The sequence below is a fragment of the Equus asinus genome, chromosome 21, assembly GCF_041296235.1.
Source record: "Equus asinus isolate D_3611 breed Donkey chromosome 21, EquAss-T2T_v2, whole genome shotgun sequence".
Taxonomy (NCBI): domain Eukaryota; kingdom Metazoa; phylum Chordata; class Mammalia; order Perissodactyla; family Equidae; genus Equus; species Equus asinus.
In genome coordinates, this window is record NC_091810.1 from 87,616,316 (window position 1) to 88,176,514 (window position 560,199).

Genomic DNA, 560,199 nt, shown 5'->3' on the forward strand with positions numbered 1-560,199 from the left:
CCTGGATTGACCCAATATAGTCGTTGGACTTTTAAAAATATTTCTTTCTTTCTTTCTTTTTTTGCTGAGGGAGATTCGTCCTGAGCCAACATCTGCTGCCAATCTTCCTCTTTTTGTATGTGAGCCACCACCATAGCATGGCCACTGACAGACAAGTGGTGCAGGTCCGAACGTGGGAACCAAACCCAGGCTGCCAAAGTGGAGCATGCCAATGTAACCACTAGGCCACTAGAGCAGCCCCTAAAAATATTTTTTTCCTTTGTTTTTTTGCTTTACACTTTGGGAGATTCCACTGGCCTTTTCTTTCAGCCCTTATGTTGATTTTTTTATTTTTGGAATTATATTTTTAATTTCCCATAATTCGTTTTTGTCTCTGATTACATATATACATATATATGATTTTATGTATACATAAAATCATATATATGTACTATTTATATATATACAAAATCATATATATGTGTGTGTATATGTATATATACATATATAAAATCTCAACTTGTTCTTGTTTTATGGCTAAAATAGCTTCTCAAATTTTCCTGATCGCTAAATAGAATTAAAAAAATTCTCTTAGGTTCCTAGGATTATTCATTTCCTATGAGGTCAGCTTTTTTCTTTTTTAATAGTTTTTTTGAAAATCCTAAGTCTATATCTTCTTCTTTTTCTTTTTTAAACTTTTTCTTTTTTTTTTTTTTTTGCAGGGAAAGATTCACCCTGAGCTAACATCTGTTACCAATCTTCCCCTTTTTTTCCTCCCCAAAGCCCCAGTGCATGGTTGTATATCCAAGTTGTAAGTCCTTCTAGTTCTTCTGTGTGAGCCACCGCCACAGCATGGCTACTGACAGATGGGTGGTGTGATTCTGTGACTAGGAAGTGAACCCAGGCCGCCAAAGCAGGGAGAGCGCCAAACTTTAACCACTAGGCCATCACAGCTGGCTCTATATCTTCTTTCGGTTATTTTTCAACTAAGTGAACTTGAAAAATGTGCGTCAGGAAAATTGCCTATCCTTTGCCCCCAATTTTTAAAAATGTTCTACTATAAAAAATTTCAAAGATATACAAAGTAAACAAAGTATAATGGACCCCATGCACCCATCGCCAAGCTTCAATGAATATCAACATTCTGCCATTCTTGTTTCACCTATGCCTCCACCCGCTCCTGTAAATTTTTATAACTGAATTATTAATTCAATAATCTTTCACACTGGGTTCATTTGAATTTATTTTTCATTTAGTAAGTTATCCTGTTAGATCCTATTCATATACTTTTTCATAAGGCACCTAACACAGTGGATGATGGTATTAAAAATTTTAACAACAGAAAAAACACTGGTTCATTTAATTTAAGATGGTCACTAATATAAGCATCTGCTCTTTAACCTGCAAAGAATGTAGAGATGCTGTTTGTTAAAGGATTAGGAAAAGCATTCAGTATTAAAACCAGTGTGTGGAAAAGGACATTTTCAGTGAAGACGAGTATGCATTCATGACTGTGTTTCTCAGATACAATAAAATCCTGACACAATTGCAGCTGCTGCCTGCGGGGAAGGACTATTTCCAAGGAATCTTAATATCTATTCTCTGAGGGACAAATAATGGCCTTTCCATGACCCAGTACCATAGTCACATCAGTTATCACACCAAGTTATAAATGAGATGCTGCTATAGGAACTGAAATACTTTTTCTGTACACATGACTTGAAAATTCAGGAATAAACTAAGAGTTTCAGCAAATTAAGAGCTAAAATATCTTGTTTATGCCCATAGAAAGTAGAAAATGGATTCTACTGATTGGAGAGTATGCTCAACCAGTGGTCCACCACTGTTTCTCTCATTCTGCCTCTTTCAGCTTTGGGAAATCTCCCCAGAGTGCTGCCATCCTTCGCTGCACAGGCAGTACTGGGTGGCGCAGGAGACCGGCATTTGAATCCGTGTGCTGTTGGATAGTTTTTTGACCATGGGTGAGTTACTTAATTTCTCTAAACCTCAGTTTCCTCATTTACAAAATTAGGGAAACAATACCTCCTTCTTAGGGTGTTTGTGAAGATGAAGAAAGAAATTACACTAAACTAGCAGTAGAGGGCCTAGGACTTAAGAATGCATAAATGATCGTTGTCATTACTACTACGGAATTCATGGGTATTCTCTACAGGCAGTGGAGCTAGATTTAGCAAACAAAAATACAGGATATCCAGTTAAGTTTGAATTTCAGATAGGCAAGAATAATTTCTTTAGTCTAAGTATGTCCCAAATATTACTGGAATATACTTATACTAAAAAATTATCCATCGCCTATCTGAAATTCAAATTGAAGTGGGCATCCTGTATTTTATCTGGCAAAATAACTTCTCTTTTAAAAGGGAGCCTTACGTATAGTGAAATAAACCTGCAGAGAATAAAGCTGTGATTAGATTTGATATTTCATCTACTCATACTTGATAGGCCAACATTCCCCAATACACTCAGTGTTTTCTCTTCCAGGTACTGTTCAAGTGTCACCTATCAGAGAAACAAATAGGTTCCATGTTTTGGAGTAGAATGTAAAACTTTATCCAAACTGAAATCTGTTGGATCTAGTCACTATTCTGAACTAGGCATGGGTTTATGAAACTACTTACTGAATTATATTTGTATTTAAATCCTTATTTGGAAAACCACAAAGCACTATCTATGAAATTCACATTAATGACCACTAAAAATCTCTGACAGCATTCAATATCTTTGGAACATTATTTCATAATGTTCTTGTTAACCATATTTTCTTTGTGTCCCAAGTAATTATTTCTCAAAGTGTGCTTGTTACTAGCACACACACACACACAATAAAGCAGATGGGTTTATATTTTATTTCAAAGAGACTCTCTATCTTTCCTCTTATCTAAACTAAAAAGCCCATTATTGACTCCACCAATATTTTAGCTCTCCTCTGATTTGTAGTCAGATTCTTAATGAGATAAAGATAGTTAACTCCTTCCATTCCTAAGTTCTGTTTCAACCTTGCTTATGAACAAGAAGTGTATTCTAGTCTGCATGCACAATGTTTTGCTATTTCTAATACTAATTTCATGCCAAATTTTACAAAATGCTTCTACAAATCTTTTGATGTCATTGGCTCAAAAAAGTTAACTGGATTTTGGTTATCATTCCCAAAGTCATAATTATAAATTTAGCTTTCCTAAGCACAGGGGGAAAAATCACTTTGTAATAACATATTCTCCTCTTTTCCACTTGCGGGAGACGTAATTCACAATTCCTTGTTTTGATAAGCAGAGAGGAAACAAGAGACATGCCAGAATTTCGTTATCCATTTAACTCCTTTAAAGCATTTGCAGGCTGTATTTAAACTTCCTGATGGATTAAAAGTCATCATTCCAAACAATAAGATGTATGCTACATTTCTTTATTCATATTTTTTATTGGCTAATAAAACAGAGGCAGTGCTCCATTTCTTTTTTCTAAAAAAATGCACCTTCTGCCCAAACTCCTATTGACGTCTTTTCCTGCTGTCGCACAGCCGCAGGGCACTTCAGCTCCATCTCGTGTAGGAAAACGTTGACTGCGCCCTCAGCTCGATCAAGGGCAGCATCCACTGCAGCGGAATAGAGAGAAAGCCGGGGACATTATTTAGGCAGCAACACTAAACGAAGAAGCGATTTCCTGTAGATCAGAGTTTGAACAAGAAAAAGAAGAGGATCTTTTCATTGACAGGAACCTCAGGAAAGCATGTATATTGATTTCATTGACAGTTTCTACTAAACCTGGAGGAAAACTACACTCCATTTAATTACTGGCATATTTAAAATGAAATGCCCATTGACCCCAAACTCCTGGTTGAATCCGTCAAGAGGCAAGCGAGGACAGCCTCTGAGCAGCAGTACGTAAGACGCTGGTATATACAGCAGACGATCTTCTCGTTACGTCATAGAGCCCAAAGGACCACGCCTGGAGATGGTCTGGGAGGGAGGATGGGGACAGGGAGGTTAGGGCTCCTACCGGGCGCAGACGCCTTGGGCAGAGCCGAGTCGTTTCCGTGCTCTCCTCGTCCCGCGCCGCCTCCCGCAAGGAGCCGAAGTGGGGTGCCGGCCCGGCCGCCCGCAGCATCTCCCCAGAGTCCTCCTCCCGGGAACCTGCCGGGCGGGGCCGCCCACCTTTCGCTTCTTATCATAAACGTGCTCCTCCGTGAGCCCTCGAGAATTTTTAAGCTGCTAGGTGTGGTTTTTGCTTCGCGCGGCCGGGGCCGAGGGAGCGCCGAGCGGGGCGGGGCGGGGCCGGGGGCGGGGCGTCCTCGCTGACCGGGCTGCGCCGGGCCGCGAGGGGGAGGCGGTCGCGGCGGCTGCGGCGGCGGCGGCGCGGGCCGAGCGGCGCGGGGATTGGCTGCGGTGGGCGGAGACGTCAGGCTCCCGCGGCCCGAGCGGTCGCCCGGCGCGGCGCGGCGCAGTCGGCTCCAGCGCGCACGGCAGCGCGGAGGTGTCCTCGGCCGTGCCGCCTTCCGCCGCCGGGCTGCGCCGCCAGAGCCGGGACGCGCCTCCGCGCCCCTCGCCGCCTCCACCCCGCGGCCGCCGCTCCGCTCGCTATCGGCGCGGACACCATGGCGAAGAAAGAGAAGAAGTCCTTCAGCCAGTGCATGGCCGAGTGGAAGCTCTTCCTCTACAACCCGACCACCCGGGAGTTCCTGGGGCGCACCACGAAGAGCTGGGGTGAGCGGGCGGCGGGCCGGGGAGGGGACGCGGCCGCGGGGTGCGCCCCCGGCCTCCGCACTCCCCGGGCGGCGGCGGCGGCGGCGGCGGAGCCGCGCGGCCCCATTCATTTTTCGCGGGGCGGGCGGGTTCCTTCCTCCGGGCCCGGAGCGGGCTCACGTGCTGCCCGGGCCTCCCGCCCCGAGCGGCGCCGGAAGCCGGGGACCCCTGCCCGGAGCCGAGCCCGAGCGAGCGTGCGGGGCCGCGCGCCCGGCCTCCTTTGTCGGAGCGCGAGAGGCCCTGGCGGCGGCGCCGGCGGCCCCGAGAGCCGGCTGCTGCTCGGCGCGCGGAGAGGAAATTTCCACTCCCGCCGCTATCTTGTGACCCGACCACGCTGCGGCCGCGGCCGGTCGGAAGGGCGAGGGAGGGTTCCGCGTGGGGGCCGCCCGATGTGCGGTGGGAGGGGCTCGCGGGCCGGGCCACTGCCGGGCGCTGGAATTGGGACCCTGGCAAGACCGCTGAAAAGGTTCGTTCCTCCCTAATTCCTTTTTAATTACAGACGTTTTCTTCCTTGCAAATATGCCGCTTTTCGGGAAAGTAAATCCCCTCTGAATGACACAGTTTTTTTTCCTGTGCTTTCAAAACGTGTGATGGTTGTGGATGTTAGCAGTTTTTCTCTGCGTGAGTTCTTTGTTTTAAAAGAAATATTCAAACCATCCACCCGTGTAGAGCTGCTGCTTTAGAATGCCTCCTTTTTCCGAAAAATTATTTTAATCTCTGAATAGGGACTACTGCTGTTTTGGGGTTTTTTTTGCCTTTATACTTGAGTAAACTAATTTTGTTTTCCCTTGGCCTTTTGAAACATATTTTGTTAGTGGGTCTTGATACATCTTTTCTTCTGAGTGAGAATAAACGTCTAGAGTCGGGAGCTATTTGGGCACATTTTTGAGAGAAGCATGGAGAGAGTAAATTGGCTGTGACTCAGAAAATAAACTGTTGCTGCTGACTGAGATCGGCTCCTCCGGCAGGGCAAGGCGGCTTGAGTCCCGTCACGAGCTGGAAGGGGCCTTGGGGGTTTTGTGAGTCCAACCCCCTCTTCAAAGATGAGAAAAATGAGACTCAGAGAGGTGGTGATTTTTGCTTTGTGTAAAATTACATATTCCACAGAGCCAGGAAAAGAACCCAGTTGTCCTTTAATCCTAGTCCAGCGGCTGTATTATTTTACAGATGCTTTGCCTAACTGCATAGTAATCACTCACGATTTTTATTGAAATGGCTGTCTTATGGGAACCACTAGTGTGGTGAGGAAATAAATCTTGCATCCGGAGTTAACTGGGGGAAAATGGTGAACAATTGTTATTGTTTCTGGAGTGTACTAACTTTTTGCTGGAGGATTTTTTGAGTGCTGGAGAGGAACTAACTTCTGTAGGTTACTTTCCTCAGTGCCTTCTCATTTCCCGATAAGTATCTTCACTTTGTGTAGGAAGGACTTTTCTTACTGCAGGCAGTGCTTTCTATCTAACGTTGTGTAATATGATGTTGGGGTAGAGATTTTGTTTGGTATATGCGTTTAAATAGAGAACACGTGCACAAATTATCAAAGTTTAAGGCATTGTATAAGGGCAGTAGTAGCACAAGTAAAGTTGGGAGTAGTCTTAGAAGGATTAAGGCAAGACCTTTTTTCAAAATGGAAAATAAGTGTTAGTCTTATCAACGGATAGTAAATTTCTATGCCTCTTGTAACAGTGGTAAGCCAGTGCAGAATGGCATAAATAGGTGAAAATTACGCATAATCCTCTTCCAACGTAAGAGCATCCTTCCAAGGATATGTGGGGGAGTGATGGGTGGAGGCGGAAATCCTACTCAGCCCACCAGGCTGTGTACCCTGGAGCATGGGGGCCTGCCTGGAGGAGGCTTGTCTGGTTCTGATTCTCAGAGGCACTATGTGGGCTAGCTGCCAGATTGCATCACCTCGGAGATACCCACTGTTAATATTTCTGTATGTCTCTGGGCAGACTTAAGAAATGTATATAACATTAATTTTTTTTTTTTAACAAAAAGAGACCATACAGTTAGTGTTGTTTTATAATATTTTGAGGATGTTGTGGGCATCTTCCCGTGTTAATAAATAAACATCTGTATCGCCACTTTTAACAGCTAACTAGTGTTCCATTGCCTAGTTAGGTGTACTGTGAGTTTTTTTGGACAAATTTATTAACATGTGTACGCATGTATGCGTGGGAGATAGGGAAATATGAGTAACTCCTCATTTTTTTAACCAGTGTATTATTATATGTACTGGTCCGTCCTCTTCCCATTCCATTCCCCCTTACATGTACATTTTTGCAAATTTATTTCCTTGAGATAGGTTTCTACAGGTGGAATTTCTAGGTCATGTATGGTATATGTACCTTTTATGTTTTGAAAATGTTACACTTTTTTTTTTTTTTTTTAAAGAAAACTCATTTGTGGGAAGTTTTTTTCTGGTTGCTTTTGAATTTAATGGAGGAGGTGGTGGTGGTGAGGGGATTACATCTTTTTTTGGCCTTGGAAAAGTTGCTATGTCTGCTGCTGTGGAGAGAAGGTCCTTCCCTAGCTCGGGGGTTTTAGAAGACATTCATTTAAGATGTTTCCTGATTTTACTTTTTACCTTCAGGTCTTTAGTACATTTGTCCCATTTAATCTGAGGTTTCTCTCCAAGTGCCTTAGATACATTAAAAGCACACATTTAAAAAGCAATTTTGCCATTCATATTTGGGGTAAAGTGGAAATACTGCATGTTACATCACTTTGCCTTGTTTGAAACAACTATATAAAGGTTTGGAGGAGCTTCTTGTATATTTGGCTGATATCTTACACTTGGTTACAGCAGTTGCAGAATGCTTACACGCGTATAATCACCTCATTGGATTTTCACAACAGCCTTCTAAAGCATACCATGCAGGTGATCACAGTGTTCCTAGAGCTGGTTTCTCAAGCAGAACAGTACGACACATTAGGAATAAGTGGAAACACAGGACAAAGAAACTGTAGCACCTTGCGGCTGATGTTGCAAATATTAAACCTAAATGCATTCAATACAATGAGAGTGAAAGAGGGAAGCTTAGAGATCATCTAACGTTATCTAAACTGTAAGTAGTAGACTGTGTGTTTCAATTAACATTTTTTAAATAATGAAATAGAATAGCAGAAATATCAGAGTTTATTCTTCCTAATAAATTTATTCTAAGGAAAAACGTTGTTTCTTGAAACTTTTCTGTGTTTTGTATATACAGATACCCTGAGGTAAAATGTATTTCTTACTGTGGTTCACAGTCAGAAAAAGCTTGAAAGCTGCTAAATCTAGCCCTATGCCATTTCGTAGTTGAGAAAATTGAACCCACAAATCTGATTTGTCAGAATTCAGTCACTCGGTTAGCGATAGACTCCTTGGCCTTCAGACTCTCCAAGGCAGAGCCTTTTTTTTTTTTTTAAACTATGCCATGACGTGATGTCATTTAATGGCATCTGCTTATGGGCTTCTTTGGAGTTCATTGTCTTAAGGTTATCTGTCAGTAGGTGCTTTATATTAGTATTATCTTAAAACTCGAGTTAGAGATTTCCAAACATAGTCAGGATTCTGGACCAAAACGATTGATACCTATATTTTGTTCATGTGCCTTTTGTTTTATTATAGGTCCTTGAAGTGCCATTTTCTCAGTCACCTGCTCCCGTTCTGGGTCATGCCTCAGTAAAGGCTCTGCTTTGGAGATCAGACTCCATCCCATCTTGGGTGTCTGACTGTAGGGGAGAAGGCAAGTGTGCTTATTTTCCCGGTATCACATAGTTTTGTAAGGTGTTGTTCTTTGTCCTGTGGAGTGTGACATGTTAAAGAAACTTTGCAGAAATATGCATCGTTGGCAAAGTAACAGGACTTGCCTTACCCTGTGTGCAGGCTGCAAAGGAAGGTCAGTGGTGGGTGTGGCGGCGGCAGCAGCAGAGGCCTACTGAGCCATCACCCAGCGGGAGACAGCACTTCTGGACTGGTAGTGGAAGGGAGGGAAAGGGGTAAGTGTATGTCTTGTGTTCCAGAGGCCATTGTAATTACCGGAGTGTGTGCTTGACTGTTGTTAAAGCGCAGCCTCCCCCCACCCCCGAAATAATTTGATTTCTTTGAAATTGACTTTTGAATTTATATCTGTAGAGTTAAATTAGTTGTATTAAGAGAAGTTAAAAAGCCCTCCTATCTTTAGTAACTACTTTTCCATGATTTGTCATGTTTGATTAAGACCCACTCATTTAACACTGATTATGTGATGGGAGGAAGAAACCATTTAATTTTGAAAGGTAAATTACTTCTAATTATGCATTCATTACATTGATTTTGAAGTAAAATCACCTGTAGTCTTTAACTACTTAGAATAACTACTGTTAACATTTTCATAGTATTTCTCCTATATGTAAATAAATTTTTAGGAAATGTATAAGTAAATTTAAAAATACACTGATACCTAGTTTTAGCATTTAATGTTTAAAGGGAATGGTTTTTATTCCTCTGCCTCCTACTTAGAGGTTGATGTGTTGGGGTATCTCTGGCCCTTTCTGTCCCCTCTGTGGGGATTGTCCACACTTTCCGCTAGAATTTCTGTGTTCTGGTGGTGTTAGTTACTCTCTCTGTTGGGACTCTCGAATCTGCATCTCTAGTCCGTATGGCTTTTTTATGTTCTTACCATCAACTACCTGTCAGAAATCTTCAGTTGGATGTTTCATAGGCACCTGTTCTTCGAAACCTCCGTTGTCCTCAGGGGCTCCTTAGCATGACATACAAACTGTCATCTCGCTGGTTTCTCTCTCTCCCCTCTCATCTCTCTACTGTTCCACATGGTTCTCTCCTGCCCCTTCTGGGCCTTCTTCCTTCACCTTTGCCTGGCTACTCAGGTGTCTGCTTTGATACTGATCTCTGGCAAACATCTTTGAATCCCTCTTTGCCTTAAGACCAGGTCAAGTGCTGCTATGTGACTCACAATACCTTTTTTATGGTAACATTTATGACCTTATGTAGTGTGCTTGTTGGCTGTTTACCAGACTGTAAACTTCTGATTAACGTCTCACTCATCTTTGATTCCCTAACACCTAGCCTGATGCCTCGCACTTAGTAGGAACGTAATAAAAATTGGTTGAATGAACGAGCGGTATTACGAAATGTTCCCATTTAATTAGTCTTCTGCAACATTGTTTTTAATGTCTTTGATGGTATTGGTGTATCATAGTGTAACGATTCCTCCAGTATTTGGGTATTTTCCTTTTTCTGTTTTTTTTTCCTCTTTTTCCTGCAGTACTTTGCATTTTCATAGAAGTTGAGTGTTGGGAAGAAGCTTCCGCTTAGCTTTCTCATTGGAGACTCAGCTGAGTTTGTGACACGCCTGGGTTGTGCATCTGATGAGGATAACAGAACAGGGTTGTTATCCAAGTCTCTTGCTTCCTGCTCTGTTCAGCTTCTTAGACTGCTCTTAGGAGACCCTCAGAAAGGCCGTTTTTTTTTTTAACCTACCTGCTTTCACATTTAGTGAGAGTATGTTTAACCGTGTTGTCCTCTCCCCAACAGGGTGCTGTTACTAATAATATTTCTTTTTTCTGTTTTTTGAGAAAGATTAGCCCTGAGCTGACATCTGCTGCCAGTCCTCCTCTTTTTTGCTGAGGAAAACTGGCCCTGAGCTAACATCCGTGCCCATCTTCCTCTACTTTATATGTGGGACACCTGCCACAGCGTGGCTTGACAAGGTCTGTACCCGGGATCCGAACCAGCAAACCCGAGCCACCAAAGTGGAATGTGCAAACATAACCACTGTGCCGGGCTGGCCCACTAATAATATTTCTGAAAAGAATTCTCTAACTTAACAGCCTCCCACGTCTCCTGTCTAGACGGTGTTGCTGAGCCCTTTGTGGAGCTGGCACTTACTTGTCACCTCCACCTGGTGCTTTGCTAATGCCCTGTTAGGGTCTGGCTTCAGAACTGACCCTCATCCAAGGCGTAAGGTACTTTTCTCTTGGCAGTTTCTGGCCCATAAAAGGTGGCCCTTCAGGGGCCGGCCCCGTGGCCAAGTGGTTAAGTTTGCACACTCCACTTTGGCGGCCCAGGGTTTCGCTGGTTCGGATCCTGGGTGCGGGCATGACACTGCTCATCAAGCCATGCTGAAGCAGCATCCCACATGCCACAACTAGAAGGACCCATAACTAAAAATATACAGCTATGTACTGAGGGGCTCTAGGGAGAAAAAGGAAAAATAAAATCTTAAAAAAAAAAAAAAGTGGCCCTTTATACCCGGACACCGGCTCCATACAGCTCCAGTCATTTCCTGGTCCCTTCCTGTCTGCCCTTGTCTTGTTTCCTGAATGTGTGTTTCCCAGGTGCTGGGTGGCCTTGTTTTGTCTTCATCTTCATTCTGGCAATCTCATAAAACAACTGCAGAGATCACTCACGAATTTTGCTTCTCGGTTAACATCTCTCTCAGATTCCACTTGCTTGCTGCATATCCCATAAATCTGGGAGAGTGAGGCTTAGCTCTCTTAATGAGCTCTCTAACTCTAGTATCTTAGGTGTCACCTGGTAAACAGCACACTCACCCCCTCCGCCACTGAAGTTCTCAGTTGCTCCTATATTTGCAGTTTTTGAAAACAGTGTCACCATCATTTTGTCATCTGGGCTCTAAACCTGGCCACCTGTTGCCAATTCTATTTCCAAACATCTCTTGAATCTGACCCACACCCTGATTATCACTACTGCTGTTAATTTGGGAGTGAACTTTTTCTGACCTACTCACCACTCCCGTACCCGCCCCCCATATCGTGTGAAAGCACACATTCAGAGGCAGCCCAGGGTGCTCATTTTTCCCAGCTTCATAATGCTAACCACTCATTTCAAATTTCTTAGCCCTTAACATTCCGACCAACCCTGTCCCCACTGTATGAGGATCTGGTAGTGCCTTTTCTTTCCTTTTTTTGCTGAAGAAGATGTGCTGTGAGCTAACATCTGTTGCCAATCTTCTTTTTGCTTGAGGAAGATTAGCCCTGAGCTAACATCCGTGCCAGTCTTCCACTATTCTGTATGTGGGTTGCCACCACAGCTTGACTGACGAGTCGTGTAGCTCTGCACCTGGAATCTGAAGATGCAAACCCAGCCCGCTGAAGTGGAAGGCACCAAATTTAACCACTAGGCCAGGGGGCCGGCTCCTGGTAATGTCTTTTCTTATAAATTCTCTGATTACAAAACTTAAAGCATCAGATGAAGAGGTTTTTTTTTTTCAAAGTTGCTCCAATTTCAAATAGACCACTGGCTTTCCAACTTTTATCTACTCCTTTAAAAAAAGTATAGTGTCAGGCCGGCCTTGGTGGCCTACTGGTTAAGTTTGGCACGCTCCACTTTGGTGGCCCGGGTTCGGTTCCTGGGTGCTGACCTACACTGCTGGTCGGTGGCCATGCTGTGGCAGAAAGATCCAAGGAATCAGTTGGAATCCTTGTGACCCAAACCAGTGTGACCTCACTCCTATCAGATTATTTCTAAGGCTGCAGCTTTGATCATGCTACTCACCATACCCTAAAACTGTATTTGGATCCCCATCGCTTTCAGAAGGTTTAAATAAATTCCAGACAGCCTGGCATTCCAGGATTATTACATATCAGCTTAGAACTAAGTTTCCAACCTTAAAACCTGTCATTTCCCACTTTACTCCCCATACACCACATGTTGTAGCCAAATCGGTGTATCTGAGGCTCCCTGGTTTGGAATGCCCTGCTCATTCCCTCCCTCTGCCCTTCATTCTCTGCATTATAAATTCTTCCCTCCTCCACAGACCTAGCTTGAGTGCCCAGCTCTGCTGTAAGCCTTCTCTGATATGCCTAGGGGAAAGTAATGCCACATTTATCTCCTGTGACACCTGCACCTTTGCGTCCTGGATTATAGTCTGTGTGTGTTGCTCCTACTCACTGGCTGTTCTCACAGAGCAGGATTTACCTCTGCACTTTACAGCCCCATGGCATCTCGCATGTAGTAAGCATGTGCTATTTTTCTGATGAACAGATTGTCATTTAATCAGTTTCAGCTTGTGATTCACCTGTTCCTTGGGCTAAAGTTGAGGGTATTGTGGGTTAATTGGTATAGCTCCGTGCTGTGAAAGTCTTATTTGTGGAGATACTTGTACATAAAGCCATGACTCCCCTTAGCTCATCATGATTCTGTTCCACTCAACTTCTCATTCATTTGAAAGTTTCCAGATAGGACATCACAGTCAAAGTGAGCCTGTGGGTACATAATATTTTTAATCTGAGAAGCATACCAAAATTCTGAGAAGATGACCAGAGTAGGACTCAAAACCTAGCCCTAAAGTCTAGTTTGCCGTCTCCATCTAGGCTAGTTACTCATTTTCAATCTCTTGGTCTTAATTTGCTCTAGAAGAGAAAAGTTGCATGAGATGTTTCAAATGTCACTTGGGAATGAAAAACAAGGCCTGTACAAATGCTTTAGAACTGGAGGTGGCAAACTTTTTCTTTGAAGGACCAGATAATGTTTTAGACTCTGCCAGCCGTATAGTGTGTGTTGCAGCTACTCAACTCTGCTCTTGTAGCTTCGGACAATATGTAAACTGCTGGGCCCAGCTCTGTTTCAATCTTTTATTTACAAAAACAGGCAGCTGCTGTGGTTTGCTGACCTCCACTTGAGAAGTTACGGTTAGTGGTCAGTGTAGGCTGACCCCAGAAACCTGAGCTGGTCTTAAATGGGATGTGGACTCTCGGCTTCGTTCTTTTCATATAACAAAAGTAACAGCATTGTTTGAATTTTTACAGTACAGATGTGGATACAGTCATGTGTTGCTTAACAACAGGCTGCCTTCCGAGAAATGCATCGTTAGAGGATTTTGTCATTGTGCGAACATCAGAGTGTACTGAAGGGGAACAAAATTTGCCACCCCAAAGTGTACCTCTTTAACATGAGGATTATTTTAGGCTGATTATTTTTAAGAAACAAAGACTCAGAGTTTTCCTTACTCCCTCCCCCTTAACTCCCTGGAAGGATTCAGATAAACCTGTCTCGGAGGGGGGAAGCGAGCTGTCACCTTAGCATAACATGAACTAGGTGGTAGACAGGGAGGAACCTAGAAAAGCCTGTTTGTTGGGCTCCGCTCTGTTCTTCTGTTTCTGTGGCCAAACACACACTTGTTTTCCAAACATTCGCTCCTTTTCACCTGCCTGTGAACTGCCTTCCTTCCCTTTGAAGTCCCTGACTCTCCTCCCACCCCCAGCATCTTCTTTTATCTTTAGCTGAGGATGGTGTTTAAGGGGAGAGCTTCCACCATTTTGGCAAGTTAGTCAGTTTTCCTGGATTTCTCTCATGTATCCATGTTATTAAACTTTTGTTTTTCTCCTGTCATTCTGTCTCATGTCAATTTAATTCTTAGACCAGCCAGAAGGACGTAGACGCATACAGGAAAATTTCTTCCTCCCCTGCAGTACTGAGACAGACCTACATGGTACAGCCTATTCACACCTAGGCTATATGGGACCACCAACCTATATGGGGTCTGTCGTTGACCAAATGGTCATTATGCACTACGGGACTGTAATCAGTAAGTCCACCGTCATCCTCAGCTTCTTCTCTGGGTAACCTCTCTTAACTATAATGCTTTTTACAACGTAACACGTGGTATATCCACTTTGGATAAAGGGCTGGCAGTTTCTTACAGAAGTAAACATACACCTACCCCGTGATTCAGCAGTTCCACTCCTAGGTGTTTACCTAAGAGAAATGAAAACATATGTCCATAAAAAATACTTGTACAAGAATATTCGTAGTAGCTCAACTGGAAACAGCCCAGGTGTCTATCAGCGGGAGAATGGATAAACTGGTGTGTCCACACAGTAGAGTACTTCTCAGCAGTAGAAGAACGAAGTACAGATACACAAGACACGGATGAATCTCACAGTGAGGCTGAGCAGAAGACTACACACTATGTGATTTCATTTATATGAAGTTCTAAAAGAAGCAACAAAAACCCAGAATGGTGTTTGCCTCTGGGACAGTGGGCGTGGAGATTGCCTGGGAAGGGGCATGAGAGAACTTTACAGGGCAGTGACAGTGTTCTCTATCTTGAAATAGAGGTTTTGAATCATATAGGCGAATGCATTTGTCAAAACCCGTCTAAGGTACATTGGAGATTTGTGTATTTCACTGAATGTAACTTTTTCGCCTCAATTTTAGTTAGTATGCCTGCTGAAGTGTTCAGAGGTGAGGTGTGCTGACATCTGCAACCTGAAACGCAATAGTAGAATTTTAGCTAGAATCTAGGTGGGTTTATGGATGTCCACTTGCATTTCTTTCAACCTTTCTGTATATGTAAATATTCCTAATTGAATGTTGGAGAAAAAGAACACACGAATACACTCATGTTTCTCTTGACCGCCTTCCACCAATCACAGAGTCTTTCCTACAAATAATGATTATCTGTTTTCCTACCAGTCCTTTTTCAGTGCATTTATATATGTGTATATATACGTGTGTATGTGTATGTGAGTATGTATGGACTATGTAGGAATAAGTGATCTACTTTTACATAAGTCACAGGAAAAAATGTGTGTTCTAGAACTTGTCCTTTTTTTGCACTCACTGTCTTTGCTGTGTTGCCATGTCGGTATATATAGATTTATCTCGTTCCTTTGAATCATTGCATAATATTTCATAATGTAGAGATATATATCCAGGATGTGTATATTTCTTTCTAAGGGCTATTTAGATTGTTTCCAGTTTTTCTCTTAAAAATTGCTGCAGTGTATGTGTGCAACTATTTATCTAGGGTAGATACTGAGAAAAGGAGTCGCCAGTTTATAGTATATGCTTATTTTTATATTAATAGATTGTTCTTCCAAAAAGCTGCACCAATTTATACTCCCACTGGCGGTAGATGAAAGTACCTGTTTCCCTTGGACTTCCTGAGCGTTGGAGATTATCACTCCTGACCCACTTCTGTCCATTTGGTGGGCGCTGGTCTGCGCTGGGTGTGATGGGCAGGCAATGCGTCTGGTGACTGCCCTGAGAGATCTTTGTGTTCCCTGAGTCTCCATTTCTTCACAGTCGCTTGCTCATCTTTTTGCTCTCTTTGGTCTCTTAACTCTCTTATCTTAAAAATTGTACTTGTTTTAAAGTAACATGATCGCAAATTTAACAATCATTTATGGCCTGTTTAATCACTTATCCCAAAATTTGAATAATCCATCATTTCTTCACTGATGTGAATTGCCAGCTTTGTTACATGCACAGCTCCGTTTTACATGGACCCTTTCTTGGCCACTGTGTTGATCTGGATCTAGTCATGTGTCAGGGTCACACTATAGTGTATGACAGCTCCAGGGAAGGGTTGTAAAGTGAAATAAATGTCTGAAATTTATGTGAGGGCTCTGTCCAGTTTTGGTATCTGGATAGTGCTAGCATTGTAAAAACCATTTAGGTAACTTAGACGGAGCATATGAAAAGGATAGTTTATGTATAGAAAAGGAGTCTATGCCTCGAAAATTGGGAGAACCAACTAAAGCCATTGGGACATGGTGTCTCTTTTAGGGGTAGAGCTCTGTTTATTTTCTGTAAAAACCTGTGATTGGGAAATGTTTATTTTCTTAGAAATATCATATATTACATCTGTTTTCAAATTTACTAATTATAAACTGGTTTTATTGATCAAATTAAATGATTTTTTTTGCATTTTTCATTAATTTGTACTTTTATCTTAAATCTCTCCTACTTTCCTTGAATTTATTTTAGTCTTGAATTAAAAACCCAGCTTTGTTAGTCTTAGTTGTTTTTTTAGTGACTACATGTAAAGCTGTGGATTTTACTTTGTTCTGCTCTGACTACATTATTGTTTTGAATTTTGAATATTTCAGGTTTTGTTGTCTTTTGAATCCAAGGATTACTTTGAAGTCCATTTGCTAAATTTTTGTTTTAGTTTCTAACATATTTACTTTGATTTCAGAGGATGTGGCCTTGATTTTTTTTTTCTTTTTGCTGAGGAAGATTTGCCCTGAGCTAACATCTGTTGCCCATCTCCCTCTATTTTGTATGTGAGCCACAGTCACAGCATGGCAACTGATAGAAGAGTGGTTCTATCAACCAAACCAAATGCCAGTGCCAAAGTGGAGCCCTCTGAACTTAACCACTAGGCCACCAGGATTGGCCTCCTTTTTTTAGGTGTGGGGTTTTTTTTTAGATTTTTATTTTTGTTTTTTGTAATTTAAGTCATGGTCAGTTTGGGGGCAATGTTCCAAGTTTGTAAAGAGTATATTTTCTGGTGACTACAAAGTTCTACAGATATTAGGTAACTTTAGTTATGTTTTAAAAATACTTAGTGACCTTTTTGTTATTGTTTACCTCGTCTGTGGATTTCTGGAAGAGGTATGTTAAAATCTCTAGGCTGAATTGTGATAAATTTTGTAATTCTCCTTTTGTTTTACATATTTTAAGGCACTTAGCATCACGAAGGTTCGTGGCTTTTATGCTGTATCTTGATGTATTTTTATTTACTTTTATTAAGACAAATAGCTTCGCCCTGTTAATGCTTTTTGACTTGAATTTTAGTTTGCTTACAATAATAAGGCCACATCTACATTTCTTTTTATTAGCCAAGATCTACTTTATTTTCAACCATCATGTGTTATAATTTTAGGTTTCCTTCTTTAAATAGCATTTAGTGGATTTTAACCCACTTTGAGAATGTCTTTTATTATTTGACTACTATAAAATTATTCCTGCCATATTAATTTTGGAATTTTAATTTGATATTAAATTTAACCATTAAAAATTTTAACTTTATGTAAAATACAAACTAATACAGTAACTTAAAGAGATCATTGACTGTCTGGTGAAGGGTGTGTGTGGATTGCCATGGGGCACAAGGAAGTTTTTGGAGGTGATAGAAATATTCTGTATCTTTAGTGGTGATTTCACAGGTTGTGCAACTGTCGAAACTCCCTGGGATTGTACACTTGAAATCAATGAAAGTTATTGTATGTAAATTATTCCTCAGACCTGGTAAGGAAGAGAAATTAAAATCAACACTTACCTAGGTGTTACCTAGTAAGTTTTACTGGTTTCTTTGCTCACCATTACGTTATATATTTTTCCTCTTTGTCTTAGATGTTTTTGGAATTTAGTGAATGAGCTTTGTCCTTTTTTCCAAGATAGACAGATATTATATAAATAAATTTTTCTAAAAAAAAAAAAAACAGGAAATTAAGACTATAGCTAAAACTCAGATCATCCTTGACCCCAATCCCCATCCCCACCTCCCGTATTCAGAGGTACTCACTGTTGATGAGTTTTATTTGTAAGTTTCTGGTCCATTAACAAACACTCTATATACGTGTATTTATAGAATTCTATAACTCTTTTGAGTGTTTTAATTTTAAGCGTGTGGTATGTGTCGTTCTGAGGTTACTTTTTCCCACTTGGGGTTTTTGAGCTAGCTTTCATTCCTTTTTTAACTACTGTTTATAGTTTTCCATTGTGCGTTATGTTTCGTTGATTCTTTGCTTTGTGGACACTCGGGTTGTTAGCAGTTGTTTGCTGTTGCTCTTCAGGTCTTTTGTGTTGATGACCAGTTTTTTCAGGTAGGATTTGAGGGCAGTAAATTCTCTGAGTGCTTGTGTGTCTGGAAGTGTCTTTTGTTTCCTTGGTTGATTGATCATTTGGTTTACAGTCATTTTTTCTCAGTTTGAATATATTGTTTCACTTTTGACTGATGAGACATGTCAGTCATGTTTCTCTGCCTTAGGTAAAATCTGTTGTATCTTTTTCGAAGCTTTAAGAAACTTTCTCTTGATTTTTAGTGTTCTGCAGTTTTACCTGTTTGTGTGCAGGTATGGGATATTTTCCAATATTTTTCAATCTAGACACAAAATTTGTTACTTCTTTGAGCATTCTTCCCGCTCCTCTCTCTTCTGGTGGAATTCCTGTTGGATTTGTTGATTTTCTGGTTCTGTCCCCCATGTCTCAACAATTTTCAAACCTGCCCTCTTGCCCAGTATTGCAGAATACCTTGGCTTGATTTTTTAGCTCACTGAATTTTTCTTCAATTTGGCCAGTTCTCTAAGTTAGCGCTTGTCCTAAGTTTTTATTTTTTGAACAGCTTTATTGAGGTATAATTAACATACAATAAACTGCACTTTAAAAAATTCTTTTTGGTGAGGAAGATTGGCCCTGAGCTAACATCTGTTGTCAGTATTCTTTTTGCTTGAGGAAGATTTGCCCTGAGCTAACATCCATTGTCTGTCATCCTCTTTTTGCTTGAGGAAGATTGTTGCTCAATCTTGTATGTGGGATGCCGCCACAGCATGGCTTGATGAGCAGTGTGTAGGTCCACACCCGGGATCTGAACCCTGAACTCCGGGCTGCCAAAGTAGAGTGTGCAAACTTAACCACTACGCCACCAGGCTGGCCCCAACAAATGGTTTTTTAAACAAATAGTACTGGGACAACTGGATATCCACATGCAAAACAGTGAAGTTGAACCCCTTTCTCATACCACATACAAAAATCAACTCAAAATGCATCAAAGACAGACAACTTAAAAGCTAAAACTATAAAATTCTTAGAGGAAAACATAGATGGAAGACTTCCTGACTGTGGATTAGGCAATGGTATCTAGATACGATACCAAAAGCACAAGCAACCAAAGAAGAAATAGATGTATTGGACTTCGTCAAGGTTAAGAACGTTTCTGCTTTAAAGGACATTATCATTAAAGTGAAAAGATAATCCACAGAATGGGAGAAAATAATTGTACATCATATGTCTGGTAAGAGGCTTGTATCTATAATGTATAAAGAACTCTTAGAACTCCAATAAAAAGACTACCCAATTTAAAAATGGACCAAAGATCTGAATAGACAGTTCTCCAAAGAAGCCACAATGGCCAGTAAGCTCATGCAAAGATGCTCGTCCTCATTAACCATGAGGGAAACGCAACTTAAACCCACAGTGGGATACCACTTCACACCCACTGGGATGGCTGTATAAAAAGACAATAAGAAGTGTTGATGAGCATGTGGAGAAATTGGAACCCTGCCTCTGGGAATGTAGAATGGTACAGCTGCTTTGGTAAAACGATCTGGCACTCACCCAAAAGGCTAAACATGGTGTTACCCATATGACCTAGCAATTCCGTTCATAGATGAATGTAGTGTAAATTATACCTCAATAAAAAGTTACTTTTAGGGCCAGCCCAGTGGCACAGTGGTTAAGTCTGCACATTCCACTTCAGTGGCCCGGGGTTTGCCGGTTCAGATCCTGGGTGCGGACATGGCACTGCTCAGCAAGCCATGCTGTAGTAGGCGTCCCACATATAAAGTGGAGGAAGATGGGCATGGATGTAGGCTCAGGGCCAGTCTTCCTCAGCAAAAAGAAGAGGATTGGCAGCAGATGTTAGCTCAGGGCTCATCCTTCTCCTCAAAAAAAAAAACAGTTTTAAAAATTCAGATATACAAAGGATTTTAAACTTGTACTTGTCTACATAAAATTGAGTTTTTAAAAAATTTATGCCTGCCTCTGCCTTGAATTTTTTAAACTGTAAGAATGCTAATTTATTTACCAAGGGAAAGTAGTTTCTAGTCAGAGTTCTCTGAGGAGAGGCACAGTCTTTCTAGTATCTTGGTACCCTCAGGTAATTAGGAAGTTTGTGAGAGTAGGGAGTCAGATCACAGGATCTTGGAGTGTGCTGAGTGGATGTGTATGTCCAGGCCTCGAAGCCTAATGACTGCCCTGTGCCTGTATTGTGTGCTGGTGTTATAAAGAATTTGGGTGGTTTTTGTCCCAGGTTCCTGGCACAGAGCTTCTAAAAACCCTTGGAGTTTCCTGAGTGATAGGAGTGTCTTTATTATGCTAATAGTGACTCCTGGTGGGCCCCTAGATGGCTTCCATGGGGGCTGGTCCCCAGAAAGACCACTCATGTGATTAGAGGGCTCAAGATTGAGCTCAATCATGTGGCCAATGATTTCACCATTCCTATGTAATGAAACCCCAATAAAAACTCTAGACACTGAAGCTTAGTGGAGCTTCCAGGGTGGGGACCACATTGATGTGCTGGAGGGTGATGTGCCTTCATTCCACCAGAGAGGGCGTAGAAACTGCATTCCCTCCCAGACCCCACCCTGTGTGTGTCCTCTTGACCTTAAACAAATAGACAGCCAGTTATTTCTCCAGCAAAATGAGTTTACTTGGGATCAACAAAGAATTGCCTTACAGGATCTGCAGCCATAGCAAGCCACGTGCAAGTTCCGAGGAACAAGGGTAGGAGAAGCTTCCAAAGAAGGGAAGAGGAAGTGGGGAGGGCCATTGTGAACAGTCCATTGGAGGAATTGAGAGTTCCAAGTAGAGTGCTTTTCATTGGCTGAGTTGTGACTGTCTCTCGTTGGCTGAACTCCTGTTTAAGAAGACAAAGTTTTTCTTCTTCCTGTTGGGTTCTGCCATCGTCATGGGGCGTGAGAGCTCCCCCTTCTGGCCTGCCAACTTCATTTTAAGGGAGGTTTCTGTTTATCAGATTTCACAATCCTTTATAACAAAACTGTAATCCTAAGTATAGCTCTTTGCTGAGTCCTGAGTCATTCTAGTGGATTATCAAACCAGAGGGGGCAATGGGAACCTCCCAGATTGGTATCCCGTTGGTCAGAAGTTTGGGTGGCATCTGAAGTAAGGGCATTCTTGTGGAGGACGGAGCCCTAACACTAATAGTGGAGTCGGCTGCTCCAGGTGGTTGGTGCCAGAACTGAATTGTCAGACAGCTAGTTGAGGTTGAAACATAGTGGCTGGACAGGACCCATTTCTCCTTTGGGTGAAACCATGGTCAGCTTTCTTGCTGCTTAATTTCTTTTATAGAGTCCGCATGAATCAAACCTCATTTGTGAAAACATTTTTTGAGAGTAAAATGCAATTGATTAAGCTTTAAACCTTAAGTTTAGCCTTAAAGCTTAGTTGCAGTGTCATTTCAGAAATGTTTCTGGTTTGTTTTTGGCATTTTTTTCCCCCCTGAAGAGTTTTGTCATCAAATCTCTTGACTTTTATTTTCGTTTCTATAATGTGGATAATTAGGTGGGTACGACTATTACCCCTTTCTTCAGGCGGGAGTAGATTGGGATCCCTGCCCAGGTCACAGCGGGAGAGCAGTCAGGCTGGCACTGGAGCGGAGCCCGTGCGGAAAACCAGCCTGCTGCACGGCCTTCACCACGTCTGTCCCGCCACGTGTCCCCTCACCAGGAAGACACAAGAGGGAGGGAAAGAGTCTACATGCTGGGGCTTCTCAAGGAACAGAACTGGAGAGAGAGGAGGAGAGTCAGTTTCTGTGTTAAGGAGGGCAGAAGGTTGGAGGTGTCTGGCCGTTGTCTGTGTGTGCCCTGGGATCTGAGAGGGAAAGTGTGGCCGTAGCGACGGTTGTGCTTCTGGATGGTTAGGATGGCGACATGGTGATGCAGGAATGTCAGTGACAGCAGTGAACTTTCGGGTATTTGTTTTGAGTAAACATCCGTTTTTATCTTCTGATATTGCTACCCTTGTGAGTGGTCTTTCATATATGATATTTATAAGTGAGGTTAACTTTAATTTTTACATTTGGGTTTTGGCAAAAGTGTCTCATACAAGTAGGAAAAACTCATTTCAGTGCTGGAAATCACTTATTTACTTGTTTTTATACTCCCTACATTAAAAATTGACTTAATGGCCACTAGTATGTGGCATCACATTTGGGACACGGCTATTAATTTGTGTGTCTGTTTTATGAGTGTAGCTCTCTAGAGGGAGTTTTGACACTTTTTTCATTGTGTAATGGTTCTTTGGAAAGTGTATTTGGATACACCTTGTTCATGTCTGTTATATGTTTATTTGCTTTGTAACTTTTTATAAGTTCTATTTACATTATTTTTCCTGGAAATTTAAAGTCAAATTTTGAAAATGGTATAAGAATTTTAAAAAATGTTTTTGGCTTGAGGAAGATGAGCTCTAGGCTCACACTGTGCCAGTCTTCCTCTCTTTGGTATAGAGGTTGCTGCCACAGTGTGGCTGACAGTGGTGTAGGTCTGCACCTGGGATCCCAACCTGGGAGCCCTGGCCGCCGAAGCAGAACATGCCGAACTCAACCACTACGCCACGGGGCCGGCCCAATAATATTTTGAGATGACTTACAAACACAGCTAAATAATTAAACTCTCAGCACTTTTGTTTCAAATTTCTTCAGTTTAACATTTACTGCATCGGTTGATAAACTGCTATGGCCCCAGTCCACCTGTTTTTGTAAGTGGAGTTTGACTGGAGCACAGCCCACACCCTTACGTTCATGTATTTGTCGACCCTGGTCTGCTGTGTGCAGCATTTTATCCATTAGTTCCTACAAAAGTCTGGATCTGAAAGAATCAGTTCTCTCCTATATCTCGTTAAATGAGCCTTTGGTCTTTGCATGTTTCTTTCCCTCTGTAGTAAACTGATCACTTCTTTGAGATTGGTCTTTCTTTTCTTTTTCTGCAACAGAATTGCCGTATGTGGTAGGGAAGTGATGCTGTCTGAAGGTGACATGCTGTCCTCCTGTCTTCATTCTGTCCTTCCTCCCTATTTTGGCCTCCTGGTAATTGGGGTGGGGGGAGGATGGGGGTATGCTGAACTAAATTAAAATGAAATTGCTTTATCTATTTCCCCTTTACTTGAAAAGGGGGGAAATAGTTTCCTGGCTCGTAATTAAGAAATAAAAGTTATCTAGCTTTCGGCGCAATCTGTTTTGAGGTCGTAGGATCTTTTGAGAATCAGAAGAACATTGTAGAGCCCGCTCCCCAGTAAAAAAAAAAAAAAAGGGATATATTCAGAAATATGTTATTGCAGAAGTCTTGAAAGCTCTGCAGTTAATCCTTACTGCAGCAGGGGTCCATAGATTCCAGGTTAGGAACCCCTGCTCCAGCCACTCTGCTAGGAATAGAGTCAGGCAAACAGAAAAGTAGGTTTTTTAAGACTGGGAAATAAAGCTGATGTTGATTCAACTCTGGGAAATTAAATGTTCTTCACTATTGCTGTGTCTGGAGATTTGTTTAATATTCTTTGATCAATTTTTAAACATTTAAATACAAGTATGACTTTAACAGTATATTTCTAATATGTAATCTTCCACTTCTAATGTTAGAACTTTGAATATAGACATTTGAAAAAAATAATTGATTTTTGATGTTCCCAAAATAAATCCTAGCTTGGGATGGATCTTAGTGTTTCCAGATTGTGAAGGAGAAAAGGTTAAGTTAGGCTCTGGATGTTGACACGTGGTCGGCCAGCTCCTGCTTTGTGCTTAGCAGTAGGCTTCAGCAGTCCCCTTGAGTGGGTGCTTGTTTCTGGTCCTGTCCTCACTTTTGCATGAGCCTTCTACTAGAGGAGTTTTCTAAACTTTATTCATTGAATCCCATCTTCATGGTTTGCCTTCTCTGCACATTTCCTGGCTATTCTTTAAATCAACTCACTTTATAAAACTTAAAATTATCCAAATAATTACTGTCTGTGAAATATGAGGTTGATATACTATTCTTTCCTATTTGCCACTTTTAAAGGAACACGTGCATATGGGAGTTTTGTCCCTCCTGAAATCGTCTTTTATCTTTCTAGAGGGCATCAAGTCCATTTTGGGAAACACTCCCCTATGTGCTGGAATTTTAAAGCTCTGACCTTTAACTAGAGTATGATCTATGGAACCTACTTGTACTTGAAAGTATGAGAGGATTCGGGGATCACGGATGGGTGGGTGCTACCTGCTGAAATATCCCTTGCTTGGGCAAATTCATGTCATTCTGAATATGGATATATTTGGCTGTGTGCATGGCATAGCTTGGAATCCTAGCCTTGCAATAGTTGGTTTGTTTTTTTAACCTGGCCGCACACGTGTGTGCATACGTATGTGCAGTGTATGTGTGTTTCTCCAAATTTCATAAGTTTTCTTTTCTTTCACAGGTTTGATCTTGCTCTTCTACCTAGTCTTTTATGGCTTCCTGGCTGCACTCTTCTCGTTCACAATGTGGGCTATGCTTCAGACTCTGAACGATGAAGTTCCAAAATACCGTGACCAGATTCCTAGTCCAGGTAATTACGTCACAGTTATCATGACCTTTAACAAAATTGGGTTATACTTTATCTTCCATAAATCTGTTTTATACAGCAGACAGAAGATCGTTAAACCTTGAGGTTAGGTAATGTGAAAGTTTTGATTTCTGTTTCTTCAATATTTACATACTGATATAATTATAAGACCTGGACTGATAAATCTTGAGTCCTTTGCCAGGAGTCAGCAGAAATGAATATTGAGAATTATAGTGAAGACAAATTTGACCAATATAGTTACAGTTAATGAATTTATGAATGTTGTCTAGCAGTTTCACTTTGCCCTGAGTAATTTACTGATACAGTGTATATTTCAGCCAGCTCTAGCTGGAGTTAGAGCATTGGTCTTGTAAAATACATGCTTTGTGGTTTTAATTGCTTAGTATGGAAGTGGTAAGGTATTAAATAATGATCTGTCAATAGAGAATAAAGTGAGTATATTCTTAGTATGTTTAATTCTTCTCTATTGATTGTCTTAAGGAAAAAAAATATCTTCAGGACACTGGAGAATATACTTTAGTACAGAAAAATCTTAACTGAAACACTTGTTTAAATCATTTTCTACCTCCTGATTATATTCTTTTTAAACAGTCAGTCTTTGAATGCCAGCTCTGCCTTCATTATTGGACAAGGCCCTTGTCCTCACGGTGCTGGCAGTTTTTGTACAAGTCAGATAACAGTAATGTGCAGAACCCCAGTGTATATAATTCCCGAAATGGGAACGGCTTGTCGAGATGCTAGAGAGGGGAGGGCTCTCCCTGGAGGAGTGGGACTGGCTAGCAGGCAGAGTGGGAGGCAGGCCAGGGAAGGTGGGGGTGGAGCAGGGGTTTCTCTCTGGAGCAGTGGTTCTCACCCAGCGGTGACATGTCCCCCAGGGGCTATTCAGCAGTGTCTGGAGCCGTTTTTGGTTACAACTGGAGAGGAGCTACTGTGAGGAGAGGTCAGGGATGTTGCTGAGCATCCTGCAGTGCTCAGGACAAGTCCCTGCAACAAAGAGTCATCCAGTCCCAGGTATCAGGCGTGCCAAGCCTGAGGACTTGGGAGCCGCATCAGCAGCCAAACTGCACCAATTTCCCCGACCGTTTTTCTTAGAACAGTTTGTTCTAATGGCTTTTCCTTTGTTTGCAGTTAATATTTGTCTAAGCTTCAGGAGTAACTTTTAGTGTTTGACCAAGTATCAGAGACTGGCTACATGCTGATTTTTCCCTCGTCTTTCGTTTCATTGTGGCTCTGTATTGTTTCTACCCAGACTAATTCTGATAATTGTTTTTCTTTCTTTTTTTTTTTAAAGATTTTATTTTTCCTTTTTCTCCCCAAAGCTCCCCGGTACATAGTTGTGTATTTTTAGTTGTGGGTCCTTCCAGTTGTGGCATGTGGGATGCCACCTCAGCATGGCCTGATGAGCGGTCCCATGTCCGGGCCCAGGATCTGAACCGGCGAAACCCTGGGCCGCCAAAGCAGAGGGCACGAACTTAACCTCTCGGCCACGGGGCCTGCCTTGATAATTGTTTTCCTTGCTGCCTAAGTTATGTGATGTTATTACCATTAGACATGATCTGATCTATTTCAGAAATAATCAACTCTGTTTATAATTGCATGAATAACGTAAGAATTAAAATGTGTTCCATGTATTTAAGTACACAATTTTAAACTGAGTTCCTTAAAATTATTTACCAAGTGTATTGTAGTACTTAAAAATCCTATCATTAGTTTAAATAAATATATATAGACATATATGCACACACATGTATATAATACTAGATGAATATACATTAGTTTGTTAAATGTGAATTTCTCTTCCTAAAGGGATTATGGGTAATCTTTTCTTTCTACTTGTGTTTTCTCAGGTTTTTCTTTTAAAATGACCATATTAGTTTTAATTTTAAATGACATCATTTCCACAATATATTTGTACCCTTAAGATAAATGCTAGTCTGAAATTGATATGTATATTAACATGTACATCCATATAACATAAGCACATACTGCCCATCCACACCCCTACAAGCATGCACGCACACACACGCGTGTGCACACGCTCTTGTGCCTCAGTGGTATAAACTGGAAGGAGATGAGAGTTAATTGTAGCATTCACATTCTATTGCTGTTCTCGGTTTTGGGGAAAGCCCAGACTTAATTCGGAGGAATTGAGTGTATTGTGTCAGCAGTGCAGCCGTGATGCTCATTCCTGCCATAGTTTTCTTACGTGAGAGTTTCAGACAGGCTATGAAATAGCAGGTACTAGGGCTCCAAGAGCACTGCTAGGCGAGATCTAGGAAGCGACCGGATCAGAAATTCAGTTTTATACGTTCAGGTTTTAATACAAAGCTTTTGCAAATTGAATCGTTTAGAAATTAGTCATGTAAAGGAATGGAATCTTTTTATAAAGCACAGATATATTCATGTTTTTCTCTAAAATTGCTTCAGTTTAGAAATTTGGATGTTTTATGTTGGGTTTTCTTTAAAGTTGGGTGTTTTCGTACAGTAATATCCATGCTGCCTTGATTCTGTTACTTTTTTTACTTGCAGAATATTATGTCTTATTTCCGCTATAAAACTTTAAAAACAGGTGTGGGCCCCGTTGCCAAGTCGTTACGTTTGCACGCTCCCTTTGTCAGCCAGGGTTTCACCAATTCAGATCCTGAGCAGGGACCTAGCACCGCTCATGAAGCCATGCTGAGGCGGCATCCCACATAGCAGAGCCAGAAGGACCTATAACTAAAAATACACAACTATGTACCAGGGAGCTGGTACCAGGGGGGCTTTGGGGAGAAGAAGAAACAGAAATTTAAAAGAAAAGAAGATTGGCAACAGATGTTAGCTCAGATGCCAGTCTTTAAAAAAAAAAAAAAAACCTTAAACAATTTCAGACATAGACAGATGGTTGGAGGCTTTATTCCTACGTTAAATATTTTTATTAAAAATCATAAGGTTACTATTGTTGTTTTCTCTCTCTCTCTCTCTCTCTCTCTCTCTTTCTTTGCATGAGGAAGATTGGCCCTGAGTTATCATCTGTTGCCAGTCTTCCTCTGTTTTATACGTGGGACACTGCCACAGCATGGCTTGATGAGCAGTGTGTAGGTCTGTGCCTGGGATCCAAACCCGTGAACCCCGGGCCACTGGAGTAGAGCACATGCTTAATTCCTATGCCACTGGGCCGGCCCCTGCTATTGCTTGATTTTGCAGTGGGTAGAGTGGTAAGGAAGAATGGGCTCCTCATATGGGCTAATCCCAGTGAGCTGTTGTGTTGATATGCCTGAATGGGGAGTATAATCGGGGGCTGTCTTGTGCTGCATGTAGAATAAGATGTGCCCTGCCATTTAGGAACATTTTTTCATCATATTGGGGTAGCATGGGATTTAGTTTAACTCAGGAGCCATGCAGATCAACATGGGCAGGTCTTGGGTTTGAAAGAAACTGGATCTGATTGAAAAAGAATTAGATGTCTGTGAGCAGCGATTTTAATGAAAACTAAAACACTTGTATTTGTCTATTTTCAAGTTCAATGCAAGGCATATCATCTCTGATAACTTTGATATGGAAAAGGTTTAGAGACTATTGAGAATTTTAGGATTGTTTTTAAGCCTCTATGCAAGGCTGAATTAATAATCTAGATCCAATGCTTTTTAAACAAGGAAAGCATATATTAAAGTTGGAAGCCAGATTATGTTTCATACAGATAAATATGCTAGAGGTTTCTGTTAACTAACTCACACAACATGTTCTGTATACATGAGTGTTGACTCCTGGTGTGAAATTGTTGGTGGTCATACTCCAAATGCAGTATGTGAAAAATCACATTTTATTATAGAGCAGTGTTTATTATTGAAGGAAGAATATTTAACCATAGAGTCGAAATTGTCTAGGCCTCTTTCATTGAATAAGGTAGGCTTACTTTGTGAATGTTTCCATACAGTTAGAATTTGAATGATAACGTGCTTTTAGACTTTGATTTGCTATAATTTTTCTCCCTCTGTTAATAGCAGATTGGCAAAATCTAACCATATTTGCTAGAAAAATGATTCTGCAAAGTACGAAGTAAAACTTGCATCTTTTTAAGTCGGGAACCGAGCACTTCTAATTAACTGTCGATACTCAGGGGAGGTTTCTGACTGGTCATGCATGCGGTGATTTTGAAGATTGGAGATTCTCTTTCGTTTTGGATGTGCCTTCACAATCAGAAGTGGGAAGTTCTGATCATTTCGGCATCCCTGTGAATACAACTTTCCATGTAATTTACTGAGATCTGCCTTTCAGAGATGAGGAAGGAGAAGGAAGGAGAGAAGGGAATTTGCTACAGTTAATTTCCCCTTTTTCTTTTATCTCTTTATAGGGCTTATGGTTTTTCCGAAACCAGTGACTGCGTTGGACTATTCATTCCGTGTATCTGATCCAGAGTCCTATAGAGGATACGTAGACGATCTCACCAAATTTCTAAAGTGTAAGTGTGTTTTCTCAGAGTAAGGTAAAAGATTTTAGTTATTAGAAAAACCAGGACCAAATTACGATGACTTTTAGAAACACCATTCTATGAGTATGTTTTACCTTTCTTTTGTTCCGTTAAACACAGCTGAGAGGACTTGTAAGTAGATTTTATGGTTGATCGTGAGAATGTTCTAACTTCTGGGCAGACAGAGGCTAGTGGGCGTGATTTGACTTTTCTTTCTGTCCTGTAATAAGTACATGAGTAAGTTCGTTGAGACGTAACATTTGTATCTGCATGAAAATGAAACATATTTGGCTAATAGAGCAAAACTATACTATATGAAATGATGCCTCTAGGTGTTTGGATCTTTTGGATCCAGTGTAGTGCTTGGCAGGGGCGGGGTGGGGGGGGGGAGGAATGGTATTTATTGCTTAAAAAAATGTATGTATCAGTTGTGAGTTTTTCAGAGTTACCAATTTGTAATGCTTTCTAAGAGCCATCCTAGCCCAGCCTTTTCTCCTCTTTTGCTTGGCCTAACTCTGGGGTATTACCATTCCCAGGAATGATCATCCAGTGTGCTGACCTCTGGTTTTTGATCACTTCCTCACTGCTTCCTCAGCCACACGTACCTGTAGCTGCACTTGCTCCTGAGAACGCGTAGGCCTCCATTGCCAAACTCACTGTTCGAGCCTTTCCTTGCACAACCTTCTGTCCCTCTAATTTGCTTGTTTGACTTTCCCTCACTATTCTTCCACCTCATCGGGACTTCCGGTTCCCTGACCCTTTCATCTTATCCAAGCCCTCGCCCCTGACTTCCCTTCTTAGCAAGCATATTACTTCCACGGTTCCCATTTCATTTTCGCTCTTGCCAGCACTCTAAAATCCCTTGCCTCTCAGTCTCTGTCGTAAACTTGCAAATGGATGAAGCTCCTGCTGGGAACCTCCCCCCCGCCCCCCCCATCAGCTGGGTGCTGCTGAAGGAAGACTTGCAGCAGGACTGACTCGCTCCATGAGTGCCTATCACCTCCCTCGAAGGGACCTGCTCTACTGCCCAGCAGTCCTGCTGAATTTCTCTGGATAGTTCTTGGAAGGGAGTATTTCCACCCTCAAACTTCTAAACCCTGACCTTTTCCCCTGTAACTCACTTACTTCATATAACCTGGTGTCCTGCTTCAAAAGATATAAATAAAAGCATTCGTGTGGGAACTTCCCTGGTTTCCCTGTTACCAGTAAACAAACCTATGGTTACAGCCATTTTGTTTGTGATGGGGGGCTGCCCTTCTTTCATCTCAGGCCACCTGTGCCTCTGTGCTTTGGTGCTCATCCCCTCTCACTGTCTCGGAAACACCACGCTATTGACTATCCCTTCTCATGTATATTTAGGCTCTCCCTCTCTTTTTATTTTTTTTTATTTTGAGGAATTAGCACTTAATTTTATTGGGTTCAGACCAGGAGTCCGTGGATCTTGACCTCTGTATTTGTCAGTTTTCCTCTCCATGTTCTCTTCAGCCTGTTTCCATGGTCTGATGAGCTGTTATTTCTTCTGGTAATGGATCTTGGCCTCCTCCTTCCTCTTCTCCTCTGAGTGGCTGTAACTGCCTGGTGCTTCCAGCCCACCTCAAGAGCCAGGTGCCCCAGGGAGGCAGGCTTTCGTGCAGGCTTCAGACACACAACCTTGAGGGCAGTGGGAGCCACCATTCGCTCTTTCTTGTTGTAGGGTGGTGGGATGCCATCAGGTACCTTGGGGAGGTCCTGGGCCGTGTGACCTCACTTGTGCCTGTGGGGCAGTGTGCCTCACATGGTTCGCCAAGAGATACAGCTGGGGCCTCGGAAGTGGTAGGAGCCACGGGATGGGTTGTGTCCATCTGCTTTTGGAGGAAAGCCAGGTGCTTCAACTTGTTTCTGTAGAAATTGCCAGAAATGTTGGTGCCCTCACATTGCACAACCACCACCTCTGGTCCAGCAGCCCTTGCTTGGGTACAGTGACTGCCATGTGGCCCCAGAGAAGGCCTCAGCCATCTAGAACCAGGACCTGCCCCTCCACCATCTTTGACAGCCACCTAGGAAAGAAGTAGTCTCTCTCTTTACTGGATCCTTCCTGTCAGCAGGTGGAAATCCTCAGTTCCCTCCTGTCTTCAATCAGAAACCTGTTTGGGGGCTGGCCTGGTGGTGTAGTAGTTAAGTTTGTGCGCTCCACTTCGGTGGACCCAGGTTCACAGGTTCCAATCCCGGGCACAGACCTAGCACTCACATCAAGCCACACTGTGGCAGCATCCCACATGAAATAGAGGACGATTGGCACAGATGTTAGTTCAGGGCCAATCAGGGCCAAAACAAAACCAAGAAACCTCTTTTGATCCTACATTATCTACTAGCTATCTTCCTAAGGCTCTTTCCCTTAATAGTTAAATATATACTTATTATTTAAATAATTTAAAGATGATTTGTGAACGTATAATCCTTGGTTTAACAATCAAATAGTAAAGGGGCCAGTCCGTGGCCAAGTAGTTGAGTGCATGTGTTCCGCTTTGGCAGCCTAGGACATGGCACCGCTCATCAGGCCATGATGAGGCAGCATCCCATGTCACAGCCAGAAGGACCTACAACTAGAATACACAACTGGATACTGGGGGGCTATGGGGAGAAGAAGAAGAAGAAAAAAGATTTAAAAGATTGGCAACAGATGTTAGCTCAGGTGCCAATCTTTTAAAAAAAAAATAGTAAAGAAAAGTCTATAAGGAAAACAGTAGTTTTCTGCCCTCCTCCTTTCTATCTGCAGTCCTGTTAATTTATTCAACATGTTTTTTGAGGGCCACCTTCTTTAGACTATGGGGTGTAGGAGGAGCTAGTGGGGAGGCTGTTACAGTCATCCAGATGAGTAGAATGGCAGCTTGGCAAGGGAGGCTGTGAGAAATAGTCTGATTCTGGATACATTTTCAATAGGAAATCACATTGTGCTTTTGAAGTTTTTCTTATGGTGTTTTTCTTCTGTATCTCTAGATATTATACTTTTCTGCTGGTTCTTGACTTAGCACTTTTATACATTGGCTTTACTTCCTGCCCCAATAGATGAGGATTTAGCTCTCATGCCTCAGACTTTACCCCCTTCTCAGTTCAATAGTAATTGAATTAACTATTTTTTGTTTCATTATTGGTGGCCTTTTTATCCCTAGTCTCATTTATAGATACACTCTTCTGACTCCCTTATTTGTATACTATCGTTTGAAGTATTCTCTTGTCCCTTTTTTGTGGGAAACTCCTTCCTAGAGCTCTTCCCTCCAGCTGTAGTCTGTACTGGTCACTTCTTAGGCCTTTACCACCCAGCTCCCATTTTGAGACTTTTTTCGCCTCCTTCCCAAAGCCCCAGTACCTGGCTGGATATCCTACTTGTAAATCTTTCTAGTTCTTCTGTGTGAGCTGCCACCACAGCATGGCTACTGACAGACGGGTGGTGTGGTTTTGTGACCAGGAAACTAACCTGGGCCACTGATGTGGTGAGAGCGCTTGACTTTAACCACTAGGCCATCAGGGCTGGCTTGAAGCTTCTCTTCATCACTTTCTTTAGTTGGATTCACTGTTTCTTGGTTCCTGACTTTTTTCTTTTATTTATTTGTTTGTTTAATTTTATTTTGAGGAAGATTGGCTCTGAGCTAACATCTCTCGCCAATCTTCCTCTTTTTGCTTGAGGAAGATTGTCACTGAGCTGACATCTGTGGCAATCTTCCTCTCTTTTATGTGGGACACCGCCACAGTGTGGCTTGACAAGCAGTGCCAGGTCCATGCCTGGGATCTGAACCTGTGAACCCTCGGGCACCAAAGTTGAGCGTGTGAACTTAACCACTACACCACCAGGCCAGCCCCTAGGCTTCTGACTTTTTTCTTAATTAACTCCCTAGTTTTGATGGAGTATATTCTCAAGTAACTTTATAAGAAAAGATACATGAAATGTAAATTTTGAGTCCTTTCATTTCTGAAAATGACCTAATTCTGTTTTTGTAGTTGATAGTTTAGCTGTATATAGAATTTTCGTTCCTTTGTATTTGCCTTTTTCTCCTCTGCAAGGTTGGTTTTTGGTTTTTAAATGTGTTTCCTTTGGATTCTAAAATTTCTGTTTCTTAGTTTCAGTTTCTAAAGTGTCACTTGACTGGGAACTAGCTGGGGTTTCTGAGGATGAAGACGTAGGTTCTCCAGTTCAGGGAAATCATCTTGTCACTATGTTGAGAATTTTGTCAACTCCGTTTTCCTTTTCTCTTTCTAGAGCTTAGATCTCTTATTTTTTTCTCATTTTCTCTTTTTACTTTATTGTACTTTCTGGGGAGGTTTACTTTAATTCTTTAATGTTCATCTGTTTTTCTTTTGACTTTCAGTTGTCATTGTTGATTTTTAGGAATACCTTTCTCGTGTGTAAAATAGTCTCTGGTTAAAAGATACATCATCTTCTCTGTTTTTTTCCCATGGTGGATACTAATTAGAATTTAAAGTTTGTTTTGTTCACGATGTGTCTTTCCTTTCGGGTCTTTTTTCTGTTAATCTTGCCCTGTCTTTTTCCTTTTCTTTCTTTCCTCAGGTGTGTGGGGTTCTTTGGTCACCCTGTCTGAGATGGGTGACCTTTCTGTATTCCCATGATGCTCTGGACAGGGGGTCTTCATCATCTGACCATTCGTGTTCTGATTCTTGGTACTTACCATGATTTTGCGTAGAAGTGGAAGTTGACGTAATACAGAAATGGTCACTGATGAACTGGCCTAGACCAACAGAGTATATGCAGTAGAACCCCTTGGGAAAATTGGCGAAGGCCTTGAATATTTCTTGCAAAATGATTTTTGTGATTGTGCCACCAAAGTCAAAAAGGAAGTGAAAAATGTTGTATGGTACTGTTTTGTTGAAAAAGTTTACCCCTAAAAATGCCTGAACCATTCTTTTAAATGAGTACATAGTTCCCATGATATCCTAATTTTTGCTGAATATAAAATGAAACCAAAGATTTTGACTGAATATTTTTCTCAAGGTGAAGATCCACGCTTCCTTTTAAATGCATTTACTTTGAAATCTGGTTCCTGTTTTGGTTGAATTCACTTTAGGCAGCCCTTTTCCGGTACCAGTTCCACCCACACACCAGTGCTCTTACCAAGGCACTGTCCCACCGTGTCTTAGCCGTTGGCTAGTGTCTTTCTCGTGAGTGAGCCCGTTGAGGGTGTGCTCACTATTGTCCCGATTTAACCTGACCCTGGGCCAATGCAGAGCAAACACTCGGAAACCGTAGTGTGTTTCTCCCTCTCCTTTCTTCCCCTTCGCCAAGTTGTAACCATTTCACTCTTTATCACTTTGGCAACTGTCTGGTTACACCTCCATCTCTGCCAGCAGTAACTCCCATGTCCCCCTGATCACTCAGCTCTGCTGCAGTCCCCTCGGCCCGGGCTGCTGGAGCGCCGAGTATCGCCAGGCCCTGCAGTGAGGATCGTAGACTCGACCGCTGATGTTCCTGCTCCGCTGTCAGCCCTGCACGGCAGCAGCAGCAGCGCCTCTTCGGGTCCTCACTGTTGGAGCTACGGGGCGAGAGCATGGAGGGCATGCAGATAATGCCATAGCCGTGGCTGACGCCACCTGATGGTGACAGAAGAGAATGATCTGTAATCTAGTTTATATCACTGTTGAAATGCAGTAAACTCAAGAGCACTAGATAGGTGTTAAAAGTTAAAGGAACAAACTTAATATTCTTTCTGAAAAAATTGGTAATTAGCATTGCTGTTTTTGTCTTTGGAGAATGTTGATGAAAGGATGATCTATTCCTGATTGTCTTAAAGATCTTTTTTGGCTGATCTCTACACACATACACATTTCCTTTTTAGCATACGATTTAGAAGAACAGAAGAATCTCACAGCCTGTCCCGATGGAGCCCTTCGTGAACAGAAGGGGCCGACTTATACTGCGTGCCAGTTTCCTGTCGTTTCCCTTAAAGGATGCAGTGGTGTGGAGGACCCCGAGTTTGGCTACTCCACAGGAAACCCTTGTATTCTTGTGAAAATGAACAGGGTATGTACATATTTTACTTCTGCCACTGCTTTTTTCTAATATCATCTATTAAGAAGTAGGCAACTATTTATTAGATGTTATCTCATTTGCAGGTAGCTCACATAGAAGGCTAGCAGTGATATTAATTGACCTTAGGAAAATTAATACAGAGTAAAACAAGATTGGTTCATAAATTTATCATAGATAAATGATTGGAGTAAAACAACTTCAGCTTTTCCCTTTTGGATGTAGCTGCGTGCGTTTACGAAAGATTCCTGCTTCAAGGAGCAGGTGTTCTGGTTGTCGTGCCCAAAGCGTGGCCTTATTAGTGCACAGTGCTCATCTTTGAGTCCTACGTCATAAAATAATTTAAAATTCCATGGCAGCTTTATAAAGTTTTGGCTTATTTAACTTCTTCTGAATATTTAGTAGCAAAACCTAGTTTAATAATATAAATAATTAAATAGTAGAAATGCAAATAAAATGGCATTGGAATGCACTCAGTGGGATGTTGCAGTTGTAGCCAAAGTAGCAGCATTTTACTCTGTTTTACAGAAGAGGTGCCTGAATTGTATGGCCGTTAGCAAATTAAGGAGCTAATGTTCTCCCTGCATTAGTAATAATGGCATGGGGTCCTTGTGCAAAGGAAGATGCTAGGGACAGTGATCCTTGGCCCCTGTGCCTTGCTGCTGTCTAAGTGTCGTAGTGCAGAGCTCTGTCCTGATGCGCTTATCCTGTTGAGGCCTGCGAGGTCTCCTTTGAGAGTGAGGTTATTACTGGTGATTTACTTAGAAAAAAGGCAGTTTCTTAAACAGGTGTAGACTGCTCAAGATGACGAGTCCACGTATCACTGAAATCACCATTGATAAGCACATTGCTACTGCCATCCCCAATAAAAGTAAAAGTTGAGTCTTCCGATGTTGGCACTGCAAGATAAGGCGTTTCCCTGTAGGGAGAGAGCCAGCTGGACCCTGAGGCGCCCGGACTGGCTCCCCTCCAGCCTCTCCTTCCTTCCCCTCCCCCTCCAAGGCCAGTGATTTTTTTCCTGATGATCCCATCGCAATCTAGAAATCATTCTCCAACATTGCCTGACACGTAGTAGGCGCTCAGTAAATGGTTAGTCAGGTGTTTCAGCAAGACTTTAGTAAGAATTAAGGCCATAAGTAATGTTAAACGAGCTAATTTATCTTGTCAGATGAATTACATGTCTTCACTTTACAGGGCTGCCTTGTGTAACCCCAGCCTCCTAGAAGTAGCTTCACAGCATCTGCATGCTGGAAAATCCAATCCCGAAACAAAGCCAAGAGGAGTTGTTCTAGTTCTCTCTCCCACAGGACTAGCCTCTGAGTTTACTTCTTTTGTAATATGTCCTGTGTGAACGGTGAGGGTCTGAGATTCCACTTGCCGATAGGGGTGTGGCCCTGCAGGGTGCAACAGAAAGGAAGGGTCAGGTGCACACAGGGCTCAGTAACGAGGTGTGCAGACCGGGCGTGGCAGGGATTCGCCCCCAGTGTAATTTGTTCCAGTCATTACATGGGCAAGGGCAGTTAATTGCTGTGGATACTATTATTTAGGTTGCAACAATGCTTGTCTTTTGGGAGAAATAGTTACAGTTTACAGACATTCACATGTAAAATGCATATAAATTCAAAACACCAGAAAATCCTCTCAGAAATAGGTGGAGAAATATGTTACCGTTCACACAGAGTTAGTTTAATTAATCACATCCATGGAAGTAGCCTCGTGACATAGAGCTGAATGTTGCTGTGAGCGTCTTAAAATGGAATTCTTCCCAGTGTCTGCGTTTTGTGGAACAGATAGATGTGAAATATGGTACGGCTCTGTGGAAACCCTATGGAAACACATGTTAGGGATTGTGACCTAATATATTTTCATGAAGAACAGTTTATTATTATTATTATGCCTCTGCGGTTCTTCTTATTTCCATTAATGATTTGTTCATATAAATAATGAAATTTAAAGGTTTCTGTTCGCCTCTTGTTTTAAGGGTAGCAGAGTGTGATACTGGGTTTTGGTCACTTCTTTGGTAACTGATTTATCTTCTAAATTGTCCCAGTACAGTAATAAAATAGCTAATTGGTAAGATTATTATATTGAAAAGTCTGTTCTAATCCTCTAAAATAAAATTAAAGTAAAAGACAGATGTATTGGGATTTTAATACGGAGTCAGTGTTCATCCCAGCCCTCCCACCTGGTCCCCAGCAACAGAGAAGAGGGTTATGTTGTATACATTTGTGATGTTTCGAGTAATCTGTATTTCTTCACCTTAGATAATTGGATTAAAACCTCAAGGAAAACCGAGGATAAATTGTATTTCGAAGGTGAGTATTCAAAAACGGACCCAACTTTGTGAAAGCTTTAGCGTATCTTAAAATTACTGTAAAAGTCTAGTGAGTTTTAGTCATCTTTTTTTCTTCCCTGTCACATTTTTAAAGTCCTCTGTAGTGTCATTCTTAGAAGAATAAAATTACACCAAACTCTGGGGTTCGCCCTTCTCTGTTGCTCATGATAATTCAAAAATACTTGTTTTCCACGTGCATTTGGTTTCACACACATTGCCTTTACCTTTACGTATACCATATTTCATTGATTCTAAGAGTCACTTTTTTTTTCTAGCTTAACACTGCAGTTGGGATTGGCCTTATAAATAGTGTGTCTTGATAGTGTATCATGAGTTTTTCTTTTCTTAATAGTACATAAATTGGTGTACATTAATGGCATATGAGATTTAGTGAAACATGGTGCATTTTCCTGAAGACATTCTTTTTCTCTCCCATCTTTATTTTTTTCCAAAGTGCTGTACAGTTTTCATCTCATAACTTCTTTTGTTTTCTCTCCATGCTGCATGTGCAACTAAGACAAATATATAAATGATGGGTAAGAGTTCTGAGGAGAAACTGTGAAGTTCTAAATTTTAAAGAATTTAATGTGCAGAATATTAATGTTCTAACTCCAAGTATATGTCAGAGGTATTTCACTTGAAATGTTACATTAAAATCACTTCTAAAGTTTGTGAAAAAAATTGTAATTCCTTTAACCATGAATAGATTTCTTACTTGGGCAGAAACTTCATGCTCGGTGGTTCTCAAAATCTATCTTGCGTCAGAATCACTTGGAGAACTTGTCGGGTCCCCTTCCCACCGTTTCTGGCTCAGTAGGTCTGCAGGGAAGCCCAAAATTTGCATTTCTAACTAAAGTTTCCAGGTGATGGTGAGGCTGCTGGTCTGGGGCCCACACCTGGAGAACTTCTGCTTTAGAGTATCCTTATTAATTTCTTTTGAGTACTTATTCACTATTTGCAGTAGAATAATAAGCCAGAAAGTTTGTGGTTTCTCCTCAATGTGTGGTTGAAATACACACGTGTGACCATAGTTCATTTTATCTCCTTAAGTCCTGGGCAGCTTAGTAGGAAACTTGGATAAAAAGCCAGAATCTCACTTTAAACCAGATGCTACATCTAAGCCGAGCTTTTCTTGATAAACAGATTCTTCTAAAAATCTGACTGTGAGTGTATAGTGTCTTCTCCTAAGACAAAAGAAACATGATGGCTACAAGATACATTTAGAAGAACTGTTGAGTGGACTCTTTGTGATCCTCCTTGGTTGCAAGTCTTTCCAATAGAAAGTTCCTGAGGCCTGGGTGCTGGCCTTCAGCCGGGTAGACGTGCTGATTCCATAGCAGTGGACCTGCATGCAGGAGCTTCCGCCTTTGTCTGTGAGCGCACTGCCTAGATGAGCTCGGAATGCTGGGGCTGTGGAGCCAACACCACCGGGAAAGGAAAACACACACACTTAGGCCAGAAGGGCAACAGCTTGACCCTTTCCTAAGGTTTCAAGTTTGGACACCTTTGGCCAGTACAAATAACTTCATGTAGTTCTTCCTTATGGTTTTAAACGGAGTTTCTCATTGTTTATCCATTATGTATCCTTTCCTTCTAGAATAGTTGGGGGAAGTGTTAATGAAAAATCCTTGTCTGATGACTCACATTTCAGTTTGCTGTCCCTTTTGCTTTGAAGAGTTACATGTAAAGCACATAAAATAATCAAAGTAGATGGGGTTTTTGTTTTGTTTATTTAGTTGTGGAATATTTTTTGTTATTAGAAAAACACAAAATTGTGTGTCAGAAAAACTGTTGGTAAAGCTTTGCATTTTACTCCGAGGCTAGTCACAAAGGAGTGATCAGATGGAGGCCGTAGCTGTAAAGGTGTGGCTCTGGAGAACAGATGAGAACATTTACTACGTCATCATAATTGCTGTTTTCCATTAGATTTGTCTCTATCGAGCGTTCTTTAAATTCTTTAGTTGACTTATTTTTTTATGTAATACATTTATCTTTTACTCTTAAGTTTGGTCTGCTTTAATGGCTTTTATGCAAGTTAAGAGTCCTGAAAATGCTGAAGCATTGGTGACACAACATGCTCTTAGTGGTAGCCTTTAATTTATATTAATTTAAAGGATGGTTCCTGCAAAAGATGTAATATTCATATGTGTCACTAGTTTTTTTGGTATTTTATTTTCTTAAAAAATGAATCATATTCATTTATGAAAATGTGGAAAAATGCAGAAGAGAAAAATTGGTAAATGCTACCCAGAGAAAACCACTGCTTAGAACATCACCTTTATGGGTGATGATTGTATAAAAGAAACAAAATCCACGTGTGCTTCACTCTGAAGTGTCTCATCTTTATCCAGATACGCATTTCTTGATATTTCACAGTTTGTAAATGTTTATTTCATGGAAGGTATAAAATACAAGTTTAAATAAAAGACTGCCAACATTATGGCTTAGGTACAAACCAAGAGAACAGTGAAGTGTCTGTTACATCTGGGTGACCTTGAGCTTGTGACATTAACTCAGCTTCAGTTCCCCTCTTTGTAATTGATCCCACCCACTTAAGGGTTGTTAGACATAAATGAGGCAAATATAAGTTAAATATGGTATCTGGGTGGAAATATACACTGAACGTTCTCAATAAACTGTAACCCAAAGAAATCTTTCTTTTACCCTTTGGGGAACATCTCTGTGTTTCTGTGAATTAAGCTCATATAGTAAGGAAAAATAGGTGAAACAAAAGCAATTTGATGCAGAAAAGCACTTAGATCCAAGTGATTGGTTTTTTCTCCAATATAAAATACTGTTTTAGAGTTAATACTCCTTTTTTTCTTAGTTAAGCAGTACAAATGTGGAGTGGTGTTTGATTAGTGGTTGAAAAATAGCTTCTGCAGTTTCTCTTAGCCTTGCTGTCTCCTGCTCTTTCCACATATCTGATCTGCGTCATTAGAACTTGTCCTCCTTGTGGGGCGTCGTCACTCTGGTTGTGCTGTCTTCTCCGTGCATTCTCCGTCTCATCCCACGCACACGTGCTGCTCACGGAAGTCACGTGGAATACACAGAGTAGGACTTCTTAGAGGAGATTTTTAGTTTTGCTATAGTTGTTTCGTGTGTGCTTTCAAAAATAGAAATTACTTTATTCAAATCTAGAATTCAAGCATTTAGTCATATTTTACTTTAATTAGTGCTTAGTAAACTTGCCACTGGTTATAATGGTTGTCTATTTGTTATCTAGTATGCGTTAAAGTTATAGTTATTAAAATCAGGCCTATTTGGAATGTGTTACGTAAGAATTTTCATAAATCGCTAATTTATCAAGAATACTACAAATAACTAATAGCATGAATGAATTGGATTATAGATGATGATTAGATTTGTATGTTTATCAGGGTTTTTTTGTTTTTTGTGGGTTTTTTTAAGATTTTATTTTTCCTTTTTCTCCCAAAGCCCCCCAGTACATAGTTGTCTATTTTTAGTTGTGGGTCCTTCTAGTTGTGGCGTGTGGGACGCCACCTCAACATGGCCTGATGAGTGGTGCCATGTCCACGCCCAGGATTCCAACCGGTGAAATGCTGGGCCACTGAAGCATAGCGCGCGAACTCAACCACTCCATCACAGGCCCGCCCCATCAGTTTTTTAAATACATGGAATGTAATTCCAGTAGACTCATAATACTTTTAATTGCTTTACATGTGCTCATAAATTTATTCAAGGGAAATGTGGTATTTAAATTGGTTAAGAAAGGTTTTGCTTGGAGTACCTTAAATTTTTCCCTAGTAGTTTTTGTCACTTGCATCATCGTTTCCCCCTCTGCTTGCAGTTATCATGGTTATGATCACATGAGGCTTTTGGACCTGCTGCCTCCCAGGCCCGAGTGCTCCACTCCAGGTTATGGCAGCCAATCCTTCCAGTCTGGAAGCAAAGTATTTTATTCATTTAGGGATCCATTGGTCCCATACCCACGGGTGCATGCCTGTCAGTGGCCGGAGAACTGGCATTTAGTGGTTGGAAGGCAGAGATGATTTTACAGACAGTGCATGAGTAGATCTGGTTATAAGCTAGAAGGGACTCTTGGAAAAGGATACAGAGTACACCAGGAAGTGTAAGAAGAATCAGGATAGTTCATGTCAGAGGGTTTAAATCAAGATGAGCAAGTTCTCTTCTCAAAAAGAAGCTTGTGATTAATGCAACTGGAGCAGCACGGTAGTTTCCCCATACTGTTCATAATTGATACTGTTTAATATAAATACTTTTTTAAAATTGCTTTTTGTGATCTAAAAAGGGTTTCTTCTGCTTTCAACTTCAGGGTGAAAAGACAGCCACTCTATCAACTTATCCATCTAATGGAACTATAGACTTAAAATATTTTCCATATTATGGGAAAAAACTGCATGTAAGTATTTAGAAGTTCTTAAGTGGTTGTGACTCTTGGGAAATTGGCACATCTGTATTAAAATGTCACTTGTCTCGGGTGGTAGACACATACCTTGTGTAACTTGTGCATCATCTGTTCTGGTTTTTAAATACAAATGGTGATGGCAAAAGGAGATCTCACATCTACAATTCAGAACACAAAATTCAGGCAGATAAGTTAAAGGATGATTAGTTCCAAAATACCATTTTTGTTTTTTTCATTATTTAGAATGTGCTTGTTTAGAGAATGTAGAGAAGTAGTAAATAAATCAAAAAGCTTGTTATCCAGAGATAACTGTGTCGTAGGGTAATTTCTTCCATAACTTTTAAGTATATGTATGTAAATAAATCATTTTATAAAATTAGCATCATACTGTATATATACTTTTAAAACTTTTTATTTTGAAATTATTTCAAACTTAAAGTGGCTAGAATAGTACAAAGAATTCCTGTAGACCTTTTACCAGGATTTCCCAAATGTTAATATTTTATCTCATTTGTCTTTTTTTTTTTGTGAGGAAGATTGGCCCTAAACTAACATCTATTGCCAGTCTTTTTTTTTGCTTACGGAAAATTGTCACTGAGCCAACATCTGTGCCAATATTCCTCTATATTATTTGGGATGCCCCCACAGCATGGCTTGATAAGCCATGCTAGGTCCACAGCCGGGATCCAAACCTGCAAACCCTGGGCCACCAAAGTGGAGCATGTGAACCCAACCACTATGCCACCTGGCTGGCCCCTACTTCATTTATGTTATCAGTCTCGATTGATAATTTTTTCCTGATCCATTTGGGACTGAGTTATGAACATGGTGCTTCTTTACACTAAATGCTTGAATGTTATTTCCTAAAAATAAGGAGGACATCATATAATCATAATATAGTTGTCAAAGGAAATTAGCATTGATACAGTACTATTATCCAATCTGCAGACTTTGTTGAAATTTCGCCAGTTATTCCAGTTATGTCCTTTATCAGAAAGAAGAAGTGTTTTCCTGGTTCAGGATATCACATTGTTACCTCTTCAGTCACCTGGCACTGGAACAGTTCCTCACCCTGTCTGTTTCATGCCCTTGTACTCTTCTTGTTTATGTTCCTCAATTTGAGTTTGTCTCCTGTTTTTCATGGTTAAATGTAGGTTGTCCATTTTTGGCAGGAATGCCTCAGAAGAAATGTTAGGGCCTTTTCAGAATAGCTCATCAGGAGGGACGTGGTGTTGACCGGTCCCGTGATGGTAACCGTAAACACTTGGTCAGACAGGTTTCTCCACTGTAAAGTTACTCTTTTTCCTTTGTAATCAGTATATCTCATGTAGGGAGACTACTTTGAGATTATAAAATTCTGTTTTTCCCCTAGCTTTAGCATTTATTGATTCTTGCCTGAGTCAGTTAGTAATAGGGTGGTTCCCAAATATTTTTCTAATTCCATCTCTCCTATCCCATTTACTAATTGGCATTCTACTCTAAGGAAGAGCTTTTCCTTCTCTACCATTTATTTATTTATATCAGTATATTCTCATGGATTGTTATTCGTGGATTCTGTATTCATAGATTCAGGGGTTGTAATCTGTTATAATCATTATTTATTTTGGTGCTAAAATTGTCCGAGATTTGGCTGGTGGGAGACCTTCAGGCTGGCTCCTGTGTCCTTTTGACATGCTCCCATGATTCTTTGAGCACTTTCTTTCTTTCTGGCACCACAAGATATTCCAGGTTCATCTTATACTTTCCCTGCCCCATCCTTGGAATCAGCCCCTAGTTTCTTTGAGTGAAGAATTGTATTTAGAAACCACAATGATAGTAAAACAATCATATTTGCACCAAGTTACACAGCAACATATGTAAGGCTATAGGACACCTAAGTAACATAATCAGTAAGAGGTAGATCTTATATGTATTTATCAAACAATAATTATATAGATAATAGATAATACAATACATATCCTTCTCAAGCACACCTGAACAGTCACAAAAATTTATCATAAAAAATACATCCCTAAGTTTCAAAAAGTAGAAATATATTACAAACAGTACTTTCTGATCATAATGTAATAAAATTAGAAATTATTAAAATAAAAGGGCCCTTCCAAAAGAGGGAGGGAGTGGAAACCTATCAAACAACTTGGGTGAAAGGGGAAATTCAAATCAAGAATATAGAATATCTAAAAATAATGATAATGCAACACAACATAATCACAACCTGTGACATGCATTTAAAGCAGTGCTCAGAGGAAAATTCAAGCCATAAACACTTTTATCAATAAAAATTAAAGTGAAAATAAATGAATATCTAGCTTCAAAAAAGAAAGAGTTAAAAATAATAGATCTAATTAATAGATTAAAGTCTGGTTGGTTTTTTTTTAAATTTTAGAGAATAAACCAAATTCTGAAAAAGTGTAGATGAAGTTACTATAGAATTTGAATTAATGTATTTTCCTTTATTTGCCAGGTGAGGTATCTCCAGCCATTAGTTGCTGTCCAGGTGGCCTTTAATACTACCAGTACTGGAAAAGAAGTAACAGTCGAGTGCAAGATTGATGGATCACCCAATCTAAGAAACCAGGATGATCGTGACAAGTTTTTAGGACGAGTTGTTTTCAAAATCACAATGCATGCATAGTAGGCATTAGGATATCTCCACAGAGTAAATGTTGTGTTGTCTGTCTTCATTTTGTATCAGCTGGACCTGCCATTCTAGAATTATGAGACCACCTTGGAGAAAGGTGGGGTGGTACATGACACTGGGGTAACATCATAACGTGCTTCCAGATCATAGTGTTCATTGTGCCCTGAAGTAACTGCCTGTTGCCTCTGCTGCCTTTTGAACCAGTGTACACTCACCAGATAGGGACCGTGAACACCTGATTCTGATCATGTAGAATGGGGAAGGGGCTTGTTGTATTTTTATGTGGTTTATTTACCAAGTGTCTAAAGCTTAATGTGCTGTGCTATGTAAATATTTTATAGATTTAACACTGGTTAACTGTCATATTTTGATGCCAGCAAAGTTTTAGGGATAATAAATGGTACCTGACCAAGATCAAGTGACTTTATAGCTGCAAGAAATGTGGTGTGTGGAGAAGTTCTGTATGTGAGGAGGAAAGAAGAAAATAAAAGTGGATTTAAAATGTCTTGGATTTTTTTGTAAAATTATTTTTTACATGACGGATTAGTCTGTGGATCTCTTTGAGTAAGAGCATAAACTTTTTGTTGTAAAACATGTAAAAAAAAATAGCAATGGGATTATTTTTAATGCTGGAACTGTATCTCTTATAGATTAAAGTAGTTTAGACCGTAGATGAAGCATAGCATTTTTAGGTTAGCCGATATGAATATCTACTTAATTTTTTATGAAATTAAATTCATAAGATTTAAATTGTACAATAGTTTGTGAAATATCTTGTTACTGCTTTTATTTAGCAGACTGTGGACTCTAATAAAATATATAAATGGTGAAATATAAAAACTTGGAACTTATTCAAGGCTTCGGACCAAAACACTAGAGTTTTCCTGCGCATTCTCTGATTAGTCATGAAGAGCTTCCTTCAGCCTCAGGTGTTGGCTATGATTCTTTTTCCTAATGTGAGCTTCTTTCTCCTCTATTCATAAAGGTGTGCTTCCTTTATGATCTGCGGTTTTTTTGAAGCCTCTTTTTTGTTGTTGCTCGTATTCTTGAGGTTTTCTTTGTGTTGGTGCAAGCCAGGACGAGGGGGACCCAACCCAGCTGGCTCAGGGGTGACCGTCGGGAGAACAGGATGGGCCTCGGGGGCCCAGGTGCAGCCTTTGTGCTTTGGTAGTGAGCACTCAGCCCTGTTGGGACCTCTGCTTGTTGCACTGTCACTAAGATCTTAGTGATAACAGGCATTCATTTTAGAAGTCGTGTTTGCAACTGAAGAAAATCATTCTTGAAGTTGTTCCTAAAGCAAACCTTTTCTGGGCTTTGGTTTTCCTGTCTACCCTCTTTTGAGTGTAAAACAAGAAAACGCTGTGATGCCAGAGGAGAGTCATGGGCTGCAGCCAGGATGTCACGTTAGTTGGCCCAGTGTGAACAGATCCTCAGCAGCTGTCAACTTTGGCTCGTGTGAAATCCATATTATTATTTGATTAAATTTGTGTCGCTGTGTCTTTTGAACTATAATATGGATAGAATTTGTGTTTTAATGAGCTTAGATAAAAGCTAGTTCTCATACATAAGAATTGAGATATCCAAACTGGAGGACTGGGTTTTGGAGAGAAATAAAAATGAGACATACACACGAGTCACTAAATTGTGTTTGTGCCTCCTTGGTTCAGAACTTTGGGCATAACTGAGCTCAGTACTGCCGTGTGACCTTAGTTGACCTACCCAAAACTTCCTTGCTCTGTTTTCTATTGAAATTAGGGGAGTTAAACAACTCTTTACCACAGGCATGCTATGTGCCAGGTGATGATTTGCCAGACTCAGGATATAGAGATGAAAAGACGTGGTCTCTTGAGCATCTTAAACTAGGAGGGAATAGGCTCCAGACAGGATATGGTTTGGTAATTACAGTAACGGCAGTTAAGTGCAAGGAGCTGTGGGGGTGGGGGAGGACTGGATTATTCCAAAGGTCCCTCTCCTCCCTGAAACTTATTTTGTGAAAAGGTCCCAAGAGACAGGCAGTGTTTGTGGAGAGAAGGGTGAGAAGGCGCTGGCTCTGTATGGGACAGATGCAGAGTGACCAGGAATGAAGGAAGCGTTGTTAACGTGCAGATTTCGAGTCCGCAGCAGAGGTTCTGTATATCCAACAACCTCCTAAGTAAGGCCTCTGGTGCTCATTCATAGACCACAGTGAGTAACAAGGGGCCAGAGGACTGAAGACGACCAGCTTTGCATCCTCGGCCATGGATCTGGCACTAGTTTGATCAGTGGATGGAGGAGATTCAACTGTCAGTTGACTTTAGCTGATATTTAAAATTCAGCAGGTAGGTTATATTCCTCAAAGAAAGTTGTGGGTTACTTCCTTAGCTCTCCAAGCTATTTTGTACTTGGAACTTTGTTATACAGGAACTCTATTTCATTTTGATCACCTAAGTGGGTGGTAAGTGACAAATTGACCTGTAGCTCCATCTGTCCCACTTGGGGCACACAGGCTTTCAGCCTCACACTGTGTCATAGTGTGGCTCTCAGTAGGGTTTGCTGTAGACGATAATCTCTCTACCTAGAACTTGTATGGTTCATCCTGTAACCAGCTCGGCTGTCCTTTCTCGGTGATAATTTTCCCTGTGCATGCGGTAGTGAGATAAGAAAGGCTAGTTTGCCCTCTTCACAAAATCCAAATGTAATAGGGCTGTCCATCACTGAAGGTGCAGCCTGTGAGGAGGACTTCCCAGGTTCTATACAGAGTCTGCTGGAGGAGATCAAATTCACAGGGAATCCATGATCGTTCACTTTGGAGAGGGAGGGAGAATTGGCTTTAGATGCTGGTTTATATTTGATTGCTTAGGAATCGTAGGCAGTTTACTTAACTTTGGAGCTGCAGTTTTCTTACTGTAGGATGAGGGTCATGCCAGCTTTCAGGGCTGCAAGGATTGGATGAGAAAATGGACATGCAGTGCCAGCATGTGGTGGGTGTTTATAAAGGCGAGTTTCCAGGGGCTCACCCTCCTCTTGAGGTGATGGGGTTTTCAGGAGTGTTTCCCTCCAGGAGTCTTTCTGGAAGCCTTGTGTGTGGCTGCAGTTTTGCTGCGGTGTTGGGGCTGTGACTCTTCCTCACTCAGGGGAGTGGTGAAAGAAGGGGCTGACGGTCTTTCCTGTTCACCTGCAGCTTTGTGTGGAAGGAGGGGGTTGCAAATACGTGAATTTGGAAGTCGGTCCATGTGGAGTTTGTTTTTCATTTCTCTTGGCTTTTCTTGCTTTAGTAAAGTTGTCAAGTTAGAGTTTCAAGAACATTGAAGAGTTTGCTCAGTGGATTTCAGTTTTCCAGATGCACTGGTTTCCACGTCGAAAGAGGTCTTTGAGCCGTGTGTCTGCATGGGCTCCTCACTAGGATGAGCCTCCAGTGGGGGCCGCTGCTCAGGAAGGGAGGCTTCGGTCATGCTCTGGGATGCAGGGACACATCAGGCGTGACGAGAAAACGGTGTGTGTGGTTTTGGAACAAACAACCCAATGTCCTCACATCCCAGCGACTGTTATCCTTCAACAACAGGCTCCATGTTTCAGCCTTCAGGACTTTTAAGGGATGATTTTGGGTTTGCTTTCAGGAGCCTGGAGCACACACACAGTCTTTGACCATTGTCACAACTGGCAGGATTTGTCCATTGAGGATGGACTTGCTTTTGAGAAATCATTAAAATTCACTTGGGAGCCAAGACTGGTAGGGACTGGTATTTAAGCGTGAAGAACAGAAATAAAACATGAATTGATGAGAGGATATCTGCTAAATCAGTCTTCTCAGATTGTTTGCATGGCCTTGGGATAACTTCTGAAGGGCCTTCATGGGAACAAATGAGATTTGACTAGTGACCCACCAGCTAGTTGACGGGCTATCATTTCTGGATTTGTTTGAAGACATGACCACTCTGTCCACTCAAAGATGAGTCTGGAATTGGAAGAGTATACAGTCCCTCTGGTAGCCATCTGCCTGGGTAAGAGACCCTGAGAAAACCAGGAGGCTGGGCTACAGGCCTCAGATGAACCTGGGGTGGTGTTGAGCTCCAGGGCCTCCTGCCGACCCTTACACTTCCAGTTCTCCTGTCCTGTGGGTCAGAGTCCCGGGACTCTGATGGAGGAGACAAGGGAGAGTGAGGGGTGACGTGAAATGGCAGGCATGGGTTGCCTATTTTTGGCATTAGCCTTGTTCCTTGTGATCCCTCCCTCTGGGTGGCTGAGAACAGTGGGGGATAAGTGTGGAATGGGATGGACTTTTTGCAGAATTAACGTGCACCCTCTGATAAGAGGTCTCCTGGGCTGGGAGAGAATTGAGATGTGTTGAGAGACACTCTATGGCAGAGTGGAGGGTGGGCAGTGCTAACTGATAAGAGACAACCAAAACTCAGGACGCTTCTAATCTAATGGTTCATCCCCATTTGGACATATTGCTGATGAAATCCTTGTGGTAGGCAGAATTTTGGCCCCCATGATCTTTGCCTTCTGGTGTCACACCTGTGGTTATGTTACATCATGTGGCAACAGGGACTTTGCAGATGAAATTAAGATTACTGATCAGTTGACCTCAAAATAGGGAGGTTATCCTGGATATCCAGGGGGCCGATGTAATCACGGGAGTAGCAGGAGTAGAAGCCAGATCCGAAGCATGAGAAGGACTGGACACTTGCTGTATTGAAGATGAGGGGGGCCATGTGGAAAACAGGAGGAGGAGATGGATTCTGCCAACAGCCAGCGAGTCTGGAAGCTGCATCTTCCCCAGGCCTCCGGAGGAGAGCCCTCCCAGCCAACACGGGGCCTGCAGTCTCCTGAGCCCAGAGTTGGAGGACCCGGTGGAGCCACCCTGGGCCCAGACTGCAGACCACAGAAATGGGAGAGAATCAATGACTATTGCCTGAAGCCACTAAATTTGTGATAATTGTTAGGGCAACAGGCAGAAAACTAACATGATCGTTTTCTGAGTGAAGATTATCTACTCCAACCTAGTACTTTTCAAACCTAGCGTGCAGATAATTCACCAACGGATCCTGTTTCACATGCATATTCTGGTTTAGCGGTGCCGGGCTGGGGCCTGGGACTCTGCATTCCTCACCAGCTCCCAGGGGCTGCTGCTGCTCCGAGGACCGCCTGGGAGCAAGGCTCTTCTACCACCATGGTCAGTGCAGTGGCTGGAGTTCAGAGCCTGGACAGAGCAGGGCGGAAATGGCAGTCGAGAGAAGACAGGCCGGGGACGGCTACTGTTCTGCAGTGAAGGGACATGCACAGCTGAGCAGGAGCCTCTGGGCCCTGTGCTGGTGGCTCCCTCAGCTGGGCTCTGCGCCACCGGCAGGTCTGGGTGTGGAGGGGCGTTTCGTGTCCTTGGAGCTTTCCTGTAGCCCTGTGGGAGGACAGGGCCTGCAGCTGGTCCAGCGTCCTGCTGGTGGCATGCTGTGAGCCTGACAGGGCCCTGCTGGCATCCCCGTTCTCCCAACTGAATGCAAGGCAAACTTCTGGAGGCCACCAGCTTGGAGATGAAGGGGACTTACCTCCTCAAGGAAGAAAACTGCAAGGTTGCTGTCAGTCCTTAGAAGGAATGGACGTATTCATTTAAAAAAATGTTGACTGGGGGCCGGCTGGAGGCATAGTGGTTAAGTTTCCCCACTCTGCTGGGGTGGACCGGTTCCTGGGTTCAGATCCCGGGTGCAGACCTACACACCGCTGGTCAAGCCACGCTGTGGGGGCGACCCACATACAAAATAGAGGAAGATGGGCACAGATGTTAGCTCAGGGACAACTGTCCTCACCAAAAAAAAAAAAAAAAAAATGTTGACTGAACACCCGGTGTGTGCCAGGTGCTGTTCTAGAAGCTTGGGATACCCTGAGGATCAGAACGAGATCCCTGCCCTCAAGGAGCTTGCAGCCTAGCAACTGCAGCCAGGCTACAGCTCCTTGCAGTCGCTCTGAGTGCTGGCTGTCCTCTGCCCTTACAGGAGGGCGGTGGCCCCTGGAAGCTCAGTGCTGAGGCCAGAGTGGGTTTGGCGCGCTCGCCCCCGCGCCCGGGGTCTGCCCTGGCCGGCAGCCGGCGCCCTGCAGGTCTGAGCACACGCGGGAACTGATTTTACAGGCCGGGGCTCCGCAGCCCCCGTGCTGGCGGGACGCACACAGGGTCTCAGGACTCTAAGACAGTAGAGGACTGGAAGATTCTGTCCATCCCTAACAAAGGACTCCGACGGGAGTGGAGTGGAGCGAGCAGAATTTGACACCCACGTTAGCAAGGAAAGAACCGTGGGACGTTGACAGGAGCGTTGCGAGTCTAAGAAACAAACACCCCACGCCGCGCCTGCGCACATCCCGCCCCACGCCGCGCCTGCGCACATCCCGCCGCGGGCCGCGCGCCCGGGGTCTGCGGCGCTGACTGGCAGCGTCGGCCGGCTGCTGCGGGATCCCCTCAGTGTTCGCCGGCTAAGTCCTGCGCCGCCGCACCGGGACGCGGCGCCCTTGCGACCGCGCCAGCCGCGCCGGCCTCCCGGCTCCGGCCCTGCTCCCCTCGGCCGCGGCGCTCCCTGCCGGCGAAGGGGCAGGTTCCCCCGAGCCCCCGCCCCGATGCTGCCGCCGGCCGCTGAGAGCCCCGACTCCGTGGGCACGGCCCCGGCAGGCGGGGAGGGACGGGGCCTGTGCCGCGCCCGCGCGTCCCTGTGCTGTGCAGCCGTCACTCTGCACGGACCCCCGTACTGGCCGCGTCCCCCCAAACCCCGCGCGCCGGCAGCCTCCCGCCCGCGCTGCGCCGAGGGCGGACACCCCGTGCCACCGGGACTTGTCTGTGCAACGGAAGCTCCGCGCGGCCGGGTCTGCAGACGCCTTGGAGGGCCCGGGTCGGCTCTGTCCTTCGGAGCACGATCATCTGGAGTAGACCGCTTGGTTTAAATCCTTCCTCCGCCCCTTGCCCCAGCTGTGTGACGTTGGACCATAGCAACCTCTCTGTTCCTCAGAGCTTTTGTTTGCAAAATAGGGCTAAGTGATCAGAATAGTGCCAGGCACTTAGTGCTACATGTAGTAGCTACTTAGACTGTTTAAGGATAGTTACTCGGGAACAAACTCTTCCTCTCGTCCCCCTGTGCTGCATGTTCTGGCCGCAGGAGTCCTCCTTCGTCCGGCCACACCCGCTGCATTCTCACCACCACGGGCATCTGGAGCCAGTGCCAGCTTTGCACTTGGGAGACTTGCTCAGGGTTTCCGGCAGTTCCCGGGGCTAGTGGGGAAGCATCTTGCCCAGTCACGACCAGTCGCTAAGTCAGCTTGCAAACGAATGGCTCGGAGTTTCACCCCGAGAGAGGCGCCTCCCTGACCTGTGACTACTCCCGCGGGTGAGAGGACGGGAGGAGGACAGGCTCTGTGCGTGGCCCAGGGGGCCTTTTAAATGGGCTTCTGAGCGCATGTCCCTGAGCTGGGATCACCCTTCTTCCTTTGGTGAGGAAGATTGGCCCTGAGTCTTCCTGGTCCGGCGTGTGGGACGCCTGCACAGCGTGGCCTGATGAGTGGTGCGTAGGTCCTTGCCCGGATCCGAACCGCAAACCCAACCACTAGACCCCCGGGCCGGCCCCTCGGTTCACCTTTCAAACCAGGGGTCTCGAACCTGCCTGTCTTTGAACTCGAGGATGGGGTGCCCCCGCCCCCCATTTGGCAGGGCCCTCAGAACCCGGCCCGGGCCTGCATGGTGCCGGCGGGCCCCCTGGATTAGGGGCGCTTCCCTGCCGGGACACGAAGACCGGGCGGGGTGCGCTCTGGCTGGACTCGAGTGGGTTCGGTCCCTGAGCGCGGGCGGCACGCGCTGCCCTCCGCTCCGGCCTCCGCGGGGACGTCCCGGCCTCCAGACGGTCCTCAGCCGCGTGCCTGTGACCCCGTGCGAAGCGCCGGCCGCCAGGCCCGCTCCGCCCCGCCCTGCCCCCCACCACCGCCGGCACCCAGCGCTCGCGGCCGTCCAGAGCGCGGGCAGCGGCGGTGGACAGACGGACAGACGGCCGGCGCTTGCGCAGCCGCTGTTGGCGTGTTTGAGACACGGGCCGTAGCGGCTGGGGCCTCCCAGGGATACTGGCCTGTGTGTCCATACTTCGCGGCTCACAGAAGATGCGCCGCCGCCCTTCCCGGGGGAGAGGACGTCCAGCACAGGCCCCGGAATGGCTGCAAGAGCGCGGGACCGGCGGACGGCCGGGAAGGGGCGGAGGCGGTCAGGGCCCGGGGCCGGTGGCCAGCAAGGGCCCGCGCCCCCGTCGCCCTGAGAGTCTCGGTTTTTCTGCCCGGATCAGCTTATTTTCCGCCGCCACCCAGTTACTTCCGAAGCCGGGCAAACGCCTCGCCTTTGCAACTTTTCACTCTCCTCCCTCCTGTCTCCTCTTGACTCAGGACAGCAGGACCGAGAACACAGGGTGATCGGAGGCCGCGGCTTCCAACTGAACGAGGCTTCGGCCAGATCACCGTGAGCAAGTGAGAGCACTGCTCAGTTATTCAAAACGAACCGAAAGGTCACATACTCGGACAGTGTGTGTTCACTTATTCATGCATTCATTTATTCGTTCAAGAAAGACTGAGAAGCTGTCATTATACATCAGCTACTGGTCCAGGCCCTGAATTTACAAAGATGAAAGAAAGTCCGTGTATGACAAACAAGTTCCTGATTGTAGGTTATTTTCAGAGAATTTCTACTGTCCATGAAACAAAGATTTTCACTGGTTTCCTCCACACTGACGTGAAGCTTGAGAATGCCCTAGTGGGGCGGGCACCAGCCTGTGATGCCTGGGCCTAGGGCAGCAGTGGCCTTTCCTTCCTCCTCTTCCAGGGACACGTTCCAGGTGCCAAGGCTCTCCCACCCTCCCCACCACCCACGATGTCAGCTGTATCAGGTGCACGTCAGGAGGCCACAATGTCCCACAGGAGGGAGGGAGACAGGAAGGTGTGCAAGCTCCACCACCTACTCACTCCCACCAAGCCCATCCCTGCTGGGAAAATGTGCCGGGAAGGTTGACAGGCTGTCCACTGTAGCTGTGCTCTAGTCCTGCTACTGAACATGCCAAAATCCTACAGAGAAGTTAGAATTTTATTACAGGATTCTGCACAGGGATTATTTTAAGGGATTTGGACTGTGTGTGTATATACACACACACGTAAAGAAATGTCAACTAAGATTTCTCACATGGCAGCTCATCCAAGGTCAGCAAATGAGTAGATCATGTTAATGGCTTGTCAATCCATGAATTTATACCCAGCAGGACTCTAATCAACCAGGGACTCAGTGCAGAAATTGGTATCTGAGTCTGACAACCAAAAACCTAACCAAAACACAATACAAAGGAGACGGCGCTCCTGTTTGCCAGCTGGGCGGCTGACGCTGGAGCTGTCGCCCCTCCCTCGGCACCCGCAGGAAAAAACAGTGCTGCCTGCCCTCCGGTCCTCCACCCGCCCGCTGATGCTGTGTGGGCGTTGCAATCTTTCCTCTCTCTGCTTATTCTGCCCATGGGATATCTCCCCAGACTTTCTCTCCCAGCTGCGTCTGCGTCCGTCCTTTGTCCTGATGACTGGGAGTGGTCACAGCCTGCCCCAGCAGGCACCCACCACCCTGGCCAAACCCCAGCCCTTTCAGAAGGGGTTCAGGGTTGGGCGTGGGGGTACCTCTGTCACCTCAGCAAGCTTCTTTCTTTGGCTGGACTTGTCTTTAACCTGCACGATGTGTAGACGTTTCCTGGCGCAGGCCCAGCAGGGAGGGAGCAGCCGCCCCTGCCATAGTGTCCTCACCCAAGTAGTTTTAGACACGATGTTTGAGACTCTGTCTCAGGAAGCTCTGGAGCCGGTGTCGTCCATTAACAAGCGCTGTCTCCTCTGAAGGTCTCCATCCAGGGATCCGGGTGAGGGAGCCAGAGCCCTGAGACTTCCTAAGCTGCCTGCCTGCTCTGCCCTGCTGCCAGCGTCTTAGTCAGTGGCAGCCCCTCCCTCGCCGCCTGGACCGCCCGTCAGAAGGTGGGAGAATGGGAGAAAGGCTGACCGCCTGTGTGAAATGAGGTTTGATGATCTGTGTCTTTTTCTGTGCCTTTAATCAGACTTTGGAGAGTCCACTGGGCTCATGTTTGGTGTTTGTTCTTAAAAATAATTTCTTGGGCCGCCCGGCGGCCGGGTGGTTAAGTGCACGTGCTTTGCTTTGGTGGCTCAGGGCTTTACCAGTTCCAATCCTGGCCGTGGACATGGCTCCACTCATCAGGCCATGCTGAGGCGGCATCCCACATGCCCCAACTAGAAGGACCCACAACTAAAAACACACAACTATGTACCGGGGGGCTTTGGGGAGAAAAAGGAAAAATAAAATCTTAAAAGAAAATAATTTCCAAAAGTACTTATTGAAATAAAAATGTGTCATTCTGGTTCCCATCTTCAACTGCTAATAGTGACTTATAGACTGAGTTTTGATAAACCTGAGGAAACTATTCATCTTTCAGATGATCATAAGATGGGCTGGAGCCCCGCGAGCAGAAGCGCCCCCCAGGGCTCCACTGCGTGAGGCCTGGTCTCTGCTCCTGTGACCCCTCACAACAGCAGGCAACCCCTAGATGTGTTGACAAATCCTGTAAAAGCACTTTTTGTTGTACTCAGATTGAAGATCCAATACAAATCTTTGTTCACGGGTGGTTTAAAAATGGGTCTATTTATTTATTAGCAGAACCTGAAAACAATTCCTGTGGAGATGGCACTGACTGGTCAGGAACATCATTTTGGGGTTTTAGCGCACATTCTTCTCATGATTTCTAATTGAGTTTTGGCTTTTGGGGGCCATGGCCAAGTGTGAGGGTGTGACAGAAGAAAACACACCTCCTGACCTTAGTACGGTAGGTGTCAAAGGACTTGAGGCCCCTTGAGCAAGGTAGGAGGTAAGCAAGCAAGAAGGAAGTGGCTGGGTGGCAGTCACTGTGCCCCCGTGGCAAAAATGTCAGAAAGTGATTTGCACGAAAGTGAGAAAGTGGTTCTGACCAATTCTACTTTGCATTAAACCGGATCGGTTTCACCCACCCTAACACAGGCCTGCATTTCCCACAGTGATCTTACGGGAGATTTCCTGAAAGCAAGTTTCAGCAAGAAGCTGGAAAGCCTTCTCAGGAAGAAGGTCGGGCTGGCAGTAATCAGGGTGCACCCAGGCACTCGGCAATCGTCCCCAGTGAGAACAGACGGAGCCCTCCCCACAGGTGAGAACTCTGGGAAGGGTGGCTGTGTCTGGGTGCAGGCAGCAGTAAGAGGAGACAGTGCTCCAATGCAGACACACATGGAAGAAGTGTGGAGCTACAGAAGCAGCTCCACAGAAGAAATGGGGAGGGGGGAGCTTCTGGGAGTAGGAACCGAAAAACGGCGAGTTGATTCTTGGATGGGTTCCATCCCCCGGGGAAGACTCTCTCGGTATGGCTGTCTTCCCTCTGATGCGTAGTCACCTCAGCCAGGCCCAGCTCATCAAGAAGCTGAGTACTCAAGAAAACGACTCCTTGGGCTCTGCACACATCTTCCCTGGTCAACAATGTGTCCCAGTGGCTGCCTTGACGGCTCCTAACGACACTCCCAACAGTCCTTCACAACACTCCCCGGGTGGCCACAATAGCAAAAGGACTTTCTTATGGCCAAAAGATTCAGTGGTTACTCCCAAATGGTTAACCAAATGGTTCTAAGAAGTGGCTACTATGGAATAGAAGGAGCAAAGAGGACATACCAGCTCGAGCTCACCATTCAGAAATCCCTGGGAACAAGAGTGGGCAGTGGCTCCCCACTCCAACACTGGACACTCCACCACCATCACTTACTTGGTCTATTGTGCTCAAGTGAGTCTTTATGGGAAGACACCTTCCTCCTTGGACATTAACATTCAAGTGAGTGCTTCCTTACCCATTTCCCAATACCTGTTCCTATTCTATAAGCCTCAAATTGCTCCAAACCCTTCTGTACCTTTGACTGCCCACGTGCCCACCATGCACGGGGTTCTGCTTGTTGAAACACAGGAGATAGCGTCGAGGGGTCCCCCCCCCGTCCCTGAGGCAGGCAGAGACTGCTGAGCAGAAGGTGCTGAGGGGCCACGGTGGTTCCTGAGGCCAGGGGAAATTCCGCTCGAGGCCTGGGAGCATGGCATCCTGTGCTCATTACTGTAGTTGTCCTCTCTGATGCTGGTCTGATGTAAAGGGGAGGTAAGAAAGCATCCTCCCTAAAAACTGTATTCAGGTCAATCATTTCTGGGACTGTGAAGACATTATTCTCTGTGCTATGATCTTTTAAAGTAGCCTTAAGAAGACGTAAAAGCACAGGTCTCGAACACAGAGAGCCTTTTAAATAGCTGACATATTTCCATCACAGGTGGGACGGTGGTGTACACGTGTGGACAGCACTCTCGGGAACACCATCTGTAAAGCAGTGCGGGAAGCAGGACCACGATGCAGCTGCCAGAGGCACTGGCCAGTTCCACGGGGCACTCTGAAGTTGGGGTGGCCCCTCAGATACCCCAGACTGGGTCAGGGAGCTTGGGCTTTTGTGCCTCTCATTGGCACGTGTGGGTGTAAGCTTGGGTGATGCTGCTCCCTTCCGAGGGCAATTCCTGGGGGAGGGACCAGGCTGAGGGGAGTGTCTGGGTCCTAAAGGAAGGGGTCTGGGCAGTGCACCAGTGTCCACTATCTCCCACCAGCTCACTAACAATGAGACCAACATTATTTTAAATTATTTATTTTTTTCTATAGTACATCTCATTCAAATCTTAGAACAGTCTGATACATTTTTCTCCAAGCACAACTTATACTCATTTCAGATGCTTTTTTCCTTTCCTTCTTTTAATCTTACAGGATGGACAAAGATACTCACACTTCAACAGACAAAAGACACCCCTTAGAGTTTATTAAAAATGCAGCTTCCCAGGCCCCCCTCCCAGAGCTTCTGAGTGTCTGGGGCAGGTCCTAGGGATGCAAAACTTTAAAACTCTCCTCATCAACTCTGCTGCAGGTGGTCTTTGAACCATCCTTAGAGGAACACTGCTTAGGACTTGTCCATTATCTACTGGAAGCAATTTCAGAAAATCCAGGAATAATTAAGTATACAGAAATAGCTCTTCTATAAAATTTCCGTATAAAAATAATGGTATTTATTTACAAAGTTTGAGTTGCTACAAAATAATACATCATATTAGGTTAGGGACTTCAATCTAATCGAGGCTACGTTAGGCAAGTCGGATGTGGTGTTTGCATTTTCCCCTTCTTTCTCTTGTTTAAACTGGTTAAAGCATGTGGCACCAGGATGGTTCCTTCATGCAGAAAGAAGCAAAACTATATTTTCTGGAAATAACACCTAACAGCACATGATCAGAGTAAAGCATCTCTAAACGAAAAGGTGAACAAACTGGTGATTTGGGCTCACAGCCTTTCTCTTTTCATCCACAAGTCAAGTGTGGTGGGACACAAAGGACCTCGGGGACCCTCAGCGTTACACTGCAGTCCGAAGAGCTCGGGCCTCCTGAGCAGCCAGTGCAGTTGGCTACTTGGCAGTTCCAGTTATCAGGACTCTGAAGGACTGAACCTATCATGTTACTACTGGGAAAGACAGAACTGCAGCGTGCTCAGAGAAGCCTTTTAGCGCAAAGTATCTGGGTCCTCAGTGACCTTTTGGTATGAAAACATCTTTGACCCCAGTTGTGATCAAGCAAAATCATGAGATCATTTGTTATTAAACTGTGCCTGGCATGTTGAAGATGAGGCAGGGTAAGTCACAAAATGGTGAGACTGAAGTGACAAACTGATGGGTTTTAAAACCCAAACATGATCTGGGGAAGTTTCTGTGTCGAGACAGACATGGCCAGAAACGAGCTAACGTGTACAGATGGGTCAGCTGGTAACTGAACCTCTCAAGCTCCGCGCCACCCACCCAGTGACCAGTGTGCACAACAGTCCTCGACCGTGGAGGACAGAGTTTCTTCCCAGGTGTGACTGTCCACACGTGGGGGCTTCTGAGTTGAGAGCGGCCCGAAGCTGACCCCACAGCCTCAGGCTGGGACTCATGAGTGGAGTCCCATCTCTGCTCCTTGGCTGATGCTAATCCAAACGCATCTGGAGGGACTGTGCTGAGGGCGTGGTTTTCAGGAGGCAGAGTCGTTTTAAATGAGTGGAGTGGAAGAGATGTTCTCTCCCATCCTGAGGCCTGTGGCGGAGAAGGGGTGAGAGCCGCCCCTACATTTCAGCCACATTCTGCTTCCAATGCAGCTAGAGGCAGGCAGGACCAGAGTCCCATCTGCTGGAACAGCAAGGGGTCAAGATGGCACTGCACCCTCCAGGCCTTTTTGTAAAGCCAAGACTATCTAAGAACCATGCACGATTTTACCTTGCCTGAGAGGAGCTGCACAGAATACACATCCTACACGAATACATTTCCTCCTGTGTCCACACCAGCCGAACGGACATCTGCCACCGTTTAAGCTCCTGTACTCGTCAGGGACTCCTGGGGCGGAACTGCATGCTCTAAGTTTTGTGTCCTTCACTTTTTCTTCCTTAGCAGAGCGTGACTGTGGGAAAATTCGATCTCAAAGCTTATCCAAACATAACTTTTCAGAGAGATCTTGGTTATGTAAAGGGGTTAATTCCTGAGAAATGTTATAATTTAGGTGGACGTTAGGCTTGAACTTTTTTAAAGGTAAAATCTTAAGCAAATGTCAGTCTTCTTCCTTTTGAGTAACAGTGTTCGGCTTGAGTGGAAGTTAAGGAACTTAACACTGGACTGACAGTGAACTGGAGGCAGAGAGGCACATCTCGGGGTGACTCACACAGCAGGGTGCAGGCCCCTGGCACACAGAGGGTCTTCAATAAACAGATATCACGATCATCAGCGCTTGGGGACATTGCTTTGGGTGCATGAAAATGGGGAAGCTATTTGGGAAAATGAGCCATAAGTAGTCTTTCATCCCACTAACGCCAGACCACATGCAGAATAAAAGATTATCTTTTATGTATCTATATAAAAAGTAGATATCTATGTATCCAACAACTTGTAAAACTAGAAGAAAACACCTAGAAAAGCGATTACTTTTTTATGGAAGGCAACGAAGCCAATAATGAGAACTTCATGGGTAGTCAGAATCTTCTCTTGGTTTACGGACACTACCTGCAGCTAAGCTTGGTTTTCTTTTAAATCTTAAAAATTCTTTAGCTGACTCCAAAATGTATGCTTAAAACTGGAACAGGGCAGCCTTGGAACTGACACTCCAAGTGCGTGGCATGGGACAGCCATCTATCTGTCAATTATCTGACTTAGGACAAATGTCACTTTCTCAGGGGCCTTCCCTGGCCACCTCCAGACAAAGCAGCCTTTCCTCCATTGTCCCATCACCCTGTCGTTTTCTCCGTAGCACTAGTCAATCTGAGTGTTTTCTGTCCTGTATTCACTCAAACACTGACGGACTAACTCCACGCTCACTGTCCAACCCCGCCTGCAGTCAGTCCTGGGGTCTAGCTCCCAGCTGTGGGAAGGGTGCTCCTTTCATCAGCCCGAGGGGAGGGAGCGAGAGGGATGCAAAGGGCCCTTGAGGTGAGCCACTGAAGAAGCTCACAGGCCTCTCTGGTAGTGGTTCTGGAAGAAGCTGAGGCCTTCCCCGCCTTTGCTAACCCTGCCCCCACCAACACCCACCCCACTATGTTCTGACGTCACAGGGCCTGAGTCTCATCTGCACCTGGGGCAACTCCACTGTCTCTACAACCCAAGTCGCCTAGAGTCGCGAGGTAGCAAACAGCCGACTTAAGATGACTGCACGACTCACAGGCGACTGTGCGGCAGACAGACGGAGCCCCTCCCTTGTGAACTAGCTCCCTTGGAATGATCTGATGGGGCTAATTTGTGTTTGAAGACTGACTCACGTTATTTTTCAAGTCTGGCAGAGTATGGTTACAACTGCAAACTCTGCTAACGAGGGGAGTCATCCTCTTTTATCCTGGTAAAATAGCAGAAACGACAGAGTCCTCCCCACCGCTTGTATACAGAATCCAACTGAAGGAAAGAGGACATGTGGCGGTCGTCTGTAGTCTTCCAAGGGCAGCGGGCAGCGCTGAGGGGAGGGCTCCCTGGTGGCACCTCCTTCTTGCCCCTCCCGAAGTCCTCCATTGTGTGAGGCACCCTTTAGCCCTGTGCTCACTGAGGCTGCTCCCACGCCCTGCCGTCACAGGAAGAGAGGAAGTGGAAGAGACAGAGCCTCAGCCGGGAAGGGTGAGGGGAGCCTGGGTGCCCTGCGCACGGCCATGGACCCTGCAGGGTTCCCCTCGCTGCTTAGGAGTCAGGTAACGCAGGCCTGGTGCCACCTGCGCAAGTGCCAAATGGAGCCAGAATTCACTGACTGAGAGTGCTACGCACCTGAGAGGGCAACAGCCAAACGGGCCTGGGGGGGCGGGGGGGGAAAGGTCTCCTGAACTCCCCAAAGCAGAGTGTGTGACCAGCACCCTCTGGGAGGGGTGTCTGTGTGTGTCCGTGAGTGTGTGCGTGCGTGTCACCCCATGTGCGTGCACATGCAAGTAACCCCAAGTGCTACTCCTAGAAAGAAGCCTGGATGTCGTAACCACAATTTCCTAACATTTTTTCACGTTGATTTCTATATGAAATTTTGAGTGCTGAAGTTTAGACACAGATAAATCTGTTTAGGGGAGATGCAGAAGAATAACAGGATTTATCTTTCGAGACATCTCAACCTAGTTGTCTGCTCGGGTAAGGCTTTACACCAGCGATGTGCCTGGTGACCACAGTGCGACTCTTCTAGAAGTCCTCAGCAGCAACCCAAACACGCTACTGAGGAACGGAGGCCATTTCCCTCCAAAGGCCACACACCCGTGGCTGGGACGGCCAACAATGGGGCCCCAGGAATGATGAGTCTTTGGTTGCTTTTGTCCATTTGAAGCACTATCCCGGGGTCAGGGGGGCAGCCGCCCCAGATGGCCAGCGAGGACCTGCCCTTCTGCAGAGGAAGGTCAGGGTGGACGTGCCCGTCACGAGTGACGGACCTGCAGCACAGCACTCTGAACACTAAGGGGCTGTCCGTTGGCCTCTCCAGCTCCCTGCCAGGCCCCCTCAGGTAGAGGCATGAGGAAAGGCGGCGGTCAGTAAAGAAAGGGGAAGCCTCGGGAGGACAGTTGGGAAGGGAATCCGGTTTTACCTGACTGCAGCTGTCACTCTCCCATCAGAAATGTCCCCTGAGGCCCCTGGGGACCCGCTGCAGCCTCTGCAGTGTTTCGGACCCCTCCCATCTGCCCACCTGAGAGGTGTGCCCCAGAACTCGGGCTGAGACAGAATTCTCCAAAAACTGCCCTCCCTCTGCCCTTTGAGCACTCTGGGTCTGCACCATGGCTTATTTCTGACCGAATGAGTTTTGTCTCAAAGGAACTTAAGTAAAAGTTGTATGTTCTTGTGTATTAGTTTTATGACCCTAAGAAAAATTTTAGGTCAGCCAAACCTTTCACCTCCAGCTCACTGTCAGCAGAGCGGCAGAGCTTTGAAAAGGCATCATAAGGCACCCACGCTTTCCCCATGGGACTTAGAAAAGAACCAAGTGGGGAGCTCAGGGCTGGGCCCACAGATGCTGGCTGCATAATCTAGGGGCAAAGCCAAATGATTCAAGTCAAAGATCCAGATTAGCTTTCCATTACTATTTGCTCCTTTCAAGGCCTTCCTGTGAAATTAAGTTGCGGTTGGCCACGGCAGGTGTCTCCACCCTCCTCCGTTCACAGGAGCAGTAACTGTGGACACACCACCGCAGTGTTCCTAGCGGCATCTTTGGCTATGAAATAACATACTATATCCTGCACTACTACAAATCCAATCATTTGGAGTGTTCAACATTTTTTGGTGTTTTTGTGAAACACTGACTATCAAGTTAGTTTGAAATGCAATTTATCCAGGAATAAACCCAATAAGGTCATTTTGATTAACGAAAATGTACAAAAGGTGACATGTACAGGAAAACATTGCTGTTCAGGTTCTTGAAATAGACTTTTCTTTTAAGACAAAAGTAATGACATTTGGTTCATTTTCACAAATTGCACACTGGGTGAAATACAATTACTGCAGGGAACCGTAAGCAAGCAATTCGGTCATAGGAATTTGTTTCTTTGTTTTGTTTTAAATGATAAAGCTGTATGAAATGCATAGCTTTGATTAAAACTATAGATACAAGTTCCCTCTCTGTAAAACTCCAGATTTAGAATGCTGGCGAAAGGCAGTGCTGGCAAAGTATTTAATGCACGTGGAAATGCTATTCTATTTTGGCTTCCATACGTAGCCCTAGAAAATTCTATGCACCACTGCATTGGCTAATAATGATCATTTCAGTTTTACTATAAATTATTCTAAATGTCACTTAAGTACTTAAGAAGTAGCGCTCGCTCCTTTCTAGAAGCCGTCTAAGGCAGCTGATGCGTAAAGCACCTCAACTAGACTTTCAACTAGTTCAGCAGTTTAATCTGCGCTCCTTAGGCCAGAAGGACTGCCATCTACACCCCTCACTGTACAACTCTCCCCACTAGGAACTTCCCAGGTTCCCCTCTGCCTCGTAAAAGGCAGCCAGGCAAGGGAGAGAAACGCGAGGGAGCAGCCCATCAGGAAGTGTCCGCTGTAGCAATCGGAATCCTACAGAGGGTGACACGTGGGGCAACACACAGATCCCGCCTCAGGGAGAGAACTGAGCTTCATTCACGCTGCCAGTTCTTCAGGGACTATTCCCTCCATCCCCTCAGAAAACACACCTCGTCCGTGGTGTGATCGCACGCTCTGTTGTTCAGAGTTCCCATTCACACTACGTTAACTTCCACCTCTATCATCTCAGCCTTCGTGTGATTTGCTTATTGTGTTTCCCTAGTTTTCACTGAACACACAGCGCAAACAGAGGCAAGGACTGAAGCAGTCATTTCAAAAACAAGAGCTCACACTACAAACACACATGAGCATCAAATACTAAAACGTGGGTTTTCTCCTGTCTTTATTCTGGGGAGGAGGAATCCTCCTCGTCATCTTCCTCGTCTTCGTCGTTGAACGAACAGGGGGTCTCACCTCGCGACTCAGAGCAGTGAGAGGCCGCACTGCTGGACTGGTGACTGTTTGGGGCAAGGAACTGCCCCGTTGCTAAGGCCACTTCAGCATCCAAGCACAACCCTTGGTTTACACTAGCAAACAATTAGAAACACACAGCCTCATTAATGTGGCATGTTTTAAGCTTTGTCAAACACAGGAATAAAAATATGGGAAAGGAGGTGCCACTAGCGAGCTCAGGCCTGTGCCAGCAGTGACTCGCAGGCCCTCCCTCCAGGAGGGTCAGTGCTTCGTAGCCTGCCTTTCCAGACCTGGAGATATACGTACCTTGATTGGGACAAGGTGGCACCAGTGGTCAGGTCTAAATTTGAAACTGACTGGGTAGAGTTCAAGAGTAGTCCCTGATTTAACCAGGCGGGTCCTGTGGAGATATCTACAGAAAAAACAAAAACAGAAGATGTAGGCGCTGCAGCTTCTGTTACAGCCCGAAGCAAGCACAGACTCAGAGGGGGATGAGCCTGTTCTAAATCACAGCCAGACAAGTCCTGGGAAGAACCCAGGTTTCTTCAGCTTAGAAAAAAGAAATTTCTAGAACATTAAGATCAGGAAGAAAATACAGGAAGGCAGACTACAGCAAGGAAGAATTCAAATTAAACCAACATGGACCTTCTCATTCTTTTTTTCTTAAATAAGACCTCCAGAGGGTAGTTCACTGAGTGCAGTGATGGCTGGCCTATCCCTGGACACCTGCTGTCCTCGCCACAGAAGAGTGTTTGTGGTGCTAACACCCAAAGCCAGGCGTGGGTAAGGAGAAAGGTGAATCAAAAATGTCTTAGGTAAGAAGGACACGTTTTTGCCAAAACCTCCACTGCACCATCTTTTGAAGGGCCCCCTGGTGAACTCAGTGGTATTACTCATCAAAGATTGATTCTTTTCCTGATATCCTTTGCTTCATAACTCAAACCAGCCCTTATTCTGAAAGGTCATATACAGTCACGTTTTTAATGACACTGAGACAGCTATTACTGTTTTAGTAATTCTTTGGGTATATCCTTGCAATCTTATTTTCTATACCACCATATTTTTCCTATCACAACGTTGGTCAATTCTTATTGTAATTTTACTTGTTTAATATTTGCCTCCTTATCTAGAAGGTTAGCTCAACGAAGGCAGTGACTGGAACATTTAAGATTTAAACGTTACTGAATGAAAGAGTATACTCTCTTCCAACAGTGAGTCTGCAAAACAGGTGGTAGATACGTTACAGATACATTCCTAAAAATAAACCATTTGACTTCCATTATAAGATAAGAACAAATATATGCTCAGAAAATACAATTTGCCAAAATGAGCTTTTATGACATTTAATCAAAATAGTTTTGTAGTTACTGTGCAAAAAAAAATGAAACTACGTCTTGTAGTTTCATTCATTCAAAAATGAAATGGCGTCTCGGGATGGGAAACGCGCCTATCCTGGCAGTCTGACCAAGCGAGAGGCTTCCCACATAGGAGACCAGTACACTGAACGAACTACATTAACTTTACAATAGCCTCATGAACCCTTTTATTTACAGGCTAACTAAGGCAGCTGTGAAAAAAAAAGAACTCCAATTCTAAGAAGAATGGCAGACTTTAAATACACTAAATAAGCACAAGTCTGTACAAGATAAAATTCAGCCAGAATCCTGTGCTGAATAGTAATTAGTATATATGGAAACTTTCTGTCAGAACACAGCTATTTACTTGTTTGAGAGCATAACACATTAAATTTTCTTTTCACAATGGCTTTGAATAGCCTACGTTTCTTTCACATTATCACAGGACCCACACAATGGTGCCCACAATCTCACTCAAGAGCCACTCTGTCCCTCTGCACACTAAAGGCACACGTTTCTTCTTTTGAACGAACCAGAAAGTCTGTGTCTCAGTCTGCAAATGAGGTCATGAGGAGATCAAACCATAGAGCCTGCCTCACCGCCCTGAGCCTTTCCACTGAGAATAAGCTAAAATGAAGTTCTGGTGATTTCCTGAGGAAGCCCTTTATTCAGACCCTGTTGGACTGCCACTATGACTGGGCTGCTAACAAAACAGCAGGTCCTGCTCTGGGAGAGCGCGGGGAGACGGGCAGGTGGGGGGTGAAGATATGGGACTGGCTGGGGGCAAGAGGAAGGGGGCCCGCAGGAGGGGGATGGCGCCAACTGGAGAACCAAATCAAACAGAAACCAAACCTCAATCAACAGACTTACGTTGTGACCAAAAGGCCAAAACCATAAAACAGAACAAAATAAAAACGACTTCTTTGCTTATATTTAATATACCTTGGAATTAACATTATAATGCCTTTAAAAAGTGATGTAAAATCCTAGGTGTAATATTTATAAATGAAGGAAACTGGCAGGAGCCAAAGGAAAAGCATTGCTTATACATCCAAATTTACATATGCAGAATATACCATAGTCTTAGGAATTAAAGATTTATGAATTATGGGGAAAGAAATCTGAATTACAGAACATGGAAAACGTGTTTTTGTTTTCAAGTATACTCAGTATATTTTTATAACTTACAATAAAAAGACAAATAACCAAAATGGCAAAATGGGCAAAGGATCTGAATAGACTTTTCTCCAGGAAGATACACAAATGGCCAATGAGCACACAAAAAGATGCTCAACATCATCAGTCATTAGGGAAATGCACATCAAAACCACAGTGAAACACCACCTCACATCCGCTGGGATGGCTAGAATAAAAAAGACGGGCAATAACAAGTGCTGAGAAGGATGCGGAGAAACTGGACCCTCAAACATTGCTGGTAGGACTAGAAAATGGTTCAACTGCTTCAGAAAATAGTTTGGCAGCTCCTCAAAATGTTAAATATAGAGTTACCATAGGACCCAGCAATTGCACTCCTAGGTAAACACCCAACAGAACTGAAAATTTATGTTCACGCAAAAACACGTACAAGAATCTTGACAGGAGCACCACTCATAATAGCCAAAAAGTGCAAACAATCCAAATGTCTTCAAACTAATGAATGGACAGACAAAATACTGTAACAATAAAAAGGGATACAGTACTGATACAAGCCACACATGGGTGAACCTTGAAAACATGATGCTGAGTGAAAGAAGCCAGTCATAAAGGATGCATTTGTATGATTCCATTTATAGGAAATGTCCAGAATGGACAAATCCACTCTTTTTTTTTTTGAGGAACATTCACCCTGAGCTAACTACTGCAAATCTTCCTCTTTTTGCTGAGGAAGATCGGCCCTGAGCTAACATCCATGCCCATCTTCCTCCACTTTATATGTGGGACGCCTACCACAGCATGGCGTGCCAAGCAGTGCCAGGTCCGCACCTGGGATCCGAACTGGCAAACCCCGGGCCGCCCAGAAGTGGAACGTGCTCACCTAACTGCTGCGCCACCAGGCCGGCCCCGACAAATCCATTCTGAAATAGTGGTTGCCAGGAGCTGGGAGGAATGGGGGAATAGGGCACCACTGCTAATGCATATGGGGTTTCTCTTTGGGGTGATAAAGATGTTTTAGAATTAGATAGTGGTGATGACTGCACAACCTTGTGAATATACCAAAAACCACTAAATCATATAGTTTAAAATGGTTTATTTTATGGTATGTGAATTAAATCTCAATTTCAAAAATCTACAGGGGGCTGGCCCGGTGGCAGAATGGTTAAATTCATGGACTCCATTTTGGCCCAGGGTTCACGGGTTCAGATCCCCTGGCACGGACCTACACACCGCTCATCAAGCCACGCTATGGTGGTGTTCCACATACAAAATAGAGGAAGACTGCCACAGATGTTAGCTCAGCAACCATATTCCTCAAGTAAAAAGAGGAAGACTGGCAACAGATGTTAGCTCAGGGCAAGTCTTCCTCACAATTAAAAACAGAAGACAATAGCAACAACAAAAAAATTACAATGATACCATTTCACATCCACCTGACGGGAAAAACAGAACACTTCCACTCCGCAGGGGAGACTGTAACCTGGTCAAATCCAGCTGAAAACCTTTGCACCATTTGGCAAAGCTGAAGATGCACCTGCCTCTGACCCAGCACCTCGCTACACACACGTGCACAGGGTCACTAGGGTACAGGTAAAGGAAGGTTCAGGATAGCGCTGTCTTTTAATACCAAGAAACTGGAAACAAAGCTAACGGTTTATCATCAGTAAAATGAACAAATAAACTGTGACATATTCATATAATGGAATTCTATACAGTAGTAAAAATGTATGAATTATAGCTACATTAAATCATGAGAACAAATCTAAAGAACATGACGTTGAGTGGAAAAAAAAAAAATCAAATCAGGGGCTGACCCGATAGTGCAGCGGTTAAGTTTGCACGTTCCGCTTCAGTGGCCCGGGGTTCACCGGTTCGGATCCCAGGTGCGGACATGGCACCGCTTGGCACGCCATGCTATGGCAGGCGTCCCATATATAAAGTAGAGGAAGATGAGCACGGATATTAGCTCAGGGCCGGTCTTTCTCAGCAAAAAGAGGAGGATTGGCAGATGTTAGCTCAGGGCTAATGTTCCTCAAAAAAAAAAAACCAAACACCAAAGAATATATCACTATGATTCCATTTATATAAAGGTCAGAAGTAGGCAAAACTAAGCAATAAATTGTTGCCAGTTTACTTTATTTGTTTGTATCTCTAAAGAGCAACTGAGGATGAACAAGAAATTTAAGAGAGTGGTTACATTTAGGGGGCGGGGAAGGGCACAGAATCCAGAGCAGGTGTACCGCAGACAAATTTTCTGAGAAAGGTTTTAACAAGTTAGGATTTGACATTTATCAGGGACGACGTGTGAGAGCATTAGTTAACATACCTGTGATGTAACCTTCTAAAGCCTTTGGCACCAGTGACTTAGCCAGTTTCAGATCCTCCAGAGAGCATTTGCCTGACTCCAGGCCGAAGGACATACCCATCCGCTTCAGGACCTCTATGTCATCATGGATCTCAAAGGTGTTGTCAAAATTGAAAAGATATTCAAACCTGCATCAGGAAACAAAGTTAGGATGGGGTTTTCTTTGGCACTGGGGAGGTCTGAGTAGTTTTGTACTCTTGACGTTACATAAAAGAATGAGGGCCTAAGTTCAGCTATCGTAGAAACTGTTACCGTTTAGAGCAATAAGAGTCATTCTGCTGTGTTCAGGGGAATGACATCTCAAACAAACCACTTTCCCAATCAAAACAATTTTCCAGGGGCCAGCCCAGCGGCACAGTGGTTAAGTCCAAGTGCTCGGCTTTGGTGGCCTGGGGTTCACAGGTTTGGATCCTGGGTGTGGACCTAGCACTGCTCGTTAACCCTAACCCTAACCCTGTGGCGGCGTCACACATACAAAATAGAGGAAGACTAGCACAGACGTTAGCTCAGAGACAATCTTCCTCATGCAAAAAGGGGAAGATTGGCAACAGACATCAGCTTAGGGCCAATCTTCCTCACCAAAAAAACACCCAAAAAACAATTTTCCTGTGACAGACAATAGGAGTCCATAAACTTTAGTCCTCATTAAGCTGTTACAAACTGGAGACAGAAATTTTGGTCTAAATCCAATACTTTCAAAAGTTGTCTACAGGTTTGTCACAAAAGATAAAATAGTAAGACAGCCTTTCCAGTTTAATGTGTGACATCTTTACTGTGAGCTGGCCTACTAGGTTTGAAGAAAAAACATTTTGGAAGCTTACTTCATTTTCATGAGCCAAGTGTTAACTGCAGCATACTTCAGATAAGCAGTAAACGGAAGACTTTTCACAAACTAACCAAGCCCCAAATCCTGTCTTGAGAGCATAAGGAGTGAAATGTCTTAAGAAAAAAGTGTCACAAGTAACACGTAGCACATTTCCAAATGTTCCTGAGAAGTACCAGTCAGGATGCCCAGCACAACGTTTCAATAAAGAGGCCACTGCAGCAAGAGACAGTCCTTGTGGCTCCCAGGCGGGGCCCTGGGGCACCTGCACCTCAGGCCTCAGTCCTACAGGGACCGAGCACAGGTGAATGTTCTGGGATGATGGTGGTTTACCTTGTCATGAAATTCCCTCCATTAAAATTATGAGAGGGTAAAATTTTTATGCTAAATCTTAGATCAGGGCAAATGTTACAATTTAAAGCAAAATGCCATTTTTATTTGAAGTATATGAACTTGAATAAAGTACGTTAACAAATTTTCAGAAAAAAACACAAAAAATCTGAAGTGTGGGCCTGCCACAGGGATGATTCCAGGCATAGTTAAAAGAAGACAGTTTTGTAAATTTAATCCTCGTTGAGGGAAAGCCTCCTGGCTAACGAAGGTGAAAACACTGCACCACCAAAGCAACTGCAAGTCAGGGTTAGGACCTGCCTTGACTAACGAGCCCCTGCGAGCTCATCCAAGTGCTCCGAGCCGCCTCCTCTCCACCCAGCGGAGGGCCGGGAAAGGGCCTGAGTCAGTAATCCCCAAGGATGGAACCTTCCAGACCCCAGTCCGGGGTGAAGAGAATCCCTAATTCCCTTAGGCCAATGGTTCTAATTTTCCTCCTACTCTTTTTAGATTTAGAAGACTAACCAAAGAGAACTTAACAGTTCCCCACAAGAGACTAACTAGAGTAACTAGAATTATAAGTGTTTTTTCCCCTGAAAATATGTTATCCATTCTCTATAATTCTCGGTTTTATGAGAATATGTTAACAGCCCTTTTAGATAATAGGTTTTTGTAAAGAATCTGCAAATGTGTGAATAATAATACAGACACCTACCATTTACTGACCACTGGGCTAGGTCTGTTATGAATTTATCTATAACTTTTGAAAACCAGCAAGTTAAATACTATAGTTCTTACTTTCACGGAGGAAGGAACGAGATCTCAGAGAGGTTAAGAAACTGTATACCTGGAAGAAAGACTGAAACGTGGATCCTCTGACTTCATAGCCTGCATGGTGCCTATTTCTCATTGTGTCCATAGTCTAAATTACCAAATACTTTCAAAATCCCTCCTGCTTTCCTCCTCCTCCTTTTTTTGGTGTCTTCTTATTTAAGTGACCCAGAATCTCTGTATGCAATCAAGACAGACGGGGGCAGCACCACTGCCAGAGAAAAGAGCAGGGAAAATGAGAGATGGTACAGCCCAAGGGCAATGCTGTAGCTCTAAGGGGACCAGAAGCTCCCATCTCCCTGGGACAGTCCTGGGCTATGCCTGTGGTACTGATGTAATTATTGAGCCCTTTTTTGCTTTCAAATGTCTACCAATTTGGATGATAAATGATATGCTGACTCCTCGTGTTTATGAAGCACTTGCCCTGAGTTAGAGCCTTTAAGGCATTCTCTCTTTTAATCCTCACAACAAGGCTAGGAAGTGACAGATGCCCTGGTATCATCCCCATTTGTTCTTCAGAAAACAGAGTTTTGGAGCAGGCAAATGGGGGAACCACAATCCACACTTGGGTCTGTCTCACCCTGCGTGATATACCCTTAACTATCTCATGATGCTGGTCACAGCCTGAAGACCACTGCTGTTTTCATGAAGAGTAAAATAAACCAACAAATCAATTGTCTATTTTATAAGCTGCTACTTCTCACTTGCTATGATGAACATTACCATCAACCTTGGTTAAAACATAAAAAAATGTTGGTGGGAATGTAAATTGGTGCAGCCACTACAGAAAACAGTATGGAGGTTCCTCAAAAAATTAAAAATAGAACTACCATATGATCCAGCAATTCCACTTCTGGGTATACATCCAAAGGAAAGAAAATCACTATCTCAAAAAGACATCTGCTCCCCACGTACACTGCAGCATTACCTACAATCGCCAAGGCAAAGAAACAGCCTACATGTCCATCAATGGATGAATGGATAAAGAAATGTGTATACACACACAAACACATACACAATGGAATAGTCAGCCACACAAAAGAAGGAAAACCTGCCATTTGGGACAACATGGATGGACCTCAAGGGCATCATACTAAGTGAAATAAGTCGGAGAAAGACAAATACTGTCTGATCTCACTTATATAAGCAATCTAAAAAAACTGAACTCACAGATTCAGGGAACAGACTGGCGGTTGCCAGAGGGAGGGGGTGAGGGGTTGGTGAAAAAGGTGAAGGTGGTCAAAAGGTACAGACTTGCAGTTAAAAGATAAACAAGAAAAAAAGAAAGCAGAGAACACATCTAGCATTTTCATGTCCATTCATTCATTTACAAACAGAAGCACACTCAACTATGATACAGAAAAACAAAGAAATAATTGCTTTAATGCCACATGTTGCTCTAAAATATATCCACAATAAACTATGATAGTGACTCACCAGTGACCCTGCCTTGTCCCGGTTCCTCATGGACGGCCTGCTGCAGCTACCTGGCCTGAGCTACCACATCCAGGCACACCCTGGACTGGGTCCAGGCACCACTGTGCATATACACAGGCAGCAGAGTGCCAGGCACAGGACAGCGGCTGCAGAGGGGGAGTGATGAGGCGCACCAGCAGACGGCAGCACTCCAGGCTTGCAAAGGTGTCTCACGTGCCCCCGGAGGTCAGCCTTGGGGGGCTCTGATCAGATCACATCAGATCACAGAGCACACCCTTCTTTATTTTGCAAATAATAGGAATCTGTTACAGGAGGTCAGCCCTGTCCGCCCCCCTGCTCTCACTCACTTGTCACTGGAGATGCTGCAATCTATGACTGTTTTCCTGCTTGTGTTGATGATTATAAATGGCAGCTGAATGGTGGAGTTCAGAGCTGGAGGGCCCTGGTTCTGCTGTTCATTTTGCCGATTTCTCTGCACCAGGTTTTTGAAAGCGATTTGCTGTAATGATCAATATAAAGAATATGGTCATTTAATGTGGATAAGTGAGTTGGAATTAAACGAATTAAGATAAATACATTTAAAATATAGTTTAAAATTAGACAAAGAGGCTTTCCACCTATGAGTTAATTATTTTTTTAATTAATTAATTAATTTTTTGGGGAAGATTAGCCCTGAGCTAACATCTGCCACCAATCCTCCTCTTTTTGCTGAGGAAGACTGGCCCTGAGCTAACATCTGTGCCCATCTTCCTCTACTTTATATGTGGGATGCCTGCCACAGCATGACTTGTCAAGAGGTGCCATGTCTGCACACAGGATCTGAACCAGTGAACCTAGGGCTGTTGAAGTGGACCGTGTGAACTTAACTGCTCTGCCACCGGGCTGGCCCTGTTATGAATTAACTAAAATTAAACATTTAAGATTAGAATGACCCAACTCAATAAACATACTTCAAGTGAAAAAATATACATTTAAATGGTGTCTAACATCATCCTAATGTAAATAGTGGGGACCATGGTCTCCATTATTCATACAAACAGGATCTGACAAATCTGAGAGAGAGCCCAGTGGCACCTGCAACTCTTCTTAGAGTGACACAGCGAAAGTGACACCAAGCGAACTTATGTTTTCCATTTATCTAACACAGACTTCTGAGACTTTAGGGTTAAATAACCCTTTTAGATTGTCTAGCCCAGGGATATACAAACTTTATAAAGCCACAGAATACTTTCTTCAAATGAAATCTGATGGGACAACCACTATATAAACCAGATGCAGGCAGCACTGCTCTGGCTGGCTGCCAGGGGGCAGGAGGCCTGAACCTGCCAGCTCCGCCCTCATTCACCCCTCAGGTTCCCAGAGCACCTCCGCACAACTTCTCAGCATCCTTAGGGCACAGCTGGAATCTGGCCCAACCCTCCCGGTACCTGACATCTTCCAGATGAGGAAACTGAGGCTTACACTGATTATAACACATATCAAGGCCTGAATCTTTACACTGAATCTTGCTGTCACTTTTAGTTATAACCATTACTCAAAAGTCAAAGACAATGACCGCCCCTCCTTTTACTAAGGCAAAAGTATCCTAGAATTCCATAGCCATAAAGACCGTACGCAGTTCAAGTTTTTCATCTGCTCATGAAACAGATACTGGTTTTTAAAGCTCCTAAAGTCAGACCCCTCATTCTCTTTCATCAGCTTGTTCCACCCTCTCACCCAGTGGTGATGGAGCTATTTTCTGTATTTTAGCAATCTTCCCCCATGATTGTTTATTTTAGGTTCTGGGCCTTAACTAGAGTTTGATAAACATTATTATCATCTTAAAATGGCTGGGTGCTACCTCCCTAGAAAGTGAACGTTTACGCTTAGAATGCACAAAGGAAACCAATTTATTCTAGCCCTAACAGTATGTCCGAAAGTCATTACCCCATATCAATCACTGTCAAAAAACGATCACTATCAATACTTAAATACTACTATCAAACTTTAAGTTAAATTTCTTCATTATTTTCTGCTGCTAAAGAACTAAGGCTGTCTTTCATTGCTTAGTTCACTTCACAGAGGGGAAAAATATGCTGAAACTGTATAACTGAGAAAAAGAATGAATATTTGAATTCTTCTGCCTACGTTCTCTACCCTCCCACTGGAAAAAGCATCTGGGGAGAAGCTCCCTACTTTGCCCAGCTTTGTGGCCCTAGCACCACGGGAGGGCCTCAGTGTGGGGGGATATAAACAATGATGAGTTCTTTATATACTTATGATTCACTGTTTAATATCGTGTACGTTTAACAGCATCAAAGATTTTTCAGGTGAAGAGAGCAGTAATAACATACTAACATTTTGATAGCAAAAAAAAAATCACCTCCCATTTGTTTTGGATTAATTTCCTTATTTGCTGCCCTTTGAATGATTTCCTTCAGGTTTTGTTCTTTTTCAGGCTCACTAACATCTATTTCAGAGGCTAAACAGCTCCGGGTGAGTTCAGACATCCATTTGGCTGTGCATCAGCAGCTCTGGGAAAGCCTCAAGGGCTGGAAGGGACAAGCGGACAGGCAAAAGCAGGGTATCTGCATTATCTATGGGTGTAATCTACTCACATCATTCCTCCCCTAGCTACCAAGAGGGGCGGCAGCACCTAAGTAAAACTTACCTGCGTCCTGTGATGTCAGTGAGTCGTGACATTAACTTGTTAAATTAAGCTAGCTTAACCATGGCAAATTATCAGTGTTCAGGAACAACTTGTTTGACTTTCTGTGACAACTTCATAAATGTTATTTGATGAAAGAAAGAAAAACGAAACACTGGGAGGATAAGCTGTGCGTCACCAGAAGACCATTAAGTCGCCGTTTTCAGTTAGACTTGGAGTTTCTTTTTAATGTTTGGAGAGACCTGCTCTTACGCATGTTGACAGCTAGGCTGCCCCTCAGTTGCAATCTTCTATAAATATTTGGCTTGAGAGACAGTAGAGGAAAAGAAATTTAGGACTTAAAAAAATATAACGTTCCTCGTATAAAGATACGCAGGAAAAAAATATTTAGCTTCATTCTTTGTTTTGGCCATCTAGAGAGGGAAAGTCCCGCACGTATGAGGGCCACCTTGCCCAGCACCGTTCTTTCTGATGAACAAGCAGATAATGACAGGCTTACTGATAAACCGGTTCTTTAAAATAACAAGTGCCAAAAATCAAGCTCCAAAATGCTCGGTGAAGGTTTTGAGGAAATCTAGGGAAGGCCAGCACACAGCTGAGGGACGGTGAGCTGGAGGGAAATACTGCAGACCCCTGTGCAGGGACAGAGCCAGGAGAAGAGGCGGCTGGCAGAAGGAGGTGACAGCGTAGGAGGGAGAGGCAAGGGCCTGGCAGGCCAGGTCTATAAGGCAGGACTCCACAGGAAGGAGCACAGGACTGCTGTCAGCTTCCAGGTTTTTTTAAGCTGCAGAACACTTCATATCAAATCTGATTTAGGAGTCCAATATGAAAAATACATAAAATGCCTGCTCCAGCGGTAACTCCTCAGGCAGGTCCCACAGGGTTCAGCGTGAAAAGCACACAGGGCACAGTAAGAAAGAAGGACACGGCCTCATCAGGAGGGAACCTCACCCTGGGGCTTCCCATGCGCGGTAAGCCTCTGCTCCACCTGCCGCACGCCCCTGCCCGGGCTCTGCTTCCTCCCTGCTTCCTTCTCAGACCGACCCACATCTCTGAAGGGCAGGCCCTCTTCCTCAGCCTCCCTGATCCATACATGAATGTGAAAGAAAAACAGAAGCAACCAGAAAGTGAAAAATAAAAACCTGGAATATTTAACATATTCTGTTCACTAAATAAAGTGAGTTATTTTAGAAAAAGACCTGTCTATCATATTCGGTAACTTATTGCTACCTTTACTTCTAAAAAGTGCATTACACCCAAAATTAAACGGGACCCACAGTTGTGCAAATGAGAGTGGATTTTATGATGGACTGAAAGAGTTTCATATAAAGGACAATTTGCTGATGAAAGCAAAAGCAAAAAGATGCTCTGGCTCATTTTACAGAGTTTCTCTGGATTAAAAATGGCCCCATGTACTGCTCAAAGCGAACTTTTACACCAAGTGCAATTACCAAGAATAGGAAAAAGGTCTGTCTACCCTATGATTTTACACCACATGATTTCATACAAGGGCTCTGTTATATTTTTAAAAATCATCCAAATTCTAGGCAATTATCCAAAAAAGTATAAATATAGGGATCCTTATTACACCATAAAATTTAATTTTCCTAAATAGAAATGCATTTTAAGTTGTGGTATTTCTACAAATCTTAGTGAATCACTTCATATTATTCTGTCATTTACAGACAATAACTGTTAAAGGTGTTACAGACAATACGTATTACAGGCGGGTGGGTTTGTTTTACTCAAAGCGCCTAAAATTCAACTAGCCTTACTTTTTTTTTTTTTAAAGATTTTACTTTTCCTTTTTCTCCCCAAAGCCCCCCGGTACATAGTTGTGTATTTTTAGTTGTGGGTCCTTCTAGTTACGGCATGTGGGATGCCCCCTCAGTGTGGCCTGATGAGCAGCGCCATGACCACACCCAGGATTTAGAACGGGCGAAACCCTGGGCCGCCGAAACGGAGCGCGAGAACTTAACCAGTCGGCCACGGGGTCGGCCCCTAGCCTTACTTCTTGATATTCCAAATTAGGGATAAAATAAACATACACAAAAAGACTCCTGGCAGTTTCTGTTCAGAATAAGAAGTGTCCACAGTAAACTGTTGCATAATATAAGTCACACACATGGCGGGTGAACTGCCGGGGGGCCCAGATGATGGCGAAATATGGAACCATCTTAAAGGCAGACCACATGGATGGCAATGAGTCTGGATGTCAGGGAGCCTACCCTAGCATGGTCCCACCAGACACTACTCAAAGGCACCCAAAGTAGAGACACTGATCCTTTTAAAAGCAAGTGGGCAGAGAAGCAGAATACAGGTGGGGAAGGTAATGAAGCCATCCCAGCATCTTTACCTGCAGGAGAAGTTCTTGCAGCTGGGCCCGTTTCTGCTTTATCCGTTCTATCCGCCTCTGCTTCTCTATCTTTAAAACACAGGTTACAAAATAACATGAACATATGTAGAGCATAAAGTACTGCTTACTTTTCAGGTCCAAATTCTGAGATATCAGGAATTTTCCTTAGAAAAACTCAATCCATTTTAACTACCAACATCAGTAAAGCCAAATCACACCTTTGTGGGGCTGGGGGTTGGGGTAAGCAAGCAGGCAAGACAGCAGAATCATGGCAACTGTTACCAGTAATGAAATTCACCCACTTAATAACTACTTGGTATGCAGCACCTGTCGCTACTTATTACTCAATTCTAATCAGAGTAAGAGCTAACACTCAGTGAATACTCACTCCACGTGCCAGCACTCAGCACTTTACACAGTGTCTTAACTTATCTGCACAAAACCTTACGAGGTCAGTACTGTTACCCATTTTGCACGTAAGGAAATGGAGACGTAAAGGGTTAAATAAACCACTGTCCAAAGTCACACAGCTAGTGAGTGGCAAGAGCCAGGACATGAACCGAAGCCATATGGTTCCAGAGACCCTATTATTTATTTATTTTTTTAAGGAAGATTAGCCCTGAGCTAACTGCTGCCAATCCTCCTCTTTTTGCTGAGGAAGACTGGCCCTGAGGTAACATCATTCCTCTACTTTTTATTTTAAAGATTTTATTTTTTCTTTTTCTCCCGAAAGCCCCCCTGGTACATAGTTGTGTTTTTTGTTGTTGTTGTGGGTCCTTCCAATTGTGGCATGTGGGACGCCGCCCTAGCGTGGCCCAATGAGCAGTGCCATGTCTGCGCCCAGGATTCGAACCGGCAAAACCCTGGGCTGCTGAAGCAGAACGCGCAAACCTAGCCACTCGGCCATGGGGCCGGCCCCCATCGTCCTCTACTTTTATACATGGAACACCTACCATTGCATGGCTTTTGCCAAGCAGTGCCATGTCCCCACCCGGGATCCCAACCAGCGACCCCAGGCCCCCGAGAAGCGGAACGTGAGAACTTAACCTCTGCACCACCGGGCCGGCCCCCGAGAGACCCTATTATTAATTACTCTGTTGTATTACACCCCCTCCCACCCCTGCAAGAAAGAGGTAAGATCTCATTTAAGATCTCAATTTAACTGACTTTTACAAGGGCACAGCTGCTAATACAGACAGCCTACGTAGTCAGTACACAATTCACTTGCAGTAAGAAACATGCTTCTAGGACAAATTTCTCAGCTTCAAACAATTATTATTTTCCTCTTACAACTACCTAGGAAACAGATATTAGGATACGAATTTCCTTGTAGATGAGTTCCTTACTGTTTCTTTGGGCAAAAGTCAATGACATCAAATAAGACATTTTTCTTGTCTATTCCAACAGTATTTCTTTCTTTTTTTAGGAAGATCAGTCCTGAGCTAACTGCTGCCAATCCTCCTCTTTTTGCTGAGGAAGACTGGCCCTGAGCTAACATCTGTGCCCATCTTCCTCTGCTTTATATGTGGGACGCCTGCCACAGCATGGCTTGATGAGCAGCACCATGTCCACACCCAGGATCCAAACCAGTGAACCCCAGGCCACCGAAGTGAAATGTGCAAACTTAACCGCTGTGCCACTGGGCTGGCTCCACCAACAGTATTTCTTACTTGCTCCCCAGCCACTCTAATCTGCACCAGGAGTTTCCTCTCATTGTTCCTTTAATCACTACCACACTTTAATCCTAAACTACTCAGGATTCACTGTAGAACCTGTGTGGCCTTCTACATTTGAAAAGACGTTGTAGGAGTTTCCCCTGCATCTGAAGCTGTGATGGCCAAGCCCTTCCTGCCCCTCATGCCCCACATCCAACCAAGTTGTACTGATCCCACCTCAGAACACTTCTCCAACTTCACTGCCAACTGCGTTAGCTCAGACCACCTTCAATCCACCTGCTCAACTTCCCTCCTCACCTTCCTGTCAGTTCAACTTCCCCCTCACTGGCAGAGTGATCCTTTAGAACACATCCTATCAGCTGTCTTCTTCCTAACTCTTCAACAGCTTCTCACTGTTTATAGGATCAGGTCCCAACTGCTGAGCACTTAGAAAACCACCTGGTGAACTCGTCCTCCTCCCTCACAGCTGAGCACAGGGATTTTTTTCTTGGTAAAGCCCTCCCTTCTCTCCCTTTCCAGAGAATCTGTACACGCTTCTTTCACAGGAACAATCACATTTTTGGTTACATCTTTTACATTTCTCCTCTCCTCAATTAAAATGAAAGCTCTTCAGGGTCAGACATTTTTGTCTGGTATAATCATTGGTTAAACACATGGTAGATGCTAATAGATTTTTGCTTATTGAGTCTGTTACCAGCTTAATATTTCTGGCAACTAAATGATCCTCAGATTCCACTGTATCAGAAGGACAGGAGGACACTTCCACTGTAGTACATGAGCAATGTTATTCCGTAACTTCTGATGAATGTCTGGTTTCTCCCTCCATCCACAAGTATAATAATACCAAATTAACTTTTGATTTGCTGGGGTGGGGGGAGAACTGAGAAAAACATGAACTCAACCATATTTATCTCTATAAGCTATATTTAACCTCAGTTTATTACATTTATGGCCATGACAGTAAAATTACATCAAACCAATTAAGAAACAATGTCAGGGCACATGCTCATTTAGGAAAGGTTTTCTATAATGATTAAAGTAACAGAATAAAAAATGCACACATCATCCTAAAATTCACGTAAGCTGAACATTCTATCGATTTTGACAAAGACACAAATGAAATACCATTCTGTTGCCACTGATTCTAGAGTCAAAGGGAAAAGTTTAAATACAAAAAATAATCAGCCAGCTTTATCCATTTTCTGTGGGAAGGGATGCATCAGCAACCATTTCATCAAATAAGATATCATTTCTATTACATGAGTCACCAAAAATTTACTAGCAGAGTGCTCAGAATTAAATTAGAATAAAACAAAGATCTTCTCTAAGAGACAGTAAAAATCAAGTCATTTAATTTCTATGTCCCTTAGTTTCATCAGGACATCAACTAGACTACACCTGTCTAAAAGCTCCTTCCAGTTCCAAAAAAAAAGGACATAGTGTTTGTCATTCTTTTAACATATACCACTTTTAACATATTCTTTTAACAACTACCACTAATATATTCAATCTGAGCCCTGTGGTAGAGGGGAAAGATGGGAGACGGGAGTAAATATAAGCACATTAATTTCTTTTTTTCTTCCATAATCCACAGATATTGATCTACAGGTGAAAACTCAAGAAACAAAATATTGAAGTTACTTAAAGTTATAAAGATAACCAATTAACTGTAGAACTACAGACTACAAACCTTCCAAATTATCAGAAAAATAACAGCAGTTCATTGATCAAGTATATATGAATAATTAGGGATATTTTAATACTATGTGATCAAGTACACATGAACAATTACGGATATTTTAATACTATGTGACTGTATTTCTAAATTAAAATGCCTCTGATGTAAAATAAAGCAAATACTGTCTATAAACAGATTTTCCTCACTTACCTCCAGGTTTTGACATTCCTGAGCAGAATTCGTGGGCAGGCCAATCCACTTAATTTCCTTTTTTTCCTTTGAAATTATGTTCATTGCCATTAGCACATTTAAAGCATCATAAACTCTTCGCCTAATGTTCTTCTGGTCATAAGCCTGCTAAAAAAATATTTTTATTGAGTAATAAATTTTAAGGGTTAAGATATAGTCACAGGATATTAAGATATTTAATTAATAATATTATTATAATTTCTTCAAAGTGCTGAAAGAATTCTATATCCAGTGGAAGTATCCTTCAAAAGTAAAGATGAAATAAAGATACTTTCAAATAATCTAAAACATAAAACAATCTAAAAAATAAAAATTATGTTACCACCAGTTCTAAATTAAAAAATACTAACAGGCATTCTTCAGGTACAAGAAAGACGATCTAAGATGGGAGCTTGGAGATGTAGGATGGAATGAAGACCAACTGAAAAGGTAAATCTCAATACTGTTTAAAACAATAATGTCTGTGGAGTCTAGAATAGATAGAGAACTAGATACATGACAACAATAGCATATATATCAGAAAGGGGTAATGGAGTTAAAGTGGGCTAAGGCCTTGCATTGTTTGGGAGGATAACTTTAAAAAGTCAAGAATGCATGTTTTAAGCTGTAAATAAACAGTGCTTCTCAAAATGTGGTCCATGAACTAGCGCTAATCCGCAAACTGTTACTGGTCTACAGTGAAAACACGGCACTTGCACCAAACCTAAGCACACAGGTCATTAAACACGCTGTTTAGTTCAGCCGACTCTTTTTTGGTAGCAAGACTTTCTCAATGAAGGAAACTATGTTAACTTAGTTGTGGAAAAGCCCCTTATCTTATTGTGGATGAGCAGTTCCTAAGAACAAAATGCAATCAGTCAAATGCCATGATAAGAAAGGATGGTGGAGAACATCGAATCCATTTAAATATAGAACTAAACTTAAATAAATGGGAAATTTAAGTTATAGAACTGAATATAAATATTAGAAATCCTGACACTGCAGAAATAATGATAATGTAACAACAAATATCAGGAGGAGACAACAGAGTAGGTCTGCAGACTTCCTCCTCTTGGATATTGGAAGGAGTATGGATTCAAAGCAGATGAACTACGTAATAGTAGAGCTTTGGACATAATATTTATTTATTTGTTTATTTATTTATTTGAGGAAGATTAGCCCTGAGCTAACTACTGCCAATCCTCCTCTTTTTTGCTGAAGAAGCCTGGCCCTGAGCTAACATCCCTGCCCATCTTCCTCCACTTTATATGTGGGACGCCTGCCACAGCATGGCGTGCCAAGTGGTGCCGTGTCCGCACCCGGGATCCGAACTGGCGAACCCTGGGCCGCTGAGAAGCAAAACATGCTCAATTAACCGCTGCGCCATCAGGCCGGCCCCTATATATTTATTTAAAGTCATAAAACAACTATAAAAATATTATTCTTTTAACAACTACCACTAATATATTCAATTTGAGTCCTGTGGTAGAGGGGAAAGATGGAAGAAAGGAGTAAATATAAACATATTAATTTCTTTTTTCCTCCATAATCAACAGATACAGGTCTACAGGTGAAAACTCAAGAAACAAAATATTGAAGTTACTTAAAGTTATAAAGATAACCAATTAACTGTCGAACTACAGACTACAAACCTTCCAAATTATCAGAAAAATAACAGCAGTGAACAAAGAGAACAAAATCCAATCCTTGCTTATATCCAGCGGTGAGGATGGGGGTGATTAGTAAAAATGTATGCTAGATGTTGAAAAGTGCTAAGAATGGCCTCATTATAGTGAGGTCTGAGTGAAAATTAGATGAAGTAGAGAGAGAAACCAAGACTGTTCCAGGCAAAGGAAACAGCAAGTGCAAGGGCCTGGTAAGCAGTCTGTCTGGCATGTTCACAAAGTGTGTGGCTGGAGTGTAGTAACTGAGGGAGTGCAGGGTGGGAGATAAGACCAGAGAGGCAGTGGTGGGCCAAGTCACAGGGGTTCTTGTAGATCGTTTTGAGAACTCTGACTTCCACTGAGAACCAGAATACCATATACTTTCAAGTGCCCAGAGAATGTTAAAAGAAAAAATAAATCACCATATAATGGCTCACAAGAAAAATCTCAAAGCAATCCAAAAAAATAGAAATAGACCCTCAATCTCTGATCATAGGTGATAAAAGTAAAAATCCATAACAACAAACAAAAATCCCTATCAACTAGAACTATAAGAACTCTTTCTAATGCAATTCTTAGGTAAAAGAGGAAATTATAACCAAATTTACAGAATATCTATAGAATAACATGATATCAGAACCAGGGGATACCACTAAAGCAGCACATAAGAGGAAAAGTCACAGCCATAAAGATTGTCATTCCAAATAAAAATAACAAAAATAAATAACGTACACATCATGGCCTATGGGGTAGAAAAATAACTAAAGTAACTTCAGGAAAGAGAATATTAACTACAGATAAAAACAGAAATTAACTGCAAAACAGGAGGTCACTACAAACACTCCAAGAGATGGTTCTTTGGGAAAAATAATTGCAAATAATTTTGAGAACATGGATGAAATGGAGTATTTTCTAAGAAAACATAAAATGCCAAACTGACTCTAAGGCAGACAGAAATCCAGAGCTGACTAGTTACCAAAGAGGAAAAACGGAGAAAGCACTCTAAGCGCTTCCCGCACCGAGTCACCAAACCACCTGCGGGTTCTACAAAATTTCAGGACAGAAACAGACTCCAACGTTCTTAAACCTGGACGGGAACAAAGAGAAAGAGAGAAAGAAAGCCTCTAAATTCATTTCATGAAGCCAGCACAATGCTACAAATCAAATCTGTGAAGATGGCCAAAAAAACCCCAAAAAACAAAAACGCTACCAATCTCATTTATGACTATCAGTGTAAAAATCTTACGTTTTCAGGAAACTATCGAGAATTTGATTAAATTAAACATCCATTTCGGATTTTTTTAATTAAGAAAAAAGAAATGCTCATTAAAAAACAATCAAGTTATGCTAAGAGAAAGAGAACTCAAGAATACAATCCCATTTACAATTGCAACAAAAAGAATGAAATGTTTAGGAATAAATATAACCAAGGAGGTGAAAGACCTATAGAATGAAAACTGTAAGACATTACTCAAAGAAATCAAGAATGACATAAAGAAATGGAAAGATATTCCAGGTACATGGACTGGAAGAATAAACATAGTTAATACGTCCATACTACCTAAAGCAATCTACAGATTCAACGCAATCCCCATCAGAATCCCAATGATATTCTTCACAGAAATAGAACAAAGAATCCTAAAATTCATATGGGGCAACAAAAGACCCTGAATAGCTAAAGCAATCCTGAGAAAAAGGAACAAAGCTGGAGGCATCACAATCATGACTTCAAAATATACTACAAAGCTATTGTAACCAAAACAGCATGGTACTGATACAAAAACAGACACACGGATCAATGGAAAAGAACTGAAAACTCAGAAATAAAACCACACATTTATAGACAGCAAATCTTCAACAAAGGAGCCAAGAACATACAATGGAGAAAGAAAAGTCTCTTTAATAGAAGGTGTTGGGAAAACTGGACAGCCACATGCAAAAGAATGAAAGTAGACTGTTATCATTTGCCATACACAAAAATGAACTCACAACAGATCAAAGACTTGAAGGTAAGATGTGAAACCATAAAACTCCTAGAAGAAAATATAGGCAGTACACTCTTTGACATTGGTCTTAGAAGCATCTTTTTGAGTACCATGTCTACTCAGGAAAGGGAAACAAAAGAAAAAATAAACAAATGGGACTTCATCAGACTAAAGAGCTTCTGTAAGGCAAAGGAAACCAGGAACAAAACAAAAAGACAATGCATCAACTGGGAGAAAATATTTGCAAATCATGTATCTAACAAGGATTAATCTCCAAAATATACAAAGAACTCACAGAACTCAACAACCAAAAAACAAACAACCCGATCAAAAAACAGGGAGAGGATATGAACAGACATTTTTCCAAAGAAGATATACAGATGGCCAATAAGCACATGAAAACATGTTCAACATCACTAATCATCAAGGAAATGCAAATCAAAACTACACTGAGATATCACCTTACACCCATTAGAATGGCTATAATCATCAAGACAAAAAATAAATATTGGAGAGGATGTAGAGAAAAGGGAACCCTAATACACTGCTGGTAGGAATGCAAACTGGTGCAGCCACTATGGAAAACAGTATGGACATTTCTCAAAAAATTAAAAATAGAAATACCATAGACCCAGCTATCCCACTACTGGGTATTTATCCAAAGAATTTGAAATCAACAATTCAAAGAGACTTACGCAGCCCTATGTTCACTGCAGCATTTTTCACAATAGCCAAGATGTGGAAGCAACCCAAGTGCCCATCGACTGATGAACAGATAAAGATGATGTGGTATATGTATACAATGAAACACTACTCAGCCATAAAAGAGACAAAATCGTGCCATTTGCAACAACACGGATGAACCTTGAGAGTATTATGTTAAGCAAAATAAGCCAGACAGAGAAAGACAAACACCACATGATTTCACTCATACATGGAAGATAAACACATGGACAAAGACAACAGATCAGTGGTTACCAGAGGGGAAGGGGGATTGGGAGAGGGCATAAGGGGTAAAGAGGCACATATATATGGTGACTGACAAATAATAACGTACAACTGAAATTTCATAATGTTATAAACTATTCTGACCTCAATAAAATTTTTTAAAAAATCAAGTTATGGTTGCTATCATCTCAAAATAAATCCTTTATCATAATTAAGGTTGAAATACTATAAATATTTCCAGTAAGGTCAAGAATTAATGACTCAATATGACTAGAGTTACTATTATTATTTAATATTGTTGTGGAGTACGTATAGTATGATTACATTTAAATAACACGGAAACTGATGTATAATGATAAAAAAAACAAATCAGCAGTTGCCTGGCAATAGAGGGAGAGAAAGGGATAGATTACAAAAGGCAGGAAGAGCTGTTTGGGAATGATGGAAATGTTCTGAATCTTGATTATGGTGCTGGATCCACAGGTGCACATAACTGTCAAAACTCATCAAATTTTATACTTGAAATGAATACATCATATTTTATGTAAACTATTCAACAAGAAAGAAACAATAATTTAATAATTTAATTGTACACTTAAGACACATGTTTCCTTCCCTATATGCAATTTTATCTCTACAAAAAAAGACAATTTATATATGCTAAAAAAGAGGGGCCAGCCCAGTGGCGCAGCGGTTAAGTTCACACGTTCCACTTTGGCAGCCTGGGGTTTGCCAGTTTGGATCCCGGGTGCAGACATGGCACGACTTGGCAAGCCATGCCATGGAAGGCCTCCCACATAAAATAGAGGAAGATGGGCAGGGATGTTAGCTCAGGGCCAGTCTTCCTCAGAAAAAGGAGGATTGGTGGCAGATGTTAGCTCAGGGCTAACCTTCTGCAAAAAAAAAAAAAAAAAAAGAATCTGCAAGATACTTTAAGAAAATAAAATTAAGAACACAGCATGCAAAGCAAAATCACATTTGAGCTTAAAATAAAAAAGCAAATAAATTTTATTGTGTGTATGCATAAAGAATTTCTGGAATGATACTCAAGAATCTGATAATAGTGGATATGGCCTTTGGGGAGGTAGATTAGGGTCTGCGTAGAAGGGAGATAGTTTAAATACATACTCTTTGATACAAGTGAATTTTTTATAAACATATTCATGTATTATCTTTTTAATTAAAAACAAAATAAAATTCTCTTAGACTTAGACATAGAAGGAACACTAAAAGATTCAGAAATGTATCCAAAGTCATGCAAACATAAAAAGTATGTTAAAAAAAGTATGTTCTTTCAATAGCCCCCAAAATTATATTTTTAAAATACCTGTTCATCTTTATGTTTAAATAAATAATAAAAGAATCCTTTCCAAAACAAAACAAAAAATCAACAACAAAATTCTCCAGCAGACAATCTGAAACTCTCAAGTAAAGGAGAAGCTGGGCATTCCCTAGTACGTCTGAGTCCTGAGACTGACGACAGAGAACTTGAAGGGCCACATTGCTGCATCACTCACGCTAGTCCACGCCCAGCGCGTGATCCACCTACCGAATCAGCTGCCAAATGGTTATTCGAATTGGTGAACTCCGATACCAGCTCATCAGCTACTTCATTATATGACGTTGTACCTTTCCGCTGAACTTTCTCACACACTTTCATTGAAAAATGTCTCAAGCCTTTTCCATTTTTATCTCCTTTTTTGCTTCTTTTACTAAAAGAGAAAAAAAATATTTATACTCTATTATACTTATTAGAGATTTCCTTTACAAAACTATAAAATAACATCAGAAGAAAGTAATTTGATTTGCTTCAAGTGGTAAATTTTAAGTTGAATTAGAGATGAGGAAAGGTTTTGAACTTAATTTTTGCCTTAAAAGCTAGAGTGCTTTTCTATGCACATCATTCATTTATTCAACATTTATTCAAATATTTACTGACCAGAAACTTACTGTTATGTGCCAGGCACTGTTCTAACACTGGGAACAAATTTGTGAGAAGAACAGACAAAAACTCTGCCTTTGCAGACTTAACATATCGGTCAATACTTATCTTTTTCTATTCTATGTTTGCTACAGTTCTTTTTCACCTAAAATTAAAGTACCACTACTCTCAGTTTCATTTATTCACTCAATTTCTAAATGGAGGCCATTGGTATTAATAATGGATCTAAGTCTTCTAATTGAAGTTTTAAGTTTGGTTAATGCCTAGGCCTCAACTTTGACAACTTAATCATTAAAATTTTCAGGGGTTCAGTTTAGTTCTAATATCTGAGTGCCAACTATACACCAAAAACTCTATTAGAAACTGGAAGTACAAAACATTAACTGAGGCAAAATCCTTTCCCTCAATATGAGTCTTGGAGAATGGGAGAGAGACAAAACAGACATACAATGACAGATATTATATTCCAATATAATATAATTCCAATATAATAAAGTGAGTGCCAAGTCGAAGTTATTGAGAGTCTTCTGCGGGAACTGGGAAGAGGGGTATCCAGTCTAACCTAGGGAGGAAGACCTGCTGGAGGAAGAGTCAAGTGAAAACACTCAACAAAATGAAAAGGCAACTTAAGGTACAGGAAAGAATATCCGGAAACCCTTTATCTGGTAAAGGGTTAATATCCAAAATATCCAAGAAACTCCTACAACTCAATGGCAATAATAATAATAATAATAATAATAATAACCCAATTAAAAAATAGGCAAAGGACATGAATAGACATTTCTCCAAAGAAAACATACAAATGGCCAATAAGTATGTGAAAAGATGGTCAACATTACCAATCATCAGGGAAATGCAAATCAAAACCACAAGGAGGTTTCACCCCACATCTGTTAGGATGACTATTATTAAAAACAAGAGATAGCAAGTGTTGGTGAGGATGTAGAGAAATTAGAACCCTTTGTACACTGTTGGTGGGAACGTAAAATGACGCAGCAAGTATGGAAAAAAGTATGGAGGCTCCTCAAAAAATTAAAAATAGAACTACAATATAGCCCAGCAACCCCATTTCTAGGTATATATCCAAAAGAACTGACATCAGGATCTCAAAGAGCTATCTGCACTCCTACGGTCATCGCAGCATTATCCACAATATTCAAGATATGGAAATGACCTAAATATCCACAGGTGTATAAATGGATAAAGAAAATGTGGTATCATCCATACAATGGAATATCATTTAGCCTTAAAAAAGAATGAAATCCTGCCATATGTGACAACATAGATGACCCTGGAGGACATTATGCTAAGTCAAATAAGCCAGAAGGACAAACAATGCATGATTCTACTTAGATGAGGTATCTAAAATAGTCAAACTCATAGAAGCAGAGAGCAGAATGGTGCTTGCCAGGGGCTAGGGGGAAAGGGGAATTGGGGAGTTGCTGTTCAACAGGTATGAAGTTTCAGTTATGCAAGATGAGTAAGTTCTAGAGTTCTGGTGTACACTATTGTGCTTATAGATAAGAATAATGTACACTTGAAAATTTGTTGAGAGGGCCAGCCCGGTGGTGCAGCGGTTAAGTGCACACGTTCTGCTTCGGTGGCCTGGGGTTCACTGGTTCGGATCCCAGGTGCGGACATGGCCCACTTGGCAAGCCATGCTGTGGTAGGTGTCCCACATATAAAGCAGAGGAAGATGGGCACAGATGTTAGCTCAGGGCCAGTCTTCCTCAGCAAAAAGGAGGAGGATTGGCAGCAGATGTTAGCTCAGGGCTAATCTTCCACAAAAAAAAAAAAAAAAAAAAAATTTGTTGAGGGTAGATCTCATGTTAAGTGTTCTTACCACCATCACCAAAACAACAAAAAAAGAGAGTTAGTCAAGTGAAGGGAGTTAGGAAGGGCATCCAGGCAGGAGAAGCAGCAGCAGCAGGAAACACACGGAATAGTAAAAAAGATGATAAATGTTGAGAGAGTTATAAACAAATAGTGCAGTATCACCAGAATATAAAGTGAAGGCAAAAGATGAGGCAGAAAGGTAGACAAGGGACCAGGCCTCAGAAGCCATGCAGAGGAACCTGGACTTTACCATATCCCATCAATACAATAATAGTCATTTATAAGTTATTTACATGTTTTACTGTGAACTGTTCAATACACTACTAGTGAAATACTGTGACACCACTAAATGGCATTGAGTGGGGGAGTGGCATGGTGAGATTTTCAGTTAGGCAGAGATTCTGGCTGCAAAACAGAAGACGGATTTACAAGGGGGCAAAAGCAGAGACGGGAAGACCAGTTGAGAGGCTACTGTAATAGTCCAGGCAAGAAACGACGAGTCTTGAAATTTGGGCAATTGGTAGGGCTGGATAAGAAGAGATGGATTTGCAAAAATTTTAAAGATAAAAATGAGTAGAATCAAGTGCTTAACTGACGTGAATGGTAAAGAAGAGGGAACTAGGAGAACGACTCTCAGAAAGAGGGGCCATTTACTCAGATCAAGGAGACAGGAACAAGTTCATGTGTTCCACTTTAAACCTCCTCTTCTGCACTGCCCAACACCCTAGGCAGAACCCACACATACCTACTGAGCACTCGAAATGTGGGAAGTCTGAAGTGAGTATGCTGCAAGTGTAAAATATGCACTGAATTTCAAAGATTTGTATGAGAAATGAATGCAAAATATCTCATGAGTAAGTTTCATATTAACTACATGCTGAAATATACTTTAGATATATTAGATGAAATAAAAGATATTAGAAAAATGAATTTTACATGTTTCTTTTTATCTTTTAAATTGGCTATTAGAAAATTAAAGATGACATGTGGCTTGCATTACATCTCAGCGGCAATGATATTGAGTTTGATGCACCTATAGAACATCCACATGGATATTTTCAATAAACAGTTGAATATCTAAGTCTGCCCCTTAACGGAGAAGTCACAAACTTCTCGGCATGTGTACCCATGCCAACCTTCTTCCTACCAGTCTCAGGGGATTAGGTATCCCCCCTTCCTTTTCAAGTCCAATTTCCTTTTTTTAAGAAAACAGCGTTATTGAATGAAATACAATTCACATACCATATACCTCATTCTTTTAAGTATACAATTCAGTGGTTTTTAAGAGTTCTGCACTCATCGCCACAATCTAATTTCCTCACCCTGCACAGAAACCCTGTACCCATTAGCAGTCACTCCACATTCCCCTACCCCCAGCTCCTGGCAACCACTATTCCATCTTCTGTTTCTATGGATTTGCTTATTCCTCAAAGTCAACTTTTCAACTTGAGTTTTTTACTCCAATGCTTCTGTTTCTGTATTGTGTGCTCTCCTTGAGCTGTCCCATACAGTGGGTTTTTTTGTTTGATTGTTTTTTAAATATACAACCTAGCATGAAAACTGAATCTGATCAAGACTCCAGACCCAACTACCAGTTCAAAGGAAAACCTGAGGACAGAAGAACATATCAAGTGACACTACCGGGATGCAATAAGCAAAAGCTCTAGGATTTCTCTTCAGGACACAGAATGTGGTTTCTTCAACTAACAAACTGTAAGGGAAAAATGGAGGAAGGGAAGAAGAAAGGGATAGATATTGAAGGGGAATCTACAGATTGTAAGAGACATATCAATTTATTTAAATCCTGATTCAAACAGACTGTATACGCATGCACACACACACACACACGCATATACCCAATAGTTATGGGGGAGTCTGGGAATACAGCAAGAGCAGCATAGATTCCAAACTCTCCAAATCCCCACATAAAACCAGATAGAGCAAACAGAGCAAAACCAAAACCCCTTGACAACATTTCCAAGACTGGATGACAAGGTATCCTCCACAAACCCCAGAATACAAACTACCAACAGCCAAAAGGCCTCACAGTAATGCCTTTGTGGGCAGAACAAGAAATACTCAGTGGGGCTGCATCTAATGGAACTCAGAACAGGATAATCCCAAAACAGCCAAAAAGAATTTACTGGAAAGTACAACTGGCCAATTCAAGAGCAGGAGTTGAAACAGAAGGAGTCTTGACCTCTTCAGTACCAGCTGAGGGCAAGACGCCCACAATAAGACTAAAAGCTCGCAATAATCAAGTCTGTGTGATTCCCACAACTGATATTCAAAAGAAAAGGACAAATATTGGAGGTAGGCACAGAATATTCAGAAACAAGAGTATCTTCAGAAGAAAATGAAAGCAAAGGAACAGAATACTAAATGCTATATAATTCAAGAAAATGTTCATGAAATAAAAGAAAAAAGAGACTATCAACCGAGAATGACAAATACCAAAACATTCTATTAAAATTACTGAATTCCAAAGAAAAAGAATCCTTTAGGCAGCTAGGAGGAAAGAGTACCAGATTTTTCAACAGCAAGGTGTTATGCTAAAAACAAATATATTTAAGAAACTGAAAGAAAGCATGAGCCAAAGATTTTTGCCTCCAGCAAAACTGACTTAATTCAAATATAAAAGGCACAAACTCAGGGATTACTATACCCATGAGCTCTTCCTGAAGAAACCACTAGAGAACAAGCTTCAGACAATCAAAATGACTAGAGATACACTGACATAAGGCCTGGGGAGTATTAAACATATAGTTACCTGTAGACAGAAGACTAAATGAAGGCTAAGAGAAAGACAGTATAGTATATAAATGGGTATGTACTCCAACACTGTGGATAAAGCATGACTATTAAAAAAAATGGGCAGAGGGGGCTGGCCCCGTGGCCGAGTGGTTAAGTTCGTGCGCTCCGCTGCAGGCGGCCCAGTGTTTCGTTGGTTCGAATCCTGGGCGCGGACATGGCACTGCTCATCAGACCACGCTGAGGCAGCGTCCCACATGCCACAACTAGAAGAACCCACAACGAAGAATACACAACTATGTACCGGGGGGGCTTTGGGGAGAAAAAGGAAAAAATAAAATCTTTAAAAAAAAAAAAAAAAAATGGGCAGAGAATGGAGAGAGCATATGCAAAAATTTTTTAAAATGTTTTCAGTAATCACATTAATGGTAATATTAGCATTATTATTTGGGATTGCTGAGCATGTAATGTGGGAAAAAGCCAATGAATAATTATCATATACACTAATTCTATCATCCCCTTTATCCCCTATGTCCTTAAAAAAAGGGATTCTCGGGGCTGGCCCCGTGGCCGAGTGGTTAAGTTCGCGCGCTCTGCTGCAGGCGGCCCAGTGTTTCGTTGGTTCGAATCCTGGGCGCAGACATGGCACTGCTCATCAAACCACGCTGAGGCAGCGTCCCACATGCCACAACTAGAAGGACCCACAACAAAGAATATACAACTATGTACTGGGGGGCTTTGGGGAGAAAAAGGAAAAAAATAAAATCTTTAAAAAAAAAAAAGGGATTCTCAGTGTGAAGAAAGAAGATTGAGATGTAATGCAGAAGAGGTTTAATAATATCTGAATTGCAAGTATCAACATGAACTCCTAAAGTATTCTATCTTCATGTGTGTGTATCTTCACTCTGTCCATTTAAAGGACTAGATAAAATGACCAACCTAGGGGCCACCCCTGTGGTCGAGTGGTTAAGTTGGCACGCTCCCCTTCGGCGGCCTGGGGTTTTGCTGGTTCGGATCCTGGGCGCGGACATGGCACCGCTTGTCAGGCCACGCTGAGGTGGCATCCCACATGCCACAACTAGAAGGACCCACAACTAAAATATATAACTATGTACTGGGGGGGTTGGGGAGAAAAAGCAGGAAAAAAAAATGACCAACCTAGTAGCAGTCAGCATCCCTAGCCCCCAATTAGAGCTTACATATAATTCTCCCCGAAGGAAACTAGGGCTTTCTAGAGAAAGAGCTGATTCCAGGTATTTGGCAGAAAATGTTCAAAATGAACTTGAACATCCTGTCATACCAGATAATAAAGAAGCTATCAAAGACTACTAGGGTCATGTCAAAAGGACTTTAGAGTCAACTAGAAGAGGCTCCCACTGGTCAAAGATGAAACAATTTAAGCTTCAACAGTGATAATAATTACAATGTATGAAATCCATCAGATATGTTTAAATTCATGAATTCATAATGGTATTTTTAAAAGGGAAGACGTGGTCACCTTTGGAGGAAGACAGGAAAAAGTCATTATCTTGAAAACTGGTCAATAAAGCTAAGGGATCAAGCATTTATTCTGCTTTCCTATATTTGTTTCCAAGTAAACAAATAGAAGAGAGGAAGTGTCTTTAGATAAAAGTAGTGCCAGTAGTAAATGAAAAGGAAATGCAGAATTAGAATAACACTAATTGGAACCCACAATGAATTAACAAAAGCGGTAAACATCAGTGGTGTTCATACCATAAAGAGAGAGAGAACCAAACTTTATGTGCCTTTAAATGGAAGAACACACACTATCCATAGTTTTGCCAAAGGATCGAACATCAGTCTGATAATGCCTCTGATTCTTACGGCCAAACTACAGGAAACACAGAGAAAAGAGGAATACGTTGAGATGCACATGATACGCAATCAGTAAAATTTAGATCGTGGGAAATTCGATAGGTCAAGTAGTCTAGCTTCTTCAACTAAAGTATAAGAAAAATAATGGGACGGGAAATATATATATAAAAGACATGTCAACTTTTTTTTCTAATGGGCAAGATGAAAATGTAGTGCCCAAGGATGCACATTTAGGTGATTAAACATGCAAGGATGTGATTACTCTAAAAATCAGGATAATGGTTATTTATAGGGGAGAGAAGGGATGATGAGTGGCATGGGGCACAAGGAGGGGCTTCTAGGGTTCTACTTCTTGATCTGGTGATAGTTACAAGAGTATTTGCTTTAAAGTAATTCACTAGTCATACATTTGCTTTTTGGTGATTTTCTGTATTTTATTTTACAAAAAAAATTAAAGCAAACAAAATGACATTTGAAACAACTAGAAATTTAAATACTAGATATTTGATATTAAGGAATTATTGTTAACTTTCTTAGGGATAATAATATTGTAGATACATTCTTAAAAAAGGAGTCTTTCAGATATAAATGCTGATATAAAATAATTGAATGTGTGGGATTAAAATAATATGAGAAGGTATATACAAAATGAGATATGCCATGAATTGATTATTACTATTTTATTTATTTTTCTTTTGCTTGAGGAAGATTGTCCATGAGCTAACATCTACGCCAATCTTCCTCTATTTTGTATGTGGGATGCCTGATGAATGGTGTATAGGTTCATGCCCAGGATCCGAACTGGTGAACCCCAGGCTGCCAAAGCAGAGTGTGTAAACTTAACCACTATGCCACCAAGCCAGCCCCTGAATTCATTATTACTGACGTTCAGAGATTAGTACAGAGGAGGCTCATGATATGAGTCATCTACTTTTATATTTAAAATTCTCTAAAATAAAGAGATTTTAAAAAAGAGAGAAAAAGAATGGTTCAAGCATACCTTTGATTATTTACAGAAGGTTAGTCCTTAGGCTCAGTTTCCTACACTGAGCCCAGCCTTCTCAGGAAGTGGTCCTTACAGAGCACAATACCATATTCACGCAAAGGAGAGTTCAACATGTACAACACATAACTCTGGATCCAGCTCAGTTCTCATCCAGGTGAGTGACAGCACCATCAACCCAATCACCCAAGCCAGAAGCACCAGATTCAACCTATGCTCTTCCAACTCCCTTTCTAGCTAGTCAATTTAATTCTATCAAATCTAATCTAATTCAAGTCTTGTCCTAAATAGCTCTTGAATTCAACCTCTTCTCTCTGTTCCCACTGCCCTGGTTTAGGCCCTCATAATCTCTCAGAATATAAGTAGAGCCTTATAACTGTTCTCCTCTGCTGTCTGGAGGCCTTCCAACCTTTCCTCCACGTAGCCATTACGGTGATGTTTCTACATAAACCCAATCACGTCCCTATTCTGTTTAAATCTGTTGTTGGAGGTAGTAGTAAAAATTTACTGAAAGCTAAGTATGATCTGGTTACTGTTCTAAGCAACTTCATTTTTGAAAAGAATCCATCAATTCTCATTTGCTACATACCTTTCCACACAAAGCCCACTCTATGCTGATTTGTCCTTGGAGTTTGGTGGATTTAGATACAAGTGGCTAGTCATACATAAATTTATATAATTAGCACAAGTTAGGAGAAAAAAGCAAGTAAGAATGCCTAAAAATAGGAGCGCAGGAATTATTTTGAAAGAAATATGTTGTGCATGAGGTTTTATATTTATGCTATGAATTCTCAACTCAGTGTTTATATACTTTCTAAAAGCCAGAGAGAAAGCAAGGTGGTTATTTTTCATGTAGTTCTAGGTCTTTTTTTTTAAATGAGCAAAAAGATAATTATAGGGTAGTTTTGGGTGATCACTTGGCTACTGAGCCCTCTACAGTCATATATGGATAATATTTAAAGGAAGAAACAAATACAGACTTTAAATAGGAACTAGACTTTTAACAAGTATTAAATGCTGATGAACATACTCCTGAAACAGGGATACAAGACTACATGAGTTTTATAAGATTAGTTCAGTGAATGAATTGATAATAAGCTTGAAGTAAATATCAACATTGGTAAACTATTTATTAGCTATATATTCTGAGCTAACTCTGACCCACAGGCCTCCTCCATCTGAAAAATGGGGACACAAACACACGTCTCACCAGGTTGTTGTAAGGATTAAATGATACAGCATGCACACAACATATGGGACACAATAGGTGATTTTTCTCTTCATGAGCTGCTAGAATTTTCATAAGCAATACAGAACTGAAGTCCACTATCCAATTATATTGGCTGAATCAAGAAACTAAGCTTGTTCTTTGGAAGGTTGGTAGAGGATCATGCCAAAAATCTAATCAATGTCTACCTTAAAATTCAACAGAAGTTAGAATAGCCAATACTTGCAGTACACAGGAGATTTGATCCTGTAACCAATTCTATTAGCCACTTCGTTTAAAGTTTAGTGAAGAATGCCTCTATAGTAAAACAATATTAAAAGGTAAAAAGTTATTTAAAGAACTCAACTCAACAAAAACAAAACAACTCAGTTCAAAAATGGGCAAAGGACTTGAATAGACATTTCTTCAAAGGAGATATACAAATGGCCAAATGCACATGAAAAGACGCTCAAAATCACTAATCATTAGGGAAATGCAAATCAAAACCACAAGGAGATACCACCTCACACTCATCAGGATGACTATTACAAACAAAACAAAACGAAACAACCAGAAAATAAGAAAGTGTTATGAGGATGTAGAGAAATTAGAACCCTTGCACATTGCTGGTGGGAATGTAACATAGTGTAGCCATTGTGGAAAATAGTATGGTGGTTCCTCAAAAAATTAAACACAAAATTTCCATATGACCCAGCAATTCCACTTTGGGTATACACCCAAAGGAACTGAAAATACAAAAGATATTTGTATATTGTGTTCACAGCAGCAATATTCACAATAGCCAAAAGGTGAAAATAACCCAAACATCCATCAATAGATGAATGGATAAACAAAATGTGATATATACATATAATGGAATATTATTCAGCCTTAAAAAAGAATAAAATTCTGATGTATGTTACAATATGAATGAAACTTCAAGACATAAGTGAAATAAACCAGACACAATGGGGTAAATATTGTATGATTCCTTTTATACAAGGTACCTAGAATAGTCAAATTCATAGAGACAGAAAGTAGAACTATGGTTAGGAGGGGCTGGGAGAAGCGGAGGTGGGGAGTTACTGCTCAATGGGTACAGAGTTTCAGTATGGGATGGAGAAAAAGTTGTGGAGATGGATAGCGGTGACAGTTGCACAATAATTTATTTCTTATTTTCTTAGTGGTTCTTTCGGTTTTGAACTTATTCATGTTTTGTTGTCTTTTATGCTTAAATTCAGATGGTTTCATGGCTTCATTAACCAGTATATCTCCAAAAAATAAGATGCTGTGGTTTTAGCATTTCATGATCAATTATGAAAAAACTACTAAATTACTAAATTTACTTTTTACTAAATTTACTAAATTTACAATTACTAAATTTACTAAATTTACAATTACTAAAAAACCAAACTCAACATATGGGGGATCATGCTGCTGAGCAAAAGAAATACAAACTCTACTGTTCTTCATTCTTTAAATCACTACCATTGTCACATTTGGTTTACTAAATACTGCCACCACATTCAGAAAAGGTGTGTCTTTTCTTGACAAAAATACTTCAGGAATGTTTGTTTCACCATCAGAAAATGAGGGTTAAAAACAGAATAATACAAAGTTCACTTTTCTAAGTTAGTTAATAATTTTATTTATTTATTTATTTATTTAAAGATTGGCACCTGAGCTAACACCTGTTGCCAATCTTTTTTTTCTTCTTCTTCTTCTCCTCCCCAAAGCCCCCCAGTACATCATTGCATATTCTAGTTGTAGGTCCTTCTGGTTGTGCTCTGTGGGAGGCCACTGCAACACAGCCTGATGAGTGGTGCCATGTCCATGCCCAGGATCCGAACCGGCAAAACCCTGGGCCAGTGAAGCTGAGCACTCGAACTTAACCACTCAGCCACAGGGCTGCCCCAGGTAGTAATTTTAAATGATAAACTTAAAGCCACAGTTGTTTAAAAAATTAAAATGACTGTAAAAATATAAAAATAAATGTCCCCCAAATGCCTACATTTTCACAGATCTTCTATGTGCTTTTAGATTACATTTGATAAATTAACCTTAAAATGTCACATGCTACAAAAATTAAAGTGGATCAAAGATCTAAATGTAAGAGCAAAAACTATAAAACTCTTAGAAGAAAATAGAGGTATAAGTCTTCATGATCTTGGATTAGGCAATGGTTTTTTTAGATATGACACCAAAAGCATAAGTAACACAAGAAAACAGAAAAATTAAAACTTTTGTGCTTCAAAGGATACCATCAAGTAGGTGAAAAGACAATCCACAGAACAGGAGAAATTTTTTTCAAATTATATATGACAAGGGACTTGTATCTATAATAGACGAACTCTTACAACTCAATAATAGAAAGGCAACCCAAAGGATCTGAATATTCTTCAAAGAAGATATGGCCAATAAGTGCTTGAAAAGATGCTCAACACCATTAGCCATTAGGGAAATGCAAATCAAAACCATAATAAGATACTATTTCATGTCCAAAAGGATGGTTATAATAAAAAAGATGGATAGTAAGTGTTAGTAAGGATGTGGAGAAAGTGAAATCTTTTGCTAGTGGGAACGTAAAACAGAATAGCCACTCTGGAAAACAGTGTGGCAGTTACTTAAAAGGCTAAACAAAGAATTACCATATGACTCAACAATTCTACTCCTAGGTATATATCCAAGAGAAATGAATCTTATATCCATATAAAAACTTGTTCACAAATGTTCATAGCAGCATCATTCATAATAGCCAAAAGGTGGAAATAACCTAAATGTCCATCATTACAAACAAAATGTGGTATATCCATGCAATGGAATATTATTCAGCAATAAAAAGGAACGAAGTACTGATACATGCCCACAACATGGATGAAACTTGAAAATATACTAAGCGAAAGAAGCCAGTCACAAACTCAACCAAGGCAATGGTTCTGTTTCCTTGAGATCAATTCTCCAAGTTTCAGCCTGGGGAACAAATGTCTTTGGTGTAACTTCTATGTGTTTGGAGATAAGATGGGAGGTACAAGTGGATGTAAATGGTTGGCAACGTTCCACTGGTGTTCCTTCTACAGTCTTCATTTCAGTGTCCCCATTACCTCTCCGACCTATGTATTCTCGCTTTCTATACCTGTCAACTCTAAGCCTGGTGCCTCTCCATGTCGGTGCAGGGGAGAATGACTTCCATCTCCAATTCTGACTTCTCTAACGCATATTTGGGGATGTGGATTTCTCTACTTTCACTCGTCATTCATTATAATCACACCAGCTTTCACATTCCAATTGGAAAATCTATACCTGTACCACTTTTTACAGCACTATTAGAGATTTATTTCCTTTTGTTAATTTTTTACACTATAATTGCAGTAAAATCTTAGCGGTTGGGAGTGTAAACATGAGTGTTCAGTTAATCTTCTTAAACTGGACGCTCCCTATCTGAATCTTAAATAAATACAGTTTATACATTTTCTTAGAAACTGAGCTCTTTGAAACACCCGGAACCTCTTTCTAAATAACATCAAAATCTGGCTATAGAATGTAAACACTATGATCTCTATTAGTCCATAAATCAAATAAAGGAACCAGCAGGAAACATTCTTTATCAAACTGAGAAGTTAAAAAATAAATATGAATATAAAACCACCAGTATACCATAGTTTGGAAAGTATGTTATGTTTTATTACCAGTTTCATTTGAAGTATTCAAAAAATTGTACCCAAAGACTAAAAGAAAAAGTATTTATCTTTCCAGGCATTTAACTAGAATGCATAACCACTGTCCTTTCATGTTTTCCCAATAATAATTTACTGTCATTTACAAAAGTAATATAAAACTAAAATTTGTGGTATAAAACAGTATATCCCAGGTATAAGTTATAATAAATGTATTCCATTTAAATAAGGAATCATATATAATATACAATAAAAACTTCATTTCTCATTAAAATGAGTCAACCAGACTGTTCAAATCAGCAAAATAATTTAGTAATTTAGTAAAATAATTTTTAAAAAACCCCTCACCTTCCTGAAAGTATATATCCATTGTATGTGCACATGTGTGTAGGGGCAAGAGGGTGGGTTTGAAATGGGAAATAAATGTTTATTCCTCATGGATTTTCATTCTCTCTCTCTCCTTGCGTAACGTCACCTGGGCCTGTGACCAGTTACATGCTGATGACACTATATATATATATGTATATATATACTAATGGTATCACCACTTGGATAACAAACTCCTCAAACCTCATACATCTAAAACAAAACTCAATTCCTCCCCAAACCTACCCTTAACTACAGTAAATGTAAACGGCATCAATATTCACCCAGCTGTTCATGCAAAAAAACAAGAGCCACCTTTTATTTCCCCCTTTCCTTCATGCAATCTATCAATAAACCTTGTTGGTTCTAACTCTAGAATTTATCCACTTTTTTTCCATCGCCACTGCCCCATGCAATAGCCTTCTAAGTGATTCCCCTGCTTCTGTTCTTGTCTCCTCAGAATCCACTTCCCCCTCAGCAGCCAGTATAAATTAGATCATGTCATTTCCCTGCTTAAAACCCTCCTTAGAATAAAAACCAAATTCTCTACCATGACCTACAAGGCCTTTAAGGACCTGACTCCTGCCTACCGCTCCATCCTCATCTCTTATCACTCTTTGCCTTTCTCACTATCTCCAGCCCACTGTGCTTCCCCAAATACACCAACCTGAGCTCTGCATTTGCCATTCCCTCTGCCTAGAATCCCTGGTCCCCGCACCTTACCCGAGCTATTTACAGGCCTGACTTCTTTGCATTCAAAGAAGAGAGAGGCCTTCTCTAAGGTAGCCACCATCTTTCCAATACTCTACAAATCACCCACCTTAGTTTTTTTGCATACCACCTATCACAATAGAAAACTACCTTACTCATTTATTGTCCCCCTCCCCCACCAAATATCTCTTTAAGGGCAGAGACTTATCTATGTTGTTTATTATTCTCTCCGATGCTTAGAACATACCAACACTTAGCAGATATTCAAAATATTTGTCGAATGAACAACTTCATAAACATCACTGAAGCAGTACAGATATTAACTACACTGATTTTGATTATTACTATGAGCTTATTGTAGTTTAAATTATATTAGTTCAATATAAATTATTAGCTTATTATAAATAGATTTTTAATTATATTTCAACAGAAAAAAAAGATACTGAGATTACATGACTACAAAGGAAGAACGAAACCCCACTGGACTAAATCTTATCCGTTCAGGACAAGATTAAAGAAAAACCCACGTAGGCTGCGGCCACTGCCCATGGTGCACCCAGGACCTTCTTCCCCAACAGAGGTCCCAAAGCGAAAGGCAGACCTATTTGGAAGAGATGCACTTAGAAGACACCATTCCATTCTGTCCAAAGGAAGAAAAAGAAAGTGAACAAACATCGTCCAGGACCAACAGCCCAGGCAAGACCAGGCGGGGCTCCGGCAGCTCCTTCCATGAGCTCTGTGAACAGAATCCCAGCGGGTCAGAACCAGGGGAAGCTGAGAATCTCTTAGTAGATTCTTCACCAAATAGGATTTCTTGAGAAACTGACCAGCTCTTGCAAATGACTTCTTATAGCTGTGTAAAACACACTCAAAGTGGTACTGTCAAGTGGTAAGAAGAGGACAAAAGCTTGTATATATCAGTGTGAGAATATATATATAAATCCCCGGGGAAAACTAATATAAACACAAATGATACTAAATCAACAGACAAGACACTGAAGAGATGGATGAACTAATCTCAAGATTAATCTAGGGTTGAGAGCTGGCTTTTTGAACCTCAACGCTTGGGAAAGGGAAACAAAGACTTTTCACAGTATTACAGGAAAACACAGTAAATTTGGAGGAAAATAAACATCTGTAAAAAAGATGTTTTTTACGTCAAAAAAAGCACACGTAAGAATCCTTGTGGTTTAATTGGAGGGGGTGGTGGGATTCATTACAGAAAAGTTTTATTAAAAAATAAAAAGGGTGGGGCCGGCCCTGTGGCCGAGTGGTTAAGTTCGTGTGCTCCACTTCAGCGGCCCAGGGTTTCACTGGTTCGGATCCTGGGCGCAGACATGGCACCGCTCATCAAGCCATGCTGAGGCGGCATCCCACATGCCACAACTAGAGGGACCCACAACTAAAAATACACAACTAGGTACTGGGGGGCTTTGGGGAGAAAAAGGAAAAATAAAATCTTAAAAAAAATAAAAATAAAAATAAATAAACAAAAAGTCAATAATTAAAAAGCACTAAGAAAAAAAGCCACTGATCCAAATGCAGAAAGAGAAAGTTGAATCAATGGCTATACCAACAAATTTAATCTAGTACTTTTATATGTGATCTTTAGAGTTCTCCCTCTTATGAAGGAGAGTAAAAAGATCTTGTTCTTTACAGATTTTGTAGTACAAAGATGCCACCAATCATAACCATTTTAAGGCCTTAAACACTGCAAATACATCTATTAGAACTTGTACTGCTGCCGCTGCCAAGGATAAACACCAGGAACGACTAGTATGAGTCGGAAAGAGGAATTTCCATTAGAGAGAAAAGAACATTTAGCCATATATTTCTATATACCAAAGCAGTTCCTCAGACATGATTTTATCTGTTCAAAATAGTTAAGAACCAAGAAACAAGCAACCAAGGCCACCAAGAAACTACAGCACGGCCAGTGTCAATGCAAGAAAACACACATTCTGTATGTATAACACCACCATCCTCACTCAGAGCCTATTCACCTTTATTTTAGACTGAATTCTAACACATTTGGCCATCTAGTTTCTCAGTGCACAGCAAATAAGAGATAGCAAACTAGAAAATGGAGAAGACAGAAAATTATTACATGGAGAATGGTGACCTAAGAGGAGAAAGGAGACTAAAACTCCACTGAAAAAAGGAATTACAAAATTTTAAAATTAAAAATAAAATGTAAAAAGCATAGCTGTCAAGGTTTTACTTAAAATACTAACACTTTTACAGAATTCAACTGCACCTGAGACTGTGTCTTATTTTAACATAGTACAACATTAATATGGTACCTAGTAGAGTGGCTTGCATGGAATATTGAACTTAAGTTCAAATAATGACCCTAAAGTGATAGTTTTTAATCCTGGAGTTTCTGACCTGGTAGGCATTTATATTTTATTCAAAGACCACAGGTAATTCTGATGCATACTGAGAACTGAGAACCACTGTCCTAATAGTCTAAGGAAAGGTTATATTATATTTGATATATTATTTAAGAAAGAAGTGAGAATTTACTATGATCTTAAATGTGTTCAATAAAACTTGTTTTTAAAAGGGTGGGCATGTTGGGGTCATGTGAAAGTGTTCACCTTGGTAGAATACTTCATCTCCCAAAAAGGAGGGGGGGGGCTAAGCGGCATACTATCAACAGCCCATCTACTCACAGGATAATTTCTTTTGAAATCATACAAATATAATAAATTTATGTCATAATGAGTGAAGTAGAATACTCAGTGCAGAATGAAATAACGGTAGACACTCAATGAAGCTAAAGTTATGTGAAGAAAAACATCTCATTACTTAAACTAGAGCGCAGCCTCGGCAGCACACCCCTCTCTACACAGCAGCACCTCCCAAACAAAATATTTACACTTATACTCACCTTTCTGAAAAATCAGAGTCTATAAATTCTCTAGCCCGTTTCCTATCACTAAAAAGAAAAAAAGATAACATAAAAAGAACATATATAAAGACAACTTTACTTCATGAATAATTTATTGTAATGTCTAATTCCACACTGAATATATCCAAACACAAAAATTAAGAAATGTAAAAGATATGTACATAAAATAAAAACAAATTTTATCATAGGACTAAGAAATCACACCTAAAACAGTCATAGTTTAAAATGAGCTCAATGAAACTTTAGGGAAGAAAATATTGTAGATTTACAAAGGAGAAGGTACACAAAAGTTTTATTCACTCTAGAATGACTGACTGTAAAAACACTAGACAATCATACCACCTCTGATATAAAGCACAGCTGGGGCTGAAAATATCCAAACCCTGATCAGTTCCAAAGTGGGCAGAGGCCTAGCTGGTGCAGGTTTGGTTTTTGTGTTATAATCTCTCGAGGCTATGTAGAAGTCCAAGCCAACTTTTAGATCTACATGAGAATGTTCTTAAGGACTAAATAAAGGTCACGGGATTACACGTGATTCTGTAATTTCATCTCATGCAATAATGGAAAGATACGTATACATATGAAACTCTTCTGTCTCTAAAGTGCGTATACATAGGCACATGTGTGTATGCACGTATATGAATATGTATATGGCTTAAATTACTTTGCCAGGATTATTTCATTAATTCATTTAATATCCTTAAAACAAGGAGATTCTTACTCAACCAAGATTTACCGTCTGCTTGCTAGAACTCACAATTCTAAGTCAACGATAGAACTACCAGTGCAGTATGCCATCATGGAAATAACTTCTAATGTGACAAAAAGAAGTTTCCAGTCATTTGTCTTAGTATTTCTTTTTCTCTTATGGAAGGAAGAGATGCTAAAAATGATAAGGGGTGGAGAAAGGTTTGGTAAGGGTATTTTAAAGGCAAAGATGAAACATGTAAAGGTTTGATACTGAAAGTGGCAAACAAGTAACGCAGAAAAGATATTGATTTAATTGCCCAGGGTTTAAAAAGAATCAAGGGAAAACAATGAAAATTCTAACATATATGGGCCTCTTTTTCCTAGTTTCCTTTCTGGTTTTTAAGGAAATAAGAATGCACAGGGGAAATTCTGAGAATAGGCAACATTTAATATTTAACTCTTTTCTAATGTTTGTTAAAGCAATATAAAATATAGTTTTTACATCTCCAAAGCAGCTAAATGTCATAATCAAAAAAGCAGTCCTCTTTCAGAGCTGAAAAAAGTCAGAAGACTCAGTTACAAGTTACTGTACTGTTTTTCTCTGTTTAAAAATGTCTGCTCCACTAGGTGCCCATCAAGGGATGAATGGATAAAGAAGATGTGGTAGATATACACAATGGAATACTACTCAGCCATAAGAAATGATGAAATCCAGCCATTTGTGACAACATGGATAGACATCGAGGGTATTACGCTGAGCAAAATAAGTCAGAGGGAGAAAGTCAAATACCATATGATTTCACTCATAAGCAGAAGATAAAAACAACGACAAACAAACACATAGCAACAGAGATTGGATTGGTGGTTACCACAGGGGAAGGGGGGAGGGGGAGGATGAAAGGGGTGATGAGGCGCATGTGTGTGGCGATGGATCATAATTAGTCTTTGGGTGGTGGACATGATGTAATCTACACAGAATTCAAAATATATTACGATGTACACCTGAAAGTTAAAAACAAAAAAAAAAGACTGACGAGGGATGGATTAAAAAAAAAAGATTGCTCAAGAGAGGATTTATATCTAAGATAAAAAGTGAAATAAAATAGGTGATTTAAAACATATTAGCTTTTAAGAACTAGACTAACATAAAACAAGAACAGAAGGTAAGATAGTGAGAAAAACAGGTCAGAAGTAAAAGAAAAAAAAATTTTTATAAATGGTAACATGCAACAACACTCTTACCCTGGGACCCAGCCAGCAGCTTCTGCTATGTGTGTCTGAGTAACCATTGCTGGTGCAGGGGTGTATGGACTCCCAATCAGAACACTTCCTGAACTGGTTAGCCTCTGTGGTGTACTTATAATCTGTAAAGTTATCAGGACAAAGAAAACAATATTCTTAGTTATTAAGAAAAGCCTACAGGCAGAAAATAATGTTGAATGCTAACCTACATACAAAGAGGAAACATTACTGCCTAAAAGGCACTTAATATCAATCATCTAAAATATGGGTAACACCTTTGATTCGCTTATATCCTAGGATCTTAAAGTACACGTATCCTGAATACTGACATGAGGTCACAAAACAGGTTTCAACAAGTGAAGAACAATTTGGAAGGATTAAGCTAGCAACTAATATTTTAAAAATCAGAAAAATTAAAAGCTTTCTTTGAAATTATAGAAGCTAATTGCAGTTGAGCTTGGCTGACTAGAACTAGGGTCCCTGCACATCAGATCTTCACAGTCCCTTACAGATGCAAAGATGATACACAATTTGGATTATTATACAGATAATAATATATCTTTTTTCCAAGAAAATTTCCTCATGTCATTAAATACTCTTCAAAGACATTTTAAAGACTGGAAAACATTCCATCATGTGGATTTATTATTCCTATTGTTATGTATATGGATATTCAATTATTCAATATTCTAAGTAATGCTGTGATAAACATTTTTGCATAGTGATCTTGGCCTTAATTTCTATTTCCTAAGAATAGACTCCAGAAAAAGAATTAATGGAACTAAGAAAATGGATTTTTTTAAAAGTCCCTTGATAATGTGTTACCAAATTACTTTTCAGATCTTACAATTTTCACTGGTGAATAGAACATGTTGTTTCCAAAAATTTTTGTAATAATTAATACAAAAACCAATTTGGTATCCTGGTAATATCTTTAAAAGTATTTTCTTAAAACAAAACAAAACAAAACAAGAGCACACTCTAGCGAATGGGGGTATTAATAAAACAAGATTGGCCTATGTGGGTAATTGCTGAAGGGGTGGATGCTGGACACACAGGTTCTATTTTTCTATAGTTTTGAAATTTTCCATAATAGTACAGTTTTGCTTAAATCCCAATTAAGAGGGAAAAGCATCAATATGGACTACATATCATTTTTTATTGACAGTTCTTAGAACAAAAGAAACAGTTCTATTTCTCTGCCTTATGTAAGTCAAAATGCTAACTAATTTTTGTCTCTGATCAAATGAAACCTGTTTCTGCAGCTAGAGTTTAAGCTCAGTCATTGAGTTAGTTGCTAACCTGCTCCATACTGAACCAAAGGGAGGGATTCATCTGGATTTCACGCTCAGTTCAGACTTAGTTATTAAAGTCCACTCAACACCTATTCATTTACTAAGCACTTAAGAACTTGAGTTGCCTTCTGTGTGTTTGGTACTATGCGAATTTGGGGCTAGGGAGATATTACTAGATACAAATGCTTAGGAAATAATTTTAATAAGTTAACTATGTAGCAAAAAAAATTAAAATGAAAGACAATAAATACTGACAGATGTCTGGAGAATTCTGATTCTCTACAATATGCCAAGGACTATTAAACAAGGCATTCAGAAGCCTGCCTCATGAGAAAATATGAACACCAGACAATGTGTTCTTACCTCCTACCCCTCAACACATCCCCCCCTACCTCCTCCCCTCCAACTCAGTGCCAGATCCTCAGGGGTAGAGAGAGCGTCTGCGGGCCCCAGCACAGCACTAGGAGACACTCACAGGAAAGGCGCAACAGACACATACTGAACTGAGACAGAAGACCCAGCTTTTAAAATGATGGAAAAAGTAGCTTTTCTGTTCATTGACATGCTAAAAAGGATTATACAAAATTCAGTAAGAAAATACTCTACCACATAAATCAAATACAAATACTCCACAGTTCTCACCCATTACCATCACACATTCAAATGTCCTCTATCACTCTGACCCTGACTGTGACAGCTTAAGAAGGAAAATCTCCGTATTTGGTTGGTCTCTGGTCTACTCTATTCCTACAACAGGAGTCTCCAGAAAGCAATTCTCAGCATTCTGACTCACCCTCAGAACAGACTGCATTACTTCTGCAGTTTTATTACTAAGGGGTTCATTTTCTATATCTGCTCTTAGTAACCTGCAGGCTCAGTTTTACCAGATTTAAAGGGCTTTGCAGGAAAAAAAAAAGAAGAAAGGAGGAAGGGAGATAATACATAGAGAAAAACTGGTTATCTTTATTGAGAATGACTTTGTAAATGAATTGCTGTGCTCTAGTTTATTTTTTCTTCCTCCGTGTCAGCTTGTCAACTAATTTTCTTTGCTTCTCTGAGCGTGACCAGCAGTACTCTGTTCCCTTCTCTCAGCACAGGGCCTGGTACATAGTACAGCAGTCCCGCCTTACCCATGGTTTGACTTTCTGTAGTTTCAGTTACCTGTAGTCAATCTCTGTCCGAAATTATTACACGGAAAATTCCAGAAATAAACAATTCTTAAGTTTTAAATGGCACACTGTTCTAGGTAGCAGGATGAAACCTCGTGCCATCTTGCTCCCTCCTGCCTGGGACGTGAATCTCCCTCTGTCCAGCGTATCCACACTGTATACACTACCCGCCCCTTAGTCACTCAGTAGTCCTCTTGGTTATCAGGTCAACTGTTGTGGCATCTCAGTGCTTAGGTTCAAGTCACCCTTATTTGACTTAATAATGGCCCCAAAGCAAGAGTAGTGATGCTGGCAATTCAGATACGCCAAAGACAAGGCATAAAGTGCTTCCTTTAAGTGAAAAGGTGAAAGTTCTCCACTTAATAAGGAAGAAAAATAATCATATGCTGAGGTGGCTAAGATCTATGGTAACTTTTATTACAGTGTATTGTTATAATTGCTCTATTTATTATTAGCTATTGTTAATCTCTTACTGTGCTTAATCTATAAATTAAACTTTATCATAGGTCTGTATGTACAGGAAAGAACACAGTATACATAGGGTTCGGTACTACCCGCAGTTTCAGGCATCCACTAGGCATCTTGGAACACGTGCCCTGAGGATAAGGAGGGACTACTCTAAGTCCTGAATAAACATTTCCTGAAGGAACAAACTGGAGGAATGATAGACTTGAACTGGAAAGACAAGTTAGAAGCTCATGTGAGATGCAGCGAGTTCCAAAACTAGGACAATGAGAGCGAGCCTTAAGAAACAAACCAGAGGAAGGGCGACAGAACTTGATCAACCACTAAACAAAGGCAAGTTAGTTAATAGTGATGATGAGCCAGATATACTTTATAGTACTGAACTTTAATTCTGAAATCCTAAATTAAAATCAAGAGGTAAAAACATACTTCTAATATCCAGTTGATCTGAAAAGGAAAATGAATATTTATTTTAAATTTCAGTGCCCCTCCCCCTGAAAAAACCCAAAGCATCCTTAATTTAAATGTAATCAAGTGGTTTCTTTGACAACAGACTACAGTTAGGTTATGAAAATTATATAGCAATTGAAGCTCATTCTTAAGACTTTTTGCCCTCAATCAACACATCTTATGTACTACTGCCATCTATAGTAAGAAAAGCCAAGAGAGCACCTATATTCTGAAGGGGAAAACAATCTATATAATTTTAAGGTGTTATATTAAAGGTTTTCATTATTTAACCAAATTTTAGTTTTCACCATAAGAAACATGTAGTTTTTGGAGGGGATTGTCTTTTTTTCTTCTTCTTCTTTTTTTGGTGAGGAAGATTGTTGCTGAGCTGACACCTGTGCCAATCTTCCTCTACTTTGTATGCAGGTGCCACCCCAGCATGGACTGATGAGCAGGGCATAGGTCTGTGCCCAGGATCCAAACTTGCGAACCCCAAGCCACTGAAGCACAGCACGTGAACACAAGCCACTATACTACTGGGCGGGCCCCAAAACATGCAGTTTTTAACCATGTTAAAATAAAGATAACCATGAGATTGTCTTATACAGACAACCAGATACCTATAAGAAAAGGGCAAGTATCCTAAACTAAAACAACTATTACTAAACTAGTTTCTTCAAATATGGAAAACAACTCAAAACTCTTTTCTTAGGGCTTTTTGAAATTTCTACCACTAAGATTTGGCTTCCAAAGAGACATGTGAAATCTAAAGGGTGACTGAGAAAGATGATTGTAAGAAGCATATAGGTGAGGTTTTATCAAGAATTTTCTAACTAAAAAGTTTCCTAAAATCATAAGTAAGAGATTGAAGGTGAGGGGACAATGTTCAAAAGAGACTAAAGAGGAGAAAAGAGAAATGGCTCTAATTTGGGTTATAACAATTAGGAAACCAAAAAGAAAACTCTGATTCCTGCCTAAGAACTTAGAGCTGCAAAAGGTACCTCAGAGTCAGGGACACACATTAAGGCCTTGGGCTGGCCTGGGTTAAAGGAGAGCCCCTGGTTTAACCTCCTCTCCTTCACTGACCTTCGTTGTGCTGATTCGGAGGTTTGCTGTAATTGGGTAGGTGGGGTATACGACACTCATCATGGCCAGAACTAAAGTGTGCAAAGGCTCACACGTACATTGCCTCAAATTGACAACAGGAAGAAAGATGATGTTTCCAAAAGAGGAATTCAAATGTGAGCCACAGCAGCATCACTGAAATACCAAGAGGAAATAGTCGCTCAAAATACAGGAGCACTGTAAGCACCAAACACATAAAAGTTCAGGTATGTTTGTTTAATTTTGGTGTTTATATAACCACATTCCAAAATAAAGACTTCAAAGCCAGGTGCCTTATCTCATCCGCACCTACTGTAGTGGGTGGTGAGGGGCACATGCCTAGCAAATGTTCGAGAACATACCCTGAACCACCTCGAAATGGGGACACTTACCTGAGCTTAAGTCTCTAGGAGCATTAGATTACATTCTTCACATAGTTACAGTAAATTGTGTAAGATCTTTAGCTTGAATTCTGCAGATGATTAACTGTCCTCAAGTGACCAAGAAAAATGTCATGTCTAGAATGTCTTAAAATCTTAGACTTTCTGAAGGCATTAAGTATGTTGAAAGATATTTTTGTCTAAATAATTTTGCATTTCACATAGTCCACAATACTGTACATGATGGGCAAAATTTATCCCTATTGCTCCACAGATGAGAAGATGTAAGCACTGACAACCAAAAGTTATCGTTCTAATGTTTGCGTGCTTTTGCTAATGGTGGGTAAGGCCATTTAAATTAGGTATAGTTTTTTGAGTAGTTGCATGCAACTTTGTTTATAAATAAGCCTTTCCAAAAGTGCTATATGCTTCAAGGTCTAGCATAACTCAGAGAAAACAGTTAAATATTTTCCACTTTTCATCCATTATTTCTAATGTTAAATATTAAAATAAATTGGCGTGTTGTTTTTCCCCAAATTTCCTTTAATCAAAGAGTTTAAAATTAATAGCTCCAGACACAGATTAACTGTTGGGTCATATTCAAATTACATGTAAGTACATAGTTTAGGGCAGTAAAGGTTATTATATAAGAAAAAGAAAAAAGGAGGAAAACAAAACATAACAGATTTCAAACCAATCTAATTAAACAACTAAAAACAAGACAACTCTCACATAGGGAGCAAAAACCTTAATATTACACATCCAAAATCCACAGATCAAATATGTGAAAACGAAACACTGAAGAGCACAATGCATTTCTTTTCTCAAGACTTAATCAGTTACATTCAGATAAAAACAAAACTTTTTACAAAAGTGATTGAGACAAGAAATTAACTGGAATATTTGACCCAAGCATCTTTTGTACAATTATCTCTCTTACTAAGCAAAGTTTCAAATTCTAAGATTTGATGATTTTCTTACCATTTGGGGTCCAACATTCACATTTATTGGTCCTAAGGTTTTTGGTAAAATCTTTGTTGGTGAGTTGGTGCTGGAAACTGGAAATGCAACAAATGAAATGTTACCTGAAATGATATCAAAACATGAGGTTAATGTTCTTCAGTATCAAGGCCACGTTCTATCTATGCATCCATGGTCCTAACCCCAGTTTTGCTTAAGTAATTTATAATTATCTTAGTAAGTAAGTTACAAACAAGAAGCCTTACTGAAAAGTCATACTAACAATTGCTTTGTTGTACTGTATACAATTTTTCGTTCTGAAATGAAAATTTATAAAATAAATAGTTCAGTCTACCTGGCAATTAACTACTAGACTTTTAGTTGGTGTTTCAGAGGGACAAGTATTTAGAGAATACGTAATGCGAATCACAGTTTATATCAGAGCTGAGAAATCTAGTTAGTTTTTTACTAGGTATCATTGAACAAAAAAGATGTATGAAGTAAAATAAATATCTATTAGAATTTCTTTATTGTATAATATAAAATATACTAAAAGTTGACATGGTTTTCAAAATGCTGAGTTGGTAGTTTTTTGAGGTTTTATTATAATAGAGAAAAAGATATGATGCTGCTTAGTGATGCTGGAAATCATGGGATCTGTACAATGTTTTCTGGTGATTTCAACACTTTAAATTTCAATTGAAGGTAGCAAAGTGCTACCCCCAAAACAAACAAAAAAATCAATAACTTTCTGAACTAAAATGATCAACAACTTAACTCCTCAAGACAAACTTCAGTCTACGAACCTTTCTCCTAGAAGACAACAGTGTAATCTAATTTAACAAACGAGATCACCCAGGGTGTACGGGAAAGAGGGTCAATATTAAAACTCTGGGGGAAAACCAACATTTAAGAGGACTAGAAAGATAGCTCTTTCTCAGTCTCCTTCTTCAGATGGTCCCCTCCCTAGCTCTTCTAAAGCTTGTCATACTTAATCCCCTTCTCTTATCTCCTAAGTCTCAGCAAATACTCACCACTCCTGCAGTAAGGAGACCAGGCCAACGGGCTAAATTATACCTCTTCCTCCTCAGCCTGTGAACTTACCTGCACCCTCACACAGTTTTACTGACATCGCTCTGAGTGGAAATTCTCATGGAAATTACTCCTTTCATACCTGCTCTGCACTTCCTGTCTCTTCAGGAATCTCACTCAATTACCTATCTTGTCTCCTGAGTTTCCAGCTCTACCACTTGCTCCTCCCCTTCAGTTTCTCTCTCTGCTCATTGGTTGTGTATCATTTTCCTTCAATATCCACGTTTTGAAACCAAATTCTTTATCTTTCTCGTGCCCACTCAGCAAGTACCCAAACCTGCTTCTCCTTCCTCTTGTCAGTCTTGGAATATCACTGAGCCTTAATATACGATCATCATGCACCCAGCGACTCAATTCAGCAATAGTCAACACCCTCCTCCTTCAACTGAACACCAGATCCTACTTGTCATCTCCTCACTCTGGTTCCCACCACTGGCACTTGTTTAACTGGAACTTTATCAGATCTGGTTTGAACACAGTTATCCTCCGGCTCAGCAGTTCACACCTGTGGCTGCCCAATGGAATGATCTGGGAAGCAACAGAAAGTACCAATGGCTGAGCTCCACCCCCAGAACTGCTGATATAACTGATCTGGAGTGAACCTGGGCATTGGACTGTTAAAAGTTTTCCAGATGGTTCCAACGTGCAGCCAGGGCTGAGCACCACCGGATCTGCTACTTCAAACAGCTTTCCTAGCCCCTCCACACATCTATAACAAATCAGTCTTTCACCTGGAGAAACTGTTCTGGACACTCCCTTACCTGAGGCTTTCAAAGACTCCACAACACTTCCTAACCACCTCTCAGACTCTTCAACACACCACAAAGTTCCTGTTTGGAAATCTCACCCCTGCTCCCTGCCCAGCTTCGTCTTCAACTACTCCCTCCACATGCACCCTAACTCCACTCTGATTAAATACTCTGCAGTTCCGGAAAGGCCCCAGTTCAACCACCCCAGCTTTGGCACACACCTTCCCTTCTGCTGGGACAACTCCTACCTTCCAGCACTTCAGAACGGGATTCCAGTCATTTTCTGAGCTATCTCTATGTGCTAGAGTCTAGGCTCCCCACGTATACATCACTGCATCAATGCTTGGGACAACAGCGCAAAATATATAATTACTGACTCCATTTCACACACGAAGAAACTGAGACAGAGTGAGGTTTGAACATATACAAGGTCCCATAGGTAGTGAGGGCCACAGCTGCACCTCCACAGCCCCTGCTCTGTATGTCGCCTCCTCCTTAAAAGCTGTCCCCAGCCTCTGTGGTCTAGGTCCTGGATGCTGGCTTCTGGCTTTTCGTTAACCTGTCATCACTCACTTGCAGTTCTCCGGTAAGTGGGCTATGTCTCTCAGCTTTGTATCCGAGCAGCTGGTTTAGTCCCTGACCCAACAAGCACACAGAACTATACAAACTGTTTGATTAGCACAGATTGGAGCTCTCACCTTCCCTCATCCGGATGCCATACTTACTGTAATGTAGCTTAAATTGCATAAAAAGTAACAACTTTTTAACAGGTCTCATAACTTATACTGAGTTTGTTTTTAAAATAGGACTGAACAACCAGCATTATCAGTTTCCTTACTGTGTAACTGTGCAACTGATTTTTTTCAATATAACATGTATATCTTATCAATTGCTAAAGATTAAGGTTATTATCAATACACTCCAAATATGGTTATTCACCTGTTTAAGAATCCATCTAACTGGAGAATAATAATCTATGATCCTAGGGGGAGGAATAGTTTTATAATTTTTTTTTCTGCTTTTTCTTCCCAAATCTCCCAAATACATAGTTGTATATTGTAGTTGTGGGTCCTTCTAGTTGTGGCATGTGGGACGCTGCCTCAGCATGGCCTGATGAGCAGTGCCATGTCCGCGCCCAGGATCTGAACCTACGAAACCCTGGGCTATTGAAGCTGAGCACTCACACTTAACCACTTGGCCACCAGGCCGCCATGAGCTTTATAATTGATAGCCATGTGCTGTAAACTCAGTCCCAGGCAGAAGAGGAACACATCACAGACCCATGTGAGGAAGAACACAGCCCTGAAAAAGTCTGGTTATCAGATGGTTTTTAAAAATGACCTTAATGCTGCTGAATATTTAAGATGAGAGCATCTCTTATACATCATGTTAGAAGCAAAAATCAAAAACTTGCAAAAATACTTAAGCAAGAAACACAAAAAGAGATAATTAAGGTTGGGGAACAGACTGACCATAATTTTAAACCTAACACTAAAGGAAAATTAGGAATATAAAACATTGGTCAAAAACAAAAAGAAAAACATCATTAAAGCCAGATCTGTGATGTCAGTTAACACCAAAAGAATTTAGAGGGAACTTAATAAATTTGACAAACTGATTCTAAAGTGTATCTAGAGGAGTAAAGGCAGAGAACAGGCAAGAAAATTCTGAGAAAAAGGAATAATGGGGAAGAGGGGAACTTTAGCCTAACAGATTTCAAAATTATTACATAGCTGAAGTGACTGAAATAATGTGATATTGGCTAAGAAGCAGATAAAGAAATGGATAAAACAGATATTAAACTCCAGAAATTGCTTCATTTATACATGAAAATTTTATGTACGGTAAAGGTAGCATTTCAAATCAATGGGGAAAGGGTGGATTACTTAATAAATGTTGTTGACACAAGAAACTGTCCATTTCAATAAAATAAATCTTAGGTTTTAATTTCTCATTTTGCACAAAAAAAACTCCAGAAAGATAAAATATTTAAATATAAAAATCAAAACTATGAAAGTATTAGAAGAAACATAATAATTTTTAAATAATTTACAAATGAGGAAGGCCCTTCTAAGCATGTTTCAGAATTTAGAAATCTTAAGTGAAAACAGATCGACAGATTTGACTATCTAAAAATAAATACTTTCTGAATAGCAAATAACTCAATAAACTTAAAAGACAAATCTCAGACTTAGTAAACAAATTTGCAACACATAGGTCATACGGAACAATAAAAGACCTCAAACAGCCAAAGCAATTCTGAGAAAGCAAAACAAAGCTGGAGGGATTACACTCCCTGATTTCAAAGTATACTACAAAGCTATAATAAGCAAAACAGCATGGTACTAGCAGAAAAAGAGACACACAGATCAAAGGAAGAGAATCAAGAGCACAGAAACAAACCCACACATTTATGGACAGCTAATTCTTGACAAATGATCCAAGAATATACAATGGAGAAATGAAAGTCTTCAATAAATAGTATTGGGAAAACTGCACAGCCACATGCAAAAGAATGAAAGTAGACCATTATCTTAGATCATACACAAAAATTAACTCAAAATGGATTAAAGACTTGAATGTAAGACCTGAAACCATAAAACTCTTAGAAAAAACATAGGTAGTACGATCTCTGACATCAGTCCTAGCAGTATCTTTTTGAATATGTCTCCTCAGGGAAGGGAAACAAATGAACAAAAATGAATAAACAGGACTACATCAGGCCAAAAAGGTTCTACACAGCAAAGAAAACCATCAACAAAACAACAAGACAACCCACCAACTGGGACAAGATATTTGCAAATCATATATCCAATAAGGAGTTAACATTCAAAATATATAAAGAACTCATATAACTCAACAACAAAAAAACCAACCTGAATAAAAAATGGGTAGAGGCTATGAACAGACATTTTTCCAAAGAAGATAGACAGATGGCCAACAGACACACGGAAAGATGTTCAACATCACTAATTATTAGGGAAATGAAAATCAAACCACAGTGAAATATCACCTCACACCTGTCAGAAAGGCGATTTTTAAAGAGACAAAAAGTAACAATTGTTGGAGAGGATGCAGAGAAAAGGGAACCCTCCTACACTGCTGGTGGGAATGTAAAATGGTGCCATCACTACGGAAAACAGTATAGAGATTCCTCAAAACATTAAAAATAGAACTACCATATGATCCAGCTATTCCACTCTGGGTATTTATCCAAAGATCATGAAAACACTCATTTGAATAGATATATGCCCCATGTCCACTGCAGCATTATTGACAATAGCCAAGACTTGTAAACACCTAAGTGCCCATCGATGAATGAATGGATAAAGAAGATGTGGTAGATATACACAGAGGAATACTACTCAGCCATAAAAAGGTGAAATCTTGCCATTTGTGACAACATGGATGGACCTTGAGGGTATTATGCTAAACAAAATAAGTGAGACAGAGAAAGACAAATAGCATACGATTTCACTCATGCAGAAGACAAAACAACAACACATAGATACAGAGAACAGATTGGTGGTTACCAGAGGGCAAGCGGGTAGGGAGAAGGTGAAAAGTGTAAAGGGGAGCATTTGAATGATGACAAATGGCAACTAGACTTTTGGTAGTTAACATGATGTAGGCTATACAGAAATCAAAATACAATGATGTACACCTGAAATTTATATAATGGTATAAACCAATGTTACCTCAAAAAAAATTTATTTACTTAACTTCCCACTTTTAAGTCAGTAACAATAAGATAATACCTCAAAATAAAACTAAGCTGAGTACACGAAGAAATATAAATGTCAGTGATCATATAAAAAGATGCTTGATTTTAATAATAAAAAATATATGCTTAAAAAACAAAGAAACCTTTTCATCTACTACATTGAAAAAGATTAAGAACTTTGATAAGGCCCTGAGTTGGTAAAGATGGGGCAAAATGGGTGCATTAAAAATTATTTATTAGGGCCGGCCCTGTGGCCAAGTGGTTAAGTTTGCACGGTCCACTTCGGCGGCCCAGGGTTTCGCCAGTTTAAATCCTGGGTGCAGACGTGACACCGCTCATCCATCCATGCTGAGACAGCGTCCCACATACCACAACTGGAAGGACCCACAAGTAAAAATACACAACTATGTACCAGGGGGCTTTGGGGAGAAAAAGAAAAAATAAAATCTTTAAAAAAAAAAATTATTTACTTGGTACCTACTATATGTCAAGTACTCGTGCAAGTGACACTGTCCCCCGAACTCAAGAGGGAACACACTCTGTTGGTGGAGGGAGTATTGACGAGCCTTTCTAGAGGGCAGTCTGACGTTATGAGAAAGGAGTAATGGGACTGCGTGTTAGAGTACGAAATTTTAAATAAATGCTTTAAAAACAATTATACACATTTTAAAGCCTCTTTCCACCTCTGCAAATATCCTTTCAAATGTCCTCCGTTGCCTAGGTGGCAAGCTGATTCCTGGCCTCTGCAACAACATCGCGATTAATAATGGGCATATCTTCTGACCAGCAGTTCTTCTGCTAGATATGTATCCTAATACACTGAGCAGATAAGAACAACTATACATGTCCTGGGACTGCAACGTTGAGCATAAAAGCAAAAACCTGGGAACAATGTAAATGTTTAAACATCTTTTGGTAAACATATATGATAGAATGTTATACAGCACCTAAAAAATTATAAGTACGTACTGCCATAGAAAAAGCTTTCCATTATTAGAGAATACGATTCGTATGATTCCATTTATCTTAAAAACTACATACACACCTAAGTTTGCATATGCATGAAAAGTCTGGCAACATAAACTACAAATTTAATAAAGTTAGCTCTGGTAGTAGCATGGAAGAATGTTTTACACTTTTATTATTTGAAAAAAATTTATTAACATGCATGCATTTATTTTATAATTTAAAAAGCTATTGCTGGGCCCAGCCTCATGGCCAAGTGGTTCAAGTTCCATGTGCTCTGCTTCAGCAGTCCAAGTTCGCAGGTTTGGATCCCCAGCGCGGACCTACTCCACTCACCAGCCACAATGTGGAGGTGACCCACATACAAAAAAATAGAGGAGGACTGGCACAGATGTTAGCTCAGGGCTAATCTTCCTCAAGCAAAAAGAGGAGGATTGGCAACAGATGTTAGCTCAGGGAGAATCTTCCTCAGCAAAAAACAAAAAACAACCTACTGCCATTCTGAAGAAAAAAAAGAGAGCAAGAGAGAATCAGTCACAGCTGCTAAAACAAGATGAGGATCTATTAATGAAGTATCTGTGTTTTAAAGTTCGTAAAAACGAAATCTGCTTTAGAAGCAGTTAAAGGGGCTCCACTGGGATTTCAATAAGTGTAATATCCAGAAATAACAGCCATGTATTTAGACATAATTTACTTTCACCAAATCAACTAGTTTCAGCAGCAGAAATATAATATTTTTTTTTACTCAAAAGGATATATTTAAATAGGTTACAAACATCCATTCTCCCAAAATTTCAGCCGGGTTAAGAGAAGTAAACCAAACCAAGTCTAAATAAGTTTTCATAAGTGCCTGGCCTTCATTCATAGCTTCTTGGCAACAGGGGCTCGACACCGTCCAGCAGCCAAATCCTGGCACTTGATGTATTTATTAAAAACAAAAATTTAAAGACCTGCCTGGATTTGGGTTCTGGCAATTCCCTGAATTAACTAAATGAGATCAATCACCTAGGGAAGTGGCTAGGAAAAAGAGCTAGAAACTTACGCCAAATCTTGGCACAGGCACAAAATTTTGGCTCAAATTTTATTTCAAGTTCTTGAGTAACTGGAATCTTTCTGTTTTCCATTTGGAATTGTCTAGACAGCAAAGATTTCACTCATAATTCTTTAGGGGGTTCCAGTTACAGTTAATCACCTTCAATATATCCAATTAGAATGAAAGATTCAGTCAAATAATTGCGGTTTATCTACATGATGCCCGTATAAGTTATTTTTTCACAGGACTGACTTTCCGGAAAATTTTTTTTTTTTTTTTTTTGCGTGAATGAGCTTTTGGAAAAACTTTCTTCACCCAAGTCTATATCACATCCTCCTAGAAGAACCAAGGTAGTAATTTACTGTAGGAATGAACACACCTATTTTATGGGTTTATAAATATCTCAAATCAGAAGGAGTAGTATATCCCATATCTACAGGGTCTAACTTGGCAGAATAAGCCAACCCACAGCCCTAAATAAAAGTTAAAAAATGACCTGGCTGGCGGTGGTATATGTGTTTGTCAAACTCGTAGAACTCCAGGCTAAAGACGGTTGCTTCTTCTATATGTAAATTACACCTTAATAAGAAAATGATGGGAAAAAGTGAGGTAGGCAAGTGCATATTTACTAGTAAGAGGCTAATTATAGATTATACAATCCTCTTGCTTTTCCTCTCTCTTACCTCAACTGTGGCTATTTTATTAAAATTTATTTGTAAACAGGTAGTTCATGTATTTGTCTACATTGCACCCCTGTAGCTACTCTCTTTTACAAGTCTCCTGCACCATAAGTCTCTCCCTCTCTGCTGAACCATTCACATCGGCACATGAGCATGTGTTTTGTTTTTCATCTTAAAAACAAAAAACAAAAACAACTTTGCTTAGCCATGCAAAGCTCTCCACCTATCAACACATTTCTGTTGGCCTCTACAGCACAAAACTCACAAAAATCAACATTTGCTGTCTCTATGTCTCTACTTTGTTTTTCTTGAACCCACTCCCATCTTCCACACCCCACAGCTTCACTGAAATACTTCTTGTCAAGATCATCTCCATGTTGCTAAATCCAATGGTCGATTCCCAGCTTTCAACTTAACTTTAACCTACCAAGAATAGTTGACTTTTTAATTTAAATCACATCTTCCTTTGAAATAACTCTTCAGTTGGCATCCAAACCACCATTCTCTCTTGGTACTCCTCCTAACCCACTGGCTTCTCCTTCTTATCTTGGTTGCTGGCTCCTCCTCTCCAAAAACATTCCGGGGCCCCTACGTCGGCCCCCTCCAACTTCTCTCTGTCAACTGTTCCTCACTAGGGGCTGTGATGACTCTTGTGTATACTTCTCCAGATTAAACCTCTCTCCTGAACTTCAGATTCACATATCAGCTGCCTATCTCCATTTTGATATTTAACAGGTATCTCAAACGTAACATATCCGAAATCTAACTCCTGACTGCTCCCCAGCCCACCTGGAAACCTCCTTCTCCCATCTGTCTCTTCATCTCAGTAAAAGTCAACTCCATTCTTCAAATGTTCAGACCAAAAAAAATCACTGGTGACTCCTCCCTTTCCCTCATATCCTACATTCAACCCATTAATAAATCCTCTTGGCTTTATCTTTAAAATATATCTTGAAGACAACCACTCCTCACCCACTCGACGCTACCACTCTGGTCTAAGTCACCAGCTCTTGCTTGAATTACTGAAATATCTTCCTGACGCATCACCCACCTCTGCACGGGGCCCACCCACCACTCGATTCCCACGCTGTCCAGTACAGTAGTCACTAGACACAGGTGGCTACTAAACACTTGAAATGTGGTTAATATGACTAAGGACCTGAATTTTAAATCTATTTAATTTTAATTAATTTAAATTTAAAACTGAAGCAATATAAAATATTTTCCCATTAAATACAGCTTTACTGTTTTGGTAGTACTGCATTTCACCTCACCTGTTGAAAAGTTAGCATCTAAATTGAGGGCCAGCACCAGAGGCCTAGTGGTTCAGTTTAGTGAGCTCCACTTCAGCAGCCCGGGTTCAGTTCCCAGACGGGGACCTATACCCTCTGTTAGTGGCCATGCTGTGCCAGCAGCCCACATATTAAAAACAGAAAAGACAGGCACAGATGTTAGCTCAGAGCAAAGCTTCCTGAGCAAAAAAAAATTTCCCATCTAAACTGAGATGTGCTCTAAGTGTAAAATACACATCAGATTTTGAACCCAAAACATGTACAATGTCTCATCAATAATTTGTTTACATTGATTACATGTTGAATGTTAACGTTTTGGATATATTGGGTTAAATAAAATCTATCATTAAAATCAATTTTACCTGTTTCTTTGGACTTTTTAAAATGTGGCTACTAGAAAATTTAAAATTACCTCAGTGGCTCACATTATGCCACCGAACAGCACTGTTCTATCCCCACACAACAGTCAGGGTGATCCTACTATGTGGCGTAATTCTCTTCAAACCCTCCAGTTGGCTCTGCATCTGTCAGCGAAAGTCCTCACGATGGTTTACTGAGCCCTGTGTCACCTGTACCCTTCCTTTCTGACCTGATCACCTGTCAACCTCCATTTCATTCCACTACAACCACCCAGGCCACTCTGTTGTTCCTCAAACCATGCCAAGCAAATTTCTGCCTCATGGCCTCTGCCCTTGAAGTTTCCTCTGCCTGTAACTCTCTTCCCCCACAGATCTCCGTGCCTTATTCCCCAGCTTCCTTCAAGTCTCTGCTCAGTTGTTATTGCATCAGAGATGCCTGCCCACCCTATATCAGCGCTTCCTAACTTAACATGATTTTCACCAGAGTATTTATCTCTGTATGATATATTGCATATTTATATTCACTTGCTTATGTGATTATTATCTGTCCATAACCCACCCACTCTCAGAACGTTAAGTTCTACAAGGACAGGGGCTTCACTATTTCATTCCCTGCTCTATATCCGGCACCTCGCACAATGCCTGGGACATGGCAGAGTTCACCAAATATTTGTTGGATGAATGAATGAATTGACGGATAGATGGATGAATCCTGAATGTCTGCATGGAAGCACATGATACAAATTAATGAGACAAGAGTACACAATGAGCCATCCCCAACCACCACCTAACCACTCCCTTCCCCAGTGACAGCTACTGGTGCCAGTTTGTATCTAGTTTGTATCTGTATCTTCCAGAAATATCTAGGCATATACAAACATATATGCATAAATATCCTTTTTTCCTTACACATATGGTCGAATACTACATCCGTTTGCATGTTGTTTTTTTCCCACTTAATACTGTATCTATCTTAGATATCTTTCCATACCTGTATATACAGTTCTACCTCAATATTTACTTTGCCAGCTCCACAGCATTTCTTTTTATGGTTCTAGCAGTTTACTTATTGAGTTCCTTAGTAATGGAAAAGCTTTGAGTATTACAAGCATTATTAACAGTAAAATCTTTTATTGCTACAAGTAATACTGCAATAACATGTGTCTTTACACATAGTGGTTGTACTGACTGGCTGCACCAATTCACTCTCCCTGCAGAAATATATGAAAGTGTCCATTTTCACATTTTCTTATCAACTCAGTAGGTTATCAAACTTTATTTTTGTCAATTTTTAGGTTAAAAATAGTATTTCATATTTTGATTTTCTTTTGCTTTTAATTTACTATTATGAATAAGGCTGATACATATTGTTTAAAAGTCATCTAAATTTTCCTTCCTGAGAATTATGCCCATCTTTCTATTGGCTGTTGCTGATTTTTAATTGGTAGAGCCTTTTTAAATTTAAAGGAATTTAAGTGAATAAGTACATTCTTTCTTTTACCCACTGTAAATATTTTTCCTAATTTGACATTGGTCTTTTGCTTTTTTTTTTTAAGATTTTATTTTTCCTTCTTCTCCCCAAAGCCCCCCAGTACATAGTTGTATATTTTAGTTATGGGTCCTTCTAGTTGTGGCACATGGGACGCTGCCTCAGCGTGGCTTGATGAGCAGTGCTAGGACTGCACCCAGGATCTGAACCAGTGAAACCCTGGGCTGCCAAAGCGGGGCATGCAAACTTAACCGCTCGGCCACGGGGCTGGCCCCGAGTCTTTTGCTTTTATCCATGATTTTCTTTGCACATTTTTAAAAAATGTAGTCAATACTATAGTTCTTTCCTTTTATGACTTTTTTGTCATACATAAAAAGGTCTACAGAAACAAATGAGGTCAGAGAAACTACAAAGTTTATTTATTTATCTTTGCTCCCCACCCTGGAGATGCACATTTTACAAGGGCATGCTGTGTTTACTTATCTTACAGGTTTGGCATTTCCAGTTGTATATGTTGTTCTTCAAAATTAGTTATCATTAATTATATACTAAGATTATATCAAACATCTCCTATGTCTTCTTATAATACTTTAATGCCTTCATTTAAGATTTTACATCTTTAATCCATCTGCAATTTACTTGATGTAAGAAGTGAATAACTAATTTTTTTTTCTAGATGGCTACTTTTAGTGAATAATCCACTCCCTCTCCCCCAAGCTGATATGAAATGCTACTTTGCTCATTTACTTATTTGGGTCAATTTATTGACTATTTTGCCCCACTGATCTATTTATGTGACAGTATCATATGCTTTATTTCACTCATGATTAACATCTCCAGCAAAGAATAAATAGAGTCAGAAAAAGAAAGTGTCAAGCATTTCTTTCTTCCCATACTACCCTTTTAACTCTTTGTTAATAACTGTTATAAAGGACTATCGATCAGTTTCAAATACAGTACTAATGAGGTCAAGTCATAGGTCGATCCTGGAATAAGCCAATTCATTCTGCAAAGAGAAAAGATTCCACAACCTTACGACTGTATTTCTAATTTCAGCCAGCCATCTAGAAAGCAATATATGTCACTGAAGAAAGAGTGGACTAGGGAGAAAAGACATGGATGGCTCAGGGATATCTATCACCTTTATCTGCAAAATAACTCAGGTCCAATAGATCGACAGCACTGTCTTCATAAATGAAACATATATTAATAACAAAAGTAATCTGAAAAGACAGCATACCCAACTGGAAATACCCAACCTGTGAGACAAGTGAAATATAGCATGTCCATGTATAACGTGTATGTCAGGGTTAGGGAGTAAAGGTAAATAAACCCTGCAGTTACCCTGACTTCCTTCATTTTTATGTTTGAACATACTCAGATTTTTTAAAATAAGTTTTCATTCTATTAATAGCTAGCTACTAGTATAGGTATAGCGTGCCCTACCCATCTGCACACAATAACACTGCTATGCTCTATTTTGTTGCGCTTTTTTGTTGTACTCAATCATGTTCAAAGTTCCTAAGATTAAATCTGAAGGCCATCACCATTACTAAACTTTTTAACTTGGGTGACCACAATGTCACTATAAAGGAGAGGGTGAGAAAAAGATAAAAGTTCATAATATCTCCAAAGTATAATGGTTAAAGTGACCTACAGAACTTCCCCCTCTGTATGTGGTTCCAAAAGGGAAATCAAGCATCCTATGGGGTACAGACAGGGACAGAAGGTCTGAAATGCACATTCCTACTTATCACAGGCAAGGAAGCAAAAGTCTGGATGTTTTTACAGCTGTCAGAACACAGGACTTCTAGGATTCCCCCAAATGGACCATCTAACCAGAACCTTTCCATGTACCAAAGAAAGGATCCTTGAAACGGCCATAACCAACAGCTCTATAGCCCCAAGGGCATACTGCTAATGGGTCAATAAATCTTTTATGTCAGTCTTTCCTACAGACTTTCCCTAGAGGATCAATCTGTTCTCTTGGCTTTGATAAGCATTTTCACTTGTAGGACACCTTTTAAAACGATTAGCTAGCTCCCTCTTTCTCTGGTATCCAGAACCATAAATACCCTGGATTCTTCAATTTGAAAGGAAAAGAAATTTCTTTCTCCATCTTCCCACATGCCAGCATTTAAACAGTGCCTCTTCATTTCTTAACTGAACTCCTTAATTCAAGATCTGGTATCTGGAATATTATAATTGTTTTTAATTAGTTCACTAAACCTCAAAGCTAAAAGATTTGAGAAATCACTTAGTTCATTCTCACTAGGTTTCTTTTGTAGGACCATTTCCTTTCAATATTTTTTAAATGTCCATCCAAAAACATTTATCTCATCTACAGGTTTGATCCTGCTGCTTTTTCACTGTCTTCTTTATCTTTAGTCAAAAGATGTCATTTTGTTCTTTTTCTATTACCTTGCTCAGTCAAGGAAACTTAAATTCTTAATTTTCTCATTTCTCTTCCACCTGCTTAATTAGAATTTGCCTGTTTTTTGACAATATATCTTCTGATTAATAACTGAACAAGTTTATCATATGGCCTCAAACAACCTGGTTCTTCCAATCCTTCACAGCAGTTCTTCCCACATGCGCCTGGTCATACCGCAAAGGGGGTGAGAGGTGTAGGGGAGGGGAGGGTCCCTCTTATTCAAAATACACATTCCCAGGCTCCACCAGACACCTAAAGAATCAGGAACTAGGTGGGAATGCGTATTTTCACCAAGTGCCTCAGATGATTCTTATGAGTAGGCAAGACTGGGAAAGATGCTTCAAGTTCCCTTTTCCTCTTTGTTCAAATTAAGGAAGTAATGGTGTGTACGTAGACTCTTTCTACTACACTTATCTCTACTGTCATTTTAAAAAGAGAAAGGGCTGAGTGACCCTTATTTCTGCAGTCTCTTCTTCTTAAATGTTCTATCTTTTCAATGTTTAGCCTATTTTCAACCACTACTTTTAGCACCATCACCACAGCCAATACACCCACCAGATGGCACATAAACACTGTTTGCATGCCTAGTAAAAGACAGTGAGTGGAAAGCAGCACACTTTATCTTGTACCAACAGCCACTGAATGGCTGGAGCAGATCAAGGCAGCTGGGTGCATCCACAAGGATTCAAATTTATGAGTGTTAGAATATCCAAGGGTACTTAATAGGAAATCATTCTCATGAAGAAGCCCACAACCCCTCTAAGATAGTAATCTGCCCCAGACAGTATTAACAAATAAATATTTTAAACTTACAGTCAAGAGAGATATTTTTCTAATACTTATAAAAGGTGACAACGACTACAGACAGATCTAGAATTAAAAAGCTGCATTCTTAAATTTAAAACTTTAGGACACAAACACAAAAAGACCAAAGACTATCCCCGGAATTAGAGTTTCAAAGTAGTTCTTTTCCTTAGTAAATAAAAACCGGGGTCTTTATATTCCATAATACCATACTAAGTAGCTCATTCAAAATTGCAATGTTATCAATATTCTTATTTCAACAACATGTTCCACTTGAGAGCTATTAGTGAAGCTATATTTAAATTACATCGTGAAGAGCAAGAAATCAGAAAGTTAGACATCAATATCAACAACATCTTTTGTATTAAAATCTTATCCATTAAAACATTTTGTGAACCTTTATAAATAAGTTCCATGGGTCTACTTGGCACACAGTAAGGGCTCAGTTAGCAGTCTCTTCATTTTTCTGTCAGAGAAACTGCCAAGAGAGTTGCCAAACTTTGCACCGCAAGTGAACCAAGCGCCAAAAACGAAGACCCCTGCTGATGGTCTCCAACTTTAGAGTCAAGATCCAAAAGTTCGTTTGAAAATTGGCTGCTTGGAACTTGGTAGAAAGAAATATCTAATGTTATTATCCGACAGGTTCCTGGATCTATTTGCAAAACAGAGTTAATTCATAATATACTTAAAGCACAATACTCATACTATTTTACCAGCTCCTAAACAAGAATGTAAAAGGTTTTCTTTTCAGAAAAACACAGGTATCAGGAAAATCTTCCCTCTGACCTCCACCCCAGAGATGAGAGATTTCTAGGTTGCCATTGTTTGTTTCTAATTGCCTACATATATGTAGGGCAGAGAGAAGGTCTAAATCAGTCATTCTGGTATCCTGACTTGGAGAACAATGAAAAGCTAAAGCTCAGATCCCCCCAGACCTCACTTTTATGCTAAAGAGTTCATATATAAGGCAAGAATCACAGGGACTTCACTCCAGAAGTCTTCTTTCAGTATATTGCTCTCAGTTTGAAGGGTTAACAGTCTCAATTACTTTTGTATTGTTGTTGCTTGATGCTGTTTTCCTTGTTAAGCAACTTACTGTCATACCTACATTTATAATCGTAAGTGACACACATACTCGATAACTACAATCTATGATGGTGTCATAGTTATATATCACATGTGGGACCACCAACTTTTTTTAGGGCTGTCTATTCCATCAAAATTATATATCCTTTAGTCAAAATTCTAAAAGTTCTTACTTAAGTCAAACCTAGAGTTTGTAAATTCATTTTAAACTCCATGCACATTATTTTACTTATCTTAGAGAAAAAACCTCAACTGCAACATGTTGCTACTCCTTAAAAAAGCAAAATGTACAGAGATCAATTTTAGAATCTTATCTTAATTAAAACAATGATCTGAAAAGCTTCAAAATCTCTAAATTCTGTTGTCATTATTTAAAGGAAAGAAAATCTTCAGGGAAGCCCACAGATCCTAGCTAAGAGCAAGAGAAATTTTTAATAATCTCCTTGAATGTTGATATCTTTTTCAGTCCTCTCCTTAACTCAAACAAACATTTAGAAAAACGTTTAATATTTGCTCCATACAGAGATTTTGAACTATGGTTCAAAGAATTTTGGGGCTATTATATATTATGATTAGTTTTACAGTGTGGGGTATGGCAAATTTTTAACAAGTGCCTAATATGTGAAAGATCTGATTCTCAGCACTGGGTTTTCAAGAACTAACTTTAAGAAATGCATAAAGTTGTACTTTATGTACACTATACAAGAGCACAGAACTTCTCTTTGTGTTACGTGTAAAAGGAAAGGTTTGCATTTTACTCATTATGAATTCCACAAATTCAAAAACTATTTTTTTATTCCGACTGCTTTAATCACATGCATATTGCTTCCAAGCTCTTCCTTCCTACTCTGCAGCAGACAAACATTCCCCTCTTTCCATTAGCAACCAGTCTAAGCTTACTTTCTTTTTAGAGGCAAACTGCAATACAGCATTTCAATTAAATTCAAAATATTTCTCCCACATTTCCTATTCAAAGATCTTTTGGAATAAATCTCATGCTTCTCATTGAAGATAAAATGATCTATCACAATATGCAAATAATGTTTCATTTTGAGCCTCAGTACCTATTGTACAATTATAAACTTCTGCAACCTAAGTATTCCTTATGTATTTTATAATGGCTTAGTTTTTATTCCTAACATTCTATACAATTTAATGATTTTTTCCATAATGTAAATACGCTAAAATTAACTTTCTCACATTTCCATTAATTACACATAGTTTTTTAAGATTAAAAAAAGCCTCTTCAAAAGGTATGTTACTCTATACTGATTTTCAAATCCTGAATATAAAAGAATAAATTTTAAATCACTAAATTTTATTTATTCACTGATTAAGTCAGATTTATGACCTCCCCTCCCCATTCCAGCTATTGCGAATTTTGAATGAAACAACCTCAATTGTAACAGAAGAAACATCTGTTGCTTTTTTCTTCATCAGGCCTTTCCTAACTGAAAGAAAGGCTCTCTGCCTGACCTCCTCTCTCCCCCACGCCCCCTCCCCACCCACACTAAGTTCCTTACAACTTGTTAAAGTAAATGCGTTACTTAAAATTTTATTGTATCTATATAAAATGTCATAGTTTATGTAGAAACATTCATTTCCTTATTGAAGTTCAAAGAATGAGTAAATGTTATATACATCAAAAACAAGAGACATGGCCGGCAGAATATTAATTGTAACTAAAATGCAGACTTCAAGAGAATACTTGAAGTGATCAACTCAATCAAGTTGTCACACATTCCGGGTTCACTCGCTATTGTTTAGGATTAAGATTTTCTTCACAGTACCCAGATTCATATGGGATCTTGCATGCTATATTTTCTTTGCCAATGCAACGCTAACATAATGGCAGTCACTACCCCAAGAGGCAGACACCAAATGGTGCCACCCACACTCTCGCACTGTGCTCATAATAAACCATAAAGCAGTGGAATGCACCGGCCCCTTTATGAGCAAACAATGCCTGAGCTTCATTAGAATACAGCTGACATTTTCAAAGCACAAATACTTTTAAGAAAAATGTACTAGAGGAAAAAAAAAAAAGGAATGAAACAGCTATCAAAGCTGAAAAAAATGTTTTTAAGTGTCAGGTTTATTCCAAAGATCCTGAGGAAGCATATTTTGCTGTTGACAATTTTAAAGTTTTCATAAATGGAAAAAATGTATAGTTAAGGGCCAGGCTTATTTTATTAACTACTGGAAAGAAATGAAAGTAAAAACTATCATCTGAATTGCATTCACAAGTAATAACCATGAAGTACCTTTAAAATTATTCATTCCTCAACTGCTTCCTTAGTTCTTGAATGAAGAAAACTGAGCTCCAGAACTACTTTCACATTTTAATTGATTTATATAAGTAACTGAGTGATAAAACTAAGCTTACTCTACCCCTCCCCCCCACCCCAACCCCCATGCCCTGTAGTTCTCCTGTCTGCAACAAGCAAGGACGTCTTGAATTCAGCGTGCCCCTGACTATTTATCAATTTAACATTGCTGCTGTTGAAAGAATATAAAATAAACGCTGTAAAAACTCGCCCAGCAGTAAGAAACACAATGATCTCTCTTACCTGGTCTAAAGAGGCATGCCTCTGACTGCAGGACCAACAACACTCTACAGTCTTTGTTACCATTCAGTGGAAACTTGAGACTCTGTCAGACATGAGCAATCGAGCTCAGAAAGCTCAATTTAAAATACTTTTCAATAAAACTAAAAAGATGCTCAGGAAAACTATTTAGTTAACTGGCTTTCAAAAGACATATGAATATTGTCCAACGCAACAAAGACACTTCAAAAGAAACTGAAAATGCAGGTCTTAAGAGACTAAGAAGCCTCTTTACATAGAATCTTGCTTTCTTATTAAAGGTTGTTTTACAAATATGCTTAAAATAAAATGGTGAAATGATAAAATGCCTGACTCCAAGCTAACATTTTTCTAAAAAATCACTTGAATTTTAACTAGCTAAAAAATAAGATTAAACTTACTCATGAAATCCGCATAATTTGAATTATACATGTCAGGGTATTTGCTGGCTCCAAAGTAGTCACAAAGCAAACCTTAATGCATCTTGAAAGCAGAGCAAAAGCACCATGAGTTTCAGAAAAAAAAAAGGAGAAACTCTTGAAAAACTGGTCGGGGCTTTTCAACCTGTAATAACTTTCCAGCTCTTCTGGGGGAGAAAAAAAAAGTCCTGGTCCTGCCCCCTGCGATAGGAGGCTATGCTTCAATGCCAAAATGAATGGCAGGCCCATTTCTGATATCAACAAAGAGCAGCTTAGCTGTGCTCGATTTTTTTTCACTTTCCCACACAGTTAGAAGTTCTAAAATTTTCAGGTTAGTACCTAAATATCTAGGGTTAAGTACCTTTCTTCATTTTCTCAAGAGAACCCAATTACGTCGTCCTAGTTTTTTAAATGATTAATTAAAAATACACTCCTAATCATCTTACACAGTTTTTCCTAGATAGGAAGCTGAACAAAAGATGACCTCTTAAGTTGCTCTCCAAATCTATCCTTTGCAATATCAGATCATCAAATGACTAATTATTAATATTAATAAGCTTTTCCTGCAACCTGCTATGTGAGCACAAGGAGAAACAAAATGTAGGCAACAAACATAAAAATAAGGTTACTGAGATTATAAAATTTTCAACTAGCCAGATGTAAGGATCATTTACTACAGTACACATCTATGATGATACAAATGCAAAACAATAAACACTTCAACCAATGACATATATTTACTGATGCCTATTATGAGCCAGGCACCATCTTGGGCTCTGGGGGTAGAGCGGTGAATGGAGCAGACAAAAGCCGAGCGAAACCTGTGTCTTCAGTGAGCTCAGTTTATATAGCGGCGCCCTGAGAGTACGACTGAGATGACGAAGGTACCTTTCCTTCTCTGATGAGTTACCGCCTAACCTGAAATATCCCCCATTGAAAGCATGTCTTGACAACAGCTCCAGGAGGGCAAGGATTCTGTGCTTTGTTCAGTGTTGTATCCCAGTGCCTAAAACAGCACCCGTTAGACACACAAACAAATATATATGGAATGAAACAGATCAAAGAGAGCTGCTCCTTGGTCAAACTTTCCTGTGCAAACAGACTATGTACCACACATTATTACACCTACATGCATACAGAGATATGTCAAAAATGATACAGTATATGGTGTAAATTAAATTGGGTTGCAAATATATATTAGCTTAAAATTGAATATACAACCCATATGGCCCTGTATCTTTTCAGATTCTAAAATCTGTTTTCACTATCAGATGTAGTGGTCATTATAATATTTGAGTAAATGAATCAGTTAAAATTTTATACACTAAGTTTTTGTGGACTATTAGATTTCAGGGGAGTTTTGAATAAAAAAAGAAGAACATGGAAATTTTAGCACCCAATCAGTTTTGTGTATTAAGATCTTAGACATTTACATCCATTTATATACACATACTTTATTATTATTTTTTTATTGAGTTATTGATAGGTTACAATCTTGTGAAATTTCAATTGTACATTAATGTTTGTATATACACATATTTTGAAATAATTTTAAACTCCCCATCCTGCTTCTCATCATTCCTGATCACCTTACCAGAAACCACAGAGAGAAAATAAGTGCACATCTCCAACCTGTCAGATCAGCCAGAAGGGGTCCGCCATGTCACCCAAGGCCAGGATGCTAGGAGCTAGATATGGTCACACTTACTGCTACAGTCTTTAACAAAAGGAAATTAAACTTCCCAGGACTCAGATACACTCCCCATACTTCTAAATAGCAGAGTATCACCCCCTCACCCCAAGCCCCCCGAGCTGGACAATGATTACAAGTTCAAACAGAAACTACCTGGAATACTCACACATTTAGTATATGTTCTAACAAGAAATCTAACAGCAACTCAAAGTCAGGATGACATGTGATGACTGAGGTCAAGTAATGGATAAAATAAAGTGGCCAAAGGAGGATTCCATTGTTCCTGCAGGAGCAATTTTTCTTCTCCCTAACCATCGTTCCTTCTTTCCTTCCACAGATACTGACTGAGCACCTGCTATGTACGAGGCACTGAGCTAGGCAGCAAACTGACCTGCTCCCTACCGTCTACTCCACAGATCTGACCTTAAGCCTATGTCTATTCTTCCATATGCCTCCTTCTCTCTGTTTGCCTTCCTTGCCAGTGCCCCTTCTCCAGTCCCAAATTCTTCTCTCACACCACCCTTCAATCTACTCCCAAGCCTTTCTCAGCAAGCAGCAGCACCACGATTTATGCTCCCCTCAAGTGTACGACACACTGTGGGGAAATCCTGAGACTTCCCACTGGCATAATAAAACGCATCTTATATAGGTCCTCTCAAATAATTTCTCCTTAATCTCACATGGAAAATCCCTTGAAGCATTATATTATTTATAACCATCATCTAGAAAACACCAAAGGGGGCTAGGCATTCTCTCCCCCAGGTGTATAAGCTAACGTACTTGGACCAGAGTTTGTTGTGTTTATTGGCAACCTGACCAAATACTAACCACATTTTACAGATACATTTATGATTCTCTAGGCAGAAATGACACTATGATAGCACAGCAATAGTTTTTATTTCCCCCATCCTTGCTAAATGTAAGTATCTGCCACATGTTTTTTCAAGTATAACCTCTATCCTTCTGAAGAGCACTACACCTGAAGCAAAGGGTTCCCGCTGCCACTCGCATGGATAGTGCTGATTTCTTAAAAATATCTTATGGTAAGTAACCTCACCTTTGCTCGCTCCTCTTTCTTTTCCCATCTTAATAGACACTTTTCAAGGTTCTGTCCTTAATGCTCCTTACTTCAAGATTTACATTCCCTCTTTGGAGGACATTACCCATTTCTAGGACGTTATCACTCCTATGTAGATGACGACAAACATATACACTTCTAGCCCTAGCCTTCTCCATTCTTTCCGCTCTAAACTCTTATTTATAGTTGCCTATTGGACATCTCTGTCTATCTGTCCCACAGTCTCAACTCAACCTCTGCAGTATTGAACTCCTCGTCCACCTTCCCAAACCAGCTCATCCTCCTGTGTTCCCCATCCTTGTGAAAGTCACCATCATCCAGAATAGAAAGTGATTCTCTATCATTGACTCTTCCTTACCATTCAAATGCCTACACTGTTTCCAGTTTTTTTTTTTAATACACATTATTCCCCTGGTTTAAAAACAAAACAACAAAAAAGAAATATAACTCCCAATGTCTAGAGCTACACTAGCAAAAGTAGTGGTAGCCTTAGCCACATGTAGCTACTTAAGCTTGAATTGACTGAAGTTAAATAAAATTAAAAATTCAATTTCCTAGGTCCAGTAGACACGTTAAGTCCTCGATAGCTATATGTGGCTAATGGCTACTGTACTGGACACTGCAAATACAGAAAATTTCCATCATCACAGAAATTAAAACATCTCTGGTCTAGACAATAACAGCAAACCACTTAAGACAGTAGTCTAAATCTTGCTCAACCTGGCCCCAATCTACTACCTTTCTAACTTTATCTTGTACCAAAATCCCTACACATGCTTTAGTCACAACTGAATTAGTGGAGCCCAAAGAGTCAAGCTGAAGACTTTACAGGATGAGGGATCCTTTCGAAGAAGGATCTATGGGAGGCGAAGAAACTACAGATGCTGGTGAGGAGAGAAATGGTTCACTAAAGCCCTCACAAGTTAGGAAGGGATGGAATTTTAGACATAAGATTTTAGCCTTCAAGAAGGAATATGGTGCAATGGAGAAAGCACAAGCACTGGAGTCAGAGTGCTTCATCCAATTTCAGGTATTAGCCATAGGGGAGAGAAATTCAACTCAAACTGGTTTGACTTGAAAGGAAATTAGTTGGCTCAACTGGCTCATAGAATTCAAGAAAGGGTTAGATAACCAAACTAGGAGGGTCAGGATGCAACTAGGTCTCAGGAACTCTAAGGTTGTCAGGACTGTGCCTGTCTGTCTGTCTCCCTCTGTCATTTGCCTCTGATCTCCTCTCAAGTCAGCATCATGCTCACGATAGATCAGCATTCTTCACATGGTGGGAAACATGGCCACTGATGTGTCACCAGTTTTATATCTTACAGATTCCATTAACCCTCTCTCTCATCCTAGGCTTTAAAATACCAAGAAGACATCCATTGGCTGAACTTCAGTCAGGTGCTTGTCCTGGCCAATGAAATGTCAAAGTGATGAGGTGCTGGGACAACCAACTGTGGCCATAGGACATACAAGGACATAATCACATAAAATCCATTAGCTAGGATGATGAGGTACAGACTGGTGAAGGAGCTTCTGGGCAGCTCACAGAGGGCCACTAAAATCACTAGGTGAGTCATTTAAACATAAGAGAGTAAGTGAGTTGCCACTAATCTAGTAAGAGGTAAAGTCAGGATTTAGCTCTGGGTTTTCTGACTCCAATGACAATACTCTTTCCATTAGAATATTCTTAGATCATCAAGGTGTTGGGTGGTGAGGTGATGTTATCCATTTACCTCTTTAAGGCCACACTGTTCACTGTGCGATAGATTCTTCCTTGAGCAGCAAAGACTTTAGCTTTCAAACTTACTTCCCTCTTCAGAAACTAATTTTTCCCTCTCCACTGAGTTCATCTTAACATTTAAAATGCAGAGATCTTTCCACTCTAACCGCTGCCAAATTAAAAACATCCTTCTCTCCATCTCTCTTAAATTACCTAATTTTTAAACGTGTGACATGTATATCTACTATCTCATCTTTTTCACTATCAATTATATTTTGATTCTTCAAAAATGCACCTACTACCTCCTACATGATAACTACCGTGCCAGGCACTAGGGATATAAAAACAAAAGGCATAGTCTTATCCTCAAAGAAACAATCCAGTTTGGCTTCTTTCCCACTGCTCAAATGCTACTGCACGTCTAAAGTAGACAATGAACCCTGCCTTGACAAATCTAATGTATGCTTATGCTCCATAACCTTGCCATATTTGGCCTTGCTGATCTTACAAATTTCACCTTCTTAATACCATTAAAACTATTCACTCTTGGCTTTTGTAAAGACCATTTCTTCTGTTTCACACCTACCTTTCTGGGCTGGTTCCTTTATGTTTTTCTCATTACTTGTACAGATCTTCCTTGACTTACAATGGAGTTATGTCCTGACAAACCCATCGTAAGTTGAAAATATCTTAAGTTGAAAATGCGTTTAATACACCCAACCTACCAAACATCATAGCTTAAGTTCATAACACCTACATTAGTGTACAGCTGGGCAAAATCATCTAATACAAAGCCTATTTTATAATCAACTGTTGAGTATCTCATGTAATTTATTGCAAATGGTACTGAAAATGAAAAACAGAATGACTGTATGGGTACAGAAGGGTTGTAAGTATACAGGTTGTTCACCCTCGTGATCATTGCCCAGTATCACAAGAGAGTATCGCACCTCATATCACTAGCCCCGGAAAAGGTGAAAACGCAAAGTGCAGTTTCTACTGAACGTGTATCACTTTCACACTGTCATAAAGTTGAAAAATCACTAAGTTGAACCATCATAAGTCAGGGACCGTCTGTATGCTAAAAGGCTCAACCATGGTCTTCTGTTCTTGCTGTATTTTTGCTTTAGAAGGTGATCAGCCACATAATTTATTATACAAACTGGCTTAACCATTGAGAGTGAAAGGGGGCACAATATTAATTATTATGCTGAAATACAAATAAAGCTGTTTGGAAAAACCAGAATATATGGATTCCTGCTTAAAGATCTTCAATGGTGCCCATGTCAAAATGTTTAAGCATGGCATACAGAAACCTTTTCAGAACTAATTACCTCTATAAATTAATGAACTCTTCCACAACAGGTTTTTGGCTCTCCAGCCCTCCTAATCCATCTCTGTACCCCTCCTGTCTAGAAAACCACGTAGAACACAGTATGTACTCAAACAACACCTAATAAACAAATGAATGAATGAACAAGTGTCCTTTACTAATCAGATACTTTCAGTAACTTCCCATCTGTTAGAAGAACTCCAATGACAACAGAAGAAATTCCAACTACTTTGGCCTGATTTCCAGGCTCTTAATGATTAGATCAAGATGAATTTTTGTAACAAATAACTTTCCATTACTAATTACCAGCAACTAGCTGCCTTCTCCATTAGTGACCTACAGTTTTCTGTAATGGTTTCCCAAACATGCCAAAGATATTCCTGCAGTCCTGTCTTAAAAACTCATGTAGGGAAAAGGATTCTGGGAAGATGGTAGAGTAGGAAACACCAGGAATGTCTCCCCCTATCTAGACAATAATTGCACTGTTAGAATCTGTCTGATGTAACTATTTTGGAACTCTGGAGTCTACTGAAGGCTTAGAACTTCCAGGGGAAGACTTGGATAGTAAATTTCAGTCAACTTATAACTAGTAGCACAGAAGTAGCTACCCATCCCCAACACCAGCCCCGCAGCTGTGCACATGTTCCTGCAGCAGTGTGCACACAGCATGTGGGAGCCAAGGTGGGCAAAAAGGACCTTGTCCTCCAAACATCAAGCATCTGTGCTGTTTGGGGATTGCTGCTTCTCATCACAGAGGTGTAGACAAAGGCAGCCATTGTTATTGTACCTCCTCCCACTGTTGCAAGTCCCTCCCTGCTCCTGCTAGAGTGACTTCCAAAGGATTTAAAGGGCTCGCACCCTTCCCTCCTTCCTTCATTTTTCTCTTTTTACCCTTTTGGGAGCCCAGCATTAAAGACTAGAACATGCAAATACAAGAAAAATTAGAAAGTGACTACACGTGCCCAACAACAGTCTCAAAAAAGACCTGAGAAGACCTTAAGTTTACACCTCAGGCTGATCTTCAGCACAGAGACAGCCTATAGCAATTAAAAAAAAGAAACGAACAAGAACAAAAAGAACAAAACAAAACAACAGCAAAACTTTGGGGAAGGAGATTCTGATCTCCAGAGCTATCACATTATTAGATTCAAACATCAAGTTTTCAACAAAAAATAACAAGACATACAAGAAACAGGAAAATATGGCCAATTCAAAGAAAAAAAAGAAATCAATAGAAACTGTCCCTGAAAAAGACCTGATGGCAGATATATTAGATAAAGACTTTAAAACAGTCTTAAAGATGCTCAAAGAACTGTAGGAAGACATGGATAAAGTCAAGAAAACAACACAAACAAAATGGAAATAATAAAGAGATAGAAAAGCTGAAAAGAAATTCTGGAGCTGAAAAGTAAAATAACTGAAGTGAAAAAACTTGCTAGAGGGATTCAAAGGCAGATATGAGCAGGAAGAAGAAAGAATCAACAAACTTGAAGATAAGACAATGAAATTATTGAGTCTGTGGTACAGAAAGAAAAAGAGATTGAAAAAAAGTGAATGAAAGCTATGGGACCTGTAGGATACCACCACGCAGATCAATGTAGACATTGTGGGACTCTCAGAAACAGAAGACAGAAAAGGGCAGAGAGGATATTTGAAAACTTCCCAAATTTAATGAACAACATGAATATAAACAACTAAGAAGCTCAATGAACTCCAAGTATCATGAACTCCAAGAAATCCACATGAAGACACATTAAAATCAAACTTCCAAAAGACAAAGAGAGGATCTTGAAGGCAGCAAGCAAGAAGCAAATCATTACATATAAATCATATATCTGATGAGGGGCTAATATCTAGAATATATAAAGAACTCCCAAAATTCAACAACAACAACAAACAACTCAATTCAAAAATTGGCAAATGACTTGAATAGACATTCCTCCAAAGAAGATATACAAATGGCCAATACACACGTGAAAAGATGCTCAACATCGCTAATCATTAGGGAAATGCAAATCAAAACTACAATGAACTATCCCTCACACCCATGAGGATGGCTACTATCAAAAAAACAAAACGACAAGTTTTGGCGAGGATGTGGAGAAACTAGTGTGCACCGTTGTTGGGAATGTAAAGTGATATAGCTGCTGTGGAAATCAAAATGTCGATTCCTCAAAAAATTAAAGATAGAATTACCATATGGTTCTGCTGGGTGAGTTCCACTTCTAGGTATATACCCAAAAGAACTGAAAGCAAGGTCTTGAAGAGTATGTGTACTCCCATGTTCACAGCAGCATTATTCGGAATAGCTAAAAAAATGGAAGCAACCCATGTGTCCAGTGATGGATGCATGATAAGCAAAATTTGGTATACACGTACAAGAGAATATTATTCAGCCTTAAAAAGGAGGGGAATTGTGACATATGCTACAACATGGATGAAGCATGAGGACATTACACTGAGCAAAATAAGCCAGTCACAAAAAGACAAAAACTGTACAATTCCACTTATTTGAGGTACTTAGAGTAGTCAATATCATATAAACTGAAAGTAAAATGGTGGTTGCCAGGGTGTAGGGGGTTGGGGAACTGGAGAATTACTGTTTGACGGTATAGAGTTTCAGTTTTACAAGAGGAATAGAATTATGGGGATGTATGGTGTGATGTTGCACGTTATGAATGTATTCAGTACCACTGAACTGTACACTTAAAATGGCTAAGATGGTAAATTTTATGTTATGTATATTTTACTAGAATAAAAAAAAACTGAAAAAAACCCCAAAAACTCATGTAGGAGTGAAGACAGAGAGTATATGTGAAATCTCTGTAACTTCCGCTCAATTTTGCTGTGAACCTAAAACTATGCTAAAAAAATAAAGTCTACTTAAAGAAAAAACAAAACACAACACATACAGCTGTCTTGTCCAAAACGTCTTTCTTCCTCTTCTTGACGTCTTTAAAGTCCACTCACTCCTCGGCACCCAGTGGCACTTCTGCCTCCAGCACGAGTTTCTCTTACCTCTTGAGTCTAACCTAACTTTTTTCCTCCATCCCTACATAAAATACATTAAAATATCAAGACCAATATGGCTAAGATAAATTAAACATGTGTTATAAGAATAATGTTGGTAGAATCTAAATTAGTAATAATTTTAAATTAAATTGCATGATAAATTCTTAATGAGCTGTTGTCAAAATTGCAAAATTAAGCTTGTTCATTCGACCTACACATACTTACTATTTACAATGTGCCAGCCATTAGAACGGGACCTAAAAATACACTAGTGAAGGAAAAGGTATAACCCCTAGGCTCAGGCAGTTACAGTCTAATGGAGCAAACACTATAAAGAAGCAAACAAATACAAAAATATCAATTGTGTTCATTGCTATGAAAGAAACTAGCGGGCATCAGAGAGCTGGGAACGGGTAGGACACGCAGGCTCTTTTAGATAAGGTGGTCCAGGAAGATCTCTCCGAAGGGATGATATTCAAGCTGCAACCTGGAAGATGCAGAGATGCTACCATGGAAAAAGTAGGAAGAGCATTTCAGACAGAAGAATAGAACTATGAAAAGGCTCAGATAACACCTATAACTAAAAGTAAAGCAAATAAATCGAAACAGAGGAAAACAAATAAAATACACGTAAGCAGTTTGGAGAACAAAAGTAATTTACCAATTTTGGTTATTTACACAAAACAGTAGATGGAATCCATTTCTCACTTTCTTATCTGGGACCACAGCAAAGAATACACAGAAAGAATGGGAATCACGGATGCCATTCTGAGCAGGAGACTAAAACAGAACACGAGGATTATTAGACCTCAAGAACTATCCTCTAAACTCAATCATGAGCACTAATATTCCACTGTACAGATGGGTCATATTTTATTTCCCTATAAATGAATATTTATACAGTCTCAATATTTTGCCATTTTAAATAATTACGTAGTAAATACTGCTATACTCAAATCTCTTATTCTTTTTAATGACAAACTCCCAGAAGGGTTTCTACTGGGTGAAAGAACATAAACTATTTTAAGGGGGTTGAGGTGTATTACCAATTTGCTTCCCAAAGTGCTTGTGCTGATTCACACTCCTACCAGAAGTAGTATAAAGAAATAGAAGTAGATAAGAATAAATAGAAGTACAGGAAGAAGAAGCGAATATGAAATGAAAATACCAATTTCTTACAATTTTGCCAACACAGGTTATAATTCTAAGAAAGTCTTTGTTAATTTGATGGAAGAAAAAGATTTTGTTTTTAAATAGGATTTACATGATGTGCAAGATGCTGCACATGCATATTGCAGAAAAACCGCAAAATATATAAAAGCACATAGGAGAAAAAAAATCATCTATAATTCAAACACCCAGAAATAATTATAATTCATGTTTTAAATACATATATCGTCTTTTTTTTTTAACCCATTTCTTTTCTTTTTTTTTTTTTTGAGGAAGATTAGCCCTAAGCTAACATCTGCTGCCAATCCTCTTCTTTTTGCTGAGGAAGACTGGTCCTGAGCTAACATCCATGCCCATCTTCCTCTACTCTATATGTAGGACGCCTACCACAGAATGGCTTGCCAAGCGGTGCCATGTCCATACCCGGGATCCGAATCAGCAAATCCTGGGCCACCAAAGCAGAACATGCACACTTAATCGCTGCGTCAACGGGCCGGCCCCTATCAAGTCTTATTCTATGCTACATATTTTTCTTTTTCCAAAAAAAAGGGGAAGGAGATCATATTGTACATGCTGGTTTAACTTTTTGAACTTAGTAAGTTCTTTAGTTTATAATATCTATAGAAAACCACCGCACAAGAGTGTTACAATAGTTTTTTTTAACACTGCTTCCAATTTTTCATTCTTATCAACAATGCAATAGTAAACATTCTTTGCTAAAATCTTCCCACAGATCTTTCTTTAATTAGGATAAGTCCACAGAAGAGAAAATGCTGAGCCAGAGTTTGCATATTTTTAAGACTTTTGTATGTACTGAGCAAATGATCCTCCAGAGAGGTCGTATCCCTCTATAAGCTCCCATACTCTCCTCTACTGCCCAAGAGGTGGGCATTCACAAATAAAATACAAAAAATCACTTTCCTAATGTGACTGGCAAACATGGGCTATTGTCATTTAAGTTGCATTCTGATTACTGGTGAAGTTGAATACATATTCATATTTTTATCAGCCATTTGCATTTCTTCCGTGAATTTCCCATTCTGCTGAACTTTTTTCTTGAGATGTCAATATTTAATTTGTTTATTAGTATTATATTTAGTTATCATGTTTACTAAACCTCCCCTGGTCTGTGACAGTTTCTCAGATCTGCCTTGTTTTTATTGATTTCATTTTATTGAGGTCATAATAGTTTACAACATTGTCAAATTTCATTTGCACATTATTATTTGTCAGTCACCACATAAGTGTGTCCCTTTACCTCTTATGCCCACCCCCCAATCCTCTTCCCCTCTGGTAACCACTAATCTGTTCTCTTTGTCCATGTGTTTGTGGATATAACTGAAATTATACAGTGTTTGTCTTTCTCTGCCTGGCTTATCTCACTTAATGTCCTCAAGGTCCATCCATGTTGTTGCAAATGGGACGATTTTGTCTTTTTTTATGGCTGAGTAGTATTCCATTGTGTATGCATACCACATCTTCTTTATCCATTCATCAGTCGATAGGCACTTGGGTTGCTTCCACATCTTGGCTACTGTGAATAATGCTGCAGTGAACATGGGGGTGCACAAGTCTTTCTGAATTGTTGATTTCAAGTTCTTTGGATAAATACCCAGTAATGGAAGAGCTGGGTTGTATGGTATTTCAATTTCTAATTTTTTGAGAAATCTCCATACTGTTTCCCATAGTGGCTGTACCTGCTTGCATTCCCACCAGCAGTGTATGACGGTTCCCTTTTCTCCACATCCTCTCCAACATTTGTTGTTTTTTTGTCTTGGTAATTACAGCCATTCTAACAGGTGTAAGGTGATATTTCATTGTAGTTTTGATTTGCATTTCCCTGATGATTAGTGATGTTGAACATCTTCTCATGTACCTGTTGGCCATCCATGTATCTTCTTTGGAAAAATGTCTGTTCATATCCTTTACTCATCTTTTGATTGGGTTGTTTGTTTTTTGGTTGTTGAGTTGTGTGAGTTGTCTATATATTTTGGAGAATAACCCCTTCTGGATAAATGACTTGCAAATATTTTCTCCCAGTTGGTGGGTTGTCTTTTTGTTTTGTTCCTGGTTTCCTTTGCCTTGCAGAACCTCTTCAGTCAGATGAAGTCCCATTTGTTTATTTTTTTCTTTTGTTTCCCTTACCTGAGTAGACACAGTATTCGAAAAGATGCTTCTAAGACCGAGGTCAAAGAGTGTATTGCCTATATTTTCTTCTAGGAGTTTTCTGGTTTCAGGTCTTATCTTCAAGTCTTTGATCCATTTTGAGTTAATTTTTGTGTATGGCAAAAGATAATGGTCTACTTTCATTCTTTTGCATGTGGCTGTCCAGTTTTCCCAACACCATTTATTGAAGAGACTTTCCTTTCTCCATTATATATTCTTGGCTCCTTTGTCAAAGATTAGCTGTCTGTAGATGTGTGGTTTTATTTCGGAGGTTTTAATTCTGTTCCATTGATCTGTGTGCCTGTTTTTGTACCAGTACCATGCTGTTTTGATTACTATAGCTTTGTAGTACATTTTGAAGTCAGGGATTGTGATGCCTCCAGCTTTGTTCTTTGTTCTCAGGATTGCTTTAGCTATTTGGGATCTTTTGTTGCCCTATGTGAATTTTAGGATTCTTTGTTCTGTTTCTGTGAAGACTATCACTGGGATTCTGACTGGGATTGCACTGAATCTGTAGATTGCTTTAGGTAGTATAGACATTTTAACTATATGCTTCCAATCTATGTGCATGGAATATCATTCCATTTCTTTATGTCTTCATTGATTTCTTTCAATAATGTCTTATAGTTTTCATCATATAGGTCTTTTGCCTCCTTGGGCAAATTTATTCCTAGATATTTCATTGTTTTCGTTGCAATTGTAAATGGGATTGTGTTCTTGAGTTCTCTGTTAGTTCTTTATTAGAGTATAGAAATGCAACTGATTTTCTAAGTTAATTTTGTACCCTGCAACCTTGCTGTAGTTGTTGATTATGTCTAATAGTTTTCCCTTCGATTCTTTAGTGTGTTTTATATATAAAATCATGTTATCTGCAAACAGCGAGAGTTTCACTTCTTCCTTTCCAATTTAGATATCATTTATTTCTTTTTCTCGCCTAATTACTCTGGCCAAAACCTCCAGTACAATGTTGAATAAGCGTGGTGAGAGTGGGCACCCTTGTCTTGTTCCTGTTCTCAGAGGGATGGCCTTCAGTTTTTCCCCACTGAGTGTGGGTTTGTCACATATGGTCTCCATTATGTTGAGGTACTTTCCTTCTATATCCATTTTATTGAGAGTTTTTATCATAAATGAATGTTGGATCTTGTCAAAACGATTTCTCTGCGTCTATTGAAATGATCATGTGATTTTTATTCCTCATTTTGTTAATGTGGTGTATCACACTGATTTGTGGATGTTGAGCCATCCCGGTGTCCCTGGTATAAATCCCACTTGATCATGGTGTATGATCCCTTCAATGTATTGCTGTATTGGGTTTGCCAATATTTTGTTGAGGATTTTTGCATCTATGTTCATCAGCGATATTGGGCTGTAATATTTCTTCTTTGTGTAGTCCTTATCTGGCTTTGGGATCAGGGTGATCTTGGCATTGCAAAATGTGTTAGGAAGTGTTCCATCTTCTTCAACTTTTTGGAATAGTTTGAGAAGGAAAGGTATTAAATCTTCTTTGCATGTTTGGTGGAATTCTCCAGAGAAGCCATCTGGTCTTGGACTTTTATTTTTGGGGAAGTTTTTGATTACTGTTTCAACCTCTTTACTTGTGACTGGTCCATTCAAGATCTGCCTTGTTTTTGATGACCTTGCCAGTTTTGGGAAGTAGTGGTCAGGTATTTTGTAGAATGTCACTACATCTGGGTTTGTCTGAATTTTTTTTTAATTGTTAGACTAGGGTTATGGGTTACTGGGAGGAAATTCTCATCACATCATATCAAGGGTATACTCCATCAACATGGCTTATGACTAAGAAAGTTAACCTTGAGGATTACCTGGGCAAGGTGGTGCTTTCTAGGTTTCTTCATATGTTACTCCTGCACAAGCCACCCTTTGGAAGCATTGCACTAAGTGCGGCTCACACTCGGGGGGGGGGGGAGGGGTTGGAGGCTTTAAGCTCTACCTCCTGGAGGGGGGAGTATCTACATAAATTATTAGGTATTCTATATGAGAGATTTGTCTTTTCTCCCCCACTTATTTATTTATTTATTTACTTACTTCTTCTTCTCCCCAAAGACCCCCAGCACATAGTTGTATATTGTCGGTCTCTAGTTCTGCTACATGGGATGCCACCTCAGCACAGCTTGATGAGCAGGGCTAGGTCTGCACCCAGGATCCAAACCAGTGAAACCCTGGGCCACCAAAGTGGAGTGTGCGAACCTAACTACTCAGCCACGGGGCTGGCCCCAGCCATCACTTATATATGAGGATGTACTCATGTATATTTATTTTATACTTTAGGTTAAAATCGAACATTACATTATTTATTTTTTCGCTCAAATCACTCTAGTTTTGGCTATTGGGAGCTTTTTCAGGTTGATGCCTGTGTTCCACCATTTTGGGTTTTTTTCTACTATTTCCTTACTTTCCTGGTACTACAAGACATTCAGGTTCATCTTGTACATTTCCTGTCCCAAACCCAAATTAGCTATTTTTCCAAGGAGACTTGGATCTTTTATTAGAGAACAGTATTAGAAACCAAGATCTGGGTAGTGGGTGACATTACCGTTTTTGAGAAACTCTAATAATATTTGATTGAAACGTCATTACATAATTTTTATTTGCTTTGGAAAGAACTGTCAACTTTAAAATACTTATTTTTATCTTTCAGGAATATGGAATGACTTTCATTTGTTGAGTTGTCTTTTACATTTCTTAGTACATAGTAAAACAGTTGCTTTTTCTGTATATCACAGCAATGATAATAATTTAAATGTCACTTGATATTTCCTCCATCTGCTAATGCAAATCTTCCAGGCTCTACAAAGTCTCCAACAGCCCACAAGGATTATTGTTAGCCTTGAGAGGAGTGATCCTCAGCCTTGGCTGCACATCAGAATCAACTGGGAAACTTAAAAATCTCATGTCCAAGTCACATCTCAAACCAAGCCCATTGGAATCTCTGAAGGTGGGATCAAGGCATAAGTATCATTCTAAAGGTCTCAGGTGATTCCAATGTGTATGTAAGCTAGAGAAACACTGCTTTAGTCTTTCACATGGTCTCATTAAAAGCTCTTTCCCAGTAAGCACTGCTGATTAATGTTGCCTCCACTAGGCACAGGTCACCTCCCCATTCCTCTGCAGAAACACTGGGCATCCACGAAACGCCAAAGCTTCAAGTTGCACCTTTTTCAATAGAAGGAAGAATATTTTGCTCCCTTACTATATTACCCTATAAGACATACACATTAGTGGTGTTGCTTGGGACTTAACAAGATGATTCTCATTAAATTATATTTTAAAAGATAATTGTTTTGTTGTTCTCATAAACACTTATATCCACCCTATTCTCATAGGATTTGCACATGACTCGAATAGGTCTGGCCATAAGACAAACTCTAGTGACTACCACCATGCAATATTCAAAATCATTTCCCTTTTCCATAGACCAAGATTTTTCTTGAAGGTTCAACCTTTCTTCCCCTTAGATATATTAAACAGAAACTAATCACAGCAACCTCAAAACCCAAACTGAGTTCAATTCCTCACTGATTAACCTAACCCCATAGACAAATGGCCTAACAGAAGAAGTGTGCCCATTTCCAGGTATAAATATTACTTAATCTCTACTATTTTACTATACAAGATGTCTGGCATTAAATTAAAATTATAACAGACACAAAAAGGGGGTAGGGGACCCAGTGCAAGAGAAAAAGCCATCAATAAAACTAGACTTATATATGACCCAGATGTTAGAAATATCAGACAGGGGGTTTAAAATAATTCTTTCAACTTTCTCATTATTAGGTGGAAGGGATTTTTTTCCTATCTTCAATCTTTAATCACTTTAAAAGATAATCGAGAGTCTAAACCAAAACACTAACAATGTATTATAGGGTTTATAATTATGTAAAAATAAAATATATGCTAACATGGGGCCGGCTCCGTGGCCAAGTGGTTAAGTTCACGCGCTCTGCTGTGGCGGCCCAGGGTTCGGATCCTGGGCACGGACATGGCACCGCTCGTCAGGCCACGTTGAGGCAGCGTCCCACATCCCACAACTAGAAGGACCAGCAACTAAGATACGCAACTGTGTACAGGGGGGGTTTAGGGAGAAAAAGCAGAAAGAAAAAAAAAGATTGGCAACAGTTGTTAGCCCAGGTGCCAATCTTTAAAAAAAAAAAAATATATATATATATATATATGCTAACAATAGCACAAAAGATAGGAGAGAGGAAATGGAAGTATATATGGTATGGTATAATATTCTCTCAAAGTAGACTGAGATAACTTAAAGATGTAATAGAGCAAACACTAAAAATAAAAACCTTAAGGGGCCAGCCTGATGGCATAGTGGTTAAGGTCATGTACTCTGCTTTGGTGGCCTGGGGTTTGTGGGTTTGGATCCTGGGGGTGGACCTACACACCGCTCATCAAGCCATGCTGTGACAGCATCCCACATACAAAAAATAGAGGAAGACTGGCACAGGTGTTAGCTCAGGGCTAATCTTCCTCAAGCAAAAAGAGAAAGATTGGCAACAGATGTTAGCTCAGGGCCAATCCTCCTCACCAAAAATAAACAAACAAACAAACAAATAAATAAACTTAAAAGGAGGTATAACAAATAAGCAAAGATAAAATGGAAATAAAATGGAATCACACATAAAAAATATTCAATTTATCCAAATAATTCAAGAAAAATAAAGAAAAGGAACAGAGAACAGATGGGACATATAGAAAAAACTAGCAATATGGCAGATTTAAAATCCAAGCACCTCAATAATTACATTAACTGTAAATTAACTAGAGACCCTAATTAAAATATAGAGACTTCCAGAGCAAGGCACGTTAGGAGGGATAAAGACGGGTATTACATAATGACAAAAGAAAACATCACAAATAAACAAAGTAACACATAACAATCCTAAATGTGAATGTACTCAATGACAATTTCAAAATATATGCAGGAAAAACTGACAGAACTCAAAGGACAAATGGAAAAATCAACATCATAATTGGAGACCAACATCCCTCTCTTAGCAATCAACAGAACAAGTAGACAGACAGTAAGGATACAGAAAATCTGAACAACACTAGCAATCAACTTGCCATCACTGATATGTATAGAACCCTCCACTAAATATCGGCAAAACTGACATTCTTTTCAGGCACTTGGAACATTTACTAAGACAGTCCATACAACAGATCCCGAAGCAAACTTCAAAACTCCCTAACAATTTAAGCAATCCCCAAGAAATGTTTTCTGATCACAAGAGAATTAAACCAGAAATCAATAACAGAAAGATAGCTGGAAAATCCTCAAATATTTAGAAATTAAATGACACATTTTCAAATTCACTGAAAGAAAATACTACCAAACTTCACTCGAGGAAAAGCAGACAACCTGAACTGCCCTAAACCTACCAGAGAAATTGAATTCCCACTTTAAAACCTCCTCACGAAAAAAACTCCAGGCCCAGATGGCTTCACTGGCAATTTCTATCAAATATTTATGGAAAAACTAATCTAATACTACACAAACTCCTCCAGAAAACAGAAGAATGGGAAACACTGTCCAGCTCATTTGATAAGGCCAGCACTACCCTGATACCAAGACCAAAGAAATTATAAGAAAATTCCAAACCAATATCCTTCATGAACAAAGCTGCAAAAAACCTTAACAAGTCTAAAAAGGAATGAAATTCTGACACATGCTACAACATGGACAAACCTTGAAAACATTATGCTAAGTGTGTAAGCCAGACACAAAGGGACAAATCTTGAATATCTCCATTTACATAAGGTACCCAGAGTAGTCAAATTCATAGAGACAGAACTGAGAACAATGGTTACCAGTGGCTAGAGGAAAGGGGATGGGGAATTATTATCTAACGTGTACAGAGTTTCATTTATGGATGATGAAAAGTTCTGGAGATGGACAGTGGTGATGGCTGCACAACAATGTGAATTCACTTAAAGCCACCAAATTATACATCTGAAAATGGTTAAAATAGTAAATTTTGTGTTATGTATATTTTACCACCATAAAAAAATCCTTAACAGAATGTTAGCAAATCGAATCCAGCTATAGATTAAAAAGGAGAATACATTATGGGCAAATGGTGTCTACCCAAAGAATGCTGGTTGGCATAGATAATCCAAAAGAATCTACAAAAAAAGCTATCATAAGTAATAAATTTTAATAAGCTAATGAGTTTAACAAGCACCAAAATATAAAATACACAAAACATACCAAAAAAAGAGTAAACTTTACTGCATGTAGAGTATACCTCAATAAATCTGACTTTAAAAAACAAAACAACAGAAAACCAAATAAATAATTGTGGTGCTAGTGGACTTCATTATCTTGTTCTCTCTCTCTTTTTCTTTTTTTGAGGAAGATTAGCCCTGAGCTAACATCTGCTGCCAATCATCCTCTTTTTGCCGAGGAAGACTGGCCCTGAGTTAACATTCGTGCCCATCTTCCTCTGCTTTATATGTGGGACATCTGCCACAGCATGGCTTGCCAAGCAGTGCCATGTCCTCACCTAGGATCTGAACCAGGAAACCGCGGCCGCTGAAGCAGAACATGCGAACTTAACTTCTGTGCCCCCTTGTTCCTGTTTTAAATGGAGATGCATTAAATATGGTATTGGCTAATAACTTAAAGACAGACTTTTTAAAAATATACTTTAAAGTGTTTTTTAATTCCTAGTTCATAAGGGAATTTTATTTAAAAAGAAGTGACCAATTTTTTTTAAATGTAGCCTGAAAAGTATTTCAGACAAAAATACAGTTCTTCTTTGATCTACCTAAGAAGTGACCAATTTTTTTTAAATGTAGCCTGAAAAGTATTTCAGACAAAAATACAGTTCTTCTTTGATCTACCTATGTAAATATATTATTGGTAATTTCTTAATATTCTATCAAACATTTTTACTTTCTGACACAAATTCTACTTGGTTCGTGGTATAAACAGATCTCTCAATATGTTAGTTTTATTTGCTAACACTTTGGGGTTTTGCCTCTATGGTGTGTGACTGGTTTATCAATTTCTGTACTGTTAAGTTTTATTATCTGAGTTAAATCAGTTTTGTTCCCTGTGCTGGGAAGCCTTTGGTCTTATCCTCCACAGGTTTTATTGCCTGGATCATCTATTCATAGAAACAGGAAAAACTTGCCCATAAAACTGTCAGCAGCAGCAGTGCCCATAAAAAGCACTTTTTGAAAGTGATTTTTTCCCAGGACACTTTCTATTTCTTCCAAAATATTAGACTTTATAAGTTTTCTACTTTTTAAAAAATCAATTTTGGGAATTTATATTTCTCCCCAAATAATTTCCTTCATCAGTATTTTCAAATTCCTTAACATAACTGCTATAAGGTAATCTGATAAAGTTTTTTCTATATAAAAAATCCTTTAATATTCCTGTCGTGTTCCTAATATTTCAACATTTTGCTAAATGACTTCCTAGAGTTTGTTTATTTTGGTCAATCTATCTGGATTTTTCAGTGTTACCACTTTTCTCTCCTCTGATTTTGTTCAGTTTTGTTTTCATTTTTATTATATTCTTCTTCTTGCTAACCTTTGCCTAACTTTGGGAGGCAAGCTCATTGTTTGTTTCATTCCATTTTAAATGATGAAAGCACCTATCCCACTGTGACTGCATCCCATATCCATGTGTATTTGTATTTATGTAAAATTATAATTTGTTAGTTTTAATGGTCGTGGCAGTTTAGGTTTCTGCTTTTCTTTAGTAGCTATTTGGGGAAAGAAGTGACAGGTGGACTTCCTTCATTAATATCAAATTTTACTGCACTCTGGCCAGATAAAATGGTCTATCAAATTTCTGCTTTATAGACTATATTGAGATTTTTATGTTTTCTAGTATAGTCACCTTCTGTAAATGTTCCATGAATGCTTGAAGAGAAGGGGTACTCCCTGTTTACAAGGCAGCCAGCGTCAGAGTTGAAGGCATGTGAGGAAGGTGTTCACTTGGTCGGGTGGCGGAAATGGGATACTGGTTATATATGGGAGATTTATCACATAAGTAAACATATAAAGGATAATGGGAGCCAGAAGGACTTCTAGAAGACTTTTTAGCTGTGTAAGGAACTACCAGCTGTCTTCCAAAGTGCCTGCACTGTCTCGTATTCCCACTAACAATGAAGGAGAGCCCCTACTGCTCTGTAGCCTTGTCAACAATTGGTATTGTCACCTTTTGGGATTTTAGCCATTCTAAAAGGTATGTAATGCTATTTCACTGTTGCTTTAATTTGCAATCTCCTAATAACAAATGACATTGAGTATCTTTTCATGTGCTTATTTGCCTTCTGTATACATTCTTTGGAGAGGTGTCTGTTCAGACATTTTGCTCACTTCTTAACTGTGTTGTTCGTTTTCTTATTGTTGAGTTCTTTTCATGTTTTGGATACAAGTCTAGGTAGCAAAGAATTTAATTTTACCCAAAGAGGGGTCTGGCTTTTGCCTTTAGCTCCTTGGAGGTAATGTCTAAACCCTGGGAAAGTCTTGCCAGATGAAAGTGTCTGTGTTTAACTGGGGGCACTGGGCAGCCAGACAGCAACAATATGATTTTGGGCAGAGGCTTTGAGTCCCATTAACAATGAGATTTAGGGTGGCAGCATTTGGGTCATGTGGTATCAGCTCGACCTCCTGAGGGACTGGAGACTAAATCAGCCCCATGAGCAGCTGGTCAGGTTTACATGATAGTACCCCAATAAAGACTCTGGACACTAAAGCTCACATAAGCTTCTCTGGTTGACATTACTCTGTGTGAGGTGTCAAATATCAATACTGGGAGAGTAAAACTGTCTATGACTCCATGGAAAGAGGACAACTAGAAGCCCCACGTTTGGGACTTTTCTGGACTCTGCCCTATGTGCCTTTTCGCTTGACTGATTTTAATCTGTATCCTTCAGCTGTAATAAACCATAGCTATAACAGCTTTTGATGAATTCTGTGAGTCCCTCTAGAGAATTATCAAACCTCAAGGTGGTTTTGGAGACCCTTAAACTTGCAAGTGGTGTCAGAAGTACAGGCAGCCTTCTGTGCACTGCTCCCTAACTTTGTAATTGGCTAACTTCACAAAGTCCTTTATCTGATATATGTTTTGCTGTTGTATCTAAAAAGTCATTGCCAAACCCAAGGTCATCTAGGTTTTCTTCTAGAATTTTTATCTTTTTATGTTTTACATTTAGGTCTATGATCCATTTTGAGTTAATTTTTGTGAAAGGCGTATGGTCTGTGTCTAGATTCATTTTTTTGCACCTGAGCCTCAACTGTTCCAGCCTCGTTTGCTGAAAAGACTCTTTTCTCCATTAAATTGCCTCTCCTCCTTTGTCAAAGATCAGTTGACTATATTTGTGTAGGTCTCTTTCTGGGCTCTCTATTCTGCTCCATTGATCTAGGTACCTATTCTTTCACTTATACTATACTGTCTTGATTGGTTCTCGGCCTTTTGGCTAAGATCAATTGTATACTGTCTTGATTACTTGTAACATTATAGTAAGCCTCAAAATCAGGTAGTGTGAGTCGTGGATATTGTTTTTTGACCCAATCTGAGTCTTTATCTTTTAAACTTATATGTTAATGTATTCATCTTTATCCTAATTACTGATAAGGTGCTCTAACATTCTGTCACTCCTTATTATTCTTGCTGCTGTTTAACATGATCTCCTTTATTTTCTGTCCTTTCCTAATAACACTTAGACATTTTCCTTTTCCTAATAACACTGTAAATATTGTTCCACTGTTTTTTACTATTTAGTAGTGAACAAAAAAATCTGTGATTAGCTTTTTTATATCTTTTTTTTATTGCAGTAACATTGGTTTACAACATTATGTAAATTTCAGGTGTACATTATCATATTTTGATTCCTGTATAGATTACATCATGTTCACCCCTCAAAGACTAGTCACAATCCATCACCACACACATGTGCCTAGTTATCTCTTTGGCCCTCCCCGCTTCCCCTCTGGTAACCACCAATCCACTCTCTGTCTCCACATGATTGTTTGTTGTCGTTTTTATCTTCTACTTATGAGTGAGGTCATACGATATTTGACTTTCTCCTTCTGACTTATTTCGCTCAGCATAATACCCTCAAGGTCCATCCATGTTGTCACAAAATGGCTGGATTTCATCATTTCTTATGGCTGAGTGGTATTCCATTGTGTACATATACCACATCTTCTTTATCCACTCGTCCCTTGATGGGCACCTAGGTTGCTTCCAAGTCTTGGCTATTGTGAATAATGCTGCAGTGAACACAGGGGTGCATTATCTTTATGCATTCGTGTTTTCATGCTCTTTGGGTAAATACTCAACAGTGGAATAGCTGGATCATATGGTTGTTCTATTCTTAATTTTTGGAAGAATCTCCATACTGTTTTCCATAGTGGCTGCACTAGTTTGCAGCTCTCCCACCAGCAGTGTATGAGAGTTCGCTTCTCCTACATCTTCTCCAATACTTGTTGTTTCCTGTCTTGTCAATTACAGCCATTCTGATGGGCGTGAGGTGATATCTCATTGTAGTTTTGATTTGCATTTCCCTGATAGTTAAATATGTTGAACATCCTTTCATGTGCCTGTTGGCCATCTGCATATCTTCTTTGGAGAAATGTTTGTTTAGATTTTTTGCCCATTTTTTAATTGGGTTGTTAGTTTTTTGGTGTTGAGATGTATGAGTTCTTTATATATTTTGAATATTAACCCTTTATCAGATATGTGGTTTGCAAATATATTCTCCCAATTGTTAGGTTATCTTTTCATTTTGTTGATGGTTTCCTTTGCTGTGCAGAAGCTTTTTAGTTGATGTAGTCTCACTGTTTATTTTTCTCTATTGTTTCCCTTGCCCTGTCAGACATGGTACTTGAAAATATGCTGCTAAGACAAACGTCGAAGAGCGTACTACCTATGTTTTCTTCTAGAAGTTTTATGGTTTCAGGTCTTACATTCAAGTCTTCAATCCATTTTGAGCTCATTTTTCTGTATGGTATAAGATAATTGTCTACTTTCATTCTTTTGCATGTGGCTGTCCAGTTGTTCCAACACCATTTATTGAAGAGACTTTCCTTTCTCTACTGTATGTTCTTGGCTCCCTTGTCAAAAACTGGCTGTCCACAGATGTGTAGGTTTATTTTATAGCTGTTTGTAGCAGTCTCCTTTTCAAGTCCTTGCCTGGATGCTTACAGTATATCTTTTAGTCCTCCTCAAAATTTTCACTCTGATATATCTAGTATTCTCCAAATATCAGTGAAATCCTTTAAACTGTAAACTCATGTCTTTCTTAAGCCTGAAGACGCTGCCTTCGATTTTACCTTTGATTATTGTTTCTCTTCTACTTATTATTCTCCTTTATTCAGGATACTATTTATCTATATAATGAGTCTTTATTCTCTGCACCTATCATTTTCATCTTTTGAATCCTTTTCCACCGTGCAATTTTGGAAGACCTTCTCCAACTTCTCCTCCACATCACTGACTTGATTTTTAGCATTGATTATCTTCTGACTCCTTCATTCTGGATTTTAACAGTATGTTGAATTTCAATGTCTTTACAAGTTTTGAGGAGTCTTGAAGAAATATTAAAATGCAGAAAACCACTAAGAATGACTCAAGATCCCTTGTAATCATCCTTATTTCCTCTGGTTCCAGGGCCCTGGAGTTAGCCTGATTCATATATGAGACCTACCCCTTACTAGCTGTATAATCTTGTGGAAGTAATTTAACCTATTTAATTCAATTTTCTTGGGAATAATACTTTAATTAGACTTAATTAGCTAATTTACAAAGGGTTTTAATACAGTATCTGGTACTCAATAAATATTCAGCTATTCTGACTATAATCTTGGCTGATATGTCAGCTGGTTCCCTTCTACATCAGTCTGTTGTCTTTTACATACTATTTCAGATTCATTAAATAATTTTGAGAAGAAAGCAAATACTATCTAATATTTTTTGTTTCTTTCTCATTTTTTCTAAGTATGATTTTCCTTTGTGTCTTAAGTATAAGATTTCCTTCTTTTATTTTGCAGAATTTCTTAAGCCCATGATGGCTTTATTCAAAAAATGCTGTCAATTATTTGAAAGTTGAGAAAACTATCCAGGTTTGGTGTTTGCTAAGAAAAAAGTTAGGTAAATTCTAGTTGGTTTCTCCCCTTTACTGTCGACCTGGGTATTATTTGACTTTTAACTCTCATTTCTTAAGTTGGAAAAAAGATTGATTCATGCAACTGTTTTAAGCCAAATTCCTGGTGTTAAGTATTTACATAATATTATGGCTGTCGTCTATTTTAGAGATCAAAGATCTCATTGAGGATCCCATTAAAATTATATACTTTCTCTCCAGAGCATAGAATTTTGCTTAGCAGTTTAATCTGTCATGCCTTGAAGTCAATTCATGGATTCGAGGTTAAGGATCTCCTGATTTACTATGGCTCTGATAAACTAAGGAAGACACTCCTGATCCTGTTGCCTTGTTATATGATGCATGTGACTGGTAATTTCATCCTGGATACTTTGAAACAGAATACACTTCTTCTCTAGTCAAAAAAGTAGGGCCTAACCAAAAGTTGTTTAAGCTGGTGACTGTTACAAGGGAGTCCATTAAACTTTTCTCTTTATTCTTGTAAATATTTGAAATTTTCCATAGTAAAAAGCTTCATTTGTGTGTTTATTTGAAGTAGGGCCTGAAAAAATGCATACCACTCCCATGGATTTTCTTCTCTCTGCCCCTTCCTACTACTACTCCCTTCACATCTGAAAATGCACCATAACCCGTCCACTTCTGTCCCTGCCTTTACAAAACTGTGGTCATGAAGGGAAGTAGAGAGGTAATGATAAAAGAGATGGGAGGGAGAAAAAGAGCCCTGGATGCTGCAGATAGCAGTTGCAACACAACATGGGGTAGCTGCCAAGTTTCTGGTTGGCAAAAGCCCTGGTTCTTTAAGTTGTGGATATGCAGCAGAGATGGGTAGAAAATCTACCATTTGCCCGCCTGTCCCTGCTATTCTGTCTCAGGGATCTGTCTTTACTTTTACTCATAAAAAATACTTCTGATGCCTGGCATATTTTAATCAATATTTCTAGTTTCTACTTGTAACTCTGCTTCTCTGTGTATTTTCACCTATCTCACCATGGGATAACAGAAGAGATTAAGTTGGCTCCCACTAGCTGGCTACCAGCAAACCCAGGCTTTCCACAGTTGAATTCTTGAAGCTAAAAGGTCCTGCAATAATCTGGCTCATGTTCAACCTGGGAACAGCAGATAAGTAGAAGAAATAGCTTCTGATCTACTCTTGCCTCCCTTAACTCTCAACCACATCACAACTTTACATAAACAAAAATATGCTTATTGATATTACTGAGCATATAGAATGGAGCACAGTAAAAAAGAAAGTGTTATTTTCTCTCAAGGAAGCTCTAATTCAGATTAACAATGTCAAGAAACTGTCAACAGATGTGAGGTTTAAACCAAAGCACTGTAGCAACCAATGAGAAATATTCAAGTTCCTCCACAATAAAGTGCACCTGATAATACTTATAAACTGGTGAATTAACATACCAATTACCAGAGACACTCTCAAAATAAACTGAAAAATAAGTTAGCACCCAAATAATATTAAAACCAATTAGCATAACGAGGTGGACTGAGATTACTTAGAGGTATAGTTCTTTAAACTCCTTTGGTCCTGTCAATAATGTTCCATGTAAATCAAAGATTTCCTGGGAAAGATATGAACGTAGAGCATGTGTTTAGAAGACTGACTCTGATCTGAAAGACGCGATTTGAACCGCCTCAACCACTTGGGAAAGTTAGTTAACTGCTGAGCCTCAGTTTTCTCATTTCTAAAATAGGTGTAATAATAGCACTTATCTTGCAAGGAGGTTGTGAGGATTATATGAAATAATTAATGTAAAGAGCACAGCACACAGTTCCTGGCAAATAGCACTCAAAACACAATAGACATTTTATAAAAAGTAAACTGACCTCTCCTTTCAGAGTGTTAATTCCTTGGAAATGCTGAGATGAAACAAGGTGGCAAATAAGGTCAAAAGGCACTTCAGAAAAAGAATCAAAACAAACAAAAGGAAACAAAAAAACAAACAAAAATATAATATGTAAACTACAGACCAATATCCCTCAAAAATTCTAAATAAAATTTCAACAAACTGAATCCAAGAATACAGAAAAAGGATAATACATCATGCCTAAGTGGGGTTTATCCAGGAATGTTGCAATGTTGGTTTAACATCAGAAAATCAATCAATATAATTCACCATGTATCAACAGAATAAAAAGAAAAACTACACTATCATTATGACAGATATTGATGAGGTATTTGACAAAATTCAACAATCTTTCATGATAATAACTAAGCAGACTATGAACAGATGGAAACCCTCTCAATGTGCTCAGAGGCAACTACAAAAAACCTATAGCTAAAACTCACACGTCATGGTAAAAAACTGAATACTTTCCCCCTAAGATCAGGAACAAGACAATGATGTCCACTTTCACTACTTCAACAGTGAACAGGAGTCTTAGCCAGTGCAATAAGTCAAGAAAAAGGAAAAAGGCATAAAAATAAGGAATAAGTAAAACAGATGAAATGTTGGTTTATGTGGAAAATCCTATTGGATCTATAACAATTTACTAGTAGTGGGTTTATCAGCAAGGTCACAGGCTATAAAGTAAATATACAAAAATCAACTGTACTTCTATATTCTAGCAATTAAAGAAATCAGAGATTGAAATAAAAAGATATAATTTATAATAATAAAAATATGAAACACTTAGGGACAAATATAACAAAATATATGCAAGGTCTATACAATGAAAACTACATTTTGCTGAGACAAACTACAGAAGATTTAAATTAACAGACAGATAAACCACGCTTATAAATGGAAGACTCAATATCGTTAAGACGTCAATTCCTCCAAAATTCATCTACAGATTCAATGCAATCCCAATCAAAATCTCAACAGGAACTTTTGTAGAAATTTGTAAGATGATTCTAAAATTTATATAAAAATGTAAAAGACCTAGTATACACAAAACAACTCTGAAAAAGAACAAAATTGGAGGACTCACACTACTTGATTTCAAGACTTAATATAGAGCAATAGCAGAGCTTCTCAACCTTGGTACTTCTGACATTTCGGATTGATAACTGTTATGGGGAACTGTCCTGTCACTGTGGGATGTTTAGCAGCATCCCTGGCCTCCACCCCTACCAGCAGTGGATCCTCCCCCCCCCAAGTTGTAACAATCAAAAATGTCTCCAGACACTGCCAAATATCCTGGGGGGGGGGGCGGGGGGAGCAAAACTGCCCTTAAGAAACACTGAACTACATTAAGTAGTGTGTTACTGACATGAAGATAAACATTTAGATCAATGGAACAGAACAGAATCTAGAAACCGGCCCTTAACTTACAGGCAATTGATATTTGACCAAGGTACAAAGCAACTCTAAGGGAAAGGGTAATCTTTCCAATAAATGACACTGTAATGACTGGTTACTCATACGCAAGAAAAATAAATCTCATCCCTCACCACACTCCACACACAAAAATTAATTCAAAACTTATCACAGACATAAATTTAAGAGCAAAAACTATAAAACTCCGAGAAAAAAAATATGGGAGAAAACCTTAGTAATCTTGGCTTAGGCAAAGATCTCTCAAAACAGGACATAAAGAAACAAAAACTATTTTTTTAATTGATAAACTGCACTTTGAAGTATAAAACAGGTTTGCTCTTCAAAAGTTACTGTTAAGAAAATAAAAAGGCAAGCTACAGGCTGAGAGAAGATATTTGTAAAATATATATCTGATAAAGGACTTGTATCCAGAATAAGATAATAATAAGACAAACAACTGAATTAAAAAATGGGGAAAAAATTAAAGTTACTTCATCAAAGATATGCAGATGGCAAATAAGCATGTGAAAAAATGTACAACATGATTAGCCATTAGAGAAATGCAAGTTAAAACCACACTGAGATACCACACAAACCCACTTGAATAACTAAAATGAAAAAAGACTGACCATATCAAGTGCTGGCAAGGACAGAGGGCAACTAGAACCCTTACACAGTGCTGATGGAAACACCAATTTGTACAGACACTTTGGGAAACATGTTTGGTGATTTCTTATAAAACTGAACATACACTTACCCTATGATCCAGCAATTCCACCCCTAGAGATTTACCTTAGAGAAACGAAAACTTCTATCAACACATAAGCTTGTATTTGAATGTTCATAGCAGCTTTATTTGTAATACTCCACAACTGGAAACAACATAAATGTTCATTAACTCATGGATGGATAAACAAATTGTGGTACATCCACACAATGGAATACTAGACAGTAATAAAGAAGAACTACTGATACACAAAACAACATGAATAAACCTCAAAAGCATCATTCTAAGTACATGAATCCAAACACAAATGATATTAATAAAATAGCCAAAAATATTCAACATGGCTAAAAAAATTCTTATTTTCAGCAGCTTTTTTGGGTTATGTAAATCACTGCCACTTACTATCTTTCATTATTTAACTTATGTGTCTAGTCTCTTTAAATCAACTACAAACCCTTCTGCCATAGGGGTTATCGTGTATCTGTGTAGCACTTCACAATACTAATAACAATGCCCCTCATTTGTATATCAGTGCACAGGCTCCATAACGCTCATCCAGTCTGAAAAACAACTGGAATGCTGAACACACAATGCAATGGAGTCAGGACACCTGGGTTCAAACCCCAGAGGCCTACGTGGGTGACCTGTGGTAAGTCTAATCTATATGAGACTCACTTTCCTTATCCATTAAACTGAAAAGCTCTGGGTAAAGTGAGGAAAGAGAGTGTCGGGGACATTGAGGTGGTACAACCAGCAACTCTAACACATATGAGGCCAGTAAGAACAGAAACCTCCTGGGGAGCAAATGGCCAAACGTTAGACTTGAACTTGATTTCTCAGAAGAACCACAGACTGAGAAAACGGGATCTCAAGAGCCTTCTTATCTTTCGGGTTTTAAGCAGGAGATATCAGAAAAGTTACCACAGGGATAACCGGTTTGTGGCAGATAACCAAGCAGAGAAACATTCATTTTTGATCCTTCAGTGTAGTCTCTTATCACTGGGAACAGGATTCAATAGGCATTACATATGGAGAAAATTAGCTATTTTAGACTAATATAAAGCAGGTTAGTTTTACTCTTCTGATGTGGTGTTGCCATAGTAATCCATCTCAGTAAGAGAGAAATCACAGGTTTAGATACTTGGTATATGTGCTTGACTGAGAATCTACAATTGGCAGAATTATGAAGGCCCAAAAATCAAAAGGCAGAATAACAAGGAATTACATCATGGCAGGACCAAGAAGCTTCATCAGGGCCTCGCTAGGTACCTACCATGTACCAAAAACAGGCATCCTGCTGGGCAGGAGCACATGTTTTATCAGTGAATCCTCACAATAGCCTTTATGAGGTAGCTGTTTTAGAGACAAGATTATTCTTGTTTTACAGCTGAGTAAACTGACATTCTGAAACACAATTAAGTAATCTGCCCAAGTAATCACCATTAGTATGTGACAAGGTTAAGATTCATACTCAGAGCTATTTTACTCCACGTCTTTACTGCTACTTAAAACCTATTACCACTATATTAAAAGCTCAGCATCTGATTGTTGAGCTAGCACAGTTCCTAGAAAATAGGAGGCTCCATAATTTTTGGTTTTCTTTCAAGGTAGTTAGGAGGCAGACATCATCTAAGGTAGGTAGGAAACAGGCATCACCTCCAGCAATTAATAGGGAAACTAAAGCTTACATGTAAAGTGATAAAGTAAATTTATGAATGCTGGAATTCCAAGCCCTTTATCTGCAGTAGCATTCCCCTGACATTCATCCTGATAATGATGATGAACAGGAAGAAAAGATGGAGGAGAGAAGAAATACATGCAATTATACGACTGAGTGTTTTCATTTTTTGAACAGCCCACACATTTTTATTGAGTACCCACAAGGTCAGGCACAGTGCTCAGCACTGGGGCTCTAGCATGAAGAAAATAAACAAGACACAGTTCCTGCCCACAGGGAAGTTTCACCCTAGTGAGAAGATACTGACAACTAAATAGACAAGATATAGTCCAGGAACGCAGAAATGGGATAGCACAGGGTGCCGCAGGAGCATAGCCAGGACAAAATAAACCCAGAGAGGGTGGAAAGAGAGCTACAGGACATCCAGTTACATTTGAATTTCAAATAAACAGTGAATACTTTTTTAGTACAAGAATGTCCCAAATATTGTCCTGTATTTTCATTTGCTACATCTGGCAACCCTAGGTGGGAACGATGTTTAGAAAAGTATCTCAGAGGAAATGATACCTAAGATGACAACTGAATTATTACTTGTCCCCAACAAATTTATATCAGTTGAAAATGTGTCTTAGTGGCTGGCTTATGGAGACACCCATGTTGCAAGGATCTGAAAGCTCCTGACAGCAGCCAGTAAGGAACTGAGGGCTGCTGCCCAGAGCCATGTAAGTAAGCCATTTTGGAAGTAGATCCTCCAGCCACAGTCCAGCCCTCAGACGACAGAGTCCTGGCTGACAGCTTGACTACAATACATGAGAGACCTTCAGGCAGGGTCACCTGGCGAGGCCACTCCTGACCCTCAGAAACTGTGTGAGATAATAACGTTTGTTGTTTTAGGCTGCTAGGTTTTAGGGTAACCTGTTAGGCAGCAATAGATAAGTAATGCTCTGCCCATTATTGGAGTGCTGCGGCCGCCCGACCGGGCCTACACTAGTACCCCATCACGCCCACTCATTGCTGAGAGCAGCCGCAACTAGCGTGGGCGGCCTCACAGCGAGAATGGCCACAGCTGTGACTGTCAGTCAATTATGCCTCCCACCGGAAGGAGATCTGAATGGTGTATTTCCATGGCCGCCACAGGATAACAAAAAGCTTACTAATGACAGCGCATCCTTTCTGAAACAAAATAAGACCTTTTTAAAACAGCAAAATAAAAAATACTTCTCTGAGTTCAGCTTAATCATTTGAGAGAACTGTGTGAAAACAGAAATACAAGCAAAATAATAGAGAAAATTAGCAAAGCTATGAAAACACCAATCTTGGATTAGCCATGGCTTTCAGCTTGATTTCACGTGTGCTAAGAACTGATATGGCTTTTTCAACCAACAAAATCATTTGTGGGGCCGGCCCGGTGGCGCAGCGGTTAAGTTCGCACGTTCCGCTTCTCGGCGGCCTGGGGTTCGCCGGTTCGGATCCCGGGTGCGGACATGGCGCCTCTTGGCACGCCTTGCTGTGGTAGGCGTCCCACATATAAAGCAGAGGAAGATGGGCACGATGTTAGCTCAGGGCCAGGCTTCCTCAGCAAAAAGAGGAGGACTGGCAGTAGTTAGCTCAGGGCTAATCTTCCTCAAAAAAATAAAATAAAAAAAAGAAAATCATTTGTTGCTGGGTGGTTTGTTTTGACTCTCCCATTCAGAAAGTAATTTCTGAAATTTAAGGATAATGTGCAACTGAAGAGCTGTGAACTGTGGTTAATCAACTAATCCAGAATTTCTAAGAGTACTTTCATGAAAGAAGTTGTGCTGTCAATTCCAGAAATTATTTTATTCCAATAGATTAAGTCTGAGTTAAAGTGATTACATTCCAACTATCTAATATGAATAGAAAAATCTCAGAGGGGCCGGCCCAATGGTGCAGCAGTTAAGTGCGCACGTTCCGATTCAGCAGCCCAGGGTTCACTGATTCAGATCCCCAGTGCGGACATGGCACTGCTTGGCAAGCCATGCTGTGGCAGGCGTCCCACATATAAAGTAGAGGAAGATGGGCACGGATGTTAGCTCAGGGCCAGTCTTCCTCAGCAAAAAGAGGAGGATTGGCAGCAGATGTTAGCTCAGGGCTAATCTTCCTCAAAAAATAAATAAATAAATAAAAATCTCAGAGAAAGACATTTCCCTTCTTTTCCAAAAATACAGGATAAGTTGGAAGGGAAGGGGTTAATAACTGTGAACTACATATGGCTGCAGGGAGATGCTAGAAATTTTCTTTGACTACAGCTCCCAGACTCACCCCCTTGGCTTTATAACAAAGTTTTCCATCCAAACCATCTCAGAGGTCATGCTATTATGACATATTTTTCAGGTCAGTTCAATACTAACTGAGCTGAGATGTGTCTATAGTCGGAATCCTTTAAGGTCTGTGTTCCAGGTATATCAGATGTCACTTCTCCCCATAGCCTGCAAAAGAGTCACAATTCTCTTACCAGATTTCCAATTCAAATTTCATAGAAACTGAGATAAGGACATTGCCTTAAAAGGATTACATCTCCCGGATAGTATAATTCACTAATCTAACCCATACTTTTTAGAATTTTCTATGTAAATTAATATTTTAAAGTATTCTATTTTTTAAATATCCAATTCATTTAAAAATTACCTTGGTATACCAATCTTAGATATTAAAAGAGAGAACATAGTGATCAAAAAAATAAAATCTAGAATATCTTCAAATTTGAGAAGCTGATTTTACAGAATAAAGGTACAGTTATTCAGCTATTTGTCCATAGAATTAGGGAGCAGTTTTACATATATGCTTTGACCAATTATATAAAACTGATACACATATTAAACAAAGCTCTGAAGTTTCGGGCCTAAGGCCCATGCATTTTCTCTGTAGCCACTCTAACACACATGTTCAAGATTTTCCAACAACTGTATCCAACATTTCTTAACAACTGGCTTGCTTCGTGGTGAGGTTTAAAGATCTGGAACCAAAAACCAAGGAAAGCTTTAAAAACTGGCCAGCAAAATAATCAACAATTTCTAGAGGATTAGCTGTCTTTTCTAACTAAACAATACTCTATAAAATTTTATGATCCAGAGTAGAAGAGAGTTGAGAAAAAAACATTCAACACAAAACTCTTTAATATCATCTGGGATAACAGATGCTACTCAAACACAGTTTCATTGTTCCTAATCTCTTGGCCTCCAGCTTTCTTTCCTCATTTTTTGGAAGTTCTTTTATTTTCCTCCTCTTTGTTCATAAGTAACAAATATATATTGTAGAATTTCTTATTTCACTGATACATCTTAATTAATATAAAGAAAATGCTTTTTTTATTTTAATGAGAAGTTGAATAGATTCTCCCCAAATTAGAACTACAAAAAAAAAAACTCTAAAATGTGTAATATTTCCAGTGATTTCATGATTTACTTTTCTCCTTTCTGACTTGTCCTTATGGGGTTATCTTGAAAGAAAGTTTCACTTTGAAAAACTTCAACAATTTTCTCTTATTCATCTCAAATACTCCCTTTTAAACTAAAGTTCCAAAATTGGAGGGGAGGGGACAACAAGTGGAAGCTGTACGAAAACCTGAAAAGAAAAAAGCTTGACAGCAGAATTTTGTCATTGTTCCATCCACTCAACAAATTGAGCGTTGTGCTAGATACAAGTCCTACTTTGTCTTAAAACACCGAGGCTAATAAAATTTTATATATATATAAAAATTATATATTTATAAATTTATATATATACACAATTGGTTTTTTGTGGAGAGTTTTTGAATTGTTTTGTGCTTTCCGCCTTGTTCTAAGGACTCAGGCAACAGGAAGAATGGAATAGATTCTGAGAACTACACATGCAGAGTCAGGGATAAAGGTATCCGCGGATAAAACAGAAAGAAAACCAAGATGTTAAGAACATTTCAAAATTATTAAAGCTCTAAAAGTAACGCAAAAATCAGTGTAGTGCTTTATAAATATTATTTTATTTGAGTCTAGCAATGTTCTTGATTACAACAGCCAACAGACTCTATTAACTTACTTGTTTTGCCAAAAAATTTAAATGTGTCCGGAAGGATTTTCACATGAGAACATATCTTCAAATTTATAACTGAAGTCAATATGAAAATAAAATTCAATTACAAAAGTGCACTTGAGAAACTCACAGCAAATCTCATTAGACAGGACATTGCAGTCATGCCGCGTAACCTTTCCATCAATGATGGACTGCCCATACAACAGTGGTCCTGTGAGATTAGCACCATAGAGCCTGGGTGTATAGTGGGCTAAACCATCTAGGTTTGTGTTAAGTATACTCTATGCTGTTCATACAACAACGAAATTGCCTAATGACTCATTTTTCACAATGTTATCTCCATCATGAAGCGACACAAGACTGTGCTGGCAAGGATGTGAGCAACAGGGAATCTTCATATACTGATGGTGGCAGTGTAAATTGGTATTATCACTTTGGAAAAAGTCATCTGGAAGTATTTACTAAAGCTGAGCACATGTATTCTCTAACCAAACCACTCCAATCCTAGGTAAATGCCCTTCAGGAATGCATGCATGTGCTCACCAAAGGACGTGGACTAGAATGTTCATGAGATCACTAATTGTAATATCCCAAAACTGAAAACTACCCAAATGCCCAATAACATTAGAATGAATAAACAAATTATGGTTCATTCATAAAATGGAATATTATACAGCAATGAGAAAGGATCAACTACAACCAGATACAGATGAATCTCACAAACAAAGTTGAGGATGAGAAGCTAGTCATGAACGAGTACTGCATGATTCCATAAATAAAGCATAAAAACAGATAAAAATAATCTATGCTGTTAGAAGTCAAGATAGCAATTACCCTCGGAAGGGGACACAAGGCAGGCTTCAGGAGCGCTCGTAACATTCTGCTTCTAGATATGAGTGCTGGTTTGTACAACTCCACTGAGCTATACACTTGTATATATATTCTTCTCTCCATATTTTGACTAAAACTTGAAATATATATACACAAATAAATATATAACATGAAGATTTTCATTATAAGACTAATACCCCTTCATGGATACATTACAAAATACAGAAAAGAACACCAATCAATCATAATCTCATCTTCTAAAGATACATGTAATTTGACGTATTTCCTCATTTTTCTATAAACTTCACATAGTTAAGAATATGTAACACATACAGTTTTACTTAAATTTGAGCAACATCCCTACATAAAGTAATTATTGCATATCAAGCATTTTCTACCTTTAAAATATTTCTCTCCATAAGCAAAATTTGACTATAAAATTAGCTATCACATACATACATATGCAATTTACTTTAAAATCACCTCGTAATACAATTCTGTGTAGGAGCTACATTTTCCCTACTTAGAAATAATGCTATGATAAATTTCGCTTTGTCTTTATTAATCATACTTCAAAATTTACTTCCTTAGGATAGATACCTAAGGCAGAATTACAGGAGCCAATGCTTTTGCATTAAAATTAGTAAAAGATAAAATATTGCTATGACATGAAGACAGAGGTTTGGAAAGACAACAAAATTGACGACCTTTCCTCCTTTCTTCACTAGACGTTTTTTTTAGAAAGAGCTCCTTAGCCAGTAGAGTCTCTCAGTAAACCAAAAAATCTATGGTCTGAAAGTCTAAGACATGTGAAGCTTGATGACACCTCAGTATGAGACACATAGAAGGTACGGGGGAAAAAAAGTTTTATGAATTGAGGGAAAACTCTTAGGCAGAAAAATCAGTCTGATTCTACCTGTTGCTTCATCCCCACTTCTTCTATATACCCTTGGAGCAGTAGTTCTCAAAGTGTGGTCCAGGGCAGTAAGATCAGTTCACCTGGAAACTTGTCAGAAATACAAATTCTCAGACCCTACTCCAGACCTACTGAGTCAGAACTCTTGGAGGCAATCTTTAGAACATGCCCTCCAGGCAGTTCTGATGCTCGCTGAAATTTAAGAACTCCTCGCCTAGAGCATTATAAACCTCCAGGCATAGTAAGAAAACATCACCTTTATTAATCAGAAAGTGGAAAAAAATAATTTTTTTCAAACTATTATTCTAATTGCTACCTTGCTCATCTGGGAGATGGAGGACCTTACTGGTAGATAAACGTTTTCATCTTCTGCTCCACTTCCGTTATGTTTATGATTTACATGTCTGCAATGTCAGCCATGCTATTTTTCATACTTTAATGGATTCCAAATGGATTCACTAAAGGGGACGCACAGGATGTCACTGAATAAAGGATGATAAGAGAGTTCCTAGCTTATTCTGTGATACACATAAAATATTTGATTTAATTAGTTTCACAGACAGATAATGAAAGAAGTAATTTGTATTACAAGTAAATCCTGGTAGCAATTTCCTTTTACTTCAAAGTACAGCTTACAGTTAAATGTATTCGGGCTGGTCTTTTCAATAATTTAATCAGCAACTTGCAGACACGCAAGTTTAATCAATGATAAAGAAAGGCTTGAATATCAAAGAAACAATGAAGAAAGTAAAGGGGAGGAGAATATTTTTTTGAGCACCTACTACATGCTAAGTATTAGACATAAAGCTTTACAGAATAGGGTTAAATGAGAAAATACAATCTTTATGAGGCAGGTATCATTACTCCCATAACATGAATGTGAAAATCTGACAGAGATTTAGTAAATTTCTATGTTACCGACTGTAGACCTGGTAAATAAAAATGGCAAAGCTGAAATTTGAAGCTGTGCTTCTATGGTTCCAAAACCTGTCCCTTTTCAAATATATCAAACTTACTTTACAACATCAAGCAAAACACAGTGCATTTTCATCAGAGTAAATAAAAAAGTCCTCAAGAAAAAGATAGAGTTAGTAAAATTTTAGCAACTTTTAATAGTTTTCCTATTATTTTTTAAAGACAAATACAGTTTTAAAAAAGAATATTTCAGCTACCATTTTTATTCACTATGTGATTTATAAAAAAGAGGAGAAGAAAGCAGGTTAAATGTCACAATGGGCAATTTAATCTCTTCTGAATAAAAACATCTGCAATTGAAATTGGTAGATTTAATTTTAAAAACATTGTGTTGGCAATAAAGCTGTTAACCAGCTTTCTAGCATGTTTTTGGATATTTGGCTTTTCGGTTTGGCAACGCATGCAAATTTTATTGCATAATGGTCATAAACAAGACAAATTTAAATAAGGAAATTCAAAAGAGAAAACATTTAAGAGGTTTATCTTAGAACGAAATTCTAACCGGCAATCAAAATTATCTTCTTCCCTTCACACAGTGGGTTTGAAATTAACCAGCACCAATAGCTGTTACCAAGAGTAAGCAAGACGGCCAAAGGTAAAGGTGTGAAAAGGTTTTCTTCCAGGAGGAGACAATGGGCCATATGGGAATAGGAAATAAAAACAGACAATTAGATCAACTCCATTTTCAAAAGACTAAGCACATAAGAAATCACATAAATAAAGACCTTTTCATCTCAAGAGTATTCTACTCCTGCCAACTGAGTTACAAACTGATTCACTGAAAATTAATTTTGTAATAATACAGAAACAAGACTGCAGTATCCTTTCCTCCAAAAAGAAGATCAGTTTATCCCCTTTCATATGAAACAGTAACTGGTTATTTCAACAACTATAAAAAATAGGTATCATCATGTCATACTCTTTATAATAAAGTAATTTAGATGAACTATCAGAATAGAGAATAACAATTTACATTAAAAAAACGAAAAAAAGCCATTTTATTGTGGCTCAGGTATAACATACTACATTATCAAAATTATTTCCGTGAGCCGGCCTGGTGGTGTAGTGGTTAAGTTTGCACACTCCGCTTTGGCAGCCCAGGGTTCGTAGGTTCAAATCCCGGGCGCAGACCTAGCACTGCTCATCAAGCCACACTGTGGTGGTGTCCCACATAAAATAGAGGAAGCTTGGCACAGATGTTAGCTCAGTGACAATCTTCCTCGAGCAAAAAAAACAAAAGAACAAAACAAAAAACTATTTCTAAATCTACAACACACAATCAAAACACAGAGCAAAGTTATGTAATTCTGCCTAACCACAAATACATTGTGAAAGCAGTTAACAGGAAGATAAAAGACGTGGTAACCAAAGTCTATTTAAAAACATTTTAATTTTTCCTTTATTTTTTGTTTTAAATCAGGAACTCCTTCAATTTTATTCATAAAAGGTAATTATTTAATTCTAATATTTAACTATTTAATATGGTAGACCAAACACTCATACTTAAATAAAACATCTTGTAGGTAAACACAGGAAAAATACAAAAGAGAAAAAAGAGCAGATGGCGCAGGTCCTTCAGGAAAAGCAAGCTGCTGGAACGAACAGGTTAATACAACTATTTGTAGAATGGGATAGTTGTCTACTTTCAGAGCATTAAGATATTTTTAAATATCCTGAAACCAAACCCAGATTCAAAAGGCAAAGCCAGAACCATTCACTGTGTTAATTAAAATACAATCTCTTACTAAGCCTAGCACAGTAAGAGAAGCCAAACTCACCCTAATATGACCTCAGATTTAGAAGGCTGCCAAAGAATTTTTATAGAAATAGCAACCAACTGTCACTTATACCTACTGTTCAAAGTAACATAAAACAAAACAAAAACTTACTATGTATTTCAGGGCTTAAATTTGTGAAGTAAAATCCAAAGAAAATAATACGGGCAAATGTTAGTAGCCTTTTTAATTAAAGGTACAACTCTAAAATATATAGACTACTCTATTTTTTAAGATTTCAAAACCTGAAAATCTCTAACACCAATTCCCTACCCTTTCACCTTTCCAACTCCTCTTAAATTTCTCATCAAGAAAGTAAAGTTCTCACATCCCCTTCTTGGCAGAAATTCTTATAGTCCCTACAAGGAGCCATTCCAGCAACACTTTTGGTAGAACTCTAAATTCCTTCTGTTCCTACCTCCTTGCCCACAAAATGCTTCCTTCATTCCTGTTCCCAGGCTGTGAAGATCTGTTGAAAAACGTTACAAAATCTGAAACAACTGGTTCCACACAAACGTATGTAATCCAACCTCAGCTGGTTCCCTGCTGCTACTTAGGGGTCCCAGAATCATCTCTAGATTATAAAGGATTCAAAATAGTACAAAACACGCTCTAACCAACAATACTGTCTAAATGGAGAATTTATGAGCTTCTCTCATAATTAGGTGCTGTTTATCCAGGGAATAAAAGTTGGTTTGGCATGTAAAAATCAATCAATGTAATTCACCATATTCATGGGCTAAAAATACTCCAACATATAATCATTGCAATAGGTAAAGAAAAAACATTTAACAAAAATCCAACAACCATTTATGATCAAAACTCTCAGAAAACCAAGAATAGAAGGGAAACTTACTCAACCAGACAAAGGGCTGCTGTGAAAACTCTACCGCTAACATCACGCCTAATAGTAAAAGACTTGATGCTTCCCTCCTAAGATCAGGAACAAGGCAAGGATGTCTGCTCTCACCATTTCTCTTTAAACTTGAACTGGAAGTCCTAATCAGTGACAACAGGAAAGGAAAAGAAATATAAATTGGAAAGGAATAAGTAAAACTGTCTTTATTCACAGATGATGTGACGGTATTTGTAAAAACTCCTAAGGAATCTAGGAAAGAGTTCAGAAAGTAACCAGCTACAAGACCAAAGTACAAAACCCAATTGTATGTCTACATACTAGCAAAGAACAACTGGAAATTGAAATTAAAAATACCATTTACAATAAAAAAAACTCCTGGAACTAATAAGCATAATTATAGCAAAGTTGCAGGATACAAGGTTAAAACATAAAAGTCAACTGCTTTCTTATAAACTAGCAACGAATAATTGGCATTTGAAACTAAAAACACAAAGCTACTTACATTAGCGTCAAAAAAAATGAAACACTTAAGTATATCCAGTAAATATGTATAAGATCTCTATGTGGAAGACGACAAAACTCGGACGAAAGAAATCAAAGATCTAATTAATGGAGAGCCATTCTATGTTTGTGGGTAGGAAGAATCAATATTGTTAAGATGTCAGTTATTCCCAACTTTACGTACAGATTCAATGAAATCTCAATCAAAATCCTAGTAAGTTATTTGGTGGATATCAACAAACTGATTCTAAAATTTACATGGAAAGGTAAAAGACTCAGAACAGCCAACACAATATTGAAGAAGGGTTGGAGGGCCGGCACTGCCCAACTTCAAGACTTACCGTATGTCTACATTAATTAAGACAGTGTGGTATCAGCAAAAGAATAGGAACACAGATCAATGGAACAGAATAAAGAGCCCAGAAATGCACCTACACAAATATATTCGATTCACCTTTAACAAAGGAGCAAAGGTTATTCAATGGAGAAAGGATAGTCTTTTGAACAAAAGAAGCTGGAACAACTAGACATCCACATGCAAAAAAAAAAATGAATCTAGACACATACCTTACACCTCTCAAAAAATTAACTCAAAATGGGCTGCAGACCTAAATGTAAACCACAAAACTCCTAGGAGAAAATCTAAGTGACCTTGGGTTTGGCAATGACGTTTTAGATACAACACCAAAAGCGTGATGCATGAAAGAAAAAATTGATAATTAGACTTTATTAAAATTAAAAACTTCTCTGTGAAAGATACTGTTTTTTCTCTACTACCAGATAACTAATGTCCAGAGTCTTTGCATATCCTTACAAAAAACACGTGAATAAGAATGTGTATGTATGTTGTTACTGCTCACTTCCTTTTAAAAAAATGGTTATATTCTCAGCATGTTGTTCTGCACTTTTCTTTTGTAAACTTAAGAACGTGTCTTTGTAGATAGCTTTCTCACTCCCAATTTTACATCTGCATAGTATTCTAAGTATTGAACATAATTTAACCAGATCTTACTGATGGATTTACACTCTTTCAAATATTTTGTTATTACATACAATACTGCAAAGCTAAGCTTTATTTTCTAAATTTACAAGCGTATCAGTACAATAAATTCCTAAAATTGGGACTGCTAGGCCATAGGAAAAGTGAATGTTAATAGATATTGTGAAATTGCTTCCCATAAAGGTTGTACTAACTTATGCTCCTATCAGCAGTATAAGAAAGCACATGCTACCCCACACCCTTGACAACAGTGTTTTATCAAACTTATTATTACTTGCCAGTCTTATAAAGTGAACAACGCTACTCATGTAAATTTTCTTTTTCTTCCTTTCTTTCTTTCTTTTTTTGGTGAGGAAGATTGGCTCTGAGCTAACATCTGTGCCCATCTTCCTCTATTTTTTATGTGGGACCCTCGCCACAGCATGGCTTGAGGAGCGTTGTGTAGGTCTGCATCCAGGATCTGGACCCACGAACCCCAGGCTGCTGAAGCAGAGCACGTGAAGTTAACCACTATGACACCAGGCCAGCCCCTACTCAGTGTAATTTTAAATTACATCTTTTATGAATGAGGTAGAGTATCTTTTCATCTGTGTAAGAACCATTAATATTTTCTTCTGTGAGCTGTTTATTCATAAGTTTTGCCCATTTTCTAAAAATTGGATTGTTGGTTTTATTGTTCCTTTTTTCACTATTCAATATTCTCCTTTGTCCTTTTAATGCTTTCAGGCTTTTAGTATATTTTATTTGATATCAATATTGTTACACTGCTCATACTACATCTTCGGCCTTTTCTTATTTTCAATCTTTCTTAGACTTAATAATTTTGAATACATTTTCACTTCCAAAATAACTTTTTCTGTGTTGCAACTATATCCTCTTAAGAGTCTTCATTCCCTTTTCTTCCCATCACAGCTTTCTCACATCATTTCCAATAGTTCTGCCTTCATAGGAGTCTGTTTGACTATTCAGTGATATTTGGTCTTCTGAGTTACTGAATTGTAACTTTAACAGCCAAAGGCTATTGCAGTATCTTGGACTGTGGAGAAGCAGTAGTCAGTATAACTTAGGCATACTTTAAATTTGGCGTGCAAGCAAAGAATGGGCTGATAAAGTGGAACTGCTCTGCTGAGGATATAAAGGAACAAGTGGAGGACACATGGCAGACCCCATCTACCTGCAAGGACGTGAACACCACATCCCGTTAAGTAAAACTCTCCCCCAGCTGCTGAGGAGGCAGGCTCCCAGAGGGCTGCATGTAGCTTGCAGGCAAGTATGGCCTCTTTCCACATGCCAGAAATACCCAAAAGTACAGCCCACCCAACAGCTTGTGCCTCTCAGATAATTGAGGAATCCCTGACTTTCACCAAAGGTTCTGCTGGGCTTTCAACACCATAGATAATGAAGCCCTCAGTTACAGTATTCTTATCTTTTATTTTTCTTAATGCATAATTACAAGAATTTATGACAAGGATATACAAATATTCAAATGCTTTTAAACCCTCTACTACTCCCCTTGTTATGACTGAATATAATTACCTTCAGCCTTGTTTTTATTTTAATTAATTACGTAACTTTTAAACCTCCAACTCTTAGAGTCTGGGAATGCTACAGCAACACAAGCTCTCGCAGTTCAGCATTCACTGAGTGCAGAGAACTGTGCTAGACACCACACTAGACTCTGACGACAAAATTAAAAAGGACCCTGCCCTCAAGTGGCTCATAGTCTGGTAAAAGGACAATCATATAAAGAAATACGATATAATGTGATAAGGACAATAATAAAGTATGTACAGGGTCCAAAGGTTAACATGAGGAGGCACAGTAATGAGGAGGTACAGAGGAATTCGTGCTCAGCTAGATTTTAAACAGTAAATAGGAATTTGCCCAGTGGCCAAAGGAACTATAGATAGAAGACAGGGCACACATTCTTTCAACAAAGTTCCCAGTTTGGGACAGATGATACGTTGAAATACCTGTCCTGGAGATACAATGATGAATAAGACAAAGTCTCTGACTTCATGGAGTCAGGAGGGGACCAATAAGTAAACCAGTAATTAAAGTACAGTGTGATAAATGCTACAATAGGGATAAGGAGAGAGCACTAGGGGATTATGGGCCAAGTGGAAATAAGACCTAAACTTAGATGTAAGGATCAGAAATTAGCCAGATGAAATGTACACATATGAGGAGTGGAGTAGAAGACAGTGTTAGGAAGGCACGGCATTCCAGGTACAGAGAAAAGCATACAGAAAGGCAGAGAGAGAGAGAGAGAAGGCAGAAGCATAGGTGTCTGAGATAAGGCTAAAGATGAAAGCAAGAACCGTATCATGAAGGATCTTTTAAATTGGAGTTTGGACTTTATCTTGAGGGCAATAAGGAACTATTAAAATGTTTTTTTAACATGGAAAGACTGTTCAGATTTGTGTTTGAGAAAAAGTATGTAGCTACAGTACAGTGAATGAAGCAGAAAGAAAGAAATCTGGAAGTAGAACAGCTGCAGGAATCCAGGAAATGGTTCACAGCAGTCTGAACTAAGATGGCAGCAATGGAGACAAAGGAAATGGGTAGGGAGACTGAGAGATTTAGGAGGTGGAATCAACAAGTCTTATAAGTGATTTGATTGAGAGTAGAAAGAGAAAGAGAAAGGAGTCAAAGATGATGCCTCACTTTCTAGTTTGAGCAAAGGGTGGATGGTACCACCATTCAGTAAGATAAGGAAAAGGGGAGAGCAGGTTTTGAGATGGTGAAATAATCACTTTAATTCTGGACAGATTGAGTCTGAGATGCATATAAGTTATTTAAATGAAGGTGTCCAATAAGCAGTTGGATATTCAAAAACTCAAGCCAAAGGTTTGGGCCAAAGGTACAGATTTGAGAATCATCCATATACAAAGCAGATGATAACTAAGGCAGTGAGAATAGATGAAATTGCCTGGGGAGAATGTACAAGGTGAAAAGAAAACATAACAAAGATAAAACCCCATGGAACACTAACATTAAGAAGACAAAGAGAGGAAAAACTAGGAGAATAGACTGAAAGTAAACAGCGAAAAAGGAAGATGAAAATATTAACAGGAAGAAAAGAAGTAGGCACTTAACGAATGCTCACTACATGCGAGATGCTGTCTCAGTGATTTTATGTGCACTACCTTATTTAATTTTTACACACTCTACGAGCAACTTACTATTATTATCTGCATCACTACAGATGTAGATATTTTGGCTTAGAGAAATCAACTTGCTCAGGTTTACACATTTAGTCGGGTGTAAGAAGTGCAAGGAAGATCACACCCTGGTCGGTCCTCCAGGGCTCTTGTTCATAACTGCTACACTGTACTGCCTTCTGTGAAAGACCTAAAAAGTCTGGTATCACAGACACAAAGGAAAACAGTGGTTCAAAAAGAAAGACACCACCCAGTAGCAATGAGCTCACCCAGCACCGAGATCTTGGTTTCTAATAACTTTCCCCATTAAAAGGAATCAGGACCCTTTCAAAAAATTTCTGATCTGAGGAGTGAGCAGGAAATACATAAAATGAGCCCAGACATCTTGTAATGCTACAAAGTAAGGAGAGGCTCAAAAAAAACACCCCACAATGAGGGGGATGTGTCAAAGGGACACAGACAATCAACTGAAAGCTCCCAATGACCACAGTTCTAACAATTTGAGCCAAAAAACAAAGTAGTATTGAACTATAACCCAGAGTATAAACTAAATATCCATGAGTCCATACTGATATAAGGACTGACTATCTAAATAAATAAATAAGTAAATAGGAGAGGAGAGACAAATCTAGGGTGCAAAAGAATCCCAAGTAAATTATATAGATACTGGCCCTCTTAAGGAGGCAGAGCAAACTCTCCACTTCTTCAATGTGGGCTCCACATACTGACTTCCTTCCAAAGACTATGGTATGGAAAGAGGGAGCGGGTAAAGAGTCGCTTTACAGTAGGCAAACGTGACAAGCACTACCTCAGCCAAGCGATCAAGGCTCACATCAACAATGATGAGTCAAGGTGTAGTATGCACCCTAGATATGCTGCGATGAAAATGGCACTTTGTCTCTGTGGTCTTTCTCTCAAAAACACATAACCTCGATCATGAAAAAAACATCAGAAAAATCCCAATTGAGGGACATTCTACAAAATACCTGACCAGGACGCCTCAAAACTGTCAAGTTATCAAAAAACACAGCAAGTCTGTCACATTATCACAGTCAAAAGGAGACTAAGGATGCACGATGATAAAATGTAATGTGGTATCCTGAATGCCTTCCTGGACAATAAAGAGGATATTAGCTAAAAACTAAGGAAATGTGAATAAAGTATGGACTTCTGTTAGTTATAATGTATCAATATTGGCTCATTAATTGTAAAAACTTTACAAGACTAATGTAGGATGTTAACAGTAGAGGAAACTGAGTGAGGGGTTTATGAGAACACTATACAATATTTATAATTTTTCTGTAAACCTAAAATTGCTCTAAAATTAAAAGTTTATTTTTAAAAAAAGGGCAGGTTAATGGTGCCAAATGCTGATAAACAAAAAACAAAAAGAAGACAGAGACCAAGGGCAGTTTCAGTGGACTAGTGAGTCTAAAGCCAGATTATTGGGCAAAGGAGTGAATGAAAGTTGAGAATGGGATTGTAAGTGCAGAGTTTCTTTCAAGAAATCTAGTAACGGGGGGAAAAGAAATCAGCGCTGGACGTAGACATCAAGTTGAAGAAAGTGGTTGGTCTTTTTCTTTTTTTAAATCAAGGTATAATTCACATACCCCAAAATTCATCTTTAAAGTGTACAATTCAGTGATTTCCAGTATAGTCACAAAGGTATATACCCATCACCACTACCTATTTTTAAAAGATTTTCATTATTTCAAAAAGAAATGGTGAAAGTAAAGAAGATCTAAATAAATGGAATATGTTCATGAATAGGAAGACTTAGCATTGTTAAGATGTCAATAAAACCAGAGTGACCTACAGACTCAATCCAATCTCTATCAAAATTCTAAGACTTTTTCACAGAAATGGAAAAGCTGATCCTCAAATTCATGCAGAATTGCACGGGTCCCAAACAGCCAAAATAATCTTGAAAAAGAAGAATAAAGTTGGAGGACTTACACTTCTCAACTTTGAAACTTAGTACAAAACAACACTAATCAAAACATTATGATACTGACATATGGAGAGACATATATACCAATGGAATAGAATAAAAAGCCCAGAATTAAACCTTCACACATATGGCCAATTGATTTTGGACAAGGGTGCCAAGACCACTCAATGGGAAAAGGACAGTCTTTTCAACAAATGGTGTTGGGAAAACTAGATATCCATATGCCAGTTCGACCTTTATCTTACATCATATACAAAAATTAACTCAAAATGGGGGCTGGCCCCGTGGCCGAGTGGTTAAGTCTGTGTGCTCCGCTGCAGGCGGCCCAGTGTTTCGTTGGTTCGAATCCTGGGCACGGACATGGCACTGCTCATCAAACCACGCTGAGGCAGCATCCCACATGCTACAACTAGAAGGACCCACAACGAAGAATATACAACTATGTACTGGGGGGCTTTGGGGAGAAAAAGGAAAAAAAAAATTAACTCAAAATGGATAAAAGACTTAAGCTTAAAAGCTAAAACTATAAAATTCTTAGAAGAAAACATTGGGAAAAATCTTCATGACACTAGATCTAGCAACCGTTTAATGGATATGACACCAAAAGCATAGGCCACAAAAGAATTGGATTTCATCAAAATAAAGAACTTTTGCACATTAAAGGATACCAATAAGAAAGTGAAATGACAACCTACTGTACGGGAGAAAATATTTGCAAACCATTTATCTCATAAGGGATTAATATCCAGAATACATAAAGAATTCCTAAAACTCAACTCCAAAAAACAAACAATCCAATTCAAAAATGGGCAAAGGACTTGCATAGATTTCTTCAAAAAAGATAATAAACGGCAAATAAGTATATGACAATATGTTCAACATCATTAGTCATTAGGGAAATGCAAATCAAAACCACAATGAGACATCACTTCATACCTACTACGATGGCTATAAAAAAAGTGTTGGCGAGGATGTGGAGAAATTGTAACTCTGTGCACTGTTGGTAGGAACATAAAATGGTGCAGCCATTTCACACTGATGTAAACAGTTTGTTGTATAGACTAGATCACCTTTCGTTTATCCATTCATCCACTGATGGACATTTGGGTTGTTTCCACTTTTTGGCTATTATGAATACTGCTGCTAGAAACATTTATGTAGAAGTTTTTGTAAGGATATATGTTTTCAGTTCTCCCGAGTACAGTCCTAGGAGTGGAACTGCTGGGTCATATGGTAACTCTTATGTTTAACTGTTGGAGGAACAGCCAGAATGTTTACTAAAGCAGCTGCATCATTATACATTTCCATTAGCAATATATGCAGGTTTTTATTTCTTCATATTCTCCCCATTACTTATTATTATCTGTATTTTTTATTCTAGCCAGGCTAATGGGGCGAAGTGATATCCCATTGTGGTTTTGATTTGCATTTCCTTGATTACTAATGATGTTGAGCATGTTTTCACGCATATATTATCCAACTGAATATCTTCTTCAAATCCTTAGCCTTATTTTAAATTGAGTATTTACCTTTTTAAATTATGGAATTGCAAGAGTTCTTTATATATTCTGGATGCTTGTCCTTTATCAGATATATAATTTGCAAATATTTTCTCCCATTCTGTGGGGTTTTTTTTCACTTTCTTGACAGTGTCTGTTATGGACTGAATGTGTCCTCTCAAACTTCGTATGTTGAAGATACTTCAAGAGGGGGCCTTTGAGAAGTAATTAGGGCTAGATGCGGCCATGAGGGTGGGGCCATCCTGATGGGATTCATGCCCTTACAAGAAGAGACACCAGAGAGCTTGCTCCCTCTCTTTCCTTCATGTGAAGACACAAGAAGGAGGCAGTAGTCTGGAAAAGAGCTCTCACCAGGAACCGAATGGGCCAGCACTTTAAATTGGACTTCCCAGCCTCCAGAACTGTAAGAAATAAATTTCTGTTCCTTAAGCCACCCAGTCTATGGCATTTTGTTATGGCAATCCGAACTAATATAGTGTCCTTTAAAGCACAAACGTTTTAAATTTTAAGTCCAATTTATTCATTTTTTATTTTGCTCTTTTACTTTTGGTGTCTTATCTAAGAAAACCATTGAAGATTTGTGCCTATGTTTTCTTTTAAGAGTTTTATAGTTTTAGCTCTTACATTTTGGTCTTTGATTGGTTTGAGTTAATTTTTGTATATAGTGAGAGACAGGAGTCCAACTTACTGTTTTACATGTGGATATCTGTTGTCCCAGTACCATTTTTTGAGAAGACTATTCTTATTCCAATGAATTGTCTTGGTACCCTTGTCAAAAATCAGTTGACCATAAATGTGGGTTTATTTCTGGACCTTGAATACTACGCTGTTGATCTGTGTACTTGTCCTTATGGCAGTGACAGTCTTTTTAACTCGCTTTATAGCAAGTTTTGAAATCAGAAAACGTGTCCTCTAACTTTTTTCTCCTTTTTCAAGATCATTTTGGCTATTCTGGGACCCTTACATTTCCATCTACCCTTTAGGATCAGCAATAAATGGTACCACAATAAATGTCTTTTTAAAAGCACTTTCTAGTTCTGCTTCTAGTATAACCATTTAGTTCCTACTGAACCAACACTCTAGCGGATAACAACTCTAAATTCTGGATAAAACATAAAAAATAACTATCTCAAAGCAAAAGAAAGATACCAACAGAGTTGTACTTGTTTAGCCAGGTGAGTTTCCCATTTTCTATGGCATTTAGCCAGAAGGGAGGCACCAGTCTATGCTATGCAAGGCGCTAAAACTCCCACAGAAAACACAGTCTTACTGGCTTGAAGAACTAAATAACAGAGTTTGGGATAAACATGATTGCTATAAAGGGGGGAAACTGGAAGAAGGAGAGACTCAGACAGGGGAAACCCCAGATTCTGTGCATAAACTGTGTCTAAATCTTTGACTGACTCCTGAACCACACATACATGGGGCAGATTTTAAGAATCCCAGCTAAGGCTAAAAAATTTTTTACTAAATTGAGGTTCGAGTTGCCACTCCATCACAAGGAAGACATAGTTTGCAGTTAGAATCCAATGAAGTTAAGTGCCTACTAACACAAAAAGAACAACACTCTTTGGGAGAATATAAACAAGTCCAGAGTCTTTACAACATATTTGCAATGTCCAGGATATGTTCAAAATTACTTGACATAAGAAAAAACAGAAGAACATGACCCATTCTCTAGGTAAAAGGCAATCAATGAATTTGACCCTGAGATGACTCAGATGTTGGAACCAACAGAGAAGAATTTTAAAGCAGCTACTATAACTACACTTAGGATGTAAAGGAAAATAGTCTGACAATGAACAAAAAGACAGAAATTTTCAGTAAAGAAAGAGAACCAAATGCAAATTCTAGAACTGAAAAATGCAATATCTGAAATTAAAAATTCGTTGGATAAGATAAACAGCAGAATGGTAATAACAGAAAAACGTCAACTTTAAGTTAGATTAATAGAAAATTTCCAACATGAAGAATACAGAGGAAAAAGGGTAGGGAAAAAAATTTTTAAAACCTCAGGACTCACATAGCAATATCAAAAGATCTAACATACATGCAATTGGAGTTCCAAAAGGAGAGCAAAACAAGAGATAGAAAAAAACTTGCAGATACAAAAGCCAAAACTTTCACAAATTTGGTGAAAGACGTAACTTTAGAAGTTCAGTGAACCACAAGCAGAATAAATAGAAAGAAAACCACATCTAGGCACATCATAGTCAAATGCTAAAAACCAAGATAAAAGAATTACGGTTTGTCTTTTTATATTTAAGATTACTTCTTAACACAGACTCCTAAAAGCCTAATAACATGGCCAAAAGAAATCAACATTTTAAAATTTCCTCATAGATACTGCCAAACAGCTTCCCCTCAAAAATATTAGTGTGGCTGAAGCACAGTGGGTACAAATAAGAGTGACAGAAATAAGAACAAAAACATATGCAGGGACGTAAAGTAGGTAAGGAGTTTGGGACTTTATTCTAATATAAATAGAAGTTGTTTAACAGGTTTTAAGCCAGGAAAAGACCCAGTTACTATACTTCAGAGTATTTATCTTAAGAAAGTAAATCTAAAGAAACAAAAACTTAGCTGACTAAAGAAATTCATTGGATGTCCAACATCATAACTGTATAGATACAGATATACCTATGTATGTGTATTTATATATATCATGTATATAAACATACACACATCACATATATAAAACCACCAACAAAAAAAAAGACTTACATATCCAGCAATAAGAAAATGGGGAAATGTTTAATAAATTATGATTCAGAAATGCAATGAAATAGTATGAAGCTCTAAGAATAGTATTTATGAAGACTGTCAAAATATGCAAAGTGTACTTTGCATTTGGTCAAAAAAGCAGAAAAGAAAATTATATGTGTACTAGCTTTGTAACTATAAAACATAAGTGTATGAACAACTAATAAAAAATAATATACAAAAACAAAAAGGTTATGTTAGGGTGGTAGAAATTTTTTTTCTAATTTTCAAAATCCTTACAGTATCATTGCTACATCATCATTTCAATTAAGTAAAATACTTTTCTACATCTTACTTCCAATACAATTCCCATATTGGGCCTATAATAAATATTAACTGATTTTCATCAATTTAAAAAATAATTAAAAGAAATCTCTTTTCCAAATCCTGTTGGTTCTCTTAATCTTGGTTCCTTCTGCTGCCACCAGCCAACAGCTCAAAGAAGAGTAACAATTTTCTTTTTACACAAAAGATGCTTCTAAACCAACTTCTCTAGTTCTTGCCTCTTAAACGATTCTCTGTCTCCCTCTTCTCCATTTGTTCCATAAAGTTAAACAAATTGAGAAGGTTGTACTCTATAACTAAACTTTACTCATATATTTTTTTAAAGATTTTATTTTTCCTTTTTCTCCCAAAGACCCCGAGTACATAGTTGTGCATTTCTAGTTGTGGGTCCCTCTAGTTGTGGCATGTGGGACGCCGCCTCAGCATGGCTTAATGAGCAGTGCCATGTCCATGCCCAGGACTCGAACCAGCAAAACCCTGGGCCGCCAAAGCAGAGCGCACAAACCCAACCACTTGGCCACAGGGCCAGCCCCCTTTACTTGTATTATTAACATACACTCAGGGCTGACTTTCATGACTATCTTTCCTACCCTTCAGATGCCTCGCCTACCATCAAAGACAACCTCTCTCACCTAAACCCTCATTCTCTTGCTTCATTTTCTGTCTTTTGAAGGCTTTTTTTCTATGTCACTCCTCCACTTTATGACTTGGTATCCTCTCCCTTCTTATTTTCAAGATCATTGCATCACCATTATTCCCTACTAAATATGATAGTTCTCCATATCTGCCAAGCTTGTGGTTCCAAGTTCCTTCTCCTGACCTGACTATTACATTAGATTAGAGCAGAGATCCCCAACTGTGTGCTGTGAGTAGGCTGTGGATGTCCTAAGACACTGATCTCCTCAGATCTTTGGGGCAGCCAGGAGTGGCCTGGGGCGGGTGGAGCTCCTAGCTAGCTTACTTCTGACCTTAAGCCTCCTCTGTTTAGCCCTAGTGCACCCAATAAATGTTATCATCTTCTATGTATGCCATCATGTGAAAAAAAAAAAAATGAGAAGCATAAAGGACTTTAGCAGTCATTTCTCCAAAGAAGATATACAAATAGCCATATGCACATGAAAAGACGCTCAACATTACTAATCAGTAGGGAAATGCAAATAAAAACCACAATGAGATACCACTGCACACTCATTAGGATGAAGACTATTAAAAAGAAAACAGAAAATAACCAGTGTTGGCAAGAATGTGGAGAAACTGGAAACCCTGGGCACTGTTGGTGGGAATGTCAAATAGTACATTCTACTGTGGAAATCATAATGGCAATTCCTCAAAAAATTAAAAATAGGATTCCCACATGACCCAGCAATTCCACTTCTGGTATATACCCCAAAGAATTGAAAGCAGGGTCTTGAAAAGGTATTTGTACTCCCATGTTCACAGCAACATTATTGACAATAGCTAAAACAGGGAAGCAACCCATGGGTACACCAACAGATGAACAGATAAGCAAAGTGTGGTAGATACATACAATGGAATAGTGTTTAGCCCCAAAAAGGAAGGAAATTCTGACCCATGCTACAACATAGATGAACCTTAAGGTCATTATGCCAAGTGAAATAAGCCAGTCACAAAAGACAAATACTGTATGATTCTACTTACATGAGGTATCTAGAGTCGTCAAAATCATAGAGACTGAGAGTAGAATGGTGCTGCCAGGGGCTTAGAGGAGGAGGCAATGGGGAGTTACTGTTTAATGGGTGTAGAGCTTTAGTTTTGTAAGATGAAAAGAGTTACGGAAATGGATGGTGGTGATGGTTGCACAATATGAATGTACTTAATCCCACTGAACTACACAATTAAAACTGGTTAAAGTGGGGGCCAGCCCAGTGGCGTAGTAGTTAAGTTCATGTGCTCCACTTCGATAGCCCAGGGTTCATGGGTTTGGATGCCAGGCACGGACCTACACACCACTCATCTAGCCATGCTACGGTGGTGCCCCACATAGAAAATAGAGGAGGACTGGGACAGATGTTAGCTTGGCGACAATCCTCCTCAGGCAAAAAGAGGAAGACTGGCAACAGATTGGCTCAGGGCCAACCTTCCTCACCAAAAAAAAAATAAATAAATAAGGTTAAAGTGATAACTTTTATGTTATGTGTATTCTACCACAATAAAAATTAGAAAAAAATTGAGAAGCACCAAGGCTTGAAGTATCTCTTTCATTGCTTCACAATACATATTTAAATTCTTAGAATAATTCTACAGACTATTTTTATTATTAAGCTAGACATTTTTATACAGCAGTTCCCCCTAGCAGTGAGGGATATGTTCCAAGACCCCCAGTGGATGCCTGCAACTGCAGATAGTACCAAATTCTATATACACTATGTTTTTTCCTATACATACATACCTATGATAAAGTTTAATTTATAAATTAGACACAGTAAGAGATTAACAACAACTAATAATAAAATAGAACAATTTTAACAATACACCATTATAAAAGTTACCATAGATTTTAAAAACCTCAGCATACAATTTTTTTCCTTTCCTTATTAAATCGAGAACTTTCACCTTTTAACTTAAAGGAAGCAATTTCTGTCTTCTCTTTGGCATATGTGAATTGCCAGTATTACTACTCTTGCATTTTGGGGCCATTATTAAGTAAAATAAGGGTTACTTGAACACAAGCACTGCAATACTGTGACAGTCAATCTGAGAACGGAGATGCTACTAAGTGACTAAGGGGCAGGTAGCATATATACTGGACAAAGGGATGATTCATGTCCCAGGTGGGAGGGAGCGGGACAGCATGAGATTTCATCATGCTACTCAGAATAGCACGCAATTTAAAACTTATGAACAGTTTATTTCTCACACTTTCCATCTAATATTTTCGGACAGCAGTTGACTATGGGTAACTGAAACCGTGGAAAGAGAAACCTTGGCTGAGGGGGACCACTGTACTGAAACACAGACTTCTCTAGCCTTCTCTCCAGAGTACATAGCCTACCTTAGACATACACCCTTTGAGGAAGCTGATGTTTCTTTCTCTCATAGCTATTTGTATTGTAATAGCATAAATTTTGTTCCTACCTTTTAAAATGGAAAATTGCAAACATATACAAAAGAAGAAAGGAATGATGAAACTTCACATAGCTATCACCCAGTTTAAACAATTAACCAACTCATAGACAATTTTGTTTTATCTATAATTCCACCCACTTTACTCTTCTTCCCCCAGTGGATTATTTTGAAGACAATCCCAGACATTATATTGTTTCAACCATAACTATTTCAATATGTAATCTCTACAGACTAAAAGACACTATTGAAAGACACATATTGAAAGATACTGCCAATGTCCTGCATAAATTCTTGTACTGGTGGGTCAGATTTCCGACATAAGCATTCCCACAGTAAACCATATACTAGTCACAGGAATTTTACATATATTAATTCATTCTACTATACTTCCTTACAAGTTAAATCACTTAAAAGTAGGGCTCTCAAACAATAAAATGAAGAAGAAAATGGCTTGAATAGTTTGTTCCAACTGTGACAGGACCACTGATCAAGGATGCACTTAGACACCACTCAGGAAAAGGCGGAGAAGAGTCACGCTCTCACTCTCCCCCACCCCTCAGAGGCGAATGACTCCACAGGATACAAGTTATCTGGTATATGATAACACAACACAGTAATATTATATAATTATTATTATACATAAAGTTATTCATGTAGTTGCATATTTTATAAAACAAATGCAATAAAACTAGCTCAATGTAGAAAATTTTTATTCAACTGTCCTTACCTTTTGTTGGACTGAGATTCTGATCTATAAATCCTCTTAGTTCTGCATTTGTGGAACTCAAACCAACCTAAATAAAATAGTTTAAAAAATTAAAAAAACAGGATCTTAGGTATTACGTGATCACTTAATAAGCTATTTTATACCTACCACCAGACATCCATATCAATTATTACATATAGTCACATAAAAATGAATTAATTATATCAACTATAGGAGTAGGATTTTTTAACAATGTTGCCATATTGCTTGAAATGGGAAAAATACGATTTCCAGATTAAGATAAAAATTAAATGACTTATGAGCAGAACTGAGATCTACAGATTTTTACTAATGCTTTTTTGAAAGCAAGTAATGTGGCAGCTGTGAAGTTGCCAACAGACATCCCAAAATTCCACCCTCATTGCTTCCCTTAATAATCACTGCCTATAATGCTTTTCAACATTAGGACATGTAATGGATCAAATAAAGACCATTAATACCACAAGGCAGACTTGAGGCCCACAGGCCTCAAGTCCAACTGCTCAGGTTCATACGCTGGCTCGTCAAGCTGACCACGCGTGTGGCCATGGTCATATACGCTCTCTGTCTCAGTCTTCTTATCTGAAGATCGGAGGGTGCTAGAAGTACTTACCAATTCAGGTTGTTAGAAAGATTAAGTAAGATCATTCATGTAAAGCATAGAGGACAGTGCTTGACACAAAGTGCTCAACCCACGCTAACATTTATTGCTATCAGTATGATACTGGAGGGACTACCGAGAGCAGGTGTGTTCATAAATTCAGCTTTAGACAATATATTTCATTTAATGTGACGTCCACTAGACTACTTGAAATTATAGAGCTAAATATGGTAGTGTCGTCAAACAGAGTTCTAAAAATTTATTATAGAGCCAGGAGAAAAAAAAACTCTTCATCTTTGAAAACTCAACACAAAGCAAGCATCCAATAAATGGTTCTACTATTACTATTATATTGTTGTTTTAATCCTTGTAGTTTTGTGATGTTGAAACATCAATGCTAATTTAGGACCTCAAACGTCCTTTCAAAGTACTACCACACCAAAAGGACTGTACAGCACACCAAGCTCTACCACTTTCTATCTGTACACTGGACTTAGGTTTCTAAACTACCCACTGCTGTAACATTATTCTTCATAAGCACTCATTTGATACTTTACAATTTCATAATGTAAGAGCAAATTATTTCATTATTTGGTAATTCAATGCTCTACTAATAGCTGTTTCTTTTTGTTTTATGTTACCAGAAATATTTCTACATATCATTCACATCATGAAAAAGAAATTCTGATGCAAACCTATCTCTAGCATCTAATACTAAATTTTTATGACAGCAGCTGAGACGAAGACTACAATATAGTTAAAATACAGCTTCTTAACTCTATGTACATAACGGTGTAGATTCTTAATTCTGTCTACTTTCTTCTAAGTATTCTGTCAGAAATAAACCCCTTGCAACAGATTACCCCCACATGGATCTCCAGAGCGGCTCACAAATATAAAGTGCTCAATCTGTAAATGCCAAGAGTTTAGTGTGGGATCACTAACAGGCCTCCCCTTTTAATACTCTTCTGCTATTAAAAAAAAGAGGAAGACAAAACTTTTCTTGGTGTTCTACTGTAAAAAGAAAGCAAAGAAGGCAAAGAAGTCCTTTAATATATTCCATGCTTAACACAATGTGACCGTTTAATACATGTATTACAATAGCTTCAAAGCCATCAGCTTACATCTTGTTATTATACAAAGATAACGGCAAAAACCTCAACTAAAACCACACAGTCACAGTCGAGAGTTCACAGTTACCGGGTTACTGTTATGTTTAAACACCTGCTCTTCATGTTCAACTTTTGCAGTGTAAAGCAGCAAACGAATTTTTAAGCAAACAAAACTTTTTAAGCCGTTGTACACCTGCACCTTAATATCCAACAAATTATACTCTAACAAGACAAAGGTAAATTGTGAGTTAATATTGTATGCCAATTTTGGTCTTATAGATGGAGGTGTTAGCATTTAGAGCTTATCTAAATACTACTAAAATCTATTTAATTAAAACTCCAAAAATGTATCAATTTCGGCTTCCATAAACACTTTAAAGACTCAAAGAAAAAGTAGATTACTTGAGAGAAGAAAAAGTTGGCTAGGAAAGGAATTTAAAAAGATTAGTTATTCTTTCCTTATTCTATTTAAAAAGGATCTTTCTATGATGTATCACAGAGCAAGAGAGAAAAGAGAACTCATTTTATGTAAAATTTTTCATCTAATAAGGTACTGAGAAGAGTTTTCTATCTGGATATTCGAACACTGTGTTGCATGCTCTAAGTAGTCAATAAATGTCTACTGAATAAAAAACATCCAAGCACAATTTTTAAGAATCAAACCATATTCCCCAATAACAGCATTACAATTTCACTTATATTTAACATTCTAGATTGACATAACTGAAAGAAAAGAGGATTCACACTGAGATGATCTGTGCTCAAGGTTCAGCTCTATCATTCACAAGAAAGGTGATCTTGAAGCAGTCACTGCAAAATGAGGGTGACAACACATATGTGTGTGACAAACTCCAAGAGCTCCTCGGATCAATTGAATAATTAGGTGAACATGGTGTTAATGGCAAAGCAATATTCAAGCGGGGGTTGTTATTCATATGGCAACGGCTTTTAACACTTCAACACTGACACAGAGAACTTATTAAAGAGAAATGCAAATGACCAATAAACATACAGAAGACCAGTTTGACCTAAGTAGCAATCAGAGAAATGTAAAAAAAATCACATACTATTTTTTTGCTGAGTAGATTGGCAAAGACTAAAAAGAAAATAAATGGAAATGGAACTCTCATACACCACCAGTGCGTATGAAAATTGGTGCAATCTTTCTGAAATGCAATTTAGCAATATGAACCAAAAGCCCCAAAAAAGCAAACATCCTTTGGGCCAGCAATTTCGTAAGACTTTGCCTCAGGGAAATAATCCAAAAAGTAAGCAAAAATAAATGAAAAGTTTAAAAAAATGGAAATAACTTAATGGCCAATATTAAGAAACTGGTGTAATGTCTATACAATAGATAAAACAGCCATTTAAAATGATGTAGTGATAACAAGAAAGACCATCATAGAGATTAAGTTAAATAGTGGGCTACAAAAACAGTATGACCTCATTTTTGTTAAAAAGCATATAATATACATACATTTTGGTTTATATATATATACACATACACATTTTTTATATACCAGATGTCATTCCAGGCAAAACTTTGCTGATAATCTCTAGGCTAGTTTCTTTTCTTTATCTGTATTTTCTAATTTTTCTGTAATGAGTACTATGGCTTATATATTTTTTTAAAGATTCTTTCACAGGGCAAAAATTACACCTCAAATTATCTTTCAAATTCTTTATTGTGTATTGGGTGAAACTAGGTTAGAACACACCTGTATTTTCAGTCTAGAAGAGTATCATTGGATACTAGATACCGTTTGGTAACAATTTTATCCCAGATACGATGGATATATTGCCAGCTCTGCAGAACTCCTTTTGCAAAAATCCATCTCACAGTCCACGTAGTCCTGGTAGGAACCTCAGTTGTGCCATAGCAGCAGAAGTGGACCCAAGACCCAGACCTGGCCATTTATGGTACCCCACTTCTTTCTCCACACTGGCTTGTCTGAGCATGTGGGCCAAACAGGGTCACCCAAAGCTTCTCAATGGAATTTGAAATATAAATGCCAAAAAAGAAAAGTTCCTTCTCTTCTTCTGAGGTAAGCATTATAAAGCCAATGTAGGCTTATATCTACATTGATCCCCTGAATCCAGATGTGTTTGAAGCCAGAGCACTCTAGACTTTTCGGTTATGTGAATCAATACATTCCACTTTTTGCCTTAAGCTATTTTGAATAAGCTCTCTATCACTTGCAACCATAAGAGACCTAGTATAGCAAGGATAAGGCAAAGTAATTCTTCATAAAAAACTGTTCTCATAAGAGAAATGCAAAATGAGAAACAGAAAATAAAGATGTAAATATCTGAACATATGTTTAATGACACCTCCATAAGACCTGGGCCATCTCTTCCATATCTGAGTCACTTCTCAGTGGCATGTGACACATTGATCACTCGCTCCCTCCTTCTTGAAACACTTTCTTCCCTTGACTTTCAGATCATCAGGACAACACTGCTTCCTTCCTTTCTGGCCATTCCTTGAGTCTCCTTTGTACTTCAACTCCTCCCCAGCTGTTGGAGGATCCCTGTGCTCAGACCTTGGTCCTCATGTATTCTCCATCCACGTACATACTACGTAATCTCATGTAGTCCCACCGCGTTAAAATAATTTAATATAAAATGACTCCAAAATTTCTATATCCAGCCCCAAGCCTTCCCCTGAGCTCCAGAGTCACTTATCAAACTGCCTAGCCAATATCCCCATCTGGATGTTTTTTGGTCCCTCAACTTCAATATGTTCAAAACAATTTCTGAGTTTGCCACAAAATCCTGCACTTCCCCAAGAGTTTCTCTCCACATTAAATAGCACAGCCATTTACCCAGTTCCAGAGGCCAAATACTGAGAAGACTTCTTTAACCTCTCCCCTGTATCCTAATTCCTGATGGCTGTCCTTTCAAATACATCCTAGACCCAGCCACTTTTCCCCGTCTCCAATATCATTACCTCAACCTGAATCACCAAACTCCGCTGTCTGAACTACTGGGATAAGTACCAAATGAGTCCCTCGCTTCTGCTATGTCCCTCTTCAGTCTATTCACTCAGTAGCCAGAACAAACTTAAAGATGTTAAGTCAGGCCATGCAACTATCCTCAAAACCTCCTCACTGACATTTAAAATCCACACCCCTCACCCCAGTCTTCGAGGCTCCACGTGATCTGGCTCCTGCTTGCTTTCCAACTTCATCTCCTATCACTCTGCATTGTTTACTCTCTTCCATCTATAAACTGCTCATCTTGCTGGTCCTTGAACAACCACACTTTCACCCGCCTCTATCTGGAGTGCTCTTTCTCCAGATAGTCACACGGCTGGCTCCTTCTTGGATCAAGACTCTAGCGCATTTCTCTGTCTAAAGGTGATTTTCTTAAAGAGGACTGTTCTGAACACCTAGCTGAAAGAGCTTTCCCTCATCCCCATCACTCTTTCTCCTCTCACCCTGTTTTATTTTTCTTCAAAACACATAACATCACCTGACATTATATATTTATTTATTGTCTTCTCTCACTACACTACTCTAAGCCCCAAGAAGGCAGGAGCCTAGAGCAGTGCCAGGCACGTATATTTGTTGGAGAAAGGAGGGAGGGCAGAGAGGAGAATAAATTGCCCTTGGTGGTGTAAACTGGTATAATCCTTTCAGTATGTATCTTGACAAAACATATTAAAAGTCACAAAAACGTTCTTATCTATTGCAGAATGGCTAGTGAACTTGATTGGGTATTTTGAGACAGTCTATTTCAATTCTTTCCCGCAAGCCTCAGCACCTTCTGAGGCTTGATCTCTCCATGTCCGTCACTCCAGGGTATCAGAAGAAAGTCGGCTCATCACTGTCCGTCCCCCTCTAGGCTGCTATAGCAGAAGGAGAAACGCATTGCCCGCTGCCTGATTTCTTCCAAACATACAAACAAAATAAAATAACTAATAACTAGAGTATAATTACCACTGGTTCAAATGCTTTATGTTACTTTATGGAAACAATTTTTAACATAGCAAATGGTACACACAGCTAGGAAGATTATATAGATTCAAGGTATATTTTAAGCCAAAATATCTTGTTGCTCGGGATAACTTTTACATCACCTTTTTTCCAAAGGAGAGAAAATCACGATAATATCCTGCAAGAAAACTCCTAATACATGGACTAAAACTTTGGTTCTTCTTTTCCCCAAACAGTACTTTAACAAACATATACAAGAACCTTAGATCAAAACAGACTACTCCTGATAATTTATCCCAAGAAAATTAATTAGATGACAATGAAGCAAAATCTCTATCTGCTTACAGCTACTAATGCATGTTAAAAGCAAGGGTAATAGCTGGAAAATACAGATAAGTAATGGGACTCTTTTAATGCTATTCTTTAGATGTACAATGAGTAGTATTTGGAACTATTTGTCTGGCACACAAGGAGACCCTCTGATGCAACACAACGCTTGTGTCTCCTGGTTACAACTAACCAAACCAAGAGTGGATATCAGACTCAAGCAGTGCCAGAGGTCCTCCCAAGGAGACTGAAATTGCAGCTGACATAGGCAGACAGGATGTGTCAGGCTGCCTCCCTCCCTTCCTTCACTCTCCTCTTTCTCTGAACAGGCTGGTTCTGTAAGATGTACACCAAGATGCTGACTGGAGAACTGAGGAAGATGATTTGCAGAAAGACAGAGTAATGAAGCAGATGCACAGAGACAAGCAGAGATGACAAAGGAAAACCAAATACGGCTTCAATTCCCAGTAGATTTCAAGTTCCTGGACTCAGATCTTTCTGAGGGCCCACTAAATTCCTACTCTTGAATTCCTTGAGACATCCCTCTATCTTTATAATAAATTCCCTTTTTGTTTAAGGTAGCCTCAACTGGTTTCTGTTACCTGAAATCAAAGATTCCAACATAATAATCTAGGAACATTAGAGCAATTAGAATAAGTTATTTCCTTGTATGTTGTACTACTTATTTTCTGGCATAATCCTTCACCATAACTGGAAACAAACCCACTGACATAGAGTGATAATTAGAATGTAACTTGAAAGAAAGCAGATTCATAAACAATAGTCTCAAGCAGAGGAAAAAAATGGAATAACTTCTCTAAAACATCTGAGGTCTAAGGTCCCCTCGGTAATCATCTCATTGAGGACAGCAGGCTTCTTCTGAACGTTTGAGTTCACACCTTTCCCTGAGTAAATCCAAGGGAAAAAATGAGCCAAAGAAAACAATGACTTTCTCAGTAAGGCCAAGTAACTCTCCAGCAAGTACCAAAACAAATTTATTACATTACCAAAAAAGGAGGGGGGTGGGAACTCTCTGGAGACAGCAATTTTGCAGCTGTTGAGAAGGAGCAACATACAAGAATGCCACCCCGCCCACTGAGGTACAATATTCAATAGCATTAAGGTTTACTGTGTCATTCTTCACATAAACAAAACAATTATAAATTAATGCCAGTAAATTAAATTGATTAATCAGAATAGAGAAGAAAATATGCATAGGAAAAAGCACAACTCACTTTTAAAATACTTACATTTAAAAATTTACAAATACTTACATTTTTTGCCGTCATGTCAAATTGTATTCGTTTTAAAATTCTGAAAAGCCATTAAAAAACAAACAAAACACAAAAATAAAAAAATTTCCTCTTCAATAATTCTTTAAAAGATCATCCTGTTAAAAGGGGAAAAAAAGAGGGAATAGTAATGTAATAAAAATAATAATAGGCAACATTTATGTCATATTTACCATGTGACATGCACTGTTCTTTAAGTGAATGGTCTAAATTAATCCTCACAACAATACTACGAGATGTGTATCATTTTAATCCTCATTTCCCAGATAAAAATTGGAGTTTAAAAATTTTATTTTATTTTTTCCTTTTTCTCCCCAAAGCCCTCCGGTACATAGTTGCATATTTTTAGTTGTGGGTCCATCTAGTTGTGGCATGTGGGATGCCGCCTCAGCATGGCTTGATGAGCGGTGCCATGTCTGTGCCCAGGATCCGAACCGGCGAAACCCTGGGCCACTGAAGCAGAGTGCTCGAACTTAACCACTCGGTCACAGGGCCGGCCCCAAAACTGGAGTTTAGATATAAATAATTTGACCAAATCAACTCAGCTAACAAGTAACAGAGCCTGGGCTTTGAAATATTATACCATGTTGTTTTAGATAATCCACTGAAAGAAACATGAGGGCTTCTTGGAGAAATAGCCAATTCCAGGTCTGGGGCAGGAAATGTACAAGACAAGCCTAGAACATTTTATTGTACCTAAAGTAAGGAAGGGCTCAAACGATGGAGACCTCTCAAAGATAGGCAGGAGCCAACTTAAAGGGCCTACAACTGGACAATTTGGGACAAGTGAGCACCAAAGTATATACTGATAGTAACAGATTATAACAGACTATAAACCCACTGAATAAAATAAAAACGCAGGAGTCCATACTGATAGAAACAAAAGGTAAGGAAGAAGGGAAAGCTATTCTTTGCAATACAATGTCAACCAATAAATATAAGGAATGATGCAGTTAGAAAGCCATCTGTAAACATCATAATAAGAACTGATTAGGGAAGAATCATGAATAGATGCTAAAACTAGTGGATGAAAGTTGGTGAGAAAAAGGATATTTCCATAGTCTTGAAATATCTCCCCACAAAATACCTATTAATTCAGATTTTACAGGGAACAAACCCGGCACACACCATTTTAGCCAACGTGATCAAAGCTACCATGTGACCACCACCAACAGGACAAACCAACACCTGGATCTCTTCAAGTACACTGAGAGGAGTATTAAATCACTTCAAGGTATTTCCGCCCAAAGTGCATAATCTAAATCTAATCATAAGGAAATATCAGACAAATTCAAATTGAGGGACATTCTATAAAATAATGGTCTAAACTCTTCAAAAATGTTAGTATCATGAAAGACAAAAGATTCCTGACAAATATCCCAGATTAAAAAAGACTAAAGTCACATGAAAATTAAATTCAACACATGATCCCAGACTGGATTCTGGACCAGAAGAAATAACTGCTATGAAGAGTATTATTGGAGGAATTGGAGAAATCGAAATATGGTCCACAGACTAGATAATAGTATTGCTTCAGTGTTACAATTTCCTGCTTTTGATCAGAGTATCGTGGGGTTTTTTTAAGTGAATGTCCTTGTTCTTAGAAAGAATACATCAAGATGTTTAGGAGTGTAGGGGTATGATAGCCACTTACTTTCAAATGAAGAAAAAAATATATAATCTATATATAGAGAGAAAGTAGGAATGATAAAGTAGATGTGGCAAAATGTTGACAACTGGTGAATCTCGGCAAAGGGTATTCACAGATTCTTTGCTCTACTTTTGCAACTTTTATTTTAAAATTATTTCAAAATTAAAACTTTAATAAGACATTCAAGGGGAACGATAAAATAAAATTTAATCTTGAAAAGACCATAAATAATGAGGGCTTAAAGAAATGGAGCCTCCAAATGTCTGCCTTATAGGCTAGAATGTGAATCTTTAAGTGAAAACTTGTAGAAAAAAAAGATGTATTTGCTTTTCAATAAAACACTGAGTTTGCAATTTTTCAGTGATAGAGAAAATAGAAACATGAATAGATCTTGAGGCTACTATACTAAGGAAAGTATGTTAGAGGGAGAAAGTCAAACACCATTGATTTCATTGATATGTGGAAGATACAACAACAAACAAACATACAGACACAGAGAATAGACTGATGGTTACCAGAGGGGAAGCGGGGAGGGGTAAAGGGGCACATTTGCACCGTAACAGACGGCAACCAGACTTTTGGTGATCAATACAATGTAGTTTATACAGAAGTTGACATATAATGATGTACACCTGAAATGTATCTAATGCTATAAACCAGTGTTATCGCAATTAAAAAATAAATTTAAAAAATTCAAGTAAGATCTGAACTATACCTATGATTTTTGCTTTCCCACTGTAGCTTCAGATTTGTTCACAATGTCTATCATGACCTAATATGAAAATCAAGCTCCTACATGGGGCTGGCCCCGTGGCCGAGTGGTTAAGTTCGCGCGCTCCGCTGCAGGCAGCCCAGTGTTTCGTTGGTTCGAATCCTGGACGCAGACATGGCACTGCTCATCAAACCACACTGAGGCAGCGTCCCACATACCACAACTAGAAGAACCCACAACGAAGAATATACAACTATGTACCAGGGGGCTTTGGGGAGAAAAAGGAAAAAATAAAAAATCTTTAAAAAAAAAAAAATCAAGTTCCTACACTACAACTGTTTTAAATTTATCAATTATTTATTTCCTCTTCAGTATTATAAATAGGAGATAAATAATAAAGCACAAGTTCCTGATATTCCATTCACCAAACTACCTGACACATTAAAACTAAGAATTTAAGGCTAAAATCTAAGTATTTCACTTTGAGGATTAATGTTTTAACCAAGCTTGACCTAACAGATCTAGACAGAACTCTGCACCTAATAGATATGAAACATCAAAGAGATGCGTAAAGAAAGGACATATTTACAAAATTTGTCCACGTACAAAATCACCAAAGAAGTAGCAACAAATTTCCAAGAGGCAATTCCACAATGCAATTAAATGAGGAAACAGCCATTTTAAGAAAGCAGTTAAAAGTCATGGATTTAGAAAATAAAACTATATTATTGTACAAACCACCCATGAATTAAAGAAAGAAATTTGAAATATTTAGAACTGAATGACAAGGAAAATAGGCATTAAAAAAACCAAAATATTTAGAACTAAATGACAACAAAAACAACAATAAAACTTGTAAAGTACAGCTGGAATAATACGCAGAGGTAAATTTATATTTCTTTTCATTCATTAAGCAACCAACTTAAAAGCTTAAAAAGATCAGCGGGAACTCAGAGAAAGAAGAAAAGAAAGAGCAAGAATTAATGAAATAGAAAAAAAGTCAATGCAATGGAGAAAAGAAAGTCTCTTCAACAAATGGTGCTGGGAAAACTGGACAGCCACATGCAAAAGATTGAAAATTGACCATTCTTTTTCACCACACACCAAAATAAACTCAAAATGGATCAAAGACCTAAAGATTAGGCCTGAAACAATAAGTCTTCTGGAAGAGAATATAGGCATTACACTCTTTGACATCAGTTTCAAAAGAATCTTTTCGGACACTATAACTCCTCAGTTGAGGGAAACAATAGAAAGAATAAACAAATGGGACTTCATCAGACTACAGAGCTTCTTCAAGGCAAGGGAAAACAGGATTGAAACAAAAAAACAGCTCACTAATTGGGAAAAAATATTTACAAGCCACTTATCCGACAAAGGGTTAATCTCCATAATATACAAAGAACTCACACTGCTTAACAACAAAAAAACAAACAACCCAATCAAAAAATGGGCAGAGGACATGAACAGACATTTCTCAAAAGAAGATATGAATATGGCCAATAGACACATGAAAAGATGTTCATCATCGCTAATCATCAGGGAAATGCAAATCAAAACTACACTAAGATATCACCTTACACCCGTTAGATTGGCAAAAACATCCAAAACCAAGAGCGACAAATGTTGGAGAGGTGGAGAAAAAGGAACCCTCATACACTGTTGGTGGGAATGCAAACTGGTACAGCCACTATGGAAAACAGTATGGAGATTTCTCAAAAAGTTAAAAATAGAAATACCATATGACCCAGCCATCCCATTACTGGGTATCTATCCTAAGAACCTGAAATCAGAAATCCCAAGAGTCCCTTGCACCCCTATGTTCATCGCAGCATTATTTACAATAGCCAAGACGTGGAACCAACCTACATGCCCAGAAACTGATGATTGGATAAAGAAGATGTGGTATATATGCACAATGGAATACTACTCAGCCATAAAAAAAAGACAAAATTGGCCCATTCACAGCAATGTGGATGGACCTCGAGGGTATTATGTTAAGCGAAATAAGCCAGTCAGAGAAAGACGAACTCTATATGACTCCACTCATAGGTGGAAGTTAGTATATTGATAAGGAGATCTGATCGGTGGTTACCAGGGAAAAGGGGGGGTGGGGGGAGGGCACAAAGGGGGAAGTGGTGTACCCACAACATGACTAACAAAAATGTACAACTGAAATCTCACAAGGTTGTAATCTATCATAACATTAATAAAAGATAAATAAATAAATAACAACTGGTTCTAAGTGTCCTGCTTGAAGAAGGTAACCAACAAGCAAAGCAGCAGTGTCAGCAGAGTGGAAAGAGCAGGGATTTTTCTTGAATTTAGCCTCAGTCTCAGCTCTGACACTTATTAGTTATGGGACCTTGAACGAGTGATTTAACCTCTTTGAGCTTCAGTGTCCTCGTCTGAAAAATAGGTATACTGAGGTCTTCAGGGTTATGTCAGGAGTAAATTAGATACAACCTGTCTAAGTGAAAACCATTAGATCCCCCAGGTCAATGTGCCAAATGCCCTCCAGTTCACATGAACACTGAACACTCCTCACCACACAAAAAAATTCAATTTTCAATATTTTTAAGATTACCTTATGACCTACTAAAATGTAGTTATAACAAAAAACAACGAAGTCTTTTCCATTCAAAGTACCTATTAAATTTTAGAAATCTGCGATACATCTGTCTAAGGCAGATACTGTTGCCTACCTAATGTCATTTCTTCTTCCTTAGGAGACGGTGAAGGTGGAAATGTGCCCAACTAGAAACACTACACTCTCAGTCTCCACCTCAGATGGGTTGACCATATGCCATAATTCCAGCCAATGAAAAATAAGCAGACATTTTTGGGCTGGACTACCAGATTCGGCTAGTAAATGTCCTTTTTCCCTTCAACCCATTTCTTCAATTCCAGAGCATGGTTGTAATGGCTAGAGCTCCATGCATCTGCTTCATTACTATATTCAGTATTCAATACAGTATTACATTTCCTAAGGGCTGGGCCATTGAGTGGCACTGTGTCATTCACACAAATAAAAGAAATGAACAGCATGTTACTATTTCAGCACACTACAGCAAGAGACTACCAACAAAAATACTGCTTAGCCACTCTAATGAGCTTGACAAAACAAAAAGTCATTTTGTTTAGTATTCCCTTTGTACCTTCTCACCAGAGCTACAATTGGAACCTCTAAACGTTACCTAAATGATAAATGTTTGAAATAGAGCCAAGGTGCATGGATTTCTTGAGCAAATTTACCCTGAGGTCTCTGTGCCTCAACTTATTCATCAGCAAAATAGTAATTGTATATCTACTTAATTAAATGAGGCAAGACATGGAAAATTATTAGGTCACTTACTAGCATAAGGTAAGCACTCAATCAACGTTAGGGAAAAAAGCAGTTTACTGATTTCTCATGACAAATAAGGCTTCTTCCTCCAAAATAAATAATACATAATTCACATGTACTAGTGAAAAATACTACAACATAAATCCAATTTAAAACAGAAAAAAAGTGTTTAATTGTGGTTAAGAAAAACTCTTTTTTTTAAATTAACAAGAGTAGGCAATAACACCTTTCATTAATTTATTTATTCATCTAGCAAACATTTAATGCCCACTATGTGCAAGGGATTTCTCCATGCCCTGGAGACATCCTAGTAGATGAGAGAAACAATAAGCATAAAACTTCAAGTGTAATGTAAATTATATAAAAGTACATTAAATAAATCTTATAAAAAGAAATGGGATTGTGATAAATATCCACTTCATTCAATTAAAAGTTAAATACTGGCCAGAAAAAATACTTTACTGGCTTTGAACAACAGCTTACAACGTTTTAATTTAAAAATATACATTTCCAAGATTTTTAAAGTTTTTTTCTTTGTTTTACGTTGTCTTTAATCTAAAAATTATGTGGAATATATGACTTAAACCAAGTGTCTAGAAAGCAAACAAATGTGGCCCCGGATGTTTCGAGAAGTCGCCATCTCTGGCAGCACTGCTGATCCTCAAAGATAAACCAGTCATGTGCACTGATGCATTATGTTTTATCCAGACTCAACACTTCTACGCTTCTTCCTGTCACCAAGCTCTTCTGTTGGTTAAAGAACCAAGCTCTTCTGCTGGTTAAAAAAATAAGCCGGATTTCTCCTTCCAGCTTCATAGACACATTATGTCAAGCTCAAAAAGTCAATCTTTGTGACCTCACCATCTGCCATGATCTCTTGTCAGTTTCAGACAATGCAACTCCCACAGATGGTCTCAAAATGCAAGCCCCTTTCCTTTCCAGTCACAATTTAACAGCTCTGGCCACAAAGCCTTTTAAAACACTACAACATTAATCAAAATACAGGGAACAAAGCAAAAATAATTATGAATAAATTTGTAGGATTAGCATCACTTGATCAGGGTTTGCAAAGACTTTCTAACACTGCTGAAAAAGATGCTACTAAAAATTAAATTTCAGCAATGGTAGCATATTTAATATAAGACATTACTATTTTAAATACATGCTTATGTTTCAAAGTTTGGAAAATACACAAAACAATAAAGTAAGAAACACATATCAGCCATAATCCCACTTTTCAGAGGCAACTACAGTAAGTTTTTGGCATAACTTTGTTCAGTATTCTCTTCCTGCACTCTACTTTCGATAAGTGGTACTAATTAGAAGGTTTTTTTCATAGAAAGGGACAGTCTGTAACTTTTCTTAGGTGATGAGCACATCTAGGCACTCTCCTAAGTGCTTCACATGTATGATCTCATACACTTCAACCACAACTCTATCAGGTAAACACTATTACTGTTTGCACTTTACAGACGACAAAACTGAGCTTTAGAGAGCTGAAGTATTTGCCCAGTTAACCCACTTTGTAAATGGCAATGCCAGAATACCAACCCAGGATCTCAGACCAACAGACCTATTCTTAACTACTATGCTAATTTACAAAACATATCTGACATGAGATATATTAAATATATCCTCAAAATATAACAAAATATATAATTACTATTACAATAAATCCATATAAAAGGATAACTTACTATACGAAAAGAATCTTTCAAAATTCCATATAGGACAAGTCATATACCATTGGGTCAGGTTTTAAACTCTTTTTAGTTCTTTCTTTTTTTAAATTTCAATATTAAATTGAAATCTTATTTTTTTGAGTAGGTAGCAAACTTCATTTTTTTTTACAGCTACGTAGTATTCCTTTACATGTTATACAATAATTTATTTCACTAATCCCCTACTGATGGACGTTTATTTCCCGAATTTCTAAACTGGTGGCAGTAATCACATCTTCATGATTCAGTCCTTACTGTCTGATCTGGTCTCTCACTACCTCTCCAGCTCTGTGTTGAACCACTTTCCCATACCCTTCTCTGATCTGGTGCCACTGGCCTTCTGTCAGTTTCTCAAAAAAATGCTCCTCTTGCCTCGGGGCCTCTGCACACACTGTTCCCTCTGCCTAGAACTTTGACCAATGGTTAAATCCTCTTCCTCCAGATCTCTTCTCAGATGTCACTTCCTCTGGGAAAACTGTCCCTCTCCCACTACCCAGACTAGGCCAGGGGTCTCTACTTAATGCTCTCCTACTTTCTGCTTTTATAGTATCCATCAGGTTGTCATTACCCATTTATTTGTGTGATTATCAGAATGTGGTCTGTCTCTGCCAACTAACATGGAAGCTCCCTGGGGGCAGGGACCCAGTCTATTTTGTTCACTGTCATATATCCAGTATCCAGCACATGGTTGGAACTCAAGCAATATTTGTTTTTTAAGAAATATTTATTAAATGAATTATATACTCAATATTTTATTTATTTTCATCCTTTAATAATGTATGATAATCCCATTTAATATGAGTTAGCAGAAGAAAACGAAATGATACATAAACACTGAACACATTCACACATCTGGAATGTCACTAAGCTCTTCAGCAGAATTTTGAGTGTCGCTTTCCTATCGTGAACAAAAAGTGTTTTGAAGCCGGCATTATACCAGTGTTCATTAATTAAAAAAAAAAAGTTTATGGAAGAAATTTATAATAGAGTATATTTAATTTCACTAATGTTTAAGGTGAAACGAACAATTTTGTTGTTATGCCATGGAGTCGATTCCGACTCCTAGTGACCCCACGCAGAGCAGAGCGGAACCTGCCGGGTCTTTGCGCCGTGCTCGATCAAACAACACTCCACACTATGCACAGGGTTTTCACGGCCAATTTTTTCGGAAGTGGGTGGCCAGGTCTTTCAGAACAGGAAGGCCAGGTTTCTTCTTAGTCTGTATAGTATAGAAGCTACACTGAAACCTGTCCACCATAGGCGACCCTGCTGGTATTTGAAATACCAGTGGTATAGCTTTCAGCACCACAGCAACACATGGCCACCACCGTATGAGAACTGACAGACAGGTGGTGTGGTTCCCTGACCGGGAAACAAACTCAGCCCTCAGTGGTGAGGGCACTGAATCTTAACCACCAGACCACCAGGGCTAGCTGAAAAGAAGAGTGACAAGAGTAAAATTTTAGGGGCTGGCCTTGTGGCCAAGTGGTTAAGTTCACGTGCTCTGTTTTGAAGCCTGGGGTTCGCCAGTTCAGTTCCTGGGCCCAGACCTACACACTGCTCATCAAGCCATGCTGTGGCAGCGGCATCCCATGCAGAAATAGAATGACTTACAATTAGGATATACAACTATGTACTGGGGCTTTGGGGAGGGAAAAAAAGAGGAAGATTGACAACAGATGGTAACTCAGGGCCAATCTTTCTCGCCAAAAAAGCATACCTTAAAAAAAAAAAGAGCAAAATTTTAAAAACACTTTTATTTACTAAAAGCTGCTCTTGCATGGAATCATCGACATTTTACACTTAAAAAAAAGAAAAAGATAATTGCTTTTATCTTCATTGCTCACTTTTTTAAATTAAAAATTTTTTTTCCAGATTTACATATGCTTTTAAACCAGAACTCTCTACAGTGGTAAAAACTGGTCAATACCACAAGCAACCAATAACAACTTTTAACAGTCTTCTACATACATGCAGTGAAAGAAAGAATAATGCTGTCTGAGCACTACTTATTCGTTAATGGATAAATACTTATCGCCAGCCTGCTGCACAGCAAACACTAGGCTGAGCATTAAAGATTCTATAAGAAACAATGACAGAGTCCCTGCCTTCACGGAGCCTGCACTTCCACTATGAAGGCAGGCATTAAACTATGCATTTCACAATTAACTCCTTAATGACAATTACTCTAAGCGCTGCTACAGAGACAAAAAAGATACAAAGGAAGCATGTGAAATAAAGGCCTGGGACTCTGGTGGTTCTAGAAAAGATTTCTCTGAAGAAGTGAAGGTGAAGCTGAGCTCAAGAGACAAACAAACTGAGTAAACCATTGGCCAAGAGAGAGGGATACAACACAGCCAGAGGGAGCAAGGGGCGCAGGGGGCTGCGCAGTGGAAGAAAAGTATATGGGAGGTTCCGGGAACGAAGGGAGATCCATGTACCTGAAAACAAAAGGCCAGAGGGAGGGCTGCTAAGAGATGAGGCTGGAAGCCAGAGTATGCAGGACAAACGTTTTTTTCTTTAATCAGATTAGTGGGAAGCCTCATAGTTTTTAAGTAGAGAAACGAACATCTGAACCAGTAATACTAAATTAAGTTCACCAAAGATTAAGTAAAAATTCTTTGCATTCTAATTCTTTAAAAACCAGCAATATCACCTATATTCTATAATTTTTTAGTAACTGAAATGCTCACTCATTTCTGGACTACATCGGATAAGTTTATATTCAGCAGCTATAATCCATTTGTCTAACAAACGACCTTAACCCATTGGAACAAAACTCAAAACTCAGAAATAAGAAAAAACAAAAAAGTCCCCAGCTCTCAAATCAGCTTTCACAAAACCCATGCACTAGTCAGTAACTGAAGTCCTTAAGCTTTCCCTCATCTTAGTAATTTTATTTAACATAAAATTCTTAGTAAATTTGCTTATCTTGATTGGCATGAAGCCAACTGTACTCAGAGAAGATGTGGTAATAGGGAACAAAGGGGTTAGGTAATGCTACAGATGAGGACACTGACAAAGTAACTGACAACTGGCAGCTTAACACTAAAGAAAGACTAGACGTAGAGTTATATTACACCAAGTAAATTCACTTTAGTAGAATTCCTCCCTCAATCCTTGGCAAAACTGGATTAATGACATGTTCCTATACACGTTTCTACAATAAAACCTAAGGGATACTTTTGTTTCAAACATCTTCATAGATCATAACATTTATTACTTATTCTTAATTGTTGAAAACAAAAGTCGAGCAAAAACTTATTTCCGCCTTGTCCAAAGACGCAACATTAGAAGAGATCACCCAAATTAGAACAAAATCACATTTCAAGATCCTGCCAAGAACTTAACAGAACGGTTCTTTCATCAGGCAGTATGAGCCAAATTTTAAACTATTAATTCACTTATGCACAATGACTACACGGATTAGATCAACGGCTGCACATATGCTCATTAGCAAAGGTTCATTTCTAGATCAACGTAGCTTTAGATTAGTATTACACAGGTTAAGACTTATCCTGATTTGATGTATCACAACAGGCAAGATGAGTTTTAAAATATCATTTGAGTATTAATATGAATTTACAGAGCACTGTACAAAGAACTATATAAGCATAAAATGTTCAATTTACCTAAAACACCAAGAAGAAGACAAAAATAGGGCAATCAAAAAGAAGCAGTCTGTGAAACTGATGAACATAGATGCAAAAATCCTCAACAAAATTTTGGCAAACCGAATACAGCAATACATCAAAAAGATTATACACCATGATCAAGTGGGATTTATACCAGGGACACAGGGATGGTTCAACTTCCGCAAGTCAATCAACGTGATTCACTACACTAACAAAACAAGAAACAAAAACCACATGATCATCTCAATAGAAAAGCATTCGACAAGATCCGACATCCATTTATGATAAAAACCCTCAATAAAATAGGTATAGAAGGAAAGTACCTCAACATAATAAAGGCCATATATGACAAACCCACAGCCAACATCATACTCAATGGACAAAAACTGAAACCCATCCCTCTCAGAACAGGAACAAGACAAGGGTGCCCACTTTCACCACTCTTATTCAACATAGTACTGGAGGTTTTGGCCAGAGCAATTCGGCAGGAAAAAGAAATAAAAGGAATAAAAATAGGCAACGAAGAAGTAAAACTCTCGCTGTTTGCAGACGACATGATCTTATATACAGAAAACCCCAAAGAATCCATAGAAAAACTATTAGAAACAATCAACAACTACAGCAAAGTTGCAGGGTATAAAATCAACATACATAAATCAGTAGCATTTCTATATGCTAACAATGAACTAACAGAAAAAGATCTCAAGAACTCAATCCCATTCACGATCGCAACAAAAAGAATAAAATACCTTGGGATAAATTTAACCAAGGAAGTGAAAGATCTATACAACGAGAACTACAAGACCTTCTTGAAAGAAATCGACGACGACATAAAGAGATGGAAAGACATTCCATGCACATGGATCGGAAGAATAAATATAGTTAAAATGTCCATACTACCGGGGCTGGCCCCGTGGCCGAGTGGTTTAGTCCGCACGCTCCACTGCCGGCGGCCCAGTGTTTCGTTGGTTCGAATCCTGGGCACGGACATGGCACTGCTCATCAAACCACGCTGAGGCAGCGTCCCACATGCCACAACTAGAAGGACCCACAACGAAGAATATACAACTATGTACCGGGGGGCTTCAGGGAGAAAAAAGGAAAAAATAAAATCTTTAAAAAAAAAAATGTCCATACTACCTAAAGCAACCTACAGATTCAATGCTATCCCAATCAGAATTCCAATGTCATTCTTTACAGAAATTGAACAAAGAATCCTAAAATTCATACAGGGCAACAAAAGACTTCGAATTGCTAAAGCTGTCCTGAGAAAGAAGAACAAAGCTGGAGGCATCACAATCCCTGACTTCAAAACATACTACAAAGCTACAGTAATCAAAACAGCATGGTACTGGTACAAAAACAGATGCACAGATCAATGGAACACAATTGAAAGCCCAGAAATAAAACCACACATCTATGGACAGCTAATCTTTGACAAAGGAGCTGAGGGCCTACAATGGAGGAAAGAAAGTCTCTTCAACAAATCGTGCTGGGAAAACTGGACAGCCACATGTAGAAGAACGAAAATCAACCATTCTTTTTCACCATTCACTAAAATAAACTCAAAATGGATCAAAGACCTAAAGATTAGGCCTGAAACAATAAGTCCTCTAGAAGAGAATACAGGCAGTACACTCTTTGACATCAGCTTCAAAAGAATCTTTTCGGACACCATAACCCCTCACATGAGGGAAACAATAGAAAGAATAAACAAATGGGACTTCATCAGACTAAAGAGCTTCTTCAAGGCAAGGGAAAACAGGATTGAAACAAAAAAACAGCCTACTAATTGGGAGAAAATATTCACAAGTTATTTATCCGACAAAGGGTTAATCTCCATAATATACAAAGAATTCACACAACTCAACAATAAAAAATCAAACAACCCAATTACAAAATGGGCAGGGGACATGAACAGACATTTCTCCAAAGAAGATATACGGATGGCCAATAGACACATGAAAAGATGTTCATCATCACTAATCATCAGGGAAATGCAAATCAAAACTACACTAAGATATCACCTTACACCTGTTAGAATGGCAAAAATATCCAAAACCAAGAGTGACAAATGTTGGAGAGGCTGTGGAGAAAAGGGAAGCTTCATACACTGCTGGTGGGAATGCAAACTGGTGCAGCCACTATGGAAAACAGTATGGAGATTCCTCAAAAAGTTAAGAATAGAAATACCTTATGACCCAGCCATCCCACTACTGGGTATCTACCCTAAGAACCTGAAATCAGCAATTCCAAAAGTTCCATGCACCCCTATGTTCATCACAGCATTATTCACAATAGCCAAGTCATGGAACCAACCTAAGTGCCCAGCAACTGATGATTGGATAAAGAAGATGTGATATATATATACAATGGAATACTACTCAGCCATAAAAACGGACAAAGTCATCCCATTCACAACAACATGGACAGACCTTGAGAGTATTATGTTGAGTGAAATAAGCCAGACAGAGAAAGACGAACTCTGGATGACTCCACTCATAGGTGGTAGTTTACATATGGACAAAGAGAACTGATCGGTGGTTACCAGGGGAAAGGGGGGTGGGGGGAGGGCACTAGGGGTGAAGTGGTGTACCTACAACATGACTAATAATAATGCACAACTGTAATTTCACAAGGATGTTAACTTTCATAACCTTAATTTAAAAAAAGCAGTCTGTGAAGAAAATAGCAAAATTTCTAATTCTCATTGAGAATACCATTGTGCTTATATAAATACCTAATCTATATTCAAATGAAAATGAAACAATTTTATAATCAATGTCATCATAAGAGCTGTTTACTATGTAATTCCTCAAAACTTCAAAATAACCCTACAGAATAGTTATTATCTCCATTTTACAGGAGGGAAAACTGAGTCAGAGAGCTTAAACAACTTGCCCATGGTCATACACAACCAAAAGTCACAATAACATTTAGATAACTGAGATGTTACTAAATACATGTTCCATGATATCATGAAAAGACCTTCCAAGCATGAAATTACTTCATTTTAAAGTAAAGATTTTTAAAACATCATATTTTTAAAAGTTTGTGTTACTTATAAATGCTGAAGAATATAAACTAAGTATTATATAGTTTAAAATGATCTAAAAGAGACTTCTGGAAAAACGGCAGAGTATAAGAACATTTGTTTTATCTGCATGAACCCCTTACCACTTAAAAAGAGCTATAACTTTTATTTTTGATTTGATTTGTTAATACATTAACATTGGTAAAAAAAAAATTTAATTAATTAAAAAAAAGAGAGAGAGAGGAAAGCCAGAAAGTACAAAGGGTGCACAGTGAAATGTCATTCTCCCAACACTGTTCCCCATCTGCCTGCTTCCCACCTCCTCCATTACACCTCAGCATGGACAATCACAGTACTTATGTTTCTTATGTATCTGCCCCGGGTTTCCTTAAGCATACACAAGAAATATGAAAACATTCTAGTTTTCTCATTTTTTAAAAAGCTGAATATTTAGTTCTGTATCTTGCTTTTTTACACTTATACACAACATAGCATTGAGATCTTGCCAAAACAGCACAAAGAGAATATCTTCATTCCCTTTTACAACTGCCCAGTATTCTGTTATATGAATATAACATTATTTAACCATTTCCTTCTTGTTGGAATTTGGGTTTCCAATCTTTGGCTATTACAAACAATGGTTCAATGAATAACCTTATACATAGGTAATTCTGCACGTGGAATTCTTTGATCTAATGATATATGCATTTTTAGAGATATTGCTAAATTGTCCTCCAGAGGTGTTGTGGAAATTTGCACTCCACCCAGTAGCATATAAAAGTACTTGTTTCTCCAGAGCCCATCAATACAGCGTGTTTATTCAATAGGTTTTAAAAACAGCATTTGCTTGCAATTTTATTTCATTCTTCTTTTTCAGAGTTTGACTATCATTACTTGTATACTTTTCCATGTGAAATTTGCAATATGCATCTCCAGGTCCAGAAGAAAACAAAAAACAAAAAAAAACCACCTATCAGGGTTTTTATGAGAACATGTCAATCCTCCCTAGAGTTGTTTATAAGTTATACATTCTCAAAATGTTGGATCTTCTTATCTAAGAACATAGTATATACTTCCATTTATTCAAATTTACTTCTATGTCCTTCAGGGGTATTTAAAATTTTTCCTTATCCAGGAGTTATGGGTTGAATTATGTCCCCCCAAAAAAAGCACCTTCCAGTTCTAAGCCGTGGTACCTGTGACGGTGAGACTTCCCTGGAAATAGGGTCTGTGCAGATGTAATCACATTAAGAGGAGGTCATACTGGAATGAGGGTGAGCCCTAACCCAATAAGACCAGTGTTCTCATTCAAAGAGGAGAAGAGATACACACACAGACACACACAGAAAGGTGGAGGCAGAGACGAATTGTGAAACGCCTGGGGCTATCAAGAGCTCAGCGAGGCAAAGGATCCTCCCCTGAAGACTCCAGAGAAAGGATGCTCCTGCCAACACCTCCATTTCAGACTTCGGCCGACAGAGAGTAAGAGAATAAATTTCTCTTGTGTTAAGCCAACTAGTGCGTGGTACTTTATTAGGGTGGCCCTAGGAAACCAATAGGGTTTACACATTTCTTGTTATAGTTATTCCTAGGTATTTTGTTGTTTCGGCTTTTGGTTTTTTTCTTTTTAGCTGGTTGTTGTTCTATTACACATGAAATTCTCCATCATATCTTCTAAGCTGTTTGTATATAAGAAAGTTATTAATTTCTATTAATTAATTTTCTACCTCACTACACAACTGAATTCTCTTACTGTCTGTACTAGTTTTTCAATTGATTCTTTTGGGTTTTTCAAGTATGAAATTATACGAGAATAGGGATTGTTGAACCTTGCATGTTTGTAGAGCGATGGAGGCAGCCTCAGTACAAATCCCTGCCTCGGCCCTTCCAAACTTACATAAAATGAGCAAAAGAACAAATAAAACACACACTGAACTTGCCTTCAACACCATTATTACCAGGAGACAGAGATCAGAGCAACCTTCAGATTACCTATAAGGACAGGGAAAAAAGAAAGAAATTTCACAAGAAATCCCCTGCCTAGTTTCTACAGGCCTGTGGATGCAGAGAGTGAGTGAGGGGAGGCTAAAAGGACCCCACGAAAAAGAGCAGAGGGATCCATGGGACTCAGAGGAAGACGAAATCACCCCCAGAGAAAGAGTAAAACAATAAATGCAAGGATACGGAACATAAGGTCTTAATCGTTCATAGCCCGAGTGATGTGAGAACACTGAGAAACTGCTGGGCCAGCAGTGGTAGCCTCCAAGAAACAGTGCTTCTGGTGGAGAATCAGGTATACAGATACAAAGAAATGGTACTCTTGGACACGAGGCAATGAATGGAATAAAGGCAACAAGAGGGGGACGTTAAGGATCCTGTGGAAATGAAATAGAAACAAGACATACCAACCCCTCCTCTACCCCCTCCCTCACCATCAATACACAAATTCATAAAAGAAACTGAACTGAAGTAGAAGATTGACAGAACTCTCAAACTAGGAACTCTGTCCACAAAATGAACAGACAGAACAACAACAAAGTAACCACGGGCCCGCCAGGACCAGTTCAACTAAGCCCATTTTATCAACAGAGTCATTAAGGGTGGTTTTTCAGGAACTGAGACCCCTTGTCCAGCTCAGGGCAGCTGAGATCACCTACTGGGCCTGTGCAAGTGCTCAAGAAGTAAACTTTTTTGATGTCAAGGAGCTAAAAATCCCATCCTCAGATCCTGGAAGGCCACCGTTTTCTGAACATGCATCCTATGAAGAGGCATGAAGCTTGACTACGCTTGTGCAGGTCATCAATTACCTCACCTCTCCTCACCTCCAACCATCTATCTCCACACTTCACACCACCTTGCCCCCTACCCCATAAATATCCCGGAGTCCCCATTTTCAGGGAGGCAGATCTGAGAGTGCTTTTCCCACCTCCTCACTTGGCTGCCTTGTGATTGAATCCTTTCTCTTTGCAAACTCGCTGCCTCAGTGATTGGCATAATCATGCGGCGGATAAAACTAACCTGGTTCAGTAACAACAATAAAAGTAGGCTATGTGCATACAAAAGTACTGCAAAAAGTCAGAAAAATACAAATGAAAGCTTTTCTGTTGATGGTTTTCTCCCCAAAAACCAACATGAACTTGGAAAAAACTGTCACATGCACCTCACTCTGAATTAAATATCCTCAAACAAGGGGCCGGCCTGGTGGCATAAGTTTGCATGCTCTGCTTTGGTGGCCTAGGGTTTACAGGTTCAGATCCCAGGTGCGGACCTATACACTACTCATCAAGCCATGCTGTGGTGGTGTCCCACATACAAACTAGAGGAAGAATGGCCACAGATGTTAGCTCAGCAACAATCTTCATCAAGCAAAAAGAAGACTGGCAATGGATGTCGGCTCAGGGCCAGTCTTCCTCATACACACACACACACACACACACACAAAAAAAACAGGCAGAGGGACTGAATAGACATTTTTTTCAAAGAAGACAAACAAATGGCCAACAGGTACATGAAAAGGGGCTCAACATCACTAATCATTAGGGAAACGCAAATCAAAACCACAATAAAATACCACATCACACCTATTAGAATAGTTGTCAAAAAGACAAGAGATAGTAAGTGTTAGTGAGGATGTGGAAAAAAGGGAACTCTTGTGCACTGTTGGGGGAATGTAAATTGGTGCAGCCACGACAGAAAACAGTATGGTGGTTCCTCAAAAAACTAAAAATAGAACAACCATATGATCCAGCAATCCCACTTCTGAGTATATATCCGAAGGAAATGAAATCACTATCTCAAAGAGCTATCTGCACCCTCATGTTCACTGCAACATTGTTTACAACAGCCAAGATACGGAAACACCTAAGTGTCCACCAACAGATGAATGGACAAAGAAAATGCAATATATATAACGGAATATTATTCAGCCACCAAAAATAAGGAAATCCTGCCATTTGCAACAACATGAATGGCCCCTGAGGGCATTTCGCTAAGCGAAATAAATCAAAGAAAGACAAATACTGTATGCTCTCACTTATATGTGGAATTTAAAAACACTGAACCCATAGAAACAGAGAACAGATTGGCGGTTGCCAATCTTCCTCTTTTTTTTTTGCTTGAGGAAGATCAGCAATGGATGTTGCTCAGGGTGAATGTCCCTCACCAAAAAAAAAACCCTCAACAACAAATAAACAACCCAATTCAAACATGGGCAAAGGACTTGAATAGACATTTCAAAAAAAGATATACAAATAGCCAATAAGCACAAGAAAAGATACTCAAAATCACCAATCACTAGGGAAATGCAAATCAAAACTACAATGAGATACCACCTCAGATCCATTAGGATAGCTACTACCAAAAAACAGAAAACAATAAATGTTGGAGAGGATGCGGAGAAACTGGAACCCTTGTGCATTGTTGGCGGGAATGTAAAACGGTATCGTTGCTGTGGAAAACAGCATGGCAGTTCCTCTAAAAATTGAAAAGAGAATTACTATATGATCCAGCAATTCCACTTCTGGGTATAGACCCAAAAGAACCGAAAGCAGAGTCTCGAAGACATGTTTGTACACCCATGCTCATAGCAGCATTATGCACAGCAGCTAAAACATGGAAGCAACCCATGTGTCCATCAACAGATGAATGGCTAAGCAAAATGTGGTGTAAACATATAATGAAATAGTATTCAGCCTTAAAAAGGAAGGAAATTCTGACGCATGCTACAACATGGATGCACTTTGAAGACATCATGCTAAGTGAAATAAGCCACTCACAAAAAGACAAACAGTATATGATTCTACTTTGTGTGTGTGTGTGTGTGTGTGTGTGTGTGTGTGTATGTGAGGAAGATTGGCCCTGAGCGAACATCTGTTGCTAATCTTCTTTTTTTTGCTTGAGGAAGATTGGCCCTGAGCGAACATCTGCACCAAACTTCCTCTATTTTCTTTTTTTTTGAGGAAGATTAGCCCTGAGCTAACATCTGCCACCAATCTTCCTCCTTTTGTTGAGGAAGACTGGCCCTGAGCTAACATCAGTGCCCATCTTCCTCTATTTTATATGTGGGATACCTGCCACAGCATGGCTTGACAAGTACTGCGTAGGTCTGCACCCAGGATCCAAACCAGTGAACCCCAGGCCGCCAAAGCAGAACATGCGAACTTACCCGACGCACCACCAGGCCAGACCCGTCTTCCACTATTTTATGTAGGATGCCACCACAGCATAGCTTGACGAGCAGTGCACAGGTCTGTGCCTGGGATCCAAACTTGTGAATCCTAGGCCGCCAAAGCGGAGCCTGCATGCTTAACCACTAGGCCACCAGGCCAGCCCCAAGTATGATTCTACTTATTTGAGGCACTTAGAGTAGTCAAAATCATAGAGACAGAAAGCAGAATGGCTGTCAGGGCCTGGGGCAGGTAGGGGGCAGGACTGGGGGGGTCATTGTTTAATGAGTATACAGTTTCAGTTTTACAAGAGGAAAAGAGTTATGGATATGGGTGGTGGTGGTTGCACAATACTATGCATGTACTTAATGCCACCGAAGAACTGTACATTTAAAAATGGTTAAAGTGAGGGGCTGGCCTCGTGGCTGAGTGGTTAAATTCACACGCTCCGCTTCAGCGCCCCAGGGTCTCGTGGGTTCAAATCCTGGGCGTGGACACAGCACTGCTCATCAAGCCATGCTGAGGCGGCATCCCACATGCCACAACTAGAAGGACCCACAACTAAAAACACACAACTATGTACTGGGGGCCTTTGGGAGAAAAAGGAAAAATTAAATCTTAAAAAAAAATGGCTAAAGTGGTAAATTCTGTTATGTGTATTTTACCACAATAAAAATTTTTTTTCTTTAATGGACAGAAAATAAAGGATAAGCAAAAAAATGTTTCTAAGGAAAAATAAAAGCAAGAATATTTATACAAATACTAGAAATATAGAGTAAGGATTAGCCCCAACCAATTATTAAAACAAGCTATAAAGTTACAATAATTAAAATACTACACACTGTAAATGAAAAAGCATATAGATTGACGGACCAGAAAAAATACTCCAAGAACAGACCCAAGTCTATAGAGAAATTTAGTACTATGTATCAAAGTTGACACTTCAAATCAGTGGGGTATAAATGGTTTAGGTGGATTATTCAATAAGTCACATTGGGATAAGTGACAACTCAGTACCCATCTGAAAAAAAGTTAACTGGAGCCATAATTTACACCTCATTCAAAATAAATTCCAGATGGATCAAAGAATTCAATGCAATTTTCTAGGTACTATAAGAAAACATGGGAGTTAGATTTTTTAATCTCTGTGTGTGAAAACCTTTTCTAAATATGAACCCAAATCCAGAAGACATCAAAGGAAAAAACTGATATGCGTACAAAACATGTCTATATATATAGATAGCATTTAAGGAAACCACCACAATGCAAGTCATAAGAAAAACCTACTGGAAAGAAGTATTTGCAATTCACACTACAGAAAAAGACTTCATTTCTAGCCTATGAAAGCTCCTATAAATAAAAAGAACACCAAGAGTCTAAAGAAAAATGGGGAAAGGATATATAACAGAAAACAAAAACGGCTTTTAAACATAAAAAAGTATGTTCAACCACTCTCATAAGAGAAATACACAATAAAGTTGTAATATACAAGATCAAAAGTACCGATATCGGTACACTGCATTGAGAAGGAGAAGGGAAAACAGACTTTCTCACACTTTGCTGGTGGTAGAATACACAGGTACACTCTTTATAGAGGGTAACCTCACCATATCTATGAAAATTATAAATGCACATATCCTATGAGTTTTTTCTATACAGTCACGTGAAACCAGATATATATGAGGATACTCGCTATGGTTTCATTTTTACAGCAAAAGATAAGAAAAACTCTAACTGTTTACCAATAGTAGGCTGGTTAAATAAACCATGGCCTAAAAAAAGAAATGAAATGAGGGAGCTCATTGTGTACTGATACGGAATGACCTCCAATATAAACTGTCCCGTGAAAAGCAGCAAGTTATAGAGAAGTGTGCGTGGCATACTAGCACTTGTGTAAGACGACTAACTTCGAGGCAAAGGAACTGGCTGGATATACAGCAAAGAGTGGAAAGATCACGTTTCTTTTCTTTTCTTTGATTAACTTTAATGGAACAGTAGGATGAACTACTTAAACCCTCTGGACATTTTGTATTTTATACGAGGAACTCAAACTACCTATATTACACACCAACAATTTTTTTAATTCTGTATTTTCTTTTACACAGAAACAATACTTCTGTTTTTGCAATACATATAAGAAATAATCATCTGAGCTAGAGAGACAAGGTGTGGTTTTTGTAATATCTTAGACAGACTCCTCTCCTAGGGAGCTTGAAAAGACATAATTATTACATTGTAATCAAACCCTGTGTAAAGAAAAATCTTTCTCGCCACAACTAGAAGGACCTGCAACTAAGATATACAACTATGTACTGGGGGAATCTGGGGAGAAAGAGCAGCAAAAAAAAAAAAAAAGAAATTGGCAACAGTTGTTAGCTCAGGTGCCAATCTTTAAAAAAAAAAAAAAAGAAGCAAGGCCAGCCGGTGGTGCAGTGGTTAAGTGAGCACGTTCCGCTTTGGCTGTCCAGGGGTTCACAGGTTCGGATCCTGGGTGCTGACATGGCACTGCTTGGCAGCCCATGCTGTGGCAGGCACCCCACATATAAAGTAGAGGAAGATGGGCACGGATGTTAGCTCAGGGCCAGCCTTCCTCAGCAAAAAAGAGGAGGATTGGCAGAGATGTTAGCTCAGGGCTAATCTTCCTCACAAAAAGAAAAGGAAAGTCTTTCTCTACAATAGGATAGAGAACTTGCTTAGTAAATCCGACACATAATGCAAGTTAGCTACATGTGAGATTCCCAGGTAAAATTACAAAAACCACTTTAAAAAGCCAGAAGAGGGGCCGGCCCCGTGGCCCAGTGGTTATGTTCGCCCACTCTGCTTCAGCGGCCCAGGGTTTCATCGGTTCGAATCCTGGGAACGGACACAGCACCGCTCATCAAGCCACACTGAGGCGGCGTCCCACATGCCACAACTAGAAGGACCCACAACTGAAAATACACAACTATGTACCTACCGAAGGGCTTTGGGAAGAAAAAGGAAAATTTTAAAAATCTTTAAAATAAATAAATAAATCATTAAAAAGCCAGAAGATGGCGATATTACTTCATTAAAGTCTCTCTGGTACCGATCTGGAAGCCCCTCATCCCTCTTATTAACAAACTTGTTTCTCTTCTTCTTCACATCTCGCTCTTGTCGCCCTCCTGCATCCCCTCCTATGTTCACCTATCCTTCTACTCTTCACCTATGCTATGAAACTGAAATAAATATATTAGTGGAAAAGGAAGACAGAAACTCTTGAATTTATAACAATACCATTTTTAAGTGACTATAACATAATCAAAATGTATTACAAGGCTCTTTTTGTTATATACAATCACACAGATTTATGGATATAAATCTCCTGAAACTACACTAAAATTATGCTAAAGGACTAAAAAAGGATAAACCCATCAAAAAACATATACATACATATATAACATGAAAGGAGACAACAGCTGATGAGAGACATTAATAGTTTTTTGAAGCTGGATAGAGGATTGCTGAACAGTAATCGGCTTGGTAAAACAGAACAAGCCAAACCTATGTGTGTGAGGGTGGGTGAGGGTACAAAACACTAAGAAGCAAGCACAAGAGAAAGGCTTAAGAATCTGAAGATGGGGTCTGGGTTGGGACTGAAAACAGGAATACTGGTTGAAAGTCTGAATAAGGAACAGTTTTCACCCAGAAGCCTTACCATGTAGTCAAGAAACTGCCTCTCCTGCACCCCAGCAAGAGACAAGTGGTTTACCTTCTCAAGACACTAAACCAGACAGGATGTAGAAACCAGGTACCCACAAGGGTTGTGTGTCACATCATACCACCAAGAGATTCAACGAAGATTCACAAGCTGAACAGTGACCCCAGCCCTTTTTCCCCAGTCAGCCTTCCAGAACACAGGCTGATCAGGCAGCAGACTAGGAGACTCCTCCATGGGGAAGCTGACCCGAGAAACAAGACCTACAATCATTCAATCACGCTCTGTTGAGATCTGCAGCTAACAACTCCTGGTGGACAGAGTTTTTACTCAGCTTTTTGCTGCCTCACTCTTTAATATGAACAGATGAACAGATGGCCAAAGATCACTGGACCACTGAGGAAAGCCTCTATCAGGAAATGAAGAAACCAAATTAACAAAGCAGTAGACAAAATTAATAAACAGAACAAAGGAAAGAAAGAAGGAAGGGGGAGAGAGAAAGCAAGCAAAGGAAGAGGAGGAAATCTCCCACAAAGTAGAACAAAAAGTTTTCTAAAAAATGAAAAAGATCAGAACACCAATCCAGAATGTCCAACTAAACAGGAATCCCAGAAAAGGAAAAGAGGAAAAAAAGGAAAGCAATTATACCAAAAGAATGACACTTGTTTCTGGCAACATAGTAAACTAAATGATCTGTAAACTTCACCTTAACTAAACATCTAGAAATGTTGGGTAAATTAAAAAAAAATAATCTTTCAAATGCTGAGCTCACAAGAAAACAAAATTTTCAGCTGTCATGTCAATATAAATAACCAAAACTTTTGGCTTTTGATGGCCTTAAAGTGACAAGAGACAAAGCCTCAGGAACCACATGAGGTAAAGAGTTGGAACTCAGGCTTCCACTCCCTTTAAAACATTCTCAATGAAAGGATGGACTCGGGAGGGGAAAACCAACCACCAGTAAAGAAAAGACAAGAAAATGTCTCTAGCTCCAGATTCTGGAAACTAGGGGAAAAAGGACCTCCTAAAAATTCTCAGATTCAGATACACAATGACCTCCAATTAAAAAAAGAAAAGGAAAAAACTTCACCCAGATACAGCAAAACACTGAAAGTAAAGAGATCTTAAGAACAGGCAGAGAATGACACCAAAGGTACAAGCAACAAAAGAAAAAAAAGACAGCACTTCAAACCCAACATCATGAAGTTTCTTCCCCAACATCATTTGTTGCAAAGCCTGTCCTTTCCCCATCAAATGGTCTTGGCACCCTTGTCAAAAATCATTTGCCCATATATGCAAAGGTTTATTCTGGGTTATTGTATTCTACTGAGTTATATGTCTGTCTTTATTCTAATACCACCGGTTTGACTACTGTAGCTTTGTAATAAGCACTGAAATCGGGAAGCATGAGTCCTCCACCTTTGTTCTTCTCTTTCAAGATTGTTTTGGCTTTTCAGGGTCCCTTGAGATTCTATATGAATTTTAGGACAGATTTTTCTATTTCTGAAAAAACAATCATTGGGATTTTGATAAGGATTGCACTGAATCTGTAGATCACTTTATGTAGTACTGACATTTTCACACTGCTAAATTTTCCAATCCATTAACACAGTTTGTCCATTTATTTGTGTCCCTGCTTTAATTTCTCTCAGTAATGTTTTATAGTTTTCAGTGTACCAGGGCTTCGTGTGTACCAGAGTACCTTGGTTAACTTTATTCCCAAGTATTTTATTCTTTTTCATGCAATCCTAAAAGGAACTGTTTTCTTAATTTCTTTTTTGGATTGTTCATTATGTTAGTGAATAGAAATGCAACTGATTTTTGTGTGTTGACTTTTTTTTCCTGCAACTTCATTGAATTTGTTTATTAGTTGCTTTTTTCTTTAAGACTGGCCCTGAGCTAACATCTGTTGCCAAGTTTTTTTCTTCTTCTTCTTCTTCTCCTCAAAGCCCCACAGTACATAGTTGTATATTCTAGTTGCAGGTCCTTCTAGTTGTGGCATGTGGGATGCTACCTCAGCAAGGCTTGATGAGCGGTGCTAGGTCCCTGCCCAGGGTTGGAAATGGCAAAACCCTGGGCTGCTGAAGCAGAGTGCGTGGACGTAACCTCTCGGCCACAGGGCTGCCCTGTTTATTAGTTTAAATAGGTTTGTGTGTGTAGAATCTTCAAGATTTTTACATACGAGATCACATTGTCTGTAAACAGAGATAATTTTGTTCCTTTCTTTCTAACATAGGGGCCTTTTATTTTTCTTGCCTGATTGCTCCAACCAGGACTTCCAGTACTACGTTAAACAGGAGTGGTGAATGCAGATGTCCTTGTCTTGTTTCTGAACTTGGAAGAAAAGCTTTCAGTCACTCACCATTGAGTAAGATGTTAGCTGTGGACTTTTCATAAATGGTCTTTATCATGTTAAGGTAGTTTCCTCCTACTCCCAGTTTGTTTAGTATTTTTATCATGAAGAGGTGCTGAATTTTGTCAAAAGCTTTTCTGTATCAATTGAAAAGATGGACTTTTTTTTTTCTGCTTGAGGAAGATTAGCCCTGAGCTAACATCTGTGCCAATCCTCTTCTACTTTATATGTGGAATGCCACCACAGCATGGCTGTCGAGTGGTGTAGGTCTGCACCTGGGATCCAAACCCAGGAACCCGGTCTGCCAAAGTGGAGCACGCCGAACTCAACCACTAGGCCGTGGGGCTGGCCCTGAAAAGATGGATTGTGTGTGTGTGTGTGTGTATGTTTAACTTCCACCTATGAGTGGAGTCATACAGAGTTCGTCTTTCTCTGTCTGGCTTATCTCACTTAACATAATACCTTCAAGGTCCATCCATGTTGTTGTGAATGGGACGATTTTGTTTTTTTTTATGTCTGAGTAGTACTCCATTGTGTATACATACCATGTCTTTATCCAATCATCAGTTGATGGGCACTTAGTCGCTTCCACGTCTTGGCTATTGTAAATAATGCTGCAATGAACATAGGGGTGCATGGGACTTTTGGAATTGCTGATTTCAGGTTCTTTGGATAGATACCCAGTATTGGGATGGCTGGGTCATATGGTATTTCTATTTTTAATTTTTTGAGAAATCTCCATACTGTTTTCCATAGTGGCTGCACTAGTTTGCATTCCCACCAACAGTGTATGAGTGTTCCTTTTTCTCCAGGACCTCTCCAACATTTGTCACTTTTTGTTTTGGTTATTTTTGCCATTCTAACAGGTATAAGGTGATATCTTAGTGTAGTTTTGATTTGCATTTCCCTGATGATTAGTGATGATGAGCATCTTTTCATGTGTCTATTGGCCATCCGTATATCTTCTTTGGAGAAATGTCTGTTCATGTCCCCTGCCCATTTTGTAATTGGGTTGTTTGATTTTTTATTGTTGAGCTGTGTGAGTTCTTTATATATTATGGAGATTAACCCTTTGTCGGATAAATAACTTGTAAATATTTTTTCCCAACTAGTGGGTTGTTTTTTTGTTTCAATCCTGTTTTCCCTTGCCTTGAAGAAGCTCTTTAGTCTGATGAAGTCTCATTTGTTAATTCTTTCTATTGTTTCCCTCGTCTGGGGAGTTATGGTGTCCGAAAAGACCCTTTTGATACTGATGTCAAAGAGTGTACTGCCTATATTCTCTTCTAGAAGACTTATTGTTTTAGGTCTAATCTTTAGATCTTTGATCCATTTTGAGTTTATTTTTGTGAATGGTGAAAAAGAATGTTCTGTTTTCATTCTTTTACATGTGGCTTTCCAGTTTTCCCAGTACCATTTGTTGAAGAGACTTTCTTTTCTCCATGGTAGGCCCTCAGCTCCTTTGTCAAAGATTAGTTGTCCATAGATGTGTGGTTCTATTTCTGGGCTTTCAATTCTGTTCCATTGATCTGTGCACTGTTTTTGTACCAGTACCATGCTGTTTTGATTATTGTAGCTTTGTAGTATGCTTTGAAGTCAGGGATTGTGATGCCTCCAGCTTTGTTGTTCTTTCTCAGGACAGCTTTAGCAATTCGGGGTCTTTTGTTGCCCCATATGAATTTTAGGATTCTTTGTTCAATTTCTGTAAAGAATGTCATTGGGATTCTGATTGGGATAGCGCTGACTCTGTAGATTGCTTCAGGTAGTATAGACATTTTAACTATGTTTATTCTTCCAATCCATGTGCATGGAATGTCTTTCCATCTCTTTACGTCGTCATCAATTTCTTTCAGGAAACCCTTGTCGTTTTCGTTGTATAGGTCTTTCACTTCCTTGTAAAGATGGACTTTTTAATAAATGGCGCTGGGTAGTCATTTTGAACAAGGCAAAATCAGACCCATATCTCATACCATACACAAGAACAAACTCCAAAAGGCTTAAAGATCTGTATGTAACAAAGGAAGCCAGGCAGGCATCAACTTAACCAAGTGAAAAAGGTAAACATCACCAATGATAAAACATAACAACACAATGAACCCCTCAATATGATGCCCTGTGAAAAACAGAAAGACACAACATCCTTCATTGTGGTATTTTTACCAAAAATGCATAACCGCTCTGTACTCATGAGACAACACTGGACAAACCCAAATAGAGGGATGTTCTGAAAAATATACGATCAGTACTCTTCAAAAGTATCAAGGTCACGTAACAAAGAAAAACTGAAGGCTGTTAGAGCAGCGAGATGACTAAGGAGAAATAACAACTAAATGCAATGTAGGACCCTAGATAGGATCCCGGAACAGAAAAGCGTCATTAGTGAAAAAATTGGTGAAATTCAAATAAGGTCTGTAGTTTAGTTAATAATATTGTACCAATGTTAATTTTGTGCTCTTGATAATTATACTATGGTTACGTAAAATGTTAACATTAGGGGAAATGGGCTGAAGGATATAATTCAACTCTTTGTACAACTTTTGCAACTTTCCTAGAAGTCTAAATTAGTTCAAAATAAGAAGTTTAACAAAGAACTAAAGCAATAATTATACCAATAAGAGTGATAACCATCAAAAACACTAAAAGGAGGGGCCGGCCCAGTGGCGCAGCGGTAAAGTGTACATGTTCCACTTCAGTGGCCCAGGGTTCGCTGGTTCGGATCCTGGGTGCGGACATGGCACCGTTTGGCAAACCATGCTGTGGTAGGCATTCCACATATAAAATAGAGGAAGATGGGCATGGATGTTAGCTCAGGGCCAGTCTTCCTCAGCAAAAAGAGAAGGATTGGTGGCAGAGGTTAGCTCAGGGCTAATCTTCCTCAAAAAAAAAAAAAAAGAACTAAAAGTATATATCGTTAAAGGTGGTGTTACTAATTCACGCTGTTAGAAGTCAGGATCGTTCCCTTGGGGAAGAGGAGTTCATGACCGGAAAGGAACACCAGGGTGCTGGTAATGGTCTGTTTCTAGATCTAGGATGTGGTTACACAGATGTTATTTAGTTAGTAAAAACTAAGCACAACTTTTAAAATCTATCATCTTTCAATAAAAGGCATTTTTTTAAACATGATTTTACCTATGGAAAGTGAGACTAAAAATATGAGGAAGACCTTTCTTTTAGAAAAGTTTAAAATTGATAGCAGCCGAATACTAAAATAGAAGTCAAAAGGCAACCCTGAGACCCCAGGCGCAGAAGAATCCAGAAAACACAACTGGCCTACTTTACTTTCTCATCCTTAGCACTTCATCTCCCACACCACTCTTGAGGAAATGTGGGATTTGTGCAAGACAGCCAAGAGATAAGACCAAAAGTAGATAAACAGGGAGTGGCACCAGGAACAATCAGACACAGTAAGATTCACACACAGCAGGCACTAGAAAACGTACACTGTGCGAGCTTACAATACCGGGCATAAAAATTTCACCAAACAGATTGGTTACTTAAGATAGATGTAGATTAATTATGCAAAATTCTACAAAGTTGCTATTAGACACAATGGGAAAAATTGCTTCATATTCTGCCTATTGTTACAGGAAGCCTAATAAATAACAACTGGTGGGCTAAGAATTACTCTACCCCTGAGGTAGTTAAGATGACAAAAAACAATCAGAAAAAGGTTTTCAAAAATTAGTAAGTCAAATTAAGGTAATAGTTCTCTGTTTTCATTCAAAGCCAATCTGACTCAAATTGTTTCTTTCCAGAGTGAAATACTGGAGTGAATTTTACACAAACAGGAAGAAGTATGAAATAAGTCAGAGGCTTCTGACACTGAGAGAGAGTGCGCCAGTGTGAGCTCTCTTCAGTAGTTTCTCAGAATACTTCAATCTATACCTAGAGTTAAAGGTAAAGTGAAAAGCCTTTTGTGCTTTATTTTCTACTTAGATGAAAAGACATGTACTATCATTCTTATTTTCAAATACACTTATTTTCTGGTTGCATGTTCAATTGAACAGACACACCCCGACCGCTGTTGATAACCACATCATGAGCCACAGCATCTTTGCCTATGAAATACATGGTACTCCTGCTCTTTGACTGACCGTAAACACTGCCACTATTATTTGCTATATCTTTATTCTTCTTACTTTTTGGAACACTTTTAGCTTTTTTCTCTTTTGTCATCCCAACTTTAAGATTTTACATCATTTCATTATACCCATGTTTTCCTTTACCCTACGTATATTTAATTTTTGAACAAGCCAAAAGGATGTGTAGCACATAATATAGGCCTTACAATAAAATTAAAACATTTATATTACAAAGAAGTTAGGTTAACGTCTCATCTCAGAATGTGCTTGTTTCTATTCACAGTAAACAAGTCAGTATAACAGATTCACACGTCTTATAGTCATGATTTAACCAGTTAACTGAAATACACTCGAATTTAAGATACCACATACATTACACAAAAATAGTCTATTTTTAAGATTACAGTAAACAGTGACGCTGGTGAAAGGATGATCAAACATAAACAATAGCTAATTTTCAAATCACTCACTTATATTTGAATGACTTCACCACCCTCTAGAAAAAGCAGAAATTATACTGGAAAGACCCAACTAAGAAGCATCTGTAAAGATTGTTGGGTTCTTGCACGAACGCTGAAGATCCAGGGTAGAATGGCTAACACGACAGTCATAGAGACTCACTTCTGAGCCCCAGCTCTGCCACTGCTGTCTTTCTGATCCCACTGAAGCTACTTGTGTCCTTTAGCTATAAAAGGAAAGAAAAGAAAGCCTATCTTATACACTTTTGGGGAGGATTAAATAAGATCCTTATCACACAGCAGGTATTGCGTAAAGTAAGCCATTAGAAATTCAGACTGAATACAAAGTACTCAGATTATGGATCTTTATTTTCTTACTTAATCCTAGAAAATATGCTGTGGTCTTTTACATTTCGCAGGTTACAGGAAGAACAGCCTTATTGTAAACAGGATTTCGCTTTTGTTAATGAGCTGCTTATATTAATAGAACCTCTTATTTTCTTTACCTACTATGATATCTCTCTTGGAATTTTTTTCTGTTATGGGGAAGAAGGGTTTTTACATAGTGACCCCTTTCTAAAAAGTCTTTTCCTGGAGCCAGCCCAGTGGCATAGTGATTAAGTTTCTGTGCTCTCCTTGGGTGGCCGGGAGTTCACAGGTTTGGATCCTGGGCGTGGACCTACACACCACTTGTCAAGCCATGTTGTGGCAGCATCCCACGTGCAATGTGGAGGAAGATTGGTACAGATGTTAGCTCAAGGCCAATCTTCCTCACTAAAAAAAAAAAAAAGTCTTTTCCTTAGCATTAGTTTCACATGCTTTTGCTTACTATTTCAGTTTCTTGAAATTTCACTTAATGTCAAGAGAGGAAATTCAACTGTCTGGAACTCTTTCCCCAGAGCATAACTTCAACTAGGAAACTAATAACGCAGAACAGATCTTTTTTAGAGTTGTAGTATCTGATAGTCCAGATTATCCAAAGAATAGTAATGGATCTGATACAATAACAATAAAAGAAAATAATGTGGCTTGGGAAGAAGGAATACTTTTTTTAGTTCTTTCAGAGAGAGCTCATTAATAAAAAACATTTAGTCACTTTCACATTGCAATTAACTAGTTTACTAATTAAGTCAGCAAGTCTTTGCTCAAATTTGCTAAGGTCACTGGAAGAAGTTATTACTTCTAATAGACCTAAATCATTCTGATATGAATTAGGAAAGACTCCAACATCTGTGAACACCTAAATAAATACTGGTACCCCCGAATGGAAATGTATGCTACAGCATTTTCTAGGTTTAAAATAACTCATTGACAGTACTGAATTAATTTCAGTACTGAATTTTTCTTAGACAATGTTTTTGCATTACTTGTATCCACAGTAATCCTGCTTATTCATAGCTGCTTTGCTGACTTCCAGTTTTGAAAAGCTAAAACTCGAAGAAGCAAAACATCTCAATGGGAACCATGAAATTCTTATATCTGAAATTTAAACAGTTGCCTCTACTCCAGTTATCCCTGAGCTTTACTAAATGCTTCATCAAAAAAAAAAAACTCTGAATAATGATTAGCATTTTGGTACTTTGATTGAAATCAGATGATTCTCTTTTGCCTTTTGCTTTTTCATTTTTGCAATTCTGAAATAAGCTTAATAAGTTATCTTAATTGTCTGAAGTTTTTATTATGACAGTACAAAGACTTCAAGAAATCAATAAGACTTGTGATTCTTTTTCCATAAAATAATCAAGGAATTTATACTGTAATTGGTTTTTATTAGATAAGAATGTAAGCTGCCCTTATCCTCCCTTTCCCACCCATGAAAGTCTATCCGAAACACTACCTATTTAAAAGATTTTCAAATAAGTCTTTCAAGATCAAAAACAGTTCAGTATTCTTAGAAAACCTTTCTAAAACAGTTTTTCTGACCACTATTGTTAATCCTCCACAAATTATTTTCTTTAAAGATCTATGTTTAGTAATTATTTTTACATCAACTGTGATATAGTATAATGTCTTGGATAGTATAAACTTAATGGCAAAATTGCAGGCAGAACGTTAACATCACCAAGTATTCTATACTTTTCATACATAATGATGGAATTTTTCACACAGATTTTCAGTTTATGTTTCTTAGAATTCTTATACAGGTAATGTATTCTGTTACGTTTGAATACTGATTTGTTCAACTTAGAAATACATCATCACTATGCTCACAAAATTTTCCTACTTGTAAAGACTTTACAACTAAAAATGTATCAATTAGTGCAGAATTATTTCAGTTTTCCAAAACTTTTATTAATCTAGAAATCATTTCATTGACTGTCATTTTTTAGTTGTATATGTTCTTATAGCAACTGCTTATCAATCTCTCTCTCCTTTGAGTAGTATTTAATAAATCCTTCTCTTTTACAGGTAGTTTTTATCCCCACCACAATTTCAAGGATGCTGTGGAGGAAAACCTTACAGACTGATTTTTCAATTGTCCACTCTCAAGTGGACTGTAAAAGAGAAGTCCATGCTTCCGGTTTTGATGAAACATCTCATTTTGGCAGTTTTAAATACATATTATTTTTTACATTTATAGGCTTGTTATTTTACAATTTGATTTAACTTAAATAGAACTGAACTGGTCACTTTAACAAATTATTCTTCAATAACAACATACTTGGCTCTTTTTAAAGTAAAATAGAATCTGTTAAATAAACTTATTATGCTTTTGAGTATTAAAAAAAAAGATTTTTGGCTTCTCCAAACTACTTTCCCCTATTCTATCTTTCCCCGCACTTAGAATTCTTGAAGGGCCGAGGGAGGCTAGGTCATGCCCCTTTGTCAACTCAGTGCCCCATACATAGTAAGCACTGCATGTCTGTCTGCTGAGTGACCCACACAAAGACCAGCTGTTGGGGAGTCACCATTTCTCTGTGCCTACTATCTGGCTGATGGTTTATATTATCCCTACGAATAACGAAGGTGAAAAAAAAAAAAGGCTTGAATTTAAAAGGATAGTAGGGGCTGACCCCATGGTCGAGTGGTTAAGTTCGCACGTTCTCCTTCAGAAGGACCTACAGCTAGAACACACAACTATGTACTGGGGGGCTTTGGGGAGAAGAAGAAGAAAAAAGAAGAAGATTGGCAACAGATGTTAGCTCAGGTGCCAATCTTTAAAAGGAAAAAAATAAAATTTAAAAAATGAAAGGATACTAAACAGAAAACAGAATAAGGGAGCTGGAAAGTACTCAAAAATAAAAATCTAATTAGATCCTTACAGATTATTCCAATGAGGAAGAAAAAGACTTCAAAGAGATACATGTATTTTTTTTTAATTGGATGGACCTCCAGGGTCTTTGTTTTTTTTTTAAAAGATTGGCACCTGAGCTAACAACTGTTGCCGATCTTCTTTTTTTTCTTCTTCTCCTCTCCAAAGTCCCCCCGCGCCGCTGTACGTAGCTGTATATTCTAGCTGTGAGTGCCTCTGGTTGTGCCATGTGGGACGCCGCCTCAGCATGGCCTGATGAGCAGTGCCATGTCCGCGCGCAGGATCCGAACCTGTGAAACCCTGGGCCACCGAAGCGGAAAGTGCCGACTTAAGCACTCAGCCACAGGGCCAGCCTGAGATACATGCATTTTTAAAACAAAGGTGACTCTGGCTACAATGCTTAAGGATTGGAGAGAGAAAAAGACTGGAAGAAGCAAGGTCAACAGGAAGCTTACTGTAGTCCAGCACAGAAGGAACGGAGGCCCAGCCTATGGCAACAACAGTAGGAACGGAGAGAAAGGGATGTGTTTTGCTTTTGCTTCAGGCAGCTCCATCAAGAAAAACGCTCTTCAGATTGTACGGGATGAAACACGCATTGGTATCCTGCCCCCAAATGGGCACTTAATAAATTTAATCAATGAATTAATGGAAACCAAAGCTCAACATGGATGAGAAGATTAACGAAAATCCCTAAGTGCTCTAAGTAAACCTTCAACAAGGTATATCCCTCTAGAGGAAATCTCCATGCAGCTGTTGGCAGCTGTTCCGGAACGATGAACAGGAGAGGGTGCCTGGAGACCCAAGACAGAAAAATGTAGTACTGTTGTTCAAGAAAAGAGAAAGGCTGCTGCCAACTACTGCTCAGTGAAGTTAAAAGTAACTTCTACTGTAAAAAGTTAAATGTAACTCTCGACAAGATTCTAGAATCATTCCTGAGAGAAGTTTGTGGACACAGAGAAAACAGTAACCAACATACGCTACCAGAAACAGTATAGTTTCATTAAGGACAAGTAACGGCAGATTAACGCTCTTTTCCTGACAGTTACTGAACAGACAGGGTTTAAAAAATGAAGTACTATATAAAATTACCTGGGGTTTAGAAAGGCGACTGTTAAAGTTCCTTACATTTTCCTTGTGAAAACTTGGAAATATTTTATGTGAATAATGATAAGTTAGCTGGATTTCTAATTGGCCTAACAACTTGAATGGAAGAATTACTGAGTGTTTGTCACCCTTAAGAGAGGCTGTACCAGGGCAAGAGCTCTGCTCTTACTCCTACCTAGTCAACATTTTAGTAAGATCTGCATGAAGGTAATGTCAGCATTATCAAACTTAGAGTTCATCAAATCTACGGGCAAATAAATGTCTATTTATTGGATGACCAAATCAGGTTTCTTTCTTTTTATTTTTCTTTTAAGATTGGCACCTGACCTAACAACTATTGCCAATCTTTGGAGTTTTTTTCCCTGCTTTTTCTCTCCAAATCCCCCCAGTACATAGCTGTATATTTTTTCTAGTTGTGGCATGTGGGATGCCGCCTCAGCGTGCCTGACAAGTGGTGCCGTGTCCACGCCCAGGATCCGAACCAGCGAAGCCCTGGGCTGCTGCAGCGGTGCACGTGAACTTAACCACTCGGCCATGGGGCCGGCCCCCCAAATCAGGTTTCTTTTTTTTTTTTTTTTTTTTTAAAGATTTTATTTTTTCCTTTTTCTCCCCAAAGCCCCCCGGTACATAGTTGTGTATTCTTCGTTGTGGGTTCCTCTAGTTGTGGCATGTGGGACGCTGCCTCAGCGTGGTCTGATGAGCAGTGCCATGTCCGCGCCCAGGATTCGAACCGACGAAACACTGGGCCGCCTGCAGCGGAGCGCGCAAACTTAACCACTCGGCCACGGGGCCAGCCCCCCAAATCAGGTTTCTTAAAAGTCAACAGACTGCAACCAATGTCACAAAATTTAGTACAGGTAAATGCAATGTCCTACAAAAAAAATAATTCTATTAAAGACTCAGAAGAGCATGACTTAACAAACAAGAGGGAGAGCATGGATAAAACAACTCAAGAATTTTGGGTGACTACAACATCAATAATAGGTAACACACATAGCACTTTAATGCCAGGGACCACGCTAAATGCTTTACATAATGGCTTCATTTATTCCTTATCACAACCCTACCAGACAGGTATTATTATAAACTCCATTTTCCAGATGAGAAAACTGAGGCCCAAAAGTGTTTACATAATTTACTCAAGGTCACCCAGCTAATAAACTGTGGGGCCAGGTTTTAAACCCAGGGAAGCTAGCCCCAGAGTTCACCTTTTTAACCAGAACATTATCATGAATTAACAGTGTGATGTGGTTACCCAAGGAGCAAATCTACTCTATGTTAAAGCATATGCGTTAAGAGCAGACAGGTGACTTATGGTCTTCTCTACTAGTTCACATCTAATTTGGGGTACTACACTTTGAAGAAAGATATGGATGAACTGAAAGAAATCCACAAATAAGCCATCAGTATTGTAAGGAGGTTCAAATTAAAACAACAAAATCATTAGAAGAGGTTAAAGACTGAGAATATTTTGCATAGAGAAGAAAAGAATCAGTGGAATATAATAAGTATCTTCAAATATTTGAAAACTGACATATAGAAGAGACAGAACTAGAACCAGTGAAGACAACTTCTAGTTCAGTAAAAGAAATAATTTTACAAAAGTTAGTTGTCCAAGTATCTTTCCCTCAGAAACTATGAAACTATGAATCTTCTCTCCAGAAAAATATACAAATGCATAAAATTTTGCATAAAATCTCCAAGAGTTCACGAATCTACTTTTAAATCTCTTCATGCTTCACCCCTGGAGTCATGTATCCCAGATTAAACTGGAAAGGATTCAAGTATGAAGAGGCAAGTATATTTAATAATCTTTAAAATTCATTACAATTTAAAATTCTATGACCTAAAAAAACACTCAACTATAGGCTTTCTAGTTTCTTCTGAGATCTATTATGATACATACTGCAATAAGAGTTTAAAATACAATGACAAGGTCAGAAAAAAAGTAAAGTTTGCCAAGGGACAATGTAAATTGACTATGAGTAAGTTCATAGATAGTATGGCTTATTATTTAACTTCTAAAAGAAACATACCTAAGTTTAAAAATAAAAAGCAAGATGCTAATGTACTACTCAATACCTAACATTTAATGCCCAAATTAGAAATATCCCCCCTCTGCTTTTAAAACTTCACCTTAAACTCTTCCTCTCCATCCTCGTTCCTGTTAAGATTGACCAAGAAACCATGGACTGGATGTCAGAATACTTAGGTTCTAATTCACTACCTTGGCCATGAATTTAATTTTGGCTCAGGCTGTTTCCTTACTTTGCTAAGAAACTTTTATACATCTAAAAGGACTTTAAAAATGGTGAAGTGCTATGTAAATATAAGTAACTCATGCATTATGTATAAACAAATCATCAACAGCAAGAAAACAAAGCCAGTCTTTCTATCATGTTAAAAAAAAAAAAAGCAAATGCATATTCTCATTTCCATTCCTAATTATAAAAAGCAATCTTTGAGTCCTTTAGGATGTGTTTTAGTGTATAATTTTCATCCATAAATACTTTCCACATTAAGAATAAACATATCTTTACATCCAATTTCCAGTTCTATTGCGAGGACACAGCTCAGACAGTCAAGAATTTTGGCTGCAAGGGAAAAACTTGACTGTGCCAGTTGGACTACACACTTAAAAGAGTTGGGGGTGAAGTTACAAGACCACAAAATGGTAATATGAATTATTATACACTTGAAAAACTCCATTTTCTCTCTTGATTAGACAACTAGAAATAAAGAGAACTGAAAAGTAAGAGTTTAATAAGTCTTGAACCTTTTTTAACAAATGTAAGTGCCACACTGCTGAAACTGCAGCTGTACTGCCAGAACAGTGCCACAGACACCATGTCTGCCATGAGACTAGACTCTAGTTCCAGGCACAAGATGTTCTAATAAATAACAAAGGCATCCAGAGCCAGTACACAAGTGTGACAGAATCCGGGGTCTAGGCATTTGATTTTTCTCCTGGTGCTACTTGAGAATGGACACTGCTATCAAAGATATAGGATAGTGATAAAGCTTTGGCTAAATTATAGGATATCAGTGAAATGGAAAAGGAACGTGCAATATCAGAACAACTAAATTATTTTATATTTAATTTTGAACAGAGACAGGGTCATGATTACACTGTATATAAGGCAGATGAATAACTTCACTATATTTATTAGGTGAAGATGATTTCAAACCATTAAGAGAAAACAAAAGTGGCCCAGAAAAAGTTAGGCTACAGAAGTGAAATGAAAAAACACAAAACTAAGATTTGGGGGCGAAAGGGGAAGGAAGAGAATGAGCTACTGACTTACTAAAAAGAGAGCAAATAAGTGGGACAGGGAGTCCGAGCCCTCTGAGATAGAACGAGGAAGAGAAAAGTATTCAAAGGGAGCTTCAGCACTGAATATGGAAAGAGATGAGCCTGTTAACCGTTTCAAGAGAAAAAGAGAAACAATACAGGGAACTTTTCTGAACCAGCATTCATGGCAGTCAATAGTGAAAATGCCTAACTCATGCAGGGCACTTAATACGTGGTGAGCTTTGTTCCAAACGCGTTCCACACATTAGCTCATCTACTCCTTGCAACACCCCGAATCGGTAGATGGAGTTTTACAGACGAAGAAACCGAGACCACACAAAGCAAGGGGACACAAGCTGGTACCAGAGCCGAGCGCTCATCCACTTTGTTGAACTGTCTCTCTGCGAGATCCTGCAAAAACCTTTATACTTTTGTTTTTTTTTTTCACTTAGCTCTCTGGAATTTCTCAAAGGAGCCTGGGCCCAGAGAGTGATCCTCTACTTCAGAGAGAAGTTCCCTTATGGGGAATATGAGGTTCTTACAAGCGCACGAAGCTCTGGAACCCTAAAAGAATCCTGAGGGAGACAGATGGAGGCGTGTGGGTCACGAAAGGTGGAAAAGCCAGAAAACCAGACTCAGAAGCCATCCTTCTGCCCTGAAGAGACAGAGAAAGTAGAAAGCAGCCCTTCCTCTCTAACACGAGGCGTGACTCAGGGACGTCACCTCCCCCCCAGTATGCTGTGTGTGTGTGTGTGTGTGTGTTGGTCAGGGGGGCTCTCTCGTGTCCGACTCCCTCCAGACACGCACGGGTTAGTCGGCCAGGCCTGGGAGAAGCCGTGGGAATAAACAAATGGGACTGGAGGGACTCGGGGGCCCGGAGGCGCAGGGAGGGAAAACTGCCCGGGAACGCGCCGGGCCGGTCCAGAGGCCCCGGCCCGCGGGCCCGTGCCCCCGCCCCGGACCTTACCGCCGCTCGGCTGCAGAGGACGAGGCGGCCGCGCAGGGCTGTGCTTCCGAGCCCGGGGCGCGTCCTCGGCGCCGCCGCTCCCGTGGCGCCCGCGCTCGGCGGCGGCCGGGTCCCGGCGGACTCGCACTCGGGCCAGGGGCGGGAGATCGGCGGCCTGCCCAGTCGAGGCCGTGGAGTTCGCGGCCCCCGGACGCCGAACGGTCCGCACCGCGGGCCTGGCCAGGGAGGAAGGGTCAGGGCGCGCCCGCGTGCCGAGCTGCGGCGGCGGCTGCAGCCGAGCGCGCAGCAGCTTCGTCCGCCCTCACCCGGCCCAGCCGCGGCCCCGCTTCCCCCGCGCGAGCTTTGGCGGCGGAGCAGCACGGGCAGCGCCCATTGGCCCTCGGGCCGACTGTCGTAAGGCGCCGCTCCCCGCGGATTGGCAGGGCCGGCGGTGCGTGCAAGGAGTAAACAAACCCCGCCCCCTCCCGAGGAGAGGAGGGGGCTGAGGTGGAGGGGCGGGGCCACAGCGCTCTGCCCAGCCCCGGGTGGCCCACCCCGGATGCCTAATGGGTCCCTCGAAGGGACCCCGCCGCCTCGCTCCCCGGACGACCCATCTGCAGGCCTGAGGCCTAAAATTTGTAGACACGCCCTTCCCCCCGCTCCCCCGAGCTTGGGTGGGACTCTTGACTTTCTCATCCGCCTCCATCGCCCAAGGCCGAAGCAGGAAAACCCCATCTCTCTTAGAAAGAGGGAAACTAGGGCGGTTACGTCTCGGTCCCCAGGCCTTTAGAGGGGTCGCCCCCGAGAGCCGCGAGGAGGGGCATGGGGACGATTGACTGTGAGGCCACGTGTGAGGCCAAGTGTGGGACACCCCGTAATTATTCAGATAATTGGTTAGAGACCACTGGGGATGTGGGTTCTTCACTACCTTGGCAAGTGGGATCCAACCGGCCAGGTCACTATGTCACATGGAAACTTGAAGAGAAAATCGCAGCGCCCACACCCCGAAATATCTGTCCATTTAGTTCAATATTAAAACATTTTGTCTATTAATTCTCTGCCTATGTGAAAAATCATGCGCGCTTACATTTTAGTTGGGTGGGAAAAACAATATGAAAAAGAAATAAGCCAAATATAAACTATGTTACGTGCTGATACATGCTACGGGGAAAACCTTAAGCAAAGAAGGTGTTTGAGGGACGGCTTGCCTTAAATAGGGTGCTCGGGGAAGGCGGCATAAAAGGTGCCATTTAAGTAAATACCTAAAGGAAGTGAGAGCACCTTTGGACCTTTCTCTGGAGGGGACTGGAGAGAGAATTTCTGCATAGTTGTACATAGGTAAAAGTCCTAGGAGTTCAAGAACGCCAAATACTCCTCGGACTGATTCAAAAACGCAAAAGTGAGTACACTTTCCAGTCATAAATCAATAGGATTTATTTAATTTCCAAGAAATTTTGTTAAAGTTTCAATTTAACAAATGCTTTTCACACACTCTAGGCACAAAGATACAAAAACGAGCAATACAGGGGCCAGCCTGTGGCCAAGTGGTTAAGTTCGCGCGCTCGGCTTGGGCGGCCCTGGATTTCGCCAGTTCCAATCCTGGGCGCCGACATGGCACCAGTCGTAAAGGCAGGCTGAGGCGGCATCCCACATGCCACAACTAGAAGGACCCACGACCAGAATACACAACTATGTACTGGGGGGCTTTGAGGAGAAGAAAGAAAAATAAAAAATCTTTAAAAAATGAGCAATACAGACAAAACCTCCACCCTTAAGGAACTCCCTCTAGCAGAGAAGATGGATGGTAAACCACCTCAGTACGATGTGTAAACCACCATAACAGAGGTAGACACAGAGCGCTGGGCTAATGGAGGTCAGAGGGGTGGATGTTACTAAGGAACCGTAACTCGCTCAGGATCTCTTTACAAGGAAAACTCAGTACTAAATTTTGGAGTAAGGCTATGGGTATCAGAGATTCTCTAACCTATTTATGTTTCTAAGGTGAGAATCTGAAGTTAATATTAAGTTGAATTCTACGAAATTGCTAATATTTGGCAATTTTCATATGGCTCAACTTACTCTCTTGTAGTTAATATGAGGATTTTGCTATGTAACACACACTGTTGTGTTCAATAAATGATGGCAATTATTATCACTCACGAATATTCACTATTTTTGAAAAAAATGATTTAAAAATCAGTCTTTCGTAACAACTTCCAACACCACGAAGTAAAGTGAGCAGTGAAGTTTCAAATTTTCCATATACTGGTTTGATCTAGCTGTGAATTTCCATGACCTAATCAGGGTTTGCTGTAAAAGACGCTAAATGCTAGTTTCACAGCAGGCCAAGAAATTCAGAAGAAGAAACAGCTTGGTTTTGCAGCCAAAAACTGAAAATTCTCCAGAACAGAATAAATTGTCGAGTTGCTTCAGGGAGGAAAATTCATGTAAATCAATTTTTCATTCCCACTCACAGTTCCAATTTAGCAATTTGCACAACACTCAGCTTTCTCTCTTCCTTCTCATTTCCCCATTAAGGGATCTTATTTCCTTTGAAAAGGAAAATGAAGCTTCCACCATCTCCAATGCCAGCGAGTAGATGTCTGAAACATGACGGAACACTTACTGATTCAGCAAACTGTTATTAAGCACTTACTGTATGCCAAGAACAGTGCGAGGCATTGGAAGTACAAACATAAATGTTCAAAGAGCTCCGTTCATGGGTATTCCTTGTGCTCGGAGCAATCGCCCGGTTCACCCGCACCTTACCTGCATGTGCCTTCTCACCTGAGCTTAGACTTTCTCCAGAAAAGCTTCCTCTGACTCCTCTCCAGCTCTTTTCCCCACAAAATTCTGCTTGTCTTTCTAACATTCATCAAACTTCTGATTAGTCACTTGGTATCTGTACCCCATCAGACTGTAAGCTCCTTGAGATTCAGGCCAGTCATCCTACTCATTACCACATCCTCAGTGCTTAAGAGAAGCTCAGAAAGTTTTTATTGAATGGAGGAGAGCGCCACAGCCCCGCACAGTTGGCAAGTGGAGAGAAGCATAGCCGTCTCATTTGTAAATATACAGGTCAACAAAGAGAGGACCATGACAGAGAGATCTGATACATTCAACCTGAGGAATTTCCATGGGCTGCCCCTCTCCTGGAGCTGGATGCTCTTTCTGTAGGTGGAGCTGTAGGACTCCTGGACCAGCGCCTCTAACTGTAATGTGCACAGGAATCCCTTGGAGATCTTATTAAAATTCACACTCAGTAGGTCTGAGGTGAGGTGTCGAGTTTGCGTTTCCAACAAGCTCCCAACGGGTGCTGCTTCCCCAAACACCACACTTTGAGTGACAAGGTCCTTAGTGAAATCTTTTTATCATACAAAAAGATCTGTAGCTGTCTGGACAACTGCAGATATTTTTCTTTTCTTAAGTATCCTGTTCTCACAGCCCCTAATCCATCCAGTGACTGACAAAAGAAAAAACTCTTAAGAGAAAAATGTGAGAGCCTTGTCTTCCAGAGACAGTCCTATTATGTACAGTTTAATCACATTAATAGGGTGGAGTAGAATCAAAGACTTGGAGTATCCTCAGTGAGGGACACAACCTTCTCAGTCCATTTCTGGAATGACTTGGTTAGGGCAGTAAAAGGATTTCACGGGCATCCTTAATAAAAGTAACCTCTTCTTAACATCAAATCTAAAGTCCTTTTTATGATAAAATACTTTATTCATCCTAAAAATATAGAATGTGAGGTGAAAGGAATACACGGCTTATGTGCGGTATAAGGAATAAAAACCAGGAGGAAGAGGTTTGCAGGGAGGAAAGGTTGAACTCCCTTCTGGACCTCTAGAGTCTGATGTGCCTGTGGAGGGACCTCTGGGAGCAGTCCCATGGGCAGGCAGCTCCTTGCATCTGGTGCTCAGGAAGGAGGCCCAGGCACACTGGGGAGTCGGCACCAGTTTCTGTTATGGGCATGGAAGACAAGATCCATTATTTCATCTGTCTCACAGCAACTTTGGCAGAACTGGATCAATCCCATTGCACAGGAGAAGCTCTTATCAATCCCAGGACTGGACTGGATCCACACCTCCTGATCCTAGTGGCAAGAGGTCCAAATCGGGCATCAGAGATATCTGGGCTATATGGGTGGGTGGGCAGACAGGAGAGGAGCTTGGACCAGCCAGCTTCAAAACCAGGTAAAATAAGTTAAATATTCGTAGGGGGGTGAGGTCTGGAAGACAGGAGGGAAGCACTGGTTCTGGGACAGGGGAGGGACGGCCTGACCACCACTTCTGTTCACCTCTGTCCACTGTTCTTTCCTTGCCCAGAGATGGACCCCATGACAGCAGCCCTGGAGAACAAACATGAGGCGGTCAGCCGGGGCAGGGGTCCTGACTGCAGGTACTCCTTCCCTTCTGCCTTGCTTGCCCCAGCTGAGCCATCTGCTGCCCTCCACTCCCACCTTGCGCAGAGATCACCAAGGTGAAGCATGTGGACAAGATCCACATGGGGAGCTGCGAAATCGATGCCTGTACTTCTTGCTGTTCCCTGAAGACTGTGGGAAACAGCCCAAGCTCTGGCTCTGTGAGTACCACCTCCAGTACATGAAATACAAGAAGAGGCACTGTTTCCACATGGTGAGGCTGGGCCGCTGAGTCTGGTGAGAGGTGGGCGTTGAGGCTGAAGGCGCCTGAGGCAGCAGCACTAGGGCAGACAGACAGGTCAGGAGGAGTTGAGTACAGGGAAAAGCTGCCCATGGGTCAAGACCTGGATTCCAGGCCTGGCTTTGTCTTTGCTGGAGTGACACTTGCCATCTTGCTGCCCCTCCCTAGACCTGAGTTCCCGCTTCTGTGGAATGGGGGCAGTAATCCTTGCCCTTAATCCCTCTGGAGTGATGCTGGAGTGCCCTTCTTCTTGGTCCTTCTCATTTAGACTATTACATTCTTTGAACTAAAAATTAAAACCAAACCCCATCTTTTCTTCTAATAACTCAATATTTATCATCTTCAAATTTCCTACTATGGAATACCACCACAGGCTCAGAGGCAGTAATAGGCTCCACTGTGGCCAGGGTATGGAATCTAGATTGTCCAACTGAGTCCTCCACCATATGGATGTCACCATATACGTGTGCAAACCTGAAGCAATGAACAGAGGAACACTAAATAAAAACGGCTTTAATATACAATATGTATAGATCAGTTATTCACTGTTTCAGTGTAGTTTCCAAAATAATTTTAAATAATTTTCAGAAGGGATTTTTAACAGCTGCTAGGTTAATTCCATCATATTAGTGTTTGAAATTATCTTTTCGCCAGTTACTTAAAATCTTTCTAAATATTTAAAAATACAGTGTATTTTCACAACAGATTATATCATCTTTTTCCCACCACAAAGAATTGACCTTGTTCTCTAGTGTTCCCTTGTGCAAGAACGTAGAATGTAGCATAATAAGCCGAAACAGGATCTAAAGAGGTAGGGTTATAGAAAACTTTCTTCTCTAGCCATATTAAGCCCAAATTTACCTTGAGTCACAACTGTAGTTAACATAGCCTTATTTCTCTGTGACCTTATTAATGTGCAGAAACCCACACAGGAAACAGTATTAAATAAGAATTTCCAGGTAAAATGTAAAAACAAATCCAAAAGTTAAAGTAGACAAGAGGCAAGGGAAAAATTCACATACATATGAAAAATATTTCTATTGCAGTGCATCTGAGATTCTACCTATAGATCTTAACAATGGTTTATGAGGTTCTCAATGGCTATTTAATGAAACTATGAAATTTGTAAAGAACATCAGAAAAATAAGATTATGAATTTATTGATGCATATGAATTAGAATGTATATTAACTGTTTTGCACCAGTAGGAAAATATCCAATTAATTTCCCACAAAATCACTCTGAAACATTTACAGAAATCAGCTTATTTTAAATTAAAAAGATTAGAAACATTATGATGGCTATGTACAAAACATATATTTGTAAACTCTACTTTACAATCTAAGTAAAGGCATCTTTGAAACATTTTGGCTATTATACAGTATTAGTACCACACCATATAATCAGTACAGAAGGAATATGAGAACTCTTCTGTTCAGTACATTATAAAATTATGTTCAAATGTTATATACATTTTGCCTAGGATTTGAAAATGCTACTTAATGACTTCTCAAGTCACTGGACTGATTTTTAAAAAGTTTAAAAAAAGATATTCATTTAAAGATATGGCTCATTTAGAAAACAACCCAATTAGCAAATGGGCAAAAGATATGAACAGATACTTCACTGAAGAGGATAAACAGATGGCAAAAAAGCACATGAAAAGATGTTCAACATCATTATTAATCAGGGAAATGCAAATTAAAACCTCAATGAGAAAAACACACACCTATTGCAGCCACTAAATAAAAAACTGTGACCACATCAAATGCTGGTGAGGATGTGGAGAAACTGAGCACTCATCCGTGCTGGTCGGAATGTAAAACGGTGCAGCTACTCTGGAAAGCAGTTTGGCAGTTTCTTGTGAAGATAGGCTCATTTAAATTGGACACCTTGTCTCATTTATTTTTTAAATAATATAGATATCTGTACAGACATCTTACAGTCCCACTTTATTTTAATAAAACAAATTTATAGTAAAGGGGGGAAGACAGTAGAAACAGAACAACAAAGAATTTCAGAAATACGATTCTGCAGTTTCCTGCCTCTGTCCATCCTCACTCCTAAGCTCATTCCTACATTCCTCCAGGGGCAAGGGGATCTTGGGAATATGGTGAAAATATAGTCACCGACTTGGAATAGACGTTGGTACCAAAATATTTATGGCTTTGAAGCTTCAAAACTTAAAAAACCCATGTGATTCTGGATCACCTCTTTGATTTCTTTGGGGTTACCCATTTTGACTGGTTTAACCCAGATGACCTGGCTTCGGGTGTGCAAGAAGATGATTCTGGGACCAGACAGGTCCAGGTTTGGGGCTTTTAATTCTAATTGAGAAACATGATCTAAATTTCCCAAAGGGATTCAAAATCCTTTGGGGTAAATTTGAGCTTTCTAGGCTCTCTCTGGGATGACTCAAGAATCACTTAAAGTTGAAGAACCCCAGGGTCCAGCTATGTCTTTCCTCAAAGAATTACAAAATTCTTGCTAAACTCCTGGACTAGATTATTTTTAATTATAGACTGGTCCCCAGTATGAGTCCCTTGCAGAAGGGGCTACTTCTGAAGCTCCCTCCCTCTAACACCAGAGTGCCTGGCGTTCTTAAGTTCAACCTGTTAGTCATCTGCATCAAATACATAAAACCCGAGACGAGAAAGGCTTCAATTACACCCTAGAAAGTTAATATAACTACGTGTATTCATGGATGTGTATCTCTACACAAATACATAAACATATGAAGAATTTTTAAATAAACAGTATGAAGATTCCAGTTTCCCTAACACAGTAGTCCTTCCTAACTCAACAAAATGTATTTTACTTGCAACAAATATAAGCTGCTCCCTATCAACAAATGTATGCAACATCAAGGATAAAATGTATATGCAAAAAAAGTTGCCCTTATACAGTAACAATTCATCCCACAAATACGAAGGCACAGAGTTGAGTTCTGTGGAAGGAGACACGGTTCCTGCCTTCAGAGACCCTCTAGTTGGGTGGAGGCTTGGCAGATAAGAGAGGGTGGTCATCTCCTTTGCTCAGAGGTGAAAAGGAAGCAACGAAACAGATCAAATCAAAGTTGATCTACAGAATACATTAATCCTATATTGCAGTCAGGAACCCACTCATTTCTTCATCCACAGAGGATGGAGGGGTGGGGATGGGGGCTGGTGATTAAAAACAGCAGAAGAGGGGCTGGCCCCATGGCCGAGTAGTTAAGTTTGCATGCTCACTTCAGCGGCCCAGGGTTTCGCCAGTTCAGATGCTGGGCACGGACCTAGCACCGCTCATCAAGCCATGCTGAGGCGGCGTCCCACATAGCAGAGCCAGAAGGACCTACAACTAGAATATATAACTATGTACTGGGGGGCTTTGGGGAGAAGAAGAAGAAGAAAAAATAAAAGAAGATTGGCAACGGGTGTTAGCTCAGGTGCCAGTCTTTAAAAAAAAAAAAAGAAAAGAGCAGAAGACAGTTACAACATGAGATTTTTTTAACCTCATTAGCCAGCAAAGCAGAAACCCTTTTTAAGATTCCACAACCTCTTTCTGCTAACAATCATTTCCTAAAGTAAAAATGAGGCAGCGAGTAAAGGAGTATGAGAGATGCTCCACATTCACCGAGTCTTCAATTTTCGTCTAACAGTTTGCATGTATCAGCGCTTCTCCACTGGGGGCGATCTTGCCTCCCAGGGGACATTTGGCAAGGTTTAGAGATATTTTTGACCACCACAACTAGGGGGATGCCACTGGGAGCTGGTGAGTAGAGGTCAGGGATGCTGCTAAACATCCTATAAAGCACAGCACAGCACCCTAAAAGGATTACCTGTCCCAAAATGTCAATAATACTCTGGTTGAGAAACCATGTCATGGTTGGATATAAAAAATTTAAAAATCAGTGAAGTCTACAGTAATTAGTTACAGTAATTAGCAATTAGTACCACTTCAAGGAGGATTGTACAGGAACGTTCTCCTCCTTGATAAGATAGCTACAGACCTCTAAAACTATCTGATAGATCCATAATGGGAAAATACATTAGCATAGAAATTTTTTTAAACTTCAAATATTAGCATACAAATGAAAAATGAACTTGAAAGATGGAAGGACATTTGGTTTTGCTCAATTGATTTTGAGCATCAACTGTTTCTACAACCACAAAAGCAAACGTGGCCACATTTCTGATTTAGGTCAAACCTGACAAAAGATTTACTAAATCGTGTCACTAAAAACAGCCAGAAATATCAAAAATAAAGATTAACCTCTAGACTAACAAAAGAAAAAAAATTAGCCCCTAATTTTTGAGGGAGATGCTCAATTCCATGAGAGATATCTAAAGTTATTTTCCCATAGTATCTAAAAGATATTTTTCTTTATTTTGTGGTTTTATGATTAGAAAGAACAACATAGAAAAGAGATGAGCTAACAAACTTTTAGGTATTAATAATATTACACTTCAGTGTATCTTAATACAAAAAGAATTATTTCCTATGAAATCATACCTGCTGAGAAGCAGGATCTATAAGAAATAGTAAAACAACATAGCAGCTTTCATGATTTTGATAAAAAAACAAACTGGCCACTAAGCTTTGTAAAAAGGATGTAAAAAACAAAAAATGAAAAGGAGAAGATATCTACATAATAGGATCTGACTTGTTAGAGTAAACCAAACACCTCCAGTTAACAAAAATATTTCCAAATCTTAATTGAGTTAATACTATATATTTGCTATAGTGACTCCCTCAAAACATTTTAATAATTTGAGAAAACAAAGCTCACCGAGATGGAATTTGCAGAAATGCAACTTGAGCCCCAGTGCTATCATCTCTGTCTCTGAAGTGGACATATACGACAGCAACAACATTCTCTGTAACAGTCACTTCTTTACTGTGTTATCATTTAACAGGTAGCTCTACAATAGTAGGATGTTATGTGATAAAGCTGACCAAGAAGGAAATAAATTCATTATTGCTGCAAATCAAAAGGAACCTAGCCCAAATGGAGGGACAGGCAAATAACAGGAGAGCAGGCTGGAAGGTGGTCGACTGCGTTAGGACAATTTTACACCTGGCCTGAAGCTGCTCACAACTCTTACTCCTCTTCATGTTTCTATCAGGAAAGTCTGAGGACGCAGAACTGTCCCCGCTCCTCTCTGGGCATGTCTGGCTCAGCGGCCAAAGGATAGCCACTAACATGAGTGACTCTCACCACCTCTGTCAGCTACCCACTGCACGTATCTCAGAGTGGAGCAGACTGGACAAAAACAAAAAGATACCTGGACAAGTGAAATACCCCAATGAAGGCAATTCTTAAGTCACCAATAAACTAGGGTACTTTCTTCAAATAAAGCTCTGTCAGTTAGGCACCTAATAGAAACAAACACATTTATGCAAGCATCTTGCCAACTGAGAAAGAAAAACAACAGGAGAGGAAAGGCAAGAATTATACTTACTACCTGCATTTAGTAAAAAATGGGATGTTATGCTTTAGCAGAAGTTTTTGAAAGAAACTCTATTTGAGAAGGAAAAATATAGTCTCTTCTTGTTCCTTATGAATGAATACCCTTTTTAGTTTCATTAACCAGAATTACTTTTTCAATGTTTTTCGATACATAAAGAATGCTCAGATTTTGGCTAAACAAGGAACAATTAAGGCAATGTCTTTAAGCCCAAAAAAGGAAAGACTTGACTAACAAATAAGCCTGAGAAGGACATATCGAGTGCATATTTAGATATAACATTGAACAATTATGGCTTTAAATATAAAATATTCATGTTTCAAAATTCCACATTTCCTCAGTTATTCTTTCTTTTTAGCTGTATGGCTTTGAGTAGCCCACTTAATTTTAAAGAATTAAAGGAATACTTTTCACATAATTTTGGAGCAAAATGTGCATGGTGCTTGACCCAGAACTATTAACTCAAAGAGAGTAAACAATTATCTTCATATGTACCACTGACCCAGTAAAAAAGAAGGACCCATAACTGTCAAAATATGGTTCGAAATGGTTAATGTCCTTTGGAATTTGCTACAAAACAGAAGATAAAAAGTTTTGAGGTATTGTTGCCTTACAATCTCACCAAGGTTTGGATTTTTTTAAATGAGGGTTTTTTCGTTTTGTTTTGTTTCAAAAAAGCAATGCTTTTTCTCTCAGGTTGCAAAACTCATTTTAAATCTTCTCCTCTCAGTCATCATTGTATTGGTTATCCCTGAGCTTTGCCCCATCTGCGTGTCACAACAACCAGCCATCCACAGTTTTATTCTTTCCGTGTAGTGCTATGTCTTGTTATACCAATTCATGGAGCGTTTCACGGCCTTGACCCAGTTTTCCATACTCATTTCATATTCTTGCCATTTCTTCTGCGGCTTGAAAACCATTTCACTCTGCCTCAGTTTCTTTAGTTCCTCCTTGTCAGTCCAAAACCCTATAGGTGAAAAAATTATTCTCAAATTTTAAGGGAAACAACGAGTCCATAAAGTTTATCCACAAACCTATGTGAATTGGTGCAAAGTTATTATTTTAAAAGACAATCCAAAATATTTTGTTGCTGTTTAATTTTGTTAGACTGACTATCCCTGAGAACAAATACACCAGGATTTTAAAATCTTCTGGTTTCTAACTGTCAGCTGTACCCCTGTGTGGCAGGGCATGAATCATTTCTAGAGCAACCACACCCTGTGGTTTTATTTAATTTCATGACTTGCTACTAAGAAAAAAAAAGTGAGAAATAGTATATTTTATTTTTGTACAACTAAAAAAGCCAAAGATAAATTAAGATTTTTGTCATATATCTTGAGGAAGGAGGCAACTCCCTGGGATATACATAAAATTCAAAGTTGAGAATTAATATAATACTTTCTTTTTCAAGTTGCTGCATTTCACGCAAGTTAATTTAAATTCTAGTTCAAGATAATATTGTAGTTCTGGCATATACTGTTCTTTACAAAGAGGATCATGTGCTTTATAATAAAAAGCAGCAAGAAAACACATTCATAACTGTGATCATAAGTAGTCTGAAACGGTCGAGGTGTCTTGTTAACACACTTGATACCTCTCGCCTACTCTGAAGTACTGAGAGCACTGATAAGCCTGCACGAAGCATATTGTCTCTCACCAATAAAGGTGACATATAAAATTCTTTCTTCTAAAATTTTCTGTCAGGTCACATTCTTTCTATTTACAAAGTCAGCATTTAGACTATCTATATTTAAAGATATTAATTAATTTATAGAAGTTTTTAAAAGACTAAAAATAGTTTTTACTAGTATACTACAGTTAGATAAATCTAGTCATGAAAATAAATATGTTCTTAAAATCCTTATTTCCAGAATTTATTATTTATACTTTAAGACATACATATTTTTAAAAGTCATTTTATTAAATATGTATCAAATAGACCCCGGTTTCTGGGTGAATTTCAAAAACACACACAATGTGCATAGCCTTCAGGTCTCAAATTTCTGAGAGAGAAGCAATCCAACCAGAAATCTTAGCTTTTCTGAGAAGATAAAACTGCTCCCCTTAGTTAGTAAAGCACCTTTGTATTGAAAAGTTTTGAAATTAAATATAGATATAATCCAGTAGATAAAACTCAAGCCACTATGTTGTACGTAAGAATAACTTGCATGTGTTTGTTATTTAAAGTATTTTAAATGTCAAGAGAATCTGATATATTTAGTCTTGGAAGGTGAAAAGTGTAGAAGAATTTGATTAACCTTATAAACAATATTAGAGTGTGAGAATTTGATTCAGTGTAATTATAAGTTTAATTTATTAAATTTGCAGGAGTTGTTTAAGTACTTGAGAAGATTTTTCTTGTTATGGTTATAAGTTTGCTCAGTTAGGCATGTGAAATTATGAAAAGAAAATCAACTATGTTACATTTAAAAGAGTTGAAATATACAAAGGAATTTAACAATATGTGTAAATGGGAATTATTTAAAAGAAAGTTATTTTCTTCAACTTGAATTAATCAAATGTTAATCAATGAACAAATGGAAATGAATGTATTGATTTTATTTTAAATTAACAGATTTTTAGGAGAATAAAGTTTTAAGTTGAACTTACCAAGGTTTCACGCTTTTTTGGATTTGTAACTTTAATATGCAAAATATTAGCCTAAAACTTCTAACTGTAAAATATCCTGTTTTGCACACTCGTCTCTTCCATATAGGAACACGTTAAAATACTCCCGGTGTCCCAAAGCATCATCCTGCTCCCTAGGGAGCCCCCTAATTAGCCTCCCCACTTCCATTCTTTCCCCTCCCAACTAATCCTTTCACTAACTGCCAAAGTGATCTGTTCAAATGCAGATCTGTCCAGGTCCCTAACCCCGCTTAGAATTCTTCAGTGCTTTCCAACGCCTTCAAGATCAAGTGCAAAGTCCTCCTCATGAGGAGTCCACCACAACCGGACCTCTATACCTTCTCCAGCCTCCTCTCCTGCACTCACCGTATCCGGAATGGGCTGGTACCTCTCCATGACCTGCTTTCTCTAATGGATCACTCACCTCTTAGCCTCTCCTCACCCAGCTGTCTGCTAACCCGTTCAAGGTTGAGCTATACGTTGCCTCCTCTGGGAAGCCTACACCACTTGCTCGATACTATGGCTGTTCAGTGGGTTTATCACACCAAGTTTGATAAGCGGTTGATTTGTCTGATTGCGCCCACCAGAGAGTCCCACAGCAGGGACTATGTCTGTTAAACTCTTTATTCCTAGTAGTGACTGTCATATAGCAGGGTACTCAACAAAAGTTGTTCAATAAATAAAAGAATGGAGTGGTTTCTAATGCCAAAGACAAGCCTATCTACTCAGATTTACCCAGTGACCCTTCCTTGCTGAAGGCTAAAGCAGTTGAGAATGAACTGTCCTCACCTCATACTTCTGACTGAAGGAGTGAAGCAAGGATGGAAGAGGTGCAAAGGGACCCACCCACAGGGGAGCTCATAGGAGTATTTTGTGAGCAACATGCAGACGTGTACAGAGCTTAAATGGGCACTAAGGCTTTCCAGAACCTCTCTATAATTTTGTGATTTGGGAGGAGAAATGCTACCTGTTAGAAACAGTTTGCAAGAAAGCTGTCACTTTTATAAAATCCACACATACCAACAGCAAGGCCAGCTAGCGAAGCTGCACCCAGGCACGACATGTCAACGTGGACGGGCCTGTCTATACTCTCATTAATCAGGTCGGACGTCATCTGCATGACAAAACTGTTCTTACAAACTCCTCCATCTGCCCTGCGGGGAGCAAAAGATTTGAGATAAATTACTGCAACAAAAGCACAAAACAATTAATAAATCTTTCTAAATGGGCCACATATTTTTTTAGAGCCTTGATTTAATTTTTTAATTCCAAAATTATAGCACTTAGCATTGACCTGAAGATAGAGGATATTACTAGGTAACCTTTAAATATTTTTCCTTATTCCTGCCATCAGTTTTCCCATCTGCCTTATTTGTCCTGGGACTAGTTCAAAATAGGCCAAGTGAACTAAGCCAACATAAAAACTCATTTAGACATTCCAGCAAAGAAAATTTGCTGCTTCCCTGCCAAAAGGATAGCCACAGACCCCAACAAGAGATTTTCAAAATCTTTATAATACACATATGGGTGCTATGATCCTCCCAAATTCTGCAGTGTCATATATTCTCCATAAATCCAAAATTAGTTTTCTTCTTCTCTCCAAATTCCTATGACCAAGAATTTTGTCGCAAAGAAGCTAGGTATAAGTTCTTTTTGAAACCCTGAATAATTATAACGATGAAAATACTAATAGCAGCTACTACTTACTTCTAATTTCTAATTAAATCTATTAGAAATAAAGCTTACATACCGGATTTTTCTTACCGGAATATGGATCTCTTTCTGCATCAACTCATACAACTGTTTGTTTCTAGTTAAAAAAAACAAGGTAACTATTTAGAGGAAATGCATATCATGATAATTCTCTATTTTTTTTCAATCTAGAAAAATAAAAATTGTGGTTTTTATTACATATTTATAAAATATACAAAAGAAACTATTAAAGAAATATATTATGCTAACTTGAAGTCATAAACAGATGCTCAAATACGCAAGAGGCTCAGGGCTTGCTCTTCTCATCCTGATACAAAAGAGCATAATTTTTATTTTAGGACTAAGTTTAATCTATTACTATTCCTAAAAATAAAAATTTAAAGCAAGCATCCATTTGCCAGAGAGCTATTAAGATGACATACCATAAATAACATCTAGTAGAGGTCATCAAATATAAAGATAATCATTTCACAATAACAGAAAATTTTATTTTAAACATTACAAATTTTCCATATTTATGACAGCCACATTCTTAATTTTAATAAGCTACATCTGCCCCATAACAAAAAGACCACAGAGAAATATACATAAAGAATAATTTTGGTGACTCGATCTTTGAGTATAATAGAACCATTATTAGTTAGAATTCTCCTTCCTGAATAAAAATATACAAATATTTGAAAGTCCAAATTTTGAATCTGTTATGCTTAAGAAATTGGATATTTTTTTAAATCATTCACTTCTCAGATATCAAATCTAAGCGGTACTGGTATCATTAGATATGGAAAAAAAGAAGAGATGCTAAGGAAATGAGCAATAAAAACAGATTATATTATATACAGTATGAATTAAACTAAAGGTATAAACACTGAAATTTCTTAGTTTAGTAGAAATGAATAAAAGGAAATGGCACTGCTGTATGTGGAAGTCGTTTAGGGCAGGTTTGGGTACCTGAAAGCTATTGACTCCAGTATTGCTCGTACAAGATGGTATTTACTGGTGGAAGGCTTCAAACCCATAAAAGAGGCACATGCACACGGGTCATTTAATGGAGCCTAAAGTGACAGATAGTAAGAATATATTATTGCTGTTCTAAATTGTATCTATAGAGTTGAAGACATATTATATAATAAAAACATAGCCATGTTAGGAAAAGAGTGCTTATTTAGAGTTCAGTAGTTTTAAAATAAATGATAGCCCAAAACATGTTAACTATTAGATGAAGTTTGTATTCAGATGCTGGACTTAGCTGGACCTCCTCTTTGGGCTCATCCCAAGAAAAGGGCACAGGGTAACAAATTATTAAATGCCTAGCTTTATAAATGAGGAAAATGCAAAGCAATCCTAGTATTTCCTCTTTTCTCCAAATGTAAAGTTTTTACGCTAAAATTGTTTACTATGTAGAGTGGCTTTTTGAGGATATAAGTTAGAATTAAAACAAAACACTATAATGCAAAAAAAATGTGTTTCTCAGTGCCATAACTTACACTCAGCATGTTGTCAGACATTCAAACTAAACTCTTCTATTTCCTAGCTATTTAATAGTCTTATTGCCTAAAATAAAAAATGACCCAGCCTAACATCCGTCTTTAAAAGAGCCAAAATCTTGAGCTAAAATTATATATTCAGCAGATGAAGTTTGTATTCAACTTTGTGTCCCCAGAAATGCAAGACAATTCTGTGACAAGAAGATGAAAAATAAAGATCCCTGCCAGAGCTTGCATCTCACAAGGAAAGAGACAGGAGAACAGTTCCTTCTATTGTAAATAAATTCCCCTAACCCTTAACCAATTCTGAGAAGTTCCCTCCACTTATGTTGTGCTTGCTGTAACATACTTGGCTCTGTGCTGGGCAAATGGCTTTTCAGTGGAGGGGTCTCTCAGGCTTCCTTGCCACAGGGACCAGAGGACCCTGTACCAACTTCCCATGACCACTCTGGGCCACTATGCACCTACCGTTAGAGACACTTCCCTTCCCCCACACTTGCTTAGGTCCACATCAACATTGTTCCACATCTCCCTTCACCTTTACCACCACTCAGACGTCCCAGGCACTCACAGAATGAGAGACAGTGTTCACAGTACTTGCTGGCCACATGCCCTTCTAAGAAAACTGCTTGAACCCACAGGCCCTGTTGTCTAAAGCAGCCATGTCTCATGCCCTAGTCCCACCGCACCATCACAACTGTAGGGGTGAACATAACCAACTCAAAGTCTCCAGAGCTCGAAAAGACAAGGTGGTCCAATCAGATCCCCTCCCCTGGAAACGTGAACTGGGAAACACCAAAAAAAAGATCATCAACAGTGGGATCTGAAGTTAAAGGATACACAAGGTGGAAGAAGGTTGTGTGTATTTCCAAATTGTGAAGAAGCAGAAACTACAAGGAAAATAATGATGATTAAGTAGAAGTCACAAGGAAGAAAGGACACAGAGCAAAGCTGGTAACAAGAAGGGAAGAGCAGACTCACAGAGAAGCAGGACCGCAAAGAAGAACAGTAAGAACTGTGCAGTCAGTTGCGGACTCCTTCCCAACGCCAGGCCTCAGGAGGATGTGCACCCCCAGCTCCCTCAGGGGCAGCCTAAGCAAGCCCGTTCCTTGCAAACCTAAGAACCCTCATTGGAGCATGACTCCTCATCCTCTAAAGACTGGCACTTGGCTCACAGTCCTGTCCATCCTACTGCCGCCATCACCTCAGTAACTTTAACATGAAGTAGACAACCACTGAGAGAGTCTTGCCTCCACTATCTGTCACAGATACTCTACGTTAGCATTCCCCTCCCCAAACCACAGCTCTGTAGAGCAAAGCCACAATGGCTGTACCAATTGATGCCACCCCAATGTATGCCCCCATGCTCCACCCCACCTCCTCTGCCATTCCCTGAAGTGGCTGCCGCAGACTTTCCCACTCAAAATTCCTCGAATGTCCCTTGAGAAATTGAGCCTTTAATATCTTGCCCCCCATTATCTACAGCTGCAACAATATTCTAAAATTAAAGGCAGTATCACAAACACTTGACACCCCTTCCTTTCCTCCCTCCCTGCCACTCCTCTCTCCCGCGTTTTCTCTGGTTGTTGACACAGGCAACTTATAGGTGATCTCCATCCTCTTCTCCAAACAGCTTCCTATCAACACACTATCGTTGTATGAATTTACTTTCAGTTTCCAGTCAAGAGTTTCATTTCACACTGGGAAATATTTGGCCTCCAGTCCTCCCTGCTCCTGACATCAACATACGGCCAGGTTGCAATCGTGGCAGGACAGGGACATTTTGTTATCAATGGGAAATTACAAACTACATCTGTGGTAGCTTTTCCTAATCTTCAGAGCTTTAGCAATGCTTTGTTTTACCATATATTTTACATTACTTTTACAAGCATATGAATTGATGGAGAAGTTAAAGACAGAGTTGCCAAGATACAGTCACTACTAAGTCCCCTAGCACATTTTTCATACATAGCAGCCTAATTAAATCCTACTTTTGCTGATGACAATTATTCATCTAATATCTTCCTGGAACCTCCATCAGACAAATATGCCTCAGCCCTTGTCCCATCATGAATGCTATTTAACTGCCTCACATCACCCCAAGAGGATACAATGCAATCTACATCATTTATAAACTTGTAGGCCTTTAGCATGAGAATATAAGAGGAAATTATCACAGATATTAAAATAATGCTAATTTAATAATCTAGTTTGGAGATATTACATTTTTAGAGACTTAAAACACTTAATCTAATTCTTTTTTCACCAGCTTCTACATTATACAAATTTTCAAATTTTGGACTTTTCATAACTGATTGCCTGAGTATGGGATGGACTAGAAGCAAGGAAAATCATTTTATTTTTTTTGCAGGGGAAGATTTGCCCTAAGCTAATACCTGTTGCCAATCTTTCTCCTTTTTTCTTCCTTTCTCCCACAAAGCCCCAGTACATAGTTGTGTATAGTTGTAAGTTCTTCTGGCTCTTCTGTGTGAGCCGTGGCCACAGCACGGCTACTGACAGACGAGTGGTGTGGTTCCATGCCCAGTGTGGAACCACAGCCCATCAGGGCTGGCTCAAAATTTTTTATTTTTTGAAAAGAAAAAATATTTAGAGGAGGATTAAAAGGACTAGTATAAGCTTTCCCCCCAAAAAACGATTTTGTTAGTAATAATATACCTGAAAACAGTTTTAAAAAGTCTTTGTAACAATATGCTAAAATTAGAGGCAGCATCCACAGATCTTTCAGTTAAACACAAAATAAAATATTACAAGATCAAGTCTTTTACTGGGTTCACTTTTTTATTAGGCAAAGTAACCAACACTCCACCACAAGAGTTAACCAAAAGAAATTTTGATTTTTTAGAAGTTAATGAAACTTACAGATAAATAACTGCAAAGCATACACACACATATATTTGTATGTGTGTGCCTAAACACTACTTTCCTAATTCTCAATGGTATGCTTCCTCTAAGTAAAGAATGCCAATGTACTGATGTTTTTCACCCACTGGGAAATGGCTAGTTTTGTTGATGATAAAGTAATCCTAGGTCTTCTGTAAAAGTCCTATGATAAGCCTGCCAAGTTTTAGTTTCCACAGGGACGGAGTTCTGAGCAGAAGCTGCTAAATTTGCTCTGCTCCCCATGGAATGCACACAAGGTCAAAGCACCGGCCTCAGGCCCAGAAGGTCCCCTCACCTTAGTTCTCCTCTAGGCCGGAACCTTCAGGTGAGTAAGTGGCAGATACATAATTTTGAGTGCAGGCATGAGGAGAGAAATGTTTGTAATTGCCATTAACTTAAAAAAAATACCTGCAATCCACTAAAAGATGGAACAAAATAAACTCCTTCAGAATCTTCCAAACTTTTGGCCATTTTTTCAGTCTCATCAGCATCTGTGAAAAGATCTGCAAAAACAAACACAAACAAACAAACAACAAAAAACCCCTAAAACAAAACGAAGGGGTTGGGGAGGGACAAACAGAATTGTGTTATATGACCAGTATTTACCTGCATCCACATTTATTATGAATATAACATGAAAGGTCGCTCAGTTAAAAGGGTCAACACAAAGGCCAGTCTGCTCTGGTACCATCTGGGTTCTCACGCTGCACAGGTTTACGAGCCCACAGAAGGGGCAAGAAAGCCCTCAAGACAGGCTCTGCATGCAGCAGGTGTTTCTTTTTCCTTTGAAGATATTCAGGCTGTTTGAAAATCAATTATGTGTGTTTTTTGGCATTAAAAAAATCATTCTCCTGAATATAACACCTATCCTAGTTTTCTGATGAAAAGATCATCTACCTATAATAACCAAGAGTATCAACTGAGAAACTGCTCCATCTAATGAGTTCAGTAAGGGGCCAGTAACAAATAGATATACTAAAGCCAACCCATGAAAAACAAAATGGTCAAGACCTAATTCATCTAACATACTTTTTTACTGAAGTATATAACATACATTACACAAAACTGCATAAACCCTAAGTGCACAGTGGATGTTCACAGTGTGACTACACCCAGGCAGCCAACATCCAGATCAGGATGCAATCTTCTTCTGTTCGACATCACGCTTGTGAGGTTCATTCATGTTGTTACAAGTAGTTGTACTTCATTCATTCTCACCCCTGGATGGTATTCCATTGTGCGAATATACAGAATTTTCTATTAAACTATTCTACAGCTGCTATGCACTTGGGTAGTTTCCAGATTTTGGTTAATAGGCCACTTGGAACACTCTTGTACATTTTTTTTAGTGAACATATGTATACATTTCTGTTTGTTATATATCAGGAGATGGAATTGCTAGTCCTAGGGTCTTCACATTTAGGACTAACTTTAGAAGATACTGTCAAATCATTTTCCAACATGGGTGTACCAATTTAAGGCTCCTGCCAGTAGTACAAGATTCCAGTTACCCCATATTCTTGCCAATAATTGATAATCTGTTTTTCATTTTAGCTACTTTGGAGGTATTGCATGATGGTTTGATTTTGTATTTCTCTGCTGACTAATGAAGTTGAAATTCTTTTCACTGGCCATTTGGATACCCTTGTTTGTGAACTGACCCAGCATAGATCAGACGAGGAAGCCCAGGAATCAGTCACAATAAACACTGCTAGCTTTATACAGCCTTAGTTAGGTTGGTTTTATTTTATTATATGTTTTGTTATTCTTATACTGAAAAATTGGTTAAAGACAAGTTTAAGGGGCACCTATATTAAAACTCAAGTTAATGATCACTCAATAATAAGCACAAATTCTACTCGAAATGACAGTTGTCAGATCCATAAGTCACATTCATTTTGTCAAAATGTCCAGATAACACATCAAAATATCTCTCTTCAAAAACTAATAATAAAAAGAAAACATTGGTTTTGAAATCTATACCTAAAAAAAACTCATGTCCAAATGTCTAAAATTTAAAATCAAGATTTGGAAAACACACCAGATGGCTGGTTTGAGGAAAGTTTTTGGAAACAAACAAAGAAATGGGAAAAAAAAAAGAAAGAAACCTAGTTTATTCACGTTCTTCACTGGTTGTCCCATCCTTGCTTGAAGAATTTCTCTAAATAATCTTCCACTTAAAACTCTTCTCAAATGACCTTATTGATGAAAAATCCTTTGGAGTAAGCAGACTTCACTCTGTCTCTCCCACTGAAGAAGCAAGGATGGAATGCACGGAAAGCTCTCTGAGGACTCAGAAGAATAAGCTAGCAGGCCAACTGGGGAACTCCACGTACCGCCAAACCGGCAGTGAGTTTCCTGTTTTTCATTTTCTCTGAGATCTCCTGGCCTAGGCTCAGGGACAGCCTAAGATGTGAAACCTCGGTATGTACACTGGGTGCAAAAATGAAGAGCTGCTAAAGAGGCCGTCTCTTTCCAGCCCGAGTAGCAGGAGTCAGGAGCCTCCACAGGACAGAGGCAGGGAAATTACTCTGTCTTTTGCTTTTTGGATTTTTTCATTCTACCTGAACAAGAGAGAGAAAAAAACACTGAGGAAAAAAAGAGATAGAGAAAGGGAATAAACAGAGCCCCTGGGGTCTGTGGAACAGTAAGCAAAGGCCTAATATTTCTGTGATTTGAATCCCAGAAGAAGAGAACAATGCAATGCAGGAAATGCAGTGCAGGAAAACCAGCTGAAGAAAAAAAATGACTGTAAATTTTCCACAGAGGATAAAAGATAAAATCTATAGGGGCCGGTCCTGTGGCCGAATGGCTGAGGTTCCACACGCTCCACTTCGGCAGCCCAGATTCGAGAGTTTGGATCCTGGGTGTGGACCTACTCAACACATCAGCCATGCTGTGGAGGCATCCCACACGCAAAATAGAGGAAGACTGGCACATATGTTAGCTCAGGGCAAATCTTCCTCACCAAAATAAAGTTAAAATCTATAGATTCAAGAAGCTCAGCAAATCCCAAACTGGATAAACACAAAATAAATTCTTGCCCAGACACATCAGAATAAAACTGAAAGCTAAAAACTGAAGGCAAAGAAAAAGTCTTGAAAGCAGCCAGATTACATAATGGGGAACAGACATTCAAACAACTGTGGGCTTCTCATCAGAACTATAAAGGTCTAAAGGCAGTGGAATAACATCTTTTAAGTACTAAAAGGAAAGAACTGTCAACTCAGAATTCTACATCCAGCAAAAATATCCTTCAGGAATAAAGACAATCTCTGATGAAGAACAACTAAGAGAATTTGTTGCCAACAAACATGCTATAAAAGAAATGCTAAAGAATATTTACATGAAAAAAAAAAAAAAGAACCTTGACCTAAACTTCACACTTTATATATAAAAACTAATTCAAAATGGGTTATATATCTAAATGTAAAGCATACGCTATAAAACTTTTAAAAGAAAACATGTGAGAAAAATCTTTGACTCTGTTTTGGCAAACAGTTCTTACATATGACACAAAAAGCACAATCCATAAAATAAAAGTTGATAAAGTTCACTAATTTAAAAACCTTTTCTCTGCAAAACACACTATTAAAAAAATGAGGGCTGGCCTGGTGGCGCAGCGGTTAAGTGCGCACATTCTGCCTCTTGGCGGCCCGGGGTTTGCTGGTTCGGACCCCGGGTGCGGACATGGCACCGCTTGGCAAAAGCCATGCTGTGGTAGGTGTCCCACGTATAAAGTGGAGGAAGATGGGCACAGATGTTAGCTCAGGGCCAGGCTTCCTCAGCAAAAAGAGGAGGATTGATAGTAGTTAGCTCAGGGCTAATCTTCCTCAAAAAAAAAGAAAAGAAAATGAAAAGATAAGCTATAATCTAGAAGAAAATATCTGCAAATCACATATTCCAAAATGGACCTTTGTTCAGGATCAAAAAAGAACTCTCAAAACTCAACAGTAAGAAAACAATACAATAAAAAATACATGAAGAATTTGAACAGGTACTTCACCAAAGAAGATATATAGATGACAAATAAGCTCATGAAAAGATGTTTGACATCATTAGCCATTAGGGAAGTGCAAATTAAAAACAAAATGAGATAACATTACTCACCTATTAGAATGGCTAAAATTTAAAAAAAAACGACAATACCAAGCAGCGGAGCAACGTGAACACACACGTTGCTGGTGAGTCAAACAGGCCACTCTGGAAAACAGCTTGGCAGGTTTTTGTTTTACAAAGATAAACACATACTTATTTGAGTGTGTGTGTTTATTTGAGCTAACAATGCCACTCTTAGCTATTTACCTTAAAAAAATTAAATCTGACGTTCACACAAAAACCTGTACACGACTGTTCACAGTGGCTTTATTCATAATCACCAAAACCTAGAAGGAACAGCCTAGACATCCTTCAGTGGGAGAATGGATGAACCAACTGTGATACATCCATGAAACACAATGTGGAATGAACTATTGATACATACAACAACATGGATGAATCTCAAAGGCATCATGCTGAGTAAAAGAAACCACCTCAACTGGTTATGATTCCATTTACTATATGGAAATGGATTCCATTTACATGATACTAGATTCCAATATCCATTTATATGATTCCATTTATGTGAGATCTATTTATATGATATTGTGGAAAAGGTCAAAAGCTTGACAATACATCAGAATTCTACTTCATCACCCAACCTCTGCAGTTCATCCAACCAGATCATTTCCTTATGCAAAAGATGCTATGAGGAAAGAGGCTATGGGGAAACAGTCTCATATATTTCTGGGGGAAAGCAAAATGGCACAATTCCTATGGAGGGGGAATTTGGCAATATCTAACAAAATTACAATGCATTTACCCTTTGACCCAGCACTCTCACTTCTAGAAATTTATTCTTAAGACACCTCCAACAATCGGAAAATACATAATGCACACTTATTCATTGTGCATTATTTGCATTTGCAAAATAATGGAAAGTACTTAAATGCCCAAATATAGGATATTGGCTGGCTAAACTATGTACATACACATAATGGAGTACAATGCAGTTGCAAAAAAGAATGAAGATACCTACAAACTGATGTGAAGAAATTCCCAGATAGATAGATAGATAGATAGATAGATATTTTTTTTTTTTTTGAGGAAGATTAGCCCTGAGCTAACATCTGCTCCCAATCCTCCTCTTTTTGCTGAGGAAGACTGCTCCTGAGCTCACATCCGTGCCCATCTTCCTCTACTTTATATGTGGGATGGTGGCCACAGCATGGCTTGCCAGCCAAGCGGTGCCATGTCCGCACCCAGGATCCGAACCGGTGAACCCTGCGCTGTTGAAGTGGAACGTGCGAACTTAACTGCTGCATCACTGGGCTGGCCCCTATTTTTCAATTTTATGATTTGTATATCCTTATACTTTTTGGATTGGAAATTTATTATGCTTCTCTCTTTTTCTCTTATTAGTAAGGATTCATCATTTTCCTCTAAGTACTGTTTTTACAGAATTAGGGTCATTTTCTTTTATTTTTTGGACACTTAAATTGTATTGCCAATGTTTTCCTTTGCCCTATACTACTTAAGAAAAGACATTTCAAATTTCCATGTGGCTGGGTACCATTTAAATACTGTTTTCACCATACATTTCTAACTGTGTTACACAGGCTGTGATGTTCCACTCTATTGCTCTCTCAGTAGGGCATTGAGAAAAGGATTTCGGTGGGGGTGGGTGTGTGTGTGTGTGTCTGCGTAACGTTTAGAAATGGATTTATATGAATTTGAAAATGAAAACACAAATGAACAGAAAGAAGAACAGAAAAATGTACACTGTTTTCTATTCCTGACCAGCAACTTGCCTCATAAGTTATACATCATAGAATTAAAAGCACTTATGGGTAGAAGAAAAAAACAGAATACCATTTTGAAATATTTAACAGAAACATTAGTTTCTTTTATAGAATAACCATATACACACAAAATCTTTAAGCCTACCTTAATTAGGGGCTTTTCTAGTGTGAAGATAATTTCAATCTCTTAAAGGGATATCCAAAACTATGTTCATAATGCATGGAAATAAAGTATTTAGGTTACAGTAAGAAAACTTAAGTCAGCTTAGTATAAAACCAATTCAAATAAAATAGAATAAAAAGAAGTCTGACCTGCTACCAGGAAAAAACATCTTTTTATTTTAAAAACACCTTTTATGTATACTTTGCTTTCTCTCCCATGTTGAGATCTTTGTTCTATTTCCTTTTGGCTGGAGTATCTCCTCAGATAACTTTCTCAGAAAGTATATACTGCCTGGCCAAGAAATGCCCTTTTCGCACTTAATATAAATGATATCTTAGCCAGGCACCAGAATATGGGCTCATTCTTCTTTTCACTCTGTAACGTGTAAATGTTATTCCACTTTCCAAATTTTATAAGTAATTTCCATGCCAGTCTGAGTCTTTTTTCTTTATAAACAAGCTGTTCCTCCTGTCGGAAGTTTTTCTTTATTCTTGGGATTCAGACAATTCATCTACACACGACTGTCTTAGTTCGTGTTTTTTTTTTCCAACTTGGTAAGTCCTTTCAGTCTGAAAACTCAAGTCCTTCTTCTGCTCAGGAAAGTTTATTTTCAATTCACTCTTCAATTTTTATATTTTCATAATCCTATTTCCATTTCCATAATTACATTTTCATATTCGAAAAAAGCGAATATTGTGCACATATTTTTTCCTCTGATCTTTCCTCTATATCTCTTGCCCTTCTGTTTTATTTTCTATTTTTTCCTTTTTGTTTTTAAATGCTTCCTGATTCCTATTTGGGTTTTCAGCACTGTCTATTTTACATTTTATTAATTTTTTTACATTTTGTATATCATGGTTTTTGTCCTTCGAAATTCCTATGTTTTCCAAATACTTCTTTGCCATATTTTTTTATCCCTTTCAGTTTCACTTTTGTTGATATTACTTTAATCTTGTTTCTCCCATTACACCTGCCTCCGTAGGAGCCGCGTGCTGCGCTTCACTGAGCTTGGCCACCCTCCTTCCAGGTGCTGTGTGCCCTTAAACACTTGAGCTCTCTTTCACGTCAGGCTTACGGGGCTGGCAGGGAGTGAGAGGCAAGGGATCAACGCCCCAGGCCCTCGGGTTTCCCCAGGTATGAGAAAGATTCGGCCTCCCCCCTCAGCCTGGAGGAGGAGCAGTTCAGACCAGACAGTACTGCCGTCTGCTGTCAGGGGGCTCTCCCAGGGACGCGCCAGGCCAGCTCCCTTCTCCACATGCCGAGGGGATTTTCTCTTGGCTCAGCAGGCTGGATCCATAGTGAACATCCAGACGGTCCTCACCAGCCTCTAGTATTCTCACCAATAACACTCAGGTGGTATCCTCTACAGACCCTGGGTCCGCACAGTCTACTTGCAAACTCAAGGCTCCACTCCAGCTTCAGCAGTGCGCCACACTCACCCTACTGTGTGTCCTCCCAGCAGGAAGCAGGAGGGGGGCAGACACGAACCAAGACTCTACTCACTGGGAGTAACATGAAACTATTCACCACCACCTACAACTAATTCATTTATGAGAGGAGGTTTATCTCCTCTCCTCTAATGAGGGAGACTGGACCTCTCCAGAGAGAAGGGAAAAGTTTCCTTTATTTCTAGTAAACAAGAGGCCTGGGTAATTTTAAACGTGTACTGGAAGTCTTATGGGGATTGCTGGGAGCCAGCAGATGTGACACGTAGCAATTAAAAGTGGTACTGCCAGGGAAAAGATGTCCCCTGACCCGTGTCACTGGAGGACAGCAGAGGTAACTGCCTCCGTTGTGGAAAATAAATAGTCCCTTAAACAGGCCACGCTCCTCCCCACTCCTGGCCTCCTCACTGGTCCTCTCTGCGTGGATGCTCCCTGACCAGCTGCCTCTCCCACCTGCCCGACCTCTCTCATTCTTCCTTCAGACATCACTGATCCCACTACTACTTCTCCTTCCTGGTACTTCACGCTAATGTTTTTTTTCAATTGTTCATTTAAGCTAAGTCTTTCCTGCTACCCTGTAACCTCCGTGAGGGCAGGGAGCACCTGTCTTATTCGCTGGTGTCCTCTCAGCATGTACAGTTCCAGGCACGTAGTGAGCACTCAATTACTGTTAACTGAACACAAGCTGGAAGGCATAAAAATATTTGTAAGATTGAGATAGCAAAGTAGAACAAAGACTGAAGCAGAGCAGAAATGGACCAAATTAAAAAGAAAAAAGATGATCACGTGGAGACTCAAATGTGGCAGTTAGCATCGGAGGCGAAAGGGGAAAAAAAAGGGAGCGAGAACCAGCCTGTGTGAAAAAGATTAAGAAAATCAATCTAAAAATAAAGATGAACAGGGCGGCCCGGTGGCATCAAGCCACACGGTGGTGGCGTCCCACATAAAGTGGAGGGAGATTGGCACAAATGTTAGCTCAGCAACAATCTTCCTCACCAAAATAAATAAATTTAAAAAAATCAAGATGAAACTGGTTTAAGACAGTTTTTAAGCCTGAGCCTGAGCTGTTCAACCAGCAAAGGGTGGAAGGAAGCCGTTCCGCGTGGAGCAAGCACAGCACACCACCAAAGATACACAGGCTCAGCACACACATTCGAGGCAATGCCGGGGACTCAGGCTCTTAGATACTGTGTTTCTCCTGAATCTAGTCTGTTTATTTTTTTCAATATACCCATTAAAGTGAATTCTCAGAATAGAAAAAAACATATTCAAATAAATGTCAACTTTTTGTATGAATTTCAGACATATACATACAAGTAATATTTAGCTTTGTCAATGATTGAAATTTTAAAGTAAATAATTCAACTCTGAATTCTCTCCTCCTCCAGTTAGGTCAATAGTCCCGGTTCCTGCTGGAAACGAGACTGGCCTTCAGGAGGAGCCTGTGTCTCTACTGGAAACCACATCAATTTTCCAGGTCAGGGCCATTTAGCCCCATCTCCCAGAAAAGAGTTTTCATCATCTGAGAACCACAGTGAATGAGCCTCAACCCAGATAAGCAGCAGAAAGGATTCCCACTGACAACGTCACATGATGTCACACAGAACTCGGGAATGACTGGTTTTTTTAACTGATGTCAAATTATTCTGCTTTTTCTTTGCATCTTCTGGGAAGGAGTAAAATTAATAAAAGGTATAACTAAAATAAAAGAAATATGTAACTGATGTTTTTTATTTCTGATAATCTGGAGTTATCTAAACTATCTAAAAATGCCCCCAAAACTAAAAGAAGTACATCTAAGGACGAAGAGATTTTTAAGTGATAAAATGCTTTGAAATAAACATTTTTTTGTTAATAAGTATTCTTACACTTATAACACAGGTCCAGGCTTATAGAGAAAGAGAGAAAGGAACAAAGGAAGAAATGATTGGCATTTTCCTCCTAGAGTGCATGTTTTCTGCCAATAGAATTATCTTTGTCTTTAAACAAATCAGCTTGGTTCAAATGCGTGAAGCAGAAATTCAGAGCCTGCTCCATAATTTAATCATCAGAAATAATCACTGTTGGGGCTGGCCCCATGGCCAAGTAGTTAAGTTCATGTGCTCGGGTTTGGCGGCCCAGGGTTTCCCCGGTTCGAATCCTGGGCATGGACATGGCACCACTCATCAAGCCATGCTGAGGCAGTGTCCCACATGCCAGAACTAGAAGGACCCATAACTAAAAATACACAATTATGTACTGGGTGGCTTTGAGAGAAAAAGGAAAGAAGTAAAATCTTAAAAAAAAAAAAAAAAAAAAGAATCACTGTTAATACTTTGGCATATAATATTTTATGCCTTATGCATGAAATATGGTTATATAATACACAGGCTGTTCATTGTTCACAGTAGCCAAAAACTGGAAACAACCCAAATGTCCATCAGCTGATGAAGAGATAAATAAATTGTGGTACATCCATATAATGGAATATTTAGCAACAGAAAGAAATGAAGTATTGATCCATGCAACAACTTGGGTGAACCTTGAAACTATTATGCTGAGTGAAAGAAGCCAGTTACAAAAGATCACATATGGTATGATTCCCTCCATATGAAATGTCCAGAATAGGGAAATCCTTAGAAACAGAAAGTAGATGAATGGCAGCTTAGGGCTGGCGGATGGAACAGGGAGTCACTGCCACCGGGTTTGAGGGTTTTTGGCGGAATAAAAATGTTCTAAAATTAGACTGTGTTTATGGTAGCACAGCCCTGTGAAAATACTAAAACACACTGAATTGTAGAATTTAAATAGGTGAATTATACGGTATGTGAATTCTATCTCAATAAAGCTATTTTTTAAAAAAACAAAAAAATATTTACATAGACTATTCTGCCACTGCTTCATCCCCTCCTTAGTGTAGCACAATGTTCCATATTAATAAGATATGCTACTACCTTATTATTTGGGACTGTACAATGTTGCACTATATAGATATACTGACACTTACTTAACGCTTTATTATTAGATGAGAACTTATTCCCAATTGCTATATTAAACACGTATGTACATGTCTTTGCACACCTATATGATTATTTTCTTAGGAAACAAAGAATTGAACTGAGGGCAAAGGGTCTGCACTCTATAAAATGATACACATTGCCTGACTGTCCTCCAGAAGGCCGCACCAACTAACACTGGTCCCAACGGAAAACAAGAATACTTTTTTCTCTACATCCCCACCAATGCTGAGCACCACTGAACTAACTATCTCTGAAAATGATAGTGACATCATTTTTTAAATATGTATTTCTTTGATTACTGAATTTGAACACCATTTTTAATAGCCATTTGATTTATGAAATACCTATACTTCTGTCCTTTGTCCACTTTTTGGTCATCTTTATTAATTTTTCTGACATATGCTACAATTGTTCTTACCAATTTGTCCTTGAACTTTGCTTGGCATCTCTCTCCCTACACATTCTAATATTTTATAGACTTAAATTTATTCTTCTTCTTTACAGTATCTGGCCTTAATGCCTAGCCTCTTACCATCCCAATATCATAAAAATAACATCCTATATTTTCTTCTAGGAAATGTCACTTTATTTTATGTTCCAATTAAACAATCCATTCGTTCTCTACTGATTTGAATTCTTTAAGTCTGGCCTGTGAAATCTGTTTAACAGACCACTTACCTAATTGTTGAGCCCATTTTACGGCAGTACCAGCATCTCCTGCATTGCCTTCAGCTAAGCATACAATTTCTTGCCCAATCTTCCACCCAATTAATGGATAAAAGCCTTAAAAACAAACAAACAATATAAGTGATACCATAAATAGACAATTCATTACAGAGATGTCTACAATGGAACAAGCTGACTATCCCAACAAACAGCAAAGTGGCTCTGAAGTCAGACGGCCTGAGAGCAAATCCCCATCCTCTCTCATTTACTAGCTGTGGTTTTACAAGTTCTAACCTCTTTGTCTCAGTTTCCTCGACTGTAAAATGGTCTACCTCAGAGAGCTCCTGTGAGAATAAACTGAGTTAACACACAAAAAGAACTTAGCGCAGTACGCCAAGAACAAATATTAGCTTTTATTAGTCATAGCCATAGCTACATCTCTAGAAACAAAGAAACAAGATTTTAACTGAGAAATTAAAGGTTATTAACGAGATTTGTCTGCTGGAGAACTAACTATGCTATTCCATTTATCTGTGGTTTTAAACAAGTTCCTACAGAAATAACCTAATGCAGTGATCAACGTTTCCTAGTTCCCATTTTCCCAGATGGGGGAAAAGAAGAGTGTAAGGGGTGACAGAAGGTAGGAAAAACATTTTAAAATCCACCTCTTAGAACATGTTAGGGAACCAGAGCTCAGACTAAGAGCTCCCAGCCCTCCTGGGTGTAGTTCCACAATCTAGATTTCTCGGCTTGCACATCCCAGGATGTCCTCCATTAGGGAGAGCAATTCTTAGCAACTGTAATTAAAACTCTAAATATGCAAGGGTCACTAGTTGAGAACTAACACTAAAAAAAAAAAAACTCAGGAAAAGAAGAATTTCTAATACATAAAAGAAAACTTAGAGGCTTAGAAAGATGTTTTAAACAAATACGACAGGTACTATAGGTAAATATTTGGAAAGCTGACCAAAATATCCTAATCCCTCTGAATTTCTCTTTCTCGTTTTTTTATGCTTTTAATTTTAAGAAAAAAAGAAAATGAGAATTAATTATCTCTTAGAATAACAATGAAAAATATGTTAGAGAATATCCTTAATATAAAATGGAAAATAGTACTTATTTAAATAAGAAAAGAAGTGATATTTTATTAATAAATAGGACAAATTCTAACTACTTACCTCCAACAGTCTGTTGAGGGCTATTTCCAGTATTAATATCCAAAAACGTCCCGGTTCCCATGGTTAATTTCACATCTCCTACCTGGAAGCAGCATTCTCCAAACATGGCCGACTGCTGGTCAGCAACCTGCCAAAATGGTCACGTGTAAGACCTCCGGGCCCTTAGCAGTGGCCCATCCCATCATATCCCACTGTCTCCCTTACTGTGTTCTCATAGTCGACATTCTTTCCTTTTTCCTTTTCCTTAAAAAAAAGAAAATCCCTGGAGAGAACAGGGAGCAACAACTACAGGACAGGAGTCTCTCTAAAACTACCATTGTGTGGATAACTCGCACGGCTCAGCAATTTTTAGTGGCCAACCTACTTCATGACTCTTAAGTATCATAGGAATAATCTTAGAAATAGAGGTCAGAATAAATACTATGCAGAGAAAAAAAAAAGATTTTTTCATCTTCAACTTCCAAGCAGTTTTATCCATTAGTCAAAATAACCGAACACACAAATTTCTTTTAATAAGAGTGATAGATGTATGTTTAACTACAAATAGATGTAGGTCAAAATCATGAATTTCCCAACTATACATTTTTGTTAGAAAAATTATAATATTTTGTTAATATAATTAAAAGTAGATACACATACAGCAATATTTTAAGGACCAAACCCCTTTGAAGAATACTTGCTCACTAATCTATAATTCTTCCAGCCATACCTTAATCTAAACCTGAGCCTATCCCTGGACTGAATAAGGCTGATCCTCTCTAAATGACCAGGACTTTGTAACTTGGGAATTAAATTCCCTTCCGTCACCGGATTCCTCCCCGTACTGTGACTGTCCATCCAGGGACAGACAGTCTACACCTCCTGCTCAAGCTGTTATGTAAATCAAAGGCAAGGTCTGAGTTTCTACACAGCCTCTCAATCAGTATGTAAATCCTTCAGATTCTCCATATTCTGACTCTCTCATACACCCAGAGAGAAAGGGCATAACGAAGAAAGAACCCTCAAAAAACAGAAACAGCTCATTTTTCACTCTTCCACAGCTTCTCTACTGGTAGATGCTGGCTAAGGACTTTATAAAACGTAAATACAACTTTCTGCTTTATGTTAAACTTCCCTATTCCTGTTTATGGTTACACTACCAAATAGAAACTAAGCATTGGCCCTTCCAGAATACAGAGTGTACTTCTGATTATATCGGGACCCTTCAACTTAAAAGGAAAAATGATGCTTTAATTTTATTCTGCAAGGACCCTTTGTGTCTCTTAAATCTAATTCCAACTATTCATATATAATCATTTAGTTTATCCTACACAAGGAGAAACCCTCAAGTTCTCTACTTACCAAGGCCACTATTGGTATAGGCACACCAAATATCTCTTCGTCCACTGATCCAAAATGGTGGCTTCAAATAAAATTGATTAACAAGTAAGTTATAGCTCTAGAAATATTAATTCTAACATTCAGCAAATTGTTTTCAACATAGGCCAAAACGTTACATAATGAACATACAAGCACCTCAAACATGTCATAAATGCAGGGACCACGTGGCTGGTCCCCACGTCTAACGTTCATTATTACCTCGTATCCTTCACTGGAGGCAGGAGCGACAGCGGGATCGAAAGCAAAGAGGTAACGAGCCCACTCCAACACATCTGAGCATAGAAATATGTCATCAGAATTCGAGCTAAATTACACAAAAACGGTGGTTCAAAAAGAAGGAAAAGAAACTTTACCTCGTATGGGTCAAAAAGTCCAGTTGTACTGGCATTTGAAAAGTCCGTGGCGAATTCAGAACCTAAATTTACATTGGAAATAATCTATTCATTATCAGGTAGTATAAATCAACACTTCTCCCTAGTTTATAACCTAGACCTTTGTCTGCCCTCAAATTCATTCCAAAATGTGTATTTCTAGTGCAAAGTCTCCAAAGCAATTTCCCACTTAATCCTCGTGAACTTTTCCTAGTTTACCAGAGCGCTTTCATAGACACTGTCGTGTCGTGACCCCCAGTTTGAAGATGAGGAAAGGGGAGCAGAGAGGCAGTGTGATCACCTGCAGTTACATCCAAGTGCAGAGCGACAGATTTGGTATTGAACCCAAGTCTCACCACTCTTGAAACTGAGACTGTTTCATTGCAATTTTAAAATCACCCTCCTCCTCCCACAAATCTGAACTTAACCTAACTTTACCATAACACGTAGTTACTAGCGCACCAGAGAGCACTCTGTCTGGGATCTGGGAAGGAAAGAAAAGTAACTTCTCCTTTTTTTAGGTGAATCATTTCTATCAGTGAAATTTCAGTTCCTTGAGACAGACCTACCAGACCACCCTTACCTTTCGTGAGCTTATGTAACAACCAGGTGTCGACAGTCCCAAAGCAGCAATTGTCTTCTTCAACTGCCTTTTGCACCTTAAAAACACACCACAACAAAATCGATTCAAAAAGGCTAAATTATTAAGTGCAAGATTAACTGCCAATCAATAAATACAACATAATTCCATGTTTGATAGAAATTAACATATACACAGAGAAGCAATTTCTAGACCATACCCGAAACGGTTCTAAGCAATTATCACAGGGTATGAAAATCTTTAGTTTCATACCAACATGTGTTACTTGATATAAAACATGAAAAAACAAAGTACATATATTTTTCAGTTTAGACATACAAATATGTCAATATAAATAGCCTAAAACAGGGATGGCACACTATGCCTCACTTCTCAAATCCAGCCCTTTGCCTGTTTCTGGACAGCAAGTTAAGAATGTTTTTTAATTTTTTTTACAGTTGAAAGAAAAAGAATACTTTTTTGACACACGCACAGTACATGAAATTCAAATTTCTGTGTCCCTAAATAAAGTTTTACTGGAACACAGCCATGCTCACTTGTGGATGTATCATCTATGGCTGCTTTCGGGCTACGACAGCAGAGGAGTTGTGACAGAAACCCTATGGCCTTCAAAGCCTAAAATATGACTATCTGGCATGTTACAGAAAAAAGTTGCCAATCTTCAGCATAAAGCGTGCCAAATAAAAGTATCAAAACATCTTTAAACTAGCTAATAGAGAAACTGAAATACTTAAGATATTATTAACATACTGGAAAACGATTTCCTAAATCATACTTTATCACCTCTCCAACTCTTATTTGTCCTTCAAGACTGGCATTTCCTGGCTTTGCCCAACACAGCACCCTGTGGATATCTTCCATATACAGCCCTTAGCTCACAGCGTCATTACCTCCCTCCCAGACCCTAAGCTCCATAAGAACAAGGATAGATTGCATTCAAGTTTATAACCCCAACACCTAGGAGGTTTCCTGGCATATAGCAAATGTTAAAAAAAAACAAATGCTTGCTAAATAAATGACTGAGATAAAAAGAATAGTAAATGGAGACATTTAAGGATGAATTATATATATATATATATATATACACTTTTTTTTTTTGAGGAAGATTAGCTCTGAGTTAACATCTGCTGCCAATCCTCCTCTTTTTGCTAAGGAAGACTGGCCCTGAGCTAACATCCATGCCCATCTTCCTCCACTTTATATGTGGGACGCCTAACACATTATGGCTTGCCAAGCAGTACCATGGCTGCACCCAGGATCCAAACCAGTGAATCTCGGGCTGCCGAAGCAGAATGTGTGAACTTAACCACTGTGCCACCAGGCCAGCCCCAGGATGAATTATATTTTGACAGCTGAAAGGATCAATAAAATGAAAACAGATGACATGAGTTCCAAAAAAAGAGGTTATTTGTAGGTTATCTATAACAAGTATTTTGAAGATTCTATTCAAGTGTTATACCACTTAAATATGGAATGCTTAAAGTAATGTTATTAGATTTCAAACTCTTCTTAAATTTAGGAATTGTGATTCTAAAATTCATTCCAGATTAGACAAAGGTTAACCTGTATTTCAGTGAGTAGCAACAATAACTGAGAGGGAGTAAGTTCATTTGTTCATTCAAAAAATATATGAGAGCCAGGCATTCTGACAAGTAGTAGGCCCCTGTGAAGCTAAGGGGACACAGAGTAGATATTCTAAGGACCTAAGGGCAATCCTCCTTGCACTGGGTTAAAATTCCAATGGCTCTATCCTAGGCATACAGGTAAACTAGAAGGACAGGCTCTCACAGGAACTGCAACTCAGCTTTGAATCATCTCAACCATTAAATTAGATCAAGATAATCCTGGTGCCTGGAAGAATGGAAGAAACAAACATTAATCCTATCCATAGCAAGATGTGAAGGCTTTCATAATTTCTGCACATAATTTTGCAAATACAATGTCTAGTTCATACATACACACACATACACACACACACACAAATAAGTAACCAGGCTCACCAAACAAGTTGTATACATTAAACATGTACAGTTTGTTGTATGTCAATCATATCTCAATAAAGTGGCTTAAAAAAATTTTTTCTGGGGCTGGCCCCGTGGCCGAGTGGTTGGGTTCGCGCACTCCGCTGCAGGCGGCCCAGTGTTTCGTTGGTTCAAATCCTGGGCGCGGACATGGCACTGCTCATCAAACCATGCTGAGGCGGAGTCCCACATGCCACAACTAGAAGGATCCACAACGAAGAATATACAACTATGTACTGGGGGGCTTTGGGGAGAAAAAGGAAAAAATAAAATATTTAAAAAAAAAAAAAAAATTTTTTTCTAAGTAACCTGGCACACGAGGAAACAAAAGAACATAAAAAAAAAAGGAGGCAGAAACAGTCCATAGCACTACAGACACTGGAATTAATAGTCATGGATTTTAAAACACCATACTAATTATGTGGGAGAAGAAAGAAATTCTAGAATTAATTAAGAACTTAATGGATGAGTTTTAATAGCACCTTGGAAACAAGTGAAGAGAGAATAAGAGATTTGGAAGATAGGTTAGAAGAAAACACCCAGAATAAAGTACACAGCGACAAGAGAATAAAAATATGTAAGACAGAGTAAGAGGCAAAGGGGATTTAGTGAGAAGATCTAACACATACATAATTGGATTTTCAGAAGAAAAGAAGCTAAGAAGAATGGAATAGAAATTACATTTGAAAATAATGGCTGAGAAATTTTTTAAATTAACAAGATAACAAACAATGAATACAAGATACCCTACAAATCCCAAGTAGGTTGCTACACCTAGACAACAGGTACAGAAAATGTTTGATAAATTCAACATCCACTCACAATAAGAAATCTTAGCAAACCAGAAAAAGAAGAGAATTTCCTCAATTTGATAAAGGATATCTAAAGAAAACCTACTACAAATCCATACTAAATGGTAAAATGTTGAAAGATTTTGTTTCAAGATCAGGAATGAGAAAAAGATATTTGTGGTCACCCCTCCTAGTCAATATATCCTGGCGGTCCTTGTCAATGCAAAGAAAAAAAAAAAGTCAAGTCATATTTCTACATCATATGTTATCAGGAAATTGAAAATTAAACCAATGAGATACTATTTCAAACCTGTTAGAACGGCTAAAACCCAGAACGCTGACATCAAATGTCAGCGAGGATGTGGAGCAACAGGAGCTCTTACTCATTGCTGGTGGGGATGCAAAGTGGTACAGCCACTTTGGAAGACGTTTTGGCAGTTTCTTACAAAGCTAAACATAGTACCATATGACCCAGCAATTACACACCCAGGTATTTACTCAAATGAGTTGAAAGTTTATGTTCATACAAAAACTTGCAGACAAATGTTTATCACAGTTTTATTCCTAATTGCTAAAAATTGAAAGCAACAAGACGTGCTTCAATAGGCAACTGGATAAACAAACTGTGACACATCCAGATAATAAAATATTAATCAGTGATAAAAAGAAATGACCTATCAAGCCAGAAAAATACATGTAGAAACCTTTAATATATATTTGAAGTCAAAGAAGCCAGTCTGAAAAGTTTACATATTGTATGATTCCAACTATATGACATTCTGGAAAAGGCAAAACCATAGAGATGGTAAAAACATTAGTAGTTGCCAGAGTTTCAGGGATGAGGGGAGAGGGATAAATAAGTGAAACAGAGGGGATTTTTAGGGCAGTGAAACTACTGTCTATGATACCATAATGATAGATACATTACATCAATAATATATAATTATAATGTGTCAATACAGATTCATCAATTGTAACAAATGTAACACATTAATGCAAGATAATAATAGGAGAAACTGTGTTGGGGGGTATGTGGGAACTCTATGTACTTTATGCTCAACGTTTCTGTAAACCTAAAACTGCTCTAAAATCTAAAAATTAAAATCTACTCATTTTTTTAATGGACAAAAACGATTTATTCAGATTGTACCTTCTTGAATCAGTTTCGGTAGCTTATTTATTTCTAGGAAATTTTCCATTTTACCTAAGTTATCTAATTTGTTGGCATACACTTGTTCACAGTATTGTCTAATAATGCATTTTATTTCTGTGAGTTCAAAATTGAAGTTCCCTCAGGGGCTGGCCTGGTGGTGCAGCAGTTAAGTTCACATTTTCCCCATTGGCAGCCCAGGGTTTGCTGGTTCAGATCCTAGGTGCGACCTACACACCACTTGTCAAGCGATGCTGTGGCAGGCATCCCACATATAAAGTAGAGGAAGATGGGCATGGATGTTAGCTCAGGGCCAGTCTTCCTCAGCACAAAAAGAGGAGGACTGGAAGCAGATGTTAGCTCAGGACTAATCTTCCTCAAAAAAAGAAAAAAAAAATTAAAGTTCCCTCTTTCATTCATAATTTTAGTTATTTGGCTCTTCTCTTTTATTCCTTTGTCAGTCTAGCTAATCTTTTCAAACCAACTTTCGGTTTTGTTGATTTTTTCAACTGTTTTTCTATTCTCTGTTTTATTACTTTTCACTCTAATTTTATATTTTTTTCCTTCTGCTCAGTTTGGGCTTAGTTTGCTCATCTTTTTCCAGTGTCTTAAGGTATAATGTTAGATTATTTTTTAATACAGCCTCTATTTGTAATATATAGTCTTGCCATAAATCTCCCTCTAAACATTGCCTTTGCTGCATCACATGTTTTGGTATACTGTGTTTTCATTTTCATTCACCCCAAAGTATTTTCTAGTTTCTCTTGAGATTTCTTCTTTCATCCATTGGTCATTTAAAAGTGCATTGTTTAATTTCCACATATTTTTATTTTTCTCCAATTTCTTTCCACTACTTATCTCTAATTTCATTCCTTTGTGGTCAGAGAAAGACTCCATACAATTTCAGTCCTTTTAAATCTACTGAAGCTTGAATTATGGTGTAGCATACGGACTATCCTGGGGAAGGTTCCATGTGCACTTAAGAAGAATGTATATTCCGCTGTGAGTTTTTTATCAATGTCTATTAGGCCTAGTTAGTTTATACTGTTGTTCAAGTTTTCTATTTCCTTGTTGATCTCCTGTCTAGCTGTTCTATCCATTATTTAAAGTAGGGTATTGAAGTCTCCAACTATTACTGTTGAATTATCTATCATTTCCTTCAATTCTGTCAGTTTTTGCTTCATGTATTTTGGAGCACTGTTATTAGGTGCATATATGTTTAAAACTGTTAGATTTTTCTGACGGCTTGACCTCCTCATCATTATAAAATGCCCCTCTTTGGTAACATTTTTTTTGTTTTAAAGTCCATTTTATCCAGTATTAGCATAGCCACTTAGCTTCTTCTGGTTATTGTTTGAATAATATATATTTTCCATCAATTTACTTTCAACTGATTTGTATTTTTGAACCTAAAGTGTGTCTCCTGTAGAAAGTATACAGTGTATCTTGATTTTTTCTATCCAGTTCCAAATCACAATAAGGTATCCCTAATTTACCCAGCAAAGTGGCCAAAATAAAAAAGACTGATAATAACAATTATGATGGTAAATAAAATAAAAAGTTCTTCCATTCACTAATGGTAGATGTGTGATTTATCAAAAAACTGTGGGAAAGTGTTTGGCATTATCCACTAAAGGTAAAGATACATATATCCATTCACGCCCTAGAAATTCCATTCCCATGTACAGATACAGGAAAAACGCATTTACATGCACATCAAGAGATAGCATTATTCATAATAGCCCAAGACTGGAAATAACTCAAATTTTACATGAACAGAATGGATAAATGTATAAACTATGGTAAAATCATATACTGAACACTAAAAAGCAGTGAAAATATAAGGAAATTAATTTACACACAATGTGGGTATATTTCACAAATATAATGATAAGCAAAAGGAGTCAGACAAAAGAATAAACATGTATGACTCTATTTATACAAAGTTTGAAAACATTCAGGCAAAACTAGAGTATAGTGTTGAGGAATAAACATATAAATTGTAAAAGTGGAAGGAAAATGGGATATGCAGTATCAGTGTTCTGATTCTTGATTCAAGTACTGTTACACAGATGTTTGCTCCATAATATATCGCTGAGTGGTACATTTTTATTTTCTTCACTTTTCTATATTTGCTACGACTCACAACACAAAGGTTTTAAAAAAATAAACTCAAGTAAAGATTCCTTGTCTTCCATTCCATTATGTAGTGACTACTTAATTTTCCCTCAAATAATCAAATTACTACCTTTACTCCTTGAATTTTTTTCTTCCCCTTAGCCTAGACACAAACACACACACACACACACACACACACACACACACACACACTCTCCCTCTCTCTTTCTCTGCTTACCTCACTCAGGTTCTGGAGAACCCAGGCCAATCTCAAGGAAACGTGCTGGGTTGTGAAAGTGAACAGACTGGCCGCTAAATACCGTTTACTCCTAGTGAAAAAGTGAAGCACTCGGCAGGAACTGTGTATTAGCTGTTTCAAAAAAAAAAGATATTTTAAGAAAATGCATTTAATAGTGTTTGATCTTTCTACATTAATTCCATACATATGCAAATAAACCCAACGACAAAGAAATTATTTAACAACTTAAGAGTGCTCTCAGCACTGAGAATACCAAGCAAAGAGCCGGCCCTGATGGCCCAGTGGTTATAGTTGGGTGCTCACCACTTCAGCGGCAGGGTCTGCCTCCCATGCACAGGACACACCACCCATATGTCAGTTTCCACGCTGTGATGGCAGCTCACATAGAACGACTAGAACAACTTACAACTAGGATATACAACCACGCACTGGGGCTTTGGGGAGGAGAAAAAAGAAAAAAAAGAATACCAGGTAAAGCCACGTCCCCCCAAGTGGACAAGCTGTATTCATTCTAACACGTGAAATGTAACACACGCACTATGAACTTCTCTAGCAAACACCAGAGGCTGACAGACTTATAAAGTCTTCAAAAATAACTATTTTCTACCTCTTTACCTATGAAAGCAAAGGAAGATTCAAGGAAGAAGGCTATATTTCTATTAGAAATATATTTTTAATCAAGTTAGAATTAACCTGGAAGGGAAATTTTCTTACACATTAAGTACTTAAAATTTGGGATGTATGGTTTTCTTTAATATTATCTATACATATATCTAATGACCAAAGATGAAACATATACAGTTTTAAATTTGGATTCTCAGTAAGCCAAATCCTTAGTTAAAAAAAAACAGCCTTACACAGAAGACCAGCTTTGAGTTTTAAGGTTTGTGAAGTCATACTAAAAAAACCACACACCAAAAACCCTTACTGCCACCTAGTATGAGGATGCAGATGGACAATTCAACTTCTGAAACTGATATTTTACAAAACATTCAACTTACAGAGACTGTACCCACTTATTGCATTTTTTTCTCTTTTATTCCCCACCTCTCCCACCAAAATAAATTTAAACACTTTGGTTTATTTATTAAAAATAGTAATATGAATTTTTCTTTCAGTTTTTGCATAATGCATTAATCAGGAAAATGTGTATACTCAGTTCTCTCTATATTTCAGTCTTGCCCTTTTTTTTAGAACAATGAGCCCCATTTTAATTTTTTTTTACTTTGTTTTGGTGAGAACATTTAAATTCTACTGTCTTAGCCAATTTCAATTATACAAGATAATGTTATCACTACACATCAGGTTATACATTAGAATCTCAGATCTTATTCATCTTATAACTGAAACTTTTTATCCTTTTAACTTCCTTTTCACCTTCTTCAGTGGTCAAATCTTCTGCATGTCTTTACATTTCACATTATTTATTAAAACATAACTTATGGCAAGTATTTAAGGTGACCACCAATAATCCTTCTTCTGAGGTGTTATATGTTAAGAAATGCCTCAGACTGAAATGGTTCTTCCTCCCTAAGCACACTATACCTTTCTCTATAAAAAACCAGATTTAGGATCCCTCAGGGATCTTCTGTTAAGACACAGATACCTTGGCAGCAGGGAGTCTGCAGGGCACAAAGTATTAAGAGTTCTAACATCTGCACTTTTAGTCAACACACGAAAAATTAACACTTTTGTTCATATATTTAACAAATATTTGTTGAGTACCTTCTATGAACCAAGGACTGTGCTAGGCCTTGAGAAAACAGTGAACAAAACAGGCAGAATCCCTCCCTTCTTGAAACTTACATTCTAGTGGAAAGAGACAGACAAATAGGTAATCAAATCAATAAATGAGATAATCTAAGAAGACACTGATTATAAAATGAGCCATTATTTAATGTGCCACCAAAAAAGAAAAAAATCCTACCAGCTAAATTATGACATAATGCTAAGATATAATTGACGGTTAACATGATAACAAACTGATGGTTAAAAACCTATCCTGGTTGGGGGTCAGCCCCGTGCCTGAGGGGTTAAGTTCATGCACTCCACTATGGCGGCCCAGGGTTTCACCGGTTTGGATCCTGGGCACAGACCCAGCACCGCTCAGCAAGCCATGCTGAGGCGGCACCCCACATAGCACAAGCAGAAGGACCTACAACTAGAATATATAACTATGTACTGGGGGGCTTTGGGGAAAAAGAGAAAAAAAAAACATTAGCAATGGATGTCAGCTCAGGTACCAATCTTAAAAAAACAAAAAAGTACCCTGAATAAAAATTGCTTTTTAAAACTGGAAAAAACGTATGTCTTATAATTCATACGGTGCTGACGGGAATGTAAATGGTACAACCACTCTGGAAAAAATTCTGGCAGTTTCTTATAAAATAAAACATGCAATTACATGCAAAAATATAGCATTGTACTCTTAGGGTATTTATCCCAAAGAAAAACTTATGTTCACACAAAATTCTGTACACAAATGTTCAGAACAGCTTTATCTGTAACAGCCTCAAATGGCATTAGCACAGATGTCCTTCAACAGGTGGTACATCTGTACCACCGAATATGGCTGCAATAAAAAGGAACAAGCTACTGATACACGTAACAAGTCGGATTCTCCAGGAAATAGTACTAACTGAAAAAAGCAAATCCCAAAAGCTTCTATACTGCATGATTCCATGCATATATCATTTTTGAAATGATAAAAAATTCTTAATGGAGGACAGATTAGTGGTTGCAAGAAGCCAGGGATGGGAGAGGGTGGGGAGAAACAGGGGAGAGAAATGGATGTGGTTATAGAAGAGGCACATGAGGGATCCTTGTCATGATAGGAACGGTTCAGCATACTGACTGTGGTGGTGGATACACAACCATATGAAAAAACAGGATAGAAACTGATGCCCACACACATACATACAAACAGAAATGAGTACAAAACTGGGGAAATCTGAGTAAGATCTATGGACTGTATTAATGTCAGTATCCTGGTTGCAACATTACACTATAGATTTGTAAAACGCTACCATTGGGAGAAACTGTGAAGTATATAAGGGATCTCTGCATTATTTCTGACAACTGCACGTGAGTCAACAATTACCTCAATTAAAATTGCAATTTAAAAAATGTATGTCTTGGGGGCCGGCCCAGTGGCGTAGTGGTTAAGTTCACATGCTACACTTCAGCGGCCCAGGGTTCACCAGTTCAGATCCCAGGTACGGACCTACATACCGCTCATCTAGCCACACTGTGGTGGTGTCCCACATACAAAATAGAGGAGGATTGGCACAGATGTTAGCTCGGCAACAATCTTCCTCAACAAAAACAAAAAAAATGTATGTCTCAGAATCTTTGAAATTTTTTAAGTGCTGAGAAAGAAATAAAGAACAGTATGAGAGATTGGATGGGGGGCGGCTATTTTAAATAGGATGGCAGGGAAGGGCTCCCACAGAGGAGGTGACGTGTGAGCTGGGCCCTGAAGGATGAGAAGGATCCAGCCATGATGGTAGAGCCCGTTGCAAGTATGAGGGCCTTAAGGTGAGAAAGGGCCTGGGTGCTACAGTGACAAAAGCAGGATGGCAAAGCTGGAGTCTAATCCTTAGCAGCTTCAGGGAGAAAGGGGTCTGGGAAATGGTCAGATGTGTGGACAGTGGCGAACCATGGATGGTAAGGAGTAGGAAGCCTATGCCAAAAGCACAGAAAAGGCTCAGCAACCATTAGGCAAGAAGCAGAACAACAGCGAGAGGGAGTGGGTGCCTGGGGAGACTGGAGGAAAACAGCAGTTCCAGGAGACTGCCGACACACCCCAGTTACTTCACCATTTTGCCTGGTGCTAGCCGTGGCTAAACTAATGACCTCGGTGCCAGCTCTGGCACACCCAGCCTAAACATTTCCAAGAGCCTCGATCCATAAACCATAAGCAACTAGGAAGGAATGCCCGCGAGGTAGGGGTCCTTCCCCTGCAGGACAGGCCCTGGAACGGTGTGGGCTAAACTCTGAGTCTGTGTGTATAGTTTTCTGCTAAGCCCAAACTTTGATCACACACATGTTCAATTCCAAGCAGACAGAAGTGCCTGAAGTGCTCAGATTTGCGCTTGAAGTCACAGTTTAGAGTTATGATTTGAGCGTGGAGGCTTATACTACAGAAGTAAATGTTTTCATGGTTACAATTTCTTTTCAAGACAAAAAGCCTTAAACATCTCATGCCACAGCATGGCTTGACAAGCGGTGCTAGGTCTGCGCCCAGGACCCGAACCTGTGAACCCCGCGCCACCAAAGCAGAGTGCATGAACTTAACCACTATGCCACCAGGCTGGCCCCAGGGTGGTTTTTTTTGTTTGTTTGCTGAGGAAGATTAGTCCTGGGCTAATATCTGTTGCCAGTCTTCCTCTTTTTTCGCCTGAGAAAGATTAGCCCTGAGCTAATATCTGTGCCAAACTTTCTCCACTTTATATGTGGGTTGCTGCCACAACATGGCTGACAAGTGTTGTAGGTCTGTGTCTGGGAGCCACACTTGTGAACCTGGGCCACCAAAGTGGAGCACACCAAACTTAACCACTACACCATGGGGCCAGCCCCTAGTAAGTTGTATTTGTATATGTTAAACTAATAGAAAAATCTTTGTGGGTGAGATTATGGCAACAGTGTTTCACTCATGCATTTCTGTCATATTCTACAATATATTTATGTTTATTTTCATATAAAATTAATGTCTCCAAATGCTTACCAAGTAAAACCACATTCTATACAATCCCCATGCACCATCTGGTACAGACACACTAGTTAGGAAGGCATTTAACTGTGTGGCATTAGAAGTATTAAAATAATCAATATGCAATCTTGATTATAACATCAAATATTGCAGGTCTGGCCACATTGGAGGAGCTAGAAAACTGTCTTACCCTTTGACTCAGTAATCTCACACTTAGGAGTGAGACGATACTGATGCTACTGCTGTTGTCCTCACTGTCATCATCATCACCACTGTCATTGCTTACTACACGCCAGACATCATGTTAAGAGCTGTGGCAGCCAGCTAGTTATCTGTCTTAATAGCCATTCTCCACTTTTACAACAAAAGATAATGAAATTTGGACATTTCTGTATCATTTCTGGACACAGTCTGTATTTTTCCCATTTCTCCAGGAATGGAAACATGAATTCCCACGAACATGTGAAATCTGATCCACCCCAACCTCCTCAGGACTTCCTGAAGTGTAAGTGCTAAGCATCCGGTCTACCACAGATGCTTGTGGGTGACTATTACTAAATTTCACTGGTGTGGAAGTGTGCATGTGTGTATTCTCTTCTCGATGTCCTAAAACAGCATAGGTAGAAGATTATACAATTAATCCTACAGTTAAGGGACATTTACAGAAAAAAGAGTAACATCCAAATTGCAGAAGATAAGAAAAGGATTACCTTCATTATAAGAGAACTATTCCAAGATTTTACAAGTTCAATAGCTCTTAGGTCTTGCCAACTAATGAAGTTGTGAAAATGATTTCCCGTTTTCCTAAGAAAGATGAAACAGTATTTTAGACTCAATATAAATTAGAGACTACATTATATAAAAGATCTGTCACAAGAGAAAACAAAATTAGAGGCCAAACTGTAATTTCAACATGTGATTTAATTAGATGGGGCTTTCCGAATGACGACTTCTCTTTGATTTTATAAACCGAACACACATTCTAACAATTATGATGTGACATATAGCATGAAATTTTAGATTGGATTCTATCCAAAAAGATATTCTTTTTGAAGGACGACAATGTGTACACTTCCAAAAAACAAAACAAAACGAATGAAAAGGCCTTTAAAGACTTGCTTGTACACCTTTAAAAGCAAGACAAAGACACCGATGCTTTCCTCCTTCACTGTACTTATCTTGAGATACACAATCAGATAAAGCCTCTGTACCTACGGAAGAGCTGAAATGCTGCCTCAGCCTAACCGCACATCTCTCGGCTTTAGAATTGGCTCAGGCAGTGGCAACTACTATGTTTACCATAATTGTCCAATAAAAGGAGATTCAACAAACTGGGTCAATACTACAATAAAAGTACAGAGCTTAAAAAAATACAGCAAAAATAAGTCCCTTTTCCTTTGAGGCTCCTGGGAATGAATTAACCAGTGACATTTACTAAGCTTCAACGTCCGGCTCAGGCTTGCTTTCACCCGCATCTCCAGCCTTCTCCTGTGTGATTTTAACCAGCTCAATTCCTGAGACCGTCGTTTCCCACTTTTCTCAAGCAGTGCAGACCCATGGTTACAGCCTCCACTTTACTACCTGGAAACATCCTACCACTGAAATTCTAACATTCCAGTATACCAGTGAAGACAGCGTGCTGTGGTTGTAACTCAATCTCTTCCCCAAATGCCTTCCCTTCAAACACACACAACCTTTAATCCCTCAAACATTCCTTCCCCTTTTTTCCTACCAACCTGCCTGAGGCTTACTTACTTTCCCGGATCTTACGATCTATCACTTTTACTAATAACTTGCCCTCTCTACCCTTTGACTCTTTCTCTTTTTTTAAACTGTGGTAAAATATACATAACATTAAATTTACCATTTTAACCTTTTTTTTTTTTTCAAAGATTGGCACCTAAGGGGCCGGCCCCATGGCCAAGTGGTTAAGTTTGCACGCTCGCCAGTTTGAATCCTGGGCGTGGACATGGCTCCGCTCATCAAGCCATGCTGAGGCGGCATCCCACATGCCACAGTTAGAAGGACCCACAACTAAAAATACACAACTATGTACGGGGGGCTGTGGGAAGAAAAAGAAAAAGCAAAATCTTTAAAAAAAAAAAAAAAAAAAAGACTGGCACCTGAGCTAACAACTTTTGCCAATCTTCCTTTTTTCCTTTCTGCTTTTTCTTCCAAAATACCCCCAGTATATAGTTGGAAATATTTTTTTAGTTGTGGGTCCTTCTAGTTGTGGTATGTGGGACACCACCTCAACATGGCCCGATGAGCGGTGCCATGTCCACGCCCAGGATCTGAACCAGCGAAACCCTGGGCCTCGAAGTGGAGCACGTGAACTTAACCACTTGGCCACGGGGCCAGCCGCATTTTAACCATTTTTAAGTGCACAATTCAGTGAAATTAAGTACATTTCATAATGTTGTGTAACCATCACCACTATTTTCAAATACTTGGGTTGTTTCCACCTTTTTGCTATTTTGAACAAAGCTGCAATAAACATTGCTGCACAAGTATCTATTTGAATGCCTGTTTTCAGTTCCTTTGGGTATATACCTGGGATCAGAATTGCTAGGTCATACGGTAATTCTATGTTTAATTTTTGAGAACTACCAAACTGTTTTCCACAGTGGCTGCACCATTTTACATTCCTACAACCAGTATACAAGAGTTCTAATTTTTCCACATGCTAACACTTGTTATTTTCCATTTTTTAAATTATAGCCATCCTGGTGGGAGCAAAGTGATATCTCATTGGGGTTTTGACTTCCATTTCCCCAATGACTAATGATATTGAGCATCTTTTCATGTGCTTATTGAGCATTTGTATATTACTCAAGTCCTTTGACCGTTTATGAAATGGGTTATTCGGCTTTTTTGTTCTTGAGTTGTAGGAATTCTTTATATATTCTGCATATTAATTTTTTATCAAATACATAGTTTGCAAATATTTTCTCCCATATTATCAGTTTTCTTTTCACTCTCAAGAGTGTCCTTTTTTTCAACTGTTTTACACCTTTTTTAAGGGGAATCAGAGCATGCAGCTACATCATGAACAAGTTACTTCTTTTTCCTTTAGTGATCCAAACGGTCGCTATTATCATTAGTACAAATCAGGCAAGTGATTCTCCTATTGTTTTAGTCCTCAATCTTAGATGAAATTACAAACGAAAGGTACCAAGACACACACCTTCCTTCCACATTACACGCCAGTCAGTTTTCAGAAGTCTAACTGCAGACTTGAGATATCGATGACTGCAAATCTTTTCAGACACATTTTTAAAATGCAAATTGTACATTATGCCAAAATAATGTCAACATGGCTTTATTTCTTATTATTTATGATTAACTTTTAAGGCAATTTCTCTACCTTGAAGAGTTCCAATAGTCAAGAAAATTAAGGAAAAATTAGTCATCATAGATGAAAATATCTTATTAGTGTTCTTCGATGCACAAGTTTTTTATTTTGATGAAGTCCAATTTATCTACTTGTTTCTTTTATGCTTTTGATGCCATTTTAAAGAATCACGGCATTGAGGCCTGCGCAGGTCCCACCTTGTCTGTGGTTTGGGCTTGCTATGTGCCTCATAAAGTGAAGCAGATTTGTCTTCTGGAAAGACAAAGTTGTCTTCTTCTCTGAAAAATCCTCCTACATAGTCGGCTTTGGCATCTTCTAGGAATAGGAGGGTAGGGGTTGAAGCCTCATAAGTCTGGGTTTTCAGCTGAGGTAGAGAGAGGACAGTGGTTATAACCAGAAAGTCCAGGGTGGGGTGTCATTACCTCCAGATGTCGTCACTGTTAACCCAGTCTGGGCTTCAAGACACTCATAGAAGTGGATTCCTTAATAATAAAATAATACAGCTTCAAAAAAGAGGAAATCATTGCCAAATCCTTGGTCATGGAGGTTTCCCTCTATGTTTTCTTCTAAGAGTTTTATAGTTTTATCTTTTAAATTTAGTCTTCACTTTATTTTTTAATTTTTGTATAGGTCTAAGGTAAGGGTCCAACTTCATTCTTTTGCATGCAGCTATCCACTTTTCCCAGCTTCATTTCTTGAAAAGACTGTTCTTTTCCCACTGCCTGGTCTTGGCACTGTTGTCGAGAATCAGTTGACCACTGCATTAGTTTCCTTGGGCTACCATATCAAAGTACTACAAATTAAATAGCTTAAAACAATAGCAATTTATTGTCTCACACAGTTCTGGAGGCTAGAAGTCCAAAATCAAGGTGTTGGCAAGGCCATATTCCCTCAGAAACTGGAAGAATCCTTGCTTCGTCCTAGCTTCCGGGGGTTTGCAGTAATCTGTGGCATTCCTCAGCTCACAGATGCATCACTGCCATCCTCCGTCTTCACAAGGCCTTCTCCCTGCGCCTGTCTTTACGTGGCCGTCTTCATATGAGGACATCAGTCACAGTGGATTAGGAGCTCACCCTACTGCATTATAACCTCATCTTAACTTAACTAATGTATCTGCAATTAACCTATTTCCAAAGGTCACGTTTTGAGGTTATGCAGTTGCTTCCATGGGTTATTTCCTCCAAATCTCCCTCACTCTTAAGTGTGAGATTACTGAGTCAAAGGGTAAGACAATTTTCTAGCTCCTCAAATGTGGCCAAACCTGCAACATCTGATGTTATAATCAAGATTGCATACTGATTATTTTAATACTTCTAATGCTGCACAGTCACATGCCTTCCCAGTGAGGACGCCTGCTCCACATGGTGCACGGGGAGTGTCTGCAGCATCAATTTTACTTGATAAGCATTTGGAGACACTAATTTTATATGAAAATAAACATGAATATATTATAGAAATTGACAGTAATGCATGAGTGAAACACTTTTTTGCCATAATCTCACCCACACAGATTTTTATTTTTGTTAGTTTAATATATAAAAATGCACCTTGCTTTAATAGCTTGTGAGGCTGAACACTGAGAGGTGCTATTTACAGGAAAAGATAGAGTAATTAAGAGTGTTGAACGTGGTTATAAGGAAAGGTCATGAATTCTGAGTTGTATAGTTTTAAATTACACTATTTATAAAGTGTAATTTTATACGTTAATATACAATTTTAGTTTTTAACAAATTAATTCATTAAACATTCCTTAAGTCATGACTAATTCATTACGTCAGTTAGATGTTTAAAACTTTTATTTCTTTGAAAATAGATATGGTAACTCCAGAAATCTGATTTCCCCATTCCTCAGGGATTGCTGATGTTTCCTTGTTGGAGGCTGGAGCTGCCAGTGTGTGACTTTTCCAAACTATTTTTGCAAAGTGTGTATTCCTTGTGTGTGGTTACTCAAGTTTCTGAAACCTCTGTTCTGTTATCTCTGTGATCAGCTAGTGATCTGACAAAGATTTTCCTAAACGTCTGACTCCAAAAAAAACCAGACTACTGGCCCTGTAAATCTCCCAGTAGATGCTGCTTAAGGCCGAGAGGGCCGAGAGGGCCAGAACGTAGGTCAGCATCTGTGTCAGGCCTGTGAGCACTGCCAAACTCACCACAGCATACTAAGCCCAAACTTTAGCAGGACAAGGTCCGCACCCCGTGCCCTGGCACTAGCCACCCACTCCAGGAACGTGGGCTGTTTTCCCCACACCCGCAGCAGGGCTGAGGAATGCAGGACGGCGGCCAGTTTGCACACATTCTCTCCTCCTAAGCACAGCAGCCTCTGCCTTCACCCAGCACTCCCCTAGTTGTTATAAGGACTGATTGGATTCCAAGAGCTCTGAAATAGTTTATTCCAGTCTCTCCTTCCAACTCCACAGTTGCTCTGGTGGAGGGACCAAACTGTACAGCTTCCTACTCCACTGTTTTACATGATGTCACTCTTTACCCCTGACTTTCAAGTTAACTACCTTTTCAACATCTAACCTACAATCAATCTTTCTTCTGTCTCCACTTTCAACGCCAGAACCATTGAGATGAGTTGGAGAAAAGTCACACAGCCTTATGAATTGGTACAATCCATGTTTATGGGATACAACCTTGTCAATGCTCTCGAATCACTTAAAATGATAAAAGTCTTTCTCCTGTCCCTCATTAGTTTCCTCTCCATTCCCCACAAGTGGCACATCCAAATTTTCACCAGATTTTGAGAGAAATTTTCAAGAAATTGAGAAGTCCTTAGGCCATCAATGGCTTCCTACCTCTTAAAGAATGACCTTCCTCAACTCCCCACTCCTCCACCAGCTATCCCTACAGCCACCAAGAATCTCTCTCAGTTCAGAGGAAAATCTTTCCCTCTCCAAGTCTAAGGCTGGCATCTCCACCTGTACCCTCTGCATCCACGTCTTCCTGTCTCTTCCATCACTTCATCAAATAGATCTACAACTCTCTTCCCTAACATGCTTAAATCTCCCCATTTTTGAAGCAGAACCATAAACATCTCTCTTGACCCAGTACGTATCCCCCCACCTTAGCTAAGCCCCCTCAATGTTTCATTACCTCCCATTACCTCAACCAAATACAATTCAAATGCAATTTAGATCCCCAATCATTCATGAAAATTACATTCACTATGGTCACCAAAGTCTTCTTAATTCCCAGATTTATAAGGTCTTTTCCAATGACTTGACCGTTCTGCCTTGTTGGCTCCAGGCGATCACTTCCTCCTTCCTAAAACTGTCACTTCCCTAAGCTTCGGCAGCCTTGCTCTACTGTTTCTCCTCCCACCTCTCCAAACACATCTTCCTGGTTTTCTTTGCAGATTTTTCTTCCTTTGACCACCAGTTAAATGCTGGTGTTTGGTGAGGATTGAATCCTTGGCCTCTTCTCTTTTTAACTAGTTACTCTGAAAAATCTGACCCACATTCATGAATACAGTCACCACAGAACCGCTCACCAATCCACATCTCTAGGGCCAGTCTCTCACTTAAGTTCCATTCCCTCAAAAAGAGCTGCCTCCCCATAGATCAATGGAACAGAACTGAAAGCCCAGAAATAAAACCGCACATCTACAGACAGCTAATCTTTGACAAAGGCTCGAGGAACATACAATGGAAAAGAGACACTCTCTTCAGTAAACGTTGTTGGGAAAGCTGGACAGCCACATGCAAAAGAATGAAAGTAGACCATTATATTACGCCATACACAAAAATAAACTCAAAATGGATCAAAGACTTAAGATAAGTCCTGAAACCATAAAACTCCTGGAAGATGATATAGGTAGTACACTCTTCGACACTGAACTTAAAAGGCTCTTTCAAATACCATGTCTTCTCAGACAAAGGAAACAAAAGAAAAAATAAACAAATGGGACCTCATCAGACTAAAGAGCTTCTGCAAGGCAAAAGAAACTAGGAACAAAACAAAAACAAAACAAAAAAGACAACCCACCCATTGGGAGAAAATATTTGCAAATCATATATCCTACAGGGGGTTAATCTCCATAATGTATAAAGAACTCGTACAACTGAACAACAACAAACAGCCCAATCAAAAAATGGACAGAGGATATGAACAGACATTTTTCCAAAGAAGATATACAGATGGCCACTAAACACATGAAAAGATATTCAACTCACACAACTGAACAACAAGGAAACAAACGACCCAATCAAAAAATGGGCAGAGGATATGAACAGACATTTTTCCAAAGATATACAGATAGCCAATGAACACATGAAAAGATGTTCAACACCACTAATCATCAGGGAAATGCAAATCAAAACTATACTAAGATATCACCTTACGCCTGTTAAAATGGCTACAATCACTAAGACTAAAAATAACAAATGTTGGAGAGGGTGTGGAAAAAAGGGAACCCTCATACACTGCTGGTGGGAATGCAAACTAGTGCAGCCACCATGGAAAACAGTATGGAGATGCCTCAAAAAACTAAAAATAGAACTACCATACAACCCAGCTATCCCACTACTGGCTATCTACCCAAACAACTTGAAATCAACAATCCAAAGTAACAGACGCACCCCTATGTTCACTGCAGCACTATTCACAACAGCCAAGGCGTGGAAGCAACCCAAGTGCCCACTGACCGATGACTGGACAAAGAAGATGTGGTATACATATAATACTACTCAGCCATAAAAAAAGACAAAATTGTCTTATTTGCAACAACATGGAAGGACCTAGAAGGAATTATGCTAAGTGAACTAAGCCAAACTGAGAAAGACAAATTCCAGGTGATTTCACTCATACGTGGAATGTAAACAAACACATGGACAAAGAAAAGAGTTCAGTGGTTACCAGGGGAAGGGGGAGGGCGAGTGGGCACAGGGGGTGAAGGGAGCACTTATGTGGTGACAGACATGAAATAATGTACAAGTGAAATTTCACAATGAGGTAAAGTATTATGTACTCAATAAAAAAAATACAGAAAAAAATAAGAGCAGCCTCCCACACATCTCCCAGATTGCCCCACACCATCTTGAATGCAACACATCCACCCACACCTGCTGCGGCTCCTCCTCCAGTGGGCCACACCTGAGTAACCGTACCCTTCAGCTGCCTCAGCCTAAAACTGGCGGGGAGGGGTCATCCTAAGTCCTCAAAGTGATTCCTTAGCACCCCTGGAGCTTGTATTCTAAGGGGAGGTGAGAAACAAGTGAGTCAATAAAAAATGTAATTTAATGATTATTCTGTGAAACCACGGTGAAGGAACAGAGTAACTGGGGGTGGGTTTCTTTAGATGAGGTCAGAGACCTGAATAAGCAACAGACTCCAAAGAGACTGCTCAGGCTTAGTCTCATTCCCCTCAAAGCCACCGTCCACCGGGCTTCAAGAACATTCTTTCTAAAATGTAAGTTTGGTCACACTTACTCTCCTGCTTAACAGCTTTTGATAGTTGCCCATTGCTTACACGAGCAAACTCCTCACCACAAAGACGGCCTTTCCTGGTCTGGAACCCTGCCTTCCTCTCTAAGTTCATCTCAATCACTCAGAGATGTGAGAGCCTACTATGTGCCAGGCCCTGTTCTAGGTGTGAAGGACCCAGGGAGAACAAGGCAGGCAAAAATCCCAACACTAAGGGAACTTCTTCTGTGGGAGAGGTGTAATAAACAAATATGCAAATAAGTAAATACAATTTTTAGACAGTGACAAGGGATATGAAGAAAAGAAAAGGGTAAAGTGACAGGTAAATAAAATGGTCAGGGAAGGTCTCTTAGAAGCAATGATCTGTGAGATGGGGTCCAAATGACAGAAGGAGGTACAGTCCTGGGTAAGAGAGCTGTGGGGAGAGGGAGCAGCGTGCAAGGCAGGAACCAGCAGGAAATGTTCAAGAAACAGAGCAGCCAGTGAGGCTGGAGCACAGGACAGCAGGCGGGCAGTGGGAGATGAGGTCAGAGTCTGGAAGGAGCGGGAACACTTGGGCGTGCTGCTTCCCTACTTCACCCCTTGAATTCCAAAGTCCTTCTCATGCTGCACACACACCACATTCTGGCACCTCCTGCCAGGGATTTGCTCTTCCCACTGAGGAAACGCCTACTCTGGCTTCAAGACTGAGGCAAGTGCCTCTGTGAGACCTTCCCTAAGTCCCCTTTTAGGCTCTTCAGCCTCCTCCTCCAGCTCCCAATAAGTATAAAGCACTTCACAGGGCAGACGTCTAGGAGACTGCCCCTGACCATCTGTGCCTCCCACTGGGCCCTGAGCCTCTGGAGAGCAGAGTCTATACGCTTTCAGGTTCTCATCACCCAGCCCAGATACCAAAGAGGTATTTGATAAAGGAATAAATGCTGCCCCACCAATGAGGACTGTCAGGATGTGTTTGATAGAAATGGAATCTATTGATAGATGATTATTTGGAGCCATTCTATGATGTTCCCACAAAGATTACATCACCTAACAAAGCATTTCTCAGAATATAACACCATCGTCAGGTGACACATGACTATACTTTATCTCTGTCAACAAGAAAGGAGAAATGGAGGAGAAACATGACTGGCAAGATTGTGAATGAACTGCCTTAAATCTCTCTAACACATTATATCATTCTGTGGCTCTTAATGTATTTTGTGTCATAAGTAACTAATAAGAACTATTAACATAAGTATCAAGTACTGCAATAAAAGATAAATTTGGTGTGGGGACTCAAGAGTAATTTATGTGCTAGTATTATGAGACTAAATTCCTTGACGGCGGTATTTTTATTCATCTTTACATCCAGTTCAGCAACCAGCACGGTGCCTTACTCCCCACAAGCCCCAAACGGTCACTGAGTGCATCCCAGTTCAAGTGACTCATGGTTTATGTTACTAACTGGCACACACCCTGATCTGAGGTTAGTTGGCAGAAACGTCCCTGACGGAAACAATCACTGAAGAAATGAAACAGCTCATGATTTTTCAGAACAAGAATAATTTAAAACAACCAAAATGGAGGCGATATCATTTAGAGTTACTTCAGAAAATAGGCTAAACACAACCACTGATTAAATATAGTACTGAAAAAAATGTTAACTTGAAGAATATGAAGAAAACTCAAAGACTGAAAAAAGTTAATAAAAATCAAGTTCCCTGACATTTGAACGTGAAGAGGAACAAAGAGAAAAAACAAAAGGAAAGTTCAAAGTTTTAGACTTCCTGACAGCAATTCTAAGGAAAATAATGTTTTATGGTCATGACAACAGAAATGCAGTACCGACACAGGAGAGAAAGCGATGAGCTGGGAAGAGGAGGCACTGGCTGGGGCTGGAGTGAACAAGAGATTGTTCCACAGGGTCCAGTCTGTCTCTCTTTCTCTCAAAATGAGCAAGAAGTACCTCCTGCTGGCTCAGAGAGGTGCCCACTCCTGTGCTGTTCTCAGCTGTTTGCTGGGGAGCTTGTAGAAACTGCCAGCATTATATGCTCTGGGCTCACCAGGGCCTACGGAGCAGAATAAGGCTCCATTATTTTAAGGTAAAAAAAAAAGTAGAAAGTATCATGTGTTTTGGAAAAAAAAAAAAAAAAACCAGCATTTCAGTTTCTGCAAGCAAAGAGTGTTTCCAAAACTCATGAAAGAACACAAACATTTTTTAAAAAGACAACCAGGAAGAAAACTCATAATTCATTGTTTTAGGAAGCAATCTTATCCCTCTACAATAACAGCAACACCAGTAAAGGAAGGGACTATCTTGGAATCAGACTCTTCTCTTTTCTCCTAAAAGTGAGGAATGCCACATAAAAACTTCGCTTCACATAAAAATGGTGTTTGGGGAATTTCATCTAGCAGTGATGTGTAGGCTGGACCAAAGGGGTTTGCTAATAGAGGCAGGTAGGAGAATATATACACACATGCTTGAATTCAATGAGGTTACTGCAACAGTTCCAGGCATGCAGCCATCACGGCCTGAGCCGGGAAGGTGACAGAAGAAATGGAAAACCTTAGTTAACTTGAAATACTTCTGCAGTTAAGCAGGCTAGACTTGACTTCCCTTCATAAAACAGGAAACCAGAGCAACGGGCTTCATGTCAATGGGACTTTCCACTGTCATCTTTGAAAAAAGCTCTGAGATTGGACAAAACAATTATTGCTTTCTTCCTCAGATTCTATTTCCTGATAGCCTTTCATGCTCTCTCTCTCTTATAATTATGGTTATCTGTATGTATACAAAATTGTACATTATCTTTATTTATGGGTTAATATAAGTTAAAAATAAATAAGCTATTGCATTCCACCTGCTCTGTGAACCTCGTCAGCATTAGTTTGTTTGTTTTTTATTGAAAAATATCTAATTATTTTCAAAAAGAGCCCTCCACACAAGACACTGGAATATCCACAGCCATGACCTATTTTCCTGTTGTGCCCGTGGATATAACAGCAGCAAATTCTTGGAGGAAAGCAAATTACAGTGGGTCAAGGGGGTAATATACTAGTTCTCTCTAAAGTTATCTTAGCACAAGAAAAGATATTTCCTCAAGTCACCACCATGTAACACATTCTAAACTGGGAAATCAAGGGGATTCCTCCCACAAAGGAAAAAGGGATCAGAATTCAGAGTCCCTGACTGTGGGTTAATTCTGTCTTAACTATTGCATTATTGCATATGTAATAAAATCTCAAGGCATCTATTATATATGTCATTAATTTAAAAATACTTGTGTAAGTCTGAAGGACACTTAAGGAGACACGATGACTAAATGCAATGTGGTATCCTAGACAGCATCCTGGAATAGAAAAGAGAGATTAGGGGAAAACAAATGGAATACAAATAAAGAATCGAGTTTAGTTAATAATGACGTACTAGTGTTGGTTTCTCAGTTGTGACAAAGGTAATGTAAGCTGCCAAGAGGGGAACCTGGCTGTGGGGTATATGACAACTGTCTGTATTATCTTTGCAACTTTTCTGTAAATCCAAAACTATTCTGAAATAAAAAGTTTATTTAAAAAAACCCTTTGCTTTCTAAGACTTTGACCTTCCTGTCATGAATGACCTGGTATCTGGGTTCTGAGGGAAGCAATCTCTGTGGCCAATGACATAATCTCCAAATCCAGCCAAACATGACACTTCCCATCAGCTGTCCCCCTAGGAACACTCTCCTGCCTCCACTTCCATACCATCCACTCCCCACATTCATCTTGGTCCCGTTTTGCCAGGTTTTGCTCTCTGACTCCCTTTAAATTTAGGGGGAAAAACCTCATTGTCCAAATCCTAAACCTTCTTCTCGTCTCTCTATATAATCTCTACCAGAGAACACATCTACTTTCCAAGACCGCGTCTACGTCAATGTTCTCAGCTGGGGGCACTTCTGCTCTCCAGGGGACATCTGGCAAAGCTGGAGACACTTTCAGTTGTTACAACTCAGGGGGTGGAGTGCTGCTAGTATGCAGTGTGTAGGGGCCAGCGAGCTGCTAAACATCCTACAATGCCTAGGACAGCCCCCAACAACAAAAAGTGATCTGGCCCAAAATGTCAACAGTGCAACTGTTTAGAAACGCTGATCTAGGGGCCGGCCTGGTGGCGCAGCAGTTAAGTTCACATGCTCCGCTTCAGCAACCCAGAGTTCGCCGGTTCAGATCCCAGGTGTGGACCTATGCACCACTTGCCAAGCCATGCTGTGGCAGGCATCCACATATAAAAAAAAAAGTAAACATTCTTCTTTTTTTAAGATTTTATTTTTCCTTTTTCTCCGCAAAGACCCCAGTACACAGCTGTGCACCTTTAGTTGTCAGTTCCTCTAGTTACAGCATGTGGGACGCTGCCCCAGCATGGCTTGACAAGCAGTGCCATGTCTGCACTCAGGATTCGAACCAGTGAAACCCTGGGCTGCTGAAGCACAGCGTGAGAACTTAACCACTCAGCCACGGGGCCAGCCCCGAAAGTAAACATTCTTTAAAAAAAAAAAAAGAAACATTGATCTACAAAGATTTCTTTAATTCATTTATTCCTTCAACTGACAAATGTATTACCTACTTAAGACTTGTTGTGGGGCTGGCCCTGTGGCCGAGTGGTTAAGTTCACGCGCTCGGCTGCAGGCAACCCAGTGTTTCATCAGTTTGAACCCTGGGCATGGACATGGCACTGCTCATCAAACCACGGTGAGGCGGCGTCCCACATGCGACAACTAGAAGAATCCATAACTAAGAATACACAACTATGTACCGGGGGGCCTTTGGGGAGAAAAAGGAAAAAAAAAAAAAAGACTTGGTGTGCCCAAGGCACTGGGAGGGGGCTTGGGGGGGCCGCAGGAGGACTACAGATGCCGGCATCGACCTAAGATGCATGATGCCCTGAAAGAAAGAGTACCTATCTGGAGGAAACAGCCTCAGTCTAACCAGACCACCAATGTTCCAACCACCTGTGGGCTATCTCCACACTCACAGGTGCAAAACCAAACACCCTATCAGGTTCTCTTTGACCCACCCCATCACCACCTAACTCGCTCCTCCTCCTACATTCTCAGGAATTTCTATCATATTCTCCCAAACATCAAGGCCAGAAATACCAGTAAATTTAAACTTCTTCCTCTTCCCTAATACTGAATTAAAGACCAAGTCCTTGTGAATTCACCAGAATTACATTTCTTAGACTTAACCCCACACTCTGTGCCCCGACTTTTCTTCCCCACTGCCCCAAGCTCAAGATGCCCTTTGGAGTCTGGTGCTTTCTAACAGACATATTTTACAGTGTTTTTGTTGCTGTTTTTAAAGCAAGAAACACATGTTGAAGGCAATATGGGGGAAAGAGCATGAGCTTTAGGAATAAAAAGATAACTCGGAATCTTCGCTCCATTTATTAACTGAGTGACCCTAAGCAACTTACTTATTTCTCTGAGCCTCAGGTTATTTCTCTGTAAAAACAGACATAATACCCAAAGAACAGGTTTGTTTGTACAGATAATGGTAACTGAAGTATCAAAGGTATTCACTATATGGGAGCTATTATGACATTATAACTGTTTAGTGTATACACAATTCATATGCTGTATGTATTTAAATATTACATTTGGAGTAGACTGAAAATATAAACTATAACCAAAATATTGTGTTTCTGAAATGTTAGGTTCCCTGATTCTTTTTAGGTTTAAGTTAATTTTTTAGATCTTCAGTCCATGCTTATTTGAAAAGCTAACTCACCAAGAGAAAGGAATGAAGAATATTAATGACAGCAACAGACGTTTTATTGTTACTGTTTTATGTAAGCCAAGCCCAAATGACAGGCAGGCAGCATACTTTAACAACCCAGAAAGGAGGCCCACTTTCATCCCTCTTACCCAAGCAAAACTGTCCTTAATTCACACATTTAAAACTCCCCAAACAGATTTCACAGCAGTGTATTCACTGTGGTATGAACCCAACAACAGAGTGCTTATCACACAATGCACTTACTTGTCCCATGTAATAAAAGTTGCTCTCTGTGTTGAAATGCCAAGACCAACAATTTGATTCATCTCTATTCCTGCAGCTAAAAATAAAGATAGATAAAAACACAGGTTTAAAAGCCAGTGAAGTTTTTCTTTATAATATTACACTATGGAAAAGAAATCGTTTAATATAATCTTGAAGAAAAATATCTGGGTTTAGCATTTTAATAACACAATTGGGGCTAATAAATAAAGCATTACTAAGATGATTTTGTAGTAGTTTTTTACTTAAAGGGAAAAAAGGTCATAGTCTAACAGTAACAAAATGGCCTTACTGCTTTAAATGTTAGAAAAAAACAAACACTACTCAAAGTAAGCCATATAGTATTTTCTTCTCGATAATACTAAAAGACTGGATCTTAATTTAAGTAATGGTCAACCATAACAGAAGCTGGTTGATGGCAGTCAAGGAAAATTGCCAGGGAAAGTAGCACAATTATTGAATCTCAGATCTTATTTTCCACACAAACATGCTAGCATGCAAATAGAAACATGGATTTTTTTGATGCAGATTTCTTGAAATATAGCAATCCAAGTGTTTTTTGTGATATTCTTTTAAAAAGCAATTTATCCCACAGGGCAAATTAATGACAACTTCAACTTGAGCACTGAGGAAGACACATCGGCCCGTGTGCAGTACTCCCTCCAAAAATATTTAACCTGAATCTAATCATGGGTAAATAATCAGACAACCCCAATTGAGGGACAGTCTACTAAACTGGTCTGTACTTTTGAAAACTGTCGATGTCACAAAGAATATGCTCTAGATCAAAGGAAACTAAACAGACTCACTGCTAAATGCAACGCCTCATCTTGGGCTGGATTGTGGATTGAAACAAAAGTTATTAATAACTGAGATAAGAGGGGAACATTGAAGTCTAAGTACTAGAAAATACTACTGTATTAATGTTAAATTTCTTGTGTGATAACTGCATTGTGCTTATTATAGGAGAATACTCCTTTTCTTTGAGATAATGCTGAAGTACTGGAGTAATGTTATTATGCTACAACCAACCCTCAAATGTGTAGGCCAAAAAAAAGTCTGCAGAGGATGGTAAAATAAACATTGCAAAACGTTTGAAACTCATAGGAGTTATAAGGGTTATTCTTGCAACTTTTTTTTTTTATAGGTTTTGAAATATTTCAAACAAAAAGGTGAGAAGGAGAGCAATTCAGCCAGAAAAATGAAATAAAAGACCTTTTAGATTTTACATTTACAAGTCATCTTTCGCCATGCTCTTAAAGACAGTTGCACTGAAAACGTTCTTTAAGAGCTAAGATTTCAGACCATGGCTGCAGCCAGGAGGGCACTTTGCATCAAGAGGTCATGCAGAAAAAGACAAAACAAAACAGAAATTTACTTTATAATAAAGGTAACTCAGTTATAAACTCCTGAGAGCAGGAACCGTGTGCTGTAACTTCACTTATAATCCTCTGGTATTTTGTACACAGCAGGCAATCAAATCGCACTAGCTACAATCTGGAATGAAGGAGAGGGAACCTTTATACTGGGTGCAAAAGACCTAAAGCAGAGGACAGAGCTGCTGTTACCTTTCCTTGACAAGGTGGCTCAATGTAAACCACAAATGTCCCCTGAAAAACACTGGGAAACTGTGACCCCAATAAAATACCGTATGTATAATTATAATTTAGTATAATTCTATAATTATACTATATACAATAAAAAGTATAATTATAATTTATACTTACTAAATAACTATAATTTAGTATAACAGTATAAAAATTCTACAGACGCCTAAGGAAAAGTCTTACTACAAACAAAATATACTTTGCTATTTTTTTAATAATTCCAATTACCTTTGACAGATTCTTTTATTACAGCAACAAATTGAACCCAGAGAACATCAGGATCAATTTCAACCCAGCCAGTGTGAGGATAAAGATTTTCTACCTATTTAGGAAAAGAAAAGATTTTGTGAAAACAACATTAGATCAAGTCAATAGCATCTGAGCCTGAAGAATACTGGTTAAGAACCAGCCCTGACAGCCTGGCGGTTAAAGTCCAGCATGCTCCACTTCAGCAACCTGGGTTTGGTTCCCAGTTGAGAACCACACCACTCATCTGTCAGCAGCCATGCTGCGGTGGCAGCTCACATAGAAGAACTAGAAGGACTTACAACTAAAACATACAACTATGTACTGGGGCTTTGGGGAGAAAAAAAGAGAGGGGAAGATTGGCAACAGATGTTGGCTCAGGGCTAATCTTTCCCAGCCAAAAAAAAAAAAAAAAGATTACTGGTTAAAATAATTAACAACATGACTTTATTTATTGTCAAATTCATTCTTACTGTTAAAATGGAAAAAAATACATATATGAAATAAAAAAGGAGTGTATACCAAAACAACAGTAGTTATCTTTAGTTCATGAGTTTATAGAAAATTTTAGCTTTTTATTTTATCTTTACGTTTATTTTCTAAGTTGTCTACAATGAAGATGTGTTATTTTTGTAATAAGAAAAAGTAAGACTTTAAAAAAAGTGAAAATTAAATAAAGTACCAAGTTCCCGTTGAGATTACCATGGAACAAGCATACTCCATCCTGTTTCGCCCACTGAATGCAGATACAACACCTGGACAGAATGCAGGCAGCAGTTATTTGTGGGCACTAGAAAGTATATGGTGGCAAGCAGACCGGGGAAAAAGACAAGAATTCTAGTACCACTAAACTGGTGGTGAGTTTCCCATTTTTCTTCTGGTATCCCCAGGCCTGCACCCCAAGGTAGCCTAAAAACCAGAAGCGGGTATCAGAGTACAGAGGAAACTCTAGGAGAAGATCTCGGCTAACTCTCCAAGGCAATGAGAGAAATTCCCTATTTTTCTTTTTTTTCACTCCTTATCTCCCTTTGTACCCAGGCTCTCCCAGAGTGGTGGCTGCAGTAGTAACCACAAGCACCTAAAATACTGAAGGAGGTGAAACTTCCCCTCCAATCAGAGGAGCTGTGGGCCCAAGAGGGTAAAATGAACCCCCACCACTTTTTTTCTCTCTGTGCTCCTGGTGCCTAGTCCCGGATGTGGGCATAGGAAGCGCCTGGCAGAAGAGGGTCATGAAAGCTCCAGTTTTCTGGCATGAGGACCCAAAGGGGATGGAAAAGTACCAAGACCTCAGAGAGGGAGGAGCTTGGGAAAGCTAGCCCAGAAAGTTGTACATGAACTCCCAGGCTCACCTCGAAGCTGCACGTGTGTGGATGCAATCCTAAACAGAACAGAAAAGAGGTTAAGGACAGAACCAAGGGATAAACCACTGCCAGGGTCCCAAACTAACCACTGGGTGGCACATCCTCAGAGCAGATCCAACTGGTACTGCCGAGATTTTGAAAACAGACCTCACATCGAAACCCAAGTCTGCAGAAGGCTGGTCAGAATTTGTAGCCTGAACTCAATTACATTAACAGCCTGCTAAAAGAAATATATCAACATTTGTCAGAAGATTTACACAAGACACAGAGTTTTATAACATGATATTCAAAATATCTGGGATATAAACCAAAATTACAAAGGTATATGAGGAACCAGAAAAATCTCAACTCACATGGGAAAAGATTCTCAATAAATACCAATTCTAAGATGACACAGTTATCTGATAAGACATTAAAGCAGCTATTACAACACTGAAACATATGGAAAAATCTCAGCAAAGAAATAAAAGACATAAGGAAAAGAAAACTTTAGAATTAAAAAATACAATCATTGGGGCTGGCCCCGTGGCTGAGTGGTTAAGTTCGCATGCTCCGCTGCAGGTGGCCCAGTGTTTCGTTGGTTCGGATTCTTGGCGGGGACATGGCACTGCTCATCAAAGCACGCTGAGGCAGCGTCCCACATGCCACAACTAGAAGAACCACAACGAAGAATATACAACTACGTACTGGGGGGCTTTGGGGAGAAAAAGGAAAAAAATAAAATCTTTAAAAATAAATAAATAAATAAATAAATAAATAAATAAATAAAACAATCATTAGGGGAGTGGGGAAAATGGAGAGATGCTGGTCAAAGGGTACAAATTTTCAGTTATAAGGTGAGTTCTGGAGACCTAGTGTACAGCATGGAGACTATAGTTAACAATAATGTACTGTACACTGGAAATTTGCTAAGAAAGTAGTTCCCAAGTGTTCTCAGCACACGAACACACACACACACCCCACACACAGGGTAACCAAGTGAGGTGATGGATGTGTTAATTAGCTTGACTGTGGTAATCATTTCACAATGCATACACATATCAAAACATCACATTGTATGCCTTAAATATATAATTTTCATGTGTCAGTCATACACAATAAAGCTGGAAAAGAATCAATTAAAAATATATAAGTAAAATAAACAACTAACTGGATTGGTCCAATAGCAGAAAGGAGATAACAGAAGAAAGTCAATAAGCTTGAAGACAGATCAATAAAAATTATCTAATCTGAACAAGAGAAAGAAAAAAAATTGGAAAAAAATGAACAAAGCCTCAGGAATCTGTAGGACAAGAACAAAAGGTCTAACATTTATGTCATCAGAGTCCCTAAAGAAGAAAGAAAAGAGTTCAGTGCAGAAAAAAATGACTTCAGAGAAGTAATAGTGCTAAAAACTTCCCAAGTTCAGCGAAAGATTTAAAATCTATATATTAGAGAAGCTCAGAAAACTCCTAACAGGATAAATCCAAAGCATTACACATCCAGATCTAGCATAATCAAAATGCTGAAAACTAAAAACGAAGAAAGAAATTTGAAAGCTGCCAGACACATTACCTACACAGAAAAATGATTTGAATGTCCGTGGCTTTCTCATTAGAACTATGAAGGCCAAGAGGAAGGGGCTCAACATTTCTAAAGTGCCAGAAGAACCGTCATCCACAACTCCACATTGAAACCCCCACAGGACTTTCTGTAGACACAGACACGATGATTCTAAAATTCATATGCAAAGACAAAAGAGCTAAAATAGCCACGACAATGTCGAAAAAGAATAAAACTGGAGGAATCACACTACTCAATTTCAAGATTTCCTATGAAGCTACAGTAAACAAAATAGTGTGCTACTAGCATAAAAACAAACAGATCAATGGAACATAACAGAGTCCAGAAACAGACCCACACAAATATGGCTAGCTGATTTTTGGCAAATGTACAAGACAATTCAATGCAGAGAAGGCAGCTTTTTCAATAGAGGTGGAACAATTAGACATCCATATGCAAAAAAATTAACCTCAACCTAAACCTCACATCTTACACAAAAATTAACTCAAAATGGATCATAGATCTAAATGTAAAAAGTAAAACTAAAATGTTTAGAAGAAAACACAGGAGAAAATCTTTGTAACTTGGGGTTAGGTGAGGAGTTCTTAGACATGACACCAAAAGTACAGTTCAGAAAAAAAATTGATAAATTGGACTTCAGCAAAATTCGAAACTTTTGCTTTGCAAAAGATACTGTTAGGAAAATGAAAAGACAAACTGAAGACTGGTTGAAAATATCTGCAAATATCACATGCAACACAGGACTTGCATCCAGGATATAGAAAGAAGTCTCAAAACTCAACAGTAAGAAAACAAACAACTCAATTTAAAAATGGGCAAAAGACTTGCACGGGCACTTCACCAAACAAAATACATGGGTATCAAATATGCAGCATCATTAGCCATTAGGGAAATGCAAATCCAAACCAAAATGAGACACCACTACATCTATTAGGATGCATAAAATAAAAAACACTAAATACCCAGTGTTGGTGAGGATGAAGAACAAATGGAACTCTTACACGTTGTTGGTGGGAATGCAAAATGGTACGGCCACTCTGGAAAAGTTTAACAATTCGTTGTTAAGTTAAACATTCACTTATCATATGACCCAGTAATCCCACTCCTAGGTATTTATCCTAGAGTAATGAAAACTTACACTCACTCCATGTGAGTACAGATGTTCACATATGTATACAGATGTGTACAGCCGTATGTTTAAAAGCTGTATGCAATAGCAGCTCTATTCAAAACCACCAGAAACTGAAAACAACCCAAATGTACAGGGGTGAATGAATGATGTACATCCATATAATGGAATACTACTCAGAAATACGGAGTGAACTACGGACACACACACAATATGGATGAATTCCAAAGGCATTATGCCGAAAAAAGCCAGTCTCCAAAGACTGTATGGTTCCACTTACACGACATTCTCAAAAAGACGAAACTATAGTCATGGAAAAGAGATGAGTGGTTCCCAGAGGTTAGGAGCAGGAGACGGGTATGACCACAAATGGGGAGCACAAGAGAGTTTTTTGGGTTACTCCTATACACGTGCTAAAACTCACAGAATTTATTCACCAAAAAAGTCAATTTTACTGTACTTTAATTTAAAAAATAAAATAAATTAAAAGAACCTATGGGGGCTGGCCCCATGGCCGAGTGGTTAAAGTTCTCGTCTCCACTTCTGCAGCCCACGCTCACTGGTTCCAACCCCCAGTGCAGACCTACTCCCGTCATCAGCCATGCTGTGGCAGCAACTCACATACCAAGTAGTGGAAGACTGGCCCAGATGTTATCTCAGGGACGATCTTCCTCAGGGAAAAACAGAGGAAGACAGGCAACAGATATTAGCTCAGGCAAATCCTGCTCACCAAAAAAAACACCAAAACACCCTATGGCTTCAGGTTAAAATGCTGCCTCGGCACTTTAAGATCCTATGCTACTTAAAGCTTTCAAAATGACAGCTCTGACCAGTTTCCCCTCTCTGGCACCAGCCTCTCCCTGGAGTATATTTCCACCTTCCCTTCTACTTAATTCACCTTTATCTGCCTACTTATTTGTTTAAAAAGTGAACCAACTAGTCAGGCACAGTAATCTAATTCTGCATTTGGTTTGAGGCCAATGCATTGGGGGCATGCAATAAATAATGGTGCCTGGTGTAAAAAAAAAAAAGTCTTAAATATATGCGTTTTATCTCCAATTCCTCTCAAGACTCCACTAAAATAAAAACATTAAAAAGTCTTACGCAGGGCCGGCCAGTGGCGCAGCGGTTAAATTTGCACATTCCGCTTCTCAGCAACCCGGGGTTGGCTGGTTGGGATCCCAGGTACGGACATGGCACCGCTTGGCATGCCATGCTGTGGTAGGCGTCCCACATATAAAGTAGAAGAAGATGGGCATGGATGTTAGCTCAGGGCCAGTCTTCCTCAGCAAAAAGAGGAGGATTGGCAGCAGATGTTAGCTCAGGGCTAGTCTTCCTCAAAAAAAAATAAATAAAATAATTTAAAAAGACTCTGAGATCACAAGAAGGATTTGTTAAAAAAAAAAAAAAGACTTACAAGGACAATGAGAAGAGAGCAAACAGGCTCAGACCAGGTTTCAACAAATGTTTTTACCAGGAACAGTGAGTGGGTGGGTGATACATGGCTGGGCAGAGGAAAAACTGAGCACTCACTCCCTGCTCAGACTCCACCACATCTCTGTTCAACCCCTGCAGAGATCCTAGGGTAGAACCCGGGAAATTAGAGGCATCTCCGATAGCTAGGATTCCAGATGGCACTGAATACCACAGGACTGGCTCAAAGTCTTTATAAGGATCCCTAATTCCCCTTCTCCAGCTAGATCACAGCTCCTCCCTAACATGGCAGAAGGCAAGAGGTCTATACTCTGGAGGGGTTGAGCCAGAGTTCTTTACCTGCAAATACCAGATACAGCTGAGTCAGGTAAGACACGGTACTGAAAACCCGCACAGATTACCAACCAAACATCACTGTTTAAGGAAAATTGCTAACATGTAAGACAAGGCCAAAATAAAGAATAAAAAGGAACTCTGAGGAAACAGCGACAACGTGGGGAGCGTGAGGGTGACAGGGGGGGATATGTGAGCTCATCAGAAACAGATTTAACATAATCTATTCCCCTTCTATCAAATACCATTTCTGTTCTTTCCATGCAAGACTTTAATGACCACAGACTGCAATGGCTCAACTACAACAAACATTTCCTCACCCCAAAAAACTCAGTGTAGACATCATCACGTCATACCTACAAACCGTCAGACTCGACAGTGGCACTCCAAGGTCACTATCCCCAGCTCCATCACCATGGACAGTTCACCCTCCCAAACATGTCACAAGACTGAAATCTGCTCCACTACTGAAGTAAGACCAAACCAAAATTAGATCAAGAATATAATCAAAGCTAAGAAGAAAATTTGATTAAAAACAAAACAAAGACAAGCAGATTTTTTCAAGAACGTACAAAGGGTACAGAGTATTAGAGATTCTACTGCTTTCTTTGGAGTGGCCTCTCTGTCCTGTTCTTCCAACCAAGACGTTATCTTCCATGGTTTCTCACAATGGCATGACGTTCCAATGGGGAACACGATAAACTTTCTCCATTTTTAAAAATTAAAAATATCAAATATTCACATGTGGGATTTCCAACTCTGAATACTATTCTAGCATATAACACGAATATTTAAGAGTCCATAGAAAGATTTTTGAAAAAATAGAAATCATTAAAAAAGGCTAAATCTCGGCTGTTAAAAAGTGAATGCCACCAGAAATAAGATTGAAGTCTTCTCAGAGGCCAAGTACCAGCCTCCGAAAGTAAGGGCTCGCGTTTAGGATTTCACTTTTAACTAAAACACCAACACAGCCCATTTTGTTCTTGCCTCCAAAGGGTGATCTTTTCAGTTTTCCATTTCCTCTTTTTTTAAAGCTATTATTTGGCAACATCAATCAAATACAAAACTAAGAGGTTCTGAGTTTCTATTATATATTCTTTCCATCATAATATTTGCAGAGGTGTGGTTTTCTCTCGAGAAAATAAACAGAAGTTCTGTATGTAACCCACAGACCCCATGAGGCAAACTGAATTCCTAATACTTTGATCAAATGCAATTCAGTTATTTATTCTGTACACAGGAGGTAATAAGCCAGATGCTAAGTAGCAGTGTAGGCCAACAAGACCCTCCTTCCCAAAGAACTCAAGAAATCTGAAGTAAAAAGGCCAGTTTGTTTTTGTCAAACTTCTAATTCACTGTGAACCAACAATTTTTAACACACAATTAAAACAACTTTCTAGGAAAAAATTACACACAAAAAATCCCAAATGTTTCATTATTAAGGTGATTAGAAATAAGATTACTCTACCATATTGCTACAGTTTCTAATGCTTAGTGTCTTTATTTCAACCCCAGCAGCCCAGGAACCAGGCTTTAAGAGGCACTGTGGTCAACTCCTACCAGTGTGAGAGGCCCTGCTAGAAACTCCTTACTCTAACCCAGCGCTTCACCCTTCGAGGGCAAGGACTTTCTGTATTTTTATTTACTCATGTTATCTTCCCAGACACCTTCTCCACAGCTCAGAGTCTGAACAAATCATTCCAGTCTCCTGCTAGTCATAGCAATCCTGATTCATCTTTGAGATTCTTCCCTCATTTTTAGAAAACTAATGACTCACTCCAAATTATATAGCGACTGTGAAACTTTGTATCTAACAATTTTTGTCACCTTTTGGTTCCCGATACTTCAAATTCCTTTAAAAAAAAAAAAAAACAAACTACTGCTCAGGATCAAAACAAAAAGACAACCCACCAACTGGGAGAAAATATTTGCAAATCATATATCCAACAAGGAGTTAATCTCCATAATATATAAAGAACTCACACAACTGAACAACAAAAAAACAAACAACTCCATCAAAAAATGGGCAGAGGGTATGAACATTTTTCCAAAGAAGATATACAGATGGCAAATAGGCACATGAAAAGATGTTCATCATCACTAATTATCAGGGAAATGCAAATCAACACTACACTGAGATATCACCTTACACCTGTTAGAACGGCTATAATCACCAAAACAAAAAATAACACATGTGGGAGAGGTTATGGAGAAAAGAAACCTCATACACTGCTGGTGGGAATGCAAACTGGTACAGCCGCTATGGAAAACAGTACGAAGATTTCTCAAAAAATTAAAAATAGAAATACCATATCTATTACAATAGCTATCCCACTACTGAGTATTATCCAAAGAACTTGAAATCAACAATTCAAAGAGACTTATGCACCCCTATGTTCACTGCAGCATTATTCACAAATAACCAAAATGTGGAAGCAACACAAGCGCCCATTGACTGATGATTGGATAAAGAAGATGTGGTATGTATATACAATGGAATACTACTCAGCGATAAAAAAAAAAAGGCAAAATCGTCCCATTTCCAACAATATGGATGGACCTTGAGGGTATTATCTTAAGTGAAATAAGCCAGACAAAGACAAACACCGTATGATTTCATTCACAGGTGGAACACAAACACACATGGACAAAGAGAACAGATTAGTGGTTACCAGAGGGGAAGAGGTTTGCGGGGTGGGCACAAGGGGTGAAGGGGTGCACTTATATGGTGACTGACAACGTACAACTGAAATTTCATAAGGTTATAAACTATTATGACCTCGATTTAAAAAAAAAAAATCACTGCTTAAAACAAAAGTACTTTGTGTCCAGAATTATAAGGGAGACTGTGTGAAAAGTATCATTGTGTTGTGATAAAGACTCAGAAAAACATACGGAGCACACAGCGGCTGAAGGACAGTGTCCACCTTTCATCTGTCCTTTCAGGTTGGGGCAGGCCTGGGGGGGTGGGGAGGGGGATGGGCGGTGTTTCTGCACAGGGAGCCAGAGAAGGGACCAGGGAGCCGCTGCAGTCCTAGCTCACTGTCGTGCTCCAGATGGCTGAATGCAAGTCTGCCCTGTCCTCAAAACAAATGCTCAAAGCAGTCACTACTCACACGCACTCTGGCTGGACCTGCTCCCGGGCACCTGCTGAGGTCGAAAAACACTTCTTAAGGGGGTGGCAAGAGGGATGGGAGCCGGGAGAAAGGGGGAGTCCAGTGCTGCTGGGAATGGTTTAGGAACCTAGTAGCTGTGGTCCTCCTTAACACTGCTAACATAAAAAAGATGTTGGTATCGGAAAGAAGAATAAGTAAGAACACCACATCCACTAAATCTTCCTTTTGCTGCACTGGCTATTGTGTAGAAATCAACACTTCATTAAAATGAGAACAGAAGAATATCAATCTGTGGGAGACTTTACTAAGAGCAAGAACTAACGACTTGGTAGGTCTCAAACCAGAAATAAAGATATTTTTATGAATTCTCCAAGATGGAAAGGAGAAAAGTAACGACAATACAGCCTTCAAAACTTCTCCAATAGCTTCTACATCCATAGAAATCAGTGGCTCATGTGAGGAACCAGCACTTTGAGCAGTCAATAAGGATGACAACTGAAGAATGGACAATAAAGTTAAATTCTATCAAGATCTTAAAGATCAAAATGTAAATAAAGACGGGGTTGGAGCTGTAGCAAGAAAGTGCGGGAAAAAGCAAGCAAGTCACAGAGCACCCTCTGGCTGGATCCGCGCAGCCTGCCCGGCCCTCCCTGGGAGGCACCGCAGTCCCACCCAGGTAAGGCCGGAGGCCAAACCCCAGGTGGCAGGAAGCGAGGGAGCCGTCCCCAATCACAGACGCTGCCCCTCCTGCCCTCGGCCCGGGCGGGGAGGGCCCGCAGGTTCAGCCTTGCCCGGGGAGCAAAGCGGAGACCCGGCGGGAAGGGGGACGCCGCTCGGCACCGGGGACCCGCGAGGGCTGCAGGTGGGTGCTTCCGGGCCGGAGGAGGCGGACGGCCAGCTCGCCCCCTGCGCCCCGCTCCCGGGTGCCCCGCGCGGCCCCAACGCCCGCTCCCCGGTCACCTTCTGCGCGCTGGAGCCGCAGATCCGCGCCGCGCGGTCATAGACGTGGCAGCGGATCACCGAGCTGCCCACGTCCAGCCCCAGCACGAAGCCCACGCGTGGCGACTGCGGCGCGCTCCGCTCGGGGCTCCCCTGTTCGGAGCTGCCGGACAGCCCGGACATTCCCACTCCGCGTGCCTCGCCGCCGCCGCCAGCCCAGCGGCGCCTCTCCACGCCTCTCCAGGGCCGCGCCGCACGGCCGAGCGCGCCCGTCGGCCACCGCCTCCGGCCCGCCCCCGCGAGATCCGGGAGCGGCCCCGCCCCGCGCCGTGACGTCACGGCGGCGCGGCAGCCCCAGGAGGCGCGCGCTCGGCTGGCTGCCGCGGGGGCGCGGGGTCCCGGGGTCCCGGCCCCCGACACAGCCGGCTCTCCAAAGGACCGCCGTGGTCTGCACCGACCGTGCGCGCGACCGCAATCCTCTCCCTCTCGACTCCAGGTTCCCTGAGGCGGGGCCTGCTTTTGTAACCCCAGTTACGTTTTATGACTCTCTTAAGAAAAGTAAAGCGACCTGAAAAGAAGTTGCAAATTCGGCTGAAAATATTTATTAATAAACTGAGAGTCTCCCCCCGAGACTTATCTCCCCAGAAAACCTGGTAAAATGTGCACGTATAATGAACGTCAACAAATACTTGCTGAACAAAATACACAGGAGCTAAGGCCTTCCCGGGCCTCTGGCTGCTCTCACCATCACGCTCGAGCCCCGCGGTTCCTTCTCAGGAACCTGGAAGCCTCTCAGAGAGGCCAAAGGGCAAGGGCTCTTCCAGGCACCGGCAAAAGGGGGCAGGAAGGAGGTCTATGGAAATGTGGAGATTCCTGCAGCTCTAGTTCACCTCTTCACCACCCTTGAGCCCCGAGCCCACGGGCCTTTCCCTGGGGTGGTCCCGCTCCCAGGGGAGCGTCCTGATCTGTAGAGCGTGGGGAGTTGTTCATACCTCCTTCAGCCACCTTTCCACCACCACCAGCTCTCCAAGAAACCAGTGCCTGAAAATATTCTCTGTATCTTCTTTTTGCAAACTTATAAAAGTAACAGATATGTGCTTTTTTGAAAACGTTTAACAGTGCATAGTAGTATATCTATTAAAAAGGATATTCATCTTGAACCAAATCATTCTTTTGACCAAATTGTCGTGGTAACCAACTTAGTTTTGTTACCCTCAAAGGGAGCCGTCTGCCCAGCTCAAGACATGCCCATAGTCAGGATGCAAGGCGGGAGGAGAAAATGGATTTCTTCATCACAGCTTGCTAGCAAGAGGGAAGATGGCTGACTGTCGGAAAGAGCCGTCTTATAGAACAAAGACTACAAGCCAGTTATGTATGGGGCTGGTCTCCGGGTGGGGCAGACATCTGGTCCCAGTTCCTGATAGTCCTTTGTTTTACTGGCTGTGCATCAGAGACAGAACAACGCCCTATACTGATCTTTCAGTTGTCATTGGTGTTGGCTATCAGCATAGGCTCTCTGCCCAGGGTTCATCACGTTCCTGGAGAATTCAAAACAACATAAGTTATCATCTTAAAGCAGCAGGGAGGGGCCACAAAATCTACAGCGATTGTCTGGGCTAGTTAATCAGAGGTCATTCGAACTTACAGTATGGTTTCTTTTCTACAATATGGCTTCCCTTATGTCAACCTTGTGTTGAGCTGGTATCACTTTCAGGCAATTTGACCAAATTGGGTTCTTTGGCTATATTATTTGAAGCTTGGAACATACACCTGGAAGACTATGTTTTTTTCTCTTTATATCCTGTCCCCATCCAATAGTACTCATGTGTTCCAAATGGCCTCAGGACTGCCTTCAGCAGTGGTGACCACATGGTGAGGCTATATATGTTAATAATGTGTTGTAATTTGAAATAAATGACTAATGGGTTGTGTAGTGGTCAGAGTTCCCCAGAGAAACAGAACCAATAGGATAGAGAGAGAAAGAAATTGAGATTTATTTTAAGGATTTGGCTCACATGCTTGTGAGGGCTGGCAATTCCCAGAAATCTGTGGGGTAGGCTGGAAGGCTAAAATTTCCAGAGAAAGTTGATGTTAGTGTCGACGAAAATAATCCATAACCAATCTATAAATGAAAATTTGGGTGAGTTTATTCTGAGCTGAAATCTGAGGACCATGGCCCGGGGCCTTTCTTCCCGAAGGAAGAAAGGGCACCAAAGAAGTGGGGTGTACAGAGTGGTTATATACCCCCAGAGAGGATGTTTCACATAGGATTGAAATGTCCCTTTTACAATAATCGGGAGACTGCTCTGTCGGCAGAGCAATTGATGAAACAGCAGGTAGGACTGCTGTCTCAGTGAACACAGCAGGGTGGCTGGTCTGTTGTCTCCAGCTGAGTGGTCACAGGTGAGCTGGGTGGTCAAAGGTGAGCACAGCAATCAGTTCCTAGCCTAAGGAAAGATGCTTATCCTTAAGGAAATGCCAATGTGGGAGGGGGAGGGAAGTTGCACCTTTATCTCAAGGGCCTTTGTTCTGGCCATAGGAAGTATCTAAGCAGATATACAATGTGTGCTCAATAGCCACAGTCAGGCCCTTTTGGAAAAAACAAAGTCAGGCAGAATTAGGTTTATATTAAATGGCTTCCTCATATACTCCAATATATCCTATTGCTTGCCATTTTTATTTGTCATTAGTCTTGAATCTGAATTCTACAGGGCAGCAGGCTGGAAGCTCAAGCAGGTTCCTATGTTGCAGACTTAAGGAGAATTCTTTCTTCTTAAGGAAACCTCAATCTTTGCTCTCAAGGTCTTCAACTGATTGGATGAGGCCCACCAACATTATGAAGATTAATTGGCTGTATTCAATTATATTGATTTAAATGTCAATCATGACAAGAGATTTTCACACATTGATGTATATGGGGTAACTATTCGAGTTCAAAACTGATTGATTCGGCTTGAGCTAAAAAGTCTGACTTACGGCCTTTCAAACATACATTTGTCGACGAAAATAATCCATAACCAATCTATAAATGAAAATTTGGGAGAGTTTATTCTGATCTGAAATCTGAAGAACATGGCCTGGGGCCTTTCTTCCCGAAGGAAGAAAGGGCACCAAAGAAGTGAGGTATACAGAGTGGTTATATACCCCCAAACAGGACGTTTCACATAGGATTGAAATGTCCCTCCCACAATAGTCACAAGATTGCCCTATCGGCACAGCGCTTGATGGACACAGCAGGTAGTGGGTCTGCTATCTTGATGGGCGTAGCAGGAGGCAAGTCTATTGTCTCCAGCTGAGTGGTCACAGGTGAGCACAGCAATCAATTCCTAGCCTAAGGAAAGATGCTTATCCCTAAGAAAATGCCAATGTGGGAGGGTTGCACCTTTATCTCAAGGGCCTTTGCTCTTGCTATAGGGAATATCTAAAGCAGATATACAATGCATGCTCAACGGCCTCAGTCAGGCCCTTTTGGAAAGACAAGGTCAGGTCGAATTAGGTTTACACAAAATGGCTTCCTCATATACTCCAATATATCCTATTGCTTGCCATTTTTATTTGTCACATTGTACATCTGCTTAACCATCAAAGAAAAGGCTGCACTCTTAAGATAAGAATGCAGGGGCTGGCCTAGTGGTGCAGCGGTATAAGTTCGCACATTCCACTTTGGCAGCCCGGGGTTAGCTGGTTCTGATCCCTGGTGTGGACCTATATAGTACTTGTCAAGCCATGCTGTGGCAGGCATCCCACATATAAAGTAGAGGAAGATCGTCACAGATGTTAGCTCAGGGCTAATCTTCCAAAAATAAATAAATAAAAGGTAAGAATGCATACTTCCCCTCCTGCACCCTATTGGTAATGCCCTATTGATAACACCTGGATTAGTCCCTTTCCTGACATCAGGGTTGTGTTGACCTGCTAATTTGCAACTGAACACCTCATTTACATTTTGATGGAAATGTATCTGGGGTGTGTTTAATGTATGTTCTTCGTTCTAAAAAGATATGACTGTGCTGAAACTTATGCTTCTCCAGAATGCCTTCCAAGACCTTCCAGGGTTATAATCCTCACTCTGGCTCATAATAAACCCACCCCAATTTTGATTTATAGGTTAGTTATGGATTGTTTGCTTCAACAATCTGACAAACAGAAATGGCAAGCAATAGGATATATTGGAGTATATGAGGAAGCCATTTGGTGTAAACCTAATTCGGCCTGACTTTGTTTTTTCCAACAGGGCCTAACGTGGCCATCAAGCATGCATTGTATGTCTGCTTTAAACATTTACTATGGCAAGAACAAATGCCCTTAAGATAAAGGTGCAACTTCCCCCCCACATTGGCATTTCCTTAAGGATAAGCATCTTTCCTTAGGCTAGGAACTGATTGCTGTGCTCACCTTTGACCACCCAGCTCACCTGTGACCACCCAGCTCGAGGCAGCAGACCTGCCACCCTGCTGTGTCCACTGAGACAGCAGACCTACCTGCTGTGTCCGTCAATCACTGTGCTGACAGAGCAGTCTCGAGACTATTGTAAAAGGACATTTCAATCATATGTGAAACATCCTCTTTGGGGGTATATAACCACTCTGTGCACCCCACTTCTTTGGTGCCCTTTCTTCCTTCTGGAAGAAGGGCCCCGGGCCATGGTTCTCACATTTTAGCTCAGAATAAACTCACCCAAATTTTCATTTATAGATTGGTTATGGATTATTTTTGTCGACAAATCACATCTGAAAAATACGTCAAGGCAACATCTAGACAGTTTGACCAAACAACTGGGCACCCATAAAGTGTCTCCACTAGCATAGCCAAGTTAACAAGTAAAATTAACCATCACAGATCCCCTTTCACAACAGAGAAAGCTGTTTTGTATTTTGTGATATTAATATTTAGCGTATTTCTCAAAGTGATAGTTCTTGGGCTTCTTGGACCCTGACACCCACTTCCGTTATGATCTTCTTTATAAATTACCTTGAGTATTATCAAAGGATCATAGAATATGAAAACAAAGACCTTAGTAACCACTTAGCCTAGTGTTTCTTAATCTGTTTCTGGTCTTAACTTCAAGATGTTGATGAATGCTGTTTTCCTGAGAAGATGCTAATAAAGTCACATATTGCTTAACGACAGGGACACATTCTAAGAAATGTGTTGTTAGGTGATTTCCTTGTCATGCAAACATTGCAGAGTGTACTTACACAAACCTGGATGGTATAGCCTACCACACACCTGGGCTATGTGGTATTAATTTTATGGGACCACAGTCATGTATGCGGCCCCTCATTGACCAAAACGTTGTTAAGCAGCACTTGACTATATACACAAAATTGGGCATGTGAGCTCAGGTGTTGGGTCTGGGATAAACTAAACATGAAGATCTCAGGTTAAAATTCCAGGGCGGATTTCCCTAACTTGGACAGAGGGTTGCCTAAGAGAGGGCTGGAGCAACAAAAGGACACTGTGTTTCTTCCGGATTCCATTGTTCTCCGCTCTCACCCTGTTCTGCCCCCAGGGAAAGGAGCATGTGAGCTACAGGGCACAGGGCTCAGAAACTCTGAAGGTCCCTTTGCCTTGTCTGTCCCTTTGCACTTTGATCAGTCCATTGTTCTGGGTTCAGAGGCCACTGCTGCCCTGAACTCCAACACCTGGCGGCCTCAGTCTTCCTCTGACTCAGTGCTGCTTCCCCTCAGCTTCTGGGCTTGGCCTCAGAGCTGGCCACGGAGGCTGCTGTTCCAGGCTCTTTCCCCACCACTGTCACTTATACTTTCTCCTCCCACAGCAGGCCCAGGACCACACTTCTTTGTACCAGCCTCCCACACTCTCGAGAAACTTAGATGCTGTTCCTCAGGGCTGGAGCAGAAAATATGTGAGGCCACCATTTTCTGTCATACCCTAAAGGGAAATGAGCTTCAAGGCTGAGCCCAGAGACCTCAATGCCCTCTTACCTCCAAGGAAATTAGTCACTGTCCCTCCTCCCAGGATGACCAACTGTTCCAGTTTGCCCCGGACTGAGGAATTTCTTGAAATACAGGACTTTCGATGCTGAAACCAGAATAGTCCTCCTCGATACTCAGAGGCTTTTGGGGTCCACCGGTGCTTTCCTCTGGGACACTGACTACATCATGTTTAGGGTCAGCCACTGCCTTTAGAGAGTGAGCTCCTTGAAGACAGACACGGGGCCTTACACTTCTTTTTTCCTCCAAGATGCACAAAGAAATTGCTGAATGACTGAATGAACACACAAATAAATTAATATGTACACATCTCTATCAGACCTTGTCTTCTGCCTGACTTGGCCACAGGACACAACCGGCAGCGAGCCCTTCCTAATCTCTGCACTAATCTGGGCTACTGTCATTGAACACCAGTGCAGACCCCCCAGTGTGTCAAGGGGGTCTGAGGTTGTGCTGCCTGCCCTCAGTCTGGTATCAAAGACCAGAACTGGGCCCCGGATGACCATATGGACATCAAGCCACCTCCTTTCTCTTAACTCTTGTTTTATGAGCCTAGCCTAATTTGGCTTGGGCTTCTGCATCAGTTTCCTGATCTGTACCTCCACTCCTGACAGTCTGGGGCCCTAGCCTGAACATCTCTGTGGGATGGACGCAGATGTAGTTGATGAAAGTAATGAAGCTTGGTGCCCCAGCAAAATGTTCAGAGTCCTGTGCTTTATAGCATTTGCAAAAGTGAATCATTTTTGTATTTTTTCTTAAAGTGGGCCCCCAAAATTGTACCAGCTTCAGGTGCCCCAAAACCATAATCCTTCCCACCCTTGTACAGTCGTCAGAAATTCCGTCTTTCTCAAGTCCTGGACTCCCCCTTCTGGATCCCCACGTGCTGGCCCGGAGCGCTGCCATGCGCCCACTCCGAGCGCCCCAGCTCCCACCTCACCGGCCTGAGCCCCCTGAATACCGACGTCAGCCGGCACCGCGTCTGTTTTCCCTGCACAGCGCTGAGTCACTGTGGCTGGAAGCACCGACTTGTGTCCTCGGGGCGCATTAAGCTCCAGCCCCTGGCGTTCCCCACCAGAGTCCCTCGGGCCGCGCCTGCCTTGCTGGTCCGCCTCTTCACGCGGAAGCGCTCGAACCAGAGGAACGAGAGCTTGCAATCTCAGGCCCGGAGCCCACCGAGCTCTGAGAACAAAGGGGACTTTGCGTCCGACCCAAATCCTGGGGAGAACTGGAAACTGCAAGGTGGAAGGACTCCAGAAAACCCAGACTGGAGGCCGTCGCTTCACAGCTCGGACAAGCGAACCAGCGCTGAGTCCCCTGCTCCCCAGCGAACCGGCGAGCGGCGCGATGGATCGCGGCCGGCGGGATCAGGGCGTCCTGGGGGCGACCGCGGCCGCCCCGACGTGTCCTCACCCGCTTCTCCCCGGAGCCGGGTGGGGCCCGCCGTGTCGTCACAGTCAGGGAATCACAGGTCCCTCACGGTGGCACCGTACACGAGGAGGGCAGGACCTCCCCCAACAGTGGTTCTGAGCCCCTGAACCGCCCCCCGTGTCCCCAGGCGGACGACATCCTGCGCGCCGCGGGTCTACACCGACCCCGGGGCGCGGCGCCAGCCTCGGCGGGGATCCAGCGGGACAGGGCGGGGGCGGTCTGACCTCGAGGGGCCCTGCAGAAACGGGGGCCTCGTCATTGCTGAGCGGCTGGGAGTCTTAGAAAGGGTTACCGCCAAATCTAAGGGGATCCGCAGTCACACCTGCCACACCTGCCCGGGTATCTGGCCGTCTCCGTGCCCTTCGGAGGCATCGGGTGTCAGAAACACGAGCCGACTGGTCCCTCCTTCTCTTACATTCTCCCCTCCTGAAGTGCTGAGTGACAGGAAATCTTTTCGTTCACTCACTACCTGCATATGCCGTGGGAAGGGAAGGAGCCATATCAGGTACAGGTTTGTGAACACACAACACGGGTTTGTGAACACCCAGAGGCTGGAAAGTTCTAAAGATAGCCAGTTGCTTCAGACAGCATCCTGCCTCCGCTTCTCATCTCAATCATCCTGTTTCACTCCTGGTCAGAGCCTTTTATTCAGCTAGGGACGTTATAAGATCTCAAATGAGTGAGTCCTGTGAGGTAAGATTTCAACCACATGAGAGAATGGCTAAAAACACTTTTGAATTCACAGATAAATAAAACTTTGTTTTTTGAGGAAAATTTTTGTATAAGGCAATTTAAAAAATCCAAAGTAAAGTACTGTAGAAGAAAAGGTGGAAAATAGGCTGTTTCTAGATTCAAGGTAAATTTTCAAAAGTAAAGATTTCTATCTCAGCCTTTTGGCTAAGAATAAGCCAGAATAAAGATGGAAACTCCTTCCTACACACTGCTTAGCCTCTGTTGGCATTATTTTCTTCCCAAATACCACAAGATTCTTGGTTTGTTTCTTTGTTTGTTTTGAGGAAGATTAGCCCTGAGCTCACATCTGCTGCCAATCCTCCTCTTTTTGCTGAGGAAGCCTGGCCCTGAGCTAACATCCGTGCCCATCTTCCTCTACTTTCTGTGTGGGACGCCTGCCACAGCATGGCTTGCCAAGCGGTGCCACGTCCTCACTGGTGAACCCTGGGCCACCAAAGCGGAATGTGGGACCTCAACTGCTGCGCCACTGGGTCAACCCCTCTTGTTTTTTTTTTAAGTCAGACTTATTGAGACGTCCAGTTCTTTAAACTTTGATAAATGTATATAGCCGTGCAACCACCACCACCATCAAGATAGATGGAATTCCATCGATAGCCCCACAAAGTCCCTTTTGTTAGTTTGTTCTGATGAGGAAGATTGGCCTTGGGCTAACATCCCTACCAATCTTTCTCTATTTTGTATATGGGATGCCGCCACAACGTGGCTTGATGAGGGGTGTGTAGATCTGCACGCAGGATCCGAACCCGCAAACCCCAGGCCACCAAAGCCGAGTGTGCAAACTTAACCTCTACGCCACAGGGCAGGCCCCAACCAAGTTCCTTTTGCACACAGTACTCTGAATCCTTCACTATGGCTGTAAGGTGATGTCATCTACATACAGAACTCAGAAGTCCTGAATTTAGCAGATTGATCATTTTAGATGCAGCCCATCCCAAAAAGGAGTTGCCGTTTCCAGAATGACTTTAAATGAGCTCAATCTTTATGACACACGGGCAATTTGGGTGGACCTGGGGATTCTTACCAAATGACACACTTATGTAAAACAAGTGTAATAACTTGACAATTCTTGGTTCATTTATATGACTTGAGTAAATCCAAATGACCTGAGACGTCACTAGCAATGAGGACACTGGCTGGGCTTATTTACATTTTATCTTGTCAGGAAGGAAAAGCCTTGCTTTGAAATATAGTTACTACAGGCTGTGTTTCACAAACTGTAGCTCTGGACTATTATGCTTTAGTACCATAAAGGAGATGAAACTTAGAATAAACTCTAATTAGTTCAGAACACAAAGGAAAGAAAGTAGAAATAAGGAACCATGAACAATAAACACTAGATTTTAAATTAACTGAAGAAGAAATACAATCAATTCTCCTTATTTGCAGTAGTCATGTTCTGTAAAGTAACTGAATTAGCAAATACTGAACCATTTCTCCTAGAGAAAGTACAGGGTTAGGCTCCGGCAGCCTCTGCTCACATTTCCATCCGCTGATCAATACATAATCTTGTCCTATGTGTGTTTGTCTTTAAAGACACCTTATTTAACATATATCATTAATTCATTAACATCAAACTTACAGCTAACAGCACTCTAATTTATGCCTGAACCAAGCTTATCTAGCACATGTATTCTCTCTGTAGGGCATGTCTTAGCCTTCTTACGCTTAGGAACACTACAGAGCATTTCAGTACCACACTTGGGGGCCATTTAAAACATGAAATCATCAACAAAAAGCACAAACGTGAAAAATGTGACACTAAATAGACAGTAAAAAGGACACCAGTTTACAGTATTAGAGCTGACACCAGAAGGCAGAATGTTGTCTTTTTTGAGCTCAGCTGGGAGGGTGCACATCTCTCCGTCTCTCTTTTCAGTGTCTCCGTATTTAGATTTAGCAGCAGGTTTATCAATTTATTTGCTCAGCATTGATTTTCTTATCTCATTCAATTTCCGTCTTTCTAAGTCAATTTTCTTTCTCTTAGATTTTGTCAGTAAGTGGTTCTTCCCGCCAGGGTCTTTGGGTAGTAAACTTTCTTAGTTTTTAAACATCTGAAAATATCTTTGTTAAATCCTCACTTTCAAAAGATAGCTCAGCTTGGTAAAGAAAACTAGTGTGACAGTTATTTTCTTTCTGCACTTTGAAAATATTGTCCGGTGGGCTTCTAGCCCTGATACAACTCATGAGATGTCTACTGCCTGACTAATTTTCATTCTCTTGTGTCTTCTCTATCTTTTTTTTCCCCAAAGATTGGCACCTGAGCTCACAACTGTTGCCAATCTTCTTTTTATTTTTCCTGCTTTTTCTCCCCTAATCCCCCCAGTAGATAGTTGTATGTTTTTTAGTTGTGGGTCCTTCTAGCTGTGGCACGTGGGACGCCGGCTTAGCATGGCCTGACAAGCGGTGCCATGTCTGTGCCCAGGATCCAAACGGGCGAAACCCTGGACCGCTGAAGTGGAGCACGCGAACTTAACCACTCGCCCACAGGGCCGGCACCTGGGTTCTCTATCTTTTCTCTCTGGTGGCTTTAAGATTTTCCATCCAGACTGAAAGTGGTCTTGTTTCTAATTTATCCTGCTGGGGACATCCTGCTATGATCCTTCAGCTTGAGGACCTGGGTCTTCAATTCTGGAAAATGTTCTGCTCTCTACATGTTGCCTCTTCCTGTTCTCTCTATTTTCTCCTTGAGGAACTCCTACTAGATATTTTATTTTTTTTAAAAAAAATCATTTTGACACAGTTTCAGACTTACAGAAAAGTTGCAAAGTAGCAGGAAGAATTCCCTCTACCCAGATTTCCCAAACATTAACATTTTACCACATCTAGTTTATCTTTTTCTGTTTATCTATTTACTGGTATTTTTTTCTGAACCATTTGAAAGTGAGTTGCAGATGTGATGCCCATTTGCTCCTAGATACTTGAGTTAGAATTTCCTAAAAACAAATATATTCCCTTACATAATCCTCATACACAATGCTATTAGCTAATCTGCAGATCTTATTCAGATTTCACCAATTGTCTCAACAGTGTCCCCCAGAGAGATAGAAAATCCCAGATCATGTGTTGCATTGTCGTCATGTTTGTTTAGGCTCCTTTTATTTGGGACCATTGCTCAGTTTTTATCTTTACTGACATTGACATTTTTGAAAAGTACAGGCCAATTATTTTGGGGAGTGTCCTTCGTTTTGAGTTTGTCTGACGTTTCCTCATGATTGGATTCAGGCTATGCACTTTTGGCCGGAATAGCACAGAAGTAACATTGTGCTCTTCTCAGCAGGGCTGGGACCAGGGAAAGGAAAGGAGGCACCTAGTGCACACAGCACAAGGAGACATTCATTCTCAGCGTCATGCAAGTACAGGGTCAGCCCCAGGTGCCTGGCTTGCCTGCCCCTAGTTCAAGCCCTGCTTCTCAATGCATCATATTAAGCGGTGTGTGGTATCTATTGGTCCCGTATGATATCTGTTGGTCACTTAGTTAAGGTGGTGTCAGCCAGATTTCTTCATTGTGCAGTTACCATAGTTCCTTTTGTAATTAATAAATGTCTTATGGGGGATACTCTGAGACTCTGTAAATATCCTATCACTTTTTGAACTTTTACTCAATAATTTTAGCATCCATCAATGATTCTTGCCTTAACCAGTTATTAAGATAATTGCCAAATGGTGATTCCCCCCCCATTTCATCTTTCTTTCTTTTTTTGGTGAGGAAGATTGGCCCTGAGCTAACATCTGTGCCAATCTTCCTCTATTTTGTATGTGGGATGCCACCACAGCATGGCTTGATGAGCAGTGTGTAGGTCTGCACCCAGGATCTGAACCAGTGAACCCTGGGCTGCCAAAGCAGAGTGCACAAACTTAGCCACTAAACACGCCACTGGGCTGGCCCCTATCATTCTTTCTACATTTATTAGTTACCTTTCTATGGTAGGAAAAATATCCCTTCTTCTCATTTGTTTGTTTATACAAATAATGACTCATGGGTTCTTATTATAGTCAATGAGTTATAATTTATTGTCTTCCTTATTTTGATGGTCAGATTGTCCCGGAATTGGTCAGTGGGAGCCTCTCCACGCTGGTCTTTCTGTTCTTTCCATGTGCTCCTATTATTATATGAGTACTTCCTCACTTTCTGGCACAGCAAGATGTTCCAGGCCCATCTTGACCTACCCTACCCCAGTTTTGGAATTAGCCATTTCTCCCAGAGGCTCTGGCTCCTTTATGTGGAGAATGTCATTTAGAAACCAAAATCTGTGTGCTGGATATGCTAATTGCTGGTGGAGTATCATTTCATCTAGGTCCTATTATACTCACTTATGTATCTATTTCTACATCTATCTATCTGTCTATCTATCTATCATCTATCTGTCCATCTATCTATCATCTATGTATCTATCTCTATTTTAAAAACCACGAGTTCATACCTATACCTCCAATTTCATTCCAACACCACGGGATTCACTCAATCTTTCCTCCTTTCTGTATTCGTAACTCCCTTCTTCTCTGCCAGTGAGAAACCTTGCTTCTGCCATCTGTACATATTTACTATTTCAATCAGTCCAAGAATACAAATAAATTCGTTTCAGAATTGTAAAGCCACGCTTGCGTGAATAGAAGTGTATTATCTAGAGGTCAATATTTACTTAGCCTGTGGTCAGATCGGTAAAAGCTACTTGGATTAATTATTTTTTCCCTCTTCCCAGTGTGGTTGCATTATTTGTTTGAAATATGGTTCAGTTTATTTCTGTTTGTATTTCATTTTGGGTTTTCTCCCTCAGGCTTATTGATTTTCTTTTTTTTGAGGGTGTAAAACATTAACATGGGTCCAAAAATCAGAACTGCTGAAAAAGGTACACTCAGAGAGTGTCGTTGGCCTGCCCCCTCCTTCTACTCCTTCCACACCATTCCCACCCACCCCCGCAGGTAATCCACCTCACTGGTCTTGGGTTTATTCTTTCTATATTTCATTTTGCACAAATAAGTAAACACATGTATCTTTTCTTACTTACCTTTAAGTGTGTTTTATTTTTTCATTCCTTTCTTCATATCTCCTAACATCTCTTATTTTCTTTTCAATTCCTTTGTCACTTTGTGCTGCATTATGGGTAACTTCCTCAGCGATTTTCCACTCTAATTATTCTCTCTTGGGCTATGTCTCTTTGATTTAACCACTAAGTCTTTACCTTGACTATATTTTTTTATTTTCTAGGATTGCTACTTTTTTAACTTATTATTATTTTTCTGCATTATTCTTGCCTTGCACTGTCTTCTCCTTGCTTTGCCTATTTGACTATTTTAAACATACTTTTTTTTTTTTTTAAAGATTTTATTTTTTCCTTTTTCTCCCCAAAGCCCCCCGGTACATAGTTGTGTATTCTTCGTTGTGGGTTCCTCTAGTTGTGGCATGTGGGACGCTGCCTCAGCGTGGTCTGACGAGCAGTGCCATGTCCGCGCCCAGGATTCGAACCGACGAAACACTGGGCCGCCTGCAGCGGAGCGCGCGAACGTAACCACTCGGCCACGGGGCCAGCCCCATAAACATACTTGTTTTAAAGTCTCTTTCAGATTGTTCTATTATCTCTAGCTCTTGGAATGCAAATGCTCCCAGTTGCTATGTGCTCCCTCACCCTCACAGTGGTACATCTTCGGTGGTTTCTCGTTTTATAAATTATGAAATGGTATGTGATGAGGTTCTCTTCCATGGAAATTCTTTGTATTTTGGGTTATGGAAGCACTCCTATAGAGCACTTTCACGTTTGTCTCTGCCAGGGCCTAGAAGATTTCATTGGCATCAGATGAGTTTCTATGTTAATTTCTCATGTTGGGGTCCCCACCATCTCTGAGTATTGTGAATTCCGACTCTGCACTTGGTGGCGGGTGGCATAGTGTCTAGCAGTCCAGCAGTCCCTGAGCAGCAGCGACTACTGCAGCTTTATGTTAGCTCGCCACACTTCCACGTGTTCAGCCACTAAGGAGACATATCCGAATGGATTTAGGCACAGTGAGCAGCATGAGCTTATGCGTACATTGGTTCTTCTTACTCCCAGGGCTCAGGTGGATGCTATGCACAAGCTGAGTCTGCGTCACAGCTGGGAAGAACTGAGCTTAGAAACCCCCCAATCTTTTGAAGGGGCTGCTGGCAAATGTGCCCAACCTTTGCCCCTAAGGATGACATCATCTTTATTATCCTTGTCAGAAAACAAATCTGTCATCTGATCCAGAGGAAGACACTATCTCTAGTTTCCAGGGCTGTCTGCTGTACAAACATCCTTGAAAAGACAGTCTAGGATAAAAATTGTCACGAGACATGTAGAAATGCCATAGAGAATTGTCTCCCAACACAACACTCCCGGTTTCTTATGTGTAACTTTTTCCACCTGTAGCAGCAGTGTACCGCTCTAACTTTGAGTGCATTGAGATTTACCTTTCTTGGTTTCAAGCATGGTATATTAAATATTTTTCAGTTGCTGTTGTTAAGTGTTAACCAGAATTTCTATTTATTTGACTGGGAGTGGGGATGGTCGTGGACAGAGTTCAGTTCTCCCCATTTGCCAAATGTCAGTTATTAGGTGTCTATTTTCCTGCTTAAGCTCTTCTGAGCACGAATCCCAACCGTACCTACCACTGTTTGCCAATGCCTGGTCAATGTCACCGGGGTTAGACTCCTGCCCCAAATGTCTAACCTGCATCTAATTGTGAGAAAACATTGGACAAATCCAGACTGAAATACATTTTGGATCACAACTGGCCTGGAACCTTCAAAAATATCAATGTTATGAAAGACAGAAAACAAAAAGGGCTGAGAATTTAATGTAGATTAAGGGCAATTAAAAAGACATGATAACTAAATTCAATGCATAATCCTAATTGGATCTTAGATTGGAAAAAGAAAAGCAGTTATAATACTGGGGAAATTTGAATCCGACCTGTATATTAGCTATAGAATTGTATCCAGGTTAAAATTCCTTATTGTGATAACCTGTGCTTCTGTAGGAGTCCTTGTTCCCAGGAAATAGATGTTTAAGTATTTCAAGGTAAAGGATCCAAAAGAGGGAGGAAGAGAGAAAGAGAGAAAAAATGTAAATGTGGCAAAAAAAGTCAACAACTGGTGAACCTGGATGCTGGGAATGTGGATGTTCATTATACTATCCTTGCAGCTTGTCTGTAGGTTTGCAAGGTTTTAAAATGAGGCATTGGGGGAAATGCTCAGCACATTTGCACCTTTGTTATGATGCCTTTCCTGATAGATTTGAACACTCTCTTTGCTGTGCCCCACAGGGCCTTACAAACATTTCCATCACAGCAACATCCGACTCACCTTATGTACGCACTCCTTTGTATTCTAGTTGCAGGTCCTTCTGGTTGTTCTATGTGGGATGCCACCTCAGCATGGCCTGATGAGCAGTGCCATGTCTGCACCAAGGATCCAAACCGGTGACACCCTGGGCTGCCAAAGCAGAGTGGCCCCCTAATTCCTCTTAATCAGGATATTCAGTTCTTTTCTGAAACCCAGAATAGTGGCACCTGAAAAGTTGATCTTTTCATGTAAACAATGCATGCTTTTTGTTTAACCATGTTTTTAAAAATATCACAGGTTTGAATAAGCAAACCTTAATCTCCCATTAAATTAAAATTACAAATGTCGAAAATAAGAGGAAATTATTTGGAAAAAGAAGGTTGCTGGGCTCACCTGGTGGCACAGCAGTTAAGTTTGCGTGCTCTGCTTTGGCAGCCCAAGGTTCGCTGGTTCGATTCGTGGGTGCGGACATATGCACCATTTAGCAAGCCACACTGTGGCAGGTGTCCCACATATAAAATAGAGGAAGATGGGCACCAATGTTAGCTCAGGCCAATCTTCCTCAGCAAAAAGAGGAAGATTGGTGATGGATATTAACTCAGGGCTAATCTTCCTCAGGAAAAAAAAAAAGAATGTTGCTTTCTGGATTTAAAATAGACTTCATTCAAAAAGACAAAAAACCCAATTTAAGAATGGGCAAAGAACATGAACAGACATCTCTCAAAAGAAGATATACAAATGGCCAATAAGTACATGAAAAGGTGCTCAACATTATTAGCCATTCGGGAAATGCAAATCCAACCCACAATGAGTTACCATTTCATACCCACTAGGATGGCCATAATAATAAAAAAAAAGTAACAAGTATTGGTAAGGATGTAGAGAAATTGGAAGCTTTGTCATTGCTGGTGGAAATGTAAAATGGTGCAGCTGCTGTGGAAAACCATTGGCAATTCCTCAACAACTTAAATATCACCCATCAATTTCACTCCTATGCATCATACACTTTAAAGAACTGAAAAAAGATGTTCAAATAAAAATTTGTACTTGAGTGTTTATATCAGTACTATTTGTAATAGCCATTAGGTGGAAAAATCCAAATGTCCATTAAATGGATGAATGAATAAACAAAATGTGGTGTATGTATACAATGGAAGATTATTCAGCTGTAATAAAGAATGAAGTACTGACACACGCTGCAACATGCGTGAACTCTGAAAACACTATGCTGAGTGAACGAAGCCTGATACAAAGGGCCACTGTAATAGAGTATTTCACAAGTACTGTCTTGACTCAGTTTTGAAGTCATGGTTGAAATTCTCATTTCCCCTTCCCCTCTTCGTGGGCAGTTTGCTAAACGTCCACCCCACCTACTTCCCTTTCAGGCTCTGACACTTCTGGCTTAAAATGCAACATTCCCAACTGCCAGAGGCCTCAGATCCCTAACGCCCAGGGGAGACCTCTTCTTCCTTGGACTCACAGAATTATTCAAAATCCCCAGTTCTCAGGGAGCTTACAAAACCTAGCTAATACCACCCTGCTGTTACCATAAGCTGCCCCCTGAAGTCCCAGCTTGTTGTTACCCTGCTCCCAGGTGCAGTCCTCCGGGGGCCTTGCAAAGCAGCCTTCTCTCATCTGGAGCTGTAAAAACAGTGATGCCTTTCATCTATCCCAAGTGTCTTTGTGTTTTGTCCTGTCTTCCAAAGAATCTATGATCATACCTATCATCATATAATCATAAAACAGTCATAGATTGCATTATTTCATTTACATGAAGTTTCCAGAATTGGAAAATCCATAGAGACAAAAATCAGATTTGTGGTTGCGAGGGCCTAGGAGGAAGGAAACCGGGGAGTGACAAGGGGGGGTTTCCATTTGGGGATGAAAAATTTCTGCAACTAGACAGTAGTGACGGTACACCACATCATGAATATACTTAATGCCTCTGTATTAGACACTTTAAAATTGTTAAAACGGTAAGTTTCGTTATGTGTATTTTACCAAAATAAAAAAGCCTACAAGGCAAAAAATAAAATGACAGGGTCTAAAAAAAAGACAGACTGCATGTACATGTTTTAAAGTATCCTAATTTCTTGTGAGTACAAGAAAACAGTCTTATCAACTTCTCTCAGTGTGGGTACCCCATTTTTTCTAAAAATAAACTGACTTTGATTGTATTAAGTGCATTTATCAAAAAATACAAAATATGCACCAACAGAATGACTAAAATTAAAGATTAACAAGACACATGTTGGTGAACATGTAAAGTACCCTGAATTCTCATACCTTGTTGGTGGGAGTGTAAGATGGTACAAACACTTTGCAAAAGCCTGACAATTTCTTTTTTTTTCTTCTTCCCAAAGCCCCCCAGTACATAGCGGTATATTCTAGTTGTGAGTGCCCCTGGTTGTGGCATGTGGGACGCCACCTCAGCATGGCTTGATGAGCGGTGCCATGTCCGCGCCCAGGATCCAAACCGGCGAAACCCTGGGCCGCCAAAGCAGAGAGCATGAACTTAACCACTTGGCCACCAGGCCAGCCCCACAATTTCTTTTGGAACTAAACATATGCATATCCTCTGACCCACACATTCCCTTCCTAGGTATTTACCCATGATAAATGAAAACAACTGTCCACAAAAAGACGTACTATCCGCTTTATTCATGAACCCCGACTGGAAAGAGCTCAGCTGTTCATCAGTTGGAGAATATACCACGAGCCACGTTCTTCACACAATGGACGACTACTCAGAAATAAAGAGAAGCAAACTATTGACACACACAACAACATGAATGAATCCCAAAACATTCTATTGAGTAAAAGAAACCTTGTAAAAGGAGTACATACTGTATTTTTCCATTAGTATGAAATTCTAGAACTGGCAAAATTAACTTTTGGTGAAACAATTTCAGAATACTGCCTCTGGGCAGTTGAGTGTAGCGATTATTGGGAATTATTTGTGTGTGGTGTTCATGTTCTGTGTCTTGGTAACGATTCAGGTTGCACGTGTGTATATATCTGCTGGACCTCATGGAATGGTACACTTAAGATCTGTGCATTTCACTTTACATAAATTTTACCTCTAAAGAAACAAAAAAGAACCATAAAAATAATGAATTCTAGTTAATGGTATTGATAAGTAAATGAAAAGCAATGGGATATCTTGGAGTATATGAGGAAGCCATTTGGTGTAAAACTAATTTGGCCTGAACTTGTTATTCCAAAAGGGCCTGACATGTCCTGTTGAGCGTGCCTTGTACATCTGCTTTAAACAGTTACTATGGCCCAAAGACAAGAATGATGCCCTTAAAGATAAGGATGCAGCTTCCCCCATATTGGCGTTTCTTTAAGGAAAAGCCTCTCTTCCTGGAAATTACGGATTAATTACGTACCTGTTGCGTTCACCTTGTGACCACTGACCTGCTGACCACCAACCTGCTGTGCCAGCTAAGTATCTTGGGATGGTAGTAAAAGAGATATTCCTGGCATATGTGATGGATATTCTTTGTTCCAAGACAGTATATAACCACTCTGTACACCCCCCTCCTTCGGTGTGCTTCCTTCCTTGGGGAAGGAAGGCCCCATGCTATAGTCCTCAAACCTGGCTCATAATAAACTCACTCTAATTTTGATTTATGGATTATTTGTGTAGACAATAGGCATGCTGAAGTGTTTGGGGAAAAGTATACTGATGTCTGAAATTTACTTTGAAATGCATAAAAAAATAAGATGGATTCTTAAGTGGGAAGAGAAGTGGATAGATGGATAGATATATGATAAAGTAAGAATAGTAAAGTATTAATGGTAGCATTTAGGTGGTATCTATATGCATGTTCACTGAAATCTTTTTTACCTTTTATGTGTGTTTGGAAATTTTTTATTATAAAATATAGGGGAAACAAATAAAATATACATTGTCAAACCCACTTTTCTTATTGTTTGGAGTCTTAAAACTTGGCAAGGGAATTACTTAGGTATTTTTTTAAGCAAGCCAAGTATCCCAAATTCCAAGAAGTGTCTGAAAATCTCGGTGATCACCACCAGCAGCAACAAAGCTTCTTTGTCAGTCTTGACTGAGCCGACTTTCGACAGCTGGGCCAAATGTCGGGAACCAAAGGCTTACAAGCTTCTTAGTATCAATTATCAACTTTAATAGCCAGCGACAGTGTGATCGGATGAAACTCTACAGTTTGGCAGAATGAATTCTTTATTGCCTGAGAATAACCACTCTGCAACGTCAGTCTCGATTTCCCTGAACAGCCAATAACCAACTATGGTCTTTTTAGTTTCCTGTTTCCCCTTCTTCCTCCCTTTTCACCCATGGTTGTTATCATCCTAGGAGATGGCACAAATCACTGAACAGTTGTTTACTCACTACGCAGCAGTGTTATACGATAGAAGATGGATGATTCACGGTACACAAAGAAAGATGATTGGAACAGAAGTGCGGGGCCCTGGCTCTGGCCTTGGGAATAGTCACTGAACTCCCCTGAGCCTCCCTGTCTTCATCGCTACAGTGGAGAGGCAGGCTGAGAGGTTCTCCAAGGTAAGTTCCAGCCCTGAGACTCAGCTGCCAAATTTAAAAAGTACTAACTTCCAAATAACTGAATTATTATACAATACAGTATACATTACATTACAAAACTGTAATGTTGCTCCTATTAGCCTTGACTAATTTTATTAGTTTTTAGTCTTATCAACGTTAAACACGTATGTGGTTTAGAGTCAAATACTCAACAAGGCTTATCGTGAAAAACAGCAGCCCACCCATCCCCACATTTGTCCCTCCTCAGAAACAATCAAAAAAAATTTTTTTTATTTTGCTCACCTGGCCATTTTGCTCCGCCTCCCTCCTTTTTTTTTTTAAATTTTTTTATTTTGAACCTGCAGAAAAGTTGAAAGAGGAGTATTCAAGTTTTCATACTTGACTCCTCCTCAGCTAAAGGGCTGATGTTGACATCTTATCACACTCCCTCCATCTTTTTCTACACTTCCTTTATGGGAGACCATCTGAAAGTGGGCGGCAGAGAGATGACCCTTCACTCCTAAACACTTCAGCGTGCATCTTCCGAGAAGAAGAGCTCTTGCATAATTACAACATAATTGCCACACTTGAGAAAACTGACGCTAACTTAAAATACCATCCGTTCTCAGTTGCCCATTGTTCCATAAAATGTCTTGTAAATGTTATTTTTTTCCTAACCTCGATCCAATCAAGGTTCACGCTTTGTATGTAACTGTTAGGTTTCTTGAATCGCTCAGTCCAGTCTGCCTCTAAGCTCCCTTTGATGAGAACAGGTGAGTTGTCTGGCCTGGATTTGTGCCATAAATCCCACATTTGTCTGCTTCCCTTTACTAGACGCAGGACAAGTCTTTTTGGCAAGAACACCCCACTGGAGGAGTCATGTCCTTCCTCTCTGCATCACGTCAAGAAGCATGGAATGTCAGTCCTTCCCTGCCGCTGCTGGCAACTGTTGCCAAGCTTGACCACTTGCTTCAGATAGTGACAGCCAGATCTCCACACTATGAAGGGATCTTTTCCCCCTTTCTACCTAAGAAGCAATTTGTGGAGCGCTATTTTGAGACTATGAGAACATCTAACTTATAGATTTTTAATCTCTGAGTCATTCTTGAGGTAGAGGTTTCACTAGTCAAATGTACCATTTTCCACCTATGGCCCAGAAAATAATATGTTAGGACTCAGAAGGACAAGAGCTCTTCTTGGTCAATTCCTTTTTTGTTTTATTTTGTTTGATTTTAGGCAGTCACATGAAATCTTCTTTTTGTATTTCCTTTTATAAGAAACATACTTTGTTTTTTCAGTAATGGGCATGAGCTATTGATTTTCACCACGGAAGAGTACACACACATTTCCCTCCACCACCACCATATATGTGCACCCTTTCCATCTTCCTAGTACAGTTATAACATGATTTTGTTTAGATCCCTATTTGGTGTTTCCATTATTATAACCATATAAAACCCCACCGTTGACCCAATGTATTAATTCTATACTGTACATCTTCTGTTACCCTTCCAGATTCACTCTCCATTCTTCTCCATTCTGGTCTGTGCCTTGGGAGGCTGGTCTGCATGGACTCCATCAAAAGGCTCCCTTGCCTAAAGTTTACTCAGTTGGGTTTGGCCAACAGAAGGCACTGGCAGGATACTGGAGGGAGGAAAAAAGGAGATCAAAGTATTTGTTCCCAAGCTCCCTCCCTAGTAGGTTGCCCTGGGTTAGCTGCTTTGTTCTACAAAGGGCCACAGCTCTTGTCAGGCAACACTCTATGAAGTTCTCCATTATGCCGGTTGCAGGGCTTTACAATTGTATTGCTCACAGACACAAGTCACGTGATTATTTACATCTCCGTGAATACATCACTGAAGTTTCGGGCACAAGGCTCAGTAATAACAGCAGTTACTACTTATGGGATATCCACTAGGTACCAATCACTTTATATAACACTCTCAATCTTCAAAGCATTAATAATAATATAAAAATACTATTAACTCACTTCACAAATGAGGAAATTCGGACACAAAGAGGTTAACTAGCCCAAACATATGGTATGTAGATGAGCTGGAATTCAAAAGAGGTCTTCTAGGTTCCCAAACCAACGTTCTAACTTACTTTGTCTTTTTAAATTAATTTTTAATTATACAAGTAATACATGCTACATTTCCTACAAACTTTTAAATCATAACAGGTAAGAGTAAAATCGTTTTGACCATCTCCTAGAGATAAATGCTGTGAGCATATGGTGTGTATCCTTCCAGCCTTTTTTGATACTGCACACACTATCTGCACATACAAGTATTTAAACTTTTTTGTTTTTATTTTATATAAATGGCGTCATGTTTTATGCATCATTTTCAAACTTGCCTTTTTCCCTCAACGAGTCGCTCTGAAACTTGGCACGCTCTGCCACTCCCCGCTGTTTCCCTCCCTAGGCCTATCTGCTTCTCTAAAGACCGGGCAGAACAAGACTGAGCGCTGAAGATCTTGGCTGATCTCCACTGACAGCACCAGACGCCTTTAAGGGGATTTTTTTTCTTTTTTCCAACATTTCATTATGAAAACCTTCTAACAGATAACAAAGTTTAAAATATTATACAGTGAACACCCGTGCACCCACCACCTACATTCCACCATTACCCTCTTACTATATGTGCTTCATTACCTATCCACCCATCTAGCCATCCACAGCAATTTTTTTTTTTTAAAGATTTTATTTTTTTCCTTTTTCTCTCCCAAAGCCCCCTGGTACATAGTTGTATATTCTTCGTTGTGGGTCCTTCTAGTTGTGGGATGTGGGACGCCGCCTCAGCGTGGTTTGATGAGCAGTGCCATGTCCGCGCCCAGGATTCGAACCAACGAAACACTGGGCCGCCTGCAGTGGAGCGCGCGAACTTAACCACTCGGCCACGGGGCCAGCCCCAACCACAGGGATTTTAATGTTCTTTATACATACATACATTAACATCACAAGGGGTGTTGTTTTATTTCTTTAGGAGATGAAATGAAGCTTAGACCTTACAGAACTTGCCAGTGCTAATGTGATGATGACTTGTTTACAATTCTAAGGAGTAGAGCTGGTTCCGAACAGCGGCCACGTGAGTCTACAATGCAGACTTTGCCCACCAATCATGCTGTCTCAGTTTGCTCCAAATGACACAGATTCTAAATGTTGATATAAAAGGGTATGGGGTTTAAGTCAATAGCGTAATGTTTCTACTTTGCTATTAACAGAAACACAAAAGAGCAAACAGCTTATGAAATCATTCTCAAGTGTTTAATTAAAATCCAGATAGCATTTAACATGCAGAGATGTTTAAATTCTTTCAGTGACTCTTAAATTTTAAAATCTTTTTGTACAACATTTTGAGGCTAACTTCATGCTAGAAATCTAAAAATGTACAACTTAACACAAAAATACATTCGGAGTCCATTCCAATCCAAGTTTAAAACACTTTAATTGCAGACAATGTGAAGATATTTAAAAAACAAAAACTACAAAATGAGCACATAAAAGTCTTCCCTTTTGAATCTTTAATAAAATACTGCTCTGTATAAGATTTAATGAAAAATTCCAGTTATTTATAAAATCATTGTGATAAAAGAAATGAAGTGATATATATGTATGAATGGTACTTAATTATATTGTTTAAATGAATGAAATGAACACTGATGATACAGCACATTATTACTCATATCAAAACAGATGAGCACACTCAAAGAAGTAATTGGGTACAGGCAAAAGAAAATGTCAGAGACTTGAGGCAAAACAAAACAACCCCAAACAAACAAAAAAGCCCCTTAACTCTAAGGGAAAGAAAAGAATAAAATAACTTAGAGCAAACCGTGGACCAAATTCTCACTCCTCTTACTTCATGAGAAATGGCATGAGAATTTGGCTTTAAATTACTAAAACATCTAGAGAAACTTAATTATTTGGCCTCGATAATTTAATAGTACACCAATTGCTGAAATATCAATAGCAATGGGTGCACTGGTGAAAAAAAACAGTATTTACAGGTTTAACTATGTAAAACTTTTTGGAAACCAGAGTCTCCGTCACAAATTGCACTTAAGATGGCTGAATGCACTGACTGAGCAAGGCATCACTGTCGGTTCACTCACACACACACACAGACACACACACACACACAGACACACACACAGAGCTATGGAGGGCTGCTATTCTGAACTCCTGAAACTGTTCTAGACACGCGTTTTCTCTCTCTAAAGGAAGGATCAGCGATGTCTGGGCTGTTCCCTCAGTATGGCAGCAGTGACACTTCTGCTGCCTGTCGGCTCGGCCCTGCTGCTGTCTGTTTCAACACTGTCTCTAACTGCTCCCTGGCAGAAGATGGAGAGGTCTGACGGAAATATGAACTAGGTCAGTCTGAAAAATATCCATTTCTGGAATTGTAAGCTTTATCCTGTCTAGGAAAGAAACCTCCTGCAAAAAACACTGTTTCACTGACAAAGTCTACAAAATGTACATATAAGGGAACTTCTGTGATTTATTTTTTTTAAAAGGTAGAGAATGTCTGTCACAATAACTTCTCTCCAATAAATTAATTCTCCTCTACAGTAAAAACACAATTTAAAAGCAAGATGGTACTAAAAAATATAGCAAGCTCAAAAAGCCGGGGAATTGTACACAGTTGCTTTAAAAAAGATGCTCTGAACAATGAGAAGAAGCATGTTAGAACTAACTTCAGTGGAGATCTGGACAGTTCTGTGAAAGGTAAAAATCAGATCACTATGAAAATGTACGACTTACTATGATTAAAACGTGAATGAACGTGAATGCAGCTCATCTATTTCCTTGAGCTGGGAAGATACAGTCTGCAAAAGCAGTGAGTTGGTACGTCTTAGTTCAGCGGTTTCCTTCTGCCAACCACCTCCCTCGTCCCCACCCCCTGCCCCAAAGCCAAGAATCTAGATTAGCTGGAAATATCAATCTAAAACCAAGGCAAATATCTGATCACAGAAAAGGAAATAAACAACGAAAACCTGCATCTAGAGTTCTCCATCCCTCCCACAAAGGGGGAAAAAAGAGCTGCTTATCTTTTTAGTTCTCAAAGAACTACTTAATCCTCAGAAAAGGAAGGAAAGTCTTAAGGTGAAACTAAGGTACACATAGAGGTGCAATTAATTTTTATTGAAACTGAGTCTCAGATGTTTAAGACTTTAGTCTACGTGATGTTTAAATCAATTAATACATTCTGTCAAATTATAAAACAGGTAATGATCAGGTAATGTAGGAAATTGTGAAAAGGAAGAATGAGACTGGAAGGATCAATCTGTAAAATTCACATGAGATGCTCAAAAAAGAGAAAAAAATTATTGAACAAGGATATTTAGATTTCATTGCTGTAGTTATGTGGAAACATGAAGCAATGTGGGGAATCTGCTCTTCTGTGCTCTGTACAGCCCGCAGTTTTCAGAGAAAGTCCTCAGCAGATTCAACAGTTGAATGGGCCTGTTTCTAAACTCTGGGGCGGTCTGAGTCTGCCTCATCCAAAAGGGGAAAACTGTAAGTTCCCTAAACTATCAGTGGATCCAGTCTCCTCAAGATTATCACGAGACAAAAACTGGAGGGAGGGCCCATCAGCTGTGGATCTTAGGCCTGCATTTGGAAAAAGTCTGCAAGGGGGAAAGAATACAGATAAATGCCCCATCACCATCTAGTCATTCTGGAGCTGTATCCTATTTTAACCCTTCTTCAATTTTGATCTTTGGAATAATAGTTTAAAAGAAAGAGAAGAAGGAATGAAGAGAAAACACTTTTACTGCCTATCCACACACAACTGTCAGCTTGCTTTGCTCAAACACTGAGGAAATATCCTTATGGGCTCAGTGGCACTATGCTTACTGAAATTTTTCTTGGATTATTCAGAAGATGGCGTGTGCTCCTTCCTCTGTGCTCTAAAAAGATGCCGGCTGTACCCTGTTCCTAGAGTGGTGACACAGGAGCGAGGCAATTCTTGTATGCTGGAGTTTGCACAGTTATATGCTGAGAGATATTACACATTTTGAAGTAGTAAGAGGTTAATGGAATATTACTGTCACAATTTAACTTTTTGGTATTGTATTCCCATAATAGATGCTTCCTTTAAAAACAAGCAGAGAGTTTGTGCGGAAATAAGGACAAACACTGACAATTACTTGAGCCTCATTATCGAAGATCCCACTACAGATAAACATTCCCAACAAGCAAATGTTGGGAACCGATGAACACGTGAATCCAGGAAATCAACAGAAAATAAAATCACAGAAACTCACATGACTATAATAAATGACAGATAATGAACATTTATCTCATACTAAAGGCACTACTAATATACAAATACCCTCTTAACATTTAGAGAAACTCTGAAGTCAGCAGTTAGAGAAAGGAATCCACTTAGTTCAAAGCAGCATTTTAAAAAACAAACTACTCAAAGACTCATGGCAGAGTTTTCAATAAGCTAAATAAAACTGGACACAATGAGCAACTGCATATAAAGATTACGGTTTCTACTTTTAAAAAAGTATGATAAATTACTTCCTTAAAAATATAAGCATATCACAAAAACTAAAGGATAAATATATATATATAAAAACTCAGGCCCAGGTACCACTGAGAAATTTTCATAAATTCTAAAATAATTTCAACAGCCACAGCTTGAACAATACACACCCACATATAACATGCAAAGACAAAATGCCAGAGTCACCAGACAGTTCAGCATAAAGCTAAAAATATGGAAACAGAATGAGACAGGCATTTGCCATGTAAATAATGTACATCACAAACTGATTGTACCTGTATTAAACCATACCTTGGAATTTAAAAAAAATTTAGAATTTCATCCGTTCTAGGAAGCACTACACATGGACCAATAATGGAGCTCTCACATGTTTAAGTAAGCAGGTAAAAAGCTATATAAAAGAATAATACAATTTATTTTAATTAACAACATGATTAATATTTTGAACTTTATTTCATTAGAAGATTAATTTGTAATCATTGTACCCTGTAGATTTTGAAAGAATTTTATTAGAAATGACTAATGCTGGTTCTCGAATAATCTAAAAAACTCTAATTACTTACTCAAATCTAGATTGCTATTTATAGTTGTAAGCAGTTAAATGAAATATCCTGCTCAGTATTCTAAAGTTGCTTTGGTACAAATTTAGGATAAAGCAGAACTGGCAGCACCACACCAATGTGATCACCCAGCAGGGCGCAAGGACCCTGGCAGACAATAAAACACAAGTTAACACACTCACACATAAAAGCCATTCTCCTGACAATTCTGTTCCATCATTAAAAAGAGAAATAAAATCCACTTTCAGTAAATTATACTTGAGGCCCAATTTTCATGCTACATTTAATTATCCCTCAATGATAGTGTAAAAAATATTCATTAGTATTGCAATATGATGTCTAATTCATAGTTCAGGATGCTTCTAATGATGAGGCCACTGATTAGATTGGCACATTTCAGTCCACTGATATTATTTCGACACAAGGTTTAATTTAGTCTCTCTCTTTTTTTTTTTACAGCTTTATTGAGGTATAATTGATGTAAAATAAACTGCACATACTGAAGATGCACAATTTGATATAAACAGCATGAAAAGTGCCTGACAAAAAATTAAAAATTTTCAATTGAAACATATTATTTTAAAATAGCACATTCTAATTTTTTGTGAGAGATAGATGTGGATTTATAAAAAGGTGTGTGGAAAAGAAAGAAATTAATTCCAAGTACCAAATTTATTCAGAAGGTTTAGAAACGCCAAAATTGACAGCCAATTTTCTTGATTTTCTTCTTGAAGAAGAGCTTGGTGTTGACTTATGGTGAGACACACTATGGCCCTGGGGGGCAGCTTCAACTTGAAAAGAAGGTGCGGGTTGAGTAATCTGAGAGGACTTTAAGGAAGCTGATGAACTCCCCTGCGGAATCACTTTGGTGACACTGGAAGACCCTGGTTGGCTAGTCTGAAGTGGGGTGGCTTGAGAACTCTGGGCCTCCTTATTCTCAAAGTTCTTTTTGTTTGCAATCCTTTTTTTAGTAACCTTTAAGGAATAAAAGCATCAATGTAGCAACAATGTAGGCCAAAAAAGCTAGCATCAGAAAATAGCACAAAACCACGCTGTTCATGTTTGTCAACCACTGGTCACTTGTGACTTCCACTTATAATCTCCAAAATGGACTTCAGAAATTCAAGGAATTTAGTTATGAATAAAATATTTAAAAATTCTCCACAACTTAAATATAAAGAAAGTTTATATTCCTGATTTTAAATCACTTTGCGCTAGAAAAGGATATTATTACTCGCTGTGATAATTATTATTCATTAGAACACAAACTCAGACAGCAGGGATGAGGTCAGACTGGTCACTACCGGTTATAACCTATGCTCAGCACCCAGACCCAGTCTCAGGCTTCTAGCTGGCACTGAATCAGTAATTATTGAATAAACAAATTTTTATCAATAGTCTTTGAGCATTAAAAAAATCAATTCTCTTAAAAATAAAATAATTCTCTTTCCACGTCTCACCTGTAGAGGGATGAACTGATTGTGCGCACCACCTCGCATTCCCCCAGCCATGGGCATGGCCCCGGGATACGAAGTGTGCTGGAAAGGCTTTCCAGGCGCTGGCACTGGCGGTCCCCACGGCATCGAGCCAAAGAGATGAGACGACGGAGGCATTATATTAGCTGTTAAAAATCATGGAAAATTCCTCTTTTAGTAAAATGGTATCATCAAAGCCCTGAAATTGAAGACGACCTTCTGTTACCCTTTGTTCGCTTTGGCAAAGGGCAAACGCTTAACTTATGATTAATCTTGCTTACAGCATTCAACCTCAGGAGCCCCCCTTAGGACTGAACTAGCCACAGAAGCCAGCTTATCGTTATGCTGTCTGGCCTACAAAGGCCACTAGTTCCTTATGCTGATATGAACTTTAGGAATTTTTAATACTGTTTAAAAAAATAATAAAGTCATGAAACTGTCCCTTGAGGAGGAAAAGCCAGGGCACAAAGAGAGAAATCTTAAGGGTCTCACTCACCTGCCCCCAGAGCTAAGTTGCTTCCGTAGTGATCCCAGCCTACAAAAAAACGAAAAAGCTCAAATATTGAAACCTCATCATTTTCATACGACATGTGGAATCTTTCTTTTCCCTATTCTAATATTTGTAATTCAAGGATTTTTTTAAAATTTAAATTTTGTTTCTTCTTAAAAGCTTGTTGAACTAGTGGTTCTCAAACCTAATTTGTGTGTCTGAATCACGTGGGGAGCTTGTGAAATACAGGGCCTGGGCAGGGCCATACCTAGTAGACCAGACTCAGAGACGCCCAGGAATCTGCAGTGTCAACAAGCTCCCCGGTGGTTCTTTTGCAGTCAGTACCAGAGCACCATTTGGAACTCTGCAATAAACAGTGACAATCGAGACACCAGTACATTGCCACTGAAGAAGACATGTACTGTGTTCAAACTTTCTTTTAAGAGAGATAAAAAGGCAGCCAGACCTGTAAGATGATATAGCTTAAATGAAATTAAGCCACTTAAGAAATTTTGGGATCAAGAAAGAAGAATCATAATATATTTTTGTGTTATCAATGACAGATGTACATCCCAGGATAAAGAAAACTTTTAATATGAAAAACACTAATAAGATTTAGAAAATTAGGTCTTGATACTACCTATAAGTAACTTTGGTGGCAGTCATAATGTTAACATCTATTTAAAAGATGCTATGCTAATCTTATGCATAGGTCAACTTCACAATTCCCCCAATAAATCACTGTTCTGAATACAAAATACGTTTTCCTCCATTGGGACTATTTCATACCATAAAATAGAAACCTACAAAATAACTTTAAAATGTCAATCTGATGCTCAAATTTTTTTTCCTGATTAGCATTCCAATCTCTTGGCTTTTACTTATATCATACATTTTAATTAGAACATTGGAGAGCACCTACTATGAGACCAAAAGAATTCCAGTTAGAACCTTAAGATTCTTGGTAACTCTGAATACACTGATAAACACGATACAATAATAAAGAGAAATATAATAATCAACATGAAAAAGGTAAAAATGTCAAGCTATAAAATATCGATAATAAATGGGGAAAACAATCATTCCTTTCATATATAATACATTCTCATAAGACAGATGTATTTATTTATTTTTGACAGATTCTTTTTTAGAGAAGCTTGTGGGCACACCTTTAGGTAACTACATACTAATTACTTAAAATTATTTTTTATATAGTTACTAGATTCATTTTTGAAAGTGAAGAATGGGTCAAATTACATTTTGCCATTTACAGTGAACTTACTACCTTAAGCTATATGAAAACATCAGATCCATTATGTCATAAAAATTTTATGACTAAAACATTGTTTATACAGGGAAAGGAATGTATAGCAGCACAGTAGCAAAAGCATGCGCTTTGGAATTAGATAGACTTGCGTTTGAATGCCAGTTCTGCAACTTACTAAGTTACGACCCTAGACAAATTACAGTTTTTTAAAAAACTCAAAGTACTACATACACACTGTAATAAAAAAGGTTTTCAACATAATATAGCAGTCACCTGTTCCAACCCAGGTTTATCTGTTTTAGCTGTTTATTTCCACACTGTTCAACAATTTGCTTATACTACTGGTTAGTGATTTTTCAACTTTAGGTATTTTTAGATCTACTGACTTCCTATTAAGACACATCAAAATTCAGTTTTCATACTACCTCTCACTACTTGCCCTGTCCTCCTGATGTTAAGTGTATCACAACATCTGTTTAAATATAGAAGCAGTGTTTATGGTACGTGACTGTGGAAATACAGTCACTGCAGAGCCAAGTAGGGTACTCTGTTTTTTTCTTGTAACACTTTTTTTTTACTCTGTTAAAAATAATTATCCTTTAAAAGTAATTATCTTTTATTTTTATTTATTTATTTGAGGAAGATTAGCCCTGAGCTAACATCCGCTGCCAATCCTCCTCTTTTTCCTGAGGAAGACTGGCCCTGAGCTAACATCCATGCCCATCTTCCTCTACTTTATACGTGGGATAAAGCACGGCTTGCCAAGTGGTGCCATGTCCACACCTGGGATCCGAACCAGTGAATGAGCGCAGGGCCACTGAGAAGCAGAACATGCGCACTTAACCGCTGGCGCCTCCAGGCCGGCCCCAGCAATTATCTTTTAAAAGCTCTCCAGTCTTTTAAGTACCTATCCTTTATGTTTTTCCGAATGTTGCCCATCTATCAGATAACTATCATACCTGCCAAGACTTCTCTCTGCTCTTCCAATTGGGACTAGTTACTTTCTAGACCTATGAGCAGCTGGCATTCTGGGAGTTCCATTCATCACTAGATGTCTTGAGATTTAATCTCATGATTTTCTTTCTTTCTTAACTACTGTTTTGTTTTGCTGGAGCATATAATCCAATAGCTTTTTAAGAAAGGGTGCATAAGAAGTAAGTTTGCATGTCTGAAAAAGTCTTTATTTTACTCTTATACTAGATTCATAGTTTGGCTGTACAGAGAAATCTAAGATGAAATGAATTCTGTCTCAGGATTTTGAGGTGTTTAATGCTCAACTGCTTTCTAGCTTCTAGCCTCTGTTAAATAGTGCAATATCATTCTGATTCTTGATCTTTTACATGTATTTCCCCATCTCTCTGACCTCTTACGACCATCTCTTTATCACTGGGATCCTGAATTTCAAGGCAATCTGTGTCTCTCTTCATTCACTGTACTAAGCACTTGCTGGCCCTTTCAGTTTAGAGATGTATGTCCTTCAGTCTGAAGAAACTTTACTTATTTCCTTGATACTTTCGTCCTTTCCATTATCTCTGGTCTCTATTTCTGGCACTCCAATTAGATAAGTGTTGATCTGTGCACTGTTCCTCTAAGCCTCCCTTCTTTCTTATTTTCCACCTTTTATCCTGTTCTTCTTCCTGATATTTCCTTGGCTTTGCTAGGGCTTTATCTTCTGAATTTTAAAATTTAGACTCAACAATTTAATTCTTGTTCTCCAATTATCCTTTTTTTCATACATTCTTGTTCTTATTTTTTGGCTGCAATACTGTTTTATCTCACTAAGAATATTAACTATAGCTGTCTTTCAATTCCATACTTTCTATATTATCTCTATTTCCAGGTTACTTTCATTTCTCTTTGTTTCGGGCTCTTTTAATTTTAGCGATTTTCCTAAAATGCCCAGTGATCCCTCACAGTCTAGTATCTACTCACATTAAAGAACAAGACAGTAACACTGTGATTTGAAGCAGTGTCTGTGTGGGGAGGGAGCAGGTCAGATGACTTGAGGGCTTCTCTCTAGGATGACTGGGTAGTGAGCCAGTCTTTTGAAATTCAGTGAATTTCTCAAAAGAACCCTCCTCCAACTTCCTATGTGGGCCATGGCTGGCTACAATCTAGGAACACGCTGGGGAAAAGGAACTTTACCTTCATTTCCGTTTTGAGCCTAGTATCTCATTCTCTCTTCTGTGCCTGGTGTCCCCATATCTAGGGAGCCCTCTGGAGAACAAACCTCCGGTCTTGGCCTGGATAGGCAACTGCTCAGCTGGGCAGGAGAGGTCTTGGAGACGGCCTCCGTCACCCCACATTTAGACTTTGAACCAGTGCCCCTCTCTTCAGCCCATGCCTCCTCTGAAGCTTTGACAGCTTCTGAGACGTCCAAGTTCGGAATCTCCTGGGAATTGTGAGGGAAAATCTACTCATCAGCTCATCTGTATCCTCTTCTACACTTTGCTCTGTAGCTCAACTCTGCTCTGTAAATCAGTCATGACTTCTCCAATTCCTTTTCTCATCAGAAACTCTTTTCAAATCTCTAATATGCTGATATTTCTTCACTCGTCTCTTTGTGCCTGTAGGCCTACACTTTTAAAATCATTTATTAGTTCAGTTTAAGGGAGTTTAGGCAAACAGAAGAGACAGCTTGTTTAATCAGAATTACTAACCTTCCTAATGTTTATAGTGAGGATTAGATATGTAGAGCTCCTGGAAGAATACCTGGTATATAGCAGACTCAGAAAAGTAATTTTCTAAACTTGAAATAAATTATTGATTTTAAAATTATAATGATTAGGATATGAAGAAGTCAACTGCTATTAGGAAAAAGGAGTGATAAAAGAATTATTTAGAAAGATTTAGAATGATAAAATTATAAAACGTTAGTCTCAAAGAGATCCTGGACACAGTCTAGCATAAATAAGAAAACGGAGTCCCCAAAAATTATGTGATTTTCTCAAAGTCAGCCAATAAAAGAGCCTGGACAAAAAGAGAGTCCTGATTCCACAGTGCCCTTTCCATTCCCCCAGCACTTTAGGAAATCACCAACCGGCTAAAGGAAGCAAGGAACTACCTCCTTGATAACGCAGGTACTACATTTGAAGGAGGAAAACAATGAAAGAATATTAAGAAACATACAGTAAGCTTAAACCCCCCACTCTTGATCTGTCTCATCAAGGGCAATTTCTTTCACATCTACAGCTTCAAAGCCTTACTTGTTTTCTTTTTTTTTTTTAAAGATTTTATTTTTTTCCTTTTTCTCCCCAAAGCCCCCTGGTACACAGTTGTATATTCTTCGTTGTGGGTGCATGTGGGACGCTGCCTCAGCGTGGTTTGATGAGCAGTGCCATGTCCGCGCCCAGGATTCAAATCAACGAAACAGTGGGCCGCCTGCAGCAGAGCGCGCGAACTTAACCACTTGGCCACGGGGCCAGCCCCTTACTTGCTTTTTATTCCCTTCACCTCTGTCTTTTTTCCCCCATCTGTGTTTTTGATATCTAACTTAAACCCAAATTCATCTGTTTGTGCCTACTAGGGAAAAAGGGGCTGTCCAGAACAAAGAACTGTCCTACTCCAGCCACACCAGAGGCTGTAGGAGGGGAATGGTATTAAGGTGTTTCTTTCTTTTTTTTGGTGAGGAAGATTGGCCCTGAGCTAACATCCGTTGTTAATCTTCCTCTTTTGCTTGAGGAAGATTGTCGCTGAGCTAATATCTGTGCCAATCTTTCTCTATTTTGTATGTGGGATGTTGCCACAGCATGGCTTGATGAGTGGTGTGTAGGTCCGCACACGGTATCCGAACCTGTGAACACTGGGCTGCCAAAGCAGAGTGTGTGAACTTGACCACTATGCCACCAGGCCAGCCCCAGGAATGGTATTTCTAAATGAATCTGTAGGCTCTGGTTTCAGGCTTAACTTCTAACAATTCCTTCTTACATTCCCTAGACACTTAAACAAATTTTTTGGTTTCCTCAAAATGATGCTTCTTAAAAGAACTTTCTAAAAATAATAACTCAATAACAAATATTTAGAAGAGCAAAATATCTTACCAGTTGGTTGGGGAAAAACTGGAGGAATGGTCCCAGGTGGTACAGCAGGAGGATAATTTGGAATTAGTGGTGGAGGCAAAGGGAAATTAACTCCTAAGGAACCCTATGGAAGTATTTAAAAGTTATAAGACAATGCAACAAAAAACATCCATAAAGATTAATTACAAATTTAGTAGAGAGGTAATGGACAGTTCTCACCAATTGTTGTAAAGCAAAAAGTGCAGCTTTTTCCTTGGCCTCATTTTCAGAATGGCACTGTGGCCCATGTACCAATAAGCCATTGGATAGTTTTACCTGGCAAACTGTCATCGTCTAAAAAAGAGAATATGAATGTCTATGAAGTTATCTATCTAGGAAGTCGGCCTCCTCCCCCAAAGCTTAGTCTCAACAAGTAGAATAATTTCACCCGACATTCTGTAAAAAAGAATTCAAGAATTCAAAAAAGGGCTATCAGTTTAAGTTTTGGGTTGCCATGCAAAAACTTGAGAATTGTTGCTTTATCTTTTAATGTTTACAAAATAAAATGCTCTCTAAGCTAGCTGAAGGGTCAAGCATCCTAAGGCAAAGGAAAGCCAGCAAAACTTTTTTCTTTAGCAAGGGTTGGGAACTAGGCCTTCCACCTATTTTTGTAAATAAGGTTTTATTGGAACACAGCCAAGTCCATTCTTTTCTGTATTGCCTATGGCTGTTTTCACACTATAACTGCAGAGTTGACTAGTTGTGACAGACACTATATGGCCCAAAAAGCCTAAAATATTTCTATCTGGCCTTTCACAGAAAAAGTTTGCCGACCTCTCTTTTATACCATCCTCTAAATAGCAATATTTTGCTAATATGAATTAATGGCCAAAATCTAAAACACTCAGAGGTTCTGACATATTCACATTTAAATTATAACTCTTTACATTCTATATTTTTTTTCTTTACATAAAAGATTAAAAAAAAATTCTACTTTTCAAAAGGTAGCCATTTTTATGTATTATTAGTTTAATCCTACTTTCTGCTTAGGTGAGAATGTATCAAGAACTTAGAAGTGAAAAGGATAAAACTGTCTTTCTCATAGCCAGTGGTTGTCAAGGCACTGTCTGGGCACCCAAAGGGGTCCCTGAAACTCTTTCTGGGGTCCTTGAGGTCAGAACTATCTTCACAATAATATAATGATGCTATTTACCCTTTTCACTCTCATTCTCTCACAAGTATATAGAGGACAAAAAGTTTATTCATATAGTTTCAGATTCTACATTGCAAATAACTTTTAAGAAAATACTACTACTTATATGGTATCAAAGAACATCCACAATTTTATGAAAAGCCTATTAAAATCTCTCCCTTTTTCTAACTATCTATCTGTGTGAGGCCAGATTTTTTTCATATATTTCAACCAAAACAACATATCATAAGAGATTGATGGTAAGAAGCAGATATGAGAATCTCGCTTCTTCTTTTAAGCTGAAGACGGGAAAGATTTGCAAAAATGTAGAGCAATGCCACTCTTCTCATTAAATTTTTTTGAAGTTATTTTTAATAAACAATACTTCAAATTTTTCAGTTTTAATTTTTAATACAGTAAATATGGATATAACACAGTAAAGAAAAGTTCTTTGTGGGTCCTCAAAAAAATGTGGGGCTGGGGCTGGCCTGGTGGTACAGCAGTTAAGTTCACAAGTTCCACTTCGGCAGCCTGGGTTCACCGGTTTGGACCCCGGGTGCAGAGATGGCACCGCTCATCAAGCCATGCTGTGGCAGGCGTCCCACATATAAAAAAAAGTAGAGGAAGATGGGCACAGATGTTAGCTCACGGCCAGTCTTCCTCAGCAAAAAGAGGAGGCTTGGTGGCAGATGTTAGCTCAGGGCTAATCTTCCTCAAGAAACAAAAAGTGTGGAGTTTCTGAGACCGAAAAGTTTGAAATGGCTCTGGTAACGCATAAATGGAACAACCAGAGTGAGAATTAGAAATCTATGGTGTTCATAAAGTAAAAAAAAATCAGCCCCATTATATTATTTCTAGCCAAAGACTTTCAGTCAATTTATTTAGGCTCAGTGTTAAAGAACTCATGTAAATGAACAATTAGTATACTATACCTGTGGTGTTCTAAGAAAGGAGAAATCTGGTTGTGGCATTCCAACAAGAGAACAAATTCGAGAAAGTTCAGTTACTGGTGTGGACACAGGAGGGATGTGGCTGGGAACAGGCCAACACACATTGTCCATAGACTGAGCACTACGGTACTCACTAGCACTGTGAGCCTTGTTCATACAAGATGCTACCAAAAAAGAGAAAAGCACACATCTATATTAAAAAGTATCTCAAACTATGCAATTATCACAGGGTTTTAGAGAATACAAGCAGGAAACTGTTAAAAGGTGAAAAGAGGAATCTCCCAGGAAGTAAACACAAGAACTATTTAGTATTGTCTAAAATTACTAAGAATTCAGTAAGGATTTTTTAGATGACTATAACTGATTAATGATACATGATTATGATAAAGACTTTAAAATATGATAAGTAGCTGACTGCCAAAAATGAACATCTTGAGAGATTAACGACTACATAGTTACGTTACAGGCAAAATTTGAACAAGCAAAGGCTTTCTCGAGCTGGTTTACAATTAACTCCTAAGTTTGGAGGGTTTGGATTCAAAATTTTATCGTACATTCTGAGACTCATGGATGCATGTTTTTGTTGCTCCAAAATGATGCTTCTTAAAAGTTTTTCTAAAATTAAGTCTAAATACTTTTATATAGAAGATGATTAAAAATTTCTGAAAGTTCATATTCTTTATGATCAACAAACTCACTAAGAGGACAAGAACATACCCCAGTGACGAAAGGATCTGAACCTCTCACTATTAGAGAGTGAGAAAAAAGCTAAGCGGCTTGTCCAAAGTCACAGGGCTCGTTAGTTCTGTAACATGGGCTGAATTCTGAGCTCTTCACTCTAAGCCGGATGATTTTTTTCATTACATTGAAATAAAGTAAAAGTTACTTTTTTTTTTTTTTAGGATTTTTTATTTTTTCCTTTTTCTCCCCAAAGCTCCCCCCCGGTACATAGTTGTATATTCTCCGTTGTGGGTCCTTCTAGTTGTGGGATGTGGGACGCTGCCTCAGCGTGGTTTGATGAGCAGTGCCATGTCGGCGCCCAGGATTTGAACCAACGAAACACTGGCCCGCCTGCAGCGGAGCGCGCGAACTTAACCACTCGGCCACGGGGCCAGCCCCAAAAGTTACTTTTTAAAAATTTTATTATTTATTTTATATTATCATTTTTATTTTATTTATTTATTTATTTTGAGGGAGATTAGCCCTGAGCTAACATCCGCTGCCAATCCTCCTCTTTTTGCTGAGGAAGACTGGCCCTGAGCTAACATCTGTGCCCATCTTCCTCTCCTTTCTATGTGGGACGCCTGCTACAGCACGGCTTGACAAGCGGTGCCATGTCTGTGCCCGGGATCCAAACCAGCGAACCCCGGGCCACCAAAGCAGAATGTGTGCACTTAACTACTGTGCCACCGGGCCGGCCCCAATAATCATTTTTAAATTACTGAGGAAAAAAACTAGAATGTGGAAATCTTTCCAGGCTAAGGATCTACACAATGAGTATCTGTAACAGATATTTAAGTAATCACAAGAAGACATTTAGGGACTATTGATCTATTAGTTACATAGTTATATTAATATATAATTGACATAAGCATAAAAGTTATACTCTTATTATTCTTAAGTATACTCTTTTAAAAATAAAAGTAGTTTTATCTTTAAAAAGCCCATGATAAAAAAACCCAAATGAACTGAATTTTTGAAATGATGTTGGTTATTAGTAATAGTACTTAGCTTACTTACTTAATTTCTTATTTTGTTTAGGCTGTGAGGCAGATCCATATTCATCTCTTCTATTAGAGGAAATTTCATTACCAAACTGTTTTATTTCATTCTTATGGTCCACAGTGTCAAAGCCATCAATTTTTAGAATTTCTTTAAGCATCCGTGTTCCCTTCTGTTTTGAAAATGATTGGTATGGAGATGGTGGGGATAAGGGGAGAAAAGTTAACATCAGAGTTACAGAGCTTACTAATCCTTCTTTTAACAAGTTACGTTGTTAAAAATTAGGATGATAACTGATAGAGAATATGGAAAATCAATAGCCTAGAGTTAAAAAAAAATTACCCACATGTCCTGGCATAGAAATAATACTTATCCTTCCGCTTAATTTTTTTTTTTAAAGATTAAAAAAATTTTTCCTTTTTCTCCCCAAAGCCCCCCGGTACATAGTTGTGTATTTTTAGTTGTGGGTCCTTCTAGTTGTGGCATGTGGGACGCTGCCTCAGTGTGGCCTGATGAGCAGTGCCATGTCCATGCCCAGGATGTGAACTGGTGAAACCCTGGGCCGCCAAAGCAGAACGTGCGAACTAAACCACTCGGCCATGGGGCAGGCCCCTCTGATTAGCTTTTGACCAAATCACCTAGAAGTAATGTCTGAAAAGCAAGGAGCTATGGTCTAAAGAGAAAAAAAGAAAAAGATGGTTGAACTGCCCAGGGCAACCTGGTTTTCCTCATAGGATGACAAGAATGATGCAATACACTAGTCTACATGAGAGAAAAGTGTTTTAACAGTTGTATAGGGTATGTATGAACAGCCAACAAGAGTGAAATTACTATAGCACAAAAGCTCCTACAGACTACGAACCATAGCAAATGACTGTGGTGACAAATGCTCTTCACTCGGAGGCTCTTCAAAATGCGATGACTGCACTCCACTTTCTTTGGAGATATTCAAAGATGCTAAAAACTTCTCAATTCCAGGGGTAGGCTAAAAGAATAAACATTTTATGCATGAAGGTAAAAGTACAAGGACACAGAAAAAGCTAGGAGTTTTATATACGAAAATAATATACTTAATTTTCACTCAATCATCTTCCCAGGTGTTAAAGTTTGGGAAGAGAAATTGAATAAATGGTCTTCTACCTTATCAATAGCATTTGTATAACCAGTCACAACCTTTTGGCTTTCTGAGACTTCTGCACTTTCATTTCTCTTCAATAGCTTAATATTACATTTGGCAGGCCCTCCAAACGTCTATAAAAGAGTAAGAATGAGCTTCTTGTGGAAATAAAATTTATAGTTACTACTTAATAATGTTCTAAATAAACTGCTACAAACTTTTTTATGTGCTATTCTCCCTTTTGTGTCATAAGAACAAAAGGGGGCTAAACTTGGATGAGGAAAACAGTTACATGTTCATCTTCCTTCCCTTCAACTATGAATGTACGCAATAAACCATTCTAACTGTATTTCAATATAACTGATTTCCTTTCAAATCTTATGTGTTTTATTTTAGCATTAAAAACATTTTTCTGAGAAAGAGTCCACAGTCTTTACCAAAGAGGTCCATGGCACAAAGTTTATGAATCCCTTTTCCAGAAGAAAGGAAATTATAGCATATGAGTTTCAAAAGGAGAGGGCCTTAACAGTCATGTAATTCGACCACTGACTGATATCTAAATATTAATGGGTTCCACTTACTGAGAACCTATTATGTGCCAAATATTCTGGTAAGACATCTTTTATAAATTTAATATATTACTTGTTTTATTATAAGAGATCTAATTTTTTCAAACTCTGCATTAAAATATAATACACACACATAAAATGCACATAAGTGTATATGTTGATTTTTTTAGATTAAAAATTTGTTATTCTTTGATTATAAAATGTATACATACTCCTTATCAAACAGCAGAGACTATACAAAATAAAACATAAATGATCTCAGCTTCCTCCAGCAACTTAACTCCACAGAATTAACTGTTAACTTTGTTGATCCATATACTTTCATTGTATATAAGCATAATTTCACATATTTTATAGATATATACACACACACACATTTATGTATGCAGGTATGTTTCTATTATGTATGTGTGTATGTATGGACCAATTACATATAGAGAGAAATGATCATTTTTTTAGGAAGATTAGCGCTGAACTAACATCTGCTGCCAATCCTCCTCTTTTTGCTGAGGAAGACTGGCCCTGAGCTAACATCCGTGCCCATCTTCCTCTACTTTGTATGTGGGACGTCTGTCACAGCATGGCTTGATAAGCAGTGTGTAGGTCTGTGCCTGGGATCCGAACTGATAAACCCCCGGCTGCTGAAGCAGTGTGCAAACTTAACTGCTGTGCCACTGGGCTGGTCCCCAAATGCTCTATTTTTATCTTCATTTTATTTTACTTTTTTTTTTTTTTGAGGAAGATTAGCCCTGAGCTGACACTTGCTGCCAATCCTCCCCTTTTTGCTGAGGAAGAATGGCCCTGAGCTAACATCTATGCCCATCTGCCTCTACTTTATACGTGGGACACCTACCACAGCATGGCTTTCGCCAAGCGGTGCCATGTCTGCACCCGGGATCCAAACTGGCAAACCCCAGCCCGCTGAAGCGGAATGTGTGCACTTAACTGCTGCGCCACGGGGTCAGCCCCTATCTCCACTTTAAAGATGAAGAAATTGAGGCTGTGAGAGGTGTAGAGAATTGCCAAAAGCTACCCAGCTATTAAACAGCAGAACAAGGACTTCAAGTATCTCAAGTTCCAGATCCCAGACTCTACCTGTGCAACCTTCCAGCCAAGTGACTGTCAGGCTTTAGCAACCCTCATGCAACACACCTCATGGATTTGGTTGAAAGGGCTGCAAAATTCAGTCAGATGCCACAGAGCCACCAAATGCAATCAAAAGTTGGCTACTAGAAATCTGATTTTAAGAAAGCTTACCTGCTTATGTGACATTTTTTGTGACCGACTCTCTGTTTTAGGACTTTTACACTCTTCTTTAACTAGAAACAAAAAAATAGAAATTTTGGTAAATGAAAGAACTTGCTGCACACCAATTAAATTCACCAAATATTTACTATAGCAAGGAACTGTGTTAGAGTCACATAATTCCAAGAAGAAAAAGGCCCCGATTTTGAGGAGTCTTATAATCTAGATGAGGGGTAGAAGAGATATTCACAGATGACAACAATAAGGGAAAAGGAAAAGTGGCTTCTAACTGAGCTTTGAAGGCTGGTAGGTTTCCAAAGGGCAGAATAGGAGGCTAAGTATTACAGGCAAAGGAAATAATAGGAGAAAAGACACGGAAGCAGACAGCAGGTAATGTGTTTATGGAACTCTAAATAGACCAGATCAGATCCACTGGAGGTTAAGGAGTATAGTGGAGCTTAATTGAATTAGAGAAGTAGGTTGGAGCCATAATCTGCAAGGTTTTGAAGACCAGGGAATTAAACTGGTAGGCAACGGACAATCAATCATAGAAAGGTTTTGAGCAGGTAGTGATGTGATCAGAATCGTGCCTTAGAAAGATTAAAATACAGCAGTGGCTTATTGGATAGACAGAAGGAAAGCGAGACACCAATTAGGAAGCTATTTTAGTATTCCTGTTAAGGGGAAACTGGGGGAATGGTAGGGGAAATGAAAAGGATGAATTAGAAGAAGGAAGAAAGGGAGGGAAGAAAGTAGGAAGGAAGCAAGGAGGGAATAAGGGAGGGAGGTAAGAAAGGGTGAGGAAAGAAGTAGGGGGAGAGGGTGGAGGGAGGGAAAGGATGGGATGAGAGAGGAGGGAAGGAAGGGAGAAAGATGGAAAGAGAAGGGAAGAGAGGGAACAGAGAGGGAGGAAAAGAAAGGGGGAGGGAGAGGAGGAAGGTAATGGAGGCAAGGAAGAGAGGAAAGGGAGGAAGTAATCTTGCAAAAAGCAGCAAAAGAAAAAGTGAGTTTGATATGTATGGACATTCAACCTTTGTTGAGACATACACACAAGAAAGCTAACTGGAATCCCAGATAATGCAAATAGTTTACACATATTTATGTAAATAATAATTTAAAGAAAAATCACAATGCATTTCAATTAAATAATTTTTAAGCTATATTTATAGATTTATAGGAACATTAATCCAAATTAACTTAAAATATAGAAGAACCAAAAATAACTTATAGATATTGTTGCAAAAATACTTTACAGTTATCAAATTGAACCAAAATTATAAAACCACAAAATTTTTTTTGAAAATAGCTTTTTGGAAAAATATTTTATTTTTTCATTTTTGAGGAAGATTAGCCCTGAGCTAACTGCTGCCAATCTTCCTCTTTTCGCTGAGGAAGGCTGGCCCTGAGCTAACATCCATGCCCATCTTCCTCTACTTTATAAGTGGGACGCCTACCATTGCATGGCGTGCCAAGTGGTGCCATGTCTGCACCCGGGATCTGAACCCTGGGTCACCGAAGTGGAACGTGCGCACTTAACTGCTGTGCCACTGGACCCGCCCCTAGAAAAATATTTTAAAAGACTACTCCCGTTATACTACATGTAATATATAAATACAAAAAATACCATGCATATATTAAATATAATAAATCAGACTCAGGATTGTGTACTTCCTCTGCTGGAAAGCTCTTCACTAAGCTTTTTGCATAGCTTATCCCATTCCACTCCCTTTTTATTTGGGCCTCTGCTCAAACGCTATGTCCTCAGAGAGGCATTCCTTGACTGCCGTATTTAAAATAGCACCCTATCACTCTTTCCTCTTAATCTGCTTTATTTTTCATCATAACACTTATCATTACTACAGATTATGGAATTTATTGTTTGTTTGCCTATTATCAGTCTCCACCTTAGAGTATAAAGTCCATTAGGCCAGAAAACTTGTCTGTCTTGTTCGCTCATATATTCCTAGCACCTAGAACAGTACCTTGCACATAATAGCTCAATAGGTAGCAGCTGTATAAATAAAAGAATGAATAACAAATGAATCATATTTTGAGCCTAATGAGCAATTGGCTGCAATTTGGGAATACTTTGATCAAGAGAAGAGAAAAAGTAACTTCAAGATGACGATTCTCATGCCTGCATCTGCATTCCCTACTGTGCCTGGAACACAGTAGACCCTACTAAAGCAATGAAAAGAGTAAAACTATATAAATTATGTAAGGGAATATTAACAACAAAATATTTGTACATATTTTTAACAAAAATCTGTAATATAGTTTGGACTAATTTAATTGGCAAGTGTTTATACACAAAAAAGTAGGATTACTCTAAATAAAATTTATCTCAAAAAGTAGTTAGTGAGGGGACATCAGCAAAAATGTCACAGTAAGAATCTCTAAAAATTCTCTCCTCCATAAAAGCAATGAGAAAATGGGCATAAATTACCAGAATCCAAATTTTCAGAGCTATGAAAGTTAATCAAAGGCTTGCAGCAATCCAGGGAGTGTTTACTCCAGAAAAAGGCTGAATCTCGGTTAGAACAGTGATCTTTGTGGCATTCTAATTTGCCGTAGTCCCATTCCCCACTCTCCAGTTCCATGGAGCCCTCAAAAACAACAGCCGGTATTTTTGGTGGAAACTAATAGCCTGGCTGCCACCAGAGAGATCAGAATGAGGCTACAGCTCTTTCAAAGTTAGTCTCAACATTCTCTGAGGTCAGTATTACCATGATGTCAAAACCAAAGAGAACACAAGAAAGGAAAATTTAAAATATCCCTTATGAATACAGATACAAAAAATCCTCAACAAAATACCAGCAAATCAAATCTTGTAGCACATACAGAGGATTATATACCATGGCCTAGTGGGGTTTATCCTAGAAATACAAGGTTGGTTCAACATATGAAAAACAATCAATGGAATACACCATATTAATTGAATAAAGGCAGAATCCATATGGTTACCTCCATAGACACAGAAATAGGATTTGACAAAATCTAACATCCCTCCAAGAAAACAACAACCACCTAGGAATAGAAGGGGACTTCCTCATCTTAATGAATGGCATCTACCGAAACCCTACAGCTAACATTACACTTAATGCTGAAAGATAGAAAGTTTTTCCCTAAGATCAAGACAAGATAAGGATGTTCACTCTTACCACTTCTATTCAATATTGTACTGGTGGTTCTAGCCACAGAAATTAGGCAAGAAAAAGAAATAAAAGGCATCCAGATTATATAGGAAGAAATGTGATTCTCTCTATTTTCAGAAGTCACAAAAAAATTAGGGCTAATTAACAAGTTCAGTAAGACGGTCGGATACAAGATCAATATACAATAGTCAGTTTTACTTCTATAACTAGCAATGCACAATCCAAAAAAAAGAAATTCCATTCCATTCCAACTGAAAACAGCACCACTGACAACAGCATTAAAAAGAATAAAATACATAGGAATAAATTCAACTAAAAAAGTGTAAGACTTGTACACCGAAAACTACAAGACATCACTGAAAGAAATTATAGAAGACTTACACAATGGAAAGACATTTTGTGTTCACGGATGGGAAGCCAATATTGCTAAGATGCCAATACTACCCAAAGTGATCGACAGATTCAACGCAATCCCTATAAAAACTCCAGCTGCCATTTTTGCAGAGAGAGACAAGCTGATCTGAACATTCATATGGAAATGCAAGGGACCAGAACAGATAAAACAATCTGGAAAAAGAAAATCAAAGTTGGAGGAACAAAAACTCACCACTTTCAAAACTTATAACAAAGCAATAGCAATTAACATGGTGTGTTGTTTGCATAAAGATGGCATACAGATCAGTGGAATGGAACTGAGATGCCAGAAATAAACCCATACATGTATGGTCAATTATTTTTTGACAAGAGTGCCAAGAGAATTCAATGGGGGAAATAAAAGTGTTTTAGCAAACAGTGCTGGGACAACTAGAACCTCACATGCAAAAGAATGAATATGGACCCCTACCTCATACCATATACAAACAGTCAAAAATGGAAAAAAGACCTAAATTTAAGAATTAAAACTATAGGGGCCGGCCTCGTGGCCGAGTGGTTAAGTTTGCATTGCTCTGCTGCAGGCAGCCCAGTGTTTCGTCAGTTCGAATCCTGGGCGCGGACATGGCACCGCTCATCAAGCCACGCTGAGGCAGCATCTCACATGCCACAACTAGAAGGACCCACAACTAAGAATATACAACTATGTACCGGGGGGCTTTGGGAGAGAAAAAGGAAAAAAAAAAAAAGAAGAAAAAAAAAAGAATTAAAACTATAAAACTCAGGGCCAGCCCTGTGGCCAAGTGGTTAAGTTCGTGTGCTCTGCTTCAGTGGCCCAGGGTTTTGCCAGTTCACATCCTGGGCACAGACATGGCACCGCTCATCAAGCCATGCTGAGGCGGTGTCCCATGTAGCACAACCAGAAAGACCTCCAGCTAGAATATACAACTATGTACTGAGGGGCTTTGGGGACAATAAGGAAAAAAAAAAGAAGATTGGCAACAGATGTTAGCTCAGGTGCCAATCTTTAAAAAAGAAAACAATAAAACTCTTAGAAGAAAACATAAGTATAAATCTTTGTAACCTTGGATTAGGCAATGGATTCTTATTTATGACACCTAAAGCAAAAGCAACCAAAGAAAAAGTAGAAAAAAATAGGTAAATTGAACTTGATCAAAATTTAAAACTTGCTTTTCAAGAACACTATAAAGAAAGTTAAAAGACAATCCACAGAATGAGAGCATATATTTGCAAATGAACTACTGAATAAGCATTTAGTATAAGAATACATAAAGAACTATTGTAATTCAAGAATAAAAAGACAAATAACCCAATTTAAAAATGAACAAAGGATCCAAATAGACATTTCTCCAAAGAAGATATACAAACAGCCAATAAGCACATGAAAAGATGCTCAATGTTGTTAATCATTAATGAATTGCAAATGAAAACCACAAGGAGGCTCCACTTTACATCTACTAGGATGGCTATAATAAAAAAGATGGACAATAACAAGTGTAATGGAGGATGTGGAAAAACTGGCCCTCATATACTGCTGCTGGGAATTAAAATGGTACAGTCATTTTGGAAAACAGTTTGGTAGTTCTACAAAAAGTTAGACATAGAGTCAAGACATGACTCAGTAATTCCACTCCTTTGTATATACTCAGGAGAATTGCTCACATATGTTCACACAGAATCCTGTACATGGATATTCACAGCAGCATTATTCATGATAGCCCCAAAGTGGAAACAATCCAAATGTCCATCAATGAATGAACAAAGAAAATGTGCAATGGAATATTATTCAGCCAAAAAAAGGAATGAAGTACTGATACATGCTACAACGTAGATGAACCTTGAAAACATTATGCCAAGTGAAGGAAAGCCAGTCACAGAAGGCCACATATTTTATGATTCTATTCATATGAAATGTCCAGAATAGGTCAATCCATGGAGGTGGAAAGTAAATCAGTGGTTGCCAGGGGCTGGAGGAATGATTGCTAATAGGTATGGTATTTCTTTTTGGGGTGATGAAAATGTTCTAAACTCAGATAGTGGCATAGGTTGTACTACTTTATGAAAATACCAAAAAACTCTAAAAGGATGAATTTTATGGTATGTGAATTATAACTCAGTAAAGCTATTAATTAATAAAAATAAAAGGAAGCAGTTAGCACTTTTCCAGAATATACTTTTCCTACTTAAAACTTACATTTTCTGTGAGGCTCATGTTTTCTTTGCTGACATTTAACACTGTTGTCATTAAAGCCAGATTTATGATGCTGAGTTACTTGACTGATTTCTTGAGGTAGAACTGCACCCTGAAAGTTAAAATTCTTATAAATGATTTAAATAAACTCTTAATGTTATAACTACTTCTTTTCCTCAATGTTTAATAAATACTTTATTATTTTTATAAAAGTTACATAGCTCAATAGAAAAAAATTTAAGTAACAGAGAAAAGTATAGAGAACTTAACCAAATTCCACCACCCAGAAACAACCATTATTAACATAATAATCATCACTCCAAATGTTTCTCTATGCATTAAATAGCAAGATACACAGAAAACTATCATTTTACAAAAATGCTACTTTCAATAGAATTAAATCTAACTTTGCTTTAAGTTAATACAGAAACTAAAGAAAAGATTAAACTTCAGGTAAACGTTTCTTTACAATAGAAATATTAGCCTCCAAAGATCCCTCTAGATTTGCTTCAAAATAATTCTATATTTGTGGTGGGGAGGTTGGGAAATGAGTGGGTGTTATAGAAGAATAGGATTGGACGAGCGCAAGGCAAGGGATGGGTACTTGTGGGTTCATTATACTATTCTCTTCGCTTCATGATTTTTTTTTGAGGAAGATTAGCCCTGAGCTAACTACTGCCAATCCTCCTCTTTTTGCAGAGGAAGACTGGCCATGAGCTAACATACATGCCCATCTTCCTCTACTCTATACGTGGGACGCCTACCACAGCATGGCTTTTGCCAAGCGGTGCCATGTCTGCACCTGGGATCCCAACTGGTGAACTCTGGGCCGCTGAGAAGCAGAACGTGCAAACTTAACCGCTGCGCCACTGGACTGGCCTAACACTTCATGATTTTAAAAATTTCCATTAAAAGGTTTTTGAAAATTCATCATTTCTGTTATAAAAGTTGAGGATGTTAGCCCTTCCACATCCTTTCCCCCAATACCTGATTTCATCAATTAATGTTTATATTGTCAAGGTTTTCAAATGATGGAAGACTACTACCAGATGGCAAGACTGACTATAAAGCTACAGTAATTGAGACAGTGCATGAACGGAAAGAATTAGAAAATGGCATGAGTAAGTTTCATATAAAGATCACATCAGATCCTTTTGTTTTCTGATAGGGAAAGGAGGCCTGAAAGCAAAAAGAGACAAAATTTGCCACAGATAGTGGGAAGAGGAAGCAAAAGCAGAGGCTGGAGATGGTCAATACAAATTAATCATTTCACAATTTTGCTTTTGGTGAGCCCTATTTATTTTCTTCTGAGCACAGACAAATAAACACCAGGTGCAAAGACACATCATGTTCTATTTGGCAGTGGGCATGTTCCCAAATAGCTGTGATATGCACCAGAGTGTGAAGGCAGGTCCAACGAACGCATATGCACAGGAACACCCAGGGCTCTTTAGTCTTGGAGAGTCAAAAGGGCGAAGAGATTTCTATCTGCATGGCACAGTGGCTGGTGGGATTTTGGGCTACAGCGGTACATTATAGGGGAATGTGACTCTAAGGTAGGGAATTAGAATATCGGATCAATAGAAAGGTAAGAACGAATATTGTGTATCTAGTATGTGACAGGCATGGTAAGATGTACTTTGCATCGATTATCTTAATATCATTATAAAAATGCTATAATCATAAAAATGCTATGGGGTATTTTGATTCCATTTTATAGTTGAGTAAACTGAGGATCAAAGTGATAAATTAATTTGGTTATAGAACTAAATAATAGGAGAGCTGACATTGGAGTTCTAAAACTCATGTTCACAGTACCATTTCAGAGAAAAAGTGTGCCATAAATTTAATTAGAAAATACTCTAGTTTTGAGTATAGTTTTTTTGTTGTTCTATTTGATACTTAAAGCTATTTGTGTTAGTCACCTTATCATATTTTGCCAATAAACGCTTGAATTTTTTTTTTAAAGATTTTATTTTTCTTTTTTCTCCCCAAAGTCCCCCAGTACATAGTTGTATATTTTTAATTGTGGGTCCTTCCAGTTGTGGCATGTGGGACGCTGCCCCAGCATGGCTTGACAAGCGGTGCCACATCCATGCCCAGGATTCAAACTGGTGAACTCCTGGGCTCCCGAATCAGAGCACATGAACCCAAACACTCGGCCATGGGGCTGGCCCCAACACTTGAATTTTTCTTTAAAGACTTTTTTTAAAGAGCAGTTTTAGGTTCACAACAAAACTGAGAGGAAGGTACAGAGATTTCCCACATACCCCATGCTCCCACACATGCATAGCTTTCCCCATTATCAACATCCCCCAGTAGAGCAGTATATTTGTTACAGTTGATGAACTCACATTGACACATCATTATCACTCCAAGTCTATAGTTTACAATGGGTTCACTCTTGGTGTTGTACATTCTATGGCTTTGGACAAATGTATAATGACATGTATCTACCATTACAGTATCATACAGAGTATTTTCAGTGCCCTAAAAATCTTCTGTGCTCTGCCTATTCATCCCTCCCTTTCCCCCTAACTCCTGGCAACCACTGATCTTTTTACTGTCCCTATAGTTTTACCTTTTCGACAAGCTTGAATACTTTTTTTTTTATTATGTTGAGTTCTCTAGAATCTGCTCATCAGATGAATACCAGACTGCTTATTAATGTTTCGTGGATATAAGTGTTATACATGGTGGCTCATAATTCTTGGAACATACAGGAGATAAAACATGAGAGTTTTCAAGAAATATAAATAATGAAACAGCATCCAGTAACAGGAGATGCATGTAGAAGATTCTGAGGAAATATACTATCAACTGTTGAGTTCCATCTCAAGGAGACAAGTGGTAACATAACTAGTAGCCCTTGACTGAGACCTAGGGGAATTTTGGCAGTGAGAGAGGAAAGGGCATCCTAAGTAGAAGGAACGATAAGAACACATAATCTAATATAGGAATTATCTGTTTGTGGGAAAGAGAAAATAAAGAGACCGATTTGACTGGAATAGACCATTTTACACAATAGTTGGACATACTCTATACGAGAATTAGGTGGAGTTAGATTACGAAAGGCTTAAATATTAGTTTAAGTTGTAGTTGAATTCCAGTGGTACTAAACAGGAACCCTTATACATAGTAGAAATTTGAATAACACTATTTTAGGGCTGGAAAAGATCTCCGAGGTCACCTAAGTCGAATGCCTTAATTTTGTACATGAGGCCACTGAGGCCCAGGGAAATTAGATTTGCTTAATTTGAGTCACAAAATCTGATTTCCCGATTCTGAGTCCAATGCCAGATTTGTCACACCACACTGCCTTAGGGCATAAACTGAGTTCAAACCCAGGAGCTCTGCCTAATTACTTTGCCCTAATATGCCACAGGTGAATGGATCTTTAGGAAAGATTAATCAGGCACTACTATGTAAGAAGAACTAGAAAAGAAAGAGATAAGAAACAGGAAGCACAGAAAGGAGGGTAGTCTAGGCCTAGGATGACAACCTAAGGTCCATCTGTGGGAATTGAGAAGAAGTAAACAGATGTGAGGTCTCATTGCGAAAAAACATTAGAGAGAAAGAGCAAACATTTTTGACTCCATGCTTTTCAGATTATGTGCTTGGAGAGATGGCAGTATTAGAAAAAAAGATAGAAGAGGCCATAGGCAAAGTGAATTCTGAGACATCTTATGGTTGAGGTGACAGTGGGGTATCCGTCTATACCTGTCTTCTAGAAAGTCAGAGACATCAGGTTAGATCTTGTTTGAGAGGTTGGAATCAGAGACATAGATTGAGTGGTAATCAGCAGAGAGGTAAGTGCCAAAGTCACCTGTCAAGCAATAAGGCAAAAAGGAAAAGAAAACTATCGTTGAGTTTTGGGGAGTTGAGTCCCCACTAGAAAGGCTGGAAGAGTAGAGGTTAATAAAGAAGTTGAGGGGGCCAGTCCCGGGGGTGAGTGGTTGAGTTCGTGTGCTCCGCTTTGGTGGCCTAGGGTTTTGCCAGTTCGGACAGATCCTGGGCAAGGACATGGCACCATTCATTAGGCCATGCTGAGGCGGTACAACCAGATGACCTACAGCTAGAACATACAAGTATGTACTGGGGGCTTTGGGAATAAAAAGAAGAAAAAAAAAAAGATTGGCAACAGTTGTTTAGCTCAGGTGCCAATCTTAAAAAAAAATTAAAAAAATAAAGAAGTTGAACAAATAGGGAAAAACAAGAGGGGACTCAGGGTAATGTTCCCCTTTTTTTTAACAAACTTTTTTTTTAAAGATTTTATTCTTTTCCTTTTTCTCCCCAAAGCCCCCTGAGATACAGTTCTATATTCTTCGTTGTGGGTCCTTCTAGTTGTGGCTTGTGGGACGCTGCCTCAGCGTGGCTTGATGAGCAGTGCCATGTCCGCGCTCAGGATTCGAACCAATGAAACACTGGGCTGCCTGCAGCAGAGGGCGCGAACTTAACCACTCGGCCACGGGGCCAGCCCCTAATGTTCTCTTTTATAGCAAAACTCCTTGAAAGAACTGCCTATATTTGCTGCCTCTAATTTCTCTCCTCCCCTTCTCTCTTAAACGTACTCTAATCAGTATTTCATTCCTATCACTCTACTGAAACTGCTCTTGTCAAGGTTCCTAGTGACCTTTATGTGCTAAACTCTATGGTCAATTCTCTGTTTTCATGTTAATTGATCCATCAGCAGCATTTGACCAAGTTGAAAACTATGTTCTTGACATTCATTCTTCACTTGGCATCTAGACACCGCCCTTTCCTGGTGTTCTTCCTGTCTCATTGGCTGTTCCTTCTTAGTCTTCTTCATCAGTTTCACCTAATCTCTCTGACTCTTTAAGGATGGAATTCTCTATGGCTAAGTGATTCGACTTCTTCTCAATCTACATTCACCTCTTTAGATATACAGATATACACACACACACATATAAATATGATGACTCCCATATTCTCTCTCCAGCTTGGGCATCCTCCATAACTTCAGACTCAATGTCTAACTCTACGTCTCCATTCAAATACTCAACTGTCCAACTCTATATTTCCACTTAAATATTTAATATACATCTCAAACTTAACCATGTCCAAAATTGAACTCCTAATCTTCTTCTACAAAGCTACTTGACCCGCAATATTCCACAACTCAGTTAACAGCCATTCTATCCTTTTAGTTACTCAGATCTTAAAAGTGACGTCCTTTAATCCATTCTCTCTTTAACTCCCATATCCAGTTCATCATCAGCTGGCAATCCCTTTCAAATATGTCTAGAATTTGACCACTTCTCACAGGCTCCTACTACCCTGGTCCAAGTCAAGATCAACTCTAACTTGATTTCAGTAGTCTCCTAATTAATTTCTATTTCCATCCTGGCTCCTCTGCATTCTATTCTCAACATAGCAGGCTTGATAGTATCAACATAGAGTGATACTATTAAAAGGTAAGTCAGATCACGCCACTCTGCAGCTCAAAACGCTCCACTGATTTCCCATCTTGTTGAGTAAAAGCCAATGTCCTTAAATTGCCCAGAAGGTCCTGCATGGTATTGTGTCACCTGTCTAACTACATTTCCCACAATTCACCCTACTGATTCAATCATAATGTCCTCTTTTCTCTTCCTTCAGTATGCTAGGGATGGTTCCCATCAAGAGGGCCTTTGAATTTGTCTGGAATACTCTTCCCTCAGATATCTATGTCCCCTACCCCTCATTTCATTCAAATATTTGCTCAAAGGTTATCTGATCATTCCATTTGAAACTGCAAAACCTCCCCTCCCCTTCCCCCGAAATTCCCTATCCTCTTTCTTGTAATTTTTCTCAAACTTATATATTATCATCTAATATATCATGCAATTTACTTATTTACTGTCCTCTCCTCCTTGGAATACTAATTGTTTGAGGGCCAGGATTTTTGTTTTGTTTACAGCTATATTCTCACTGCATAGAACAACGCCTGGCATATGGGAGGTACTCCATAGATATGTGTTGAATGAATGAATAATAACAAAGCACTCCTGAAGAATGAGTGGTTAGCAGTAACAGAGAGAGGAAAAGAGGGTTTGAAAATCTGGATATGGATTACACTTAGGTAGAAAGAATTATAGATGATGTAAGGAAAATTTATAATAGCTTATTGGCATAGGAGACCTGTGTATTTTGTCACTCTCATTTTTTATGTTTATTTTACCATCATTCCCTTTGCTATTTTCCCCCCTCTAGCTCTGATAACACTTATCACTAGAGGCCATTAGAATAAATGAGGTTCACATAGTGTAGGCTATTGGTTTATAAACCTGAGAGAACATTCCTTCTCGAACTAAGCTGAGAAGATTGGTCAGTAACTAGCAAAATATGTAGTAGGAATTCATTCCTTTAATTCTTCCTTTTTTTAATCTGAGTCTATCCTTTTAGCAGAATTTCTTTCCTCTTCTTAATCTCTAGCAAGAATGTGTATTTGCTCATTCATACTTAAGACAACCAACTGCCAGCATAAAGCTACACATGGAAATGAATAAGTTAATGAGTGCCCTTAAGGCCTTTGTTGAATTTAAAATACAGTCACATGTGCTGCATAACGATATTTTGGTCAATGATGGACTGCATATACAACAGTGGTCCCAAAAGATTAGTACCATAGAGCCTAGGGGTGTAGTAGGGTGTACCATCTACGTTTGCATAAGTACATTATGACGTTTGCATGACAAAAATGCCTAATGACATATTCCTCAGAACGTATTCCTGTCGTTAAGCGATGGGTGACTGTATCGTTACTATGATTTTGTAAACAACTAAAAAAAAGTCCAAAATTGATTTAAAAAGAAAATTATGTATATTCTCACTGACTGGTCCAAAAACTTTTATATATGGCTGAAGAGAATTATGAAAATTCATGATCAAAACTGTTATTTCTATTCTATGAGATTTCAGGAGAAGATTAATCATTGCATACCTGAAAGAGAAACATAAAAAATATATTTTTTAACATTAAATGTCCATCAAACAAGGTATACTAACCTTCTCTTGTAGACTTGGCTGAAAGTGCTGAACCTTTCCGGATCCCTGTAAGGACTGCCAAATGCTGCAAAACTCATCATCATCTTTAGTAGGTACCTGGCAAAACACAAAAAAATTCTTAAGGAACTGAAACATGAAAAAATAAAGATTCCTTAAAAAAATCAAATAATTTATTCATTAAAGTTATGTAGTGGTAGGATACTTAACTTTCATTATCTGAAATTCCAGTTCTTTTTTTCTAGAGCTCAGCATAATAATAATAAAAGTATTCTATTGGAGTGAAAATGGTCTTTTTCATATGTAATTTTTTGAACAGTTTTCTTGAAAAGTATTTAAAGCATAACAAATGCTTCAAAAGATTACACGGAATCAATATTGCCACTAAGATTTCTTTTGTCTTCCAAAGCACTGACATATTATCTCATTCAAACTAACGTTTGACGATTTTATTTTTAAAATCTTCACCTTACACAAAACTAATCTAATAGATTAAAAAATCAGCTATTACTTACAGAGAACTGATTTCATCCAGATTAAAACTGTGGAAAAATATGCACCAAAATTTAACACGGTTACCTATGAGATTTGAGAGGATTTCTGCTTCTCTTTCCTTTGTTATTATCTACTTATCTGTGTTTTCTAATTAGTCTACAATAAACATGTATTAATTGCATTATAGAGTGTGGTTAAGATTTGGCGCCATGGAATTAAATAAAGTGTCTCACACAAAGCAATTCAGTTTTTCCCAGGAAGATGAAATAAAGGAAATAACCCAGGAGCTGCATGGTGGAAACTTGAAAATTGCTTATGATTAACATGATGTAGTCTTCTCCCTTTTATCTTTCAAAATTATCATTTCATAGCAGATACATTTGGGTTATATAAGAAAAAATTAAAAACCTTTTTAAACAGATATTCCCAAGCTCATTATTTAAATAAATGAATTTCTTCTTTAATATAACTACAATTTTATTACAGAAGTAAAATGCTATCAATAGTATACTAGCCTATTAGCTGAAAACAAATCTGGAACTGACTCAAATCAAAACTTTTTAAAAAGCTAACTTGAATTAGGTCGCTTACAAAGTCTGCCGGCGATTTGTAATGGGGGTGGAGAGAAATTAAAGACTGAGAGTCTTACTTGAGTAGGAACAAAAAGTGATTGAGGGGAATGGTTCAGGCCTCCCAAATGCCCAGAGGAAACTGAGGAAGCTGAGCTGTACTGATTCACAGCTGGTTGTGGTTTCACAACGGCCGTCAACTTCTGATTTCCAGTTTCAGAGCGACTCCCATGAGAAAGGTTCACCAAGGCACTTGTCGGCAGTCGATAACCTCTACCAGGTGAACACCTAAAAGCAAAAGTTATATCAAGATCAGAGGGAAATAATACTAAATCTGCTAGGGAGCAGAAGAATCAAGTAATTTTTGGGTGGACAACCCATAATCCATAATCTGAATTAATAAATATCACTTTTAAATTCAGTTCAGGAACTTGAAATCATAGAAAGATCTCAATTTATAAGATGATACATTTCTGAAAGTTTCCAAATAGACTATTCAGTGCTATGAAGTGGGAAGAAAAGACTGTTCTAGAGGTATGGTTCTGGAAGTGCGAATGTGTGTTAGTTTGCCCTCAGAAGGCTTGCAACATAACAACTAACTAAAAGTTTATGAATTAAACGTTAGACTTCTTTAAAAAATTGGTTTGTACCATCTGGGCTACGAAAGCCCAGGAGCTACCGGAGTGTGGAGCCATTCTTAGTGTGGCTCTACCCACACAACAGGGCAAAGGTTAGCTGTGATCACATTTGTCTCTGGATCAACTGTTGAGTCCAGCCCTTTTTTATCCTCATCTTCCCATCTTAAAGTCCTGGACCTGGCTTATGAGACAAGTATTTGTGGTTTCCTTCCTTCCTGGCCTGATAAGTATTAGATACTAAAATAAGGCTTCTCGTGTCAAAAGTTTTCACCTCTATCACCTATTTTTTTCTCTCTGAGAATACAATTTCCTTATATTACAAGATCATGGAGAAATAGAATTCTTTTATGAGAAGTCTTTTTAAGATTGCTAGATGGGGCCAGCCCTGTGGCCGAGGGGTTAAGTTCGTGCACTCCACTGAGGTGGCCCAGGGTTTTGTTGGTCCGAATCCTGGGTGCGGACATGGCACCACTCATCAGGCCATGCTGAGGTGGTGTCCCATATGCTACAACTGGAAGGACCCACAACTAAGAATATACAACTATGTACTGGGCGGCTTTGGGGAGAGAAAGCAAAAAAATAAAGTCTTTAAAAAAAAAAAGGATTGCTAGAAAATACTTTTGTGAGAATTATGCTTAAAGATTCTGCATTATAGAGATGAATATACTGTAGGCAGGTAACCTTTTACACAGCTCTCTATCCCTCAAGAAATTCACTGCCTCTACCTAGAAGGGGAAAAAAAGAGACTGAGAAAAAAAAAAAAGTTAATCATCTTCAAAATATACTTTCAAAGTAATCGGGCTAAGGTTACTGGTAATCAAACATTCTCATGAAAAATAAAATCAGATATGGGACTCAGACTCCACTGCTGCATATGAAGAGTACAGACAGGATAGTCTTTGGGCAACAGGCACATTCAAATTGCAAAACAGTAATAGCTTTCTGAAGGTGATCACTTGGTATAAGGACTAAAGATTGTGATTTTATGCAAAGAGGCTAAACAAGCATAATCGATTTTTTATTTTAATTACCCACTAATCAAAATAGAGGAGAAAAAGAAACTAAGCTAATTTCAGTTCAGTTTTCTAATTGGTTTTCAGAAGAGAGAAAGGAAAACTGGTAAGGATTTCATTTAATCCTGACAATAACTTAGTGAAGTATGTATCTTCACCAAAGATGAGGAAATTGAGAGTCAAAATGCTTTTAACTGACCTACCCAAGGTAACACAAAGCTTAAGTGGGAGAGCTCACCCTTTCTAATATTCCACGGTGCCTCTTATTCTATCATGATCTTTTTTCCTGCAACTTTAAAGTTTCTATTAGTGTTCCCCCAAAACAGACTTGCCTAAGTCTCACCCATGTTAAACTAAAAACAAACAAGACAATCCTCTTCCTTCAAACCTTCTAACTTCCAGTTATTGTTTCTTCTCTTCATAGTCGAACTTCTCAGAGTTCAGCTCAATCTCCTGCCTCCATTATTACATCTGCCATTCACTCCTCAAACCACCACAATCTAGCTTGAGCAGCCACAACTCTGCTAAAACAGGTGGCAAAGACTTATAACACGTCACTAAATTCAAAGACTGTTTCTACTCCTCAAGTTATTTAACCACTAAAAAAATGCAAATCTGATCATGGCACACCTCTGATTCTGATGGTTTTACATTGCTTTGAGGATGAAGACCAAGAAGATACTAAGATCCCTAACATGTCCTGAAAGGTGGCTTACAAGTTCCTGCACAGTGTGGTCCTTGCTTTTCTCTCTTACTCTAATCTTACGTAGTTGCTGAAATTCAGACACACTTGCATTCTTTTAGTTTTTTTGAATCACTGAAAATGTCCTTTGTTGCATATTCTATTCCCTCTTCCTGACCACGTGTCACTCTTCCTCCCTCTTCCCCCAGTTAATTATTATTCATTCTTTAAGTCCCATCTTACATATCACTTCCTCAAGAAAGTTTTTCTGGAACTCTCAGGACAGGTCATACTCTTATAGAAACCTGAACTTCTCCTTCCCAGCACTTGTCACATTTTAATTAAATAATACCGTAATCAGTTACTTAATTATCTCCCTCACTAAAATGAAATCTCCATGAGAGTAGAAAGCATGTCTAACATTCACTGTTACACTGCCAGTAGCAAGTATGATGTCTCACACATAACAGGAATTCAAATTGTGGACAAATAAGTAATGTAAAGTCAATGGTCACATGGAGATCTTCACAAAGTATAACTATCATCTTAAACACAAACCTTATTGTTAAGCCTCCAGGAAATTCTTCATCAAATAATACTTCAAATAGTACATCAGCTTCTCTATTAGCTGTTAAAAAAAAGAGAAAGATTTAAAAATCACATTACAAAAAACCAGCATATAACTTTGTGGCGTGTAAGAAGCATTACAACTATCAAAAAACAGTGTGGGGGAATACAGACAGTAAATGAAAAGGAAATAAGCTCACAGATTACCTTACTGGTATTAACTTAAGGCAAAATAATAATATTTAAAATTAAATGCTGTGAGGATTAATTAGACTTTTCTCACTGCTTTTGTATATGTTTGAAATTATTCATAATAAGAGCTAACAGAAGAGATAATTTTGCAATTTGCAGTTTAGAGGGTCTTGCATTAAGATAGACAAAAGACAATGAAGATTTGAAAACATGGCAGTAATGAGAGAAATAAACTAGAGAGAATAGATACATCATTAGATAGAACTGGCAGGAGTTCGTGACTTGTGGTGATAAAAAGGATGGAGAAGCCAAAGATGATTCCAAAGTTCTGGCTGAGATGACTTGGTAGATTACAGATGTCATAATTGAGACATGAGGCACATCGGAAAGACAGTGGTGCAATCAACTCAGAGAGAAGCAGAGAAGAACAAATTTGGCAGAGAGCATGATGAGACATATCTGGGGAGATTAAATTTACCAAAAACACCAAGGTAAAGTGAAGTAATTAGCTATAATAAAGTTTTGAATTCTAAGCTCAAATTAATAATAAAGTTTACCATATAACTTCAGAATTGACTCGCTCTTTCTCTCCATCCTCTTTCTATTCTGTTGGTTGTGTTTCTCTGGAGAACCCCGACTAATACAATATCTGATACTATGCTAGCCCGTGGTAGGGGTGAGCGGATGTCTCTCCCATCCCCAGGCTCTTGTTGCCTAGTTGCAATCAGGCTTGCAGAGCTCACCCATTCTCCACCACCCAGCTAGCCCTTTCAACCTGACACTTTTACCTGAAATCTAAACCCAAGAAAGTGAGGCTCAATGAGAGGCAGCAGTTTCTCCTCTGAAGGCTTAAGTCCCACCTTCTAGGCTCTCATTTCCTGTCTCAGGAAGGGGCCACTTCCTCAAAAGATTATTGACAAGAGGACTGTTCATTCCCTTTAGTGGAGATGACTATGGAGATGAGGTCTCAGCTGAGGGCAGTAATGACAAAATATTTCCCTTCATATTCTGTGTCTACGCAGACATGGTTGATCAATGACAGAGCTCTTTTCCACTTCGCCTTACATGTATCTTTAAAATCCTTCTCAAGACAACATTCCAAGCGGTCACTAATACTGTTAGGAGCTGTCAGGAGAAAGGAAACTTTGATGTTATTGGAGTCCCAAGGCCTCATCAGGACAAGCTAGAGTACAATCCAATAAAGCTGAAAGCTGAGCAGCTGATGCAGTGGTTGAGCAGCAGGAGGGTTGCTTCACTGCACCCATCTGACCCCCACCATCCCTAGCCCAGATCCTCCTGTCTCCATTTCCAGCAGCCAGAAATACATCCAAAAAATTCAAAAAAGAATCATGGAAAAAAATTCTCTTTTAGAGGTATGTGGGCAGGGAAGACCCCAATAGTATGTGCAGATGGAAAATGTGGAGAACCACTGCTCATAGTTAGGTAAGAATCAGGGGAAAGAGTTTAAATCCCAGCTCTGCCACGTACCTGTGTAGACACAGGTGGGTCACTTAACCTCTCAGGTAAAATTAAATAACACCTACCTCTCAGGTGGTTTTGAGGGTTTAATGCAAAATGTCAAAGTGCCTGGCACATTGCTGGAACTAAATAAGCAGTTCTCTTAGATTCACGGCCTTCCTGTTTTCCTCCTTTCTGGGCAGTGAGACCAAGGTTGACTGCCTGGGACATGGAAGGACAGTGCTGACAGCACCCTGACCCCTAGGCACCTGATGTGCTGCTTCATGCTGGCTTGACTTCTTTTGGAACCTATGCTGCAAGGCTGCTCACTCCAGGCATCCCTTTGAGGCACATTTAGATCTTTCGCTGCTTCTTCCCTTTTCCCTTCACTATCTCATCTTTTTTTTTTTGGTAAAAAATACATAACATAAAATTTACCAGCTTAACCATTTTTAAGTGTTCAGTACTGTTAACTACATGCACACTGTTAAGCAACAGATTGATAGGTCTGTTTTATATATATAATCTAGTTGTATTCATAAAAATCAAATTAATATGCATATTTAATTTTCAAATCTTTTAACTGTAAATAAGCTCATATGTCATGTTTATTTATTTCTCAACAGAAATCAAGAGATTACAATGACAATTAAGGTAAAGCTCTGAGCAAGATTAGATGAAAGCCTAACTAAGGGGAAGTGATGAAACTTTTCTCTTGGTTTCATGAAAAACATAGGTAGACCTGCCAAGGTCTTATATAATTTTAATATGCTACATCTATGTGACCAAATTCTCAGCAGCATTTCCTCAACTCCCCCCTACCCTTTTTTTGAGGAAGATTAGCCCTGAGCTAACATCTGCTGCCAATCCTCCTCTTTTTGCTGAGGGAGACTGGCCCTGAGCGCACATCCGTACTCATCTTCCTCTATTTGACATGTGGGACACCTCCCACAGCATGGCTTACCAAGCAGTGCCATGTCCACACCTGGGATCCGAACCAGCGAACCCCAGGCTGCCAAAGCAGAACATGTGCACTAATCGCTGTGCCCCTGGGCTGGCCCCTACATCCCCCTTTTTAAAGCATTCCCAGATGATTACACGAGACAGAAAAGGAAAATTGTCTCTGAAAATTAAACTGAAAAAAATTAACTAAAATGTAAAAAGATTTAGTTTTTTTCCTGACTTACTGTTGCTCTCTGCTTAGATATAAAACATACAAATTTGTGTTTTACTTTACAACATAGATGCAGTTGAAGACACGTCAACTGTTGAGACATTACCCCCTTTAATTCCTATGATGGTGCCCCGAAGGCCAACTGGAACTGAAAAGTTCTCTCTCACATTTACAACACGGTCAAAGAGACGGAATTCTGCATCCCGATCAGGAATGACGCCATGCTGCTGTTCTAAAGGCTGAAGAGAAGAAAGCTTTAATTTTTATTATCAATTCTAGTTTAAAAAAGTTTGGCTACTAACATATTGAAAACATTTTGTTCCTTCTATACTTTCAAAATAAAAACAACTGTGAATTCTTGGATAGGAAACTTACTCTATACAGCAAATGGGGCTTTACTGTCACTCGCACCTTCTTATTATTCTTTCTTTGCTGAGAAAAGAAAGTTTTAAAAATATTTAAAAAATATTAAATCATAAAATTATTATTCAGTACTTGAACATATCTGAATTTTAAAAAGCCAAATAAAATGATTACTTTTAAGAATAATTGACGTTCTTTAGATGCAGCAAGGAGCAACAAATTCTCACTTAAAAATTTTTTTAAAGTAAATTTATTTTGTTGAAGAATAAGACATATAAAAGTGCAAAATTGTAAGCATACAGTCTGATGAATTTTTACAGTATGAGAATATCTACATATAACCACACCCAGTTGAAGAAAGAGAACATTACTAAGCACAAGATAAAAATTTCCTCCCAGGGGCTAGCTGCGTGGTCAAGTGGTTAAAGTTCTGTGCGCTCTGCTTCGACGGCCCAGGTTTGCGGGTGCAGATCCTGGGCACAGACCTACTCCACTCAAGGGCCACACTGTGGAGGCATCCCACATACAAAGTAGAGGAAGACTGGCACAGATGTTAGCTCAGGGCCAATCTTCCTCACAAAAAATAAAAGGAAGTCCCTCCCAGTTACTAACCTTCCCAAAAGTAACCTTATGTCTAACACAAAAGATTAGATTTGTCTGTTTTGAACTTTCTGTAAATGCTATCCTGTTCAAATGCTTTTTTACCCTGAAAAGAATTGTATACAATAGTCAACAAAAATTTATATTAAAGGAAAAAAAGGTATAAAGGATTGACCTATGTCAATATGGTGGGTTTTTATGGCTACTTATAAAAATTAAGGTGGCATTCATTTAACAAGTCCTTGCTTTTGGAATCTATTGTGAAATTGGCTTTGATCTTGGAATATTTTGATTATCTAAACAATGCTGGAAGCGTTTTCTCCTATCTTTGCTATTTGTTAATTCTGAGAACTCACACTTAAGCATCAGCTTCCTTCCATCTGTAAGATGGAAATAATATTACCTGTTCTACCTAATAAAAATATGAGAATAATTTACATCCACTGCAATCCATAACTAGCATTCACGTTAAATTTTTTCAGAAAGTGAATTCTTACCTAAGAAGAAAAATGGCAGCAGTTTACTTATATGGCAGTCACCTATCTTTAGAACATGGCTTATGGAAATAAGTACAAAAGGGCATAAAACAGCCCCAACCTACTGAGCCCATAAACTATGGAGTTCATGATTTATACATTGTAAAATGCTCAAGCTTTAAACAGAGTCTATTTTCTTTTATGATAGAGACATTTCATTTATTCTTTTAACAGATATTTACTGAGTTCCATTTATGTGCTATGTATTGATCTGGGTGCTGGAGATAAAACAGTGAATTTTTTTTTATTCTAGTTGAGAGAGACATACAAGAAACAAAATAAGGAAAATATATAACATGTTTGAAGGTAAAAAGCATAGAGGAAAATAAAGCAGGTAAGGAAGATCAGCAGTGGGGGAGAGACTGCAATTTTAAACAGAGTGAACAGGGAAGACCATAGTGACCAGCTGTCTATGTTCCAGCCCACAGCAGACTAGACAGACCAACAGAGCACAATTGGTGCCCACTGACAACAGCAAGAGGAAGAAAGAATATGAGAAGAGATCTAAAGTAATTTTAAAAAGCAGACACAAGAACTGTTACTGGGGTATTGCATATGAAAAAACAACCCTGTGAGCTCTAATACATCCCTAGGCATTGTTACATTATAGCATTGATTAGAGGATATGGCACTCAAACCTGATTCATTAGGCAAATTAACAAACCAGGGAATTTCACAAGAGGCCCCAACCCAGAGCTACTAAATGAGAAGTTCTGGGGCCTGGTTACTCAAAATGCGCTCACCTGGGAGCTTGCTAGAAATGCAGAATCTCAAGCCTCATCCTAGACCTACTGAATCACAATCTGTATTTTAACAAGATCCCCCAGTGATCTGTTGGCAACTCAAGTTTGAGAAGTACTGCTCTAGAGGTAGAATCCAGAGTGTGTTTTTTTTTAAAAAGCTTTATCAGTAACCTTTTTCTTTTTTGAGGAAGATTAGCCCATAGCTAACATTTACTGCCAATCCTCCTCCTTTTTTTTGCTGAGGAAGACTGACCCTGAGCTAACACCCATGCCCATCTTCCTCTATTTTATGTGGGATGCCTGCCACAGCATGGCTTGACAAGCGGTGTGTAGGTCCACACCCGGGATCTGAACTGGCAAACCCCAGGCTGCTGAAGCAGAATGTGTGAATTTAACCACTGCGCCACTGGGCTGGCCCCCTCTCTTAGTAATTTTGATAATTAACTGGGCTTGGGAACCACTTCCAATGAGAAAACTACTGATACTTTTAATGATGACTGTGTATTATAAAGAAAAGTTTAAACTATGTTCAGAACTTTGTGCTTATCTTTTAGTTTTTCCTCCTTCTTTTATTACCCTAATAACTTTATAACACTAAGAGGAAAAGAAAATCACTCATAACTGCTCCTCCTTGATGCATTAACAGTCTTTTAAAAAATTCCTGTCTTATCTATATGCACACATTTAAAAACTGTAATCAAACTAATAGACTACAAGCTTGTATATGTATCTTCTCTTTATAAGTAGGTGGAAATGTGTAAAACATTTTAGAAAGCTCTGTATCCAAACGGGTTAAACTAAAATTTGGGGGCTTAAAGTTGTAAACTTTTGTTAAGTGGAAACATTTCAAAAACAATGCTAGACAAATAGATTTTACTCTACATTGAAAGACAATTAAAAAGAACCATAATTTTCTATCCTCAGCAGAATATCAATGACCTTTCAAAAACATCAAACTCTTGGCACTGAGCCTTATATTTTTTCCTAAAAAGAAAGAGTCATCTAGCGGTGATTTTCCAGACTCTATTCATAGCTCTTGAATGTGTGATAACAGAAGTCAAATAATAATAGCTAAGCAATATTAGGCATTAACAATAATAGCTAGGCATTATTAGGCATTAACAATAATAGCTAGGCAATATTAGGCATTAACAATAATAGCTAGGCATTATTAGCAGGAGTTTACATGTATTAACTCAGTTAATCTTCTTGATGACCCCATGAGGTAGGTATTATTCTACTCTCATTTTACCAATGAGGAAATGGAGGCATGGAAAGGTCAACTATCTTGCCTAAGATAGAAGGTACTGAAAGAGGGATGAGGGAAGATGACTTCAGAGCCCAGACCTCAACTTACTCTGCTACTAGCTCAAATAAGACAATGCTGTGTTAGTAAAGCGGTATCATTTTAATAAAAAGGGAAATGTGTGAAAAATAAAATTGAAAGTTAAAAAAAGGAATATAATCAATCCATTTTCTATGACATCAAGACAGGGAATCAGAAATAGATAAAATAGTTAAGCCTACACAGAACATTATTGCTTTTTAAAATCAAGACATAAAAAAATAGGATAGATTGAGTGGGATTTCAAAAATACTTAGTAACTGAATGAGTTTGTGAGTGGAAAAGTATATTTGAGAATGGTTCTGTAAAAGTGAATTAAATAAAATTTTTATATTCTATAAAAAGATGAATTGTATCTTTAAAGAACTCAGAATAGGAAGGAATAGGGAATTAACTTTATTTCTCAATCACAAACTTTCTATTTTGACTAGATTCACAAAATATTGTTAAAATTAGAAACACTATAAGGACATAAACTTTAAATGCTATGCCTTCTGTATATTGAAGTGCATTTATATTTATTCAGATAAACTTACTAATGGACCCTGGAAATGACTAGAAAATTTTTTAAAATTAAAGGATAGTATAATCTCCATTTTATTTAATTTACTTTTTTGCTGAGGAAGATGTGCCCTGAGCTAACATCTGTTTTCAATCTTCCTCCCTTCTTGAGTGAGGAAGATTAGACCTGAGCTAAAATCTGTGCCAATTTTCCTCTGTTTTATGTGGGTTGTTGGCACACCATGGCTGATGAGTGGTGTAGGTCCATGGCCAGGATCTGAACCTGTGAACCTGCGCTGCTGAAGTGGAGTGTGCTGAATTTAACCACTAGGTTATGGGGCTGGCCCCCAAAATTATAGGATAATTTGACATGAATCAGAATCACTGAGTATATGTTTTATTTGGTTGAAATACAAATAAATTATTTGTAGAATAACATATAGTCCATTTAACTTCAAATATCATCAATAATCTTGGTTACTGAAAATAAGTACCTTGCACTTTTCAACTTCTTCTTCGATTTTCTCGACAATAGCTGCATCCAGAATTTGTAAATCACAAGAAGAACGAGACAACGTACTGACAGGATGTCCCTTTAGCCATGTAATAATTTCTTGAACTTTCTCAGCACTACATTAAAAAAACAATAATTTTTTCATATTGATTAAAAGCTTCAGAGGGTTTACATAAAAGAAATGAGGGCTGTGAATTATAAAAGCATTAAATGTATAATAATTAATCACTACACTTAATTGGGACTATTTATAAATCTAATATAAATACAGCCATGTTACTTCTCAGTAATAAAAAAATCACAAAAATTAGTTTAAGAGTACTTTACTGATGTAAATAAAATAAAAAATTACATTAAGATCTTAAAGCCAAGAGAAAACAATACAAAACCCTGTCCAAAAAAGTAATATAAATTCTTGATAAACCAGTTGCTATACCTTTCACTAGAACCACTAAGTTGAACTATGGGCAATAAATACAACAAATTTTGCTTACCCATTCTCGTCTTCTCCAGGCCAAATGTCATCTTCATAGAACACATCCTCTTGGCTATTTTTGGCTATATAACAAAATAATTCTGGAGCTCTAGCCAAACAAACAACGAAAATATTGCTTTAAAAAATATATATGGCTAACTTAACATAAATTTCCTGTCAAATAATTATGGATCCTAAGGGGACACATAAAATACACTGAGAACTGATTATTATATACAGAGTATTAGTAAGGGATAGAGACTAAAAGATTTGAAAGTATTCATGGGCCTTCAAAAAACTAAGAAGCTGAGGGAGAAATGAATAAACTGTAACGAACTTCCATTACTTATAAACTTTAATTACTGACTCTATCCTTCTGAGATCATAATGGCAGGTGATAAATGAACAAAAATAATATCTACACGTTCACTTTCTAATTTTCACAACAAAGCTGTAGCACTCCACAACAGAGCAAGTGAAATACACTAAAAGTTTCTTTTGACATTCCTCAAAACTTCATTGCTCCCTGAATAGTGCAGGACTTTCAAGTACACATAGTAGACTACAGATGCTTATTTTTGCTCCGTTCCCAACCCACTAAAAGAACAGTAAAGTATAAAAAAGGGTATAGACTTAGAAAGACAGGTGAAGAGAGAAGCAGAGAATCTGACAGAATATATGAGTTGTCAACAAAATTTTAGAAATTGGAAACTGGATGGATAAGAGTTAACTAATTTGACAAAGAGGAATAAGTTGCACCTTAAGCCACCAGTGTGAGAAGTCAACAAGAAGCAACTTGAACTGTAGAAGTCCGCGAAAGCTCAGGAATTATGGGCTCCAGGTACATTTTAACGCTGTAGTATTGGGTGAAGTTTAATAGGCTTTTGGTCAAAAATTTGTATAACAAGCAGTTAGACAGTCATGTGGTTACTTTCCGCCCCAGCATAAGACCTGCAGTTTATCCTCTGGAGAGGTTGAATAGGGGCTGCTCCAGCCTTGGGTATACGAGGCAAAGGGATTTGGGTGGGTGGGTGGGGTGTGAGGAGAGGATAGGTGTCATACTGAAGACGGGATTAATGAAAGTGTAACTACTATGCAATGTGCCACTAGGAAGCAGGCTGGCAAGTATAACATCTTTAGCAAGCTGACTCTGAGATGGAGATACGCATTCAGGAAGTTTATCAGCAAGTACTTGTGGAATCAACACCTGTGGAAGGGAAGAAAAAAGGGAAGGAAACAGAATTGGGCACAGGGAGAAGTTGGGCTGTGATTTATTCTTTTTTTTTTTAATTTTTTTTTTTTTTAAGATTTTATTTTTTCCTTTTTCTCCCCAAAGCCCCCCAGTACATAGTTGTATATTCTTCGTTGTGGGTTCTTCTAGTTGTGGCATGTGGGACGCTGCCTCAGCGTGGTCTGATGAGCAGTGCCATGTCTGCGCCCAGGATTCCAACCAATGAAACACTGGGCTGCCTGCAGCGGAGCGCGCGAACTTAACCACTCGGCCACGGGGCCAGCCCCTGTGATTTATTCTTAATGAACTCGTTGGCCAGTCCCACAGAGATCTCAAACTAGACTTGTCCTGAACTGGGGCAATCAGTGTGGCTGGGCCTTTAAACCTTGCTGATCAGGTATTAGGTCTGTGGCTGTTGTGGGAAGGAGGCATCACTTCAGGTGAAGCGGTTCTCTCCTGCCAGGTAATTCCTGAAAAGGACTCACAGCTGAGGGCTGTCAGACAGCAGTAGTCCTGCCGCCAAGGGAATAGGTCCTTCAGTCCTGCAGGGAGATCTGGGGGAGTGTATCACAGTATCTGCTACGTCATGAGACCCCCTTTCCCTGGTTAATTAACAGAACACTGGATGTCAGTTTTGTCTCCCACATCTGTCCTCCAAGCAAAAGGCTGGAGGATACCTGTCTGGGAAAACTAGCCAGCCAAAGAGAAAAGATATACATATACGTAGTGATATTTAAAGGTCCTCTGCAGCAACAGACAAATCCCACCTGACAAGCCCCATCAAAGCAAACTAAACTCCTGATTATCATTGTTTTTTTTTTTTTTTCCTTTTTCTCCCCAACCCCCCCGGTACATAGTTGCATATTCTTCATTGTGGGTCCCTCTAGCTGTGGCATGTGGGATGCTGCCCCAGCGTGGTTTGATGAGCAGTGCCATGTCCGCGCCCAGGACCTGAACCAACGAAACACTGGGCCACCTGCAGCGGAGCGCGCGAACTTAACCACTCGGCCAAGGGGCCAGCCCCAGTGGTTTTCTTTTTTTTTTAAAGATTTTACTTTTCCTTTTCCTTCCCAAAGCTCCTGGGTACCCAGTTGTATATTTTAGTTGTGGGTCCTTCTAGTTGCGGCATGTGGGATGCCACCTCAGCATGGCTTGATGAGCAGTGCCATGTCCGCGCCCAGGATCTGAACCAGGGAACCCTGGGCTGCTGAAGTGGAGCACGCGAACCTAATCACTCCGCCAGGGGGCTGGCCCCCAAGTCAGCGTTTCACTGCCTCACTCTTAAATATAATTGGATACCAAAGAACTACCAGACAAGTGAAAAAAAATCTTTAACGTGAAAGGAGAGATCAAATCAAACAGAAAAAGAAATCAATTTGGAGAAAATAAAAAATATAGAGAACAGAAAAAAAAATCTAGAATTACTGTCTTCAGAGAAATAAAATAAGATATTCATTCATTATAAAACAAGATGCTATGAAAAAGGAATACCAGAGAATAAGGACACACTTTTAGAAATAAAAAATGATTAAATCAAATAGAAATTTAAAAATGGTAGAAAATAAGATAAAGTGGAAGAAATCTCCCACAGACTAGGAGTATAATGATATAGAAAACAAATGAGAAAAGAGAAGAAAAGTAAGAGGATTAATCCAGAAGGTCTAACATTTAACTAACAGGTGTCCCAGAAAAAGACAGCAAGAAAAAATGGTAAAGAGGAAATTATGAAAAAAATAATATAAGAAAGTTTCTCAGAATGGAAGGGCATCAATTTCAAGTCTGAAATGGCTGAACAGCAAAAGGAAAGAAAAAAGAGCCATACTAAGGCACACATCATCCCATTATTAAACAGCACTGGTAAAAGGAAGACTAAAAAGATTTCAGAAAATGAAAATAGGTCACACAAAGATTCAGAATCAGAATGGCACAGGACTTTTTAACAGCAGATTTAAATCAAATTTAAATACAGATTTAATCAAAACTTGTGATAAAACTGTAGTGTGAGGGGAAACATGTATGTGTGCAGGGAGGTGAGCCAACGGGGAATGGGGTCAGTGGAAGAGAGCTAAAGCTTCATCTTTCACGGTAGGAAATCAATGCATATGAAAAGTGGAAAAATCAAGGAAAAGTAGTCTAAATAAGACGTTTTAAAGAAATATGGAAGTGAATAGAAGAAATCATCTAAATTTTCTGATGGTAATATGGGAGTGCATTGTGTTCTCCTCCTAAAAAGATATACTGAAGTTCCTAAGTGCTAGTACCTCAGAACGTGACTTTATTTGGAAATATAGTTTTTATAGAAGAAACAAATTACAATGAGGTCATTAGGATGGATCCTAATCCAGTATGACTGGTTTTCCTTATAAAAAGGGGAAATTTGGACACAGAGACAGACATACACAGAGGAAAGAGGATGTGAAGACACACAGGGAGAACACCACGTGAAGATGAAGGATGCGCACGAAGCCAAGAAACAGACGCATAAGGCTACAAAAATATAGGAGAGAGGTATGGAACAGTTCCTTCCCTAGCACCTTCAGAGGAAGCATGGCCCTGCCACACCTTGATTTTGGACTTTCAGTCTTCAGAACTGGGAGACAATAAATCACTGCTGTTTTAAACCAACCAGTATGTGGTACTTTGTTCTGGCAGCCCTAGGAAACTAACACAGGGATCCTCGAATATGAGAAGATTAGAAACCAGTGGATCAATGGAAAGAACATTCAACTGTGAACCAGAAGTAAAGATCCTTCCTATAAATCTTTGTTATGGAATAACTAAGTTAACCTTGGTACTCAGTTTTCTCATTTTTATAATGAGGAGTTGACACTTGTTGATCTCGTAGACCATTTTTCAGCAATAAAATTCAGTAATTCTAGAATAGTAATCTACTGTCTGGCAGCATTTTAAGATTCAGGAAAATCCACTACTCCAAGAGTTGTACTGTTTATCCACACTAATTTCCTTACTACTGACACAGACATGCAGAGCAGTAAATAATTTTGACAGCAAGTTAAGGAAAATTTTAACTAAAAGGAGGCCAATTCTCATCATAGTTTTTCATTTCAAATAACATAAGTACAGTATTTTTCTACTCTATTTAAGCTAATGGCTATGATGCTCTGTGACACAAAATTAGGTTTATATGTATCACGTCACATTTTACTAAAGAAACATCTTTCCTCTAAAACTGATATCAGAAAGGCAAAATAAACAGTTACTACGTTCCTACGTTTTTGGATGCCTGGTAGGATCTTGTTAGACACTCACCTCTCTAAGTACTCGGCAAGAAGTTGTTCTGCTGCAGATGAATACATCCATTCACTTCCAACTTTCTTAGTATATCCAGGTACCTCCTCATTTTTTTTGTTGAATTTGAGATTCAAACCCACATTTGCTTTATGGTCTCCATGAGGGCTGAATTTAAACCACACACACACACACACACAAAAGTTTTAAATTTGTGTCTACGTCAAACAATAAAAAGTTTTGCTTTCAACTCTTAGAAAAGCTTAGTTTTGATTGTTCTTCTATATTTTAGTTATTACAGTTATTTCCAAAGGAGCAGTAATTGAAAAACTAGAGGAAAGGCTTTGAAACCCAAGTTAACAAAGCATATAAATAGATTATGTAGAGAGGAGAATGAAATAAGAAAATACAAGGAAATATATTACTGAGATTCACACATGCCCTCTGATACCTTTTTTCAAGGTTCAATTTGTTAGCTAAAAATAAGAACTGTCTTTCCAACCACCTAAAACATGTGCCATTTAGATGAAAGATCACCATCAGAGGAATTTATGCATAATTTTAAAGAAAATTCAAATTTCTCTAACATAAACTTACTTTCTCCTAGATCCTCTTCCAATAAAAATACTTCCTGTAAACCTTGAAACAAGGTATCCACTCACTCCAAGGCGACTGGCCAACACATATCCTGGGTTGTACTTTATAGAATATTTCTTTAAATATAAAAACAAAAAGGTCAATTATGGAAACACAAAGCATTCAATCTTATTTCTTTACCTTTAAAAGCTGGAGATAATCAAGACATCACTAACCATTGGACTGTGGCAATATAACGATTCTCAAAAGTAAGTGATCCATTTCCCCCTTTTTTTTTGAAAGGATCTGTAGGCAGAATTTTTCTGCTCCTCTCTCTCCTTTAAGGACAGAATTCCCAAGGATGGATGAAAAGGGGAGGAAATATACAGTTTGTGAAACTCTCTCGAAAAATAAACTTTACTCTAAGTACTAAATGGCAAACTCTGCAGGCAAGAACTATTTAAAAAAAAAAAATAAATAACTTTCATATTCCAAGTAGAGACTGGCAAAGTACCTTGGACAAAATGAGCCTTGATAATGATTACATTGAATTAAAATATGAATATGTCAGCCAACTAGTTGCTACTGAGCAAAATTGAAGTGTCCTTCATATATGGATATAAGTAACATTTGTTTCCCCTAAGATTTACTATCATGTGAAAGTAACAAGTATGTATAGGCTCATAATTAATACAGTCAATGAAATGTAACCTTAATTTGTATACTGAAGACACTATGAAGACTGTCAAATTAAAAAAAAGTATCAGATCATATAATTTTTAACCAAAAAGCCAATTACTCACAAATCCAGTACCAACAAGTGTAATCTATCATATACTCCTAACATAATGTACATAATACATACAAATTTATTTATATGAATTTTATATCTATATACATTAATATTTATATGAATTATATGAATATTTTATATGATTAAAAAGATATTTTATCACCAACAAAAACAAAATTTCCAGAGATTGGTAAGGAATTAATTCAGTCACCATTTTATTTTTAATGATCATGTCTACAACGACTCCCAAATGGGTAAATTTTTTCAGTGGGCTGGAATATAAAGTCACTACTAAAATATATCAATATGTTAGCAAAGAATGCAACATAGTTTTTTGATCAAGAACATTATCAGATTTAGAAATAATACAGATAAATCCAGTATTCTTTCTGGAATAGATAGGAAGAATTAAGGTAACAGTTCTCTACCACAGGTAGTACCACTTTTCTAATAAGTATTTGGAAAAATGTGTTGGGCACATTCAGTTACAATAACTGGCACCGGCTACTAGCATTTAGTGTCCAGGAGCCAAGGATGTCAACTGTCCTGTCATATACAAGACAGTCCTATTTAACACATAATTGTCCTGTCCCAAATACCAACAGTACTCCTTTTGAGAAATACTATGTCATGGTATAATTAAAAATTAATCAGGGGCTGGCCCCGTGGCCAAGTGGTTAAGTTCCTGTGCTCCACGTCGGGGCCCAGGGTTTCGCTGGTTTGGATCCTGGGTTCAGACATGGTACTGCTCATCAGACCAAGCTGAGGTGGCAGCCCACATGCCACAACCAGAAGGACCCACAACTAAACAACATACAACTATATACTGGGGGGATCTGGGGAGAAAAGCAGGAGGAAAAAAAAGAAGATTGGCAACATTTGTTAGCTCAGGTGCCAATCTTTAAAAAAAAAAAAACAACAAACAAAATCATCACAAATATCCTAGAAATGTAAAATAAAAAGCTGAGAACATTGGGGTAAAGAATGAAGAAAGCTTGAGTAAAAGTTACAGAAGGTATGTAAAGAGAAAGAAAGTACACTGGAGAAGGCATGCAGAGCAACACTGTGCACTAGGAAGGGAAAAGGCTCCCTCAGATCTAGAAAAAGGGAGGGATGAAGGAACCCAAGTTCTTCTATCTCCATTGTCTCCCAGAACAGAGCGCTAGCTTTGTTATCTAATGGACCACTCTCTCGGTTTCCTGACTATGCTTTCTGAATTCTTTCTCCAAAAGAGAACTGATGGCAAGTTTTAGGGACATCTCTGCCTCCCATAAAGTTTCCTCATGGGTATGCTAATACCTAATGCCTTAAATTCATTTCACAAGATATAAATCTTTAGATTTTACCATTAGAGAAAATAAAAGTGTAAGTAGCAATAGCTGGCTGATTGCGAATTAATTTCAGTCAAGTTAATTATCCAAACAATCAGTAAGAACAAATGACAGACATCAGGATCTTCCACCCATTTTAACAGGGAAAAATAAAAGGAGGCCAGTGAACATCTTTGGAGAAAAAGGTCCTGAAAAAGGATGCTGTGAAGTTAAATGCAATTTCCCAATTTTCTGTAGGGACTCTTCATCTTTGGCTGAGTAGAGACATATAACCTTTGAAGGAAGGCCATATATCACTTGTAACTAAAAATGCAGGCTTTGATGAATTACGAAAGGTTTAAAAAACCTAAGTCTATTCCTAGAGGGTATGCTAATCAATGTGCTGCTTATAAGCTTGAACACAATAACCCATAATAACCACTATAGATTAGTAATGGTATTTCAGTGATTTTTCTCCCAAAGATCTGCATGTAGTTTTGAGCACGGATTCCATACTTATTTTTAAATAATACTAGATGCAACTTTGAAAGTTTAGTCAGTATTAAGTAAAATATTTGCAATAAATTCAAAGGAGGTGGCAAAAATATCCTTCTAACATTTTTAAAGTTCACCAGTACTAAATCAAACAATACGAACCACAGTACTCACATGCTGGTTCTGTATTAGAGCATCAAGATTGGGTTCACATGGAATACTGAAAACCACACGAATCCTACCTTCTGTAATCACATCCCCTGACTCCTGAACCTTGGGGGGGAAAAATCACAGTATGTTTTAGTCTCTTTCACTACATTTTATTTACTTATTTTTCTACTTCTTTGAACAGTGTTTATTATTTCTGAAATACAGTAAGACAATAAAGTTGGATAGTGGAAATTCTCTTGGAATTTGTAAATGGATATGATTATGCTATAAATTTGAGTCACTGTATCCTTGCTTTAATAGCTATTACCAGTCTTTAAAAAAAAAAGTTTTATTTGCAAATAATTTCAAACTACCAAAAAGTGGCAAAAATAAAAAGTCAAAGAACACTTGAAAAACATTTACTCAGATTCACCCTATGGTTAACATTTTACTCCGTTTGCTTTAACATTTGTGCTCTGTGTGTGTGTATTTACATACAAGTAATTATTTTTCTGAACTTTTTAAGGGTATATTACAGATATCACATCTCTTACCCCTAAATATTTCAGTATATATTTCCTAAGAAGAAGGGCATTTGATTGTATAACCACAGTACAGTTATTAGGTACATAAATTTAAATTGATACTTTTATGTAATCTACTGTCCATATTCCAATTTTGTCAGTTGACCTAAAAATGTCCTTTAGGGAAAACTCTTCTCGCTCACTACAGGATCCAGACTAGGATCAGACACTGCGTTTTTGTTTTGCTTGTCACTAACAAACAGTCTGTGAGGAGACACTTTCTAAGACCATGAAAATATCCTTCTCCTGAACAAAAATTCTCCCTAGATTTATCTTCCAATGATGATTCTTGCTTGATTCAATCTTTATCATAATGGTTGCAAAATGATCATTTTCCAACTCCAGCACTTTCTCCATATTTACGCTTACATGATACTATAAGCAAGAGCCCACCCCTTCCTATTTATTTATTTATATATTATCACTGTGGGATCATGAATTCCTATTTTCCCTCTAATAGTTTATAATTCATTACTGTATTTTGGTACTCAAACTGTCCCAGATTCAACCTGGTTCGTGTGTTTATGTAATATGTTCCCATCATTCTTTTGAGCACTTCTCTGCTTTCTGGCATAATAAGAGGTTCCAGGCTCATCTTGTACCTACCCTGCTCCAGCCCTGTAATCAGCCATTTCTCTGAGAAGCCCTGTTCCTTTCAGTGAGGTATGAAATCAGAGGTCAAGACCTGGGCATTATATGTGTTCACTGCTATCAGGGTGTCTTTGCTTCTTCTCCGTTTGAGCAAATAGAGGTAGAAAACACATGTACATATAGGCATATATGCATTCATGTGTACACAAATATAAATATGTACACATATACACGTCTATATACATACATATACATGTATTTTAGAAATCATGAGTTCACATGAATACCTCCCATTCTAATCTATCCTCACAGGTTCTTTCTTACATTCTCCCATTCCACATTTGCAAGTACCTATCTCCATGTGAGAACTGGAGTTCTCCAAAACATCAATACATTTACAAATTCATCAACACTATAATACATCTAAAATAAATTCAGAACTGCTTCATCCATACCACCACAATAAACAAAGTTACTAAAAAAGAGATCAGGACTTGAATTCTAATTTCCCCCACTTCCTGACCCCAACTGCGCAAGACTAAAGATATATAGCCAAATACTGTTCATAAGTTAGATGAATGAATTCTTTATTTTCCCCTTTCAGTATTACATTTTATTTTACACCTAAGTGAAGAGAAGTTAAATAATTGTATCAACTTGAAACCAGAAAGAAATTTAATAACAGTAACAGGAACTAACTTCTCCAGTGCAGCCATAATAGGGGGTTCCCAGCATAAAGACCATACTTCTAGGAGGAAATAAGTCATCCAATGTTCTGATATTGGAGAAACGGGAGTCAAAAGCTCGGATGTCCTATGTAGAATAAAATATAAAAGTAAATCATCACAGTCAAAATTTCTATAGACTGCATATCAAGTTTTTTTTTCTTATGGGAATATAACTATGCTGTCTGCAAATGTCAAATGCAAAGACTTTTCTACCTAACAATACTAGTAGCTAAATTTATTGACTGTGCATATGACACTCTTCTAGGAACAGTCATGGGTCATTTAATACTGGGGATACGTTCTGAGAAATGTGTTGTTAGGTGATCTTGTTGTTGTGCGAACAGCACAGAGTGCACTTACACAAATCTAGATGGCATAGCCTACTACATACCTAGGCTATGTGGTACTAATCTTAGAGGACCACTGTTGTATATGTGGTCTGTCATTATGCAGTGTGTGACTGCACTTCACACATTTATTAGTTCATTTAACCCTGAAGACAACCCTCTGGCAGAGATAATTATTAGCCCCACTTTACAGATGAGGAAACTAAGGCACAGAAAGGGGGTGAATCTTGCCCAAAGTCAAACAGCTAAGAAATCAACTCAGGCAGTCTGTGCTCTTAATTACTATACTATACTGTTTTCCCCAAATTACAGGATCACTGCATGCTTTAAAAAATTTTTGTTCCCTTACCATATCTAAGAATAATAGAATAAAAGCAAATATCTTTTGTATTTACTAATTTATTTAAAGCAAACATTTTTTGGAGAATAAAAATCCAAAATTGCCAGGGTGTAAGTTAATGCTAGGATTTTTCTTTTAGAGATAAAGTTAAAAAAAGAGACAAGTTTCCTAACCATACCCAGAGTGAGTGTTGGAGCATGTAACAATCTTTTTAAAGACTACATTATTTTGCAAATTATATTAAACAATAATCTCCATTATACATTGATGAATTAGTTTTCTGTCTATAGATAAATATTAATATAGTCTTTTCCTTATACAGTGTGCAAAAGCATACATTAAGATAGAATTGAGACCTGAGACTTACCTTGACAATAGTTTGATAAACAAAAGGAAGAACTTGTTTTGACCACTGTTTCTCTAGACGAACTTCACCATTTTGATTTATTTGATATTTACGACCGGTAAGTAACTGAGCATACACAACTGCAGATGTTTCATTTATTATTATTCCTTTTCTTCTCAGATAGCTAAAAGAAAGAATAAAAAAGAAATATAGATATGTATGAGCGTATATATTACAGGATAATCATCATCACCCAAACTACCAACTCATAATCAAATGCTTAAATAAACTTTAAATAAATATGCTAGCAGTTCTCAGTACAAAACTTAAGACTTTCTGCATTAGTTGTTTCACTCTGTGGATATCTCCCCCAATGTCTGTCAGATCAGATGAGAACTCATAGAGCTATGAGAAACTCCTGTGTCTCATACCCACTAGAATGGCTATAACAAAAAAAGTAAAAACAAGTGTTGGAAAGGATGTAGAAAAACTGAAACTCTTGTATATGGCTGGTGGGAATATAAAATGGCACACCCACTGTGGAAAACAGTTTGGGATTTCCTTAAAAAGTTAAACACAGAATTACCATATAGCCCAGCAATTTCACTTCTAGGTATATAACCAAAAGAACTGGAAACAGGCACTCAAACAAATATTTATAGATGAATGCTCATAGCAGCATTACTCACAATAGCAGAAAGGTGGAAACAACACATATGTCCACCAACAGATAAATGGATAAACAAAAGGTGGTATATCCATACAATGGAATATTCTACCATAAAAAGAACAAGTATTGATACATGCTACAATGTGTATGGACTTCAAAAGAATGTTAAATGAAAGAACCAAGACACAAAAGGTCACTTATTATAAGATCCCATTTATATAAAACATCTGGAATAGGTAAATCCACAGAAACAGATAACAGTTAACAGAGGCACTCAGTGGGCCTTTTCAATCTAAAGTAGGGATGGGCAAACTACAGCTGTGGGCCAAATCCTGACTACCTCCTGTTCTTGTAAATAAAATTTTATTGGAACACAGCCATTCATTTATTTACTGTCTGTGGCCGCTTTCATGCTACAACAGTAGAGTTGAGTAATTATGACAAACACTGTAAAGTCTACAAAGCCTAAAATATTTACTTTGTCACCTTTACAGATAAAGTTTGCTGACCTCTGATCTAAAGATACAATCATCCTTCATATTTTCTTATCTCTTTTTCATTTTTTCTTTCTAGAACTCCTATCAGATAGATCATAGAAATTCTGACCATAATCTTTTCATCTCATTTTGCTTTTGTACTATGCGCTGAAGGAATCCCTCAGCTTGATCATTTAGCTCACTGATTGAATTTTCAGTATGTCCATATTACTATTCACACCATCTACTAAGCTCATTATAAAATCATAATTTTAATTTTTGTGTATGTGTCTATAAAGATATTATATATTATATATATATATTTTTCAAAGCAGCTTATACTTTAATGGTGTTGTTCTTGTTGGTAGAGTTGGTCTAAATAAGCCATGTCATTTTAGCCAGAAACAGACGTTTTCCAATAAATTTTTGAAAGTAGAATTCTGGTACCATTTTCTAAAACTTCAATGGGATTTTTTTTACTACTTTCACTCAAAAGTTATTTAGCCAGTAATCTTAATATCAATACCTGACAAGGACATCACTAGAAAGGGAAATTATGGGCCAATCTCTCTCATGAAAGGAAATGCAAAAATCCTAAACAAAATTTAACAAATCGAATCCAATTATACATAAAAAGGATAATACATAGCCAATAGGATAATCATAGCCAAATAGGATTTACTCCAGGAATTCAGAGTAGATTAATATTTGAAATTCAATCAATCTTCACCAGATTAACTGAAAAAAAGCAAAATCATATGAACATTTTGACAGATGCATAAAAAAATCTGATAAAATCAGCATCGATTAATGCTTAATGTAAAAATTCTTAGCCAACTAGGAATAGAAAGGAAATTTCCTTAATCTGATAAAGAATATTGATAAAAAGAACTCTACCACAATCATAATATTTAATGGTGAATCATTTAAGGCTTTTCCCTGAAATTGAGAATGACATGACAAATCAATAAGAAAAATTACAAATCACTAAGAAAAAGGTAATCAACTCAGTCAAAAAAAAGGGCAAAACTTTGAACAAGTATTTTACAAAAAAGCATATTCAAATGGCCAAGAAACATGAAGGGATGACTTTATTAGTCATCAGGAAAATGCAAATTAAACCAAAATGAAATACCACTATATTAGAATGGCTAAAATGGAAGAGATGACAGTAATAAATATTGATGAAGGTAGAGATAAACAGAAATTCTTATAAACTGCTGGTAGAATATAAATTGATACAATCACTTTGCAAATCTTTTTGGTAGCATCTACTAAAGCTGAGTTTTAAGCATATTCTATGCAGCAGTAATCCCATTCTTAGATATTTACATAACAGAAATGTATACATATGCATTCACAAAAGCCCCAAATGAGAAATAACTCAAACGTCCATCCACAATAGAACGGATAAATAAATTGTGTATTCATACAATGTAATACTATCATTAGCGAAAATGAATGAACTATATGTAACAATATAAATGAATATTGAATCAGTACTGAGCAAAAGAAGCCAGGTTCAAAAAGAATACGTTCTGTCTGAATCAACTCATATAAAGTTCAAAAGCAGCAAAAACTAGTCTGTAGGGTTATAAATCAAAATAATGACCCTTGGGGGAGAGGAGAAGTAGATGGTAATGGCTGGAAGGGGGCATAAAGGGCTTTGTGGGGTTCCAGTAATATTTCTGTTGGTTCTATCTTTTGACCTGTATTCTGGTTATGCATGTGAATATTTATCAAGTCATAAATATACTTATGATTTGTACACATTTTTTCTCCTTACGTATACTTCAATAAAAATTTTATACTAAAAAAATCTCCCAAAATAGTTATTTAGGACTTTAAAATTTCAAGTGGTAAGGAGATTTTATTTATTTTTGCTTTTACTTTATCCTCTCATTGCTTTGGGGTCAGTATTATAGTCTGTATTCTTTCTGTAGTTTTAAAATTTCTTGCATTTTCTGAGTAGCCTACATGAAAGGGTTTATTTTCTATGTGGGGGGCAGAATCTAATCTATAACTATTAAATCAATTGATTATATTGCTTAGATTTCTAAATATGCGTGTTTTTTGATTACTAGATCTGCCAGGGACAAAAAGGTCAGTCTCCCAAAATTATGGTGTTCTGTAATTTGTTTCAGGTTTTCCCGAACTTTGGAAGACACCAATGATTGTAAGATAATATCATTATTTTATATACCACTGAGCAAGAAAAAGAGTCCACCAATTAACTATGACATTTGTAAAACATATTTTAAGTTCAGAGATGATAAGCGCATTTCAGAATCCACCAAAGAGAGGTATACGTCAACTTGTTTTCAGGGCATAAATTTTTATGCTTGTTCTATCTACACCGTGAAGTAAAGTTTTCACAAATAGTTATCTTTTTTCCTATTTACTCTTTTGGCCATCAATTCAATTTTATCTGATTTTTAACACTGCAGTCTCCACTTTGTTTCTATCTACATTTCCCAAGTATATTTGATAAAGTGTTCTTTTTTTAAAAAATTTTTATTGACATTATATGATAGTTTACAACCTTGTGAAATTTCAGTTGTACATTATTGTTTGTCAGTCATGTTATAGGTGCACCACTTCACCCTTTGTGCCCACCCCTCACCCTCCGTTTCCCCTAGTAGCCACTAATCCGTACTCTTGTCTACATGTTTAACTTCCACATATGAGTGGAGTCATATAGAGATTGTCTTTCTCTATCTGGCTTATTTCACTTAACATAATACTCTCGAGGTCCATCCATGCTGTTGTGAAGATAAAGTGTTCTTTAAAGAGACAGAACAGAACCAAACATGTCTTTTGAACTGGTTGGAATATAATATAGAATTGGACTTTCTGGGGGCTGTCCCTGTGGCCAAGTGGTTAAAGTTCTGCGTGCTCCACTTTGGCAGTCTGGCTTTGTGGGTTGGGATCCTGGGTGCAGACCTACTCCACTCATCAGCCACGCTGTGGAGGCATCTCACATACAAAATAGAAGAAGACTGGCACAGACGTTAGCTCAGGGCTAATCTTCTTCAAGCAAAAAAGAGTAAAATTGGCAACGGATGTTAGCTCAGAGTGGACCTTTCTCACTAAAAACAAACAAACTGGACTTTCTGAAAACTGTGGATGGTGAGGTCTAACTGTACTTTAGATCCCACTAACTTTGGTTTTAGGTGTACTTCTTGTAGTTGTCTACAGTTGGATGATGACATTGGCGATATAATCTGTGCTTCTGTATTTTAATCACAAAGTTATAGCCACTTAGATTTAATGCCACAATTCTTAGTTTAGTCATGTTTCTATCATCTTATTTTAATTCTCTTTTTAGGCTCCCTAAACTATTTTTCTTTTTCTTTTATTTCTTTCTTCTTTTTTTTTGTGAGGAAGATTGGCTCTGAGCTAACATCTGCTGCCAATATTTCTCTTTTTGCTTGAGGAAGATTGTCACTGAGTTACCATCTGTGCCAATCTTCCTCTATTTTGTATGTGAGATGCCACCACAGCATGGCTTGATGAGCTGTGTGTAGGTCTGTGCCCGGGATCTGAACTCACGAACCCCAGGTGACCAAAGTGGAGCATGCAAACTTAACCACTATCCCCCTGGGCCAACCTTTTATTTTGCTTTTCTATTTTCTAGCTTCTGTCTTTCATTTGATTTTTCTTGCCAGTCATTTGCAAGTTAGAAATCTTGCTTTACAATTTTGAGTAATAGTTACTTTTGAATTAAATTTAAAAAAATAGGGCTGGCCCCGTGGCCGAGTGGTTAAGTTTGCGTGCTCCGCGGCAGGCGGCCCAGTGTTTCGTTGGTTCGAATCCTGGGCGCAGACATGGCACTGTTCATCAAACCATGCTGAGGCAGCATCCCACATGCCACAACTAGAAGGACCCACAATGAAGAATATACAACTATGTACCGGGGGGCTTTGGGGAGAAAAAGGAAAAAAATAAAATCTTTAAAAAAAAAAAAACCTTCACATTCTCTGATTTTCTAAATGAGAAACAAAACTGTCTTTTAACTTTCTCTTATGTAAAATGAGAGTTAGTACTTAAAAATTAATCCTATATTTTAATGGTTTCAGTGTTTATCACCAATCCTTTAATAACCACATTTTTAATGTTGATTCATTCTTGCTTGTTTGAGGTACAGGGTTTTGGAGTTCTCCTCCAAATCATCCTCTAAGTGCAATATCTTCTCCATAATGTGCCATAAAGTATTGCCTTGCTCTCTTCTTCCAATCTTCTCTTATTCTTCAATTCCTAAACCTTTTCACTCTATTATATCCTCAGTATCCACCTCCTTAAACTGAAAATACCACCACTTCCCTGTGTAGCCCTCTCAAGTGGTAGCTGTTTGTTTTCATATTGCGTTCTTCAGGGCAGTAGTGGCGCCCTGAAGAGTATGCCAGTGTTATCCTTACAACACACTGTGGCATCCAAATCCCTAACAGTAAACTCCCCTACTCTTTCCCATTCTACCTTTATGTCTACTATCATCTAGAATGACTTCAATCTTTACATATACCATCTACCAAGACTACACACTTCCTTATCTCCAATAACCTTTTCTTCTATTCCATTTCAGCTCTATTCCCACAGCCATGCCTTGGGTCTTCATGTCACCCATAATGGCTTCACTTCCAAAATCACTAATTCAAACATCTTATTGTCTAAAAACTCCTTCATCCAACTTGTCGGTTCAATCCCTTCATCTATGACCCTTATTCAATTTAATTTGAGATCTCTAGACCACTGACCCTTCTATTTTCTCTCAAACTATTAACCCTCTACTTTCTTCACTTCTCTTTCTATCCCACTTAGATTCCTTTGTCCATCATTTCAGTAACATTCCTGCCAGAATTCTAAACTTCCTTGCTTCTTTGTCTTTTCATTGTACCCATCTGGCAAAATCCAGTGCTTGTTAAATCTATCTATCTGCTTTTTATAGGCCCGATCAGCTATATGATCAGTGACCGATCAGGTGAGCTCTACTATCAAAAGACAGAGCAGACTGGTACATCATAAATTCATGACCTTCAACTTCAAAAAGGGCCCTTAATACTGCCTATAATTCTACCATGTTTTTCTGATCAATTGATAATCTTCCATTTTCCCCAAGGACTATTTTTAAACTTCCTCCACTCTACTCAAACTTAAGACAAATCTCCCTTTCCCTCTCACCATCCTCAATAGCTAAACTCAATATCTACTTTACAAAGAAAACAGAAGCCATCAGATGAGAGCTCCTCATCTTCCCCCATGCCAAACGCACAAACCAACCTACAGTTGTATCCCATCCTGTTAAAATACAGGAGCTATCCTTCATCCCCTTGAGAATCCATCTCATTCCATCTTCAAATGTATTGTTTCTCTCTCTTAAATATTGCATTTCTCTTCTCATTTGTTTCTGCACATGATCAATCTCTCTGAATAAATCAAAAACCAACTCCACTCAATTCTATATCCTTCTTCAGCTCTCTCTTAATGGTCATTTTCATCAGAAAGGAAATCTGTTCCACAGGGATACAGAAATTGATCAGATATATCATATGTGCTTAGTTGGAGGGTTTCTAAAAATAAAATCAAATAATTTGATACTCATGGGAATATTTCATGTGTTATGTACATGGAAAAATGATATACTGAATATAGGAGAACATGCCTTGGTTAGTAAGATACATGGAGATATAATTGAGATAAGTAACAGGTTTTATGTACATTCTTGCTATAGAAGTCTTAGAGCTAAAAATGGTCTGCACAAGCATTACTCTTACTCATTAGAGCCATGGGATCCTTCTAACAGGTTCTACATTCTTGCTGTAGAAGTGTTAGAGCTAAGAAGTGTCTGCATAAACATTTCTCCTACTTGTTAGAGCCATAGGAGCCTTACCTCATGCTGCTGACACAGTGTGCAAAACTACAAATAAGTAAACCCTTAGGGGCAGGGCAACAGTGGTCTTGTGAATTTTGCCTTGGAAGACACCTTATGGAAGAGCTTGGGAGGTGTGGGAGGAGGGAGCAAAATGTAAGCTTTGAGGGAGGAATATGGTGGTAAAGAAAATCAGTCTAAGAGAATGGTGACCAGAATAAATAAACCTAAGTGCTCATGAATCCACACAGCCTTGTCTACCCTACTTGACTGACAAGGTTTTAAACAAGAGATCCAGAACTGGCAGGCACTAGAAATCATTCTCTTGTGTGAACCAATATACACTGTTACCAAGTCCAGCAGTCTGTTGCCTTGATTATTCTCTCTGCTCTTTGCTGCCACTAGAGAAGATCAAGCCCATCCAGATGGGAAAGAAAAGGAGGGAAAAGGAGGCAAGAGCTTTTGGTCTTCACAGCTAAACTTTTTGAAGTTGTCAATTCCTACTGTCTCCATTTCTGTTACTCTCAATCACTCCTCCAAGCACACTAGTCTGGCTTTCAGGCCCATTGCTCAATCAAAGTAGCTCTTGCTTAACCTCTTCATAACATTTGATGCGACTTATTCTTTTATTCTTGAAACACTCTTTTTCTTTGATTTACATGCTGTAACACTCTCCTAGCTGTTCTCCTATCTCTCAAGTTACCTCCTTCCTTTGCCTTTGTTGCCTCATCTTCCTCAAAAGGGTTCCTTCTTGTTTCCAACATTCCAGATGCCTTGGCCATTATCATTAGCATACACATGCTGCTTTTCCTCCAGCCACAGGGACTGCATGTAACTATTCTCTCATCCTGAAACATGCTTTCTTTTCACTCTTTGCCTAACCCCTACTCCATATTGATACCCGTTTATCAACATTTGCTTAGGAAAGTTTTCTGTGACTAAGGCAAATTCCTCCCTAGATAAGTCAAACCTCTCTATTATATGGTCTCAGAGCACTATGCCTTTAGAACAATTATCATATTTGCAGTTTGTTCAAAAACTCACACAAGACATTAACGTCTATCTCCCATCTAACAGCCATAAGTTTCATGAGTGTTGGGACTGTGTGTTTTTATTCACTATGGTATCTACAGTGCCAACTACTGTACGTAGCAGGTATCAATAATTGTTGAATATATGAACAAATGACTAAACTCTTGTAGTATTTTGAACAAGTTTTTTTCAACCAAAACAGTCTTCACTAAAACAATCTCCATTCATTCAAACAAACAAATATTTACTGAACGCCCAGACACAAGCCAAGGAATGAGAACAGAATGGTGACAAAAACAGATGTGTTCCCTACCATTATGGAGCACGCTATCTAGGGAAAAGGTCACTAAAGTAATCACACAAATTTATGATGACGATTTTATTTATGTGCTATAAAAGAAAATTCAGAATGATGCGAGCCATGACGGGCGTATATACTGTCGGGAGCAAAAATGCGTTCCACCTCTACCTCTACCTCCTGAAAGCTAGGATTATTTCCTTTTTTTTTTAAGATTTTATTTTTTTCCTTTTTCTCCTCAAAGCCCCCCGGTACATAGTGCATGTTCTTTGTTGTGGGTCCTTCTAGTTGTGGCATGTGGGACGCTGCCTCAGCGTGGCTTGATGAGCAGTGCCATGTCTGCGCCCAGGATTCGAACCAACGAAACACTGGGCTGCCTGCAGTGGAGTGCGCGAACTTAACCACTCAGCCACGGGGCCAGCCCCTGTTTATTTCCTTTTTTATGCTGGGTGTTTTTTTATGGTCTTTTACATTATCCCTGTTTACTTATCTTTGACTAAGGATATTATGGCCTGGAATTAGCTCCAAAATTATAGAAGAGGCATCTCCTTGAATTCCCCAAAGTTTACCAATCGATACTATTATAATAGTTTAAACAGGAGGGCTGATGGATAAACATTTATAACACCATTTCATGTGCCATTGTCAGTCTCTTTATTCTGTTTTGGTTTAGGGAAATCTAGTGTTTGGATGAAGAAAGAGAGGTATGTTAGGGTCGGATCATGGGACTGAAAGCACTGTGGTGACCATGAAAACAAGCATTCTAAGCGGGGCGAGCTTCTTAGCATCTAATTGGTATGGACCTTGCATTTCTGAATTCAGGGGCACATGCAGCTTGGGTATAGGAAGGGTAGAGGAGTGGGGAGAGGGTAAGGAACAAAGGAGAGCCTTCCTATTTTCATTACTTACATGTGGCCAAGAGATTCAATGGCCTTATAGGGGTAAAAACACCTCTCAAATTCAGGCAACCTATTAACTGTGATTCCTGATATTAAGTCATCACGTGTTTTCTTTCTTTTTTTTAGTATATCATGAAATATTTTAGTGACAAACTGGGCAAGGCTATAGACGCCGCTAACCATATATTATTTTAAACTAGAACTTATTACTTGCTTTAGAATATAAAATGAAGATGTAGTCAGTATTCAGAGTGATCACCATGTTAAGCAGAAAATAAATTAGAGGACAAGTACATCAGATCACATTCTAGTTCCATGATATTAAATGCTTTTTAGGACACTCACAATTCTGAAATTCCTTGTACTTCTTTTGTCCAGTTAGATTGTTCTTTGTCTCCAAGATGGACTACTTTAGATGGCGGGGCAGTTCTGCCCAAATAAAGCTTCTGTGTTCCTGGAGGTTCTTCCAAGTAAAACCTTAAAAGTGAAAATAAAGTAAAAATTATATTACCCCCAAATTTGCGGTTTAACATCGAATTTTCAACGTGAAAAGCTTTCTACATGGTATAATAGCAAAAAAAAAAAAAAGCCTCCTTTTTTAAAACTGTACTATAAATTCCAGAACAAGGACTTGCAAAAAAATTTCAATCAAAATTTAAAAACAAATTACTATTCTTTCTCTTTTAAAATAGTAAATACAAAATATAAATTTTTACAGAATTAAAAAATATTCTCAAATTCAATAAAGTATTTTTGCTAAAATAGTTTAACTTGATTCTGACCAAGACACTATACCCAATTTCCAGCTTACAGAATATGCATGTGGGATGAAGGACCAATTTAAATGACACTAAGAGGTAAAAACCAGGTAAATCAAGAATTCTACAATAAAACTGGCCTGGACTCTTCAAGAAAAAAAGTAGGGAAGTAAGTTCAGCCAGGACCTAGGATATAAAATACAGATAGAGAAATCAATTGTATTTCTATATTCTAGTTGGGGAAACTGAAATTTAAAACATAATACCATCTAAAGTTGCTCTAAAAACAATTAAATACCATGGTATAAATACATGTATTGGATCTGTATGCTGAAAAAACAAAACTGTTGAAAGAATAAAAGATTAAAATAAATGGGGAGATAAATGGAGATCTATTTGGATCAGAAGACTCAATACAGTAAAGATGTTAAATCTCAAATTAATCTATAGGTTTAATACAGTTCCTATCAAAATCTGTCCAAGATTTTTCTAGATACAGAACAATTTATTCTAAAATTTATACGGAAAGGAAAAGGACTAAAAATAGCTACAATTCTGAAAAATAAAAATAAGGTGGAAGGAATCACTCTACATAAGGTTAAGACTTACTGCATAGCTACAGTAACAGGGTAGTGTGGTATTGGCATAAAAATAAACATACAGATAAATGGAACAGAATGGAGAACCCAGAAGTAGACCCATACAAATATGCCCAACTGATTTTTGACAAAGGTGTAAAAACAATCTCATGGAGGAAGGATAGTCTTTTCAACAAATGGTGCTGGAGCAACTGAATATTCATAGGCAAATGTATGAAACTTGACCTAAAACTCCTAGGTTATACAAAAATTAATTCGAAATGGATCATGGATTTATATGTAAAAGGAAGAGGTAAAACTATAAAACTTTTTTTTGTGAGGAAGATTAGCCCTGAGCTAACATCTGCTGCCAATCCTCCTCTGCTTGCTGAGGAAGACTGGCCCTGAGCTAACACCCGTGCCCATCTTCCTCTACTTTCTGTGTGGGACGCCTGCCACAGTATGGCTTGACAAGTGGTACCACGTCCGCACCTGGGATCTGAAACAGCGAACCCTGGGCCACCAAGAGGAACGTGTACACTTTAACTGCTGTGCCACTGGGCCGGTCCCAAAACTATAAAACTTTTTGAAGAAAATATAGGAGAAAATCTTTGGGACCTAGGGCTAGGTGAAGAGCTCTTTAAACAAAAGTATGATCCATAAAAGAAAAACTGATAAACTGGACTGCATCAAAGAGTCAGGGGAACGGAATTCCGATGACTAAAAAAGAACTCTCAAGATTTCATACAGAAAAGAAGATACCTCCAAAGAAAAGAAATTCATACTCGTATTAACTTCTCATCAACAAAATTACATGAAAGAGCACAGCTGAGATATCTGTACAGAGATCTGAGGAAAAAGGATTAGGCCTCTAAAATTCTAAACCTATGTATGAGGAAAACAGAAAGATTTTTTGGACATGTAATAACTCAGAAAACATAACATCTTCTCATTTTCTCTGGAAAAAAATTACTTTAGAAAGTTCCAGACACATAAAAAAAAAAAGAAATCAGACCAATTTTACATGAAATAAAGATAAAAGATGACAAAGAATAACTTGTCTAAATAATCATTGATAAAATGATTGTGAACTTGAATAAAAAGTGAAGAAATTATTTTTAAAATAGAAGATATACGTTTTAAAAAATTAATATACTATTTAAATGAAACCTGGGAGGGACATGGTAAAGATAAGGATATATATGATATTCATTCTTGTCAGAAAGAGAAATATATTTGCTAAGTGATATAACGATAACTGCTAGAAAAGAATTAGGATGTACAACTTTCAAGCTATTAAAAAGAAAAGGCAGTAAAGCAAAAAATTATATATGTATCTAAAATATCTCAAGGGATGGACGTAAATGTCAACAGTGGTTGAACTTCAAGTGGTGTGATTAGAGGACTTTGATTTTCATTATGAATATTATTACAATAATCATATCAGTTAAAATAAAAAACCATCAAGTAGCAAAGCAAACATAAATTTAAAAAATTGTGAATGAAATTTAACTTACTTAGTGTCTCCATCTGATACACCAACAACTCTAGCTTCTTCAAGATGAGGCCAGTTAACAAAGACAGACTTTCCAAGCACTGAGGAAGCTACATTTTCTATACTCTTAAAGTAAAAGCAGAGAAGTTCATTCATGTTTCAGGTCCAAGAGAAAATTTTACAGAGGCAGAATTAAATAATTAAAAACTGGTTTGTGTTTATAATTATGTATTTAAAAATGTACCAAAACCTCACCTTAACAATTAGAACATGTAAAACACCATTTGCTCACTCAAGCCAAATACTCCCTTAGGGGACCTGCCCGCCCCTACTCTACTCCAACTGAAGTGCTCCACCCACTTGATTCAGTTAGTTTTCTTAATTTCTCTTCTCTAAGTTGTACCTTTATTGCTAACTACTCCTTCTCTTTCTAGTATATTTTCCAGGATTTCTGTTCTTTTAGAGTTTTCATTTTTTTCCCTTTTCTTTTAAAAATATTTTTCTTGGGGTATTTTTCCTACTTGTCTTTCTTCCCCTTTTAATTTAGCATGAATCTGTGAAAGTTTATGTCAAATTTACCTTCTCTTCTGCCAATTCCTTCTTATTAGAGAGGCACTATGACCAAGTTAAAGTACTTTTCAGCAAATTACACTAGGAAGCTTGCCTCCTTCTCATTTTCTCAATATTTCACGGTTATTAGTAAAGGGTGGCCCACTGATTTTAATCCTGAATGAAATTACTTGGTGAGAAAATAGGTTTCAGTAAAATCAAACAGAAGAGCACTGACCTAAAATGTATTATTGTCCATCATAATAGCCAACATTTGTAGAAATAATGTTCAGCAGGAATCCTAAGTTCTTAGTTCTGCTGCTGACTAATTGAGTAAATGTCCCTTTTCCAACTTCCATTTAAGTTTTTTAATTTGTAAAATTAATGAGTTGGATTAGTCACTTTAAAAATTCTATCCAGTCATAAAATTCTACGATTCTGTTATTCTCATGGTGATGTTGCTTATTTTTCTCATGGAAACTGAGAAAAATGAAAAGAATGGCAGAAATGTCTGGAGAGGGCTATTATTCATTGTTTCATATCAAACAGTCAGTATAAAACAGAATCTAAGAAATCTGATTTCATTTCAGTTTGTGGTTGGTATAATGCAATAAGAACACTAGACAAAGTCAGGAGACATGGGTCCAAATTTCGGTTATACTTCTTTCAGCTACAGAATCTTAGGCAAACCATTTAATCCCACTGAGTCCGTTTTCTTTTATGAGAAGGAATGAAATCTACACCAAAATGTTTGAGGATAAAATAAAATACAGTAGTCTCCCCTTATCCATGGTTTCACGTTCCAAGGTTTCAGTTACATGTGGTCAACTGCCATCCAAAAATATTAAATGGAAAATTGCAGGAATAAAAAATTCCTAAGTTTTAAATTGCATGCCATTCTGAGTAGCCTGATGAAATCTCATGCCATCCTGCTGCCTCCTATCTGAGACGTGAATCATCCCTTTGTCCAGAGTATCCATGCTATACACGCTACGCACCTGGTAGTCACTTAGTAGCTGTCTCAGTTATCTATCGCGGTATGTTCCAGTAATCCTTATTTTACTTGATAACGGCCACAGAGCACAAGAGTAGTGATGCTGGTAATTTGGATATGCTACAGAGAAGCTGTAAGGTGCTTCCTTTAAGTGAAAAGGTGAGAGTTCTTGACTTAATAAGAAAAAAATCATATGCTGAGGTTGCTAAGATTTATGGTAAGAATGAATCTTCTATCCATGAAATTGCGAAGAAGGAAAAAGAAATTCGTGATAGAAGTTTTGCTGTCACACCTGAAATACATATGTATAGGAAAAAACAGTATATATAGGGTTCATTACTATTCTCAGTTTCAGGCATCCACTGGGTGTCTTGGAACATCTACCCTGCAGATAAGGGGGGCCTACTGTAATATACACAAAAGCTTTTGTAAACTAAAAAGTGCTGTAAAAATATTCTGTATGATATAACATCTAAAGCAAAAATTCTAGTTTTAAAAGGGGGAGTGGTGTCAACATCATGGCAGAGTGAGGTCTCACCATAAACTCTCCCCTCTAAGATATAACAAAAAGGACAACTGTATTCCAAAAGAGGATATCCACACAACACAAAAGACATCTGAGAGACCCACACAGCCACATGTCAGAAGGGGGAGGGGCTGGAGTACCCCTCACCCCCCAAGGAAGTAGAAAGGGGTAAGAGAATGCTTCTCAGCCTCCCCGAAGGACAGCAACCCAGGGACTGCACACAGCCTCTGGGAGGAAAGCAGGGAGGGAGTGGTGGCCCTCTGCGGGAACAATATGGATCTCCGAGGTCCCTCAGAGCCCAAGGGAAAGCCCCCCACAGAAGTGACTATTATGGGGGTATCTTCATCAAGCCAACACCCCAGAAGAACAGACAGCGAGGGCAGAATGAAAAGCCCCCAAGACAGCACAGGAGAAAGAATTGGCCCTCTGCCATGATCAGCACCCCAGCCCAGAACCTGGGAGCTGTCCTGCAGATCGCAGAGGGCTCGGAATACACAGGTCTTGACCCCCACCCAGTGGCGAAGATGGAAGTAGCGATCAAATACTACCACAATCTGGAAGCAGAAATCCACACCGTCTAGCAGCATGAAAAAATATATTAAATCTCCAGACCAGAAGGAAAATGACAAATACCTAGAGATCAATCCTGAAGAGCCAGAAACCTATAACCTAAATGACAGAGAATTCAAAATAGCTATCATTAAAAAACTCAATGAGTTAAAAGAGAATGCAGACAAACAATTCAATGAGTTCAGAAGCTACTTTACAAAAGAGACTGAAACTATAAAGAACCAGTCAGAAATATCGGAGATGAAAAACACAACGGCTGAGATAAAGCAGAATATGGATTCCCTGAATAGCAGAGCTGATATTGTGGAGCAATGAATCAGCAATATTGAGGACAGAAATATAGAAATGCTTCAGATGGAGGAGGAGAGAGAATTAAGACTAAAAAGAAACGAAGAAATTCTCTGAGAAATATCCGATTCAACTAGGCAATGCAACATAAGGATTACAGGTATCCCAGAGGCAGAAGAGAAGGAAAATGGAGCAGAAAGTTTGTTCAAAGAAATAATAGTGGGGAACTTTCAAAACCTGGGGAAGGAGATGGAAAACCACGTGGAAGAGGCCACCAGATCTCCTAACTTGTCAGTGTAAAAAGACCTACTACAAGGCATGCGGTAGTGAAGCTGGCAAAAGTCAATGACAAAGCAAAAATACTAAGGGCAGCAATGTAGAAGAAAATAACTTACAAAAGAACCTTTATCAGGCTGTCAGTGGCTTTCTCAACAGAAACCTTACAGGGTAGGAAAGAGTGGAATGATATATTCAAATCTTTGAAAGACAAAAACTTTCAGACAAGAATACTCTATCCTGCGAAAATATCCTTCAGATGTGATGGAGAAATAAAAACTTCCCCAGATAAACAAAAGCTAAGGGAGTTCACCGTCACAAGACCCTCCCCTACAAGAAATCCTCAAGAAGGCCCTCATATCTGAAAAAAAACAGAAGAAAGGGGTTACAAAGACCTGAATAAGGAAATAAATAGGTACACGAAGTCAGATAATTGTAGCTACCCATCAGAACAGGTTAGGAAATACTCAAGTAAAACATTAAAGATAAAGGGAAGAAAAACACCAAAAACAAAGATAATCTCACTTTAACCACAAATTCACAACACAAGATGGAATAAGATGTGACAAAAACAACTTAGGAGGGGAAGAGGAAAGGGACTGAATTGGCTCAGTCTAAGGAAATGAGAGGTCATCAGAAAATGGACTACCTTGTCTATGAAATTTTGCATCCAAATCTCATGGTAATCACTAAAGAAAAAAGTAGAACAGAGACAGAAATAATAAGGAGAAAACTAAGAAATCCAGCATAAAAAACTACCTAACCGGGGCCAGCCCGGTGGCACAGCAGTTAAGTGTGCACGTTTTGCTTCGGTGGCCTGGTGTTTGCTGGTTCGGATCCAGGGTATGGACATGGCACTGCTTGGCATGCCATGCTGTGGTAGGCGTCTCACATATAAAGTGGAGGAAGATGGGCACAGATGTTAGCTCAGAGCCAGTCTTCCTCAGCAAAAAGAGGAGGATTGGCAGCAGTTAGCTCAGGGCTAATCTTCCTCAAAAAATAAAAACCAAAAACTACCTAACCAAATTAGCAGTCCAAAACATATGGGACAAGAGACAAAAGAAATGCAGGAGGACTGCAAAATGAGCAATAAAATGGCAGCATTCAGCCCTCATATATCCATAATCACTTTAAATGTAAATGGATTAAATTCTCCCATCAAAAGATACAGAGTGGTGAGATGGATTAAAGAACAAGACCCAACAACATGCTGAAACACATCTCAGCTCCAATGACAAACACAGGCTCAAATTGAAGGGATGAAAGATAATACTCCAAGCTAATGGCAAACACAAGAAAGCAGGTGTTGCCATACTTATATCAGACAAAGTAGACTTCAACATAAGCCAGGTAAAGAGAGACAAGGAGGGGCAGTACATAATGATCAAAGGGACACTCCAGCAAGAAGACATAACACTTATAAATATCTATTCACCCAACACAGGAGCACCAACGTACATAAAGCAACTATTAGCAAACCTAAAAGGAGACATAAACAACAACACAATAATAGTAAAGGACCTCACCTCAACACTCCACTTGCATTAATGGATAGATCATCCAGACAGAAAGTCAAGAAAGAAACAGTGGAATTAAATGAAAAACTAGACCAGATGGACCTAATATATAGAGAACACTCCATCTAAAATCAGCAGAATACACATTTTTCTCAAATGTGCATGGAATATTCTCAAGGATACACTGTATCTTGGGGAACAAGGCAAGTCTCAATAAATTTAAGAAGACTGAGAAAATAACAAACATCTTTTCCAACCATAATGCTATGAACTAGAAACTAACTACAAAAAAAAAGCTGAGAAAGGAATAAAGATATGGAGACTAACCAACATGCTACTGAAGAACTAATGGACAATGAAGAAAATTAAGGAAGAAATTAAAAATATCTGGAGACAAATGAAAACGAAAGCATACCATACCAACTCACATAGGATGAAGCAAAAGAGGTACTAAGAGGGAAATTCACTGCAATACAGGCTCACCTTAACAAAGGAGAAAAATTCCAAAAAAGCAATCTCAAACTATAGCTAACTGAATTAGAAAAAGAAGAACAAACAAAGCCCAAAGTCAGCAGAAGGAGGGAAATAATAAAAATCAGAGCAGAAATAAATGCAATTGAAACAAAAAAGGCAGTAGAAAGGATCAATGAAACAAAGAGCTGGTTCTTTGACAAGATAAACAAAATTGACAACCCCCTAACCAGACTTACAAAGAGAAAAAGAGAGAAAGCTCAAATAAAATCAGAAATGAAAGAGGAGAAATTACAACGGATACCACAGAAATACAAATGATTATAAGAGAATACTATGAAAAGCTATATGCCAATTAATTGGACAATCTAGAAAAAGCGGACAAATTCTTAGACTCTTACAATCTCCCAAAGCTGAATCAAGAAGAAATAGATAATCTGAACAGACTAATCACAAGTAAAGAGATTGAAAGAGTAATCAAAAACATCCCCCAAAATAAAAGTCCAGGACCAGATGGCTTTCTTGGTGAATTATACCAAACATTCAAAGAGGATTCATCCTTCTCGACCTATTCCAAAAAATTAGGGAAGATGGAACACTTCCTAACACATTCTATGAGGCCAACATCACCCTGATACCAAAGCCTGACAAGGACAACACAAAAAGGGAAAACTACAGGCCAATATTGCTAATGAATGTTGATGCAAAAATCCTCAACAAAATATTGGCAACTCGAATGCAGCAATACATCAAAAACATCATACACCACATTAACAAAATGAGGAATAAAAACCACATGATCATCTCAATAGATGCAGAGAAAGCATTTGACAAGATCCAACAGCTGTTTATGATACAAACTCTTAACAAAATGAGTATAAAAAGAAATTACCTCAACATAATAAAGGCCTTATATGACAAAACTATGGCCAACATCATAGTCAGCAGTGAAAAACTGAAAGCCAGGGGCTGATCCCGTGGCCAAGTGGTTAAGTTTGCACACTCCGCTGCAGGCGGCTCAGTGTTTCGTTGGTTCGAATCCTGGGCGCAGACATGGCACTGCTCATCAAACCATGCTGAGGCAGCGTCCCACATGCCACAACTAGAAGGACCCACAACGAAGAATATACAACTACGTACTGGGAGGCTTTGGCGAGAAAAAGGAAAAAAATAAAATCTTAAAAAAAAAACCCCAAAAACAAAACTGAAAGCCAATCCTCTGAAAACAGGAACAAGACAAGGGTGCCCACTCTCACCACTCTTATTCAACATACTACTGGAGGTTTTGGCCAGAGAAATTAAGCAAGAAAGAGGAGTAAAAGGAATCCAAATAGGAAATGAAGAAGTGAAACTCTTGCTGTTTGCAGACAACATGATTTTATATATAGAAAACCCTAAAGAACCCACTGGAAAACTATTAGAAATAATCAACAACTACAGTAAGGTTGCAGGGTACAAAATCAACTTAGAAAAACCAGTTGCATTTCTATACTCTAATAATGAACTAACAGAAAGAGAACTCAAGAACACAATCCTATTCACAATCCCAACAAAAAGACAAAATATCTAGGAATAAATTTAGCCAAGGAGGTGAAAGACCTTATTAAAAGAAATTGATGATGACATAAAGAAATGGAAAGACATTCCATGCACATGGATTGGAAGACTCAACATAGTTAAAATGTCCATAGTACCTAAAGCAATCTACAGATTCAATGCAATCCCAATCAGAATCCCAGTGACATTCTTCATGGAAATAGAAAAAAGAATGCTAAAATTCATATGGGGCAACAAAAGATCCCAAGTAGCTAAAGCAATCCTGAGAAAAAAGAACAAAGCTGAGGCATCACAATCCCTGACTTAAAATGTACTACAAAGCTACAGTAATCAAAACAGCATGATACTGGTACAAAATCAGACACATAAATCAATGGAACACAACTGAAAGCCCAGAAATAAAACCACACATCTATAGATAGCTAATCTTCTATAAAGGTGCTAAGAATATACTATGGAGAAAAGATAGTCTCTTCAATAAATGCTGTTTGGAAAACTGGACAAACACATGCAAAAGAATGACAGTAGACCATTATCTTACACCATACACAAAAATAAACTCAAAATGGATCAATGACTCAAAGGTAACATCTGAAACCATAAAACTTTTGGTAGAAAATATAGGTAGTACACACTTTGACATCGATCTTAAACAGATCTTTTCAAATATCATGTCTTCTCGGACAAGGGAAAGAAAAGAAAAAAAAATAAGTGGGACTTTATCAGACTAAAGACCTTCTGCAAGGCAAAGGAAGTCAGGATCAAAACAAAAGGACAACCCACCAATCAGGAGAAAATATTTGCAAATCATATATCCTACAAGGGGTTAATCTCCATAATATATAAAGAACTCACACAACTGAACAACAAGGAAACAAACAACCTGATCAAAAAATGGGCAGAAGATATGAACAGACATTTTCCCAAAGAAGATACACAGATAAGTCAATGAACACATGAAAAGATGTTCAACATCACTAATCATCAGGGAACTGCAAATCAGAACTACACTAAGATATCACCTTACACCCATTAAAATGGATATAATCACCAAGACAAAAAATAACAAATGTTGGAGAGGATGTGGAAAAAAGGGAACCCTCACACATTACTAGCGGGAATGCAAACTGGTGCAGCCACTATGGGAAACAGTATGGAGATTTCTCAAAAAAGTAAAAACAGGGGCCGGCCCTGTAGCTGAGTAGTTAAGTTCATGCACTCCACTTCGGTGGTCCAGGGTTTCAACAGTTTGGATCCTGGGCGTGGACATGGCACTGGTCATCAGGCCACGATGAGGCAGCGTCCCACACAGCACAACCAGAGGCACTCACAACTAGAATATACAAGTATTTACTAGGGGCCTTTGGGAAGGGAAAAAAAAAAAAAAAAAGAAGAAGATTGGCAACAGCTGTTAGCTCAAGTGCCACTCTTCAAAAAAAAAAAAGTAAAAACAGGACTACCACATGACCCAGCTATTCCATTACTGTGTATCTTACTGTGTATCTATCCAAAGAACTTAAAATCAACAATTCAAAGCGACTTACACACTCCTATGTTCACTGCAGCAGTATTCACTATAGCCAAGATGCGGAAGCAACCCAAGTGCCCAGTGACCAATGACTGGATAAAGAAGATCTCGTGTGTACATACACACCCACACCCACACCCACACACAATGGAATACTACTCAGCCATAAAAAAAGACAAAATTCCCATTTGCAACAACATGGATGGACCCAGAGGATATTATGCTAAGCAAAATAAGCCAGAGAGAGAAAGACAAACACCATATGACTTCATTCATATATGGAAGATAAATACACAAAGAAAACAGTTCAGTGGTTACTGAGGGAAGGGGACTGGGGGGTGGGCACAGGGGCTAAAGGGGAGCACTTACATGGTGACAGACAAGTAATAACGTACAATTGAAATTTCAGAATGTTGTAAACTATTATGAACTCAATAAAAAAATTCTAGTTTTAAAAGCAAACATCAGTATTACTATTGGTTGTATTGGTTACTATTGGTGTAACAACAATTTTGTGGTAGAAACTGAAGTTTAAATACAAATTTTCATTCACTTTTTTTTCTGTTTATTATGCTTAATCATTATTATCAAATCCTCTTCTTACAATTAGAGATGACTATTTTGGACTTTTTTAGGACAAGTCTTTATTTTATTTATTATATTTAGACATTTCTTATCATAAACATACAAAAGAATGACTATTCTGATAAGTAAAACAAGTTTCAACATTAGAACCAGGCTCCCTTAATTATCCTTTTCCCTTCTATACATCTATTTCTTTTCTTTTTTTTTCTTTTGAGGAAGATTAGTCCTGAGCTAATATCTGCGGCCAATCCTCCTCTTTTTGCTGAGGAAGACTTGCCCTGAGGTAACATCCGTACCCATCTTCCTCTACTTTATATGTGGGATGCCTACCACAGCATAGCGTACCAAGCAGTGCCATGTCCGCACCCGGGCCACTGAAGCGGAATGTACACACTTACCCACTGCACCACAGGGCCAGCCCCTATAGATCTATTTCTAATTTCATTCTCCCACTCTTTCCTTTAGTTTTTAAAGGAAAAGTTGTCCCCATTTCCCAGATTAATCCTTCCGTGTAAACCCCAGTTGAAATCCCTTATCACCTCACATGGGGTCTCATTATCATGAACATCCCTCCCCTCCACAATGCCTTTAAGCCCTTTCTCCATTAGCTCGTCCTCTCCTCTTTTGAATGTATTTTGCTGGATGAGCTGCCTCTTCTCTATCTACAGTTATGTTTCTAGCCTTCTTTCCAATGATGAACTTAACCAAGGGCTTAATACCTGCTACCTCTACTTTCCATCTTCCTATCCCAGACTAGACCTCAGGAATTGGACTTCTGTCTCCACCAATCTGTTGGAGCGGAATTCTCAAAGGTCAGTAATGCTGTCTAAAGGACAAACTCACAGAGCTTATTTCAGTTTTTATTCTTGAACTGTATGCAGCATACAGCACCTACTCCATGCTTCTGTGATACTACTTAACTTGGGAATCATTCTCTTTTACCTCTCTGAACACTATATGTCACTTTTACTGGCTCCTTTTTCCACCCTTTATAACTGTGGTTATTTCTTCATGCTGAGACCTTGAACCCTCAGAGCCCCTTTTCTTCTTGGGGTATGAGCCCTAAGGCCTCTGCTATCACCTCCTTGCTGACGACTTGTATATCCCTACCTCCCTCCAAGCTGTGGCTCCAAGTGCTAAATTGTGCATAAGCAGCCTTTCTTGACTGAGGTTTTTCATCTGACCACAGAACACGAAAAATACTCTATTTCCTCAAGTCTCCCGAGGATGGTACATAACTAGTAGCATTATAAATGCATAGAAGATAAGTTAGTATATCAGGGCTTAAATCTCTTGTGGAATCCTTGTTGAGAAAGGTTGGCAGGGCAGCTCCAGTTAAATGTCCCAGCACCACCTTAAAACTCCCCCATTATTTATCATTAATCCTCTCAAATCAGTGACTCTTTCATTTTAACTTCTTTACTCTAATAAACAGCAATTATTTTCTAGTTAATAAGCCTGGATGGTGCAGAGTCATATTTAATATTTTATTCCTCTTTTCATCTCCTATATTTGAACAAATGATGAAATTTATCAATTTTATTTAGTCTTGTTCATCTAGATCTATTACCACTTCCAGTTTATGTCCTTATTATCTAATGTTTCTACAAACACAACCTCTGTTGCAGGCTTTTCCACTTTCTTACATTTCTCTTTTGTGCAATTTAGCCATTATATTGCTACCAAATTAATCTTTATGAAAATACTGATTTCAATATAACAGTCATGAAAAAAAAAGTCCTAACTCTTTAGCCTGATATTTAAGGTCCTCCAGAATCTGGCCTCAATCTGTTTTTTCAACCTTATCTTCCACTATTTCCCAACACAAGTCTGCTTCAGTCAGTTTTATCTATTCCTTCTCCTCAAATATATCAAATTTATTCTAAAAAAAGAAAAAGTACTAAGGAGAACTTTCAGACATTCAAAAAGGTTAAAAACAATAAGATAATGTCTCATTTATTTTTTACTACGATTCACAGCTCATGTTATTCCTTTCAACTGGAATACCTTACCTTGCCTTTTCTCTTTGTGATAATCTTTTCTTAGCACCCAACTCAAGCCTATATTCTCATCTACAGGTCTTGTACTTGCTTAATCTTTAGCTCACACAGCTCATCTCCTTTTCAAAATTCCTGGAGCACCTTTTACTCATTATGTCACAATTACACATGTCCTTTAATTTGTGTAAATGTTTCTTTACTTTATCCTTATCTACTGTTAGCGTTTGGAGTTACTACATATTATACTGCTTGGGCAAACACATTGCAGCTACAATAGTTTTTTGCATAATAAGCATTTAATAAATATATAATAAACAAAATACTTACAAGGTCATCTGATTCTGCATTCACTAAGATTTCTAACATCATGTTTTCTCCACGACTGCTTTGCTGGAATACTTGAACCCCACTTTTCTTCAAAAAAAACTTTAAAAAATTCCAGAGAATTTAATTTTAATTATTTCTCTACAATAACTTCACACTCAAGAAAGTAAAAAAATTCTGAACTAAATAGCCACTAACTTTGTGTTTGATGTGTCTCAGAGTAGGAAATCCACAGAAATATAATGCCTTCTGGTCAATCCTCGTTATTTTGTTCTTGTTTATGTCTACACGCCAAGCATCTAATGATATCATTTTATACCTAGAAAACAAATCAAGGCATTTAAGCTAAAATTCATACATTACAAGCAATCACAATTTTTCAGCATTCCCTTGAATATTTTGCAAGAGTTATTCTTGCTTTTAAATAAGAGAATGACAATTTGTCCTTTAAAACAAAGAAAATATAGAGCAGGACAACCCAGATTCTTTGCTGTTAGGTTCAGACACGACCATGGCTGTTGATTACTGAGTGGAAGTTTACTGCATTAATTTAAAACAAAAATATACATAGAATTAATTTTTAAAATGAAGGAAAATATAAAGCATATTATAAATCTCCATATCTGCATGTTCTAAAACCCAGCACAGAAAATAAACATTTTATAATGTCTATTTCATCTTTCTCTTTGCTTTAACAAAAGGAAAAATCACAACTGAGAGATAGACGTTCACTTTATCTGCAACTCAATTGCCAACTGCCACTTAGGTAAATCATTTGCATGGAAGATGAGATAAGAGAAAAAATAAGGGAGATATTTTAATGAGGAAGAGAAAGATGAAATTGGTTGGAGGCAAGAAAATAGCAGAGCTCTTTTATTTGTTTTTTCTCCTTTCTAGTTGAGTGGTTGGGGAGTATAAGAGGTGAAGTTGGCATGTCAAATAATCCTGGAAGCAGACCCTAGCAAGGGAAACAAAAATTCACACATCTTCTTGAGGGAAAGTACAGATATATGCTAGGGAAGAAAAATAAATAAACAACTTTAAGAGAAGAGAGAAGCAAAATCTGACCAAGCAGAGAGCTACAGAAACAACTGTGAGAGAGAGATGCCATGATCCTTGGCAAGTCAGATGTAACTCATTATCAATTGACTGTAACTATCATAAATTATTTGTTGATACTCCAAATACATATTCGAAGGCTTTTTTTCCTCCAAAGATTTGCCCTGAACTAACATCTGTTGCCAATCTTCCTCTTTTTTTTCCTTCCCAAAGCCCCACTGCATGGTTGTATATCCTTGTTGGAAGCCCTTCTAGTTCTTCTATGCGAGCCACGGCCACAACATGGCAAGTGACAGACCATTTGTGTGGCTCCAAGATCGGGAAACAAACCTGGGCTGCCAAAACGGGGAGAGCGCTCAACTTTAACCACTAGGCCATCAGGGCTGGCTCTCAAAAGTGAGTTTTTTTTTTTTAAGGTCACGGGGAGTTCTTTGTGGTTGTTGAAAAACTACCAAATAACATTACCTTGTGCAACATCGTTCTATGGCAGGGAACTTTTCTGGCCATGGAGAGGGGTAGGTGAACTCTGTGTCTCTATCATACCAGCACATTAGGCACTCACTATGTCGGTTTCTCTTCCTCTCTTCTTTTTTGAGGGAGTGGTTACACGTCTCCATGGCTTCCAACAATCGCTTCTGAATGTAAAGAATGCAGAGAAGGGTTATAAGCATCAAAATTCTGTAATTTCAACATATAGAATAAATCTTTTTCCCTCAGTATACAGAATCACTATTTGTGTTTCTGAAAAACAAAAATCTTAACTAATGGAACTCTGTTCCATTTTATTCCATGAAAAACCAATGTGCTGTTCATTGTTTCAAATGCCCCTAGAATATTGCTTGCTGCTGCAAATTCCTCTGAACCTATTACTCCAATAGTAGCCACTGAAGTGTCAATAAGAACAGTAGAGAATGAAATTTTAAATGTGAATTGATCAAAATTTTTACAATTTATCATAATTCATAGATCACTAATCTGTTAACTTACAAAGTCTGCAGTGGTATAGAAATGTTCATCTTTCCAAATTAACTTCTATATTTAACATAATTTCAATCAGAATTGCAATGGTTTAAAATATTTTTTTCAAAAGGACAAAATGATGTTAGCGTTTAGATGCAAGAATGAATGTGTGAATTGTAAAAAGTAATTAGAGACTTGTCTTATCACATCCTACCACTTTTTATAAAGCAACTGTAATAAAAATATTTTAGTATTGATACCACAAGAGACCTACAGAGCAGAAGAACAGAATAAAAGGTTCAAAAACAAATCCAAACCTGTCAAAAACATAGTACTTCAGATATTTAAATAATGGTGTTGTCATATCTAGCTATCCACCTGGATAAAAAAGCAGATACATTTCTCAACTTCATACTATGTACAAAAACAAGCATCAGAGTAATAAGACAATAAAAGTATTAGAAGAAAATCTAGGAGAGTATCCATAATTTGGAGTGATAAACTCTAAGTAAGATAGGCAAAAATCTAACAGCCTTAAGGGAAAAAGACATTTGTAAGTAAAAGAAAATGTATGTGACAGAAGACGTCATAAATCAAGAGACAAAAGCTATACCGGGAAAGAATATTCCCAATATAAAAAAGCTGCTAAAAATCAAAAAAGAAAATGAGGGAAAGGATATAAACAGGCAATTTACAAAAGAGAAAATGCAAAGTGAAAACATATACACAAAAATATACTCAAATTAAAGGTCGGGGTGGCCGGCCATGTGTCTGAGTGGTTAGGTTCGCGTGCTCCGCTTCGGCGGCCCAGGGTTTCGATGGTCCGGATCCTGGGTGAGGACATGGCACTGCTCATTAGGCCACATTGAGGCGGTGTCCCACATACCACAATTAGAAGGACCCACAATTAAAATATACAACTATGTACTTGGGGGATTTGAGGAGAAAAAGCAGGAAAAAAAAAAAAGAAGATTGGCAACAGTTGTTAGCTCAGGTGAGAATCTTTAAAAAAAAAAATAAGGGTCAGGGAAAAACAAACTTGAATAATAATAAAATGGCATTCTTCATCATCAATAGATTGGCCAAAATTAAATGAAGCAATAATACCCAGCACTGAAGATGGAGAGAAGCGAGCACTGAAATATTGCCAGTATGAATTACACCCATCTTCTTGAAAAAGAATCTGGTAATATCCATTAAAACTAAAAATATACATTCCTATAACCAAGCAATCCTGCTTTTGGGAATCTACTTTAGAAAAATAAAGTCTCCAATACATAAGCAAGCATAAAAACAAAAGAAGCATAAATACACAAGTATTTTTATCACAGCATTGTAGACAATGGCAAAAAACATGAAGATGCAAAGAAGCTGCAAAATTAGTACAGAGTGTTTCCATGTACCTTTCACTCAGCTGTCTCCAATGATAACATCTTACACATAGCCACAGTACATTATCAAAACTAGGAAACTGACATTGGCACAACACTATTATCTAAACTACAGACCCAGTCAGATTTCACTGGTTTTTATGTGTTATTTTTTTGGTGTGTGTACAGTGCTATGGAATTTTTATCATATGCAAATTCATGTAACCACCACTAAAACTGGAATACAGAACTGTTATATCATCATCATGTTATTCCTTTATAATCACACTCTAACCTCTAGCAACCACTGACGTGTTTTACATCACAATAATTTTGTCATTTCAAGAATATTACATAAATGGAACCATATAATACATAACCTTCTGAGACAGGCGTTTTTCACTCAAGTGAACTTTTTTCACCCAAGCTGTTTATATCAACAGTTCTTTTTATTCTAGGTATTATTCCATTATATGGATGTGCTACAGTTTGTTTATCCACTCACTCATTGAAGGACATTTGAATTTTTTTGCAGTTTGGGATTATTACAAATAAGATGCTCTGCACATGTGTACAGGTCTTTGTGTGGACCTGAGTTTTCATTTCTCTAGGATAAATACCCAGGAGTGTGATTGCTGGGTTGGATAGTAAATGCATGTTTAACTTTACAAGAAATTGTTGAATTGTTTTCCAGAGTGGCTTCCTAGACTTTTGGTCCAATAATCATCTATGCTACTTTCAAAGCATTTACAGAAAAGCAGTAGAAAGCAGCAGGAAGTAGCAAAATCTGGAAAAGATTATAAAGCAAAACAGGTAATACTGCACCATAAGTTCTTGATTCTAAGATATCACTGATATTATAAGGTACACAATAAAATAAATAACAATATTTCAAAAAATAATAAACAGTAAATTGAATTTCTATAATTTTTTTTACTAACAATGGTATTAACTTTTATCCTATTTTTTTCTCCAATATCACATTCAAAGTTTGAGTCTAATCCTTCTTCATATTCAAAATATAAAGATTTTTCTAGGTCACTTGGCCCTGTGAATGTACGCATAGCATCTCATCCTTATAATTGTAAACATTTTAGCATCTTTAGGATAAACAGCATAATATTAAGGTATAGAGGATGTCACGGATATTGTGACGTGCTGCTGTGATCCCCCATTAGTACTGAAGGACTTGTTTGCCCAGATGCTGAAAGTGCTGCTGGCTTACAACACTCAGCTGTCAGCCCTCTCTGGGAAAAATCCTCAGGTGAAAAGTCATCTCATGCAAGTTTATGTAACCTTCCAAAACGAAGCCTGCATCCAAGACTGATAGATAAAGAGTGTAAAGTCTCAGACCCTTTACAGCAACTTAGGAGAACTATAATGGGCCATTTCAGCTTCAGAGTTACTTATGGGGTCAGCCAAGGCCTTTGTTGAGACAGCATCGTACCCCAACCTGCCCTTCCGACCAAGCCTGTTTTTTCTCTTCCCAACCTCTTAAAGGGTAGCATCAAGAACCCAGAGCGGGCCAGCCCTGGTGGCCTGGTGGTTAAGTTTGGTGCACTCTGCTTTGGCAGCCTGGGTTTGGTTCCCAGGCACGGACCTACAGCACTCATCAGTGGCCATGCTGTGGCAGTGGCCCACATACAAAATAGAGGAAGACCGGCAACAGATGTTAGCTCAGGGAGAATCTCCCTCTGCAAAAAAAAAAAAAAAGAACCCAGAGCAGGAAGCCAAAAGCCTGGGTCGGGGGGAGGGACACAGACTGTATAGGGACTTGAGTGTATGTTACTTGGCTGGATTTCAGAATTGTTATTGATCAGTGATGTTTAGTGCCTCCTTTTCCTGCCCTTTTTGATAGGAGTAACTTATTGTGGTTATCTTGTCCTTGTCTCTCCATCATAAAACTGGGAACATGGGTGGGGGGAGGGTAAATAACTTGGTTTTTAAATTCACAGGTCTCTGAATCAAGAGAGCTTTTCATAAGGAGCTACATTTGAGGAGCTTCATCTATATCTGGATCTGATTTAAAGATGACATTTTGGACTTTGAGCCTGATGCTTTAAGGAGATGAGATTTTGAGGGGAGGTCAGTGTGTTTGGAGTTTGGAGGAGATGTGAATTATTTTAGCCAAAGGGCAGATTGTAGTAGATGATTGCAAAGATGGCCACAATAATTCCTTCTATCCCCATATGTAAGCTCCTATAAATGTGAGGTGGTGAAGACTATTTCCCCACTTTTTAAGCCTGAGTTGGTCTTGCAACTTTATTCAAAGGAATGTAGTGAAAGTGATGTTATACAAATTCCAAAGCTCAAGAAGCCTTGGAGCTTTTGTTCTCACCTTCATGGAACCAAAGATCACTGTGAGAATAAACCTGGGTTAGCCTCCTTGAGGGTTAGGGATGACATAGAGGCCTCAGCTCACAAGTAACACCAACGCCCAATCATATGAGCGAGGCCATCTCAGACAACCAGCTCTACTTGAGCCACAAGATGACTAAAATGCTTGAGTGACCTCAGGCTATGACCAGCAAAAGAACCACCTAGCTGAGCCCAGTTCAAATTGTTGATTCACAGACTTGTGAGTAAATAAAATGGCTTTAAACCACACTCCCCTCTCACTCCTTCCAATCTGCCCACCCTGCACACATACACAAATCAGTTGGAACATTCTGGTAGAAAGAAACAGATGGGAAAGAAAGCCTGACACATGCTCAAGCTGAAAAGGATGTGTGTGTGTGTGTGTGTGTGTGTGTGTCAGAGAGAGAAAGACAATTTTACAAATCGAGGGTTTGTCACAACCCTGCATTGAGCAAGTCTATGGGCACCAGTTTTCCAACAGCATTTGCTCACTTTGTGTCTCTGTGTCACATTTTGACAATTTTCACAATATTTAAAACTTTTTCATTATTATTATATGTTATGGTGATTTGTGATCAGTGATCTTTGATGTTACTATTGTAATTGTTTTGGGGCACCACAAACTGTGCTCATATAAGGCGGCAAATTTAATTGATAAATGTTGGGTATCTTCTGACTGCTCCATTGACTGGCTGTTCTCCCATCTCTCTCCCTCTCCTTTGGCCTTCCTATTCCTTGAGATGCAACAATATTGAAATTAGACCAATTAATAACCCTACAATGGCCTCTAAATGTTCAAGCGAGAGAAGAGTGGCCTGTCTCTCATTTTAAATCAAAAGCTAGAAATGATTAGGCTTAGTGAGGACGGCATTCGAAAGCCAAGACAGGCCAAAAGTTAGGCCTCTTGCACCAAACAGCCGAGTTATGAATGCAAAGGAAAAATTCTTGAAAGAAATTAAAAGTGTTACTGCAGTGAATAAAGAAATGATAAGAAAGTGAAATAGCCTTATTGCTGATATGGAGAAAGTTTCAGTGGTCTGGGTAGAAGATCAAACCAGCCACAACATTCCCTTAAGCCAAGTCTACTCCAGAGCAACGCCCTAACTCTCTTCAGTTCAATGAAGGCTGAGAGAAGGGAGGAAGCTGCAGGACAAAAGTTTAAAGGTAGCAGAGGTTGATCTGCATAGTACTCTCTTATAATCTTTTGCATTTCTGTGGTATTCATTCTAACTTCTCCTCTTTCATTTTTAATTTTATTTATTTGAGCCTTCTTTTTTTCTTAGTGAGTCTGGCTAAGGGTTTGTCAATTTTATCTTCTCAAAGAACCAGCTCTTAGTTTCACTGATTCCTTTCTACTGTTTTTTTGTTACAATTTCATTTATTTCTGCTCTAATTTTTATTATTTCCTTCCTTCTGCTGACTTGAGGCTTTGTTCTTTTGCTATTTCTATTAGATGTAGTTTAAGGTTACTTATTTCAGATTTTTCTTGCCTGTTAAGGTGGGCCTGTCTTGCTATGAATTTCCCCCTTAGGATCACTTTTGTTGCATCCCATATGAGTTGGTATGGTGTATTTTCATTTTCTCTGCTGGTCTATGAATGTCTCTTTTGTTGTATCTTGGGGGAGAGTCTAAGGGAATCATCTCACTCTGCATGATGCTGATGTCACTCTCCCTATTTGTTTTTTAATAATCTTTTGAAAAGTAGGTTTTTGATTTTGATGAAATTTATTTTCTCAATTCTTTAATGGTTAGTGCTTTCTGGGTCTTGACTAAGATTTTATCCTAAGTTTACTTCAAAAAATTTTACAGTTGTAGCTTTTACACTGAGCTATGACGTATTTTGAATTAAGTTTTGTGTTTGGTGTGAGGTATGGATCAAGACTCATCTTTTCCACACACATAGCCGGCTGTTTCAGCACCAATTGTTGAAAAGCTTTTCCTTTACCTATTGAATAGCTTTGCTGCCTTGAATGAAAATGAATTAAGTGAACAAGTATAGATCTATGTTTGGACTCTACTCCGTTCCACTGATCTACTTGTCTATTGCTATGTAACTAACACACTGCCTTGATAGCTTCATGCTAAGTCATGAAATCAGATAATAAAAGTCCTCCAACACTGTTTTTCTTCCTACAGATTGCTTTGGCTATTCCAGATGCTTTGCAATTTCTTAAAACTTTAGAGTCAGATTTCCAATTTATACAATAAAATCTGCTGAGATCTTCACTGGGATTATGTTGAATCCAAAGATCAATTTGGGAAGAAGCTATATCTTAGTATTGTCTTCTGTTCCTTGAACATGGTATATCCCTCCATTTATTAAGGTGTCTATCTCTCAACACTATTCATAGTTTTCAGTGTAAAGGGCTTGCACATTTTAAATTTATAGCTGTGTATTTATATTTTCTAATGGTACTGTAAGCATTAAAAAAACTTTTATTTAAAAAATTTTGCATTTTCCAATCGTTTGTGGCTAGTACATGAAAACACAATTGAATTTTGTATAGATTTTATATTTGGGGACTTTGCTAAATTCACTTCCTGGTTACAGTTTCTTTTTTTGAAGATTCCTTAGAATTTTCTAAATATATTATAATGCCACATGCAAATAAAGATCATTTTACTTCTTCCTTTCTATTCTGTGTGCCTTTATTTCTTTTCCTTGACTTAATACGCTGGACTTCCAGTACAATATTAGAGAGAAGTGTTCAGAATGGACATCCTTGTCCTATCCTTGACTTTAGAGAGAAAATGTTCAACCTTTTACTATTAAGTATGTAGTTAGAAATAGGTTTTTTTAGATGCACTTTATCTGATTGAGGAAGTTTCCTTTTATTCCATTTGTTGAGCATTTCTATTAAAAATGGATGTTGAATATTGACAATGTGCTAAATCACACTGCAAACCAATCCTGTATTTCTAAAACAAATCCCGTTTGGTCACGAACATTATCCTTCTAACATAGTATTGGATCCCATCTGGTTTTACTTTGTTAAAAGTTGTTCCATCTACTTGTAGGAGGGGCACTGGTCAGTATTTCTCTTTTCTTGTAATGCCATTGTCTAGTTTGGGTATCTGGATTGCACTAGTCTAATAAAATACGCTGGGAAGTGATTCTCCCTCTTCTACTTCTCAAAGTTTGTGTAAAATTGGTATTATCTCTTCCTCAAATGTTTGCTAGAATTCACAAATAAAGCTATCTGAGGCTGGAATGTTCTCTGTGGGAAAGGTTTTAAATATGAATTAAATGTCTCTAAAAGATACAGGATAATTCAGATGTTTACATTTTTTTGTCAGTTTTGCTACATTGTGTCTTTAAAGAATGTGTTCATTTCACTTAAGCTGTTGAATTTGTTGGCACAAAACTGTTCACAATATTCCTTAACTAGACTTTTAATATTTGAGGAATCTGTAGGATGTCTCCCCTTTCATTCCTAATATTGGCAATTTATGTGTTCTCTCTCCATCCCTCTTTTTCTCCCCCATTTCTTGATCAGTCTAACCAGGATTTATCAATTTTATTAATCTTTCCAAAGACCCGACTTTTGGTTTCATTGATTTTTTTCTCTATAATTTGTTCATTTCCATGGATTTCTGCTCCTATTTTTATTATTTCCTTTATCCTGTTTACTTTGGGTTTAACTTGCTCTTGTTTTTCTAACTTCTAATGGTAGGAAGCTTAGAGGACTTATTTTCAAACTTTTTCTTGTTTAGTATAAGCATCTAGAACCTTAAGCTTCCTTTTAAGCCCTGCTTTAGTTCCAGCATACAGATTATGATATATTGAGTGTTCATTATCATTCAGATCAAAATATTTTCGAATTTCCCTTTTAATTTCTTTTTTTATCCATGGGTTATTTGGAAGTATGTTATTTAATTTCAAATATTTGCAGATTTCCCAGATATTTATTACTGATTTTTAATTTAATTCCACATGGTCAGAGAACATTCTCTGTATGATTTTAACCCCCTTTTTTTGCTGAGGAAGATTCTCCCTGAGCCAACATCTGTTGCAAATGTTTGTCTATTTTGTATGTGGGTTGCTGCCACAACACAGCTGTTGAAGAATGATGTAGGTCTGCGCCCAGGAACTGAACCCAGGCTGCTGCGGCAGAGCACACTGAACTTAACCACTAGGCCATGGGGCCAGCCCCTGATTCTAACCCTTTTAAATGTACTGAGACACATTTTAGGTATCAGCAAATAATCTTGATGAATGTTCCTTATTCACCTAAAGAGAATGTGTATTCTGCAGTTGTTGGGTGTAGTGTTCTATAAATATTAATCAGGTTGAATAGGTTTATAGTGTTATTCAAGTTTTTATTCTCACTGATTTTCTTTCTTACTGTTCTATCACTTCCTCAGAGAGAAAGAGTTGAAATTTCCAATTATAAGGTGTGGATTTGTCTACGTCTCCTTTCAATTCTGACAGTTATTGCTTTATGTATTTGAAGCTTTGTTATTAGGTGCATAGACATTTAGGATTTTTATGTCTTCTTGATGAACTGACTTGATTTTCTTTTCTTCTTCTCCCCAAAGCTCCCCAGTACATAGGTGTATATTCTAGTTGTAGGTCCTCTGGCTCTGCTAGGTGGGACACCGCCTCAGCATGGCTTGATGAGCGGTGCCATGTCTGCGCCCAGGGTCTGAACCGGCGAAACCCTGGGCTGCCACAGTGGAGTGCGTAAACTTAACCACTCGGCCACAGGGCTGGCCCCGAACTTGAATCCCTTTTGATCTCTGGTAATACTCCTTGTTCTGAAGTCTATTTTGCTTAATATTAGTAAAGCCACTCCAGCTTTCTTATAATTAGTGTACTTAGAAGTTTTGGTGCACGTAATCAAGAGAGTAGTTAAATCTTATTAACAAAACATAAATGGTGATTAAAACCCATTGCTCATTAACTTATGTGAAATACTCTCTGGTTAAGAATATATGTGTAGGGGCCAGCCTGGTGGCATAGTGGTTAAGTTCACGTGCTCTGCTTTAGCAGCCTAGGGTTTGCAGGTCTAGATCCCCGGCGCAGACTAGACACTGCTCATCAAACCATGCTGTGGCAGTGTCCCACATACAAAATACAGGAAAATTGGCACAGATGTTAGCTCAGGGATAATCTTCCTCAAGCAAAAAGAAGAAGACTGGCAATGGATGTTAGCTCAGGGCCAAGTTTCTTCACATACATAAACAAAAAAAACCAAAAAGAAAAAAAACGCGTATATATATATAACTATTTCATGCACTGACCTCATCAATGAATGGTATTAGTACCACAGCTTCCCATTCCTGTTGTTTCCCATTTAGGTCAGTTTTAAAATCAGGTGGGTAATATTCTATAATTGGCGAGTCTTCACTGGTCATCAAATGCTGTGAAAATATAAAACAGTGTAACAGAAATACAAGAATACAAATATAGCCTTTTGTTAATATATTTGTAATATTTCTTCATGTTACAGTTTAAAATTTCTAAGCAAAGTAAACTAAATATTTATGTTTTAGATATGTTGCAACATACCAGCTATACTTTGATTTTCAACTATGAGACTTCTAATTTTACTGCTACTCATCACTTTCCCATTCCATTGACCTAGTTATGTAGCAAAACCATCTTTACTCTAAATTTTAATTTTGTCATTTCACTCTACAAGACCAACCTAAATTCTGTTTTCTCATTCACACTTCAGTTCATTTCACAGGCTTCCAATTCACCTCCATTTATAATCTTAAATTAAACAATTACTTTTGTTTCCTAATCAACTGACTTTATTAAGTAACATAAGACTGTCATTTAAGAATTAAAAAAAAACAAATCTAAAATCCAGGAATCTCTTCGCTACTACTAGCAAAGATAAAAAGTCCAATAAGACATGTTTTCATTAGAGATTTTATAACTGAGGTAGATACAGCATAAAGATGTACGAAATGAATATGGAGGATTATGATATAATTTTGTCTTTTTTGCTTGAGGAAGATAGTTCCTGAGCTAACATCTAAGCCAGTCTTCCTCTACTTTGTATGTGGGACACCACCACAGCATGGCTTGATGAGTGGTGTGTAGGCCTGAGCCTGGGATCTGAATCCACAAATCCCAGGGTGCTGAAGAGTGAAAGGACTTAACCACTATGCCACTGGGCCAGCTCCAACATAAACTTTTTTCAAGAAATAAAGCAGCATATTTCTCAGGGTAATAGTCAAAATATTTAATAACCAGTATGGCATGGGCACAGAACAATCAAAACAGATGTGGCTATAAAACACTTGTATAGTTGTACTGGTCCAAAGTGGCTGGGTATCAATCCTTAATGTATCTGAAAGTAGGAGAAAAAAAAACACATCGAAGAAACAAGAAGAAAGGGAGGCCAGAGGCCAGGATGAAGGACAAGTTAAGTTTTAGAACTTAACCTGAAGGGAGTCTGACATTGTTCAAGCAGCAACGGGTATGTGTGTATGGGTGTGTGTGTGTTGGGGGGTGTGTCTACTCCAATTCCTGGGACCAGATCATGAAATTAGAACAGACAGATACTCTAGAAGAACTGAATGAAATTTACCCTCAAAATCAACTTAGCTGGCTCAGTATAATTTTGGTGACCCAATCACCTCTGAAACATCTTCCTCCTGTTATGTGAAATATGTTAACCAGAGAAAAGCCTTTCATTCCACAATTTGATAAATGAAATGCTTGAAATATAAACTGAGGTATACTTCTGATCAGATAAATGACTTTTTAGAACCATCCCTATTCTAGTATGTAGAGAGTAAAAGAAAAGAGGAATGAATCTATAAATGTTTGGATAAAGTAGATGGCTTTAGATTTTGCCTGATTTAGTTTACTTTCATCAGTGCAGAGAGAAACTGTGCTTTAAGATGTGCTTAAAGGTGCTGAAAATGAAGAAGTTATCCACTGAATGGTTTAGAGTTCGCTATTTTAAAACAAAGCTAACTTTAAATCAAGGAATTACTTTTCAAGGGACTTAAGAAATGTTATATTTGAAACTGAAAATAAATATATTTAGCTATTAAAGAAATTTGGGTACTATGTTTCTAGGTTTGAAGTAGGAGCTCCTAAATATCAAAAGGACAAAAACATTTAATTCTAAAACCCACCTGATAGCATGTAGGAAGTAAATTTTTGCTAGCTGCCGGAAGTACAGCAAGAAGCTGTTCAAATGGCTTAAAAGGTTTTCCTAGTTCAAAATGGATGCTGAGTGCGCTGATGTTGCGGATATCAGATAGGAAAGGCGCGTAATGGTAGGGGTAATACCTATAAGACAAAACTGAGCTTTAAACAATTGGCAACTTTATGAAACAGGTCAATATTAAGTATAGAGTATCCCAGGTTTTATTTTAACAACACATAGCAATAATTCTGAGGAAAAAAAATTGTCACCCCTAATTCTACCACTTCAATATAAGAAATCAGCAGTGTTGGAAAATTTAGGTTATGTGATGGCAACAAATGTTCTATTTCCTTAATTATTAATTGGCAGTTTCACATTTCCAAAATTGGGATGTATTATGTAACTGAAGGATATATATATATATATATCCTTCAGTTACATACAACGGTTCTTTTAGTTTCCAAAATGTTGAGTGTGAATCTTCCAGTCAATTGATTCTTGGAATGAAGTAACGAGGCAGTCAGGAGACTTTCAGTTAGGTTGCCTGGGCTTCCCTCAAGAGAATAGTGAGCCTGAGCACATGTGGCTTTACTAGTCAGCTCTAAGAACTTTTATCTTTGAATTAGTATGTATGTATGTGTGTGTATATATATATATATATAATTGTGTTTGTGATAAGGATTAAGCCATTTATTAATCATAAACACTATTTTTGTTTTTAATATCTTCCCATATTTAACCACAGGTATAAATACTTTTACAAAGCTTTGAACAATTTATAAAAAAATTTCAATGTTCTTAATATTTGAGTAAGGATGCCAAAAAAAGGGAAGAAATATTTTTATATTCTACAATTATGGAGTATTTCAAAAGGAGAGGAAAAGTTTAGGAGGAAGAATGGCATGCAGAATAATGGAAAACGTATAGATTTTGGAATCATATGCTCAGACTTGATTCTTGGGTCTATGCCCTTAGAAAGGTTACTTAACCTCTCTGATCCTCATCTGTAAAAGGCAGAGAATATTATTTACTTTAAATAGTTGTTAGGATTATATGAACACATGCTTTTCAAGTGCCTGGCCTTAATGCCTAGAGGTATAATAGGAAAAACTTATACTCATCCTCTTAAAAAAATGGTAAATCAAGGATTTTCATCATTAGAATGCTCTTCAGAGAGGCCCTGAGAATCGGGTTAGTTATTGCAAAGATTTTTTTTTAAAAAGTAAAATAATAATTAATGCTACATTATTTTTCATTGGTTTGTTTTGCTGTGTGTGCTTTAAAACAAAGCCTGGCAGAGGTGCAATGAAAACAAACCACCACAAGCTACTTCATCACCTAAAAGTTTCTACTTTTTCCTGCATCATTTTTGGTTTGTTATTTTTCTATTTTGGCGGATGGTTTGGAAATGTAGATGGAACTTGCTGGAATACGAAACATGAAAAAAATGGAGCATTATTACTATTTCCAGGGAAAGCAAATAATTCCTTTCCTCTTTTGTCTTTGTGTTTCCCAGTCTAACATTCAAACAGCCCATTGTTCAACAATTACTCCTGATAGAAAAATTTTTTTCGAACACACAAAAATGTAGAGAATATAATGAACAACCCCAGATAACCATCCCTCAGACCCAATAATTATCAAGACTTTGTCACACTTGATTCATCATGACAGAATTTTAAATCCGTAGATTAACAAAGACCTTTTATGGGGCCATCTGCTAGGGCTGGAAGTATCTTTGTTCTATGAAGGTCTTTTCTAAGTATTTTCATAAGAAGAGATAAACTGTATTTTATTTAAACTTGGATGTACGTATCTTCTAAAAAATACTACCATAAAGAGAAATAAAAGGAAAAGATATCCTCAAATGAGATTATAGTAGAATGAACCATTATTTTTTTAAAAAACTTAATTTTTGTTTTGATTCCCTCACCAGCTCCAGGACTGAACTCCATGATAGTAATAGTGCAAAATCCACTGTATTGCTTGAACATAACATGCAGCTTGATCAGCCAGAAAGTCACTGAAAATAGAAAAGAATTATTTTCATTACAACAACATTTTTTGAAGACAAGCCAGTGTCTTTAGAGCATGATCTCTGCTGATACCACATTCTGCCTCTCATATGTTGTTTTTTTGTGAGGAAGATTAGCCCTGAGCTAACATCTCCCAATCCTCCGCCTTTTTTCCGAGGAAGGCTGGCCCTGAGCAAACATCCGTGCCCATCGTCTCCCACTTTATATGTGGGATGCCTGCCACAGCATGGCTTGCCAGTGGTGCCATGTCCTCACCCGGGATCCGAACCGATGAACCCTGGGCCACTGAAGCGGAACGTGCGAACTTAACTGCTGTGCCACCAGGCCAGCCCCTTATATGTTTTATTTAACCAATGAATAAGCTAAAAATTGTAATCAGAGAAACTCCAAAATAATTTTTTTAAAAAACCCGATCCTATCAGATTAAAGGTTTGCCTTATAGTTTTCCTAACTCTACCATGAGCACACTTAAACCTGCTGTGCATATTTATTCAGCCAATGTACTGTGCCTTTGGTTTAAAGTTTGAGGATTTAGCCAATGGAGCTTTCTATTAAGGGGCACTACCATTCCCTCACAGTTAGGGTGGGATGGGAGGGACAGATGGGACTCTTCAACTGGAAGGATGCTGAGAGAATCATGGGAAGAAATCAGGGAGATCTTAAAATCTGGTTATAGTAGCTAGAACACACTTTGAAAAGTGCTATATCCACTGAGCAATATTCCCTTTAATCTCTTCTTTCTCAAAAATCACCATTAAAGGTAAAATAAATCTTCATCAGGAAAGAAAAAAAAAAGAGCCCTAGGCTAAAGCCAAAAGTGGCTATAGACCTGTTAGTGTTTGTTATCAAAATTTAGGTAGAGATGCACTTAGAAATTCCAGATCTCTGTACTTTTGGGAGGTACACTTTAAAAAATGAAATGTATTACTTTTGCATTATAAAAGAAATGATTCCTCATTATTCAAAATCAAGATAATGAAGAAATGCATTTTTATCATAATGTAGCAATCACTATCACATTTTGGTATGTTTCTTTTCAGCCATTTTTCTATGCCCAGCTTTTTTTTCTTAAACTATTAATGAGAGTATGCTGTATATATGACTTTGTGTCCTGCTTTTAAAATTTTTACTTAATAATATACTGTTAAGTATCTTTCTAAATTGTTATGAACTTTCTAGAGGTACCAGTTTAGCAGTTCAGCAGATTCTGGAGATGGTGGAGATGGCAGAGATGGTGATCATAATGAGGAGGTGGAGATGATTATGATGAATCTTCTTATTGGACATGTAGATTATTTCTAATTTTTTACTATGATTAAAAAAACTGTGTAATAAACATTCTTAAAGATCTTCTGTGTTTTGAGTGTATATTTTTAAGATAGATTAGCAATTAGAATTATTGGGTCAAAAGGATGAATATTTTAAAGGGTTTTGGATTGCGCTTTCCAAAATAATTTTACCAATTTATATTCCCACCAGTAATTAAGGGAAAAACTCTACCACTATTCCTGGACCAACACTGAATATAACAGTTTAAAAAGATTTGCTCATTTGCTAGGCAAACAAATAGATGGTATCTCATTTTCATAATCTGTATTTTAACATATAGAAGGGAAGAGAAATAAAACAGAGAACTAGTTATCTATCAAATTAAGCATTTAGTGCCAACTGCAGGTACTATAGACTGTAATGAAGGAAATATAAGAGCTAAGGAATAAAGGATTAAAAGCGTAATTATTTGAGGGGCCAGCCCAGTGGCCGAGTGGTTAAAGTTCTGTGGACTCTGCTTTGGTGGCCTGGGTTCACGGGTTCACATCCCAGGTGTGGACCTACTCCAGTCATCAACCATGCTGTGGAGACATCCCACATACAAAACAGAGGAAGAATGGCATAGTAGCTCAGGGCTAATCTTCCTCACAAAACAAAGTAAAATAACATAAAGCAGAACTATTTTAAATATTGTATCTCTCAAGTCTTAAAAGTTCTACATGCCCATGGCACCGGACAAAGCTTCAAAATGAGCTGGTGAAATGTACTAGAATTCCTATACCTCCAATTACTGGAGGTCGGTGTGAATATAGACCCTACAGGAAGACTACATCTAGACTAGAAGACAGTCTGAGAGTATATAGAGCAATGTCTGAAAGCTTGGGTGTTTCCCAAGCTCTCTAGAAAAGATCTAATACTTAGTGCTTTATTTATTTATTTTTAAAGATTGGCATCTGAGCTAACAACTGTTCTCAATCTTTTTTGGTTCTGCTTTTTCTCCCCAAATCCTCCCAGTACATAGTTGTATATATTTTTTTTAGTTGTGGGTCCTTCTAGTTGTGGCATGTGGGACACCGCCTCAATGTGGCTTGATGAGTGGTGCCATGTCTGTGCCTGGGATCCGAACCAGCAAAATCTTGGGCTGTGGAAGCGGAGGGCGAGAACTTAACCACTTGGCCACGGGGCCGGCCCCTCAGTGCTTTATTATATTAAAAAAAAAAAAGTGAAAATAATAGCATATAAAATATTTAAGTATGTTGCATGTAATAAGGGTACACTGCATTTCATGAAACTCTTATTTCACTTATAGAGAAGCAGCCTCATCTAGTGGTTAAGAGCAAGGACTCTGGAGTCAGATTGCCTATGTTCAAATCCTGGCTCTGTAACTCACTGCCTATGTCACCTTGAGCAAATTACTTAAAACTCTCTATTCTTTATTTTCTTCTATCATAAAATAATAATAATTCTACTCATCCTAAAGAATTGTTGTGACAATTAAATGAGTTAATATTTTTTAAATGCTTAGAATAGTGCCTGGCACTCGGTAGTACTTCATAAGTGTTTGTTAATTAAAATAAATAAAATATGAACATATGTAATTCATACTGTAGGCTGCAGTTTAAAAGTGTGAAAGCCACCATTGTAGAGGTCAAGTTCTTAAGGAACTTTTGGATTAGGTATTAACCTGGGGTTGAGCCAGGTGTCCTTAAAGATAAGTGTGATGTGACCATTTTAAGATGGGAAGCAAAAATCTAACCATTTTCTACTTGGCAATTTTTATCACAGAACTATAACCTACTCCAAAATCATACCTGTTGAAAGATCTACAATCATTTATGGAACCAAAAAATCTTTCTCTCCCACTCCCTTAACTATCAAAATTATGCTGTTTTCTGAAGAACTGCAAAATCCAATCTTTTCTACTTTAAAGTAAAAGTATTGGCAAAAACGTACTCAGACACTACATCCACTCCCATCTTCGTCATGTAATACGTTCTTTTATATTGTCTAAACTCTGTTTCAAATAGGTCATCATCTTCAGTTTCATCTTCTACATTATCTGGAAAGAAAGCCAGAAAGATAGCAGCCGACAATTATGAATATTCTGTTTTTCCCCCTAATGCTTTGATAAATACATATCAAAGCAAATGCTTATAAATGATCATAGAAATCCGCTCCATCCAATATTACTTAGTACTTAGTCCTTAATATTAATTATTACTAATAAAGGAAAGATGTAAGTATTTTGTAAAAAAAAAAAAAAGTCATATATTAAAATACATAGTTTGTACTTACCCTTAGAAGCTACCACTTCTTCTCCATTTGTGTCTAAAGCAGCCCAACATATGGAGTTTTCCTGGTCCTATAAAAATTATAAATCAACACAAAATTAATGGCAAGATATATTTCAAAGTGAGACGTTTAACAGGGAGATTTTTAAAATTGTGAAAATAACTGAATGATCCTTAAGTGATAGATAGTAAAAGTTTATCTTAAAAATAATCCTGAGGGGCTGGCCCTGTGGCCGAGCGGTTAAGTTCGCGCGCTCCGCTGCAGGTGGCCCAGTGTTTCACTGGTTCGAATCCTGGATGCGGACATGGCACTGCTCATCAAACCATGCTGAGGCAGCGTCCCACATGCCACAACTAGAAGGACCCACAACTAATATACAACCATGTACCGGGGGGCTTTGGGGAGAAAAAGGAAAAAAAAAAAAAATCCTGAAATATTATCTGAACATTTTTAGTTTTATACCACTTGTTTTCTAAAATTATAAATCTTTATTATGTACAACTTAACATTCATGTCTCTCAAAGAGACGTAATAAGTAATTCTCACCAATATAAAAGAGAAATATACTTAATTATGTACGTGTTCCCAAAAGAACCCACTTCAAGAATATGTCATTGAATTAGAGAAAAGTACACAATCAATATCAAATCCTTTCAACTTTAACATTTTTGTATGTCAAATTCTGGGGTACTATTAACCAAAATTTGATTGAATCAAATTATTACAAATATTACCTGTTTTCTTTATCTTTGGGTCCCATCATTCTTACGAATCTGTGATTTATCCTTGACTTCTAAATTCTACTTCCATGCAATTCACTTGTTTTTCTACGGTTCTTCCATCTCATCGCATCCTTCACAGCCTGCCCATCTGGTTTTCTTCCCCGTGATCTCATCCTTTCTCTCTTCTATTTGCTGTTTGCTAATCTATTGCTAGTGACTCTCATTAGTTCTTCCTCCTCCCTTACCCCCATTTCCTCTTCTTCATCCAAACCAGGGCCTCTGCCAGCTTCCTGTGCCTGGGCTATCCCTCCAGCTCCTCTCATTTTCTCAGTGTCTCTAATGTTAACCACAGATGCCTAGAAGACTCATGAGACTTAAGGGCTGAGCTGAGGTGAGTGGAACCAGCGATTATTGATATGTAAACTTTGTGAGTACAGGTTCTCAAAAAGTTGCAGAGCCTATTTTCTCAAGAGAAAAAACACAGAGTAGAATGTAGACTGATTGCTGCTAAGTTTTACTGAGGAAAAGCTAAGCAATTAGAAGGACTGCACTAGAGAAAATGAGGATAGTTGCCCTTCCTGGAGAAAGAGTTATTAGGCTTGAACCTAAATAGAACTGGTATAGCAAGGAGAGTACAGGAACTCATCAATTTCACCAGAATCCAATAATTACGGATAGGCTTGAGAAAAATTTCAGAAGAGGTTTCTTTTCCAAGATAACACATATAAGACATTCTTTGGAGCTTATTAGAGATGCTTTACAAGGTACTAACAAATTCTAACTGATTCTCTTATTCATTTATAGAGCACCTAACATTTCTTAGATATTGTGCTATTAATTACTCTTAACCTAGACTATTTACTGTCTTTTAAATATGATTTTACATATAAATTATTTCTAGGGAAAAATTACCGATCTAGTTAATGTAACATTAAATGCTATAAATATCCACATTTAAAAAAAGATAATAAATTTTCTGGGCTTTTACATTTAGAAATGTTTTCTACACTTATTAATAGAATGGAAGAGCAAAAAAATCACGAAGTTCTTCAAGGGTAAAAATAAGAAAGTGATTTCTCAAGATCAGATTTAAATGACAGTATCTAATAGAGAGCAAAGAAACCAAAACAATTTTGAAAATGTCCTTAGAGGAAACGAAGAAATGAAAATGAAATGAGGCAACCTCAAAATCATAAGAAGGAAAATCAGAAACAAGGAATATCAGTTTTACCTTTACAGCTAAAAAAATGAAAGGACATCTAAAAAAATGGACACCTTTGATTTTCTCTTTTCCTTGTAGCTCTTGGCTTCTTCTGCTGCGACACCTGCTGCTTCATTGAGGTACTTGTTACCCACTTTGCTTTCAAACCACTTGAGGTCCACAAAAACTTCACTGAAGTGCTCCCGATCAAACTGGACAGAAATATTGAAATTTGTTTAAGAATAATTTAAGTGTATCTGGAAGAATACAACCAAGCTTAACAGAGACTACTTCTGGAGCAAAGGAAATCAGAGAATGTTACTTTTTTATGCACATGGGGATTTCATCTACTACTCTGAAAATTAAAAATAAAAAGTATATAAAAATGATTTAGGTGAAATTATTTATACAGAATGACCAAGTAGAGTAAAATTACAAACGCTTTTTCTTCCGCTATTATGTAATTGATTACTGAGCATTTCTAGCTCCTCTGGGAAAGGAAACTAAAAACTTCTAGTTACTTACATCTGATAGTTTCACAAGGTATTTCTCAAATCGAGGTAAGTTGAGATGCCCACTTTCATTAATATAACCTAGAAGGAACAAAATCTAATTTGTACTAAAAGCTAACATCATTTTTTCTAAATAATTATACAAAATTCTTTTCACAAAATGTTGAATGTTGACATTCTACTAATCAAGGAAAAAAGTCAGTGTTGGACTATATAAGTGGCCCTAGTTTCTATGAACTTGATGTTACTGTAACATACCATACGTAAGAACTGAAGTAAAATATAAGAAATTCTAGGTTCACACAATAATAATCCTCCCACATTTCCAACGACATTTGTTAACAGTTCATTAAACTAAATATGTTTTAGAATCTATCCAGATCATTCATTTGATATATTAACTTGAAAAGAAAAGGATTAATGTCCTGCTACTGTTGTCTCTTTTCTTCAGCATCACCAGCGTTTGTCAATTTCCCAGTTTAAATGGAAAATCTTTCCCTCACATTAAATACTCTAATGCTTATCTATTTAGAAAAATTGAATTTCTAATGCTTATCTATTTAGAAAAATTGAATTTCTATGCTTAAATATGAAAGGAGCTAAGTGAAACCAACAACTTCTGCTGGCTTTCTTAAGTAATTAGAGGCAGAGATTAGTCAGGTATTAATAAATGAGACTACTTAACTCTAGTCATTTTCTTTGCTTGTGAATCACTTACAATTACAATCTCAGAGCTTGGTGCCTCAGACCAAAACAAACCCCAAATATTTTCGTACTTTATGTGCATGCAATAATCTAATAAACTGAGTGATATTTTTAGGGCTAGTGGAATGCTAATTAAAGTAGCCTCAAATGAATAATAAACTTTTCTTACCCCCAAGTTCTGGCAGGATGGTAATATATGTTCCATAAAGAAGAGGCAACGCATCATGATTAATATGTAAATGAGGTAGATGAGGGATAAAATCATTGCCAACAAGAAATCCCATCAAAATCCAATCATCTATTATCCTTTCAATATCATATTTAAATGCAATCTTGTCCTACAGCAAAATGCAGAAAAAAGTCAAAGACTATGGAAATTTCTGCATACACATCTTCTGCATACTCCTCGGCTATATTAATACTTACTTTTAATACTGAAAACTCATAGTCTATATATTCTCTCATTAAAGACAAGTGTAGGAGGTGAAATGTGGTTTCTTCTGGTGCACATACCCTGTAATTAGTCAGATGATCAACACAGAGTTAATTATATTTTTAAGGTTCAAGTTTTAAAATGTAGCAAAGCTTAAAATAAAACATCATTAGAGGATAATTAATTCTTGTAATCAAGGCATGTGATTTACATTACAGCTGCAGGATAATGTAAAGATAAAAATATAATTGCACTTATAATAAAATTCAAAATAACTGGTTTGCATTATGCTTCCTATGGAAGAGCTCTCAGAATTAAGAAAGCCTAAATAATACAAAATACGTGTAAGAACCAGTGGGATCTGGCCCATTTAAGGCTGACCACTAGCACAAAGCATGCAGATAAGTGAGTATACACTTTAAATCCACTGCAGTATAGTCCAAGGCTTCAATGGCAAGGCTCTATCACTTCTTCCTCTTTTCTCTCCCTCACTTGGTATAGAGGTCTAATTCCTGGCTGTTAGCCCATACTCCAAGTTTAACTACAATTAAAAATATAAGCTGACAATAGCATATTAAAAGAATTATATACACCATGAAAAAGTGGGATCTATACCAGGAATGCAAAGATAGTTCAACATAAGAAAAAAAGTTAATGTAATACACCACATTAATAAATAAAGGAAAAAACAGCACACAATCATTTAGCAGAAAAAGCATTTGTCAAAATTCAACACTCTTTCATAATATAAACATACTCAGCAAAGTAGGAATAGAAAGGAACTTCCTCAATATGATGAAGGGAATTCATGAAAACTCCACAGCTAATATCACACTCAATGGTGAAAGACTGAAAGCTTTCTCCTAAGATCAAGAATAAGACAAGGATGGCCCTTTTCACTATAGCTATTCAACATTATAATGGAAGACCTAGCCAGGGCAATTAGGCAAGAAAAGAAATAAAAGGCATCCAAATTGGAAAAGAAGAAGTAAAACTCTATTTACAGATGTCATGATTGTATATACAAAAAATCCCATAAAATCCACAGAAAAGCTACTAGAACTAAAAAATGAATTCAGCATAGCTGAAGAAATAAGATCAACACAGAAAAATCAGTTATTTTTCTACACACCAGCAACGAATAATCCAAAAAGGAAATTAAGAAACAATTCCATTTACAATACTATCCCAAAGAATAAAACACCTATAAATAAACTTGACCAAGGAAGCAAAAGAAAAAACCAGAGGCAACAAACCAAACTCATAGGGGCTGGCCCTGTGGCAGAGTGGTTAAGTTCTCGTACTCCGCTGCAGGTGGCCCAGTGTTTTGTTGGTTCGGATCCTGGGCGCAGACATGGCACTGCTCATCAAACCATGCTGAGGCAGCGTCCCACATGCCACAACTAGAAGGACCCACAACGAAGAATATACAGCTATGTACCAGGGGGCTTTGGGGAGAAAAAGGAAAAAAATAAAATCTTTAAAAAAAACTCACAAAAACCAAACTCATAGATATAGAGAACAGACTGATGTTTCCCAGAAGAGAGGAGAGAAGCAGGGGTGAAAGAGGTGAAGGTGGTCAAAAATATAAACTTCTAGTTATAAGATAAATAAGTCCTGGGAATGTAATCTACAGCAAGGTAACTATACTAATAAAATTTTTTTGAAATAAAAGAAGAGAAAAAAAGGAGGCAAAAGACTTGTATACTGAAACTACAAAATGTAGCTGAAAGAAATTAAAGAAGGCATACATGAATGGACATCCCATGTTAATAGACTGGAACACTTAAAATCAAGATGTAAATACTACCCAAAGGGATCTACAGATTCAAAGCCATCCTAGCAAAATCCCAATGACGTTTTTTTCATAAACAAAAAAATCTGTCCTAAAAATTATTAATCTCAGGAGACCTTGAAGATCCAAAATAATTCTGAAAAACAAGAACAAAGTTGGAGGTCTCACCCTTCTTGGTTTCCAAACTTACTGTAAAGCTACTGTAATCAAAATACTGTGGTATTGGCATAGAGACAGACATACAGACCAACGGACCAGAATACAGAGCCCAGAAGTAAACCCTTGCATATACAGTCAAGTAATTTTTGACCAGGGTGCCAAGACAATGGAGAAAAGACTGTCTTCAACAAATGGTTTTGGGAAAACTGGACACCCATGTGTAAAAAAATGAAGTTGGATCCTTACTTTACACCATATACAAAAATTAACTCGACATGAATTAAAGACCTAACTGTAAGAGCTAAAACTATAAAACTCTTAGAACAAAATGGGAAAAAGCTTTATGACACTGGATTTGGCAATGATTTCGTGGATATTAAACTACAAGTACAGGTAACAAGAGAAAAAAAATAGATTAGACTTGGTCACAATTAAAAATTTTGTGGGGCCAGCCTGGTGGCCTAGTGATTAAGTTCAGCACACTCCACTTCGGCAGCCTGGGTTTGGTTCCTGGGTGCAGACCTATACCACTCATCAGCAGCCATGCTGTGGTAGTGACCCACATACAAATAGAGGAAGACTGGCAACAGATGTTAGCTCAGGGCCAATCTTCCCTAGCAATAAATAAATAATTAAATAAATAATTGTGCATCAGATGATACTATCAACAGAGTGAAAATGCAATCCACAGAATGGGAGGAAATATTTATAGATAGTCTATCTGTTAAGGGATTACTATTATTAATTCAATTCATGTTCTTCCTTCCAACATATATGCAGTATGATTTACCTTTGTGTCTTCTTGCCACCAAACCGAACCTCTTCTCTTAAAAGAGAGAAATGTGCCTCATGACTTGTTAATCCAAGCATAATCTGTGGAAAATTGATTAAGAGATGTTGCTACTTTCTTATTTTTTACAGTATCAAGTTCACAAAAGCAATTCAACAAAAAACATTTCTATACAAAGAAGAACATGCTTATCTAAGGAAAATAAAGAAACAATGTATTAGTACATTAAGTATAAAAATATCAAAACATGATCCATTTATAAGCCATGAATGGGGCAGAGTGAGTGTACTTTTCTAAAAAAATAATGTTTACCTTAGACTCATGACCTTTATAACGGCCACTCTGCGCCCCCTCCCCAAAATACCCCAAATCTTCTCTTGGTTTTCACACCTTTTCACTTGCCATGGGGGGGTGAATGGGTAAGAAATTAGAGGCAGCAGCTTTCCCATGAAAGAAGAATGTAGGACTCTTCTGGAGGCCAGGATACTTCTAACATATGAAAACTCAGAAAAAACTGGAAAAGGGCATTTGTAGTTAATTTTCTCACATAGTATTCTAATCTCCAAAGTATGTCAGTCTAGTGAGACTTATCAACTAACTGCAATGTATATTGTTTATTTTATTTCAATCCTGATTCAAACAAGACAAAATGAAGCATTTATGAAATAATTGGAAAAAAGAGAAATCTAAGTGGTTATTTATATCTTAAACAGTGATTATTAATTTTTGTTTTATGTGAGATAATAGCATTGTGGTTACATTAAAAAAAAAAGCTTCTCCTTTAGAGGAACGTTACAAAATATTTACAGACTGAATGATACAATGTCTGGGATATGCTTCAAGAATCCAAGGGAGCAGAAGAAAGGAGATGGATGGTTAGAGATATGACTTGAAAATAATTAAGTTGGATGAAGGACACAAGCAGGCTCATTATAGCATCTTCTCTACTTTTGTTTATGTTTGAAAATTTCCATAACAAAAAGTTATAACAAAAAACATCTAGTAAAGTTATTTAGGTCATGGCGTTATCAGATCAGGTGGTCTTAAAAGTTATATATTAAGCATGGGGGTAAAAAGGGCCCCTGACCCTGACCTCAGCAAAGTATTCACAGCACTAAGGTCAGTTAGGTGTGAACACTAACTATAACGACCTGTTGATCATAAACTATGGCAAAAGCGCTCACTTTCCAATTAGTTTAGAACTTTGGTTAACGGCAGAAGAAGCAATCATTAGTGTATCTCCAGTATTTGTTTCCATAGCCAGAAAGCTTCTCAGATAAGACTAAGGTATTTAACTACAATGGCATAAGATTATAATAACAATAAACATTATACCTACCAAGTCAGCATCTAAACCATAAAGACAGTGTCTGGTGTTTGGATCATGATCTGGCTTTGCTTTCTCGGATCTGATAAATTCCATGATTTTATGCTCTCCTTCTCCGGGAGTCTAAATATAATGTTTAAAAAAAAATGCGATAAAATGCTATGATTCAGAATATTTAAATTAAAAAAACTAACTCTTTAAATAAAAAGAGATAATAACCTCATGGCCTGAGAAGTAGATGGTAACTCCTTGCCACGACTTGTCTGTAGAAATTTTCATATTTACAAAATACTTCAGATGTTCATGTAACCTGGCCATGAATTCCGTCCCTATAAACACAAAGTTTTACAAAGTTTAATCTGAGAGAGACATAAAAACAGTGAGTTGCCAACGACCACAAGAAATTCAATCTGAGTGTCCAAGGGAGAGTTGGGTAAAAGATCTCCAAAGGACATGGAAAGCTCTCTCACTTAATCTTGAAAAGCAAGTAATGTTACACCTATCCCTAGCAAATATCACAACTGTTGCTAATTTCACTGGCACCCTAAAATGAAGTTAACATCAGATAAAGAAAGTCAAGGAATGTTACTACTTCCTCAGGACTATGCTTCAAATATTTTCACACAAGGGCAGAGTTTCAACTCTCTAATGAACCTCAATCTTCTATTTCCTCTGCTGAATTCTGAAGTTTTTTTTTTAAAGCATGCAGCTTCAATCAGATTAACAATAACAACCAATACAATAACAGCCAATAATAACCACAACTCTCATTATCATTACTACTGTTAACCTAGAAAATTATTATTAATCTGGAAACTGAGTCTACAATGACTACGTTTTAGGAAACGCCTAGAAGGTCAAGAGTCAAAGGCAATACAGTCTTAAATCACAACCAGGATAAAACTGGTTATTAAATTAAGTAATGAGTGATTAGGGCACTTAATGAAAGAGAAAATTACCATAGTTAGTAAAGAGTTCATAAGAATGTAAGATTTTAAGATTTTTTTTAAAGTAAAGGATTATAACGATGTTAGATAAAGCCCTAAGAAGTACAGAGCACATTGTTGCATATAAAACTAAACAAAAACCTGATAAATTCATTTATCCTTAAAGTCACAGAAATCTTAACTGCCTTTGAGAAGAACAGTGAGTGCTCTGGACTAGGAGAATGGGTTTCTTGTCCTGAATACAACAAGCTTTAACTTGGGTAAGCAGCAACCTCACTGAGTCAATTTCCATACAAATAAATGGTGGGAGTAGTATGGGTCTTGTAAGTTCTTTCTAGGTCTGGAATTTGGTGCATCTGGGAGAATCTTCAGCTGCTCTTATCATCTGCAAATCCCTACAGTCTTCATAGGAGCTCTTATGACCAAGGTGACCAAATCATCTCATGAGACATAATTGGGAAAACAAAGCAAATGAAATCCTAAGGACAAAATAAATAAGAGTCTAAAAAAGAAAAATGCATTTGAAAAAAAAATTACATTTACATTTTAAATCTCTCAGAATTTTTCTCTCAGTGAATTTACCTGGTGTAATACAGTTAGAATCAAATCTGGCCTCGGTAGGAAGAGTTTCTCCTTTTTCTATTGCCTTTTTAATTTTGTCTTCTGCCTCCTTTGCTGACCTGAAACGTTAAGGAAAAAAATATCTTAAAGTTTCTGGAAAAAAGCAGATGTCTTTATATAAAGTAAATTGCTATTTAGATGCTTTTATAATTAAAATACTAATTCATCAATTTTAAGGCTCAAAACATAATACAAGTTTTGAAATGATTATAATTGATAAAGATGAGCCTCCAAATTGTTTTTATTTATTTAAAGAATTGTTTTTTTTTTTTAGAGGCCAGCGGCTGGCATAGTGGTTAAGTTCGTGTGCCCTGCTTCAGTGGCCGGGGCTCATGGGTTTGGATCCTGGGCATGGACCTACACACAGTTCATTAAGCTATGCTGTGGCAGCATGCCACATACAAAATAGAGGAAGATTGGCACAGATGTTAGCTCAGGACCAATTTTCCTCATTGGAAAAAAAAGAAAGAAAAAAAGGATTAAGAGTTTTCAGATAAGGACTATAGAAGTAGAACATTATAATAGTAAAAAACTGAGACAGAACATTACAAACACTTAGTATAAAGTAACTGCCTTCTTATCACAGTTACACAGCAAATAGATTCTAGAAACAAGCTAAAAAGTATAACATTAAATGTTCATTATATGTACTACATTTAATAATAATAGCAAACAAGAAATGCCTTATTAAAATGATCTCTAAGAATATTATATAAAAACAGTTATAAAATTATAATGTATATCTTTGGGTTTTCTCATAAAAAGTTAAAATGAAGGCCTAATAAGATTAAGATGCCAATTGCTAAAATCATCGCATTTTTGAAGCAACAGAATTTACCAGGAAGAACATGAGTTTTAGAGTCAGACAGACCTAGGTTTGAATACAGGCATCCTGATTCCTGTCTTGCTTCTCCTGTTACCCATCTTTGGCACACCAGTATGCCACACAGCATACAACTCAGGAAGCTCTGCTTTATGTCCATTTTCTACAGCCTTGCTACTAGCTCTATCTACTGTGCCTTGTGGAATTCTATTTCTTTGATAAACAAACTCTTCTTCACATTTAAACTCTCTCTCTTACTGACCTCTTCAATGTAACTAAAATTTTGAAGAAATCAACTAATTTGTAATCTCGCCAGAGAAATCCATTCTTTCTTCTTTTCTCTCCCTCCTTGTTTGATTGAACAAATGATTATTTAATGTTATTATGTGAGAAGTTTTTGGGATATAACAAAAAAGAAATGATTCCTGTTCTCACAGAGCTTATATTCTACTGCAGAGACAGAAAAACAGCCACAGTGCTTAATGTGGATGCAATACAGAGAATGTTCAGGACAGGGACAATGTGGGACTATTAAAGCAATCTAGGTGGAAGATTATAGTGGCCTAGGCTGAGATAGAAGCAGTAAAGATGAAAAGTAAATAGAGATGACAAATTTAAGAGACTAGATAATCAGGACTTGGATGTGGGGAATGAGGAAAAGGGAGAAGTCCAAATTACTCCTGGATTTTTGAGTTGAGCAGCTATTTGCATGGTGTTGCCATTCATTGAAATAGGGAACAGAGAAGGAAGGCAGTTTTGAGGCAGAGATTAGTTCAGTTCTGAACACGTTAAGTCTAAATCGTATCTGTGCTTTCCAAAAGGAGATATCTAGCAGGCATTTGGATACACAGGAGCTCTGGAGAGAGATACCCACCAGAAAGATAAATTTGGGAGTCATCAGTATAGACACAGTAATTAAAGTCATTGAACAAGATCATCAGGACTCAAGATAGAGCCTTAAGAAACACCAATATTTAAGAAAAAAGCAGATGAAGAGAAGATAACAAGGAAACTAAGAAAGTATGGCTAGAGAGAGCATGGTCACGTGAAGTTGAAGGAAAGGAAGTTCAAGAAGAAGGAATGGGGCTGGCCCGGTGGTGCAGCAGTTAAGCGCACATGTTCCGCTTCTGCAGCCTGGGGTTCGCCGGTTTGGATCCTGGGTGCGGACATGGCACCGCTCGGCAAAAGCCATTCTGTGGTAGGTGTCCCACATATAAAGTAGAGGAAGATGGGCATGGATGTTAGCTCAGGGCCAGTCTCCCTCAGCAAAAGGAGGAGGATTGGCAGTAGTTAGCTCAGGGCTAATCTACCTCAAAAAAAAGAAAGAAAGAAGGAATGGTCAACATTGTTAAATAATGTAGATAAGTGAAGTGATATAAAGATAAAATTATTCTTTACACTTAGCCATAAAGAGTCTATGTGTAATCTTTTTTTTCTTTTTAAGAAGATTGGGAAATAGACAAATGATTCATGATGGAGATTTTTTTTTAAGGTATGCTTTTCTTTTGGTGAGGAAGATTGGCCCTGAGCTAACATCTATTGCCGATCTTCCTGGTATTTTTTTTTCTGCACAAAGCCCCAGTACATAGTTGTATATCCTAGTTGTAAATTATTCTACTTCTTCTATATGGGATGCTGCCACAGCATGGCTTGATAAGCAGTGTGTGGGTCCGTGCCCAGGATCCTAACTGGCAAACCCCGGGCTGCCAAAGCAGAGTGTGCCAACTTAACCACTCAGCCACGGGGCTGGCCCCCCATCTGTAATCTTATAAGGAAGTTTCAGTGGCCTGGTGGGACAAAAGCCAGATGGCAGTAGTTTAAAAATGAGTAAGAGATGCAGAAAAAATATGAATAAAGATTATGAATGGAGAAACAGTTGCTGTGGAGAATGAGAAAAAGCCGACTGGGGGATTTGGGAGAAACACGGAGCACTCAATGCCAGCACAGTATTTAGTAAAGGCTTGTGATGGTTATGGTGGATTGGCCCTCAACATCCACTCCATTCTCCTAGATTGTCTTCTGATACTAGAGAGGTTGGAAAGCTAAAAAAATTAAACTCTCAGGCTTCCCTGTAGCTAGGTTTCTGGATTTAGATTTTTGTTAGTTAGATGCCTCTATCAAAGGTTTGGAAAGTGGAAGTGTAGTGAAGTCTGCATGACAGTTGAGGCACCGTGTTTGTGGGGCGTGTGTCTTTCATAAATAGTAGAAGCGATCTCAATATTCAGGAGCTTTGTAGGTGCTGAGAAGCAAGGTGCAGGGCATCCATTTTTTCTGGTACAGATCTAGCAGGTGCACTGGGGCTCTAGAGCTAACAGATACAGCAATGTCTTCTTGATTGCTGAATTGTAACTAAAGTGATGTATTCTTGGAGCTACAGTTCAGGTGGTAGCTTCTTAATTCCTGAATCACAGCTAAAGGAATGAATTCCTGGAACCACCTGTTCTGGTGGAGGCCTCTGAACTCCTCCCCTTCCAGAGCGTTGCAGTAGTAGTCCCACCTGGTGGGTCAGTTCTTTGGTGGTGTTCTGAAAGTCATTCTTGAAGGCTCATCTAGATTCCCACCCTTTTGGCTCTCACAATGATTTTTATAAGCACCTAATTGTCTGTATTATTTTAAGCCCTTTCTGCTTAAAATAGCTAGATTTCTATTACCTGCAACTGAACACTGACTGATACACTGGGCTTATATAATCCTTTCGCAACACTAGATTTTCTAGCCCAGCAGCTCCTCAAAACTAGTTTAACAAATACCAGGTGAGTCTGGTAAAAATAGTATCCAGGGCTCAGTTTTGAGAGATTCAGATTAAGTAAGTCTTGGGTGGTACTTGAAAATCTAAATTTTAGTAAGAGGTGGTCCTCATCTTCAAGGATTGCACAGTCATTTCAGTATCTTTAGTATCTTTTCTATTTTGGTATTTATATCAGCACTTTCTATCATCCTTTCCCCATTCTTACTGCTAACCTTCTCCAAGGTAGTTTCCCACCTTCCTTGATGATTTCCACCTCTGATTCACAGGTACCCTTTCCACTCCTTTACCTGCCATTGTGATGAAATGACTCATTATGCTAACGACCCATCAAACATGCTAGACTCATGCTTTCTTCCCTTCAGTTCCAACAACCCTCCTAACTTTACTTCTGCTAGTCATAATGAGGATGCAGCATGCTCTCATTGCTATTTAGAAATATTCCACATGTCCAAGATTTTGAATTTAAAACCCTCTCTCTGTGTACAACCTTTTCTCATCCTTTTACTTGTCCTACTTCCCATCTCACACACTGGGCTGCTAATATCTTGAGTATCCTAAGTCAACTCCCTTCTCATACTCCATCAGTCACCTTCTAATCTCACTTGCCTTTCTGCCCAATCTGGACCCATGCTCAATCAGAGCCAGCTTCTAGCCCAGGGTTTGGGCATTCAACAAATGTCTGTTTAACTAAATTAAATGTCAATGATATTCTCATTAGAACAATCTCTCCGCTCACTCTGAGGTTCCTTAGCTCAGGGCAGACTACCATAGAAGCTTTCTTTACTACTACCATTTCCTAATTACCAAGGAGAAGTTTGAAAAATTTGGGACAGAGAACAAGAGAGTAAGTTTATACAGCCCAACATATGCTTTCAGAAACGACACCTCACTTGAATTACTAATTCATTTACTTGATTGATAAAGTATGACATTCCAAGTACGGGATATTTCCATTTCTGGGGGAATTTAAGCAGAGAACATGAACAGAAGATGCATTGTGTTAAGTCAATCATCTTCAAAATAATATATTTTATTACTCTAAATAGGATTCAAAAATAAACCATAAATGTTTTACCTAAAACGCCTCCCACGCTGCTGGTTCATTTTTGCTCGAGGAGCCACACCATCAACAGCCATAAAGAACACTTTCCTAGGTTTAATAATTCGAAACAACACCTCCAAGTAGTGAAAAATATCAGTAAAGATTTTATCATCTGAAATTCTGAAGTGAACATCATCATCATTAGGATGGGAACACTGATGTATAATTCCATTCATATCTAGGTACAAGTTGTCAAATTCAGGAATCTAAAAAACAAGGAGAAATGATCCAGATCATTATTACAATCAACCATGGACATCTAAGCAGCTGCGAAAAGCAGCTGATAAAAAACAGGATATAGGCACATTCTTATTACATAAAAATTGAGTAAATAATCACAGCTGCATAAAGAAAGTAAAGAAAAAAACAAGAGGAATTGGTACGATGGAGACATATTCTGTGTTTATGTAATGCACCAATAGCTTGATCAAATTTACCGTTTGGAAATTATCTACTTTTTAAAATAAGATAACCCAGGAAAACACTAAATAAAGTGCTTGGTTCATTTGGTACTCAAAATATTAGTTTACTTTCTTTCTACTATTTGACATTAACTTCTCAAAGCTTCAATTTCCTCTATAAAGGGGTAACATGATGCCCATTTATATCAAAAGGCTGTTTGTACATGGTCATTAAAAGGTTTTACAGATGATTTAAAGCCGTATTTTATATTTGGTTTCACTGAAACAGAGTCAATGATATGGTTATAGTAATTTAAAAAGCTTAGATTATGCCAAGTGATTTAGGAAACTTTGAAAACTGATTTCTTTTTGATATGTGGATTAAGTAATTTCTACACTTTGGCTAACAGGTATCTACTGTTATAAGAAGGCCTCCATGGTGCCGGCTCTCATTTATTCTTCCTCTATTAAATGATTGTGAGCAAGTAAGGGGAACACTACTGTAATACACACACACTAACAAGAAATGGAAATGGGTACAACTTAATAGTGACAATATCTACTATAAGAATTTTAGAGTAGGCTGCCTTACATACTAATTAAAGAAACATTTTGAATTTTCAAACATAAAAAAATAATGCGGGGGCTGGCCCCGTGGCCGAGTGGTTAAGTTCTCACGCTCCGCTGCAGGCGGCCCAGTGTTTCGTTGGTTCGAATCCTGGGCATGGACATGGCACTGCTCATCAAACCATGCTAAGGTTTGAGGCAGCATCCCACATGCCACAACTAGAAGGACCCATAATGAAGAATATACAACTATGTACCGGGGGGGTTTGGGGAGAAAAAGGAAAAAGTAGAATCTTTAAAAAAAAAACATAATGGGCTTTCGTTGCAGAAACTTAATGAAAACCATCTCTGAACAATTATTCAAGTTTTACCATATGTACAGGTAACAATACATTTTCCTATTATTGAGGAAATGGCATGCCTTTGAGTTTTGGGGGTGAAAAGTTTTCACCTTTGAATCAATGAGCACCATAAAAATATATTTATAAAACACTCGTTTATACAGAATTGTACTAAGCACCACATAAAAAAAAATTTAAATGCCCTTATTGAGTAATATGCTCAACTGAAAAGACAATTGTGATCCCGAGGTTTAAAAGTACATTCAGGGGGCTGGCCCCGTGGCTGAGTGGTTAAGTTCGCGCGCTCTGCTGCAGGTGGCCCAGTGTTTCGTTGGTTCGAATCCTGGGCGCGGACATGGCACTGCTCATCAAACCACGCTGAGGCAGCATCCCACATGCTACAACTAGAAGGACCCATAACGAAGAATATACAACTATGTACCGGGGGGCGAAAAAGGAAAAAAATAAAATCTTTAAAAAAAAAAAAGTACATTCAGGATTTACTATTTCAAGTAATCTGAAAACCTCAATCAAAATCTCAATGAGGGGGGCTGGCTCGGTGGTGTAGTGGTTAGGCTCATGTGCTCTGCTTTGGTGGCCTGGGGTTCACGGGTTCAGATCCCGAGCACAGACCTACACACTGCTCATCAAGCCAAGGCGTGGTGGCATCCCACACACACAAAAAAATGGAGGAAGACTGGCACAGATGTTTGCTCAAGGACAAGCTTACTTAAGCAAAAAGAGGAATGTTGGCAACAGATGTTCGCTCAGGGCCAATCTTCCTCATAGAAACAAACAAACAAACAAACAAACAAAAAATGTGATTCTTTTGAAGGAGTAGGACAACTTTACAAAATGATTGCAAAGATTCCCTAGGAGAATAAACATGCCAAGAAGAATATTAAAAGGAAGAGTAACGAAGGAAAATCTGCCCTATATTACATTAAAAATTATAAAACAGCTTGACTGAACTAAATAGTTTAGAAAGTAGTCCAAGTGTATTTGGAAATTTAGTATATAAGAGGCATTTCAAAGCAGTAAAAGAAAGGGATGGGGCACCTAGCTATCCACGTGGAAACAAAACAAAACTGTATCTTATCTTATCACAAAATAAATTCCAGAAGAATTAGAAATTGTAATGTGAGAAATGTACGTTAAAAAATTATATACAAATATTTTGGTAATCTTAGGGTGGGGAAAGCCATAAACCATAAACCAAACAAATGGTGGCATGGGATATCTACAAATGTATTTTTTTAAATCTATAGCGTTAAAAAAAAGTGCCATAAACAAATTCAACTGAAAATGACAAAATACAGGGAAACATTTGCAAATTAGGTAAAGTCAACATTCCTAATATATAAAAATTTCCAAATATAAGAAAAGGAGCAAATTTTAAAAGCATGGAAAATGCAAAGCAATGCAAAAGAAACATAAAAATCTAATAAACATATGAAAAGACGTTCAACATCCCCAAATGTCAAATTAAAATAACACATCATTTTCCTCATCATGCGCAAAGATTATAAAGACTGATGTTACTCATTACTCTTAAGGTTTTGGGGAAGTGCATATATCACATTAAAAGCAGTATCTTATTGCTTAATGAATATTAAAAGCAGTAGCTGCCATTTCCTAAGCACTTAGGCATCAAACATTTATATTTATTCTCTCACTTAATTATGATAACAACCATAAAAGAAATATTTTGGTTATCCATTTTACAGAATAGGAAAATCACAGAGCTAAAGAAGAGAGAGAGCGATGGCATTTATACCCAATAGTCTGGGATGGGAATATAAATTGGTGTCACTAATATGAAAGTATATATCAATATTTAAAGTGTGTATATCTTTGACTCAGAATTTCTACTATAGACATTCACCCTTATCCATGGGGGATATGTTCCAATACCCATAGTGGAAGCCCAAAACCATGAATAGTACCAAACCCTATGTACGCTATTCTTTCCTATACGTACATACCTGTGATAAAGTTTAATTTATAAATTAGGCACAGTAAGAGATTAACAACAATAACTGATAATACAATAAAACAATTATAACAATATACTGTAATAAAAGTTATGGTAGATCTTAGCAACCTCAGCATACAATTTTTTTTCCCCTTCATTGAGAACTTTCACCTTTTCAGTTAAAGGAAGCACTTTACAGCTTCTCTTCAGCATATCCAAATTGCCAGCATCACTACTCTCGAACTTTGGGGCCACTACTAAATAAAATAAGGGTTATCTGATCACAAGCTCTGTGATACCACACAGTTGATCTGATAACTGAGATGGCTATTAAGTGACTACTGGGTGGGTGCCGTGTACAGGGTGGATCAGCTGGACAAAGGGATGATTCACTTCCTGGGCAGGAGGGAGCAGGATGGCAAGAGATTGCATCACGCTACTCAGAACAGCAAGCAATTTAAAACCATGAATTGTTTATTTCTGGAATTTTCCGTTTAATATTTTCGAACCTCAGTTGACCAAGGGTAACTGAAACCATGGAAAGTGAAACCATTGATCGGGGGGACTACTGTATTGGAAATTTATTCTGAGAAATAACAGAAATGTGCACAAAGATATAAGTACAAGAATATTCACCATAGTATTGCTCAGAAGAGATAAAAAAAGAAAACAATCGAATACAATGGAATACTACAGAGCCATTACAAATTATGATATAGATTCACATTTGGCATGGGATGTATATAACACATACAGTCAAGTGACAAAAGTAAGTTACAAAACAGCAGGTATATTATTATGCCATTTATAGAAAATATTTATCTACATGTGTATCTGCATAGAAATGAATAAGCATTCGTACTGCTTTAAACTGCGGTTAAGTATTAACATCTTAGTATCTAATTTTCTCAAAACACTAGTTTCTTTTTGTTAGTATAACTTTGTATCCCACTTAATGTTGTTGCAAAATGCCTTTTACATAGACAATATATATTTGACTGTTTAAAACAGCTGTTAACCATTCTTTTTCTTGAGTTATTTAATACTATTTATCTTAAACAATCCTAAGGTTTTGTTGCTTCAATTCATTTTTTTATATTCTGTTTTAAAATATACTAATATACTATGCATATTTTAATAAACTATTTGAATATATAATGTTTTTACATACTGTGTATGTTTTAGAGATTATATAACATGCTATAGTTAATAAATTCTCTCACTTGACAAATATTTACTGAGGACTTAATATGTTGTAACACTGTGCTTGATGCTAGGAAATACAGTAAATACACTAACACAGTGAACACAGTAAAGGATAAGACAGGTAAGCTCCCTACACAAGAGTAAACACTTTAAAACGGAAATGCTAACTTCTGTTCTGTATCATTGAAAATTTAGGTTTTTCATAGCCAAGAAGCAATTTTCAGCAAAGTGCATAGAAGACTGGTTTGAAAAGTGCGGGCTCTAGCATAACAATGAATGCACTGAACAGTGTTGAACTGTACACTTAAAAAGGGTTAGGATGGCAAATTTTATGTTATGTATATTTTACCACATTTTTAATAAAAAAATGCAGGCTCTAGAATATGCATTATCAACAGGAACAATATGGCTCCCGAGGGGGCCAAAATTGTTGGGGGGGATGAGTTACATAATGAAATACCCAGTACATAAAGAGACAGACAGTATAGCTGTGGTATTAAATTTCCATGGGGGTAGGGCGGGCGGGGGGCGAGAGGTGGTGATTAGGAAAAAACCAAGTCTAAAGAGCCGCCTGGAGGATGGGCAATAACGAAAGAAGAGGTTAAGAGAGACTGCTCTAGAGCAATTCTGCTTGGTTTCAAATTCTGCTTCAACACTTACTTTACTAGCTAATGTAGTAAAGTACTTCGGGTAACTCATTCTTTTTGTGACTCAGTTTTCTCAGCAACAAAATAGAGCTAATAGTACTAGGATTGCTATGCTTAAATAAATGAATGCATGTAAAACACTTAAAACAGTGTCTAGTACATGGCAAGTCCTGAACAAATCTTGGGTATTATAACAGCAGTCTACCGGATTATAATCACAAAGAGAACTACATATACTCAGACTTTATCATCTCAGTTGGATAACCTTTGTTTTGTTAAGTTTTCATTGGATATGTATGTTCTTCATTAGAGCTTAATCTCTTTTTTTCTTTTATCTATATTATTTATTCATTAAATCAGCAAACATTAACTGATCAACTACTATGTGCCAGACACTGTGCAAGAAATAAACCACATAAGAAACAGACTGTTCCTGCCCTTAGGTATAATAGTTAGGGAAGACAGACAGGAGTAATGCAATGTACCCTTCTTCACAAACCAAGGACTGGTACAGTAAGTATGAGAAAGTCAAAAGCTTTGAGGAGAAGACTCAGAAGGAGGAGGAGTCTGACAGATGGAAAAGAAAAGGTCTTTTAGGCAGGAACCACAGGAACAAAGGCACAGAAGCATGAAGTGCATGTGTCTGGGAAATGAGTAGGTTAAGAGAACCACAGCATAGGGATATGTGGGAAAGCAGCAGGTGACATAGGAAAGATAGTGAACTTTCACATCACCAACCACCTTAGAGGCCCTGCTAAGGAAACTGGCCCATAGTGTGCAGGCAATCTTGTGGTTTCCTAGAAGAATAAATGTTACTGGTCAGAGGTTTTTATTCTTCTCCATCCACCTCCAATAACCAGGACATTGATTAAGCACATAGTAGATGTGCAACTTCCTTTTGGATTTTCTATTTTCCTTTTGTATTTTATAATCTTTCTGTAATCTCCACATTCTGGTCTAGTCTACTGTCCTCAACTTTAAGGAAAGTACCTTTCTTTTAAAGCAGGCAATGTTTTGCTCGTTTTGCTTTATTATTATTCTTATTTATCTATTTATCTATTTTGCTTAACTTCTTCCTCACTCCCAGTCCTTCACCAAACAAGAAATGTGCTTACAATAATATAACGCTAGCACCAAATATTATGTATCTCTGTATTCCTCAATCTTATGGTACATAAGCTTTAAATTCAATACAGATTTATGAAATAACTGTAATTTTATACAGTTATAACATACTCCCACCAAACTACTGAACCACTCCATTAAACTAGGCATTGAAAATGGTTCTAGGTGTCTAATTTACATATTTAAACATGAACAAGTCTTTTTTTTTTAAAGATTTTATTTTTCCTTTTTCTCCCCAAAGCCCCCCTGGTACACAGTTGCATATTTTAGTTGTGGGTCCTTCCAGTTGTGGCATGTGGGACGCCGCCTTAGCACAGCCTGATGAGTGGTGCCATGTCCGCGCCCAGGATCTGAACCTGCAAAACCCTGGGTCGCCTAAGGGGAGCACAAATTTCACCACTCGGCCACGGGGCCGGCCTGCATTATCATCCCTTTTTTTTTCTGCTTTATCTTCCCAAACCCCACTGTACATACCCCCTGTACATAGTTGTACATCTTAGTTGCAGGTCCTTCTAGTTGTGAGACGCGGGACGCCGCCTCTAGCCTGAGGAGTGGTGCCATGTCCTCACCCAGGATCTGAACCCTGGGCCGCCGCAGCGGAGCGTGCGAATTTAACCACTCGGCCACGGAGCCGGCCCCTGCATCACCATCTTTTAAGTACTGCTTGAGAGAATAGCTGGTAACCCTTTGTAACATTTGCTTTTTGTTGTTAACTATGAGAACCAAATGTTTTTTGAAAGATATCACTTTAATGAATCAAGTTTTAAACCTATTCTTAGTATTCATGTCATAAAGCTGCCTTAAAGAACTGATTTTTGTTCTTCAGTAACAAAATTCCTCAGGATGGAGAGAATCCAAGATACTTTCACCAAACCAAATTCTGTGCCAGAGAGCACAGAGTAAAAATATTACTGAACAAACTTTGTATTATTAAGTCAGTCTGAATAACAATCACAATTTTTCACTTTAGAGATAAACTGACTGATGCATGGCAGGTACTCAAATGTTTGTTGAATGAAGGATCCAGGAAAAGCCAAAGTTATTTGTCTCCATTTCTGCAACGTACTAGTAACCTTTTTTACCCTCTTCTCTGAAGAAATGTCTCCCTAAATCTAACTCAAACCATGTTTCAAATAAATTAAACTACCATGTTGGACTTTTTGGTAAGCTCTTCCTCAAATACCATATCTGATTGTAATCCAATAAACAATCTTTTCTGGAAGTTTAACCCTACCTTCACGCTTACAGTACTTTTTAAAGAGATGAAACCATAATTTAAAGCCAGCATGATGGTGTTCACTGGATTATTTCCCCCCACTATTAATACCATGCTATCCATCATAACTAATTCAATTAACTATACACATTTCAAAGCTGGTTTTTTTTTTCTGCAAAATATAAAATGGACAAGAGATTTGATGAAATCATTAAATGTGACAAATACTAACCTGTCACCCAAAGTCTAGCTTACCTAATAGATTACTGCTTTCTATTCTCTTTCCACAGTTCCAATACATAAATTACATTCTTGGAATCTACACATCAACATTGCTCTGGGGTCATTAAATACCGAATATTGTGACTACTTATTAGTACTCTAACAATCCGTTTCTCTCTCTCTCTCTCTCTCTCACACACACACACGCGCACACACACAAAAGCCGCCAAATAACGTCCTCTGCCCCATGCAAATGTATTTTTGTTTATCTTGGGATGGGGGATTGGCACGGTCTTTGGGATGATGCAAACAGAAAGGAAAGGTATCACAAACATGAACCATCAGCCACGTCAACAGTCCAGGCATGGGGGTGGGGAGGGATGCGGCTCTGGATAAGGAAAGTAAACAAGACGATGCGACCGCGGAGGCGGCTGGGACTGTGTGCACGGCGCGGAGGTGCTAGGACCTCCCCTCCGGCTTCGCCGCCTCTCGGGGAAGGCCGCCCGCAGCGCCCTGCGGAGGGAAGGGAAGCGCTCACTGCAGCCCTCCTCCCCGACTTCCCTTCCGAGCCGCGGGCGGCCTGCAGGCAGCCGAGCTGTCAGAACGCCGCGATACCCCGGCTCGGCCCGGACGCGCGGCCTGCGGCCGCGCCCCCATTCGGACAGAGGGTGACCTCAGCCCTCCGGGCCCCCTCCCTTCGCCGCTCAGCGGCCGGCGCCGGCAGAGAGCCGAGGCCGGAGAGCCCAGCGCCGGTGGAGGGCGGGCCGCGGGGCCCGGGTCCTCGGCTTCCCGGCCACCCCCGCTCGCTCACCCACCTGATGCTCTTTCACTACTTCGCTGAGGCAGGGATACCGCTCCGAGATCCATCGGTAAAACTTAGGGACTCCCATTTCGACCGTCCACACTGACTCCAGTCGGGGCGAAACCGAAACCAAACGCCCCGCCGGGGCCTACGCCGCAGCCTGCGGCCGTCGCTCCGCGGATGACACCACTCGGCCCGCCCGGCCGACCATAGAGAGGCCGCTGGCTAGAGCGGCCGCCGCCGAAGCCGCGCGCCCGGGGCGGGGCTGAACTACGGCTCGGCTCGCCGCAGCCGAGTGCCCGGGGCTGCTTTTCCCGGCGCCGCGGCGTTTGGCTGCCTGTGTTAGACTGGCTTCTGAAAATGTCAGTTGCTAGAGCTGTGCGCTGTAAGCCTCGCGAGGCCGCTGGAAGAGTAGAGAACAATGAATTTTGTCCTGGTTGCTTCTGTGTCCCGGGCTTGCTAATCTCAGTATTTTTCAACACAGATTTGGAAAGGTCTGGTGATTTATTTGGTTTCGTTTGTTTATGTTTGGTGAGTGGGCAGGTTTTTTTCTTTGAGGAATATAAATCTCCAGCAACGTTTTGTTTAAAAACGTCCTTTTCCAAATTATTTGTTGAAAAAAATTTTCTAATTCCCCTCCACCCCCAACCCAACTTCGTCCTTTAATTCTTAACCTTAAGCCTTCAATAGGAAATTATATAAGGTTTACTTTTCACATTCCTGCCTCCGCGTTATCGTGTTTTCCCCATCACACTTTCGACTGTACAAAAAAGTAGAATTCTATCAAATGAACAAGTGAGATTACCTTTGTTATAAAAAGTTTTCCATTTATCTGAATGTAGTAACCTCATTGCTTTGTAATTAGCATGAATTAATGGAAACCTTCTGCAAGAAAACCTCCGAAAAAATTTAACCACATTAAAAAATTTTTAGATTTTGAAATCTCAGGAAATCTTAAGTATTGCTGTCTTCTAAGACCACTGGATTCTGCAATCTGGTACACTTTCAGTTGGCAGCATTTTTAAAATTACAGAATGTTTATATAATTTTCATATTCATGCTTGGCTTATGCGTTTTTACCTATCACACTTCCACAAGACAAAAAAAGAAAGTTTTATTAAGTGAACTTAATGATATGCTATTTATGTTTTTATCTCTTTTACCAGACTGTCAGTTCCTAAAAGGCAGGGGAAGTAGCTCTGTGCACAAATCTAGCACAGTGCTTTGTCCACAGTATTTATTCAATATAATGTCGTTGTTCAATGGAGTCCGTATGCTGGCTAGTACTTAAAATCAATGAAAGTCGTAAAATGAAATTAGGTTGACTTGTTTCTTGCAAATACATCTTTTTACAACATAAGAACATATGATGTTTCATTTCTCCAGTTATAATACACAGTATATATTAAGAAAGCAGTATATTTCTTAATGACAACATATATTATCTTAAATATTATTAACAATTAGGGAGAAATAATATGAGTTGCTCCGAGAACATGAAGAAACTGACGTACTTTGGAAATGAATAGATACATAAACCACACATTGATACCAAATGCATTAATTTTAGATAATTAACATATTCTTTGAACTAATTTCATTTCACATATATGGGGTCCAACCAAGGTACATTTGGCATAGTAAGTTTTCATCAGTAGCTTCTTGTATAAGGTAATGCACGTGTCCTTCAATAGATAATGGTAGCCCTGTCACTCTATTTCGGGTCTTGATTACACCTTGCAGTCTCTGCTCGATGTCAAGAACATGAGTCTTTGCCTAAAAAGAAGAAATTGAAAATCATAAAGGCTAAGGACTCAATGACATGTGAATGTTGATAATTTGGAATTACTATGTTTCTGTTACTTAACAAATGTTAATATCATTTTACTGTTCATTACCCCTTTTCTAAGAGCAAATACAGACAAAAGAGAGAAGAAATGAAACAAATACAGTAATTTGAGATATTGATTTTAAGGCTTGCAATGTTGATCCAACATCAACTGCTTGGACATTTTTCTGGACTAAATGAAATACTGGGGAATCTCTTCCACATAATTCTAGAAAAATAATAATTTAAAAAAAATCTACCCTAGAAAAGAAACACTGGAAATATAGAACATCGGGAAAACAAGTGATAAAATAGCAGTATTAAGCCCTCATATATTAATAATCACTCTTGCCTTGTTAGGAAACAAGGAAAGCCTCAATAAATTTAAGAAGATTGAAATCATATTAAACATCTTTTCAAACCACAATGCTATGAAAATAGAAATCAACTACAAGAAAAAATTGGGCAAGTCACAAATATGTGGAGACTAAAAAACATGCTACTGAACAATTGGCTCAATGAAAACATCAAAGGAGAAATCAAAAAATACCTGACGACAACTGAAAATAAAAACAGAACATATGAACTCTTATGGGATGCAGCAAAAGTGGAGCTAAAAGGGAAATTTATAACAATACATGCCCACCTCAACAAATAAGAAAAATCCCAATAAGTAATCTTAAACTACACCTAACAGAACTGGAAGAAAAAGAACAAACAAAGCCCCAAGTCAGCAGAAGGGAAATAATAAAAATTAGAGCAGAAATAAATCAGATAGAGAGTAAAAAGACAATAGAAAGGATCAATGAAACTAAGAGCTGGTTCTTTGACAAGATAAAACTGACAAACCTTTAGCCAGATTCACTAAGAAAAAAAGAGAAAAGGCTCAAATAAATAAAATTAAAAATGAAATTACAACAGATACCAGAGAAATATAAAGGATTATAAGGGATTACTATTAAAAACTATATGCCAACAAATTGGATAACCTAGAAGAAATGCATAAATTCTTAGACTCATATAACCTCCCAATAGGGAATCAAGAAGAGAGAGAGAATCTGAATAGACCCATCCCAAGTAAAGAGAATGAAATAGTAATCAGAAACTTCCCCAAAAATAAGAGTCCAGGACCAGATGGCTTCCCTGGAGAATTCTACCAAACACTCAAAGAAGATTTAATACCGATCCTTGTCAAACTATTCCAAAAAACTGAAGATGGAACACTTCCTAACTCATTCTATGAGGCCAACATTACCCTGATACCAAAACCAGACAAGGACCACATAAGGAAGGAAAATTACAGGCCAACAGAGCTGCTGAACATAGATGCAAAAATCCTCAACAAAATATTGGCAAACCAAATACAGCAATACACCATGATCAAGTGGGATTTATACCAGAGACACGGGGATGGTTCAACATCTGCAAATCCAACAATGTGATACACTACATTAACAAAATGAGGAATAAAAACAACATGATCATCTCAACAGATGCAGAGAAAGCATTTGATAAGATCCAATATCCATTTATGATAGAAACTCTCAATAAGATGGGTATAGAAGGAAAGTACCTCAACATAATGAAGTCCATGTATGACAAACCCACAGCCTAAATCATACTTATATGATGAAAAACTGGAAGCCATCCCCTCTGAGAACAAGAACAAGACAAGGGTGCCCACTCTCGCCACTCCTAGTCAACACAGTACTGGAGTTTTTGGCCAGAGCAATTAGGCAAGAAAAAGAAATAAAAGGTATCCAAATTGGAAAGGAAGAAGTAAAACTCTGTTTGCAGACGACGTAATTATATATATAGAAAACCCTAAAAAAATCCATCAGAAAACTATTAGAAATAATGAACAACTATAGCAAAGTTGCAGGGTACAAAATCAACTTACAAAAATCAGTTGCATTTCTGTACACTAATAACAAACTAGCAGAAAGAGAAGTCAAGAATACCATCTGACTTACAATCTCAAAAAAGAATAAAATATCTAGGAATAAATTTAACCAAGGAGGTGAAATATCTATAAACTGAAAACGTAAGACAGTATTGAAAGAAGTCAAAGAAGACATGAAGAAATGGAACGGTAGTCTACACTCATGGATTGGAAGAATAAATGTAGTTAAAACGTCCATATTACCTAAGTAATCTACAGATTCAATGCAATCCTGATCAGAATGCCAATGACATTCTTCACAGAAATAGAACAAAGAATCCTAAAATTTATATGGAACAACAAAACAACCCAAATAGCAAAAGCAATCCTGAGAAAAAAGAACAAAGCTGGGGGCATCAGAATCCCTGACTTCAAAATATACTACAAAGCTATAAGTAATCAAAACAGCATGGTATGGGCACAAAAACAGACACACAGATCAATAGAACAGCATTGAAAGCCCAGAAATAAAACCACACATCTACAGACAGCTAATCTTCGACAAAGGAGCCAAGAACATCAATGGAGAAAGAAAAGTCTCTTCAATAAATGGTGTTGGGAAAACTGGACAGCCACATGCAAAAGAATGAAAGTATACCATTATCTTACATCATATACAAAAATTAGCTCAAAATGGATTAAAGACTTTAATGTAAGACCTGAAACCATAAAACTCCCAGAAGAAAATAAAGGCAGTACACTGTGACATCACTCTTAGCATCTTTTCAAATACCATGTCTACTCAGGCAAGGGATACAAAAGAAACAATAAACAAATGGGACTACATCAGACTAAAAAGCTTCTGCAAGGCAAAGGAAACTGTGAACAAAATGAAAGACAACTCACCAACTGGGAAAAAATATTTGCAAATCACATATCTGACAAGGGGTTAATTTCCAAAATCTATAAAGAATTTATGCAACTCAACAACAAAAAAACAAACAACCTGATCAAAAAATGGGCAGAGGGGGCCGGCCTGGTGGCGCAGCAGTTAAGTACGCATGTTCCGCTTCAGCGGCCCGGGGTGCGCCGGTTTGGGTCCCAAGTGCAGACATGGCATCACTTGGCACGCCATGCTGTGGTAGGTGTCCCACATACAAAGTAGAGGAAGATGGGCATGGATGTTAGCTCAGGGCCAGTCTTCCTCAGTGAAAAGAGGAGGATTGGCAGCAGTTAGCTCAGGGCTAACCTTCCTCAAAAAAAAAAAAAAAAGACAAAGGATATGAACAGACATTTTTCCAAAGAAGGTATACAGATAGGCAATAGGCACATGAAAAGATGCTTGACATCACTAATCATCAGGGAAATGCAAATCAAAACTACAATGAGATATCACCTTATACCTGTCAGAATGGCTATAATTAACAAGACACGAAAATAACAAATGTTAGAGAGGATGTGGAGAAAAGGGAACCCTCATACACTGCTGTTGGGAATGCAAACTAGTGGAGCCACTATGGAAAATAGTATGGAGATTTCTCAAAAAATTAAAAATAGAAATACCATATGATCCAGCTATCCCACTACTGGGTATTTATCTGAAGAATATGAAGTCAACAATACAAAGAGATATGCACCCCTATGTTCACTGCAACATTATACACAATAGCCAAGATGTAGAAGCAACTCAAGTGCCCACAGACTGATAAATGGATAAAGAAAATGTGTTATATATACAATGGAATACTACTCAGCTATAAAAAAACACAAAATCATCCCATTTGCAACAACATGGATGGACCTTGACAGTATTATGTTAAGCAAAATAAGCCAAACACCATATGATTTCACTCATATGTGGAAGATAAACAAACACATGGATAAAGTGTATAGATTAGTGTTTACCAGAGGGGAAGGGGGTGGGAGGGTGGACCAAAGAGATAGAGGGGCACATTTGTATGGTGACAGATAAGAACTAGACTATTAGTGGTAAGCACAATGAAGACTATACAGAAACTGATATGTAATAATGTACACCTGAAATTATACAATGTTATAAACCAATATGACCTCAATAAAGTAATTAAAAAAAACTAACGAGTGCTCTAAAGGCACTTAATGTTTGCATTAAACTTTTACACAAAGAAGAAAGTGGTTAATGACAGATTTATAATTTGGTTAATGAGAGAGATTTTAAGACAAGAAATAATAAATAATACCTATACTTACATTAAAATATATATATATACACCTATCCTGAAAGTGTTTAAGACAAACATTTGAATGAATATTCTAATAATAGCAACAATATGCTAATACCTAATATTTAGATTATGTTTCTATGTGCAAATGGGAGTTCTAAGTGAGCTACTTGGAATTCTACACATTTCTCTCCATCAAGAAAGCATATCAGAATGCAAAAGTGAGAATGAAGTAATTACAAGAACAATCTTCAATCTATTCTAACTTATTGAAAATAACTATCTGCAAAATTTGAGGCTTCAACTAATATTAGTAAGGACTGAACTCTACATATTAAAGCTGAGATCCGCTGCTTTGCAAGTTCAGGCAATTTGTGTTCAAGTTTTTCCCACTCTATCTCATAATTGTCAACTGTCTATGTTTTGTGTTTTTTTAATTTTCCTTTCTCCCCAAAGGCCCCCAGTACATACTTGTGTATTTTCAGTTGTGGGTCCTTCTAGTTGTGGCATGTGGGATGCCCCCTCAGCATGGCCTGATGAGTGGTGCCATGTCTGCGCCCAGGATCCAAACTAGCGAAACCCTGGGCCACTGAAGTGGAGCACATGAACTTAACCACTTGGCCATTGGGCTGGCCCCATGAATTGTCTATGGTTAAACAAGTGTCTTGGACTCTGATTTTATTACACTAATGATAATAATGTTAACATTAGTAATGACAATAAAGAAAACTTATGGCATTGTCATACTAGAGAACTGGATTTCAGAGTATTCAATGGTCAGCCACTGATAGTATTTAGAATCAGTTTTCATTTGTAGAGATAAAGAGTATCAGCTCATATCAAGCTACATCTTCTACTAACCTTCTCATTGACAACTTCCCCAGTTTCATTCAGTGGTGCTTTGGAATGCCCTTTCACTGGTTTACTCCATTCCACAAGAGGATCATGTAGAAAAGTCTTTAAGACACTAAAATAGAAACAAATATTACGGTAATAATACAATGTTATCTTTGTAAAAAGAAATCTCACTAAAGTCAACACTTAAGGATGAGAAGCTAATGATAATATTCCTACAACACACATTACTACTGTTTTAATACAATGTGAAATTACTGTTTGGGGGTGAAGTGAGGGAAAGGAAAGGTTAGGGAGGGAAGAAGCAAGATAGAGTCAGAGGTGTTCTTGGAGAGTAGAGTAAGATGAGTTTTGTGTGCCGTCTCTAAATACATACTGTAAGCTGGTAAATGAATATTTATTGAATAAGTGAATTTTATCCCCTGCCATGTCTCCAATGACCATAAAATAGCTAAAGCTACCATATAGACCCAGCCCAGATCTTTCGACTGTGTTCTGGATGTCAAATCTAACTACTATGGGAAAAATCAACTTTGATATCTTGCAGGTACCTCAAATTCAATATTTTCAAAACAAAACTCATGAGCCTTCCCCAAACTATGTCTCCTATAATCCCCAAACCAGTAAAAAACAACATCATTCACTCATTTGCCCTGAAGAAAAATCCAGGAATCATCTTTGCCTCCTCTTCCTCTTAATACCCAATTCCACCTCCTAAAATCTCTTTAGAATCCCTCCAATTATCTCCATCTCCACTGTCACTACCTCATCCAATGCACCATCATTTTTTCCTGGGTTACTGCAACAGTCCTCTAATAGTTTCCTGGCCTCTAGCCCAAACTGGAACTGTAATTTTTCTACAGCACAAATCTGATAATCTCATTTCATTTCCTCCTCTTCTTCTTTTTTTAAATTTTCTTCTTAGAATCCTCCAATAACTTCCAGTTGTTCTCAGGGCAAAGTTTAAATGTGTAAACTGGCCTCATGTGGATCTTTCATAATCTAGCCCTGCTAGTATCATCTTAGCAGCACCTCCTTAAAGTCTACCCTTTAGAATACAGTATTGCATTTTTCAGGCAGGTCATGCCTTCACTTGCCTTGATATTTTTATCACTCAAAGCACTCTCTTCCCTTTGGCATGGTCAACCCTATTTATCTTTAAGGTCTCAATTACTTCCTCCAGAAATTATTTCCTCACTTCCCCAGACTAGTGGGGGCTCCTAGTAAATGTCTCACAAGACATTATACTTCCTCTTTCAGATAATTGCCTTTGCCTATATCTAACTAACTAATTGTTCTACCATAATGCCTGGTAGACAGCTTTGAAGTAAAAAGGTGAATAAATGAGCTTTAAAAAACTACTTCCCACAGCTAACATTAGATTTAATGGTGAAAGACTGACTTCTTTACTCCTAAGATCAGGAATAAGATAAGGATGTAGACCTCTCACCACATCTACTCATCACTGATCTAGCTAGGGCAATTGGCAAGAAAAAGAAAAGGCACTGAGACTGGAAGGGAAGAAGTAAAACTTTATATGCAGATGACATGCTGTTGTTGAGAAAAAATCTTAAGGTATCTACAAAAAATAACTATTAGAACTAATAAGTTCAGTAAGATTGCAGGATATAAGATCAACATACAAATATCAGTTATATTTCTATACACTAGCAATAAACAATCCAAAAATGAAATTAAGAAAAAAATCCCATTTAGAATACATTAAAAAAGTAAAATACTTAGGAACATATTTTTAAAAGGTAAATACAAGACTTGCAAACTAAAAACTACAAAATGTTGAAAGAAATTAAAGACTTAAATAAATGGAAAGACATCCCATGTTCATGGATTAGAAGACTTAATATTGTTAAGATGTCACTATTCCTCAAATTGATTTACAGGTTCAACGCCATTCCTATCAAAATCCAGGCTTTTTGCAGAAATTGAAAAGACGATCTTAAAATGCATATGGAAATGCAAGGGACACGTAATAGCTAAACAATTTTGAAAAAGAAGAAAAGTTGGAGCACTCATTTCCTGATTTCAAAACTTACTACAAAGCTACAGTAATCAAGATAGTGAGTTGCTGGCATAAGATTAGACATATAGATCAATGGAATAAAACTGAGAGTCCAGAAATAAACTTTTAGATATATGGTCAATTGATTTTCAACAATGTGCAAAGGCAATTAAATGGAGAAAAACAATCTTTTCAAAAAACGGTGCTGGGACAACTGGATATACACATTCAAACGAATAAATATAGACCCCATCACACTAGATACACAAAATAACTGAAAATGATCAAAGTGCTAAACATAAGAGCTAAAACTATAAAACACTTAGGAAAAAACACAGGTGCAATTCTTCATGACTTTGGATTTTACAGTAGTTTCTTAGATATGACACCAAAAGCACAAATAACAAGAACGAAAATAGAGAAATTGAACTTCATTAAAAGTAAAAACTTTTATGCTTCAAAGGGCATCATCAAGAAAGTGAAAAGACAACCCTCTAGAATACAGTATTGCATTTTGTATGAGAGAAAATGTTTGCAAATCATACATCTCATAAAGGTCTAGTATCCAGAATACATAAAGAACTCTTACAAATCAACAATCAAAACACAAATTATCCAATTAAAAAATGGACAAAGGAGGGGCTGGCCCTGTGGCTGAGTGGTTAAGTTCGCGCGCTCCACTGCAGGCGGCCCAGTGTTTCATTGCTTCGAATCCTGGGTGCGGACATGGCACTGCTCATCAAACCACGCTGGGGCAGTGTTCCACATACCACAACTAGAAGGACCCACAACAAAGAATATACAACTATGTACCGGGGGGCTTTGGGGAGAAAAAGGAAAAAATAAAATCTTAAAAAAAAAAAAAAAGGACAAAGGATTTGAATAGACATTTGTTTAAAGGAGATATAGAACTGACCAATGAACACATGAAAAGATGGTCATTATCATTGGTCATTAGGGAAATGCAAATTAAAAGCATAATAAGATACCATGTGATACCAACTAGGTTGGGTAAAATAAAAACAGACAATAACAAGTGTTGGTAAGGATGTGGAGAAACTAGAACCCTCAGACATTGCTGTGGGGATTGTAAAGTATTACAGCTGCTTTGGAAAACAGTTTGAAAGTTCCTCAAAATGTTAAGCTTAGAGTTAACACATGACCAGCAATTCTACTCCTACGTATACCCGAGAGAACTGAAAACATGTATCTACATAAAATTTGTTACTCAATGTTCATAGACACACTTCAGAATAGTGAAAAGGAGGGAACAATTCAAATGTCCATTAACTGATGAATGGATAAACAAGCTGTGGTATACCCACACAATGGAATATTATTTGTCAATAAAAAAGAATGAAGTACTGATACATGCTACAGCATGGATAAACCTTAAAAACATTATACTAAGTGAAAGAGGACAGACACAAAAGGCCACATGTTGTAAGATTTCATTTATATATGAAATGTCCACAATAAGCAAATCCATAAAGACAGAAGGTAAATTAGTGGTTGCTATGGAATGGCGGGGGAATAGGAGCGTGGAGTGACTGCTAATTTCTTTTGGGGGTGATGAAAAGGTTTCATAATTAGATAGCAGTGATGGTTCCACAATCTTGTGAATATACTAAAACCACTGTACTGTGTACCTTAAGAGTGAATTTTATAGTATGCAAATTATATCTTAATAAAGCTATTAATAAAAAAATCTACTTCAACCAATGTAAAGTGGCTTCTATATAAAGAAAACATACTTAGGAACCAATAATTGCATTCAAAGTTACCGTTAAATTATTTACAAAATATAGATGACTACCTCATTAAAGGCTCTCTCTGATCTCGCATCAGCCTCATTGTAACTTCACAAGCTCTTCGAAAAAGACCTTCTGTTCCCATAGGACCCATTCCATTAACCATATTATGAGTCAGGCGAAATGGAACAATTTCTGGAACTTCAAAGGTTTCTCCCTTAAAGCAATGCATTTCATTAAAAATTAACAGGGTTGTTAAAACTTTAAAATATTTATGCAAAAAATTTAGAACTTCACATCTAGACCCTTTTAGCAAAGAGCAAACATACTCTCAAAATAGTTATATTTGTAACTCTGTTAGAGGCCTAGATCACGAAGGAGCCATATGACTCTTTCTTTGCTTTTGGGGAACTTAAATACAACCGCTTGGATAAGATCTAGAGGACGGATGGACTCACCTTTCAGTGAATTACTATAGTGAATAACATTATAGAGAAATTTTTATGCATTCAATCTTTAGTCTTATATTAACTTCCTTCATGTCGTTCTTGAATAATATAAAGTACAAATAAATATTCTCATATTTTTCTTCTTTTCTTTAAGAGTTTCACTTTTAAACAGGAGGGGAAAAGCAATAGCCAAGTGTTAGAAGCTCACATCCCTCAGACAGGAAATGTTACAAGTAATATAATGAAGTCCAGTTCATTTATTTTTCACCATTCTCTAACCTGCCTTTCCTAGGGCTTTTTCATCCCTCCAATCAGTTTCCCTAAATTTCTCTCTTATATGATTTAACCTATACTAGTGCTTTATCTTTAATTTGTTCTGTTGGGTCTGTGATCTTTCTTGGTTTCCTGTGATAGCAGAAAGCAACCCAAAGAGAATGGAGATGAAGAAAAAAGTGAGTTTACCTACCAATCTGCCTTCCAGGATCACAAATTGGAAAATTGGAGGGGGCCTTATGGAGAATCCCATCACCTTACTTTATTCTCAGGCCCCACTCTAGATTTACACAATCTGAATGTCCTGGGATGTTTCCTAGGTATCTGCACTTTTAAAAGGACTCAATGATTCTGATATGCTGCCAGGTTTGGAAATAATCACATTAAACTACTCTGTCTCTGTAAAACTGAATCTCAGTAAAATGAACTGATCTGCCCATGTTCATACAAGTAAGAACTAACTGAGTTAGAACTTGAACACATGCTTTTGGACTTCCAAGTTCAGTGCTGGTTTTACTACATCAATCTTCTGAGTTCTCTCTATCCTAAGTTGCTTTACTGAGGGCTATGGGATCCACTGATCAAAACCAGTCAACAAACTCTCAGTGTGACTCAGCTGTGACCATAATTGCTACCAAGGCATATGTCTATGAAGAACAGCTGTTGATGAAGGGAAATCAGTAGAAAATATACAATTAACTAGAGTAAGTCACATCACATACCTTATTAAAGAGACAGTTGAAATCCACATGTACACATTCACCAGTCAAAGAATCAAAGAGGATGTTTTCACCATGACGGTCTCCAAGGCCCAGGATATAACCAACCATTGACATAACTGCAGTGGAACGGCAGTATGCTGATCTGCTACTGTACCTGAAAGAAACACAAAGCCTATCAAATATCCTTATGTCATATGAGGCAACATAAATCTAAAACATTTTTTAAAATCCAACCATAATAATGTATTATATTCTTGGTAACTTACCATGATGTAGGATCAGGGAATGTTCTCAGAAACCACTCATGAAAAACAGGAGGATGCCTAGGTAGGAGAAATTCTCGGAATACTTTGAGTTTTTCAGACAAAGCTGCCGCCTTTGGTAGCATACACTGGCGAAGTTCTTTCCCTGTCATATAAACTCCTGCAAGGTAGAGTGATTTCTATTAATTACACAAGCCAAATAAGAAAAGGTGCAATTTTTTTTGTTCAAATAGGACAGGAAACATCTTCTTTTATTCCAACTGCTTATCAAAAGCAATAATAAATGGAAAATTTTCAATTATTCATAAGTAAATTTATCTTGACACTATAATAAACAATAAACACATTACCTTAATACTTATCCAAAGTGAAGCCTCTTGATGATAATTAATGTCAACCAAAACCAATGTTGTGGAATCAACTCCAGAAGATACCACTCAGAATAAACCTAACGTGAATAGTGCCCACGCAATTGTAAAAATGCTGCAGGCCTCATTAAAATTATAGTGATCTTGTTGTTAGTCAGCATGTAGTATAGGTCCACATTGAATTATTACTAAGAAACCTACAACGGTGCTCTGAAATAATTTACTCTGTGTGAGGGCTAGCCTATAAGATTCATAGTATACCTGATTCTTAAGCTAATCTTATACAATGCAAATCATCTGGGGAAGCAGAAGTTTCATTCTAGCTAAATTCCCTTTTCTTTCGCTGATAGTGAAAAATTAGCTCTCATTAGCTACAATATATTTACTTATTTGCTAAAGTCTAGTATATACAAAAAGTAGTTTCAGAATTGCTAACCAATAACTCTGTGAAAAACAAATTTCAAATACACTTTTGTAAGCTACCTCAAATTCTTTAGAGATGAAGATAGAAAAGGAACCAAAACATAAGAAGGGGGGGGCCAGCCCCGTGGCCAAGTGGTTAAGTTCGCGAGCTTTGCTTCGGCTGCCCAGGGTTTCGCCAGTCCAGATCCTGGGCACGGACATGGCACCACTCATCAAGCCATGCTGAGGCGGTGTCCCACATGCCACAGATAGAAGGACCCACAACTAAAAATACACAAGTATGTACGGGGGGTTTTGGGGAGAAAAAGGAAAAATAAAATCTTTAAAATAAGTGAAAAAAAAATGCATAAGAAAGGAAGGAAAACACTTAAGTACTGCTGTATATAGAATCTCATTTGACCTAAAAGTTTCACTATGGCTTATACCAAAAAAATATACAATGACATACGTTAATAACAATTATACCCATATTATATGTGTTAGCAGTTATTATACCTATATTATATACTCATATTGTAAGAATTAATTTTAGTACCCTTTTCCTTATATAGTTTGGTCAGAATAGGTCTCAAACCAGCAGTGTTGTTAACCCATTCAATAATCCCACATTCATCATTCAGTGGAATAACTGCGTATGTTCGGATATGAAGTTCTCTTCTACGAGATTCTGCATCTTTTCTTAAGCACTGTTAAAAAAACACACACATAAACTTAAAAATTAAAAATTTCTAAACGGTATGTGAAATATATCTAGAGATTGTTCATTTTATAGCAATTTCGTCAATGAAAGATTACTATGAAGTAGATGAATAATTCCTCATAATGGTAGTGCAGGAAACTACTATGAGAGCATCCCTAATATATTTCCAAATCATTAAAGATGTCTTCCAAATCATTAGAGTCCTTCTTTTTAATTATTCACTATGAATTTGACCATACTGTGTTCAAAAATATTATAGTTGTATATTTGACAATGACAAAATACTCTCTTATTTTTTATTGCTTTCAAGATATTACTGAAACACTAAGTACTTAGGCACAGAGACTACTGTTTAATTTTGATTATCTCAAAAATGCATGAACCAAAGAGTATGAGTTTTATGATATCTCCAAAATATATTTCTTACTCTTGCAGATTAACATTACAGCTTCACTTGAAAAATTATCTCCTAGCAGAAGAAAGCTTTTCATATCTCATCTGATTAATCCTGAAATATATTAGGTAAGGATAAATAGTATTTTGTTTAATTCTGGAACGATGTGAAATAAACTAAGCACACATCTAAAATTGTAACCTGTTCAATTCAAAACTGCAATTACTGATGAAAAACACATTTTAAACTCTGGGAATAAGTATGCTACATAAATGTGAACAAAACAATACGGCATGAGAATCACATGTAAAAATCAGTGTGTGGCTTTCTAGACTAGCATAGTAAGACTGTAGTTTTTCACCATCAGGCTATTTTATTTGACCACGTTAATGTGGGGGAACAGTAATGAAATAACTTAATCAGTAACAAAGCGAATTAAGATAAATTTATAAATAAAAGCCAGGCCATTTCATACTCCCAACCAGAAAAACACTCAGGGAGCTTCGGGACGAACATACTACTGATTTAAGAGTCAGTAAATTAAGTTACCATTTACGAAACAATGTTTTAAATAAAAAATATTCCTTCCCTTCACATTGCCTTTGAAATGGGTTTTTAATGTGGTATTAATTTTTTAATTTTTTTAGTTAAACTAAGTGTAAATCATAATTGTCCTTTTTTAAAAAATGATCTCATCTGCTGCTATATCTTTTCTATGTTAAAGGTCCATAACTTTTCCTGCTAATAACAGAGGTACCAGTGAAATGTGGGGAGGGGATGGAAAGAAGGGACAAAAAGCTTACAGAAAAATAGTAAGATTTCATCTTTCCACAATATGGTTTCATTTTCACCAATGGAAAAAACAGATCCTATGCATTTATAAATACCTGGCTACAGAATAATTCAAAATACCTAAGCCCATACATTTATAATAACCATTTAATGAAATTTCTCAGAGCATCTCTGGTAAAAATCAAGCACTTAGCAATAGAAATGAAAAAATTACTAATGATCACCTTTAAACAGCATGTTGGTAAACATAGAACCTAATTTTTTTCTAGAACTAAAACAAAAAATATAAATAAATCTGATAGAAAAAGTATATTATAGATAATGTAAACATTAAATAAAAATATTTTACCTCTTTAATATGTCTTATACATTTTTTTCAACATGCTAAAAGTATCTTATTTTTAAAAAATTAAGTGAAACCAGCATTCCACTTCTGGGTACATACTCAAAAGACTGAAAGCAAGGACCTGAATAGATATTTGTATACCTCTGTTCATAGCAGCATTATTCACAATACCCAAAAGGTGGAAGCAACTCAAGTGTCCAGTGATGGGTGAATGGATAAACAAAATGTGGCACTTATACGAGCTATCTAGAGTAGTCAAATTTATAGAGAGAGAAAGCAGAATGGTGGTTACCATAGCCTGGGGGCATGGGGAATAGGGAGTTATTGTTTAATGGATACAGAGTTTCAGTGTGGGAAGATGAAAAAGTTCTGGAGAGTGATGGTGGTGATGGTTGGACAACAATGTGACTGTACTTAATGCCACTTAACTGAAGTGGGCAGTTAAAAATGGTTAAGTTGGTAAATTTTATGTTATGCATATTTTATCCTCCCCTCCAAAATTAACTGAAAATGAAATGAAAGGCGGTACATTTCATTCCCTCTTTTTTTTTTACATTATGTAAGTTCAGGTATACATTATTATATTTCGATTTCTGAATAGACTACGTCGTGTTTACTACTCAAAGTCTAATTGCCATCTATTATTGTACACACGTGCCCTTTTACCTCTTTCACCCTCCTTTTTAAGAGTGATCTATTTACATACTGAAAAACCCATATCACAGTGATAGTAATTCTAAAATAAAAGCAAACCATCTCCAAACCTTATTAATCAAGGAATTGAATTCCATTAGTCTACAATCCTTTCTCAGATCATCTTTTGGCTTACACATCATGATGTAGAACTTTCCATCTGATCCTTTTAAAGAGATCTTCTTTGGTTTCTGAAGAGAAGCAAGAATTTCCACCTAAAAGATAAGTTATATACAAATTAAGGTCAAAAATTCTTTGTTTAAATTTCTATATATGATATAAATGCTGTGTTACATAACATAATAAAAAGAAAAATAATATAATAGCCCATATTATGCAGCAAATTTTTTATTTTAACAACTTCTTTTATCTTAATTATCTGATAAGAATGGTTGCCCATGAGTATAGACACATTTTCACCCATTAGGGACGGCTATGAAGTAAAGGATTATTTTATCAGCAATATAAGTACATACACATCCAAATTTAGGCAGCCCCTTAAAGCAGTCATAATGTTTAAAAGATTTTTGAAACAGTTTTTTAGTACCCTTTTTCAGAGCCTGAAACACTGTTTTTAAATGTTTTTAATGGTAAGAAATGTTTATCAATTGAAGGTAACTTGATTTTTGAAAAAAACTCCTCCAAAATCAAGTCTACCTGATGAGGTGAGTAAATAAGCTGAATACTATTCTTAAGTTAAAAACAAAGCATGGGGGCTGGCCCAGTGGCACAGCAGTTAAGTGCGCATGTTCTGCTTCTCGGCGGCCCGGGGTTCACCTGTTCAGATCCCAGGTGCAGACATGGCACCGCTTTGCAAACACCATGCTGTGGTAGGTGTCCCATGCATAAAGTAGAGGAAAATGGGCATGGATGCTAGCTCAGGGCCAGTCTTCCTCAGCAAAAAGAGGAGGATTGGCAGTAGTTAGCTCAGAGCCAATCTTCCTCAAAAGCAACAATAACAACAACAACAAAAAAACAAAGCACGACGATAAGTAATAAGAATGATTTCATTGGTTTTGTAACTGGCTCTGAAGCAGTTAAACAAACGTTTTCAGCCATGGAAGTATTGGAATATAGAGTTTTGAAAAGTATTTACTTAGAAGTGCTCTATTACCATTTCTTTAAAATAGTCATATATCATACTTCAAAATCAAGAATCAAGCTTGTCCTAACTGAATTTCACTTCCTCCCAAAATACAAACAAAAAGTTACATTTTGTTCTCCATTTGTAGGACAAAAGAAGAATAGGGAAAAATCAAATTGTAAAGAAAATCAAGATTACAGTCATGCTACAACAATATGATCTTCTGAAAAATCAAAATAGTAGGCTGAACATGGGATTTTTTTTTTTTTTGCTTATTTTTAATATCCATGATGGCAGCTTTAAGCAATGCTGAGCTATCCACCTGGGCCATCTGAATTAGCTCTCCAGGGACAAGTCCTTATTTTTTTTTTCTTTTTTTTTTTTTTTGGTGCTTTGATTACAAAGATGCATTGGACTGGTCTGTTTTCCTAAACTCTATTATTTTTAAGGTGCAATTTTTTTTTAAAGATTTTATTTTTTTTCCTTTTTCTCCCCAAAGCCCCCCAGTACATAGTTGTATATTCTTAGTTGTGGGTCCTTCTAGTTGTGGCAGAACATGGGATTTTTGGCACTTAATTTTGTCCCAGGAGTATAAGAGTTTTACTTTTCCATATTTCCAATTATTTTTTTCTTTGCAAATAAAATTCACTTAGTCTCGGAGAAAAACACTTTTGAACTTAATTTTAAAATTTTAACTTAACTAAATTTTAAAAACGTAATTACAGTTATGTAAAACTGAAGTTTACCGTATCATCAAAGCTTGCAATATAAGCCCAGTGCCCAGGAAATGGATCATGGTTAGCATGGGCACCCGGAATTGATGGAAGAGTAGGTATCATGACTGATTGTAAAGGAATGAGGATTTCACTAAATGTTGCTTCTTCTACCAGCTTTTTAAGCATTTTAAAGTGAGTGCTCATGCTTAATGTGGAACTACTTCCATCCACCTGGGGGAAAAAAACAGTACATTTTAATTTCTCTGTTTACCTTGATTTACAGAACCATTAACCCTTAATTTTACCCAAAACAAAAATTTCACTTCTACTATATCATAATTACAATGGTTTAGCTATCTGTAGTTTTCTAAGTATTTTTATACATCATCTCACTTTAATCTCTCTGTACTCTTTTACCTCATCAGTAATAGGACCTACATCATAGGACTGTTAAATGACTAAAGGAGATAATAGGGGCCTACAATTTATTATCAGACATTACAAACTCCAAAGAGCTCTGTAAATCAAACTTGTTTTTTATACCAAATCTCATTTGGCAGCAAAATACCTGAACTTTTCCCTTAGTGCAAAGATTAATATGTTTCACTGCAGAAATAATTACGTAGCTGATTACAGGATACTCTACCAGATGACTCTCAGTGGTATTAATATAAAGTATATGGACTGTATTACCTTTAAAAATCTGAAAAACTTTGAATTCCTACATGTAGCTAGCCAAAAAGGTTTAGATGAAGAACTGTAAACTTGTACATGTAAATCACTTAGAAAAGTGCCAGTGTTTAATAAACGTTGGCCATTATCTTAATACTGTCACTGATAATGTCAACTGCATCAGAGGTGAAATGGGATTAATGCAGATAGCAAAAACAGATTACTCTTTCAAGATTTTTTTGATGAAGGGAAGGTGAGAAGCAGGATACTCTGTATTTTCTCATCTATAGACAGTTAATAGAGTGAATATGTGCAAAGTGAAATCTACCTATTTACCTTATAAAGAGTCTCCCTCTCCCTCCTTATCGCTACCTCATCCCCACTTTTACCTTTCCCACACATTCTTTATGGCTTTGTTCCCTCTAATTTCCTAGGTAAAATAGTAGATTACTCTTGTATGTCCCTATTCTAGCCATAAGTCTACTGAAAAAAGTGGTTATTACACAGATGATAACCATTTGCTTAGCTCCCTAGGAGACTATGAGCGCTTGAAGGCACGAGAACATGTCTTATTCATCTTTGTTTCCCTCAGCACAGTGCTTGCCCCCTGGTAGGAAATGAAATATGTACCGAAAGAAAGAAAACAAAAACTCCAAAATTCTTTCCTCTCATGTATGTAGGCTAATGTACATAAGTTTTAAAAGTTTAAAGATATGACAGAAAACAATCACAGAGACAATTTTAAATGAGTGTTTTATAGACTTACATTTTTAAGGCTTATTTAATATCTTCTACTTAAAATTATTTGTAATGAAGATGTATAATATACTCTCAGAAGAATTTATATTAAGAAAAACTTTTAGAAATTTAGAGGATTTCAGAGAGGGACGTATGTTAGAAATTTAAAAAATAGGTTTATTAAGATAAACTGCACATATTTAAAGGATACAATTTGATAACTTTTGATATACATGTATACCAACATATGTTAGAATTTTATTTTCATTAATCAAATGAAAGAAAACCAGCTAAAATCATATAGAAGTTTTGTATAAAATTATCCAACACTGGTCTATAAGTAGTAAGATTTACGAGAGTACCGGTTTATTGCACAATTCTAGAAGCTTATCTGTTAGGCGAGTTGCATCTCCAACAAACTTTTCTAAGGATTTCTTCATATGAATAGCTTTGTTTAGAATTTCCTTGCATCTGTTCACACGCATGGGATAAGAAGACTGTCACAAAAAAAAGTTAAATGGAATTTTATACAAGATTTTTAAGAGACAACAAAACTTTTGATTGACAAAAATCAACTTAAGTATTCATGACGAGAGTTTACACTGATACAAATATTCTAGAAATCAATTTGGCAATACTACCAATAGTCATAAAAATGCTGCTATCCTATGATCTGATGAATTCCCCTCTTAGGATTCACCCTGAAGAAATCATCAGAAATGAGAATATAGATGTGTCTAGATGTATTACAACAGCAAAGAAATGGAAAGAACCTTAATGAACAGCAATAGTTAAATAAATTTTAGATGGCTAACTACTATAAAATTTTATATAATTATTACAATTGTGTCTTCAAGGAATATTTAATAACATGATAATCTTAAGCGGAAAATATGAAATTACATGTCTGTGTAATCCAAATTAGGGTTAAAATATGCATAGAACAGAAACGTACAAAAATATATCAAAGTATTAATGAATGGGGGCCAGCCTGGTGGCATATCAGTTAAGTTCGCACGCTCCACTTCAGCAGCCTGGGGTTCGCCAGTTCAGATCTCAGGCGCGGACCCATGCACTGCCGATCAAGCCACGCTGTGACAGATGTCCCACATATAAAGTAAAGAGGAAGATGGGCATGGATCTTAGCTCAGGGCTATTCTTCCTCAACAAAAAGAGGAGGATTGGCAGTGGATGTTAGCTCAGGGCTAATCTTCCTCAAAAAAAAAAAAAAATTAATGAATAGTAGAGAGAATTTTAATCTTTTTTATATCTCTGTATATTTTCTAAATCCTCTAAAATATTTGTTAATTAAATATATTTACCAGCTTGTAAATTCCCATTAATGCAATAAGATTTTTCTAGTATTAATAGTTCAGGTACTTTGGATTAAACACTTGGAAAAAACAGGTTACTGTTTTACACCAAGCACTAACAGTTTACTAGTTTTCATAAAGAAAACCCATGCTGAATTCGTTGATCTTAAACATACTAGTCACTTCCTTTAATATGGTAAATATTTCTGAATTTTAAAAGAGACATAATGTTATAATTTCTCTTTTTTAAGTATTTAAAATTTATGTTTTGCTACACATCTAATATAAGAGTGAAACCTTGGAACTTGAATCTGCATATTAGCATTAAATTATCAATGCCATATAAAATGGAAAATGACACTGTTGCGATTAATGTATTACCTTTGACACAGCTGTCATCATCCACATTGCTTGTTGAGGATAGGCCAGAAACACTTTGGCTATAATTTCCATCAAGACAACAAAAACTTCATCATGAGAATGACATATTCGGGAGATCAATTGTGAAAAAGCAGTCAAAAACTGATATGGAGCTAAGTGATTTGTGTGCTCTGTGATAACTTTGTTTATTTTAGCTAAATCATTTCTCATTTGTACACGATCAGAGCGGCTAGCTGGAGAAAAAAAATCAAAGTTAAAAAAATAGTAAAGAACAACATAGCATATCAGTTCACTTCACAGAAGAAAAATTTTGTCCTAAAAACAGCTTTAAGATATATGTTATTCCTATTTTCAAAGCTAGATAATTTGCCAATTTGTGAAAAGACAGTTTTCTTTGTCCAAGTGGGAAAACATATTTAGGGCCATTGAGAAACTCAAGGGCTTTAAATTTTCACTAGAAACAAACAGAACAAGCCACAATCCACTGTAATTTTTATGGAAAGTTATTTGGCTTAAACTAATATCTTTCAATACATGTTAGGTTCATCAAGGAATGAGCAGATTTTCACTTATAGGCCCTGAGCTGTAACTACTTAAAAAGTCTATGTTTATACTTTCCCTTCTTCTTAACATTTAGTTTCTTGCTCACGCTTTTATAAAATTTTAATTGTCAAATTCATTCCTAGCTTTTAATGTTAGACTGTCAAGCCAAATCTGACTTTATACTCAAATTATAAACCTTCTTAGTTCCTTAAAATTATCACATACAAAATTATACCTTTTTCCCATTCGTACGCCTTAGCACCAAAATCAAGCCATAGTGATAACATTCGTGGCATAGATTGATATATAAATTGATTTCCGTACTGCAGAGATCTGCAATTACACAGAAAGATACTATTAACATACAGTAGTCCCCCCTTATCTGAGGTTTCGCTTTCCGTGGTTACAGTTACCTGAGGTCAACCGTGGTCTAAAAATATTTAATGGAAAATTCCAGAAATAAGCAATTCATAAGTTTTAAACTGCAGGCTAGTCTGAGTAGTGTGATGAAATTTCGTGCCATCCCGCTCTGTCCCAACCAGGACGTAAATCATCCCTTTGTCTGGTGTATCCATGCTGTATATGTTACCCGCCATTAGTCACTTAGTAGCCATTTGGGTTATCAGATTGACTGTCAGGGTATCACAGTGCTTGTGTTCAAGGAACCCTTATTTTACTTAATAATGGTCTCAAGGGTAAGAGTAGAGATGCTGGCAATTCAGATACGCCAAAGAGAAAGTGTGAAGTATTTCCTTTAAGTGAAAAGGTAAAGGTTCTAGAATTAATGAGAAAAAAAATTATGTTGAGGTTGCTAAGATCTATGGTAACTTTTATTAGAGTATATTGTTATAACTGTTCTATTTTATTATTAGCTATTGTTGTTAATTTCTTACTGTGCCTAACTGATAAATTAAACTTTATCATAGGTATGTGCGTATAGGAAAAAACATAGTATATATAGGATTTGGTACCATCCGCATTTTCAGGCATCTACTGGGGGGTCTTGAAACATATCCCCTGAGGATAAGAGGTGACTACAGGAGTATTCTTTTTTATGTTATATGAATTAAAATGTAAAGACTTTAAACTACTACTTGAGTAAAATACAGTTTTCTGACAAAAACTATGGTATCAGTATTTTTTCCTAGCAGCTTCAACTCCTCTCTCTCCTTTTTTTTTCTATGTTCCTCACCAAGCTCTATATTGCCTATACCAAAAATAATACAAGTTGTGACCTAGTCAGAGTCTTGTCAACACTTCTTTCAAATTGTCCTGAGGATCTGTGCCTTTACTTGCATTCCATGGCCATAAGTCTAGGTCAGGCTCAATCACTCCATTTCTGGGAAATTATAATAACTTACTCCCCCTAATTCCAGATTTCTTCCCTTCAATAAATTCCAGACTAACATTCCTAAAATTCTAACTTTACCATGATCTCCCCCTGTTCAAAAACAGGCATCAAGTACCTATAGATCAAGGCTATATGAACAACTTTGCCTGGGATTCAAATATTCACAATCTTCTTCTTTCTAACTTTCCAATCTTGGTCTCTTGCTACTCACCAGCATACAACTTTCATCAAGTCCAATTTCCTTACTATCCTCCGAACAAACCACTCAACTCTGTTTCTCTGCCAAATCTGTGAAAAATTAGTAATGTCCTCTCCTTTTTGAATTTAATTATTCTTCCAAATCCTACCTTTTCATGAGGTCTACCAGACTTCTGTAGCAATGCAGTACAAAGATGTATACTTTTGAAATCATGAAGCCAGTGGCTTGAGTTTTGACTTCAGATTTGCCCAAAATCCATGACTTCTGGACACGTTTGGTTCATTTTTGGTAGCTTGGTAGTACCAAAAAAGATCTTTCTGATATTGATACCATTTACTTTGATATCTGATCACTATGTACCATTATTGAAACGTCCTGTGTATTTACGGTTTCTCTATCTAATTGGACTGTAGCTCCTTGAAGGCAAATACTGACGCTTAATCAGTAATAACACAGTAGTTGAATCACTCAGAGGATAAGTAAGTCTCAATGGCTAAGTTTACTCCTTTAAGCATCCAAATGTTTTATTTTAAATACAGCGGATATATTCTAAAATAGCCTTACTTTCCTAAACTGTACTTTTAAAAATCTCACACTATACCTAACAGTTTTATACACATCAAGGACTCTAAATAACTCGTTTTAGAAGAAATGTATTAAATAAATTCTATATACCAATGCACATGACATATGCTAAGAATACAGAGCAAATGAAAGTTATTACTCATTTTAAAAAAGAAAACTGCATTTAATAACTGTCTTCTGCTTATGCTTTCACTTCAAAATGCTAATACACAGGGCATTCTACCTCAATAACAAGCCATTGATAATCATTAATAAAGAAAATTTAGTTTGGATTTTATAAAACTTGAATTTCATTTTCGGAAGAAATGCTTGGCCAAATCTTGCCATCCTAACACCAATGATAAACAAATATTGCTTTGATTCCTGAGAATACTGAACTGAGAAGTCAAAATACCTAACAGCAACTTTAAATAGACTTATTGCTCTGAAGTAAGTTATCCTTCACTGTAAAGCAATGGTACATGAATATGGGAAGAAGAATGAGTGGAATGTCATTATTACTTCTTAGGAATTAATAATTTGTGAAAACATAAACAGTAGGCATGAGAATATACTATTTGCCTACAGTATATATAAAATATATACTATATAAAATTGTTATATTTTACTCATATATAAATATTGTTATATTTTATATATATAAAATTGTTACATATATAAAATTGTTACATTTTACCTATTATCTAGTTTAAGAGATAAGCTCTTTCTACAAATCTAATGTTAAAACCATTTTCATACACACTACTTCTTGGCAGAATGGGCTGGAAGGAAACATTCCATTGGCAATTAAATACAACCATTAAATATATTAGATTTATGATCTTCTGGAATTCTAGGGAGGAGACTCAAACGACAAGGGTCTGGAACAGGAAGAACACGTAATTTTCATCTCACTGTATACTCTTGGTACTACTGAATTTTAAAAAAAATATATGCTTATATTACTTATTCCACTGAAATAGTTATTTTTAAAAAGGAAGAAAAAAATTGTAATAAAAAATTACATCTCATCTAAAGTGATAGGCTGAATCAGTGCTAAAGTAAAAAACATCCTGAACTTGCAAAGATTTGTGATAACAGTTCAATATCAACAGTCACCTTGACATATTTAATCAGCAAACATGCAGTTCTTACACTCACCTTCCGAAATGAAGGACTATATACCGAATGAGATCACCTTGCTTTTCCATTTTGTTGTCTGTGACCATGGGCATCAATTTGTCATAGTACTTGGCAAGGTAGAAATGCCCATCCTCCCACTCTGGCAGGAACAAGGTCACATCCTGTAAAAAAACAGGATACTCACTAAGAAAACCCCATGCTATGCTGGGAAGTGAAATACGAATAGATGACTAGGGATCAAAAGTATGAGACCCATATCTAGGCAGAGCAAAGTGAAAGGGAGACTGACTCTCTTGGATGAGAATAAATAATAGCTACTTTCTTACAAAGGCTTTTGCAGGATGGATGGTCGGTTCTGGCGGTTGTCCAGTGGACAACAGTTCATGATACTTAGCTATAGGGAAAGAAAACTCTATTTACATTGCCACTTTATATGATACATCAAAATAATTTTCAGATTGATTAAAGCATTTTATGTATGTGTGTTTATGTATGTTTTCGTTAAAAAAAAACCTCAAAGAAAGGAGACGTAATATCAAATCTCTGAAGAGGATAGGACTTTAAAAGCATAAAAATACAGTTTAAAATAATTAGATATTTTATTTTTCTCCAAGATCTCTCACAGGTTACTGCCCTCTCTCTCAACTCATTCATAATCAGGCTTCTAAAAAGAATTCTCCACCTCTCATTCATTCTTCAAACCTATTTCTTTCTGGCTTCAGTCATCACCACTCCCCTAAAGCAGCACCTTAAATCCAAGAGATATTTTCCAATTCTGAGCTCATCTGAACTCTCTTCAGCATCTGTTTCTGTTGTCCAGGCCATTTCCTCCTTGAAACCTTTCTTCCCTTGGCTTCCATGGGGTCACAATCTTTCAAAATTTTTCTTTCTGGCCCACTCCTACTCAGTCTCCTTTGTCATTTCCTCTCCCATTCCCTGCCCTTTAACTATTTGTGTGGTTTACTAATTTGTGTGTGTATGAGGAAGATTGGCCCTGAGCTAACAACTGTTCCAGTCTTCCTCTAGCTTGTGTGTGTACTGCTGCCACAGCACGGCTCGATGAGCAGTGTACAGGTCCGCACCCGAGATCCGAACCTGCAAACCCTGGGCTTAACCACTATGTCATTGGGCCTACCCCACTAATTTTGTAATAATATTATTTTAAATGTGATGGAAAAAATACATAGAATGGCTGACTGAAAAAGTTTTTTAAAAAAAATGAAGTTCCATTCTTTTTTTCTTTTTAAAGATTGGCACCTGGGCTAACAACTGTTGCCAATCTTCTTTTTTTTTTTAAGGATTGGCACCTGGGCTAACAACTGTTGCCAATCTTTTTTTTTTTTTTCCCTGCTTTATCTCCCCAAACCCCACCCTGTGCACAGTTGTATATCTTAGTTGCAGGTCCTTCTAGTTGTGGGATGTGGGACGCCGCCTCAACGTGGCCTGACAAGCGGTGCCATGTCCGCGCCCAGGATCCGAACTCTGGGCCACCGCAGCAGAGCGCTCGAACTTAACCACTCGGCCACGGAGCCGGCCCCTGAAGTTCCATTCTTATCTAATCAAGTTTGAGAACACAATTTAGACAAGGAACCTTAAATGAGATCTTGAGTTTCCTCTGAATCTAATCCTGATACCCTACAGATGCAAACCTGCCTGCGGATAGAGGAGAGAATGGCATGACTAAATGAGTAGAAGAGATGGTGGATTCACGCGCCTAAACAGCCACAGGTGTGAAGCTGGTAGTGTGCCTCTCCCATTTAGTCATAGATGCAAAGTGAATGAAGGAAAATACTAATTAAAATTTCTTTCAAAAAGATATTTTTCAATCTGGTTTTATCATCTTTCCATGTTCCTTCGTTCCTCTCTCCCTCCTTCCTTCCTTTCTGGTTTTAAAAATTTTGGAAAATAAACTTTACATACAGAAAAATATATAAATCTTATATGTACAGCTCCATCAATTACCACAAAGTGATCATACCCATACAACAACTCCAGAAACACGATCCCCCCATTCACCTTCCCAATCACTACTCCATTCCTTTTCCCCCAAAATAATCACTACTAGAGACTGAATGTTTGTGTCATTGTCCCCCTTCTCCACAAAGTTCCTATGTTGAGACCTAATCTCCAGTGTGATGGTATTTGGAGATGGGGCCTTTGGGAGGTGATTAGGTCATGAGGGTGGAGCCCTCATGAATGGGATTAGTGCCCTTGTAAAAAAAGACCCCAGAGAGCTCCCTCACCCTTTCTGCCAAGTGAGGTTATAATGAGAAGATTGCAGTCTATGAACCAGGAAGCAGACCCTCATCAGACACTGAATCCCCAAGCACCCTGATCTCGGACTTCCCAGCCTCAAGAACTGTAAGAAATAAATGTTTGTTGTTTAAGCCATGCAGAATATGGTATGTTTGTTATAGAAGCCCAAATGGACTAAGACAACCACTATCTCCAGTTCTAATACAATAATTTTGTTTCACCCATTTTTGAACTTTATATAAATGGAATCATACCACATGTATTATTTTGTATCTGGCTTTTTTCATTCAGCATTATGTTCATGAGATCAGTCCAAACTGTTGCATATAATTTTGGTTTGTTGGTTTTCATTGCTATATACAGTATTCCATTATAAAAATATGCTACAATTTATTCTATAACTGACTGACATTTGAGTTACTTCAAGTTTACAATCTACAAACAATGTTGGTATATTTATGTACATGTCCTATGGAAACATGTTGAGTATTGGTAAAGTGGCCGGGTCATAGTATTATCACCTTTAATAGAAACTGCTGGGGCCGGCCCCGTGGCTGAGTGGTTAAGTTCGAGTGCTCCGCTTTGGCAGCCCGGGGTTTTGCCAGTTCGGATCCTGGGCGTGGACATGGCACCACTCATCAGGCCATGCTGAGGTGGCATCTCACATGCTACAACTAGAAGGACCCACAACTAAAAATATACAACTATGTACTGGGGGGCTTTGGGGAGAAAAAGGAAAAAGAAAATCTTTAAAAAAAAAAGAAACTGCCAAACTGTTTTACAAAATGATTGTAGCAATTTATACTTCCAACAGCACTGTATGAGAGTCTAAATGCTCTAGAGACTTTGTAACATTTGGAATTGTCTATCTTTTAAATTTTAGCCATTCTGGTAGATATACAGTATTACCTCATAATGCTTTTAATTTTCATCTATCCCTGTCTAGTACATGGAACACGTTTTCTTTTGTCTTTTTTGGGGTCATTTATATATTTACTTCAATGAAGTCTTCTATCCAATTTTATTTTATTTAATTTTTTTAAGGAAGATCAGCCCTGAGCTAACATCTGCTGCCAATCCTCCTCTTTTTTCTGAGGAAGACTGGCCCTGAGCTAACATCCATGCCCATCTTCCTCTATTTTATATGTGGGACGCCTAAAACAGCATGGCTTGATGAGTGGTGCCATGTCTGCACCCGGGATCCGAACTAGTGGACCCCAGGCTGCCGAAGCAGAACGTGTGAACTTAACCGCTTCTCCACAGGGCCGGCCCCCTTCTATCCAATTTTAAAATTTAATTTATTTTTCTTATTGCCTTTTAAGAGTTCTTATTGACTTTTAAGAGTTCTTATCGTATTCTGGATGTAAGCCTGTTATCATTTATGTATTGCAATTATCTTGTAATCTGTGGCTTGCCTCTATATTCTTCATAGTATCTTTTGATGAACAGAACTTTAAAATTTTAATTTAGTCAAATTTATCAACCATTTCTTGTTTTTTTTAAAGACTGGCACCAGAGCTAGCATCTGTTGCCAATCTTTTTTTTCCTCTTCTTCTCCCCAAAGCCCCCCAGTACATAGTTGTATATTCTAATCGTAGGTCCTTTGAGTTCTACTATGTGGGACGCTGCCTCAGCATGGCTTGATGAGTGGTGCTAGGTCTGTGCCCAGGATCTGATCCAGCGAAACCCTGGGATGCCGAAGTAGAGCATGTGAACTTAACCACTTGGCCACAAGGCCTGCCCTCAACCACTTCTTTTAAGGTTGGTGTTTTTGGTCTGTTTAAGAAAGCCCTGACTCACCTCTTGGCTTGAACATACTCTCCTATATTATATTTTGAGAACTTTATTATTTTGCCTTTCACAGTTAGAACTACAATCTACCCCAAGTTTATTTTTGTTTATGGTGTGAAGATACTGAGAAGTATCTCTCTTATAACCCCATCTATGTAAAGTTTAATACCTAGTAACAAAGGTATACATTGTGTTTATTCAAAAATTTTCAGGCTAGGATGTGGTAAACTTTGAGGAGGAGGGTGATACGGTGGGTTGTACAGAGCTAATAATATCCTACTTGACCTGGGTGCTGGTTTCATGAGTGTATTTATGATAATTCTTCCAGCTATACATTTATGTTATGCTCACTAAATTGTCAAAAAAGTTTCCTGGCTATCTTTATACATGTGTTCTTCCACATGGCCTTTAAAATCATTTTATCCATTTTTGAAATTAAAAAAAAGAGTGAGTTTCTAACTGAAACTGCATTAAACATATACTTGCCTTATATTTTTTCATAACTGCATTGCTTTCAAAGTTGGCTGTTTCTTCCATAAATCGGCCTACTAGTAGCATAGCTCGACCATGGATTAACATGTTCTTACTCTCAGTTGGGGTTTTATTTTCAGAAAAACATAATTCAACACCCTTTTGAAGAACAATTAGTGCCTGATGAACATCACCCTAAGAGAAAAAAGGCAACAACAAGCCTTTTAATTTAAGAACTATTTCAATTTTCTGAAAAACAAATAAAATTAAGATTTAAAATTCATTAGATATTTTATGTATAAATCTATTTGTAATGTTTACCTCTCATTTCCCTCCTATGAAAGTAAAATCCTAAAAAGGAAGCAAGAGTCCATTTCACGTAGAACTCTCAAATTCATTCATTTATTTACTCATTCAATCAAAGTATACAGAGCACTGAAGATATACGTAGATGATTAGCGATCAAGAAACATGAATAAATCAAAATCTCTGGCTTAAAAAAGTTCATAGTCAAGTGATGAAATAGACTATGTAAAATAACAACACAATGTACTAAGTGCTATTAATAGAGGAATATACACGTGTTTTATGGAGGAAAGAGAAGGGAGTCACCTAAATCTACCTGAAAATACAGGAAAATGGAGGAGACCAGGAGTCAGGAAAGGTTAGCAAATGAGGAAAATCTGAATTAGGTCTTAAAAAATGAATAGAAATTTTCCTGGCAGAGAATTCAGTGAAGAACATTCTTGGTAGAAGGAATAATACTTTTAATTGGGAGAAATGCAAGTAGTTTGGTTTTAGCTGAAGCCCTAAAGGATTTGTGGCATAGTGACAAATGAAACTGAAGAGGTAGGGTAGGACTTGAGCAGAAAGGGCCTTGTGTACTTTCTAGAGTTCAGATTTAATCCTAAAGACATGAAGAATATTTTGAAGGATTTTAATGAGAAGAGCAACAAGATTCAATGTGCATTTTAGAACGATCACAGACTGCAGTAATGTACACAGAGAAGTGGTGAGACCCAAAAAAGGTTGTTAATATTGTTAGAGGCTGTAAATGCTACCAGCATCAATGAAAGCAGCAGAGAGAAGTACAAGGGAGAGGATTCAAGAGGTATTTCTAAGGTATATTTAATCTCCAATTGGATGTCAAAAGTGAGGGACAGGAAGTTTAAGATGATGCCCAGATTTGTCTTAGATGAAAGAATGTGAGAGTTCTACTTAGAAAAGTGAAGAACATGGGAGGAGAAACAGGTATTGAATATTAGATGATGAACTGCATTTTTAACATACTGAATTTAAGGTATTACAATACACAGACTAGCGCTAGCTCAGAAAATGACCGGGTACCGACGAACGCACGCTGAATGATTACTTTTACCTCCCGTCCAGGAAACATCTCCTTCCCCGTCCTTTCTCAGCCACCAAAAGTTGGTGCAATCACAGATGGCACCAACTGTAGTTGCTAAGTGTCAATTTGAGAATATGCTATGCCTATTACTAACTCTAGACTGGTGGCAAGCATGAGGAGATATGTAAGTAACAGCCATTTAAATCTGGGGCATAAGCTTTGCAAATAATTCAGATTTTAAAAAGCTCCTTTCTCATTACTGTAGCTTTAATTTGAGAATTGCTGGGGATTTTTGTTCTGATGCTAAGCCCTTCCTGCCAGGCTAGATTAGAAGTGAATCTTGACAGTAATACTGGCAAGTCCACACAAAATTAATTATCTGCCAAGTATCTAAGTAAGGATAGTGTTATACACGTTTAACAAATATTTTTGAGTGCTTACTACATGCACCCTATATACATATAGAAGGCAAAAACAAAGTAAAAATTGGTCACTTTCCTCAAAAAAAAACAATGAAGACACAAGAAAACTGAAAGTGTACTTTTGGTCTTGAAATGGAAAAATATTTGTGGTCTTCAGGATAGAGGGAACAGTTATTTTCCAGATTATGGTAGACAAATGATGAAGAAAGATGACAGAAAAAGAAGGTTCTGAATTTAGATTAGGGATTGTCTCTCAGTCAGGCCTTTGTAGGAAGTACATAATCCATGACAAAATAAATATATGATGAAATTCGCTTGGCCAGTACCTTGGACCACAGCCACTTTGCCCTTTCCACATAGAGTTCAGCAAGTCGTGATTCTCCAGCATTAAGGAGAGCATTGTAGGCTGTCTGGTGGTGACCAGCCTTTCTAGCTACTCTGGCACTCTGTAGCCAGCATTCTCCAACCATTTCATTGTAATCTGGTCTAAAGAAATGTGACAAAACAGGGAGTAAAGAGCATTTTTAAGTGTATTCAACAACTTCGTTAAAATATCTCTTCCCAACATGGAACCTTCTCAATATACTATTTCAAAGGAATCAAAGAAGATGAATTTGTTAAAAGACTAACTTTAATTTTCTTAGAGTGCTCCATTTTTATTGATTACAAGTCTATGAAGACCTTATTATATCTGTACTGCTCCCAGATATGTTTTTAACATTAAAAAGACATAGCATATGAAAGTAATTCTTAGGTTCTAGGTTCATTTCAACTACATAGTGTAGTCTTGACAACCGAAAATAGAAAAATACATATTCAGAGGGAAAATTATGAAAAATAAATACTCGCAAATAATATGCAAATATAATACTAAATTCATGACAACTGACATGAAAAATAAACTGTGAAATACCTTTTGTTGAGGCTTAATAAAGCTCTCCGGAGAGCCAAAATGGGCTCCTTGGCTCTGTAGGAATTCTGGGTCATTTCTAGTCGAGCTACCCAGTTTAGAGAATCTTCTTGAGAACTGTCACCTGGACACTGTTGAAAAAGTGGTTTGATGCTATGCTCCAACTCACACAACATGTGTAATCTGAAGACAGATAGAACCTATGTTAAAAATGTTATCATATTCAGCCTTATTAATCTTATACATAAAGCATGGATTTTTAGCCATGAAGAATCTGAAATGTGCCGTTTTCTTTGGAAGAACTTTAACCAATGTACATTCTTGGTATATAAACTGTCACGCTTACACCTTTTCAAATCGGGTATAAAAAAATTGCAATTTATGTTGATTTAAATATTTAATGCTTTGCTATGATCCCCAAATTCCTATTAATTAAATTGGAGAAGGGTATATAAAACTAAATTCAAATGTATGAAAATTAAACTTTATCATTTATATGAAAAGAAAATATGGATTCATTATAAATCAACATAAATATTTGCATATATTGCTGGTGCTACTGTATGAGGGCCTGGCATAGCAGATGTCAGTAAAAAATTGTGAAATGACTACAATTTTAATTTTTTTTCCTAAGAGTGATGGAAACACTCATGATATATCCACACTAGCTTCTTCCCCACGTATAGTCGTCAGTGTCTATGATTCAGTGTTCAAAGATGCAGCTGAGTAGCTACAGAACAGAATAAATCTCAGTGGTCCAATCTCTGGTCTCATTAAGCTATTACCGAATGGGCTGATAAAAAATATAGTAAATTCTTCTAACTTAAAAAAAATTACTTACTTACCTTTTTAACTTATTATAGCTCAATTACAACTTTTATTATTTTCTTCAGGTGAATGAACACACCTAAAATGTTTTCCATCATTTTCTTCCTTATCTCTAAAACTTAATATTCCTTTCTAGTAATGGTAATGCCTGTATTTTTTGGGGGGATTGAAGGGGGGCAAGATGTCAAATGCATTTCTAAATGAGAAGAAAGAAAGGGAACTAACAAGCACCAATGTGCTGGCACAGTAGATGTCTAGATTATTTAGGTTAGTTGTGTAGAAAATAAACTACGACTTAACAATAGGACAGACATATGATATTTTTGTTTTTTTTAGAAGTCATAATTACCTTTCCAATTAAAAGGACATATGTTAAAACATTTTTATAAAATTATAGGCTAATTGTGAGGTAAAAGAATGAAAAAGCCATTCTGAGTAGCTATGCATGACACCAAACATACTATTAGTTATTTACTAATCAAAAAATTCCAAGCCTGTCAAATGACACTTATGAACCAGGAATATATAAACGGAAACTTCAAAATACCTCACAATATATTCATATCCTCGTTGGTAAGAGCCTCTTTCAAAGCTTGCAGCTGAAAGAGGTACAATTTGTTCTGCTCTCACTAGTTTCAATGTGTCATAAAAAGCTGTGGCATCTCTTTTTTTGGCTGATAATAATAGCTGTCCCAGTCTGACGCTCCATGTTGTGGATTTCCCATCTGAAAAACAAATGAAGAGTCAAGGAATGCTATGGTAGCTGGGTCCAAGATCAAGCTTTATTTCATTTGGCAATATAGTCAGCAGAAATACTGAACAGATAGTTTCATTCTACTTTGAACAACTAAACAAGGCAATCATAAAATAAGCTGAGAGATTAATTATGAATGTTGCTTAACTACTTAAGTGTGAATTTTTATTGCATATTAAAACTGCTTATATTTTAAGAAGTAATTTTACCTGCTGCCAAATAGTTTTCCACCAAATCCCACTGTGACAATTTCCAAGCTGCTTCCACTCTGTATGTGTTTAACTCATCTGTCCATTCAGACCTATTAAAAGAAACCCATATCAACTAAGCTTTTATTTATTTTAATTTAAAGTGGCATTTAAAGATTTCCCCCACTGGTTTAGATACTCTATTTATTAATTGCTCTATTTATTGTATTTGTATTGTATTGTACAGATCATCCTCAAGATGGTGTTACATCCTGATAGACCCATTGTAAGCAGAAAATATCATGTCAAAAATGCATGTAATACACCTAACCTACCAAACATCATAGCTTAGCCTAGCCTACTTTAAATGTGCTCAGAACACTTACGTTAGCCTACAGTTGGGCAAAATCATCTAACGCAAAGACTACTTTATAATAAAGTGTTGAATATCTCATGTAATTTATTGAATACTGTACTGAAAGTGAAAAACAGAGATAGTATTGGTTGTTTACCCTTATGATTGCGTGGCTGACTGGTAGCTTCGGGGGTTGCTGCTGCCCAGCATCACAACCTGAGTATCATACAACATATTGCTAGCCCAAGAAAAGATCAAAATTCAAAATTCGAAGTATGGTTTCTACTGAATGTGTGTTGCTTTTACCCCATTGTAAAGTTGAAAAATCGTATGTCAGAGCATCATAAGTCAAGGATGGTCTGTATTTTGTATTTGGACACAAAATAATTACGTCTATCCAAAAGAACCAGCCCCCATTTTTTTTTTCTAAAGATTTTATTTTTCCTTTTTCTCCCAAAAGCCCCCCGGTACATAGTTGTATATTTTTAGTTGTGGGTCCTTCTAGTTGTGGCATGTAGGATGCTGCCTCAGCATGGCCTAAGTCGTGCCATGTCTGTGCCCAGGATCCGAACCGGGGAAACCCTGCGCCGCCGAAGCAGAGTGTGAACCTAACCATTTGGCCACGGGGCTGGCCCCTGAACCCCCCAAATTTTAATCTTTTCATTCCAAAAACATTTTTCCAATAATTACTTCTGATAGAGCCATTTAAAAATGCCATTCCTCAATAAATTAAATTGTGCCATATAGTAGAGCAGAATTAATCCCTGGATAACTACAAAGTGCAGTTGTAAGATTAGCTGTATGCTTAAGTTGAACAAAGGGCAAGAGGAAAAAAAAACCAATGGACGGGCCAGCCCAGTGGTGCAGCGGTTAAGTGCGCACGTTCCGCTTCTCAGCAGCTCGGGGCTCGCCAGTTCGGATCCCGGGTGCGGACATGGCACCACTTGGCACACCAGGCTGTGGTAGGTGTCCCACATATAAAGTTGAGGAAGATGGGCATGCATGCTAGCTCAGGGCCAGTCTTTCTGAGCGAAAAGAGGAGGACTGGCAGCAGTTAGCTCAGGGCTAATCTTCCTCCAAAAAAAAAAAAAGCCAACTGAACATACATGCATTCAGAGGTAAGCAATTCTAATAACTTGGGATTTTGAATTACATTTAAGACAAAAATATAGGAGCTGGTGTGGTGGGTGAGGGCCAATTGGGGGGGGGTGCATAGAACATTCACTAGTAAGGGCATAAGAAAGGTACAAATGATGTCTCAGTGGCATAATAAAGGATATAAAATTATCTACCTAAAATATAACCCTACTCTTAAACTATTTCAGTTAGTTTAAAATTTGGGTTTGGGGGGCTGGCCCGGTGGAACAGCTGTTAAGTTTGCACGTTCTGCTTCTCGGAGGCACGGGGTTCGCAGGTTCAGATCCTGGGTGCGGACATGGCACCGCTTCGCAAAAGTCATGCTGTGGTAGGCATCCCATATATAAGGAAGTAGAGGAAGATGGGCATGGATGTTAGCTCAGGGCCAGGTTTCCTCAGTAAAAAGAGGAGGATTGGCAGCAGTTAGCTTAGGGCTAATCTTCCTCAAAATAAATAAATAAATAAAATAAAATAAAATTTGGGTTTGTAAAGCCAACAGGATATAAGTATTTTTTTCTAAGCATTCTACTTATGTGACACTAACATGGATAGTGATATTTTGGATTGTGACTGCACAAAAGAAGCTAGACCTTCCCCATGTTTCTTCTTTATTAATCATACTATTTGAATACCTGCTAATGCTAGATCCTAGGCTAGGCACATTTTTCCATTTGACTATCTACTAACTCTAAAAGGCACACATATCCCCATGTTATAAATAAGGTAACATGGGGCCGGCCCTGTGGCCGAGTGGTTAAATTCCTGTGCTCTGCTTCAGCAGCCCAGGGTTTCACCGGTTCGGATCCTGGGCGCGGACATGGCACCGCTCATCAAGCTATGCTCAGGTGGCGTCCCACATGCCACAACTAAAATATACAACTATGTACCAGGGGGGCTTTGGGGAGAAAAAGGGAAAATAAAATCTTAAAAAAAAATACAATAAAATAAGGTAACAGACTCAGAGAGGCTGAGATCAATGCCCTTAAAAGCCCTCCTTGCTCTTTCTGTAGTAAAAACACATAGAGAAAATGTAAGAAATGAGTCCATTAATTTTTATTTAAAAAAAAATCTAAAATAGCAGAAGAATTGAATACTCTCTAATTTCTAAATATGAATATGACCAAAAACAATTTAGGACAAAGCTAAAAGAAATAGAACAGAAATATAATTTCAAAAGTCCAACTTTGAATAACTTTACAAGTTTACCATCAGATGCCAAAATATCAAAATTTTAGGATAAAAATCTGAGTAGAATTAGCAGGTTTGCTATCCAGAAAGGGTGTATCAAACCAAGCCTTTTAGCAAGAAATACCAAATGGCAAGGAGGATTAGGTTGTGAGAACTTATCCCAATAAATGGACACATTAAAAAGAATGACCGTGTAGGTCAAGCAGAGTCAATAATTTTGGAGAAATATTTGTTTAAATGCAACTATTCTCCCCAAGGAAAACATGTCCCCTCAATGACCATTTGCTTCAATATGATATAGCATCTTTCACTGAATGTTGACTCTTGCCTTTTCACATCCCAAAGATCAGGAGGCTCTATGCATCCCAGATTCCAAGAGAAAAGAGGAGTCTAACTGTCCAGTGTGTACCATAGCTTGACACCTCGGTTCGAGTCATGAAAAATGGTCCCAAATTCACACAATCCCTTTATTCATAAGCTCTATATCTAAAACATAACAATTCTTTCCCTGCTTTTGCAAAGTTTCCTCCATCATTTTATACATTTTATAAATTCCACTACTGTTAAACCATCTAACCAACTGTGAGCTTCTCTGCTCTTAGACATTGTAGAATGGTGGTCTTTATAAATCACAAGTGGGAATTTATAGAAACTGTACTTAGAAGAGCTTCATTCAGAGTGATCTAACTAAAAACAGTGGCCTGGGGCTGGCCCGGTGGCGCAGTGGTTAAGTTCGCATGTTCCACTTCAGCGGCCTAGGGTTCACTGGTTCAGATCCTGGGTGTGGACCTACACACCACTTGTCAAGCCATGCTGTGGCAGGCATCCCACATATAAAGTAGAGGAAGATGAGCACAGATGTTAGCTCAGGACCAGTCTTTCTCAGCAAAAAGAGGAGGATTGGCAAAAGATGTTAGCTCAGGGCTAATCTTCCTCAAAAAGGAGAAAAAAATAAAAATAAATAAGTAAAAACAGTGGCCTTGTGCCCTTTGCTTAACTAAGATTCCATCCTTTTGACCAGATCTCACTGGTCAGAAAAGTCAGTTGAGGTCTGGTAAATATACTAAGGAATAAGGCTTTCAGCTCTCAAAGTAAGGTAGCTTCAAGAGCAGAACCAATCTCTACAATTATTCTCCAAATTAGAAGAACTGTGTGGCCTTAATCTTTGCCACACATAAGCACTATTTTTTGGTATCATTTGGTTTGCTATAACAAACCCATTTTTTTAAGGAAAGGAAAGCTGCTTTTAATTTTATCAGTCCTTTAGGGGAAAATCAACTCATACAGTCTAGAGGGGTATTCCATAATTCAGTGGCAAAGTTTCTCCCTCCCCAACACAGAAAATAACTGGTACTGATAGTGTAAGCAGAGTTTAGACACCCTTTGAAAAAGTACCCATACGAGCCTCAACAGTGGTAGGTAAGCTCTGGAAGGTTCCTGTCTTAAAGCAAATCTAATTCAAGGATGACTCTTTAGATAGAAGACAAGCTGTTAAGTGCTAGATCAACTTATGAGAAAATAGGAAAAAATATTTTTTAGTGCTTATCTCCAACACATGAAAACACAAGAAAGATATCATTACTTTAGTAAACATTACATGGATCCAATTCAATCATTAAAAATTCCCATTCAGATACAAAAAAGAAAATAATTCCTTTTAAAAAATATTACCTGTTAGCATGCACTCCATTCACCTGAGTGATTACAGTAGACAGCTGACCAAGACCTAACATGGACTTCACTACACCATGGTAATGAATGATCTAGAAATACAAAAATATTTAAAATAGCAACTGTCACTTCAAATATATCTTAGGAACCAAAAACAGTTTAGCTGATGCTCATTAAAAAATAGATTTACCTCACTGAACCTACCCTTCTTAGTTTAGCAACTGGCTTGCTTGGCTATATGGCAGAGCTCCCTACCAAAGTCCTAAATGCATCTGAATATTTTTTTAAAATGCAGACAATCTAAAAAAATCTCAGATTGAATTTATTATTTTGGTCTAATTTTTGGTTCCAATTAAATATAAAAGTAATGAATACTTTTTAATATTTTAGTTAAAGATCATCATATTATTTCTCATATAAAAGTTAAAATTCAAACGTCACAATACTATTAATATATCTTTTGGGCTTTAATAACTGAAAATAAATAGGATTGTACAATATTCTTTAAGATTAAAAACAAGATTATGAAAAACAAAGGCCCTATACATTGAGCTTCTGAGAAAATAAACATGTCAAACATGACAAAAAGCAATACCCCAAGATTAGAGAGAATCTAAACCAAAATTAAAATCAGTGATCCTAATCTCTTCCCTGTCCCAACAATCATGAGATATGTAATAGACCCCCACTAGTAATTGTAGCTCAGTGATTCTAAGGGACAATTTTAGAGACTCACAGATGGTGATAGGGGGCATATAAAGTCTGAAAAAGTTTCTTAGACTGTAGAGAATCACTACTGTTATTAAAAGTTGATGAATACTTACACTTTTAAGACAAACTAAAATTATATAAATTTTAGAGTAATTAAACAGTTTAATATAAACATACTCCACAATAAATCTCATTCATTTCAGGGATTTCTAAGGTCATAGAAATTTGGCATTGGAAGAGATCTTTGAGATCATCTAGCACAAATCTCTAATTTTATCAGCCAGGAAACTCAAACTCAGAGATGGTTAAATATTTTCCAGACACACTGGGACATTGGTAGAGACAGCATGGAAACTAAGGTTTACAGAGTTCCTAGTCTAGGGCTTGTTTCATTATGTTCCCTTTCATTTATTATCTTACCTGGTCTGGTTCTAGCTGAATAGCCCTGTCATAACAAGCAGTGGCATCCCTCAGTAAGCCAATGCTTTCATGTTCAAGGATCTGTTCTTTTAGAGATGGTTCTGCCTTTCGAATTGCACTTACTCCAGCCACTCCATCTGGTTCATGCATAGCAGCATACAATTTCTTTGTTGAACCATTAAAAAAAAATCAATCAAATGAGGGAAAAAACACAACTGGAAGTAAAACTATAAAACCAGAAGTTTATGTGAAAAGAGCATATGAAAATTTTTTCTCAAAAAAAACCAAATACAATAAGTATTTGTTTTAAGGCAGACTCACAATAAAATTATAAACTTATTTCCAGCCATTCTATTACCTCAACACACTTATTCCACTTAAATACAAACCTACTTTAGTAACTGTTACTGATATTGAGAGCTGTAGAGAACCTCAAGGACCTGACCTCTCTTTAAACCCAATTTATAATAAATTCTGTTGAAAATAGTTTATAAGTGTTTTATTGCATTTTAAAACTTAAAAAGTTTTAAACAAGCATTTTAATATACTGGTATTGAGATGCCTTCAAAAAACCTAAGACATCAAACCTGCGTTCGAAGGAGATATTCAGGCTGAAGATAAAAATTTAGGGGCAGTTAACATAAAGATGGGCGGGGGAAAAAAAAGGAATAATTCAGGAAATGAATAGTGAGAAAAGAAAAGAGGGCTAGGGAAGGAGATTAAAGTTGTTCTATGCTATATTTATAGATAAGGAAGAACTAGCAAATGAAACTGAGAAGAGAAACCAGAGTAGTTTGAAGAAACCTGGAGAACGTGGTATCCCAGAAGTCGTGGGAAAAAAGCAAATAAGAAGAAAGGAGTGGTCAAATGAATCTGTGAGTTTAAAAAAAGTGAGGACTAGGGAAAATTGACTGGATTTGTTAATACAGAAGCCACTGATTTTCTTAGCAAGATTAGTGTCAGTGGAATGGAGGAAGAAGTCTTGTTGGAATGGGCAAAGAGTGAATGAGAAGTAAAGAAGTGAATATAGGGAAGATAGAAAATTCTTTTAAAAGCTGGCTGTAAAGGGAATCAGAAAGATGGGAAGTATCTGAAGGAGAACATAAGATCAAGGGAATTATAAAAAATTAAGGTAGAGATACCAGAGCATGTCTATATACCCTGGTTGAGAAAAAGAAACTAATGACACTAGAAAGCAGGAATATTTGAAAAAGTGAATCCTTGAAATTGAGAACACAGGTAGAAAGACTGAATTTTCACAGGAAGGGATCCTTCCTTAGTAACAACAGAAGAGAAAAAAAAGAATATGGTACAGAAGCCAGTGTATTTTCAGATTTGGTAGACATTTGGCTTCTGTTTTCCTAATGAATGATGAAGTAAGATCATCAGTCAAGAGTAAGTGAGGTGGAGGCAGAGAAATAAGAGAAGGTAAGAAGGGGCTGGCCCCGCAGCCGAGTGGTTAAGTTGGTGCGCTCCGCTGCAGGCGGCCCAGTGTTTCGTTGGTTCAAATCCTGGGCGCGGACATGGCACTGCTCATCAAACCACGCTGAGGCAGCGTCCCACATGCCACAACTAGAAGGACCCACAGCAAAGGATATATAACTATGTACTGGGGGACTTTGCAGAGAAAAAGGAGAAAAATAAAATGCTTAAAAAAAAGAGAGAAGGTAAGAAATAGTTAACCTTGAAGAGTGGGAAAGCAGGCTTCCTATAGAAAGACGGAAAGTGGGGTTAAAAAATCCTACTGATGTTTGAGATTATGAACTTAAAACCAGTTAAAACTCATTGTGTGATTTTTCTCCAGCAATGTTCAGCTGCTTACATGCAGACACTGGGAAGGCAGATGGGTGAGTTTATCCAGGGTTGGAGTTTTACAAAGTGAGTACAACACATAGGAAGAAAGACAATGGAGTTGGACATTTTTCTAAGGGAATGATTTTACAATGAACAACAGACTCAAAGCTAGACAAAGAGGAAAACAAAGACAGGAGAGAGCTAATACTCATCCAAAGACTACATGCTACTAATTTTCCAGTTCTTTCGCCACACTTTGCTTTTTGACCTGAAAAAAGCCCACCAATGACCTCTTATTTATTTCCATTGTATTAACCTGACCTGTACTTACTTTCTTTTCTTCCCTACACAGTCATAATATTATCACCTAAACCATTATTTCACCAGCATTGTCATGCTGATTTCTCTTATAACCAGTACATCCCTTTATGCAACCACCCCCAAATTCAGGCCCACATTTCTCAAGAGAATAGTAATGAGCTGCTTGCTCGAATCATAGCCTTTTCAAATCTTTTCTCCATGACTGCAACAGGCATTTAGCAAAAATGCCATTCTGGCGATAGCACTTCCCTGGTTCAAGTCTTCTAAGAATCCTGGACAACTTAAAAGGTCCTCTATGATTTATCTTTCCTTTGCCCAAATCTTTATCCTTTCTCTGCCATTCCAAAACTAACACTTTAGCATATGCCACACTTTTTTTCCACTCCATTAAGGATGCCTCTGCTTAGAATGTCTTGCCTCTTTCTTTCACCTATCTATCATTCTTCAAGACCCAGCTTAGGCATCATCTCCAAGAGACCCTTACTGACCCCTTGCTCACCCACTCCCACCTCTCACCCCACTCCACAAAGATGAGTTAAGTATCCTTACTCAGGGTATATCTACATTACTCTCCTTAAGATATTACACTGAACTGATGTTTATCTCTCCCCACTAATCTGTAAGCTTCTAAAGTGCTTACAAATATCTATTGCCTAGCATAGCATCTAAAACACTCAATAAAATGTTCAATAAAATGAACAATATAAACATAAAAGACTGGTTATATTAAACATTATTATTAAGTTCACTATATTAATTTCAAACCTGTAAAAATCCAAGATGCTCTTGAATATTTTGCTTCTTTTCTGTAATAAATGATTCAAAGTGCATTACAGCTCGCGTGTATGCTTTGGACCGAAAGGAAGCTACTGCCAGAGTATCCTGAGGTATGAGGTCTAGAAAACGAGTTACACTCTGATAGTCTTCATAATCCACAGTCGATACTAGATTATAAAAAGATAATTGAGTCATTAAAGACTTATAAGATGAAATTTTAAAAATGTCAATTTATATTTCAATTTATTCATTTTAAATTCAATTTATTTCACTAAATAAATTAATCTAAATGTGTTAAAGTATCATACTTAGAATGTAACTATCAACAAGAGGATTGTTCAGAAGATTCTTGCTCCAACTTCATCATTATTACTTAACCTTACCATGGACGGTCATTTAATTGTTTGAGCTTCTGCTTCTCATCTATAAAAGGGAAATATTAGTATCTGTCCTGCCTTCCTTACAATGTTGTTGTGAGGATTTAAATCTATATTAAATGTTGAAAGGATATAAAAATGAAACAAAAAATACAAAGATGAGTTATTTATTACTGATAACTATAAAAACACTAATAGAATGTAGCCATTGGTAGGAAAAAGGCAGAATTATGAAAATATAATTTTAAGTTTAGAATTCTTTGTTAATTTCTTTTTTTCCCTGTGTTGCCATATATGCAATATCAACTACAACAACAAAAATTGAAAGTAAAGTGCCTCTAAAGTAAAATCATAAATTTAAAATCACTTTTAAAAGGGTAATTTTTTTCAAGAGCCTAAGACAGAAATTAGAAACTTCTAAAGGAGAACAGTCTAGTTTAAGAAGATTCATTTAAAACATTAATTTTATTGAAGTATAATTGACATATAATAACATATTAGTTTCAGGTATACATCACAATAATTCAATATTTATATATATTATGTAACGATCACCACAATAAAAACAACATAAATTTTAATAATGATTCACAACAGCATGTAGAAAATAGGAAACAAATTTCTCCAAAATTTAAATAGTTAAGATAGTAAATTTAAAAGAAATTCTATTTAAAATAAGTCCCTAACTTCCATCAAAATTTGTAGATCATTTCAAATTATGAGAAATGTTAAAGGTATTGTACCATTTAACCATTTTGAACCATTTTACATATTTGAACCATTACAAGTGTTTTCTTAAAAGCTAGACTTTTCATTGCAATGTTAGTAGAAATGGTGATAACAGAGTTCATGTTTGGTTTTATAGTACCATTTTCACATGCAGAAATAGGAACATTTAATTGTTTAATTAATGGAAAATACATTAATAATTAGCCATATTCCAGAGACAAACACTCCCCCAAACATAATTATTTGCAAGTCCAAACCATTTTAGAAAAATAACAAACTGTGGTGCTTAAGAACAGGAGTGTATGTGCTTTCACAAGGATAGAAACAGCAAGAGGGAAAGGCTCACAAATTGAGAGCTGTGCCAGTGAAGGCCTCTGTAAGGATTGTTAGTCAATTTTTTCAATTAGCTTCAAAGCCTAGGGGGAAAAATAAGTAATGTCCATTAAAATGGCTGAGGTGTATAGAAGCAGACAGATTATATACTTTATCCACTTGCTGCAAGAATGAAAAAAACAAAGGTTCAAGGACATTAAGAGTATCCATTACTGTCTTAATAATAGAATTCCTCTCAGCAAAAGCTTATATTGTAGGAGCAAGTATCATTTTCTAACTCTAATGAGCTCCCCTTTTAGTCACCTTAGTGGGAGTTCTAATATCACAGGAAAAAAACTGCACAATGTATAGCAGGGTATAGTGTAATATACAATTTACATATTCATCATCTCATTTGATCCCCAACCTTCTAAGCGAGATAATATTAACTCTATTTCACACAAAGAAAAATTAGATATGTATCTTGCCTAAGGAAACGAGAGTAAGAATTTAAAGAGAAGTTTTCTAACTATAAATTCACTGCTTTTTCTCAATGAAAAGGCCACCTTAAGGGGAAAAAAAGGTATGCAAGAAAACATAGGTCTTTTAAAAGCTAACGCTTAAATTACAGAACTGATATAGGAAAGAGCTAACTGGTTAATAATTAACAGAAGAAAATAAATAGAAGTTATGACTCACCCTTTGAGTCTACTTTATCTCTGTTTGATTTGCTTTGTGGAAATTTCTCAGCATTTAGTGCCTGAAATTTGTGTCTTGCCCACTGTGTGAGATGGTCAAGCATGGAGAACACAGTCTGTGTACTGAGTTGACACAGATCAGATGCACTGTCTTGGATACTTATGATATGCTGATCATCATGCTTTAGAACTGCCATAATTTCTGTATAAACCTAAGAAGAATTTTATGGTTAATAATAAGTCTATATAATATCATTTTACTATTATCTGACATATAAGACTATTCTAAGGCAACAATTTTCAAAAGAAAAAAATCCCACTGTGGATTAATAATAAATTATCTTTCTTATCTATAATTAAGCCAATAAAATAGTACCCCAAAGAAAAGCTACTATAAAAGAAACACAAAAGCAAATAGAAAAATCTTAAAAAATTCTTTTGGCTTATTCAATAAATGATAATGAAACTATCTGCTAACTAGTAGTAAAGAAAATTTAAAACAATATCTCACACTATCCACAAAAATCAATTTCAGAGTAATTGAAGGGCTAAACATAAAATCAAAAGGTTTAAAAGAAAACTGAGAAGAATACATTCATGACACTGGATAAGAGAAAGCATCACATAAAAGGCTTAAAATTCAAGTTATAAAAGATTTACAAGTTTGGCATTTACATTTAAAATTTCTGTACGGCAGAAGGCATGAACAAAGGTTAAGAAGAAAACCACTAACTGGGAAAGATTTTTGTAAGATATGACTGGCACAAATTGATATCCAGATTACATACAGAACTCCCACCAATTAATTTGAAGGGACACCCTCCATCCAAATAAGTAAAGGATATGAACAGACAATTTATCGAAAAGTAGTCCAAATGGCCATTACTGGTAATAATGAAAATGCAATTAAAACAATAATGTGTCTTTTTTTTTTAACCATCATGTTGCCTAAAATTTAAATGTTTGAAAATATCAAGTATTGGCAAGTGTATGGGAAATGGATACACTTAAGAGCAGCTGGTAGGACTCTAAATCAGTATAGACAATTTTAAAGACTCTAATAAAATTTTAAATGTACTGTGGGGGATCAGAATAGGCCACCACAAGATATGGTTCTTTGGCATGAGGATTATTTTGAGCTGGTTACTTTTAAAAACTGCAGACACGAGAGAAATTCTGAAAAGCAGAAGTTACCCTTTGTAAGAGACACTTATATTTGTAAGGGAAATCTCCATGTGTAAAGCTATCTCCCACTCTGTACCAGGAAGAGGAGGATGAGCTTATCTCTAGAAACTCTTATCAATGAGGAAGGCAAGGACTTAAATCTTCATAATAACCTTACTCTTGTTTACTGTACTTTTCTGGTAGTCTCCCATAAGTGACTCCTCCCACCCCCAACATCCTCCTTTGTAACTAAAGATGGTATTTAAGATGAGAACATCTGCCATTTTGCGAGTCACTCAGTTTTCCTGAGCCTCTCCCATGTATACATGTTATAAAGCTTTGTTTAATTTTCTCCTGTTATTCTGCCTCACATGAATTTAATTCATAGCCCGGCTAGAAGGACCTAGGGTGGATAGAGGAAATGTTTGCCTCTCCTACAGTACATACCATATAACCCAACAGTTCTACTTTTTGGAATCCATCCTAGACACAAATACACACTTTCACAAATAAGAACTGCCATGATGCTTACCACAGCATTGTTTGTAAAAGCAAAAAATTGGAAATAATCATTATTATGGAAATAGTCAAACTACAGTACAACTATAAAATGGATGGGTTATATTACATAGCATTAGTTTAAAAAAGAGGATAGCTCCATATATAGTTAATAAAAAAAAGACAACAAGCAAGTTGCAGAACAACACCTGCAACAGGATACCATCATAAAGAACAAAAGAACCAAATGCGTTAAAAAAAAAAGGTCTGGAAAAATACACATCAAATTAAGAACAGTGATGACCTCTGAGGAAGTGGAATCAGGAATGGTAGTCACAGGGTACACTCTGATTTATTTGCATAATTTTAATTTTTACATTAAGAACATAGTAATATGTTACTTATGCTATTAAAAATAATCATTTTTTAAAAAAGTGTTATATGTATGTAGTCAAAAAAACTTACAAAATATTATAAAACAAAAAAATAAAATATTTCCCTTCCCCTAACCTAATTCACAGTACCCCTCCACAGGAACAACCACTGTCATTAGTTTCTTATGCATCCTTCTCAAAAGTTCTGTGCATATTTGGGTGTATATGATATATACTTTCTAATTTTCTACTCTAGGCATTGTATAATCTTTTGATAAATAAAAGGTTAAAAAGGATTTTGTAAGCATTTAGACCTGTACACACATAGCAAACACTGATCTACATTTCCTACTAACATGTAGCCTTTCTAATTCTAATTACATTGGACAAATGTTTGGACAAACAGAAACCAAATACAATGGTATCTCTCACCTCCCGCTGATCTTCTTGACTACAACCCAACAAGACATACACTAGAATATGTGGAAGAAGATAGATGGTCACCTTGAAATCATGCTTCATCATAATGCTACAGCAGGTGAAGATTTTACTGGCAAGATCATGCCGAACCTGTAGACTCAAATAATTTAGGGAGAATAAATAGTTTCATACATTTTATTCTGTTCATTAATGCCAAAAAACACGATGTGAGATAATTTGTCAATGTGGATGGTATCAGAACGGGTGGGTATTCTCTTAGGGAAAGAGGCGTGTACACTCAAGCAGGGAAGATTTCAGATCACCACCTCTCTGGTCACTCTAAATATCCCCAAGAGCCTGAACTGCTGAGACCCCTACAGGCAATGTAGCTCCCTAAGCTGCCAACTATCTCAGCAGAAATGGTCTTCCCCTTTTACAGTTCATTTTTAAATGCATTATGTTTTGTTACAGATTAATTTCCCTAATTACAGTATATTTTACTTACCTAACATTAAATTTAGCATATTAATTCCCTGAGCACACAGATGAGTAAACTAACCAAAAAGTATGCTCTGGGCCAGCATATTAAGTACTAGATTCACATGTTTAATAAGCAGTAAACAGTGATTAACTATAGGAAAAAAATAAAAAAAATAAAAAACTAAATTACTTGGGATTAGAGTCAAATTTTATTGCTATGATCTACCCTTCAATTTGCCAACATTACTGTTCTCTTATGAAAATGTAAAGGTATTTCCTTCTTCAAATATAAATGCTTCACTTAGGAAAAAAAAACAAACAAACTAGGGACCAGCCCCGTGGTGTAGTGGTTAAGTTTGCGCACTCTGCTTCAGCGGCCTGGGTTCATGGTTTTGGGTCCTGGGCATGGACCTATACCACTTGTCAGCCATGCTGTGGTGATGACCCACATGCAAAGCAGAGGAAGACTGGCACAGATGTTAGCTCAGGGCCAATCTTCCTAAAGCAAAAAAAAGAGGAAGATTGGCAACAGATGTTAGCTCAGGGCCAATCTTCCTCAGGAGGAAAAAAAAAACAAAATGAAACATCCAGAGCTGGAAGTAATTAATTAAAAATATTAATTAATATTAAAAATATTAATATTAATAATTAATATTAAAATTATCAATATTGAATATTAATATTAATTAAAAATATTCTACATTTCACAAATTATATTTTCAGTATGTTTCTTAAAAAAGATATTTTCTTGAAATTACAAGATAAAAATTTTTATAATAATACTTTAAACAATAACAGAAATAGTTAAAAACAAAAGCTGTGAATTTTAAATATTCCTTAAACATTTTCTTGGACACAGAGTACCTTTTGTCTATCAGGCATGTAAAAATCTCATATTAGGAAAACATCAGAAATATACCTCTATTTTTCCATGAAATTTCATTAAAAAAAAATCTTTATTTTTATTTTGGAGGAAGTTCACATAACATATCTTCTATTAGATGCAGCCACTAAAGGATTTTTTATTACATAAAAAAGCATTTTATTATGTAAAAAACTGATAAAGCATTTATATCCTTTTAAACAGTATTATTTTACAATGTAAAATGAACAGATATAATGTAGTAGACATTTTACAAACACATTAAGATCACAGTAATTTGCTTGATAAAACAATTACCTTCTTACTCAAAAACTGTTACTAGTTACAATAGAAATTATTATTATTACTAAACATTTTCTACCAAAATTTCTATCATTATCAGAAGAAATATTTCAGTGCCTACTGTGTGGGCTATGTATTCCAATAGATGTTCTCATTTCTTTTAGAATTTCTGTTTCGTTGACAAATTCTAAGCAGAGTTCTCTTACCTTTGTTATAAGATAACCTGCCCAAGATGCTGACCATTCTGCAAACTTATTACCTAATTTACTTAAGTAAATTGGCTTCTTTACTTCAGACCAATCTGTTGACTTCTGAGAACTCTTATATCTGTAATTTTGAAAATTTGTTTATTAAAAAATATATAGATAAATATCCATCTGTTAAGAACTTGAAAGAAAGTATAAGAAACTATATCAACTCATTCATTGACTACCCACTACTGCTTTGCCTTTACTGAAAAGTGGTCAAAGATACTACTTTTCCTATATCCTTCTTGATAGTGAGGTAGGAGGTCATTCTTGCACACCCCAAGTACTTCAAAGGATTTGAGTCTGCCTCCTCCTCTTCCTCAATGCTCCTTTCAGATCCTTCCCACTCCATTCTTGTGTAAGAAAGATCCGTTCCTTTGAGGTTTAAGAAACCCAGGTATACTATTCTCTACTCTTCATTATGGGCATCTACCAAACTCGTTGATTACTCAACTCATTGATAACTTTAGTACACCGCTTTTTTTCTTTCTTCCCCAAATCTTATCATCCTGAGTGACTTCAACGTCTGGCTGGATCATCTAATGAAACTCTAAACTGCTCAATGACTTTCTCCTCTACTTCTTTATCAGGACTCCTTTGCCAATACAAAGAAACTTCGTCACTTCCAAAATGAACTATTTAGACACCTCACTCTATGGCCACAGTTTCCCAAATTTCCAATTCTTTCACCCAGTTACTCTAACATACCTGTTCCTTCTCACTGAGATCTTCTGTCCCTTGACCCTGGCTAAACTCTCCTGATCCTCTTCTGATCTCCAGATCTGATCTGACCTTCCTTTCATTACCTCTTTCCCTAATCCGCTTGGTCTCCACGGTCCTTCAATTCAAGCACTCTCTTGGTAACATCCTCTTCCCGCGCCACTGTCCTATTATCTTTACCAGCTGTACCCATCTGCCAATCTTCCAACCTTGGATCAATCTATATCTCTGCCTTCACTGAAATGACATCCAGGCCACTGTACTGACAGGAAAATCACTAAGTTGCTTATTAGATTTAGTACTACTATATATTCTTAGTCTTCAACCTCAATGGACCTCTATGCTGTGCAGAAATCCTTCTAAATTTGCCTTATTAACCCTCTCTTCCGTTTTCTAGAGTGGCTATTTCAAATTATCACCACTCTCCTCACATCACCTATACCAACTCCACTGCCACTTTCAGCCAATAATTTCATCTCCTATACCTCCTACTTCATGGAGAAAAAAAGAAGCCATTGCTTCCCACAATCAAATCTGTAAACTTAGCTGAGTTCCATCCATCATTTCATCTTCCTCCATTACAAAGAAAGATATTTCACTCCCTCTAGGTCTAATCTCCCATTTGGGATATGGCTAACATTCTAGATGCTCCTCAGGGTCCTGTTTTATATCAGTGATCTCTTCTTTCTTCCATAACTTCAAATGATCCTTTCTATTTGCTCCTCAGTATTAACATTTAAACATGGTCAAACAACTCTCATCTTACTACTACACATATATAGCATATTTTTGAGGGGAGTGGGTTCCTTTTCAATCACCAATGTAAAGTTAGGAAATGACAAATATAATAAATGCTCTAAACTTAAGGTCCTTAGCATACATTATGTGTTTCACCATATTCTAAATTTCTAAAAATGGAAAAATCCAATAATCTCTCAGTTAACCATCACTATTTGAATCATCACAAATATAATTCCCTAGATGATTTTACCAAGTTTTATGGTGAACTTAGCTAGAAACCTACTGATATTGGGGTACAAGCCAAGTTCTGCCTGGTCACATCCTGATGTTTTTTCCTAAAATTATTTCTATGGCAACTCTGAACTATATAGCTGATCCATCTAGTCCTAAAAAGCAAATGTCCTAAATATAGATATCCTTTAATCCAGATTTACTGACTGCATATAAATAGCCCAATTGAAAAAAAGTTAAAGGAGAGTATAGGAATATAAGTTTAAGACAGCAAAAACAAGAAAATGTTTTTAGGAAATTATTTCCCCCAGGCCCTCTGGAGCAAATATCAAGCAGTCCAAGCTATAAAACTGACCTATTGGCTAACTTGGTATCTTGCTGCATCATACAAAAGCTTTTGTACAAACATGGGTCAACTCCATTAATATTGTCCTCTACTGCCCTCTTATTTTTATGAGGCAGCAATTTCAATAAGCAGATCCCAGCTAGATAAATCTCCTAACTTTCACCATTGAGGGACCATCTGAGACGTTCTTTCAAGCTCTCAGATATAAAAGTAGAAAGATCATACGAATTCTCACTGCTTTGCTAAGATCACGCTTATAAATGACCACTTAAATGTTGCTTCTTATGAAATATTAAGTCAAATAACAAGTAGGCAGAAATGCTGGCTTTTACTCCGTCTGAAGTACGCAATAGCCACACTACGCCCTCCAAAAAAAGCAAAGAATTTATTCAACAAGCTGGGATTGAATAAACATTTGTTATTGAGTATTAATTGTCAGGCATTCTGCTAGGTACCTTTTTTTTTTATCTTTTAAAGATTGGCACCAGAGCTAACAACTCTTGCCAATCTTTTTTTTTTCTTTTTTCTGCTTTTTATCCCCAAATCCTCCCAGTACTTAGTTGTATATTTTACTTGTGGGTTCTTCTAGGTGTGGCATGTGGGACGCCGCCTCAAAGTGGCCTGACGTGTGGTGCCAGGATCCGAACCAGCGAACCCCTGGGCCGCCGAAGTGGAGCATGCGACCTTAACCACTCAGCCATGGGGCTGGTATCATGCTAGGTACTTTTTAATATTATCTTCTTTATTCCTAACAATGATCATACAACATAAGTAAAACTATTCCTGTTTTCAAGATGAAAAAATTGAGACTTGGAAATCTTAAGTAACTTGCCCAAGACTTCAGAGCTAGCAAACACAGAGCCAAGATTCGAATTTAGGTCTTTGTGACTCCAAAGGCTATAAACTTTCCACTAGATTATGGAAACTCTTAAGCATCTTTCTATATGTGCTATAAAATATAGAATAAAGAAATGGAGAAGTGTGGAGTCTTCAAAAAAGAGAAACCAAATTTTAACTGTAGACTTTCACTTTATATTAACAAAAAACATCTTTAAATGATGCTGTTTATAAGAAATAAAATGATGTTTAAAAGGTTTCTAAATATAAAAGATACCTAGCAAATAAGTATACATACTTAAGGGCTTTATAAAGAATTTCACCACAAGTCTGGGCACTGTAAGGCTCAAAGAAGTAATTTATACAAGGTCACAAATCTAACAAACACGTGACCTAGAGTACCTAACAGTACAGTTTCCACCTAAAATTAATTTATAATTTATGGACTTCAATTAGTCTTAACCAAGATATTAAAACTGGAAAAAAGGGGGGCCTGCCCAGTGGCACAAAAGTTAAGTTTGTGCACTCTGCTTCGGTAGCCCAGGGTTTGTCAGTTCGGATCCTGGGTGTGGACCTCCACACTGCTTATCAAGCCATGCTGTGGCAAGTGACCCACATATAAAAGAGGGAGATGGGCATGGATGTTAGCTCAGGGCCAGTCTTCCTCAGCAAAAAGAGGGGAATTGGCTGCAGATGTTAGCTCAGGGCTGATCTTCCTCGGAAAAAAGGTTAGAAAATACTTTCTTAAAAGCAGAGGGAGAAAGTATCTTCATGAGGAGAAATCGGTAGGGTTGAAAATCTCTAAACTCTAAACAGAGCTACTAAAGGCTTTGGGAATAGCTTTAAACTCGTAAATTTCTACATTAATTACACCTATCAAAAGCTTCAACTCATATTCAACTTAAAGTAGATTCTTTAAGAGTTGAATTAAAAAAAAATCAATCCTTTCAGCTTTAATGAATTTGTCTAAATACTTAAAATTATAGAATTTAACCAATGAGCAGACTGTATTTCTCATTTTGACAAGATTACAAACATAAATCATAGTGAAAATACATACTAGAATCTACTAAAAATACTTTTCATGCAAAAGAATTCTATCAAAAACAACATTAATTTTATAAAGTTCAAAATAATTTTTTGAAAATAGTTTTAGAGAGTCTACAGACCTAGTGTTGAGGTGAGGTTCCAGGATTTCCCGAACATGCTCAGGAAATCTCCTCCACAACTGGTGACCGGGGCCATTGGTCTGCATCTCTCTACAGTCGTAAATAGAAAGTAGCTCCTACAAATACATATTTTACATTTGTAAATCCACAGTGAAGCAGATAAACCTTTACATTCATCAATATTCTACACATTATAGTCATAGAAATACACAGAACAATATACAGAATTATAAAATTTTGGATTTGTGAACTTGCTTAGGGCACTTATTTCAATGCTTAGAACCATTTAGGTGATTCTTATCTGAATCTGATTTGAATTCTTCAAATTCTCAGAATTTGAACTTTTCTGAATTTTAATGAAGCAACTACAAATCCAAAATAGTTCAAAAATTCAAGCTATCTCAAATTCTAGATATAAAATACTAAGCTTAAAATTCGGAAAATAAGATGCAAATGTTAAAAACCAATTTACTATTCAAGACCTGAAATTAAATGATTATATTTTACTTTCCTGAAAATAAAACAAGTGAGATTTTATAGATGAAGAAAAAAAATATCTTTGACTCTAATGTCAATCTTCAAAACAAGACAAATATGTTAGGGTATTATATCTTCCATCACCTATTACTTCCTTTCCAATTCCACTGGAAATGACCATATACAATAGATATATTCCTAATATTTATGAAGTATTAGCACTGTCTAGCAAAATATGTACTTTATATTTAGGACTTTGAAATACAAGAAAGTATATGAAAAGTTCAAATATAGAAATATCCAAAATTCATTTTCATTTAGCTTTAATATGTTATTAAAATTTTATTTGAAGCTGATATTTGGCAAAGTTACTCTAGCTAACAGAAGCCCTCTTAATCAACCTCCAATAACAGCCTGGCAATATCAGTATCAGTGCCGATATGCTTTTTCTCTCGTTATACAAATGAATTGTTCTTGTTTGTAATTAAGGCTACCCATTCCACTTCTACACTATATTCCACATCTCTTTACTTACTTAAAATAGTATGTCAAAATTCTCTTTTACATCATCACTTTTCTCCTCTCTGATGAATTGTTCCCAAGCAACATATAAACATAGTTATTTTTCCCATCTTTACTCCTTTTTCCCTCCCCAGCTACCATCTCATTCTTCTGCTCTCTTTGACAGCAACACTCCTCAAAAGAGTTTCTGTAATTTCTCCAATTCCTCTCCTCCCACATGTTCTTAAAAATACTCTAATAAGGCTTCTTGTACTCCACTGAACCTGCTCTTGTCAAGGTCACAAATGACCTTTATGTTACTATAGCCAATGGTCAATTCTCAATCCTTAGATTATTACACCCATGATCAGCATTTAATACAGTGGATCACTCTATACTTCTTAAAACACTTTCTCGTCTTCCAGAACACCACATTCTCCTACCTTATTGGCAGCTCCTTCTCACTTTCCTTACTTGGCTCCTCTCTTTACCCACTGACCTCTCGTTGTCCAGGTCTCAATGACTAGAATGTATTTACCTATATTCCCTTTCTTGATCATCTCATCCAGAATCTTAGTTTTAAATACCACCTCTATAATAAAAACCTCCAAATTTATATCTGTAAACCAGATCTATCACCATGAATTCCAGACCTGAATATTTAACAAAACAAAGAAACTTTTAATAGAAAAAAAATACCATGAAAAAGGGCAAAGAAAGCCAAACTGGAAAAATATTTATTACATGTATGATAGACAAAGGGTCAGTTTTCACTATATCTAAATAGGCCTTAAATATCAATAAAAAATAGACCAATACTAAGAGAGAAATGGGAAAAGATCATCAAGGGAAAATTCACAAAAAAGCAATACATATATAAAAGATGTTATACCTCTCTCATAATTAAAGGCAAATTAAAACAAAATGGTACCATTTTTCATCTGTCACATTGGCAAAGATTTAAAATTTTGATAAAAGGCGGGTTTGTCAAGGGAATATAAACTAGTGAAACTTTTTCTGATAAAATCTATCAAATTGTAAACTGTACTTGCTCTGAGACATATTTCAATTTCTAGATATTTATATTATTGATATATTTACTTGAGTGCTCAGAAACATACATATGTTTTCTAAATCATTTTTTGTAAAAGCTAAACACTGAACACAACCTAAATGTGTTAAATTTCTTAAATAAATTATGGTACATTCATACTGAATATTAAGTCAGGGAAATGAATGAATTGAGATACATGTACTGACATGGAAAATTACCCAGCTAGACCCAAGATAGACTGTTAAACACAAAAGAAAATCAAGTTACAGAACATCATAAGTAATACACTCTCCTTGTTTGGTGGAGAAAACATATATTTGCATACACATAGATAATCTTTCAAAGTACCTATAATAATCTGTTAAAAGAGTACATTTCCGTACTCTCTGAAATTTTTATCATGAATTGGTATCACTTTAATAATGAAAATGATAGTTAAAAAAAAAAGTTTCCAAAGTATAGATTTTATAGCTTTCTTACTAGAATTCAATAATGTAAAACCTGTAATGACTATATGCACTCTTACCTGAATAGCATAAGCAGCTGAATCTTGAGCTCGGCTGTTATCTGCATATGCAAGGTAAGCTCTTGTTAGTTCCATCAATAATCCATAGGCAAAGTTTGAATCTTCTACTCCAGTCTCAACAAAAACAAGAAAAAAATCAAGGATAATTTGTATGAATTTTCTTAAGCTGTACTGTGCCTTCTACGGTAAATTTAACTTACTTGGCTAAGTGATTTAACTTAGAAAAGGAAAGGACAGTAAGGTTCAAACTAAGTTTGGTACCAAGTCTAAACTATGATCTGTAGATAAAAAGCCAAATTTAAGGCTTTGTAGGCAATAAAGTACATTAGAATCATTCAAATTTTACAAAGCTCCAACAATATGCATTTTTTGTTCTTTAACTCTTAGAAAGAAAACTGTATATATATATCATTTCCTAAACTGCATTCTCTACAACCCTTGTCACTTGAGAAGCTCCAAGAAATAATTTTTAAATACCCTCCTCTTGGAGAGTCACAATGTACACTGATATATTAAAAGTTCTGCTTAATTTTGTTATACAGTATTTCTCAAATTCATTTGACTATGGAAACTTTTTTTATACACACACTATTGAACACCCTGGGAAATTAGTTTCCCATGGAAACACTTAGCAATAGTGTTTAAATAGTAATATTTAAATAACTAATTAGGTTTTAAGTATTTGTCAAAATTGAATTAGGAAGCTTATTTAGAAGAACACAGCACACGGGACTGGGCTCAAATTTCACTGCTTTTGGCTAAAGATCTCTGCAATAGCATTAAAGAATAAACTTAGAAATTACCTAAATTGTCTAGTTTAGATCAAGTTCCACTAAGGATAAGCTGTATAGTTCTTTGTAAATGGAACACAGAAACCCTAATAGGACAGAGAACTCTTCTTGTCATTCCAAATAACCATTACTTACCACAAATGTAAAATCTTTTCCTTGGGTTTCAGTTGTTGAGAGATCTAGTCGACCTGGATCTATTGCCCCCAATTCACCTAAACATTCCCCACAGAGCAACCGAGCTTGAGAGTTTGCATCTTGGCAACCTTTCAAAAGCACTGTTACCAATTGTGAGATAACGGGTTCTACTGTTTCACTATCTGTTGCATATTTTATCAGTTTTTCCTAAAATAAAAGTCAGAAAGAAAGTTTATATGCAACTGTCACAAACTAGTATATTTTCCTAACTAGACCGCTTAAAAGTATTAGGAATATCTGACATAAATATTGACAAAATTAAATTCCTAAATCTGCAGTCTTTTCAGCTAGGTTTTGTGTGTGTGTGTGAGGAAGACTGTTGCTGAGCTAAGATCTGTGCCAATCTTCCTCTATTTTATGTGGGACATCGCCACAGGGTGGGTTTGATGAGCGGTACTAGGTCTGTGCCTGGGATCCCAACCACTGAACTCCAGGCCACTGAAGCAGAGAGCACAAACTTAACCACTACTCCACTGGGCTAGCCCCTTTTCAGCTAGTTTTTGATGAGTTCACATAATATAGTTCACAATGTTCTGTAGGATCAGAATCATTTTGTGTTTGAAAGTTTTAATCATTAATCCACTAAACAAATAGTTACTGAGTACTATTATATCAGTATACAAAAATAAGTAAGACACAGTCTTATCCCAAGTTCACAGTTCAATGGGAAAATCTGTAAACAAATAATTAAAATATCATATCATATGTACAGTAACAAACGTATTTACAAGGTAAAGAAGCAATGAAGAAGATAAAAAAAGAACTCAGTAACTTTCAAGGATAGTGGACACATATTTCAGGAAATAAGTCAAGGAAGAACAGCTATTAGTTAAAACAATAAGACTGAAAAGTGTATAAAAACTAGAAGAGAAGGAGAAAAAAATATGAGAAAAAGGGTTTGTGGGGATGATTTAAAAAAAGAGGTAGGAAGAAAGAGGTAGCCTTAATGCAAATATGTTGGCTCAAGTAATCTTTTTTCATCCATCTCCTGAGGATGCTGTAATGAAAAACTTTAAGTATGAAGATACTATTCTCAAGCCAGTTAAGATTTAGATATTGGATTCGTGTGAGCACTTTAGAATTACTTTATTTATTTAAATTTCTTTCCAACAAAAGTAAAACATATACAAGCAACTCAAACTCCATGTTAAAATGTGATTCAAATTAGAGCAATATAATTCAAAAGAAAAATAAAAAGACATTTATCTCATCCAAAATCTTCAATATTCAATCACTTAAAGAACCTTACAGGTTAATTCAGGCATAAATACCTAAAATAATGAACAAGTAATTAATAAATAGCAACTCCAATATAAAAAAGATATTTATTCACTTGCTAATATTGGAAATCAATAAGGAAAAAGACACTTTAGTTGGCAAAGATAAATGCAGTTGATATTCAAGGCAACACATATTATGTCACTCTAAATGAAAGATAGTTTAAAAATATACTTATCTCCTAAGTGCTTAAAAATGTCTTCACTTCACTTCCAGGTTAGATAAAGTGGGTTTTATTTTTCAGCAAAAAATACTGAATTCCACAAGAATTTTTAAAATGAGTTATGTCTTCAATCCATCTATTTAGAAAGGCTTTTTAACACATCCATCCAATTTTATCATTTTCCAAATGCCTGACCAGTTGTCAAAACAAATCCATGTTTGCTCCAACTATCTGAAATGTCATTTTTATCACATCCTCAATGTCCATATACACTTGGGTCTATTTCTGGACTTTCTATTCTTTCCCCTTAGTCTGTTTATTCACGTACCAGTATCACACTGTTATAATTATAGAAGCTGTAGAGTATATTAATGTCTGGTAGGGCTACGGAACTCTCATAGTTGCCTTTTTTTTCCTAGAGTTTTCCTAGCTATTTTCACATTAGTTTTTCCATACGAACATTAGTATGAACTTTTCTAGTTAAAAAAGCAAACAAACAACTTGGTATTTCTTTGGGATAGCATTAAATTTCCAAATTAACCTAGGGAGAATTAAAATCTTTATAATATTTAGTCAATCTACCCAATAAATAAGGGATGCTCTCCATTTGCTGATCTCTCTTACATTGTTGTGTCTTTCAGGAATGTTTCAAAGTTTTCCACTTATTGATTTATACATTTATTGTTATGCTTATTCCTAAGTATGTTATCTTTCTCGGGTACTATTGTAAATTGGGTTTTCCAACAAGTCTTTCACCTGGTTATTTCTTGTTATATGAAGATTATTGATTTTTATATCCTCCTACCTTCCTGAATTAGTTTGTTGTCTGAGTTAGTTTTACTGATAATTCTCTATAGTGTTCCAAGTATATTAGCATATCATCTGCAAATAGTTTCACATCTTTTCCAATTTTTATGCCTCTGATTGCCTTCTCTTGTCTAAATTTATTGGCCAATACTTCCAACTGAATGTTAGCGTGTAGTGCAGATAATGAGCAAGCTTGCTTCTAGTAGGAATGCATTTTATTCCCCCATTAAGTATGTGTGCGTATACACATACATGCATACATTTGTATTAAGGTAGTATGTGTCAATGCACATTTTCTTGAGTGTTTTTATCTGAAGTGGATGCTACAGTTTGTCAAAGGCTGTTTCAGCATTTATGAGAATAACAGTATGAATTCTTCTCCTTAGGTCTATTAATACAGTGAATTACATTAAAGGATTGCCAAATATGAACCATCCTTGCAATACTGGAATAATATTTAAAACTATAATCTAAAGGTCAAAGTAACTTTCTGGAAATAAAAGACCTAAATCCACATATTGCAAAAACCCACTGTGTACCTGTGAAAATTGACTCCAGAATAGTCAACCCGGAGACATATCTTAGACTTTAACAATAATAATATCCCATGACCAACTGTAATTTATTCCAAGTGAACTTACCTTCTTACTTTGGCTAGCTAACCTATTAGCACTTGGGCTTTACAAGCAAGGAAGGCTTATCAGGGAATTACCAGATGTGATTTATGTTTTGTGACACAGGTGGCGAAAGTGGGGCAGCTATGGCTTTTTCCTAAGACTATATGAAATCTCCTTGAGTTCTCAGACTTAGTTTTTTACATCTAAGAGGTGATGATCAATATGAAACTTCCTTATGTTAGACCATGACCATGTCATCTGCTCAGAAATAACTAAAACCAGAAAATCTCTACGCCAAGAGGAGAGATTCTTTGCTACTCATAAATCCCTATATTAAATTAAAAAGCTAGTGGTCCTTTAAGTTATCTGAAACACAGATAGAGGTTTGGGGTAAGGAGTAAGCACAAGGTAGTTTCAATGTAGTGTAGGGCAGAGAATGAGGTTGTAACATTGATAATATAGACCTATGGTTAAGAGAGCATAAAACCTACACTTGAGATTCAAGGCTCCTCGCATGTGGTAAACCATCTCCACATTGGCCGCTACCCACACTGGTTATACCAGCTCACTGACCCAGAAGAATGTACTTCTTACCATCGTGTATATCTTTTGTCCTAAGTAAATGCTTCCTTCTATCATGAAAATCCAAATATAGCCCAGTTTGTAATCTACTAATTCATGAGGGTCTTAGGCTCTCACATCTTATCATACGGGTTCTCAATATGCAAAAATCAGCACCTCAGTTAAATTTTTTCCATTTTATAGATTTATAGTAGTGATTTGGTATTTTAAATACCAGTTCTCACTCTCATCAAGGTTAGGCATAATCTACATTATGTTGACAAGGAAAAGAACAAAGTTCACGGGCACTATGAACAAGTAAACAAAAATTTAGCTTCACTAAAACTAAAAGAATTACAAAAAATTAAAAATAGAAATACCATACGACCCAGCTATCTCACTACTGAGTATTTACCCAAGAACTTGAAATCAACAATTCAATGAGACTTATGCACCCCTATGTTCACTGCAGCATTGTTCACAATAGCCACGAAGTGGAAGCAACCTAAGTGCCCATCGACTGATGACTGGATAAAAAAGATGCAGAATATACATATATACACAATGGAATATTACTCAGCCATAAAAAAGACAAAATTGTGCCATGGGCAGCAACATGGATGGACCTAAAGGGTATGATGTTAAACGAAATAAGCCAGACAGAGAAAGATAAACACCATACGATTTCACTTATATGTGGAAGATAAACTAACACATAAACAAAAAGAACAGGTTACCAGAGGGAAGGTGGTGGTGGGGTGGGCATAAGGGGTAAAAGGGTACATTTATATGATGACTCACAAATAATAACATACAACTGAAATTTCACAATGTTATAAGCTAGTATGATCTCAATAAAACTAAAAAAAAAAAAAAAAAAAAGGAGATTCCAGAAGGACAATAACTGGTAGAAAAAAAAAAGGAGTTAATTCAGTCAAAATGTAAAATGGCAAAATTACTAAAATTTCATATGACAGGTAACTATAGGAAATTATATGAGAAGACTCACAAAAACTACTGCTGTACAAACACATACACCCTTACCCAAGAAGATGCAGTAACCTAAAATATAACCATCAAATTATGACTCTTCAAAAGCAATAATAAAAAACCACAAATCCCCAGTAATCAGCCTCAAAGGGCATCTTGTGGATTACTGATTTTAAGTCAGATCTGATAATCTAGGTCTAAGAAAAAATCACTTCTTTCATTGAACCTACTGAATCTCAAGCAAGTACACCAATCTGTCATCTTTTCTTTAAACTTTCAACGTTTCTTTTCTATAGTTTTAAAATTATATCTCAGTATACCTGATTTTTATACAAGATTTCCTTCAAGCTCGTAAGAGCATGAATACGAACATCTACATTTTCATGTTGAATTGCTTTCATGGATAGTTGAAGAGTTGTCTGAAGATCAGTACTCTCAGAGGTCTCCTATATAAAAAGCACAGAGAGATACACCTCATCAATGAACCACTTCAGGAACCATTCTGGAAGGCCTGGAGTCCCTACAGAGTTACCATTAAAGTAGTTAAACTATACCCCTATTAAAAGTAGTTTTAAAAAATAATTTCCATCTCTTCCTTTGTATAGCACATGTCATTTTTAGTAAATCTTGGTGAAAGGAATTTCACCCTAAAATCTTTAGAGCTGAAGAAAAATTTTATTCCAACTAAATATGAACTTACTTATCTAAAATAAATCTTTCTTGGTAAAAAATACAAGTTTCCCTTAACAGACAAAATAGCCTTGAACCAGGCCTACAGACTATGCAGATAATTCATTCCTTACTTTAACTACTTACATTTTTATGACTATGATGATTTACTCAGTAAAACAGGAAATAGAATCTTCAGAGCCAATCTTGGGGTCTGTAGTAAATACCTCTGCCACTCTGACCTGAGGTCAGGTATCCCACTTTCTGCCCTAAAATTCTATGGAATCAACAATAATATTTTCATAATTTCAGAAAGTTCATTGGACTTCAAGATGAGGGAACTACAGATTATTCCCCTTCTAAAGCTCAGGAATCAGTCAGATCTGACATTTCCATACCACAATTTTTAGCACAACATAATCAGAATCTTCCCACAGCTTTTCTCTCTTTACTCAGGGAATGCAGCTACGGCAGCTTCTTCTTTTGGGGACTTGTAAGTAAGGACATATTGACCTGGGTAGTAAAGGTGTAAGAACTGTATTCTTTGGTCTCTGTTCTATCTAATGCTATTACATCTTTGATCTAAATGCTAAAACTTCCTTCTAGAAATCATGGATTCATGATAGGATTATCTAGTAATTCACCATCAGAATATGACTATATTATCCCTAGATATGATTCTAAAGAATCTCTATGAAACATATTCAAACTTGGGAACAATGATCTCCTAAACCATAAATAAAAATTAAATACCTTTCTGTATTCTTGTAGAACTGCTTTTATCTTTTTTAATTCTGGATGATCAGGTAAAAAATATATTTCATGAAGAAAATCCTGTACAGCATCCCTAAAAGTTAGTGGGAAGAAAAAGATGTATTTGCAAATAGTATGAATACTAAAAATATATAAAGCAGAGGTTGAAACTAAGACCAACTTAATTCATACTTAGAAGTGCTAGTCGATTACTGACATGCAAAGTATTCTTCCTAACCATGTCTAGGATGCTCAGCCAATTAAGAGCGGCAAATAATCAAATCTAAGAAAATCACCCTGTGGCAGTCTGTTATATTGGTGGCCCTGAATAAACTACACTTCTTAGTATACACACCCACGTACAGTCACATCCTCTTGATTTGGGCTAGGTGTTTGACTTGCTTTAACAAAAAGAATGTGGCAGAAGAAATGCTGTGTCAGTTTGTGGTCCAAGTGTTAAAAAGGTCTGGCAGCTTGTGTTTCTATGCTCATGAGAGTCCTGAGTCACCACCTAAGAAGTCTGGCTACCAACACGGACAGAATACATAGAAAGAGAAAGGCTCTTAGACTACATGGAAAGAGGGAGAAGTCCAGTCAAATCTATCTGCCGGCTGATTACAGCCACACCAATGATCATTGGCAAAATCAGCCAAAGAATCAACCAGCTTAACCCAGCCCAGTTGCAAAATTATGAGTAAATAAAAATGTTAGTTGTTTTAAGGCACCAGGTTTTGGAGTGGTTTGTAATGCATCAATAGATAGCCAAACCCAACCCCAAAATACAAATTCTCATAAAGAATTTTAGAGAAAAATATGCAAATAATTCATATCAAGGCTACAATTTTTAATTTGCTTCAAATATAATACACTAATCTTTCTGGGTCCAAATAAAAAGTGTTTCTAAATTCTAGTCTTCATTAACTCATGCAACAAATATGTATTAACTAACTACTATGTACCACTATGTGCTAGATACCGCAGACTTAACAATAAGAAAGCTGAAATAATTCCTTCACTCAGGGAGCTTAAGGTTCTATCCAGCACTGAGTGAAAGAGAATTTGTTTTCATCATATGAAAAAGGTAGAGAAATGATTCCTCTGTAATAAACAGCAAAGATACACTATTTGCAAAATAATCCAAAAAGTATTTGAAAAGTGATCCAGATCACTGATTATGTTGTTCTGTCATGTACAAAATATCAAAAAATACAAGCATTTTAACTGAAAAAAGCTACATCAACCTTTTACTCTGTACCTTCTCCCTGATTAGAGAGTTACTGGAAATGATTAACGGGGATAGCAATAGCATAAGGGTAGATAGGGAAATAAGAAGTACTTAACTCCTAACTTTTCAGAAGCAAAAGAACCAGTTCAACAGTTAAGTACAAACATGAAAAAAATTTTAAAATGTTTAGGAAGACATTCCAGGCTAAAAAGCAGCCTGAGTGAAAAACAAAAATCAAAAGGAATAATGTATATTTTTGCAATAGTAGTCTGGATTGGCTACAGCCTAGTGTCTGCTTTGAAAAATCTTGGGAAAGAATTTTAAGAAATAAGATGTGGCCAGATTTTACAAAGCCTGAATACCAAGATAAGCAATTTGCAATTTATCAGTTTATCAGGAAACAGAGAACCACAGAACGTCTCCATATGCTGGAATGATACAGGTAAAGAGATGCTTCTAAATATGAAGAATATGAAGAAACGTAATAAACGCTTACAGGAAGGGAGGTTGGTTAAACGGTTAAGGCAATGAAGCAGTAAGAGTTTCAACTAAGGTAAGCTATGGAAAGTAGGTGAATATCCTCCTAATCTTTCTCACGCTATTCAACTATTTGCCTTTTACTGTAAGAAGGTAAATCTAGCCTCACCTTTTTAAAAATTGATGAAAATAATTTTGAGTTGATCTACTAATTAATAAATTTATAATTATAATGAAGCCATGTCACAACAGAAATAGCATTAGTTCAATATATATTGACCTACAGCATGTCAATTACTTTTGTTTATTGACGGACTCTAAATTAAAAAGAATGTGAACAATTCTGCATTACCAACAGTAATCCTAATATCTTGAGACATTAAAATACAGTAATAAAAAACTGCTATCTTTATTATTAATTTCAGTTACAATACCTGTTTTCAATTATGAGGTAGTGAAATATAGCTGCTGTTTCTTTAGGCTGGATGTGTATGAGAGGTAACAAAGCTACTATTACATGACTGAGAAGGGAGCCTAGATAAGCATGATCCAAGCAACGAACAAAGCAGTCCCAAGCTCTATGTGAAAAAACAAATAAAAGTTAAAAGTCACATTACTTTTATTATTTATAAAGCGCCATCAATGAGTTGTTGGCTGAACAAACAATGATATATACAAACAATAAGATTAAAAGGCAGCTGTAAAATGGGATAAAGATCAGTATTGTATACTCAAATAGAGTGATCTCTATAATATATTAAGTCAAAAAAGCAAGATAAAAAACAGTGTTGATAATATGCCACCTTTTGAGGCAAGGTTAATATAAAAAAATATGAGAGTGTGTGCATTTGCTTGTACTTTTAGAAAGGGTGGATTATACAAAAATTAATAAAAATGGATACCTGTGGGGGTCAGGAATGGAAGCTAGATTCTCTGAGTGTAACCTGTTATACTAATTTGAATTTGGGATAATATATGATGTAAATGTTTTATATGATTTTTAAATTAAATAAAGAGAAAAGGTAACTTCTAAAAATTTTTCAAAATGTAGCAATTGAATCCAACAGTATCAAGTTGGTGGCACATGCACACAGAAAAGAATTACGTCATGTGACTTTAAAACATATAATTCTGACTGCACATCTCCAATAAGATACAGTCTAAGGACAAAAAGAACCTCCAAGAGGGGCTGGCCCCATGGCCGAGTGGTTAAGTTCGCGCGCTCCGCTGCAGGCGGCCCAGTGTTTCGTTGGTTCGAATCCTGGGCGCGGACATGGCACTGCTCATCAAACCACGCTGAGGCAGCGTCCCACATGCCACAACTAGAAGGACCCACAACGAAGAATATACAACTATGTACCAGGGGGCTTTGGGGAGAAAAAGGAAAAAATAAAATCTTTAAAAAAAAAAAAAAAAAGAACCTCCAAGAAGCTTAAACTGCATTCAGTAGACATTACTGTATTCATTATTGTTAGCAGTAATATTTAAATTAAATTAGCAATCAGCCAAATTCTATATGCCAAAACCTCGAAGGCCTGAAAGAAGTGTGGGGAGGGGTCTTAAGGGGTGAATCTGTTTAAAAGAAAAACTTACATGTCTAACAAGTGCATCTGATTTGATTCTGCTTCAAACAAACCAACATCTTTGGGAAAAACATCTTTGAGACAATTGGTGAAATCTGAACATGGACTGAGTTTTAGATGATACTAAGGAATTTCTATTAATTCTGCTAAATATAGTAATTCATGATGGCTATATATTTTTTAAATGCCCTTATCCAGTAGATACATCTGAGGTGTTTACAAGTACAAGGATGTGATACTGAGGTTTGCTTTAAAACATTCCAACTAACAATAAAAAAGGTAGAGGTGGACAGATTAAACAAGATTAGCAATGTTGATAACTGCTGAGGTTGGGAAATGCGTATGTAGGGGTTCACTATACTTTTCTATTTCCCAGTATGTTATAAGATTTCATAGTAAAATATTTTTAAAGAAGTAGGGGCTGGCCCCGTGGCCGAGTGGTTAAGTCCACGCACTCTGCTTCGGCAGCCCAGGGTTTCGCCAGTTAGGATCCTGGGTGCAGACATGGCACCGCCATGCTCAAGTGGCATCCCACGTGCCACAACTAGAAGGACCCACAACTAAAAATATACAACTATGTACTGGGGGGCTTTAGGGAGAAAAAGGAAAAATAAAATCTTAAAAAAAAGGAAGTAAACATTCCATTTTCAATACAAATAGACTTTCTATCTTAATTATTTACATTTAAACCTAATTTCCTTCAAAGAGATAAGAATTTGAGTTAGTGCTACTCAGGCAATCATTTACCTGCAACACAATTCAGGAAAATCATCCTTGAATCGAAGGCCAGTTCTCAGCGTGGTCATCATCTTCACCCTCACAGAACTGACATGTTTGGGTCCCATCAATTTCATCAAAGACATCAAACTGTTCAAGGCCTAAAAAGTAAGTAGGGCTTTAAAATAAAGCCTATAACAAGCTGACAGGAGCAGATGAGCCCTAAGGACAAGTGTATCCCACCCTGTCTCAAGAGTAGTATCTATTCTCTGGTAACACAGATCTAATAAATGGTGGCCAGTGCATTTTGTCTAACTTCTTAGGTAGGAATTATGAATTTGAAAAAGACAAGTTGAGTTCATTTTATTTTTTTTTTCCCTTGAAGATGATTTGTTATTTTGGTCCTGGTGGTCCTCTCGAACAGTAATTTTCAAATTTATTAACACTATAGTACCTATTGTTTAATTTTCTTCATATCCATCCCAAATTGCTATGCAGAACATGCATTTTTGTCCTAATAGCACTAAATTCAAGATGCTCTAAACTTAGTAAAACAAACAAGTAACTGATGACATACACATATTTTGTGAAATATGTGAATATTATTTTGTGAAAATAATACACATATTTTATTGTGTGTATAACACAGAATCAGACTCGTACCAACAGCTCCAGATTCTAATGAAGCAGTAAAGAAACTCTAGTCAACTATAACTATGTGCCAAAACATGCAAGCTCTTTATTGTTTAAAGTACACACTCCAGTTCTCTAGATTTGAGGTCATTCTCTCACTTGGCATAACAATACGAAAGATCCCATGTAGATGAAATAGAAGTTGTTTAGGAGATTAAATTTACCAGTTGACGCCAAAAAACAAGTATTGGTTGCTGAAATTTGTAGAGTTTAATACTGTATCATGTCTTTCTTGGCTCCTTAATGTTATTAAGAGAAGGGTAGTACACACTGAAATAAAAGCCTCCATTTATGGATTTTTATTATAATTCTACTGACTGAGAGGTGCAAAGCAACAAAAGGGAAATTTAATTAGTATCTAAAATTCTATCCCAATCTATGGACAAAAATTTCCAGTGGTGATCAACTGTTACAGCAGAAATAATGAGACTTGACTGTGCTAAATGCATTTAAACACAAACTGACAAATATTGAAGTTACTTTAATTACTATAACCTAGTATTTTTATTATTCAAAAACACCATGGGCCATGACCCACATCAGACCAATGTGGACCAGTGAATCAATTATATAACTTTTGCTTGAGCTATCAGGGATTGCTGGTCTCTTTTTTCCCATTGAGCTAGATGCTGTGATGATGTGAGCCTGAAGCTGCTGGGGCCGTCATCTGGCACTTAAGTATAGAGCCAACCCAGGGGAATTTGAGCTAAGAGATTGATTCTGAGAATATTGTGTCCAAAATCAAGCTAGACCAAAAAAGCTATATTACCCTTATACTTTTAGTTATGTAGGCAACAAATTCCTTTAAGCCAGTTTGGGTTGAAGTTTCTGTCTGTTATAAATAAAAGAACTGGAAATGATATAATTCCTCTTTCTAGACTCCCAAAAGCTTATACAAGTTGTTTAGGAACACAGAATATCATACATTTGATTATTTTTTATCTTTGAATGTTTGCAGCTACAAGCAGAAATCATGTCTCCCGCATGAATCTCCCATATGAATTCTATTCCAGCACTTTGCAACTCAACTATTACTACCTACCATTTTCTTATCTTCAATGCCAACACTGGAGCTCAGTAACTGCATGTTAAAAAAGGCCAAAATGCCCAACAACTTGGGCTGCAAATAATCAGCCTAAGGAACAAAGGAAAAAAAAACCCATGAAACAGATATTATGTAAGTTTTAAACAAATTAAATTTCAGAAATCAACAAATTATCTAACTAACATCATTTCTATTTTAGTTAACTATATTAGAATATTGGAAATAAACACTTGGTGAATTAAGCTTCTTCAAAAGCATGTATTTTCATATCTAGTATTTTAAAAGTTAGTGAAACTGATTTATAATCACCATGACAAAATATGGTTCAATAGTATCAAACAAGGAGAAAATCATGAGCTTTTGCATTATGGAGCGAGCTGAATGGGATCCTCAGGATCTGATTCACATCAGGATCCAGAATGGATGGGATATTTATCATAAGGAGAAGAACAGAAAAAGACAAGTGACTGTTCTTATTCTATAGCATTTAGAACTAAGATGGAAAAAAAAGTACTTGGTTAGCGAAAAGGTACCCTGCCAGAACAACAGTCACAGAAGAGGGTGAATATTCCCTGAGGTAATAGTGGTAAAGGGGTACAAGGCCATGGGCAGCAACAGTTACAGGCCAGGTATCACTGACCATGGCACTTTGGGTGTCCTGAAGTGAATAGGGTTAATTCTTTCTTGAAAGAGGGTCCTCGAGGAGAGGGTATGGGCTTTAAGTAAGCCAAACCTGCATTTGAATCTCAATTTTGACACTTCCTAGTGTGTGATGCCGGCTAAGCTACTTAACTCCTCTGAGTCTGCAAAATGGGAATAATGAAAACACTTATTGCATAGAGTTGTTGTAGGGGTTAAATGAGATAACATACATCACGCACTTAGAATATAGTAAAGTGCTAAATAAACTTAACTTGTTAATATTATTACAAACTGGGAATGTGAGAACTCTGCAAACAAGAACATTCCTCTCTTTCAAAATCTTTATATACAGGCAGGAAAAGGGGCAAGCAGAAGAGCTGAGGAGGAGTAGCAACTAAAGTATTTTCCAGCTCTAGAAGAAAGCTGCATTGCTTGACGTTGCAGCACTTGATTTAGGTATCTCTAGGTTACATACACTGCCAAGGGGAGGAGTGGGGCAGGAGATGTGAACTAGCACATAGCAGAGGGAAAGTCAGGTGTTCAACATGTCTCTCCAGATTAGATGTTGGGATAAACTTTTCTCTCTCTTTTTTATTTGAGGAAGATTAGCCATGAGCTAACATCTGCTGCCAATCCTCCTCTTTTTACTGAGGAAGGCCAGCCCTGAGCTAACATCCGTGCCCATCTTCCTCTACTTCATCTGTGGGACACCTACCACAGCATGGCTTGCCAAGCAGTGCCATGTCTGCACCCGGGATCCGAACCAGTGAAACCTGGGCTGCTAAAGCGGAACATGCACACTTAAACGCTGTGCCACCGGGCTGGCCCCTAAACTTTTCTCTCTTGCCAAGCAGAGAGAATCATCTATTTTTCAAGCCTAAAATTACACTTAATTTGCAAATTTCTGATTTGGATTCTCACTTTTAGGCTTAATAATCCATAACTCACTAATTGCCTGGTTCCAGCAAATGCTTCTTAAATGAAAAGTAGATATAGATGACACATAGTCTACATCAACATTCTAATTTTATAGCTCTTGCTTTTAGACCAATAGTTCATTCATCTGCCACTCACCAAATATTTATTACGTATGTCTAGAATACGGTACCAGATACAGGTGTACAAGATAAGCAAAGTCACTTTCTCCCTACTAGCTTATAAGGGAGACTAATGAGTGGAAGATATTGAATAAGTAAATATGTAAATTAGGTTGTGATAAATGCTATACGCAAATAAACATGATCATGTGATAAAGAAAAACTGGGATGATGGAGTTTGGATAGGGTGTTCAGGAGATTTAAAGAATGAGAAAAATCTAAGAGAGTATTTCTACTAAAGAGACTATCTAGTGCAAAGACTCTGAAGCAGGAAAAAGCTTGACATGTTTAAGAAACAAACAAAACAATGCTGAAACATAAAGAGAAAGGAAGAAAAGAGTTGCACAATATGAGGGTAGAAAGGTATGCAGATCACATTTAGCCTTACAGGTTTTATTTTAAGAGTAATGAAAACCATATAAGGAATGTCAGCAGGGAATGATATGAGTTTAAGGTAGAAGAAGAGCACTTAGAATGCTGTGGAAATAACTAAGTAAAGAATGTAGTAAGGGATGAGTAAAAGAAGACAACAGCCAGGAGTTTGTGCAGTTGTCCTGGAGAAAGATGATGGTCACTTGTACGAGGGTGGTGGCAGCAGAGATGGAAAGATATAGTTTGTGAGAAGACTTGATAGGATTTGTTACTACTTAATTGTAAAGGATGAAGGAAATGAAGGGTTCATGAATGGCTCCCAGGTTTTGATTTGAGCAGTTAGGTAGATAGTGGTACTGTTTCCTAAGACACAAAAGACTAGGAGAGAAACAGGTTTAGGAAGGGAAAATAAAGATTTCTAATGGACATGTTATATTTGGACCTGAGATGCTTATAAAACAAGCAAGTAGAGATGACAAAGAGGAAGTTGGATAGTCTCTGTTTGCCATCTTCTCTAACCCTCAGATCCATTCTCTGCCCTCTTTTGCCCTGCTCTGTGCCTGGGAGGCTAATGGATTTCATCACTCAAGATCCCTTTCCCTCTGGCTTCCCATGGAATTCAGTCAACAAGAAGCACCAACAAGGGAACAGAGGGCAGGAGGAGAGTGTGGTATTTAAATTTCCTGCTCCCTCTGGGTTTTGATGTGGTTCTGGCAGTGGCTACATCACTCTACAATGAAAGCCCTTCTCCTGCACCACGATTCTAGCTCTCAACCAGGTTCTGATAACACTACTTCTTCGGTTTGCCCAGGACTAAGGGGAATATACGTTTTCTGCTGTTCCTAGTCCCTGGGTTCCTTAACATTCCCTGGTGGTTCTTTTAACCTCACCTATGACAAGAAAATATCCCCTTCATGAAATTATTTTCAGTTAAACATTTTTGTGTGTGCCATCTGTTTTTTGAAAGGACCTAACCTGTATAGACCTGTCAGTCCAAACCTCAGGAGATATCTGGACTGGAATTTCAACTATGAAATCATCAAAATATAAATCATATTAAAGCAAAGGACGAGATGATACCAGATTCTCTCTCATTTAAGGAAAGAGTGTCGACAGAGAAAAAGACCCAATTACATAGTCCTGACTCAATCTCATATTTAGTGGATAACACAGATAAAGCACAGGGAAAGAGCCAATAAAGATTAGATTGAGTGGTCAGTGAAGTAAAAAGAAAACCAAGAAAATGTAGTATCATAGATCCCACATAGGAAGGATGGTCAGTTGTACTGAATGCTACTGAAAGGGTGAATAAGATAGGAAAAGAGAAGTGGCCATTGGATTGACATCAGGAAGACTGTTTTTGACACCGACAACAAGAATTTCAGCAGAATAGTGGGAACAAAGCCAGATTAGAATGAGCTAAAGAATGAATGGGAAATGAGACAGCAGAGATATAAGCCTCTCAAGATACTTTGCTGATAGTCCTTTGAGTCTCTTGAAGGAACGAGGGCAATTAAAACAAATGGTACTACATCAAACTAAAAAACTTTTGCACAGTCAAGGAAAAGATCAACAAAATGAAAAGATAACATACTGAATGGGAGAATATATTTGCACATCATATATCCAATAAGGGGTTAATATCCAAAATATATAAAGAATGATATAACTCAAGAGCAAAAAAGCAAACAATCTGAGTGATGTCAGCAACATGATGGAGTGAGCTGTTCCCTCTGTCTCTCCCCTTTGAACTACAACTAAATGGACATTCATTGATCAGCGGAGGATACCCACATAGTACCTCAGAACACCTGAGAGACCCGTGCTGCTATACAGCTGAAAGTGGAGGCACTAATCTCAGGGAGGTGGTGGAGATAGGTGAGAACTCTCCAGCCCCCAGGCAGCCCAATAGCCGTTGGCAACTGCTCTCCTGGCTGAAGCACTTACACCACTGCCGCAGCCCCAAGGGTGGGCATGCGCCTCAGCATGACTATGGAAACAGGTGAGAGCAGCCCTGAGCCCCTGTGTGGTCGCTCACTGGTCCAGTGGGAAAGCCCACAGTCCCACTGCAGAATGGCTCTGGCTTGGATCCAGTGGGGAGGACCCACCCACCAAGCACAAATGCTGGTGCAACCTAGAAGCAGATGGCGGCATATCTGCAGGCCAGGCAAAAGTGCCCCTAGCTGCCACAAACATCCACAAGTACCACAGCGGCCCCAAAAGGGAGAATGCAACTCAGTGGGACTATGGGAGCAGGTGGCAGCAGCCCTGAGCCCCTATGTGATCACTCTCTTGTCTGGTGGGAAACACCACAACCCCACCACGGTGCCAGGGAGGAACTTTGGCTCAAACCCAGAGGGGAGGCCCCACCACCAAGCACAAGAGCTGGTACAACCTAGGACCAGATGGTGGCAGAGCTGCTAGTCTAGGCGAACAAGCTCCTGGCTGTGTAAATGCCCATAGTACTGGTACGGTCCTGAAGGGAGGTGCGTGTCTGGGTGGGACTGTGGGAGCAGGCAGTAGTGGCACAGAGCCCCGGTGTGATTAATCTCCCAGTTGGTTGGGAGACCCCATTGGGCTGCTGAGATCCCAAGGAGTGGTCTGGGCTTGGACAGGCACATCTGACAGGGATCCTGGAGCTCAGATTACACAGCTCCTGCCCCCTCCCTGTAGTGGCAGCAGGGACCAAATTCTATCTCTATAGGGAGGCACAAGTCCACGCCAACAACCAGTATGAAAAGATATATTAAATCTCCTGAACACAAGGAAAATGACAAGTACCCAGAAATGAATCCTGAAGACCCAGAAATCTATAACCTAAATGACAGAGAATTCAAAATAGCTATCACTAAAAAACTCAACGAGTGGGGCTGGCCTGGTGGCGCAGCAGTTAAGTTTGCACATTCTGCTTCAGCAGCCCGGGGTTCACTGGTTCAGATTCTGGGCGTGAATGAATGCACTGCTTGTCAAGCCATGCTGTGGCAGGCATCCCACATAAAACAGAGGAAGATGAGCATGGAGGTTAGCTCAGGACTAATCTTCCTCAAAAAAAACCCAAAAAACAAAACTCAACAAATTAAAAGAAAATGCAGATGGACAATTCAATGAATTCAAGAGCGACTTCACAAAAGAGATGGAAACTATAAAGAAGAACCAATCAGAAATGTTGGAGATGAAAAACATAATAGTTGACATGAAGAAAAATCTGGACTCCCTGAATGGTAGAGCTGATATTATGGAGGACAGAATAAGCAGTCTGGAGGAGAGAAATATAGTAATGCTTCAGATGGAGGAGAGAGAACTGACTAAAAAGAAATGAAGAAACTCTCCAAGAAATATCCAACTCCCTTAGGAAATGCAACATAAGGATTATAGATATCCCAGACAGAGAAGAGAAGAAGAATGGAGCAGAAAGCTTGTTGAAAGAAATAATAGCTGAGAATTTCCTAAACCTGGGGAAGGAGCTGGAAAAACATGTGATGAAAACCAACAGGTCTCCAAACTATATCAGTGTAAAAAGACCTTCTCCAAGGCATATAGTAGTAAAGCTGGCAAAAGTCAATGACAAAGAAAAAATATTAAGAGCAGCAAGGCAGAAGAAAATAACTTATAAAGGAACCCCTATCAGGGTGTCAGTGGATTTCTCAGCAGAAACCTTACAGGCTAGGAGGAGAGAGTAGAATGATATATTCAAAATTCTGAAAGACAAAAACTTTCAGCCAAGAATATTCTATCCAGAGAAAATATCCTTCCAATATGATGGAGAAATAAACTTACCAAGATAAACAAAAGTTAAAGGAGTTCATCACCACAAGACCCTCCTTCCCACCAGAAATCCTCAAGGTGGCTCTTGTACCCCCAAAAAAAGAAAAGGATTACAAAACCCTGATCAAGGGGATAAATAGACAGACAAAATCAGAAAATTGCAGCTCCCTATCAGAACAGATTAGCAAAAACTTAATTATAACATTAAAGATAAAGGGAAAGAAAACACCAAAAATAAATACAATCTTGTCATTTTAACCACAAACTCACTATACAAGATGGAATAAGATGTGACAATAATAACTTAGAAAAGAGAAGAGGGAATGGATTGAACCAGCTTAGTCTAAGGTAATAAGAAACTATCAGAAAATGGACTATCTCATCTATGAGATTTTTTATACAAACCTCATGGTAACCACTAAACAAATAATTAGAAAAGAGACACAAATGAAAAATAAGGAGAAAACTAAGAAAACCAGTGTAGAAAACTACCTAATAGAATTGGTAGTCCAAACTACACAGGACAAGAAACAAATGAAATGCAGAAGTGGAAAACAAGCGATAAAATGGCAGCATTAAGCCCTCATATATCAATAATCATTCTAAAGGTAAATGGATTGAATTCTCCAATCAAAAGACAGAGTGGCTGGATGGATTAAAAAATAAGACCTAACAATATGCTGCCTCCAAGTAACATATCTCAGCTCCAAAGACAAACACAGGCTCAAACTGAAAGGATGGAAGACAATACTCCAAGCTAATGGCGAACAAAAGAAAGCAAGCGTTGCCATATTTATATCAGACAAAGAAGACTTCAAGACAAAACAGGTAAAGAGAGACTAAGAGGGGCAGTATATGATGATAGAAGAGTCACTCCACCAAGAAGACATGACATATAAATATTTATGCACCCAGCACAGAAGCACCAAAGTACATAAAGCGACTATTAACAGACCTAAAAGGAGATATTAACAACAACACAATAATAGTAGGGGACTTCAACACCCCACTTCCAACACTGGATAGATCATCCAGACAGAAAGTTAACAAGGAAATTGTGGAATTAAATCAACAACTAGACTACATGGACTTAATAGATATATATATAGAACACTGTATCTAAACACAGCAGTTTACACATTCTTCTCAAGTGTGCATGGAACATTCTCAAGGATAGACCCTATGTTGGGAAACAAGGCAAGCCTCAATAAATTTAATATTGAAATAATATCAAGCATCTTTTCCGACCATAGTGCTATGAAACTAGAAATCAACTACACGAAAAAAGCTGGTAAAGGGACAAAGATATGGAAACTAAACAGCATGCTACTGAACAACCAATGGATCAATGAAGAAATTAAAGGTGAAATCAAAAAATACCCGGAGACATTTGAAAATGAAAACACACTATACCAACGCATATGTGTTGCAGCAAAAGCATCCTAAGAGGGAAATTCATTGCAATACAGGCTCACTTTAATAAAAAAAGAAAAATCTCTTGGGGCCAGCCTGGTGGCGCAGTGGTTAAGTGCTCATGTTCTGCTTCGGCAGCCTGGGGTGCACTGGTTCGGATCCCAGGTGCAGACATGGCACTGCTTGGAAAGCCATGCTGTGGTAGGCATCCCACATATAAAGTAGAGGAAGACTGGCAGGGATGTTAGCTCAGGGCCAGTCTTCCTCAGCAAAAAGAGGAGGATTGGCAGCAGATATTAGCTCAGGGCTAATCTTCCTCAAAAAAATAAGAAAAAACAAAAAACCTCAAATAAGCAATTTCAAACTACACTTAACAGCATTAGAAAAAGAAGAACAAACACAGCCCAAAGTCAGCAGAAGGAGGGAAACACTAAAAATTAGAGCAGAAATAAATGAAATTGAAACAAAAAAGACAGTAGAAAGAATCAATGAAACAAACAGCTAGTTCTTTGAGAAGATCAACAAAATTGCCAAACGCTTAGCGAGGCCCACTAAGAAAAAGAGAGAAGGCTCAAATCAGTAAAATCAGAAATGAAGCAGGAGAAAATACAACAGATACCACAGAAATACAACAGATTATAAGAGAATACTATGAAAAACTATTTGCCAATAAACTGGACAATCTAGAAGAAATGGATAAATTCCTAGACTCTAACAACCTCCCAAAATTGAATCAAGAAGAAATAGAGAATCTGAACAGACCAATAATAAGCAAAGAGATTAAAGCAGTAACCAAAAACCTCCCAAAAGATAAAAGCTCAGGACCAGATGGCTTCTCTGGAGAATTCTACCAAACATTCACAGAAAATTTATTACCTATCGTTCTCAAACTATTCCAAAAAGTTGAGGAAGACAGAACACTTCTTAACACATTCTATGAAGCCAACATCATCCTGATACCAAAGCCAGAGAAGGACAACACAAAGAAGGAAAATTACAGGCCAATATCACTGATGAACATACATGCAAAAATCTTGAACAAAATATTGGCAAACCAAATACAGCAATACATTAAAAAGATCATAGACCATGATCAAGTGAGATTTATACCAGGGACACAGGGACGGTTCAACATCCACAAATCAGTCAGTGTGATACACCACATTAACAAAATGAGGAAGAAAAAAACCACATAATCATTTCAACAGATGCAGAGACTGCATTTGACAAGATCCAACATCCATTTATGATAAAAATTCTGAATAAAATGGATATAAAAGGAAAGTACCTCAACATAATAAAGGCCATATACGAAAACCCACAGCCAGCATCAGACTCCATGGGGAAAAACCAAAAGCCATCCTTCTGAGAACAGAAAGAGACAAAGGTGCCCACTCTTATCACTCTTATTCAACACTGTACTGGAGGTTCTGGCCAGAGCAATCAGGCAAGAAAAAGAAATAAAAGGAATCCAAATAGTCAATGAAGAGGTGAAACTCTTGCTGTTTGCCGACAATATGATTTTATATATGGAAAACCGTGAAAAATCCATCAGAAAACTAACAGAAATAATGAACAATTACAGTAAAACTGCACGGTACAAAATGAACTTACACGAACCAGTTGCATTTCTATACTCTAATAATAAAATAACAGAAAGAGAACTCAAGAACACAATCCCATTTACAATCACAACAAAAAGAATAAAATACCTTGGAATAAATTTAACCAAGGAGGTAAAAGACCTATAAAATGAAAACTGTAAGACATTAGTGAAAGAAATTGATGATGACATAAAGAAACAGAAAAACATTCCAAGCAAATGGATTGGAAGAATAAACATAGTTAAAATGTCCATACTACAGAAAGCAATCTATAGATTCAATGCAATCCCAATCAGAATCTCAATGACATTCTTCACAGAAATAGAACAAAGAATCCTAAAATTCATATGGGGCAACAAAAGACCCTGAATAGCTAAAGCAATCCTGAGAAAAAAAGAACAAAGCTTGGGGCATCACAATCCCTGACTTCAAAATATACTACAAAAGCTATAGTCATCAAAATAGCATGGCACTGGTACAAAAACAGGCACACAGATCAATGAAACAGAACTGAAAGCCCAGAAATAAAACCACACATTTATAGAGAGCTAATCTTCGACAAAGGAGCTAAGAAGATACAGTGGAAAAAGGAAAGTCTCTCCAACAAATGATGCTGGGAAAACTGGACAGCCACACACAGCAGAATGAAAGTAGACCATTATCTTTTGCCATACACAAAAATTAACTCAAAATGGATCAAAGACTTGAAGGTAAAGGCCTAAAACCATAAAACTCCTAAAAGAAAACGGAGGTAAGTACACTCTTTGACCTCAGTCTTGGAAGGACCTTTTCAAATACCATGTCTATTCAGTAGAGGGAAACAAAAGAAAAAGTAAACAAGTAGGACTTCATCAGACTAAAGAGCTTAAAGGCAAGGGAAACCAGGATCAAAATGAAAAAACAACCTACCAACTGGGCAAAAATATGTGCAAATCATATATCTGACAAGGGGTTAATCTCCATAATATATAAAGAACTCACACAATGCAACAACAAAAAAAACAAGTAACCCAATCAAAAACAGGGCAGAGAATATGAGCAGACATTACTCCAAAGAAGATTTACAGATGGCCAATAGGCACATGAAAAGATGCTCCACATCACTAATCATCAGGGAAATGCAAATCGAAACTACACTAAGATATCACGTTATACCCATTAGAATGGCTGTAACAACCAAGACAAAAAATAACAAATGTTGGAGAGGTTGTAGAGAAAAGGGAACCATCATACACTGCTGGTGGGAATACAAACTGGTGCAGCTGCTATGGAAAACAGCATGGAGATTTCTAAAAACAGTGAAAATAGAAATACCATATGACCCAGCTACCCCACTACTGGGTATCTATCCAAACAACTTGAAATCAATAATTCAAAGTGACTTATGCAATCCTATGTTCATTGCAGCATTATTCACAATAGCCAAGACGTGGAAGCAACCCAAGTGCCCACTGACCAATGACTAGACAAAGAAGATGTGGTATATATATACAATAGACTACTACTCGGCCATAAAAAAGACAAAACCATTGCATTCCCAACAACATGGATTGACCTGGAGGGTATTATGTTATGCAAACTAAGCCAGATAGAGAAAGACAAACACCATATGATTCTACTCGGATGTGGAAGATAAGCCAACACGTGGACAAAGAGAACTGTTTAGTGGTTACCAGGGAGACAGAGGGTGGGGGGGTGGACAAAAAGGGTGAAAGGGCGCACCAATATGGTGACTGACAAATAACAATGTACAACTGAAATTTCACAATGTTGTAAACTGTGATAACCTCAATAAAAAAAAATTTTTTTTAAATAACAAAAAAACCCAAACAAACTGATTAAAAAATGGGGAGAGGACCTAACACACTTTTTCCAAAGGAGACATAAAGATGGCCAACAGGTACATGAAAAGGTGCTCAACATCACTAATCATCAGGGAAATGCAAATCAAAACCACGAGACATCACCTCTCACCTATGTTAGAATAGGCATTATCAAAAAGAAACAATTAACAACCGTTGACAACAAAGTGGAGAAAAGGAAACCCTCTGCACTGTTGGTGGGAATGCAAATTGGTGTAACCTCTATGGAAAACAGCATGGTGGTTCCTCAAAAAACTAAAAATAGAACTACCATATAATCCAGCAATATCACTTACGGGTATTTATACAAAAATATGAAAACAATAATTTGAAAAGATATATGCACTCCTACGTTCAGTGCAGCATTATTTACAATAGCCAGATATTGAAGCAACCTAGATGTCCATTGGTAGTTGGATGGATAAAGAAAATGTGGTATACATACACAATGGAATATTACTCAGCTGTAAAAAGAATGAAATCCTGCCATTAGTGACAACATGGATGAATCTATAATGTATTATGCTAAATGGAATAAACCAGACAGAGAAAGAAGAATATTGTATGATTTACTTATACGTGGAATCTAAAACACAAAACAAATGAACAAACAAAATAAAACAAATACAGACTCCTAATACAGAGAACAAATCCATAGTTGTCAGAGGGGTGGGTTGGTGGGGAGAAGAGCAAAATAGATGGAGAGGATTAAGAGGTACAAACTTTCAGTCAAAAAATAAGTCATAGGGATGTAATGTACAGCATAGGCAACAAAGTCGACAATATTATAACTTTGTATCATGACAGATGGCTACTAGTTTTATCAGGGTGATCACTTTGTAATGTAAATAAATGTCAAATCACTATGTTGTACACCTGAAATCATCAACATCATTCAGGAAAGGCTGAAGGCCTGTCAGCGCAGGGAAGTGAGAGCTACAGGCAGAACCATGCCAAGGAGCTGGAGCAGTTCACCCAGGCGGTCAAGGCCTACCAGGACTGCTACCACAACCTGGGGGCCCATTATTCTGCCAGGAAGTGCCTGGCAAAACAGAAGCAGGGGATGCTGGTAGAGAGAAGAGCTGCTAAAGAGGCTGCTGCCGCCTGAGGCAGCTCCTTGAGCCCCCTCACATGACTATCACTATTACTAAAATAAAGAGTAATGAAACCTGAAAAAAAAAAATTTACATCAACTACACTTCAACAAGAAAAAAAGAAAAAAATATTAAGCCTGAGGATTTATGTATTTTTTCAGATGAAGAAATAAAATAGTAAAGTGACTTCCGAAACAAATTTAAGATAGGGAAAGATAAAAAGGGATAACATATCTTCTAATTTCCCTCAAATCCAACAATGGATTTAAATATAGTTAAAACTGATAAGGTTAGTATTCTGTGCCAAGAAAGGAATAGTCAGAAGGGAGCTACAAATGTATTCTAATCTTTGGTTAAAAAGTAGTGAAGAAAAATAAATTTAAACGTTTGCACTCAGTGAAAAGATAAAATCTAACATCATTTGAAAATGCAGATTTGTCAATGTGAATATATGTTGCTATATATGTTATATGTGGTGGCCATGCAATTTAAATCATCAACCTTTACAAAACAAAAATCCCAATTTAAAACTTAAACTAATCTCTAGCATTTGGAAAATGCATAAAACACCTGTTTCTCCAATTTCATAATTAAGCTACAAAAAGAGGAAAAACAAAAAACTCCATACAATATATTCCTTACCATTAGTTCGGGTGATGTGATATCTCTTGGGCCCTGATACGGATCGTCACTAGATGCAAATGAGGCAAGTATTGACAAACCATTGAAAACCTGTTGATAGTGCTCTCCAATACGTAGCAATAATTCATTGTGCAATCCTTGGAAATCTTGTCTCAACAGGCTCCCCAGTTCAATTTCTGTTTCATTCTAATCCAAAGACACATTAAAAGAAAAGTTTTTTCACGTTACTAACATCCTGAAAATAAGTATATTGATTTTAGCACACTATTAGTAAATCAGGAGCTCTAGATTAGGTGACAATATTTACTAATAGTATTTTAAAAAGGCATTAGAAAAGGATTCCAACCTTGTTCTCTCCTGGTAGGGTCTCCAGTGAGCTACAGATAATGAAGAGAAGTGATCAGGCTTTATTTTGAAATAAGATTTTAAATAGGAAGTCCTAGTTTTCCGTAAGCTCTTAAAGTATCATCAACTCATTATTCATAGGCACATATCCCTGAGAGGAAATACAGTACAGTGGCGTAGATCACAGTCTTTTAGTTCAGACTGCTAGAATTTAAATTCCAGCTTTGTTACTTATTAGTTGTGCTGTGGCTTGGATAAGTTACCTAATCTGACCTCTCTCTGCCTTAGTTTTCTCATCTATAAAATGGAAAACAGGGCTGGCCCGGTGGCGCAGCGGTTAAGTGCGCACATTTCACTTTGGCCACCCAGGGTTTGCTGGTTCAGATCCCAGGTGCGGACACGGCACCACTCATCAAGCCATGCTGTGGTAGGCGTCCCACATATAAAGTAGAGGAAGATGGGCACGGATGTTAGCTCAGGGCCAGTCTTCCTCAGAAAAAAAGAGGAGGATTGGCAGATGTTAGCTCAGGGCTAATCTTCCTCAGAAAAAAATAAAAAATTAAAATAAATTAAAATAAGATGGGTACAACTGTAATTTCACAAAGCTGTTAACTATCATAATCTTAATAAAATAAATAAATAATAAATAAATAAATAAAATGGAAAAACAATAGCACCTTTATCTCATTGGGTAACTGTGAGGCGTAAGTGCAATGACCCATATAAACTGTTTAGCCAAGCTTCTGACGTAGTAAGTACTCTATAAATATTTATTGTTATTATTCCATCTCTTCAATAAAGATTTTTTTCCTCAAAATGAATAAATATACTCAATATTCAATGACTATGTGGAAAGAGATTTATTGCTGGCATATCATGAAACATATGAAATAAACTAACATCAGAGAAAACAATAAGAGTCACATATGCATATCTGACAGGTTCTCTTGTTCCCTTGTAGTCTCATATTCCTCAAAGATATTGCTAACATGACACCAAAAAAGAAGCACGAGCTATCATTTTACATTGAAAAACTAGCAAGAAACTGGGTCAAATTGCAATCAGAGCACTAAGTAAGTAAACTAAATGCTGACATTATACTATAGCTGAAGGAAATTGCCTCTTCCTATAATCACTCGCATATCATTAGTCAACTTGTAGCCCCAATCAATTAAAAATTCTAAAATGAAATTAGCTGAGAACCTGATCCATGAATGGATGATTATCATATGCCATTATGGTGACGTGACCAAAGAAAATACAAAAGAATAATTCTATTTATCATGCATCTCTAGGCCAAAGACAAAGCTTATTAACATAAAACTATTTTAACTTATATTACTCTAGGATAGGGTACAAATTACCCACTCTCATTCCTATAAGAATGCTACAACAGCTTTATCATAATGCTAATTTAAACAAAAGAGTAAAACACATAAATATTCAATTACCTTCAGATAATGAAGGGCACGTTCTAATTCATCCTTGGAACAGGAACAGACCAAATGAGAAAAAATATATTTGAAGTTATTTATTAAAATCTCTCTACGATTGACATTTAATTGTTTTCCTAAAGTTCGAATGAGAGCAGAAGCTGCAGGGCTTGCTTTGGCAGCAAGGTCAGGTAGCAGAACTTGTAATGTCCTCTGAAAAAGAAATATCACAATTACCAAAAAACACATTTGTCTAGGTGATAAAATATTCACATAAGCTATATGGAAAAACATTTTAAAATGCCACACAAATTTGGAGTCCACATATGACATATTTTAATTCAGATTTACCATTTATTTGTTCAACAGACATTACAGAGCCCCTACTATGATACAGGCAATTCAGTTACGGTACTGAAAATCAGGCAAGGATCCTGATGGCATAAAGTTTACATCGTAGGGGGGGATACAGGCAATAAATAAGCTAGTGTATAAGTAAAGAAGATAATTTCTCATGAGTATGTGTTAAAATATACTCATGCTCTAAGGTAGAAATTCCAAGCCTGATTTATTATTTGAGCTAACTTGGATTTAGACAATAAGCAAGAGTAACCATAAATGGAATATTTTAAGTTTTTTAAATTAGAAAACTGATATTACAAAATTAAAGAAAACCTTTTTAACACACTCATGATCCCAATATGGCAACAAATCTATTTTGATTTTGGTCTATTTCCTTTAAGATCTTGCTTATAAAATATATACAAAATTCTAAACATAAAATGGTTGGCCTTTCAGTTATTCATTCAACATGTATTTAACGAACACGTACTATATGTTGGTCACTATCCTAGGCACTGGAGATGTGACAGTGAGCAAGACTCAGGCCCTGCCCTCAGAGACGCTTACACCTTACTCATGTTATGCCTTTCAACTTAATATTAATCCTGTAAGACTGTTATAACATTATAAGGTAGTTTTGACAAAGAATTCATAATTATTATGTGAATGGTTACATAATAGTCTATGACTTAAATATAAGACATTCAGTTTCTTCTCAGGATTTTGTTTAGTTTTGCAACTTGGAAATTGTTGTAGTAAACATCTGTGCTGTTTGGTTCCCAGAGTGGAATTACTGAATGAAAAGGTAAGAATTTCTTTGTGGTCCTTACTGTATACTATCATTTTTCTTTCCAGGATCTGACCAATATACAAGCAATTTAAGTTTGTAAAATATAACACTACAGGGAAAAATTCTGCATGAATCAGTATTATAATTTATTAGCTAAGAGTAATGATAAACTTTGCCTTTGGGAAAAGGCTAAGAAGGTAATGTACCCCCTCCATCTTTCAAATCTCAGCCTTAATGACTTTTCAAAGGTTTCCCAAACGACTCCATACTACAAACTCTGTCATCTAAATTCACAGAAGATCATCTCCATACCACTAGTTTTGTACTATATAACTCCAAGTCCTTAGGGGTGGAAATGATTGTTATTAGACTTTGCATTATCAGTAGTGACGTCAGCAACATGGCAGAGTGAGCAGTTTTCTTTGTCTCTCCCCCTTTGAACTACAACTAATTGGACATTCATTGGTCAACAAAGGATATCCACACAGCACTTCAGGACACATGAGAGACCTGCGGTGCTATACATTGGAAGGTGGATGGACTTCCCCCCAGAAGGAGGTGGAGATAGGTGAAAACTCTCTGACCCCCAGACAGCCTAGTACCTGCAAGCAACTTTCTACTGGCTGACATGTCCATAGCATCACCACGGCACCAAGGGCAGGCGCTGCACTGGTGGCGTGACTGTGGAAACAGGTGACTACAGCCCTACGCCCCCCCACGATTGCTCCTTAGCCCAGTGGGAAAATCCACGGTCCCACAGCAGCCACAGGAAAAGCCTCTACTCAGCCTTAGCCGAGAGACCTGGCCCAGCCATCAGACCACTGGGAGGCACTGAGGCAAAAAGGGGCTCCGCTGGCTGAGCAACCCGCTGGCCACATCTAACAAACAAGGCCCTGCTGTGGCCTGGAGGGGGCAAGGGAGACCAAGCAGGACTGCACAAGTGGGTAGTGACAAGTTGGAGCCCCAGCCTGACTGCTCCCTGGTCCAGGGGGAAAATCCACAGTCCCACAGCAGCCACAGCGAAAGCCTCTGTTCAGCGGTAGTGGAGAGGCCCTGACCAGCATTCATAAGGCTGGAAGGCCCTGGGGCAGAAGTGACACAGCTGGGTAAGCTAACCACAGACTGAAGCAGATACTCATAGCTCAGCTGCGGCCCACAGTGGACAAGTGAAATCTTGCAGGACCTGACGGTGGCAGAGCTGCAAGTCTAGGCGAACCTGCTCCTGGCGGCTGTGAAAGCCCATAACACTACTGCAGACCCTAAGGAAGGAGCGTGTCTAGGCGATCTGTGAGAGTAGGCACCAGCAACCAGAGGCCCTCCTGCGATTGTCCCCACAGCTGATGAGAGACCCCACAGGGCCACTGTGATCACGAGGAGGGGCCCAGGCTCAGTCAGGAACAACTGACAGGGATCCTGGTTGGTGCAGATTACACAGCTGCTGTCCACCCCTCCACCAGTAGAAGCAAGGGGAAGCAGTAACCAAACTCTATCTCTATGCGGAGGCATAAATCCACGCCATCAAGCATTATGAAAAAATATATTAAATCTCCAGAACAGAAGGAAAATGACAAGTACCCAGAAAACAATCCCAAAGACACTGAAATCTGTAACCTAAATGACAATGAATTCAAAACGGCCATCATTAAAAAACTCAATGAGTTAAAAGAGAATACAGATAGACAACTCAACGAGTTTAGGAGCTATGTCACAATAGAGCTTGATACTATAAAGAACCAATCAGAAATGTTGGAGATGAAGACCACAATGGAGGAGATTAAGAAAAATCTGGACTTTCTGAACAGTAGGGTCAATAATATAGAAGACAGAATTAGCAATTTGGAGGATAGGAATATAGAAATGCTGCAGATAGAGGAGGAGAGAGAACTAAGACTAAAAAGAAATGAAGAAACTCTCCAAGAAATATCCGACTCAGTTAGGAAATGCAACATAAGGATTATAGGTATCCCAGAGGGAGAAGAGAATGAGAACGAGGCTGAAAGCCTGTTCAAAGAAATAATGGCTGAGAACTTCCCAAACCTGGGGAGAGAGATGGAACTCCATGTGACAGAAGATAATAGACCTCCAAACTTTATCAATGTAAAAAGACCCACCCCAAGGTATATAGTAGTGAAGCTAGCAAAAGCCAAGGACAAAGAGAAAATATTAAGGGCAGCAAGGCAGAAGAAAATAACCTACAAAGGAACCCCCATAATGCTGTCAGCAGATTTCTCAGCAGATACCTTACAGGCTAGAAGAGAGTGGAAGGATATATCCAAAACTCTGAAGGACAAAACTTGCAGCCAAGAATACTCTATCCAGTGAAAATATCCTTCAAATATGAGGGAGAAATAAAAACTTTCCCAGATAAACAAAAGTTAAGGGAGTTCATCGCCACAAGACACCTACAAGAAATGCTCAAGAAGACCCTCATACCTGAAAAAATAAGAAAAGGAAAGGGGTTACAAAACCCAGAGCCAAGGAGATAACTAGAAAGACAAAATCAGAAACCATCAGAACAGGTTAGTAAAGGCTAAGTATAACATTAAAGATAAAAGGAAGGGAAACACCAAGATAAATATAATCTTGTCATTTTAACCACAAATTCACAACACAAGACAGAAGAAAAAAAATCTGACAATAACAACCTAGAAGGGGAAGAGGAAAGAGATGGAATGGCTTCATCTAAGGAAATAAGAGGCTATCAGAAAATGGACTATCTCATCTATGAGATGTTTTATACAAACCACATGGTAACCACTAAACAAATAACAAGAATAAAGACAAATTACAAATAAGAAGAAAGCCAATATAGAAAACTACCTACCTGAATTGGTAGTCCAAAAATCATGGGACGAGAAACAAAGGAAATGCAAGAGAACCAAAAAACAAGCAATAAAATGGCAGCATTAGGTCCCAACATTTCAATAATCACTCTAAATGTAAATGGATTGAACTCTCCAATCAAAAGACACACAGTGGCAGGATGGATTAAAGAACAAGACCCAACAATATGCTGTCTCCAGGAAACACCACCTCAGCCCTAAAGACAAACACAGACTCAGAGTGAAGGGATGGAAGACAATACTCCAAGCTAATAATGAACATAAGAAAGCAGGTGTTACCATACTTATATCAGACAAAGTAGACTTCAAAGCAAAACAGATAAAGAGAGACAAAGAAGGGCAGTTTATAATGATAAAAGGGACACTCCACCAAGAAGACATAACACTTATTAACAATATGCATCCAACACAGGAGCATCAAAGTATGTAAAGCAATTATTAACAAAACTAAAAGGAAATATCAACAACAATACAATAACTGTAGACTTTGCATTACCAATGGAACCAATCTCAGCACTAAAGACATAAGGGCTCAGTCAACTGAATTAATTAGCACTAACCAATCAGTATTAACCTTTCAGTATAGCTAACCACATAAAGCAATGACTCAAATCAACATTAACTTAAATTTTATAATATAAGTAACATTATCATATCAAAGTCAAAAGAAAACACATAAATTTAAAAATCTAAGGTCTACATCTCCTCAATGTACTTGCCAGATTTTCTTCTAAAAAATCTATAATGGAATAAACACAAAACATTGAATTGAAAACCTCAATTAAGTCAGTTATACTTTGCAACTTACAGTAAGGAAACGATTAAGATCAGGAAAGTCAAAAACATTGGCAATTTCAGACAAAGTATTTAAAGCCATTTCTCTCTGGTGAGCCACGTCTTGTTTTCGCATCTCAGCATTCTGGCACGGAGTACTAGGAAGTGCTGTCATCTGACTGGAGTGTAGGGATTCTACCAAAAACTAGAGCAAAACGCTTTGTTAGCTTTCACACAAGGATGAAAAGTTAACTAACACTTTTTAACCTAACATAAAGGACAGTATCAGACTGTGTTCTGAACACATTACCTAAATTAGCTCATTTAATTTTTATAACAATCTTAATGAGATAGATTACGTATAATCTCTCTTTTACAGATGAAGTAACCAGGCTTAGTTAAGTAATTTGAATATCTTACTAATGATTATACTACTAACACAGGGCAAACCCAGTATTTTAACATATCCAAGTCTTCAGCTACGAATTGAATCAATTTTTTTTAAACAAAGTTCCTTATCCATAATATCGAGGCATAAAAGAGTTTATCATCACTGAAAGAAAGGCTAAAAAAGAAAGGTATCTCTTATTAGATTAACAATACAGCATGATAATTCAATGTATTATTATAAGATGATTTTTCCCTTCTCTCATTTATAACCTACATCTTCTGACCAAGATGCTAAAGATAAAACTGGCAAGATCTAGGTTCTCTTAAATAAAGCGAACACATCGTTGAAAAAATATATATCTTTTAAGTCAAGTAAAAAATATATACACACACACACACAGGTTCTTTTTTTTGAGGAAGATTAGCCCTGAACTAACATCTGCTGCCAATCCTCCTCTTTTTGCTGAGGAAGACGGGCCCTGAGCTAACATCCGTGCCCACCTTCCTCTACTTTGTATGTGGGACGCCTACCTCAGTGTGGCTTGCCAAGCGGTGCCATGTCCACACCTGGGATCCGAACCAGCGAACCCTGGGCCGCTGAAGCAGAACGTGTGCACTTAACTGCTGCACCACCGGCCCAGACCCCCATAGGTTGTTTTTTCTTAATTCTGGCAAAGTACTGCTATTTCCTATAGTCAAGGCCAATGCTGACTCTCACCTGACAGATGGGTTTCTTATATTGGCTGAAAAAGTTTTGCAGTTTAACACTCTTTGCTGCAACCAGAGCTCTAATTTCTGTGTACGCTGCTCCAGAGACAGATGCTGACTTGGACAATAAGCAGTGCAATAAGTGCAAGAGTGCAAAAGGTACCAAATCTCCTTTTGCTGCCCTATAATTAAAAAAAAAGCTATTATCAATGTCAGAAATAAATAGAAATTCACAAATAAATGCACACTGATATCACCCTCTTTCTATGATGTCACCTCTCTCATATCACCATCTTTAACACCAGGCAAACAGAAAAGGAGAATGGCCAAAATAAATAAAGTATACAAATGCTGCCAAATATACCTTCCAATATCCCCTGTTGTGAGAATCAAGGTATCCTTCAACTCATTATTTCTTGAGATTTGAGCATGTGTATATGCCTCCTTCATTCTTAAGACAAAAAGCTAGAACAATAAAATTAACTAGTTAAAAAGAATTTTAGAGCCAGGTTTATGAAAACACAAATATTTAAAAAAAACAATTATCAACCTCTTTGATAAATCCATCTTCAGAGTCCAAGGATTCCAATATATGCTTGATATTTCCACTAAAAGCCACTCTAACATCCTTGTCTGGATCTTCCATTAAATTTAATAAAGTTCCAAGAACTGTTTTTACATCTGTTTCATCTTCTCTAAAATCAAGATGCTTACAAAGATGACATAGATTATCTATGAATGCTAAAAGGCGAGAGCACATAATATCTAATTTAACACATTACATATCAAAGTTTTACTGTAAAAATATTGTCAATAAATAATAGACTATGAAGAATTCTAAGTTGCCTTACAATATCAATATTTAGTATTTAGAGTTGCAGGGCACACAGAATTGTGGAGGATTAAAATAAATACTCAGAAATTTAAATTTACTTTATATTTAATAAAAGTTATAAATAAGTTAAATCTAAAATTAATTCTAGAACTTCTTAAGTTGTAAAGTGACTAGTCACTTAGATTTTGTAGATCATTATATGTTAACCACGATAGTTAAAAAGCACATTTTACTAATCCAAAGAACTGGATCTAAGGGCAATCCTAGCCTTATGGTTAACCTTACATTACAACACTTATGCAGTCCTAGAAACCACCCATCATATATTGTTTTGAAAACTTGAGAACAAGTTGTAACTTACCACTCAAACAATGGATTTTCCAAGTATTTGTATAAATCTCATGTTCTCACCAAACCCATACACCATTACCACTGGAAAATGGCCAAGAAGCTACAATCTATAGTCCTCAGTTGGGCAAAGTATCTAATTATTTGAAGTTCTGAAGGTTCAAGGTAGTGGCAGGGGACACATTAAAAAAGTCCCTGGTATCACTAAAGAGGATATGGAATATGGAACCTCAGAATATTGAGCCAAACATCAGGTACACCCCATTATGCTTCCAAATCATAAAAGTATTTTAAAAATCCAAAAATTACTTCCTTGTTAGTTCTGTGATACAGTCTAATACCAGACATCCCATTTATAAGTAAGCATTACACAAGCATTGACTCTACCAAGCAAGACTAGTTTTTAAGCTTTAGGCTAATTCTATCTCTGATTTTTTTAAAAAGAGCTTAAGTGGGTTTTAAAATACTAAATAAATCATAAAAAAATCACTCACCAAGTTTCACTGGACTAGATGTTTTTTTTTTCAGCAGGAAAAGGAATGGTTTGCAAACAGAAGCTTTTAGTCGAGAAGATGAACATTCGTGTTGAGAAGTGACCTTTAGGCTCTTACAGAAGAGGTCAGTATGCCCATGTTCAGAGAAAGGTTCTGTTAAAGAACTTGTCAAATAAAACATGCCATGAAGTGTACAGACAAGTTGACCAAGTATAGAGGCAAATTCTTTCTTGACAATGTCAGAATCATCTTTGACTTTATCTCTGGGGAAAAAAAAGTAAAGCTACTAAAGGTTCTTGCTTAATTTTGTGGTCTAAATAGTCTTACTTTTAACATAGGGTAAAGTACTGATAAAACAAAGCCTAGAAGGAAAAACTTCCAAATTCTAAAACTAAAAGCAACACTTGCTCTATATATCCAGCAATAAACATAAATTTGCACATATAATCTTTCCAATCAAGTTATATATTCAAATTAAAATATTAATACATACATAAGAATCTTTGGAACTCTGTTATAAGAATTCTGCTGCTGCAATAAGATAAAAAATCCATTAACACAACTAGCCCGGATTACTTCATGGGAGCTCTGCAGGGCCCAGCTGTAAACTGCTGTTCTCCATTCAAGGAATATTCTTCTTGGAAACAGAGTTAGAAGAAACACACACCGTGACTGTGCCTGTGGTGCTGAAAAAATTAAGTCTATTAAACAAGACATCTAAGTGTTAATTTTATATATCTATATACACACATACATATTCATTCTTTGTTGAAAAGTCAAATAACATTTAAAATACATATGATATTTAATTAAAAGCTTCTTTTCCAAAAATAAAGTATGCACACTGAAAAAAGGTGTATGCACAATCTTATTAATCAGCAAAATGCAACAGCAAAATCACACACATCAAAAATAGCAAAAGAAATTTTTTCCATAGTTAGCTCCTTGACATTTTTTTTTCTTTTTCCATAGCAAAAATTTTAAAGTCTGACAATGCCAAGTGTTTGTGAGGATGTGAAACAATAGGAACTCTCATATTCTGCTAACAGGAATATAAACTGGAATGAAATCTTTGGAGAACAATGTGGCAGAATAGAACTGAGGATATGCAAATCCTAAAATTCGTTACTTTTTCCATGTTTAACCCCTTTCTTTCAAAATGTACCTGCTTTTTTAATTATTGAAAAGGTAGAAATGAAGTGTTAGAAGTCTTATACAGAGATCAGTTAAAACAAAACAAACCACACACAGAATTTTGTGACGACCTACAGTAGCTATCTGCAATCCTCTGGCTTAAAGTTAGAAGATTAGTGGCAAATGTGGTCAACTGTAAAGAGCCATCATCAGAACAGGAATAAATCCATGGAAGTGAGAGCATTCCACATAGATCTTCCAGAATTTGATCTTCAAATGAAGTTTTTACTACAGAAACACACAACAGGTAATTAATTATATCTTTTCCTTAATCATATTTACCTGTGTTTTTTCAATAAAAATAGACATTCTAAACATCAAGTGGAATTAAAATGAACATTCAATAAACAGGAGTTCTTAATGTAGAAATGACGTTCCGAGGTCTGTGAATCCAAAGAAATTAAATATGACTTTATAAAAATAAGCATCTATGCATTTTTATTATTATCATTTTTTGGTGAGCAAGATTGGCCCTGAGCTAACATCTGTTGCCAATCTTCCTCTTTTGCTTGAGGCAGATTGTTGCTGAGCTAACATTTGTGCCAATCTTCCTCTATTTTGTATGTAGGATGCCGTCACAGCATGGCTTGACAAGCGGTGCACAGGTCCATGCCAGGATTCAAACCTGTGAACCCTGGGCCACCGAAGTGGAGCACACAAACTTAATCACTACACCATGGGGCTGCCCCTGTATCTATGCATTTTTAAGAAGAGGGACCATAGCATTCTTCAGGTTCTCAAATCAAAAAATTTAAAAGTTATAAATAGGGCCAGCCCTGTGGCTGAGTGGTTAAGTTTGCACACTCCGCTTCAGTGGCCCAGGGTTTCGCTGGTTCAGATCCTGGGCGCGGACATGGCACCGCTCGTCAGGCCGTGCTAAGGCAGCATCCCACATGCCACAACTAGAAGGACCCACAACTAAAACATACAACTATGTACAGGGGAGATTTGGGGAGAAAATGCAGAGGAAAAAGAAAAAGACTGGCAACAGTTGTTAGCTCAGGCGCCAATCTTAAAAAAAAAAGTTACAAATAATTCCTATTGATTGAAAAAAATAATATATCAAAATATTACACAAAGAAATTTGGAACTTAGAAATTACTGACAAGTTTAACAGAACTGAAATCAAGAAAAAACTTTTGGGTAATTCAAACATTTGTGCATTTAGGTCTTAGGCAAAAGAGAAAGCTTATTTCTATACTGATTATCTTTAAATGTTATGTCGATCTACTGCTTAATTGTACTCACCTTGAATATAAATCAAAGCATCAAATATTTTCACCACTTTATCAATAAGTGCCTCCAAGTCAGGTTTCTGAACAGATTCTAACAAACTCTTACAGCTCTTAAGCACTTTTGTGTAAAAGTCCAAAGACATCCAAGTTATCACTACTGAAGGTTTCTTCTTACATTTCTGTTGACAGTCTTTGAAATTATGGCTGCAGTTAATACATTTTTTAAAACAGAGAATTAAAATAAATTTTGTTATAGTCAAACCTAATATTGTGGTAAGCTAAAAGAAACTGTGAGTATAAAACTAACTTACAGCTTTAAACTAATTCAAAGTAAATATGCAAATGAATCCACATGTCATTTTAAGTTTAATCTCTTTATGTCAGTCTAAATTACTCTTAGGATTTGGTAATTAAAATTAATCTGGGATATTTAAATGTGGCACCACCAGGCTTAAAATGACAGGAGACAGGCCTACATAATTAATAATTGGCTTAGCAAACTCTTTCTTAATAGAAGGGCAAGGGCAGACTTCAGCCTAATTAACTATTCCTTCAAGTTATCTCAAATTCCAAGTCTAATGCAACCTGAAATAATATAGTTTCTTTAAAATCTCCTTCATAACTTTGTATCGGCAAGTCAAAAGAATAAGTAAGGAAACAAAGAATAAAGGATCATGTAAAAAATTAACAAGCAGTGTTGGTTATAATGTGGCAGTAAAAATAAGATTAAATCTTCAGAGAGGGTTCACACTTTACTTGTTTCTTCTGATAGAAGAATTAACCTATACTAAGAACACCAAGCCGAAAATATACCTCTGACAAGTTCTAAATTCCTACTCTTATTATCAAAGGGAAATCTCTTGACTAAGTGACTGGCTAAAAGAACACTGCCTTTTGAGTTGTATACAAACGCTTATGCTACTAATCCTGTGTGCTGGGCCGGCGCTGTGGCCAAATGGTTAAGTTTGCGAGCTCCGCTGAAGCGGCCCAGTGTTTCAAGGGTTCGAATCCTGAGCGCAGACATGCCACTGCTCATCAAGCCATGCTGAGGCGCCATCCCACATGCCACAACTAGAAGGACCACAGCTAAGAATATACAACTATGTACTGGGGGGCTTTGGGGAGAAAAAGGAAAAAAATTAAATATTAAAAAAAATTAAAATTAAAATTAAAAATTAAAAAAAAAAATCGTGTGTGCCCAGGAAGTTAATTTAGGCTTCAGACAAAAAAGAGCCTCAATTTCTAATTTGTAAAGTAGACATAAAACAGCATGTATCTCACAGTATTGTTGTAAAGATTACCTATGATATGTATAGTACCTAACACAGTATCTAGCATTTAGCAAGTGCTCAAGAAAAGACAAATTTCTTTTCTATTTCACCAAAAAGTTTGTGCTCTAAGGTCACACAAATGCAGTGAATGAGGTCTCCTAAAACAATAAATCCAAGTTTATTACAGGAAATCCACCCAGAAAATACAAGTTGTTTTACCAGTCGATGTTATGAGGAGAACAATGAACAGTACACAGAGCAGTCAGTTGTAGGACAACAGCAATTCCTTCTAACGTCTCAATAACAGGATTCTTTAGACTACTGCATTCAAGGGAAATCTGAAGGGATTCAGCTTTCTGTTTCAGTCCACTCCATAATATGCTCTTTTTGTTCATATCCACATGTTTAATTCTGTAATTAATTATAACCAAAGTAGAAAGATATTCATATTTAATACAAATTTGGTTCAAATGTGGAAAATACTTAAATGATAACATGTAATGTCAACTACTGAAATTTATATTAAGAGAGATTTAAAACAACTTTTAGGGATGGCTGAAATACGGGAATTCTTTGACCACATTACAAAAACAGTTTGCTAACATTTTTGAAATTGCTGATAGATGTATAATCTCAGAGATTTTTCACATATTAAAAAGTTAAATTAGACAGGCAAGTAAAGACTTAAAGAGTCTTTTAGGGGCCGGCTCTGTGGCCGAGTGGTTAAGTTCGCATGCTCTGCTGCAGCGGCCCAGGGTTCGGATCCTGGGCGCGGACATGGCACCGCTCATCAGGCCACGTTGAGGCAGCGTCCCACATCCCACAACTAGAAGGACCTGCAACTAAGATATACAACTGTGTACGGGGGGGGTGGGGGGGGGAAGATTGGCAACAGTTGTTAGCCCAGGTGCCAATCTTTAAAAAAAAAAAAAAAGTCTTTTAAGTAACCATATTTAGCCACGAAATCTTTCATACTAGAATAGACTACAAGAAATATTAAAATATTTTAAGCATCCCTTTGACTACCTTTAGAAAGAACAAATGTTCTTTGTGGATTTAAGTCAAACACTTAACTAAAGGTGATTTGGAAACATGAATAAAGTTTTATGAAATAACTAAATACAAACTGAATGAAGGTCATACGCCTCAGTCTGTTTTGGTGCTCTTTTGGAAGAGTTTAGAGATGAGCTGAGTCGACGCCTTTTGGGTGATATTCCATCACTATTACTGCTGAGGCTTTCCTGTTGACTTTGGCACTGAACCTCCTCAATGATTTCCATACTTTCCATTTTTAAGGCTGCATAAAGTGGGCCCAACAAATACTGAGAAAGCAAAGATCATTTCAAAAACTCTCTTAGAAAATATGCTTATATTATTCATAAACAGTAAAAGTGCATTAGGTATTAATTAAGAGTTTTCTAATAAGGTAAACTATTTTCAGAGTCTCATCATGCAAAACAAAGACCTAAGTTAATCTATATTATTTCACAGTATATATATGGACATACATATATTTCTATACGTAGCACTATGGTTCCATAGTCTTAGAAGGCTTAAGACAAATCCTTCTCTCTATAACCTGTTTTTCCCTTTATCAAAACGCCACAAAGAAAAATTCTATAAGGGAATTACTAACTTCTTTCACCCTAAAAATCCAGCAAGATTTATAGACAAAATAAAGTGAAATATTTAACCAAGTTATTGCACATCTCACTATTTTATGGTACTACCTGTCTTCCACAGTCCAAATAGGAAAAAAGGCATAATTTGGCATGACTAGTACTATGTACCCATATGTTTTCTAAAAGTGATTGATTAGAGCCTGTCAAAGACAAAATGTATGTGAGTGCTTAAAGTTTTTGCAATTAAGTTGATGACTGACCCCCTTTTAATTAACAATGCAACAAACAGGCTTACATTTCACAAATTCTGCTTTAAAATATTCTACTCCACTGGCAGTTGATGACCAATTTAATGAACAAATCCCTCTGAAATCAAAGAAAAGTCCATAATACGGAGCCAAAGTAGATTATGAAAATCATTCTGTTCTGAATATACATTATTATTAAAGATATTCTACTTTTTCATTATTACACTTGCACATACGGATAAATTATGAATAAAATACATACTTAACAAGTAACCTTAAAAATAACTTACCTCTGCATCTACCTGAACTCCAAGCACATTCACAAGAGCTCTACAAATGTTTCTCACATAAACCTTCCTGACTGGTAAAGCAGATTCATACCCAGCTGGCACATATTTAAGGAAATACTGCAGCAAGTGGCACAAAGCTGCTTTTAGCAAATCAGACTTAAGCTGCATAAGCACACCATCTTCAAACATGACACAGAGTTTTTCCAGCAGCATATTTAAATAGACAGGTTCAATACTTCTATAAGCTTCTGCTTCAAAGGGGAATAGTGTCTTTATCAGCTTTGATAAGGGTTCTTCATAGACTTTCAATTGGTCAGCATCCATTTCTACAAGGTGTTTTAATAATTGCAAAAATGAACTGAAAAAAGTGCTGGCTGGTTGTGCTGGTAGTCCTCCAAGCTCAAAGAGTTCAGTTAAAAGGCTAATTGCTAAGGATTTAATTTTTGGACTACCATACTCTAGCAGAACACAACCGATCCGCCAAAGTAAGAGTTCTTGCCTTCTAAAAAACACAATTGCAATAATACGAATAAGAACCGTTAATAAAGTGACTTCAATAAATTCTAAATTTTGCATGTTCATGAGCTGCAAAGGAGCTGGTTGTAAATATCCCACATGTTCATCTAATTGACTTAAAAATCGGTTAACCAACACTGGCCATTCCACAAAGTGTCCCATTGCATTTCTTCCGTGGAGGTAAATCAAATCTTCAAAAAGATATAGTAATTCCTTGGTCAGTACTCCAAAAATAGCAGGACTCTTGCTTTTAAAAAGAAATAATAATGAGCAGATGACTTCACAGATTTTCTTGTGTAACATATGACAGGATGGAGTTGCTGCAATCCGCAGAAGTCTTGTTATGATCCAATTACTGAATTCTTTGAAATAAACAAAAAAAAGATACTAAACAAGCAAGTACATCAGAAGTGCTAATTAATTTGCTAAATGCTAGATAATTTATTTTGAAAGTATAAATTTCACTAGCAAATAGTCTAAAACATTCCCTGTACAAAGGAAACATTATAGTAATTTATAATACCAATTCTGGAGACAGAGAGACAAGGTCCTAGCTTTCCACTTATTAGATGTGTGAACTTTTCATTTCTCTGAACCTCTGTAACTTCATCTATGAAAGGGGAATAATGACATCTACTTTATGGGTTACCATGAGGATGAAGTAAGATAATATATGTAAAATTCTCAGCATAGTGCCCAAAGTTAAATAACTGCTCAGTAAATGCTAGTTATTAACTCCCCTTCAACAAATATTTATTGAGTGATGACTCTGCCTCAGGTGCACAAGAACAAATCAGTCATAGTCCTGTCTTCATGAATCCTATAATAAATTATAATAAATTTCTCGAACTTTTTAACTGCAACTAAGAGATACATTTTATATCAGGACCCAGTATACATATGTATATTTATTTTATTTAAATATATAAAACAAGTTTCACAAAATAGTACTTATTCTTTTTTTTGTTTGTTTTTGGTGAGGAAGATTGGCCCTGAGCTAACATCTGTGCCATTCTTCCTCTATTTTGTTTGTGGGATGCCACCACAGCATGGCTTGATGAGCGGTATGTAGGTCCACACGCTGGATATGAACCCTGAGCCACCAAAATGGAGTACGCGAACTTAACCACTGTGCCACCAGGCCAGCCCAACAGTACTTACTCTTATTACATGTAATATACTATGATTATGATATTTTCTAGTCTATTATATTTAGTCTTCATAACCCACTATGGGTCATGACCTGTTGTTTAAAAAACAGTATAGCAAAGAATACAGACAAACAGGTATTTACAATATAGTTTAATAACCACTATGATAGAAGAAATGCAGAACACTCTGTACTAACACAGCATAAAGAAGGAACAAGTAAGCCAGTCCTAGGGCTGGCAGTCAGCAGTAGTGGTCAGAAAAGACTTTTTAGAGGACATGCTACTAAAGTCGAGTCTTGAAATGAAGGCAAAAATTTTTAAAGACTCTATGCATTGCACAAAAAAAAAAAAGGGATGTCTGCTTTACATATCCTTATGAGGAAGCCAATAAAGGGACAAAAGTATTGGAAATAGTAACGATAAAGCCTAGAAAAAGCTTCAACATCTAGAACAGGAGTCAGCAAACCTGTTCTGAAAGGGCCAGACAGGAAACATTTTAGGCTTGAGGGCCATATGGCCCCCATGTCAACCACTTAACATTGCCTTTGCAGCAGTTACAGACAATAGGTAAATGAAGGAGCATGGCTGTGTTCCAATAAAACTTCGATTACAAAAACAGGCAGCAAGCCATAGTTTGCTAATGCCTGATCTAGAAGAAAGTGATTACCGAAAATAGAAAAAAAGATTTGGGGGCCAGCTTGGTTGGACAGCAGTCAAGTTTGCATGTCCTGCTTTGGTGGGTCGGGGTTCGCCAGTTTGGATCCTGGGTGCAGACCTACACACCACCTGGCAAGCCATGCTGTGGCAGGTGTCCCACATATAAAGTAGAGGAAGATGGGCACAGATGATAGCTTAGGGCCAGTCTTTCTCAGCAAAAAAGAGGAAGATTGGCAGCAGATGTTAGCTCGGGGCTAATCTTCCTCAAAACAAAAGAAAAGAAAAGAAATAGAAAAAAGAAAACTGCTAAAGTGCTCAATGGTAAAATAACAAATTTGATTACTTCTATTCCATTCTGGGTACACAGATCTACAAAAGAAAATAAGAATGCATGAAATAAAACAAACCATTACCATTTTGCTCCCATAATTTACAGCAAATTTGACCAAAATATGTGTAATAATGTACATGTTATATTTCAGAAGAGGGTAGATTTCATAAAACAGATACAAATGAATGCACAAATAGCAGGACTTACCAATACAACTGCCCTTGGCCTCATTTTGTCCATGGCTTCCATTCACATTTACAAACATAAGTGGGGAGGACTTCATGATATGCCGGATGAAATCAAGTAACATCACAGAGGTTGGCTGAGAGTCAGTTTTCTTTACAAGTTCTAGAGCAACTAAAACAATAAAAGATTCATTTTAAAGAGTCATGACAAATTAAATGGCAGTCCTTTTGTTGAGAAACAAGACTTTGATGACCAGAATTATGTTCAGCACAGTGCTCATGATAAACTGATGGGGCTAAACACTACAACCCTATCTTTTTAATTTTAAATGATTAATAATCATGTGCACTCACCTATTATACATCCATTCACCAAACATGTACTGTAGGCCTACATATGCCTGGCACTACTAAAATCTGAGGATTAAAAAAAACCCTCACAGGGGCTGGCCCAGTGGTTAAGTTCGCACATTGTGCTTCGGCAGTCCAGGGTTCATCAGTTCAGATCCCGGGTGCGGACCTACCCACTGCTTGGCAAGCCATGCTGTGACAGGTGTCCTATGTATAAGGCAGAGGAAGATGGGCACAGATGTTAGCTCAGGGCTAATCTTCCTCAAAAAAACCCTTCACAAACAGATGAGGGAGTCAGACATATAAACTAATAACTCTAATATAATATGTTAACTGCACTAATCCACAGAAGAGGAAACAAGTGTCTGGGAAGATGCTGAGAAGGTTGGTCAAGCAGAGACAGGAAGGACAAGCAGTCTAAACAGAGGGAGTACAACGTGAAAACATCTTGCAAGTATTCAGTAGTCCTTTGTTATTTTTCAGCAACTCCTAATTTTACTGATTGAAAAAAGAAAGGCTAAACAACTACTACAAGTCATAAAATCTATGCCAAATTTGGAATTAAACTTATAAACCATGAGTCAAATGCCACTGTACATTACCCCTCCATGTAATATTAATGGATATGACAAATGTGATACCATCTTGTCAAGTAAGTAATATTTGTCATTTAGATTGCCACAAAGAGGAAACAGTTGATTCAACAACTAACAGAATCTTAATACCTCCCACAGACAAAGTCACCAACTCTTATTTAAAGAGTTGTTATGGGATTTGCTATTTCTCAATCATTGGCACAAAATCTAGCTAAAATAGGGTCCAGATCATTAGAACTGGCGAAAGTATTTTTTATTTATAATTGTATACAAAGAAGAACTCATAGCAAGCAGCAGAAAAATCTAGATAAACAGGAAAACAGAATTACCTTAAAAGCCTAAATCACATTATGTAACAATACTGTAAATAACTTGCTTGAAAATAGTAACTATCATAAACACTAACTTTATATCTAAAACTACATGGAGAAAAATTCTAGTATAATGTTGTATATATGGAAAAGAAAACAATTTAAGTTATCAAGTTTACATAAGAAATAATTGTTTCTTACCAACATTTACATCTGTAAGTATTCGATCAATGAACTGACATAGAATTTGTCTTGGCTTCTGTACAACCGTATTATATTCCTCTGGACTGGCACTGAAATACAAATGAAAAGTTTTTAACCCTCAAAGGGACTTACAATTCTATTTATAAAAAACTTCTCTTAAGTTGAATTTATTAAATACATTCAGTTTTAATATTGACACTGATATCATTCTTCTGTTTAAAAATGAAAGGACTTGCACAACCAGAGGCACTCACAACTAGAATATACAACTATGTACTGGGGGCTTTGGTGAGAAGAAAAAAAAAAACATGAAAGGACAATCTAAACACGTTACTGACTTACAAAGAAAAATGAACATGCTAAATGACACCACAGGCATAACATCTGCAAAATCTAGACCTGCTCTGCTCAATATAGTAGCCATTGTCACATGTAGCTACTGAGCACTTGAAGTGTAGTTAGTCCAAATTGAGGTGTGCTATAAGTATAAAATACACTTTGGATTTTCACTATTTGGTACCAAAAAATGTATCTTATTAATAATTTTATATTAATTACATGTTGAAATGGTAATATCTGGATATACTGAGTTAAATAAAATATATTATTGAAAATTAATTTCACTTTTCCTTTTTGTAATGTTGTTACTAGAAAATTTTCAATTATATATGTGGCTTGCATTATATTTCTATTGAGCAGTGCTGATCGACACTTTTAGAAAACCTACAAAAGATAGTTTCTTCAACAAATAAATTCCCAGGGAAAAAAGAGAAGAGGAAAAACTCATAATGAAGATTTAAGAGCCATATCAACCAATTACAATGTATGATCCTACACTTGATTCTGATCCAAAAATAAAAACCATTAGGAAACTGTATTTGACAATTGGGAAAATTCTAACACAGACTACATATTTGATCTCATTAGGAAGTTATTTTTTGGGCCAGCCCCAGTGGCCTAGTAGTTAAGTTTGGTGCACTCTGCCTCAGCAGCTCTGGTTCAGTTCCCAGGCATGGACCTACCCCACACATCTGCCAGTGGCCATGCTGTCATGGTGGCTCAGATACAAAAAAAGAGGAAAACTGGCAACAGATGTTAGCTGAGGGCAAATTCTCCTCAGCAAAAAGAGAAAGACTGGCAATAGATGTTAGCTCAGGGTAAGTCATCCTCAGCAAAATAATAAAAAATAAAAAATAATTTTTTGGTGTGATAATGGTATTGTGATGTTTAAAAACTCTTTATCCTTTAGAGATAAATACGTATATTTATGGATGAAATGATATCTGGAATTTGCTTGAAAGTAAGCTGAGTTGAGGATGAGGGCCATGAATTGATCACTGTTGGGTAAAATGGGAAATCAATAAACCATTTCCTTTTTTTGTGTGTCTTTGAAATTTTCCACAATAAAATGTTAGGGAAAAATACACATATTGAGTTTTAGGACCAATCACGAAAAAGTAGTATTAAGAGGAGACATAATAATTAAGCACAGAAACGATGTCTTAGAATCCTGAATGAATTCAATTTGAGCTCCATAATTTGGTGTAAACCACCAGGGAATAGAACAGAAGATCATAGTAGAAAGTCTGTGTTCCACTACTCAGGATGAGGAATCGTAGTCATTCATGTAACCAACAAGGATTTATTGAGCACCTATAATGTGCCACACAACACATCAGAAGCTACTGTTGGGAAGGTGAAAGACACAGTTCAGTAGAGGAGACTGATAAGCCAACCTAGCACTCTACCCAGGGCGGATTGTGAGCCATTCACCAAACCACTTAACACAGGAGGAAGCACAGGACTGGGGAAAAAACAAAACCAGTTTTAGAAATACTGAGTTTAAAGTCTCAAGGGAACAAGTAGGATGTCAAAAGGATTGTTGGAATTACAGTTCTAGACCTCAAGAAATATTTAGCCTAGAGATATAAAGTTATCATTATATAATAATACCTATCAAACAAGGCTGAACACATTGTATTATTTCATATTGCACAAGCAATAGGGATATTTATCCTTAATTTGCATATGAGGACACTGATGCTCATACAGATTATATAATGTACCACTACTAGAGCTAGTAGTACTGGAAGCCTTGGATATGAATGCAAATGTAATAAGTAATAAGAAAGCCAAGGAGAGAACCTAAGTTAAGGTTAGAGGAGCCATTAAGGAGAAAAGCAAAGAGGCCCAGAGGAACAGAAAGAAAAACCATGGGAGACTGTCAACAGGATCAAATAAAAGTAGTTTGTTAAAATGTCCTTTGGATATATTTTTTATTGTGTTGAAACAGACAACATAAAATTTACCATTTTAACTATTTTTAAGTGTATAGTTCTGTTGCATTAAGTACATTTATGTTATTCTATACCATCACCACCATGCATCTCCAGAACTTTTTCATCTTTCCAAACTGAAACTGTACTCATTCAACAGTAATTCCTCATTTCCCCTTCTCCCCAACCCCTGGCAACCACCATTCTATGTCTCTATGAATCTGACTACTTATGTCATATAAGTTGAATCTTATATTTGTCCTTTGTGACTGACTTATTTCACTTAGCACAACGTCTTCACAATGCGTCCATGTTGTAGCATGTCAGAGTCTCCTTTCTTTTTAAGGCTGAATAATATTTCACTGTATGTATATAGCACATTTTGTTTATCCATTCATCCCTCCAAGACACTTGGGTTGCTTTCACCTTTTGGTTATTGTGAATAATGCTCCTATGAACATTGGTATACAGATAACTGTTCCAGTCTCTTTCAATTATTTTGGGTGTACACCTAAAAGTGGAATTGCTGGATCATATGGTAATTGTTTAATTGTCTGAGGAACTCCCATAGGTTTTCCCCAACGGCTGTACCATTTTACATCCCCCCCAGCAACATACAAAGGTTCCGATTTCTCCTTCTCATCAACACTAGTTATTTTCTGTTGTTGTTGTTTTTTTAATAGCAGCCATCCAAATGGGTGTGCAGTGGTATCTCACTGTGGGTTTGATTTGTATTTCCCTAGTGACTAGTGATGTTGAACATCTTTTCATGTGTTTTTCGGCCATTTGTCTTCCTTCTTTGGAGAAATGTCTATTCAAGTCCTTTCCTTGTTTATAAATCAAGTTGTTTTTTGTTGTTATTGAGTTGTAGTTCTTATTATAGTCTGGATATTAACTCCTTATCAGATATATGATTTGCAAACATTTTCTCTCATTCCACAGGTTGTCTTTTCAGTCTGTTGACAATGTCCTTTGATGTGCAAAAGCTCTTAATTTGGGGGCTGGCCCCATAGCTGAGTGTTAAGTTCACGCGCTCTGCTTCAGCAGCCTGGTGAACGTGGGTTCAGATCCTGGGTGCAGACGTACATACTACTCATCAAGCCATCCTGTGGGAGCACCCCAGAGAAGAACTAGAATGATCTACAACCAGGATATACAAATATGTACTGGGGCTTTGGAGAGGGAAAAAAAAAAAAGAGGAAGACTGGCAACACATGTTAGCTCAGGGCCAATCTTGCTCACCAAAAAAAGCATACTTAAAAAAAAAGCTCTTAATTTTGATGAAGTCTAATTTATCTATTTTTTCATTTGTTGTCATGCTTTGGGTGTTACTGCCAAATCCAATATCATGACACTTTTCCCCTACATTCTCTTCTATGAGTGTATAGTTTTAGCTCTTACATTTAGGTCTTTGATCCATTTTGAGTTAATTTTTTTTAAGTCCTATGCATTTTAAGATGTAGTGTATAGGTGAAGGCAGAAACCAGATTGCAAGGGCCTGAAAAGCAAACGAAATGTGAATATTAAGAATGCATGCTCTTTCTGAAGCTTGACTATGAAATGAAGAGAGGAAGTGGGATTAGTGGTAAGTAAAGGAATATATGTGGTCAACAGGGTTTGGTTTTTTTTTTTCCTTTAAGATGGAGAGACTTGAGCAATTGATACTTGAAACTTGGCTTTCCTTCCTGGGACCATGTACAAGTGAAGAGATAATCCTTGGATAGGAGAAGTATCATTCATTAATATAAGAGGAAAAGATGAATACAGATGCTAATAATTTAATAAATTCAAAAGGCAAATAAAACAAGATAAGATCTCCCGCTTCAAGGAACTCAAGGAACTCAGGTCAGTTGCTGAGGAGAGGGGAGGATTAAAAAATAATTTTAAGCAAGTGTCATATACACCCAAAGCAGGAAATAATTAACTCTGCCTAGAGGATTCATGGAAGGCTGTGTATAAATAATTAGCTCAGTCCATCACTTCTATTGACAAAACAGCTGAGGATGTAGTAGGTAAGCTGATTATTTAAAAAGAATGAAATTATATATTTCATGTAAGTAACATAAATCTATATAGCACTGTAAAATGTATATATATTTTCCCACTTAAACAATGCTAAAAGAAAAAATGAGAAGACTGTTTTCTTGATTATTCAATCACAAAGTCCAATCCTAATTGATTACATACAGGATCCATGGCATTTACAGCTAATAAGTGCCATGACAGAATTGGTCCTGGTACACAGAAATTAAAACAAAACTTTTGTTGAATGAATGAATGGTTCATAAGAATCTTCCTGAATCTTCTGGCTCCTTAATCCTGAATGCATAACCTTCTGGATCTGTGGAGTATTTACTTATTCTCTACCACTAAATCATAAACTCCTAGAGGTGAGACACTATATTTTATTTCTCTACATATCCACTGCAGCACCAGTAAACCATAAACTCCTATAGGAGAGAAAGTGTTTTACTTCTCTTTGCATCCCCTATACTACCTAGAATGTGTCTCGCTTGACAGAAAAACTATGTTACTGAAATTAACAAATATTTACAAGTAACATAAGCTGTAGGTATACAGAATCAAAGAATAAGTAATATTTGTATGTAAAAGCAAAAAACTTGGTGCTATTTATCTTATTATTTAAACCAGCACCAGTCAAAAGAAATATAATGCAAGCCACGTGTGTAACTTAAAATTTTGTAGTAGTCACATTAAGAATGTAAAAAGAGGGGCCGGCCTGGTGGCGCAGCGATTAAGTTCGCACATTCTGCTTCTCAGCGGCCCAGGGTTCGCCGGTTCAGATCCCGGGTGTGGACATGGCACTGCTTGGCAAAAGCCATGCTGTGGCAGGCGTCCCATGTATAAAGTAGAGGAGGATGGGCATGGATGTTAGCTCAGGGCCAGTCTTCCTCAGCAAAAAGAGGAGGATTGGCAGTAGTTAGCTCAGGGCTAATCTTCCTCAAAAAAAAAAAAAAAAAGGAAAAGAATGTAAAAAGAAAGTCAATTTTAACAATAATAATATATCCAAAATATTATTTGAACATGTAATCAATACAAAAATTATTAATGAGATCATTCAAGTTTTTTGGTACAGTCTTTGAAATCCAGCGTGTATCTTACATTTACAGCACATCTCAATTTAGATTAGCTACGTGTGAAATGCTCCCTGGACACATATGGCTAATAGCTATCATATTATAGGCCATCACAGATTTAAATACAACAAAAAGTTTTAAAGTCTTAAACTACAAGGTAACATAAATTGTTTTAGACAAAGTCAGGAGATTTGTCATAAACCAAGTGTAATTTGACGTGTCACTTAAAAATGTGAATGAGGAGGTGTGGGGGGAGAGGAACTAGGATTGTGGGTAGTGGTCAGTTTCCTATAAAATTCTGTATAAAATAATGCATTCATGTGTTGTTTAATTTTTAAGAATCAGTTTTTTAAAAAGGTCAATTGATTATCATTCATTAGATGTACTATCAGAATAAAGAAACTCATGGGAGAGTATTTCTTATTTTGAACCTCTACCTTGGAACTGAACTAAGAAGGTATACTTTTTCAAAAGTATACTGTAACATTAGAGTGGAAATTTAAAAAAATTTTCTTTCGTTCTTTTTTTTTTTTTTTTTGAGGAAGATTAGCCCTCTGCTAACATCCACCACCAATCCTCCTCTTTTTGCTGAGGAATATTGGCCCTGAGCTAACATCCATGCCCAGCCTCCTCTACTTTATATGTGGGATGCCTGCCACAGCGCGGCTTGCTAAGGTGTGCGTAGGTCGCACCTGGGATCCAAATCCATGAACCCCGAGCCACTGAAGCAGAGCACACGAACTTAACTGCTATGCCACTGGGTTGGCCCCTGGAGTGGAAATTTAAGTATCACATGAAGCTTGGATACATTTAGCGAACACTCACGCACCTCCTGTGGGACAAGCATCAAATACCAGAATAACCAAAATACCATGCATCTGCCCTAAAAGAATTTGTAGATTAAAGGACACAAAAGTAAACATAATTTTAACATACTATGATTAAGTATTAATAAAGCCAAGATAGAACACAAGAGGGACACTCAGCCCTGAGCAGGGTCTATCAGTCAAGGCTCCCTGGAGAATGTGATACAAAGCTGAATCCCTCCAGGTAAAAGAAGGGAAAGGAAGAGGTTATTCCAAGCAGAGGAACCAGCATGTGCAACGGCTCAGGAACAAGAACACAGGCTGCTCTAGAAACTGTAAGAGCTTCTACACGGCTAAAGAAGAGGGAAGCAGTAACTGGAGATGAAGCTGAAGAGGGAAGATGAGGTGAAAGCTCAAAGGACCAACTAATGAGTTTGGATTTTGTACTGAAGGCAATGAGACACTGAAGGGTTCTAAGTAAGGGAGTGAAGGTTAAACATGTTTTTAAAACATGAATTCAATCATGTTATTTCCCTGTTTAAAACATTTCAATGACTTCCCATTACACTTAAAATCTAACTCCCTATTCTGACCTGTAAGGTGCTAAAGGATCTGGTTCCTGCCTACTCCTCCATCCTTAACTAATACCACTCCTCTCTTTGTTTCCTATGTTCCAGGCTTCTTCCTCTTCTTTAAAAGTTAGCCTCATTCCCATCTAGGGACCTTGTACTTCCTATTCCATCTCAGACACTTCTCCTCCCAGGTCCACATGGCCAGCTTCTTCTCACCATCCAAATCTCCTCTAGTAGCTAATGTTGCTGCTCCCCAGTCCCACATCTCCCTCCCATTGTCCCATTTAATACTTTAATAGCAATATTACTATCTGAAAATATCTTGTGATTACAAAGTAATTTTAAACAGGAAGGTCCGAGAAGGCTTCTCTGAAATGACATCTGAATGGAACTAGGCAGTGTTCAGAGAGAAGAAACAGTAAGTGCAAAGGACTGAATGACCTTGGTGTATACGAAAAATAAGGCCAATGCCATTGGAGCAGAGTGAGCAAGGGAGGGATATAAGGCCATGAGGTCAGAGGCAGGCAAAGGCCAGATTACGCAGGACCTTAGAGACTTTGGTAAGGAGTGTGGATTTTATTCTAAGTGTGCTGAAAAGCCAAAGGAAGGTTTTGAGCAGGGGAGGAATGTTATGTAATTTATGCTTGCAAAAATCACTTTGGTTGCTGAGTGGGAAATCCACTGTAAGAGGGTAAAAATGGAAATGGAGAGAACAGCTGAGAGGTTATTATAACAGTCCAGATTAGAAATTATGGTGATAGCAGTGGAGATGGTGGGAAGTGTATTTTGGGTTAACAGGACTTGCTGATGGATTATTAAGGGATAAGACAAAGAATCAAGGACAACTCCTAGGCATTTGGCTGGTACATTCACAATAACCTGGGGAAGTAACAGGTTTAAGGACAGTAAATCAGGAGTCCCGCGTTGGATACGTTAATTTTCATTTCCAGGAGTAGATGTTGAGTAAGCAACCTAATATATTTCTCTGGGCTAGAGATATAAATTTGGGAGTGATCAGCATACAGATAATATTTAAAGCACGGAGACTAAAGTTACTTAGGCAGAGAGTGAAGATGAAAAGAAGACAAAACACTTAGAGACTCAAAAATAATTCCCAGATTTCTGGTTTGGAAAAACGAGTGAACATGGTATTCATTTACTGCGACATCCCTACCTCAGTGAATGAGAGGAATTAAAAAAAAAAAAAAAGCTTGGGGAGGTTTGGATATGTGCAGAATTTGTATTGGACATGTTGAGTCTTAACTGCATATAGAAAATCAGGTAAAATTGCCTGTATATAGTTGTGTATATACTTCTACAGGAGACAGATATGGTTTGGAGAAACACATTTGGAATCATCAAACAGCAGATGGTAGCTGAAGGCAGGAGAGTAAATGAGATCATCCAGAAAGACTACGCAGAGAAAAGAGTGCTAACAGCAAAAAAAGAGAGGAGCAAAATTTATCCCTGAGAGACTGAGGAAGGAGAGTCCACACATTAGAACAGCGACATTTCACTTTTTCTAGAAATCTCATTGTCGTAGTCAATTAAGGAACAAAATTGGGGAGAAAGGACTGGATGGTATGAATCTAAAACCTAGCTCTGACAACTGTTATCTCTTTGACTTTCCCTCAATTTCTGCAACTCAGTTTCTCTTTTTTTCAAGATTTTATTTTTCCTTTTTCTCCTCAAAGCCCCACAGTACATAGTTGTATATTCTAGTTGCAGGTCCTTCTAGTTGTGGCATGTGGGACGCTGCCTCAGCGTGGCTTGATGAGTCGTGCCATGTCCGAGCCCAGGATAGAACCGGCAAAACCCTGGGCCAAAGCGGAGCGCCTGCACTTAACCACTCGGCCATGGGCCGGCCCCAACGTGACTCAGTTTCTTAATAAATAGTGATAACATTTGCTTCATTCTATATCATGGAGCTACTGCGATACTGAAGAAGCTTGAATGAAGCAGTTGCAATGAAAAAGTCATGACAATTAAAAACTATTATTAGACATTTCTCTATTGGTCAGTTTTTCTATTTTTTTCTCTTAGAATGGCTACAAATGAATGAAATGAAAGGTAGCACAAGCTCTGTTATGAAAGAGACCATAAATAAATTCAAGATACTACTATTTTTATTAACAAGTCTTATAGAGGAAGAGAGAATAGGAAAGAGAAGTACTCCACAATAAGGCAAAGTCGGAAAACATACTGAGCTTCACACTGAGCTTGAAAGATAGAATCTGTACATCAACTAAAACGAGCACTTGTACTCATCTTCTTTTAGAAAGGCAGGTGCTACTTTACTAAATGTCAACACAAAGTATGCTCACAACATTCACGCCAAGAAAAATTCACACACACACAGGATGATTCAATGAAGACAAGCGTGGTCCTTTCATGCAGCCTCTTATTTACGTAACTGAGGAAGCCTAAACGTCCTTCTATGGCCAAGAAGTGGAGATGGACACAACCGCACGCAAAAAAAAAAGGGAATCAAACATCCCATGGGCTTAACGTCGTTTTGACTTTATGTGCTACGTTTTCAAAGTTTAAGAAATTGGAAAGCAACGATTCCAAAGGATAGTGCAACTGCAGTAGTGGTATAAGCCCACTTATTTCTTGCTCACAGTGGGTTACGACTGAAAAAAAAAAACAAAACAAGCAAGCAAGCCAAAACCCTGCCTCCCAGTCGTGAGGCCTGGCTGACGGCGGCTGCGAGCGTGCTAGAGGCGACGGTGGCCATCAACGTGCCTCCCCTCTTCCGCTAGGATACTGGTTTAGAGGATTTTACTCCTGGATTTACAGAAGACAAGCTTTTGCAAGCGAAACAACACTAAACTATCTTCAAATTTCGGCAACATTCTATGCACATTTCTATTTTGTGGACGTTGCGGCCGAACCCTGGCATCTGACTAAAATAACGGATCAGGGACTGGATGATCAATACGGAAGGGGTCCCATCTTCAGAATGGCCTGTGGTTTCACTACGTAGAAAAAAACTGCCTTTTCTAGCAATTTGCCTTCCTTACACAAAATCGGAACCAGTGGTTTTTCCTCTAAAGGCAGTTTTGGGTCAAAACATAAAGTTAAAAACCCAAGTCCTCCACGAGCGATCCTAAAGACTGGAAACCGGGGAATGTCCCTGGGTCAAGTCCCTCATCTAAGGGAAGAAGTTTTCTGAGAAGCGACTGAGTGTAGGAAAGTGACCAGGTGACCCGAAGGGACCCTTCGCTCCAGCTGCCGAGAGGGGCCCTAGGCAGGGGTCGAGCGCCCCGGCGCCACGGAGGTAAAGCGCAGGTCTTGGGAGACGCCCCGCGTCGTTTTAACGGCCTCTCTGAGAGGGAGGCGCTCAGGTCAGCCGCGGAGCATCTCCCCAAGGGCGGAAGCCGAGGGGAGTGGAGCCCGGACGCGCGCGGCAGGGGAGGGAGAGCACGTGAGACGCCGGCCGGGCCGGCGGAGGAGGACGTGGGATCCAGGACGGCCGGGCCCGGCCCTACCTGCCCAGCTCCCGCAGGGCGGGGATCATGGACGCCAGCTCCAGGCCATGCTCGCCCATGCTGAGGCCGCGCTGCACTCGTTCACGACGCAGACGCGGGCTCCTGCCGTCTCCACAGCCACTCTGGTGGGCAGGCGCGGCGCACGACGGGATCTGGCGGGGCCCAAGACTCCTCCCGGAAGCCGCCGCCGGCCCCGCTCTCCAGGACCTACTTCTTTTCCGCGTAGGACCCGGGGGAGGCCGGGAGGCCGAAAGGGGCGGGGCAAGCCGGCGGGGCGCGCTCGGGTCAAGTTTCTCTGGGCGGGTTCCGGCGCAGCGTAGCGGTGCGCGCCAGGCGGGCTGGGTTCGCCGAGGCTTTGGGTTTGAGGGGTTAGCTGCCGCATTTTCCTGCCGCTCTCCTGGCATCCCTTCTGAGAGGGCCGGTGCGAGAAGCAGGCTACTACCGGTCCTTTCTGTTTCAGTAGGCTTTTTCAACTTGAAGTTTCTTTTCGGTTTCCTTGAGGATTCTCCTAACCTACAATATTTAAAAGAGGGATTGAATTGTGTTTATATGTGTCTCATCAAATCAGCAGCAGGTCAGTGTCTGTCCCCGTTACGGGCGTCTACCACCGATGCTTTAATTTTTAAAGTAAATCAATGGATTCTGGCTGTAGACCTTTTCTAGCTCAGCCCAGTTTGCTTATTCGAAAGATGGCCATCCAAAGTGACTGTTAACCTGTCAACAGTGTGTATTTAATCAGGGAAAGCCATGCAAGTGTGCTTATATTTGTTCTTTGGCACGTGAGGATAAATGCTAAAACAGTATCTAAAAAAATTACAGATGGAATGACAGCTGCATACGCACCTGCCTCAGGGATTTGGCATTTGCTGTACCCTCTGCCTTGACCTTGAACATCCATCTCTCATCATCCCTCTTGAGATGTTTGCTGAAATGTCGCCGGAGAGCCTCATATAGACCAGCACACTTACACTCACACTCTGTTTTCCCCTCCATCCTGCTTTATTTTTCTTCGTAGCACTTAGAACCAAATGATAGACTACATGCTGTTTAATTGACTATCTCCTCCAATTGGAATGTAAGCTCCATGAGAGCAGGATCTTGTCTATTTTATTCACTGCTTAGATACCCAGGACCTAAAACCGTGCCTGGCACATAGTTGGTGTTCAGTAAAGATTTGTTAAATAGTTGAATGCTGTAGTGGAAAGAACATAGGATTAGGAGTTAGAGGCCCTGCACAAGTTCTCATTCTATCTGCTAAAAACGATATTATCTCGGTTAAGTTACTTAATCTCTCCTACTTCAGTTTTTCATGTATAAAGTGGGATTAATAAGATTTACCTCACAAGATTTTGATAAAGATTAAATAAGAGGTGGTAGAGTCATACAGTGGAATGCCATTTCTTAGTTAAAATGAATGAAGTCTACAACACATGCCAACAACGATGAATCCTGAAAACGATGCTGAGTGAAAAAAGCAAATTGCAAAGGGATACATAATATTATTATATCAGTTACATACCATTTTAATACCACAAAATAAGACTGTGTGAGTTATGTATACACACGTATACGAGAAAAGTTTAAAAACATGGTTGGGAAGGATGTACATCAACTCCAGGAGAGTGGTACCTCTGGAAAGGGAGAGAAGGGAATGAAATGATGAAGTTTCAACATATCTATGAGGGTTTTCTTTTAATAGAATCTGAATTAATCGTGACACTCAACATTTGTTATATTTGAGTGGATGCTATATTACTATTTCTATCTGTATGGTTCAGATATCCCAAAATGTATAAAAAATAAATATACTTTTTAAAGTTTAAATTAGACAACATGTATGAAAAACAGTTTATCAACTAAAAAGTAACAACTGTTAGGTATTAGTTTTAGATCATATGAGGAAAGATTATAAAAATTACAATGTTATATATGAGGCAATAGCTGAATAGCATTGTAATTCTAAAAGGCAGTGTAAACCCCCAAATGTTAGAAACAATAGGGCTTTGGGACTACAATTTAATTCAAAAAGTTATTTTTGTGCAAGATGTTGTGTTAGGTACTCCAATGACACAAAGATGAGGAAGATAAAGTTATCTCAAGGAGTATACAGTCTGTGGATGTAGAAAGGATATATTAAGAACCCAGAAAATTAAAAGCAAAGAAAAATCTGTTGAATGCCATACGAGAAATATAAACAGGATACACTGGAAAAATAGAGCAGGGAGAGCTCATATCTACTCCACTGGAAAGGAGGTGGATCAGGAAGGGGCTCAAGGAGAATGTGGCACCACATCTGAGATGAGATGTGAAAGATGAGCAGGATTTGAAGAGACAAAGATTGGATAAAGGACTATATTCTAACTGGAAGCAGCCATGTGAACGAAAAACATAACGAGAGAGAGAGAGGAGTGGTCCAGTTTAGCTGGTATTAGGGAACATTTAGAGTCGTCAGACTGAGCTGCTCGAACAGACCTCAGTAAGCAATGGAGAAGCACTGGAAGATTTTATATAGAGAGTGAGACAGTCAAAGCTACACTCAAATCTAGCAGGAGGGTGCAGGACTGAATAGAAGGAGGGTAGTAGATCTTTAGAGAAATCAAACTTCTTTAGCAGAATATCAATAAATGAGCAATTGATGTCCTTCCAAGCAGACATCCTCCCTCTGGGTACCCATATATTTCTCTCCTCCACCAAATGTTGAGATTTTCATACAGGCTGATTCTATTTCTTCATCTCCCACTTGGTCCTAACCTACAAACACTATACTCTCTGCCCTGCCCACCCCCTCTTAAACGCCTTTCACCACAGTCACCCATGATTTTCATATGGCTAAATCCAAAAGATGTTGATCGGTCCTTTCCTTTCTTGATCTCAGCAGCGTTTGACGACATAGACTAATGCCTCCTTGGAACCCTTTCTTCCTTTGGCCTACAAGACTCACTCTCTTGTTAACAACACTTCCTTTCAGCTTGTTTTCCCTCCAATCTATTCTCGTCACTGAGTCTCCCAACTTTTTTTGATTGCTCAACAACATTGTTGAAATTTTAAAAATAGGTCCCCTAATATGTGCATATTTATTAACCTCATATGTTTAGTACTATATTCTAATATACATATAACTCATGATAATGTAAGTTTGGACATAATACAACTGTTGATTCGTTCCCGTCTTCCTCTCACCACCTCTGCCCTTTTATCATTTCGTGGAGTGGAGTGTGAAGGGAGAGCAAGGCAGGAAGAGGCTGAAGTGGGTCCCCAGTGTCCTTGGGACCTTGGTATTTCCTAAGCCCAGTGTCCCAGATCAAGTCAACAAAGGGGCACCAACCAATGTCTTCCTGGAAGTTTCATACAGCATGTTTATAATATTGTCCCCACTGATGATTAAACTAGGATGGGAAATGACCATCAGGTGGCAGCACAACCCATATGAGACCAAGATGGACATTGCTCTCAGATGCCGAAACTCCTGGCTGCCTAGGTCTGCTAGTTCCATCACGATGCATTGGATGTTTTTTACTCCATTTATGTATTATCTCAGGATTATACCACATAATTCACATTATAGTATACACTAAAATAGAAATCTCAAAGAAATGAGAGAAAAAAATCTAAACAATTTTACAGGTTTTTTTCTACATCTGAATGGACTTCAGCGTACACCTCCTTGGTACACATACACTCAATAATTTGCATTTAAATAATTTTTAACAATTTTAAAATTTATTATTTAATAGTTTGAATTTTAAATAAATTTAAAAAATTTGCCCCTAGGTGATGCTAATGTTGTTTGGAGTTCTACACAGCAGACAGAGCAACCTTTTCAAAACCCAGATATGATTATGCCATTCCCCTGCTTCAGAAGTTTGACTGTATTGAATATTGTCAGACAGATTAATGGGTAGAAAGGGGCGTGTCTGTTGGTTTTCACTGGATAAAGCTGCAATTAACAGAGCAACATAACCCCAAGTCAACAACCTGAAACTTAATAAAGCACAATAAATGATCCTGTACAGCCGAATTGTGCTGATGCACTTGACCCATTTAGTAGAGACACTGCAAAAACCCATTACAAAAACCATCTAGTTCTCATAGAGGAACTTATAAAGTTTAAGAAACTTAAAAGTAAAGCTATTTGTCTTCCTATCCATGTGACAGTTTCACATCTGCTAAGCCTGTGTTATAATACTAGGACTCCACTGTATTTGGAGATGATTCAGACTAATTTCCCTTGTGTCCAGGAGAGTTCTAGCTCAGTAATGAATCATTGTCATTTGCATAGCTAAGGTCCCAAGTATGACCCCAAGATTATATCACATTTGTTTGAATGGTAATAATTATTTGCATTGGCAATCATTATTTTTACTTTGCTCAAAATACTTTCATCTGTTTCATCTGCTGTTAGCCTCCTAGTAGCTCTGTAATGTAAATAAAGCACGAGAAGAGAGGTTTCCGAGTTTTCAAACTTAAGCATGCGTCAGGAGGCTTATGAAAACAGATTCCTGAGCCCCAGCCCCAGAGAATCTGATTCAATGGATCTGAAAGAGAACTTAATAATTCGCTTTTTTAACAAGCTCCTAGTTGCTGCTGACGCTACTTGTCCACGGACCACACTTCGAGTTAGTACTGTTTTAGAGCAGTGATTCTTTTTTTTTAATTTATTTTTTATTGCAGTAACACTGGTTTATAACTATATAAATTTCAGGTGTACATCATTATGTTTTGATTTCCGTGTAGATTACATCATGTTCACCACCCAAAGACTAATTACAATCCATCACCACATACCTGTCCTTAATCACCCCTTTCACCCTCCTCCCTCCCCACCTTCCCTCTGGTAACCACCAGTCCAATCTCTGTCTCGGTGTGACTGTTTATTGTTAGAGCAGTGATTCCTAACCTTGGCTACACATTGAAATTATGTGGATGGAAACTTCTGAAAAGTATCTGGGAGCTCCCAGAGATTCTGATTTGATTGGTTTGGGGTAAGGCACTTATATATATTTGGTTGCATTTCTCTACTTAGCAGCAAATTCTAGCATCTAGTCATATGTCTTATTAATCATTTGGATTTCTTTTTCTGTAAGTTACCTATTCAGTACTTTGTCAGTTTTAATTTGGTTGAGTCTTTTTATTGATTTATAGCAGCATTTTAATATATTATGAATATTAAACCTTTTCTGATTTATACTCTGAGAATGTTTTTTTCTTAGTCTGTCACTTGACTCTTGTCAATAAAGAAATTTTAGTTTTTATTAAATCAAATCTATCCTTCTTTTACTTTATGGCTTCCAAGTTTTGACTCTTGCTTAGGAAGGTTAACCCCAAGGTTACAAGTGTTCTGTACTTTTTACTAAGATTTTTGTACTTCAGTTTCCTGGTGTTCATTTTCTCATTCATTTACTGATCTTTTTTTTTTTTTTTTGAACAAGATTAGCCCTGAGCTAACATCTGCCACCAATCGTCCTCTTTTTGCTGAGGAAGACTGGCCCTGTGCTAACATCTATGCCCATCTTCCTCTACTTTGTATGTGGGACGCCTGCCACGGCATGGCTTGCCAAGTGGTGCATAGGTCCACACCCAGGATCCCAACCGGTGAAACCCTAGGCCACTAAAGCTAAGTGTGCAAACTTAACCACTCAGCCACGGGGCTGGCCCTTACTGATCATTTTTCAATACGACAGTTTGTTTCCCAGATGGATAGTGTATTTGTCAGGATTGAAGTCCCTTTGGCTAGTTAAGAATAAATTGGTTTGGGGCCAGCCTGGTGGTGTTTGGGCAGACCTACACACTGCTCATCAAGCCATGCTGTGGAGGAGTCCCACATACAAAATGGAGGAAGATTGGCCCAGATGTTAGATCAGCAACAATCTTCCTCGAGCAAAAAGAGGAAGATTGGCAATAGATGTTAGCTCAGGGCCAATTGTTAGCTCAGGGCCAATCGTCCTCACCAAAACAAACAAACATAAGAATAAAGAGGTTTCTTAAGCCATATAGAGAACATACAGAATCTTTGAGAGAAACAAACTTCATCATGAGAATTCAAGAACTCCCCAAATTATCTGTCAAGGCAGTTGCTAACTCTGAAAGGACTGGGAACTGCCAAAAGAGGATCATGCCTTGCTTCTCTGTTCATGCAATTCAATTTTCAACCAAAGTCTTACATGACTTGGTGGAACCTAAATCATATCTAGAACCCTAGCTATAAGTGAATCTGGGAAATGTAGTTTTTGGCTTTCCAGGAAGGCATCCAAGAAGGAGTTGGGGCAATCTGTTAATAAGTTACTGATTAGTCCATCATTTTCCCCTTATTTTGATATGCCATCGTTTTCATAAATATATCACAGGCAAAAAGATATTTGAGGACAATCAGCAGTCTCTGCTACACTCCACAGCTCTTTTTGTATTTCCCATCTGTTTCAGTTACTGTTGTACATGATTTTATTTTTTTCAAATAAGGATGAGCAAAGTGTGGGGGGAGGTTGGAGAACGTAAGCTGCCCCAGATCATCCATCTATGTCCTAAAGCCATTTTTTCCCCAATGCCTGTTACGCTGACTTCACTCTGGGAAAATTGTTCAGCTTAATCTTCCAGTTCATAATTGCTCATCATCTGTGTCTATTCTGAAACCTAGACCATCCATTTAGTTTTTTATCTCAGTCATCAAAATTTTAAATTCCCAAATAACTAGACTTCCGTACATGTGACATCTTCTCATGTTTCTCTGAAGATATTAATTATACTTTTCAAAAGGCTTCTTCTGATTATTCTCTAGTTCTTTTTTCTTTAATATTAGTGGTAAAAATGCTGCGTCTCTCAGGGTGATTTTTTTTCCCCAAAGGTGTAATAATGTTTCGTTATCTGTTCAATTTTGTATTTTAGAATCTCTCTTCACTTTGCCTTTATGATAACTGCAGCCGTCCTCTGCCAACTTCGGGTAAGGAACAGCACTCTCAAGGCAAGGATGCATTGGCAGCTCATCCTCAAGATGTGGGAGACAGGTGTTCTTCCTGAAAGTTTGTAGCTAGCTGGGCTACAATTTAGAACCAGTTGGGGAGGAGAAAGTTGTTGACTGGCCTAGCTGCTCTCTTTCTCCAGTTACTCCTGCTGACCAGCACCTCAGTGCCCTCTTCTCCGTTCTTGATCTGTTAACTTTGAGCTTGCACAGCCTCTCCTAAACTGCTCCTTCCTTTGCCTCAGCTCCCTCCTCTGTAGGATTTGAACTGAACTTTCTTTCCATTTTGTTCTGAGATGCCATCTTATCTGTATTGTCTTTCCCCAACATTTCTGTTTTGTTGATGGCAATTTTTCTTGTTTTGTAGGATACTTTTTGCTATAAAAGGTATCTTCTCTATCATTTCATGGGATTCTATGTGGTAAGTCGGGTGTAGGTGTGCGTGCTTGGTTAGCTGTTTTGATCCCATCTTTCTTAAATTCTGTGTTTGTATGTGTGTGTTTGTGAGAAAGAGTTTTTTTGCATTATTTTCAGTCTTCTGATTCCTCAGATTATTCCTTTCTCCTCCAAATGATGTAAAAAAACCAAAAAAAGCCAGAATTGAACTGAATCTTAGCCTTTTTCACCTATATTTTTCTTCTCTATTCCCTTTATTCTGGAAAAAAAGGCCAAATAAACTAAATATGTTCCCACCATACTTCCTATTGTTATCCAGTGTCATTCAAAATGCACCTATTTTTCCTGAAATGGGAAGTAAAATTGGTGCCAATAGGTAGCAGCTGATTTCCGAATTAGGATCAGGGGCTGGGTGATAGTTGGGTATTGTGGTTATAAGCATTTTAGAAACCATCAGGTTCCGGGGAACTAACACTAACCAGATTCACAGAGACCAACTTTATAAGCAACAGTGCGCGTTTTTTTAATTTAGAGTATGGGATATATTATAACTTTGCAGTTGGACTTGAGTTGAAATTCTCACTCCACCATCCATTTACTCTTTCTGTTATTTAATATTTCTGAATCTCCACTTTTGTCCTTATGAGCACTAAATGAAATAACATGAAACTCTTGGTACAGCAGCTAGCACACAGAAAACATAGAATAGACATTTGAGATGATGATGAAGATGATGATGGTGGTGGTCACTAGAGTTATGCTCTTTTTGGCCCCTTTTCCAGTACCAATGAGCCTGGGAAAATAAATTAACAATCCAGAAGGATCCTTGGGAAGTGAAATCAGCAAGAATTGTTTTTATACAAAATACAGTTTTCAACTTAGCTTTTATTTTATTTTTATTTTATTTTTTGCTGAGGAAGATTTGCCCTGGGCTAACATCTGTTGCCAATATTCCTCTTTTTTTTTTTGGCTGAGGAAGATTAGCCCTGAGCTAATATTTGTGCCAGTCTTCCTCTATTTTGTATGTGGGTCACTGGCACAGAATGGCCAACAAGTTGTGTTAGGTCCATGCCTGGAATCTAAGCCCATGAACCTGGGCCACCCAAGCAGAGCATGCTGAACCCAACCACTATGCCACAGGGCCAGCCCCAATTTAGCTTTTTTTTTTTTTTAAAGATTTTATTTTTTCCTTTTTCTCCCCAAAGCCCCCGGTACATAGTTGTATATTCTTCGTTGCGGGTTCTTCTAGTTGTGGTATGTGGGACGCTGCATCAGCGTGGTTTGATGAGCAGTGCCATGTCCGCGCCCAGGACCCGAACCAACGAAACACTGGGCCGCCTGCAGCGGAGCGCGCGAACTTAACCACTCGGCCACGGGGCCAGCCCCCCAATTTAGCTTTTATTTAGCCTTCATTTAGTTATGTTATTAGGAGAAAAATAATATTTTGTGCCTCAGTTTTCTCACCTATAAAATGA

General features: G+C 38.4%; 6 protein-coding genes and 1 pseudogene across 35 annotated transcripts; 2 read left to right on the forward strand and 5 right to left on the reverse strand.

Annotated features, from left to right (window-relative positions):
* Positions 1 to 4,321: 4,321 nt before the first annotated feature.
* On the forward strand, positions 4,322 to 45,479 carry ATP1B3 (ATPase Na+/K+ transporting subunit beta 3). Its single transcript, XM_044754404.2, has 7 exons — positions 4,322 to 4,697; positions 24,661 to 24,789; positions 29,141 to 29,248; positions 35,083 to 35,267; positions 37,538 to 37,588; positions 41,906 to 41,992; positions 44,463 to 45,479. The coding sequence occupies exons 1-7, from the start codon at positions 4,589 to 4,591 to the stop codon at positions 44,631 to 44,633; spliced, it is 840 nt and encodes a 279-aa protein (XP_044610339.1). The 5' UTR covers positions 4,322 to 4,588; the 3' UTR covers positions 44,634 to 45,479.
* LOC139041447 (large ribosomal subunit protein uL13 pseudogene) lies at positions 30,508 to 31,427 on the reverse strand (annotated as a pseudogene).
* Positions 45,480 to 57,334: 11,855 nt separating the features above from the next.
* On the reverse strand, positions 57,335 to 230,560 carry TFDP2 (transcription factor Dp-2). 26 transcript variants are annotated; one of them, XM_070493442.1, is made up of 14 exons: positions 230,005 to 230,328; positions 207,598 to 207,649; positions 191,541 to 191,656; positions 184,271 to 184,337; positions 111,184 to 111,287; positions 105,340 to 105,461; positions 103,387 to 103,434; positions 86,717 to 86,879; positions 80,553 to 80,699; positions 76,989 to 77,057; positions 72,333 to 72,484; positions 68,526 to 68,692; positions 63,996 to 64,101; positions 57,335 to 63,802 (listed from the first exon to the last, which is right to left on the reverse strand). In XM_070493442.1, the coding sequence occupies exons 3-14, from the start codon at positions 191,553 to 191,555 to the stop codon at positions 63,619 to 63,621; spliced, it is 1,344 nt and encodes a 447-aa protein (XP_070349543.1). In that variant the 5' UTR covers positions 191,556 to 191,656; positions 207,598 to 207,649; positions 230,005 to 230,328; the 3' UTR covers positions 57,335 to 63,618. The 26 variants fall into 26 exon arrangements, with proteins under 26 accessions (XP_070349543.1, XP_044610009.1, XP_044610008.1 ...); XM_070493443.1 differs by having other exon boundaries at positions 63,602 to 63,802; positions 80,553 to 80,696; XM_044754074.2 differs by lacking the exon at positions 207,598 to 207,649 and having other exon boundaries at positions 80,553 to 80,696; positions 230,005 to 230,560.
* On the forward strand, positions 229,888 to 230,451 carry LOC139041340 (putative HTLV-1-related endogenous sequence). The gene has a single exon (XM_070492563.1). It carries the CDS (start codon positions 229,888 to 229,890, stop codon positions 230,449 to 230,451), a length of 564 nt encoding a protein of 187 aa, XP_070348664.1.
* Positions 230,561 to 233,506: 2,946 nt separating the features above from the next.
* Positions 233,507 to 301,555, reverse strand: GK5 (glycerol kinase 5). Of its 3 annotated transcripts, none has more exons than XM_014852038.3 (16): positions 301,053 to 301,555; positions 291,139 to 291,232; positions 289,286 to 289,361; positions 275,226 to 275,319; positions 269,784 to 269,915; positions 263,448 to 263,523; positions 262,847 to 262,908; positions 262,692 to 262,765; positions 262,455 to 262,515; positions 261,114 to 261,240; positions 259,948 to 260,052; positions 249,231 to 249,325; positions 245,386 to 245,489; positions 244,472 to 244,531; positions 243,742 to 243,875; positions 233,507 to 241,060 (listed from the first exon to the last, which is right to left on the reverse strand). In XM_014852038.3, exons 1-16 carry the CDS (start codon positions 301,212 to 301,214, stop codon positions 240,912 to 240,914), a joined length of 1,605 nt encoding a protein of 534 aa, XP_014707524.2. In that variant the 5' UTR covers positions 301,215 to 301,555; the 3' UTR covers positions 233,507 to 240,911. The 3 variants fall into 3 exon arrangements, with proteins under 3 accessions (XP_014707524.2, XP_070349561.1, XP_044610495.1); XM_070493460.1 differs by lacking the exon at positions 301,053 to 301,555 and adding an exon at positions 290,682 to 290,800 and having other exon boundaries at positions 233,509 to 241,060; XM_044754560.2 differs by lacking the exons at positions 289,286 to 289,361; positions 291,139 to 291,232 and having other exon boundaries at positions 233,509 to 241,060; positions 301,053 to 301,514.
* A 22,676-nt stretch (positions 301,556 to 324,231) lies between these two features.
* XRN1 (5'-3' exoribonuclease 1) lies at positions 324,232 to 442,078 on the reverse strand. Of its 2 annotated transcripts, XR_011496620.1 has the most exons (43): positions 441,555 to 442,078; positions 433,013 to 433,245; positions 428,327 to 428,424; positions 427,017 to 427,126; positions 426,810 to 426,920; positions 425,471 to 425,553; positions 422,720 to 422,807; positions 422,463 to 422,631; positions 421,602 to 421,669; positions 421,151 to 421,288; positions 419,157 to 419,223; positions 418,815 to 418,920; positions 415,490 to 415,579; positions 413,543 to 413,699; positions 411,686 to 411,805; positions 402,219 to 402,388; positions 400,893 to 401,013; positions 400,698 to 400,796; positions 389,532 to 389,635; positions 387,024 to 387,155; positions 377,459 to 377,621; positions 376,376 to 376,489; positions 374,526 to 374,624; positions 371,775 to 371,890; positions 371,199 to 371,345; positions 366,717 to 366,806; positions 366,203 to 366,338; positions 361,996 to 362,052; positions 361,727 to 361,859; positions 358,788 to 358,857; positions 355,977 to 356,184; positions 354,836 to 354,931; positions 347,831 to 347,939; positions 342,101 to 342,162; positions 340,020 to 340,142; positions 339,176 to 339,329; positions 337,418 to 337,599; positions 335,534 to 335,647; positions 335,336 to 335,438; positions 333,441 to 333,687; positions 330,035 to 330,073; positions 329,524 to 329,684; positions 328,520 to 329,038 (listed from the first exon to the last, which is right to left on the reverse strand). XR_011496620.1 is itself a non-coding variant. In XM_014852041.3 (42 exons), exons 1-42 carry the CDS (start codon positions 441,627 to 441,629, stop codon positions 328,736 to 328,738), a joined length of 5,118 nt encoding a protein of 1,705 aa, XP_014707527.1. In that variant the 5' UTR covers positions 441,630 to 442,078; the 3' UTR covers positions 324,232 to 328,735. The 2 variants fall into 2 exon arrangements, 1 of the variants encoding a protein (XP_014707527.1); XM_014852041.3 differs by lacking the exon at positions 333,441 to 333,687 and having other exon boundaries at positions 324,232 to 329,038.
* A 1,023-nt stretch (positions 442,079 to 443,101) lies between these two features.
* On the reverse strand, positions 443,102 to 551,795 carry ATR (ATR serine/threonine kinase). 2 transcript variants are annotated; one of them, XM_070493461.1, is made up of 47 exons: positions 551,377 to 551,795; positions 541,131 to 541,222; positions 539,694 to 539,843; positions 536,832 to 537,709; positions 535,815 to 535,993; positions 534,891 to 535,082; positions 533,414 to 533,604; positions 532,241 to 532,393; positions 531,465 to 531,657; positions 530,972 to 531,234; positions 529,845 to 530,035; positions 529,659 to 529,759; positions 529,305 to 529,476; positions 528,231 to 528,401; positions 523,466 to 523,660; positions 521,670 to 521,855; positions 509,176 to 509,268; positions 507,471 to 507,601; positions 505,575 to 505,718; positions 503,439 to 503,532; positions 502,337 to 502,462; positions 497,541 to 497,747; positions 496,615 to 496,728; positions 494,057 to 494,172; positions 489,971 to 490,091; positions 488,132 to 488,269; positions 485,665 to 485,875; positions 483,536 to 483,714; positions 480,656 to 480,820; positions 479,525 to 479,616; positions 475,195 to 475,286; positions 474,779 to 474,956; positions 473,407 to 473,586; positions 472,820 to 472,979; positions 470,739 to 470,918; positions 466,224 to 466,366; positions 463,184 to 463,281; positions 462,406 to 462,638; positions 461,074 to 461,208; positions 459,332 to 459,532; positions 457,573 to 457,716; positions 455,112 to 455,262; positions 453,789 to 453,945; positions 453,523 to 453,676; positions 452,144 to 452,295; positions 448,314 to 448,419; positions 443,102 to 443,317 (listed from the first exon to the last, which is right to left on the reverse strand). In XM_070493461.1, exons 1-47 carry the CDS (start codon positions 551,778 to 551,780, stop codon positions 443,144 to 443,146), a joined length of 8,280 nt encoding a protein of 2,759 aa, XP_070349562.1. In that variant the 5' UTR covers positions 551,781 to 551,795; the 3' UTR covers positions 443,102 to 443,143. The 2 variants fall into 2 exon arrangements, 1 of the variants encoding a protein (XP_070349562.1); XR_011496619.1 differs by lacking the exons at positions 443,102 to 443,317; positions 448,314 to 448,419; positions 452,144 to 452,295; positions 453,523 to 453,676 and having other exon boundaries at positions 457,638 to 457,716.
* Positions 551,796 to 560,199: the final 8,404 nt, after the last annotated feature.

What these genes read in the sequence shown, in the direction of transcription:
- TFDP2 (XM_044754073.2), bottom strand. An exon ending in TGCAAGAACTTCTCCTGCAG is followed by an intron (nt 72,485 to 76,988) that starts GTAAAGATGCTG and finishes TGATCATTACAG; the next exon opens with CAAATCGCTTTCAAAAACCT. An exon ending in TGCAGCATCTCCAGTGACAA is followed by an intron (nt 68,693 to 72,332) that starts GTGAGTGAGAGC and finishes TTCCTGATGCAG; the next exon opens with GTTTGAATATCTTTTCAATT.
- GK5 (XM_014852038.3), bottom strand. Translation starts at nt 301,214, where the DNA reads ATGTCCGGGCTGTCCGGCAGCTCCGAACAGGGGAGCCCCGAGCGGAGC. An exon ending in GTTACATAAGCTCACGAAAG is followed by an intron (nt 262,909 to 263,447) that starts GTAAGGGTGGTC and finishes ATGTAAATTTAG; the next exon opens with GTTCTGAATTCGCCACGGAC. An exon ending in GCTAGCTGGCCTTGCTGTTG is followed by an intron (nt 241,061 to 243,741) that starts GTATGTGTGGAT and finishes TTTCACCTATAG; the next exon opens with GGTTTTGGACTGACAAGGAG.
- ATR (XM_070493461.1), bottom strand. Translation starts at nt 551,780, where the DNA reads ATGCCAGGAGAGCGGCAGGAAAATGCGGCAGCTAACCCCTCAAACCCA. An exon ending in AAATCTTGTATAAAAATCAG is followed by an intron (nt 497,748 to 502,336) that starts GTATACTGAGAT and finishes CTTTTATTTTAG; the next exon opens with GAAAAACTGATAAAATATGC. An exon ending in GGGAAGTTGTCAATGAGAAG is followed by an intron (nt 443,318 to 448,313) that starts GTTAGTAGAAGA and finishes TCTTCTTTTTAG; the next exon opens with GCAAAGACTCATGTTCTTGA.
- XRN1 (XM_014852041.3), bottom strand. Translation starts at nt 441,629, where the DNA reads ATGGGAGTCCCTAAGTTTTACCGATGGATCTCGGAGCGGTATCCCTGC. An exon ending in AAGTAGTGAAAGAGCATCAG is followed by an intron (nt 433,246 to 441,554) that starts GTGGGTGAGCGA and finishes CTTGTTTTTTAG; the next exon opens with ATTCCTGAATTTGACAACTT. An exon ending in AGAAGTGGTAGCTTCTAAGG is followed by an intron (nt 418,921 to 419,156) that starts GTAAGTACAAAC and finishes CTTTCTTTCCAG; the next exon opens with ATAATGTAGAAGATGAAACT.
- LOC139041340 (XM_070492563.1), top strand. Translation starts at nt 229,888, where the DNA reads ATGGGACTGGAGGGACTCGGGGGCCCGGAGGCGCAGGGAGGGAAAACT.
- ATP1B3 (XM_044754404.2), top strand. Translation starts at nt 4,589, where the DNA reads ATGGCGAAGAAAGAGAAGAAGTCCTTCAGCCAGTGCATGGCCGAGTGG. An exon ending in TGACCAGATTCCTAGTCCAG is followed by an intron (nt 24,790 to 29,140) that starts GTAATTACGTCA and finishes ATCTCTTTATAG; the next exon opens with GGCTTATGGTTTTTCCGAAA. An exon ending in ATTATGGGAAAAAACTGCAT is followed by an intron (nt 41,993 to 44,462) that starts GTAAGTATTTAG and finishes TTTATTTGCCAG; the next exon opens with GTGAGGTATCTCCAGCCATT.